Raw genomic sequence first — 549,656 nt, 5'->3', positions numbered from 1 at the left:
AAAAGGAATTATATGCTTTGCAAAAGAAAATAAATTACAAGAAGTAATTTTACTTACTCAGCATCAACTTATCTCTAGGATGGTGTAAAGCAGAGGTCTCCAAACCTAGCAACTTTAAGACTTGTAGACTTCAACTGGAGTTGAAGTCCACAAGTCTTAAAGTTGCTAAGCTTGGGGACCCCTGGTGTAAAGGGATTGTATGGGTCTGAAAACAACAGGGGTAGTGGGAACAAAATGGTACAATGTAGAACCAATCTTGGGGTTTGTTGATTTATGGGGGGGGGGTTGATACACAGTTCAGTACAGATTCAGTTATCTACTTTTGGGGATTTGATAGACTAAAGCTGTACATAAAACTGAAAAAGATAGCAAGTTTTTTAAAAAAGTGTTTCCTATAAACCTTTGGTTTGAAATAGCTGTACTCCTCAATTAGGGGACTACAAACCACAGGCTTTGCAGAACAAAATACTACAAAAAATTAACACAGCACAAGTTGTGGGGAAATCGGGTTTTTAGATTTGGCAGTCAACTTAAGATACCTAATCATATCTTCAACTAAACAGGATATGATGAGATTCATAGTCATACTTAGTTCAGTTGACTGAAGATTATGTTAAAACTATCAAGTGTTAGCATTGACAATCTTCTGGAGCTACCTTAATCCATATTGTCAAAAAAACCTATTTAGTTAATAAACAATGCAGATAGAAAACTTCATTCTTTCTTGAGCACTACAATCTTTCCCTTTTGATATTTCTATCAGTCATTCATTTTTGCTCCCTTGTTTCATCTTTTAGTCAGAATACATCTAAATCAAATACTTTTTCTTAATGTAATTTCCTATTATAAGCTTCTTTTCTTTTTTAAAAAGTAAGCACTAATTTACATAAAGGTGACTTGCTCTAGGGCTCCCCAAACCCCAATCCATGGACTGGCACCGGTCTGCGAAATGCCAGAAATCAGGCCAGGCAAACAAGTGAAGACCCATCCATGGGTTGCAGGCAGCACACAAAACCACACCCCCTTCTGGTCCACTGAAAAACCTCTCTCCACAGAACCGGTCGTTGGTGCCCAGAAGATTGGGGGTTGTTGACTTACTCTATTGTTTTTGTTTCTTTATGCACCCATATCCCCCTACATAAATCTATTCCTACAACGATGTGGCCCTGCTTACTTTTCATGGACAAGATCTCATGTTGATCTGGCATTAGGAAAAATCCCAGGAAACTATTTCAAGTGTGAGATGATAAGAAGCCAAAGGGTACATAGATGCTGCACATTTAAATCAATTTGAATTTAATCATCAAAGTATCCATCCAAAGAACTCTGTGAGGCATAATGTAAAAGCTCTAACAATGTTTTCTCAGCATACTTGCACTATGTACAGCTACCTTGTAAGAAACCTAATTAGAAGTTGGCTTAACTTTGTATGAGAGATATGCTCTTCTGAGAAGATAAATTTTCCAGCAAAAATTGGGTTGCAGTCAAGGTAAGTGTGAACATTTAACATATTTTCTTCAACCATAATTTGATGTTTACCCATTAAGAAAAATTGCCATCACTTTAGTATACTTTCTATTTGTACAAATTACAACTTTTATACATAAAAATACAAAGACGAGACATGCAAGAGCAGATGGCGCTTCATAGAATCACAAATAACTCTGTTTCATCAACATTCCTTCTTTTTTATGCAAATGTTTATATTTCTCACTGTTTTCATTTTATTTCACTAAGGATATTTGCATAGGCAAACTTCTAAGATACGAAATCCAAAATATCAAGGGGAGATTGCAAGCAGAAGGTGACTATCAGAATCACTTGTGAACCTGCGGCCTTTATCTCTTCCACCCTACGGTTATCAACTGGAGATGGCCTGGGAGGGAGGAGGAAAACCTCTGCAACATAATTAGCAATAGCACTTAAGACTTATATACCACTTTGCAATGCTTTATAGCCTTCTCTAAGCAGTTTACAGAGTCAGCCTATTGCCCCCAACAATCTGAGTCCTTATTGTACCCATCTTGGAAGGATGGAAAGCTGATTCAACTTTGAGCCTGGTGTGATTTGAACTGTCAAATTGCAGGCAGCCGGCAGGCAGAAGTAGCCTGCAGTATTGCACTCTAACCACTGCGCCACCGTGGTTCATTACATTCTTGATCTCCACAGATATTTCAGAAAAATACCATAATGGATGGCATAGCTATCAAAAGATCAAGAGGGATCAGAAAAATTGCACTATCTCCATTCTGTCCTACCAATAATCATCCAAAAAAAACCCCACAAAACCCTAATCAATATCATCTGACCTTCTGTTTGTTGTTTAGTCTTGTTTCAGTTACTGGAGGTACAGATAGAGAACATTTTAATAAACATAAAGTATATGTTCTCCAAAAAATGTAAGGTCAGGGGTGGAATTCTACTGGTTCTGTCTGGTTCTATAGAACCCCTTGTTAACTTTCTAAGCAGTTCAGAGAACCCGGTAGTTAGAAGCAATCTCCTTTTGTTTTTTTCCACCCTTATTACCCTTATTTCCACCCTTATTCTTAGCAGACAGCCTAGACTTACTGTCTCTGGAGCTTTGAGGCCTGGCTTTCTAAGGGGAAGGGTTGTTTTAGGATTTTTACACTGCTGTTGCGAGGAAATACTTCCTTGGACAATCAGCACTTTGAAGAAATAATTGAATAATGAAGCAAAACTTCTAGTGACAGGGAACCAAGATGAGTGACATTCAGCAAGGCTTCTTGGCTAGTTAGAAAGATTGACATTCACATGTGAGTTTACATACCCTTTCTGAGTTTTGGTCTAAAATTGGTTTTTGGTGAAGGTTAATTCTGTGCTTAGTGACCTTTAATCCTGTGTTTATTGATGGGATAATTTTCCCTATTCAGCTTCAACAAGCAACAGCTACTGTTGTGATTTAATTATTTGTATTGTGTTTGAATTTTTTCCTGTCTCATGGTTTCTTTTTCTATCTGGGGAGGGGGTCTTTGTTCACTGCTTTAGTGCTATCTGTCACTGTCCTTTTGGGCTGTACTTCTAAGAGGCAGGATGCAAGCTTGGCACTGATTTTTTTTTACTGACTTTCTGGGGGGCATGTGACCTTTCCTTAAATCTGGATGGTTTCCTCTTGTGAGGTGAGTGAGACCGGCTGGTATCTTTAAGTGGTGCAAATAGATCTAAGGACTGCTTTTTCTGGGTGTGCTTTTTCTGGAGAGTTTAAATGACCTCTCTGCTAAAGGGTTTCACTTTATTAGCAAGAGATGGCTGCTTGATAGTTATCACTGCATTTTAACTATTTTCATTCCTCAAGGTGCTCTGGCACCCTGCCTGATTTGTAACTCTGGCTTGCAGGTATTTTTAATCTAATGATTGGTATTTAGGGCAAGCAAAGAAGCTTGTTGTATTTTTGTACAGGTAATCCTTGATTTACAACAGTTCATTTGGTGAACATTCAAAGTTACAATGGCACTGAAAAAAGTGTCGTGACCATTTTTCATACTTATGACCATTGCAGCGTGCCCACTATCATGAGAGGCCAGGCGAGGAGAAGCGCCCCTTGACATGAGTGATGTTAGTTGGCCACGCCTACCCAGTCACATGACCACCAAGCCACAGCCACCAACTAAGCCACGCCTACAGAATCAGTTGTTAAAAACTGAATCCCACCCTGTGTAAGGTGCCTAGTTAATAACATTTTCTCCTTGCCTATGCAGACATACATATGTGCTATAGCATTATTATTATTGTTGGAGACTGAACAGTCACTTGTCTGAAATGATATAGGGTTTCCTGCCTAAGCAGGAGATTGGACTAGATCACTGGTTGCCAATCAGTGGGCTGGGGACTACTGGTGGTCTGCAAGAAAATTTTGGTGGTCCGCAGAGAAATGTCACCCCAAAGCAATTAATCTGTGTGGGAACACTAGGCTGCACCGCCCACATGGCCCGTGGGAATACAAGGCTTGCATCACTTGCACTGCAAACAACACAAGGGAGTGAGGGGAAAGGGTGGAGGGGGGAAACTTGCCCCACTCACCCCACGCGCCTGGCCTGGCCACTAGGCTGCTTCTTTCTGCTTCTTTCTTCTTCTGCTTTTGGTTGCACGCAAGGAAAGCAGCCAAAGTCTTTCTTTCTCTCCCCCAAATTCTGCCAGAAAGGAGTCTTTGGGACCCTGAAGGGCCTCCTGCTCCAAGAAGCTGTGCCGAAAAAGACTCATTTCTGGTGGAGTTTGGGGGAAAGAAAGAAAGACTTATGCAGCTCCTGCTGCTTTCCTTGCATGAAGCCAAAGGTCTCTCTCTCTCTCTCTCTCCCTGAGAACAGAGCTGGAGACGGTACCTGCGATCCCAAATAAAGAATGATCGATTGGTAGGAAAACAGGATGGGGGATTTTCCTGAAGACTTTCCCAGGGTCTCTGGTACGTGGGATTTAAAATGATGAGTTTGATGGTCCCTGAGGTCCAAAAGGTTGGCGATCCCTGGACTAGAAGACCTCCAAGGTCCCTTCCAACTCTGTTATTCTATTCTATTATTCAATTAATTCTCTATCATTTGGGTTATCCAGTTTTTCACATAAAAAGTAAAAGAAAAGAGGTGTGAAACATAACTGTATTGCACTTTTTAAAAAAAAGTGTCTTTTAAAAATTCTTCTTCCTTCTGTTAACCCACACATTTTTAAATAGCCTATAATGTAATTTGATAAATTCAATTATTTTATTTCCTTGCAGGTGTCTGAAAGATCCACACAGACTCATGTCTAAGAGTATCAGAGTTTTTATATTCCACTGAATTTTAAAAAAATACTGCTGACAGAAAGTTATGTATAGCAGATGGCCATACATTTTCAGGGGTGTAGCATCAGTATACTGTGTCAGTATAAAATTTGGCACCAAATACCTACATTGATTTTAATAGCCCACCTCTGGCTGACTTCTGCCTGCTGAGTTTCCAAGAACTTCTGTTTCATTTATGACATGTTTGGCAGCCATATTTGTTGGTATATTTAAAGTATTATCAATATCTGCCCAAACGTGTTCTCAAAGGAAGATCTGCTAATTCAAAGACACATGATGCAATTTAATCACAGTAACAATATAGATCTGTATTCTTGCAAAAAGAGATGTTCAGCCCAATTTCAACAGAAGTAGGTCTCTTTAATGTCTATAGCTTCATTTGTTTATTTATATTTCATATTTCTTAAACCACCCATCTCCCTCATAGAAGAGCTATGGGCAAGGAACAATATATTGGGTGAGATTTTATGTATCAGGACTTAGTACAGCTCAGGACATACTCATTATAACCTTTCCTAAAGGGAGAAGTGTCATGGCTCCACTTTTTAAAGTGGAATTTTTAATTATAGTTAAAATACATTTGTGACTAGTTCTTATTTTAAATTAAGGAGATCAAAACCCTCACAGCATCATGCTCTAATGTTAACCTATGCCAGCATACCACACCTTCCAGTGTGGAATGGATTCACACAGTTCCTCCATATTGTGTGGGTAGGCAGATTACTGGTTCAGTAGCAGTTGGAAGCAGCCAATTTTTGCCCTGGAATGGGCAAGCTTCTGCACACAAATAATTCATGGTGCTATAAAGAAATACGCTAGTTGGTTCTTCAAACCACCCTTAGCACACAATTCTTCTACCATGGGATTCAGTTGCAGGAGACCATTCCTATTTTACATGAACCTAACTCAAGGTTTACAAACTCTTCTGGAATGCAATCTAAGACTTTGTCGTTCAAAGTATGCCCATTCTTCATTTCCTCTGGTCTTGTTCATTTTTGGCAAGAAAACAATGGTTACTGTTTTCCTTGGATTTTCTTTGCAATCCAAACATCACACTGTACTTCCTCTATAATGAGTATTATTCTGAATATTACTTTATGGGACACATTTGATTATCTTGGAGAGAGGTTGCTGGGGTTTTTTTTTTTCTTTCTTTCAAAAAGCAGCATTATATGTATATACAAAAAAAAGGGTTGCATTGGCTGCTATTTTTTGTTTTTTCTGGATGTTATTTTATATTTGCCTCAAGCTCTGAGTTAAAGAACTCTTACAAAACTTAGCAAAAACCATGGGTGTCTTCAGGAGGAAGCAATGTATGTTGAAGCACAAACTACATGACTTATATACTTGAATGAGAAAGCTGGGATACTAATATGAAAGGTAATTTACATTGTGATGCTGTGATACTTGTTTGATCACTTTTGCCTAGTATAAGGAATTCTATAGTATTACTCTCATGGGCTATTTCTTTCTTTCCTTTTTCTTCTGTGAAATGAGATAATTAGCAAAGTACGAGCAAAAGAGAGCAATGACAGAATCATTGCACTGCTTTAGTTGTCATTTTATTTCCTCTTTTCTTCATAGGAAAACCAGAGGTGGTATTCAGCAGGTTCTGACCAGTTCTGGAGAACTGGTAGCAGAAATTTAGAGTAGTTTGGAGAACCAGCAAATACCACCTCTGACTGGCCCCACCCCCATCTATTCTCTGCCTCCTGAGTCCCAGCTGATCGGCTGAGTCTTCTTTTATTGCCTTGCACAGAGCTGGAAAGCAGGTTAGTGGGGTGGGGTGGGGAGGGAATGGGGATTTTGCAGTATCTTTTCCCTGCCATGCCCACCAAACCACACCCACCAAACCATGCCACGCCCACAGAACCGGTAGTAAAAAAATTTGAATCCCACTACTGAGGAAAACCCTCCCATTGCTTTTGTGGTAGGTTTTTTCCCCCTCCTCCACCAACTATAGGGCTGTAGGAGTATCAATTGTTTGCTTTATAGGGGAAATACAAATCTCCCATTTGCTTTCTAATAAGCACTGTTGTTTTAAGTTATAATGTATAAAATGTCAAGGCCCTTTTTCCCCTGGGATGTTAAGGCACTGTTTAAACATAACTGGAAAAAAGTTTGTGAAGTCCCTGGGGAAGGAGCGTGATTTTGAGCAAAAACCTGCTGTTGGGAAAAGCAACCTTTCTTTCTATCCTCTTTTCACCTAAAATTGCTTTTAATTTAAAACAACAAAAATGACTCCTAAGGGCTTCATTACATGCATTCATTCATCACAACCCTTCGCCTATCAGTTCAAATCTATCTGTCCCCTTTTATCAGGCTTTCCAGAATCAGTCAAATCTGGCATTGATATGGATCTCCTTTACATTTTTGCCACCTTGGGGTAAAAATTTTCTTTCCAACTATTTTTTCTTAAAAAAAAAGAAGAGAAAAGAAATAGTAATAAAGAACCAACTGATACTATAGTTATTGTGGTTTTCAATAAACTCCCCTTATTCTCTCTTTTCTGTTCAGATAAATATTCCACAGATTAGAGTTTCATCTTCAGAAGGCTTAGAACTAAAGTCCCTATGTTCAAAGACTGTGCTTAGTGAAAACATCTATGAACATTAAATTAGTAAAGGCTACACCATGGAAGTGTTTCTCAACCATGGCAACTTTAAGATAGGCGAACTTCAACTCCCAGAATTCTGTGCTGGCTGGGGAATTCTGGGAGTTGAAGTCCGCCTATCTTAAAGTTTCCCAGGTTGAGAAACACAGTAATGGAGGATTCTTGCTTTCAGTTGTTGATTATATTCCGGTTCAGAATCTAATCCTATTCTGCCCAAAATTTCAGCATGGCAAATAGCTTTTGAAAGAAGATGTAAACTATTAGGGGGCCTCAGCAAAGCACGCAGCTTCCTGACAGGCTCTGTTCTCACAGGATTCTACTCTAGTGACTCAATGTGGTAGCTACGGAATTTCGAGACAGGCTGTTTTCCTATTAGCAAGGGCTTCCTAAGGTTGCCTCCCCCTGCTACAACTTCACATTCTCATGTCTCTGTGGTTTTCATAAATCACACAAAGAAATAGCACCTTGGTGGTTTACAGCTCCCTGATTGCAAAGGCCCAGATGTTTTAAGTGCCAAGCTAAACAGACCATGTATGGGACAGAGCAAGGCACAGCACGTTCCTACTGGTCAGCCAAAGGGTGTGCTGATTTGAGGTCACTCTTATTTGGTGTTCTTTGCATTTCAAGGTCAGTCTGAAAATGGTTCTGCAATTTGCAAAGCAAGGTAGCCATGGTATGGAAATCCCTTAGAGGAATTGCTATTTTGGCTTAAATACTTACAAAAAAATCACGTTGCCTTAGTAGTAAGCAATATGTCATTATACTTAAACTGTCACAGCTGCTTTTTCAGGAAAATAGCAAACCTTTGAGAGTGATCTGGCCATTAAAGTAGCAGGCAATCTATTCTTCATTGTGGATTTCAAATCCCAGAACCACCAAGAGTACCAAAATTGTACATGTTTTCCAGCCTTTTGAATTTGAAAGTACATTAAAAAAAAAAAAATCTAGCGTGAGTCTTAAAATAGGCTTAAGTTGTGTGACAGTTCCCCAGTAGGAAAAAAAAGGATCTCAGAAAATGTCAATCTATACGCCTCATGCTCCCCACCTATTTTGCATCTGTACCTCACTCGCTGAGATTTTCACCCCTCACCCTTTCCAGGAACCAAAAGGTTGTGTATCCCTGTATTAAATGTCATTTACTATCTTTTTCTTTTACTCACGGCCACAGTAACGTCAGAGCAAGGTGGAGGGGAGGACTTTAAGCCACTGCATTTCAAGAGAAGCTCTCTTGGTGCAATTCTATACTTAACTGGAAACCAGCCCAGCCAGAGCAGAACTTTTGAGAGAATGGGGAAGGTTACACCACAGTTACTACTGATAGGTTGCAACCTTTGTTTCATCCCCTCACCCCCAAGTAACACCCCGCAGCAATTTGCTCTTTAGGTGGTGGTGGGACTTCTGTGATAGTTTTCAGCAAGGTGCTTCCTCCCTTTCCTGCTGCTTTTTAAAGACCCAATTTTGCTTCCACCACTGTTTCCCCCGCTCTTAGCTTCATTTCCTGGAAGTCCTGAGATCATTCAGTGCAACAGGATGTTAGATCACTTTGATAGCACTAACTTTTTTTAAGATAAGAAAAAGAAAAAAGAACCCTTGTTTAATTCATAACCATACATATATTTCACAACTATTCATACCTCAAGGAATCTGGAGTCTACCCTTTAGGTGAGATACACTTGTTTTGTAGTCATTCAAGGGGAAAAAAATGATTGTTAAAAATCTGGACGAACATTTCAAAATGGCTGTAGCAAATCTAATTCTGTTTTCCCATTACCTTCAGTTCCGGTACTTAATAGAGACAGGGGAGAGAGTGTACTTAAAAATCACATCCAGAATCTAGAAATCTCTTCTCTTCTAGCTTTTCACTTCTTGCTTCCCATCTTTTTACAACAATATTTTAGTTCTAGGGAGTATTTGGAGAGGGAGAACTGAATCAGCCTAAAATCTTGTTCGCCTATGTTTCTTACTCTTTGGGAGTGGTTTTATTTTTATATTCAGTGTGCTATTTTTCTACATGTTCTAAATCACTGGGTTTTTTACATTCTTGTTTTCCTACCTGTGTTTTCTTATTTAATTAGGCACCCTGCATGCTAGTTCTAATTGAAAAATGGATTGTTGATATCTGAAAATGAACGAACTCATAAATGTTATTACAAGAGTTTTCTTCCTCTTTCAACAGGAATTCAGATTCAGAGATTTCAGAGTTCAGATGTCAAAAAAATGTGCCTACAGCATTCATTCTCTCCTTCTCTCATGCGTACACACACTTGTGCACATTTTTCATAGTGGCTATTTATACCGGGGAAGAATGTTTTCTTCTCATGGAATGAAATATACTTGTAACACTAAAAATACCTTGAAGACTCTTTGTACGTTGTAACATGTATGAATGCGAAGAGCTATTTCTAAAATGGAATGTGCCCAACCAAGCAAGTTTTACATTCATGCTGCAATCTATTTAATCCCCCTGTGTGAGAATGCCCCTTCTGTTTGAGATGCCCATAAATAACACAGCAGCAAAGCTGACAGCATGTACTTCTGCTTTGTCTAGGTTTTGTCCTCACCCTGTCATGACCCAGATAGGCAGGCTTAGTTGCTGTCTCTTCAGTGTCTGCCACATTGATGTATTCACAAAAACTGGGTGTTCAGTAAAGTTAGCTGTTTTGACCTGAAGCTGTTTCCAGAGAAGTCATAGAATCAGGACAGGAAAGTGCTCCAAAGAACAAGAAACTTCAGGGAGATGAAAAAAAAATCATTGCCTTGGAGAATTGAAGCAAAGTCTGCATAATCCACCTTTCTGTTTTCAGTGTTTGCAAGCAGGGCTTAAAAGATGAGTAATCTTGTTTTCTTTATCTCCAGCAACAAGTAATCTTAGATAATCACATGTCTGCCACCTCTGAACATATCAATGCCATCAACTTTGTCTTGATATTGGTAGCAATCTCCTCCTGGTATTAGTCTAATCCTCTTCGAAGCCTCCTAATCAAACCCTGCTTCAATTATAGTAGAATGATATGTAGGGGTGAGTTTTCCCATCTATCCTAATGTTCTTGCAGTCTATTCCTGAATGGGAAGTATGAAGAAGGCTTGACTCCTTGATGAAATAATTAGGAGATTTTCCTACAGTCTAGCAGGAATCGTGGGGAAACTATAAGCATTCAATATAATGATCAGCCCCATTGGAGCTTCCAATAATACAGAGTAGAATCAAAGGGTGCTAAGAGATTAGGGACATAAGGAGTGACTGTAGAATTCCTTACATGAGTAACGAGCAGAACTAAGAAGAGCTCTTCACAGTTCAGGCATAGGATTTTCATATGTCAGTTATGTGTTATTCAAAGAATTGTCTTATATCCAGATTCTACTCCACAATAAGGAACATTTCACTTAAGGCAAAAGAATATTCTTTAGCAACAAACTCTTTCACAGATAGTATCAGAGACCTGTTCTAACTGAAAAGTAAACAGAAGTACTTCAGCTTCAACCATAACAATACAAGAGCACACAATAGATACAAACTCAAGGTAAACTGCACTAAACTTGATTGCAGGAAATACGACTTCAACAACAGAGTGGTCAATGTCTGGAATACTCTACCTGACTCTGTGGTTTCTTCCCCAAACTCCAAAACCTTAGACTGTCTACTATTGACCTCACCCCTTTCCTAAGAGGTCTGTAGGGGGTGTGCATAAGCTCACTAACATGCCTACCGTCTTTGTCCTATTGTTTCTTTTTATTTTTCTTATATGTATCTATTTCATGTATTCATAACTATGTTTATACTTATACTTGTTAACTTATAATCGCTTGACAAATAAAATAAATAAATAAATAAATATCAACAAATGAAAAGATACAGCTTGTCCTGGTGTTATTAGTTCATAGCAATCGAATGTTGTATGGACTGTCTTTCTCTTTGCATTGATCCTTTTTTGCTCACAGAAGATGATAGCCAAGTAACCTTTGTAGGAACTTGTCAATTCACCAGATACTCAAATAACTTGGCATACACTGAAATATGAGGCAGTAACATGTAAATATGAGGCAGTAACTCCAGTACTGTGACATTAACTATGCATCCTCGAATAGGAGGGTCATTTGTACATCTCAGTTACAACCTGGTCAGGCTGACACATACTCCAACCAGACATGAAAGGGCATAGAACTGTCTGTATACTTATCCCAGAACATATTTCTTGTACTAACGTCAAAGGATCCTTTTAAATGAGATCTACTTTTGTTGACACTACTATAATGGCTTCTAACTTATACGGAAAAGCCCTGGATTAAATTCCTAATTGCTATGTCATAATCCAAAGATTGACTCTGTCCTTTTAAATCTACCAGTTTAAGGAGAAGAAAGTTGATACCTGCATGTTTGCTTCCCTTATCCACCATGTCACTGTATTTGCTAGAGAAAGTAAAGATTAAAATTGTATCAACTCTTTAATAAGTCATCCATAACCAACTGTCCTCCATGTATACTGAGGCTACAGCTCTGACAATTTCTGTTGATTTTGCTCACTAGTATTCTGGGAGTAATATCCCTAATGTATAAAGAATATTGCCTTAAGAAAACCAACTTTTGTCATAGAAGATTTTTCAGACTGACAATTCTAGGCAGGGGTGAAATTCTACCAGTTCGCACCTATTCACTAGAACCGGTTGTTAACATTCTAAGCTGTTCGGAGAACCGGTTGTTAGAAGAAATTACTGGCCTAATCCTGTAAGGAAGGCAGGAAGGAAACATTCTGGTGTTGCTTACAGAAACTGCCTCTCCGTTAAACCTTATTACATTCTTGGCAGGACTAGACTTCCTGTCTCAGGAACTTCTCTGGAGTTTTTTTCCCCTCCTTTGCTGGTACTTTGCTTGTGTGAAGTGACCATTCAAAGTTACAATGGCACTGAAAAAAGTGACTTATGACCATTTTTCACACAACTGTTGCAGCATCCCCACAGTCATGAGAGGCCAGGTGAGGAGATGCATGCCTCGATGTGAGTGATATTGAGTTGGCCACACCCAGCCAGTCACATGACCACCAAGCCACACCCACCCCCTAAGCAACACCCACCGAACCGGTTGTTACAAAATTTGAATCCCACCCCTGATTCTAGGTGAGCATATTAATACATTCAAGTGTGTGTCAATATTCATATGTTAAATACCTGAATGATTCCACAGTTATAAGAGCAAGAATTCTTTAGGGATAAATGTTTTGTCCACAGTTAATAGAATTTTGAGGGGAGAGGAAAGATTACTTTCATGTATTGTAACCTTAATTTTCCTTCTAATAGATACTGCTAAAATCCTGCCCTAAATTTATCTCAGATAAAAATAGTTAACAGCATGAACATGCCAAAGTTAAAAACACATTTCAGCCTGTTTTCACCAGTACAGCTTGGTGAAAATTATGACCTGTTCAAGCATAAACTGCAGAGATTAATGAAATGGTACTTAGACATTGTATTCCCATTTGTTCTATAAAGCCAGAATAATATTTGAACAGCAGTTAGGAGTAAGATAGTAAAACCCTGGATAGTGAAAAACAACCATACCTAATAAAAATATAAATAAAAAGAAAAAAATATAAAGTGCAAAAAAAAGAAAAATAGAAAAAAGAAAATATTAAGTATGTCATAAAGAAAAAAAGAAATCTATAGAGAAATGACCTCCAACTTCTTCTTCTTCTTCTTTTTCTTCAGCGTTTGTCTCGCGCTCGGGCGAGGTCCGCTAATGTCCTTGAGTACTGCTTCCACACCTCTCTGTCTGCCACGTGTGTCGGGTCTGCCTTCGCGATCTCTAGATCGGCCTTGATCGTGTCCATCCAGCGTTGTTTAGGTCTACCACGCGGTCTCGCTCCTCCGACAGTCACCTTCATTACAGATTTGATGATGGATTCTTCCTTGGCGCGGCTCACGTGGCCGAACCATCGTAGCCGGGACTGCCTCATGACCGTGGGGATGGGCACGACGTTGAACCGTCTACGCACTTCTTCGTTCCTGACGCGATCGAGTAGGGTGAGGCCTACCGACCATCGGAGCATTCGCATCTCCATTATCTGGAGTCTGCTTTCGACTTCTTTGGTCGTCGGCCAGCACTCTGCGCCGTATATGGCCACGGGCGCACCACAGAGTTATAGATTTTCGCCTTCAGGCGCATCGGCATCTTCTTGTCACAGAGGACGCCCGTGACGGACTTCCATTTGCCCCACGCTGCATTGATCCTGGCTGCCACCTCAGTTTGTAGTAGGCCTTCTTCCCCAAGAGTAGTTCCCAGGTACTTGAAGGTGGAGGCGCGCGGTAGCTCCTGCCCGTTCACGTGGATAGGAGCCTGTCATTTCATTGTCAGTGGTCAGGTATTCGGACTTCTTTAGGTTCAGCCGAGCCCGAACTGCTCGAGGCGGTCGTGCCACTGTTGGACTCGGTGCTCTAGTTCAGCCTTGCACAGGTTGGCCAGGAACACATCATCGGCGTAGAGCAGCGTCCATGGGGCGGGCGTGTACAGGTCGTGTGTAATTGTGTCCATCACCAGAATGAACAGCAGTGGTGAGAGAGCAGAGCCCTGGTGTACGCCGACGGTAATATTAAACTCCTCTGATATCCCAGCTGCCGCTTTTACACGGCTTTTGTGACATCTGTATAGGAGTTGGACCCATTGTACGAGCAGCTCAGGCACGCCGTGGTCTCGCAGTGCGTACCAGATGAGATCGATGCGGGACTCGGTCGAAGGCCTTTTCCAAGTCTAGGAAGGCGGTGTGGAGCGGGATTTTCTTCTCTGTGAGCCTCCATCAGCATCCGCACACCGAAGATGGCGTCGGTGGTGCCGCAGTTCTTGATGAATCCAGCCTGGTTGACGCTGATGTCGACGATGTCCCAATGCGCTTTATCAGGGACGGCGTTCAAAGATCTTCATAGTGTGTGACAGTAACCTGACCGGTCTGTAGTTGGAGCAGTCCGCTGGGCTGCCCTTTCCCTTCCAGATCGGAACAGTGGTGCTGCGGTACCAGTCGTGTGGCACTTTTCCCGTGGAGACGATGTTGTTGAACAGCTCGCACAGCCACAATGCCGAGCCCGGTAGTGCCTTTTTCCAGAAGTCGGCAGGGATGTCGCCTGGTCCTGTTGCCTTACCGTTTTTCATGGCCTTGATGGCGCCGGCGACCTCGCTGGCATAAATGCCTGAGACTGGGCCTTCAACTGGGTCACCTCGCGGGGTTCGTGGGTGTGGGAACTCCTCGGTGGAGATCTTCTCGAAGTATTGCCGCCACCTCTCCGCAGCGTCTCTGGGGTTGACGATCAAATTTCCCCTTTCGTCGTTGATCCCATGAAACTGGTCAATGTCCAGGGTCTTCCTGTGTCTGCTTTTGGCTAGGCGGTAGATCTCATTCTCGCCTTCTCGCGTGTTCAGCTTCTCGTAGATGTCATCGTAGTGGGAGCTTCTGGCTGTCGCTACTGCTTTCTTGGCTGCCTTTTTTGGCCGCCTTGTATTCGCATGAGCTTCTCGCTGGTCTTGTCCTGAAGAAAGGCCTTGTAGAGCCGTTTCTTCAGGTGTACGGCATCTTGTACTTCCGGTGTCCAGAGCCATGTATCTCGTTCGATCGTCTCCGTCCTGGCTTGGTGCAACCAAGCTGTTGGCAGCCGGCAGTGTGAACAGTGCTCTTCAGCATGGACCACGCTTCCTGTGGCCCGTCGACCATCTGCAGGAACTGCTCCGGTTTGATGAGGGTCCCGCCATCTTCTTCTGGTTCCACCACTTGATTCGTGGCTGGTCTGCATTCCTTTTGTCAATCCTGGTCTTGGGCTTGCTGATCCTGATCTTCGCCATCAGTGGCCTGTGCTGACTGCTCGATTCGTGCGGGTACGCCTTGGCGTTGAGCACGTTTTAGCGGCTCTTCGTACGATGATGTAGTCGATCTGTGTGTGGTGGCTCCCGTTTCTGCTATGGTAGGTGAGGAGTTGAGATTCTCACCTAATGAAGCAGGTATTCGTGATGGTCATATCATGGGAGTCGGCAAAGTCCAGGATCCTCTGGCCATTCTCATTCGTATCGCCTGTGCCGTGCCCACCGTGGCACTGGTGTCCGTTTTGTCCGCCCTACATGACCATTCAGGTCGCCCGAGATGATGATGTCGTCTTCGTGTGGGATCTGCCTGAGTTGGATGTCGAGCAGTTCCCAGAAGGTATCCTTCTCCTCCTCGTGACATCCGGTCTGAGGGGCGTGGCGGACAAGATGTGTAGGCGCTGCCTCTCGGTCGCCACGACGATTATCATCAGTCGTTCTGGAGGCGTTTAACTTCTGCGACGGAACTTTGCCAGCTTGGACTGACAACCACAGCTACACCGCTGCGGTTTTCCTTACAGCTGGTGTATATGATCTTGTAGCCGTCTATAGTCGTAGCCTTGTTGCCCTTCCAGCGAGTTTCCTGGAGGCAGCAGATGTCCAGCTTCCTGTCCCGCATGGCCCTGACGATCTCGGTCGAGCGTCCAGTCAGCGAATCCACGTTCCAGGTGGCCACCTTGAGCGTCTGGCAGTCCTCTGTTCCCGCTTGCGTTTTTCACAGGGCCGTGCTTTCCGCGTGGACCATTTCGTTGATTTTTGGCGCAGGCCAATGGTCTCCTGCGCCCGTCGGTTCCCCGAACGCGGTAGCATTGGACGTGTGTTTTGTAGTGGACGTTTCCATCATGTTGATGCGGCATTTGAGTACTCAGCCGGCCTGTCGCGTGGGCCTGTCGTCGGAGGGTCTGCTCTCAGTTACGGTCAGCGTTGCTGACGGCCAAGCATCCAGGGGACACCACTTGGAGGTGGCAGACCGCTCGTCCCCAGAAATGACCTCCAACATGCATCACAAATATAAATTATAATATCACCTTTAAAATGCAATAGTCTTCAGTTCACCATTTATTCCCTAGTAGTCAAAAATAAACCCATTTGCTGAAATTGTTGTGCTATAATTTTAACTTTCCCTTCTAGTTAACATTGATAATCAGAGATATTTTTTTCTTTGGATTAATTTGTTCTGGTCTAAATAAAGGGCAGAAAACTGACAGTTCCAATCTCAGGCTCTATCCAGAAGGAGTGGTTCATATTCCTCCCCATATATTTCTGACAGAGATTTCAAAAGCAGATCTTCCCAGTCCTACATGCACCTTATCTGGAGATACCTTGGATTGATCCTTCAATCCTCAACAAGTAAAGTTTGTAGTCTATTCTGAATAGCATTCCCCATTACTATTCTGTTGGCATGCTTTATGCTGTATCTTCAGAATTGAAGAAACACTTGACTTATGTGCTTTCACACATCCAATACCCTTTGGAGAATAAGAGTTTCATTCATTTATTTATTTGATCCATTTTTATATCTTTTCACATATGAGAGAGGCAGGCAGAAACTAGGCCACAGTCTCTCCAGTGGTCCTGCTAAACCAGTAGTGGGATTCAAAATTTTTTACTACCAGTTCTGTGGACATGGCTTGGTGGGCATGGCAGGGGAAGGATACTGTAAAATCTCCATTCAGAGGTGCTATTTGCTGATTCTCCAAACTACTCAAAATTTCCGCTACCAGTTCTCCAAAACTGGTCAGAACCTGCTGAATACCACCTCTGTGCTAAACCATGATGTATGAGGGACAACTGTTACTGAATTACATGTTCTAGCCTTCTTCACTATTGGTCATGTTAATGGGGTCCATTAAGAATAATGGTTTAACAAACTCTGGAGAACCACAGGCTGTCTGATCCTCGGGCTAACTACATACTGGCACAATTTCAGTTGTGCCGTTGAGTAGAACATATACATTGTCAAAATACAGCAGAAGTAATCACCGCAAAAGCACTGCCAAGGATACGAACTGTGATCTCTTCGTAACCCACATGTTTCTCTTATCCAATTGTGAGACCAAGGATAGATGAAAAACATGGTGAAACAGAGGCCCATCCGACTGGCAGAGTTGGCACATGTAACTGTAACCCCTGAAGCATTTGAGATGAAGAATAGTTGTCAATTGTCAAGAGGATGGCCTCTGCATTTGTTTCCTTTACTTACAAGGCATGTTGTGCTGCTTAGTCAGCTGTTATGATGGCACACAAATGTTTTTGGAAGACTGTGGTAGAAATAACCAAGTCCAAAATGTCAGAGCTGTCTGGGTAGGTGGAGGCACTAACAGGAAAGCAGGAAACCTTGTCTGCAAGTTTAGAGCTTGTGGAAAGAAAATAGTTTCCATCTAACACAGGGTCAGTAGACTGACTTGACAAGAAGGCTCAGCCAAAAGCCCCCACCCCCCACCCCCACCCCTATTCTACTTTAATCATTTCAGCTTGTTGCAGTTTAGCACTCAAGGGAGGAAATGAGGCTTAGACTACATTTAGTGTTTTGGATTATTCTTACTATCAGCATTGCAGGCACAGAGAGGAAAAGCACATGTGAGTATGTGCTTATAATATCCATTAATAGGCACGTATAAAGCAAAGATTATTTCTCAGCCAAACCAGATCTTGAACTGAAGCGTGATTGCTCCATTTTAAAAATCTGCTCTTTTATAAACTACAAAAACACCCTGATTATATCCAAAATAGCACCACCTTGACTGGATTTTAATTGTACATCTAAGATTGCACATATATACATACATACATACACACATACATACATACATGCATGCATGCATGCATACATACATACATCTTTTAATAAAATGATTAACATTCTGTAGTAGTATGAACATGCTTTGCAAAAAAATAATAATTGATTTCTGTCCAATTTTCAGAGCAGGAAGAAGTACCATCATTCCAAAGCTATTTTTGCAAAACGGCTTCTTTCCCTTCAGATCTGAGCATTACACTGGAAATGAGGGCTTCCTTCAAAAATACATGTTTGTTTCTTTTTACTCCTCGTACAATGTATTACTTCTTACAAGAAATGCCCTATCCAACATAGCACATTTACATTATGTTCTGGAAGTTGTAGTCCCACATATAGCAAGGTCATAGCATTTAGGAGGGCTGTCATAGACATGTTGGCTGAGGAATCCTTGGTGGTCTCTGAGCTTGGTTGTTTTCTTGAAGTTCCATTAGGTAATATCATCAGTGCTAATTCACTGTTAGTTAGTTGGATAATGAAACACTTACAAGAAAACAACCAAACTCAGAGAGGACAAGGAGTCAACAGTTTAACCCTGAACTACAAATATTCTTTTCTATTGATGACATGTTGGCTTTTCACCATCCTTATCAAGGCTTCATGTAAGACTGGCTAAGCATACATATTTTCCAAAGTAAGCCCCACACAAGCAGATCCAACTTACAACATATTTAAATTACTTGGAAGTATCTGATCAACTTTGCCTGGTTGAGAAGTTAAACAGGTTCAAATCTGGAGAATACTTGGAGACACCTAAAGAGAATATTGGGGCTGAAGAAGACAGATCTTCACTTCCTGGCAAATAAAGTACATAAAGAAAGCCAGTGTGGTGTAGTGTTTGTTCTATAAAGACCCAAGTTCTAGTCTACCTTCAGCCACAGCAGTCATCTGCTAACTTTAGATCAGTCACACTTTCTCAATTCAACCTACCATACTGAGTGGTTGGGAGAAAAAAAAACAGGAGGAATGATATAGTATTTATGCTGCCTTGACCTCTTATAGAAAAGGCACAATATAAATGCAAGAAAGGAGGGAAGATGGATACATGGAATCAATTTTAGAAAAATAAATCATTTTATAAGGCAATATCATGGCTTAGCTATAAATTCTTCAAATTCATGCACATTCTCTTTGTAGACCAAATGAAGTGACATGGCTCATATTTTAGCCCTTGCAAAAGCAATTTATAAAAAGAAGGAAGAAGCCAATAAGCAGATCTCAAAAAGAAGGGGAACACTGCTGTGGTCCCAAGTAGAATCAAGGCAGCCTCAAACTGCTTTACACAAAAAGAAGGAATCTTTTAATGTTGTTAAATGGGATCTTTCCATCCATCACAAAGAGCAGGCATATGGAAGAAAGGGGGCTATTTCATTTGCATGTAGAAGGAGCCAAGGTTAATTCCAATTACGCCATGAAAGATAGGTTGAAGAGTTATTTATTCATGCCATATTTGTAATCTGGCCACATTCCCTCTATCAAGACTCAAGATGAATATTATATTGTGCCAAGTTTGTCCTTGAATATTTTCCTCATAATGAATCCAGATAATTATCATTCCACTTTTCACGCAACTTATAGAGCTGTGATGGGGATCCTTTTGGTCCCAGCCTGAATTTAGCCCAAAGGATAGCACATCTTTTCTTTGGGAATGCTCTTCTTTTTTCCATGTAAGCATTTCCCTTAGAATCCTACTTGTCCATCCACTCACTCACTCCCCAAGCACATCTACCAGCTACTGGCTTCACACCTAGAATGAGCATTTCCTAGGACTCCATCATGAATGCTTCCTCTGCTTTAGGTCTCACCTTAGGAAAACAAAAACCCATAAACAACAGCAGTTGCCAACTGGCTATTTGTCAAGAAGGGGACATACGATAGGTGAGATGAAGTTCAAGCACTAGTGCAATTGGTAGGATGACTTTAGGTCTCTCATTATTTAGGGCTAGATCAGTTCTACTGTAGATAATGGGGTAAAAGTATTCCAAGCAGCTGAACTTTGAGGGGTAAATATAATAGATTCTCTCTGCACAGAAATATATCCAAAATCAGTCCAGAAACACATTTTGAAAACAGAGTTGTGGAAATTATTCCCATTGCCCTATTTGATTAATCCAGACTTCTTGACAAGTTTAGATCTTAAACAAATGCTGAGATAAAGAAGTCCAGGACCATGTAAGATGTGGAAATCATAGACGAGATGTGAAATTGTGAAACAGCACATCTCTTTGCCAATAGAAAGCTCTCCTTTTGCTGTTAATCTTCAAAGAGATGCTGCTCACATGTCTTTTCTGTTAGGATTTAAAAAAAAACTTTTTCTGCATAAAAGTGTAATCAACCAAAGATTTTCAAAAGCTGTCTAAGTTCACTTTCAGAACTTCCCAGTGACATAAAAAGAAAGCACCCTAGCAGAGATGTGAAACAGTTGGACGTTTCAAGCTTCATTCTCCATTCAGATTAAATAATGTGCTGTGCATTTTTCATCATTCCAATTACCCAATCCTGAACAAGTCGTTTTCTTATTGGGTCCCTTATGACCATACAAGCATTGCTTCATTTGTCACGGGATGCTTATCAACATCTGAAAATATTTGTAATAACTCACTGAAGCATTTTTTAAATAAGTAATCAAACTCCATATAAACAATACCGTTTGGGAATGAGTCCCTGATCAACATGTGTCCAAGTGTTTAGCATTTATTCAATATTTTTTCTTGGTAAGCAGGCAACATCTGGTGATGTGGGCTGATCTTTGCAGTGGGAGGGGGCATTTCAAAAAATGATGGTGAAAAGGATTGTCTGCAGTTGAGAGAGGAATTTTAGTGTGTTTATTCTTTAAACTAAATAAGTTATGCTAAGCAGATTTTAGGGGTTTTAATGCAATTCTTATGCATCCTACCTCAAAATATCAAGATTTTTTATTTTATTTATGGGTTTTTGTGGCCATGGGAGTGAAGTAAGAATGCAGCTCTAAGCATTAGCTTCCTCATTTCCCATAATTAAAAGGTAGCAGTCCTCCAAAGTATTATTTTCAAGGTTACCCAAACTGTCAAAATACATATAAGTGTGTTGATGAATGAAATCTGAAGTGCGCTTAAATTTGCTTTAGAAAACAAATATTTTTAGAAGTGATTATTACATAGGGATTCTTCTCTCTTTCTTTGCACACCATCACCAGTGAGGCAGCTTCCATCTCCTCAGTTATACTCTTCAGTCATACTTATCCATTCCTCAGGCGTCTCCTTATATCTATCTATCTATCTATCTATCTATTTATCTATCTATCTATCTATCTATCTATCTATCTATCTATCTATATCTATCTATCAATCTATCTATCTATCTATGTCAATCCGCCTTACCCAATCTGATACCCTTCAGATGTGGAGGGTTGTATGGTTTATAGACCTAATGAAAGATATTTGCTAAAATGCATCACAGATGACTTTTAGGGCAGTTTAGCACATTGCTCAAGTCTACATTTGGAGGCATTCATTGCAGTTATTTTAGAGCTCTTAGTTTTCATTACATGCAGTCCTCGACTTATATCCACAATTGAGCCCAAAATTTCAACTGCATAGCAAGGCAGTTTTCGAGTGAGTTGTGCCCCATTTTATGACCTTTTGGGCATGTTGTGAAGTGAATCACTTCAGTTGTTAAGTGAATCATGCGGTCCAGTGGTAGGATTCATTTTTTTTTACTATCGGTTCTGTGGGCATGGTTTGGTGGGTGCGGCAGGGGAAGGATACTGTAAAATCTCCAGTCAGAAGTGGTATTTGCCGGTTCTCTGAACTACTCAAAATTTCCGCTACTGGTTCTCCAGAACTGCTCAGAACCTGCTGAATACCACCTCTGATGCAGTTGTTGAGCAAATCTGGCTTTCACAATTGATTTGTTTCTCAGAAGCTCCCTAAAACAGTTGCAAATGACAGGACCATGGGTTGCCACAACCATCGTAAATACATGCTGGTTGCCAAGAATTCAAAGTTTGATCACGTGACACTTTTTTTCAGTGCCATTGTAACTTTGAACCATTAAATAAATGGTAGTAAGTCAAGGACTACCTATATTGAAATTGGTTTCTGTTGTTTTTATCTTTGTTTTGTAACTGCTGTGAACAGAGGAAGACAATATGGCAGCCACGACTTCACACTTTTTAAAAATTTACACACATTAAAAAGGGAAGGACTTCAATCACATGGTCATGGTTGTCCTCTTGACTTTTTAAATCTCCCCTGCATTGACACCCACAGAATGATGTTAATTAAAAAAAATATTTTCTTATTCTATCTAATGATTAAAAAAATGTTAATACTGTTAATTATGCTTCTATAAGAGAACAAAAAATTTGTTGAGGATGAAAAGGAAAGCAATCGAACACCGGCAGGTGTTAATTTAACTCAAGTTGTCTGAGAATGTGTTTTTTTTTAGTATGGTTGCATAAACTTTGGTGTTTTTATTTGTGGTTAGTGGTAAGATGTGGGTTATAAACTGTGTTTTTTGAACAGTATGGTCAAGATGATGGAATAAAATTCTGACAGATCTGTAATAAACAAAAGCTATATTTGTTAAAGCATTGCTGATGTCATGAATATTGTTTTTTTAAAAAAAACATGGTTAGGTTATAGTAAATTTCACCATCCGAGTGCTCTTTAGATGTAATCTGCACTGATGGCATCGGGAAGGGAACTTAGAAGTTGTAGTAAAATTCATTTGGAGAAAATTAGAGACTTATGACTGAGTTATGACTGTCAAAATTGCATGTGCATTATGTTCAGATGTATTATGTTCTGTTTATTTAGGTGAAAACAAATGCATACTTTCCCATCAATGTTCCCTCAAATATTCTTCACAATCAAATAATGTGATTTCGAAATATATACATGCATTTTAATAACGTTTTTTAAATATATATTTATACTTCTTTTGTTATGTTATGAGCTATGTGATCAGTCTCTGGATAGAAAATTGAGTTGTACATATGTTAAATAGGTAACAGAATATGAAGCTTTTATTATTGCCATAAGATTTTTAAAAAATTACAGACATTTTAACTACTGTAGTTGCAGTCACCTGCATAGTTCTGTATAAGTCAATATTTGAGCATGTGTCACCACTTTTTGTGGGATATTGATTATTGATCTGCTTCTGAGTTCATTGTAAGTTTCTGGTTATCACCTTTAAAGCTCTACATGGCTTGGGATCAAGTTATTTGAAGGCTCACCTCTCCCCAGTTATGTCTATCTGTTCTGCCAAAGCAGAGAAGGTATGTTGCGCATCCCATATATTGTGGGACCAAGAAAAAGGGCTTCCTTTGTTATGGCTCCTTCCCTCCCTCCCTTTGCAATATCATTACTCCAGAGATAAGATTGGCCCACAGCTTGTTACCTTTCCAGAAAGCCCTGTAGACAAGGTTTTGTCAGATGAACTGGAGCGCACTGGCTGGCCAATTGAGTGTCTGGTATGAGTGTGTGGTTGGTGCCAATGGGGCAGTTGCGGGGGGGGGTGTTATGGGTTTTTACACTGTGATATTTCAATATTGTAAGCCTCCCAGTGAGTTGGCAGATCGTATAAATTTGTTTAATAAATAAATCAATAAACCATTATGGCAGATTTTTTTTTTCTTTTCTCAGTGTTTTTTCTTCTACTAATTTTCCTAGATTCTCCAGGTCCGTGCAAATGTAACACTGCCAAACATGGCAATACATAAATATGAAAATGCCTGTACCAAAGCTCAATACACAGCCATGTTTTCTAAGTAAGAAAAATTCAGCTCCCAGAAATCTTACTCAATTTGTTGATGAAAATCATCTACATGCTTTAATATTTTACTCTCATGGGAAATTCTACACATATCCCATTGCATTCAATGGTGCTTGCTTCTCAGTAATTCTGCATAAGTTTGCACAAATGATGCCAAGATTTTCCTAGAGTAACCTAACCCAGAAGTCTTTTCTCTGGTCTCCAGGGTCTCATCTGATGGTGCTGCCAAATTTTGATGATGCGGTTATTCAAAAACAGCACTGCTTTTATTGCAGAAATGTTATAGAATAATCTTAAATCATTTGAAAAACCTGCCCAGAAAACAGAATCATAGTCCTACTTATAGCCAGGTCATTACCTAATAGTCCCCATACTCTGGAATACAGCTCTAAACTACTAAAACGCTGTCTATCCTGCTTATCTTGAGTGACAGCTAAATCCATAACAAGGTGCATAACAAAGCATTTTCATTTGTGTAAAATTTCTTATAAAAGCCAGCTGAGAATTGTTCAGTCTGTTCACTTTGAGCTAAGAAAGTACCAATCAGGCTGTCTAAAACACTAATGAACTGATCATAACCCATATCAACCATCCACAATCAGAATTACCATCAATCATGGTTAAAACTAATGCTAGCTGGGGAATACTGGGATAAGGAAAGTTAATCTACAAATATAAGATCTAACATTTTGAGAATAAAGCTTTCCAGATATTGATTTTTCCCCTTCCTCTTGGCTAGACTTGGTCCTACCAACTGTGCAGCCTGCCTTCCTGCAAGCCAAGATTTATATGTTTATATATTTCTCTAACCTTCATCTGCTCACCATTCTCAGAAAAGCCATATGATTTGCTTTCTCTCGATTTCTTGCATTTACAAATCTATCTTTCTCCATTGGAAGGATTGCTTACCACACCCCTTCCAGCTAATTCATAGCTGGCATTCATCCAGTTTGATTACAATATTGATGGCATGCTCCTTTCAAAAATTTCATAATTTTTGCTGTCAGGCAACATTCTCAGGATGGTCAAACAAATGGCAACTTCAAATCTCAATAAATAAATGCTCTGTCTTACATATTGGCAAAAAAAAATATCAGAAAATAAAATACAGGCTGAATAGTCAAGACCTTGTTGATGATACAAACTCTGTCAAAGACCTTGGAGTACTCATCTCTAATGATCTAAGTGCTAGAGCCCACTGTAACTACATAGCCAAAAAGGCATTAAGAGTTGTTAACCTAATCTTATGTAGCTTTTTCTCTGGTAATATTACACGACTAATTAAAGCTTACAAAACATTTGCTAGACCAATACTCCAATACAGCTCATCAATCTGGAACCCACATTACGTATCTGATATTAACACAGTTGAGAAAGTCCAGAAATATTTCACAAGAAGAGTTCTCCACTCCTCTGCTCGTTGCAGAATATCTTATGCCACCAGACTTGAAATTCTAGACCTAGAAAACTAGAACTACACCGCCTTCGGTCCGATCTAAGTATAGTATATAAAATCATACATTGCAATGTCCTACCTGTCAATGAATACTTCAGCTTCAACCATAACAATACAAGAGCAAACAATAGATACAAACTCAAGGTTAATCACACCAAACCTGATTGCAGGAAATACGACTTCAGTAACAGAGTGGTTAATGTCTGGAATACTCTACCTGACGCTGTGGTTTCTTCCCCAAATCCCAAAAAACTTTAACCTTAGACTGTCTACTATTGACCTTACCCCTTTCCTAAGAGGTCTGTAGGAGGCATGCATAAGCACACCAATGTGCCTACCGTCCCTGTCCTATTGTTTCTTTTATTTTTATTTTTCTTGTATGTATCCATGTATTCATAACCATTTTTTACTTATACTATTATCTTGTAAGCAATTGACAAATCAAATAAATAAAAATAAATAGCATACCTGACAAGATTCACTAGGATAAAGTTCCCCGGGATTCAGTTTGCAATGCTGATTTGAAGCCATGTTGAATAGATGGCTTTTGAAGCTTCCCAGTAGCTTCCCATTAGAAGTTTCAAAAACTAATCTTTCCTTCCAACCATGTCCAAAGCAATCTTTTGAAAGAATATTTGGTTTAGTATCAGGCAGATATACTAAGCACATGCAGGCGTAAATTGTGTGTGTTGCAGGGGGAAGAGGCCACTCACTAGAAATTTATTTATTTTTCTTTGGGGGGGAGGGGCTGTTTGTAATTTAGGGAGAACAGGAATCTGTGAGGTGCAGAACCTTTGACTAATTTGAAACAGAAAATGAGCACAGGTTGACTCTGCTGTTCTTTACTCTCTGCTGTTGGGCATCTTGCTCTGAGCAATGATTTATGATTTCTGCAAACTCCAAACTCATGTGCTAATAAACAGCTATTCTAAAAACATTGGAGTTCTACAAACAGTAAGATCATTGAGAAATAGAATATTGGTTTTAAAAGATATTAGCAAATAAAAAGAGTTATAGATATCTAAAACGGTGACCCCCCAACCTTTTGGCCACCAGGGACTGGTTCTGTAGAGAGAGGTTTTCCATGGACTGGAAGGGATGAGGTTTCGCTTACTGCTTGCATTCCATAGATGGGGCTTTGTTTGTTTGTACAGCCCAGTCTCTGGCATGCCGCAGCCCGGTTCCAGTCCATGGACTGGGGTTTGGAAATCTAGAAGTTATATTCCATGGAGGCAATTGGGCACCATGTTAGAGAAAGTTGATTTAGTGCTATGAACTGTAAGTCCATTCAATATTTACTTAGAAAAGAAAGGGGTTGAAATTTTTAAAAAAGGAACTTTTTAAAGGAGTGATTTATTCTCTCCTTACCAAAGAAATACAATACAATAGAGAAACCATAGAGAGTGGAAATCAGCAGGGACGTGTTTTCTGTTGCGATTCAAGAGCCTTGATTTAATTGCTGTTCTAAACAGATAGCAGCAGCCTGATTTCCTGAGGAACAAGATGAAGAAATTTCAACTACATCAGGGAGGAATTAATTTCCTACTCCATATAAAACTTTGCTCCAAATCAGGCACAGTTCACATAGAAGAGATGTTTCCACTTCTTCCCTGATTCATTGATGGATTCTTTGGCAAAAGCTATTTAGCTCTAGAGGCTATTTGAGGTGTTTTCTTTGTCTAGGGATGAGTGGAGGGGGCCAGAAAGCTGGCAGCTTCAGCTAAACCCAGCCTGGTGTTCATTTTCTCTGTCTCAATATATGTTTCCACCCCTTAATTCTATTGCATCATTTCCTGCCCTGGCCCAAGCCGTTAGCAAGAACAATAATGGCTCTTTTTTTTTTATTGTTATTACCAGAATCCAACATCTGGATTTGGAACAGGACTTCATGTCAAGACCCCACTTCTCCATGCCTGGGAATATATCATTTGCAATCAACCTTCTTTTATTCCCACCCATCCTTCCGAATGACTTCTGAAAGTTAGTATAGCACTGCACCATTATACTAATATACGCTTCACTTCAAGGAGATGTCTCTTTGGTTAGCATAAGCAGCTCTGATCTGACTGACCTCATTCTTCCTTTGTTACTTTTTATTTTATAAAGGGTGATATCATCCAGTGAAAGGAATACAAGGTCAGTTTCAGTTTGTAGAAAGTAGGAATGGGTGAAATAAAAGCATGAGCTTGTTGAGCATCCTATCCCTCACCCGAATACAGTCTTTAGAGTCTTTGCTTATCAAAACCCTTCTTCAACTTGGTGGCCTTCGGGAATTATGAATAATGTGGAATCCTGGATCTTATAGTGACAGTACACAACAAACCTTTCATAACTGGGGAAAGCTGGGTGTACCTGTTCAGTAGGAAAACACAGGGATCAAGAAGCATCCTCAGCAGTAGACAGACGTACCAGATTAAGCAAGGCTGCTACTAAAGCTTACACAATCACAAAGTGGATTCATGATTTGAAAAAGAACAAAAGAAACAAGCCCCCTGGACCCTGGGTAGCAGAGGTGGTATGACCAGTTCTGGAGAACCAGTAGCAGAAATGTTGAGTAGTTCAGAGAACCGGCAAATCTCACCTCTGACTGGAGATTTTACAGTATCCTTCCCCTGACACACCCACCAAGCCAACGCCCACAGAACTGGTAGTAAAAAAAATTGAATCCCACCACTGCTGGGTAGGTGTAGTCAGTGTCCTTTCCTGGGCTATCCTGCTAGTATACTGAAATATTTCTAGATACAGTGAAGTGGACCAGTGGTGGGTTGCAAAGTAGGTTCAGTGCGTGTGGCTTGGTGGTCGTGCTTTGCGTGCGCACACACATTTTGCACACACGCGCACACCAAATGCACACTTTGTGCACGGGCAGACTCTTTCCTACTCACCTCTGCAATCCCACACTCTCCCTGTAGCTTCAGCAGCTGACACGTGGCAGTCTGATGTGCCACGCAAAGCAGCTGCGCTTCAAAAGCAGGGAATAAAGGTCAATATGGCAGCCTGGGAAGACAGGTGGGCCCAACAGCAGCTCCTCAGAGAGAACTGGTTCAGTCTCCACTGATCTTCAGCGCTACCGGTACACCAGAAGCAGGCTGAACCAGTAGAACAGAACCACTGAAGTGGACTCTCTCAATTAAAATTTTCATTTTATCTATATTGCCTTTGTTATGAATATCTAGGTTGAGAACTGGCTGCTTCATTTCAGCTTTCTTAGTTCAGTCTTTCAATTAGTCCAAGATAATGGTGAAATTATCCCATATCCATTGGTGAGGGTTCTTCTAAAGGTAGGTGGATAGAATGGAACAACAGAGATGACTTCTCCAGAGGAAGGATAAGTGTCTTCATTGCTATGTGACTCTTCTGGGATAGCATGGTCCTTTTTTCCTATATTATCATTTTGTCTATAATCCAGTTACCATCTCAGCCATATAAGATTGCTAATTTCTGGGAAGAAGAAGTGATTTATGCAAACAATATTTACAAGTGCTTTCCAGAAATCTGCAAAACAGATTCCCACCCCCACCCCCCGCTTTCCTACTAAACAGACACAAAGTTGGAAGAAAAACAAAACTATTATAACTGCCTCTGAATGTTATGTGGGATGCTGATGAAAGAATGTTGGAGTGGCTACAAAACATTTGAATGTTCACAAGCCTGGACTGAGTCATGATCTCATCTGGGCCCTTCTGCAGAGCCATGCAGAAGACACACAATTGGCACACAAGATGATGATGTAAACTTCATTTCTTTTCTGGAAATGACTACTTGGTTTTCCAAACTGTAATATATGTTAATTTGGGTTTTAACTCTCTTAAGATTGGAAGATTTACAACTATATTCCAATCTTCCCCAACTCTCCAAATGGCTATGTCAGTTGGGAATCCTGGGACTTGTAATCCAACCCATCTAGAGATCACCAGACATAGAAGCCTATATTTATTACCATGATCAAGTCAAAGCATATTTTAATCATAGCCTAGTTGGACCTTGTGGACTATATTCAAGAGTTTTGATTATCTAAAAAATTCTTATTTTTTAGCATTTGGGAAGGAGGTTAGTACTAGAGAACAAAGGTTAGGTTAGAGTAACTGGATCCAAGTATCCATTCTTGGGTGAAATGAGTTCAGAAAGCAGTGGTCTCATTCACACAAAATAGAATTTGCAGTATTATTATTTATAGAAGCATCTAAACCTGGAAATAGCCATCAATACTAAGAGATGGATCTGTGTTATAGTTTTTCATTGTCACACAATGGATTGCCTAGCTATGTTAAGCATCAGTGTAAGGAAACATTCATAGCCTAAAGGAACTTAACTCTGGCCAAATATGATCTTTCAGGTTTAGTTAAAAAAATTGGTACATTCCACTTCATTCACATTTAAGAGTATAATAATATACTCTTAAAGAGTACGATACTCTTGTATTAAAAATATAATATAGTACAATACTGTTAGATCGGGTAGATCGGTTTCCACAGAGACGCGAGACCAAAAGTGATCATTCAGCTCTTTATTGTGTATACAGACCAGTACAAGACCTGCGAGCCGCAGCAACCCTTCATATAGGGATTGCTCACGGCTCGACGGCCAATGACAGGGCTTTGAATCTCCCGCGATTGGCTCGGCCAATTGCGGTTGATTCTTAGCGCGCCAATCACGGCCGTTTAGTTGGCCAATCAGGTTGCAGTCTGTGTGGACCAATCAGGATTGAGGGTTTGGAGTATGCTAATATAGAACACCCCTGCCCTCTTGGTTTCGCCTGACGGAGCATGGTTACAGAGTCACGCAGGTAGGAGGGGCTTCGTACCTGTCCAGTTGACCTGCGCGGTTCAGTTGCTGTTTGTTCCTCGACTGGTTGGGATGGACTCTTCGTTGCTCCTGTGTTCCTGGATGGAACCACCTGGAAGGGTGAGCTGGGCCTATTCTGGTAACTCCCTCCTGGTCTACCCGGATTGGTTGAGCTGCCGATTCTGCCGTTCCCACATGGTCTTTCCAGGCTGGTTGAACTGGCTTGGCTGCTCCTTCCAGGTGAAGCTCCCAGTTGTTCGTCTGCTACAGGTTCATTGTTTACCTGATGCGTTGCGGGTCCCACTGCCGGGATGAATTAGTCAGCTGACGACCTGCACCCGGGCAGACTGTCCTGGCGGGCTCCTCTTAGTGGCAAAGATGACAGCGACACAAAGGTTTCTTTTGGTGAGAGGAAGCCCAGATAGTACTACGCACCTCTCTTTTATTGTGCAGCAAGCGGGGGGGGGGGTTATGTTACACATGAGGAAGTTAGACAGGAATAGGGAATATTGCCATATATGGCTACACCTTATGCTATAGCCAATTCACGTTTTACACGTTGCTGTTCCATAGTGTCGCCCTATATGTGTATTGTATGTGTATTGGGTTTTCTGTGTACGTGACTTCCTACTGATGTGTCATGATATTGCAACATCTCCTCTGTTTTTATTATTTTGAGACCTCTCTATCCTTTATGCTGCAAGATCTAGTCCTCCTCCGAGTCCAAGTCCTGCCGGCATATTAGAATGCGAGGGCCGTCTCCTTTTTCTGGGTATTCATCTTCGTTCTCCTCTGAGTCCGAAGTGAATGCCAATAGAGACCTTTTTTCTGCTGGAGTGTTGATCTCGGACCTTATTCTTACAAGCATGTTTATGTTGGTAATCTCAGTATCAATAATGGCCAGTCGTTTTTTAAGAAATTGCATTATTTTCCCGAATACACAAGGGCCCATGGCGCACAGCAATAGGAGCAATATTAATGGTCCGGCAATTGAGGAAAGAAGTGTTGTGAGCCATGGGGAGAAATTAAACATATTATGATACCAAGTGTTACCTGCTTCCCTTTCCTTTTTGCGTATTTCCAGCCGCTCTTTTAGTTTATCTAATGAATCTTGTACTAGGCCGGTATGATCAGCATAGAAACAACATTCTTCTTTTAATGCTACACATAGCCCTCCTTCTTTTAAAAACAACAGATCAAGGCCCCTTCTATTCTGCAAAACAACTTCTGATAAGGATGTAAGAGATGTTTTAAGGTGAGAAATAGACTGTTCGAGTAGTTCGAGATCTTTGTCTATATCAGCACGCAAAGTTTGGTATTGATTATTACTAACTGCTAGACCGGCAAGTCCCGTAGCAGCACCTGTAGCTCCTAGTCCTAGTAATACAGCAAGGGTAAGGGTGGTGACTACCTCTCTCTTAGGACGAGCAAAATTGGTGTTATCCTGCAGAAAGGTTTGGCCGGAGTGGTAAGTTATTTTTGGGACTATCGAAACGAGAACACAGTAACCATTCCTTTGAGTGATGGTGGGGCCGTGAGCACAAGCGGTGAGGCCAGTGTCACAGGCCCACCATGAATTGTTGTCCGGAACAAAATACAAGTTCTGAAAAACAGTAGTGAAATTCCCACCGGTATTCCAAAGTGCTCTTGAAGTACCATTGAGCCATAAGTAAGTCTGGTTACAATGATGACTTGTGGTGTTAGGTACATTTCCCAGGCAGTATCCTGTCCCTATAATGTTACCAATGGTTTGAGTACCTTGTGACCAACGACAAGATGAAGGTGAGTTTTGGGCAGTGAAATTGGTGGTGCTACTGACGGCCTCATAGTAAGGGGGGCCTGCATTAAGACACAGCCAACAATAATTGGTAATTGCAGGGTTGCTGGCATTGAGGAGGAGGTAACTAGAGTTTATTAACCATAGCAAAGGTTGGGGAACTGTATGGCCTGGATGATATTCTACCAGGGATATGTTTCTATTGGGACCTACTTGGATAGCAGGCCGCTCAATGATGAGTTTTATGGTAAAAGTATTGCCATAGTTGTACACATCAGCATGGAACCGGATTCCCCAGGTAAGACGTGTACCGATCAAGGGCTTGTTTAAGCATTTGGTTTGCCCTTTCTACAATAGCTTGCCCTTGGCTATTGAAAGGGATTCCAAATTTGTGGTTAATGGACCAATGATGGCAAAACTCCGAAAAAGCAGAGTTTGTGTAGGCAGGTCCATTATCTGTTTTTAGTATTTTTGGACATCCCAACACTGAAAAGGTTCGAATACAGTGGTTGATTACCTGTTTTGCATTTTCGCCCCTTTGGGGCGTGGCCAATATGAATCCTGAATAAGTATCAATGGTAACATGAAGATGTTTCCATGGGGCAAAAGGAGGGTACTGAGTAACATCCATTTGCCACGTATCACATGCCTGAAGTCCCCTGGGGTTAACCCCTTGAGGGATAGCTTTCGCTTGGAGACTGCATGTGGGGCATTGCTGTTCCATAGTGTCGCCCTATATGTGTATTGTATGTGTATTGGGTTTTCTGTGTACGTGACTTCCTACTGATGTGTCATGATATTGCAACATTTACCGGTGAGTAAGGCTGGTTTATTATAGTTTGGGGCTGGTTTATTCTGGTTGGGGGGTGTTCTGTTTGTGTTTTAGGATTTTCTTCTTCTCTTTCGTTATGGTTTGAGGTTTCCCCCCCCTCTGGTTTCTTTGTTAGTAGTTGTTTGCGGTGTTTGCGTGCTGTCAGCAGCTATTCTTGACCTTAGCTGGTCGATATGCCGCTTCCAGCTTCATCCGTTGCTGGTCTGTAGCCAGTACGACCGGGGACCTGTTGTCTGGGTTATTTGAGCCGGTACCCAGAGTGGGTCCCCTTGTGAAGTTCTTGGCGTAGATGGTATCTCTATTTTGAATGTTCGGTGTTTGCTTGATGAGTCTGGGGGTTTCTCGGGGTTATATGTGGGGTGTAGTCTGTCTAATGGGTATCTTAGTTTTCTGCCCATGAGTAATTCTGCTGGGCTTTTGTTTGTGGTTGTGCTGGGTGTAATGTGTTGTATTAAAAGCATTTTATTTATTTTCTCTTGTATGTCGCCGGTTTCGATTTTTGGTATGGTGTTTTTTGTGAAACAGACCATGCATTCCGCCTGCCCGTTCGCCACCGGATGAGCGGGCGCTGTTAACGCATGTCGTATGCCCCGTTCTGCCAAAAAATTTTCAAATGCTAGTGAGGTAAATTGTGGGCCACTGTCTGACACTAGCACATCTGGCAATCCATGCGTGGTGAAGAGTTTGTTTAGTTTGTTTAGTTTTTTTATGACAGCCTCCATGGTTGTGGTTTTCATGGTGCTTACCTCCAGCCAGTTGGAGTAAGCATCAATGGTAATTAGGAACGTGTGTCCCTTGGTAGGTCTGGTGAAGTCTATGTGGATTCTAGACCAGGGGCCCCTGGGAGTTTCCCATTCCAGGATCGGGGCAGTGGGGGGCTTGGTCTGGTTTCCTGGCACCTTTTGCATTCGGCTACCCAGGTCTCGATCTGTATGTCCATCCCTGGCCACCAGGCGTAACTCCTGGCCAGGGCTTTCATTTTGACAATGCCCGGGTGCCCCTCATGCAACATAGACAATACCCTTCTTTGCAAAGTCTCTGGAATTACAACCCTGTCCCCCCAAAGTATGCAACCCTTCTGTGTAAAGAGTTCAGTTTGTCAGTTTCTGAAAGTTTTAAATTGTTCGTTGCCGTCGCTTTCTGGCCACCCTTTCTCCACCCAGCCCAAGACTCGTGCCAGCCGCTTGTCTTTATTAGTCTCTCTGGCAATGTCTGACGCGGTCAGGGTTGGGTTGGGTAATGTCTCAATGTGCAGAGTTGTTGTTGTGGGTGCCAGGTCATTCTCCAGGTCTGGTAGGGGGGAGCAGCTCAACGTGTCTGCATGCGAGATGTTCTTGCCGGGCCGGTGTGTCAGCTGGTAGCTGTAGGCGGCAAGGAACTCGGACCACCTTGTCATCCTAGGTGACAGGATGTTCGGGGTGGCCTTGTTCCCTGCCAGGATCCCTAGTAATGGCTTGTGGTTGGTAACAATTGAAAAGGTCCTACCGTAGAGATACTCATGGAACCTTTTCATGTCGGAGATGACTGCTAGGGCCTCCTTGTCCAGCTGGCTGTAATTCCTTTCCAGTTTGGAGAATGTTCTTGAAAAGAAGGCGATGGGTGCTTCTTTTCCATCTGGCAGTGTGTGGCTGAGGATGGCCCCGACGTCGAAGAATGACGCATCACATGTCACAGTCAGCGGCAGGGTCTCGCTGTATTGGATAAGGACTGCGTCTGATGTTAGTAGGTCTTTGGTTTGTTTGAAAGCGTTTTTCTCCCGCTTCCCCCAGGTCCAGATGGCTGTTTTATCCAACAGCCTATGCAAAGGTTCCGCCGCGGTCACCTTTTGGGGTAGGAAAACATTATAAAAATTAATGAGTCCAAGAAAAGCCTAGAGTTCCATCTTATTCCTTGGTCTAGGGGCTTCTTTGATGGCTCTGAGCTTTTTCTTCGTGGGGTGGATTCCGTGCTTGTCTAGGAGGTAGCCCAGGAATTCAACCCTCTCGGTGCACAGCTGACATTTTTCTTTTTTAACTTTAAGCCCCAAGTCTTTGAATTTTTGTAGTACCTCCCTTAGGCAGTTTTCCAATTGTGTTTTATTGGTAGCTGCCACCAAGACGTCATCAAAATAGGGCGCCACCCCTTTTATCCCTTGGAGTAGTCTTTCCATTAGGCTCTGGAAGACCCCTGGCGCCACGCTGACTCCAAATTGGAGTCGGATGCATCGGAATGCCCCTCGGTGGGTTACGATAGTTTGCGCCTCTGCAGTTGCAGCATCGACTGGCAGCTGCTGGCAGGCTTGTGCCAGGTCGAGCTTTGCAAAGACCCGGCCTCCCCCCAGTGAGTGCAGGAGGTGCTGTACTACTGGGACAGGGTAGGCACTCTGCTGCAGTGCGTGGTTGAGGGTGGCCTTGTAGTCACCGCAAATACTTACAGACCCATCTGGCTTGATGGGGGTGACTATGGGGGTCTCCCATCGGGCATGGTCAATTGGCTCTAAAACCCCTTGTGCGATGAGCTTGTCTAACTGCTCATCAATCTTGGGCTTGAGCGCGAGTGGCATTCACCGTGGTTTAAGGCGGATTGGGGCAATGTTTGGGTCTAAATTGAAAGAGATTGGGGACCCCCGGTACTTGCCTAGGGTGTCATCAAAGACCTCTTGGAAGTCCCTCATGAGCATCGCTTCCCAGTCCTCCTCGTCGATGTGGTGGATGCCCATCACCTCGATTCCCAACGGTGTGAACCACTGCAGCCCCAGCAGGCTTGGGCGGTCCCTGTCCATGATGGTGAGTGGCAGCACCTCGGTATGCCCTTTAAAGGTTATTTTGAAATGTCCAGTTCCGACTACAGGGATACGGTTTCCCTGATAGTCCTTTAGAGTCAGCTTTTGATCTTCCAGCTCATGGCGGCAGATGGTAGGCACCAGGTGTTTGATTGTGCGCCAGGAAACCATGGAGATGTAGGATCCAGAATCCACCTCTATCTCACATGGTTGATCCTCGATGCCCACCTCCATGTGCACCTTCCGGGAGTTGATGGTCGAGGAGTGGCCGATGACGACCATCGGATGGGTATCCTCTCTCCGCCGCGCCTCGCTGAGCTGCTTGCTCTGGCTGTCTCGGCTCCATTGGATCTTGGTGTGATGGTCTCTGGTCCTGGGGGGGTTGCCATCTCGTCGCCGGGGGCTGCCGTCTCATCGTCGGGGACTGTAGTTCCGCTTATTCCGGCACATCGCCATTGCCCCTGCTTGTCGCAATGCTGACAGATAGCATTGAGGAAACAGCATTCTGAGCGGGGGTGATTGACTCCACAGCCGGCACACTGGAACCCCGACTTACGTCCTCTCTGCTCCCGCTGGTCACGCTCTGCCTGGAGTCGGTGGATTTCTTTCTCCTCGTCTTTGGTGTCGGAGAGGGAATCGATGTCACCGTGGTAGGTGGTGGTGGTCGCCCGGTGGCTGGTCTCTGTGTGTTTCTCAGGGGCCAGGGGCATCTCGATGGCTGCTGGCCGGTCGGCTGCGCTCACCTGCCGCATCCGAGCCATCGATTTCTTGGTTGCTTCGGCTGCAGTTGCCTTGGCAAGGGCTTCGGTGAGGGAGATGTTGCCCCTTGCCATTAGCTGATTCTGCAGAATGGGGTCCTTGAGCCCAAGGATGACGCGGTCTTGCAGGGCCACGTCCATGTCGGTGAAACTGCACATGCCTCCGAGGTCCCTCAGTTCAGCCACGAAGTTGCTGCTACTCTCACCCTCCTTCTGGTCCCGCCAGTAAAAGTCGTGCCTTCTGATGAGGGTGGGCACGGCGGGGGCATAGTGCTTCCGCAGCAACGGTTCAAGGTCGGCCCAGTCCATCGCCTTGACATCGTTGGGTTTGGCTAGGGCCTTAGCCATCTTGAACACTGCGGGCCCGCAGTGTGTCAGGAACACAGCCCTTTTTTTCTGTCCGTTGGCATCTTTGAGATTGCTGCTTTCCAGGAACATTAGGAATCGGTCAATGTAGGATTCCCAATCCTCAGCAGCCTGGTTGAAGGGTGCGGGTGGCACGGTGCTGCTGGCCATTTTGTCGGTCGTTTTGTGCCGCTCTGCCACGTGCTTGGTTGGTCTCTTGTCTCACGATCCCACCTTCATCGCCAGTGTTAGATCAGGTAGATCGGTTCCCACAGAGACGCGAGACCAAAAGTGATCATTCAGCTCTTTATTGTGTATACAGACCAGTACAAGACCTGCGAGCCTCGGCAACCCTTCATATAGGAATTGCTCATGGCTCAGCGGCCAATGACAGGGCTTTGAATCTCCCGCGATTGGCTCGGCCAATCGCAGTTGATTCTTAGCGCGCCAATCACGGCCGTTTAGTTGGCCAATCAGGTTGCGGTCCATGTGGACCAATCAGGATTCAGGGTTTGGAGTATGCTAATATAGAACAAATACAATACAATACAATACAATACAATACAATACAATACAATACAATACAATACAAATAGGAGGTCATTGCACTATTTCAGATTGTATGAAACAGACAATAACAGGTCAATATTGAGCAAGATGACATTCTGCTCACTCAAAATGTATTTAGGCAAAGCATTTGAGAAGCCAATTTTCTTGTTTCAATGTGTTTATAACTACAGCAAACTAGCCGACAGCAAAGAGGCAATCTGAAGCAAAGTGAGGTGTAGATACATACCTACCAAATTCCATCTTTTCTCTAGCAATGATGTGCCAAATCAGTGTAATGAGTTGCCATAAATATCCCACACAAACTGAGCCCCTTTTCTTCCCTTAAGACATAACTTTAGTTACTTTTTCCATCTTCTTCATTGTCAGGGAAGAAAGAACAGCCTTGGAAATAGAACATAGCCACCAGAGGTGGTATTCAGCAGGTTCTGATCAGTTCTAGAGAACCAGTAGTGGAAATTTTTAGTTTAGAGAATAGGCAAAATACCACCTCTGACTGGCCCTGTCCCCATCTATTCTCTGACTCCTGAGTCCCAGCTGATGGGCTGGGTCTTCTTTTGTTGCCCTGCACAGGAGAACAGAGCTGGAAAGCAGGTTAGTGGGGTGGGGAGGGAATGGGGATTTTGTAGTATCCTTCCCCTGCCATGCCCACCAAGCCACATCCACCAAGTCATGCCCACAGAACCGGTAGTAAAAAAAAGTTGAATCCACCACTGATAGCCATTCCTCCCCAGCCAAGATGGGGTAGCTGCTGTAAGGCAAAAACCCAGGTGGGCAAATTTCTAACAAGGTCATTATTTCCCTGTTATTGGCCAGCCAGGTATCAGGTCAGCGATAATAGCAAATTTGTTTACATACAGAGGACAGGCTCCTTAAAGCTACAGTGCAAAAAAGCCTGCAGTCTGAGGTCAGTGGGGGAAATGCTTCAGTTTTGTTTCCAAAAACATTATAAGGACAAGTGCATAAAATCTGATGATTGAGCTTGAGTTGAAAGAGACTTTACTTTTTAAATTCATGACTAAAAGAAAAAAAAAATCTAGCTCTGTTCAATAAACACCCAATAAGATGATGCACGTCAGATCTTTCTCAAGTCATTTAAATGTTGTTCATATTTTTGAACTGAATACATATTACTCTCAGTTCCTGTTTATGCAATCAGCATTGTATGGGCTCTCTGGGAACAGTATGAAATATGCTTTTTCTCTCTGCAAAAATTTGTTTCTCAACTCCCTGAACCTATGCAGGCTGTTGTGCCAAGTCAACTTGCTCATTCCTTGCATCAGTAGCAAGTGTCCTCAAAGATAGCTGCTTCCAATGACCTCTTCCTCTTCTTCTCCTTCGTCCTCCCACGCCCCCTTTGCAGCGCTTACAAAGAGCCATTAGACAATCACCAAAAAGGGAAGCTATGCATTTGCATTGAAGGCAATCGTGTGGATTTATACCTACATGATTAATATAATTCATACGGAAATGTCATATCTTAAATTATAATAGTGAGGGGACTCTGTCCAGTTATGTGTTAGACATTTTCAGTTTGCAGCATTATTGTCCTTAGGCAGTTCCATACCAAAACTCTCATTGCTGAACTATTCCTTCAAATGGAATTGCACTAGACTTTCTTGACTTTCAGTATTTTTCAAAGGCAGGAACACCCTCCTTTTCTCCTACCCTTCTAGTTCTTGAAGCCAGGCCTGCCACATTCTCACATTTTATTCCAGACAGGACAGAGCTTTCGCTACAATACAGGTAGTCCTCGAATTAGAACACTTCATTTAGTTCAAAGTTACAACGGGACTGAAAAAAAATGACTTATGACCATTTTGCACACTTACAGTATGAAATATGTAAGTGTAGCCTCCCTGTGGTCATATGATTCAGTTACTTGGCAATTGGTCATATTTATGACAGTTGCAATGTCCTGGGGTCATGTGATCAACATTTGTGACGTTCTGACAAGCAGTCAATGGGGAAGTCACATTCATTTAACAATCATGTTATTAACTTAACAACTGCAGTGATTAACAACTGTGTCAAGAAAGATCGTAAAATGGGACAAAGTTCACTTAACAACTGCCTCATTTAGCAACAGAAGTTTTGGGCTCAATTTTGCTCATAAATTGAGGACTATTGTGGCTGCCAGTTTTGTTTTGTTTTTAAATTACTTCCTGGACAAACATTGCTTTTAAAAAAACTTTTCAAAAGCCAAACAAGGGTGTACTATAGCATAAAAATGCTCTTATCTTTTAGGAGTCAGCAATCATGTGGAAGGGCCTCTGTTAGAGCAGCACATGAAACCTTGAGAGTAGTTTTAGCAGCTGTGCATTCCAGAAAAAGGAACCCCAACAAGATAGTCAAGGAAAGTTTTCAAACATTTTTCCTCTTAGGAATTGGCTCAAAAATGAATCATCTCCAAGAAAACTTGAAAAACTTTGGCAGTTTGGGATCACTGACGAAGATTTTTTTAAAATCCTGATCAAAATAAGAAAAATCAATCAATACTTCAAAAAAAGGCTATTAAGACAATAAATAATCAGAAGTTTTAAAAAAAACAATATTATTTAGGTAGCTTCATTTCTCAAGGAAAAAAAATTAGCCTTAAGAGTACCAGAATTTTTCTTAGCCATTTTATGTAGATTTTAAGGTAACTGTTAGAAGTTTAAGATGTCCTGAAAACTTTGGGGAACAAATGGTTTTTGAAATCTTGTAAAGTACAAATTTCCAAGAACTTGTCCTCTGTACTGAATCACTAAACTACACACATAAACACACACACTGAAGCCCAGTGGGTGGAGAATTTCTCATCTCTTCCGACAGTTCCGTGGTTTGTTTCAGAACTTTTTCATCATAACTGTTAAAGTTTGTGGTTACCAGCGCAGCTGTCCCATCGTGCTTTGCAACATTTCAATCATTATACAAGCAAGGAAGTAAACTCACTTAACCACGAAGTCAGTTTCTCTTTCCAAGTGCTTACTGTTGCCTCAGAAGTTGGCTTTTTAAAATAAAAAATAAAAAAAACCAGAGGGTGAGTGAAAGGCTCTTTCCTGTTTTTGAAATCAGACCATCTGCACGGTTAACTAGTTACTCAAATCTTATCGCTTAAAATAACAAGGACATGAATTTCAGAACTGCCTACTTGAATTGCCCTCTTTCCTTTCCATACGTTTCTCTATTTACTCACGGGAACCCATATTTACAGTACTCTCTTGCCAACTGCTGACATAGAGAAAACATAAGACCTGGTTACACTTTAAGCTCTATTGCTAAAGCATGCCACAGCAGTCAGACCCTTTCTAAACATACTTTTCTGATTGCCTTAAGCCAAGAAAAGCTGAAAAGGACAGTATTTCTCCTTATTAGCCCAAATGGTTGCTTCTGGGTGCTTCTCATCTTCTTTTAGAGAGCTATAGCTATATTCTTCACAGAAGGCAGAGTTTTATTTTCAGACATACACAACTCCGTCAAAGGTCACCAGGTAAGGCTTGAGTAATGGGAGAGGGGAGTTAAGATGGCTTGTAGTAAACCCCTCTATAGATACAAAGTTCTCCAGGGTTCAAATGTTGACCCTACAAACCACATATAGTACTTTCCAATTAGCACCTCAGGTCATATTTTTCCCCCTTTAGAAGAGGAAAAAGGGGAGGAAGGAGGGGGGAAATCCCAAGAAAAAAAAGTATGTGCTTAGTAAAATCCAAAAATTAGTTTCAATATGTCTGTTTTTCACAGCAGCTTTGGAAAAAGCTGCCAAATGCAACAGCTTTGTTTGATAGTCATCTCCTGGCTTAACTCCTGAGCTGGCTACTATCCATTTTACATTGCACAATAAATGCCTGAAAAATTAATCATAAACTCTCTGGTTGGGATTCAGACTGCAGTTTTCCTGGAGGGTTCATCAATCCATAGTTTTCTGCCAGCACTATTTTTTCTTGAGGCTATTTTCCTCAGTGACCCTGGCTATAAGGGCAAAGCACGTCTGAGTAAATGCAGTTTGTTCTTGTTTTCCTGCTTTGCTTTAAAAAAAAGAAAAGAAACAACCTTGGCAAGAGTTAACAGCAGATAGCTAAATTTCACACTTTTACAGCCTTTTTTGGCGAAATTAACACTTAGCTCAGAAAGGAAAGAACATGTGTTCTTTAAAAAGAATTGTTATTAAAAAGTGTTTTTCCCCTTTCTTTGCCCACCAGCCAGACTTAAAGTTGTCATTGCTCTTGTGTTTCAACATTATTTTTATGACGTTTGTGTAATGCCAACTGAAACCAGTCTGTTCTGCTAATGAACTTGCTATTTTATAAATACACTGAAGTGCAGAACAAAAAGAAAGGGAAGGTTTCCTCTTTCATTCCAAACAAATATCCTTTAAAATGTGTGTCTGTGTGCGTGTGTGTGTATTGATCATATTAACTGTAAAATAGGGGCATATACTAGAGACATGAACAAACTCTTCATATATTGTTCAAACAAAAGTAGGCTCTTACATTTCGGTTTCTGCTTCTCTTTATACCCTACATGAAGTTCTGCCAATGGCTTGCAGGCAAACTTTTGACCTAACTTTTTTCGTAGTGGTGAGGGGAAAAAATAGCCTTACTAGTTTAATTCCCAAAATCCCAACTTGTAATTTTTAGATTTTTTTTTATCTAAAAAAAAAAAGACCCCCCCCCGGGGGTGGGGTGCATGGAGGAAATTACATATAAATGTATAATCAATATCTATTTAACTCAGTCTTCAACCCACATCCACCCTTTACATCTGGGGAGGGGGTTGTTTTGCTGTAGCCACCTGAAATTCTAATAATGTTGTACTTACATATAACCACAAAATCATGCTAGGTTCTACTGTTGCTTGAGCTGCATAAATATGGATGACCAATAGATGGCAACAAGCATCTTCAGAAAATCTATTGATACCTTATGGTAGTCTGGAGTTTTGCTCTTTGGTCATGAAACCTGTAAACACTACCCAAGATTTCCCTGCCTAAATTCTAGAACAATTTTTTATCTCAAGCAGTTGCATTCCAGTTTTCAAAAAGTAGTTATGAATTTATAGGACTTACAAAGCATTTTTCTGACTACACAACATGCCATGTCCCATTACTTTTCTCATTTTGATTCCTTCTTTTTCTAAAGTCACAGGTATTGTCAGAAGAAAGCTGGGACTTGGACACAAAATGAATACATAGGACAACTGTTTAAAGAGGAGGGTGGTTTTATTTAACAGCATAACAGACTATATAGCTCTCAAAGGTGGCCATGGGCGAAAAGATTAGGAGCAGTAATATTTATAGTGTGGTTGATTTGATGTTCTTGACTATTGTCCTGAAGTGTTTGCCTTGGGGAATGTGTGAAGTCTTGCAAGGAGAAAATGTGGTTTTCTCCCCTGTGGGTGTGATAATTTCCATTTTGCTTGCCTGGCTGCTGAGTGAGAGGTGTTAAGGAGGGGAAACTGTGTTATATGTCAAAGGGATTTTCATATCTCGATAGGATTTGTATTGTTATGATTAAGTTGCCTGTATTTAACAATTTCTTAAGAGAAATGTCATGTGCAAAGGATCAGGACCATTTGTTAAGTTGCAGCACAGAATATTTTTTCAAGCCTATACACAAGAATCTAGTCAACTAAAATTTAATACTAAATTAGCACCAAGTAAGGGTCAACAGAATTCAGGAGAGGTTGGACTTGCATTGTTGGTGGCAACATAAGGACTCTAAGCTGATGATATGTTTAACTCCACCTCCCAGCTCTGCCTGATTTTCTCCTACTAAAGACATGTTTTGTTAGTTTTGGCCTACATGAAAATGTAGGTTGAAAGGTTTAAGCAGCAGTCTCTTGTAACATCGTTTCTTTGGTAGTATCATTGGTGGATTCACTGGGGATGCGGGGGTGGGGGAGTCAGGGGAAGACTATGCTCTTGTATGGAGTGGATGGTAAGGGATGACACAGGTGGCATATGAGCATTTTCACACCATAGTACCATTCCTGGGTTTTTCTTTCCATTCAATGTGACATTCATAAAGCAAATGACTACTTTATCTACACCTCAGATTCACAGGGCAAAACATTCAACACCACACAATTGTTACCTTATGTTGTTTGGTACAATGTTTATTATGTATCTAAAACATTTTAAAGTATTCAACTGGGAAACATTTCTAGAACAGCTTAGAGATGATATATTATGCATGATATATTACAGGTGTTTAGACTGGATGTAGGATTTTAATCTACCCTTCCTAAGTCCTTCCTAAGTACCTGGGATAGGGATATATTGTTATTTGATGATGTTAAAGATATTTTTTTTTGCAAGACATAAGCTGTTCCAGTAAAGTTTCCTTTTTGCAATTGACTGATGGTGATTTTGTTAATCCCAGTGGTGTCCAAATGATGTTTTGAGATTGCACCCAAGCCACCTCTTACTATTGGTACTATTTTTGCTTTCTTTTGCCACAGTCATTCTATTTCTATTTGCAGACTTTGTATTTTATGACTTTCACCAGTTTTTTCTCCTCTTTTTTGCTGTCTCCAAGTACTGCAATGTCATTATCCAGCCTTCTTTGTCTTTATATCGGTAATATATACTATAAAACATAATAATGCATATCATTATTTATTAGTAAATAATATAAAATGCAACCTCCAAAAATAGGAAGGGAAAGGAAGGACTATTACATTTTGAGAAGCTTCATTGTTCTAATCACAACCAACTGGAATGCAAGGAATCAATTCAAGAAGAGCCTGATACAACCAATCTCTGTACAGGTAATGCTTATAGTGATAGACTTCCTTTTATCTTTGTGTTACAACTAAACTGAAAGGTGGATATAAAGGGCAGGGAAAATATAACTGAGGCTAATGATATATCTCCATACTGAAAATATAAAAACAGGTTTGCACCAGCAGTGAAAAGGTATGAAATAAACAAAATCACATTTTCTAACTTTCTCCTGCTTCTGTGACAACTAGAATTTCGTTTTTAAAAATAACAAGTCCCAGAATGAAAATGTTTAACTCTGGGATGCAGAATATATCCTAATTTATCAAAATTTTCTTGAAGGCCAGATATGAATTCACATTCATGTTAAAAGAGGAAAGGTTATGAAACGAAAAACATGTCTCTAATAATATGCTTAAAATTTGACATTGAAAGCAACATGAATAATATAAATTTGATTAGTAATAGGAACATAATGTAACAAATCCTGTGTTTCTATAATTCTACCTTTACCCTCATTTTAGCTGGAAAAGCAATTAATTAAGCACATGCAGTTAGGAAGTCACTGAGACTTTGAACTTTGCCATCTGGAAAGGAGATTCAGTGTTTTCATAGCCTTGGGTTACAAGTTAACCTTCTAAATCAGGTTATTTGCGTAGATAGCCTGGGCTCTCTCAGACTTTGTCACTGGGAGCATTTTGGGAAGTGTAATTCAGCTAAATAGGTTATTGTTGCCAGGATGTTTGGGGAAGGAGCAGAGGTAAAGAGTGGAGGGGGCAGAAACATCAAGACAGTTTCAGCTAATTTAAACTTATCCGTTTAAATGTTATGAGAAGAGGTTGCAACATTACTGGTAATTTTGCCTCATCCTGCAAGTCAGCACAGACAGAGAAGCTAAAAAGCTCCTAACTGACTGGGGAAGATCAAGCTGGAGCACGCTCAGCTCATCAGGGTGAGCACGTGATGACAACACAATCCTCTTCCATCTGTTGATGTATTCCTGGATCCCCCTGGGCATTTTTCCATCCAGCCTCGCAAAGCAGCTGGATCAATTTACTCTTGCCTACAGTGTCCTGCACGGGCAAGGAACTCATGGAAATCCCCCTTTTGTTTCAACTTTTGAAGAAGAAATCTGGTAGCTTTTTAAAGCTGCTATTGATTTAAAGTTTCAGTGGTGGAAGGGAACTGAAATCTCCTGCAATTGCTAACAAAATGGAGGAGCTAGAAGGCAGAGTCAGTGCAACATAGCCTTTTACTGATATCACTAAGGATGCCTCATTCTTCCAGTCTTTTTAAAGTTTAGTTTAGTTTAACTCCAGACCCATATGCTGGAAAGAGCTTCCATTTTTAAAAGAGCCTACAGGTTATCATCAGTGGTGGAAGTCAAAAATTTTTACTACTGGTTCTATGGGAGTGACTTGGTGGGTATGGTATGGCTTGGTGGGCGTGGCAAGGGAAGGATACTGTAAAATCCGCATTCCCTCCTAACCTGCTTTCCAGCTCCGTTCTCCTGTGCAACAAAAGAAGACCCAGCCAATCAGCTGGGACTCGAGAGGCAGAGATGGGAGCGGGACCAGCCAGAGCTGGTATTTGCCGGTTTTCTGAACTACTCAAAATTTCCGGTTTTCCAGACCTGGTCAGAACCTGCTGAATACCACCTCTGGTTATCATAATGTGATTTATATCTTTCAAGAAGCATTTTTTCCAACAGTCATTGAAGGCAGAGGTGGGTGGGAACCAGCTGGAAACTTTTGGAGTTAACAGTACATATATTTTTGCCAGTGATGTGATTAATGTTATGACTAAAAAAGCACTTTTTCCTGTGGCCAAGATAACCTCATACAGTACTCAGATGTGGCTCCATTTTTAGTTTATAACAGCCTCCTCCCTTGCCATAACTCTTTTGGCAAAAAGATTTAGAGCAAGTTTCTAGTCTTGGCTTACTAGAAAATATTGGTTCCCTTTAGGTCCAGCAACCCTTTTAAAGAACCTTAGCTATTGGGCAGCAAAACTTTGGACCAGCTATCAGCTTTGAACTACAGAAACCTGGATGAGCACTAGACAGCTGCAACGTTTACTAGATCTGCAGTTCAAAACTAGCAAACTTATGAAATGTGGAATAAGATCCAAAGGACCATTGAAAAAGTTCCAAGGTATCTAAGTTTCTAGGTTTGTAGGCTCAGTTTTAAATTGAAAGGCATTACAAAAACATAGTATGTGGTTAAATGTTAGAAAAACCTCCCAACAATACGAAAAGCTAGACTGTGAAACCAATTAACTAAAGAAGTGGTAGGCTCCCCTTATGAATATATTCAAGGGGTGAGTATATAACCATCTGTCTGGGATGCTTTACTGGCATTCTTTCATTGAATGGGTGGTCAAATTCTATAACCTAAATAGGCCCTTTCAATTCCAGGAGTCTATAATATAGGATAGAGAATTCCATATGAAATTTTATTTTAAAATCCATGGTCTGGAGCAAGTCTCTGTTGTCCATCAGCTCAAGTCTTCCTGGAGAAACAGGGATGCAGCAAATCTATTGCTTCTAAAATATGGCATCAATAAGAAATGAGAACGTGGCCTTAAGTTCAGAAAATACAAATCCAGACTCTGGATTCAGAGCTCCTACAAGTAGATGGACAACCATAAAGAAAAGCCGTGTTTTCTACCTAGAAGATTCATTTTGCTTAGTTTTTCGGCTGTCCATCTTATTAGATGGGGTAGATCAGTTCCCACAGAGACGCGAGACCAAAAGGGACCATTCAGCTCTTTATTGAGTATATAGACCAGTACAAGACCTGAGAGCCACAGCAACCCTTCATATAGGGATTGCTCGCGGCTTGGCGGCCAATGACAGGGCTTTGAATCTCCCGTGATCGGCTCGGCCAATCGCGGTTGATTCTTAGCACACCAATCACGGCTGTTTAGTTGGCCAATCAGGTTGCGGTCCGTGTGGACCAATCAGGATTCAGGGTTTGGAGTATGCTAATATAGAACACATCTCATATGCAATTTTAGTGCACAAATGTAATGGTCACAATGAGGATAGTATAACAACTACAGTGAGTAACAAAAAAGAAAAAAGAAAGAAAAATTAAGTAGCAACTACAAGAGATGAGCAAATCTCTTCGAAGAAGCAATATGCTCATCTTTTCTAAGAAAAAGTTGCGTTTGCATCAAAGGGCATCACTAAAAAGTGCTATCAAAGATATATGCTCATCTTTTCTAAGAAAAAGTTGCATTTGCATCAAAGGGCATCACTAAAGAGTGCTATCAAAGAGATTAAGTTCTTCTGACTATATCTTTAGAGATGTGAAGAGAACAAAGACTGCATCTTGAGCATCATTAGTTAAATCTTAATGGATTTCATCCCAGAAGTAGGGGGAGTTTATGAGTCCTTAGTGAGTCTATACTGGGATTATAGATTATAAGCCTGTTTGAGGAATTCTGTGACTTGAAATCTGCACACCTTAAAAGTTGTCAAGGTTAAGAAACACTGGATTACATTTTAGGAGCTGCCTTGCTGTGAAATGACCTTGCTTAATCTGGAAAAGCAAAGCGTGGTCAGATTTGGTAGGATATCATCAGAGAATATCAAGGTTGTAAACTAGGAATTGCAGGAAAAAAGCCATCACAAATTGCTTCGGCCCTGTTGCCCTGCCATTCCATAGGTGTGTCCATGCAAACCCTAGACATCCCGTGACTTGAAAGAAACATGACTTTATTTTGCTGAAATGATAATTTCTATCAACAAACATGCTTGCTCTTTTTCTACCAATGTACAGTTGGGAAGACAGAATAAATTGAATTGAGTCAATTCAGTGTGAAAAGAAACATTTAGCCAGAAATATACATATTCCTCTCTGTTCAGGAATTAGGTATATAAAAGACTATACTATTTTCCGTATTAGTTAAATATGAATGTATTACTGAATTGAACTACAATATCTTTATAACAGGATGAGTGTTGAATGATTGCTTCCAGTGGTGGGATTCAATTTTTTTTACTACCGGTTCTGTGGGTGTGGCTTGGTGGGCGTGGCAGGGGAAGGAAACTGTAAAATCTTCAGTCAGAGGTGGGATTTGCCGGTTCTCCAAACTACTCAAAATTTCTGCTACCGGTTCTCCAGAACTGGTCAGAACCTGCTGAATACCACCTCTAGTTGCTTCCATGTTTTATATAATTTCCTATCACTTTTTTAAAAAAATAGAAATATATAGAATTTGATGCTACGTGAGCTCTTTCCATGCATAATAAAATGTCGTATACCAACAATGTCAACAATAATGCAAAAAAAAGGGGCTACAATGGTCTGTAGCCTCTTTTTGCCTTATAATTTTCTTATGCGGACACTATTCAACACTGAGTAAATAAAGCATGAAGTCATCATATACTGAGCTGCACAACCTGTTCTTACAATAAAATAGAATAACAGAGTTGGAAGGAACCCTGGAGATCCTCTAGTCCAACCCCCTGCTTAGGCAGGAACCTTATACCATTTCAGACAAATGGTTATCCAATCTCTTCTTAAAAACTTCCAGTGTTGGAGCATTCACAACTTCTGGAGGCAAATTGTTCCACTGATTAATTGTTTTAACTGTCAGGAAATCTCTTCCTTAGTTCTAGGTTGCTTCTTTGCTTGATTAGTTTCTACCCATTGCTTCTTGTCCCGCCCTCAGGTGCTTTGGAGAATAGCTAGATTCCCTCTTCTTTGGGGCAGCCCCTGAGACATTGGAACACAAGTCCACGTGGAGTCCTTTAAAGCCTTGGAACAGCTTCTAGAACTCTCTGCCACGAGATATACTAAAAGCCTTTCCTCTTCTTCAGCACAGTATTTGTGCCACGGTGGGTGGATGGTCCGCTACTTCCTGTTGATGGATTACATTGAGTATCTTAGGGATGACTCTTCCATTTTGCATGTGGCTTTGGCTTCTGTGAACTTTTTGTTTTTGAACATGAAAGCGTGTTACATGGGTCATGATGATACGTCCCTATTTCTTCCCCAGCGTCCTTCTTCTTTTTTTGATCCTGCATGCTTGGAATCTCAAATGAGATCAGACCATAAATAGTTCAGCTGCCAATGCTTCATTTCTGGAAATCTTCCAATGATCTACAACCACCACCGTGTCTTCTCTACTTTGTGAATTATTGTCACCATCGCTGTCAGCTTTTACTCTATCAGCCTTTTTTTTAAATTAAAGTTCCTAAGATGGAATCTTTTGCGACCAAACAAAGGCCAGAGTTTTGCCTGCTATAAATCATACAGAGCCAGTGAGGAGGAAAATTCAGCTGACACTGTCATCTGATCTCTGCAGCTGTGCACCAAATCTAAACTAGTTCCTTCTCTTGTATCTCTTTCAAGTTAAGCATGAAGCCCAGACATCTGTTAGTTCCTGAGTTACAGTGCATTTCCATCAGTGGACATTCTCTGCCGTGCAAGCTTAGAGATTTCCAAAATTCGCCTTAATCTTCAAATAGACTTAAACTCTCAAATGAATTGCCATGGGCAGTTGGAAGGTTTGTTGCAGAAACTTCAGTGGGGATTTCAACAACTTTCTCCTGTGTATGTTGTGCTTGAATAAATCATTCATTCTGTATCAGCATAGTCCACAGTTTGTTCCAAGGATCTGAATCGAAAATATTCTTTATATTGGTTATTGTTTATGGTCCTGTGTATATGTCATCATTTAAAGTTGCATTCACATCAGGGAGCTTTCTTTTTAGTTTTAAGGTCTGACAGACAGCTGCCTGCATTTTTCTGCATATTCCAAAATAACACCAGAAATAAATAAATCAATAAACAAACAAACAAATATATGTTTCCTAACAATCATACTGAGAAAGAATTGGGGCAGGGGAACTTTCTCATTGTTGTCATACTATTTATCCTTCATTATTTTTTGTGTAAAAAATGTAAAAGAACTTAACACAGTTCCATCATTAAATTAATAATCCCATCATTAAATATGCATCCTGTCAATCAGTTTAAGCAGAGATTCAACCCAGGTACTTTATTATGCACAATATAACATATCTAATTTATTAGGTACATATGTGCAGGTGTGCAATGATGCAAAGTCAGGATTTCTATAATATCTCTACTGATTTCAAATGGAAGAATTATTGTGGTTCAACTGCTGTGCCTGGTTCAATATTTCTTTATAACTTTTCTTCATCAATTTAGGTGTAACCACAGCATGTTCCAGGGGGCTGCATTTACATAGATAAATATAGCATTTGCAACTCAAATGTTTATCCTCAATAAATATATGCACCCTTGCTTTGTTCTTTTACCCCTGCTCAAATTGTTGGAACTTTTCACCATGAATGAGTCATACTTCCCCGTTTCACAGATCTAATTTAATGCACAAAGAGGGAACTTGCGCAATTGTACAATATTTCTACAACCAAAAGTTGCCATATTGGTAATGCCCAAGTTGCATCTTTAAACATACTACAGAAAGATAACAAAGGAAAGAGATCTAGGAATTATCTTTGTGTAATCAAATGTAACCCAATATAGACTGTACTGCTTGATAAGGGATTACAATGCAGGCATGTGCTCAGCCATTGTAGCAATTGCCTCCCTTCCCATTTTCATTTTCCCTTTCACCTCTGTTTAATGCTGCATTTAATAATTCCTCCGTATTTAGTTGATGAGATTGGGCCAAGCACAAAACAACACAATCCAGTGAGCTACATTCTTTTGTTTGGGGGAATCTATGTGTCAGCAGTGACTCATTTACTGAGAACTACATTACTGAATGCACTAGGACCACTTCCTGCAGTATTTCCTTACCTTTAACATATAGCTAACCGGCAATTATGTCTAGCTGAGTGTTTTTCTCCCTCTCAGACATGTAATCTCTTCCATCTTCGTTTTGTTTCTGCCGGCTTTCTTTGAATTTCTCTGCAAAGGGACTGATGCCATTTTCAAAGCCCATTGAATCATTTTCTCTGTAGCTAAATGACCACCAAATGAATCAAAACATGCCAAATATAAAAACGTCTGCAGTCTCAAGACTCTGCTGAAAAGGACTCCCTATGAGAATGTTCAAGGTTGATTAAGATAGCTCTAACAAAAGTGACCAAGAATGTATAGCTAAATGGTACAAAATCTCAACTAAACACTTTATCAGCCATAGATAATGGTTTTATAGTACCAGAAAAATTCTAACAAAAATATGAAATCCCTTTTCTTTCCCAAATTGCTCTTTAATTTACTACTACAAATATTTTACAAGCGATGGCCATAATCATAAATCATAATTTGGATATCTGTATCTAATTAATAACAGTGTTCCCCAATTGTCAGCAAATTCAATCAAAAATATGCATTACCCTGCAAAAAAGACGCCCCTTCTTCCCCCTGTATATAAACATAAACACACACACACACACACACACACACACACACACACACAAAGCTTTCTCAAATATATATATTTTTGTAAGCTGTTTCCATGGTTATATATTTTGTTTAGCTTTTATGGCAAGAAATAATCTTTGAATGATGTGCCAATTTGTGCTTCAGTACATACAGTCTCAGGCAATCGTTTTACTTGAAAAAAAATGGAAATAGACTTTCTAAATTCCAAGTTCCTATCCTGCCTCAAGGATTACTACACTGTGAGGGTAACAGAATAACAGAGTTGGAAGGGACCTTGGAGGTCTTCTAGTCCAACCCCCTGCTCAGGCAGGTAACCTTATGCTATTTCAGAAAAATGGTTGTCCAAATTCTTCTTAAAAACTTCCTGTGTTGAAGCATTCACAATTTCTGGAGGCAAGTTGTTCCATTGATTAATTGTTCTAACTGTCAAGAAATTTCTCCTTAGTTCTAGGTCCGTAATGGCAAACCTATGGCATGCTCTGTAGCATGCAGAGCTATTTGTGCGGGCATGCGAGCCCCAGCCAAACCTACCTGCACTGCACATGCGCGCACCTCCCAGCTGATTTTCAGCCCATTTGAGGCTGTTTTTGCCCTCCTGAGGGTCGAGGGAAGCCTCTGCAGCCTCAGGAGGCCAAAAAAACGGGCCTTCCGGAAATATCAGAAGCGCCAAAACGGGCCCATTTTCAGCCTCCTGAGGCTCCAGAGGCTTCTCTTGAGCCTCCAGGAAGCCAAAAACGGACTCCCCAGGCTCCAGAGGCCCTCCGGAGGCTGAAAATGGGCAATTCTAGTATTTCAGGATGGCCCGTTTTTTGGCCTCCCAATGCTGCAATGCCCTTGAGCCTCAGGAGGACAAAAACGGCTCAAATGGGCTGCAAATCAGCTGGGAGGGGTGCACATGCACAGTGCAAGTAAGGGGTTGGGGCAGGGGTGTTGCACATGCATACATGGGTGTGGGGTGCATTGAATTGTGGGTGCTGGCACGCATGCGCTTTTGGTACACCACAACAAAAAGATTCGCCATCACTGTTCTAGGTCCTTGGTTAGTTTCTATCCATTCCTTCAGGTTTGGGAAAATAGCTTGACTCCCTCTTCTTTGTGGCAACCCCTGAAATACTGGAACACTGCTATCATGTCATCCCAGTCCTTCTTTTCATTAAACCAGACACACCTAATTCCAGCAACCACTCTTTATATGCTTAGCCTCCAGTCTCCTAATCATCTTTGTTGCTCTTCTCTGCACTCTTTCTAGAGTCTTAACACCTTTTTACATTGGGGTGACCAAAACTGGATGCAGTATTCCAAGTGTGGCCTTACCAAGGCATTATAAAGTGGTATTAACACTTCACACAATCTTGATTCTATCCCTCTGTTAATGCAGCTAAAGCTGTGTTGGCTTAGTTGGCAGCCGAAGCACACTGCTGGTTCATATTTAAGTGATTGTCCACTAGGACTCCAAGATCCCCTTCAGAGTTACTACTATTGAACCAGATACCGCCTATACTATACAATACCTGTGCATTTGGTTTTTCTTGCCTAAATTAGAGCCTTACTTTTTTCACCATTGAATTTCATTTTGTCAGATAATGCCCAATGTTCAAGTCTCTCAAGATCCTTCTGTATCTTAAGCCTATCTTCTGGAATGTTGGCTCTTCCTGCCAGGTGTTGTCTGCAAATTTAATGAGTTCTCCATCTATCCCCTCATCCAAATCATTGATGAAGATGTTGAAGAGTACTGGGCCTAAAACAGAGCCTTCGGGTACTCCACTGCATACTTCCCTCCATGTAGATGCAGTTCCATTGGGGACTACACATTGAGTGTGGTTGGTCAGTCAGTTACAAATCCGCCTGGTGGTGATGCTGTCCAGTCCACATTTTTCTATCTTATCAAGTAGTAGGTTGTGTTCTACTACTTGATAAGATAGAAAAATGTGGGTTAGACACCATCACCACCAGATGGATTCGTAACTGGCTGACCAATCACACTCAATGTGTAATCCTCAATGGAACTTAAGTGGATACAAGATGGGATGAGACACGTGAAATAGTTGGACCACTTTTGGAGGTCATGTTGGAGGTTAAGGAGCACAACTGGTTCCCCAAGCCTTGTAAAACACAAAGCATCTATTTGGTCCCTTAACAATCTCTTCCCCTCACACCATGGGTCTAATTGGGGCAGAAAGAATCAGTGTCTTTAAAAGATGCAATGTATGCTGATTTAAAGTATCCTTCCACTCATCAACCAAATTGCAAAAGAGGTTCAAATAATTAGGTCCTACTTTTGGAGGGGTGGGGACTGTGTCAACTGTATCGAGATTGGGGGAAAGCATTTGTGATCTATTATCCTTTGGATCTTGTAATCCATAGTGTTCTGATTAAACCCAGATTCCATTATAACAATTCAGTGTCTAAAAAACACACCAATACAACCAAAACTTCAGATTCGATAAGTTAGGAATAGGTAGACAATAGGTGGCCAAAGAAAATAAATAATGAGAGACTCTATCTGAAAACTCCTATATATACCGGTGGATGAAAAAATGGGCCAGGGAGTAAATATCCGGATGTTTTATTCTGTTTCAAATCTTAAAACCAGATATTCAGTAGCACAGCATTACAGTGCTTTAAACTCCCCCTTAAGCCCCCCTCCTATTCTACTGTCTAATTGCCTCTCCCTGTTTCTTTTCCATTTCCTCCTGTTGCAGATAAGCAAATCTCAATCTATTTTAAAAGGTCAAAAGGCAGTCAAGATACCAGGAAATACAACCATGCTTGATGATATTGCTGCCAATAGTACAAGATAGGCAGAAATTAAAAGTCTCAACTCTACAGAATGAATCAAAACTGCTTTGAGCAGCCTTGGGTTGTATCTAAAATAATGATATTGGAACAGGTACAAAAGATAGTATATCTAGCATTCTTCTATTCCTGGCAAATTCTCTAAGACTTTTTGGAACAATAACATCTATGAGTTACAGAGGCAGAAACATGCAAACTACCAGTTGATAGACACATATTCACACATAATGTAAGCTATATTCAAGTGGCTGATAAGAAACCATTGCTCTGCAATTACTGATACATTTTTTTTACATCTACATATAACCCTCAAGATGGATGGGTACTACTGGAAGGGCTGGTTTTTTATTCTGTTGTCATTGTTGTTGTTTTCAGTTCAGCCCCACCCCTATGGCGCAGTGGTTAGAATGCAGTAGTGGGATTCAAAAAATTTTTTACTTCCAGTTCTGTGGGCGTGGTGTGGCTTGGTGGGCATGGCAGGGGAAGGATACTGTAAAATCTCCATTCCCACCCCACACCAGGGGAAGGAAACCCTAGAGTGGGGTGGGATTGGAGATTTAAAATCCCCACTCTCTCCCCACCTCACAAACCTGCTTTCCAGCTCTATTCTCCTGTGCAGGGCAACAAAAGAAGACCCAGCCGATCAGGTGGGACTTGGGAGCAAGAGAATAGATGGAGGCAGGGTCAGTCAGAGGTGAAATACCGAACTACTCAAAATTTCCACTCTGGTTCTCCAGAACTGGTCAGAGCCTGCTGAATACCATCTCTAATGCAGTACTGCCAGCAATTTAGCAGTTCGTGTCTCACGGGCTGAAGGTTGACTTAGCCTTCCATCCTTCTGAGGTCGGTAAAATGAGGAGCCAGATTGTTGGGGGGCAATATGCTGGCTCTGTAAACCACTTAGATAGGGCTGTAAAGCACTGTGAAGCGGTATATAAGTGCTATTGCTACTCTAAATATCTTACAGCTCCAGTTTGCAGATCTGTTCAAAAGCTTTAGTAACTAATGGGTTAAGCAAAAGCTTTAAATCATATTGCACAGGGAAATGGAATGCCCAAGGGAAGGCTGGGTAGAGTTTCTGCTGTGATCAGGTGAGTGTGAACACCTTCCATCACTCCGCAGTGCTTACTTCCCTTGCACAGTATTTGCCTTAAGGCCTTATATCTTAACATAATCAAACCAACTCTTACAACCCAGCTTATTTTTCCTTCCCAGATGGTTAAGGTGAGACATGTGTTGGCTATCAACCCCTGTATGCGTAAAAATATTCTGCTGTACATACGGGATCTCGGCTTCAAAAGAATAACATCCAAATTCTATACGGCTGTGATGAAATCTCAAAAGAAGAGGGGATTTTCAGCAGTTGGAAGAAGTCCAGCTTTCATGGTCCAAGGAGTTCCTTCTTTCGGTTCTTGACTAAGTTAGTTAGAACTGATGACTCAACATGAGTAAACGCTTCAGTTTTTTAGGGTAATTCGAGGCATTTATTTTGACCCTCAAATGGGTTTGTTTGTTTGTTCCTTGAATGTGAGATTTGGTGTAAGGTGAAGCATGAGCACCCAACCCTAAGGTAATATCACCTTCAAGATGGTGGACGTCACTGACACATCGATGTAATTCTTGTCAGCAGTAGAGAAGACGTTTGCCATTGCTACCTTCTGGGATGTTTTTTTTTTTCTCCCACAACTTCTCAGTTTACCCTGCAATCTTAGTACTTCCTGGTGCCCCTCCCCACTTTCAATTAGTAACCAGGCCCAACTTAGCTCAACTTTTCAAGATCAGCCAAGATCAGATAAACCTGGTCACCTGGCTGAACACATACAATCTTAACTATAGGCATATTGAATGTAAATGTGTGATACAGGTTATTTAGCAAGTCCTTCCCCTGCCCCTCTGCTTATCTATGTACATACACACATACGTTTTGAACTGTTGATCCAAGAAGGAGCAAATAAAACTGGCATCACACAAAAGCGGCTTGGTGAGAAAAAACAGAAGGAAAAGAAAAACAGAAGAATAATCAGGCCGGAAGGGAAGTTTTGCATTCTCTTGAGTTCTTTCTGAATGACATTGTTTTGGGAGGGTATCTTATTTGTGCCAGACCACAGTCAAAGACTGCACTTGAGACCTTAGCTCTGCTAATTCAGAGCTGTTTTATAGCTTACACCACAAGCAGGTCTGTGTTATTTATTGCTATTCCATAGGTAACAGCCCTCAGAACGATATACAATAAAATTTGCAAATAACATTCAACATCTAGCAATCAATTAAAAGCATCAGATTCTAACTATAAAGACTGGGGAAAAAGAACTCAATATATCACATAAAAAGTCTTCAAAGCACAGTATTTTTTGTTTTATCTACCTTGGTGGTTCCCTCCCATTATTTATCTGGCTATGCTCTGAGGGTAGGGAAATTTTATTTTTATTTTATCTTATACCTTATCTTATCTTTGCTTTTTATTGCAACTGAACTGATCTGTGCTCTGATGGTTGTTTGCTTTGTAATTTCTTTTTCTGCTTCCAATGCTGCAAGGAATGAATTGGGAAGGGCTAAACTTCCATGTCTGCTCTTTAGATTTTTGGGCATCAGTGGAAATTTAAAAGAATAGAATGGTTGCTTTAAGCCTTGTAGAGGCCACTTTGAAGCTTCAGTTCCACCCAAAGGGACATATCAGCCAATCTGAAAGAATAAATTACATGCTGCCAATGTTCTGGGTCAAATGCAGCCTGCAGTCTGAGAAGAGTCCTGGAGTTTGTGAATGGATGGGTTCTTCTATTACCTCCTGTCTCTGCTGAATGGAGGCCTCTTCTGAAGTCTCTGGCTCTACAACTGCCATGCAGAGAGGATGTGTTTCTGGGTGTGGTGATCGATTTAACCGAGCATGGGGACTGTAGCAATGTTGATGTGCAGCACGGTAAACGATGGGTCATAGCCAAATTGTAATGTGCTCAGTGGGAATGTTGGTACTGAGACATCATTTCATTGATTCTACTGGCTTTGGTTTTTTTTTTTTTTGCTGTTTTATTTCACCGCCAAGAATGCATTAGACAGTCCTCCATGAGGTTGAAGTAATGCCAGTGTGAGCATTTGTGTAGCCAGACAGTAGGAATTTGTATCATTCAAGAGAGAAATGTTTGGACTTTATCTGCCATGGCAAAGCATGTTTGAGATGGAACTATTTTATTCTTGGCTAGATTTATACTCTGCCTTTCTTCTAGGAATTCAAGATGGATCATGGGGGGCAGGGGATGTGGGAAGGACTTACTTGTTGTCTTCAAGTAACCCTTTGAAGTAGGTTGGCCAGAAAGTGAGCAGGGACCCCAAGTCACCCACATAATAAGTTTCTATTGCTGAGGGTGGGGTGGGGTGTCTCTCATTTTACCATTTTACCTACTATAAAACACTGGCCATTAAACATCACTAAATATTGATAAGAATATCATAGAATGGTTCTTTGAATGGAAACCTGCACATACATAGTTGTATGTTTGAAGGCTTCCACCAGGCAGACATTTTACATGCCCTGACATTTTGCTGGCTGAAGAATTCTGGGAGTTGAAGTCCACAAGTCTTAAAGTTGCCAAGGTTGGAGACCCCTGTTTTAAGTGGCATGCCCAAAGCACCATGCTAAGGGGAAAGCAGCCCACAGCCACTTGCACTAGCAACTCTTTTTCTTTAAAATTTCAAAATTATATATCAAATTTCATTTTTTTTTAAGTAAAAAAGAGGTTGCAGTAACAACCCACCCTCTAACTTTACTTCTTTTTTCAATGCTCAGTGGTCCACATATACATCCATTTCTTTGCTTCCTAAAAACAGGCTCAATCAGAGCAAAAAAACAAAGGCACTAGGAAGAAACAAATTCCTGTTAATCTTAACTTTGTCTTGCAATGTGAAGGAGGGACTACAGAACATTAGCTGAGAAACATCAAACGGGAGGTTCTTTATCCTTTCCTTCCTTGCTTTTTCTACTCAGCTCTCGGCCCAATAAAGCAGTATTTTTCCCTACTCGGGTGTTCAGTCCAAATAAAGAAGAATAGAATTTTTCAGGACACAATCTGCAGGTTTGGGAGGGGTTGGGTTCCCTCCTGCGCACTAGTCTTCCCCTGGAAAAATATCACTTCTGAAAAAAATGGGCTGAAGATCACAAATTTGCCACTTCAACAGAATACATACCTTCTACCCATCATCTGATGCACCTGTTCAGTCATATTGCTTCAGCACCACCGTGTGGACATTTTTCACTATCCCAACAGGGTGGGCTCTGTAAGGTTTTTTTTTTTTTTCAAATTGAGCAAAAGGGTGGAGTTGTGCAAGAAAGACTTGGACAGCTTTTTCTGGTTAGCCTAAAATGAGCCAATTTACAAATTGTTTATTGTGTTTGATTTCAGAACTGACTTGAATTATTATATTTGAATCAAGGCTACCATAACTGTCCTGCAAAAATCCATGTGAAGACTGGATGGCAGTGAAGAATCAAAATTTATTAATCTCTTTGTAGCTATGGTTCATGTTTTTGCAGATACAGTAGCCCTTCCTTTTGAAAACAATATATTTCACCCATTTCCAAGGCATTGTGGAATTTCCTTGCAAACCTTCTGCTCCTATGCTAAGAATTAACCCAGTTCTTTATCACGGTGAGAAATGATTTGGCTTGCTTTCAGGTTTCACCATTACCCCTTTGCTCTTCAGAAGGCATGTCCTGTTACAAGTACGATTGGTGAGGTAATGGCCTGTAGTGCAGACGTGTGCAACTCATTGAGACGATGCTGAAAGAAATTTAAAATAGTCATCTGTAGCTATTATGAGGAGAGAATCAGCTGCATGTAAATGAGCTGTTTGGTTTTTTCCCTGTACTATGTGATAAAACCACCTACTTCCAAAACAAGCCGAGCTGGTTTATAACATCAGCCGGTTGAAATGCTTTACTCAAAGCCAAGCCTGGTGGTTGTGTGTTTGTGTATATGAATGAATGTGATTTTTACTTCTGTTTTTTAAGGCTACACCAGTGACATTGTGCAGAATAAAAATGTTTAATCCCCCTTTTCTGGATAGGAATGTTACAATGCAGGATACAGACGCCAATTATTTTGAATGGTGCCCTAAGCAGTGATTACAGAGTCTTGAAAATGAGGCTTGTACCCCAAATATTGTGACTGGAGCACCCTTCCAAATCAGGCTACATTCTGTGATGTTCTGGTGTTCCTTCTCAACAACCCTGTTACATCCGTTTCTCTCTCTCCTCACATTTCTTAGTGGAGCAGAGTCTCTTCCTTTTTCATAACTTTCTAAACAAGGGCAGTCTGGTGAGCATGGTAGATGGACTTGCGCATGAAGAAGTAAGGACAAATGGGTGAGTGTAGGGCCGTGCTGTGTCCTTTCGCATGAAGAAGAGGTAGAAAAGAGGTACAGTAGATAACAGTTGCTCTGCCTTGTCTTGCCTGACTATATTTCCATAACAAGATTCATGTATGCTAACAGGCCATTATTAGCGTGCCAAATAGTGGACTGATAATAGCAATAGTCCAAGATGATTGATGTTACTTCATTAATTGAGAGGCCATCTCTCCAGGTTTTAGCATGACCTGTCCATGGGGAAAAGAATGGTCCAGCTAGTTAAAAAAAAAAAAAACACAGAAAAAATTGGTTTGGAACCTGCTTTAAATTTTATTCATTGCCATTTAGATGTTTGAACATCAAGAATTATGCCATCTATCAAAAATATCAAACAATAGTTCTCTTTAAGATATCAGAATTTTTGGATGGGTTTGCCAAAGAGAACTAGATGACGAAGTTACTAGAAACTGCAGAGAAATGGGTTTATAACTTACTGGGGAAATGTTTTTGTTTTTTAAAAAACTATATTCAACCCTATAAAACAGCCATATCATGTGCAACACGGATTTTCTGTGTTTTACCGAGGTAACTGAAACACAACATTCATTCCTGAAAAATTGCCAGAGGTCTTAAAGTGAAGCCAGAAGTCAAAGGTGGAAGGAATTTTGTGGTTGAAAGCCAAACTGCTGCCATCAGTGTGTGAGGTGAGATTCATATTTCATAATATTTTATACTGCTTTATATTGCCCAGGTTAAGGTATTTTTCTTTCAGGATGTCTTTCAATTCTAATATTACTCATTAAAAAAAGAGTATTACTCTTTTTTTAAAATAATCCAACGCTTCTGGGATGAAAGCTTTATTAATTTGGTAGTCTGAACTTGTCAGGCCTTGGAGTAATACATGCAAAAATATATATTTGTCAGACTGGTGCTGTATTGCAGAAATAGCAACGCTAGAAGATTGCCAAAACAGCTGAACATTAAATATTTGGCTCTAGAGGTATTTAGACAAGGTTACAAGTGCAAAAGAGAGGGGGCTTATGAAAAGGCCAGACATCTGGGTGGGCACTGCTGAGTTCCTGCTTTGATATCCAGCACTTCTGCAGAGGCAATTTTTCTCGGAAAGGCTGCTGGTGGGAAAGGCAGATGCTCCATTTAAGATCATTGTGGTATAGAATAACTATTATTATGTTTTAAAAGCCTGGTCTAAATTATGGGCCTGCAGTTCCAGCTATGGCTTTGGACAATGATGTTTTTCATTTTCCGGTTTTACAATGCCAGCAGTAGAATCATACAGAACAGTAGGGCCTTCAGAGCTGGGGACTGCCTATGATTTACCCACCTCAACCCCAGCTGCAAAGCAAAACTAATTTTTAAAAAATGAAACTTTAAGCTTCCCTGACAGAGAGCTATATTTGCAAAAAAGGCAGACTGATGCTACAGGCTAAAAAAAGATTGGTTTGCTATTATCTGAGCTGATGTGGAGAGTCCTTGTCAGAACTGGAAGTTAAAAGAATTCAGAATCAAAAGAGAAGCAGAGAAATAAGGGCCCTTAGAAGACTACCAGATTAGTGCAAAAGTCAGCGGGGAATTCCATCATGTGTAGCATGGAGGAAAGAGGAAGTCAGAAATACCACAACTGTGCAGCATCTATAGCAAGATGAATTGATGCAAAATCCAGTGAGATGGAAAGCAATTGCCCTGCAAAAACATTGTGCAAACCATAGAGTTGTCATAAAAAATCCCAGATGAATCCAGATGGGAGTTCTAAAGATAAACCCATATGGTGTAGTTATTAAAGGGTTAGTCTGGGATCAAGGATTGAGACTGAGAGGATATTTATTACCCCATAACCACTGGTGGCTCAGAAATGGGGCTCAGATTGGAAGCCATTCTTTGCACTCTCTTGTTAGATACCCTGGAGGGAAAGCTGACAAACACTGGTTCATGATGTTTCCTGTGTGCTGTTTGCATTTTGATGACTGTGAGGAAATTCCAGGTCAATTTTAAGGGACTGAAGAGGTAGAAATGTTATTAGCTTGGAAATTTATTTAGATGAGTCATGTATCCGCTTCTGAGACAGTAGTTCATATGGAGTGAATCACATTTTGAGTTTCCCTTCTAGACTACAATATTTAGGTTTTCTAATAATAAAATCAGAAAGCTCAACTATATTCCAGTGTGTAACTTTTTTTAAAAAAAGCGATAACTGCAATGTAGTGCTTTTATCATCCAAAGAGATTCCACAATATTCCTCTAAATATGTAATCTGAGAATTTCTACAACCCTCACTAAAATTCTATGCCTCAAAAAAGAAGGACATCTGCCACGTCCTTGCATAAATAGCATTTATCAAATGATCCAAAGCTGGTTTTGCCAAAATCAATAAATAATTTGAAATGTTTGGGCCAAACCGACTGGTGTTTACAGAGTTAGTCAAATGTTTTATGCAAATACATAACTGAACCCTGACATTGTTTTTCAGATGAAAGCAGCTTTACAAGAGGGAATTCAGAATTGTTTTCTCTATCCCAAAAGCTTCTCAATGGCTCTCCACCTCCCTGGTTTTCATAGGCATGTTTATCTTATACAGTACATCTTCAAACAGTTCTCCTTGCCCCCTGAAATGATTTTCATTGGACTGAATCCAAAATAACCTTATCAGAACAAGTATAAGAGATGGTATTGTTCCACTAGGAGCTATGAAAACGCTAAAGGAACAATTAGTACAAGCCACGCTTAGTATACTGACATAAGGAAAGTGCTTGTATCAGCAAAGTCAAAATAATGGAACCGACACTTGCAATAGAGTAAAAACAGGATTTCTGAAGAATGACGCCATGAATTGCAACCAATTTTCTTTATAACAGTGTCAAGGTGCAATTATATAAAAAGTTGAAATCTTCTTCAAGTCAACCCTGACTCCTGATGACTTCATGAACACAACATGTAGTTTTCTTTGCAATAGCACATAAGATGGCTGAAGAATATATGCTTAAAATATTATAGTTTGTGTAAATATGTATATTTTTATGTAAATATTACAAGATAACAAATACAAATTTAGAAACATGAATGGTTTTGACTGTTTATGATAGAGGATTGAAAGAATTAGTGAAAAATACAAGGCTGATAGGTGTTCTAAATTTGGGACAGACCAGTTTTTGATATCAAGAGAGACTCTTGGGAAAAACAATAAACATAGAAGAAAAGAAATGAAAGAAAGGAGAATGAGAGTCAAATGATTATTGAAAGAGAAACAGAGTCCTGTATGAAAATGTATTCAAAGATACATTAATTTCCTAAGAGAAAAAATGGAAAGTTGATATATTTACCAAATGTCAAAGATGTGTAGGAGTTATGCAAATGGAAAATATAAAAAAGGATATTTTGTAGAATGAAGAAGTGAAAGAGGTTGCGGAGGAGAAAAAAGTAATGCAAGAAAAGAGTGGTGAGGAGTTCAAAATAAAAAAGGAAATGTATGAAACAGTGTATACATAATAGAAGCAAGGATGGTTTGCAAGGATAAAGAGCTGAATTCTACATTAGCTTTATTTCCTTTATTGTCTTATACCTTAATTATTTTGCTCTAAAAGACAAGTTGATAGTTCTAGGAACTAACCACCAAGTATGAATTACAATGGTATACTTGTGTGCACATATATATATGCATATGTGATGCATCTGTAAAAGATACTATTGTCCCACTGCAACCCACTGGCCTTCTCTTTCTTAATCTGTCAAATTTTATTTAAAGAATTCTATTAACAGTTTACAAAGAACACAAGAGGCTATTGATATTGTCTTAGTCACCTCATTGCAGTGAATTATTGCAATGTGTTCTACATGGGGCTGCTTTTGAAGACCACTGAAATGACAATTGATTCAAAATGCAAGAGAAGAAAAGTATCCATATATCCATAGCTTCTTGGTACATCCATATAAACAGCTTCACTAGACATATTGCATTTGTCACCAATTAGAATCCAGTGCAAATTGAAGTATTGCTTGTCACCTAGAAAGCTGTTGTGACACAGGGCCTGGTTCTCTGAGGAATCACCTTTTATGCCATCATTTCTGCCCTCCCATGGTATCTGAAAGAATAGGTTCCCTTTGTGTGCTATCTGTCAATCAGTGGCATCTGATGAGTCCTACACAGCTTGCTTTCACTGTGTGGCATCTTTCCTTTGGAATAGTATCTCCCTTACTATCTACCCTAGCCTTTAACTAAGACCTGAAGGCCTGTTTTCCCCCTTCAGGTTTGTTTATGGTGAATTGCTGTTCTCCATGTTGCAGTCATCTTTCACTCTTTCTGCTTTAAGATGCAGTGTTTTGTTTTTAATTTGTACACCCAGAATTACTGTTGCCTTAGAAAGCTCGGACCAGAAACCTTCCTTTTAGGGATCATCAAAGATAGATTACCGAAGGAAGTAAAATATACAAAACATTACAACAGCCGCCAGAATAGCCTTTGTGCAGGTATGGAAAACCCCAACTACTCCTAATGAAGAACTAATAATACATAAAGGAATGGAAAGTACTGAGATGAACATGTTAACACCGAAACAGAAAGAATAAGATGACTCTGAATTCTTTTTAATTTGGAACAATTGGTATAAATGGTTAACAAACAGAACTAAGAAGTGAGACAAAAAGCCTAACTGAAATAATCCTTAAGAAAGTAAAACAAAATTTTGTAAATTATATAAAGATATAAGAATAGTAATCATAGTTAAAGCTATTATTTAATATTAGACAAATGTAATATAATGTATTATGATATTTAAACCACAAACCTGTATAGATGCCAAGAACACTGTTGATACCATGATGTTTTATGATGTAATAAAAGAAACTCAATAAAAGTATATTTAAAAAGAAAAGAAATTAAACTTATATAAAAATACATATTTCTAATAAATGGATGTTTTTCAATTATCTCAATATTGGAATGGTGATTTAAAAATCCACACAATTAGAATGATTTAACTATTACATTATTAAATTCTGTTGGACAGTGTGATTATGTTGTACAAGGTAAAATTTAATGTGTTTAAACACCAATAATCTCCATCCAAATTAGAGTTTCATGCAAGAAGTAAGGCTGCTGAACAAAATGCAAAATGGGTGTTTTAACTCATTTGGACAGCTGAAAAGAAAGCATGCCCCCACCCAAAAAAAGTATACAAAAGAACAGCTTGTTCATTTGTCCTTTTAGTAAATTCCCCTATGATATCACATAGGGCAATCAGTTCCTCAGGAGCATGGAACAATATTAAGTGGGTTACAATCACATATTGTAATGTGAATAAACTTCAGTAGGCAGAAGTGAGTTTTCCTGCTTTCCTCTTCTTAGTTTACCCAACTCTGTTGACAAAACATCATGCTTAGAAAGTGGAAGTGGGTTAAAAGAGAAGAGTGATGGATCCTTGAACTCCTTCAAATCAGCTACCACGTTTCTTTAAAAATTGTGTGCATTCTAAGCATTCATCCTCTCATATTTGGGATCCTGCCTGTAATGGGATCCTATACATTTTTACTTGGGTCATTAAACCAATGCCAGGTTAAGTTTAATTTGACAAGGATTGTCATCTTAATCAATGGATTCAGCTGATGCAGTTGTGTCAATATTTACAAAGATAACACCTGCGTGAAAAATAAATACTTACATGGCAGAAACTACTGCTGATATTATTTTTTTGTTGATGAAAAGAAAGAGTGAATAAAGAGACTGTGTTAAGTTTATTTCAGGGGCACAAGCTTTTGATCAATAATAAATGAAACATAAGAACCTTTCAGTAATGCTGGGTCTGGCACTTCGGCACACAGTGAGTGACTTGAGGGAAATGATAAGTGCTGAATCATGATGCAGTTTGCTTAATTTGCCAAAGTACTTACGTAATCCCAAAATAAGACTGGAAAGAACAGCAGTTTGTTAGCAAGGTGCACAAGAGCAATTATTGTATATAGAAACACATAGAACAATGATATTAGCAGAATAGGAAATAGGTTGGGATTGTCAATGAACATGACAAAAAGAGGCCACTGTGAACCATAAAATGCTATGAAACTGTAAGATCTCTGCTGCCCAACTATTTAACAAAAGGGTTGTTTTGTCTAACTGTCTAGGCAAAGGTTCTTTAGCTGACCAGCCTGACTAGACCTTAAAGACATGAATCTAGCAGTAATTAGGTAAATACAGTTTAATTTCTTCTGCCTGTCTGCCAATGAGACAGATACTCTTAAGAATATGATCTTGGAAAATAAACTGCTATTGCTACATAGACAGTTAGGTGTAGTGGTTAAAACATCAGGAGGTCTTCAGTTCCAGTCCCAGGAATGAAGGCAGCTGGGTGATTGTAAGCCAGTCACTCTTTCTCTGCTTTTGGCAACTTCCAAAAATCTGGCTAAGAAAACTTCAGGAAGGGTTTTTTCCAGACAGTTGCCTGGGGTCAGCACTGATTAGAAAGCATACACACACAAACACAATGACTTCCTTCAGTGTCACCTCAAGAACAATTGGGATACTGATGCATCCTGCTGTTTCACAGCAATTAGAGTATATTTGCCTCATCAGACCAAGTTCAATGGCCAGCCAAGCTAAAGATGAAAATGGCTGAAAATATATTATTTACATGTTTAGCAGTTTTGCATTCCACGGCAACTGGACTCCCAAACAACAGTCATGTAACGAAAGAATTGGTGGATAGGTGTGGAAACAAAATGTTCATTGTCAACAAAGAAATGGAAAAAGAATGAAGAAAATAAGGACACCAATGTAATGCAAAGAAACCAGAAATGATGGGAAGGCTGATATTTCAGAATAGGACAATAGGGATTACCTTTTACAAGAACTAAAAAGAAAAGAGGATGAAGATATTAAAATGGCAATGATCAGCAATCAGTTCAAATAAAAGGAATCTATTTGTACAGTGGGAAAGATAACTCAGAGTGTAAACCTAAATAAGAACTCTGCTTCTGTGTTGCCTAGCAGCCAGATAAAACCAAATACATTTTATTATTGACCTGGGTTTTTTTGCTATAGTACATCTGTGCATGGCTATCAGCTTGTTTTGATCTGGGAAAGGCAAGTTTCCCATGATCCTTTTTAGTAGGTCATATTATCAATAAAAATATTTTTTCACGTAGGATGATATCAGCAGGAGGAACTCTTTCTTCACTCTCTATATCTTCTGTAGGAAAGCTACCATGTGACAGCTTTAATATGAGGCAGTCATTAAGAATGAATCAACACATGATGACAGGCAGCAACCACAACCCTTTCGGTTATTAATTATCACACAATTACAAAATGTGCGATCCAAACCAGATTTCTGGGGGTGCAAGTTCTTCCATCAGGTGTATCATACATTTCCCTGGAATTCCAAATAAGATGATCAACACTGTGTGTGTGTGTTTTAAACATTAAAACTATGAGAAGCTTTGCAGAGTTTTCTATATAATTGAAGTGTGTGGTTGGTTATCACTAGCATGCTAATTTGGAAAGAGATAAAAAATAGCAATTGCAGGGTAGATCACATGTAGTTATTTTTTGTAACAAAATCAACACACTGCAATACTGTTGTGCTGAAAATCATGGAGAATTGTCTATGCAGTAAAGAAACTGTTTAAGAAATTTACAGTACAGGAAACAGTGAATTCAGATTTTTACTGTTGTCCTCACACATTCAGGATGTTGGCTGTCTCTTCTGTAACATATAAACACAGATGTCCTATTTGTCATTTATCATTCCTAAAGGGAGGTGAGTTAAATAAATGTGGAGTTCCCAAACGAAGTAGAGTTTTGACATATTGCAGAAGTTTAATCTTCCACGAAGCATTATACAAGTGGAATTTCCCTTCCTTAAACTTCTGTGCCTCAGAACTATAAGGTCAAAACTGAAATCAGTTTGATTTGATTATTTCATGTCTCAGAACCTGACAAAATTATTACTTTTTCATTTATACAAGTGTAGGAAAGGAGCTCAAAATTGTAATAAGTAAAAATAAAAACAGGCATGAAAAATCTTTGTATTTATTATAATATTGAAGAATGAAAATAAAACCTTGTATAAAATGTGAATGGCACCTGTGATTAAAAAATATATCACAAGTTTTGGTTCTTAAAAGTTCTCAGCCATAGCTAAAAACAGGGACCATCCAATCTGTTTTACAACCAGACCTTCAGTTTGGAAAGTATTCTCCTTGTGTTGGCCCTAAAAGGTAGCTCATGATTTATTATATACAATTATTTAAATGGAAGGAAGCTAATAATAAGCAATGAATGTTTTGTGGGAGAGATAAATGAATGATAGGGGATTAACAGGAAAAAAAATGGAAAAATATTTATTTTAAACAAAATGTTAAAAATGGAATACATAATGAAAGAATTGAGGGAGGGAAAGGAAATGTATGGAAAATTGAAAAAATAAGTCAACTAGCTCAATGATATGCAAGTGAGATAGGTGAGATAAGGATAAATTTTTAAAAAATCAGTTGATTGATTTGCAAGAAAGAATATAACCACACAAAATATAACAACACAAAGGGAAACAGCAAAAAGGGGTGTGAGTATACCACTCATACACAAATACAGAGGCAGACGGATACATATACCAATCTTGTCACTTATTCAAATGTTTGGGTTGAAATGATCAATTTGACAATAAACTTATCCATCTCTGAATCTGACAATTCCATCCGCCAGGTTGTTACCTAAGCAAGACCCCAAAAGTCCTTTTTTTAAAAGAAATTTTCACCATTTTAATCTTTGCCTATTCCAGTGCCATGAGTTCAAAATTAGATATCAGAGGTAGTAGATTTGGAATCTTACCTGAACATTGTATTTTATAGTTTCTTTTAAATATTTCAAAAATGAAAGAAGCAAAAATTAAGCTTAGATTTTGCTTTAGCTATGCTTTATGGGACTTTTTACATATTCAACACTTTTTTTAAGTTTGGAGAGTAATTGGGAAGACATTAACAGATTTAACAGATAATCAGAGTTGGAAGGGACCTTGTAGGTCATCTAGTCCAATCCCCCACCCAAGCGGGAGACCCTACACCATTTCTGACAAATGGCAGTCCAATTTCTTCTTGAAAGACTCAACTGATGGTGCTCCCACAACTTCCGAGGGCAAGCTGTTCCATTGGTTGATTGTTCTCAATGTCAGAAAGTTTCTCCTTATTTCCAGGTTAAATCTCTCCTTGTTCAGTTTCCATCCATTATGCCTTGTCTGGCCTACAGGCGCTTTAGGAAATAGCTTGACCCCTTCCTCTCTGTGGCAGCCCCACAAATATTGGAAGACCGCTATCATGTCTCCCCTGGTCCTTCTCTTTACTAGACTAGCCAAGCCCAGTTCCTGCAACCATTCGTTGTATGTTTTAGCCTCCAGTCCCCTAATCATCCTGGTTGCTCTTCTCTGCACTTTTTCTAGAATCTCAACATTTTTTTTTTATAATGTGGTGAACAAAACTGGATGCAGTACTCTAGGTGTGGTCTTACTAAGGCTTTATAGAGTGGTATTAGTACTTCCCTTGATCTTGATTGTGTCCCTCTGTTAATACAATTTAGGATTGCATTAGCTTTTTGGGCTGCTGCTGCACACTGCTGGCTCATATTTAGCTGGTTGTCCACTAAGACTCCAAGATCCCTCTCAGTTACTGCTATTGAGCCTGGTTTCATCCAGTCTATATGTGTACTTTTGGTTTTTCTTGCCTAATTGTAGGACTTTACTTTTCTCTACATTGAATTTCATTTTATTAGATATGGCCCAGTGTTCTAGTCTGTCAAGATCCATCTGGATCTTGAGTCTATCTTCTTGGGTGTTAGCTATTCCTGCTTGCTTAGTATCATCTGCAAATTTGGTAAGTTCCCCTCATCTAAGTCGTTAATGAAGATATTGAAGAGTACTGGGCCTAAGACGGAACCTTATGGCACCCCACTGCTTGCTTCGCTCCATGTAGACTTAGACCCATTAAGGACTATTCGTTGAGTATGGCTTGCCAGCCAGTTGCGAGTCCATCTAGTGGTGGTGCTATCTATTCCACGTTTTTCTAGCTTACTATGAAGTAGGTTGTGGTCTACTTTGTTGAATGCCTTGCTGAAATCTAAATATATTATGTATTTTGCTGGTCTACTAATTTAGTCACTGTGTTGAAGAATGAAATAAGATTGGTTTGGCATGATCTGTTTTTAACAAACCCGTGCTGACTGCTAGTTATTACTTTACTTGTTTCTAGATGTTGGCAGATTGTTTTTTTATTATCTTTTCCAGTATCTTCCCGGGTATTGATGTTCTGGTCTCTCGTACAGAAATTCTGATTCACTAAGACCATATCAACTCATAAATGTCAATCTGTTTTTATTCAGAAGTTAGACTGATTCTTTCATGCCTTGCCCTTCATTAGCTTTATACACATCCCAAACACAGAGGCAGCATCACCAAATGTTAATGCACTAGTAGTCATGTGTAAAGATTATAAATATATGCTGACATAAGCGTATGTGACCTTTTCATGTAAGCAGGAATATTCTTAAATGGAAAAACCTTTGATCAACATGGCCCCTAAACATGTAACCATGGGAAAAAGAATTAACCAGCCTCTCTCTCTCTCACACACACACACACACACAAACACACACACACACTCCCCCTCCTCCTTCCCCCTCTCTCTCTCTCACACACACATATACACACACATACACACACAGTCCCTCCCCCCTCCCTCCCTGTGTGTGTGTGTGTGTGTATGTGTATTCATGTTTTCTGTGTACAAAATTCAGTGGACTAAAAATTAGAAAGGATTAATACAATGGCTTTGAAGTCAGTCCCACCCATTGTGCAAGATACCTTAAGAAAATAAGCTTGTTTTCCCTTTTCCAATATTTCCTGCATTTGTTGTGTGGTTAAGCTACATTCTAGACAGCAAGGAAGTAAGCAGGTTGGCCCTTGTTTGTTCCATATTTCTCAGCTGTTGGAGCGGCACAGAATGGTTTCCTGCCAGGAATTATTTGCATATTATTCATTATGTGTCCTGGATACACACCTCTCATAAATTCCAAAGAAAGCACAAACTTTTCTGCTTCTGTACAGTGCATGAACATTACCCCGAAGAGAAAGGTCTTTATAGTTTCATAGGATTATCCTGTTGTTCTATCCAGATACAAGATCATTTTCAGCTGGTTTCTGGCTGAACGCTACTAGGGCTATTAGCATACGAATAATATGATATAACATTAAGATACTATTTGATATTGGGAATATATTAAATGCAATGTAATAGGCTGTTAATAGTGCAGCATGGTTGGGACACGTCATGGCCAGAGTTCATAAAAGAGAATCGGTGGCCTTCGTTTTAGTCTAACCTACTTAGCTGAACTATTTTCTCCTTGCACTTGCTAATTCATCCTCAGTCAGTTGCCATGGCAACACTGCAGTGTGCCACACACAGCTGCAGCTCACCAATGAGAAACACGCTCACGTTCTCATGAACCTGATGAGTCATGAGAGGTGCAGAATAAGGGGGAAAAAAAACAGGACCCAAGTTCATGCAAGCAAAGTCCTTTCACCAAAACTGTAAGTTAAGGGGACGCCTGTTTAATTCTCCCAAATATTTCCTTTCCTTCCCTTTTCATTGTCCTTTGCCAAACTACAGAATCATTCTCGGTGGATTACTGAGGTGATACTTATGTATTCATTCATTCATTTATCAATCATGTTTTTATTGTAATCCATCTCGTAAGAAAGTGACTCAGGGTGGCATACGATACTTAATTTGAAAAAAAACCAATAAATACATATAAAACCAATCTCAGTCTTAAAAAATGACCATGAAAAGGGAATACAAATACATAGGACATTCAGCTCAATGGGTATCTTCAGACTGGTAAGAAGCAAACAATAATAGACTTCCTCCGCTTTTCCACATACATGCCCACACATACAGATCTAATCCTTTATAGCCATCTCTCTTATTACCTCTGATGTCAGACACTTTATGTCCAAAGTGTTTCATCTACTGTCCCGCAAATCTAAGTTGGGTTTTATCTAACTCCACTCCAATAGAATATTATAGATCCTTTGCTTTTCATTGTTTGTTACCTACTATTTCTTGACTTAAAGCTAAAACTAAGCTGGTGAAATTGACAAAAATTGCATTATTTCTTCCCTATTTACCTGGTCTTGCCTTCCTTTCCTGTCCTTGAGGTTTCCCCTGTTCAACATTTAGACTGAAAAGATCTAAGGCTCCTGAAGAATTCAAACATCAACCTATTTGGTAAGTCCCTATCTGGTGAAAATGGCAGTAAAGGAAGATGGTTATTGTGGGGTTCTCTGTAGGATTATCCTTTTATCCGTACATGGATGCACACCTGGACAAAGAACTTAGTTTTAATGAAATGAGAGATCAAACATTCACAAGGCAATATATGATCAATTTCTTTGCTTTCAAGGATATCTTGAATGTTTTAGCTCTTGTTTCTTTTTTTTGCCCACCAGGTTTTCCTCACCAATTGATTACATATACTTATTTCATCAGTCTCCCATTTTTTTTCCTCACAAAAATGTGTTAAGGTTGAAATTATCAATCAATGGTTGACACTTCACTCTGCAAATACATGTACCCAACGGTAATCATAACATGGATATTGCACCCATTGATTACATCCACAGCAGGCAAAAATCTTTTGGACATGAGATTTTAACAATAGATGAGTATGGAACAATAAAGTTTTTCCCCATATTGATTGGATGTATTCTCTCTCTCTCTCTCTCTCTCTCTCTCTCCCCCCTCCCCCCTCCCTCCCTTCCCATCTACTGTAATAGGTCAGATCACCATTTCCTGAATGAAAAACAAAAACAGCACTTCTTAGCACATGCATTTCATTGATTATTTTCCCATTGCAGAGAGTAAGTTGTCAGAAAGTGACATCACAAGCAAATATAAAAGTGATGTCAGAACTTAACCAAATAATCTAGCAGTTCATTCCTCATAATCTGAACCATTATGCTATATCAGTTTTTAGATCACCTAAGGACAAAACATGTATACTAACATGTTGGTATAATTGTTGGTTAAACCATACATAGTAAAAAAAAATATGACCTTACTCTTTGGAAGACTTAATGGAGAACCTATGGCTCTGCAAATATTTGGAAATTCAAATTCCCAGTTCAGTTATAATGCTTAACAGCAAAGGATGGTAGGGGGAATATTCAACAACATTTGGAAGACCATATTCTTCATTCTTGCTTAGGATACTTCTAGAAATATCTCTTTTCCTTTAACTTCCACATTTTGAAAAGATCCAAACAGTCACCAAACCATTTCATACACTAATTATTAAAAAAAAATCTAAGAAAACAGAACCCAAACTGATTACCTTTTAGGCAGCTAGCATAAATTTTGATGAAAGATATGAAAGATAAGAAGATATTATTTTTGCGTCCCTGTGCAAATACTTATAGCATTTCTAATGCAGTGTTATCTACAGTATTCTGAGACCTAGCACCATACAGATATAAGTCTGCAATTTCCACAATTCTGATCCACCATATAAATGTTAAGAATTGTATTCACAAGAAGGATATCAAGTGGGAGAATAATTAAGAATATAGATTAAATCTTTAGCTTTCCTTTTAAATTACAATTTAACAATTACAATTCACAATTACAAAATTGTTATGTCTGTTTTATGGTAAAGTCTGTCAATGTGTAAAACATTACACTCACATTTTTATAAACAGTAGATCTCCTAACCTGTTGGGCAAGCAATTTGAAACTAGAGAGTAGAAGCCAAGTTTATGAAAAGTGCAATAGCAGGATAGACACAGGATAAGGAAATGAGGCTTGCCAAAATAATTGTAGGAAAATAGAAGACAGTTCCTGCAATTGGAAATCTGGCTGTTTAAATGTTGGCAATGTCTTCATGGATTACACCAAGATTTATGAGCTTCAAATAAGGAATAATTTGCAATCCAACATGTTACACAAGGTAGCTGCAGGGAAACCAAAATTTGAATAATATTCATCATCTATCCAGAAATGGGTGTGTTAAATTTTCCATGTCCCAGATTTTACTACTGCTTCCAGCAAAGTTAATTAATTAGTCAAGCCAGGCCCTTAGAAACTATATGGATAAATGCTTGCCATATTGATATATTTGTGATGATGATCCACAACTCTTCCAAGGACATTCCACTGATGTATCATATCTATTCACTTTATCCTTTGTCTTCTATTTTTTTTAACTTTGCCAAGCACTGTCCTTTCCCCCCTCACTTATCCATCATCTGCTCACATCCAATGCCCTGATTATATGAGTTTCTGCTAGTTGATCCTTGCTTCAAGGAACCAGCCAGTTTATTTGGGGCAGAATTGATTCACTGATTCTTTTTGCAGTCCTTGATACTCTTGATAATATCTTCAGATCTGTATTTCAAAGCCATCGTCTTTTTTTTTCTCTGACTCTTTTTCAGTGTCCTGCTTTCAGAACTATTTTTTACTACTGGGGGAAAAGCTCACTGCTTTAAACTGTTCTGACTGTTGTTGTATTAGAAATATCCTTTCTTCTCCTGCGTGGTCTTTCTAAATTTATTTAGTGTCTTCCTCTCAGAGATTAATGTCCTGTTCTCAGAGGGTACATTGTTCATCTTTATTCTGGAGCCTGAGAAATTTTTACTTTCTTACCTTTGACTCTGAGTTACAGATAGCAAAATGATTTAAACTCTACTTTAACTTTCTCTGGGCATAATAGAAGGATACATTGAAATCACAACAACAACAATAATGGCAGCACAGGCAAGCCAAAAAATAATGGGTCTCAAATGCAACAGAAAGAACCACATTCAAATGTCATCACAAATGCTAACAAAAGTGGCCTTGTTTTGTGTGTCAAAGAAGCCCTTTGTTCATATAAAGCTCTTTGTTCAGTGGATTACAAACTAAATGTAAGGCAGTAATCTGATGTTGCAGCTGAAAGGGCTATGCAACTCTACACTGCATCAACATAAGTACAGTGTCCAGATCATACTAATAGTACCATTCTATTTTGCTTTAGAAGGTGAACAGATTCGATTACAGGGGGATTCTGATTAATTTATTAGAAAGATCTTCCTATGAGCTACTTGACAATGGGCTTCTTCATTAGAGGTTCTTAAGCAAAGGTTGGCAGATTACCTGTCAGATATGCCGAAGCACTTGATTTCCTACATCAGCAGGAGTTTCAGTTGAACCTTTGAGGTCCTTTCCAACTGATTTAGACTGCTTGTCACCTTTCTGAAATGATGACTGGGTGGCTACAGCGTAAGAAAATAAAGAGTTAAAAACCAGTGCTCATCTCCCATTATTGGAACAATAGTTTCTCTGTTGTTTCTAATCTAAGATTTACTATTAAGATTCTTTGTGGCTTGATAGAAGCAAAGGAGAATGCATTATAACAAGGCACTATTTAGCAAAAGCAGAAATAGCAGTGCCCTTCTGTTAGCTGTGTTTCTGTTCCAAAGTGGCAACAGCCTTCTTTATTAATGGACTGAGTCACACCTGAGCCCAACATATTGCAAATGAAATACATTGGTGTGTAAATTTACTCAAAAAAAAAAAAAGCCCAATGAAATACAGTTCAGATATTTGGCCTGAATTTGTGACATATTTTATTTATGACCATAATTGAGCCCAAAATGTCTGTTGCCAAGTGAAACATTTGTTAAGTGAGTTTTGCCCCATTTTATGACCTTTCTTGCCATAATTGTTAAATGAATTGCCATAGCTGTTTAATTAGTAAACCAGTTTTTAAGTGAATCTGGCTTCACCATTGAATTTGCATGTCATAAGGTTGCAAAAGGGGATCACATGACCTTGGAACACTGAAACAGTCATAAATACCACTCAGTTGCCACATGTCTGAATTTTGATCATGTGACCATAGGGATGCTGCAACAAGGTGTAAAATAGTCATAAGTCATTTTTTTTAGTGCGGTTGTAACTAAATGAATTGTTGTAAGTCACGGCCATTGTCTTAACTGCCCATGAGTAATTTAACTTCATAAATGAGAGTAGCAGATAAGATTTAGCTAGGTATCTAAGCTGCCCTTTGGTGAATTGGTCCATACATTTATTGCCCCTTAGATACATTAGCTCGTCATCTGGTCTTGTAGTGTGTGTGTGTGTGTGTGTGTGTGTGTGTGTAGGTGTAGTCACATATATAGTCATATACCAGTGATGGGCTTCAAATTTTTTTACTGCCGGTTCTGTAGGCGTCGCTTGGTGGGCATGGCAGGGGATGGATACAGTAAAATCCCCATTCCCTCCCCACCCCACTAATCTGCTTTCCAGCTCTGTTCTCCTGTGCAGGGCAACAAAAGAAGACCCAGCCGATCAGCTGGGATTCAGGAGGCAGAGAATAGATGGGGGCGGGGCCAGTCAGAGGTGGTATTTGCCAGTTCTCCAAACTACTCCAAATTTCCACTACCAGTTCTCCAGAACTGGTCAGAACCTGCTGAATACTACCTCTGTCATATACATATATGTGTGTGAGAGAGAGAGAGAGTGAAAGAGAGAGAGAGACACTTTCTCTACTCTCTATACATCTGTATTTTTCGAAGTATTTTACATTTTGTCTTAATTCCTGTACAACCTCAGTGGGTTCAGCTAGATTTTTCCAGAAAACTTAAGCAAGCAAATGTGGGTAATTGTGTTATACCACAGGCATGGTTACTAAAGATTACTCCAATCCAGAAACCCTATTAGAAGTCACTTCCCTGTAACCACACCCAGTTTCTTTATCTAGCAATGAAATAATGAAACCTTCTAAACAACAACAGGGGAAAACATTTGATTCTATTCCTTTTCTTAATACTAAATAAGGTTTTGCCTACTTTAATGTGACTGTGCAATCTTCATTTTATATGAACTGGTTTCCCTTTTTTTTCAAAGGGTAGCTGTACTTGTAAAGTTCACTCAGGCTTTAATGAGAGGATCTTCTGCCAAAACAGCTCCGGGAGAATTTCACTATTCCCATTAAAAATCCTCCCTCACCACACACATCCAAACTGCCTGCTTGTCATAAAAAAGAATCTTTCCCCTTAATTCGGGGAACTCATAGACTGCAAGTAGCCCACAGACAACACCCAACGTCAGTGATAGACTTCTGGAAAATGGAAGGATGGTTTCCCTGCATTTCCAGTGAGAAACAAAGAGGGCTACAAGCCAGATAAAAGGTAAGATTCTATTCACTTCTGTTCCAAATGGGAAGCACACCCAAGTATTTTTCCAATCTATTCCACAACCCTGAGGTTTTCTGGGTTCTTCCATGTTAAGTGTTAAGCAGAACTGATCCTCCCTTAGCTTTCTTGAGAGAGATTAGCTAAGTGCTGCTTCCTGAACTGGAAAAAAAAGGCTTTGGGGTGCGGGGAGAGAGAGAGAGAATAATCCTCATGTGAATACAGTGCAGTGGTGGGATTCAAAAGATTTTTACTACTAGTTATGTGGGCGTGGCTTGGCTTGACGGGCATGGCTTGATAGGCTTGGCAGAGGAAGGATACTGTAAAATCCCATTCCCTCCCCACTCCACTAACCTGCTTTCCAGCTCCATTCTCTTGTGCAGGGCAACAAAAGAAGACCCAGCCGATCAGCTGGGACTCGGGAGGCAGAGAATAGATGGGGGGCGGGGCCAGTCAGAGGTGGTATTTGCCAGTTCTCTGAACTACTCAAAATTTCCACTACCAGTTCTCCAGAACTGATCAGAACCTGCTGAATACCACCTCTGATACAGTGGTTCTCATTTGTTAACCCTCAGAGGTTTGGCTCTCTTCCCCGCTGTTTAATTAGTTTATAATATAAAGTACAAAAAAAATACAAAAGAAAATGGTGGAAAAGGAAAGGAGGGAAAAGAGAAGTCAAAAGTGTAAGGCAAAAGGAAAAAAGAAAGAAAAGGTTAATCCTTTGGTGCAGTCATCAAACCTCAACTTTTTACTTTTAGACAATATAAATTTGTTGTTTCTATGACAACCAACCTATCTAATCAGTAAAATCCAAAATCAAAGTGTCATTTTTTTCCACCTCAAGAACAAAGCCCAGAGGTTGTTTCCAAATAGAAACAACAGTAATTGTGTTTTTTCTTTAATACTGTAGGTTTGGCTCTCTTCCCTGTGTGAACTACTGTCACTGCTATAGAAGAAATTTCATTTTCCCATCCTTCCCTTATAGAAGTTCCTTTGCTATTGTTGCAACTGCTTTGGGGCAGGAGAATTTATAAGTTAAAATCATAAGGGTTGCATGAACTATATCTCTAGGTTGGAATGGAATGGAATGGAATGGAACAGAACAGAACAGAACAGAACAGAACAGAAATAGAATAGAATAGAATAGAATAGAATAGAATAGAATAGAATAGAATAGAATAGAATAGAATTTTACTGACACTTTAAATGTGCACTAATCAGCATACCTTAAAATGAAATTTCACTCTCAAAAAATATCATTATGCATATGAATTGAGTACCAAGATAAAAGAAAGGAAGTTTCATATTTTCAAGGGGGGGAATTAAATAAAGGCTCTGTGCTCAATATATTTCAAGTATTTGATAATGAAATTTATAAACTATATTATCATGTCTGCTATGAACATTCTGCCATCAATGAGATATTTGTCTGTTTCCTTTTATCACCCAGATATGTTGGTCTTCATCTCCCAGAATTCATGAACATTGCATCAAAAACCTGAGATAGAACATGAATTTTTAAAAAAGCATCTAGCTCATCAAGAAAAATACTAGTGGGCCAAACATTATGTACCAGATAAAAAAATACAGAATGAGAGCCACCTTTGTTCGTTTCAGTGATCAGTGCCTTTAGATAGGACTCGTTGTATACAATCAAGGATTTCTTTTAAAACACAGTGCACCGGTGAACAACAAACAAGGTTCAAATATTGGCAGATACTTTATTTCCCTTGAAATAATACTGAAACCCAGTATTAATCTTACTTAGTGTAGACACCATGATTTTAATAGACAAGCATAATAAAACACAGCATAATGTTCTATCATAAAGAGCCAAAACTCACATTTTTGTAATATACTCTTTTCTGTCTTGGGAACACATTGGCTCAAAAGAAATCACAGGTTCAAGAAGGTGTGATATTTATCTTAAAAATAAACAAAACCCACCAATGTTGCTTAACATGGCCGATAAGTATTTCATCTAAAGTGACTATTGGAGCCTCTCTATAATTGAAGATGTTGATAGGAAAATAGGGCTTAGCTCAAATGTGTTAAAGTATGTGGTTTCAGCTGAAGGAAATGAAAAGGGTTACAAGTCTGCCTTTTGGTAAGCTAGGCTTTATGCTTCAAGAATTTGCAGTGTTCTCACAGCGGGAAAGCTGGGAGACCTGGAGAGTGAAAATTGAGGGAATAAGACTGCCCTCCTAGAGGACTGAAGTAATAGATGGTACAATGAGAAATCTGAAATCGATGATAACCTCGAAGTCTGCAGAGAACACATTGCAAAACAGAGAAAAAGAGTATCCCACAATGCACTATCTGCCTGAATGAAATACAGTTTCTTCTTTACCTGCCATCATTTGTCCTCCATGAAAGACTTCTTATATATTCTAATAAAATGAAAATTAAGGGTTTTCTGGTAAGTTAAAAGATTTATTAAAGTTGCTTTTATTTTTGGCATTAGCTGGAAATGTTCTAAGAGTGGAAATTTTAGTTGAAAAAAAAATTAACTGATTTCTGAAACATGCAACATTTCCTCAAGCTTCCAAATGAATCTTTCCAGTACCAGGGGCAAAGGAATTTTCTATTCTACAGTGATATCAAAGGAAATACATGATCCTGGAGACTTTCACACTTTTGTTCATTTGTTGCAAGAATTGAACTGAATAGGACTCAGCTTTGTATTTACTGTGTTTATCATTTTGTGGATTTGATTTTGATTTCATGTTTCTTAAAATATTTCAAGTTCAGTTACTGTAGCTTACCCTACTTTAGTTCCTCCAAAGGTGTTACTTATATCCACTGTCCTCTATCACCAGGTCTGTTGGCCTTTTGGTTGAGATGATGTTAAACCCTGGACAGGAACCATGTTGAGCAAAGCTAATATGTACTAGCCAAAGCTAACAATCCTTTTCATGCAAAATCCAGAACTGGAGTTCAGCCTGTGGTAATTTCTCTTCAGAGAGTCCCAGATCAAGTATTTCACTCCTGCTTCCAAAATAAGTTTTTCCATAGAAATATGCCATATGCCTGGCTGAAGAGATACCAAATTGCTTGATATTCCCTATCTTGACTTACAGTTTCAAGGGATGGTCCACATGTATCTCTTCTAATTAATAGAAGTTAAGGAATCTTTCGAAGTGGGCCCCAGGATAAGGGAGGAAGCAATTGTATCAGAGGTGGTATTCAGTAGGTTCTGACCAGTTGTGAAGAACCTGTAGCAGAAATTTTGAGTAGTTCAGAAAACCGAGAATCATTCAAATACCACCTCTGACTGGCCCCGCCATCTATTCTCTGCCTCCCAAGTCCCAGCTGATCGGCTGGGTCTTCTTTTGTTGCCCTGCACAGGAGAATGGAGCTGGAAAGCAGGTTAGTGGAGTGAAAGCAGGTTAGTGGAGTGGGGAGGGAATGGGATTTTGCCACAGTCTTCTGGATAGAGGTAGCAGTTTACCAAGAAAACACAAGGATTTCATAGTTCAGGTGTGTGTAACCCATGGGCCACTTTTTACTTCTGAAGAGATTGGAAATTTTAAAGAAATAATCTTTTGTTGTCTTTGCAAGCTTCATTCTTTTAAACAGGGCTTTGTTTATGGTTGTGTGCTCTTTTATTTTCAAGTTGGTTTGTAAACCTGGTGAAATTGACAAGTATTCTGTCATTTTCCCCTTCTGGACAAAGTGACAGGAAAAGTAATAAAATTATGGGTTGGGTTTTGTTTTGTTTTTACTATTCTAGGAAGGGTTAAAAAAAAGAAGGGAATAGCAAGAGCAATTAGCAATTAGAATGCTAATTAGAATGCACAGATCAGGATCAGGAGTTGCAGGAAGTGCAACTCAGGTAGAATATCAAGTCAGTCTTGTGGCCAAAATGGGTAAGAAACAGGATTTCTTAAGCCAGCTTCATTTCAAAGCAGGTGGAATTTAGTAGCTTAAGACTGCAATACAGTACAGAAAATAACTTTCACTGTTATTCTGTGGGTTTGTTGTACAAAAGTGACTAGTTACCTCATCATGATTAGAAGTCATTGATGAGAAAGAGTTGTGATGCTTTACCATCATCCTATCTTCCTGTAGTGTTAACTCAGGGAGGAATCTTAAGGACTAAGCAATGTTCCTATCACAGAAGCTATAATGGTTATATATCTACTTCATCAGGCAAATGGAATAATTTCCTATGAGAGAGGTTTCTACCTATATTTAGTTGTAGGAGAGTTGGGGAAAGAATATAGGAGACAGTGATGAGAAGAGGCAGGATTGATAGGAACCAAGAGGCATAGAAACAAAATTGTTTAGATAGTGATTATAAGAAAAGTAGGGCTATGAGTCAGTTCTATGCAGCAAAACTGTCTGATCTCTAAAGGCCAGCAATTCCCTTATGCCATGAAATTTATAGTCCTGAGAAAATTTATCTACACAGTTGTTTGTGTTTAGAGGGCAAGGAAATATGATGTGTAGAAATGATAAAAACAAAGGTGAATTACAGGGTTAGGGTTATGGTTTTGAAAATGACCAAAGGTGAATTAATAATACTTTATTTGACATGGAACATTTAGCACTGATTAACTCTAGTTGTTCAGTCACTAAGTTGTGTCCAACTCTGGACCCCATGGAGCATAGCATGCCTGGTCCCCTGTCCTCCACTGTCTCTCAGAGTTGGCCAAAATTCATGTTTATTGCGCCAACTATCGAACCATCTCATCGTCTGCCATCCCCTTCTCCTTTTGTCTTCAATCTTTCTCAACATCAGGGCCTTTCCCAATGAGTCTTCTTTTCCCTTGGTGGCCAAAGTATTTGAACTTCAGCTTCGGTATCCGTCCTTACAAAGAACAGTTAGGATTGATTTCTTCTAGGATTGACTGATTTGATCACCTTGCCTTCATTAACTAGCTAAAAAACTATAATGTGTCCATACTCAGTCCATGAGAAATTGTGTGGAATCTTATAGGGACTGGGATGGGATTTGCATAAGGAATTGATAGTAATTGACATTACTTGGGGTAGGGTGGGTAGGGTAGTTGGTCATTGGTAGTTGATACCTGTTTAAAGGTCAGTGGACTATCGTGCAAGTTTGGCTCGACTTGATATCCTCCAAATGCTATTGATCCCCTGATTTTAAAATAAGATACTTTTCTCCACATTCGCTAAACCATGGTTTTTTTATGTATACAGGGTCACAAAAAGATTATGTACCAGGAATTGTTCGACATAACCGGTTGCCAGTCCATGAGAAAGACAAGCTAAAGTGGTCTTTTCTTGAATCAATATTGATTGATAGTGCTATTAGTGCTATTTCCCCCCTTATCACAATGCCATCCAAAGCAGAGGTGGTATTCAGCAGGTTCTGACCAGTTCTGGAGAACCAGTAGCAGAAATTTTGAGTAGTTCGGAGAACCGGCAAATACCACCTCTGACTGGCCCCACTCCCATCTATTCTCTGCTTCTTGAGTCCCAGATGATTGGCTGGGTCTTCTTTTGTTGCCCTGCACAGGAGAATGGAGCTGGAAAGCAGGTTAGTGGAGTGGGGAGGGAATGGGGCTTTTGCAGTATCCTTCCCCTGCCATGCCCACCAAGCCACACCATGCCCACCAAGATATGCCTACAGAACTGGTAGTAAATTTTTTTGAATCCCACCACTGATCCAAAGGGAACTTCAAAGAATAGGAACCTTTGTTAGGGTTTTCACCCATTAACGGAAAGGGAAGTCAGGACCTGCAGTGACCAGGGAAAGAGGCAACAAGGGCAGGACAGAACTGGGCAAAGGAGGAGAACCCATTTCATGCTGGTGTCATTTTTGATCAGCTCAGCAATGGTGGAGAGTACTCCAACTCAGGAGATGAGAAAGGATAGCAGGCCAATGCTGTCCTTGACCAAGCCAGCCACTTTAATAACAAACGATTGCCTAAGTAATTTGAAACACTGTGTTTTTTTTTTTTTTAAATGTGTGAAAACCAGATAATGGGTAGAAAGTAAAGGCTAAAGTAAGCAGTGAATTTTGGGGGGAACAAAACTTGCTGAACCAAATCCTCTTGACGGGACAGCTTCAAGATTAATTATGGTAGTTCTGAGATCCCTTGAGAAAGAGGAGAAGACTCTGTGGGGAGGGCAGATCCAATTACTACTGAATGTTGGGAAGTCAAGAGAGAGAAAATATTGCTCCTGGCATTAAAATATATTGATTTGGTTTTTAAAATGTGTCCAAAGTCTATTCACTTCCCCACTTGGCAACTTCTCTTCTTCTAAAAGTCTTCCTATTTGTCAAAGGTTTTGCAGCTGGATCCCTTCCTGCTCACATATAAATTGGTGGTGTCTGAAAAGGCAACAGGCAGCATTTAATCTTACTGTGCTGCAAGAAAGAAAAAGAACACGCCAGCCTTTCTGCTCCCTGGAAACTGTTTACCTGGAGAGGCGATTGGCACACATGCTCCCTTCTGGCTGGAGCCCACTCCGATCTGCAAACCTGCCAGCACGTTGGAGGCCTTCCCAAACCGGAGCCTCTAAAAAGATGATTACTTGGGCTCTAAGGGATCAGATTACTTTGTTCTTAGAGTTACATTTTAACCGGGAAAAGTTTAACAACTTTGACTTATGGACTCCTACAACTGGCAGGAGAAAAATGAGCAGAGGAAGTCATGGAAAATAACCACAAGTGAGGCCAGCCCATGCTCTACATAATTCCTGTGCTCTTTGTCCAATTGTTTTTGGGGGCAGGGGCAGGAGGGAAGGGGCTGGGGAAAATATTTTCCAGATACACAGGCCTGGCCTCACGAAGTGCTGATTTATGCCAAGTTTATAAAAAGCAGCTGCAGACAGAGCTGAATGAATGGATTACACTGCTGTCTGCCTTCCAGAATGTGCTTCAGTTCACACCCTGTCCCAGAGAGCAAGGCTGATCTCTTAGCACTCCATAAATTTACTTTTACACACGTGTGTGCATGCTCGAGCAAAGGGGGAAATCTTCTTGGCCAGTATCTTCCCTCTTTGTGTCTGCTTCAGAGTATTCTTTTTATGTTTTAAAAAATAAAAACTTGTTCTGGTGCCTTTAATACCAGCATGATGCAAAAAAGACCAAACCAAGGAAGCATCTCCTCACTGCTTTTGTACCACTCCTGGTAGAAAATGAAAAAAAATATAGCCATTTAATTACCAAAATTATTCAAACTGCTTAATTAATTAGAGCAGCCCTGCCCTGTGCATCGAGGACAGTCACGAGGTCCAGAAACAGGTGTGGTGACAACTGATCCAAAAATTTTGTGTACTAGCAGTTGCACAAGATATTTTGTGCTGAATCCAGAGGACTGGGCTGAGCCATGAAAAGTCTGGGAATATTTTACCCATTCGGAAGCAGATATAGATATTGCTAGGAGCTGAATAAAGTAAAAATAAAAATATCATAAGCGACCGTCTAGTTGAATGTGCTTCTAATGAAATTTAGATTACCAAAGGGGTGCATTTTAAGTCACAGATGCGGGGAGCCCATCCTGGAGTGGTGCAGTGGCCTAGAGGTGGTCCTCTCGTGGGTTCCGTCCCAGGTAGAGGCAGATATTTCTCTCTGGGGCACACTGAGAATATATCTGCTGAACAAAACTCTGTATTGGTGACAGGAAGGGCATCTGGCCATTACAACACTCTGTTAGCTCCATTCAGTTGCCCAGACTCCACCCCGCAAGGGATTATGGGGTTGTTAAATGAAGATGATGACGTGTGAGTCCATCCATTGTAATTCCCCCAGATTGTTGCAGGGATGGGAAATAGCAAGACGATGGTTGGGAGAAAAAGAGAGAATAGATGGTGCTCCCCAAACCCTTATTCGAATTATTATTGCCCAAGGCTTTAATATATCAGGATTTAAGAGTGCCCTAGTTCTTCAGGTCTGGTTTCACTCTTCTTCAACACAATGTCCATCCTACAGCTTCTGTTGTTGCCTGTATGTAGTCATCAACCAGGTTGCCTGGAACATAGGAGAGAGTCAACAAGCTGAGGGAGGAGACTGTCCTGCCCGGCTGGAAAGTTGCCCAAGAGGACAGAAACCTAAGCTCTTCATAGTGCTGTGCCAGAGACCAATCAAGCTGACTGACATTGCAAATATCACAGCCACAAGCTTTTCCATTAAAGGCCAACGCCAACTTGCAGCCAGCCCCACCCAATGCAAGGGCATGCCTCAGTGGCCTCTGCTGTCTGCTGGTGTCCCAGCAAAGTTGCTCTCTTCACCTCATCTCCCCCACCCACCCCTGCTTGGAGTTGTCCTTTACTACATCACCATCATTGTGTAGCCCTCACTTATTTCGACACCATCCAAGAACAGCCTCAAGGTGTGTAAAATCTGTTAGGTTTTGTACCCATTAAAGGGGACATAGGCAAATGTAGTGTCTTCCAAAAGAAAAGAAGAAAGAAAAAAGGGTGATTCCAGCAGGATTCCAGCAACAAGAACGGTACATTTCATGCTGGTATGGTTTTCTGTTGACAGAATGATGGGTGGGTAGCATTTCAGCTCAGCAATGGAGAGACTTGAAAGATGGTTAGGCTGTGGGTGGCAGACACAATTGCAGTTTGAAGGATTTTGAAAGCTGCCTGCTTTTCAATCACCTGGAATAATATTGCTGAGAAACTCAGCCCTGCATTACAAATATCGGTCAAAAGAATGTTTCCTGGCAATTGTTTTGAGAACAGTTTTCCTCAGAAGTAATTGCTCCTGAGGGGCTTGCATTTACCTAGTGTTTTTTATTATTATTATTATTTTTGGACAAAGGAGGAATTTTTGCACCACTGTTTCCTACAATAAGACAGGAGTTTAGGAGCGAATCCAAAATACAGTATTCCTAATGGATCATCAAGCCATTTCAGGGTGGACTGCTGGGTGAAATTATCAGTTCATGAAAAATCAAAGGGGGGCTGGGGAGGAGGCAACTTTTTTTACAGGAAAAGAGGAATTAATTTTCCACACAAGAGTGCCACATTGCCCCCTAGTGGCAACCTGTTAGAAGTCGCTATATTTCTCCTATTAAGATTGTGGCTTCTGGAAGGCAGTTATCTTTTTAGAGTTTTCAATTGAGGAAAAAGAAACAATATTCAATACCAGGCAGTGGCACTATGAAAATTAACTTATTCCTGATGATGCTCCCCTATCTGCCCCCTTTTCTGGGGGCTAGATGACTTTAGAGGTGTGGAGCAGTGGTGGGATTCAAAAACATTTTTATCACTGGTTCGGTGGGCGTGGGCTTGGTGGGCGCACTTTGCATGCATGCGCATGTCAAAGATGCACTTTGCGCAGGCCAGAGGAGTTCCAACTCACCTCCTGCAGTCCTGCGCTCTTCTGTGCCGCACAAAGTAGCTGTGCTTCAAAAGCAGAGGATAAAGGTGAGTATGGGATCCCAGGCAGGCGGGTGGGTCCAACAGCAGAGCGGTGGAGAGATCCAGTTTGGTCTCTGCTGCTCACTGTCTTGGCAGAACCGGGCCAAACTGGTAGCATACCAACCACTGGTGCGAAGGCAGCAGTCTTGAATGGTTTATGGAAGATCAAGATCTTCCATAAACAAGTAGGTTAAACATAAAGCTTTAAAGAAGCCGTTCATTTCAATCCTTTGTTCTGGCACTAGCTTTGGGTTGGATTAGAGGACCTCATAGTTCCCCCATAACTTTTAGATTTTAAGTTTCCAAAGAGCCACTGTCACTCTCTGCATAACGCAGGCTGGTTGATACAAGCTAGTATTTGGAAATACTGGGAAAAAAAAAATGAGCCAATACTCTGTATGTAAAGGGAGCTAAAAAGTAATGTTCCAACCTTCCCTAACCTGATTTTCAGAAGTTCCAAAGAGTAACAAGTCAGGATTTGCAGCTGTTGTGGCCAATTGTTAGAAATGCATAGCTTCTGGAAAGTTATATATTAATTCCCCATCCCTTTTAAGAGTAGGTAGCATCAGCTCCTATTTCTCAGTAACTCTTCCCCCCGCCCACCTGTGTCAAACTAGTATTTGGGCTAAACTGGAGGCATCTATTCTGGACCTGATTTGAATGCATTCAGATGTAGGCATTTTAACAGCTGGGCGCTTGAATGCTAGGCTTGCCACATATGATGTTTCATTTGCTTTGACAGTACCGCTCCAGGCAATCGTTTGCTCTTACTCCATCTTCAGCTTTCTAAAGACTTGTGGATTAACCGTAGGCAGTGCAGGCTGTTGCAATGGCCACCAGATTCAACTTGCGTATTCTCAGTGTATCACTGCTGGGAATCCTGAAAGGGGATTAATAGGGTTTCTGTACTGTCATTGGATCACTACTTTGATATAATGCTACTTTTTTATTCATTGTGCAACCTGACTGTGATCACTTCCCATTCACTGGCAAATTAGCAATGAATGCTCCTTGTTCACCTGATAAATCCTTCTAGGAAAAAGGCCTTGTGAACCAGATGGACCGAGGAGTGAAGAAGACGTTCATCTTGCACTTCTCACATTCAGTCACTCTTCATATACTTTGATTCTCTAGCCATGCTGATCAGTATGAGGTGTTTTGTGTCACTTTCAAATGCTAATTACATCCAGGAGGCCTTGCACACTCAAACCCACCTAAGATGCAAAGATCTCTCAAAGCCTTGGTTTGATCATGAATACCTTGAAGATAGGCCCAAACCAATCAAAGGTACAAAGATAGCAGACTACAATATTTGCAAGAAATTGTCTTCAAAATGAAAAAAAAAGAAGTAGTTTACAAAACTCTACTGAAAAGATAAAAGCAAGAGGCTCAGAGAGGTAACTCGTAGATTGTTCAGTTTATAAAACAAAAGAATTCCACCTTTTTTGGCACTTCACTGGTCCCTGATTTCTGAACATCTCTGTTGAACACGCTTGACTGCTTCTGAGGTGCTGGATTAAGTATTTTTACACATTGTGTACAGATGCAATAGAGTTAACCCTTGTTGGATCTCTGCAGCAGGGACCTCCTTTCAAGATGATCAAAAACATTCTGCAATTCAGCAACAGCAAAGCAACCAGAAGAGATGCTAGTGGGCCTCATTGGGAGATTCTTCTCCCATGCAAAGTATTTAGCAAATCTCTCTCGCCTCTCCAATTTTACCCACTCCCCGCTACAGGGTTTTGCCATCTTTATTATCAGAAAGAAGATGCAATGGCATCATCACAGTACAAGAGTGACTTTGCCCCACCTGCTGGTTGAAATAGAAACAGACTCACCCTGTGCTTTTATTGTCCTAGCTGGCGTGACAAGCTGACCCAACCCCTTTCACCTCCCCACTTTCTGGCATTAGCCACTCTCTTGTGGAAAAAATAGAAGGGAGCATTTTACCTTTCTGCTTAGTTTACAAAATGGAAGGCAGGATACCAATTTAATAAATTCTCACACAAGCTGAGAGGAGCAGCCTTTCCTCATAGCTGATAGAAGAGTTGTGTAATTTGCTATAATCACCATCAGGGTTTAGCAAGATCCAATACTTTTGTGTAAGATTTTCTCTGCAAGTTCTTGGTTATCTTCAGTGGGTTTCTCTCCTTTCTCTCTCCCACCCCCAGCATGAGTATTTTGGTCTGTGGTTGTAAAATAGTAAACATAAAATAAAAAGGCACATCCATGTTGCTTTCTTAGCAAACAGACAGCTGTAGTCTATCAGTGCTCATCAACCAGTGGGCTGGGGAGCAGTGCTGGTCCAGAAGAAAACTTTGGTGGCCCACAGAGAAATGTCACCCCCAAAGCACCCCCCAAAACAATTAATCCAGGCTGCACGGAACACAAGGCTGCGCCACCCACATGGCCCATGGGAATGCAAGGCTTGCATCGCTTGCATTGCGAACACCACGAGGTAGTGAGGGGAGGGGGGAAAGGGCGGAGGGGGAACTTGCCCCACATGCCCCACACACTTCGGCCACCGGGCTGCTTCTTTCTTCTGCTTTTGGCTGCATGCAAGGAAAGCAGCAAGTCTTTCTTTCTCCAATCCAAACTCTGCCACAAATGAGTCTTTGGGACCCTGCAAGGCATCCTGCTCCAAGAGGCTGCGCCGGCGCGACAAGTCTCACAAAGACTCATTTCTGGTAGAGTTTGGGGGAGAGAAAGAATGACTTCAGCTGCTTCTGTTTCCCTTGCATAAAGCCAAAAGTCTCTCCCTCCCTCCCTCCCCCCAGAACAAAGCTGGAAACGGTATCTTGCAATCCCAAATAAAGAATGATCGATCGGTAGGAAAACGGGGTGGAGAATTTTCCTGCAGACTTTTTGGGGGATTTCTCTGGACTGCGGGATTTAAAATTATGAGTTTGGTGGTCCCTGAGGTCCAAAAGGTTGGTGACCCCTGGTCTACATCACTACAATTTTATGGGACGCTCTAGGATTGGAGTTTTCTAATGATGTCCTAAAACTAACTAGGTTCCATCTTGCTTCACTTTTTCAAGATCAGATAAATCCAGATAGATGCTAGGTATTGGCATCTACTGAAACATAATGCCTAATACACAAAATACTACTTCTACTTTCTATGGGAAAGGAAGATTTTGAGACTAATAACACCTGTCACAACTAGCCTGTGGAGCTTAAATTACTGTATATTTGTTTATTCATTATTTGTGTCTTAGCTATTCCGGTAGTTTGCCATTATGGAAGGTGAAAGTTTAGAAGAAAAACATTTACAGTCCTAGGAGACTGCAGTCTTGCACAATACTTGAGATGCTTGTACAACAGCTGATGACATTTCGTGGTTATGTAAAATTTGCTTTGTTAATTTGGGGGGGGGGGCATTAAAACCATAGCACTATCTGAAAAGGCTGCCTAGACCTGAATTCATGGGGATGGATGATTTGTTTCAGCAAGGTACTTCTTAGTACCTTGCATTCTTGGCAGGAAGGCCTCCTTCAACTTTTGCGAGGGCCAGAGAAGGCAGCCGCAGCAGGCAGAGTGAAGCAAAATGGCCTCTTCACTTTTCCCTTAGAATAGAAACGGCAATGTTGCTTTGCAAAGTTTCTTTGGGTGGATGCTTTGCTTGAATCTTCCTTGGATAGCTGCCCCAATTACGGTGGCCACTGATGCATTTCTCTAACTTTATTTTAAGTAATCTAAGTCAGTGGTAATCTTCACACCTAGAGTTATAAAGAAGTGGTGCCTTTGGTCTGTCCTCAATTTCCCATCACTCAGCTTGATTCAGTGATCTTGATTCTTGTATTGTTGAAAAATCAATCTTCTTCTAACCATCATTATACACACATTGAATAATGATGGGGTGGGGGTGGGGGGCTTGGAAGAAAGACACAAATGGTGCCCTCGTCCACAAAAGGTCGCTGCTGTTGTTGCTCCTGCTGGATGGGATAAGAAGGAACATTCTTTCCTGTGCGTGCCTAGAATGCCTCCCAGGAGACTGGAGACTATGGTCGTGTCCCAGCTGGCCTCTAAGTATGGAACAAGCATGTCTTGGCAATCTTTTTATTAATTCCACAGTTGACAGGTTTCAATTGTCCTTAACTATTTCAGTGCTAAAGTATTTCCTCACTGTTGCCAGAAATACTAAGGCATGCCGAATCTCATGTGCTGCGCTGAATGTGGAAACAGTCCAAAGACTATTACCAGTATTAATTCAATTTATGTAGCCGCCCTTTTTACCAAGGTGAAGCTAAGTAGTATACAGAAATTTAAAACTACCATGCAGAAGAAAACGCACAACCATTATAAGGAACGGCCAATGCTCATGCCAGAGCACCAGTGCCTACTTCAAAACTGAATGCTACACACAATACAATCAAAAGGTTTAATTTGCAAGTACTGGTTTTTTTGTTCTAAGAAATACTTTTTACTTGTAAAGTCCCAATTAAAAATGATCCGTTATTTCACTGAAATTCCCATAAATCAAAATGTTCACTTTTTACTCTAAAGTTACCTAGCTGCAAGAATAGTAGTAGTCCCATAGCATCTGACTTAATAGATGTTGTTATTGTTACAGTGTTATCTTCCTATTTTGCAATCCTCAACTGTACAGGTATATATGGCAAGTCTAATAAAACCACTTATTATACGTCAGCAATATTTCAGCAAAGAATCTATTTTCACTGAAGAGTTACTATCTGACCTACAGTATATTCTGGCATTACTATCTGTAGGTCAATTCAAGGTACCATTCAGGCAATAGTTAAGAATATTATTTCCATCCCGTGATCTCAAAACTCATTTATACTTAAAATGGTTAGTTCCAAATGATACCCCAACGAAATTCCAAACATTTTACTCTTCACTACAGCTGCATCACCTGCACTTTTCAAAGGCTCCAATCCTCAGAAAAAGTTTGAGGTAAGAGGGCGCAGAGGGACAACAGTGAGAAGGGACGGAAAATTCCCACTACAAAATGTTTTGGGCGCCTTTGGTAGCAATTGATATTTTAGTTATTTGGCTTATAATAATTAAAACTATAATGCATTTTAAAATTTATGCAACCCACTGTGTCGAACTAAACACATATCAACCATATACACTGTTCATCCTTGAGCTGTTTTTAGGAATCGAGTTGAAATTAAAAATTTCCATTTCAGGAGCTTCATGACATTGAAAGAGATAAAAGCCCCAACTATCAAGCCAGATTATTAGCAAAGAACATTAAAGCCCAGGAAAATCAACCTTTAGTAGCTAATTCAGATAATGGGGCCCTCAATCTGTGGGCCCAGAAACAGGGGCCAAAAGCAGAAAGGCTGGAGCTTGGAATTGAACAGTAAGCGACTTTGCAATACAGAATGTTACGTTACAGAATGTTACAGACTGTGTATGTTTGTTTGGGGACGTGTTTGTATAAGATCCTAGGCTAGAGGGAGCAACTGTTTCTCTCTTTGGAAAGTAATTGCCCATTCTTCCTGTCTTCAATTTTCTTCTAGGCTTGTAACATTATTATATGTAAATCAAAAATATCTTTAAAAATTCCTTTTCGTTCTGGGAAAGGAATCTAGCCTGCAGTATACATGTTACTTCTTCTCAAGGAAATCAGAAGCAAAGAGTAAAATGGCTGGTAGCTGCATACTTAGCCAACAGACCAGTAATACAGGAACTGTGGAAGAAAGGTTAGGAGGCCCATTGTGGGAGGTCTCTGTTAACAGAGGACCAAGCCACCACATTCTGTGTAGTCTTCCTTAGGCACTGAAATTTAACTTGCTAGAAAATTAATTCAACCAGTATCTGTTATTTTAGCACTTTTTAAAGGAAGAACAATTAAATCCACCCTGAAAGGTCTGGAAACAGTGATCCAATGAGAAAAATTAGTAATGACTGAGATGCAAAAGCCTTTTGCTTATAGTGGATAATCATTAACACTGATAATAACATAATCAGTTTATAACATAAACACTGCTAGCAACCTGATAACCATGCTACACAAGATCAAGTTAATAAACTGTGAGATCTTAAACCTCTCTCTGACATTGAGATGCTAAATGAGACTGTAATTCTTATTCAACATCAATATATCACAAGGAATGAACTTATACAGCAGTACATATGGGAATACTTTGATTCAATAAATCTAACAGAGTGCCAAAGAGCCAACAACAACTTTCAGTTTGAAGGATTTAAAATAAGTATAAAATAAGTAGCAGTGATTAAATCTTTATTTAATAAACAAGGGAGTAATATATGATAAAAATTAAAATAAAGGATGCCTAGAAAATGGCAAATATACTGGGCATAAACACAAGATACAGACTTAAGAGATCATAAAAAGTCTGAAATACTTGTTATGCTGCACAGTGTTATGCAAGAAAGAAAATCTGATTTCTAAATTTTGTGGTAAATCTCTGGACAAGTTGCAGCAGATGGTTGAATAATTAAAAGTCAAATTACTGCAAACAGCAGAAAAACAAATAGTAAAATAGCCGTTTTTAGCAATTTACAGTTTTCTCTCATAGAACTCAAAATGATTGTGATAAAAATGGAGTAAATAAATAAGCCTGAAATAGGTTTGTATGCAGAAGGTCTGGGAATCAGTTCTGCTTCGCAAAATGGAGTTCCAGGCTTAGTATTCTTTACAAGTAATTTGGCAGACACTGCTTACCAAAGGGCAGTGTCTTTTGTACTGCCCTTTGGTAGGCAGTGAGCCTGAAATCTGTTGGTGTTCTTGTACAGAGTGCAGGGAAATTATTAGTTGCCACTATGGAAAACTGGTGGTAAATTCAATGTGTAATTCAGAAGTGGCTTTCATTTCATTTTCATTCAGATGCCAAGTCACATATTCCTTCAGCCAGATTTTTGATTCCCAATTACATTGTTCTACGTTTATTACAGGAAAGCAACCAATATCTAATATGATTATTTTAATGTGGCTGAAAGACCCTCAATTAATTTACTTCTAAAATCAGAATGTCATTTTATGTGTGTGGATAACATAATAGAGATAGACAAGTTCTATCTGTCAAATCCAGGAGGCGGTTGTCTTAATTCAAGATGTTGTTGCTTTCAGGTACCTTGATCTAAAAGACCCTAGGCAGCTTTCAGAGAATGAAGGAAAATGTATGACATTCTAATAAAAATACAATTAAATGTCAGGCCTACTGATTTCCCTTTCTGAGTAACAAGCATAAGAAATTTCCAGGAAATGCTGACAATGTCCCTCACCCCCATCCCCTTTGACTGCTGAAAAAGCAGGCTTACACATGAACGTACCAGGTACATCTTTAATGCCTTAGCTTTGTGTTTTTCAAAAATGAGCATGGGGTGTGCATATTTTAACTTTGCAGTCTGTGTATATACAACTTTATTTGCATTGACGTTAATGATATTTTTATAACTCAATATGATGCATTTATAAAATGAGTTTATCAAAATACATTAGTTTAATAAATAAGTCCAGCCAAACCACCCTACTCAAGAGTTAAAATTAACTTTGGCAGGCTTAAATGTGGTACACAGTCCATCATGTCTATTATGCTTATTCTTTTACTCTTCCCTACCCCTGGATGCTCATCTTTTGACTAAGGAAGTGGCATTCCTGAAAGATTTCTCATTCCACGTCATCTTCAGCCAAGCATTGTGCACTTACAATTCTCTGCAAAATAAAATATAGGAACTTTAAAACTGTTAATGGTATATTTCTCCAGTTAAGCATATTACTGAAATCAGTTACAATTTCCAGCTTTTAAAAAATCAACCTCCCTCTGCTTAAAAAATCAACCTCAGTAAGTAGCAATATTTAATATGCAATTAAAAGTATTTAGAGAAATAATGAACCAAGGCAAGCAAAGAATTACAGATCGTTATGGTTTGCTGTAGCAGTGTAGCTTATTTGTAGAGGCAGTCGAATTAGTTATATCCAAAATACTTTTCTGACAAGACAAACTTTTAAACAATCCTGCACACTGATGTTTCTTAGCCACATGGCTCACGATATGGATCCAGTGGGCACATTTTAACTAACAAACCATGCTCTGAACCAGGGGTCTCCAACCTTGGCCACTTTAAGCCTCCCAGAACTTCCCGGAGCTGAAGTCTGCCAGGCTTAAAGTGCCCAAGGTTGGAGACCCCTGCTCTGAACAACTACGAGAAACAAAAATTTATTCAACTTATTCAGAAGCCTTTCTAACTTATAATAATCTGTGGTAGCTATTTCACTTTTAAAGTTCCTTATTGTGCAAAACTAAAGCAAGCACATGTGTGCCAGGAAAAGAGCGGTTATTTGAGTATGTTTCTTGCAACTATTGCAAAAAGATCTAATACAAACTCAATTACTTTATGGGTAAATTTTATATATCCAACAACCTCTAGTAATCTATATTAAATATATTTCTTAGCAGCCTGAATTTTATCTCAGCCTTTCTCAAATGTTTTGGACGTGCCCAATTTTGCTTCGTTTTTACTTGGGTTATTAACTTTATTCACAGTTTCTTTAATAAATTTAGTTCACAATTAATGTATAGGACATCAAACCAGTTCAAAGAACAAACTGATGTAAAATCTAAATTTAGTTAATTTTTTCTCATAGCCATTTATAAAGTTATTTCTTATTTAGATGGAAATGCTAAGAGTTTCAGATAGGGAAAACTAAATTATGTCATGTCAAAATATTTTTAAAAATTGTTTTATCACATTCAAGTTACAGACAAATGTGAATTATGATAGAATGCTTAGCTTCTTTATAAGAATAATTTATAAGCATTGTTAGTCAAATTTCAGTTCTGAGATGCAACTGGACTGTTTGAAAGGAATAAGCTGTGATCACTACATATATCCTCATTTTCTTCAGTTCTGGATTTGACCTTAATGGATTCAACAAACAATTCTGATGAGATCAGGTGAAATAATAATAATTAATAATAATAATTACTAATTCTATTTCAAAAACCAAATGATAAAGATTTTCATACCTGACTAATTGTAGGGAGTTTAGTAAGAAGCATTTGGAAAACTGGTGGTGGAAGAGTCTGTTGGAGAACTTGTAGTAATTGCTGGGGTTGTCCACAAACAGCGATGGCATTTGTCAAGTGATCAACACCTTTTTCATATTCTCCTGAATAAAAAAACAACTATATTATAGCAACTAAAGATCAGGCATAATGACATTTAATGAAGATTTGAAACTATTCCATTAGGTAACAATATTTAAAAATTCAACAAATTATTTCAACCAATGAAATAATATATCTGCATGCCACATCTATAAATTTATGAACAAAAAGTACCCAAAGTTCAAATCACTATCCTAGAATATTCAGGCTTTATTTTGTTAGTGGTATTCTTGATTTATGAGCTATTTTAGACAAATTTAGATAGAAAAACAACGTACAGTATATTAAAATAACATTTCAAAGATGCAGTTGTAAATTTAGAATTCTATTATTTTTACTTTTTTATAACTCTCAAAAAATAATTTGTCCTGCAATCCCTGTGCCCTAGGATTGAGTATTCTGAATTTAGTTGAATTTATCTCCAAGTGGGTTAAGATTAAGGGTTAAGCTTTGCTAATCAACATTTAGGATAATTCTATACAAATAGGAAAAAAGTCATCAAACGCAACAGAGATGGATTACGTTTGTAGATATACAAAGAACATGCAATTATTTTACCTTCCAAAGCCCTGGTTTCAGTAATAAGCATTTTTTCTACTAATTTTATATCCCTAATGTGTCACATACAAATTAGCAAAAAGATTTGCAAAAAATGCAACAACCTTGTGCTAAAAGTTCTTCTCCCAACTGTATCTCTTCAAGAAAGAATTTTTGAACTGCTTCAGCATCTTTCAAATCAGGCAACTACAAGAACAACATCAAATCAAATATTTAAATATCATAGCAAAATCTCCCATCCTTCCCATTATGCTTTTAAATATAATAAACTTTAATTTCCAAAAAGTTAATAAGACTAAGAACTTTTCAAGAATAAAGAGAAGTTTACAAGGAATATTACATTCCATTTTTTTTTTTACAAATTGTTATAAAAGTAAAAATAAAACCACATCCAGAAACCCCCCTATCAGTTTCTCAATCCTCACAATTGCTATAGAAATTAGCTATCATTTGTGAAGTACGTCTTCCCACCATATGCCATGCTAGTATACATGGATCAAGAGAAATATCCATAAAAGAAGAATAGCAGGAGATTATTTGCCCTTCCCCAGCAGCTCCTGAATGGGCTAAGATGGATTGGGAGCTCGAAAGGAAGGAATGCTTGCTGAAAAACTAGTTGAAGGATCTTCCATGGAAAAGGGGAAGGGAAAAAAAGAAAAGTCATTATTCTTGCTTCTCCATAATTAGGGCTATTGGATGTATGCTACAAATAGTTGATGGTACAATAATTTCAAGTTAGGGGTCACTTTGAAAAATATATTTATTGTATTCATTCAAATATTTTGTATCAACCTACTCCAGAAATTCTTGAAGATTATCAGGAGATAGAAAAATGAAGAAATAAACCTCAGCTCCAACAAAATACAAGAAAAGTCATCTAAACAAACCAGTAAGAATAAATTAAATATAAGATCAAGCCAGTATATTCACCTTAGCCCCAAAGCCTGCCAGTAGAGCATATATGCAACATAAAAAACATATTACTACCTTAGAAAATCCTGCTCTTTCTTTGGCAAGCTTCTGTTTCTTTCTTCCTATAGATTAAATAAGGATATATTGATTTTCAAACAATCATGCTACCGTTCTTGCACTTCAGAGTAACTTTCAGAATGGAGGTCCCCACTTCATAGATTTCCGTACGTACCATAGCAAAGAACATAAGGGAGATATGCAGCATATTACCTTTCACATGTAGAATAATTGTTCTTAAATTATGCAAAGTTGTATCTATAGGTCACTTCCTCAGCTCACTCAAGAGTCAATGATAGATGTTATTAAAATATTCCCATACAGATGGTCTTCAAATCATGACCATAATGGATCAGAATTTGTGATAAATGCCCATGTGATCACTTTACTTATGGCTACACTATCCCTACTTTCTCCCGATGCAGTTGTTAAACATATGGATCATTAAACAGAAATAGATGGAAGGGTGCTGCAGTTTTCCTGCAGTCAGTCATAAGTGATCATGAGGATGCTAAGCAGCTGTAATTTCAGAAGCAGGTCATAAGTTGCTGGGGGGGGGGGGGCTCCCATAACTTGCTAAACAACCTGTTATAAGTCAAGAACTATCTTATCCTATATATATATTTCTCTTATTTTTTTCTACCAAGAGACTTGTGTATTGCTTCTTGTGTGTTACAAAACACCAAGAGTCTTTCGAAATTTGGTGGTTATACATAGAAAGACCTCAGAAGTCCAATTTTAATCAAATGCTGTTACTTAAGCTCATCCATAAGCTCTTCCACATAGGTTATAGGGAGACTACCAGTGATAGAAGTATCACATAACCAGGGAGTTTTCAACATTGTGATCCTTGCATTAATTGCAAGCTAATTGTTTCTTCTTATTATCATCTATTGCAAATTGCTTTGGAGAAACATTTACTTTGAAGGTATAAAACTCATCTTAGGTAAACAGGATATTTTCATAATCTGGGACGAAGTTTTTACAAGCAACCTTTTTTATTAAGGGAACACATAACAAAGGACATTGAGTACTTGTTGAAGAGCTGAAATAATGCAGAATTACAAAATAATACTGCATTTTGGATAACTCTACTGGTGGTGTTTTTTTTTTGCATTTCTCCTTATCCTGGAAGTTATTATTGAAACAGTACCAGGAGGGTTTTGAGAATGCATTATATAGCATGACTTTACAAGCAGGATTTGTAGATGCTGCAACCTAACTATCAAATATTAGAAAGTGAAGGTAACTATAGTATATATGTGGAACTTTATCAAAAGCAAGAATCTTCCCCTTCAGATTTCTTTTTCCAAGACACACAACCTTCTACGGCACCTGCATGGCCAAAGAATATGTTGGGGAGGGAGAATAACCATTGTGTAGTTTAACTATTTTTCATTTGCATGAAGAATGGGGACATAAAATTTGGTCTTGTTTCCCAGTGACCAGCTTTTGACCTGAATTAGCATTTAGCCATCAGATTTAGGAGCAATGATAGGATATGTCATTACGATGTTTTTCATTTTAGTGAATGGTTAAATATTTTAGAGATTTTCTATGAATACAGAAGATATTTGCAAAGCAAATCTCCAAACATAAAGCAGGCTTCTGAAATGTAATTGGAATATATTACATATTTTACAGTAATAAAATTTATGTTCCATATTTAATTTTACAGCTGGACACATCTCTTTTTCTGGGGAAATACTATGTGATTAAAACAACCTTGGACATAAAATTCTTGCACATACATTCTATCTCTGCATATTACGAACATATATGCTTATGTGTATACAAATGTCAGGAAATACATTCATAGCAGTAATCACTTTTGAATTTTCTGACTCTCAAAGTTGTGACTAACACTAAAGGTGAAGGAAATTTTGATGATGAATGAAATTTCTAATTAAGCAAGCACAGAGAGTGAATAGGAGTTTGACAAATAGGAGTTTGGCTGTCTGAGGAGTGGAATGAAGTGTTTGAGGTATATTGCAGGGCTCCCTTCTGCATGTAGTGTTAAATATATTTATAAATACCTTGATGGAAAGGTAAGAAAACATCAATACATTATTTGTCAACAATATAAATTTGGGGAAGGGGAAATAGCAAATTCCTTGGGGAACAATATCAAAAATCCAGAAATTTTATGTCAGGAGGAAAAAATGCAAAAAACTTATTTTGCATAGGAAAAATCAAGTACATGAACATAGAATAGGGAGATCATACCGGGCGACAACACCTATATTAAAGATCTGGCCCTGTTGATAGATCAGAAGTCAAACATGAAGGTAATACAATTGCTTAAAAAAAAGAAAATGTAATTTTGGGTTGCAATAAAGTTATATAAGATCAAGATCAAATACAGGTAGTCCTTTATTTGGGACAAGAATTAGGACAAGAATTTCCGATGCTAAATGATGTGGTCAAAAAGCATAATTTCATACGACTGCATGGCTTAGCAACAGCAATCTCTCCCCTTTGGTGTTAATCAAATTCCATCAGCCAAAGATCCGCCCGAATCCAAGTCATTCTGGGCTTGGTCCTTCCCAGGCCAAGCCTTGATTCTTCCAAGGTGAGAGACTGTCCCCCTTCAATTTCCTATTCCCTCAGTCTCTGCCCTTTTGGCTTCACTTGCAGAGTGTACAGGCAAGCAACCCTAGTATCCCGCGGCTCTGGGGCTCCTTGCTATGCTGTGGCACAGGAGTTCCTTTGCATGTTATGTTTTGGGGGCTGAAGAAGCCGGACCCCCAGTGCCGCATGAAGCCTCAGCCCAGCATTACACCACAAAGCTGCAGCCACCTCAGGAAGCCCCAGCCACAGCACTCCAAAGCCCCTGCTGCCCTGCACTCTTATCACTCCAGCTGACCTTCACCATATTCTTGCTTCACTGTTAATGGGCACATCCAGCCTGGCCCTTCCTGAGACACCTGGTCACATAAGGAAGGCCATCTTCCCCGCGTCTTGTGAGGAAGCTACCACCCGTGATCTGGGAAATAAAGAGTCTCGTGTGGCCAGATCACAACTAGCCAAGCAGAGCATGCTTGGTCAGCAACAGGAGCAAGATGGTGGATGTCAGCTGGGGCCATGGAGGCCAAAAGGCCGTAAATCAGGAGAAAAAGGCAGGTGGGGTGAGTTGAAGTGGCCCTGTGCTTGTAAGTAAAAGGAGGCTGCCAAGTACCCTAATTTTTACCATGGGACAGTGGAGGGAAGTTCCTTTGTTCAGCACTGTTGTAACTTCAAGTGGTCCCTGAATGAATGGACCTTGTAACAATTCATTTTTATATGCATTGGTTAGACCAGGGGTCTCCAACCTTGGTGACTTTAAGCCTGGTGGACTTCAACTCCCAGGCTTAAAGTCACCAAGGTTGGAGACCCCTGGGTTAAACCACACCTAGATTAACACATTTAGTTCCTGGCATGCAATTTGAAGAACAACATTTACAAATGGAGTATGCTGAAAGGAATGCAACCAAGATTGAATAAAGGGTGCCGAACAAGAGAGAGAGAAAAAACATGGTTATAGGCACTGGGTTTGTTTAGAAGGAAGAGAAGATTGAGGCGAAGCATAAGGGGATGGGGAAAGGAAGCCATTTTCTGGGGTGTGTGAGATAGTCAATTTGTGAAGTTAGGGCTGGACTAGATGATCTCCAAGGTATCCTTTCACTTTTACACTTTCTGAGGTTCAATGTCTTCCCTGCGCAAGCACATGAAAGGTTATGAAAACCCAGGGCAGCGGGATACCCTATTTGCATCGAGTTCGCATTTCTGGGGCTCCGGTTCCTCCTCCAGCCACGGTTCCTTCTCTGGCAGGGGCCCCTCACTATGGGAAAGACGAGCGGCCGTTAAGTCGAGGAATTCCTGGACCTTGGAAGCCACTAATCAGGGCAAAGGAACCGACTCTTCAAGGCTTGCCCGAGGAATGACCCTCCGCACGCCAAAGGGAAAGGGGAGCGGGAGGGAAAAAAAGGCAGTCGGGTCGCGAAAAAGGCGACTGGGAAGGAGGGAGGGAAGCGCGAAGTCCGCCCTCGGCGGCGGGGCACACGAGGCCGGAAGACTCACGTTCCCGCAACCGGTTCTTGAAGTTGGGGTCGCTCCTCCTCTTGCGGTCGAAATAGATGCAGTAGCCGATGAAAAGGGCGCCGCAGACGCCAGCGGCGATAGCGCTGCTCTTGCCCCCCATCATTTTCTGTCTTTCGCGCCCGCCTCGCGGTTTCCCCCAAGGCACCTTGGCCGGGCACGCAAGGAAAAGGAAGGCCCGCCTCGCGCAGGCACTTCCGTCATCAACCGGCGACGGCCAGAGGCTCACTTTGCCTCTAAGGGGCGAGCGCTCGAGAAGCGGAGGCCCAGCGCGCGTCCTGTCTAAAATGCGCCTGCGCAAGAGGCTCCTCGGTCGCCCTCCTTAGGCTTTCTGTTACGCATACGTGAAGGAGTCGCACAAGGTTCGGCGTTAACTGTAGGAAAATGGGTTGCATCGACGGGCTCATTCAGAAGTTAATTGTCTTTCTGGAATTGGTCTGGACAAAAAGCGTGCAAATCAATCCATTGCTATCTACCGTATCAGCATTAAGTCGAAATAAACGTGTAGAAAGTTAGCACCCACATCTCTCCTAGAAAATTGAAATATCCTAGGAAATATTAAAAAGGCTGAATATTTCCCCTAAAAAGAGTAGAAACTCAGAAGCAGAAACTCACCTCAGAAGTAAAAACTCAGCCCCACCTTTGTTAATGGTGGGCCATTAAGGCCTGGGCCGGAATACTTTACATAACAAAGATCTCCAGGTAAAACTATACCAATTGCCCAAAGCCCTTTCAATGCATTATCATCCAGCAAGGCTCAACCAAGCCTAGAACTCAGGACAGCCTACAGAGTTGCCCCTGCATGGCCCCATGGGAATCTGACAACCAATCAGAATACAAGCTCCAATTCAAATCCCAACAAAGGTTATAAAACCTAGGCACTCTCAGCATCTCAGCCTTCTTGACCTCTTCTCACCTTGAAGCATGTGATCATACTTTTCACTTTGGAGCTTCAAGCCATGTGGTCCTGCTGTCCATCATTAAACTATCTTTCCAAATAGCCTCCATGTTTCCAGTGTCTTTTTCCCCACTTGGAACTGAACCCAGAAGGATTTTTCTTTCAACAAATGCTAAATGATTTTTTCTCAGAATCTATCATCTGTAATAAATTGGAGCATACTAACATGGACAGACAGGAAACCTATTCTAATTTTGTCAGACCAGGCCATAATTTTACGTTTTTTTAGAAACCCCAAGATAGACGTTTTATTAGAATACCCTAATCCCTCATAGCAATTACAATAAAAGTCCTGCTACAAGATGCATGCTTTCTTCATGTGATGAAGAAAAAGCAGCAACTAGATACTAAAAATACAAGCTTTGAAAAAGGCAGAAAAAATATCTATTGAAACAAAATTAATATAGGTATAATCTGCTTTTTTCCAGGGGGGGGGGAGAGTCTCTAATCTTACAATTCTGACACCATTAAATAAATCACTATCAGAATAATCTGTATTTTTAAGACTCAACATTGAAATACTTGATACTGTACAACAATGCTTCTTAAAGATTTGAAAACTGCAGTATTAGATACTAAATGAAGGCTGAGTTAAATAGCATTTATTCCCTACCCAATTCTTTCAAAAGTTTATATAATTATCATTACAGCTAGCAACGTGAAAGTTGAGGATGATCCAATTAGATTAATAAATGGCCAGGTTATCATAAAAAAGATCTATTACTGAATACACAGGAAAAACTTGCACTCCAGATTAGATCCCTTGCATTTCTGGTTAAAATATCAATTACCAAATTTTGAAAAATAACGGTGATTGCATCTTTTGAATTTTAGATTTCTATGGTCTGTTTCTGATTCAAGCAACCAAATCAACAACTGATTGTGGACATAAAAAAGAAAAAGAAAGACTTGCATTTCAGTTATCAACAGTAATTAGCACATAACCAGATACTGCAGGTACTTTTGTACTACTACAAGAAACAGGGCCAACATGAAATAATTTAAAAAATTTCCAGTGAAGCTTTATACCACTTTCCAACTTCATATTATGAAATTATTCATAATGTTAATGTACACACATTTAATGGAAAGGACAAATAAACATTACAAAGAACACACTTGTAAATAATTAATTGCCTGTTACTAGAACCCTTTAAGAGAGGCTTTCTGGTGTTGATTTACATTATAAAAATAACAGATAAAAGATATTAAAATAGTCATAAATTACTACTGTGAATTTTTAATCATCCAATGTTACCTTTGCAAATTAATTTAGGTGACCATCTATATCGTAAAAGGGGAGATAAAATATGTAAGAATTCTAAAAGATTATCTATGTGATAAATTTTATTTAAAAGTATCTTAACATAGTATCTTAACACTGTATCATTTGGGTTTCCTCATTTTCATGCTGTTTTTGGGTTTTGCCTTTTTGCTCTTTTTTATTGGGTCTGCCTTTTCACCAACAAAAGAATTAGAAGATCCTTTCTGGGTTTTTAGAGAGGTAGTCCTTGTGTATTTCAACCGAACAGAGCTCTTTGCATTTTTGTTTGATTTCTTCTGTTCTTTCTCTCTTTTTACACAACGTTGCACTCTTAGCTTTCTTCCTTGTAATTCAGATTGGTTTAGTTTCAGAGCAAGATGTACAGCATCTGTAGTCTTTTAAGGATAAGAAGAAAAAAACAGCAACTCTTAGAATTCCTCTAACATGGATTGAGAAAAGGAGGGCTATTCCCTCATCACAATACAACCCCATGCATTCTTAACAGATGATTTGGAGGGTAAGGGACACTTCAAAATAGATCTGCACAGTACATAGTAAGAAGACAAAAAGTAATTCCTTCAAGGAAGCAGACTTCCGATTACTTAATGCCACATTCTACTCTAAGAACTGCCCTTTAATTTCAAGCATAACATATCCATTGGGAAATCCAACTATGTGTACAAGGATTTGTATCATAACATTATGAATCAGTTTTGTTGTTCACAGACCCATTAGCTACAGTTGTCACAAGGAGAGTTCTAACACTATTTTTGATTACTGCAAATGATGATGGTATGGTGATGATGATGATTTTGCTCTATTTTCCCCAAATGATCGATCAATAACTATGCCAGGTATTCATGCTTTGGGTTACTGGAGGTTAAGTGTAAATATGAGAAAGAATGAAATAAGCTGCTAACAGAATGATTCGAAAATTAGTGTTCTGTTATAGCATTGCCTGCTGTTTTCAAAACTTTGCTGATTTGTCCATCCAAGGCAGAGAATGGAATACCCATCTCATCATTTATAATGGCCAGATTTTTAATTACTGCTGTTATTTCAACAGACAGCAAAAAAATTGTTAGCTTATTGAACATTCAATTGCCAGGTTATTCGGTTTCAGGTTTTATTGCTGGGAGAACATTATTGATGACTGATTTACACCCACAAATGTACCCCTTTTGCTAAATGAGTTTTTTCCCCCCAGTAAAGTTCACCATTCTAATCCTCCTAATAACTATTACTGGATGATAAAAGATTACCATCTTTAAGAATGGAGTAAGTGTGCAAGATTCATGTAAATACCTGATGATTAGTGCTCTCTTTGTAAAGTTACTATACAAGGGAGATGTCTAGATATGAGTATTAGTGGAGTTCTGTGCAGTTTCAATGAATTATTTAGGAGATGTTTAATTATTCCTAATTGTTTATCATGAGGTTTTACTGTGTTGCTATCCCAAGTGCAATACTGAATGCTAGATTAAATAAATAATATAGTTATGATTTAAAGCCATGCTAAATTTGTTGTTGCAACCATTGAATAACTGACATACCTCAAATAGAACATAACCAAATCCTTTGCCAATGCCTGTGTTTCGATCTCTCACAATTCGTACACCTGTCACATTTCCACATTCCAAAAAGTGGTTTCTTACAGTCTCATCATCAATTTCTGTAAATACATTTTTTTTAGAAATGTGCAGCTATTAAAACACAACCATTTTAGCAATCTGACCAAATTTATATTACTATTTAAAGTTTCTATTCTTTTTAAAACAAATACAAATATAGTTGCTGCCTCTCAAAGTTATCTGTTTAAAAAAAGATTACGGCTATTGGGACAGTATTGGCAAGGAAATAGCTCTACATCCCTTACTTACGTTTTAGTTATCTTATTTTGGCATACTTCATGAACTAGGTTACAAATTTACCAATTCAAAGCACCTTTTTTTTTTTTTTATCTGCATTTGTAGATACATATGTTTATACATAATTATAAATCAAGAACTTACAAAAACAAAATTCAGTTCGGGACTAAAACAAGTGAGCTGAGACATTCTGGCTTGAAGAGGTGTTACTTAGTGTTAATTATAAACAATTGTCACAATATCTATAGTTATACTTTTCAGCCATTTTTGACAAAGGAACTATTACATTTCACCTTGTATATTTAAGTTTGTTAACATCTTTACAGATATACTCACTCCATTAATCTGCAAAAGTATAATTTTCTACCAAAGTAGTGTACATTTGTTTGAATTGATTAACATTAAATCATAATACATACCATAAGGCATATTCCCTACAAATATTGATCTTTTGTTATCATGCTGTAAAACAAAGAACAAAAAGAACTGACTCGGACTTAGAGAAAAACCTAGAAAAATATATAGAATTTGAATTATGTCTATGGAGAGTCATTTATGGTTGTCCCCAAAGTACTTTTCAAAAGGCAACTGGACTTCATTTTTTCTTGAAGACACTTCACTTCTCATCCAAGAAGCTTCTTCAGTTCTGAAGTTGCCTTTTGAAAAAGCACCTTTAGGAGTTACTTACACAAGTAGATTTTGAAGCAAGGTCAACTCTGATATGGAATCCACTGGTAATTTCTGTTCCATTACTGTGAAACCAGAAAAAAATTAAGTAACAAAATAAATTACCATTAAACTTGATTTGAACATTGTTTATCTTAGAAATAGTATTTAATAATTAAGACTCTTATATATCTTAAACAGCATGATAATAAAAAAAAATAGGCATACCACTTTAAAGCATTATTTGCTGCAGATTCCTCTTTGAAAACAACATAAGCATTAACATATTTCATATTAGGGTGTAGTTTTTGCCTAAAGGGAAAAAAATAAACGATAATATTTGTTATATTTTATAATGCCAGACTCAAAAAAAACTCCAGATATTTTTCATCATAAAACATAACGATGTGTTACTATAACAATCAAATAAAATTACAGCAATCGTCTCCATTAATTCCAGCAATGCCCTCTAGAACAATTTAGCCTTAAATAATTTATTGGAGGCCAGCAATACAAATACAATCTAACTTCCAGAGGATGGATGTTCTATATTATATAAATGAAAGTCACATTATCATATAAAGATGAATTGGGACACTAATCATAACAGAACTTGTGATTTGCTATATAACATTTAAATTTAAATCCTGTTTAAATTCAGAATTAAGAGGGACGATATATTTTTTTAAGGAATACATTATAATTTCTTTAATCCAGATTACGCTCAACCATGGATAGCCTACAGCTGTTTCCCCAGCCAATTGAAAAGCCACAGATTGGCTTCTACAACCCAAAGAGTCAACTTCATTTACTCTTTTAGTTACAATTTCTCAAAATTTTATAAATAAGGCAATTCTGCTATGGTGAAGGAACAGGGCCATCTCTTAATTCAATAGTTAGCATTTGAAGAAGCTGTTATTTGCACCAGGTCTGTTTCAGTTTTACAATTAAAACTTTACTATAATTTACAAAAGTAAGTTACATGTTTCAATTTTTACGTTGGCCCAGAATAGCTGAAAGATGTCCTGATATAAGCAAAGTGCACTGGTACGATACATCATTATTTTCTGTTATAAACATTTTATTTTAAATTAGGGCTAACAGATCCAGGCTGCAAAAAAAAACAAAAAAACATTACCAGCAACATAATTAAGTGTGGCAGCAAAGAACTAGACATTTTAAATAATATTTCTTTGCAGCTACCTAGTGGTCATCCAGATTTTTAAAGCTAAGATGTAATAACCCCAATATAAGAATCAACAAAGTATAACCTATAAAGCTATTCTCATGCACAAATTACAACACATACTTTATAGCAGCCATTTTTTTGGATATTGCATCTTCTGCTGGAATCTTCAAAAAGAAAAAATAATATAGGATTAAGCAGCCGTTACTTAGCAATACTATGAACATTCGCAATTTCTTTAAAATACAAACAACCCAACTCTACAGGAGAGATAAACTACACACACACACACACACACACACATAAAGCCCTCAGTGGGAGATCAAGTCTCTACAGTGAAGCAGCCTGGAACCAAGCTTTCAACTGAGGAGAATGTATGCAAAAATTGTCCTCTCTCTCTTTTCCTGGGGGGAAAAAATATTTTTTTATATTACGCTGCTGATTCCAAGGTTAAGCATGCTGTCAGAGATCTATCCTGAACTCACAAAGAAACGATGGAGGGAAATTATACATTGGTTAAATTATGCACATCTCCTAGATACAGTATTCTCCTATTCCTCCTTATCTGCTTCTCCATTTGTCTAATAAATACAATATGGTCCTACTAGCAGCAGTCATTTAATGTAAATATTAAGCAGATAGAAAATCAACAAGCAGAAGACCTCTTGGTAATCTGTTCATAAGGTTCAGTAAAAAGAGAATTAAAATAGTAGAGTGCAAGCCAAGGGATTTGTATCTTCCAAACATGTTAGTTTGGAGCCAACTCAAAAAAGATTAAGCTGAGAAAAATGTTAACGAAAAGAACCAAGTTGTTTAATGTATGTTATCCAGTAATCTGTCATTCCACATGTAACTCTATGCATCCTTTCCATACCATTATAAAACTTGAGGTGACTTTTTAGAAACAATTGAATTGTCTTACATACTCTTACATAAGGCATTCAGCAGTTGACCAAATTTCATGAATTTGCTGGCTTTACACCCAATTATAACCAATAGACTCACTGGCTTTATATTCAATGAAATGATAATTTAAACATCTATGTAACGTATCGATAGAAATGCCTATCAATAAAAAAGAATGAAATAATAGACATGGCACCATAAATTAACAAATTCATGACAATTTTCTCCACATTAATTTCTATTTTAATAGCTTCCAAAGGCCAGTAGGGAAAGGGCAAGCTTGGTTTTCAATGAGAAGCTATTCCCAGGAGTGGTGCCCCTAGAGAGAAAGAAACCCCACCTAGCCTACTTAAATATTGAACAATATTTGGTTTCCAACAAAAGCCAACCATTTAAATGAATGGCTTTGCTTAACAAGCCATTTCATTCACTAAACAACTGCAGCATTCACTTGACAACTATGACGTTTGCTTAATGGCTGCTGCAGAAAAAAAAAAGACTGGAAAATTACTTCCAGTGGCATGGGGCCTCAATTTATGACTGTAATGACTTATTATTAGATTTCTAGTCCCAATTACAGTCATAAATCAAGGACTATCCATATATGGTACACTTTTTGTGCAAGCCAGAACCTGAGATTACTTACTAGTAAAGAATCACAAAATGAAGTAAATAACATACCAAAGAACGGAAACGAATTGATTCAATTTGTCCATATTCTTTGAAAAATGCCTTCAGCATCTAAATTCAAAGAGGTATAATTTTATTAGGTCAAGACATATACCAGTGTTAGAGAAATGGCAGCAAACACTTAATTCATATACAAAGAATGGAGCACCAGGAACCCTAATAATATCTATTTGACCAATGATTAAAGGATACAATAAAAAGAAAGTAGTTGGTTTTTTTTCTAGCAGAATTATTAAGGATTTAATCAAACCGAAAACATTATCCAAAAGTAACTGGGTTTCTTTTTAAGTTGAAAGAGTAACTCAAAAAAACTCTACATAAAATACCTCTTTCCCTATGTACATTTACTCGCAACAGAAAATGTGCTTTACAAAATCAGTAGGTCAGCACAATACAATGGTTACAATAGATTAACAGAGGGGTCCCCAATCCCTGGTCTGTGGATCAGTACCAGGTCGTGGCATGCCAGAAACTGGGCCGCACAAACAAGCAAAGCACACGAGACCACACCCCCTCTGGTTGTTCTGACCCAAATCCTTTTCCAATAAAACAAACACAAACCAAAGGGAACAGAAACCTTTTAATGATTCTTAAGAATCCCCGGTTAAAAGGCTGCTGCAAACTAATTAACTTTGATAAGCACAAGCCTCGCCAAAACTGTGCAAGGCTGCCAAGAATAACAGATAAGAAATATTTTACAACACAAGTCTTCAAATACCAACTTAAGATACTGCAATGTCCATGAGGCTGGAGTTTCAAAACATTTTTGCTTCCTACAAAGAATGTTTGCTTCACAGCTGGCTTTTATCTTCTTGAAGGAGGGGCCATTACCTTGCAGCCTTACTCCCAAGTCGCCCATGCTGCTGCAGCTGCTCTTTCCTACGAGCAGCCCTGTGTGCACATGCACTTGGCACAGGCTCCTCGGGAACCTCCTCATCACTGCAGCCAGCCCCCACAATCTCTGAAGGCAGCAATCCACTTCCTAATGGTCCTAGCCCCTCATCTGAGTCTTCGCTCTCCTGAGCCATCCGCACCTGCTGCCGGCTAACCATAACACTGTCCACATTGTGGACAGCAAGTGTGGAGCTCTTTGCTTTCATCAATGCAGGTCAATATATGCAAGCCACATCTACAGCCCTTATGGTCAGAGGAATGGATTAGAAACAGAGACCCAAATGCAACTTTCCAAACATTCATAAAATCACATGTTCCCAAGCACTTGTTGCAGAGATAAAATGGAGGGTGAGATGGAATCATACTGAACAATTTCACCCTGGGGCAGAAGGCAATTAGAAACGTAATTAATGAATTATATATTCAGACCAAAGGTAGTCCTTGACTTAAAAACATTTGCTTAGCTACGGTTCAAAGTCAAGACGGTACTGAAAAAAGTGACTTATGACCTGCCCTCTCACACATGACCGTCACTCATCCCCATAGTTTCGTGACTGAAATTCAAGTGCTTAACACCTGGTGTGCATTTATGATTGCAGCATTCCAGGGTCACGTGATCACCATTTGCAACTTTCCCTGTCAATGGGTAGATCCAGATTTGCTTAACGACATTGTTATTCCCTTACTAATTTCAGTGATTCACTTAACAACCATGGCGTGAAATTGGGCAGAACTCACTTAACAATCACCTTTCTTAGCAACAGAAATTCTGGCCCAATTGTGGAAATTGTGGTTGCAGCTGCACAAGTCAAGGATTAGCTGTATTAGCTGAATGGTGGCGATGGTGTAAATTAAATCTGTCAGGCTCCATATTCAACTACGCCCATCAGCAGTAAAGATGCTAACCTCCAGTAAACAAAGCCGGTCTCATTCAGCGGGAAGTTTGATAGGGATTTCCTATGACGCTGCTTCGCAATGCTACCTGGGAGTTGGAGGCTGAATAGGAGATTCCCGATGACGTGGCTGCAGTGCTCTCCGATTTATGAATACTCTACTGAATGAGGGGAGGGATTTACATACTGGGTACTAAGGGGTGTTTATGGAGATAGATGGGATCGGTGTTAGGTAGGGTAGAGCGATCTAGGCTGTGGGACACAGGAAACGGAGGTATCACATAATTAGCCATATCAGGAAATGTGGGATAAGTGGGAACTTAGCACAGGGAGGTCCTTAGGAGTTAGCTGCAATTAGATGGGTGGGACAATGCTATAAAGAGCGCTGGAAGGTGAATGCTTCCAGCACTAACCTAGCTTGGATTTCAAACCGTTAGTGCTGGATGGATGTGAGTTACATGTACAAATAAAAGACTTCAAACCTCGATGTTTGTTGGTTTGTATCCCGGGAATACAAACATCCGGAAGACCGGTTAACAAAATCAGTTATATTTCCTTTTCTTTGATTTATATTTTAAATTTTACTTTTTTCTGTATTTTGCTTAAAGTTGCTTATACTAGAACAGAAGAGTGATGGGTACATATTTATTAATGTACCATATTTTTCAGACTATAAGACGCACATTAGCTTACGAGGAGGAAAACAAGAACAAAAAATCTGCCTCCCAGCATCCATCCAGTATTCATCTAGCTGGCGTTCTTGAAGCAAACAGCAAACAGCCTGGTCAGCTTCAGCATGTTATCATAGCCCCAGTACATGGCTCATCAGGGCTCTGCTGTTGCGCCCACCATTGGTCAGCTGAGCTGGCTGCCAGAGAACGCTGGAGCCTTCACTGCCAAGCAGCTGACTGGTGATTGGATTTGCCTCCTGGAATACCACCCAACAGCTGTTCTAGGCAGCAGGGATCACCGTGGCCCATTCGCCGCCGATCAGTGCCGCCTAGAACAGCTGATAGGCGCCGCCGCACCCCCACCACACCCCCGCCGCAATATTTGCTCTATAAGATGCTCAGACATTTCCACTCAGTTTTTGGGGTGGGGGTGAAAAACTGTGTCTTATAGTCCAAAAACTATGGTAATGTTTTTAAAAAATGCTTAACATAATCTGTTATTTTAAAGAAAGTACAAATAGTTTGCTATCAAAGTTACTTACTTGTGCTGTATAGGAAACAGGTAAATTCCCCACAAAAAGAGTCCTCTTGTTCTTTAACTTTTCTTTAGCCAGGTTAACTTGGATTTTCTTTTTTTTAATTTGAGCAGCTTCCTCTGAGGTTTGAAATAGTTTGGTAGTCCTATTTTTCACTTGCATTACTTCTTCTGCTTCACTTACATGAGTCAAAGCACACTCCCTTCATGAGAAATTTATAACCAAGTTATTAAATTGAGCATATGTACATAATTGTATGTCTTCACATAGTCACCAACCCTCCCCCCCACCATTTTAAAACAAACTTTTCCGCTGTCAAATATCAGTTCTGGAGAAATTGTAACGACCTACATTAAAAGCATACAATTACTATCATTTAACTACATAAAACCAACCAGCTTTGAGGAAAAAAGAAACACAGAAAGACCATTGTTGTAATTTTAGCACGACACATACTTTCTGGTAAATAAGTCCTTCTTATGAGAATCAGATATATTTCTAATCAAGTACTGCATCTTAAGAGACAGTTCATGTTACAAACAGAATTGACATGAGACTTTATCATTGTAATGGTGTGTGGGAAGGACCTTGGGAAACTGGATAAAGAGATACTGCCTAAGGCAGCATTCCCCAACCTTTGCAGCTTGGCAACCCGGTTGGGGCAGGGGAGGGGAACTGGGCTGTGCATGCAGTGGGCTGGCACACATGCACATGAACACATAGCTCGACTGCAAGTGTAGCTGCATTCTCCGGCCTGCCACTCTGAGTCAAGTTGCATGCATGTGTGCCAGTTCATCGCTCACATAAGTCAAGCTGCACAAGAACATGTGTGCACCAGTTCATGGCCCAGTTGTGAATAAGCCACGGCCTGGTAGTTGGGGACTCCTGGCCTAGGGAATGGTCACATAAGAGGAAACATAGTCCACAGCTGTATAGTGGGCAAGGACAGAGGTTCATGAGAGATCCTCCCTAAGTTATCAATGTGGAAATGAGATGGTACGACAATTGTAATGTAGCTTTATGATGAAGTCAAATTAATCTGGTTATCTAGTATGGCTGACAATCATTTTCAACTAGAATACAGTACACATGTAGTGCTCAACTTACAACAGCTGATTTAGTGAGCTTTACCATTGAAAAGTGACATGACTGTTTTTCACACTTATGACCTTTTCAGGCATCCCCATGGTCACATGATCAAAATTCAGATGCTTGGCAACTGACTCATGACAGTTGCAGTGACCTGGGGTCATGTGATCCCTTTTGCAACTTTATGACAAGCAAAGTCAATGGAGGAGCCACTTACCAACTGTTACTAACTTAACAATTGCAGGGATTCACTTAACAGCTGTGACAAAAAAATGTAATATATGGGGCAAAGCTCACTTAACAAATGTCTCACATAGCCACAGATTTGGGGCTCAGTTGTGTCATAAGTTGAGGACTACTTCTATTTATTTTAATAGCAATAGGATCTTTTAAGAGGCATGCTACATTTTTAAAACTGCTAATCTGCCCTTTCCTTAGGACCCAGAGACAGTAATTAACCAATGCGTGAATTAAGCATAATGCAGATAGATGCTCTGTATAATTTTTCATTTACCTGTTTGCTACTGTTTCATCTGCTAGAGAGGTATCTTTCTTAGATTTCTTCATTTTTTTAAAAGGCTGTCTTTTAGCTGATGAATCTTGAATTTCTGTGTCAATTTCCTCTTCTTTAGGGTTGCGTTTCTTACTTTCCTTTTAAAATTAATACACAGTCAAACATGAAAAATTAAAGTGTTACACAATCCCAGGAAGGTGAGAATAGCCTCATATAATTTTGCTAAATTTGGTAATTTGCTAGTTACTAATGTCTTTGAATCAGGGGTGGGATGCTATCAGTTCTGCCCTGCTCTATACTGTGTCTGCTGCTGTTTGGCCCACTCACCCGCCTGGCCTCTTACCTGTCCTTTATTTCCTGCTTTTTCAACCTCAGCTGCTTTGTGCGGCATAGCGAAGGTTGAAAAAGCAGGAAAAAAGTGGCTTTTCAAATGCTGCGCATCTGCGCACAGCACTTTTCAGCTGTCCAGGCGGCACAGCTTAAGGTTTTTTAACAAGCGTGCACAGTATGCATCAGGTGCGCATACACTCAAAGCGCACACAAAACATAGTCACGGAACCAGTAGTAACACCGGTTGAATCCCACCCCTGCTTTGAATACCAGCTTTTATAGTAGTCAGTGATCCAAGAACAGAGATCTACTCCAGTGGTGGGATTCAAATTTTTTTACTATCGGTTCTGTGGGTGTGGCAAGGGAAGGATACTGTAAAATCTCTAGTCAGAGGTGGGATTTGCCGGTTCTCTGAACTACTCAAAATTTCCGCTATCGGTTCTCCAGAACTGGTCAGAACCTGCTGAATACCACCTCTGGTCTACTCCCTTTCTGTCTATGATGACTGTATCTAGATGGTTATGGTGTAACAAACTAAGGATTACATAAAATTAGGGCCCTGATGCGACAGGGCCTTATGAAGACTGGAAATCAACTGACTATAGATATGTTCTTCTGTTCAGATATGTCTGAAGCTGGTTCAAAGGTCACAGCATTTTCATGATGCTATTGTCATACCCATTTTAGAACACAACTTAGTTAACTTACTCTTGCCACAACAACATACATTGGCTGTTTTTCAGCCCCAGGAGCACTGAAGAGTTGTAGGAGGGCATCTGAATCACATGCTGCAGATTTGTTTTGAAAGAGGCTGCCGGCCACTTGCCCCACAACATAATCTTCACTTGATTCAGCAACAACATTCCTGCCACATATTTTCCTTTTTAAAAAAGAAGTCGGTCAGGATTCAGTACAGGAAAAGAAACTGCATGCAAAACCGTTAACTGTTTATAATTTTTCTGAAGGTTTTTGAAAGGTATAAAAAGAAGGGATAATGTTAGCAACTGTGGAATCTTGTATGGAGAGACACTTGTATTACTGGTAAAAAATTTTCCAGTTTGCAGGGCATTGCTACTTAATGCAGTGTTTATTACTGTAAACATAATCGCTCATGTTGTTTTATTACTAGGATGTCATGCCCTACTTATGTCTGTTTTTGTGCGTGGCTCTGAGTGAGTGCTGGCGACTGCCTGTACTACTAGTCCTAGCAGTCTTTTTGGCAAGATTTCAGAAGTGGCTTGCCATTGCCTCCTTCCCAAGGGTCGAAAGAATGGCTGGCCCCAAGATCGCCCAGGGAGCTTTGTGCCAAATGCAGAACTAGAATTCCCAGCTTCTAGCCTGGTGCCTTAACCACTACATCAAACTGGCCCTGAATCGTTTAATTGCCCCAAACCAGCTTTCAAGTTACCGGTGCTTTTTTCAGCAGAATGGAGAAAATGGGAAAGCGGGCTTTGAGGGCAAAACACGTGGCTCACTGGAGCTCCAGCCATTCTTGGTGGGGCCATCAAGGCATGATCCTAGGCAAAGCGATCTGGCTCTGGGACCAAAGAAACAAAACAACCCCCAGAAGCCCTCCAAAACCCTTTAGGAAAAGACGGACAAAGAACGAACATTCACACAACCGCAGTCCTCACCCTGAGGCTGGAGAAACTTCAACCTTCCGGGCGCGCTTCATCTTCGCTCGGAAAGCTGCTGCAGCCATTTCCGCCTTCTCTTTCAAGCATAGATCTAAATTAGCAAAGTTGAAGAGACTTCGGAGCCTCTCAAACTTCGCGGAAGGGTGTACGAACACTGGTACGTTCGCTTTGGTGTCCTCCGGATTTTTCCTAGGCTACACTTGAGCGCTCTGGCACTTATGGCATCGAATGGAAAAAGACATTTCGGTAGGGTTTTATGCATTCTGATTGAAGCTCAGAGAAACTATTGAGACCTCCTTCCAAAAATAGGTGTGGCTCCCATCCTTACATCGTTCAGGAGGTGTTTGAAGATCTGGTTTTTGGGGGTTTTTTTGTCAGCCAAGGTGTGATCCCAGAGCCCCCTTTCTGCAGTATTTGGCTTGGCTTTTTATATTTTGCTTTTCCAGCCTTGTGGGGGTTTTTTTCTTTAATAAGTTGGGTTTTTACTTGTTTGCTTGACTCCAAAACCATTCTGAGCAGGTGTCTCTAAATAACATTCTAAACGTTTAAGCAAGCCAGTAATGAGCTGAGGGGTTGGATCATGTTAAATTGTCTTTATTTAACTATGGTTTATTGAATAAGCTATAGTAGTCTGGCACCTATGATCACTGATGCACTGCAGGAGTGGATGATCCTAAGCATGGGTATGCTATCCAATGTAGTTATAACTGAAGTTCTGCAACTAATATAGGAGAGCTAGTTTGGTGTAGGCAACAGGTTATAATCTGGAAGGGCAAGAGTTCTAGTCCTGCCTTGGGCACAAAGGCGACTGGTTGATCGTGGGCCAGTCACTTCCTCAGCCCTGGGAAGAGATAATGGCAACTATTTCTGAAAAACCTTGCCAAGAAAACTTCAGGGACTTACCCCATACAGTCTCTGAGAACCTGATATGATAGAAGGAAAAACCCAAATATATGCAGAGTTTACTGCTGATTTACAAGGCTCCTGGGCCATCAAGCCTAGGTGTGCTTAACAGCTGGATTGAGCTCCCTAGGAAACACAGTGTGCTGAGTTTAATGTTGTTGAGAATGACCGCTGTTTTAATAGCAAATAAATTGAACTGAACTGAACCCAGCCTATCTCTAGATCGTAACTTTAGGAGTGAATTACTTTATGGCAGTGTTTCTCAATCTTGGTAAGTTTCTGACGCATGGATTTTATCCCCCAGAATTCCCCAGCCATCCTGTTTGTAGGAGAAATCTGGAAACTTAAATCTACATATCTTAAAATTGTCCAGATTGGGAAACCTTGTATCAAGGCCTTTAGACGACTGCCTCTTTCTAATTACAGACTTCTTACCATATAAAATAAAGCCATGTATTGGAATCCGCATATTTAAAAAAAAGAATTAAATCTTTTTTAAAAAAAGTAAATTAGGATGAAGTATCATATTTTGCTCCTGGATAAATGCAAAGGTCTGCTAGCACTGTCTATTAAGTCTTGATTTCTCCATATATTTTAGTAAACTGTTTTCGCTTCCTCTTGTAGAGACAGAAATTATAGATTTCTGTCCCGGAAGTCTGAGTTCGAAAAACGAGGTAAGAGCACTCTATGTTAACTCTTCTATGTACTATGCAAGCGTTTAATTACGGTAGTACTTCGACCACAAGGCTGAAGCATCCCGATTTTGTCTCCCCGTCGCCGGTGTTGTACGTCATATCGAGATAATAGACCCGATTGAAAAAGAATTTGCGCGCTCTCTGCTGGGGGTCCTATTCCGAAATGCTAAATGGTAGCAAAGGGACCCTCGAGAGCAAAAAGTAGGGAACGAGAACGCTACAGTACATGTACTTAATCAGTGTTTTAAATACGTCATTAAAACCTTGACCCTCTATCCCCCCATGCTTAACTGGTCTTTCCGCTATACCAATAGAGAACCGGGCCAAGAATAGTCAGCATGTACAGTATTGATGCAGAACTATAATCCTACGATTAAACTGCCCTTCGAAGATAGAAATCTTTTGATGCATTCCAAGCTTTGTGAATCCCTTGTTACTTATATAATGGTCCATTCCATTTTTTTTTACATTGATTAAGTGCCCTCAAACCATTATCGGTTCTTTTTTTTTCATTTATAGTGCAAAAATACATCTGTATATTTAAAGCTTAGGGAACTTTATAACCCCCATATTAGCAAATCTATGGATATTAAACTGAAAGGGAAAGATAGTGGGGTAGATCCATATTGTATGTTTTCATTATCGATTTTACATTTACAGCATGATAAGGTTGACCAAGTCTTTTTAAATATTTTCTCAGGGACCAATAAACACACAAAAATGATCGTTTGAGTTAATCTCAAACTTAAATAATGCTTTATAGTCTTTTAAACCCAACCATTGATTTTTTTGACTCCGGTTTTTGCAAATATTACTCGTTTTTGTAAATATTAATATTACTTGAAACATTTATAAATATTTTATATTTAAAAGCATCCATTCCCCATAACAATCCTGAGTGTTTTAGATAGTGCATCTTGCGTACATTGCAAATTTAAAAGATATTTGATTGAATATGTTGCTATATTTCAGGCAATCAAAATATCTCTTGCAACAATGCAAATAAGTTTAAATTTTGATTGGTTATAAACTGATTCAAGTGTTAATACCTCTACTTCCACAGGATTTAAAAATAGAGTTCTATTTTCAAACAAAGATTGTCCTAGTATATATAAGAACAATAGTAACAAATATGCTTTCATTTCTACTGTAAATATGTTTTGCATCACCTAATGCAGGAAATGCAGTAAAGCTACATATGCTAATTACCGATCCAGACTCCAAGATTTGGAATGCAAGGGGCATTCACATTTGGAGTACAACCCTTAAGAATATAGTTTGAACTGTTTCAAGAGAAGGAAATACAAGGTTCTGGCTGGGCATCACCAAGTATAGGTGAAACTCAAAAAATTAGAATATCATGCAAAAGTTCATTTATTTCAATAATGCAACTTAAAAGGTGAACCTAATATATGAGATAGACTCATTACATGCAAAGCAAGATGGTTCAAGCCGCGATGTGTCATAATTGAGATGATTATGGCTTACAGCTCATGAAAACTCCAATCCACAATCTCAGAAAATTAGAATATTGTGAAAAGGTTCAATCTTCTGGGCTCAAAGTGTCCCACTCTAATCAGCTAATTAAGCCATAACACCTGCAAAGGGTTCCTGAGCCTTTAAAGGGTCTCTCAGTCAGGTTCAGTAGGAATCACAATCATGGGAAAGACTTCTGACCTGACAGTTGTGCAGAAAATCATCATTGACACCCTCCATAAGGAGGGAAAGCCTCAAGAGGTAATTGCAAAAGAAGTTGGATGTTCCCAAAGTACTGTATCAAAGCACATTAATAGAAAGTTATGTGGAAGGGGAAAGTGGAAGAAAAAGGTGCACAAGCAGCAGGGATGACCCCAGCCTGGAGAGGATTGTCAGGAAAGGGCCATTCAAAAGTGTTGGGGACTTTCACAAGGAGTGGACTGAGGCTGGAGTCAGCACATCAAGAGCCACCACACACAGACGGATCCTGGACATGGGCTTCAAATGTCGTATTCCTCTTGTCAAGGCGCTCCTGAACAACAATGTCAGAAGCGTCTTACCTGGGCTAAAGAAAAACAGACCTGTCCTTTTTTCTGATGAGAGCAACTTTTGCATCACATTTGGAAACCAAGGACCCAGAGTCTGGAGGAAGAATGGAGAGGCACCCACTGCAAGATGCTTGAAGTCCAGTTTCCACAGTCTGTGTTGATTTGGGGAGCCATGTCATCTGCTGGTGTTGGTCCACTGTGCTTCATTAAGTCCAGGGTCAACGCAGCCATCTACCAGATTTTGGAGCACTTCATGCTTCCTTCCGCAGATGAGCTTTATAGGGATACTGACTTCATTCCAGCAGGACTTGGCACCTGCCCACACTGCCAAAAGCACCAAAACCTGGTTCAATGACTGTGGAATTACTGTGCTTGATTGGCCAGCAAACTCACCTGACCTGAACCCCATAGAGAATCTATGGGGCATTGCCAAGAGAAAGATGAGAAACATGAGACCGAACAATGCAGAAGAGGTGAAGGCCGCTATTGAAGCATCCTGGTCTTCCATAACACCTCAGTAGTGCCACAGGCTGATAGCTTCCATGCCACGCCGCATTGAGGCAGTAATTGCTGCAAAAGGGGCCAAACCAAGTACTGAGTACATATGCATGCTTACACTTTTCAGAGGTCCGATATTGTTCTATGTACAATCCTTGTTTTATTGATTGCATGTAATATTCTAATTTTCTGAGATTGTGGATTTGGGGTTTTCATGAGCTGTAAGCCATAATCATCACAATTATGACAAATCACGGCTTGAACTACCTTGCTTTGCATGTAATGAGTCTATCTCATATATTAGTTTCACCTTTTAAGTTGCATTACTGAAATAAATGAACTTTTGCACAATATTCTAATTTTTTGAGTTTCACCTGTAGTTATAAGCACAAGCCTTACTGAAATACAGGGATATTATATCTACTGGGATATGCTGACTTCTCTGGTGAGATAAAAAGATTAAACTGCAACCAGTTTTTTAAAAATATATCACTTAAATTTAATTCTTGTACTTGAAAAATATTGCAAGCTTATAAGCAAAGTTTAATGTGGTTATATGGCAACTTTTAATTCTTTACAATACATAGCTTGTATCAAACAAGTGGGTTTTTTTACATTTGTGAAGCTCCTTTTTTGCATTTACAACCAGGAAGCTCAACTAACCAGTTTATCAAAATTTGATTTCTATTTAATTTATTAATGTGAGTCCCAAAGACCAAAACCCCACTTAGAGCTACAGTGGTTTAATATTTCATGAGAGATTGCTGCCAAATTGCTTTCCACATTATATTTATTGTTAAATCTATAAATTATGTTATGTAGAAATCTGCTTATTTCAGTATTGTTTTTTTATTGGAAACTATTTTAAGAAGGTAACACAGCTTTCCAAGGATTGGTCATAAGAGCACCTTGCAGTTCAGTATCCTTTTCAAGCAGAATACAACATTTCAATTTGTAAAACACTCAGATGCTGAATTGTTTCTGACTCAGTGAGACAGCCCCATTATGGTTTACTGATGAACAACAATGTCCTGGTGCACGCTGCTTAAAATACGTTTACTTTATCTGTAACAATAATAAGTTAAACGTAGCTCTATCAGTGGATTGTTTAGCACAGGGCTGTCAAACTCCCGGCCTGCAGGCCGCTACTGCCCATGCCCATACCCGGTTTAGCGAAGGGGAAAAAGTCCCGATACATCACATGACCCTGCCGTTACGATGTGAGTTTGTCACCTCTGCTTTAGCATATCCAAATTATGTCCTCTACTTTGTTCCTCTCAGAAGGAAAGCCAAAGGAAAAAAAAATACTGCATCTTATTTAAGGCATTTGTTCCACCAGAATTCCAAACCTTTCTTTGGACAAAAGTGCTTACAAAATAGATAACTACAACAAAACATAATGGTCTGCTCTTTTTTCTTATTTTGTATGTCATGACAACCAGTACAATGCAAAAGTTTGCAAAAGTTTGCAAAATTTGGAGCAGTATCAGTGATACTAATTTCCAATTAGATCAATTATGGATTATTGGGTTTTTCTTTTCATATAGTTGCAACTTCCTCTCTTAGAAAGAATAGGGGGGAATATTTAAAGGTTCTTACCCAAATCAAGATGACAGAAATCTCTGCAGGTATGAGGGAGTTTGAAAGCTTTACAGCCTACCTAAGGGCTTGAGCTCTTTTACTTTGTTCACTGATCAATGTTTACACATCCCCCTTTGGGCACTTTTGATATTAGGAACTCCTGATAATTTAGGCCTGAAATCTAACTGAATTTTACACTTGGTCAAAAAGAACATTTATGTTGCCCCAATAACAAATGTTATTATGACCAACAAATGAACAACACTGGATTTACAGCTGAAACTGCTGAAACTGCTGAAATGTCTTAATTAAACTGTTAGAAACAGAATCCAGTATTCACAAACTATGGCATTTTATTTCAGAGGCCTTTGCTTACATTTGTACAATATATTACATAATTCCATTGTCTGCAGAACCTAATATATATTTTATAGTTTTTCTTTATATGCCTTTCCTTCAATGTTTGTCAACAATTTTTACAGTCCTGTACATATCTGAAGAGTTTGAAACCATTTTCAATAAAATCAGTTACCTTTAAACACACACTACTAAGACTGAAAATGCTTTTCTTAGAAAAGTCAAATGTAAAGATTCGGATACTCTAGCATCTACAAACAGAATGTTTGAAATTCTTACATGTTGTACTGCCAGAAAAAAAAAACATGCCAGCCCCCATAAGCCCAGCCAAAAGAAGTACACAGAACTACAATTAAAACAGTAAAACAATCTGTACAGTAAAGTACTGTGTATTAACAGTGCCAGGTATTAAATAGCTCGAATGAACACTCCCGCAATATACAAATGTCTTACAAAGTTGTGTAATTAAATACAAGTGCCAAACGAGAGGGCATGGGTTCCATACAACGTAAAGTCAATAGAAGTGAAAACAGCTGAGTTGATTTTGAATTTTTACAAGGCAATTTAAAAAAAATCATTTCAACCACTCAGTTAGCTATTTATATTATAAACAACTATCCCTTTGTGGCAATGTTCTTCTCAACAATGACTTAATATTAACACCCTTTTACTCCTTCTTGAAGACCTCTCAATTGCAGCTCATAATAAAATAAGCATTACTAATGAAATATTTGTTGCTTTAACTGAAAAGAAACTTTTACAAGAAAACACAAAAATATAAGTGTTATAATTCATTATGAATAAATATACACTTTAAACTGGCTAAATACAATCTTTGTACATTAAGATTTAATACAGTTTTGTTAGCCGTTTTCTTCCTTTTTCACAATGTATTTTTATCAAAATTAAAAAAAATACTGATTTATAGAAAAATGGCAAAGTACAGTAGTTTCATTCCAATTCATGGGTTATCAAAAACCCACGATAACCTATTTTGCCTAATTCAAACCTGTAAACATTAGTCAGCCTTTTAAGCAGAATCCTTATATTTGGTTGTCAATCTGATGAGAAACATCCTGTTAACGGCAGGTTTGGAACTGAATTACCTGTGCTTGACTTGTACAGTTATAGTCACCATTAAGGCAACAGTTAAAAAACAATTATCTTGTAAAAATGAAAATAGGTTCATTTTTCCTAAAGAATGGAAAAATATCAAATGTTCCAGCTTTAACAAAATACCAGGGAATACATGGACAGTAAGCCACTTTAATGTTTTAATTTGGCCTACCCAAAACTGCACGCTTACCACATTGATTCTACTGGCAGTGAACAACTTCCATTTGCCACAGTGGAAGGCCTTCAATTCATTCAACATACAATTCCCAGACAAGTTGGAAACAATTATTGCTTGAGGAAAAGCAGTCTGTTGTACTTTTTCTTCATAAAAGTGCACTTAAGTGCAAAGTTAGCTTGTCAAGATTTTTTTTAAATACAAAATAGTGCTTGTCTGAATTTTGTGCCACTGTGCAGTATAAAAAGTGGCTCTCAGCAGCCATTAAGTGCAAAGTGCTTCGGCAAGTCTTGCTGTCACCTGCACTCGACTGACATTCCATTCTGTGATGAATTGGACACGGGTGGGTCTGCTAAACTTAACATAACTGCTGCCGTAATGGTACTGGAGGAAGGCGAGGAAGAAGAGGAGGATGTGGTAGCAGCACCTGCAACGAGAGTAGTAAACAAACAAATTATCCCATCTGAAGGTTTGCTGCTGAAACTAAAATAAGAGTATGAGGCATATACATATGTACATTTCAAAAAAGTCTAGATGCTCAACCCTCATAGTCTACAAAGTAACTGTAAGGTACTCCTCGACTTACGGCCACAATTGAGCCCAAAATTTCTGTTTGTTTTTTAAAAAAAAACAAATTTTATTGATTTTACAATTAAAAACAAACCAACAACACTTACACAAATAGAAGAGCAAAAAAGAAAAGAAAAAGAAAGGAAAAGAAAAAAAGGAAAAAGGAACACTTAAAAACATTCTCATTTTCGACAGTTTGTAAGATCTTTTCTCTTCTTGATTTATGCCAATACGCACACCTCATCCATATATATGTTTATATATCACTCATATAGATTTGTCCTATTCTTTTTTTACCTTCTGATACAGAATCTGTCTTTGTTCTAACCATTTATACCAGCAATTCCAATTGTTATAATATATTGAAGAATCTTTATTTTTTAAGGCTAAAGTTAGTTTGTCCATTTCTGCACAGTCTGAGATTTTTTGGATGATTATCTGTTCTGTAGGTATATGAGGTAGCTTCCAACACTGAGCAAGCGCTAGTCTGGCCGCTGTTAATATGTGTATTGTTATGTACTTCACTTTTTTTGATAACTCTGGTTTATACTCAATCTGTTCTTTTGTTATATCTTCCAGCCAATTTCTAATTCTCTGCCAGTATTTTTGGGTTTCTTTACAGGACCACCACATATGAAAAAAGGTTCCATCTATTCTTTTACATTTCCAGCATTTCAGACTCATGTTGGGGCGCATCTTCGCTAATCTCGAGGGAGGAAGGTGCCATCTGTAAAATATTTTATAAGCGTTTTCTTTATATGCTACCGATTTTGTGATCTTATTGTTTCTACTCCAGATCTTTTCCCATTCTATTAAAGTGATACTCTGTCCTACGTTCCTACTCCAGGCTATCATATTCCCTTTAACTGTCTAGATAGTTGTAAAATTTAGTTATATTTTTCTTGTCTGATCCTAGTAAAATTTTGTCTAATTCCTGGAGTTTATTGTTAATTCCGAATTCTTTCCTATCCTGTTTGTATCTACTATGAATTTGGAGATATACCCATTGATCGATTTTAAATCCCCGCTCTTGCAGCTCTTGTCGCGATTTCAAATTTCCTTGTGTATCCAATAAATCCTTATATTTAATCATTTTGGTAATGTCCAAATTGTTTGGGTGAATCATCGCCTCTATTGTCGATAACCAAATTGGTACTTTTAGGTAGTGTTTTTTCCGTATTTTTTTTCCAATTGGTTAATAGTGAATCTCTAATTAAACGTCTATGGAAATATGATTGATTAACTTTCCCTACCTCCCATAAAAAGGCATGCAAATTGTGGCCTTCTAACAATAATGTTCTCTTATTAATTAAATTCACCCAATCTTTTAACCATACTAGAGAGGCTGCCATATAATACAATTCCCAATTTGGAAGTGCCAACCCTCCCCCCTGCTCTTCAAATCCTGCATTGCCTTTAAATTTATTCTAGATTTTTTCCCTTGCCAAATAAATTTAACAGTTATTTTGTGAAGTTCTTCAAAAAAATTTCTGTGTAGTTTAATTGGAATTGTCTGAAATACGTATAAAAATTTTGGGAGAATATTCATTTTAATAGAAGCAATCCTGCCCAATAATAAAAGTTGCAGCCTGCCCCATGATTCTAGATCTTTCTTTACTTGTTGCAACAATTTGTCATAATTATTCTCCTTAAGTGTCTTGCAATGTGGTGTCAGCCATATTCCTAAATATTTAACTTTCTTTGTCACCTGTATTCCCGTAACTACTTCTAAATCTTTTTTCTGTTTTTCTGTTAAATTTTTAGTCATTAGTTTTGTTTTCTTCCTATTAATTTTGAGTCCTGCTACCGCACCAAATTGTTCTAGTTCGTTTATCAATTTTTGTCCTGTTTCTATTGGTTCCTCCATAAAAAAAACCCATATCATCGGCAAATGCTTGCAATTTGTATTCTTTCTTAATCTTTAAACCTTTAATCTCTGGGTTTTGTCTAATTCGTGTTAATAATGTTTCTAGAGAGAATATGAAGAGCAGGGATGAGAGTGGGCAACCTTGTCTAACTCCTTTTTCTATCTTTATTGGGTGAGTATATTCCCCGTTTATTATGATATTAGCCTGCTGTGTATCATAAACTGTTGTTATGTTTTCAAATTTAGTGCCTAAATTCATATTATAAATTTTTTGAATTAGAAATTTCCAATTTAAATTATCGAATGCCTTTTCTGCATCTAAAAACATAAGTGCAGTTTGTTTTTCGGGGTGGGCTTCATAAAATTCTAAAACATCTACTGTTCTTAAATTATTCCTTATCTGTCTAGTCGGGAGAAATCCATTTTGGTCTTCATGTATATACAAATTTAAAATTCGTTTTAATCTGTTAGCTATGATGGAGGTAAATATTTTGTAGTCGGTGTTTAGGAGTGAAATTGATCTGTAGTTGTTAATATATCTAAGATCAGATTCCTCCTTCGGGATCAGCGAAATCAATGCTTCCCTCCATGAGTCCGGCATTCTGGCTGCCAATAAGACATTGTTAAACACTTCCATCATAAGAGGTCCAATTTGTCCCACAATTGCCTTATATAGTTCTCCCGGGATCCCATCTGGCCCCAGGGCTTTATTATTTCCCTGATTCTCTATTGCTGATTTCAATTTGGACCAAGTAATGTCTTTATTTAATAATTCTAGCAATTCTTCCCTGATTACTTTATCTTTCATTTCATCTAAGTAATTTCTTATTCTATCCTCATTAACTTCTTCCTTTTTGTATAACTCTTCAAAGTATTTGTGTGCAATGTCTTTTTTCTTTTCTATCTCTTGTTATATGTCGCCCTTCTCGTCTATTAATTGGTAGATCAATCTCTTTTCTTTCTTTTTTTAATTTATAAGATAACCATCTTCCTGGTTTATTAGCATGCTCAAAGTAAATTTGTTTAGTCATTTTCAAATTTATTATCATTTTCTCTTGTTCAATTAAATCCAAATTATCTTTGACTGTTATTATCTGATTTTGTACTCTTCGATCTTTAGGGGTCTTTTGTAATTGAGTTTCTAATTCCTTAATTTGTTGTTGTAGTTTATTTTGCTAAGCATATTTTTCTTTATTTCTCATAGCATTATAAGAGATTATTATACCTCTTATTACTGCCTTCAATGTATCCCAAATATTTTGTTTCGAGGTTACACCATTATCATTTTCCTTTAAAAAATAGTTTAATTCCTCCTTAAGTTTATTAGTATACTCTTTTTCTCTTATTAATTGGGTGTTTAATGTCCATCTTTTCTTTGGTTTTTTTTCCTGCCCTTCCAAGTTATTTGAATTGAATTGTGGTCTGCCCATTCATTCGGTAAAATTTCGATTCCTTTTATCTCATTCGCTATTTCCCCATTCATCCACGCCATATCAATTCGTGTCCATACTTGATGTGGGTTAGAATAAAATGTGAATTGTTTTTCTTCGGGGTATAGTCTTCTCCATAAGTCCACCAAATTTAACTCTTTCATCATTCCCTTACATGTCTTAGGAAACTCTCTTTTTCTCTTTTTATTCTTCCTCGCATTGCTATGGTCCTTTTGATAATCAGCAATAGAGTTGAAATCTCCTATAATACAAATATTCCTTTTTTCAAATCCTATTATTTTTTGATGTAAATATTTCAAAAACTCTTTCTGATCTTCATTTGGGGCATAAATTGCTATTAATAGAATTGAAATAGCATTAATCCAGATCTGTAAAACCAAAGTTCTTCCTTCAGGGTCTGACCAAACTAAATCTGCTTTCAGATCGTCTTTCACGTATATTGCAATCCCTTTCTTTTTTTCTCGTGTCTGCTGGTGCAGTAAATAGCTTCCCTAGTTTCGGGCAGTCGAGGTATCTTTCATCTACTTTCCTTATGTGAGTTTCCTGTAGGCATATTATGTCGGCATTTTGTTTGATTAATTTAGCTATTATCCTTTTCCTTTTTGTCGTCGAATTTAAACCATTTATGTTAATGGATAGAAGTTTCTTTTCTTCTTCCATTTAATTAGTTCTGTTTTGCTCTTTGTCTCGTGATAATTCTGGTCTCTCCTTGTGCTTTAGTTTCTTCTCTCTCCTGAGGTGGATAAACGTTCCCTTGGTTTCTTGCAGGTCTTTCTTTTTTGTTTCTGTGGTGACTTTGGTCTTCCTGTGAGTTTTTTTCCAATTCCTCCTTACTACTCTGATCTTCCATACCTACTAGTTGTTCATAAAAATCTTGGGCCCTTTCCATAGAATCTATTTTAATTTTCCTTTCTTTCCATGAAACTAACATCCCCTCCGGGATTAACCATTTAAATAGAATTCTTTTCTGATTTAGATAAGTAGCTAGAAATTTATAGTCTCATCTTATTTCTCTTACTTTCCTTGGAATTTGCTTAAGAATCAAAATTTCTTTGCCTTTATACATAATTGTTCCATCTCTGGACATCCTAAATATTATGTCCCGGACACTTCTTCTCGCAAAGCGAATGTGGACCTCTCTTGGGCATTTATGGTGTCTCGCATAGTTGGTACTGACCCTGTAGACTTCATCAAATTCCCTAAGTATATCATCTTTATCCTTTCCCAGTAGCTCGGCCAGTATTTCTGCCATTAGCTGCTCCAGGTCTTCTTCCTTGGATTCCTCAATATTCTGGAATCTCAAGTATGCAGCCACCTTGTCCATTTCTAGGTAGACCAATGAGTTCTCCATTTCTTTGCTCACATTTTTTAGTTCTTTGTCTACCCTTTCCAATTTCCTTTCTGTTCGTTCCGTCCTTGTCTCTACTTCTTTTATCGTTGCTTCGTTTTTTTCCAGGGCCTGTTGTAGTGTTCCAATTTTGTCCTCTACTTTAAGGATGTCCGCTTTCATTCAGCTTTTAATTCACTAATATCTGCTCTTGTTTCGTTATGATTTTTTATCATTATTTCTTGAAGTTTCATCATTGATTCCTGTAGGGTTAGCAAAGTTGATTGTATATTGGCATTCGAGACATTAGCTTATTTTTCCCCTGGTAGCGATTCTTCTATGGTTTTTTGAACTGTTGCCGGGGTAGTTGTTAAAGTCGGGGTAGCCTTCCTTCCAGTTTTCAGAGTCGTGGTCATTGTAGAAGTCATTTCTTTTAATATTTGTTTCTGTTGTTGGATTATATTAGTTATATTATCCCAAATTACCATTCAGTATTATAACCCCTATATTAGAATTCTGGTATCTGATTGCTTAGTCCACCTATCTACTAAGTAGCTGTATTCTGTATTCTTAACTAGTAACTGAAATATGTAAATATATGTTATTTTTAATCCTAAATTCTCAATCACGTATATAATTTTATGAAGTCTATGTTCAAATACTATGCAACACTATATAACATTCCATATAATATATATATATATAATAAATAGTATATCAAATCTAACCAAGTTTAGATTTTGTAAGTTTATAAGTATTGTAAATATATATATATATGTATATATACATGTATATATATATGTACATATATATGTATTCTTATCTAACTTTATCTAATCCTATTTTGAGTATTAGATATTCTAAGTATTCTTAGTCACCAGTATTCTTGAACCTAAACAGTATTATTTCTTTCCCCAATAGGCTGGTTATAATCACACACTTAAGTTATAATATTAAAACATTAAATATTAAATATTAAGTCTTATACTTATTAATTAAATAGTTCTTAACCTTCTTGCTATTTTCCCTATCAACCTGGTTGAAGTATAACTATCCCTAATATTGTGAATTAATCAAAACAATTAAATCAGTTATCTAGCAATCCAATATAATAATCAGTACTCCTTTCCTCAATAGATAAATTTATAGTCGTTATAAAGAGAAAATGAAAGGAGAGATAAAATTCATCATAACACCAAAAAATCAGTAAATAAAAGAAAAGGAACAGAATTAAGCAGAGTTATACAAAGAGAAAAAAGAGAAAAGAAAAGAGGGAGAGCAATAAGAAGACGGGATTTTAAAGTCAGTTTTTAGTCCACCGTTTCTAGGATTATGCACTTTTTCTTCAAACATACCAGAAGTAGGGAGTTAAAAAGTGCTGAATAATAACTGCCAACAATCAGTATCTTCCGAAACTTCCAAGTTACTCTTTTTTTTGTGTGTAAATGTTCCTAAGTTCAATACATTAATTTCCTTCATGTACGACCCCCACTTCAGTTAGTATAAAATAAGATAGAGTTCTCCTCAGGATCGGTTAAAAGGTCTGTTAAACACTTAATATCCGATATTTTGTTGCAATGACTTCGGAGTTTCTATGTATCTCATATAGCGCCGCGCTATCTCTTCTTCACCAGCCTCGTTCCTCTTCACATCTTTGCTTTAATAAAGTTTATCCTAGAAAGTCCATCAAAATAACAGTCCAATCAAGTATTCAAAATTCTCCACAACTTCCCGACTCAGTATTTTCCTGACCTCGTAGACTTCCCCTTTCATTCGTTGTAATCCACACTTTCACTTCAGTCTGCCGAACCTTTTCGCCCACGCTTGTCTAGCCTTAGCTTTTTAGCCGCTTTCCTTTCAGGTTTCCGACAGACACTAGTGCAAAAAATTATAACTTGCCGATCTTCCTCTCCACCGTTAAGCTCTTCCTGCCACCTTTTTTCCACCAATCTTACGAACTGTCACTTACTCGCTTTTCACATCGGAGGCAATCCGGACTTTGGAGCCGCCATTGATAGGAGGCTGTCTCTTGCACGTTGGGCTCTGGAGGGCTCCTCTTCGCTGCCGGGGGGTTGCCTTCCCCACACTGCAGCCCGAGTTTTCCCCACACCGACATGAATCTCTCCGGGATTCGAGCACCCTCTGGGGATCGCACCAACCGCAAAAAGAGATAAGCTGAAACTGCAGAAGGGCTTCTGCACCTCTGCTCGTCCTTGCCTTGCCACCGGAAGTCCCAAAATTTCTGTTGTTAAGTGAGGCATTTATTAAGTGAATTTTGCCTCATTTTATCAGCTTTCTTGCCACAGTTGTTAAGTGAATCACTGCCATTTATAAGTTAGTAACATGGTTGTTAAGTGAATCTGGTTTCCCCATAGACTGCTGGCCAGAAGGTCACAAATGGTGATCACATGTCCTTGGGACACAGCAACGGTCATAAGTATGAATCAGTTACCAAGCATCTGAATTTTGATCACATGATCATGGGGATGCTACAAAGGTGGTAAATGTAAAAAATGGTCATAAGTCACTTTTTTCAATGCCATTGTAACTTTGAATGGTCACTAAATGAACTGTTGTAAGTCAAGGACTAGCTACAGTTATGCACAATTATGGAAACTCTTATTTTATTTTAAAACAAGAAAAAACATGTGGGGTGACCAAGTTGCTTACTTTATATTTTTGAAGAATTCCAGATAATTTAGTGCTCCTTTATAAGTGCACTTCCAACTTGTAAGCAGTAAATCAGACAAGACTTCTATAAAAAGCAATTGGCTCAGTTCTAAACAAATGGCACTTAGATCAAAGAGTTAAGGTGGTCTGTGTTATTTCTATGGAAAGTATAACTTTTTCTTACATATGTCAGAAGTAATTATCAGAAATAAGGATAAATACTATATAGACTGTGACAGTTTGTGGATATTGTGAAAATTAGTTGCTGGTATTTATTTAGATAGTTAAAATATTAGCCTACGTGTAATAGCTCCATTTTTTAAAATCTATGCATGAGGCAAAAAGTTGGCTACTTTTTCCCACTCACCCCTCCAGAAATGGATGTTGATGACTAAATAATTGTAAGGAAATAACTCTTTCTTCCAAACTCATTTGCATCCCTCTGACCCACCAATACTAACAAGGTAAAAACTTAATCCACTTGTTTGTTTCATTGTGGACCTTTCTTTTACTGTGTCTCTTCCTAGGAGAGTTTTTAAAAAGCTATTTGTTTTTGCAGATGTTAAGCTGGAAAATAATAGATCAGATAAAAGAGAGGTGTTGATCCTTATTCTAGACTCTTACAGACTCGAAAATTCTATAGATTCTATAAATCTGAAAACCCATATATGGAACAAGACTATGAAAACTTTCTTCTGAAAACATTTTCTTTGTTCAAACAAGAAATTTAAATTCGAAGTAATTAAATATAACCCTAACAATTGCAGAGTTAAGACCTAATATTTTAAAAGACAATGAAGAGTAAAATTCTAAGTTTAGGAACTCTATTTAGTCCCAATAAAAAAACTCATATTTAGGCCTAATCACTTACTTTCCCGCTCTTTTTTCTTCAACCGCTTTCTTCTTCTATCAATGGAAGCCACCTCAGATTTTAAAGACATGTAGTGTTTCCTGATTTCCTGAAGTTTTTCTTGAAGGATTGCAATGCGTTCTGCACTGGTCATATTTTCTAAGTCAGCTGGCAAATAAAGCAACTTTTATTAGCACAAATCAAAATTCCATTTTGTTTTTATTTAGTGAAAGCAAGGCATATACAGCATTACATTCAGCATCTCTCAACAATGGATTCCAATCTATGCCAGTCCCTCAGCCCCTTTGGAGAAAGCAATTCTTGACAAAATGAGCAGATAACTGTTCTTCAGGCTTATAATATTATTCCTATTAGTCAGTGGAGACTAATTTTCATAACTTACATTTGTTCAATCCCTCAGAGCTAGTTACTTATGCATTAGAGTAATTACGATATACCGGTGTGTCAATTAATTAACAATTACACATCTTGAATTGTTTCTGTGAGCAAAAATTGAAAGAAAACAGGAAAGTCTATGATAAAGTGAAAATTTCCCCCCATAAATACTCCTTGCTGAATCAATAAACATGATGGAAATAAATGGTAATAATAAATGGAATTTTTAGTAGAAGATTCAATATGGAGTGGAGAATAAGATAATATGCAAAATCCTTTTGGTTGTTTGGTTACTTATGGATAAAGGTTTAATGAATGCTTGGATTAGCTTTGGGAAAAGGAATGTTATGTGAATTCTGTTGTTTGTATGAAACTTAAGAAGGCTGTATGATGCAATGAAGAATATGGATTTGAACATTACTGTACAGGTACTTTTTGCTTAACCTGTCAAGAGTGAAACTTTGGGAGCTACATGTTTTGTCATTTTAACTTCTCATTAGAGAAAGTGGGTGTTGGCGATGGTTACAAACAGGTTAACTGGAAAAATGAAACTTCTACAGCTCCACTGAAGTGAAATGAAAAGTAACACAGGAAGCCATGTATGGATATGATAGAAATAATGGTTTTCAATAATAGAAATTTATGGCGAGGTATAGTGAACAGCTTTGCATGATAATGCTTTTTCATATAGTTTACTGGTTTTATTTTACTGCATCATATGGAAATGAAAGGTTATGTCCATTCTTGGGAATTCAGCAGATTTTAATTCAAAGCTCTTGATACACTTCCAGAATTCAGGAGAGGTAAACTCAGCCATAGGAAATCTTTACTTACATAATTGGAAACTCCATTTGTAAAGTTTTGGCAAACGACTGTTCTGTTCTTTGAGATCAGAATCTTTTTCTCCATTTTTCCCACATTTTCCAGGAGACTGTATTCTAGCTGGAGCTTTTGTATGCTGAGATTTCACCCCTGTAGAAACTGATTTTGCTGGGTGGGATTTGGTAATACTTTCTCCAGCAGAGAGTTCTTCACTATCGCTACTGTTTGCTGAAAGAAGAGACAACAAATGAACTTTATAGGCTTAGATAGATAAATATTTCAGCACTTCAAATATTTATATTTACTCACAAAAAGCATTCTTTTCTTGTCCTCCAGTAAAATATATAATGGAATATTTTCATAGACAAATTAAAAACTTGCATTGTTTTTAGAGATAAGTAAGAATATGACTCACTTGGGGGGCACTGCACAGTTTCCTAAGGGTGGAAGCAATCTTTAAGCAGGGTTCAATTTAGAATGTTTTGGCAGGCTGAAAGAGGAAGGGGAAGTACTTTTAAAGGATCTTCAATGCTTTGGGGGAGATCAGAGAGGGCTGCATAGAGAAGGAACCAGCAAAAATTGCTTCCTCTATTCTGTCAATATAAATACAAGGCATGAAACTTTTCTTTCTCCTGATTTCAGGCTACTTTTGGATTCAGCTCATGATCTATCCATAAGTTTTAAGATCAAGTTTTACATTCCATCAATCTGTTATACTTACTACTTTTATTCTTCTTTTTATTGTTCACCACAGATGTTTTATGACTTCTTTTTTGCTTTTTCGAGGGACCGCCACCTTGGCTATCTTTAAGTCTTTTCTGGCCTGTACAAGCTTTATTAACATAAAAACATGATACATTTACATGAATATATCAGAAACCCATTTCATTTTTGATCATCTATATCATTTTTCTACAAATCTTCTATTTTGCAGTGATAACCTTTTACAACCTAGTTGGAAACAATGCAACTGGCTTCAAAATGGCTGCAGCTTAACATAAAAACATTCACTAAACCTACTATTGACTACAGTAGGCTTTTAAGAGAATCAAAACATTATTTGATAATGTTACAGAACTATAAATTTGGGGATTATTAGTATGTTATTAGTACCAGCTCCATATCTTATAGAAGAGAGCTGTAAGGAACTCCTTATAATATTCACCCTTTCAAACAGCAACTATCCCCAAATTACATCATTTGAAAACTGTCTTTGAGAGGAATAGCGCCATTTCAGAGCAATTCTTCATATTCTAGGAAGAGAATAGTACTAGACAAAGAATGCAAATTACAGAAGCAGTAGAACAGTTCTCTTCCACTTTCCAGCTCACTCTCATTTCTACTTCTATCTTTTCCATTATCTCACCTTCACCAAAGGGTATTCTATAAACTATTGTGGGCCGTCTCAGAATATTAGATCTTGTTAGGATAGGGGCTTTCACCAGATTTTAAGATCCCCTAGGGACATCTCTGAAATCACCTTTCAGGTAAGCTGAACAATATCTACAGCTCATTTACATACAGCTCATACTGTATGCCCTATCCTTGCAGCATTACAGGTTGGAAAGTCAGAAGAAAATATCCTAATTTGTATCTCCAATTATGATGTAATTGTGTCACAAGAAACATGGCATGTGGAGCATTGTGCTTGGAGGAATAGAAGTATTGTTGTGGAAGCAGAGTTTGGAGTGGGATGGGGGAGCTTTGCATTTGTCTTGTTGTCTTGTTTGCTAGTTTCTACTTCTTTACTGATCCAAATCACTAGTTTACAATCCCTACAATATATCGTAGCAATGTGAAAAAATGAAATGCCCTGCATTATTTAAATTCTTCAAGAGTCATTTATTGTTAATATATTCATTCCTCCCTTACTTATTCGAGTTCAAATCACAACTTTGGGAAGTAAAATAAAATTATACTTGGAATGTTTACTAAGTAGGTTTCCATCAATACATTTTAAACAGGCTGAAGACTTAAGTTCAAAAACTGGGATTGATGATGAGTTTGTGATCAAATTGCATAGTCAATCCCCAGATCAGATAATATTGCCAGTTGTTGTTGCAATAATCCAAAAATAATATTGGAAATTTTAGAGGGTTCTGCTTTATAAAATATTGCTTTATACAAAACTGCTTTTTAAACTGACTCAGGCATGATATCGGCAAATATATTACTAGACTGGTAGTAACCCATCTTTGGTTGGTAATAAAGTAATGTTGCTGAATGCTACTCATTCAAGTTTATAGTTTTCAACCAATTTGATCATTGTCCAAATATATTTAACAATTTTTGATAGAATTCTTTTACTATCCTGCTATTTTTGTAACAAAGCTTGCCCAGGTGTTATTAGATAAGTCTTCTTAGATTGATGGTAAGACTGATACAGTTCTTGACTTACTACCAGTCGCATTCCAATCGTTTAAAATTATGATGACCCATAAAGCACTTCCTGGCACTGTAAAATATCCCCCGGACACATGACCACATTTTGAGCACTTGGCAATCTGCTGGCCTTTACATCTAGTTGCAGCATGCCATGATCACATGATCATGATTTGTGACATTTTCTACCAGTTTCTAGCAAAAACAGCCCATTTGGAAGTATGGATTAGCACTTATGACAATGGTATTTGCTTAATGGCTGTCAAATCAGTAAAATGCAAACTAAGCACCGACAAATTAAATTCCTAGATTGATTGGATATGAATTGATCCTGAAAGACAAACAGGCAACGATTCAGGATAGGCAGATTTACAATAGCTTACGCTATAGTGTTTATCATCTGGGAAAATTATTCTTTGAAATGTGGTTCATCCCTAATTGTGGCTTTGACTGACTTAAGCTTGGATTCAATTCAATATTTAGGGCCAAACTGTGATGCAAATTTAATTATTCCCTAATTGATATGTATCTGTTCCTATGAATATTTAAAACATATGAAAACACAAGTAAAAGTCAGGTGTAATGTACATCTAACTAAAGAAATAGCGGTGAAAGAAACAGAGCGGGCTACTTTGTTACCTCCCATTACTTAGCCATTTTAAGCAACCAGGTTTTCCATCGTAAGATGGCCCAATAACATGTCAATTCACTTTTATATGCTGACTATATGGTAGTGTTGCCTTTGAATCCTGTTCAGATCTGTAACTTGATGTGCTCAAACTATTCTAAATCTAAGAGTTGAATATCCGAGTTACACAATTGGCAAACAGAAGAACACATCATCAAACAAGTCAAAAATTTTAAAGACTTAGGGCTGTGGCTTTTCAAACCTCTGGAGCCTGAAATGCCCAGGGGGACTACGTATCCCAAAGGAACACAGAGATCGTCCTCAGCTGTACAAGCTTTCTATTTTAACTGAGTTGCACAGTTTATCCAGCTGCTATTAAGTTATGCCCCGTTGTTGTATGGGATTCAGTTGGAGCTTTGTAACAGGATGGTTAGTTAAGCCTGTGGTAAATTCTCAAGAAATGTTTTCCTGGTCCCTTGCGTTGTCCCAAATATAATACTTCATTAAGAAGCAGAAGTAATTTAGAGACTCTAGATTATCTTTAATTTTTGGTTGAAATTGTTATATAGCTCAGGTGAATTGGCCATTTTAATCATAGATTATTTTAATTCTTCATGGAAAAAAATATAATTACATAAAATTCCATTTGTTGTTGTTTTTCTGGTGTGCTCTTTTACCTTTGGGGTTACAGCACACTAACTTAATTTTGAAACAGGGTTTTAGATATGGAAGGTCAATTGGATTATGCACTTGTCCCCATGATGCATTTATTAGCAACCAGTTTCTAAATTTTAAATCAGTCAGTTATTTGAACAAGATCACTTTCAAAATTCAGAAGAACCTTATCCCCAATTCATGTTAATGTTCTTCTCACAGAAGTATTGGAAGAGAAATATAGGAAAATCCCATTTTGGTACACGATAAGGTCCCTATAGTGCAGGTGTGATAGTAATTGCAGCTTGTGTTTTGTTATACTGTCAGTTCTGTGCAGTATAAATCTTTATAGTAATTTCCCGTCTCCTTTCTAAATCCCTATGGCATTTTACTTATTATTACTTATCAGATAATAAAGACAATTATCTATCCTTAAATGCTATCAACTGTTATGCTATGTGCGTGAACTCTGCCCTATTATGACCTGATTATGATAATGATTATGCAATGTTTTACTGTACACATTTTTTTCTTTTAGTCCATGAATAGAAAAAAAAGAGTATATCACTTAAAACTAATAGATGTCAATAAGATCTTCAGACAGAATTATCCTCAGGTCAATAAAGGCAGTCAAAACCATTCATCTAAGGATGCTTGAAATGCTATTTGGGGGAGAATTAGTTTTACTAAAGCGAAGATTTACAATTGATTTTCAATGGCCCTTTGCAGCACAGGTTATCCTTGACTTACAACCATTTGAAGTTACCACAGTACTGGAAAAGGTGACTAATGACTGTCCTCGCACTTACAACCGTCACAGCATCCCTATGGGCATGTGATCAACAATGGCTGCACTGTCCTAAGATCATGTGATCATCATTTGTGACCTTCCCAGCCAGTTTCTGATAAGCAGTCAATGAGGAAAGATGGATTCCCTTAACAACCATGGGATTCACTTAAGAATTGCAGTGATTCACTTAACTATGATGGCCCCAAAGGCTGAAAACTGGGTGTGGCTCACTTTAACAACTGCCCTGCTTAGCAATGGAAATTCTGGTCCCAACTGTTGTCATAAGTTGAGAATTACCTGCACTTTACTTTTGTGAGGTGGAGCTAGAATGCAAGAATGTGTAAAAAGAAAAACAATTAAAATATATATTTTGGTTCTATTGGTGTCGTTTAAGTAGCAAAATAAACTAAATTAAAATTTCAAAACAATACTTTATTAAAAAGAGTATTACTAGGAACAAAAGTATTTTATTACCAACTTCAGAGTACTCAATTTTGTAAAAAGATCACTAACCTAATACTGACACCATATTACCCTAGCTTCTAAGCATCTCATGGTTCAACTAGGATATGAAAAACTTATTTTGAATACCCTAACCCTAACCTCCGCAACCAGCTGCATCATTGTTTACCAAACTCTACCCAATCATCCCCATCCAGGCAAATATTATAAATAATACCACTCTGAAATCTGAAACATTCTTACTCAATTCTATGGTTAGCTAAAATGAAGCAGATTAGCCTTTCTGAACTCAACACTGTCTGAATGTATTGGACTATAACTTCCATAATTCCCAGACAGACAGACACATACTAAATAGAACTGTATTTATTATACCTTTCTCAGTGTGTTCTGGTTGATTACTGCTGCTGGAGCTGACACTGGCATCAAAGCCTGTAGGAGATACATTTCCTTCAGATTGAAGGTCCTGCAGTTCTCCTACAATACTGTCCACCTCAATTGTGCTATCTGTTTCACTCTTGATGCTTCGTACTTCTTCTTGACTTGGTGCCAGAGTTTCAGAAATAGATATGCCCGACTGATGCCTGCTAGAATCTGCTACTGTTACAGATGGAGGTGACTCAGGTGTGGTGGGTGGGGTGTTTAGAACTGAATTACTGCCACTACTTGGGAATTCAACTTTCTTATCGTTCGTTTCAGGTGGCTTTTCTTCAACAGGTTTTGCATCTGTGCTTACTGGCAAAGATCTTTCAACTTTAGAACCAGACAAAGAGGTATCCTCCTCCTCAAGGGTTTGCAGATGCTCCTCTGATGTTGCCTGCTCAGGAGAAGCATGGGGTGGAGAAGCTGCTGCTTCTGTGTCAGAATCTGAAAAAAGTTCTTTGAGAGTCTTTTTAGGCCATTGTCCCTGAATACTTGACCACACATCTTTCCGGTCTTTTGCTCTGGTATTCTGAAGCCTTTCATCAGATGTACTTAGAAGCTTTATTCTCTTCTCTGACACTTCAGAGAACCCAGGATAAAAAGCATTTGTCCGTAAAGATTTTCTTTTATCATCTAATCCATTATATTTCTTATTAGGCGTTAATTTTAACTTATTTTTTACTTCATCTTCATCTGAAGAACTATTACTACTGTTTTCCAAGCTAAGTATATCTTTGCCATTTGATTTTTCATCTTTACTATTAGGTGACCCAGTTTTTAAACATTCTTCAGGTACACAGTACCTTCGTTTACCACGCTTTATTTTATCTGTTGCTTCCTTTTTTATCTCTTTCCTTTTCTTGGCACTTGCATGGTCACCATCATAGTCAGTATCATCAGATAATTCTGTCAATTCTTTCTGGGGTCTTTCTGGTGATTTTGATACTGGCTTGGAAGTTATAGCATCTCCAAGAGTTACTGCCTCTTCCGACATAGATAAGCTGATTTGCTCTTTCAGACAAACTTCATTATTGTCTTGGGTCAAAGCTTCATCTTGAGGATCCTCCTTCCCATTGCTATAGACATTTGGTGCACTTTGGTCATCATCTTGTTCACTATCATCTGAGCTTTCAGATGCTATGGGAGGGGGAAAAAGTAAGAAAATTAACTCCTCTAGCATCCAAATTCTATATTTAGATATGTTTCACACGAATCTGAATTAGGCTTTAACTTCCCTGTGGGTAGTATCCCTATTTGGATTTATTTTGTTAAGAAAAATATATATTTAAATGTCTATTTGAAAGTATGACAATAGATTGAATCCAAAGTTTCTGTTCCATAAACAAACTATCACTTAAGGACAAAGTTTTCTGTAATAATCAGAAGACATGTGCATCTTTCAAGTGAGCCCATTTTTTTACATAATTTCTTGGAATTAATAAGAAAATGCTATCCCCCACCCCACTTTTGGTCTCCTAAACAATATTCAATATTATATTCAATATTAATTGGATATGTGAATACAGATAATAAAACAATTCCAAATATGGTACAGGAAAAAACATACTTTCATTAAACAAACTAAGTGAAGTGATGAAATAGACTGTTGAAATGGAAAACAGGCAATAGAAATGAGAATTATTCTGAAATTGTTTATGTTTTGAAATATAAAGGCAGATATCTGCTGCATATAGAAACAGTGAATGAGAAAAGGAGAAATATCCCCCTTCCCCACCAAAAGAGAACATTCTTGACTCCAATAGTTTTACTTCTGTTTTTTTCACAATTGGAAAATTCTACAATTTGGGGGATGGCTAGGAGGTACAGGCATCCACTGTACCTCCTAGCCATCCCCCCAAACTCAAAAACTAATAATTTAGGTCATACTCATTTATTAGCCACATTTTCTGCATCTCAGAGAAGGCAGAAAGGTAAAATGTAGAATCCAGGCCAAAAAAAAAAAAATGATTGTGTACTCCTACAAAGAATCAAGTAAAATTATATACTTCCAACAATAGTTTATCATCTTACTCAACAATGCTTGAAATAATTTGTCAACTAAAATGGATTTCATGGAGATCATTTCAATCAGCTGAACATCTGATAGACAAACAAATTATAATTTTAATTATACTTTTAGTACTATAAACACAGGAACAGATGAATCCAGAATGGTAGGAAGCTAACAAAATAAAAAAGGAGATAACAACAATACACTGGCATAGAATACTATAAATTTATTCTTAAACAAGATAAAAAACAAAAGCCAAACTCTGTCAACATTATAGAGAAGTTTAATCTAATTTTAAAAAAACAAAGAAGGCCTGAGTAAGTCGCTCAGAAGGTTCCCATGTTATGGGAAGCCAAATTTATGGGAATTTGGGTATGCCAAACACACTCTATGTGATGTTGCATCCTGCTCAAATTATGGCCACTCATAGGAGCAACTTAAAAACCACAATAGCTCTGCCTTTGGACCATCATGAAGATCAAAGACCTGGATTTGTTCCTCTCAGAAAGAAATACTTTTTTGTGCTCTTTACCTTGCAGTCCATTAAGGATAGAAATAATCTCTAAAGATTTATTTGGAGTTAGTTCAGAAGTTTTGGCTTCAGCGCTGTCTGGTTTGGATGCCATCTCAGGCGATATACCAACATGAAATGGTGGTTTCGATGAACGGCGTAATTTAAATGCTTTGGGGGAATATTTCTCATCTTTATCAGCTTTATTCTAGTTTAAAAGAAATATTCTATTAATATACTCATATAATTTATTTTATATCAGAATTAACGATGTTGAGAACAAAACAAAATCAAATGGCAAGACTTTATATAAAGTAAATCTGAGATGCTGAACATGTTTTTAGATATAATATATACTTATAAATCTTTTATAGACCTTAATGTTGTACAGAACCATTTCACTTCTTATCCTATCTACATCTTATAGAATTTTAAGTAACCATTTTTCAAACTGTTAACTTAAGACACATTATTATTGTCTACAGGTGAGTTCTATTCAATAACTTGTAAATCACTGAAAAGATTTGAACAGCTTGAGGGCAACATTTAATGGTTGAGAAGAACAATGGCAAAATCATTATCCAAATAGGCAGGGTAGGATTTTTGAATTTCTTCATTTTGAAGAACAAATTGGAGGGCTTTTAAAAATTGATTCAAGTCTATTCATAATGTTTATTTCTGTAGGTATGATAGATTATGATCACCATGTGGTCTTCAATAGGGTCTAGTTCTTTGTACGGTTATTTAATCGCCTTGTTTTGCATCACTGACTTCTATGTATAGGAAGAAAAATCTTCAGACTACAAAGCTCATTAAAAGAAATAATGTAGTTCATCAAATGATTATCAATGTACTGGTCTGAATAAACATGGTAACATAATTTGAAATACAATAACCAGATTTGTTAATTATCAGCTTTCTAGACAAATCATCAGAAGACACTAATATATTACTTTGAGTGGTGTAATGATAAGCAAATATGAAAATGAAGTTTCTGTGTAAATCTTCCTCCTCCAATTAGAACAGGTGTTATCAATAGTAAATCATTATGACAACCTTTCTCTTTCAATGGGTAATATTTAGCATCAGCAGTCTAAAATAATCTACCTTTATTTTCTTTCGATGCTTTATTTTGGGTACATTTTTGTCTGCTGGTCTCACTATCTTGTCTGCTTTTATCCATTCATCATACCTAGAAGGAATTGAAATACATACACTTACATTTTGGAGATAATTAAATGTAGGCTACCAAAAACATTTTATAAAATATAAAATCATATCTTCTCTAACAATTTGATATATTTTTAATGTTCATTATATAACAACAATTATTATTCTGGACATATTTCAGGATGGCTTACTATTAAAATGGAGCAGAGACATGAAGCATGTTATTAGCATTAGCAGTATTAAAATTGTAGAGGCAAGTCCAATGTCAAATTAGCAAACTTTTGACCAAGCAAGAGGAAGTTCCCTTTCTCAACCCATTATCTGAAATCTGCTTTAGAGATTCCAGTCAACCAACATTCTAGAGCAGACATGGAGGAGAGAAAACACTGAGGAATGCAAGACAAAGTCAAAATCCAATCTATCTACAATATCTGTTTCAGAATATGAACTCTAGCTATTACTTTGATTACAAATAATTTGTTTGCTGTGATTCCATACTCCTATAAGACTTGTAATAGTTCTGATATAGAAATTAAAGAAATTGTCATTAGATTCTTTCTCCCATCTACAACATATATTTAGAATTTAATTCAAATTACACAATCCAAATAAGCATTGACATAATCAGAATTAACATATTCTCTTAGCCACCCTCCCCCCTTCTCCCAAGCTAAAAAAGACTAATGAAATAAGCATGTTATACTACTACTAAGTAATCTTTTAATCAGAATTCATATTATTTTATCTAAGTCATCTGCCACATGCAATCATGTGAGATATCTATATAGTGATCTTAACATATTCTGGTAGAAAGCAGAATACAGTGAATTACAGTAGCATATTTTTTATCACAAAAGAAGAATATAAAGGAAAATACCCAAGCAGTTAGAAATACAATCACCAAAGCGATCTCATTCACATAAACACACATACAAACACACACTCTTACTATGATTCATGTCAAAATAAAGCACTACTCTATCATTGTAATCTAAGGTAAAAAGTCCAGGGTATATATTTAAGGTTTGTGGTACAAAAAGTTTTGCTAGGTAGAAACACAACCTCAATGGGAAATCTGAATTGCAACCACATACTCCAGCACGAGTCCGAAAGCTTGGAAGACTAACTCTCTGGTCCCCATGAACAAGTCAGATTGGATCCTGCTATAACCACATTGTTTTGCCTTTGAAGTATGCATATCCTACTGTATACAACATCTCAGGATCATACTCAAGAGAAGCTAACATAATAAAAGCCTTTATAAACACGGGTATCTAAACAGCATCCGTTAGAATCATTCTGAAAATATACACTCAAGTGTGAAGGATTCCATTCACACTTGAATCCTGAAAATACATATTCTATAACATAAAATCCATTCTTTTACTTCTCTGAAATACATATCCCATGAAGTTAAAAAGAAACTTAAGTGAGACACAAGTTAAAAAAGCAAACAAAAATAAGAATTCTAACATTCAGGATCTTCAATACCAGCTTTTTATTTGTCTGATTAGTGGTGACTTCATCAAGCACAATTTAGTTATAAAAATTAAGATGTAAGCATGTCAAGGTTTTTCAGTTATGACTCATGTTCGGCCAAAACCCACAGAGTTTAGCATGGCCTTTCTTAAGTCTTCCTAGACAAAATTACTGATAAAAGTAATGCAGATGGTAAGCCAAGATGATAAGAAGCTGATTTAGTAATATCCAGAAATAAAAGGCCAGTTACAAAGTCTTTACAAAGAATATTTCAATAAAAGAAAAGTCTGAAAGATATGAAGAATTGAGCAATACAGGATCTGCATAGATTGAAATACTTAGTTAATGGTATAAAAGATGACAAGAATATTTTGGCAAAAATGTCAAATTTACTGTTTCCCCGAAAGCACTAAAGTTATGGCAATAAGCCAGAATAAAGAGAAGATGCTCAGACATAGAAATACAAGACTATATAAAGACGGATCTTCCTAAGAAATATATCGCAACAAGAAACTAAATTTGACCAGGTGAAAATAGAGATAAAGATTCTAGGTTCTCAGAGAGATCTCACTTCTACCACAAGTTAAAATGTTTGACTTTAGGTTTTGAAAAATAAGAACTAATTATATTTTGTTAAACTTAACATGACAGCAGAATAAGATGTGCGCATGGCTATTTCACTGCTCAATATTAAAATAAAACTGAGGCAGGAGATTGACTCAACCAGATTTTTTTAAATTTTCAGGTAACTTACGAAGCTATTTTGCTCTTAGAATAAAAGTAATTTTAAGTAGTATGATGATCTTCACAAATCAGTAATATTCTATTTGTTTTAGAACACATAAGTGTATTTTAGATTAGAGTATTTTAAAGGAAGTAATCACTAGCTAAATCTCAATTACCTCACATTCCATCCGCAGTAGTGCACCAAGTAAAGGACTTCTCCACCTTCAATATCAGAATCTTTAATACTAGCTTCATACATTTTTTGATTTTTCCCTCGTCCATACCGCACTTGGACTTTCATGCCTGGTGGATAACACTCAAACTCTTCCTCTTCATTTTTGTCATCTTCCTCCTCATCATCATCATCTTCCTCCTCCTCTTCTTCTCCTTCTTCATCTTCATCCTTAATGGTGACATCGCTTGAAAGGTTTAAAAAATGCCAGTTAATAAAAATATTGAAAAAATGTTCAGTGCCAAATGGTGTATACTGACTGATTATATTGGGAATGCATAGAAAGTGAGGAATAGTAGATTCCATATATATTATAGATAGAAAGATATAGCTATATATACACACATTTGTATATGTGTATATGTATACATATATATATATGAAATCCTTTAAAGATGAGTGATTTTTAATTAGAGTTGGCAACTGACAAGAAAACAGCAAACAATCAGAATAGTGATATAAAGAGGCATTTTACGGAAGATTTTAAAAGATGATTTGATTTAATGAAAATGTTTCATTACTATCTAAAAGCTAAAGATGTGTGTTACAGTGCTACAGGGATAAATTATTCTTAGCTGAAGTATGTTTTCCTTTCTCGTGAAATTGTATCAGTTTAGTGTGTTTACATATGACTGGTCTTTAGAGCAAGGGTCCTCAAACTTGGCAAGTTTAAGACTTGTGGACTTCAACTCCCAGAATTCGTGAGCTAACATGACTGGAGGAGGAATTCTGGGAGTTGAAGTCCACAAGTCTTAAAGCTGACAAGTTTGAAGACCCCTGCAAATAAATATAAATATAAATATATATATATTATAAAATATATAATTTCAGTTTGTTATGATGGCTCAATCGGTAATCGATTATTTAGAAAGTTTATCTGATTATTTTATTCTATTTTATTTATTTATTTGTGATTAATATCTTAGTTTAAAATCAGCACATTTTTCAAAAAATGTTTTGAACTAGTGTTTGTCAAAATTGAAGCAGTAACTTAAGCCTCAAGAGTGTATATCAGAGTATTATGAGGCTCAAAGAAAAAATATTTCTAAACAATAGGAATATTATTGGGAGTTTCAAAATAATATAAACTTTAAAATGCAATACGGCATTTTATTGTGTTTTCAGACTTTTAAGAAATATTTCATTACAGATTTCCATCCCTATTAAATGTTGGACAAGGGCTTTATTTTCTCAAAGAAAACAACTCAAAATTAAGGTCTGGGTAGATTGGGTAGACCAGAAATGAATACACTAGATGGCAGTGAACTTTGCCTGCTTCTGCTGAAGTCACATTATTTTATCCAGTACAGATCGTTCTTGACTTAACAACCATTCATTTCGTGACCAAAGTGACAGCAGTACGGAAAAAAAATTACTTATAACCAGTCCTCACATTATGACCATTGCAGCACCCCAGTCACATGATCAAAATTTAGACACTCAACAACTGGCATGTTTTCACAAAGGCTGCAATGTCGCAAGATCACGTGGTCACCATTTGCAACCTTCCCAGCCAGTTTCTGACAAACCAAAGCCGAGGGGAAGCCAGATTTGCTAAATGTTGCATGATTCACTTAACTACAGTGATCTGCTTAACAACATGACAAAAAAGATCATGAAATTGGGTGTAGCAGAAATTCTGGTACCAATAGTACATCAAAGACTACCTGTATACAAAAAAAAAATTAGCCTGATTCTTAATCTGGGTAATAGTTATGACAAACTGAGAACTAGTTACTTCTAGTTACTTCTGCAGTTCACCCCTGCTTTACATTCATTTTCTATATTTTTCTCTAGTAATGCATTTAAGTCATGGCATTAAAAGCAATTATTTTTAATAAATGAGCACTAAGTTAAAGAAAATCTCAACCCAAAATAAGCATGGTTGAACAGATTACAATTATAATAGAAATCTTTCTCAATAGAAATGAATAATGTAAACTGTAATTAATTTGTCAAAAATCCCCTTTTTAATTTAATGCAATTTAATAGTTCTCTCCCACCAGTTATGTTAGAAAAGTTCATTTTAGTACATATTTCTTTCTAAGTAATATAACTTTTGGAAGTAAGTCTTCCAAAAGAGATCAAACTGTACCTTAATATTTTTAGTACTATTGAAGACTCTTTTAACAATACTGAAAATATTTGGGGATCACTTAAATACCTTTTATTTAAAATGCTTTTAAACAGAAAATCCTTTTTTCTCATACTACAATATAAAAAAGTACAGCATTGCAAAATTGATTTGCTGATGTAGGCAAAGGAGGAAGCATAAAAAGTTCAAATATTTTTAAAAACTAAATAGAAAATTGCCACTGAGTGTGCAGAACAGTTTAAGTGTTTTTCAGTACTGGACACCGGAAATCACAAATACTTTTCTTAATAGCAACAGCACTTAAGACTTATATACTGCTTTATAGTGTTTTACAGCTCTCTCTAAGCGGTTTACAGAGTCTGCATATTGCCCCCAATAATTTGGGTCCTCATTTTACCCACCTCGGAAGGATGGAAGGCTGAGTCAACCTTGAGCCTGATGAAATTCGAACTGCCAAATTGCAGGCAGCTGGCAGTCAGCAGAAGTAGCCTGCAGTACTGCACTCTAACCACTGCGTCACTGTGGCTCATAAAGAATATTAAAGATATCTAAAAATAACATATAGAATTTATCTTCCCTTCCCTTCTTTCCTTTGTACTAATTTATACCACCAGTTTATTTTAAGTCTTATTTTAAAATATCTAAAGCTATATGGTGATGAATGAGATTGTGTTAATTGATAATTCTATCCTTTTAGCATGACAATAGTTTAGTATTATGGTAGTATGAAATGAGAATACCCAATTAGTGGAGTTGGAGCTACTTCCTGGTAGATGCCTAGCTGATTTGTAATAAATTGGAAACAATGGATCAGATTTAGATTACTACTAAATTTTACATTTTAAAACATTGTTTCTTTTTTATCTATCAGCTTTTAGAAAACTTAGGAATATAACATAAACCTTAGCAACTGATAGAGCTACTGTACTTAAAAGGCCACTCCCACAAAATTCAGTTACATGGATCCATGGGCTTGTATTTATGTCACTATTTATCCTCACATCTTCCTTTTTTTGTTCACCATGTTGCCCTAGTGATGGCCTAATAAAAAATACTGAGCCAAAAGAGAATTTTATTTTTATTTTATTCTGGCCAACTTGAGTACTTTTCTTTTTCTTGTGTTATGTCCAACTATTTAAAACAACAAATGATTAAAATGTTTCTAGCAATGAAAGTAAAGACAAATGGATGAGAAACTAAGAAATTGTTGTTTTGTTATTAAGAGCTCAGCTCTGTTAATGAAAACAAATTCACAGAATGCAGAATGTATTAAGTAGTACTCTTTAGTTTATTTGTGCCACATTAAATTATAATGGAAATCTTTGGTTCCAAATGCTGAATCCAGAAGAAAAGCCAAACTAGAATCTGCAAGATATGTCTCCAGCCCTCTGTAGATAGATTAAGAAAATAATATAATATACATTACATGGTCTCATCTTTTTCTTGTTAAGATTAATTTCTAAGATTCCTTGTTGCAAATAAAAGCTTGCAAAATCATGGATTGTAAAAGCAATTCCAACAGTCCCATCAGGCAACATCATCTCCTGAGAACATATATCAATTTCTAATAAAGTAAAAGCACAGATCATTTTTTATTACTGAGTGATAAAGAGTGATTAGCAATTATAGATGGAAGATACTAAGATGTAACTGAAATCAAGAATGTTCGTTTCAAGGAAAAGCTGAATGGTTAAGAATACATACATGTTGCATGTTTTTCAATAGATTGCTGTAATATGAGGACCAAAGCAAACTATCCTCAAATTGAAAATCTTGAATTATAGATAAGAAGCAAAGTATTGAACACCTTGAGATTGAAGTCCTTAGAAGAAAAGTCCAGTATGGCTTTGAGGAAACTTATTTTGCCATGTCTGCATCCAAGTAAAAGCTCACGTTCTTGTATTTCAACTTTGATAAACGTAAACTTGGAAAGCAGTGAACCACAGACTTAGAGCTTTACAGCATCAGAATCAGAGTTCAGTGTAGCAATAAGATGGCAAAGAAAGATAAGAATGTAAACAGGTCCCATATATAAATCATTTGAAGCAAATAAGGAAAATATTAAGGAAAATAGGCACTTTAACCTTCAGAATAGGAAAATGAAAGAATCCAGTAAGCAGCAACAAAAGGAACTATATTAGAATGTTGTTTGGAAATGAAGACACATATTTCTTGACCATAATTGTATAAGATTGGTATTAATGAAGTGTGCAAAGGAATTCTTCATCAATTCTAGAAGGATTCCTATAACAATAGTGTTTATAATTTTTATCCACCATGCACTTGTATCTTAAAATAGCACAGGACCTTCTTTTTCCTATAACAGTAATTTTTTCTCTTGGTCTGAAAAAGAGTCACTAGCCACTCATAAACTTCAATGGCTGCGAGTGGATAAGAATTTGGGTCTCCCACATATGCCAACATGTTAACTCTGTTATTTGAAAAAGGAAAAATATCAATTGCCACCAAATTCCTCCTAAGAGTATGTCTGTCAGCAAAGTTCAACAAAAGCTCAGTAAGTCAACATTCCAACGTTATAAAAAATCAACTATTTAGCTTGTCTCTTGCACGTGCAAGAGTAAAGAAAGAAGCATTTAGCTGTTCTGCAAAATAATGAGGTAAATTCAGTGACATATTTGAATTTTGGGTATTTTAGTAAAGGACTACCCTTCTTGGGCTTTTTAAAATGTATCCCATAAAGTTTCATCAGTTCATACAAAGCATAATCAGTAACAATATCTGGTAGAAGTCAATGTGATCTTAATTAGCATAACTCATCAGAAGACTATTCTGTACGTTATGCTGCTCAGATACTTTTGTCACAAAATATAAAAAGTAAATTGAATGTTTTCGCAAATAAACACTAGTTTGCATTTTAGAAATATTCTGATTTCAATAATTTGTTATTCATTATAGATATGCTGACTTTAAATCATACACTTGCAAAGGAAAAATACATTTAAATATCCCACTTATGGAAAAGTACAATAATCCCCACCCCCTTGCTTCCTTTAAAAAAATCTGTCTTTGTCTTTAGTTTAAATTCTGTCAATTCTCAAACCATAAAAACGTTTTAAGAAATTATCAAATAAACCTGTCTTCCAAAATATATTTTAACAAATGGAGCCTTATAATTTTATAAACTCAGCAGCTTGCTAGACAGAAAATACTGTCGTTAGCTGGTCTTTTCTTCTTCTGACTCCAAATATTTAACTAAAAATCTATCATGAAAACCCTTTATAAAAATTTAAAACAAAAAAGTGGTATAATTCAAGACTTGACTCCATACAAACATGAAGAACATTTTTCTAAGTGCAAAGTAAAGAGACTTTGCTTTAAATTCATATTGTTCCTTTCTCCAAAGACAAGTGCAAACAGAAAATTATCACAGCACAATCCTAAGTCTTTTACTGTATTTCAGAGACAAAGTACAGTCATTATATAAAAGGCAAAGTGTTATTGATTTCATTATTAAGGCCAAAACCACAATTGTACTACAATGCATTTCAGAAGCATGTATGGTTTTTTAGTATAATAATAATAATAAAAAGAGATAATGTGGACTTTAGGAAAATATGATGCCATTGATAAGAGAAGAAAAAATGAACACCCAATATACCAATTGGAAAGGCAATGCTATATCCTTACATTAATAAGGATATAAATTCATCTCCTAGGAGGAGAAGAGAAGGAGAAAGGGAGAATGAGAAGTTATAATTTAATGTGCAATGTGTTTTATTATAATTAAAACAAAATCCAACAAAACATAACTCTGGCATCTTGCCAGGTATGATTCAGAATGGGAATCTACACATCCTCTGTTTACTAAACTCAGATTATGTTCACATAACAAGTGTAGTTGATTAAACAACCTGAACAAAAAAAAAAGATTTATATGGTTGCCCATTTTAAACAACTCTGGGTGATTCATAATCTATATAGTACTAAAACTCTGGTGTCAGTCAAATATATTAGCTATCCCTTTTCACTTTTCAACTGCTTTCTACTCCGAAACTCAGTGTAGACCAGCTCCTTCTCTGACCACTGGAAATTACCTAATTTCCCAGTCCTGCTGTAACCCCTAGGAGATCACATGATCCTATTTTTAAACTGTCTCTGACAACTTCCTACAACTCCGTGGAAATATCAGCACGGATTCTAAGTTGTTCTGAGGTTAGAAAAGCAACATACAACATTTTGGTTAACAAAATTAAATTATTTTCAGCGTAACTATGCCATGTGGAAAGAGACGGGGAACATCATGGTCAAGAGATGAAATTGAATGTAACTAGAATGCAGTGAGGAGGAAGAGAAATGAAGAAACAGAAGATGAAAGGGCTGCACTTCTCCAGGATCACAAAGAAAAGTACAGAATGAGGAGACAAGAAATGAGGGGAAAAGAGAAGATCAAATGAAGACTATGTGACAAAGACTAATTACTGTGAGAACTACTCAAAACACCAATACCTTTCAATAATAGGACCTCAATAGAGAGAGACTGAAGCAGAATGCCTGGCTTGTACATTGTAGTATTTCTGCTATTGTTGGTCAAAATCTACCATCACTGCCTTCCTATTCTCTGGAGAAAAGGAGGGGGGGGGGGTTCAGTTGCTCCCTGCCAACTTCTTGAAAAGAAACTCAAATGGGAAGCTAGGAGGAAGTCAAGAGTTGCTCCAGTCCCTCAGCTTTTTTGTCCAACCTTGATCATTCTGTTTCTCTGTTCTTAGATAAAGAAATATCTCTTAAATACTGATCCAATTGGACATGGGCTGTCTAATAGCAATTATAATTCATTGTAAAACTTATAATGAAGTTAACAGCCACTGCAGAAGCAATGCCTAGTATAGGCCTCTGTGTTACCTTGGGGAAAAAACAGTTCCTCCCCACTTCATTGGAAGGGCAGGAGAAAGAGAGGCCAAAATGTAGCAATTGCCAATATATAAGACTCACATTTGGAAACAAGAGTATTTATTGAAATTTGTGTTCAATTACTTAAAATACATATTTTATTTCATCTAATAAATACTCAGAAAAAACTTGTTCCTTGGCTATTCATTTTCCCTCCTGGTTATTGCCGAGAGGTTTAGCACTAATTTGTCTGTGTGTTGGGGAGAGGGGAAGGTTAATTCATTAATCAAGCTAAGAATGAACGTAACCTTATTTTGTTGACTTTGAACTATGATAAATCATAATCTGTGAGCTCTAGTATTAACTAGACTTAGCACTGGTACAAACATGAGGATTAAAATCTAAAATGGGGAGTGTGTAATTATTTTCTAGAAATGAGAGAAAGAATAGGGAGGAATATTCCCAAGCATATCATTGTAGGAACCTAGTATTATACAACAAATCCTTAAAACAGACTTAAATAAATATTGGTCACACAACATTAAACGTTTCCTGTCCTTTCAAATACAGCCCATGCAAAGTAAAAGAATAGAATAACACCATCTCCAGATGCTGGCAATATTCAAAAACTAATAGTAAAGAACACTTTGCAATTTCAACAATTTTAATTGTAACAAAGTAACACAAACTTCACTTCAATGCATCCCCTCAATGCAAACATACTATTATTAATTTCCAGAACGAAGAAATTACTACAAGATCACATAGTAAAATTTATACTGTTTTTATGAATTCCCAACACATTTTCTACAGGTAACTGAAATTACAGATATATTTCAATGTTAGTTTTAGTAAAAACTATCATATCTTCTAAGAGATGTTACATTAAATCACTAAACCTCTCTTTCTTATAGAAAATTATGCACCTTTTCCTAAACTTCCTAATTTATAAATCAAAAGGTAACAGTTCCAGACAGTGCATTAACATACTTGCTGATACATAGACAAGGAAAGACCTTGGGATTAATGAATCAGAGTTGCAGAATATTAGAAATGGACCCAGATTATTAGTAAACTGATTTTAAAAGTCTAAATCTGCAAGATAGATAGATAGATAGATAGATAGATAGATAGATAGATAGATAGATACCCATGTATATTTAATCTTGAAACATTCTGTACTATGATAATCATATAACTTTAAAATGGATCCTTTTATATCCCATTAGATTAAATATCTTTATTTAATCATAAAATTTGAACAGCCGTAGTTATGTGCTGTAATATAATATGCTGTATCAAGCAGAATTATGCAAAATTCAATAATGAATGTCTATGGAGATTCTTGGTCATCAAGGTCATGGTTGTCCCAAAGGTGCTTTTTTAAGGGGCAACTGGACCAGAAAGCCCACTTCTCTCTTGAAAAAGCACCTTTGGTTCAGTAATGAATGTTCATAGCTGTGTAGTTTCAGAAGCTAGCTTTTATTGTAGTTCAGCCTAAGCCTGATTTTGAATTCCCCTACATATTTTCATAAAGCTGCAACAACGATGTAAAATTTCATACTCTGAAAGTATTAAATAAAAAAGTCTGAAAGGCAAGAAACCTAATGGCAATAATTTTACAATTGTATTTTATGTTGTAACAAGTTAGTAAGAAGTTCTCAACCTGTTTTTTTTTAATTACCAAACACTATACCTGAATAAATTTTGATGATGAAAGACTTTATTGTGATCATTAACCAGCACAAGAATGAAGCTTTGATGAAAAAACATCCACACAGGAAACTGTGACTATCTTCCTATACCCAGTATTTGCAGTGTTCCATCCACAGATACAAAAAAATGGTTTAAGTTTAATGGCATCAGTAGATTTTGTTACCTAGTGCACTGAACAGCCCAAACAATATATGCAAGCTATGGAACTGAAGTAGAACAAAAGAGTGAAAACTGCAAATCGCTAATGCTTTCTGTGTTAACATGAGGTGTAAACGTGATCTATGAGGCAGTATCTTCTCATCTAAAACATCATATAAACACTACATTGACAATGTAAATTGCTCTACTATATATATCTCTCTCTCCCACACACCTACACATACATGCACACACTGCACACAAACACATAAAAATAAACATTCTGGAGCTGCTCTTTTGCCCCAATATCCTAAAACAAAAGAATGACACTGCATATTTCAATCACATGACTAACATATTTACTGTACATGCATAGGTAATATGATCTTTGTATGATAGTGAAACTCAACCCAGAATCAACATTTCTACATGTAATGTCCAGAATTTTCTGAAACCTTGAGGGCTGTAAAATAACTTTTTAAAAAAGCTAAAATTCAATATCATATTTTTATCAGTTAAAAATATAAGGGAGTCACATCAGGTTTTGGGTTAGTAAGAGACATTTCTATTTGTAAAGTACCAATATACAGTGAAACTTCATTTTAATGTGGGAAGTAGTATTCATTATTCACAAATGTCCTTTAAACAAATTATATAATCAGATGTCATTTTCACACTGACATTAGAGATTATACAAATCATATCATTTGTATCTATTATACATTTATTTGCATCTATGTGAGAACATTACAGGAAATGACACACATGATGAAATTTGTGTGATGCTAATGATGGAAATTATATCATGTAGAGTATGTCATTTAAACGATGTCTTTTTGTTAATGACATAAACTGCCATGTAAAGTCTATCAAACTTCAATAAGTTGAGGTTTCACTGTATTCAACATTAATGTGGATTACAGATACATTGTTAAAACATTTACATTCAAAGGTGGCATGTGCTAATGAATTCGGCAAGGCAATTTAGTTTTTCCAAAACGATTTTCAAGTTTACTCCATAGCTACAGTGCTTCCCTACATTTTCTAAAAGGCTCCTTTTACTTAACCTCCCTACTTTCTTAGCAGGTTTTTGTCACAATCTAGTTTCAAAACTCCACCAACAAAATCACTGGAAACATTTAATTATGAAAAGGTAATAGCAATTCTCAATAAGGCAGTTAGTGCAGTTAACTAAGAAATTAACTCACTTGACTTATTAGTAATACATTATAAAATTTGAACAGAAAAACTCCTACACATTAGTTCTGGGAGGCCTTTCCTCCTCTAAATCTAAATGCCTGAAAGATAAATTTATCTAGACTTCCTACTCTAGCAAATGACAGCAAAATCACGGATACTGTTCATTTCCAAGTGATTCATTCATTCTGTCAAATACTGACTATCAAACACAATGAGTGAGGAGTGGAAGAATGAGCAGAACTACTTCAGCAAATGCTTCAACAATCTCCTTAATACCTACATAATTTCTGTTAATCAAAAAACAGAATAAAAATTCATTTGCAACACTGATGCAAATAAACTGGATATCCAGACAAATTATATCCAACAAAAATTTCTAAGTAAGGCAGAATGATGATAAGAAATGTGATATCTACCCTTCCACATGTTTTAAAAAATTACATCTTGTTAAAGTTTGCTTTTAAAAAACCGTGCTCCTTTCATAGAATTTTAAGAAAATAAATGAATCTTACTTTGATATCTCTCTCTCTTCAGTTTCTGGAATGGAGTTCTGATTTTCCAGATTTTTACATTCTGTGTCTTCTTTACATTCCACATTGGCTTCATCATTTGTTATAGTTATTCTTAACTCTTTCTCCTGGTCATTTGGAGGCTCCTGAAAACATGTTTTATATGAAAGAGGAACATTGCTATCATTCACAATTAAAGAAACCGTTAATTATTAAATGGACTGTCTTTGTACCAGCCATTTTTTCAACTAAGTCCAAAAACCAGCAATCAATTAACATTTTCAACTAATGTCCAAAAACCAGCAATCCTTACTATTCACTGTAGGGGTCCATTTTCATGTTCTGTTGCAAAGAAAGGTGTGGTGTGGATATGCTTATGAATCATTTGTTGCTGATACATAGACAAGGAAAAACCTTGGGATTAATGAATCAGAGTTGCAGAATGATTATTAGTAAACTGATTTTCAGGTATGAAAAACTGCACATGCTTAGAAATAACTTTGCTTACAAATTGGTGCCCTGCCCAGCATCTTTAAGAGAGGATGATGTACATGACCTCAAGCAAGAAATAGAATGGAAGTCTATCATAAGAAGAGCTACACAATTGGAATAGACCAGGGGTGTCCAACCTTAGCAACTGTAAGACTTGCTGGTTGAGGAATTCTGGGAGTTGAAGTCCACAAGTCTTAAAGTTGCTAAGGTTGGAGACCCCTGGAATAGACTATTTGGTCATTAAACTAAACAATCACTGAGAAAAAATCACGTGATTGTGCTTATGATTTTACTTCAATTTTCATTTGCTTTATAGCATCAGGATAGAACTCAAAACAGCTGAGTGACCTAAATGGCAGGAAGTGCAGATCAATAGACAAATAGCCCCTTTCCCTCACTCTGCTCCCCTTTGGAATGCTTATCCCAGCACCTGGATAATTAGCAAGAGAATTGATGTTTGTATTTACATTCATTGGGATTACAAGTGACTAAGCAGGCACGTGTTAGGGAGTATGCATTGAAAGGAATGTGGTAGCACCAGCTGTTTGCCTAGTGCACTCATTGCTCTTAGCAGGGAACACACAGGGCAAAAAAGCCTTCAATGAGAAACTGATAAGGGTTTTGTCAGTGTCAGGCAGCAAGGTAGGGGTTCAACTCTAATTAAGGTCAAAGACTTGAGCTTGTTAACTTGTGATTAGCACTTTTCAGGGATGTGCTGTTCTGCGAACAAAAGCAGCTCAGGAAGAGATAGCTTGTTTAAGCAATCCCTATGCTTGGGGTGGGGTGGGGAGATATACAGGTCAGGCATAGGACAATACTGCCGGATTGTAATGGTGAACATGTGACTAAAAGAGAGAGACATAAAAAAGGTCATAAATATGAGAATTGATTGCAAGGTTATTTTCTTATGAGTGTTGCAATTACACTCATGTATGTTTCTATATATTTTTCAGCAACCTTTACCCCAAGATGGCAAGCTTGACAAAATTAAAATTGCCTGAAAAATAAGAAAGTCCTTTTATAAAACTAATTGATCCTTCATTAGCAATGACTGTATCCAGAGGTTATCCTTCTCTCTTTACAGTAGAAAACATGAAAAGAAGATTACTTTTATTGAAAAGAAAAGATTAGTAAAAGGCAGGCAGGTAGGCACTCCTCCTAGGCAATGTCTAATCTTCAAAGGCAAAAGCTTTGATGTCAATAATGTCTTCTGAATGAACATTAAACAAACTACTACTCAATTGCTACCCCATTCAAATCCAAATGGAATAGAGAAAATTCAGAATCTTCAAGTTAATTATAGCAATTCTTTCGAATAGAAAATAATATATATCTCAGTCTTAAATGCTAACTTCTCCCCTTATTTTTAATGAAAGTATTGCTTTAAAGAAAGCATTCCTATACAGATGGTTCTTGTTTAATGGCACTAATTAAGACAGGAAATTCCATTGTTAAGTGAAGTGGCCATGAAGAGAAAAAACATGTAAGTGCACTACTTGGCAACAGCAGTTCTTAAAAATCACAGTTGCTGTTGTTAAGCAAGGATTTTGTAGGTTGTTAAGCAAAGACCTCAAGTGACTGCAACTTCTTGCTGGCTTCCTCACTGACTTTGGTTGTGGGAAGCCAGCAGGGTAGGTTGCAAGTGACAATCACATGACTGTGGGACATAGCTGTAAGTATGAGATCTGATTGTAACTACAATTCGTTCAGCACCATTTTAAGTTCAAGTATGTGCTGAATCAGTGATCATTAAACAAGAACCACCTGTAAGTTAAATCAGTTAAAATGAATATATGTTCATTTTCAGTTATTGTAATTGTTTATAACGTCACTGAACTCAAACAGGATAACATCACTGATGATCATCTTCAAAATCGAATACAGCTTATTCTACCCCAATATTAATGTAGCAACAAATTCATTATCATCATCAGCTGTTTGAAGGTATCTCAGATTGAAATAATGAATGCAATAACATTTCATTATACAGTTGTAAAATATCTGACTCAGATCATTCCCACTTTATTGGTTTTTACAGTCTTTATAGCATCACTCAACCATCACTGAATTACTAATAAAGGAGAATATTTGTAGCTCAGGTTTGACATGGGGGGTCCTTGGTGCTCTCTTAGACCACCAAGACTGACAAGGCAAGCAACCCCAATATAAACTAACCGCAAACAGCACTCCTTACTAGCACTGCTGATGTTACCTAGTTTGGGTAATGAAATATCTGCAAGAAAAACAAGCTCAGAGAGCACCAAGGACTCCTCAGGTCACTGAAGTCTGTCTAAAGTCTGTCTTTGTCTTTTGTCCCTTCCAGTCAGTCTCGATTTGCTGCCAAGCGCCAGGACAATTTCATACAGTTCTCTTGGTAAGATTTTCAGAAGCAGGTTGCCACTGCCTTCTTTTCTAAGGCTGAATGATTGGGCCAAAGTCATCCAGCTGGCATTAGTTTTATTATTTACCCTGCCTTTTAAAATATGTAACTGAAGATGACAAACATATTTAATACTCCCATTTTTCTCCGGTGACGTTGGTTGAACTGGGAAAGAATGACTGGCCCAAAGTCACCCATCTGGCTCTCATGTCCAAGGGAGGCTCAGAACTCGTAGTTTCTAGTCTGGTGTTTTAATACCGTACCAAACTAGATCTCAAAAGATCATTTGGGCCTCTGAAAATAGTGTTATTTTTCCTGACTTTTCCCCCATTGCTTCATCACCAGACAACTAGGCCTTTATATACTAACTGAAATTTCACTTTCCACCAATAGAATTAACTTGTATGGTAACTCTAATAGTAGTTTTAAATGTCTCCCTAAAATATTTCACTTATATAAGGATTTAATGTTTTTTTCTGGAATGATTCCTACACTTCTCTTCCAGTGTGAAGAATACAAAAGAAAAACATGTTCTTGTTCTAGAAAATAACTAGCTAATATGGATATAATTATCCTTCACTTGTACTGTAAGTATCATTAGTATGATACATTAGTTGTTGATTACACAGTAACACCATGCTGTGATTAATATTTGTCTTGTTAAACATAAATAACAACTGCAAGATTAGATTAATGAAGTTAATTTTCTAATTTAAAAACTGCATGTTTACTTTCCCCTTTTTTAAACTTTGAACAGAAAAAATGTTACAATCTATGATACCACACTATCTAAAAAGTACAACACTAATTAGATATAAATGATGCAAATCTATCCATATTTAAATATAGCACATGCATATAATTTGTACAGATAGTATGAATCCAAAAGGTCCTAAATAACATTTTAAAAGAATTGGTAAGCTGATAAAGGCACAAATAACCTGTGATTTGGCCTTATAAAAGTGTTTCCCTTAAAAGCTAATATTTATTTAGAAGTGCAAATATTTTCACTAATAAATCCTCCAAAGATCTATTTTGTCCAAAATAAGTTGAAGCTCTGTTAACCCTGCAAATGCCATTCGTTCCCTGAGATGCTTAATAAAAATAGTTTGTGCACTAAAATTGGACTGGGGGAGGGGGGGAGAGGAGCCCTTACCAAAGAAGTTTTATCATTTTCTTTCTTTTCATTTTCATTCTCAGTTAGTATGACTTGTTTGTTCACTGCTGTTATTTCAACATCATTTTCTTCATTTTTCACCTTTGTTTCTTTTATATTTAGTTCAACTTCTTCCTGCTTTTTCACCTCTTGTTCATGCTCCTTACTGGGTTTGCTTGGTGTTTTCTCTGGCAGGGCCATTTTAAATTCAACATTAGCTGATGTGCAGTATTCTTCAAAGCCATAGAGATATCTAAAAAATGACAGCAAGAAGCAAAATCAGTTTGCATTAGTTTGCTTTACAGTTACATTTTGATGATATGAATTCATTAGTTAAATTACAGTAGTTTAGAAATGATTCACAAAACCTCCAGATAAATGGCTTAAGGATGGAAGACTGAGATTAGTAAAAGACTGAAAGCATGCAAATGTTTAGAACAGCTTTAGAACAAAAACAGGTAATCCTCAATTTATGACCACAATTAAGCCCAAAATTTCTGTTGCTAAGCAAGACAGTTGCTAAGTGAGTTTTGCTCCATTTTATGACCTTTCCTTTTTCATTGACTGCTTATCAGAAAGTTGAAAAGGTGATCCCATGAACCTGGCATATTGCAAGTGTCATAAATATATGCAAATTGCCAAGTCTGAATTTTGATCATGTGACCATGGGGGTGCTGCAATCGTCATAAAGTGTGAAAAATGGGCATGTCACTTTTTTTAGTGCTGTTGTAATTTCAAATGGTCACTAAATGAATGACAGTAAGTTGAGGACTACCTGTACAAGTGAATGTACTTTTAGATGATAAAGAAATTCATTTTTGAGTGCCAAACTGAAAAATTAATTACTTACTTTTTATAAGCACATTTAACATTATATCCAGCAGCAGAATTCAAGACAGGGATACCAAGGTCCTGATATACTTGCTTCCAGACAGCTCCACTTTCAATCTATAAAATATAATAAGAATAGCCTTTTGTTGAAGCTTAAATAAGTAACACCCTGATGATTAAAATAACTCATTCTACAAGGTCTGAAATTTCAAGTAAAAATTTGATGTAAACAAGTATCTTCTTATTGCTTTGATATAAATTTATTTTCACCTGCCCAAGTCTGTTCACTAGAGATACAGTTGAGAGGTATAATATATGCACAAATATAAGGACATATGATGGAATAGTTCCTTTCCCTTCACTTCTTGAGTAGCTACCCACATAAGAACTGCCCTATTCTAGAAATGATCTAGAATAGAGGGGGAAAGGATGAAACAAGTTTATAAGGGAAAGGATTTAACTGCACTACCTATATTGTCTACTATATCAAAAAATTGTACATCTAAGTTGAATAAAGGGCAATTTATTAATTTGACTCCCTCTCTCTGAAGACATCTGCTCGGCCTACCAGATCGGATAGGGTAGGCATGCTCCTGGTCCCATCCCTTAAATGTTGCCATCACATGAGTGTGCTTTTCCATATTAGCCTCTGCCCGTTAGAACACCCTTCCCCCTGGAGTCCAGCAGCCCCCATATTTTTAACTTTCTGAAAATCACTTAAGATTTAAGTCCTTTCTCCCAAAGTGCTGCGATAGGATGAAACTGGCAAGGAACAAATTTGTTGGGCAGCAAGGGAAAGTTTAGCTATAGTGACAGGTCTTGTTCTTTATTTTGTTATGTTTTTATTGTTCATACATATTTTTTCAGCTTTTATTTTAGCATTGTGAACCACTCGGAGTTTGGTTTAATATGAGCAGCAGTATAAATGCTTTAAATTAATTAGGAAACTAGGATTATCCATTTTTTAATCCATTTCCTGTGGCAGATGACACATTACCCAAATAAATACTAAGTGACTTGGAATAAAAGAAAAGTGGCCTAAGCTATATACACTGCTCAAAAAAATAAAGGGAACACTTAAACAACACAATGTAACTCCAAGTCAATCATACTTCTGTGAAATCAAACTGTCCACTTAGGTAGCAACACTGATTGACGATCAATTTCACATGCTGTTGTGAAAATGGAATAGAAAATGGAACGGGTGGAAAGCATAGGCAGTTAGCAAGACATCCCCAATTAAGGAGTGGTTCTGCAGGTGGTGACAGACCACTTCTCAGTTCCTATGCTTTCTGGCTGATGGTTTGGTCACTTTTGAATGCTGGCAGTGCTGTCACTCTAGTGGTAGCATGAGACGGAGTCTACAACCCACACAAGTGGCTCAGGTAGTACAGCTCATCCAGGATGGCACATCAATGCGAGCTGTGGCAAGAAGGTTTGTTGTGTCTGTCAGCATAGTGTCCAGAGCATGGAGGTGCTACCAGGAGACAGGCCAGTACATCAGGAGACGTGGAGAACGTGGGAGGGCAACAACCCAGCAACAGGACCGCTACCTCTGCCTTTGTGCAAGGAGGGACAGGAGGAGCACTGCCAGAGCCCTGCAAAATGACCTCCAGCGGGCCACAAATGTACACGTGGCTGCTCAAACAGTCAGAAACAGACTCCATGAGGGTGGTAAGAGGGCCCGATGTCCACAGGTGGGGGTTGTGCTTACAGCCCAACACCATGCAGGACGTTTGGCATTTGCCAGAGAACACCAAGATTGGCAAATTCGCCACTGGCGCCCTGTGCTCTTCACAGATGAAGGTTCACACTGGTTCACACTGAGCACATGTGACAGACGTGACAGGGTCTGGAGACGCTGTGGAGAATGTTCTGCTGCCTGCAACATCCTCCAGCGTGACCGGTTTGGCAGTGGGTCAGTAATGGTGTAGGGTGGCATTTCTTTAGGGGGCCACCCTCTGGACAGCCCTCCATGTGCTCGCCAGAGGTAGCCTGACTGCCATTAGGTACCAAGATGAGATCTTCAGACCCCTCATGAGACCATATGCTGGTGCGGTTGGCCCTGGGTTCCTCCTAAGGCAAGACAATTCTAGACCTCATGCGGCTGGAGTGTGTAAGCAGTCCCTGCAAGACGAAGGCATTGTTGCTATGGACTGGCTCACCCGTTCCCCAGACCTGAATCCAATTGAGCACATCTGGGACATCATGTCTCGCTCCATCCACCAACGCCACGTTGCACCTCAGACTGTCCAGGAGTTGGGGGATGCTTTAGTCCAGATGTGGGAAGAGATCCCTCAGGAGACCATCCGCCACCTCATCAGGAGTATGCCCAGGCATTGTAGGGAGGTCATACAGGCACGTGGAGGCCACACACACTACTGAGCCTCATTTTTACTTGTTTTAAGGACATTACATCAAAGTTGGATCAGCCTGTAGTGTTTTTTTCCACTTTAATTTTGAGTGTAACTCCAAATCCAGATCTCCATGGGTTGCTAAATTTGATTTCCATTGATAATTTTTGTGTGATTTTGTTGTCGGCACATTCAACTATGTAATGAACAAAGTATTTAATAAGAATATTTCATTCATTCAGATCTAGGATGTCTTATTTTTGTGTTCCCTTTATGTTTTGAGCAGTGTAGTTTAATGAGGTATATTACTAGAATCCACTGATGTCTATATTACACAGGAACAGTGTGCCAGTAGAAAGCAGAACAGATTGATGAGACTGACCAAAAGCAAACTTTTTTTATTTTTAGCCAAAGTTAGATACATGTGAATTCATTTGCATAATCTTGCTTGTTCCTCAAATATTACATGAAAGTTAAATAATTTTAGTTTTTTTAGCTTTGTCATTAATGATTCAACAGCTTTAATTATAATAATATTTATAACAAAGGCCAATTAAAGCAATTATATTAAATGACTACTTCCCTTTTATATATCATTCCTGTTTTTTGAAAGCTGGATTTACAAATTATCTATGAAGCTATGACATGAACTGCAAAGCAAACATTTCCCTCTTATTAACCTTTCTTTCTCCAAAACATACAAAAACCAGAATAGAAGTTATTAGACATTTTTGCCTAAAGGCATGCTAGATGTTTCAAGAAGACACATATAATTTTACTGGCTGTTATTTCCATTCATCACAATTTAAACAAAGGCTTTCCTTCCTATCAATGGAACAATATTCTTACCTTATCAAAGAATATGTTATATCTAAGTGATTACTAGATTCCATTTTAAATTACATATAAATTAATCAATGAATTGGCATCCCTGAATTAAGATTTATTTCAAGCATTTATTTTATACATAATTAAAATAAATTCTGATTTTGTAGGATGTAAAATAGGTTTTCACTGTTATAAGTAAGAATATGTAACTCTTAATTTCAGATTCATTTTTAAATTAATGAATTTATTAATACTGAATACATTTTAGCTGCTAATTATCATTGGAGCTGCCATTTTAAATCCCACTTAGTAATCATTTTACTGCTTTAAATTAATCCATGCAAGCCCTATTTTGCAAATTGTGATGTTAGCATTATATCCAATAAACTAATCACACTCTTTAAGAATCTTACATTTAATCTACTCTATATTTGCTGGTTATTATTTTAGGTACATGAGCAAGTCTCACCTCCTCAACAGAAACATGAAGCTATCAAAACTAAAATCTAAATCATAAGATAACTTAAATTTTGCAATTTCTTGATTTTCTCACTTTTTTATAAAATTTAATAATGTACAGCCACAAGCACAGTAACTATTTTTCCAGTAAATGGTATACAACTAGTCCTCGACTTACAACAATTTGTTTAGTGACCGTTGAAAGTTACGATGATACTGAAAAAGTTGACTTATAACCAGTTTTCACACTTATGACAGTTGCAACATACTTACAGCCATAACCAAAATATGGAGGCTTGGCAACCAGCATGAATTTATAAGTTGCAGGGTAGTGAGGTTATGTGATCATCATATGTAAACTTCGCAGCCTGCTTTCAACAGGTAAAATCAATGGGGAAAGCCAGATTTGCTTAATGATGATTCATTTAAGATCTGCAGTGATTTGTTTAACAACTGTGGCAAAAAGTAAAATGGGGCAAAACTCACTTAACAATTGCCTTGCTCAGCCAGGAAAATGTTGGGCTCAATTATGGTCATAAGTCAAGGACTACCTGTACATTAGATTGCAATTCTATAAAAATTTTATTTAATATTTTTAAGGAAGTATCAATTAACTGCTATTATCATAAATTACATTATGCATAATAATTCACTACCGTACAATGTCAATTGTTGATATTGGCAAATAAAATAAAGGTTATTGTTGAAATATTTGTAATAATAACAACAATAAAAGCAGCCTCTGCAAATAAGCTGAAGCAGTGGACCATCTAGTCATCTATTGCCTCAAAGAACTGACTACCTTGCATCCAATTATAGCTAAACATCTTAATGAAGTATTACATAAAGGAAAGATCAGCAACTTCTAATAATTGACAAAACTAGCTGATTCTAAAAAAAAAATCAGCAAAAGAGACAACACAGGAAACTACAGGCCAACAACATGTTTGCTTACAGTATTTATATTACTAGCAGGTATTCAAGATTTAGAAGAAAATAACAATTTTTCAGTAGAACAGAAAGGAAATAAAAAAACAAAAGATCATCTTCTGATTGATAAAATGGTCCTGGAGAATTTCAAAACTCAAAAAGTAAATTTACATAGGTTTAGATCGATTATAAAAAGATATTTAATTCATTACCATATAGTTGGATCATCAAATGTTTAAAAACAACTACTGGCAATAAATGTATTACTGTAGAATATAGGTAGAAAAATCATGAAGCAGTCCAAGTAATTATCAGCATTTAGCAAATATGCACATTGACAAAATTTCCACCTATCAATTGCAAAAGGTCACTACTATTCCAATATATTACAATATCCTAGTTTCTAGGGAATAACTCAATGCATATGAAGGCCAACACCAGCCAAAGAACTGGCTGGAATTTCACATTTTCGAAAATGTAATACGTCACAAAAAACAGCAAAGATAGTACCAATAGTACTGTCAATGAATAAACACCTTGTAAACAATTCCAAACAAATGGAGCATCACTTCAGTGCTACTGGCATTGACAGACTCGCCACCAGTCAATTGCAAAAGGCAGTTTTACTTGGACCAGCTTTCATCCTTAACGATACCTTTAATACCATTAAACAATATTTGCCTATCCCCGATCTTTGGGAATGACTTGATAGGTAGATAAAAATGCCAAATCCAGTCTAAACATCTGACTGTGCAACAAAATATAAAAGCAACCAAATTCTAAGGAATTGTTATGATTGCAAAAAGCACAAAATACAATCAGCCAATATTCTATAAGCCACAACTTTGCTCTATAAATATCTTTGTACTTTAATGCCCCTTTAGATGTTATTCTTCTAGTGCTAGAACTTCTTTTATGTATAAAAAGGATTTCATTTTGTAAGTATTTGTTTAATGACATTTTTGTGGTATATACAGCACAAGTGGAGAAAATGTTATTCAAATATTGTGTTACATTCTTTCCATAAGAAAAACAAATATACACAACTGCATTTAAAAGTTGTGTTCTCATCTTCTATACAACTTTTTGTAGTTGTATAAAGTAACACTACTATAGTTTTTTTAGATTGTTATTTTTCTTTTTCCCATAGTTCATAGTACTTACGTTATCAAATCCTCCAAGTTTATGAACAAGTCTGAATAATTTGAAGAGATTCAAATTTCTATATCCAAGGACAGGTCGTTTATTAATAGGAGTCCCTATGAAACAAATTAAATTTTGCATTAAGTGCTAGAGCGTGGTGAGAATTCTTCATATTAATGTTACTGAAAATAAATCAATTTAGAACTTTAGTCTCACACAAAAATTATGTAACATATATTTTGTGCTTATTTAACCAAAAATAATCACAACCATGTTTGGTGCTACTTATTCCAAATAAATGTGTAGAGAATTCAACTAAAGCTTTGTCTTCCCAATTAAGCTATATAACAATATTTATAATAAAATAATTCTCCAACTAATTAGAGAAGCTTGTACTTATGAGGTCCAGAGGTAGTCAGAACAAAATAGAATTTAGCAGCACTTATTAGGAAACTTTATGATAAAAAATATTTGCAAAACTAACACAAAGTCATGTTACTGGACATTTTGGCTAACATCCTATGTTTGCTAATGTGCATTTGGCAAATAACTAGAGAATCCATATTTGTCCTACAATATGCTTGCCAACTTCCCATCTGATCTGGATCATGGGAAGACCTCAGAGGAGGAAGAAATTAGAATTCCATGGATGATTTTCCTTCCTGCCCCCATAATTCTTTATTTGCCAAATATAGGAACTAGCAAGGATAATCCATTTTAGTTGCCTGCTTAGGACTGCAACAATTGGGGAAAAGTCACTTGACAAGTGGCAGTACTGCTTGGTGGGACACGCTTGGTGGTTTTGATAACCTAGAAGCGTTGCAGATATTATATAAATACATTTGAGAGGGTTTTTTAAAAATATGTAACCTTTTAAATTATTTTTTTAAATTGTAACACTTTGTAACACCTTGTAACACTACATACTAAAATATTTGTAATTACCTTTGATTCCTATGTATACAATTTATTAACTAAGAATGCAAATCTTAAAAAAGGAACACACTCAACTACCAGGAATGAAAAGCAATGTGATTCATAACTATATTAAATTCTCATACAATTAAACAAGCTGTACAGTAAACCTAATGAAATGTTCACCTCTATCTTCCATGAATTTATAGAGTTGTTGCAGAAAGTTCTCTCTTTCTTCAGGAAAGGGCTCTATTTCTTCCTAATGGAATAAATAAAGAAAAAAATTAACATAGCTTGCTATCTCAAAAACCAACAACAAGGAAATAAAATATCATCATCATACTATTATAGGACATTATAATATTTTACTCTAACGTTCAATATTATTTTTTATCTTTAAACTAATATTCTTTTTCCAAATCTATTTTATTTTAAAATATTTGGAGAGTTCCACTGTAAGGAAATATAGAAAATTTATTACATACAAAAATTACAATCTTATGAAGTTCTGGTGAGAAATTAGTACTGCTTTCTTGGGATTACTTCTAGGAAAGCTTCTACAGGACTGAAACTTTAGAGTGCGAAAATAAACACTTTGGTACAATTACATCTGACTAAATGCAATTTAATCTGTTGTATGTTATTTGATTAAAGCTGTAAACTGGGAATAAAATTTTCTCCTTTAAAAAACAATATGGTTTATTGTGGATTTCAATCTGATAAACATTTGCTGATGCTTCAAGACCTCAACCCACAACTATGATTGCAACAATGACTTCATTAGCTTCATATTTACATACTCCTTCTATTATTCAAGCTATTATTTCTGAATAAAGCATCCAGGTATAGTTTTCCAAAGTGACAGAAATTTCCCTAAAGTTCACTTTGATCAAATACTGATTTTCACTACTGCTTATACGAAGCTTGACAGAAATGACTAGCAAGATTAACAAATACAAATTTTGGCACATGCATGTAATACAAACTTATTATACTATGAGATTATACTTGCCTCTTCTTCACTGCTATTATCTTCTTTGTCCTTTTCATCTTCATCCTCTTCTTCCGCCTCACTACTAGAACTTTCTTCTTTCAACTCAGTCTTCCAATTACTTGGAACAGTTCTATTTTTACAGAATTCTAAGGCCTGATCAAAAGCTGTAAATAAATTAATTTTATTAGAATGGATGGACCTACCAAAGACTTAAAATGAACAAAGTGTGAATGAACAAATTTTAAAAATGTTTACCAATAGCTTAATGTCCCAACTGAAAAAAAATTAAAGGCTTTCTAAACAAGGCAGATATAATTGTATGTCTTGGTTTGACTTGTTTTCCATTTCCTAGTTTGCTTGCAAGTTTTTACCCATAGTTACTTAAGTCAGAGTTTTTTCTATTCAAAAACAATGTCCTCATTATGTTGAGCAAAATTCTAAATGGTCACAGGGACTCAAGTACCTGAAGAAATACTTTGTACCATGAAAATATCCCTTATTACAAAGATCAATATTACTAATTAAAATTCTTCAATTTCCTAAAGTATAATTGACAGCAATAAGGAATACATTAGTTACTAACCTTGCCATGTTTGATCATTTTTAAGGTACCAATTACATATGTTGCTTTTGGCATAAATATAATGGCTAGGCATAGAGTTTCTCAAATTGTTTTTAAGCATTAAAATGTTTTAATTCTTCAAATTACTATAGCTTGATTTCTACTAAGGTATTGGTTCTGTTTATTTTTAATTATGCAATAAACTCAAGGTTTGATAGACTACTCTTTTATTTAATGGTGAAAGTAGACAGCACAACCGCTGAAAACTGCTGGCATAATTTTCTGTCATTTGGGGACAGGAAGCACATAGAAATTGTAGTATAAAATCTAAAATAGGCATCACACAGTTTTTTTAAAAAAGACAATCCAATCCACTCAATCCAGGAAAAGATTAATATTTAGTTTTTGGCATCTGATTTTTTCCCCCCATGTCTCAGACCAATACTACCTATTTTTTCTCATAAGGCACTCTCTTTAGCCCTTGTCCCAATGCTAATGTAGAAGGCAGACCAGCAAGTTCACACTTGTAAATGTGCAGAAATTCTGATTGAAAGGTACAGAAAAATAAAATAAAATCTATTTAGCTAATTATAACTGAGATTAACACAATCTCCCTTTTCTAATTTTGAAGTTAATTTTTACCTTGTTTTAATGCAGCATCAGGTTTTGGTGAAGACTCACTAATTTCCCGTACATCTTTCCTTGATACTGAAGAGCTAAACAAATTGTGATAACAGCATTTTAAAAAGTAAATATTTTAAGTATTTTGACAATAAAGCAATCTTCATTTAAATGAAGTGATCTTCTATTATTAATTATCTATAAAATGTGGATCACCTACTAGCACAAAGCAGATCTGTATCCATCTGCCATCTTTGTTAGTTACATCATAATATTTAGACAAATAGTAATTAAATCAAACATTTTGACTCACAACTTGCCATCCTTGAAAGAACGAACAAGAACATTATCTTTCTTTACTGCAACTTCATCACTACAATCTGGACAAACCACCTGTAAAGAAATAAAAAGACTTATTTAATTATTCGAGAAACTTTATTTAAAATTATGTAAGAGGTCACAAAGCCATATCTGTATGCATATGGCAAGGTCTGCACATCTGGTTATTGTCATGGATGCTTAGCATACAAAAAAACCCACCCCCTTTCCAACTACTCTAGATATTTCAAATAACTTTGGGGGGGGGGGTCTTAAATTGTTTCCTGAATGAAAAACAAAACCCTTGGCCTCCATCATCCTCTGCCACAGGGGGCGGGGGAGTAATTTTATCTGAGAGTGAAAAAATAAGAAACTTGAGCCACTGCAGCTTCTATTTTCTTAAAAGCCCTATGTTGATTGAGAGAAAAGAGGTTGTCTTGCCTCTATATGCAGCATGAGTTTGAGCAAGGGAGTATTTTCTTTTACTTTTACCTACTTTTCAGAGAAGAAAAAGTATTCCTTTAAGTATAATTGCCTCTCACTAAACCCTGATATAAAGTGAAGAAGAAAAAAGTCTCTTGCAATCTCTACTTGTCCAAAATTCAGCACATGCACACACAACAACCCTTTCCCTACTTTTCTGGATGATGCAGAAGTGGAAACTAAACACAAATAAAAGTATGTTAGCAAGCCATCTCAACATATGTCAACCCTCATATGCATATGATATTTCTGCCAGCATTTAACAAATTTCTGGGCACTATGGAAAATTTGCTGTAATCTCAGTCTATTGAGCTATCATTTACACTGTACTGCTTATTTCATAGCAGCACATATATAACTGTAAGATCCTGGTTAACCTAGATTAAATTTCCAGCAGTGCAACCCTGGTATTACTTGATGGTTATAAAGTCAAGTTACAAAACTTGGAGATCTGATTCATAAGTGATCTAGTATATATGATAATCTTTCACATTTTTATTTTACGTGTAAAGTGAAATGACTTTTAAAAGTGTATTCCCAGATTTTTCTTCCAGTCTGCAAATCTATGTTCTAAATTAGTACAAAAGAACTTTTATTTATCATCTGACTCCCAGTGGATATGGCAATGGCATGATAGCTTTTAAGATCACCTCAAAAAACAGAAAGTTCTACTTACTCCTTACTGTTGTTGCTATCTTCTTACTGATCAACTTATCCAACTCTTATCCAACTCTCAGTAGCATAAAATATATTTTATATATATTTTAAATATATATAACACTCTAAACATTATATAATAACCTAAAACATAAGAAAAGTCCTTTGCCTAACTCAGCACCTGTTTTTAACCATGAGAAAACCACAAGCAAGATATAAACCCGGACATAAACTGTTTCAACTCCCTCCCTCAAAATGATGCTATAGAATACTGCACACCAGAACAGTTTTTTCCCAAAAGCCATCACTCTGCTAAACAAATAATTCCCTCAACACTGTTCAACTATTTACAAAGTCTGCATTACTATTACTGTTAATCTCATCACTCCTTATCCCCATCCCCTCGCACTTGTGACTTGTGACTTTGTCACTTGTATTCTTACAATTTATATTTGACTGTTTCCTAGTATGATTTGATTGCTTATTGTACCCTATGACTATCATTAAGTGTTGTACCTTATGATTATTGACTCTTGATGAATGTATCTTTTCTTTTATGTACACTGAGAGCATTTGCACCAACACAAATTCCTTGTGTGTCCGATCACACTTGGCCAATAAAGAATTCTGTTCTGTTCTGTTCTATTCTAAAGTCAGTAATTACTAAAGCTGTGTAAAGTAATTACAGCATCTCTCTGAACTCATCTCCTCAAGACTTGGTGCAGCTGTTTCAAGGGCCTCCTCACATCATCTATGTCAGGGGTGTCAAACTGATGGCACACGTGCCAGATGTGTCACATACAGGCCATGCCCACCCCAGCTCTGTGAAGGGAAAAATGTCATATGTCACGTGACACAGCAAGTTTGACATCCATGATCTATGTGTATGGTATATGCATTAAGTAATTTCTGTTGGAACTGCATCTGCAACACAATCCTAAAAGCTAATCCTACTATATTCATTTTTGCATCCCAGGTTACACCATTGCTGAATATAAGCATTCCACCAAAATATATAAGTTTTGTATCATAATACAGTAGCTTTTGCATTTTCAAATTGTCTATGTGGCTTGATGGACCAACAGCAAAAATGTTAATAGTATTTAGTATCTGCAAAAGGAAATGAGACAAACTAGGCTTCCATTTTTTATGAACATACACTCTATATTGAGAACATACAAACACCAATTTTCACAAACTTGTTTTATAGCTATTAAGCATCAAAATGTTAAAATAAGGCCTTTATCAATGTAGTCTCCTGAATATATAATAAATTGTGCATTATTCTGCATTTATTTGTTTTGTATCAAAGCACTGATCTATTAAAGATTGCAACTAAACTTGCAATCTTATTTAACAGATTTAACCTATTAGAAATGGAAGGGCCCTTGTAGGTCTTCTAGTCCAGGGATGTCCAACCTTGGCAACTTTAAGACTTGTGGTGGAATTCTGGGAGTTGAAGTCCACAAGTCTTAAAGTTGCCAAGGTTGGACACCCCTGTTCTATCTAGTCCAACCAACTGCCTAAGCAGGAAACCCTACACCTTTTCTGACAATCGGCAGTCCAATCTCTTCTTGAAAGCCTCCAGTGATGAAGCTCCCACAACTGAAGGCAAACTGTTCCATTGGTTGATTGTTTTCACTGTCAGAAAATGTCTCCTTATTTCTAGGTTGAATCACTCCTTGATCAGTTTCCATCCATTATTCCTTGTTTGGCCTTTAGATGCTTTGGAAAATAGCTTGACCCTCTCCTCTCTCTGGCAGCCCCTCAAATATTGGAACACTGTTATTGTATCTCCCCTGGTCCTTCTCTTCACTATGCCTAGTACATGCCTAGTACTTGCAACTGTTCCATATACTGTATAAATAATTTATATATATATTAAACAATACAGAAAGTAAATATTTACCAAAGCTGGAAACCAAATATTTTTCTTTTTATCCGTATTAGTAGTTTCTACACATACAACTTTTCCTAATAATTCATCAGTTTGTTTTCTGTCATCTTCATCCTCATCACTTGAGGATGAGGAAGATTCTTCTTCTGGGCTGTAAGGGAATAAATGTCACCATTTAAATGTTTATTATACAATTTTTAGTTAGGATTAGTATGAAAAATGAACTTTTGTTAAGATACAGTATAGGCTTATAGTTTATGACTTTACAGTGAACTGCAGGGGAGAATTGTAGAATGAGTGAATGAAACAAATAAATGAATACGATGGCTGATGCTGGAAGAATAGTTACCAGCAATAATTGTCCATTAAAAATCCAATATACTTATGCTATACTAATATAGCATAAAAGGGCATGCTGACTCAGCCTTAATTATGATGTAATATTGTAAATTATGTTATCCTGGTTCGACAATTGGCATCATACCCACGGATTACCTGTAGAAATTATTGTAAGTAGGAATTATCTTCTAAGTTATCCTGATGCTGACATCTCTATTGTACAGGATTTCGTAAGCTCCTTAGATGCCTTCCATGTTTTTTTTGATCTTCTGGGAATTAATTACTGTCTGTTCAATGGTGTCTTTGGCATACCAATTCAAGGTTTGAACCCTTTTCTGAGTTCTAAAATCCTTTGGAAATTCTGAAACATTTTGTTGTTCGATGTTTATTTCAAAGTTTTAATGTTTTTACAATACTGTTCCTCTAACAGCCCCTAGAAATTCTTTGTCAAGTTCTCTTCTGATATCTTCGTTTTTCTTGGCTTTGGCTTCACTACTCTTTTTGGCAATTTCCACCATTACTTTTGACAACCAGTTTGCTTTCTTTTGCTTCTTGGTCTCTGGTAATCTCTTTTCAGATTCATCCTTAGGAACTTCTCTGACATCAGCCACAATTTCTCTGTTTTCTTGTCAATGAGATTTAGGACTTCAAAAAGATTCTGGAAATTTTGTTTGAAAATGGATTATAACTAGTCAAGATCAGATCATGGAAATGATTGGCTTCCTTCTGCTGCTGTTTTAGCTTAAGTTGGAATTTGCACGTGTAAAGTGTATGATCCATTCCACAGTCAATCACTGGCTATGTCTTTATGTTATACCGGACTTACTTGATTTCTATATACTCCATATGGTAATGGTAGAAGGAGTGCCATGGTAATGTCGTCTTGTACTGTCAGTATTTGTGTGTGTATATGTATTTGGAAAAAAAATCAATTGATTCATAGAAGTTGGTAAGTCATTTTTAGAAATTGGTACATCATTATAGCAATAGCATTTACGACTTATATATCACTTTATAGTGCTTTACAGCCCTCTCTACATTATTTCATTTTCTTGGGCCAAACTTTATTTTCCTCCTTAATATTTACAACTTTGGCATTCTAGTCTTCAACATCTAGCTTACATATTTCTGTCAATTTCACCTTGAACTCATCAGCTTCCTCCTAAATCTTATCAGTTTCCTCTTCTTTTCTATCAGCGTTAGAACATAAGCTTAGATAATCACTATAGTAAAGTTTTATTGCATTGTTAAGTCACTGATTGGTTATAAAAGCATTACTATTCCTTCTTTATTTTTTCTTTTGTTTTGGGATTGTTGTTTTTGTGTGCCCAGAGTCATAATGTAATTTTCTGTGTCCAATTATAGTCCATCTTAATTCTCTGATGCTTCAGATGTCAGTCTGTGGCCAGTTTATTTTATTTTTCACTGTGTTGAGTTTTCCCATGTTCATGCAGTTCCATGTTTCCACCATAATTCTGCACTGCAGCTTCTGATTTCAGCAGCTATATAATGCCAGATTATGGGTCCCTCAGATCAGATGACATTCAACATCCTACTGAGGTAGAGTTGAGGATCTTTTTGAGCAGTGGTCGCCAACCAGTGGGCCATGGCCCACTGGTGGGCCATGAGAAAATTTTGGTGGGCCACAGAGAAATCTCACCCCCAGAGCACCCCCCCCAAAGCAATTAATCCAGGCTGCGCCACCCACATGGCCCGTGGGAACCCTCCCTGCTCACTCACTCCTTACCCAGTAAACTTGCTTGCTAAATTGCTATTTTTCCTTTTTTCGACTATCATCTGTTCTGCTGTGCCGAGAGATTTAGATTAGCTAGGAAGCAGGAAATGGTTGGATTTCTTGCTTTCTAGCTAGTCTTTAGATCTTCAGCTCAGCACAGCCAAACCTCCCTTAGGATTGAAGGTTTGCTTGCAAGCAAATTCAGTGCAGACTCACGGCAAGCAAATTTGAGAGACTGAACTAGCCAATGACAGACAGATCACTGAATGATTCTGTGAGCAACTCAATCTGCTTGCTTTGCCTGATTTTGGGTAAAAGTTGCTCTTTTTTATAAAAAATTAAGTATTTACATGCATGGTGTGTTGTGAGTTAATTTTGTGAGATTGCTTGCTAGCAAATTTTATGTGACAGACTGAGCTAGCCAATGGCAGACAGATAGATCTCTGAATGAATCTGTGATTCTGTGAGCAACTCAATCTGTCTGTCTGCTTTGCCTGGTTTTGGGTAAAAGCTGCTCTTTTTTAATAAAAAATTAAATATTTATAATATTTACATACAAGCCATGCCCAGCCAGTCACATGACCACCAAGCCACACCCACAAATTAGGCCATGCCTACAGAACCGGTTAGTGATCCCTGGGATCTAAAATTATGAGTTTGGTGGTCCCTGAGGTCCAAAAGGTTGGCAACCCCTGTTTTAGAGTGTTTATCATGAGGCTAGATTAAAGCCTTCAGAATGTATTTTCACCAACATGCACAGTAGTGAGGCTAATAATTTTGTGCTACAAAGTACAAAGAAAACTTTATACTTTCATATGTAATGCTCCTCCAACTCCCAGCCTCCAAAAGGGGAGTATTCATTTGAATGAATGAAGAGCTATGAATGAACAACATATTCAGGAATTATCAAAAGCATTTTCAGCAATTTATGGAATACACCATTCAGTTTCCTTCTAGGCTGTAAACGGTGGAACAGAACGTCTTCCTTTCTGCCTTGCTTCTCAGAAATAATGGGTTGCCCTTTGTATAAAGCAATTAAGTGAACTCCATAGTTTTTCCACTAAGCTTATGCCGATCTAAACTGTAGATATGAGAGATTAATAACAGCCGTTTCCTTAATCCATTTTAAATGTTGCCTGTATTTTTTAAAAAACCCTAAGAATTGCTCCTGTTTCCCCAGATAACTTCCCACATTTTTATCTTCTACTTTGAATTATATGCTGCTTTTTAACTCCGTTCAAATAATTGTAAAATTAAGACAATCATGAACCAGATAAATATAAAACTTACATGTGATTAGATCTTCTTCCTCTATTAGTTTTCTTTCCGATGACAGGAGTCCCAAAATGTTCAGGGTTGGTAAGAGGGAGCTGATCTAATGTCTGTTGACAAAAACATTATTTTTACAATTATTGCAGAGAATTTCACAATACAGATTTATCAGAATATGAACAAAGACATTGTTTGGAAAAAATAATTCAGGCAACAGGCCCTATTATGAACAAAGCCCAATCTGCAAGGAGAATGAAAATAGAAAGAAATACAAGCTGCAGCACTACAACAAATACAGAGTGTCTACAAAGAGACACTGTTTTAGAGAGATCATAAATCTATCCTGAATGCCATCTTCTCCCTTCCTACCTTCAGTGAGGCAAATAACATAAAAGGCCAAGGTTTTTTAGGGGATTTCTATTTAGAAGATAAGCCAAAGCCCCACTTTCCTTGGATCATCTCTCCCCATGGAAGGAGTCTAGGAAAAACTATAGGGTCTAGGCTAGCTATGGCAGCTAACCTGCCATTGCCATTTTGCTGCAGCATGACAATTTGCTGAGGGACAATCCATGTGGGATAACTCCACACAATAAACGTTAACTGCCACCTTCTTCTGTATTATTTCCATTTTTGCATTTAAGACAAGAAAAAAAAAGATCATTCTCACCTCATCCCACATAAGGTAACTTTTTATGTGCAGGAGAGAAGATGCAGAATAGGGGCAATCAAAATGAGATGACTATACATTTTAAGAATTAAAACTACAATATCTCATATTTTTCATTTTTGAATTAAGTTAAAGGTTAATATTATTGCAAATTATTCAGCTGTAGGTAATTATTTGTTCTTAGTATGAGTTATACAGCACTGTTCTATACTTTTAACCCCTCTTACCATTTTATTGTACACATTTTATTGTACAAATAAATACCTTGCCTAATTTTCCAGTCACAGGAAGCTAAATTGGAAAAAAAGTATGCAACTCAGGCCACTGACACATGAACACATGACAGTAACAGAGATTCTCTTTATCAGAATCACATATTTTTCTAGATTTCACAACTATACCCCACTGCTGACAGTGAAGCACAACTTATACATTCCATTCCATTAATCAGTGGGCAAATATTAGCAAAGCATGCTTAATTTCCACAGCACAGCTAAATTAAAAAGAAAATGTTTACCTCACTTTCAGCAAAATGTCTTTCTCCTTTCAAGCAAAGTGAAGAGCGTCTAAGGGTTTTCTCATCTCCATCATCAAATACTGTTACCAATGGTAAAATGAAACAATAAAAAACAATAAAAAATGTAGAGTTTTTTAAATTTCCTTAAGTTTAATTAAATTTCAGTTAAACATACAGTTGAGCCTACTTGTTCCATGAATTTCATACTTATCAATTTTATCATGACTTCTAGCTAAAAGTAAATGTACATTTCTAAGCCATATTGACAGAGTTTCACCTAATCAGAAACACCAGAAATACTATAAAATACTATAGACTATAACCTAAGCATAACCTAAGCAAACCTGTGCAATCTAAGAGTCTAACCTTTAAGGACTCTTTCTAGAAACAACTGTTCTTTTTAGAGTGTTTTAGACAGAAAATAAAAATAAGTTAAGTACAAACCATACATCAATTCCACCTTGTACTTTTGTGTGTGTATATGTGTTTGTGTGAGAGAGGGAGGGAATGAATGTATAATACATCACAACTTATTAATTGAACTACCAGGTTCAATTCAGTTCTCATGGCTATTTTGTCCTCCTTTCAGGTAATTTCAAATGGTTGCTAAGTGACCAGTTGTAAGTCAATAACTACCTGTATAAGAGAGCTGATTTCATTTAGTTAAGCAACAGGGTACAAACTGGGAGACTCTGAATTTTAGTGCTGCCTCACACATAAAGGTATCTGAGTGACCTTGGGCCAGTCTCAGTTCTAGGAAGGAGATAATGGCAAACCACTTCTGAAAAACCTTGCTAAGGAAATTGCAGGAACTAAGCCAAGCAAGAATTGGAAAGGCCTGAATGGAAAAATACATATACAACAGCAGTTTGTCCTAGAATTTCTAGAAGCAGCTAGAAAGATGAGATGCCCTAATAGCATAGAATTAGGACAATATTCAGAACAGTACAAAAACAAATAAAAAAATGAGAACCAAAAAAGTGCCTTTTTAATGCAACTTGTAGCTTGAAGTTTTAAAATGTTAGAATCAGTTTCTAAATTCTATGAATTTGCAAGGTCATTATTTAAAGCTGTTGCACAATTCTCGTTTCTTATTTCTATTTGTCTTTGTATCATATCAAGCAGATTCTGTCCCAAAACATTCTTAAGTGATTGCATATCAATGTCAATGAAGATGCTATATTGAAACTAAAAATCGAAACTCACTGAATATAAAGACCAACCCTTAGTGAATATTACAGGAGAAAGTACATTTTTTACAAACTTAATTTTTCAATTGTGTAAAAAGTTTTAATTTTTCCTTACCTACAGTATACCAGCTAGCATCTGTTAATTTATTGATGACAGCCTCCTGATAAGTTCCATCTGGATTCCTGACTTCCACCACAGTTCCTACCTACAACAACAATTGAAAGGATTTTAAAGAGACAGTTGTTATGAACCACTGGACCACTTCACTTCTTATTTTATTAAATTTAGTTTTTATACTTGTGTGTAGTTTTTATACTTGCATATGAAAACCAGTTTGGTGTAGTGATTACAACACCAGACTAGAAATCTGAGGTCGTCATGAATTCTATTCCCACCCTAGGTACAAAATCTCCTGGGTGACCTTAAGCCAGCCACTCTTTCTCAGTCTTAGGAAGGAAGCAAAGGAAAAACTGAAAATTCTGCAAACAAAACTACAAAGATTTCTCCAGGCAGCTGCCAGGAATCAACACTGACTGCCCCCACACGCACACACAGAGAAGTGGGGGGGAGCATATAAAAATGATTTTTAAAAAAGGCAAAATATGATGTGTTGAAGATCCAAAAAATTAACAAAGCTGTGATGGGATGGAAGGAGGGAATAGACAACTTTATTTTCTGATTGCGCATGTCAGGCTATTTTTTTATGACAACAGTTCTGTTTTTCAGCAATATACACACAACTAGGATAAAAAGCCATGACACCTGAGTAACACACTTTGAATACCAACTTGGACAAGCTTGCAGTTTTGCAATATGGATACTAAATTTATTTTGGATGTGAAAATACTTTTATTATAATTATCTAAATTCTATTGCTAAAATATTCTGAATAGTTAAGTCTTATACTGACAATTCTTCAAAGGAGAAGAAAAGTTATAACAATAACATTCCTGCTATTGAAATGTGACATATACTATTGAAGTGTACCAATGCAAAGATCTAATGAAGTATCTTATTCACATATGGCTGAAACACCCATGATACACATCTGCTTAATTCTGTCCCACTAAGAACTGAATGGATGGCATTACAAGGAGTGCTACAAATAAATCCCAATGTTCAACTAAATTATAAAGCAAAAGTTAATTTATTAAGACCTGAAAATCATTTTAGACTTATTTATAGCAGTGTGAATTACTCTTTAAAAATTCCAATTTGGGTAAACCCAGAATTCGTAAAATAATCATTGATCAGTTATTTGTAGAAGAGGTATTGTTTCTAAACAATCTTTTTTAATGTACAGTGATGTGCTTTATATTACTTCCTTACTGCCAGCAGATAGTGAAAAAGAGTTGATGTCAAAATGGTTCACAAAAATAGTATCTAAAACAAAAGGCAGACAAGCTTCTTAGTAATGAGGGTTAAAAGTCTGAAAGGGTATGCAATATAATTTCAATTTCTCTGCATATCAAAGAAGATTGAAGATAACATTTCTAATCATTATAAAAGACTTATTTTGGACAAGAGAGAAAGGAAAGCACCAATTATTTTTAAATGTTCAATTTAATATTCATATATTCGTTTTTATTAATCACCATCTTTCCTTTCTTTCTACTTTTATACTTTCTAGGAGTACAAAGGTAAAGATCAATTAATATTATAGCCAGCATAAGGAAACTATTTTCTGTCCATCACAGGAGACTGCAGTTGATTTCCATTTTAAAGGTAACTAAAAGAAATTAGTAATAAGGAGATACATTGTTTTCTAAGAGATGCCTAAATACTACCGTAATGTGCAGTTTGAACATTAGAATACAGGAACTGAATTTCTCTCCCCAGTATAAAGGGAAACATACCATATCAGTTGAATAAAGGACTGTATTTCAATTAGGAACAACTTATATTTCTTAGCATATGCACAGAGTCCATACATTCCTTGCAAAAAGAGAGAGAAGTACAAACTACATAGTACCTAGCAATTACTCTTTGTGATGAATCTTTGTCAAGTACTTATTATTATATAAAAGAATAATAAGAGCTTTGTTGGATCAGATTAAAGCCCATCTTAGTGCTTATGTCTTTCCTGCCACTGTTACATTTGTGGAGGAATGAGGTCCCCAAAGCGGAGATGAGACAGAATCTTCAAGACTGATAGGCTTGTTCATGATAAATTTATCCAAAAACTTTGTTCTAAATTTCTTCCCAATCAGCTGCATTGGATGACTTTTGGTCCCAGAGAATAAACAAAACCTTTACTATATCTACTTTTGCTAAACTGGGCATACATGATTATACTGTCACATAACTAGTTTTTCCTAAGTTAAAGGCTCCCAAATGTTTGAGACCTAAAGTTTTGATTTTCTTGTTCTATGTACTGTACTTTATAAATCCTACCTTCTAAATGTGGGTTTTCCATAGTTTGTACAAAAGCATCGCACTATTGGCAGCCTTATTTTCAGTCAATTTCCTAATTAACTCTACCATGAAATATGCTTATTCATAGCCGTTACATTTTGGGTTGGTAACTCCATTGAGCTATAACCAACATCTACTAGTTGGTTATAGGCAACTCCAATCCTATCAGTTCATATGTTAAGTTTTTTCCCCCAACATGTATCACATTATATCTACTTAAATTAACTGAATTACATTTTCCATTTTACTGACCATTTATTCAGTTTAAACAGACTCTCCTACAGCTCTTTGCAATCACATTTGATTTTCATTACCTCAAATCATTTGGTATTGTCTGCTAATTTGGCCAATTCATTGCCTACTCCTACATTAAAATAATTTATGAAGTTATTCCTGTTATTTGCTTTCTGTTATTTACTCAGCTAGCAAGTCATAAAAAGACAGATTCTCTTATTCTATGACCATCAGGTTTACTTAAGAACTTTTGATGAGTGACTCTATCAAACCTTTGTGAAAATCCTGGTATATAATGGCAACAGTGTTATATGCTACTGATACCAGTCACCTGACTAGCGATTCTCTCAAAAAATTCTAGAAAAAAAATGTGCAGATTTTCTTATATGAGGAATTTTTCTTTATGTGCTTAGGGTTTTTTTTCTGTGAAACCGATGAGCTCAGTGGTTGGCACTTGTGAAAAAGAGGTGAGTATTTCTTTCATACAATACCATTCCCTCCAGCCATGTTTGTCAAGTCTGTAAGAGAAATGTATTCCAGAGATGGGAACCTGTGGCAGAATGAAGCCAAAGACTCTGAGAGCTACATGCAGCCAGAAGTTTACAGGCTGCACACTGGTATATCTGGCTGCATGTAGCTCTCAGAGTCTTTATATATATATTTATATATATATGTGGATCTTTGGTTGTTCGGGTTTTCTCCGCGTAAGATTCAAGTATCTAGGCAACGTTTCGATGAAGTCTCATTCATCATCTTCAGGCTTCTGTCTCCGGCTCTGTGCTTCTCAGAGTAATGTGAGATTGCAGCTGCTTCCTCCTTTTAACTGCCAGTGGGGGTGGGACTTGATTGGCTGTGTTCTGATTGGGTGGGGTGTGTTCTCATTGGTAGGGGGTTTGGCTGTGTTCTGATTGGTTGGGGTTAGCCGTGTTCTGATTGGTTGGAGGCGTGTTCTGTTCAGGTGGGGCTTGGTTGTGCTCAGGTTAGTCTTAGTTGCTGGGGATTTGAGCTGGTGAGTTGTGATCTTGCTGTTTGGCTTCGAGTTCGTGGTCCTTCTGCATCTTCATAGTGGGTGTCAGTTTGCTTCATGTATGGCTCGGAGGGGTTTGAAGTGGGTAGTGATGCAGCTGCATATATATATATCTATATATATCTATATATCTTTAATAGAAATATACAGGCTGCTAAATGAGAAGCCTTATATCTAAATAATGACACTTCCACAAATATTTAGTAGAAGATGTTGCTTGATTCCACACACACACACACACACACACACACACACACACACCCAAAAATTGAATTTATATAACTGCCAAGAGTCACTTATTTGAGGTGGGCAACTATATAAATTGAATAAATAAATATATATTACGTTACTATTCACTATACAGAAAACAATAAAATCTTACCAAAGGAACAGGATCTAAAATTCTACAACAAACAGCATTACTCTGCAAATTACATTTCAATGGTTTTAAATAATAAATGTTTTATCCAGAGGATAATGTCAATGCTATATTGTTGAATTGTTCAATTTCAAATACACTCTAAATTTTCCAAGAATTATTCATTTTTTTCAACAATTATTCAAATATATTACCTTTAAAGGGCCTTTTATGTGATCATCCTGAACTTCTAAAGTCGATGAATCATGCCTAAATGTTACCTAGAAAATGAAATTGTAAACATATTTAAAGCAGCATAAGAATGGCTATCAAATTTCTGAACCTGAGTTTAACCTATTTGCAGTAGCTATTAGATGATGCTATTGAGGTTCAAAAGAAACTCATATTTTGCATTTTGCATTTGTTACCACTTTTTTCTCTTAGTGGAACAACCAGATTGTAATAGAATTAAAAGATTAGGATTAATACACATTTATAACGATCAGTTGATTTAATATCCTTTTCCCCTTTATAAAGGATCACAAGGATGCAGACACAGGAAACATTTCTTTAAATCTCTGTATCTATCTTCCAACAGTATCAGTTAGGTTAGGTAATGAGATGATTTTGAATAAGTAACTCTCAGCCCAACCTAACCATTACTATATGAAGACAGATGCTTCCCTGAAACTTTAAAAGAAAACTTATAAATCCAATCAATAACAATACCATTAAGTTACAATTATACAATCTTCATTCTCTACAACTTTCTTTTGCCTTGCCTACAAAATATCTGAGATGTAAACTTCAGCAAAATTCTGTGGTTTCAACATAACTACATAGCCACAGCAAGGTGAAATGAAATCAAACTCTTCACATCAATTTATCATTCTCTAAACCATATGGGTAGAAAACAGTTAAGATGTAGATGCAAAGAGATAAGGATTCTCCTATCAATAAGCATTTCTAAGTTTTACTCTAAAAATATAGTGTCTGGAGAATACCTTGGCTCTTAAAAACTCCGCTTTTTTAATTTAAAAAAACCCTGCAAGCCAATGAACTAAGTAGTGAAATAGTCTGATTTCACTATCTCTGATAAAATAATACCAATAGTATTCTTACTAGGAATATGTACAAACTGGCTAATGATATACTGTAAGTATGCACATTTTTTTTGTGTGTGTGATAGAATTTTAGCTTCCCATAATTTGGAAAAAGCAAGTAGAAGAAAAAAGTTTGCGTTAACACTGATAACAAGAATATTTGAACACAAAAGAGAGCTTGCTTCAAAGTATACCAAATTTGAGATTTTTGAAGGAGAGATTGATTTTTGCTTTGGCCAAAAGGTCTAATTATTTTGTCCTACCTGGATCACACATATTTGATTAAGAAATTGATCACGTTAAGCAATTCATGCTTTCAGAGCAAACAGGATTATAATTCATATACTGTATTACTTATTCAAGAGTAAATGGAAATAGGTCCTAGCTAGATAGCAAATACATTATTTGAAACAATAAATATTTGGATTTATGGAAACAATTAACTCAACTTCTCTTGTGCAAGCTTGTGTAAAATAAATGTATTTTCTGCAACTGCATGCAGACTATAGATGAGAAAGCCAGTATATTAGAAAGATTCTGAAAGTTGCTGTTAAATGGGAATAAATGCACGCACAATCATACAGTGCTGTTCCTTTTATCCAGATTCATTATATTAATGTTATAGGCAAATTTAGGAGAAATACATTTATATTCAAACTCTAAAGCTCTTTCTTTCTTATATGCTTTCAGTTACTATGAGCCTAGCTAATCAAATGAAAGAAAAAGTGTAGCCTGACAAACAATTACTCTGATGGAAAATAGGCACAAGAGATTATTATATAGTTCATCAGTTATGTATTCTATATATATGTAAAATGAATTTTAAAATGCATACATATACATACCTTGACTTTAACCAGTCTTTTTGTTGTTTTTATCTTAGCTTCACAAAAGGCACCTCTATATTTTGCACTCACATCAGTGCCTACTGTCAAATATGGTGGTTCATCAAGGGCCTAGGAAAGAAGTGAAATACATTTGGCTTTTAATCTTTTCTGGAATTTCCTACTTATTCAAACTGGAATCTTACATCACTGTCGGCCAGGTTTTGTTTTAATAATTATTTATTAAATCACAATAACTGAATTCATAATGCACGCTTAAACCACAGTGGCTTAATTTATGTAACACATTAAGACAAAACAAAATAAACCACAAGTTTTGTGTGAACCCAGTTTAGGCAAGTCCTTTAAAAATATTTGTAAAAATAATGTATCTAAATTTTGGCCAAGCTACTACCAAAACATTTACCTCTGGGAACAATTAATTTGTTTGTAGTTTCATAAACATTAAAATGTGAATCAATATTTTTTTTTAAAGAAACAAGACCTTACCACTTTTTTCTAATGGGTACAATCAAATGTTCATTCTATTAAATAGAATGACAAAATCCTTTTGGAAAGGGGTTTTCATTTTCTATCTGTATTTCAGGAACAGATATAGATTACGTTTATGGAATTAAGAGAATAAAGCAAAAGGGCAGGATGTCCTGCATTTACCCAAGTGAATTGTTCAAAATGAGACACTAGTTTAAGCTAATCTGCAGTGCAAAAGTTATCACAGACTAGGCTGGAAAGTTCCAAATGCAGGAGCGAAAAATAACTGTCTTTAATGATTATGTGTTGCACCCAGGAGCAGGAAACATAGAATAGTTGCAGAACTTCAATCTGGGGACAAACAGTCTGCCGCAATAAATTTCTAAAGTTTCTGTCTCACCTCTGCAAGTTCAGTATGTCCTTGGGAAGCCAGTTTCCAATCGTAATATCATGGGTCTAGAATATGGTTTTCCTTATATCAATAAACTGCAATTCTCAATATCCCTCACTATTTCTGGGACAAAGGACCTATAATTGGGGTCCCACACTACATATCTTAATACTGTTTCCCTATTTGTGGTTTACATGCTATGCAAACCTCAAATCGTTCTTTTCAGCAAGTCATAGCTTCAAGTGTTGTATCAACATAGCCCTTAAATATTGAAAATTATTAAACTCTCATTGAGATGAATATAACATATTACTGTACTGTATGACTTCACACAGAAATAAATCTTCATTCACCTGTAAAATAATCCTGCGTTCAATGACAAATAAGAGCAGAACTAGCATAGATTTATTACTGTGAAATCAGTCGTTTTACTTCTGACAAGAAATAGTGTGTGCACGGGTATGCATGCACAAATATCCACAATGCTGAATATAGAAATCTCTATATGCATGTCATCTTTTTTTTTTAAATCATTAAAACAGCTGCATCCTTTCCCAGGCTTGTTTCTGCATGCATGGCTGCTCAGCTGGGAAAAGGCTGCTTGCTTTAATGATTTAAAAAGAGGTGCTTTGTATGCACAACTGCAGGTTGCAAAGTACTTATTTCAAAGGATATTAATCTCGCTAAAAATCACCATCTCCTCATACATGGACAGGTAGCTAACAGAAGATTGACTTGAGTTCAGATATATTGCTGAATAAGTGTTTTTAATCATTTCCACGTTGAATCATTCCCCCCACTATAAATCTATTCATTATTACTCAGAGTAGAGGTGCATGAAATTTTCCCAAGTACCACACCTTGTCTCAGAATCAAAACCTGAACCCCTGCAGATTTTAAATAAGTTCAAAAACCTGGCTGAGAGCCTCTATTTTGGCTCTCAGCCAGGTTTTTAACCAAGTTTCTTGTTCATAGTTAAAACATATTTTTAAAATAACATTGATTTGAACAGCTATCATTTTAGACCAAAGTTCTGTCATAAAAAAAGAAATATCTGAAAATAAAAATACTATTAAACACAAAACCAACCTAGCAGCTTCCAGCTGTTTTGGATTACAGCTCTTGTAATCAGCTATATTTCATGTTGGTTGGAGTTTATAGGAATGCAATCTAAACACTGGTAGGCAATAGGTTACTTTACTCTTAAGCCCCTGCATCCACTACACCTCTGCATAATTGTTATTTGGTCTAATAAAGTAACTCTGGTGAAATGCGTATGCATGAATTTTTTTAGCTTTTAAAATTTTAATGAAATTATAATGAGATCTTAACAACAAATATATATATGGAAAATGCTAAATACACTACTGAAGTATTTCTTCAACAGTTTTGCATGCACTTCAATAACTGAAACAAGTATGCAAGAAATATATATTACAATATATTTTCAAAATGTAAGGATTAAATGAGTTTTTAAATGTTTCTATCATCATGACTGGAAAAAAGGAATAACAATAGGAATAGTTCATAAATTAACAGGGCAATTAGGAAAATAAAGAATTGTTAAGTAAAAATAATTTTTTCATAGTCGTAACTAAACATGATTTATGAGAATTTGGCAATCTCAGCTGGCTGAAAGAATTAAAAATATCTGGCTTTCAGAAAGAAATAGATGTTACTAAAGAACACAATAAAAAGAATTTATACAGTTGTATTTGAATTCATTTAACAACTCTTCATTTGGTACTCATTATATTTAGGCAATGACATTTCTGACACAAACTGAAGACAACAGCATGAAGAAAGTACTGTCATTGCTAAATCATTCAAAGAATTCACAGCAGATAATACTGAGAGTCACAAAAAGATACCTATTTTTCTGTCATAGCTTAGAAATATATGTCACAATGATAGAATATTGCTTCACAAGGAAAAGCATTTGTAATAACTAACAAATTAACATTCTATTCTATTTGTATTTCATAAAAATAAGAAAGGAATACCAATATTGATCTACCCTTTTCCTAAATACAGATTTTTATAGCAAATTTTATAATTCTTTGTGAAGGACTTTGCAACAGAAAAAAAGAATAGAAAACAAAAAGGCAAGTGAAAAGGATGAAAAATATTTATGTTGTTCCATCTATACGCATAGGATTTACTTGTCTATTTTCATGTTCAATACATGCAAATTAAAAGGTTTTTGGCTGCAAAAAATAGTTGATTAGGAAGATCAAAGTAGGATCAAAGATTCTACTTTCAAGTCAAATTTGATAATTCAGGACTAAACATAACAATATATTATAAATCTATACAGGGCAGTATAATAAATCCATGCATAATTTAAATATGTCCATCTTATATACTTACATTACTTTTTTCTGTAACTAAATATTAATTAAATTTGTATGTCGCCCATCTCACTGTCAAGTGACTATGGTTAGCTTACAAACATCCAAAAACATTTAATATTAAAAGGAACAGATTAAACGAATTAAAAACCAGAATACTAAGCAGAGCAACCAGGATGATTAGGGGACTGGAGACTAAAACATATGAAGAACGGTTACAGGAATTGGGCATGGCTAGTCTAATGAAGAGAAGGACCAGGGGAGACATGATAGCGGTCTTCCAATATTTGAGGGGCTGCTATAGAGAGGAAGGGGTCAAGCTATTTTCTAAAGCACCTGTAGGCCAGACAAGGCATAATGGATGAAAACTCCGCTCCAAGGAGAGATTTAACTTGGAAATAAGGAGAAACTTTCTGACAATGAGAACAATCAACCAATGTTACAGCTTGCTCTCGAAAGTTGTGGGAGCGCCATCACTTGAGACTTTCAAGAAGAGATTGGACTGACATTTATCAGAAATGGTGTAGGGTCTCCCCCTGGGGCGGGGGATTGGACTAGATCAGTGATTGCCAACCAGTGGGCCGGGGACTGGTTGCCAACCAGTTCTCACTGGTGGTCCACGAGAAAATTTTGGTGGTCCACAGAGAAATGTCACCCCCAAAACAATTAATCCAGGCTGCGTGGGAACACAAGGCTTTTGTTGCTTGCATTGCAAATAACATGAGGTAGTAAGGGGAGGGGTAAAAGGGCAGAGGGGGGGAACTTGCCCCACGCGCCTGGCCTGGCCACCGGGCTTGCTTCTTTCCACTTCTTTCTTCTTCTGCTTTTGGCTGAATGCAAGGAAAGCAACAAAAGTCTTTCTTTCTCTCCCCCAAACTCTGCCAGAAATGAGTCTTTGGGACCCTGCAAGGCATCCTGCTCCAAGAGGCTGCGCTGGCATGACAAGTCTCACAAAGACTCATTTCTGGTGGAGTTTGGGGGAGAGAAAGTAAGTCTTCTGCTGCTTCTGCTGCTTTCCTTGCATAAAGCCAAAATTCTCTCTCTTTCTCTCTTTAGAATGGAGGTGGAGACGGTATCCTGCGATCCCAAATAAATGATCGATCGGTAGGAAAACTAGGTGGGGAATTTTCCTACCGACTTTTGGGGGAATTTTCCCAGGGTCTCTGGTCCGCGGGATTTAAAATTATGAGTTTGGTGGTCCCTGAGGTCCAAAAGGTCCAAAAGATCTTCTAGTTGTACAGGAGGAGAATCCAAAGCATGGGTAGTCTCTTGTTTGAAGACTGAGACAATCAAAGCTTAGTCCTGCTTCCTTCCAGTGCACATGCCCAGTTTTTGATGAAGGCTAATGATTGCCTTGGAGATTTCTTGGTGTTCTTTCTTGATGATCCTTCGGGACTGACCTTTACTCAGGGAAAAACTGTTCTTGTTGTTCTGGTATGCACTGCTCTATAGCATCATTTTGAGGGAAGGAGTTGAAACAGTTTACATCCAGGATGTGAGAGAACTGTAAGTATTTTCACAGCCCTCTTTTTGACTCATGCAGTATACAGGTCCTCAATTGAAGACAGGTTGGTAGTAATTGTTTTTTCTGCAGTCCTAGTTATCCTCTGAAGTCTGTGTCTATCCTGTTGGGTTGCAGAACCAAACCAGACAGTTATAGAGGTGCAGGTGATAGACTCAATCATTCCTCTGTACAACTGGATCAGCAGCTCCTTGGGCAGTTTGAGCTTTCTGAGTTGGCACAGAAAGAACATTCTTTGTTGTGCTTTTTTGATGACATTTTTGATGTTAGGTGTCCATTTTAGGTCATGTGATATAGTAGAACCTAGAAATTTGAAGGTCTCTACTGTTGATACTAGGGTTGTCTAGTATTGTAAGAGGTGGTAGTATGGGAAGGTTTCTTCTAAAGTCTACCACCATTTCTACGGTTTTGAGTGTGTTCGGTTCCAAATTGTTCCGGTTACACCACGAGGCAAGTTGTATAACCTCCTGTCTGTATGCAGATTCGTCGTTGTCTTGAATGAGATCAATTATTGTTGTGTTATTAGCAAACTTCAGGATTTTAACAGATGGATCGTTCCTGATGAACAGAGATGGTGATGACCACGTTGCTGCCTTGCAGATGTCCCCAATTGGGGCCTGTGTATTCCAAGCTGCCGTTGTGGCTGCACTCTTGGTTGAGTATGCTGTTATTCTACCCGGCAGCTGTAATGACTGGCTTCCATAAGCCTTTGTAATACATGCTCTGATCCATCGACCTACGGTTGATGGCGAAACGTTTTGACCCAAAGAACCAGGTCTGATTGCTATGAAGAATGCTTCTGTCTTCCTAATGGACCTTGTTCTCTTAATATATATGCATAGTGCTCTCCTTACATCTAAAGAATGCCATGTCTTTTCTAAGCTATGGACCGGTTCATTGTTATTGTCTCCCATTGGTCAGCGTATAGGCCCAGTCTTCCACCGATGGGCACGCTGTTCCGGCTGTCACTTTGTGTGACAGAAGGGCCTGCTGGTGGAGCAATTGAATGGTCATCTTCCTTGGAATCATTGACCGCCCATCTCTAAATCCGGATCTGTCTGTTTGCCTCTGTGTATACTGCCTCTGGGAATACTGGGAGTGACCAAAGTCACCCCCCAGTGGCTAGAAAAGGCTGCCGTTAGGTGTACGGCAATGACCACCTATCTGCCTGAGCAAACCGCCTAGGCAAGATCTTTCTCTTATCTTTGGTCTTGATCAGTAGTGGTTTGATGGTTTCCCCATATAGTTTATCCCCTATAACTGGGGCCAAAGCCAGTTTCCACTTAAGCTTCAAATCCACATGCCAGTGGCAGAGCCAAACTAGACGCCTTACCGCCACTGCAGCTGCTACTATTATTTTAGTTTAATCCTGTTGCAATCAAAGATCACCAGGTGGTGCCCTATCCTCCATCTACTCAAACCATATCAGGACTGACCTGCTAAAAAATGAGGCAGTAGAGGTTGCCTTAGTGACCATGCTGCTGCCTGGTGGACCTTTTGGAGGGTCTGTTTTGCTTTCTTGTCTTCCCCTTTTAGACTGTCTTGTGCATCATTAGCAAAGATGGTAGCAGACATAGAAGCCGCCACTGGTCCATCTATTGTTGGAACTGGAATCAAATCCACCAGTTCCATGTTATAATTTGTCTTCTCATTTCCCCCTGGTGTTGAGAAAATGGCTGGTCGATTGAACTCACCTTCTATTACCTCCCTGAATAATTCAGGTGAGGGCACCATTTTGCTTTCTATCTTGGTTCTTGCAAAGAATGTATCTTTTGGATCTGATGGTTCTAGATCATATTCCTTTGTTGCTATGACCTTCCCCAAGCCTGTTGCTACCTTGGCCTTCCCTAGCAGCTTCTTAAACATCTGCTGGCAAAATAGACCAGAGAACGCTGGGGTCTCTCTGAAGCTTACCTCTTCATCTGAAAAGGCTGACTCTTTTTGATCATCCTCCCCTGAAACCGAACACTCACTTTGGGTATATGACCTAATTGAATTGGATGTCTGGAACCCAAATTCTTCCCCCGCTTCTCTTGTCAGCGAGGGATGTTGTGCCATCTGCCTTTTCTCATTATGCACCAGGTTAGGTCTATTACATCCCTAATCCCTAGGTCCATCCCTAACCTCTGACAGTATTTCCAACATTATGGCCCTCATTTCCTCCCTAAAGGATTGTTCTCTGAGCCTTGCTGCTGTAGGAGTAAAGCTGGCTTCTGTTGCCAGCCTCCTCCTCTTCGGGGAAGGCTGCTGGTCTTCATTCCATACCTGGCGGTTTCTCTGCCTCTCTGTGACACGCACATTATCTTTTATACAAAGAGCTGGTTGAAAAAACTGCTCATCAGTGCCCTCTGGTGTCACCTGTCTGGCGCTCTTCTCGTGATGCTTTGTTCCATTGGTCTGCCTGCTGAAGTGCGGGAATTTCCATTCCTCTCCACCTCTTTCTCAGCCCATGCGAAGCTCTTTTCAATGGTCCTTTGTCTCCTTAAGGCGTCTCTCTCATCTGATTTGGAAGTCTCTCTTTCTTCCATCTTTGATGATCTACTAGCTCTTTTTGAGACCTGCTCTCTATTAGGGCTTGGGTCAGGCAATCCCTGATCTTCCAAGTCTGCTTCTGTTTCTGAAAAATCAGCCATGCTGTCCCCTTTGTTCTCTGAGACACAGCTTCGCCCTCACTGGAGCTCAGCTGGTGTATTCTGCTAGATCCTGATCGCTAGAGAGTATGCACAGCCAAGACTGACTATGGACTCTAGTCCCCCTTTAACTGGATGGGCTTGAAGGGTTGTTTCCAGAGGTCCTCAACCACAACTGAGTGTCTGCTCTTTGTTTCTAGGACCCCCTTTTTTAAAAATGCAGAGGCTCCTGCTGCTATTTATTGTCCTTTTCTGAATGGGAGCTAGCTCCGCTCTTTCAGAGCTGCCGCGGCTTCTTTTAAACCACCTATCAGCTGTTTGGTGATCCCTTGCTTTATCTTTGCCCAGCGGCTTTGGGATGGCTGATTGCTTGCCTATCAGTTCCTTCCCTATTTGCTGGCCGATTGCGAGACCGTCTGCTCGATCTGGGGCCACCACAGCTTTTTCTCTGAGCGCTCTCCTGGCTTGTACAGAAATCCCAGCTCAGTCCACCCAAGGCTTCCATCTCCTTTTTACTTTACTCACAGGTTCATTGTTTCTAATTCACTTCCTTTTCAAATTTGAAGAATCCAAAGTGTGGTTAAATTTTCTTTCTCTGAGCACTCTCTCCATGTGTCCTCTTTGCATGGAGACTGAGTTAAAAACTGGGCATGAGCAGTGGAAGGAGGCAGGACTAAGCTTTGATTGACTAAGTCTTCAAGCAAGGAAGGAAGCAGAGATTACCCACGCTTTGGTTTCTCCAACCCATACAACTGAGAAGTGTATCTTCACCTGCTTTTTAAAAATAGCAAACTTCCCCCAGAGTCACTTGACCTGTAGTAGGGCATTTTAAGGGAAGAAGTCATCTTCTGCCAAATATTTTACTACAGATCATATTTCTTGGAGGAAAAATGCAAAACATGAGTGTGTGAGTGAGTGTGTGTCTTATAAAATAATCTGTCTGGTTCAAAATGAAGATTTGATTTTTCTTTTAAAATGCCATAGCATATTGAACAAAGAGTAAAAATTTGAACCAATAAGAAAAAATAGATTTGGAACTTTATTTAACTAAGCTTAAAAATGTATTTAAAGCAATTTGACAATGATTAGTACTACATAAGCTAATCAAAATATCCCAAGAAATCATTATTTTGGAGATACCAACCTTTCATATATTTTCTGGTTTTCTTTACAATATTAAATTTCTGAGGAAATGTGCTATATAGCATTTAATACTGAATTCTGATTAGCCGCATGCTCTAAGGTACATGATAAATTGTGAAATGTTAATTTTAATGTTAATTTTACTAATAGAGGCTATAATAAGCCTTTCAGTCGTATGTTTTCCTTTATCCTGAAGTTTTGATTTAATGTTATTCTGAATTTGCATGATACTCTTTTGTGGTTAGTACAATCATGGCCAAGATGTTCAGCCAGGGCAGAAAAGAGACCACACAAATTTGCTCTAACAGCAATTTGTGCCAGTTCTTTTTCCTTTACTCAAGTAACATATATATCTCTACATTTCCTGCAAAGATGACTGTGGTTACTTGGGATTTGATCATTTCAATTTTTTTCACTGTGGTGTTGGCCAAATCTTCCCTCAGCCCATTAATTTTAAAAGCAATAACCTTCACATGTCCACAGGAGATAAGAGAAATGTCAAAGCAACAGTTATTCACATCATCCACTTATGTTTCAGATAAATTAATGGCTGTCTAGTAAAGCCTAGCCACTAGTTTAGGTTTTCACAAAACAGAGAACTATGATAACAGGTAAGCCAAGAATAAGCCACTGTTTCGGACTGTGGTTAAGATGCAGTAGAAGCTTTTTATTCTTTCTAACAGAATTCTAGAAAGAAATTACGTAAAGGAATTCAATAATCTGTCTAGATGTTTCCTTCTATAATAACAAGATAATTGTCTTAAAACTATACCAAATATATTTTGGTAGAATAACTCAACCAATGAAAATTGGACAAATCATTATTATAAAGAAAAAAATACCTCAAATTCAGTGTATTCCTAGAAGTAAAGCAGCTGGACACCTACTTAGAATATTATTGACTGAAGCTGGAAGGGATCTATGGCTCCCTATATACAAGGGTCCATAAATCCCTTAATTACAGGTATAACTGCATTGTTTCTACCTTTAAAAAAATATGCAAGACAGGTCAGTAGGTGGACAATTTCAACAGTAGATTATCCAACTAAATTATTCAAATTGTAAATATTCTTTCCCAAACAGTGTTACTTCAAACCCTAATGAGAATCAAAACAGGAAAATTAGCAACTAATCATTATTTGCCATCACTTTATCATATCTCACTAGACTTCCAGTAGACAAAAATTCAATATGAACTAAGTCAAGAATGCATCTTATTGTCACTGTTACAAAGCCCCACTTTCCATCTGGAATTACTGTTGATAACAGAATCCCTAATGATATTAATGTTTTACAGCAGGGCTCTCCAAACTTGGAAACTTGGCTGACGAATTCTGGGAGTTGAGGTCCATAAGTTTAAATTGCCAAATTTGTCACGTTTAACAGAACATAAGTGTATAGTGAAAGCTTGATTTGGACACCTTGATATAGCAAATGTGGATGCAATGGGCAAAATCCCGCTTGTATTTATAGCATTTATACAGCCTTGGTGGCACAGTGGTTAGAGTGCAATACTGCAAGCTACTTCTACTGCAATTTGGCAGATCAAATCCCACCAGGCTCAAGGTTGACTCAGTCTTCCATCCTTCCGAGGTGGGTAAAATGAGGACCCAAATTGTTGGGGGCAATATGCTAACTCTGTAAACCGCTTAGAGGGCTGTAAAGCACTATAAAATGGTATATAAGTCTAATTGCTATTGCTATTTTCAATCATTTGCATTATGACATCAATAGGGATGACATATTCTCAATTTAAATGATACACCCTCCCTTTGACCCATTAATCATGATCCCATTGTATATAATTTTCTGTCTGAATGTCACTCTGTAGAAAACTTCAGATAAAATGCTAAACTATGCATAATAAATCAGAATGGCTGTGATTGCAAACAATGCTAAGCCAAAACAAACAAGCACACATGATATTTCAAGATAATAGCCGAGCTCATATAACATGCAAAGACATAATGTGATTCATTTAAACTAGGCTTAGCCAATGTGGTTTGTAAAAATATAGTTCAACAAAAATATAGTTTTGTACTTCACATATACATTAATGCAAACTGTTATATGATTGGGGTTAATTTCTGTTATTTTCATTAAAAACAATTTCTATTTGATATTGGAATCTCACACACGGCATTGGAGGGTATCATATGTATCAATCCAGGTTATGTGGCAATCCTCAAATATTTTTAATGAAGATGTAGTAATGCATATGAAAGAAGAATGGGAATTGTTGATTCACAAGAAATTCTACTTTTCTTAGCTCATATGCAACACAGAAGCATAATTTAACACAATAGCACGACGCTTTGGTTGGGTTTACGTGCAGCCGTAATCCATAGTTGGTATTATTGAAAACTCATAATCATGATTTATGTATCTTCGTGAGTATAATCATAAAAAGCCAAAAACTACGTACCTTATTGCTTTGTGAGAGACACAAATCCAATTAATAACTGAAATTCAAGAGGGACTGTTTATCAGAATAGGATGTCATGTTAGTCCAGTGGTTTTAATTACCAAGATATTGCTGTTTATAAGTCATGGCTTATATGATGTAACCGAACATAGAAAACTGTGGTTAATTCAGTAAAACTTGGTGAGGCAAATGATGGCTTAGCAATCCATATTACAAAAATCTGTTCCCAATGACTTGAAAGATTCGAAGAGAAGGATAGCATGTTCCATTGCTTGAGAACAAATTATTTATTATTACATGTTGCCCAATGCAGAAATTCTACTTTCTTCTCTGCACAGCTAGTAGAGCCCTAGGTGAACTGGTGGTATCTACAGTACTGCCAAGCTTATCAGCACATATACCTGTAGCTGTTTCTCCCACTCCTCTTAACTCCTTATGGCTATAGCCCACTAGTTTACAAGTATGTCTACTGCACAGAAAAGGGGAAATTACACTAGAATGGTGAGAGAGTTTTAAAAGGAACTGTCTCGCTAGTTTGCCTTCGGGTGAATTGATATTTTAGGACTGCCCATGCCCATCAAAATGTAACAGGTACTTGGTCTACAGATCAGCCTCCCACTGGCAACCATTCTGTGTGATCATCCACAAAATGTGTTCTCAAAATTCAGTATGTGCCACCAGAAGACATAGAGCCTTATTTTCTGAAGGTAATAATATGTCTCGGGGAATTACAAACTTTATTTACATGATCTTATTCATATTAAGAAATGGGAGAAAGTTATAAAATTAATTAAAAGAGCAACAGCCAGCAGTCATCACATCAAAGACACCATGCTTACAATTTCATTTGTAATAAATATTTCTTAATTTCCATAAAATGTTTTTGGACCTGCACTTACAATACAATTAGTCTTGGCACACAGTCATACCTGGGACTGGGATTGATATAAATTTGTGCCATCATAAACCAAGACATCACATAACGTGAACTTACAATGGTAATCCTGGCACTCCCCATTGTGGTCACTAACTAAAAATCATGGGTCATGACTTGACTCTCTATCCCAACTGAAGTTATTCTGAGCTTGATCCTTCCCAGCCCTGAGCCTCAGTAAGGTAAGTGACTGCCTACAGCTCCCCTTCCCAACTCCCCCCAAACTCTGCCCTTTGGCTGCCCTGCACCCTGCCTTGTGGGGTGGTGAGCAGCCTCAGAACCATGCTCCAGGAAGCCTCAACCACTCCAGCCTGCCCAACAAGTGCCATCAAGCACTCAATCACTCAGCTGCCTTTTCTCCCACTTCCTGACAGTGACATTTTGCCTCTGCACCCAGCTGAAGCAAAAGCACACTACTGCTTTTGCTGTTGCTTTTTCAGACAGTGCCACTAGGCTACCCCAGGCGCTTCAGCTTCTCCTGTGCATGGCTCACCAGTAGAATGGCACCAAGCCATAAAGTTCCAGCAGACATTTATTTCCTCAGCTGACTTCTCTCCAACTTCCATGCAGCAACATTTGGCACCCAACTGCAATGGCCAAACTAGAAGTGGCTTGCTGCCCTTGCTGCCTCCTTTTTAGATCTAGCTTCTCTGGCGAACGTATCCTATGTGCGACTCCCTAAGTACCATTTTTGGAAAGCTGTGTTGCCTTCAGAAAGTTTTTCAGCTTCTGAAGGCAGCACAGCTTTACAAAGACAGCACTCTCTGAGAACTACATGCTGGGAAAATGTTCATCGGAGAAGATGGGTCAAAAAATGAGACAGCAAAGACAGTGAGGCACTTCTGCTTCACCTTCTGGGTGTAAAAGGCAAATGGTTGGTGCAGGAAAGTGGAAAAGGCAGCTGGGCAAATGAATGCTTGCCGGGGCCACTGAGGTTCACTAGAGCATGGCAAACAGCCGCAGAGGCACACAGTTATGGGCTGCTTACTGCCCTACAAGACAGAGTGCAGGAACCAGAAAGAAAAATACATGGGGGAAGAGAGAGAGATAGCAGAAGTTGAAGTGCCCCTTCAGTTACAAGTGCCGATGAGCTGCCAAGTGCCTGAATTTTGTTCATGTAACCATGGAGGTGCAAGAATTTGAGTACTACCTATAACAATGAAACACCTCACAATGTCATGTTCAGCGTTTACTATTTTTTGCATGTTTGGGAAGACTGATGTATATTCACAATACTTCAGACTCCCCATAATGTTCTATGACAGAACTTAAATCAGACATCAAATATTGAAACAATAGGCACGGGGAACCGATGTCCCTTTCTTTCTGTTCCCTTCCAGATTCATTTTCTTTACCATCATTGTTCTTTTTCTAATATTTTGTCTATTTTATGGTCCCACCAGTTTTAGCTTGCACTGATTTTTGCAAATATTCCAGTAAAACCACTGTTGCTACTTTGTATAAATACATCATCGTTGCTACTTTATCATTTATATGTAATTTTGAAATTTATTATTATGGGTGGCACAAATTAGCTAAATGCTTAAGACTGGAATTGGCGTTTTTATCCACCTATTGAATCCTTCCCAAGGACCTGGGATAAGCAGATGTTGTTATTAAGGTAGAAAAAGGGTAAAGGCAATAATCCTAAAACTTTGTATGACCTTTATCTACGACTTCTCTTCTACACCAGCACATTCAGCTTCTTTTCCCAATCTTCATTCCAATTTCTACTTCTATATGAGAAAACATTGTGGCTTGATAAAAATCCAGCTTGACCATTAAAATGAAGGCATTTAACTGCTGGGATTCTGCATAATGAGCCACCCAGTAGTGATTTGCAATAAGGTTGTAGACAAGATACAGCCCATGTTTTCCACATGACAAGCTATAATTTACTTTACTATAGTATATACCAGGGGTCTTCAAACTTGACAGCTTTAAGACTTGTGGACTTCAACTCCCAGAATTCCTCCTCCAGTCATGTTAGCTCAGGAATTCTGGGAACTGAAGTCCACAAGGCTTAAACTTGCCAAGTTTGAAGACCCTTGGTATATACAATAAGTTACAACTAACTGGCAAGATACAAATATGTTAAGTGATTTAAACCATTATACACACAGAGACACACACAAAAGGTATAAAGAACTGTTTAAAACCTGTAAAACTCTTAAATGATGTGGGTAAAGAGATGATGTTTTATTGTCATCCCCAAGCTCTATTAACAATGGACTTACCTCAGTTACAGTTTATCCATAATTACATATAATTATGTAATTATATGCATCAAAGATGGGGGGAAAGGAAACAAAAAATGATATAGTAAGGTCACATGCTCATTCCAGAAAGTTCTGTAAAGTGTAAAGAAGAAACCTCATCTGTAAAAAACTACGAACATAGGGAGAAATAGACAGACAGAACAGACTTTCCTAATCAGCCTTAAATTATGCTTGGGGCAGTCATTGTAACACTTCCCTGTAAGTTACATTGTGCTTCTGAAGTCATTTCTTTTGTATCATGATTAGCACCCAAAAAAGCTACTTGTTTTAATTCTGACTTACTATTACTGATCTCCTAGTTGATAGAACTAAACATCTCTATACATGTTTTAGATATTTCAGCCAGAGCATTGTAGTAGGTGGCAAGGCAACAAACAATGAAAAGACATGGGTTCATTTCAGAAAAAAATGTATTTTACAATTGAAAGTTATGGCAAAGAAAAAATGAAGTGAGGTGAATAAGTTAACTTTAAGATGGATACAAAGCAACTTACTGGGGGAAGGGCATTTCTAACTACCAGACATTTATTTGACCATAAAGCTACTATATTGATAATATACTACTTTTGTTTAAAACCAAGAACTGAATCATTCTTTTTTTTCAAAAACAGCTACGTAGATATCCTAATTACCTAGACATTCTTCTATCCTACTGGAAGCTCTCAGCCATGTAACTTAATAATAGCCATTTGTATGAGTCCTATGTGCCTGAAACAGACTATTATTTCTGCTCATACAGGATGCATAGCTAAAACTTTTATCAATGATCTACCCTCCATTTATCGCTTACTCTTTCAAAAATTACATAAGTCATTGCTGAAGATCTAGTGAATCATGCTTGAATTGAAATTGAATTGAATTGGTTGTAATAGTCTATTTGTAAATACTCTACAAATGCACTAGCTAGCATATTTTGCTTTTGGAAGAGGGGGCAGTGGAGACAGATACAGAAAGTAAAACTAATTAATGAACTAGTTTGTGAACTACCTATATGAAATGCTTGCTTTTGTTATCTTTAACCTATTATCAGCAGATCATTTTGACTAGATAACTTGGTTTCAATAGTAACTGTGGACCAATAATAATTTCTATCTACAGAACTCTTAATGTTACCTTTCTTATGAACTTTTAACTTTTTTATAAACAAAAAAAAAATACAAACTCTCAGAAGGCATAGAAGAGCCTCACAATAAGATACAAATGAATTTAAAGCTATACAAGGTGTCCTCTCTGATGTGTTTAATGAAACATTTTTCTTTTCCATATTTTTCTGTTCATAGTAAGTGTTGGAAGAAAGATCATTCTGGGTTCAGTTCCAAGTGGGGAAAAAGACACTGGATTCATGCAAATTGCTTGGAAAGAAGGCTTAATGGTAGACAGGACCACATGCCTTGGAGCTCCTGGGCAAAAAAAGGAAGAGATGCTGAGAGTCCTTGGCTTTACACCTTCTGTTGGGCCCCACTTTAGTGCTTCCTGTTCCTGTGTAAAGATGTATTCCATTGGCTGTCAGAGTCCCAGGGGCGGGGATCTTAGCTAACTTTGTAGACTTTGTCTGGACCACATGGCTTCACCTGAGTGCTGGCTGATGCAATCTTCCCAGGTGCCATGTGGTGAGATGGGTAATCCTATCATTTCCTAAGGGCCATGTCTTAATCCCATCACCCTGGAGCTGAAGGGGGTGCGGGCAGGGAGCTGCAGGAAGCTGCTTTGTCTTTAAAACATGTTTCTCCTTTTCTCATCCAGGGAAATATAATATTCTGCCTTTTTAATATTTCCTAGAATATTTCATTCTTCTAGGAGAGGGGTGGGTGCTAACTTTCTATGTAAGAGATTCACATCCAACATGTTCTGTGCTCTATTACAGGATTTCTCAAACTGGACAATGTAGTGACTCCTTCAAGGTATTTATGCTAATTCCAGAACATCTGTACATTTCTTTACAAATCTACACAAGTCTAACACCTCAGATATTAGAATACAAGTTGTCATGGCCAAGAACAGTCAAAATCAGATGACTTGATTGACTGCTTCTCCATTCTTACTTGCCCTTTGTTGAACAAGCTATTTTAAGTATAAGATACTTAAAATTTTAGCCATACTTTTGCAATCTGTTCCATGGATTGTAGACTATCCAATCAATCCATATTTAGCAGCAACAGAATTTAAATGTGTAAATTTGGAGAGATGGTCTTTGGTGCAACTTTATCCCACCCTTTTCTGGAATGGATGAACTGCATCATTCAACAACTGTATGCTCTTCCTTTCTTGAAGGAAGTATTGCAGCTCTGCTGTGGTAAGCTGGATATTTTGAATTATGATCCATCTTCTTTTCTGTGACTTTTTCTGCCCTTCTGTAAGAACAGATGTTGATGTTTTTAGTACAGATGTTGTTGCCTTGCCAAACTTCTCACCACATAGATGTATTGTTGCCTGACTAGCCATATGTTCCATCTTTAATGTGGAGACAAGCTGGGGGAAGGGGAGGTAAATTTGGTATGCCAAATAAGAGGGATCATTATACCTAAAGCTGAGGTGGTTTCTAAAATAGGTAAACTCCTAATAACCAAGCAGAAGAGATGGAAACTCTTCCCATTCCTGCAGTTTATTATGAGGTAAAAGGTGTTGAGAAAGGTATTCAGTCTCTCATAACTAGAAGTTGGTGCAGCTGAACATAAAAAAGAGAAGGAGAAACTAGAGAAGGAAGTGGTATAAGGACTGAAGCTGACAAAAGAGCAGGGGTGGATTTCTACCGGTTCTGTCCCCCTCTGTAGAACCGGTAGCTCTGAAGAACAGCAGACATAGAACCAGTTCTATATCTGCTGATGTTTTTGCCCACCCACTCACTTGGGCTCTTACCTGATCTTTATTTCCTGATTTTTCAACTTCAGCTGCTGAACAAGGCACAGCTGCAGTTAGAAAAGCAAGAAAAGAGGGCTGTTTCAAAGGCTGCTTCTCTGCAGGCAGCTGCTGATGACGATTTACAGGCACGTGGCTCACAGCCTGCAGGGAAGCTCATAAATCCTGAACTGGTAGTTAACCCTGTCGTATCCCACCCCTGCAAAAGAGGAATCAATTATTTTAAGGTTACCCATAATGGTTATATAAACATGGAACTGACTAAGGCTAGGAAAAGAATAGTCAAAGGTTCATTGACAAACAAGGGCACTAGAAAAAGGTCTAGAATTTAAAACTTGTGACTAATGTATATGTCACATAGGCAGTGTTTCCACTTTCTTCCTTTTAATAAAGAAGGCATGTCAAATCTGTGAAACCTGTACTGTTAGCTACTTAGTGAAGCACAATGAGTTTCTAAAGCAGTGTGTTCCCAACTTTGGTAATTTTCAGGTTGCACAGACTTCAAATCCCAGAATTCCAAGCTAGTATAGCTATTGTTAAGTAGTACACACTGAGAGTTGAAATCACTTAACCTGGAATTTGCCAGGGCTGGGAAACACTGTTCCAGAGAGTCAAGATCCATTTATGTGAATTCAACTCTGGCTATTACATATCTGTATTTTTCTAACTTTGTATAACCTCACCAGCTGTAGAGATTAATTTTAGATTTTAGTTCTTTGGCACTACTAATTTGAGCGATCTTACTGATAAATGAAATTTAGTCCTAACTTGTAAAGATTCTTTTATAAAGAAAGAAATGCTCAATATAAAAGCTAGATATCAACTATAAAATGTATATAGGCTACATTAAATTTAAAATTACATAGAATAAAGCATATTATTATATAATTGAAATATGAATATGGTATTAATAGCATTTTTCCTACAAATTTCCTTCTTATATTTGGCCAAAGATTGCTTCAAATGTCATTTCTATCATTACAGAGATTTTTCATTATTTTGAAACAGGTTAAACCAGCTTACTACTACATACACTTTTAATAATACTTGCATTTTTCCTTAGAGACCCGAACTATTTGAATTTTGAAAAATTATAAATACGAGTAATTTAAATTTATAAATTAAGACAGCATCTCAATTTATATCAATAATTGAATGAATAGTTGCAATCCCAAAAATACTTTTATTTTAAGAACACATTCATAGGAAAGGCAGTGTTTCTTATTTATTAGAGAGTAATGTTTATAAATGGGTAGGAAGCACAGATTCATCATATACACTGATGCTGGATCTCAAGAGCATCCCTCAGCTTGGGGTTCTTTCTTTCTAATCAGCACAGCCAAAGTCAAAAATAGCTACTGACATTAATAAGATTATAAAAATCTTTAATAGTAATTTCTATAAGCATTCTAATGAGATTAAAAACCAAAATTATTTACTGCCTAATTTTCTGATTAAGAAAAATAATACAAAGTTATTAATCAACATGAAACTTTTTTAAAAATGTTTAACAAAAGGATATAGAGATGTTTCCAGCAAATATGCATTCATATATGAAAATGAATCACATTATTAAAATCAGTATGAAAATACTGAAAAATGAATACTTTCTCTCAAACTGCATGCAGAATGACCACTTATGATTCATGTATTATCTTTTCAAGAAAAGCATTTCTACATAATGAAGATAAGTAAGGCCCTGCTAACGTGTTAAAAAGATAAAGAAAAATATAATACAAAAAGAAAAGTGCTTGGAATGACAAAACTTTGGGTCTGATAATCAAATTTAGTAAGAACAAAAAAAAAGCAACAACAAAAAAAGTTATGTGATGAAAAAAATTATATATAAATGCAATTAGAATTTGAGGGGAGAAAACATGAACTTTTAAAACAAGGAGCACTATATAAGGTATTTCAAAGACTGGGAGTGAATTCTATATAATTGTCACAGAAGGGAAAGATTAAAGATAAGAGATTAAACCGTTATATCTTTAATCTATGCCACAGAGAGGACACACGCAAATAAGAATTTAAGAATACTTGGTAATTTTGTCAGTATATGGAATGGAATCAGTATAATTCACATTCCTGAATTACCCAGATTTCCTGGAATGCCATTATGTCCTGATTTCTCATATTTTTCAACTTTGACATTTACTTTTCAGATTTAAGAGTATGCCAACATGTGTTGAACATATACTTGTGTATTTATTTTAAAAGCCAACCCAGATTAATATGAAAATGCAGTTCAAATAAGCATGTACAGAATGTTAGCATATAGCAAAACCTGGCTAATTTATCCTGCTTTTCTGATGCTGTTATTTGAGAGAAACAACAGAGGAAAAATAGTTGCTATTTCTTTTTGTTTTTAACAGAAATTAATGAAAAAAACTACTCTTCCTTTTAGTTAAAATAGTTTTATATTGAAATATTTTATAGAGTTCAAACATATTCTTACAAGATATATACAATTACATGCATCAAGAGCCAGCCTTGTAATAGTTTCTGACCCCAGAAGATTTTGGTTAAGAATTAGAGGATCCAAGATGGCAACACATTAGCTATTTCTGAAATAAGCACCTGGTTTGCAATAAGCTTACCACTTCTAGCTTATCCCAACTCCCTCAAAGTGCCACCCAAGGGCAAGAAACAATCTAAATCAGCCCCAGCAACATTATTGGGTAAAAATCGACTTTGAGTCATCACTAAGCATTGGTCAAAGGAGGAAATTGCAGATAACATCTCTGATCTGCAAAACAACTTCTTAGAAAATCAATAGTACAAAGCCTATTTATCACATTAATTAAATCACATTTTTTCATCCATTTCTCAGTTCTCTGACTGAACCCAATCCTTTATCTCTTCTGATCCAGAAAGTATACCTGATTTCATACATCTAGATATGACATGCTATGGAACTAAACATAGTGGCTGTTCTATGCAATAGATCTTGAGAATGCATTGGGCCAAATCAGCAGTAATTCCGCAAGGTGTTCTCATTTGCATCAATCTTGTCTCCTTAAAGTTATGAAACTGCTGGAAGAAGATTTGCAATTGTGGAGTGATGTGCTATCAATATGCTAATGATGATACTTAATCCTATCATGTTTTGTTATTTAAGAAATCAATGCATACTATGAACACTGCTGGGATGCAATACTGGATTACGTCAAAGTGAAAGTGAGACTGAATCTCACATGGAAAGCCTGCCTCAGAATTTGCACAAACCCTTGAAAAGTTCACAACTTGGGAGTACTCCTTAATCAGTAACAAGAAGGTACCATTATACAAGTTCATGTTTAAAATGTATTGTTTAGTTTTGTATTTTATTGTTTACAGACTTTATAATTAAATTATTCTTGCAATTTTGGCATGGCATAAGATTATATGTTTAAGTACTTTTTTATCATTGCGTGTAATTATAATATCATTCTGGCACAGACAATTTACCAGTTGTTTTCCAAGTTCAGTTCAAAGCAATGGTCTTAATCTTTAAAATATTCAACAGTGTAGGAGTTGGCAATATGAGGCACCTCTCATATTTTTATGCACATGGTCTAATCTCTGCAGAAAAATCCTTGAGCGCAACTTAGATTGCAGAACCTCACTTCCTGAGTATGTGGGAAAGGGCATTCTTTTGCTTTGTTCCTAAATAATGAAACACTGATTCTTCCGTTTGTAATTTGGAGTCATTCTCTTTGTATTTTGGAATGAAATAAAAGTATTTTTCTAACTGACTTCTTTAAATTGCCAGTAGATAGGATTTTATGCTGTTTTAGTATATATTTCATTATTTTTACTTTTTATGTTTATTACATTGCTGTTTATTAAAGCAACTTATAAACATTAATAACATTAATAAATAAGAGAAACTGTGAAAGATACTGTTGTCCTCATCTACAAAAGTTGGACAATATTATAACAATTCAAGTACCGATCACAATATAGTATAGCACTTCAGAGAAACTTAAGAGAAAATGCCTGTTGTGTTATAGTTCAGCTGTTACACAGATCTTCTATGATTTCAGAACAGGACAAGAAAAGAATTTGGTGATAAGAGATAAATAACCTATCTAAATAAGGATACTGACACAATGGTCAGTAGAGACAAAGGCAAATCATTTTGCACATGTGCAAAAGAGATATATCCCTGCACTTAAACTCTGTTCAAAATTCTGGGCAATTCAATAAAAAATTAAAACCAAAACCAAAAAAAACTGGTGCTCTAGCTATCCTTGTCAAAAACACCCAACAAGACTATCTATAGGATTCCAACTGCCTTGGTAGCCTTTAGGAAAGTTAAAGGGGTGGAAGCTTGCTAGATCCTGAAGTTGCACAAGATAGAGGCTGCTATAGAAAAGGGACACTTCCTAGGTCTCATTAGCAGGTAGCATTTAAGGAAGAGGGAGGCCTGGAGGATGCCCAATCTTAACTAACCTGATGGAGTAGGCAGATACCCTCATGGAGAAATGGTCTTGCAGATAACCCCACCCCATTATGGATACACGCACTATTCAAGTATGGTAGAAAATGTCATTAACTTCAATAGACAATATAAGAAAGGTGGCAACTTTCTCTATATAATAAAGCATGTAATCTACCACTCTGATTCTCTCTGACTCACAGCATAGATGAAAGGCAACCATAGATTAAGAAATGTATAAAATAGTTCTGATTAGAATATAACTGGCTTAGTTTTCAGAAACTAAGTCATTTGTTCTGATTTCTATATTGCTTGCAGAAAATAATTCTTCCTTTTTGCATCAACTTCAATTTTTAAAGCTTATGTGTGTGTAACTGGGTACATTTTTCTGTGCAATATCCACCAATACCTTCATTGTTTCCACAGTTTTCCATAAGATATGCCATTTTGTAAACAGCTTCCCCAAAGTATTTTCATAATTTTATCATAGATTGATGAACAAAACATATGAAGACTATTTTACTATTTGTAGAAGAATAAAAAAAATAAAAAAGTTCTGAGTTTTTATACCAGCAACATTCAATTTAAAAATGCATTTAAATTGTATTTAATGCAAACTAATATAGCAAATATGAATTAGTTTTCATTAAACACAATTTAAATAGATATTCTACCTTCCTTATTAAGAACCAACTTGAATCCAACAAAATTTAAAATTTGTTTAACTTATAATTACTTTTGAGCAAACATTAAAACATACCTGACATTTTTACGAAGGGTTTTTCAGAAGGGATCAAATAATTTACTTCAGTGAATTCATGATTCATTTAAAAACAGAGTACAATTATCCACATGATCCCCTCAGCAATAAAAGCAGAGCATTTTAGCATTAGAAGTAACGGGGAAAATTTTTTAAAGGCGATCCATAAAACCTATCACATTTCAACATTACTTATAGAAAACTATGCAATTTCAATAAATTTGTACATTCTTCTGAAATGTATTTTCATTGATATACTGCTGTACTTAACCTGAATATTTGCATAGACATATAAAACCTAAATATGGTTCACTGAAGCAAGAAAAGGAAGTCAGAAAACTGAACCAAGGGGAAATAAGGAGAGGAAAAAAAATACTTCATTTGCTGAATTTCTTTCATCTCAACACTTTCTCTTCTGGTATGTGTTTGTTACGCAACTTAAGATAAGCTTCTCATCTCATCCAGCCACATATTTATCACATGTTCTTAACTTGGATTATTTTAAGAATGAATGTAAACATGCACTACTTTAAAAAACAAAGATAATCCATAAAGTTGCACCAACAAGAATGAATGTATATGAGGCTCCAAACTAGAAAGATGCCTCTTCCTTTCACCTTCTTCAGTTTGAAGTAGGAGAAAACATACATCAAACTTCAGTTTTATTTTAGCTGAGTCCCAATTTGTAATTGTTATTTATTATTTAAAATGCACTGTTATGCGTTGTAAGCCACCCATTACACATTGTATGTCACCAAGACGCACTTGCTTGTGAGATGGGAGATTCTATAAATTAGATAAGTAAATGAAATTAAGTAAATGAAATTAAATACTCATGGTGCATTACTTAAGACACTAACTAGAATGTAATCCTGTAAGCATCAGGATTTGTCCATCACAAAAGTTAGGAAATATGCAAAAATTAAACTAAACCCTAATTTGTTTCTCTTTAGCGTAAATTCTAGTTCCTATGTATACATACTGCCTTCTCCAAAGAGGACAAAATTAGCATAATCAAATACAAAGTAGATAGGGATTCTGAAATGTTGAAGTATTAATGTCTAAAGGTATGCTTTGAATGAAATCTTCTCTTTCTGCAATTTCCTCTTTTTCCCTGCCCACTTTTGTATCTGGTTATTTCTATCTCTAAAAAGTTACAAAGTTCAAAATTTGGCAGAATATGGTACTTCCTTTATTCCTATAATTCAAATGTAACTCTAAACTTACAATTACATCCCTATATCACTGTACTTTATAAACAGTATTAATCCACTGCTAACTAATTGGGAATATATTAGAAACTAGCTTCCAACTAGACCCATGGGACATTGTTTTTGTTTCCAGATTAATTGAAGACTCTTACTGCCAGAAGTGGCTCAGCAGCTGACAAGAACTAACTGACCTCTCAAAAGGTAAGCAGTATTGGTGTTGATTACCTAGATGAGGAATACCTGGGAATCCCGAAGCTATTGGTAGAACAAGGAAGTAAAAAAAAAATATCCCAAAAGAAGGCAAAGCCAAGCCACTGCTATCATTGCCAAGAAAATTGCATGGATGGAGTCATGAACTGAAGTGGCTTAATAAGGTTTTTTAACCTTTTACTGACAGAAGTTACAGCCATTGAATGGTTGAATAATTCACTATTAGCTAGGTTATTCAACATTTTGCAAATTTAGAATTTAGTAGGATGTGACCAAGATCCTGAGACAATTCTTACATTCTATTGACACATAATAGAAACAAAAAGTGATCATATCAAGAGGAGCAATGATTTTGATTAATCTGGCAGTCAACAGAACAGGCTTGGCTAAGCAGAACTTATTTAATGATGAAAACAAAAGAACAAGTTGCTCTTTATATAAGCTTAAAAGACCATAAGCACAGCAGGACAAATTCCAAGAATAGTACTAGTTTGTAATTTTAATCTGAAGAAGAGCATTCATTTTTACTTTATATATTCTGAAAACTATATCCATTCCATCTCTCCTATTCAGTATTATTTTTAGCTGTATTAACTTAGAATTATAGATCTAATTAACACACTATACAAAAGTAGGAACAAAGAAATTCAGGTTAAATCCCCACTCATGGACAAGGTTCACTGAATCTCCAGCTAGTCATTATGTAAGCATGCTATCCAACAGGCATATAATTGCCAGGATAAAATAGTAAGAAAGAAACAAGTACATCAACTTTCTATCACTGAAAGAGAAGTCAAACAGAAAGATAAACAGACTGAGAAATTTCCCCCAACCCTTCAGTTCAGCTGTGGCCAAGTTTAAAGAAATGGGTTCATGTATGCTTCTAACGGCAAGCAATACCAGATTCAAACAAGAGTATCCAAGTACCGAGGCAAGCAATAGTATAAATACTATTCTGAATGCTACTATAGAATCCACAGTGGTATACAAAAAGTAAGGGTTTGGTGGAATAATTCATTTGCAAAAGTGCAGCTAATTCTTTAAACTATCATATTGTTTCCAATATTTATAATCTTTTGCTACCTATTTATAATTATACAGTTTCTAAGTTTTTAAAATATGTTAATGTTTATATCAGAAAGCCACTTGTTGAAACATGGATTAAACATCAGTGTCCATATACTACACCTTCTCAATTATAAAGTAATTTGTAACATTCATTTTATGCAAATATTCAATAATTTGTTAAAAACTATAACTACTGTACTTTAACTGTAATCGTAATTTTTGAACAAAATAAATTTCAGCCTAAACCAGTCTTAAAATTTCATAAACAATGAAAATAAGTCCTATAGTTAAATGAACAGACACTGCACTAAAATATTAATTTGTTCTCGTTACTGCAAACAACCTTAATACTAATTTCAGAAAGAATATCATATGGAAAAAAGAATCATTATGAAGCTTAATAGCTGAAAACAGCCATACTTGTATGAAATATCTAATATGATATTCCTAGAGTTTCCGGCACAGCTGATGTGTGATTGCAGCTATCCATTTCTCTCAAGAAAAGCCCTTCTTAACAGATGAAGTAACTTGCAATATTTAATAACAAAGATGGTAGACTGGGCGTATCAATTGCTGTATTATACAATGTTTCATTTTCAGTTTTTCAAAAATGTCTTTAGGAGGCTATATGAAACTCAACTTTACCATAGTTTTTTAAAAACGATGATATTCATGATCTACACCAAATTCTGCACGTGTGGTTATTGAAAGTTTAAAAATAAGGAACATATTTGTTTTCATCCCGTTTACTTTTAAGATTCTGATCACCAACTGTCAGTGCCTTTTAATTAACAGATACATACTCAAATATCATATCCCATGGTTAAAGACTTGCTTTAAAAAAAACCATGCTCTACAGCTTGCAGCAATATTAATGCAGTAGATAAATTTTTTAAAATATACTTCCGGGAACTGAAAAAAATTACTTCAACCAGACTCCAGAACAAAGAAAATACATTAAACCCATCCTTTAATTTCAATGAACAAAAACAAAACAAGGTAAAGAAGCCTCCCCAGCACCCCATAAATAAATGAAATCCCCCCCTTTTCCTCCAGCAACCTATCAGTTCTGGCCTAAGCAGCCTTGTCCCCATTTCCCTTTGAAAAGGTTTTGCAGAAGAGAAACTCCAGCATTGGATTTACATTTTGCATTCGGCACACACCCAGCAAGAGTACACAAAAACAAAAAAAATTAAAAAGTCAAAGTACATACATATATATACACACACATCACTGCCTGAAAGCTAAAGGGAGGAAAATAATCCGCAGTGTGGAACTGAAAACGGCTACAATACGCACACCAGCGAGTGGAGCTCGGAGAAACATAACCCTCCGCGACGCCCCATTTCTGCCCCCCCTCCCCTAAGAGGTTTTACCTTCATGATGAACTCAGGCTGCAGCAGAAAAATCCGAAAGCGAATGTGCTGCCAAGGCTGGACCTGAAATTTAAAACAAAGCACTGAGCCACCGCACCATCCCCTTTTTCCAACGGGGCGCACTCGGCAAGTGCCTGGAGGGGGCAGTTTTTTGCAGGAACCTCTCTTTCTCCCTCTCCCCCCCACCAATTCCAGCCTACCTCGCCCGATGCCCTCTCTTACATTTCCCCCTTTCTCTTACGCCGCCCCTCCGCTACAGCCACAAAAAGCCGCTGCTCTCGGAGCCTCACCCCCGCGGCTGGCTTTCCCCCTCGCCCGCTGCCTTTGACGCCATTTCTGTCAGAGCAGAAACTTGCCACAACAACAACCGCTTCTTAACAACCCCCTCCCTCCGCTTCCCTCCAGGCAAGCGACTCTCCGGGCACCGCCACAGAGGGCACGAGCTCCTCATCGTCGGCTGACGGGGAGCGGTCTCTATCCCCCGAAGAAACTGGGGCTAAGTGAGGGGGAAAGCGAGGCAGGTCAGGAGGTGTCCAGTCCGGACTGAGGTGCTTTTTCGCCCAGACGCGCGCGCGCGCCCGGGAACACACACACACACACATATCCCTGCGGGAGGGGAGGTTTCTCCATTGTACTAGGGACAAGAAGCAGAGATGGGGAGGGGGGGCTCAATAAAGCTTGCCCTCCAGCTTCCCCTCGTCCCCCTCACTGAATCCCGCCGACTGAGCCATGGCTCCCCGCTCTTTCCCGCAAAGTGGCCCCACTTCGCTCCCCCACCCCCACCAGGCTCCCTCCTCCCCCCGGGCTGACTCCGCGGACGGAGTTTCAGCAACAGCCGCAGCTCCGGGCTCCAGCCGAGCTGGTCGGGAAGCCGGAGAAGGGACGCTCGGGGGCGGCGATGGGAAACGCCTCCCTCCGAAGCCGGCCGCGGGACTCTCCGCTCTCTCCTCCCAGGCTCGGAGGTCCCGCTTCCCGGGAAGCCGAAGCGACGAGCGCAGCCGCCGCCGCCGCCTCAACCAGCAGAAAAACAACAATCCCAAAAGCGCGTCGCTCGCTCGCTCCTTCTCCGATCCCCCCCGCCGAAAGGCTTCGGCCTTCCACGGGGAGCTCGGCGAAACGCCCAGGGCCGGGGCCCCGCAGCCTCTTCCCCGGGGCAACGTTACCTTTTGTTCCACGGCTGTCGCCCGCTCGCTGGTCCCCCCCCCCAAACCTGCCGGGGGAGGGGGGGAGCGAGGAGGACGGAGCCTCTTCTCGACGCCGGGCCCAATCGCCCGACCCCCGCTCCCGCCTCCGTCCCTCCAGCGATCGCCGGCCTGGCTCTGGGGCAGGGAGGGCTCGCCAAGAGGAGGCTTCTTCCTCCCGTCCGAACCCCGGTGGCGACGGCGACAGCAGCGGCTCAGCTCCAAGCTGTTCCGTCCCCTCCCCCGATCCGATCCCTGATTGACGCATCGACGCCCGCCTTCTCCCCGCCTTGCCTGCTTCGCATTGGCGCGCCACCCGAGCGGCCCGCCTACTCGCCATCGCCATTAGCCGCTGCCTCAGAAACGCTGATGTAATTCCCACTCCAGTTCTATGGAAACAGAGACTCGGCTTCGTAGCGCCTTCTGGGTAGCATGGTTTTGTCCCGCCCATTTGCCGCAGTCTATGAGGGAGTTTTTCTTCGCCGCTACTACAGCTCCCGAAATGCCTCGCGGAGGGCGAAGAGGAGAATGAGAAAATGGAGGGGGAGAATGAGAGAGAGACGACGAGGGCTTCTCGAAAGGGGGGGAGGAGGGGAGGAGTCCGCGCCTGCGCTAACAGGCCCCGGTGGCGCATTTTCCCTCCATCGGGCGGAGGAGCGGTCTAGGCGGGAGGGGTTGGGTTTGCGCTTCTCGCTACTAAATTGAGGCGGGCTGAGGAGTGGCTGAGGCCGGTGAGGAAGCCGAGGAGGCCGCGGTAGGTTGAAGCCGCCGCGCCGCTGAATCACATTCTGCTTGTTTTCTCCCTTCGCTTCGAGAGCCGAGCAGCGGGTCCTTTCCGTCCGCTCTATTTGCTGTCAGGTCTCTTGTCGCTCCAGTAGAAAAGGCCGGTGCTCCTTTACGAGAGAAATCGCCCCTTCGGTAAACAGCCAGGGAGGGTGTTGGCGCGCTCGTTTGCCTCCTCTTCCTCTTTTGATGTTTTCCTCATGACCAGGCAGGAAAAGGAGGCGGCTCTTTTGTGCCGGCTTCCCGAGCTCGGTCGATGAGAGACTGTTCTCTCTCAATGTAAATTAAGAGCTTTTTTTGGCTTTTTCCTTTGCCAAGTGGATTGTTTAATAGGTGTTGGGGGACGTGTAAGCACTTTTATTGTTCAATTTGAAGTATTGATTAGTGTAAAGAAGAAAACGATCTATTTTGTGATTTTTCTTTTAAGTACAAAGTCTCGTTATTTCCTACAGGAAGGAGCAGCTCCAGTTAAAATATTGTCTTTTGGTGCGTTTTCATTCAGTTTCTAAAGAGTATTGTGGCCTATATTGATATAATGTTCTTAGTTAAGTATAATGTCTCTCACATTTTTAAATTGTAAGATAAAGATGCCTAAGAAAACAAGTTCAGACTTCATTGTGAAACTCTGTATCTTGTCCAAAGTTTTTGTTAATTATAAAAACAGAAAGGAAGATAAAGTAAGGTTAAGTATTTTAATTAACTATTTACTGTCAAATGTTAAAGAAGCCTGAAATTTTATTTCAGAAGTCGATGTCAAATTTAAGATTTCAGTAGTTTAATAAATTAAATTGATACTGTTTCATTACACAAGTCAGTAGAGTTTGTATATAAGTTTTAAAAGAATATTCACAAAACATGAAGTTTTGAAAGTACAGTACTGGTAGTCCTCGACTTGCCACCACAATTTTGAGCCCAAAATTTTTATTAGTAAGTGAAATAGTAAAGTGAATTTCCAGTGCCACTGTAATTTGGAATGGTTTCTAAATGAACTCTTACAAACAGTGGAGGACTACCTGTACTATGACTTCCATTTGACTCCCAATGACTACAGGGAACAGTGCAGTATTGTATGTAAGTGTACCTCTTCCTTTTTCTGTTTGATCGTTTTGAGTGCTGAATCAAGTTTACTATTCCATGAAGAACTGCAGTTCAAATCCTGATGAAATTTCTAATCACAAATTTACAGTTACTTTATAAAAAGGACAGTGGCAAATGTGCAGCCCCACCCTTGTATTGGGCTCATCATGTGTTAATTTATGATTGATTAATTTTGGCTTACAAGCGTTTTGTGAATTCCATATTAGGTACCTACTTAGTATAGAGTGCATTTATATGAGTTGACGCTTTATCAGTTCAGGTTTTCATTTCAATACATGCATTCTGATGCTTTGTGAATTTAGAGTAGATTGTTAATCAGGTCAGTTTATTATTAGTTAAAATGCTGCAGTAGTATATACTATTCTCTTTATAGTATATAAAACTAAAACTATTGGGAAATAGAAATTATGTTACAAAACAGGTGCTAGAAGTCAACAGTGTGATTGGCACAGGTCATTTGACTGCAGGTTCTGTTTTTAAATTGTCTGAGACAAATTGTTTTAGTGCATAGCAGCTGCAGTGCAGTAAAAAATCTTTAGAGAAGGAAAAAAGAGAAAAGTTCAAACAAGAACTCTATTAAAATATTTGAGAATGTTAAGTATCCCATATGCAGTACTTCAGTCTGAAGGATAAGACATTGGATTATGAAATTATTATTAGACTTACTGGTATATAAATAGTACATGCTCATAAAATTTTCATTGTAGTATCTTCTGAGTAATACGGTGATTGACTGATCCTGAATAGTGTGTTTAATGGTTACTTGAAATGACATCATAAATACTTTAAAGTACCTGCCACTTCTACATTGGCACATGTTTTGGATTAGGGTTAAACATTTCCTGTTGTTTCTTCTGCCTACATCATATGTTATTACCAGAGTCATGTATATTTAAAGGCTCTATTCTGTCTTTCCTTCCTTCCTCTCTTCCTTTTTGACTTTCTTTCTTTCTCAGACTATAAGGCACTGCTTGGGAAACACATTTTTAAAATGGAAGAAATAGACGATTCATCCAAGAGAATTCTTTTAGAGCCGTACAACTACCTGCTTCAACTCCCTGGTAATTATTGTTTGAATTATAGTGATGTTTGAAAGTAATATATAAATTGGAGTAGCCATAGCAAATCTCTTGGGTTTGTGAGCTATGCATTTTTCCTTTATTCTCTAAATCAGCTTTCAGTTTGTTCCTATTGGTACCTAATCATCATTTTGTACTCTTCTGTTTTCAATTTACATACCCTTGTTCTGCAGTGATATGTCTCTTAACATATAAACCAGGATTATTTTAACAATGACTTGAGGGAATCAATCTGTCTTGCAGATGAGCAAATTGATAATGGTTGAATCATTACTTTTTTTCAGTCAAATATAAACAAGTTTCTGCATTAAGTGATAGTAACAAACATGGAATAAAATACTTTTAAAAAATCCAGTTTCTTTTTGCAAATCACTTATATATGGTGAGCAGAATTTAAACTGCTTTGAGCATTGTATGAACCTAGCCTAATATAAAATGTTTTTCATTTAAGATGTTGTATAAAACGTTCAAGTTGTATTTTGTTAATAAAGTGTGGCTTAGTGGAATATGTGAATCTACCCATTGTGTTTTGCAAATACTATACAAAAGTCAAGATTATGGATTAAATACTAATCTCAATTATTTAAAATATTATTGTGGGATACATGCTAATCTTTCACTTAAAATCAGTGACATCACTCTGTGTGTATTTGGAAAAAGAAAGGGGTGATTCAAAAAGTTAGAATTTTAACTTTTAATTTACATTTTGTCTATTATGTAGCAAAATATAAAAAAATTTCATGTTTAGGATAGAGAATGTGAATATAATTTTAAGCTTTAATGTGTTTATTAGCTAATAGCTTGATACACACTATGCAAAGCCATAATATAGTTGCATTTATTATTAAATATATAGACTTTTAACTATTTTTTGTGGTCTACTAAACAAAAGGAATGGATGAAGGGAGCAGCCAGGGATTGAAATTGCTCTTTCAATTCTTGCCCTTTTTACCAGGACAAGCCCCAGGATATAAAGTGAAAAAAGAATAATAGAGCAAATATTTTTTTAAAGGTGTCAACCACTTTGCTTTTAAAATCTGTCCCCTATTTTAATTGTAGCTTTACAGAGTCCTATGTGAAGTCGGATTTTTCTCCTGTATTTTTGTAGCATCCTGGAAAGCTCTAGAATTCTTGAAAGCTTATTTTTTGACTTTTGAGTTTGCCCTAACAAAAATTGCAGTTTATGAAAGTTGAGGTTAAATCTGATATAGTGGAAAAATTCCCTTGTCCTTCCTTCTGGAAAGTCCCAGATATTAAAGTTTGGTACAATGCATTTTTCCCCCCAAATAAGACCCTGTCTTATTTTTTGCCATCAAAAAAGGCACCAGGTCTTATTTTGGGGCGATATCATCCACTGACTAACCTCACTTGTGTGTGTTGCCCCCAGCCTCCTTTTTGCGGTCAGAGGCCTTCAGGAATTTCTGCAGCCGGCAAGGCTTTCCTGAAGGCTTCTGCAACCAATAACAGAGCTCTAGATCGATCCGGAACTTCGTTATCAGCTACAGAGGCCTTCAGGAAAGCCTTGCCAGCCTTGCCTGCTGCAGACAAAATGGGCTGGCAAGGCAGGTGTTGGGTTGTGTGAGGCCTGGCTACAGTTGTCCAAAGGAAGTATGGCAGCTCTACCCCCTCCCATCCCCACCCTAGCTTAATTTTTATCCATGCACTCTGGAGTGGGCAGGATCTTAATTAGGGCTTATTTTGGAGGTAGGGCTTATATTGCACGTATAAAAGTCAAGCTAGGACTTACTTTCAGGATAGGTTGTATTTTCAGGGAAATGGTTTTTAAAAAGGCTTCCTACTGTAAGATTTTTAGGTAAGCCTAGATCAGTGGTGGGATTCAAATTTTTTTACTACCGGTTCTCTGGGTGTGGCTTGGTGGGCATGGCAGGGGAAGGATAATGTAAAATCTCCAGTCAAAGGTGGTATTTGCTGGTTCTCCAAACTACTCAAAATTTCCGCTACCAGTTCTCTAGAACTGGTCAGAACCTGGTGAATACTACCTCTGGCCTACATACAGGATTCAGCTTTCTGGTGGCAGTGATTTGGAGTTAATAGGAGATAGTGTACCAATATTATGCTGATAAAATATGTTGATTACAGTTCTTTGGCGGGTATTAAGAATTGCAGCTGTCCTGTGTAAAGTTCTGCTGAGTGAACACAGGTCAGTGGTAATGATTCACAATATAATAAGGTATGGTCTATAAATAAACTGGTAGTTCATCTGCCTGAGTCTTTATTCCAAAAATGTCAAACTCATTCAGTATGGCATTATCAGTTCTAATTGTTAAAATTGTGTTAAAATTAACGGTCACAGAATGTTTACAGTGGGTGTTATACAATACATTTTTAAAAATTATAATTGTTTGAAGTGTGAAATATTTCTGAAATATTGAAGTTTTGTGCTTAAGCTTTGATTGAAAACTATCTATCCCTATTCATTTAATACATTTCCTAGAACTTAATACAAATAGATTATGTAGAATGAAAATATATAGTATTATCTATGTACTTTTTAAAATCATAGGTAAGCAGGTCAGAACTAAACTTTCCCAAGCTTTTAATCACTGGTTGAATGTTCCAGAAGACAAACTACAGGTGAGTTGTATAAGTTAAATTGATTTCACAATCAATAGTTTTAAAAATAATAGTTTTAAAAATCCCAAAGGGAACTATACTTTTTCTTGTTCTGTTTGTACCTAAATATTGAAACTAACGTTACTATAGTAATGTAGCATGTTAACCTCTGGTGGCAAAACATTGTGCTCTGCAACTGCTTCAGATTGTGATATACTGCAACAAAATGTTAGCAAAGAAAAGAACAGTTTTGGTTTTCCAAACATTTTTATTTTGTGCTCTTAATGTGATACCTAAATGAGTGAGAACTACCTTGATAAATGTTGGGTATGTGTGTTCACCGGGGCAAAATATCTCTTGAAACAAATCCCCTAACGTTGCACTCTTAATTTGTACTATGCAGTGAGGATATTAGTTTTCCCACACATATCATAGTCCATTTGTCCCTCAAGTCTCCTGATATATGGGCATGAGAAAACTGCTTATTTGTGTCACATCAAATAAATTTCTGCTGCTTCTATAAGCAATATGATGAAAGCGGGTTGATGAACACAATTAACTTGGTTATGATGCCAAGCCAAAGCATTCATTTCTTGATTGCAGTTTTCAAACATTTTAAATACTTTAATCACAAGACTTAACATTATATGTGTGTTGTAATATCATAAACATTAATTCTGTAGTCAGGTGTATTACATTTGATGTATGTATATACAGTATATCATGTTTTCATTTGTGAGTTATTGTGCATATAGAGGTAATCTGTCACTATTGTATAAGTACATTCATACTAAAAAGCCTCTCTATATAAACAAATATATAGAAATATAGACAATAGGATACATGGTCCCAGTGGGAATGACAGAGTCAGTAAGATGGAATTAAGAGCCTAATTAGCAGAGAGAATTGACATATTGCAAAAATGAAAATAGAAATAATCAGGGAATCTAAATATAGAAGAATAGCAATATAAAAGTGTGTTTGTCTTTTTTATTAGATCATAATTGAAGTGACAGAAATGTTGCACAATGCAAGTTTGCTTATAGATGACATAGAAGACAATTCAAAGCTACGACGTGGTTTTCCAGTGGCCCACAGCATTTATGGAATACCGTATGTGATAAACTGTGCAAACTTTGTATATTTCCTTGGTCTACAAAAGGTTTTAACGCTTGATCATCCGGATGCTGTAAAAGTATTCACCCGTCAATTACTTGAACTCCATAAGGGCCAAGGCTTCGATATTTACTGGAGAGATACATATACCTGTCCTACAGAAGAAGCATATAAAACCATGGTTCTGCAAAAGACAGGTGGCCTTTTTGGACTAGCCGTGGGCCTTATGCAGTTATTTTCCAGTTATAAAAATGATCTGAAACCACTCCTTAACACTCTTGGGCTCTTTTTTCAAATTAGGGATGATTATGCAAATTTACACTCCAAAGAATATAGTGAAAACAAAAGCTTTTGTGAAGACCTAACTGAAGGAAAGTTCTCATTCCCAACTATTCATGCAATATGGTCCAGGCCAGAGAGCACACAGGTTCAAAATATTCTGCGACAGAGAACTGAAAATGTGGATATAAAAAAATACTGTGTACATTACCTTGAGAATGTGGGCTCCTTTGAATATACCCGGAAAACACTAGAAGAACTTGAGTCTGAAGCTTATAAACAAATTGGATTGCTTGGGGGCAACCCTGAACTTACAGCATTAATTGAATACTTAAGCAAAATGTTCAGGGACAATGAAAACTAACATCAATTTAATGTTTCTGGAAATGATTTTTAAAGGATCAAGAAAAATTAGATTTGCTTTACAATATCTAAGTGCTCATATGAATTGTATTGAAACCGACCATAAGGGGTGTAACTGGAGATTTGTGCATACAGTATATTACTTTGAAATTTCAATTTTCAGTTACATACAAAATCATGTGACAAAAGTCAATTAAAATAGCTTCAAAATCAATTATTTTGATTTGTAATCACATTTAATTATGACTTAATTCTGATTGTATGACATATCAAAAAATAGTACATCATGATCTATTTTTTTAAGATGAGAGAATATCATCAGAGGGATAAAGGATGGTACTACCCCCAAACCACAATGCTACATTGAAGGCTTTTGACAAGAGTTCCTATTGCTAAAGCAAAGTACAGGAAGTCCTAATTTACTGATCATTCATTCAGCAACCATTCAAAGTTATGATGGTGCTGAAAAAGGAATATTATACCCTGTCCTCAAAACAGTAGCTGTTATAGCATCCCCAGTCATGTGATCATGACTTCGATGCTTGGCAATGTGCATTTTTGTTTGCAGAATCCCTCAATCATATGATCAACATTTGTGACCTTCACAGCCAGCTTCCAAGAAGCAAATAAATATTTTTTTTGGGGGGGGGGGTCGTCAGAGAGTTGTTGGTCATGGTCACTTGATATTAACTTACTGAATGTGGGTAATTAATGACTGCAGCTGGAACTGATGTCATAAGTTGGCACAATCACATGACATTTCATTTTCCGGCGCTCCCACATGCACAAACACCAACTGCCTAGCATACATGTGCATGCAAGGACCAGCTGGCCGTTGTGCACATGTGCTCTGGGGGAGTTCCTCTTCCAGTTTCCGGCACACCCACATAAACACATAATTATAAAACATAATTCTGTTAGCTGAAGGACTATGCCAAATAATATTTTGATCTTAATTTTTGTGGTTTTATCAATATAACATTACATTTATGCCCCCTCTATTTGGAGTCCCATTTTCTCACTTCAGATAATACTTTTAGCTAGGTTTGGATTTTGCTCACTCTTGATACTACAAATTGGCTGATACTGCCACACATACATAAAAATATACTTGATACAAATGTTTTAATAAACTACATATTTTAAAAATAGAAAAGCTAATATAAAGCCAGCTATTTATACAAATCAACAAAAAATGGTTAAATAGCTACTTTTGCAGAATGTAACCGTTTTTTATAATTAACACAGCTGGTGATATTACAGATTCAGTTCCAAAATTTAGAGCAGAAACAGCATCACTCTATAATTCTTTAAAATAGATGCATTTCTCCCAATATCACATGATCCTGGGAAAAGATGTAGCCACAGACAGATGTATGTTCACAGCCGAAGGACCTTTTGGAAACTCAAAGCATTGCAGAGCCTTCGTAACTAGCATCTATTTCAGGCTGAAAAATCAAATAATTTTATACCTCTCTCTCCTGCTTAGGTAGAAAAATTGGTATTGGCAACAGAGCAATCCTTTATTACCAAATATTATTTACCAAAAAGCTTGGGAAAATCTCAAACAAAAGCATCCAGTATCATTTTGGCGATATTATAGCATTATCAATCTTCCTACCCAAATATTGACAATAATGAAGTGATTCTTGGCTGGAAAAAATGCCCATTGTCCTTACCATTCTGTGGCATTCCTAAAGTGATATACCAAGGTCAAATAGCTGAACATCCTGTAATCCTTACTTACTGTAATCCTAAAATTTAAATGGTTCTATCCCTAAAGATAGTTCCTGCATTTAATGGAGCATTGCTCCTTTTCAGCTTATCAGTCTTCATAACTCAATTCCAGAAATATAGCTGACCAATATTCCTGAGAAAGACAAACACAAGCTCAAGACTGGTTTCTTGAAATTCCAGCCTACTATACTGTGGAAAGAAGAAACTCTATTTCATGAGCTAACTAACTCATGAAGACATGTGTTATTTCCATAAATAGATGTCCTCATTTTTCAATTAACAGAAAAAGTAAACACTTCAAGTGCAAAAGTATTGGTCCTAATTAAGCCAGCTGAGTTCTGCAGTAGGGCAGGTGTCAAGTTTTGTCTCCTTTATTAGTTGCATTGAGTTTGGTGGTTGCCAGTGCCTAACTTAAAATAATTCCTTACTGAATGCCTCCCAAATTTGCTCTGAAGGCTTATGGCTTTATGTATTATTACTAATTCTATATTTTTTTAAAAGAAAGACCTGCTCTAAACATTTTATTAAACAGTAAGCACATTAAATTATTATATTAATTTAATATAACTTATTATTATCAGTGCAGCATGTCATTGGAAAGCATCCAGAGTATTTAAATGTAACCGTAACATTTGTTGGAAGTGAGCTTGAGAGCATGAGTTTTTTACAAATTGTACATTCTCAAAATATTTGATGGGTGAAATAAAGCATACTTCACAAATTATAAACTGGTAACTATATTAACATCTGTGTTTTAATTGTAAAGATTTTTTCAAGTGTTCAATATTTATCAGTTTTTAACAGTTTTTATGTTTAGAATATCTGTTCCATGATAATAAAATCTAGAAAAGCCCTGTTAATTAACTCATAGTGTTTAATTGTTAGCCAAATGAACACTTTTCTGGACAGAATTGTAAAAAGTTGTTTTGTGGAGCAAGAATCTCCCAGTATAGTACCTTATTATTTAAAACTTCTATTAGTTGTTTTTAATCACTATATTGCATAATATTCTGGTCTTGATAATTATTTTCTCATCTTGACATTACTTGAAATTGTAATCATCTTGAAATTAGATCCTACAGTCTTAGCAAACTGCTATGGTTCAGTAGCTTAGTTCTTGGCTTACAACCACCATTGAGCCCAACATTTCTGTTGCTGCAGTTGTTAATAATATGGTTGTTAAGTGAATCTGGCTTCCCCCTTGACTTTGCTTGACAGAAGGCAGCAAAAGATGGATTACATGGCCCCCAGGACACTGCATAATGTGAACCAGTTGCCAAGCACCTGAATTTTAATCACTTCATCATAGAGAGACTGCAACGGTGGTAAGTGTGGAAAACAGTAATCAATCCAGCGCTGTTGTAACCTCACATGGTCACTACATGAATGGTTGTAAATCAAGGACTACCCAAAGTATATTCCCAAGGAAAAGAGTAAGCCAAAATGATTTTTACTAAAGAGAAATGAATTCTTGAGCTCCCAATCACTTGCAGCTATCTTAGGAATCTGTCAGAAATACTGCACAAATTTCAAGGTAGCGCGGAAACGTTCTGCGCGTACAGAATATTCATTTGCGTACACGAGAAACCTAATAATATTGCCAGATAAAGAAAATAAAGTGCTAAAGGAATCATATTAGCCGGAGCACCAGAAAGGGATTTTCAGCTCTCTTTCCCGTCAATTTCTTTCCATCCCCGCTCTTTCCCGCAAAAGTGGCCCCACTTCGCTCCCCCACCCCCACCAGGCTCCCTCCCCTCCCCCGGGCTGACTCCGCGGACGGAGTTTCAGCAACAGCCGCAGCTCCGGGCTCCAGCCGAGCTGGTCGGGAAGCCGGAGAAGGGACGCTCGGGGGCGGCGATGGGAAACGCCTCCCTCCAAAGCCGGCCGCGGGACTCTCCGCTCTCTCCTCCCAGGCTCGGAGGTCCCGCTTCCCGGGAAGCCGAAGCGACGAGCGCAGCCGCCGCCGCCGCCTCAACCAGCAGAAAAACAACAATCCCAAAAGCGCGTCGCTCGCTCGCTCCTTCTCCGATCCCCCCGCCGAAAGGCTTCGGCCTTCCACGGGAGCTCGGCGAAACGCCCAGGGCCGGGGCCCCGCAGCCTCTTCCCCGGGGCAACGTTACCTTTTGTTCCACGGCTGTCGCCCGCTCGCTGGTCCCCCCCAAACCTGCCGGGGAGGGGGAGCGAGGAGGACGGAGCCTCTTCTCGACGCCGGGCCCAATCGCCCGACCCCGCTCCCGCCTCCGTCCCTCCAGCGATCGCCGGCCTGGCTCTGGGGCAGGGAGGGCTCGCCAAGAGGAGGCTTCTTCCTCCCGTCCGAACCCCGGTGGCGACGGCGACAGCAGCGGCTCAGCTCCAAGCTGTTCCGTCCCCTCCCCGATCCGATCCCTGATTGACGCATCGACGCCCGCCTTCTCCCCGCCTTGCCTGCTTCGCATTGGCGCGCCACCCGAGCGGCCCGCCTACTCGCCATCGCCATTAGCCGCTGCCTCAGAAACGCTGATGTAATTCCCACTCCAGTTCTATGGAAACAGAGACTCGGCTTCGTAGCGCCTTCTGGGTAGCATGGTTTTGTCCCGCCCATTTGCCGCAGTCTATGAGGGAGTTTTTCTTCGCCGCTACTACAGCTCCCGAAATGCCTCGCGGAGGGCGAAGAGGAGAATGAGAAAATGGAGGGGGAGAATGAGAGAGAGACGACGAGGGCTTCTCGAAAGGGGGAGGAGGGAGGAGTCCGCGCCTGCGCTAACAGGCCCCGGTGGCGCATTTTCCCTCCATCGGGCGGAGGAGCGGTCTAGGCGGGAGGGGTTGGGTTTGCGCTTCTCGCTACTAAATTGAGGCGGGCTGAGGAGTGGCTGAGGCCGGTGAGGAAGCCGAGGAGGCCGCGGTAGGTTGAAGCCGCCGCGCCGCTGAATCACATTCTGCTTGTTTTCTCCCTTCGCTTTCAGAGCGCCTTAAGAATCGGGCGGCGGGTCCTTTCCGTGCCTCCCTTCTGCCTTCGCTTTGTTGCTGTGAGTCCCGTAGTCTCCTGCTCCCCATTCGGTTGCCTTATAATCCGGCGCGCCTACAGAGCCGGGCTCCCAATTCTGGAAGTTTGGCGCTGTCAGCGGTGTGCAACTGAGCTCTTTCTCCCGGTGGCTGTAAGCTCGGGTGGGATGCACGATCCAGCCTGGGTCGGTCACCGGCACAAGAGGTTTTGTCTTCCGAGCTTTCGGAGTCGTGCTGGAGCCCATTTTCATTTAAGTGTGGTATTTAAATACCTCACAGAGGTAGCACATGCTCTGCTGGAGAAAAATTCCCTGAAGATGGGCTCCAGCACGAGTCCGAAAGCTTGGAAGACAAAACCTCTCTGGTCCCGGTGACCGACCCAGATTGGATCCTGCAACATTATCCTGGGACACGTATATTCGCCTTCAGTCGGATGGAATGCTTGGTTTGTTTCCTCTTTCTAGTTTCTAGAAACTATTTCTAGAAATGGGATGTATGGTTTCCTATGGTAAACTTGCACTCAAACAACATAGACTTTTAGTTCTATGTATATGAAAAACTTCAGATAATTTCTTTTTTTTCCACAGAATGCAAGGTTCAAAATTGAAGTGGTCATGCTGAGTGGGGGGAAAAATGTAGGGTTAGACAAGTTCTTTTGGGCATTGCGCACCACACAAAGCCGCCTTGTTGGCACTTGACACCAGAAATGTTTTTGACAAATTTCTTGCAGTTCAAGACATGGGGGAATAAACTTTCCGCAGAATCAGTGTCAGTCTCGCTGTGGTGTTATTCATAGTAAAATTTCATTTTAGCAAACTCATTCTGGTTCTTATATGAGACAGCAAGCTGGCTGGGTTGTATGAGTATCCTATAAAGATCCAAATATTGATAGAGGTTTCAGTATACAGTTTCAAAGAATTACTCGTTTTGCTGTTAAATTTTTAATATGCTCTTTAGCCACCTTCAGTTTTAATTCCTTAAGACAGATGATGTATATGTATTATTGTCTCAGTAGGTGGCAGTACATGGGTGACCTTTCTTGGGTTTAGAAAAGTAGGATCCTTTAAATGGAAAGCCATAACATCCCAGAATAATATAATATCACTCCATTTTCATATATTAACCTTAAAGCTGCATGAGTTATGTAATCATTAGGTGTCTTGCTCAGTCTGAACCTAGATATTATGTACTGTATGTGATTAATTTCATGAATAGCATAATATATCAAAAGTACTATTAATTCTTTCCCTAGATCCATAAAGAAATATCCTGAACTCATCTGTTTTTCTTGATGAGTGATACCATTCCTTCTGATGCAGTTGGTCGAAGAATTCTCTGTAATGGAGAATATGGAACAGTACTTTATGTTGGTAAAGTTCCTCCTACAACAGGTAGAAAAAATATTTTTATATCATGTATTTTGTAAAATAAAAGGGTGACATTATTTACTGTTTATTTGTTCTGTAATATTTATCAGTTGCTTGCTCACAAGGAGAAAATGGCATTAATAATCAAATTCCACAAGACATAATATTTATAATCAATTTAAAAAAATCACAATATTCATTAACAATCACATTAGTAGCCAAAAGCTTGTTGAAATAATGTGGTTTTAAGCCTCTCCCAGAATGCAGAGAGGTATAAGCCAGGTGAATGTGTGGAGACAGCATGTTCCATAGCGTGGGAGCTACTAATAAAATGATTGGCTTGAATTTCTTTTAGAATTTATTACTTAATCAAATTAATATAGTTTGCCCATCTCATCAAAAGCAACTCTGGGCAGCGCACAACGATCAGATGAAAACAATAAATGTTGAAAATAGATATATAAAAATTCATATTGGTATAAAAAATTCATATTGGTACATATTGTAAAAGCCAGAGATAAAGGCGAAGGGAGGATAAAAATAGCCACTTTAACAATGGAGCCATCTATGCAAGTCTTTTTGCTTGAGAACTTTAGGCCTAATAATATAGGCAGGTCTTGAGGGCTCTTCAGAATATCAAGAAGGATGGAGCTGATCTAATTTTGCGGGGGGGCAGTGTTTGATAAGGCAGGCGCCACGGAAGAAAAGACATGACTCTTGGGACCACCAAATATAGCTCCTTAATCAATGAAACCCTCAACATGACTACTGTGCCAGGTCTAATTGGGTACACTTATATAAGTGGGAAGAGGTGATCCCTAGATAGCTGAGTCCCATGCATGAAGGGCTTTAAAGGTTAAAACTAGCACCTTGAATTGGACTGGCATGCACAGTAGCAACCAATGCAGTTCTTGGAGCAAAGGTGTAGCATGCACTATTCTAGGAGTACACATAACTGCCTGCACTACTATGTTCTGTACCAGCTGAAGCTTCTAGATACTCTTCGAGGGCATCCTCATATGGAACACATTGCAATAGTCCAGACAGAAGATGATCAGGGCATGAGCGACTGTAAACAGGGCCTTTTCATCCAGCAACAAGTATAACTGGTGCACAGGACGAAGTTGTGCAAAGACCTTTGTAGTTTCAATTGCCACCTGTTCATCAAGCAAAAGTTACGACTCTAGAACTCTAGTGTCAAACTCAAATGTGTCACGTGACGTGTTGTGATGTTTTTTGCCTTTGCGGAGCTGGGGTGAGTGTGGCCTGCACATGATGCATCTGGATCCCAAAATACAAATAATCTTGCCAGAGTTTAGCTAACGCCTGTTGTTGCCCACCCAGTCGTTCACTGCCTCCAGATGCCAGGATAAGATATTCACAATATTGCATAATTCACCAGGGATGGAGTTATGTAATCGGGTTACATTGGTGACAGATAAGCTCTCCCAGCAGCTTCGTGATGTAGATGCACAAAAAGTACCAAACCCTATATGGGGTGTGGCACCCCATATAGTAGAGGTCGAAGGCCGACCTCTCCTTCCCAATCATCACTGACTCTACTGCTCCAGAAGGAAAAAAGCTAACCAGCACAGAACTGTGTTACTCACTCCCGCAATCCTCTGAATCAGTGCAGAAGGATATGATTGATGGTATCAAAAGCCAGCAAGAAGTCAAGTAGGGCAAGTATTGATGCTTATGACCTCATCCTTCCCATGCCAGGAATCATCTAAAGGTCTGACTGTTGCCATTCCTGTCCTGTGCCAGGTCTGGATCCTGATCGAAAAGAATCCAGCTTCCTCCAAGGTCCTCTAAATATGTTGCATGACCACTTACTACCTTTCCTACCATCTTTACCAAGAAGGGGAGGTGAAATACTGGACAAAAATTGTCCCGTATAGTAGGATTCTGCAATGTCTTGGGGGTGGGGGACAACCCACAACTTGTTAAAGAAGTAATGGAACAAAGAAAAATTAACTACTGTCGGAACCCACTCACACAATGCTCCCCCAGGATAAGCCAGGAGGGGCCCAGATCTAAAAAACAGGTAGTTCAGCTCATAGTCCTGAGGACTTTATCCATTTCCTCAGGTCCCACCGGTTTGAACTATTCCCAAATAACCAGGCAAGACTCCTCCCTAGGAATCTCCTCTAGACCTATGACAAGGCCAGTATTCTGTTGGGTACAAATTTAAATAACTTTATCTGAAAGATGCTATGCAAATTCCTCTGCCTGCCCCTCCTGAGCTTCTCTAAGCCCCCTTGCCCGGGAGGGTCCATGCCACCCAAAACAGGGCTGCAGGTTTGCAATCTCCAGATGCAATAAGGGTAGAGAAATATTGGTGCTTCATCACTCTACCATCACAATGTAGGCTCTAACCCATGTTCAGTTGAGTTCATCCTTTATTGAGCGCCCGTAATACTCTAGTCATCTCTTGTTTCATCTCTCAACTCATCTGTAAACCACAGGGACTGCTGGGATCCCCACTGAGCAGAGATCACATAAGCATGATCCAATCCAAGGCCTCACCTATTTCCTTATTCTAATTGGCAGCCAAGACTTCAGATGGTCTGTGTAGCAGACCAATAGGGGTAACCTCCAATTCGTTCTGAAACTGTTCTGGATCCATTAGTCACTAAGGCTGGACCAATCTAATGGGTCCAACCTCCCTGTGGTACCTGATTGTGCTAGGGAATCACATAGAAATCAGGGCATGATCCAGCCATGACAAAGGAAAGATATCCTCCAATTCAGATCACATTGCTACTGCTCCAACAGGAACACCAAATCCAGAGTGTGACCACTGTCCTGAGTGGATGACCTGGGATAAGTCATCACTGTCTTGGAAGCCAAAGCCACCTCACTCCATTCCTATGGAAGGACGATTAAAGTCCTCCTGAAGTATCAATCTGGGGAATTCTACTGCCAACCCAGAGTCAACTCAGGTTGGAAAGTTGCTATGCAGCAGAAGATTATACAACAGCAGCATTCCCAGATGATCCCTAGAGCCCAGCTTAATGATCAGGACTCCACAAGTGGAACAGTGCCCCTGAAAGCTGTAAGAGATTCCCTGGTGACACCCTGGAGTCTTGATTGATGTCACACTCGAAACTCAGACAGATTTCAGGAAGAGAAATTCCCTCTTCTGGACTCAGCTAGGTGCCGATTCAGCCCTTTCATCCACAGCCAAATCACAGACAAGTGGGGTTATTATAAACTGACACAGCATTTAGCAGTAACAACCAGAGGTAAGGTCATTGAAAGTCCATTGACAGGGCATTGGGCCTGAGATCAAGAAACTTGAAGTTGGAGCTGTTTAACAAAACGATCGCTCCGTGGTTCCTGAGAGTGGCCTCTCAATGCCAACATCAAAGTACTTTGACCCGCCTCCGTCCCCAAACAGTAACTCTTTCCCCTTATCCAAGCCCTTTAGATCCCAGATCTTGAAGCCACCTACTGTCATTGCCAAGTATCCTTGGGAGGAAAAGCCAGGTACTTTGAAGCATTTAACTTTACCAGCTGTCAGTGCAGAGTACCCATCAATCACTACCCCACAGCACGCACGCACGCACACACACACACACACACACACACACACACAATGAAAGACACCTTCCCTTGCTGCTTCCACCTGTCAGCAGGGGCTCACTTCCTCCTTCACCTTTGTCAAATCTTCCTCCGGCTCTCACCTACAGGAAGGAATCAATACACCCATTCACCACCACCAGATCCACCTCTGAGTCTTACTCAGAGGTAGGAAAGAAAGGGAAGAGTTACTCAGACAACAGTGGGAAACCCCCAAGTCCACCTCTTAAACTTTTCTCTATTAACTCCCCCACCTCACCCCCAGTCTTGGGGTCCCTTCAACACCATATTCCATAGAAACAGCTAGGCAATCTAAAAACTCACCACTGGTCTGCATGATATACATTTTCCTCCTCTGGGAAATAGTCTGAGCAGTTCTCCAGCACAAATATGTCCCTGCAGTAGTGGATGCCTCAGGAATAGTCAGGCCAGTCTGAGAATGTGAGAAATGCCACGGCCTAATTTTAAAAAGTCACCCAGTTCCCAAGCATAGCAAATGTGGTTGGCAGGGAAGGCATGGTTAGCATTTCAAAACATCAAGTACTTCTGGCGTCTCCCAGTTCTTGCACTGAGAAAATCTAGATTGGGCCAGAGAATCTAATCCAGCAGTCTAACCTCCCTGCAGGTGAGTATCACTTCAACATCCTGCATGCACATACTAAATAGAAACCAAACCTAGTGTAAAATCACAAGGACAGACGTCCTGAAGTTTCTGCTTCCTCCACCATCTTAACTAGAAGCTGCATAAACTAAATCAGTCGTCTTTTTGACATGTTTGACTGCCAGAAGTTTCCTTTCCAACCTTTTTTCTACTTTGAATTCAGATACAGATGTATTAGTGTAAATATTTCTTTTGTTTGCTTACAGGTTGGTATATTTGAATTCATAGCTTAAAAATACAGCAATCACCATAAACTGTTCTTTTAAAATGGCTTACCCTTGTGCTCTTCAAAGTAGATGCTAGAATTATGAATCAAGCAGCCTGAAAAAAAGCTTTGAGTCTTCATACCATGTTTTTAATGAAAAGAAAGTCCTCAGTGAATCTGGAAATGTATTTCAATTTGATACACACTATAGAAATGCAGTGATACCACGGCAGATAATATAGTAATCTGAAGTAAAATAAATGTTACTGAGAGAGATTTTCTGTACAGATTACTCAGAAGGAAGACTCGTTAAAATTTAAAACTGCAATTTAAGACAAGAAGTTGTCTCCTCAACATAAAAAATGGTACACTGCATATTAAAGCTCAAGTCTTCAACCTGAGTTTATTCTAGGTGATTTAAACTTGATGTGTAGTTTTTGAAAAACCTCTAGGAAAATGCCTTAAATATGAAAGCCGACACGGTGATTTTGGGCTAGTTTCTCTTTCTCTGTCAACCCTCTTTACCTCACAAGATTGTTATGGGGAAAATAAGAAGAGGAAGGAATATTAGGTATGTTCACTATCTTGAGTTACTTATAAAAATAATAAAGGTGGCAATGAATGAACAAACAAATAAATAAATAAATATCAGAATGCTAAAATCACAGAGTTGAAAAGGTTCATTTTAGCCATTCAAGTGTCAAAAGAAATTGGTGTCTTTTTAAAATGAAAACGTTAATTCATCAGCCTTATTTGATAACCTAAACATGCTGAAACTTTGTTGCTTTTTATGTACTATTAGGAAACTCAGTTCTACTAATTGTTTAGTTGAATTACTAATTCGGGAAGTCATTGATACAGAGCTTGAGACAAACCTTACTACTATACAGGAACTATCTCTGAAGCAGTTGCTCTAGTGGAATGTTATGTTTCCAAATCAGACTTGTGAATGTTATGATATATGTTTTATACATTTGTAATAGTGTAGCTTCTAAAAAATTAAAAGTAGCCCTTCTGTCAATATAAAAGTAATTTCATAAGGAAGAGGCAGACTAGGCAATTTTGAGCACAGAAAAAACAATCAGATTACCTGAGTAGCTATTAAGCCTTAAATAGATTTTATTGCTGAACCATTTTGAAAGTTGCATTTATAAAGCATTGATTTTATATTAGGAATTTGGCTTGGAGTTGAATGGGACAACCATGAAAGAGGAAAACATAATGGTAGCCACGAAGGAATACAGTATTTCAAATGCAGGTGAGTTAATTCTGAAAAGCAATTTCACTTTTCAACAAATACATAACATATGCAAATTACAAATGAATCAGGCAATAAGATTAATATTTTCCTTTGACTCTTAATAATATTACCTGGCACGCAGTAACTTGAATGCATTGTATTTTTGTACCAGTTAGCCTTAGGGATGTAGGTGTTTATTACCTTTACTGAAGGAAATTATCAGCCAACTGCCTGATTTATTTGAATTATTGGGCATCAAAAAATGTATTTAAGTAAAGTATTTGTAATTTGTTTTTGATTGCCCTCCCCCCGTGCCAAATATTTCAACTTTAATTTTGCTTTTTTTTCTCTTTTGATTTTGGGGCTTTTAGAGCTTTGAAGATTATTTTATAAAATAATGCTGAATATTACCCAAGCACATGCACAGAATACCCAAACACATACTTCTAAGCGGTGGATTAATTATACAAATTTCTCCTAGTCACAAAAATCTATTTATAATCTCTGATCAATATTTATGAAGTGTTCCTGGTTATTTCTGTACATGTGTAGAACAGCAAAAATTTTGAGTTGCTATTCTGTGCATGTCTTCTTTTACATTGGTAATCTTGCTGGTTAAAATGACCTCTGAGCCTAATGTTCTGAAATGCGAGGAGACTATAGTGAGCCTTAAGAGAAAATATGCATGCTAAATAGGCTTTCTTCAAGTATGACTTACATTGTTATTGGCCGTGAGTTCAATATTTATGATTTAGCAATTCAATATATCCAGAAAAGGAGGAGCAAATTTGCCAATCTGTATATGAAACCACAGTAAAGTAAGGCAATGAAACTGCCAAATTAATTTCTGTAGTGTGAGGAAAGGATGGAAAGATAGCTAAATTTGTAGATTCATGAGATGATGATCTATTAAAAAACAACAACAGGGTACTCTGGCCCAGATTGGAGAATGCAAATATGGCAGCTAAAATAGAATTTTAAAAACATTTATATTTCTCCCAACTCTTTCAAGACTATATCGGAAACAAATCAGCCCTGATTTGGTCTATATCTGGAACATCAGCTAAAATACATACATTTTTTATTCAGAAGCAGATCATCTAGAATCATCTGTTACTTGAACAAGATGTTTTAAAACTGCTTTTAAAGAACTGTTGTCATTTTCCTTCCAGGCATCCTACAGGTGGATCCTTTATCCGCCCAAACAAGGCAAATTTTGGGGTAGATTTCCTTTCCGCCGTTAAGGAGAAGTATGGATTGAATGAAAATGAGCACGATCCAGAGAGTGAAGCAGGACTGTCATTAGTAATTGGAAGGAAAACTGTAGAAACAGTTGGATTTGATTCCATTAAGGAAAAACAAAAGCAAGTACACAGTTCCTCTGAAAATGAGCAGCATCAGAATGTTGAATGTATTTCTATACTATTGGAATGTCCTATTGCCCAATTATTGATGCTACTAATGCATTCCTACTGTTTATACCACATTCCCTATTACAATTCTTGCGCTTGTGCAACTTTTCTACAATTTTACTGTCTTATTTCTTAAATTTATCCTGCACCTGTTTATTTGTTATATGCATTATAGCAAGTTCTCTCTCAGAAATATACTTCGTTATAGTAGTGCTGTGTGTTACATAAAAGACTCATCTGAGAAGGGCTCCTGTTGCTCCTGCTTATTTGGAAGCATGCAGGATTTCAGCAGGCCTTTGATTAGAAAAAATTCAGTAATTGATCTTGAAATATTAATATCTTTATCTTAATTAAAGCAAGGCAATGAAGTTTGGAGGGAAAGCATATAACTCTTTTTCCTTGGGTTTCGTTTTCTTTTTGCCTAAATATTTTGCCATGCTTTGCATCAACTTGCCTGGCTTTCTTTTCTGTCTGCCAAAAAAAAAAAAAAATACCCCGATACTTCATTCTTGTTAAGGACAAAAAAGGACAACATTCTTCTAATGAGACACTTTTTTATAGGCAATTGAATATCTTAAGTGACATTTCAGTTGATGCGTGTGCCGTGAGTCTTGCCGGTCAAGAAGAAGAAATCAGAAAATCATGCCCTAGTATCCTTTCTATAACTGCTTATGCAGTATGTGATCTGAAGCATAGTATTGATTTCGAGAATTAGATGAGATTGTAAGTACAGGAAACTTCCTTGGACAAAATTATTAGTAGTCTAAAATTAAAGCCTTTTGAAAACTCTGAAATACAGTAGCATTTTCCATGACCCTAGTCCACTGGGCCCTTCAAAACTACTGAAGAGAAATTTTGAAGATAATATAGAGGAAAAGTCTATTCTAGTAGCGGTACCCTAAACAACATATGGAATTATGTTCCATTAGTGAGAAAACAGATGAGGATGTTTTGGGAAAATACATCACAAATAAATTGTAAAAGTCATGAATTTTTTTTAAAAAAAACTGATTTGAAATAAAATACATTTCTGGGAATGTGGAATAAAATCAAACTATTTGATGTATCAAGAAAATAATATGATGGTAAATATTTACTATAAAAAGATTACACAAATGGAGCCCTATATAAAAATGAATGGAAAATAATAATTTTATTTTTAATTGGAATAAAAATATTAAAAATAATGCTGATTTTTCATGGCTGAAATTACAAAAATGACAAAACCATAATATCAAAAAATACAAGTTCTCTGTGGGAAGGTTAGACTTGATGTCTAACCTAAATTCTCTTGAGTTCATGGATATATCCTGGAGTCCTTTATACAATTCCTCTGACCAAAAATGGATAGTGAAGTTTCCTTGCCATTTTGTACATAAGCTGTGCATTAGGGTTTAGATTTCTTCTCCCCCCCACCCTGTTTTAAATCAATCTCTTCTCAGGAAAATATGGGAAGAATATTAGGCATGTCTGGTGTTGACATGTGCATGAAATGGCCCAACCTGTAGCTCTGCTTGCCATGACACCTGTCCTCATATGGTCCCTGATCAAAAAGGTGTTGTCTTCTCCCTACTTAAGCTTCAGTATTCCTTGAGTCAAGGAGTTCTTAAGCTAGCATAGTGCAAGCATATTTCTTAAACTCAATCTTGCGAAAAATTTTCTTAAATATATTTGCTCAGATATTCGGCAGATAAACTTATCAAGAAATCTTTTGTCATCTTGGAAAGAAGTGTTAGCCATTGCCTGCCAAGTTGAAAATTTAGAAACACTTAATCTCAGGTATTCACAGATACTTTCATAATGTGTAGGTGGGCTTAGATTTATATTTTTAGGAAATTTTTTCTTGGACCAAATGAGCAAGACCATTTTTGCTGATTCCTCTTTTTCCACTGTGCCCAAAGAAAAGCTGCTCCAGCTTTTCCCTTGATTGGAGTCTCCTTGAACAATACAAGATTCTAAAGGGAATCATGGAAAAATCACATTTTCCTCTTCCATTCTTCCAAAGATAGTTTACTAGATTTCTGCCCTTCTGGAAAATGAAAGAGCCTTTTCATGTGTGAAAAGGAACTCTAAAGCCAATCTTTTGTCTGTATCAAATATTGTCAAATCATTTTAAATGTTTATATTAATGATACCAGTACTCACGTCACACTGTGGTCCCTGCTAGTTTTTAGCAGCCTCCTCAAATTTTTATTTTTTGTCTTTAATTCCCTTAAGTGCCATCCTTACATGGTAAAGGATGAACTCCTTTTCTGAATATATGTGTACCACCAGTATGGGGCTTTTTCTTCATTTTAGAAACAAGGTTTCTGCCTATAATTTGATTCTGGATTTAGGATCTTACGCCTCAAATTAATATCATAGATTTGATATGACTTGAAAGTTTCACTACCTCTCTGAAATCTCAGTGTCTAATTCTGCAGTTGTTTCTGATATGAAATATGGGAAACCAATGTTAGCAAAAATGATAAATTAACAGAAATGTAAAAGAATACCTAATATAACTTGGTATTAAATTGCAGTAGAAAGATTGATGTGCTATATTTGTTCCATTTTCTAATGTGCTATTTTTTCCTCAATTTTGGATAGTGAAAACAAAATGAAATTTCCGTCTGTCCTACCACCTGCTTCACAAACATTTTGTAAACTCAGGGTTTTGGCACTTAATCAGACTGGAGTGACATGGACTGAGGTAATACAATTTAGATCTTTGAAAGTTTATGGTTAGTTCTTAATCATATCATTTGTAATTCTAATAAAACACTCATATAAGCCAACATCCTTATAAAATACAGAATCTTTGCAAAAGTTTGTAGATGAATTTTTTCTTAGTAAAAGAACTGGTAAGGAATCTGGCTACCATCACAATTTATTCTTCCTATAGTTCCTGTAGGACATTACTTATGAAAACTGAGGCGAAAGTATATCCATATTTTGCCTCATCAATTGTGTTATCAATTGTGTTGATGCTACGTAAACTTAGCTTAAATTGCGTCCTGGAAAAATCAAAAGAACAGTAGATTTTCCAATAAAATGACATAATTCTACTAGTTTTGCATGCCATGATAGCAGATGTTCTTCCCATTATGCAGATATGCACATGAAATTTTTACAGCTGTTGAAATGTTTCCCAGCTTTTCTGAGTTAGACATACAGCTTTTTAAAAATATAATTATTTATTTAATATCTCTAGGTGCCCATTTCAAGCCATTGACTGACCAGTGACATCTGGCTTCAAAGATTTCCATCTTGTTCATGAAGTGCCCAGTGGTTTCCTATTCAATTTCTCTCCCTTCCAGCTCTCAAAGCTTCCATTTCAAAGTATGGGGAATACCATGAAATGTAGTTTTCTCGGTCTTCACTGTTCTCTCACTTTTTCTGTTATGACATGAATGTGTTTGATTCCAAGTTCTCTGCGTTTATCTCTAGTAAGATGGCTCTCACCATTGTTGAATTCAACATCCCTTCCAAGAAAAAAACTGTTTTTTTTAAGTGAAAATAATGCATTTTAAGGTAGCTCTGAGTATTATTGAAATAAGTTTATAAAGTTGGTATTACTTGATTTTGCCTACAAAGGCAAGTGAAATTTGTTGTTGGACTAAATGGTTTTTTCCCATTAGGTTCTTTTATGTGCTACAGGGTGGCCTGCTCTTGAAGAACTTTATCTTGCCTCCAATAGCATTTCACTTTTAAAAAGGTATGAGAATAATTATTCATACGGCCATTCTTCTGTAGATATAATTCAGGTAGTCCCCACTTACCAGCTAAATTGGGACTGACAACTCCATTGTTAAGTGATACAGTTATAAAGTGAAAGATCACATGAATGGGCCAACTTACAACATCAGTTTGTCAGTTCCAGCTGCAATCATTAAATGAATCACAGTCATCAAGCATGATATCACATGACTGCAACTTGCAACTTTCTACCTGTTTCCAGGTTGGCGTTGCTTGTCAAAGGCTAGCTGCAAATGGCAATCATTTGACTATAGGTCACTGCAACTCATTAATGTGTTTTGATTGGCAAGTGCTCAAATTGCAATCATGTGAACCACAGAGATACTGTGATGCCCATAACCCCAAGGACCCATCATAAATCTCCTTCATCATCATAATTTCAAAGAATTGCTGAACAAGTAGTTAGTAAGCAAGGACTCTATATTGCATATTTTCAGCATAGCCTAAAATTTCTAATTATGAACCATACTGTTTGGTGTGACTGTAAGCATTAGACTCCTTTTATGTGTATAGATATAATTCTAGGTGCGTGTGTGTGTATGGTATGGATGGAATGGATGGATAGATAGATCGATCTTGGTTTCATATATAAAACATCTTGCAGTAAGAGAATATTTGCTCTGTTTAAAACCTCATTACAAACATGTCAACTATCCATTAATATGTAAATTAAGGGTGGTTTGCTGACATTCAAGATTCAATATCATTTCATTGTGATATCCCCACCTTCTGTCCTAATTTGAGAAAAGCCACAAACCAAGATCAGAAGCAGGAAATTGCTTTTGAGTAGAATAGAGGAAGTAAATGGTGACAAAAGGAATGTGTAGTTCAGAGTAGGTCCACTGCTTTATCTGTCCACCTTGCTGTTAAACTGTGGGTTGTGTGATAAAAGCTCTTCCAGGTATAGTAGTCTGTAAAAACTATTGTATACATAGAATCAAGTACCTTTTAAGTTCTTGAATTATCTTCAACTACATCAGTGGGGTTTTATTAGTTGAAACAGTAAAAAATGTATAACACTTTCCATTTTGTTTTCCTTTAAGGTTTAGTATTTTTCACTTGTAATTACTGTTTGGTTTTATATTTGATGTTTTTCTGGTGCTCCGTTTATATTAGTAAAGAAGAAAAGAATTGTTAAGATAACAAATTTATGGATGAAAAGCATTTATTTAAATGAAAATTATATTCCACTTCTTTAGAGTGTATACATTATTTAGAGTAGTCAACCACAATGCATTTTCAAAATTGCATGAAACAATTACAGAGAAGGGATAAATAAAACAAGCAAACAGGCACACTATCTAAAAACCATTATTTCAGATTAAATTTACAATTTCTGAGATACAGCAACCAGCAGGCCTTATTTTTTCTCTCAGCTAAGCTTCCACTGTTGGATACCAAGAAGGTCATCTCATCAGAAGTTAGGCCAAAACAAAGATGGTATGGCAATTAAAAATTCTTCCAGTAAAAGCTATGTTGGTTATTTAAGCAGGAAATACATATTTTGGCATTGAACTTTTGTGGTTCAGAAGAATTAATAGCTCAGAAAGAAACCAGTGTCAAGTCTGTGTATGCTGGTACAAATACCTGGAACTATAATATTGTCAGAATAGAAAGCATTGAATTAGAACAGATGGTTTTTGTGATAATGTACACTTTGCTAGCATTTTAGGATCAAGTATCTATGGTTTAATGGAAATAATCTTGGATATATTATGATCTGTGATAATTAAGGTCTAGTGTAGAATAATAAGAAAACATTACAAAGTTCGGGAGATGCGAGATTATTGCTATTAAATCTCAGTCACTCTGGACAGCTCTCAGACAAAGAAATTATGATAAAATTAATAAAAGAGAAAGATAAAAGATGGCAAGAGTTCTCAGTGTCCCTCAGCAAAGCCAAGTTTTCCCAGCTCTTCTAAACAATTAAAATTAAAAGTAGTCAAGGCAGAAAATGATTTTATATGATATAGGGTAAACGGCAAACAGGTATAATAAGAATGGAACTATATTTTCTATTTTTATTATAAAGTTATAATATTACAAAATTTTAAATAAAGAGTTTTCCTTGCAGACCTATTGACGTCCTCCAGAATCTGAAATGGCTAGATCTTTCTAATAATCAGTTAACTGATGAAAATCAACTTCATCTCATTGCGGATCTTCCCAGGTAACTGTTGTACAGCACTACGGTTAATCTCAGTGTCAGTGTAACTTTGTTGGTTTTATTCAGCAAAATACATTTTTCTTCAGAGTACAATATGATCCTACTGTTTTCCTAATCTCTTAGTCATGATCCATTACATACTGTACCTCTGTATTGAATCAAGCCTGTATAATGGTGAAACTGGTATTTTAGTTTTCTGCCAAACTATTTTCATTAGAGCTCCAAAAATGGTTACATGGCTGTATTTATTTAGGAATCCTTAAATACAGTGCCTGCAGTCTATGATGACATACTTGCCTTAAATCTATTTTCTGCTTCCATTTTTTCAAATATTTTTTCAATTTTTTTCCATTCTGTTTTACTTGATTTATTTTTCATTTCATTATACCCTTAAAATAAAGGATCTTAGTTAACAACCTGTCTCTTGCATTCTGATTTGACTTAACATAACAAAACACTAATTTCAGATTTACAACAATTTATTGGATATGAAATCCAAATTATTGGCTTGTATTTTACTGATTTGTCTTCTAAATTTCAGGTTAGAAAGATTAATACTTTCAAACAATGGCATTCATTCTATACACTTTCCTGATGCAGCATTTGGTATGTAAATTAAATGCTGTTATATATGCCTGTAATTTAATTTTTCACTATTGTTTCACCAATTTATCCTTCTCTTTTACAGGTTACAAGACTAGAATGTTTCCTTCATTAACTCATCTTATATTAAAAGACAATAGAATAGCAAAAGTAAGATGCCTGTGTCATGAATTGGGTTCTGAATTCTTTTCACTTACTATAGTTTTATCTTTTAAAAAGTCAATCATTTGTAAAAAATGTAAAAATGCACAGTAAAGGTAGCATAATTTCTTGCCAGACTATTTGAGTTTTATATTTGTCTGGCAATTAGTATACAAAGATATAACCATTGCTATATCCACCGTGTAACCTGCTATTATTCCCTAAGTCAACTGAAGTGAATGGGAAATTACTGATCAATATAAGCTTTGCCAGACTGCTTTAAATATAATCAAAATATTTAACCATTTTTATTTGTGTCATGAAGTTAATATTTTCATCTATAATGTTATCAGAATGCCTAAGTATTATGTTATTTTAATAAATGGATAAGATTGAAATCTCTAAATCATCACAGTAAGGAAGTTATGCATAATTTTATATAAGCAGTAGCAAAAGATCTTTTGGATTCAGACTCGTTGGTTCAAAATTGCCATGTTTTCTTATTCTGTATGTTTCAGTGGTCTGTTATCAATGAACTTGACAAGCTACAAAAACTTGAATCATTTGATTGTCGGAATAATCCTTTGATGGATTCAGAGAAAAATATAGAGACTTTGAAACAACATATTATTGCCAAAATAGGCCGATTAAAGTTTTTGAACAAATCACAGGTATATTTTTGTGTTCCATTAGCAATATTAAGAAAGAAATAATTAATGCTTTTTGAAAGCTGACGACTAGTCATAGATTCTAAAACTTGGTTGGTCATAAGAATACTCAGCAATAATAAATGAATGCGTGACTTTCCCTTCCTCAATTAAAACTATGGGATTCATTCTGACAAGGTGTTTTCCTGTCAGATAGAATAGGGAGTGATCTGACAATGATTGCACTATATTTGCAGAACCTGCCTGGCACACCAAAGATGAATTGTTGCCAGAACTCATTTCCAAGGCCAGGGCTCTCCTTTAGCAGTGGCAACATGAATGCTGCTCAAGATGATCTAACTGCTCAGGATCTTCAGCCTGTATGGGTCACTGTATGGTCGTTAGGATTAGGATCAGGCTCCTGCAGATATCATTGCTGTAGGAACACAAGGGCCTCTAGAGGAAAGTCTTGATTCTTGGATCTTGGAGAGGACATAGTAGGAGAGATTGCCATCTTCTCACGTTTGCTTACAACTGTTTAAGAGGTTCTGACCGACATTTTAAGAAACTTTCCTTTAAGGAATAATGATGATAAATATTAAATACTATATACATGTAAATATATACATGATACTAGAAATAGCTATATGTCAATCTATGCCTCCTGTGTGCGTAAGGTTTGTCATTGGTTGCTTCCCTGCACATGTTATAGGCTTCATTAATGCTCTTGCTAGATCTTATATCTTAGGTGGATTTTAACTGCGTTATTGTAATATTGGTACTGATGAGTCAATACGAAATGATTGCATCTACCACTGTTCTTTTAACTTCGTTGTTTAAATTATTAGAAAGGGACTAATTGTTTTAAGGATACTATATACATGGATTTGGCTGTTCTGATATCATATAATACACTCTTGTTTTGCCCCAGATCTTTCCTGAAGAAAGGAGGGGAGCAGAACTTGACTATAGAAAAAAATATGGAATTCATTGGTTAAAGGCTGGTGGTAATCAAGATCCAGAGAAAAATAAACCAAGTGAGGAATTCCTTGCTGCTCATCCAAGATTTCAACTACTCTGTGACCGTAAGCTGCCTGCCTGCCTTAATTCTATTTCTTTGACAGATTAATAGGAAGAAGGAAATTTTGCATGCTTGCTACGTTGGTGCATAGCTTGATTGAATTTCTTCACTGTAGTTCTCACTGGTCTTTCTCTAGCTTAAAAATTCTTGCATTAGCCAAACTGCTCCATCCAAGCTACTTGCTGTCTTAATTTTCTTAGTCTGAACATCAGCCACTACAATGTGTTGTGGAATGCTCCAGTGAATATTAACTCTTGTGTGGCTGTCATTCCCATATTAGTTACTTCATTTGAGACCCCTGGATTGCCGATCTTCTAGATATCTGCTCTAAAATTCAGTTCCAAAGGCAGCCATAGCTTTTTAAGTTTACATTCTCATTCTGTGAGGAAGGACAGGCACAGAGTTCTCCTAAATCTTAACACTTTCACTTCCGACAGCGATAGTATTTTGCCAATATGTAAATGTATCCAGAAATAAGTGTTTGTTTCAGTTTAAAAATACAAATTGTATCTGATGGAAGAGACCATGATAATTAAAAAGCTTTAGAGAAGGGTAAGAAGAATTGAATAGATGATGTGTATTTCCTCTTCATAAAGGACTGCAGATACCAATCCCTAAACATAAAGGATGGTAATAGGCACTCATCAGGTTTGATTTTTTGCACTCTTGTCAGAAGTACCAAGATGCTTCCATGTTGAAAGGATTAACAGTGACATCATTGTAGACCAGGGGATGCTCAGTTAGGGACTCTTTTCATGTTCCTGGCAGGAGCTGGAGCAAAGGAGGAGAACTCATCCCACCCCACAGTAGCATGCGGGTCTTGAACATGGGCTTGCTAACCTCCAACCCAGCATCCTAACCACAAGAGCCATCATGCTGCTATCAGAATTAATAACAGAAATGTTGTTACTGGCAGTTTGAACATTTTTTTAAAAAAGATAATTGATCCAGATGGCATCTATTTTCTACAAATTTTAAACAAACTAAATGTTCTAAAAAAACAGTGTCTATGAGAAGATTTACATGCAGTCAACGTACTATTAAGTTTCAAAAAGGGATTTGGAACTGCTGGTTAGTTTTAATTAACAATGTACAAAATGTTCCATGCCTGAATCTTCCCATACACTGAGCAGCTGGTCTTGAATAGCTGATGCCCAGTCTAAACCTGTAGACAAAAGTGTTTTAGGGGAATGAAACTGGGCAAAAGCCAAGAATGAGAGTTATCCATGGTGACAACATTGCAAGCAAGCACTCATGGCAGTGGAGAGAAAGACGAGAAGGTACTGATGAGACTACAAAGCTGGATAACCCAGTGGATATACTGTTCTGGAATGTCGATACTGGCTGAGAAAAGAAGTTAAGGTCATGTGGAGGAAAGGAGTAGATGAGCGCTAGACTTCATCAACTTACTCTGCCATCCCTCCAGATCTAACGTATGTTTTGCTGTAAAGACACACTTTCTTCCCCCCCCGCCCAAAAAAAAGGTAGGTGGAAATGGCTGTGCGTCTTATACAGTGAACGTTGCCAAAGCCTTGTCCACCTGCCGGCCCCTACCCTTCGGCCTCTGCCTTCTTGCAGCAAACTGCAAATAGCCTGGTCTGCTTCAACTTAGTCTGATTGGCACAAGCAGCTGGTTGTTGGTTGGATTGGCCTTCCAACAATCAGTTGTTTCAGGGTGCAGGGATTGCTATTGCCTCCGCATGTCTCATTTTTGGCCACCGTGCACCCCGTTTTCAACCTCCGTGTATCGCATTTTCTGCCCGTTCCCAGGAGCAGGAATCGGAACAGGTGGAAAACGGAGCATGCAGAGGGCAAAAACAAAAGCCAAACATGGGGCGTGCGGAGGCAGCAATAATGTCAAGCCTGAAATTGACATGTGTACCCATTTTAGTTAGGCTTAATATATATTCTTTTCCTTACTTTCTCTGTGGCAGTCAAGAGGGAAAGGTGTCGGGCTCGCCACATTCCTAAAGGGGGGAGGAGTGGAGATAAAGAGAGAGTTTTGGCTAGGTGATCTTTCTTCCCATGAGAAACAAGCTGTCGTTGCTTGGGCTCCTTGAGGTGGAGATTTATGACATCAAGCAACATTGAATTACTTCTATTGGAGAATGTGACTTTTGGGAGTTGTTTCTAACTTGTAATATTTTGGGGTAATTCCGGGTTGTATCAGATCCAGAATTACCATGGACTTTGCCAATTTGATGTTTTCCTAAATAAAAGAAATTTCTTTTGAAGATAGACTTTGTTCTTTTCTTTTTAAATGGATTTCATCACTTGGAAACTTGACAAATAGGTGATGGCGATCCCTGCAGCCTGAACAAGATGATCATTGGGAGGCCAATCAACCAACAATCAGCTGCTTGTACTAATCGGGCTGTGCTGAAGCTGACCAGGCTGTTTGCTGTTTGCTGCAAGGAGGCAAATTGCTGGGAGGCAGAGGCAGAATTTTTTTTCTTGTTTTCCTTCCCAAAAGCTAGGTGCATGCTTATACTTATACTTCCACAATTCTTCTGCCACCACCCATCCTATCAGAACCTATCCTTCCATCCCCATCGCCATCAGAATTGATGAAGCTTTGGACTTCCGGTGATGTTTCCGTCATGGGCGGATCAAAGTCCACAATTGTCTGCGGCTTCAATCCGTGCTCTCCCGTTGGAGGGCTCTGAATAAGGCCAGAACCACCTTGAAGGGATGGTGAAGAAGGGGAGGCCACCTCTCGGGTCGAGGGGAGCCTCATCTCCCCTCCCTGGCTAGGTATACTCCCTCCGAAGACAGGCTGTAGTGGTGGCCAAATATGGCCACCCTGAAGATGGAAGGCTATCTGGGACAAAGATTGTGCAGGAGCGGTGAAGCAGTGGACAGTGTGGAGACTGGGCAAATTAGGTGCAACATATGGATACACCCAGAATTAAGATCTATAGAATTTTAAAGAAAGATTTTAAAAGCGGCAACCAGAGAGAGTGAATAGAAAAATCGGATGCAAATGAAAGTAGATTTGAACTTAAAAAATAGAAGGAGGAAGCCAGAAGAAAAATACTTGCTTAAATTGAATAGATAAATGATTTTGGCACTAAACAGGCACAATTAAAAGCTGAACTTGAATGTGTCAAAAGAAATAATAGATAATTGGACTTAATTGGACAATTGAAACTTAAAAGCCCTAAATAGAGAAAAGAAAGTGAAAAGAAAGGGTGGATTTGGACATAAGAGAGAGCGCTACCTAATGGTAAAGGAAAAATTTTAGTGGCTCTTTAAAAACTGTTTGGTTCTTTTAAAATTGGATTTAGATACAAAATAAGAGGACTTTGTTATAATATAACAGGAACCCTGAAAAGTGAAACTAGAATATCATGAAGAAGAAAGAAGGCTGAAACCTGGGATTAATTTGTGACTTTTGGAAAAAATAAGAATTTAACAGAAGGAATTTAAAAATAAAACTTTATGGACATTGGATTATTTGGTGATCTTGGAAACAATTTAAAAAGGAATTAATAGAAATTGATTTCTAGAAGCTGGCTGAAATAAACTACTGCTTAATTGGATTTGACTTAAATACTGAAAAAAAGAGATAAATAAAAATTAAAAGAGCTGCACAAAAAAGACAGAACTTTGCGTGCAATAACATTTTGAAATAACGAACAATAAAACAAGGAGAAAAAAAGATTGAAAATTAAAATCTGGAGGTTTGGGGGAATGATTAAAGAGGGGATGGTTTGGAAAGTCAAACAAAGAGAAAGGAAACAGTAGAAAAGGAAACTACGGAAGAAAGCTCAAGAGAGGGAGGGGGTAAAAACTGGAGTAAGAAATGGAGGGAAAAAATAAAGGAAAAGGGGAACAAGAGAAAGGACCAGAAAAGAAGGGGATATAGAAAGTGGATAAAAATGAAAAGAAACTATACGATTAGGAGACTTAGAGATAATGGACAAATAAGGAATAGAGAAGGGGATTCTGCAAGGTAATGGTAGTGGTGTATAAAAATACAGATTTGTAAAATGAAAAGATTGACTTTTTTTAAAAAAATTGACTATTTTTTAAGGATTATTATTAAACTAAATTATATAGAGATATAAATGAAATAAATGTGAAAATGGGAAGTTATGAGAAAATTGTTATAGTTAATAGAATTAAGAATATAGTTAAATGTTATGAGAATTATAATAAAAACAGTATCAGTCTTTATAATTAATTGAATATTATATAGAGATATAAATATTATATTTATAATAATATAATAATATTATTATAATATTATAATATTGTAATGTAATTGAAATAATAAATGATTTAGAATGTAACCAAGGGAAAGAATACCATGTGGAATCTGGCGTAACATGTATGTGTGATATATAGTAGTTAGGGAATTATAAACCTAGAAAGTGATAATTTGAAAAGTGATTAATTATTATGAATTAAAGGAAAGTAAACTGAGTGATGTACAAGAAAAAAGGGTGGTACACTCAAATTGGTATTAAAGGGGGAAATCTTTGGAATTGTTAAAACTAAGATGAAACTTATTGAATAATGAAATAAAAGTATGCGATGAAATTGCAAATGTAACAGATAAAAGTATAAAAGTTAATGAATATAGAATAAGAAATAAGAATTTTAGATATTGTATAAAGAAAACATGAGAAAATTTAAAGAAAAATGAAATAAGCTAAGATATGAATTGAATATTAGAGAAAAATTACAGAAAATGGGAAATGTAATGATATATATGAAATTGAATATGAAAGAATATGTAACTAAGGTCATGTTTGCATGAAAATGTAAAAACCTGGAACCACATTGTTCATCACAAGAGATGTTTTTTAAATTGGAAAAATAAAAATATTATGCAAAAAAAAAAAGAATTGATGAAACTTTTTGGATGAGAAGTGAAGCATTTTCTTCTTCCTCAAAGAAAAAACAGTCCAGTTGTCTTTTGAAGAAAAGAAAAGCACCTTTGGGACAACAATGATCTGGATAACAATCCAGACAATCATCAGTACGAGCTTTTGTTTCTGCCACTCCAAGACCAACCTAAAATGGTTCAAGAGGGCTTTTTGAAGACTATGTTCTATGTTCGATTCTGGTTTGAAACAAAGCCCTCCTCATTTTGCATATTGTATAACTTTAGTCTTAATATCTATCCTGGGTGAACTGGAAAAAAGTGTTAAAATTACTAACCATCTAGACCAGGGCTGTCAAACTCGCAGCCTGGAGGCTGGTTTAACGAACGGAGGAAAAAGTCGTGATATCACGTGACGCCACTGTGACAACTCGAGTTTGACACCCCTGATCTAAAAGGACATGTCTTCTGATTTAGAATCAGTATGTCTCTCACAAGCAAACCTGGGTGTTATATTGAGAAATGTAGATCATTTAACATCCTTCATTTTCAGAGACATTTGTGCTGGCTGATTTGATTGAGCAAGAAATATGTAGTTGGATTTCCTGAATGTTTCTGACAGTTTTTAAAGCAAGTTCAAAACTAGAAGTAGGTATTTTCTTCTTGTGACTCTTAAGCATTGATGTATATTGTACCTGCTCCAATAGGAAAACTTTGAAAAATTTGACATCCTATATGAATTTTGCTCTTTATACTGTTACATTCTGGCTCAGTATTTGTTTTTGTTATTGTTTTCCCTCTCAACAGTCTATGGTGCCCCAGAAGATGGAGAGCTGGAAAGAGAACAGCCTTTTTCTCTAAAGAATCAGTTGTTGAGTAAGATACAAATGTATACTAATTTATCTAAATATATAATACTATGCTGAAAAATCTGCAAACTCTGCTGGTTAAGTTTTCCTACCAATGCAAATTATGATTCTAATGTCTACAATGTATTCCCACAGCTATTATTTGTATCTAGTTTGCATTCTGCATGCATACTTGCAATTCCTTCTGAACAAACATGCCTTAATTAGCAGTGATGTGATTGTATAGACCAGTGATTCTTAAACTGTTTGACCCAATTATCCCTTTTCCTGGTCTTGAATGTCATTACTCCCCACACATAAAAAACTTGTTTTACATAAGTGTTTCAGCAATGGCAGTCCTAAACTAGAGCCTCACCTCAGGAACAAGCAATTTAAAATTGCTTCATTACACCAGGATATGCCCAAATTATCCCTTGAAGGTAATTACCCCCAGTTTCACCCCTGTAATTGACAAAGATTAGTCTTTGAAACTACCCCAATTCTTCTGGAAAATGTAATTGTTTCAGTGCTTGATAAAGAATGCTTTGGCCAGCTCTCATGCATGTTGCACGGTACCCTCCCTGTTCAGAGGTTTTGTACAGCCGTATTCTTTGTAAGCTAGGAATGGGGGTGGGGCGGAGGGTGCATTAATTTTGTAACCTAATCAGTATTTTGACTCCTGCTTTTGGTATAAAGGTAATTCTTGTGTTGCGAGCATCATGTATGAGTAACTTTCATTGTGGAATGGCCAATTGCATAAGAATTAAGGGTGAGATTCAGTGATGGGATTCAATTTTTTTTACTACCAGTTCTGTGGATGTGGCTTGGTGGGTGTGGCAGGGGAAGGATACTGTAAAATCTCCAGTCAGAGGTGGTATTTGCCGGTTCTCCAAACTATTCAAAATTTACGCTACCGGTTCTCCAGAACTGGTGAGAACCTGCTGAATGAGCAGGTGAACCTCTGGTGAGATTCCCTAATACCCTAACATTTCTTGTTTCAATTAAATGTGCTAAATGTTATCAGCCAACCAGTGTGTGAATGTTAACTTAACTTAATCCAGTTTTTGTAGCCAATAGAGCAGAATTTGAATGGAAATGGATGTGTGCTTTCCCAGTTAGATAGGAGTGGGTGTGGGTTTTTGGTGATAATTGGAATAAATTCATTAAAACCTGTGGGAAATGTTACTCTTGACTAATTTCTACAATTGGCTTCACTAAGTGTACTTTGACTAGACTGAACGCTGTTCTCGAGTGAACTCTTTATGTAGATTTTTCTTTTTTCTTTATTAAGCTTTGACTTTTAAATGCCCTGACAAAGCTGACCAGAAGCCTATAGAGAAGAAACTTCCAGGTAAGAGAAAGTATGTCTGGACCTCATGTTTCCTTCATGTTACAATTATTTTGGTCATTGTGTGAATATTACAGTAAGATAGATAGTAACACTTTTAATGATATTTTCCCTATCTGAAGATATTGCAAATGTTGCAGCCTTCAAAAGCAATGCAAACCAATATCTGTTTTGAAGCAGAGCAAGAGAAATCAATATATCAAAAATAAGGCTATTGTAATTTAATCCAAAGTATTCTCATTAGATTTCTTTTCTACATCAATAAGGATGGTTTCTTTGTACACAATATAGATTCTTAGTATAATACAGTATAATAGAAAATTAACATCTGCTCCGATTGTTTTTTTCCTTAGCAGTGGAAAGGTGCGTTTTGTTTAGAAATGTAAAGCTTATTTCAGTAAAACGCTTAGTAAAAAATGTACATTCTTTGCTTCACTCATGATAATGAAGTATTATAACTTAAAAGATGAGATATCCATAAACCCTTTGATGTTTGTATTTTGAAAAGTATTTATTCAAAATAAAAATCACATTTATCACAAGTTGCATAAAATGATACAGCTTTTTCAAAAAGTTAATAGAAAAATACTTTAAAGTACATTTTTGACAATAGAGGACTATTGCTGTGCCTTCAGATAAAGCTTTAAATGAAATAAGGGGAAAATTACCCAGCATAGCCAAATCTCTAGATGGGTCAAATTTGTAATACTTTTACTCCTTTAAATCTTACTATAAAAATACACTTTCACGTTCATATTGTTAATTTGAAATACAAGTGCATAAGGTTAATGGTAATCTGGACAAATTAGCACATAAAGATTTGGGGGCCTCGTACCGTGAAGTAGAGGAAAAGGCTTCACTCATAGTGTTAAAGTACAAAAGAGCTAATGCCATAAATAGTATTTTGAAGGTCACTTAGGTCAGTCAGTGTGTTGTAGATATAAAGTAGAGACTATAATTTGGTAAACTTCTGCTTAGGAGGAGTACAGTTTTAATGTCAAATTATTCTAATTGGTTCCTGTGAACTGCAGGAGCTCAACTCCCACAAATCTATTTCAGTATCAACTTTTGCTAGAATTTCAGTTGCTGTGGCGTCAAGTATTATCTATCTATAGTTAAACAATTCTCTCTTTAATGTAGATTCTATGACTATCCAGAAGGTCAAAGGATTGCTGTATCGTCTACTTAAAATTCCAGGCTCAGAACTGAAACTATCATACGAAAGTTCTAAAGTAAGCTCAAATTCAGTAATGCAACAATACATGAATTGAGATGGTCCAGAATAATACAACTTGTTACCCTGGTAAAATCAATACATTGCACTCTATAATGTTGGATGATTGATTTCTTTATAAGAAAAGCACTAGTATTGTTTTGAAATCGATTAGCTTCCTTTCCTTTATATTCCATCTTAGTCTTTTAAGATATACAAGATTAAAATGTGCAAAACTAATATCTAACTGAATCTTTTTTTTAATCCTAGATGAAAGGCAAAGAATTTGAATTGGACAATGACCTAAAGCCCTTGCAATTCTACTCTATTGAAAATGAAGATTGCATTCTAGTACGATGGTAAAAGCTGCCTTCGATACATTTTAAGATAACTTGCACACTGCTAACAAAGTTTAGGATGATTTTTAATAGTATTGTTGGGGAAAGCTTTTATAAAAATGTATCACTGTTTGGTAGAGAAGCTTTTGTATTCTTGTTTTCTTAAGAAAAGAAAAGAAAAAAATATCATGCCTGTAAGAGAAAATGAAAGCTTTTGCCAGCTTCAAATAAAAAGTAATTCATTTGTGCTACACTAGTAACTTACAGAAATCAGTGGGACTCTCAACAAACCTTCCACTCACTACTATACAAATAACATATTTGAGAGAATTAAAAGCTGAGGTATTTCATTACCAACCCATCCCAATAGCCACAGAATACTAGAAAGCATAAAAATCACTCAACAGGGGGGAAAAACCTAGTATTTAATATGCACATAGGAGAAAGGGCTGCTGTCTTACTCCCTCTACATGTTGGCTGAAAGTACACAGAGGATAAATAGAATTACTACAGCATCTAACTTCCTTCTTTACAGGAGTTAACATGATAATATATCAGTATTCCCAGCAAGAGGCACTGTTTCCCTCATATTTGAAATACAGACTAAATCAATCTGATCCCTAATTCATTAGAAGCCAACAGTATATATGCAGTTTGCCTCAGTTAAGTGTCTTGTCTAGCAAGGCATATGGGCAGAGAAGTGCAAGTTTAATATGCAATATGTACAGTATTGTTTCTGCCTTTCTCAGTTTAGCCTCTGTCCCTTGCTCTTGTATACACTAAATGCATGAAAAGTCAAGTTTATCTACTTCTGTAATATATTAATAAAAGAATTCCCATTCATATTTGGCTTCGTAAAAGAGTATGTTCAAAAATGAAATGTGTCCATTCATTAAAAAAGGGGATGTGTGTGCAAATACAGCCCTAAGGGCCATTTCACACTAGACAAATTATCTACATGAAACACTTCTTTAAAGAATGTGTGAGGCTTGTCTGTAGTTTACTGCCATACTGAAATGAACATACACTGTATGTAACCAGTGGAGTAGAAGCATAAATTGGCTAGCGACATATTCTTACATTTGTCACCAGCAACAGACTATATGGGAGATTGATGGAACATCTGTTTCGAGACTTTCCTTTCCTCTATAACATTTTCCTTAGAGCGTTTGCCACCCCTTCATTTTTCTTCACATTTGCAGGGGTCTCCACAGCGTTCCTTTATTCTCCAAAGCTCTGCAAGCTCCTGAGCAGAATACTGAGGAGAGGACAGCATACCACTCTCACAAGTCTTCTCACACAACCAGAGATCATCCTATTTTAAAAGAAAGCAATATACTGTTAATATTGCTACACTATTACAGGCATAGCTTCAAAACCAGTTTTAGGGGACTTGGTTTAGATATATGTTCCCGTGGGGTGTAATTTATAGAGATTAAGAAAATAACAGGTAGGCAAAAATCCAAATTTATATATGTTGCTCTTTCCTAGTTCAGGCAAGTACAGATAAGTTAACCAAACAATTCGAAGTAAGGAAACAAAGGCACAGGCAATATTTTATTTAAAATTGATTTGTGTGCTATCCTTCCATAAACTACGTTAAAAAAACATATGCATTCCTTATGATGTGGGTATTATGTTAAAGAATAAATCTAATTTTATTAGATTATATGATGTTACCTGAATAAATATAAAATTATTGAGATATAAGTCCTAATTTGGGTAGTATACATAAATTTTATGTATGTACTGTATGCATTATCAGTCAAGAGCTTCAGGCAATGTAGTTTGCTTAGGCTGAAAGAAACTGATTGGCCTAAAGCCACCTAGGGAACTTCAAAGTTGAAATAACTGAATATCATAGAGTAGAAGGTCTACCTAATCAATATACATCTTTAAATCCCTTTCTGAAACAAAGATATATTGCATCTCCAGCTTTACTGGCAAATTGAAATTTATTTAATTTATTTAATAAATCAAATAATCTGGAACATGCTTTTTCTCGACAAATTAACAATCATAACTGCTAATCACTGCACTGTTTTCAATTAATGTCGTGTTATCTCTGCAATCTTTTGATGCATAAATTTATACTGTTCCTTAATTGGAGATAACATCTGTAAATTACTTTATCCATTCTCCAAGATTTTTCAAAGATAATACTTAAAGGTTTTGCCATACATCAACCAGTCTCTTCTAGGAATATATATTCTTGTTGAAAAAGACCAGGTCAAATAACAAATACTAATATAAAAATTAAGTAGTTTGAGGTATACCTTCACTAAGCAGCTTTTACACTGATTCTACTAATAATTAATAATTTAAATGAGGAATTATGGACATTGGAAAACTTGGTTCATTCGGAAAATAGATCACAGTTTCCCGTACTAAGAATAGTACTAGATTTTAAATACTGTTCTCCTCTTTGGTATTTCCATGGAATACCTTTTCTTTTAGCATGCAGAGTGCAGAAAGCTAGATCTAGTTAACTGTAATGCCTTTAATTATAACAATTTCCCTCATCTGCATTCTTAATATAAATTTAGCAGACAGAACTAAATGGGACTACTATAAAACATTTGACAGACAAATCTACCCTTACTTGCAACAGCAAATTGACAGAGGTAAGGAAGAAACAGAGAAATTTAATTAAGTTTAGTCTTCAGTCATTTTATAATATGAACTTATGTGTATGTTTCTTTCTATATTTTAATTGCCTTAAACTGCAGATTTTTTTCCCTTCTTTTGTTTCTCCATTATTGTATTACAAATTGTTGAAACCACATTTCAAAGCAATTTGCCATGAGACTGGAGGGAAAAACAAGTCTGTAAAATGGTTTGGAAAGGCCTGAATTCTGCCTTAAATCTATATTTTTATTTGCTTAATCACTGGGGGCCACTTCTAGGTAGTAAGACAAAATTATCTAAAGTATTATTAATGCCTAGTTTTATAAATTTTATAAGCATAGATCAGTAGCTCTGAAAAATCACTTCTTGGGGCTTTCATGACTCCTCATCCTTGAATATATATTTCAGAAGTCCACAAAATTGATTTCGGGGTAATTTTAAAATGTTGGGGCACACTAGGGGTCTGTAAAAGTTACTGCTATCATTCATACAGATTTATTCAGAAATTTCATCTGACAGTAACACATACCTGGTATCTTTTTGGCCCAATGGCTGCCATCCAAATACCCATGCTTACATCTTCACCCTAAGTGTATAAATTAAGTCAGAACCAAAACAAGGAATGTAGTAAATAACCAAAATCAGAACTGAAACTCACTGCAGAAAGCACATGCTTCACAAAATAAAGTTTGCCTTATTTTTAAACACTTACGTTGGCAGTGTTTGTTTAGATTACAGATGCCTCACAACCCTATACCAAAAGAAGCATAATGAAGAACTTAACCACTTTCATAAAGAAAAGGGCTTCCTCAAGTCACAGCAGATTTCCAATAATTTCATAATTTAAATTGTAGTTTTCTTTGGGCAACAAAATGGAAGTAGTTTGCCATTGTCACTTTCTGGGTTTTTTCGATTCTCCAGTCCTACCTATGATCTCACAGCTAAATATTAATCAGGTCTGATCTTGCACAGCTTTTTGCAGGGGGATAAGTCAAGATTGTCTATTGTAGTATTTCTCAACCTCGGCAACTTTTAAGAAGTGAGGACATCAGCTTCCAAAATCTCTCCAGCCATGCTGCTGTCTGAGGTAATTCTGGAAGTTGAAGTCCACACACATCCAAAAGTTTGTGAGGTTGATAAACAGTGGTCTAATGTATGAGCATTCTGTCTAGTCAGAATTCTGTGTATACCAATCATTCACCTACCTACCAATGTGCAAATGTTTCCATTATTTTGATTTTATACATAGTTTACATTACAAAAGAGAGAAAGTACAGGTAGTTCTCAAATTATGACAGTTCACTTAGTGACTGTTTGAAGGGACACAATAAACCCCCCAAGTATTTATGACACAGTCCTGAAATTACAAATGTTGCAGTATCATGGCAATTGTTTGCTGATATAAACAACCACAAAGGCATTCAACATTCACTCTATTCCCCACTCCCCACAACTGCCTTCTCATCCCATCCTGCCATGCGGGACAAGAGTGAAAGGTTCTGGGGGCCATGATCTCATGTACCTTCAGGCACCAATTCTCTGCAAAAGTAGCTGAGTGCTTGAAGTCACATGAGATCACGGTCCCCAGAATCTTTCACTATCGGCACGAAAAGCATTCGCAAGCCGACTCAATGCTGGAAGGGAAATCGTCCTATTCTCCTTTCCCTCAGAAGCAAAGAAACCATGGCAGAGAGCAGACAGATCTTTGCAAGGTGAGTCTGGTGTGGCAGGATGGGAGAGGGGAAGCATGAGGTATCTCAATGGGTTGGGTGGCCTGTTCCATCACTAGGGCCCCCCATGGCCTTCCCCACCCTGAGATACCTCGTGCATTTAACAACCTACACATTTTATTAGCGAATGCATGGGCAAAAGCAGGGAGTGATTAAGGTCAGGTTACATGATTCATTCCTACAAATCTTCGAGTTACAAATGTAATTGGCAGGCTCCATTACATTTATAACTTGAAGATTACCTCTGTGAATTTGCACAAAGAAGCTTGAAGGACTACTTATCTTTAATGTCAAAAATCTAGGTTTTATCAGTGATCCAATTTATTCAAAAGGTAGAATCCCACTTTGCTCTAATCATGCCCATCCCTCCTGTCAAAAGACTTACCTGATATATTTTGAGTCTTTCAGAATTGCTTGCAAGCCATTCTACAACATCTTTGGAAATAACATAACCAGATCCACAAGCAAAAGCTGGGTATGCGGGACTCGGGTACTCCAACTCCTGCCACTTCCCAGTCCGATCAACTGCCCAATTTAATCTGAAACTTAAGCCAAAACGTTGTAATTTTGATACAAAAATTAATAAATACTCCTCTAACCTATCTGAGCAATTGAGCTTTCCTAAGCTCTATTTCACAGGCTTAAGTAACTCTCATGGCTTTGAGAGGTTTGCCAATAGACATAATTTCAGTTGGGGTTTTATAATGTGAAGGATAGCAGAATCTGTGTCACCACATTTTAACCTTTGGGTAAGAACCCATTACTTAAACTCTTCAATTAAAATACATTCCAAAGAGGAAGAAAAATAAATAAAAAATAACATCCCATTAGAATATTCTTGTAACTTCAGTAGACAGATTTAAGTTCCTTAAAGGAGTAATTCAAGTATTTGGATTTCTTTTTCACTTTATTCCAGGGCAAATAGGAATGTAAATAGTAGTTTGTCGCTGCCTTCTGAGATTTTTGTCTGTTTCCCGCTCTAGACTACAATCCCAGAATTTTATAGAAGTCTCCTAACCAACTACTAATCATGGCCTACTACTCTTAAACAAAGTTAAAAAGACTAGAGAATTCTGAAAGACCAGAGAATTCTGGAAGTTATACATTTTAAAGTTGCCAAGTTTGAAAAATGATGTAAATTGAGAAATTATATCACTGCACAAATTATATTAAGCCACACAATACTCTACTTAGCAACACAACAGACAATCCTGAACCCCAAAACCCTACTCCTCCCCCCCCCTCCCCCAAATCTGTCCGCTAAAATAAGATTTCACTGTTCATTCTCACTGTAAGCATCTGCACGTAGTAGTAAGTCAAGACTGGGAAATTTATAGCATTTATTAACTTTAAAGTTCCTTTGTGAGAGATGAATTCTGACTTCCTATGAGTATTTGTCCTTTACCAGCAGCTTACTGCTCGGTAAACAGAAACAGGCATTGGAATAAAAAGGAGAATATATGAGAGAGGGGAAAATCCTGTCAAAGAAATACTAGTTTTTTGCTTTAATCCTTTCCAGCTCCTTGAGTAAACAGCCATATACATATCCATATTTCTTGCTGCCTGACTCTACAGATGGACACACAGAAATAATTAAAATAACTCAATGTAGTTTGCTCATTGGTCAACCAGTTTTTAAAATTATTTTTCTATTAAAAAGATCTTGCCTTCTTTTAACAGTCAACTCACTTTAACTGCAACACAACTGTTTTGATTACTATGAAATTCTTTACACTAACTGTATAAATAACAACACAATACATTAGAAAACAATACTCACTTTCCCCACCAGATATTTGGTCTGCCCAAGTTTTTAAGCTTTATTCTGTTAAATATTGTCTCTAAATCTATGTAGCAGTCATCATCTGTTTTCAGTAGGACATCAAAACTTGTAGCTTCTACAGTCCTGTATCAAAATCATCAGTGTTATCATCATCTAGAAAAGTATTTTGTCAATATGCATTCTTATCTGCCATGAATGGCAAGTACTCTGATCAAGTTTTAATTAAACCCATAATAGCAAGTAAAACAATAATTGTATTCTAAGAATATTTTAAACGGTGATCCAGCACATTGTAGAATATCTCATTCTTATCTTCTCATCCTTGAAGGCTACATTAAATAAAGAAGCAAAGAAAAGGAACCTGATTTACGACATTGTTGCCAGAAAATGGCATTTACTTCCAGTTTCCAGTAAAAAAAAACCATCCCCATAGTAAACAATGGGTTAATTTAATAACCCATTCAGTTATGTTTGCTGAACAACAACTACTGCATTTGCTTTATGACCACTGCAAAAAAGGCAATAAATCAGTCATGGTCATGTGATGACCCATTTAACTTATCACAACATACAACCAAAATTGCAGGCTCAATTATGCTCCTAAGTCAAGGACTATCTGTATTCAGTGTCATTGTGTTAATTTTATACCAGAAATCAACAAGCAAAACCCATATGATACCTCCACCCCACTCTCCAGCTTACCATCTATAGAAATTCAATAATTTGGCTGGAACATTTCTGTAAGTATCAACAACATCAACAAAAACTATGTCATCGTAAATGTTGCTTTCTTCCTTCAGTAAGGCATCCTCCTTTTCTAGTTTGCTCATATGGTTTAGGAATCTTTCAGAGCGACTCTGCAGGGTTTGTAAAAGTATTTCACCCTCTGAAATAGAAGCAGTAAAAGGCTATCTCACATTACAATCTTCTGTCCTTACATTGAAGGGTTTTTAATATACTTCCTTTGAGCTACATCCAATGTTACATATATCCTTGTGCATTGAGGTTTCTTGTTCTTCTCCCAATCCCACCCAAATGTGGCATCACAGACTCTCAACCCTCCATATCTTATTTGAAATTTGCATATGGAAAAGGAATTCATTTCGCTATCGGACTTGGATCAACAAATGCATTCAATAAAAGACAAAGCTGTGCAACTATAGTCAATTTATTAGTTCAATAAACTTGTACAGTCTTTAAGGAACAAAAGCTAGTGAAGAATTAAGCAGCAATAAAATATTAGGCACGCTGAAAAATGATTGGGCAAAATACCAAACCACACAAATTGATTTCCGTGAGTGCAAAATGCCTCTTCCTATCACTTCTCCCTCTGACTTCCTGACAGAACAATTAACTAGAGGAATGAGTTGCTTCCAGAGGTTGTGAGTGCTCCTCTTTATAAGATCAGATTGGACAACGTTTGTCTGAAATGGTGTAGGGTTTCCTGCTTCAGCAGAGAGTGGGAGAAGAACACCTCCAAGGTCCTTTCCAATTCTGTTATTCTGAATACATGATCAAAATTTCCAGCTAGTAATCAAACAACCCAAAGTACATTTTGAAAGGAAGTGGCTTTACAGCAGAAAGGTGAAATTGTCTCATTCCCATCCCTCTGATGGAAGTCCTCATGTCAGAAGCAAGGCTATTTCTTTAAATTCGTACCATTTTGCATAATAGTAAGGCAAATGCAAGATGAGAAAACTCAAGTTCAAGGATATTTGAACCACTCTGTGAACCACAACCCACAAAACATTCTTCCCCTCCAGTGGTGCAAAATGGTACAAAGACAAACTTCTACACAAGAGTCAGTTTTTGGACACTCCATGTCACAATAGCTCTGTATCCATATTTTAAGCAGTCAGACAAGTGCAACAATTCTCACTGAGACAGGATGCTCCAGGACTGAGGTAGCTGATCCACTAAGCCACCTGGACCTGAGGTGCATTTCATCTACCTGCTTAGCATTAACAGAAGGAAGCTTCTGCACCCTTTGCTGCTTACCTTGAATGGTATAAATAAAGCCACCTGCGATCCCCTCCACACCCTGTGTAAATTCATGGGGTAGTGATCCTTCTCCTGCCTATTGTTTAAAAAGACAGTTAAAAAGTATAATTAATTAAAACTTATAACACAATATACTATACTTATTCTATTTACCCCTATTAATACGGACTAAATTTGATTGTACTGTCAGAATTCGTTTTTAACAATAATTTCTTACCCCCAGAGGGGAAGTGACCTTCCCCTCACACTTCCAGTTTTCCAGCAGAATGCTAAGACCTGGCTTTGCCAATTATTAGTATGGATGTCTAAAAGTTTGAAGTAGCCCTGGGGAATGGCTAGCGGCCTGAGGACAACTTCCTAACTTTTGAATTTTAACCTTGTTAAATTTTACCTGTAAGTTTTAACTTGCTTTTAATTCAGTTTCTAAGCTAAGCTTTTATCCATGTACTTACATGGCTTTATTATGGTGTTGTAAACCACTTAGATAGACAGTACAGAAATTTAATAAATTGATAAGCACATTTCTTTGTGCTCTGATAATTTATAATTCATGGTCTCTTGCCTCTAGTATTCCCAAAATTCCTAAAACTTTTAATGGGAGAGGGACATAGGCCACAAGCCATGGAAATGTCAGGAAAGTTCTACTCTGCAAATAAAACAAAACTTGTCAGCTCACAAGATCCAACATTTTCTCTCTAAAAATGTATCTACCTGCAAACGTGTATGTAGGTATATAATGTCACCAGGGGTGGGATGCAAATATTTTTACTACCAGTTCTGTGGGTGTGGCTAGGTGGGAGTGGCCATGTGACTGGATGGGCATGGCTTTTTTGCAGCACCCCCCCCACCACTGGTTTTTTGCCTCCTGGGCCTCAGGGAAGCCTCCTGGGAGGGTGTTTTTGATCCCAGGAGGCTTCCCTGAGGCCCAGGAGGCTTAAAAAGGAATACGGGGTGGGGTGGGGGCATGCAGCGCACGCACACACACACAGCTCTGTTATTTTGCCTCTCTCTGCACAGCTAATCGTTAACAATGTATATAAAATAGCCTGTGCACAAAGCAGTCCCATGCAGGAGTAATTATTTTCAAGTGCTCTGTTTTTTAATCAAACATGCATGTTTCAGACATTTTTTTCTGTATGCTGAATTCTTTTTTTCTTATGTTGAGATTCATCTCAAATGTCCAATTCTCTGCATAGCTGACTTTCTGGTGTAAAAGAATGGTAATCTTTCATCCCATATCAAAGGAGTAAGGAGCAAGGAGGTGAGGCACTAGCACAAGGCTGGGTTCAGGCAAGAGTGCAGGATCCTCCCCCAACCCACCAAGAGTCAATTCAGTGACCAATCAGGATTACAGATGTGGTCACATGACATGGACTACATTTCCCAGGATACCTTAATACATTTACCATGATGCATTAAGGGGACAGCTCCCAATTCCTAACTAACTATCCCAATTCCCTATTAACTATAACTGGCTGGACAGCACAAGACGGAACGAAACACAATTGCTTCAGAGAGCAGTGGCGAAAGATGATAGGAAAATCTCAAGGCTGCAGGGTTTTCTTGGTGGTAGCATATATACTGACATTGAAGCTCAGTGGAATTTCTCTCATTGGGACATCAGGGAAAAGCAAACCAGCTGTTGGAATGTGCCATGTTCTGAGCCTGTCCTTCCCTGCCATGACCACTGCAGTAAGGGGCAAGTGCACTGTAAATACACTGATGGCAGCAGATGAAAAGGGCCAAGGAAGGAAGGTTATGGGAAGATGGCAGATTGGTAGTCGGGTGGAATATGTTGAGATGGGGGAGGAAGGAGGAATGTATTGGGAAGATGGGGGATGGCGTGCAAACTACATGGAATGGATGATGCATAATAGGCTCAGCTTCTCAACCATAAAATCACCCTGAATCAGTCTGGGTTTTGTTTCATCCAAAATCTGGGACGACTAAAACACTCCAGCTTTTGTTTCAGTTACACTGTGTCCAGGCCCAAATGGTTTGGCAGATTTTCTAGATTACATTGGCTTGTGTCAGAGTTAGAACAAAAGATGTTTTCTATTTTGTACATAGCCTTCGTGGAATTCAAACTTGCAAAGTCTGAACAAAAGTTAACTCTGGGTAAAAGAACGATTTTGGATACAGAGCCCTCTACTTTATATCTATGTTTTGTAAAGTACAACTCAAGAGGACCACTGCCTTCTGGTGTACAGGGAATTAGAACTGCAATCCAACTGAAGATATTTTAGGTGATAACTCATGGGTCAACCCAATTATGTTTGTAATTGTTAATTGGGTCAGCATGAATAAGAGAGTTCCAAATACTCCTGCAAACAAAAAGTTGACAGGTGTGTAATCCACATTTTTGGATGGCCTCCAACATTTCCAGTAAAGGAGAAACAGCATACGCAGCTGTTTCTCACAGAAGTCATACATGGAATTTTTACTGGTTACTTTGGTCTCAAATTAGCTGTAGGGCAACTGCATATGAAACATAATTTCTTTGTTATTAGTCTCTGCCTTGGGAATTCTTGCAGTCTTTCAAGCATCATGTTCTTGTCTTATGGGAAGAGTTTAATCCCAATAATTGCATCCATTGAATATTTCCATGCACATTTTAGAAATAAAGAATAAAAGGGAATGTATAAAGTGGTGGATAAATGTGGCAAAAACAAGGAAGCCTTGCAAGTTCAAAAGATTGGAGAAGTCAATAAATAGTGTTGCTGAAACCAGATCCAGCTATGTTTCTTTTCATTTATCTCATGCCTTTAATTTCTTTGGGTTATTATTTCTTATACCTTTTCTATTGTTGACATATTGTTGCTTACCAAAAAAGACAACAGCGTAATAGTATATACTGGATGTATATTTTAACAATCTAAAACTCCTAAATTCCCCTATTTTACCACATACATATTTATAGAGAACATCTATCTATGTGGCTGCTAGGAGTCCAAAACAAGTTGATAGCAAATGATCAATCAATTAAATGCAAATTTTATGTACCTGTATACTGAAATGCACTCTTACACTTTTATTATGCACTGAAGATGTTACCTAGTTGGGTAATGAAACATCTGAAACAAAATAATCAAGCTGAGAGAGCACCAAGGATTCAAAAATGTTACTTTTTTAATGAACATAATGTTCAAAGTTAATAGTGACATATAAAGGAATTAGGATATTTTATTACTATTTTACATTTCAGCAAGTTATAATTTTCTTTAAACTGTTTTGGTCTAATTATTCAGAAATAGTTCCTAGCTAAATTATGTAGCATCCTTCTTGAATTAAGAAAGTTTACGTGGTTAGTGGCTTTCAATCAGGGGTGTCAAATTTCACTGAGGGCTGCATAAGGGTTGTGTTTGACCTCAGGAGGCCAGGGTGGGTATGGCCAGCTCAATGTCATTCGTGTCGGTGGCCTCTTTGTTGGCCCAAGTACTCTGCCAGCGAAAACAGGGTCCCGAGCTCCGTTTCCAACTACAACGGCCTCCTGCAATTCACTGCCAGGGAAAACGGAGCTTGGGAGGGTCGCACACAACCCTCCCAAGCTCCTTTTTCACTCGCAGAGGCACCGCAGGTCAGTCCTTCGCTGTTTCCAGGGTGGCCCTATGTGCCAGATCTAAACATCCCACTGGATGAATCCAGCCCCTGGGCCTTGAGTTTGACACCCGTGCCTTAAATAAAGTATTTGGAGAACAGCTACAAGTGTTGGCAACATTAGCATTTATTTTCTGGATATGTATTTCAACTGTGAATAAGCATAGCTATCTAATACTAAAAGAGAAAGATACAGAAAACAATATGGACAGAAGGGAAAATAAAATATTTTAAAAGCTGAAACATTTAAAAATGTGTTCATTCAATGAAAACTTTTTTGTCTGTTTAAAAGAAATGGGAATAAAAAGACAGACCGTAATAATTCTGAAGACACCACCGCCATCATTCACCATCACTTTATGAAGATTTCTAGAAACAAGGCCTTGCAAATCCTGGCTTTCCCATACAATGGTGCCTTCAAAACTCTGTCAAAACAGCCATCATATACTATTAACAGTGCACCAATATGTGAACACATTAGATAAATGTACTTCAGAAATCTTTTTAAATGCTTTGAAGACAGAATAAATCTAAAGCATTATAATTTAATTTCAATACAGACACAGATATAGACTAGTACTGCGCAAAGCATTCAAAAAGAAGTACTTTGCAATGGTCAGAGTGTACCAAGCCCCTTTCTTCAAAGCACTGAAGAATCGTATGTTTTGGAAGGCTTCTTCAATTGCTTTCCTGACTGTGTTTACATACTGTATATGTAGGCCCAGCTACTTCACTAGCAATCCCAAAGAAAGTTTTCAAAGCAACTGAGCAAGAATTCCAAACAATATGGCTTCTATAATGCTTTGCCCAGATTAAGACTCTTTGCAAAGCACCTGTTCCAAATGCTTTTCAACAACCCAAAATATATGCCTAACTCAGCTGGCACCTGTACATTATATTTTGTAATGAAAAATCAGTGATAAGACAAAGATTCATCATGGGGAATAATTCTTAAGTGGTTAAATAGAATCCTTTAAAAAAAAAGTACTACCAGCTAGTAAAATACCAGAGTTCTTTTTACATGTCTATCAAAGATACAGACCACTGGTATCTGTGGTTCCTGAAATATTGCAATCTTCAAAAATCAACAAAGAAATCTAGCCACTTTTAGTATGAAAATGTGACAAGGTATTGTAAGTATGGTACAAGGCAAAGGATGTAAGCACTTGGATATGTCAGCAAGTGCCTAAGACATTTTAAAATTACAGTTAACTAACCAGGTTATGATAGCCTGATTCATTTAATGCTATGCTTGAGTGATCAGGCTATTAGCAATTAGAGTAATTCCTACTGAAAATTCTAGAATTTCCTTTCGACAAAGCATGCAGAGATTTTTATTACACTGGTAAATTTTCATCTAAAATCAGAATATCTTCAATCTTGTAAGTATAGCTATTGTTTTATACAGGCAAGTTTGTAACCTCATCTATTATATTACTGCAGAAAACTATATTGCTAGTTTTCTTTATAATAATTTCAATTTATATTCTATGTGATACTATTCTATGAATTCTAGGCAGATTACTATAATACATATAGTCACAATAAATCCATAAACTTTATACTGGACCACTCATTAATTAAAATGCTAACAACTGTATATGAGATTTTCCTCTGAAAAGACTGTGTAGAGAATCAAGAGTTTTTTTCCTAAATGACAAAAGGGAAAGAACTATCCTAACCTCAAGAGCAAGCTAGTCCACAGAGAAGACTTCTAATCTCCAGGGAGAATGGAAACCAGAGCATTCTTCTTGCATGTATTGGGCAAAAAGATTCTACCTGGAGTCACAAAGGTAACAAGGACCCAAATGATAAAAGGGTTTGTAAGTAATAACCAAGACTGAATTGAATCTGGAAGCCAACCAGCACCGACATAGCTCCTGTAAAATCAGTGTCATTCTAATGTATATCAGATCTATCAGCTCATGGGAAGGGAGTTGCATTCTGTGCCAACTCTGCCTCCTAAATCATCTTCATTGACAGCCCCATATTATGTGCAGTTAGCTGTCTTGCCAAGAGACAAGTATATGAGCACTTCTGGTCAATAATGAGAACTTATGAACCAGGCAAACTTGACTAAATATTTTCCTTGTCAGAACTTCTACCTGCTACTTGGGTCCAAGGTTATATATACAGCCTCAACTCCAGCCATCTATGGAGCAACATTTTGCATCAAATTCTCCTTAAGGATCATCATCAACCCTTCTCCCCAATCTTGGTGTTGAAGCTGATGCAAAATGCAAAACCCCTCCATCTTCACGCAATCAAATATTAGTAATGTATGTAATGTCTATTCTTTCCTCCATCACTAAATCACAGAGGGGCAAGATCTAACTACTCAGAGATCTGAAAGTGTTAAGCCAAATTTGAGGCCATGGTTTCTAGAAATCCAGTATATTAAGGCCCCAGAAAGAAATTTGATAAGAATTCAGTAGAGAACTTTATAAGCTGAGAGGCTCATGGCTTCTGCTATGTTCTTGGTTGGTAATGTGTTCCTAATTTTTTTTTAAAAAAGACACACCATTATAAACTACAGTGGCACAAAAAACCAAGATAAACCATCATGTACTCTTCCCAAGTGCATGGCACAGTAGTCTCATTCATAATATATGCATTCATGGCATGATTACTTGTACCATGGCTTATACAATTAACTCTACTTTTCCAAGTATTTGCACAACACTGAAAATGTAGCTAGCCAAATTGAATTCCATTGTTGCTAGGGTTTAAGGCAATTAATGCACTTTAAAGAGGAACAGCTGACAGAAATAACCCCAAGCTAATTTATAGCTAGATTTAGTTAGATACCTCTCTTTCATTTCAGTAATGGATGCTTCTCTTCCAATCTATAGCTTGATCAACAAAATAAAATGCTGAGCATTTTCACAGGGCAGCTGCTACTAATTTATGTTATAACAAGAAACAGTGAGACTGACATCTTCACATTAATAAATGAATTACATCATAGGCTTTTGCAGAGTTGAACATATTCCACAAGATTCATATGTCACTTGTATATACATTACTAGGAAGTAGGTACTAAATAGAAAATGCAATGCAATAAGCATTAATGATAACAATGTATGACAGTCATAGTTAAGAGCCCGAATATTCAGACCCCCAGAATAGCAGTAACATTTTGCAATAATCAATAATCAGTATTAGAAATGCTGACTCAGATCTAGGTTCCAATGAATTAAGTGGGATTTACTTTCAGATAAATGTGCAGAAAAAGTGCAGCTTTATTTTATAATTATTAATTATTATTAGGCCTGTCTTCTGATGACAGAAAAAAACAAATGGCCTTCATTTTGATATGTCTTTAGAAACATATACGCTGCTCAAAAAAATAAAGGGAACACTTAAAACAACATAATGTAACTCCAAGTCAATCACACTTCTGTGAAATCAAACTGTCCACTTAGGTAGCAACATTGATTAACAATCAATTTCACATGCTGTTGTGCAAATGGAATAGACAACAGGTGGAAAGCATAGGAAGTTAGCAAGACATCCCCAATAAAGGAGTGGTTCTGCAGCTGGTGACCACAGACCACTTCTCCGTTCCTATGCTTCCTGGCTGATGGTTTGGTCACTTTTGAATGCTGGCGGTGCTTTCACTCTAGTGGTAGCATGACAGAGTCTACAACCCACACAAGTGGCTCAGGTAGTGTAGCTCATCCAGGATGTCACATTAATGTGAGCTGTGGCAAGAAGGTTTGCTGTTTGTCAGCGTAGTGTCCAGAGCATGGAGGCGCTACCAGGAAACAGGCCAGTTCATCAGGAGATGTGGCGGAGGCCATAGGAGGGCAACAGCCCAGCATCAGGACCGCTACCTCTGCCTTTGTGCAAAGAGGGACAGGAGGAGCACTGCCAGAGTCCTGCAAAATGACCTCCAGCGAGCCACAAATGTGCATGTGGTTGCTCAAACCATCAGAAACAGTCTCCATGAAGGTGGTAAGAGGGCCCGACGTCTACAGGTGGGGGTTGTGCTTACAGCCCAACACCGTGCAGGACATTTGGCATTTGCCAGAGAACACCAAGATTGGCAAATTCACAACTGGCCCCCTGTGCTCTTCACAGATGAAAGCAGGTTCACACTGAGCACATGTGACAGACGTGACAGGGTCTAGAGACGCTGTGGAGAATGTTCTGCTGCCTGCAACATCCTCCAGCATGACCGGTTTGGCAGTGGGTTAGTAATGGTGTGGGGTGGCATTTCTTTAGTGGGCCGCACAGTCCTCCATGTGCTCACCAGAAGTAGCCTGACTGCCATTAGGTACCGAGATGAGATCCTCAGACCCCTTGTGAGACCATATGCTGGTGCAGTTGGCCCTGGGTTCCTCCTAATGCACAACAATGCTAGACCTCATGTGGCTGGAGTATGTCAGCAGTTCCTGCAAGACGAAGGCATTGATGCTATGGACTGGCCCACCTGTTCCCCAGACCTGAATCCAATTGAGCACATCTGGGACATCATGTCGCGCTCCATCCACCAATGCCACGTTGCACCACAGACTGTCCAGGAGTTGGGGGATGCTTTAGACCAGGTGTGGGAGGAGATCCCTCAGGAGACCATCCGCCACCTCAACAGGAGCATGCCCAGGCGTTGTAGGGAGGTCATACAGGCACGTGGAGGCCACACACACTACTGAGCCTCATTTTGACATGTTTTAAGGATATTACATCAAAGTTGGATCAGCCTGTAGTGTTTTTTACCACTTTAATTTTGAGTGTAAGTCCAAATCCAGACCTCCATGGGTTGCTAAATTTGATTTCCATTGATAATTTTTGCGTGATTTTGTTGTCAGCACATTCAACTATGTAATGAACAATGTATTTAATAAGAATATTTCATTCATTCAGATCTAGGATGTCTTATTTTTGTGTTCCCTTTATTTTTTTGAGGAGTGTACTTTTAAAGATGATTCTCACCCTAATAACGTGGCTAGCAGCTATGATGTAAACTAGAGTTCCCCAATGTTTCCCCCTTTGCAGACTGACAGGGGGGGGGGTGAAGGACAGGGGATGGGGCCATATGGTAGACAAGCGTGCATGTGTGTGCAAATGGAGTGGGCACCATGTGCTCGCACAAGTGCCAATGCACACGTGTGCACATACCCTTGCCTGCCGCTTCTGTGGCCCAGTTTCAAATGACTCAAGGCTAGGTAGTGGGCCAGATTGGGGACCCCTGATGTAAACAACACCAAGGAGCAAACTACTTTATCAAAAAGTGCAGGAGAAATAAAGCCAGAATCTTAAGATTATGAACTGTCTGTATATCACTGAATTCAGCCTTTTTTAAAATGTGAAGATAATTGCTTCTTCTCTGATTCTGGAGATCTTTTCAATGATAGCTCTGACCATGTATATCCATCCTGTCTACCTGCCCCACCTGCCTGCCCACCTGCCTGCTTACTTCCCCTTCTTCTTTCCTCCACCTTGCTAAGCATATTTTCCCTAGTCCACCTTATACTTGCTTTATAATCCTAAAGCACACGAGTTTCTTCTTGTTCAACATCACCTTAAATTAGTCAGCCTTGTTTTTTGCAGTTCATGACACTCTAAGTGACTGTCCATTTATTGAAGGACATTGATCTTCTTTCTTTCACTTGAGCTGTATTTCTTCAAATTCAGTTCTCACATTAGTTGTCAGTTCATTGTAAAAAAAAAATATTGAAAAGAATATTCTGGTGTCCTGGCATACCATTAGCTCATTCCTCATTTTGGCATAACTGATACAATCTAAGGCCTTGCTGTAGTCAATAAAGCAAAGTTAAACCATCTTATCATAAGACCAACTTGTGTATGTATTTCAAAAAGCTATACTTCAATAATGTGATTTTAAAAAATGTCCATCAGCACAATATTTGTTTTTGTTCCACAGCTCATTAATAAACACATAAAAGCATGAAAAGACACAAACAAATCAATATTTCTTTAACCTACTCTCTTATGGTATCTATTTCTATCGTGATTTCTTTTGGCAATAATATACTTAATCAATCTGAAGCTTCCAAACACTGAAGCTGATTAATCTTCCTTTAAGTGACACCTTTAAAAGCATGAAAAAAATCAGCAGATGGACAAACCTCACCTTCATTTTCAACAAACTATTGTTGAAATTGCTATCCATGTTATATACTATAATATTATCATATTCTCCAGGAACTAAAAAGATCCCAAAGGATAAATCAATATCTAATCCAATACAAATAATATTAATAATGTAATATCAATAGTTTAGAACATTTTTAGAACATCCACGTTTTAATTCAGGAAAGGGTTCTAATTTATATAATGGAATGGGCCAGTTTGAGAGGCAGGTCAGCCTAGGAGATATGTGGGGGATGGGGGTGGTGTCAGGGATGCTGATGAGAGCTCTAGTATGTCTCTTCTTCAGAAGGCCCAAGCAAGTACTGTAGTGTCCAGCCTCCAACCTCCACTTTTGTAGACGTTTATTGAAAAGGTGGTGGAGCTTCAACTACACAAAACCATTATCTGGACCCTTTTCCATCAGAGTTTAGATTGAGCCAGGGGGTGGAACTGATCACACTTGTCAATGAATATTGATGAGACTTAAACAGGGTAATGCAATGTTCCTCATCCTTCTGGTTCCCTCAGTGCCCTTTATTATTGATATCCTTCTAAACCATCTATAGGGGTTAAAGTTGTAGGCACCATTCTGCAGAATGTTGTTCTGTTCTTTTATGAGAGTGTAGTTCTATTTGATGCAAGAGGGAGATGAATAGTCAAGCTCTCTGGCACTGTAGAATGAAATGCCCTGAACCTTTAACTCCTTTCTTCATTTTATTTAATACCTACATGAAAATTATGGGAGAGTATATTATTTGAAAGTTTGATGTATACAATTTATTATCTTCCATAATCATATGATATCTAACACTACTATAACTCTACCTCGACTGAATAGCAAATAGTAAAAGCCTTGACCCGGTGTATGGAGGTTGTAAGGGAATGGATTGGAAGAACAAGTTAACATTTAACCTACATAAGGCAGGGTAGCTATTAATAAAGAAACCAAGATGCTGCAGTTCCAACCTTAACTCTTAATGGAGTTAAGCTTCTCAAAAAGGATCTGATACATAATCTGAGGATTCTTCTGGACTCGCAGCTCCTGCTATATCAGCAGATAGAAACTATGAACAGGAGACTCATTGACGCACTTTGGCTGGTGCACCAGTTGTGTGCGTCCCTAAAACAGGAGGCACTGACAATAGTCATTCATTTCCTCACCATCTCCTGACCAGACTATTTATAAGTCAATCTACATAAGTCTCCCTTGAAGAGCACCTAGAAGCCACTGTTAGCACAGAATGCACGTTAATGCCTCCTTACAATACCTATACTGAGAGAGCTACTGTGGCTGCCAGTTTGATATTAGGTGCATTTCCAGGTGGGGTCATAATTTTAAAAAACTGTGCATGAGTTGGGTATTCATAAGATCATTTGCTCTAAATAGAATCTGCCTGCCCAAGATCTGAAAATAGATAGTACATATTGAGAACCCCCCGAGGTGTATGGGAAGGGGCCTTGGAGGTGAGCATTCTCTGTCAAAACTGTTTTCCTGTGGCATCAACTATCCCCTTTGCAGACATCCTTCCTACGAACATCTGGAAAGTTGCAGAAGACCGGGTTGTTTAAGCAGGCAATGCGGTGACTGTTGAATCAACAAAGTCTCACCTAGGATATATATGTATAAGTACTTCTTATTATGGTTTTCTTTTTATATAGTTATGGTTATATTATGATATTCATAGTTAATTTTTTAAAATATTTTTCCCAGTTGTTGGATAATACTATTCTCTTACTTGAAGGGTAATACAGGAAGCATCTATAAAATAAGAATAAAATGGGCATTTAAATGTTTTTACTAAAACTATTAAGTATCTGAAAATTATGGCAAATGTAACTTTTGTATTGTGTTCTTAAAAACAATAAGGTGGCTAATATCTAATTAATGGATAAGCATTTAATTAGCATTCATTGTGCTCCTGAATTAACAATTTAGAAATGTCTTAATCCAACAACACTGCTGTCTGAATCCACAATCCTCTCTTCCATCCCTAATCTCAGAATTTGAATAGCTGCCTGGCAGTAAATGCCATCCCACAAACTGAACAGAAACACTCTCTTCCAAACAAAGCCCTTTGTGTTCATAGTTAATGATATTCAGTCGGCAGCATCTTCTCAACATATGAAAACCTAATTTCACTAAAAACAATGCTGTCACTCTCTGAAACCAGGACAAATGTTTTAAAGTTCATTTTTGCTAAAGTAAATACTTGAAATGTTTTGGAGTATAATTCTTACTACATTCCAGACAGATAGACCTAATCAGAGATTATAGGATTTATAATGTAGAATGTATGGAACACCCTTCATTGCTTATTCTTGTAGACTCATCTTACTTTTCTCCTCTGGTAAATCTGCAAGGACAACAGAGTTTTTAATTCCACTTTTAAACTAACAAACTTCTCCCATTAGATCTAAGCCCAGTAACATGTATTTACTTTAAACTATTATTTATTAAAGTAAGCCAGATAAAATGATGGTTTGTAATTCTGTCTTGTTCATTAGTCATAGCTTAAATCAGGAGTGGTCAACTTGTTACTTCCAAGGGCTATCCAGCATCATGTCACTTAAATTTGGAGAGAAAAAGTACTGTCAGCAGCATTTTTGTTCTTTTTAAAAAAATATTATTTCAACTTTAAAATAAGTATAATCAGCTCCTAGGACATCTCCGCACCTTGTCAACCCTGTAAGATCTCAGGTCAATATTTTTTCTACATATATTTTTGTTCACTGAGAATGATTTTTAAATTGCTTAGCAAATTTTTTTAAAAAAATCAGCCTCAGAATTAGAACCATGAACTGCTGAAGAGCAAACATCCCAGTCAGGAAGAGGGTTGAAGAAGGGAATTAGCCTGGACTCAACTCCATAAATTCAAGAGGACAAGGTATGACCACTCCCAAATGCCTGAGCTTTATTAGTTTTTCCCAAGTGAAAGCTGCTCATTTGGGGAGAGTCTCATTTTATGGGCAGAGAACAATAAAGCAGCTAGTTGAACTTCCCATGTACGGGACTGGTTGTTCATGCCTGAATGAACAAAGTTGGCCAACTTTATAGAAATCAGGCTATGAAACAGAATTTTATTCCAGAGCTCACAACTTGTCCTCACTTCCAAATCTAAATCCATCTGGTTATTTTTCCTAGTCACCATTTATAATGACAAAGGTTTTAACTTTATAATTCCAGAATTGTTTTCACCTCATTAGCAAAACGTATGTAATATCTTCTCTTTCTTTACTGCATGTGGAAACAAATTCAGGAAAGCTTATATTTAATTTCTATCATGTTGTTAAGTTCATAATAAGTTATTCTTTGAGGGAGATGGATTCAGAAATGTAAAAAATAAATGAATAATATCAAGCTCTTTAAATTTCAAAACAAAAAGATGACTAGCAGGTCCTATGTGAGATTTAAAGTCCTAAATTTGTTTTTTATTAATTACAACAAAATTCTGAGCAAATATGAATAAATGAAAAAAGAAACATCATTGAAAAGAAACAATGTACAGTATGCCCCATAAATACACTGCACATACCTCTGGCAGAATGAACTGTTCTACAGGTTTGTACCAAAGTCTGCTCACTTGCACTCCACAACTAGGTGGACTAAAACGAGCGCTGAAGAGTGCCTCCTATGGAAATAATAAGTAACCCATGTTACTCATGAGGTTCGTGCTGATGCTTGCGTGAATGGGCCGCAAGTGCCCGCAACAAGGCTCGTGCGAGTGGAGTCATGTGCGCGGGCAGCCCCTCACATAGCCCAGTGGTGATTAGCCTGTGGCTGGATATTAGACCCCAGGCCACAGGTTGGGAACCCTTGCTCTCTAGAAGGTGATATGCAATGCACTTCTCTTCAAAGGGCTAGGCATTCACTCCAAGACAGCAAACATGTTAATCTATGGACATCTAGGGATAGTGAATTAGCATTTCATAACCATAGAGAAAAAGTACCAGTGATGAAACCAATTTTCATGTCATACATATCCCTTGGCTGTATTACACAGTAAACATTATTTAGCATTCAAATATAATACTTGTCCCTGTATTAAATCAAAGTTGTATTGTATTTGAATGCTAAATAATGTTTAGTGTATAACACAGCCAAGGGATATGTGTGAAATATTTAAAATCTTATCACACAATCAGCCAGATTTCTTTTTACTCATGAACATCTAAGTATAAACCTATATGTAATACCCTCTCAAGCTGCTAATTACAACACTCGTCTATTTTGAAAGTAATTCTGAAATTAAATTCTATGAGAACCTTCCTTGTCCCCTCAAATAATTGCCTTAAAATGTATTACGGTAGCAGAATGCTGACAACAAGGTTGAACTTTGATTCACAATGGATTTCTGAAAAGCCATGTAGCAGAATTCATCTGCTATAGCAATGCATTGATTGAACCAGAGCTGAGAAAAAGGTAAAGAATTTCTGTCTTTAATAACTGTTGCAAGGCAAGAGAGTATTTAGTATTCATATTGTGGCTGCAATGCTTTACATATCTACTTAGTGGTAAGCCCCACTGAGCTTTGTTGGATTTACTTCTGAAGAGGCTACAACATTGCTGCTGTATTTAGATTCCGTTTTACAATGTGCAAACTTTTGAGATGCAGTTTACAAATATCCAATAAACAAAGCCATCCATTCAAAAGGACACTCAGAAAATAATAACTCAGTGCAGATGTAAAACAAAGTGACTGAAACCCACACAGTCTCCAGATTCCCCCTCCCATTGTTTTGGTTAGAAATTCTTGACAAGCTGTGGCTCAAGAGCTGGAAACTAAATTTTATTGTTTGCCTTTTAAGTTTAAATATTTTTGGTTTTTTTCAGGTCTGTGTTCTTCCCTTAAAGTACCATGAGTACTCCAGTACAGAATGAAGACTTCAAAAAATTAGGACATAACAATTGTTCCTAGCATATTGCTATATTCAGACTTCTAAATTGCAATAGCTATTTAGACTTACATACACTTAGCACTTAGACTTATATACTGCTTCACAGCACTTTACACAGCCCTCTCTAAGTGATTTACAGAGTCAGAAAATTGCCCCCAACAATCTGGGTCCTCAAATGTTCACATAATATATATAGCACACATAGAGGATTACTTGTCCTTCACTTACCCACCCACCTACCCCATTATTCCCACTTATTCTGTTCTAGTAGCTACTTCTGATTGCCCCAATTAAAACAATGATTAAGAAACACACTAGTCAAATGAATTGCAGATAACAGCACCACAAGTCATTTTGCCTGTTCATTCTTCATGAGTATCTACTATCTCTTTAATAATGCCTGCTTAGTTCCACACCTAAAGAGACTATGGATTTGGTCTGTTCCATTAAGACAATTACAGGAACATGGCATACCTCTTGTTCTGCTTGGTATAGTTTTACTGTAATGTTTCTCTGGAATCCAACACCCTTAGAGTCGTAGAATACCCCAAGACTGGTGATGACAATCGGATAAAGGACTTTGAAATGCACACTGACAACTCTGTCTTCTGAGAACACCGAAGTATCATCTTCTTGCAAAGTGAAGGCTTCAATTTCTTGATTCAAAACTAATGAAAAAAATTAAGAAAGAGGGCAAACCAAGCTCATCTAAAATAAGAAGAAAGCAGTCAAGACTCAGTAACTCTTTCAGATAGTCCTATTTTACCATAAAAGGAAAGCTTCTATATTTCTATCCCATCCAGAGCAGGCACAGTGCATAAATAGCACTTACACTTTAATCCTTAACATATTAGCTTAGAACTATATTGCATATACTTCAAACATTATTGAAATTAACATGGATAGGTGAGATTATAGCTTATTTCCTGGCTCACTACAATGAAAAAGTTGTTAACTATCACCACCACTTGAAAATATCAGAGCTCCTATTTAAATGTATAACTTCTGTGGATAGGAAATTGTAGCAGCTACAATATTTTGTATGACTAATTATAGGAATGTCATACAGTATATCTTTTTCTCCCAAAATCTTAAATTCTTACCTGGATTAGAGATATTTAGAAGTTTGCATGAATAAGGATCTTCTCTATCTTCTAGTGGCACATCACATCCATGTGTGCCAATTATAAACTTCACAAGGACACTAAAACAAGATTAACAACATTTATTTATTCTTCTATTAGCCCAGTTGTGCTACCTTTTTTTTTCAAACAGTAATACATAAATATGTATGCATGCATGTATATATGTATGTATGTATGCATGTATGTAAAATTCTAGTTATAGAGGCTAATTCTGAGAATTTCATCGAAACTTTTAAGAAAAACAAGATTTTTCTTGATAAGAACATACAGGAAAGGCCATGTAAGCGTTCTGCTTAATATAAGTTTTGGGCTCTTATTCAAATGATGCTAAGAATTTATTGAAATAATTCATTTAAACCAATGAGAACCTATAAATGTTATGTTTGCATCTTCTTGAATGAAGGCAATAAGAATGATGAATTACCGATGGCTTAATGTTGGATGCTGCTTCAAATGCCTAAACCAAGTATTCCTTATAGCATTCCGCAATCCATCATTGTGTCGTGCAGAGAGTATCCCTACAATAACATCATAATGTTTTGGTTTCCAGTGAGGAAAGAAAGCCAGTAGACCTAAGAAGTATAAATTAAAAATATTTTAGCAGAGAAATAAGCAAACAAGCATGCAGATCAATGTTATAAAAAAAGGAATTTTTCAATTATTTGTAAACATTTTAGTCAAACCCATATAAAATGAGAAGAAAGATTTTAGAATAAAACATTTACTTAAAATTTAGAAAAAAGATACTGAAAATAGTTTCACATATCCTGATAGATGAAAAATTAACACAAAGAATTGAATACGAATATATGAGGATACAGAATATGAATGTGTGTGTGTGTTTCCTATATTACAAAATACTATATTCTCTTCCTTAAAATATTAATATTTATTTGCTGTATTTAACACAAACAGATCAAAGAATTAGATGGTAAAATAGATAGTTTAGATATAATGAAATGATTCTAAAAATGAGAAGCTAAGCTGTTAATACCGTTAATACAGCTGTTAATCAAGGAGCAGAATATAAGCAATATCCATACATCATAAATATTTCAGGAAGATAGGAAACAAAGGTTCCAGATATTACTGAATTACATTTCCCTGTACAGTACAGTAGTTTTATCTGGCAACACCAATGGTGAGGAATGCTAGGAAATGTACTTCAGATGCATCTGGTAAGCCACAGGTTCCCATCTGCAGATACATACTATATTCAGATATGCATATCTATACCCAACTATCACTAAATACAGTGATTTAGTTTTAACTATTATGGCTTCATAAATCCAATAAACAAGATAAATAATTTACATTCCATCATGGATGGTAGCATGTATTCATGGTTTATTTTTTAATAAATTATTGTATAATGGATATATTCATATTTATATTTAGCCCTGGCAAAAGATCAGTTTCATCTCATTCTGCTTAATTTGAGAATAAAAAGAATTAAGTGTCAAATCAACTAAATGCCAACTCTGTTTAGAAAAATGACTGCACATAATGTACAAGATATAATTTCAGTGTTTTAATTTTAGTGTGAACTAAAAAAAAAATCAACAAATCGTGTGATCCAGATCTAATATGGATGTTTCCAGATCTTGATGGTCTTCCAACTATATACGTTTTTTAATATAGTACATTTATTAAGATTATGAATGCTGCCCTCTTTTTAATTCAGAAAAATTGGTGGAAAACACAATTGGATTTCTTCAACTAATATTTTATAATTCAAACAAAAAGAAATTATTTGCTGATTAGCTGAAAACCAATATGAATAAGAAGATATGTAGTCTGAATTAGTGTTATACACATTTAAGTGTTTTCCTTGGGAGCAGCCATATTAAACTCCCCACACTTTACAATTCTTCTATGTTCATCAGTGAGAATTCCATCATCCCCCACCAAGACAGATCAATTATTTTTTTGTCATAATACATTTCCATGGGTATATTGCATAAAAAGAAAGAAAGCATGACAAAATCAATATGAAGAATATAAAATAGCATTTTCTTGGGTTTAATTACCTAAGGCAAAGGATTATGTTTTTCTGTAAATCAGTTATTTAAATCAACAATGTGTGAAGTAACAGAAATATCTCCATTTTGCATTCAAAACCAAAGACAAGCCTTTCTAAATAGAACATTTCATAGGCAAAATGAAAAGAGCTAAAAAGATCACTCATTCTCTTATAGTCACCCATTTAACTTTAGCCAACAGAGGTATCTAAAGAAGAAATCCCAAAAATGGCCCAAAGATATAAGTATACATGGGAAAATAATTCCTCCAGATACTGTACACACTGTCCTCTTAATTATTTGGGGTTTTAATAGCAATAGTCATGTTTTGGAATGCACTCAGAAAGAGAATGGAAAGTAGTGTAGCATATGAAGAGAAAAACTTGGCAGTCGAATTTCTCACTAAATGCGTATCTAACTTTCTGAACTGAACTTTGGTCTTTGTCCAGTCCATTACTCAGCTGGACACTGATTCAGGACATTCATTGTCTCCATTTGAATGAAGTGAAATTACAAAAATAACTGAACTTCAGCTATATGCTGAGGATCTCTCGGCCTACATCCTCAGATACTATAATCTCTGTAGCGGTGACATGTAGGAGTAATGAAACATGTGAGATAAAACAGAGACCTACAAAACCTTCAAATATTACCCTCTAATAATAATCCTTCAGCATTATTATATCAAATTAGACACCTGAACAGAAGCAAAATCACCAAAAATTATATCTGTAACTTAGATGCCTATTTCAGAAATAGATTGTGATTGATGATAAGAAAGCTACTGAGAGATTCAGGGGCAGCTAAGAATTCTGTCTCTTTATTGGTAAATGCCATCCCTGGGGAAATCATGGCTGTTTCTGTCTCAAAACTGCACTTAAATCTGGGTTGAAATGGATCCTGAGAATCAACGTCATCCAAAAATGCCTGGAGTTGAATGTTAATTACTTGAGCATCTTGCTTATGCACCTGCTGTTGGAAGAAAGGAGACAGATATTGTTGCTGTAGCTGTGAGAACATTAAATGGAAAATCTCTAAATCCCTGAGAAACACCTTACCAAAAAAAGGGCTGTTTTCTTCTCCCTATTCCTAATCTAGACTTGGGGAGGAAATCAGAGATTTTCATGATTCTATTGTATGTGTGGTCAAGAGAAAGGAACAGGCCAAAATCCAGAGTTGATAATATATAACTATTTTTGTATAAGAATTTGTCTTGGGTTCTTTTTTTTAGAAATTAATCTAAATAATGAACTGGAACTGGATTCACATATCACACAATATAGTTTATTCACTATGATTTAAAACACAGATCAGATGAGTTTGCACAGCTGCTAAGATACAAACCATGTTCACACAACTTCCTAAATCAAAACTGATTGAAACATATTATTGGCACATAATAAGCAAGTCCAGCTGCAAGTGGTATACCTGTGTTTTAGCACTGAAAAATCAGGGCTCATTTTTTATGAACAATATATAGAATAGAATAGAATAGAATAGAATAGAATAGAACAGAATAGAAATCTTTATTGGCCAAGTGTGATTGGACACACAAGGAATTTGTCTTGGTGCATGTGCTCTCAGTGTACATAAAAGATACATTCGTCAAAAGTCAAGAATTATACAGGTTTCAAAAATAAGGTCAGAGACCAATAGGCATTTCTGCACTTCTAAGAGAAGAAGAAAATAATTACGCAGCAGAGGGTGCAATGTAATAGTTAAGTTTACTGCAACTATATATGTTTAAATCTTATACAAAATACTTTTCAAGTATTACATGGCCGCACAGCACAAAAGATACAGTATGTTACACACATGCAGAGCAAGAAATCATAACACATTTTACACAACTACATATGGCCTAGCTCTCCTTCCAGAGTAATGGTAGAAAGCAGAAAGCTAATAAAAAATACAGACCTCCACGAACATGTTGAAGTTTTCTGTTACAGATTATTAAATAGAAGCATGAGGGAATTGAAATCAAATTCCCCAAACCACTTATGAAGCAGATTTAATGAATAATTAAATTCTAGCTACCTTTTCAGACCAAATATTGCTTGACTACAACTCAAGATCTTAAAAAGAAAAACTGCTTGGCCAAAATAACAGGAAGGTGATATAAACAGATGGTATTTACCCAACAGGAAAATGAAGTTTTTTCCCATATATTACCTGTGAATTGGGGGATAATATTAGAACTGACAAAAATAAAACTTCTATTTTCTATTTTCCCCTCTTCTTTTATGAAGATGATGATCTTTGTTATTGTTCTTTTTCTTTGGCTGTTTCTCCCAAAGAAGACAGTACTTTGAGAAATTTGTGGGTGCAAAAGAGAATGGTTGGTACATTCAGCCTTTTATTTTATAGCTAAAGTTATTAATTTGAAAAATGTATTTTTTTTTTGTTCTGGCCTTGCCGCCCCCCCACTTTTTTTTTTTTTTTTGGAGTGAAGCTTCTCACTAACACACCCAAGATTTTCAAACTTCAAAATGATTTGAAAGGAAGGTTAAGGGACTGCAAACACAGCCACTTTTTAAAACAGTATCTTTTTTTCAGGCTTACATGACATCCTAACAATTGAAGTTATTGAGGAACACTGCTTCATAGATATTATGTTTTTAAGTTTTAAATTATCTTTGATTTCAAAGACAAGGTCATTGATATATCACTGAAAAAATGGCAAAAAAATAAATTCAGGCAAAAAAGAATGCCCTAACCTTCTCAAAACCTGACTAATTATAACTGCTAGGATTGACAGAAGTCACCGACCACAACACTTAATTTCTTCCTCTATAAATGAAAATAAGACTCTTAGCGTGACATTTACTAGCTCTCCTTTACCCCCAGATAGAATCTCCACTGAAACAAGCATAGAACCTACTTCAACAAATGCATGAAATGTTAATCAGAGAAGCATACATGCATATATATGGTGATGGTCATTACAATCAATGATGGTCTTTGATTAAACATCAATACATTAGTTGCATAATAAATCTTCTATTGCTATTTCATTTTCCTACAGTTAATATGTCTCAAAAATGGCAGCATACTGCCAACCCAAAGCCTGACCTCTTGGGAACACCAGAACTATAGGTCTGGGAAATGGAAATAACATCCCAGAAAGCAATAAACATCTCCTTCCCTACTGCTGTCAAAAAACCCTGCATGAACATGAAACCACCAGAAGCTAAAGTATGACTTGAAGGAAAGTCTCTATGGAAAGCAATCTAATTTCTTTTCTTCTGTTTCTCAACTCCTGCTCCATATTCACAACAGGAACAAGCAAAAATTATTCATATCTACTGGCAGCTGTATCTAATTTGCAGTAGATTAGCAAGGATTTTTGACCTTAACTGTTTGAAGAATTGCAGTTAGGCAAACATATGCCTCCAGCTGGTGGAACTAGTCAAAAAAAGCAACACCACAATTCAAATATACAATCAAGCCCACTCCATTCTTCAGCATTTGCCATTTCCTTCTTACTTCTATCAAGCCTGTCTCCAAACGTTTCGGGGACTGTATATCCCAATCCTGCACCTTTTCTCCTACCTGGTATCTCCCCTGAGCCAAGCCTTCTGCCCTCCAAGCTCTTTCCTCCATGAAAGACACCAACATACCCAAAGGTGCTTTTTCCGGGGGGGCAACTGGACTTTCTGGTTTTTCTTCTTTGAAGACGTTTCGCTTCTCATCCAAGAAGCTCCAAGGATGGTTTTTTGACGGAGGGAAGAAGCTTCTTGGATGAGAAGCGAAACGTCTTCAAAGAAAACCCAGAAAGCCTCTTGAAAAAAAGCATCTTTGGGACAACCACGACCTGGATGACTTGAGAATCTCCAACGGCGCCAAGATACATACCCGCGCTTATTTCTCGCCGATTCCTCCAAGCAGCCTTGTTCGCTTAGAGGGGCTGCTGACCATTCCCTTCTTCTCGACCGAGATGAGGAGAGCTCAGTTACCCCGCCACCTCTTCTCGGTTTGCCCTCCAGAGCCCGGGCGACCCTGGCCCCACCGCTTGGCTGCAAGGAGGAGGCAACAGCGCTGCCCTCCTCTACCTCCTGCCCAGCTCTCCGAAACCGTGAGCCGGACGGACGGCAGAGCGGCGCCGTGCAAAGGAGGCCCTCCCGCAAGGTGCCTCTGCCCCCTCGCCAGCCCTGCGGGAGGGCGGCAAGCGTGCAGGCTGGGTGCGACCGGCCCCTCCTCCGCCACCGACCTACCTGCCGGGTCTTGCTTCCCGGGGCCGCTGGCCGGGCAGCTGAGGAGGAGAAGCCAGAGGTGCAGCACGACCCCGACCGCACACGGGCAGAGAAGCACCAACCAATTTCGCATTGGCCGCCGGCCGCTACCCAGCCGTCGCGGCCTCTCTCGGAGCAGAGACGGGACGGACCCGCAGAGACAGGCAAGGTCTCCTTCGTCCTCCTTCGCTCCGGCACCAGAGACCCTCGCCGGCCCCTCCCGCGGCCGGCCCAAAGCCAGAGTCCCGCCCGGACCAGGAAAGCGTGTGCGCAGAGCCGGGCCTCCCGCACTACAATCCCCACAATGCCTCGCCGCCGAGCGGAAGCGGCTTGACCTTGGTGCGATCCGACAGCGCCCCCCACCTCTCGGGGACGCATCATCTCGAGGTGAACAAAGAAAATCGGCCTTAATCTAGGTGATATTTTGTTTTTTAAACTCCTGGTGACTCCGTGGAAAGGAGAGAAGAAAGAGGAGGTAGGGAAAGGCCCGCCGGTGTTTATAACTGCAGGTTATTTTTTATACCTCTTTGTTTTTGCCTTCTTAAATAATAAGAGAAAGAATGAGAGTGAAGGTAAAAATGGGCACGTAATAGGAAAACTTTTATTTAGCACATCTGGCCTTTCCATTTTTATACACACACACACACACATTTCAATTGTTGGAATGTGTGGAGCAAATCTTTTTAAAACAAAATTTTGTAAATGAGTTGCATTTGATAAACGAGGTAGGATTCGCCCAATCCCTTGGGAAATGTGAAGTTTGTAAGGGAAACTTGTCACTTTTTTTTCTTTAAACAGGAAGAAGTCAAGAACTTATTCTCAAATCCCACTAATCATACCTGAAGATGGCCTGCTTACCATTTTAAAAGAAATATCCTCAGAGTATCACTTTCATCTCATAACCTGCCCACTAAAAATGAAACCACTGCCTGTACTAGTTGTGTTAAATTAGCATCTTTCTTCCTTCTGGTAGGAGCCAAGGCGTAAGAGCAATCTGTTGTCATTGAGGATGTGGATGATGACAAAATCAGGGATGGGATCTGCCCAGATCCTCTTGGTCACTTGAGGCTTCTCCCTCCAGTTCATGGCTTGGCTCTCCATGGCCGTTTTGGCTTGGATTGTTGGGAAGCTTCTGCAAGGGCTTTAGGTAATGCCTGGTCAAGGATTACAGGTTCCTTATGTACATAAACATAGCATTTCTTTGACAGAATGCAAGACCCCGCTTTTTTTAAAAAAAAAATGTGCTCAGAAGTTGTTTGATAGACTGCCAGGTAAAGGTAAAGGTTCCTCTTGCACATACCTGCTAGTCTGTCTATTCAGGCTCTAGGGGGCAGTGTTCATCTCCATTACAAAGCCAAAGAGCCAGCACTGTCCAAAGGGTACACGGAATGCTGTTACCTTCCCACCAAAGTGGTCCTTATTTTTCTACTTGCATTTTTACATGCTTTCGAACTGCTAGGTTGGCAGAAGCTGGGACAGGTAACGGTAGCTTACTCCATTATGCAGTTCGAACCCCCAAACTGCCAACCTTTCTGATCAACAAGCTCAGCATCTTAGCTACTGAGCCACTGCTTCCCTAGAATGCTAGACTTGACTTTAAAAACAAAACAAGGTCAGTTTAAAGTAGGAAAAATCAAGTTCTGGATGCTGTTAGTTTTGGCCCAAGTTCTAAGTTCTTTGCTGCTGCAATGAACAAGAAATATTTTCATTACTTTTGTGAGAAGCAGTGGCATCATCTTGTGTACTACATGAGCTACTTCTGAGGACTACTAGCCATTGCATTTCAATGCCAGCACTGCCATTGAAGTGGGAGGGAGAGTTCCCATAGTGCTCCTTGCAACCAGGGGTGGGATTCTACCTGTTCGCTAGAACCGGTTGTTAACATTCTAAGCAGTTCAGAAACCAGTTGTTAGAAGAAATTACTGGCCTAATCCCGTAAGGAAGGCAGGAAGGAAACATTCTGGTGTTGCTTACAGAAACTGCCTCTCGGTTAACCCTTATTAGATTCTTGGCAGGACTGGACTTCCTATCTCAGAAACTTCTCTGGAGTTTTTTTTCCTCCTTTGCTGGTACTTTGTTTATGTGGAGTGACCATTCAAAGTTACAATGGCACTGAAAAAAGTGACTTATGACCATTTTTCACACTTAGGACTGTTGCAGCATCCTCACAATCATGAGAGGCCAGGCAAGGAGATGCATGCCTCGATGTGAGTGATGTTGAGTTGGCCACGCCCAGCCAATAACATGACCACCAAGCCATGTCCACCCAGTCATATGTCTACAAAGCCACACCCACCACCTAAGCCACACCCACAGAACCGGTTAAAAATTTTGAATCCCACCCCTGCTTGCAACCCTCAGGCTGTTTCGTATCAACTTGAAATATGTAAAAGCTGGGATGTAGTTAATGACAATTCTGCATTCTCTTTTATCCCAAAGGGGGACACAAAGTGAAATGGGAGAGAAATCACCTGTATTCCTCTCAAACTTTGTATCACAAGTGACCTGTCACTAAAACTATTTCTGAACATAGGTCTAGTTCTCTTCTGAGAGATTGCTAAATTGATGTCATAAATAGCTGATGTGTTTGCAGAATAGGGGAGGGCCATGGGACCCAATGACTCAACAATCATTTCAACACAGGTTTAGTAGTCTTCCAAGGGAACATTAATCCCATGTCCAGATATAGCTTTTAGGTTGCCGATGTAAAGAATTTCTTTGTGCACAATTTGACACCTTGAAAGATTGTGGCTCAATAAGAAAATGCATCTGCTCAATGCGAAAGAAAGTAATGCAGATGGGCTGATAAGAAATCTTAGAGGAAGAATTGAAATTCTCTTCTTATTTGCCAAATACTTATGAGGAGGTATATGAGGATTTTTGTGCTGTAAAACTGTGGCTTCTGAAAGCTACAAAAGATATGAGTAATGATGGTATATCATCAGAGTTATTGTGTTTTTTTAGCTGATTGGAAATCTGGAAGTTCTTAAGTCCTTAAGTTTGTTGGTTCAAGAAGTGGGAAATTTTTGAAAAATAGCAATGAGCTATTAGCTGGAAGTTGCCAACCCATTTAGAACTTGTTAATATATTTTTTGCAGGTAATTGGCCTTTATTTTATTGTGATGGATTTGCATTTTTCTTTTAGAATAATTTCTAAAAGATTCCATATATGATGTGATGAAGAAATATAAATAAATCAGTCTAAACATTTGAATTAGGGCTGGTACCAGTTGTTTTGATAGCCTAATATTGTTGTTGTCTATCTACCTCCACTACAGATGTTATTACCAAAGTCTGCAGAAAATAAACATCTTTTTCTTGATATCAAACTCATATCCATTGGATTTACATGAGGAATTCCTCTACAATTTATTATTATGGAACAAAACAAAAAAATCTATAGTCAGCTGAATTAGTCAGTAATGTTCCTCACTATATTCATACACCTCCACAATTAACACATCTGTTGTCCTCATGGGCATATCAATTTTCTTCAGTTGATATATATATAAAGAGTAAAATATAATATTATAACAAAAAACGTTCCACAAGGAGTTAAACATATACATGATTATACATTTAGTTGCTTTTTACTTACTCCTGAGATCCTAATGGAATTACCTAGTGAAATTTGGGGATTATATACATAATTATTTCTTTATCCAGCAGATGGCAGCAATAGTTCAGTTTACAAATCATCTGAGAAAGATCCTTATGTTTGGATAATATTCCTCACAAAATATTCCTCTACTGATAAATCACCAAATAAGTAAATACATTATTATACAGCAGAAAATTTAGCTTGCATTTTTATGCAGCTACTGAGGCTAGGCAATTATATTATCATCATCATCTATTCCTTTCACATGAAGCACATAAGGCATACAATTCTTCCAATTGTATACTTCAGCCAAAATAAATTAGCTTTTAAAATGATTCAATATATAACTAGACATACTTGATGTCCTGTCCCAAATTCTTGCTTTTTATCTGCAAATCAACTGTTATTTTAATACAGGAAACTATTTAAAGCTCAGCCCAGCTTCTCCAGATAGTACCAGGCCTTCTCTATCAGAAATCAAGACAGCAAAAGTAGATAGGAAAAAAATCTTAAAGGCTGTTTGCTAAGCTTTTTGAGACTCAAATTTCAGGTCTACAGAACTTCTGATGCCAATTTAGATATCCTCATGAGGGCTGGATTAAGAACACAGCTGAACTAGATTGAGGGGAAAATCAGTTGCCGAGGCAAACTGCTTAGAAGTACTGCTTTCTGCTCCTTTACAGCAATCAGAATAAAACTGGTTGGTTGAATGCAGGTACTTTTAAATGAATGAATCCCTAGTATTAGTTTGTTAAAAGTTACTATTAACCAATTTTGAAAAGAAAAACAATATATATTTAATAAGGTTTTCTATTATCAATTGATTTGACCTTTTGGCTTAAGGTTTCTAACAAACAATACCAATGCAGTTCCAAATATTACTTTAGCTCCATTTCAAACTGTACCTATGCACTTAATTATGCAATTGTGTAGCAGGGAGTAAAATACTGTCCTGTAATCAATCCAAGCTACATTCAAGTTGCTCTTCTCTTACAGTTTTCCAAAATCATCTTGTCAATTAGGAACTGATCTTATATCCTTCTGCTGTCTCCTTTCAGCTCGGATGGAGAGATCTTATTTTCAACTAGATGCTGTTGTATTGCATCAAATAGAATGCCAGTTAGTAATTTGAAAGTTCATGGTAAGCGGGTTATTATTGTTATTATTATCAGTGTTTTCTTATCTTCTAAAATTATCTCATAATTGAGTCAATATATTGGAATGCTATTAAATAAATGCACTTTTAATCTTATAGTTTCTTAATTACATTGGGTAGGAAAGAGAATAAACATTGTGCTTACATTTTCTAAGGATAAACACTCTGCTTATATTTTCAGGTTTCACTATGCCAGTTAGACAGTTATCATTTGGAAAAGCAGAAGTAAATATGTTGCCATGGGAACTGATGCAGCCTTGTTAAAATTAAATCAGTTATGATGTTGAAGGGTTCCCTAGTTCCTGAGTGTCCTAAGAAGAAAGCAACTAATTTTTTTTTGCTCTTCAAAACCATAGTTAAATATTTTTGCTTAAATACAAGTATAGATTGAATACATAGTGGATGTAAAGAGATAGCTCTTCCAAATGCATACAATTCTAGAAACTAAAGCTACTAGTAAAATAAGATTTTACTGTGGTGCAGAAACTTACATTAAGAAGTAGTCTGATTTTATTGTTATGATAGGATTGAAGATGAAAGAATATGATGAAATACTAATAGCACATTATAATCATTCTACTTCTCTTGGCAATTATTTGTATTTTGTGATTTTCTCTAGGTTCTTTCTCTTTTCTTCTGCTATCTCCAGATACTGCACATCTACTAGCCAGACCTTTTTTGTCTTTTTTAACAATTGTTATTAGGGTTTTTGCAAAGTCAGCCAGATGTTTAGACTGGATTTGGCATTTTTAATCCACCTACTGAGTCCTTCCCAAAGACCTAGTTTAGGCAGGTGTTCTTGTTTCATGTTGTTAATGGTATCATCCCAGGATATAAGCTACTTTTTACAATTGACTCTGGTGAATTTGTCAATGCCAAAGATGTTCAAGTGGTGCTCCAATTGTTTGGACATTGCACCCAAGGGACCTATTACTATTGGTACAATTTTTGCTTTCGTTTGCCACTTCTGCTTCTCTTTGGGGGTCTTTACATTTTGTTATTTTCTCCAGTTCTTTCTCTCCTATTCTGCTGTCTCCAGGTTCTGCCATGTCTACTCTCCGAAATCTTTTGTCTGTCTTACCATCAATTGTTAAGTCTGGAGTGTATCTTCCATTGTGCCATTGATCTTTGCACAAACCTTATGTTGTTTCTGCTGACTCCAGTTATTTCTAGGCACTTGATTATCCAATCTTGGCAGCAAGTTAATGCTGTTGTTTGTGGTCAGCCTGTGCAATCTTCTTGCAGTAACTTATTATTACGCCTTCGGCAGTGTTGACTCCTGGAGACAATCTGGACAAGTCCTTTCCGTTTTCTTGACAATATTTCAGAAGTTTCCACAATGGCTAGTTAGCCAAGCCAATGGGAAGCCTAGTAACATGTTTACTTTTAAATGGCTTTCCATTGGTCTGGCTGGCCATTGTGGGAACAAAATATCAGATTAAGTAATCCACTAGGTTTGTTTATTAGTCAGCATCACAGTTAAAATAAGGCACAATCCATGACATATTTAAAATATAAAATGCAAGATTAAAATATGTACAAATTAAACAGATCTTGGCCAGATCTTGGTCTCTAAGTGACTTTTCATTATGGCTTGTTTATATACACTCCACACGCATAATTTTGGAACAGCTTTCACTTTGCATCATTCACATTTAGTTATTTCCCTCCAACTTAATCTTAGTCCAGCTTCTTTCCCACTAAAGGAGTTATCAATCGACCCCTCTATTTTGGGCAATTTTTAACTTGCCTCCAATATTCCTTTTTCTATCGAAAATTGTTGAGGAAGTGGCTTACTCCTGGTGGTGCCTGATCTCTCCATAGCTTTCAGTGCCATTGAACTTGCTTTTTAATTGGACTTTTTAATTGGGGACAGAACTTTGCTTTGGTTCTGTTCCTTCCTCTGAGATCAGTTCTAATTGATGTTAACGAGAGGGGTGGGGGAAATGAGCCCACATCTTTTTCATGAAGTTCTTCAGGATTCAACAACATTCTCCCCACTCTATTCATGAAGCAGTTGGATAGAATAGGTAGTTAGGTAGTCATGTGTCAGAATAGGTAGTTCTGTCTTGGGTTGTAGAGATTCTGCTTCTATGTCTGTGGGGATTCCCAACTCAACCAAGCAGGACTGAATGGTTCTGGATTTTAGAGTGTCCAGAGTTCTGGACTTTAGATCTTCTGTCTAAAGTTCTGGATTGAGTTGTGTTGTCTCACACCAGAACCAATGTATAATTTGGGGGTTCTCCTAGACTCATAGAGGTGGTGGTGGCCGTGAAATTCTACAATTTCATGTTGTGCACTAATTGTCCCCTTTCCTGGCTCAAGAGGAACTGTGTATGGTCACTCGTGCTTCTTTCATCTCCCAGCTGGATTAGAATGCAAAGTATTCTAAATGGAGCTCTCCTTTCTTCAAAGGAAAACTACAATTGGCAGCATGAGCAATTATGGGCATACTTTAATATGCCTGTACGACATTATCTGTATCTGCGTTTTAAGCTGCACTACTTCCCAGCAGGTTTTGAGGTGCAATTCAGGGTGCTGATTTGTACCTGTAAAGCTCTTTATGACATAGAGTCAGGTTATTTCAATGACCACCTTCCTCCAGTTGACTCTACCTGCTCCATCACATCTGGCAAAATAAGCATACTCGTCTTGCTGATCAGGAAACATGTCTTTTCTATCACAGTGTCAGCTCTTTGGAACACCATTCCTCCTGAGATTAGATTCCTAAACTTCCTGCAATTCTGGAGTTGACTTTTCTTTTAGGCATAGATTTCGGAAATGGTAGAGCTTGTGAATTTAATTTATGAACTTGTTTGTAAATTATCTTTGCTGCCCATTTTTTTTTCTTTCTGACATGTTTCCATTTTTTTGTTTTATTGTTCTCAGTGTTAAAGCCCGGAGTTAGCAGCCATAAAAATCTAATAAATCCAATAAATAAATGAATATATCCAATCTAGGGCTCAATTTTGGGCTGTGGTTTTGAGCATCAATTTATATGCAAATTAGTTGCATTTTAAAATGTTTGAAAACTAAAAAATGTGTGCTTAATATATAAATAAGAATGCCCATATTTAGAGAATTAAAATATAGCATATTTACTTGGGATCAGATACAGATTGAAAAAGAACTATTTCACAGAGTCATTTAGTGAATGTATGTCATCAGTGGAATTTTAACCCCAGGTTAAAATGGATGCACAAATAGTTTGTATTACTCCAACAGACAAATTACTACGGTAGGAATACAATCCCAAATTAAAAGTAACTTTTATTAAAATATTCAAGTAAGGAGAATGATTAACAGTACATTTTATCATACAACATATATCAAATGAACGATATAATTGATTTCAGACAAACAAGCTTTTACAGTATAGACTTAATATTTTTTTTAAAGATAAGAGCCTATATAAAGACTATAGAAATCTGTTATTTAATACACACGCAACTATACTAGAAATCTGTATTTAGCATATTACAAAGGCTAGAGGTATATAATTTGAAATATTAAGGAACATATCAAGATGACATCCTTTGCTGCAGGCTGCATAGTTTATATTATGACATGGGATTCTGTACCCACAGAAACTATAATTAACGTGTTAAAATTTTAAAAAATGATTCTTTATTTGAACTGGACTCCACACTGTGCCAGTTTGACCTATGGAATGAAATCAGTATGGTCTTTATTTGGCCTGCAGGCTTTTCATGTGCTGGTATTATTATTAGAATGATTATTAGTAGTGCTACTGCCTGCTGCAATTAGCATACTGCAACACAAAAAAGATGAAGAGTAACATCTTGATGGTAAAGAACACGTTTCAGATTTTAAAAATGCTAAATTAAATCCTTGGCATCTCAGGTTAAGCTTAAGTACGCTCCTGTTCAAAATCGGAAAATGCTGCCCCATCAGTAAGCTAAGTCCAAGTAAGTTGACTGGTTGTTTGACTTGGTATAAGGCAGCTAATTGGGAAGATTTGACTTAACTTTAATATTCATAATTTAAACATTCATCAAGCACATTCTCTTCTGAAATCCCACTTTTTACATGGAAATAAAATAGTTAAGCAATTGATGGTGCGTATTGCTCATCATAGTTTCAGTCCCTCTGAAAGACAGCCTGGGTTGGCACACAACACACCAGGCTAAAAGGCGATTGGCCAATTTGTGACTCAGTATGTTGTGCAACTCTATAACCTCTGTGGTTGATTTATGATTCACTGTGTGTTCCGTCAGGCAATTTGGTTAATTCAGAAGCCATTATTATATAAGCTATGGCTAGTCTACTGTGCAAACAAGCCAAAGACAGTTCATGAAATTTAACCAACAAAATCTAATTATCGCATACTTAACAACAAATAGGATTCTTTTATTACAAAATACAAATAGAGAACAATAGAAACGTTGAACACATACCACTGATAGAAAAATTGACATTAAAAACCTTCACTTAAAATGTATTAACTTAGATTATATTGTGTTCTAGAAAGGACTAAATTACTACATGGGAGAAAACTTGAGGAAAAGCATGCACCATCGGTAATGTGTTTTCACAGATAACATTTTTAATTGCAGGCTGAATCATAGGATAGTACATAAGAGCTTCTTCTCCCGGAAGGGATTTTCAGATGCAGGCACTGGTATAATAAGGGGATCTTCTCCCATATGAGCATCACAATATGCCAATAAATCAGCAGCTGCCTTGGATACCTAGAAGCATTTTGTAAAGAAGAAGAAAAAGAACAAAAGAAAAATGGGGGAAGGGTTATCTAAGTATTATTACTACTGCAATAGTGTTAATAGGTTGATCCAAGCAGTTAGGTATAGTTCTTTATACCATATAGTTGGGGAAACAGATGCCCCAGGCCTGCCCATGATTCTTGAAAGCTTTCTGTGTATCTCCCAGCCTCTCACCAAAATTCTCTGTATTATAATTTTGAATAAGGCAGAAACACAAAAAGTATTAGGTATATAAGGAGTAATCATATAATTAAACAATTTAATGTTAAATTATTTTAAATCTTTTGCCTTGCAACATCAGATTTTTTTTTTGAGAATATGAATTGCACACCATGCACACATCTCAGACTATAGTTCAGTATTTCATTTATTAATCTCTCTGAAATTATAGTAAGTTTCTAAAAATAGTACATATATGTGACAGAGCTGCATCATGCAGAAAAGTTATCACAAGTTGTGTTGTCCAAACAAGGCAGATTGTTCTTTCACCAACCGTAAGTCACTCCAAAGAACAAAGTCAATGGCTAAAAGGAAGCCATGTGAAACGTTACAGCAGAGCTGGCCAGCAAGATGCACCAAAACCAAGGAATTTTTTTATTCATATGTAGCTCCTATAACATGTTTTATTTTTATGATAATATAACAAATGGTACATTATGGCACAAGTACAAACATTCAGGAAAAAAAGAAAAGCTCAATTAAATTTGAGTTATTTTATTTCAGTTATTTTTATGCTGACAGATTGTAAAATAGTAACAGAAAGGAAAACAAGGATAAATTAGATTAGTAATTTATGTAAGGAAACTAAATTTTGTAATATGTGTCCTTTACCAAGAAATGTAATTTGGAATCAACGATTTCTGATAAATTGGTTTCCAGATCTCACAATCCAAACAATGTAACTACATTAAACCAATAGCTGATTGAATCTTTTTGTTTATTATAGATGAATATTGCCATAAATTCAAAGGGTTGTTACCAGATATTTAAGAGTAAGTTAGCGATCTTTGAAAGAACTAGAGAATGTTATCATTACATTTCAGAATAAAGAAGGTGATTAAAAACAGCCCAAGTTAGAATATAATCCTGTTAGATACCCTATAATTATAAGATTCAGTGACAAGACAAAATGCTGCAATTACTACAGTCACCTTCCATGAAAAGACAGACATAATTACTGTTCATGCAATGACACCCACTCTGCTTTTGCTTTGTATCTAAAATGAGCACATCCACAAACATCTCACTAATGCCAGTGTTGATTTCACAACACTATTTTAGAAATAATTAACAATTCCATCTTTAAAGGAGAATGGGAAAAGCACAATAGCTGCTGTATGCAATTGTTCACAGTGCTACTTATGTTAAAAATCAGTGTTTCTTAACTGGATGTCAGCAGCATTGTTTTGTTATTCTAAAAGGTATCTGCAAACTTCAGTTACACCATACCTATTTCTTATATCAATATTGTCTCTAACTTTTTCAATTTCACTGTTCTACTTTTAAAAATAAATTTTCTTTCAGCAGCAATATTTATCTACACTTTCAGCATCAGTTTCATCTCGATCATAGCTACTGTATTTAATTAAGGTTTTTAATTTTAATTTAGTATATTTTGTTTGCTATTCTGAATATTTTAGAGTTTGGACAATCAAGTCATTGCATATTAATCTGAAATATATTCAAGTCTCTTGTTAATACAAATAGTGATTAAAGCAAGAAGTCTCCCACATAGTTTTTTATTTTTGCTGAATTGAGAAACTATTATCATACATTGAGCACAAACCAAAATATTAAACTACAATATTTTGAAATCATTGTAATAGCTTTTTAAAGTTACTAGCTGTTCAAAACAAAGGAGGCAATAGTTAAATTAATGGCATTATGGTTTACTTATTAGCTTGGTATACATATTAGCTTTCTAAATAAACTCTATATGCTAAGAAACATTTATGTATTTCTCAGCTTAGTAATCAAAATCTTATTAACTGAACATGCCCTGCGCATGCATATGGTTTTCAGATGTATGATCATCCAAGTAGTATATAAAATTGGAAGTTTAGCTTTAAGAATAAAACTAGATTAGATAATGTTCAACTTCTAGAAAAGAAGAAATGATAGACAATAAACAGTATTAAATCCCCAATCTCTTGCTTCCTTTCTATAGTTGTTATATATACTCTTTCTGTTCTTCACATGCATGTTCTTTTTTTTTTAAGCAAATTTTATTAATTTTACAAAACAATATACAAACAAAACATAAAATATGATGACATAAGAAATCTTTTTCTAAAAAAACCAATACAACATCTTATTTAAAGACAGAATTATTCCAAGTTATCACATTTCCATACAAACACAATTTAGTATATATATTCACCTTATCTGTTCATCTTCATATCTTATCCCGAACTTCTCTTTATTACTCCCTTTCCTTCTATTTATTCAAGTTATATCTCTTTAACTTTAGATTGTATACATTTTTATATCCATCTGTCTTATACAATTTCATTATTCTCTTCCAATACAAAAACAGACAAGACATAAAACATAAAAACATAAAACATCTTTTCTGAAAGTTGCTTGATCCCGGGTTAAAACTCATCGTACAGACACCACTTCAAAAATCATGTTCCTTTTATATATCATTCCATACCTTATTACCATTTTCCATTTTCTATATAGCTTCTTCCTTTTTTAAACTCTCTTAGTTTTATTCTACTTATCTCATCTCAGTTCAAATCATAATACTTGTCATTCTTTGTCTGTTCTCAACTATCCATTCATCTTTTGTCTTTAAACAAAACCTCTCCTGTACACTGATTGGAGTATGACACCTTTAACTCTTTCCCCTAGCCTAATAATACTTAATATCACACATAACTTGTATTGGGATTCTGTTTAGCACATCCTAAAGTTACACAATATATTATATAGAGAGAAAAAGAAAGAAAAAAGAAAGAAAAAAGAAAGGACAACAATAACGAAGGAACAAATTTATAAATATATAATGTAGCTAGTACCCCTGTCAATACCATTTTAATTATACATATTAATACTCATTTATATCTTAAACATTTTATTCTAAAAACACCTATAATAACACAATCTTATGTACTTTACAGAATCCCTTTTTCAATTAGATTTACCCATTGTCTCTAAATGAATTTTGTATCTTTAAATCTTGCTTCCCATCGTTGAGACTTCTCACCCCTTCCTTTCTCCCTTACTTATTCTTTTCCTTACCCTTTTTACCCCTTTGTCTCTCCACCTCCCTTCTGCTTTCCCTCTTTCTGTTGTTTTCTAACCTTATATCCACCTTTCAACTCATTTTTATCTTTTTTGGTTGTTTTTTTTAGGTTTTAAAATCCCTTTTTTCTTTTCCTCTTTCTTCTCCTCCCCAAATAGGATCACATGTTCATCAAAGATGGTTTCTTCTTTGTCCCAATTATCCTGCTGCGCAATCAATTCTCCATAAGAACGTACCGCCATTTCTAGAGATGGAAAAAGAATGCCCAAAGTCTTGTTCTTCCTTTTTATATTTTTGATATTCAGTTTTGGATTCATCCAAGGATAATGCCATTATAAAGAGGAAAAAATTTCCCCAAAACAACCACCCGAGTGTTTTTAAACAAAGAAAAAAAAAGATTTCCCAAAAGATCCAAAGTCACCAAACAATCCAGATAAACTATTTCTTTTAGCACTTTTTCCCCTCTTCAATTTCTTTTTCTGGGATTGCTATTAAGTCACAAAATTCCAACTGAAATATGTCTTTTTGAAGTCTTATTAATGTTCAAATGGCTCTTTAAAATTCTAGGTAGTTTGCTCCTTATTTTCAAATTCTACTTCAATTTTTTTCCTCTCCCTTCCCACTCACAGCAAAAGAAATTTTTTCTTTGAATATTTAGAAATCCATATCCCTTTGACATTAGCATAGCCTTTAGCATTTAGCATACCTTCAATGCGGGTTTTCCGATTTCTCTCAAAGCTGTTCCGTTTAGAAGGAGAGTGAAAAGAAAAAAAGTTTTCCCTTTAATATCCATTCGCTGCTTACTCAGTCTGGGAACGATGTATCTTTAATAAGTATTAAATATCAGGATACTTTCACTGTTCTTTTGTCCCGGTCAGCAAAGATCACTTTCACTTCTTCACAAGCTCCTCCAGCACTTTCTTTTTCCAGCTGAGCTCTTCTATGTGGCGGCCATTACAGACCGCCGCTCAGCTGCCTTCGGAGAGGGAGATTTAGCCGGCTAGGGAAGAGAGATGCGATGTCTCTCGTCCCTGCCAGAGCCCCCCAGTCTTCACCACCTTCTGCAAAGGTGGCTTAGCCCCGAAGCCAAATGGCTCGGGGCACTCAGGCAGTGAACACAGGCAGGGTCCGCGCACAGTCACGGATTCCTGCCTGCACCGAAGCGCCACAAACCAGTTTTACCCACATGCATGTTCTTTATATATTTTGACTCAATTCACTGAATACAAAGAGCTATGTTTGGCTATTATCCTAAAATGTACAACTATTAAGTTTTGTGGTTTTTATGTCAGTAATGGTTCAGAATATTATATAAAGCCAGCCAATAGTGTCTTTTCAGTAAATCATGTGTATATAAACCATAGTTAAATACATGGACTTAATTATGAACTGAATTTTATAAGGTAATAATAGTATTTACAGTAACATAAAAGATTGTATATAACATCATAAAGAATATAATTGATTGTCACGATTCTCAGCATCAGTTTTTTCAAAATGTCAATTTAAATGTATCATTCAAAATATTTTGTACATATGGAAATGAGTCATTTCTGTTTATGCATATGCAGAAATACAGTAATGTTTACATGGGAATGTTGAGAAAATAATAAAAGTTAATTATTTTACAATGTATGTGTTTCATTTCCAAAGAGAAGTAAACATGTATAAATTCATTTTGCTTATCTCATGAATGTAAAAATCACAATCTAAGATATTAAAGCCAAATATTTGTCATGTGCAGTAGTAATTTCAAACTGGAGAAAAATCTGTTTAGGCAGTGTTTTGAAAGAATGAGGTCTTTGAGAAACAATTTTAGTACTGCAGTTGACAGAGGAGAACACAGCAGGTTAGATGTTCTGGGGAGGGTTTAAACTTCACAGAATTGTCACTGAGCCAACTTGTAACAACATGTAATTAATTTTATACTCAGCCAAGAGGTCCTATATTGTGGACAGAAAATTTAAGAAATGTCAATATCTTTAAAGCACTTCCAAATACTGCTTTATTCACTCAAGTACAACAAAATTGTGCTCTTGTAAGGATGATATCTAACATTCAATAAATCTACTAACTCCAGTTACAATGAATATAATCTACTTTTTTCCTAAATTAAAATGAGGGCCTTTTCTCAAGAGAAAAAAAATTAACAAACTAAGACAGTTATAAAGCTGCTCAGGAAATAATTCAAGGTTAATCTGATGCTTCACATGCAATTAACTTTCAAGTATAAATGCTATACCTATAAGTAATAGCAATATGCCTCAATTTCAAATTAATCTAAACATTTATGCAACCTGAATAAATTACAACATTATCCAGATGGATTTACATTTGAACAGTAGCACTTTTCTCTTTTTAATTCCACAGTGCCAACCTTAGCCTCATTCTATCCCAAGATTACCCCAAGATTTTGAGAATCCAGGGGGTTCTAGAGAAAGAATATATCCCCCTTTTTTCTGCAATAGACACTGATCCATGAACAATGAAGGGAATTGTGAGCAGTTACAGCTGCCTGATAACAAATATCACAAGATAACATCTATAGGAATTACACTGAACCAGAGAATGCCAAGGAAGGAATAATCATGTCAATTGCCACCCAGCTCCCTGCCTGAAACATGCAAAACAGGTGTCCCTTAAGCTATGAGAAAATTGGTGATGGTGGGAAAGCTACAGATTTAAACTGCGCTGGACAAAAGGGAAAAAAAACTGCACTCTCATATTGACAGATGGCAAACAACTAGCTTCAGCCTAGTACAGATGCCAGTATGCCATGAAAATTCCTATCAAGCTATGTTGTGTTGAAAATCTGAGTAGCTTCTGCAGTTTTCTAACCAGTGGGTGGTTAGAATTTGTAAATATGTTTACAAGTTCAAATTTACCTTTATCCTATCCAGATATGCTTCCATTTTTAACTGCTCCACTGCTTTTCTTGCTTGAGATATACTTGTTGTACTGTTATTAGGCATTACCTCCTTCATTCTGATTTTCCTAGATCAATAAAAATGAGAGCATTACAAATTGTTTATTTTCAAAAGATAAGCCATTCTAAGAATAGATATATTTTTCTAGCTTCGGTTTTTTCTTTGATACTTCTTTCATTTCACTGATCAATCCTCATTCAATTGCCAGTGTGGAATTTTATCTTTACAATCTTGCCCAAGGCTTTTCAATATATTCAATATCAGGTTACCTAATAATAAGCCATCATATTTAATACATAACTAAGCCATTTATTATAGCAGGCGAGATCAGCTTTAGGCAACCCCCTCAACTGAAGGAGGCTGCATTGACAGAGCAGAAATGCGGGGGGAGGGGGTGGTCCCCTTAATTATTTGGATAGGAGAGGTTGGTTTTTTATTTTACTTTGTTTCTTTAATTTGCCTATTTCTGTGTTTTCTGCCTAAAAATATCAGGAAACGTCATGTCCTCAGTGGTAAGTAAAAATACCACTGGTTTTCATCTATGAGTTTCAGGGCTTCTAGGATTTCAAAAATGCTTATGGGGGCCAAAAGTTACCCATTTCTGCTTAGTAGCTTTGGAGAGAGAAAAAAAAGAGAGACTAATCTTGCATCTTAGTTACTCAAAACCTGGGTTGGTTTTACAAATCGGGGAATTGTGCATTTCTGTCAAATGAAATTTCAGCCTTGAAAAACACTGATATTTGTTTCTTTATTTTAAAGAAATGCAGGCCAAAGTTAAGGGTAAAAGAATACCAGGGTGGCTTTTGACCTTTCAAAATACAAATAAAAATGTAAGACATAAATCACACTACACAAAATTTCATTTATTCTGTTTCATATTTTCAATTCCAAATCCAGTAATATAATTTTAGAGCATAAATTAATAATGTTGAGCTAAAACAGTTTAACATCTTGTATGTGTTTTTCCTGGTAATTTAGTTTTAGATTTTCAGTACATTTTTTCTTTCATATTAAAACACAGGATGTTTCTTATTCTCCTCTGCTTTATCCTCTACTTTATCTTACCTATTTTGTAAACCCAACAACTATAATTTAAAAATCATACTTTATGGCTTAACATATGCCAATTCATCTTATAGCAATTTATTTAATCAGTAATAGTTAAACAGAGAGCCAGTTTTATCCAATGGTTAAGGTGCAGGGAGACCATGAATTCTAGTCCTGCTTTAGGCATCATAACATGCTGGTGACTTTGGCCAGTTGTTCTCTCTCAGCCCAACCCGTCTCACAGAAAACAGAGGACAAGGGAGCATTAGATATGTTCACAACTTGGGTTTATTAATACCGTGTTTCTCACAAAATAAGGCCGGGCCTTTTTTTTTTTTTTTGACCCCCCCCAAAAATGGCTAGGCCATCTTTGGTGGGGGGGTGACTTAAATCCCCCCCTTGCATTCTCGGGCAGGCAGGCGGCGACGGCTTGGATGTTGACCTCGGCGTTGGTGGGGCACTTCGTATCGGGAAACCTTCCGTCACCGTTGCTTTCCCTTCTCCCCATGCTGCCGCGGCATTTAGAGCAACGCCACAGCATTTGGCGCAGCCATGCGCGGCCAGCCAGGGCTCCTCCCTGCAACCGGAGCCCGGTGGAGACACTCGGCTTCAGGCGTTCCTGTCGCCACCTTCCTTTCACCTTCGAAGGTAAAGCCAATTCTTTTAAAAACAATGCCCTACTACCAGTACAACAAAGACTCCCCTGCCCGAGAGGGCAGCCCAACCCCACGTGGGGAGGCAAATCTCCCAGGGCCACAGCGCAGGATCGGCCCACCCCGGAAGAAGCGCCCAGCCACCATCCCTGCTTGACGCTGGGCAGAGTGCGAAGAGTTTCGCCTGGGGTGCCCAGCGCAGCTGACAGGTGGGCCCTCCTGCCCGGTGGCAGAGCTCTGGCCAAGGCAGCGAATGCCTCCCCACTGGACCCTCCGTTCATCCCACCAGGGCCGCGCCAGAGCCGTGCGGGCTAGGCAGAGCCGGGAAAGCGAGCTGCGGGTGCACGCCCGCCTGCCAACCGAAAGAGCCGGGCCGACCTGAGCTTGCTTCCTTCCCAAGTCCCTCCAGCCTGAACCCGAAGGGGCCACCGGGAGAGGCCGCCCGAGGCAGTGATAGTGCCCACCCATCCGTGGACAGGGAGGCAAGGCAACGGACTGCACCACGTCCTCCTCCAAGCTGAACCCCAACTAGTGAGCACTTCTGCCTGATGCCTGTGTCGCTGCGTTTGGAGTTGCCGGTGTGTTTGGAGATGCGTGGGGATGGGGACGGGCTGGGCAAGGGATGGAATGGATGGGCGGCTTCGGGCTCTCTCCACCGGACCTGCCAGCCAGGGAAGCAGCGCTGCCATCTCCTCGCCTCCCTATCCGCGGACGGGTGGGCGCTATCATTGCCTCAGCCTCTCCCAGTGGCCCCTTCGGGTTCGGGCTGGAGGGACTTGGGAAGGAAGCCAAGCTCAGGTCGGCCCAGCTCTTTCAGTTGGCAGGCGGGCACAAACCCGCGGCTCACTTTCCTGGCTCTGCCCAGCCCGCACGGCTCCGGCAAGGAGGCGCTTGCTGCCTAGGTGAGAGCTCTGCCGCCGGGCAGGAGGGCCCACCTGTCAGCTGCACTGGGCGCCCCAGGCGAAGCTCTTTAGGCTCTGCCCAGCGCCAGGCAGGGATGGGGGCTGGGTGCTTCTCCTGGGGTGGGCCGATCCTCTGCTGCGGCCCTGGTAGACTCGCCTCCCCATGTGGGGTTGGGCTGCCCTCTCGGGAAGGGGAGTCTTTGTCGTACCAGTAGTAGGGCATCGTTTTTAAAAGAATTGGCTTTGCCTTCAAAAGCGAAGGGAAGACGACAACAGGAGCGCCTGAAGCTGAGTGTCTCCACCGGGCTCTGGTTGCAGGGAGGAGCCCTGGCTGGCTGTGCCAAATGGCACGGCGTTGCTTTAAATGCCACGGCAGCACGGGGAGAAGGGAAAGCAATGGTGGCGGAAGGTCTCCTGATACAAAGTGCCCCACCAACTCCGAGGTCAACGCAGGCAGCACCATATCCGGGTATGCAACAAAAGTACTTCCCAACGGCCAGCCCCCCCCCCCGCCATTTCCCGCCATTTCACGTTTAATATAAGCCTTAATTTAGGGAGGGGGGCTTAATTTGATTTTATGCCTATAAAGCATGCTGGGGGAGGCCGTATTGTTGGAGAAACACGGTAATAAAGGCAAGATTTTAAAAAAAACTGCCTTTACACAATATGTGAAGTCTCACTAAAGTAGTAATGAAATATTTATAGTTAAAATGTCTGCATGTGTACAAAATTAATGTGTAAAAGGTTGTTTCTAGAGTTAATATAACAAAGAAAAAAAATCACTACAAAGGGAGAACTGAAAATGAGAACCAACTGATTTATTTATACCAAAAAGAACCAATTTATTTCTGTCATAAAAGAAATCTTATGACCAGAGTTCAAAAGAGGTAATCAGTAAAAACTAGGCAATTTGTGAGAAGCAATGCCAACCTGTAATGTAACTTCCCTATAATTTGCCCGACTACCTTCTTGCTATACTGATAGTTAAAAAGGTTCAGTTTTGATATTGAAGATATTTTATGTATCATTTGTATTGTACTATTCTGATACAGACTTTATTGTAGCATTATAGTTTTACCTGAGATATGCTATTTTGAGGGAGGTGGAAATATTTTTTATTACAAATAGCAATGAAATAAATAGCAACTCTACTTTAGAGTCTCAATTACTGGACTATGTGCCCTGAAAATCAAATGGATGGTGAAATAAAAACTTGGTATAAAAGATGTACTGATATCCTCTGTCTTTCTAGTTCTACAGAATATGAGAAGACTAACAGAGAGAACTGAGTATATTTTCTTGCCTATTTCGCACAATAACATCCTTCTTTTCTTACAAGGGAGAGACAGGGAAAGGACACCTTCACTAGATGAAAAGTCCATTGGATGAATCTAAAACAAATATAATTAACTGTTCTGTAAGCTTTAATATCTACTTAAAGGATTTATATTTATATCTGTTTAAAACACAACTACAACAACAAATAGGCTTCTAATGAAGTTCATCCCAAGCATTGGCCTTTGCATGGGTTAATTTCTGAGCACAATATATATAAGATTATAAAATTAAGGCTTAGTTCCATGAACACAGATATATGTCTGTTAAATTTATTTAAATTACACAGCAAAGTGATTTTGTTTGCTTGCTTTGTGCTATTTCCATGCAAATTATACTTGGGATTATAAAACAAAACAGGAAGTATGCCAGTTTTGATTTAGAACACGGAAACCCAACCCCTGGACCATGGCTATTCAGAATTTGGCCACACAAGTGGCTAGCCAGAGTGCGTGCATGGGGGCACTCACGCACAGCAACCCATGGGTCATGCAAGTCAAGCTGCGTGCATGCATGCCACTCATCGCACACATGCACCAACCCACTACTTGCACAGCCCAGTTCCCCTCTCCCCCCAGCTGGGCCACCAAGATGCAAAGGGTGGAGACCGCTGATTTAGAACACAAACTAAATTTCCCTAATTCTTCATGGCATTTCATGGGATGATGGTGGTGATATCCATTCAGTTGTGTCTGACATTTGATGATTGTATGGGTTAGGGTTAAGGCTTCTCTCCTCATCTGATCTTACACTACTTTTTTGAATTGTTCTATGCTCTGCCTGGTGTCATTTTTCATGGGAATCCAGCCACCTTGGGGGAAATTCCTATTAAGTATTTTCCCAAACCCAAATGTTATTTTTAATGAGTTCTTAAAATGAGGTCTAAAAGTTAAGTGCCAAACAGTCTTTGATTTCTAAGATGTCTTGCCACTGGATGAAAATTTAAAATTTCAATTTGGTCATATGTTCAAAACATTTCTCCTTTAGGACCTGCTCATAGTACCATATTGTCCTCAGATAGAACCTACAAAGAAAAATACTACCTAATATAGCATTAACCCTATAAATACCAATCAGAATTGAAAAATCTATAATGCTGCTCTGATTTTATTCTGTCATGATTCTAGGTTTTAATGGGTATACGAAAAGAAAAAAAAAGAAACATTAAAATCAGATGCAGAACCTATAACTGAATAACTATAGAATTATTTTTATTTTGTATATTTTAATTATTGACTATCCAGTATTTAATGTAAATCAAATAAATGAACCATTAATATAGACCAACAGCACCATCTAGAGAAAGAACAGCAAAGTGCAATGGTTTGTGACCCTATTTAATTGTACCACTAAATTCTGGCATAATGGCCAGAAATTAGATATATGATTTGCCACAGTTCTTCAGTGAAAAGTTATGACATGCACTGCATAAGATTAATGTATCAACCCATATAAACAAATTAAAAACAAAGCTTATTTACTCACATGTAAATATTTAATATGGTCCATAATTGTGCAAGATTTTGTTGTCTATGCTATAATACCAACTTCTTGTCAAGAGCCATGCAAGTCATAGAGTCATAAGATACTGTGTTTCTCCAACAATAAGGCCTCCACCAATAGGAAGGCCCAGCATGATTTCTAGGCATGAGGTGAAATTAAGCCCCGCCCCCAAAATTTAGGCCTATTCAAACCATGCTTTTCCCCGCCATTTCTCACATCATTCGTTAGAACTACACAAGGTGAAGAGAAATGGGTGGGGGAAGGGCAGGGGGGATGGGGAGAAAACTTGCCTTTAGGAGTGCCCTGCAGGTAGCCTAGGCTAGAATACCCTGATAGCCGATAGACGCTTCCTGAAGGCAGAGTCCCCAGCCGCTTCGGGGCGAGGTGGGGTGGAAGCAGTCACCACCTCGCCCTGAAGTGGCTGGGGACTCTGCCTTCAAGGGAGCTTTCATCTGCCGAAAGAAGCAACCTCGTGCCGAGAGGTGTGTTTGTGTGTATGTGTGTGTGTGTGTGTGCGCTCGCCCTGAGGCCGCTTCTACCGTCCGATCAAAGTGGCTGGTGACTGCATTTGGGGAGCTTCCATCGCCCGAAAGAGACTACCTAAAGGTGAGGGGACACGGGCAGCCACGCCACGCCCTGAAGCAGCTGGGGACTCTGCCTTCGGGGAGCTTTCGTCGGCCGATAGAAGCGGCCTCGCGGCAAGGTACATGCATATGGGCTGCTCTAGGTGGGGGAGGAGGGTCAAAAAAAAAAAAAAAAGGCCGGGCCTTATTTTGTGAGAAACACGGTAGGATTGGAAGAAATGTTGGAGGTCTTCTAGTTTAACCCCTAGTAGAAATCTTCAAACCATCTCAGGCAAATGATATTCCAACCTTTGCTTGAAATCTTCCAGTATGTAATATGGAGTATTTATAATCCAAGGAGGCAGACTGTTCCACTATTTGACAGCTCTTGTAATCAGGAAATTCCTCATATCTGGCTGTCTATAAAGCTTCCACCCATTGGTTTTTGTCCTCCCAGAATCATTGGACATCAGGCAGCATATACATGTAATATATAATCATGTTATATTGGTCATACAGCCAGATGTTTAGACCGAATTTGGTATTTCCTTCCCAAGGACCTGGAATAGGCAGATAGTAAAAGCTGCCTTTTACTGTAGACCAGGAATTGCCAACCTTTTGGACCTCAGGGACCACCAAACTCATAATTTTAAATCCCACTAATATGAATTTTGACTGATGGTGGCTTGCTGACAGTGGGAGAGAAACAGATCTGATCTAACCTCTGTCTCCCCCCCCCGCCATACACACATACAAACACACAGAGGCAAGGGTGGGATTCAAATTTTTTAACAACCGGTTCTTGGGTGTGGCCTAATTTGTAGGTGTGACTTGGTGGTCATGTGACTGGCTGGGCATGGCTTGTATGTAAATATTATATTTATGTAAATATTGAATTTTTTATTTAAAAAAATAACAACTTTTACCCAAAATCAAAGCAGGCAGGAAGATTGAGTTGCTCACAGAATCACAGATTCAGAGATCTATTTTTCTTCCATCGGCTACCTGAGTCTGTCACATAAAATTTGCTTGCAAGCAAACCCATAAAATTTGCTCGCAAGCAAACTCACAAAATTAACTCACAACACACTATGTATGTAAATATTGAACTTTTTTTTTTAAAGAGCAACTTTTACCCAAAATCAGGCAGGCAGATTGAGTTGCTCACAGAATCACAGATTCACTTAGAGATCTGTGTTTCTGCCATCAGCTGTCTGAGTCTGCAACTGAATAATAGAACCTTCAGTCCTAAGGGAGGTTCGGCTCTGTTCAGCAGAACAGTTGATGGTCAGGAAAAAAAAGGAAAAGTAGCAACTTAGCAGGCAAGTTTGCCAGGTAAGGAGTGAGTGGGCGGGGAGGGTTCCCGCAGGCCATGTGGGCGGTGCAGCCTTGTGTTTCCTGCAGCCTGGATTAATTGCTTTGGGGGGTGCTCTGGGGGTGACATTTCTCTGTAGACCACCAAAGTTTTCTCACAGACTACCAGTGGGCTACAGCCCATCAGTTGGTGACCACTGCTGTAGACTGATGGTAATTTTGTCAATGCCAATGGTGTTAACGCTCCAATTGTTTGGAGATTGCATCCAAGGTGCTTATTATTATTTGTACTACTGATGTCTGTATTTTCTTTTGCCACAATTGTTTTATTTCTTTTTGTAGATCTTTGTATTTTGTAATTTTACCCAGTTGTCTATTCTGTTGTCACCATATACTGCCATGTTACTGTTATTGTTATTACCTTGGCTCTAAGGAGAATAACCTATAATATGTCAGTTATTTTAATCAATTTCCATAGGATTTAGCCCCCAAGTCTGTTTTGATCTGCACTTTTCTTCTGTGCCCCACCCCCAATGTCCCTCAAGCAGAGCTTCTGACAGACTGGATCTCTTTCTCAATTTACAAAAAGAGAATATTAAAATAGGAATTAAATAGTTCATTATTCTCCTTTTTATGTCCATCACCATCTTGCTATCTTCTCTGAACAACAGACTGATCATTTTCTTGATTTTTCTCTTATTTCACACATAACTTCAAACCACTTTTTGTTTATTCTTGGCATTCACAGCAAGCCTCAGTTTATTCTGAGCCTTAGTCTACCTGTTCCTTATACATTCTGGCTATTTCCTGAAATTTTGCTTACATGTTCTTCTTTTCACTATCACCGAACTCTATTTTTAACTCCAGAATCTTCTATTCCTCTATTCCTTCCTCAGGCCTTGATCATGGAAGTATGGGGAAAAAATATTACTTGTGCTCCAACCACTTTTGCTTTCTGCCTAACCCCCGATAGTCCCTTGATAATTCTTCCAGTTTGTTTCTGGCAGTGTCTTTGTTCCAATGTGAAATAGAAGAAAAGGATATGATCAATGGGATTGATTAATCAGGTTAGTGTCTCTCCATCACTCCTGTATATTCACACTTGGGAAACAGCATATTTCCTTTGATATCAAATCTGTAGACTGCAGACTCCAGTTCTCTCAGAAGGTCACCCATCATCATCTTTGGGACAATGGTTGGATGTCTCATTTCCATGGAAATTTAAGCTTCTCTCTTCCCTGTCCCTGGAATGCTGAGACAAAAGTCTTTTCCAGAAGTTAAAAAGTCTGTTTCTACAACCCATAAATATTTGCATCTTTAATTTCTTTCTAACTCATACCTTCCCATCGTCTCCCTTTATTTCAATGTCCCAAGCTGGAATATCCCAATCAGTCACCTGTTTGTCACGCTCACAGTCCCCCAAGCCAAGAGTTCAGCTCTTCCCTTTCTATCAGCTGATTATTTATTTTTGTTCCGGCCAAAAACATTTTTCAAAAATTGCAGAGCAAGGGCTATTCCCATCCCATTCATTGAGTGGCATTGTGGGGGGTGGGGGGTTTGAAAACTGAAAAAAACTATGCAGTAGGTAGAAAGGATCCATTTTCTGAGCTTTATAGCACTTCAACTCCATCACAGAAAAGGAGTCAATTAACCTCCACTGACTCTACAGATAACAGATAAGCCCAAATAACATAGTTGATCAGGTCCACTTACTTTAGTCTAGAACAGATCCAGAAGCGTTTGAGGCAAACAGTTACCTCTCAGAAATATTCAACTAAAGCAGAGCATATTTTTTATTGTTTTGCTTGATAAACTTCATCATCCACCCAACAATATTGTAAACAATAAATGTTTATTTCCAATTTTTAATATTAGATTATATGGTGAAGATCATCTGTTATTGATATGCTGTGCCCTTATACAAATTGATTTGTGTGTGAATGAATACATTTACACACATAATGTGCAGGTTTTTTCTTATTCATTTTGGTGTCTTTGATTGAAGGATTATATGCCCTCAAGTCATTTTCAATTCCTAGTGACCGCATAGATAGATTTTCTCCATGCCCGATATCTTTAAACAGCTATTTAGTTTTTTTATATTTGTCATTAAACTCTGAACAGTCTGAAACATGTCCATAATTTTTCAAGGATATTTAACTAGATGTTCCTTATCCCTTGCCTGAAAACAATTTAAAATCTCTCTGATCTTTTTTTCATATCTGGTGCTAGCGCCCTGCTTTCATCACTGTAGTACAACTGGAACGGTCTGTCTGTTTTGCACTAAAATCTGTTCTGGCACTTTTTCATCTGAACAGTTGAAATTCCTCAATGTTGCCTGCCTATCAGCCCCCAAGTAGAGAAAAGGGAGAAGAGAAAAACCTTTCTTAAAATGCTGCTTTGAATGTTTGAGGCTTCTAACATGTTTTTTTTTTTTACCTTTCAGAACTACCCTAATCTTTCTGCATTCAGTGGCTAATCATACAGATAAAATGTTCATCAGAAACCAGCTAACTCTAATAAACAAGCATCCGCAAACAAGGCTCTTCTATTCCCCCAAAAGGCATAAACAACAAACGGTGCCAGTTTATAATCTCTCCCACTTTCTCAGAATATTTGCCTTCTGCCCACAACCTTCATTTTCTGATGGATGCACTGCTCCCTTAATATATGTGTTATGGGCACACATCTCTGCCTTCTCAGATTTCCTAAATCAGGTGCCACATGACCTGGAATACTGTAATATGGAATACCCAAGTAGCTCAAAATACTAAATTCAGACACATACATACATACATACATGCATACATACATACATACATACATACATACATATTCATTAGAAAGAGTCATCCATGCCAGTTCTTGCCATACTCTTGATTTTATATGGTGGAAGTCAGATGAAAGGCTTATGTGAGAAGTCTGTTTGTTGTCTGTTTAGTGCACAAAGCAGCAAAAATGAAAAGCAGAAAGAGGGTCTCTTTCTGAAGAGTGAGTGAAATTACAGCCTTGCTGTAGCAATCCCAGTGACAACTTCTTTAAACCAATTATTTCGACTAAGACCAAGAATGCAGCACGCACGACACACCCCAACTCTACAAGCTGTGTGTGAATCTACCACCGGCCAAAAGTCTCCCCCCGCCCCCCGCCCCTTCTCAACCAAACCAAAGGGTTTGAGACCCGTTGCCAGCAACCGGAGCGGGGCTTTCCCTATAAATTCCCCATCCGTGCCCGCCTTCGCCCAGTGCGAAGACTTACCTTGCAGCAAGAAATGGAGGCTTTGGGGACAGTCAGAGAGATTCGAACAGCGAAGCCACCACACTCACGCCTCGAGTGCAAGCAGAGACGTCTTGAGGTTGCACATGCCCGGGCGGGGGGGAAAAAGGGGAAGGGGGCTCTGACTCGCCTTGAGGCGAAGATCTCGGCTATAGGTCTGTGTGGCGTGTGGTTTTATTTTGTTTTGGTTTTGAAAAAGAAGGCTACCTGTCCGTCACGCCCCCTGGCTAGTGGAGCAGCCGCTAGCTCGCCAACTCGTTCGCTCTCGCGCTGTGGCTGTGGCTGCTTAAGTCTCTGGCGGCGCGCGTGCGCGTCTCCGCGTTTGCCGCGAGGAGGAATTCCAGCTAGTGACGTCAAATGGAGGGTGGAGGGGCGAGGGAAAGCGCGCGCCCTCGGGGCGGCCGTCGACTTCGCTTCTCCTACTCTTGGAAGATGTCGCCCGTCGGCGTGAGCGTCTTTCGTTCCGTCCTCGGCTGCAAGAAGGAGGCGCGTAGGCTTCGTGGCTGGAAACGGCGGCAGAGAGGATGAACATAGGTGAAGAGAGGCGCGCGACTGCACGTACGGGAAGAAGAAGGGAAAAGAAAGAAGAAGAAAAAGCCGGGAATTCCGAGCCGCAGAGAGTAACGGCTTTTTTTTTTCCCACCCGGTCTCCGGAGAGACCCTGAAAAGGAGGACTCGTCTCCCAGCGCCGGGGCCCGAGTTTTTTTAATCTCTGCTCGTCAGCGGTGCGGCGAAGGCCAGCGACCAAGGACCTTTAGCTGCAGATTTCGGGGCCACATGAGCTTTCAAGGAGCCGCTGGGAGCCTGGCTGTTGACGTCCGGATAAATGGGCTCCGGACGGATACAATAAGGCTCAGCTTTGTAGCTGGAAGGTTTATGCCTCCATTTTTGGTGACAATAACTGCCGTGTAAAAGAAACAAAGAGTTTGTTTCCAAATAAATGTGTACGGTGTCAGGGGAAGCAGAAACAACAGAGTTTAAGAGTGTAATTTTCTCGCTGTGTTGCCTTCTTAAGAAGACGGCAATGTAGGAGTGCAGAAACAGGTGTAAAGCTCGGAGGCGGACGGAGAGGAATGGAGGCAGAAGGGAATGGGGGCTTATAAGAGGCACAATGCAACAGCCATACTAAAAAGAAATCTGCTGTCTCCCATGTCAAAGCAATCTAAGCTTTTTAAAGCTGCAGAAAGAGTGTGACTCCAATAATTATTTCCCCCGTTGAGCCTAACTTTATAACTACAGTTCATATTGCATACATAAAATGTTTGTTACACCTTAAAAGACGAATTTAATTTGGAGCTGACGTCATTTTTTTTACAAGGAAAAATGTGAACGGACTAAAAACATTTAGTCTGTAAAGTTTCCCAATAGATTATTCTGCAGTAAGCAACAGAATCAAATCTGTTTAAAAGGAAAAAGGTCATCCAGTTCCAGGCTATAATTTAAGACGACAAGTGAGGGGTGAGTAAGAGTCTGTTTCACACTTTGGGTAGGAATCATGTTCGCAAAAGATATACAGATGGTTCCCATATTAAACACAAAAAAAGTGTGAAGGACAAGTGTTCCTCAACACTTCAAAATGCAGGGCATCCTAGTGCATTTTGAAGTGTGTGTGTGTGTAAGAATATCTACTTTTCACCTATCCTATAGAAAAAACTAAATAGCTTTGCAAGAAACAGAATCCAAAGCATGCTGAACTGAACATTGTGTGGGCAACCCTTCAGTTATTCCTTGTGAGAAAGACAAATCTAGACATCATATTAAAATGGAAACCATTCACACTGACAATAATGACACTATTATCATAGCAATCATCTTCCCAGTTTTAATATGGTGGTGAAAGCCAGACATCAGAAAAGCTGAATGAAGAAAAATGCTTTTGAATTGGGGTCCAGGCTGGAAAAAAAATTGAGAATATTTTGGGCTACAAGTACAACAAAATTATCTAAACCGAGTTTAATTATAAGATAATTCATCTCAGTTCCTAAAATTCGTGTGCTTTTTGATGTTCAAACACGGAATTTAAGGTGTTATATAGAATCTTTCATGATTCTGGAACAAGCATAGTGATTTTTATACATGCATTTCTAAATAAATTTGCAGATACCTACCTCATTAAAACATTCATTCTGAAAAAAGAATATCCCAATACTATAGGAGACTTAGCAAGAAACGTGATTTTCTAAGAACAAGAGGAATGTCTGCATGATAGTGTTTGCAATGGCAAGCATTTTAATAAATACTTGTTTTCAAATTTATTTTTAAAATATCTGACGCCCATCGTGTTTTATTCCATTGAAAGTTTCTACAATATAGTACTTATTTTTAGAAAACAGTTTTAGTTATTGGAGTTCAGCTGCTAACCTGCAGGAATCCTTTCTTGAGTTCAGTCAGGGAGAAAAATGTACAATACAGCCTGCGATGAAACCATGGCCCACACTACTTTCATTTTTAAAAGTGTTATCGGAATGCTGAAGTTATTCTGTTATAACAGATAATATTCCATCTAGACATATTTTCTGAGTGCCAGTTATGCTAAAGGCAAGTCATTTTGAGGCATCAGTTGAGGCAAACTTGATTTCATTGAAGGGCACATTTTTTACCTGGGGGGGGCATGGCCAGAGGGTGTGGCCAGCTTGACATCACTCATGTTGGGGGTGCCTGTGGTGGCCGGAGTACTCTGCCAGAGAAAATGGGTTCCCGACAGAGGTGGTATTCAGCAGACTCTGACCAGTTCTGGAAAACCAGTAGCGGAAATTTTGAGAAGTTTGGAATACTACCTCTGACTGGCCCCACCCTCATCTCTTTTCTGCCTCTCAAGTCCCAGCTGATCAGCTGGGTCTTCTTTTGTTGCCCTGCATAGGAGAACAGAGCTGGAAAGCAGGTTATTGGGGTGGGGAGGGAGGATTTTGCAGTAATCTTCCCCCTGGAGTGGGGAGGGAATGGGGTTTTTTCAGTATTCTTCCTCTGCCATGCCCACCAAGCCACGTCCACCAAGCCAAGCCATGCCCACAGAACCGGTAGTAAAAATATTTGAATTCCACCACTGGTTCCTGAGCTCCATTTTTGGCTGTGATGGCCCTCCCTAGCTCAATTTTTACTGGCAGAGGGTGCAGGATACTGTCACAGCCGAAAATGGAGCTCAGAAGCCTGTTTTCTCTGGCAAAGGTACCATAGGCTGGTCCTTTGCTGTTTACAGGGCAGCCCCACAGGCAGCCTGTGGGCCAGATCCAGCCTCCAGGCCTTGAGTTTCGACACCCCTGAGTTAAGGAATAAAAATGCATTTGTATAATACAACAGAAACTGCATTTTTTCTGTTTTACCTTAAATCGTTGTAAGGGTTTATTTTATCAAATGTCAGCAGCTTCATTTTAAGCCCTTATATGAGTGATTATTTGCATAACTTTAGGTTTGAAATTGCTACAAAAGGCAAATTTTATATGCTATAAAAGGCAAAAAAACCCAACTTACAAAGCATCTTGTAAGTAGGGAATAGCGGGGGGGGGACGGGACTTCCCAGTAATTGTTTACATGGAGGTTTGTGCAAGCATTAAAAGATCCTTATTTCTAAAAGAAAAAAAGGAGTTAAATAAATAGTGTTTTTATGAGAATAAGGTCTTCTGCAAACTTCCAGATACATTTCAAAAACCATATCTGGAATTCAGGAGTTGAAATCTGGGGTTCCTAAGGCTGTCAAAGCAAAAAGGCAAATTATTTAAAGTATATGCAAGGACAAAAACTTGCAGAATGAAATGCCAGACCTGGTTCACAAATAATGTCAGGCAAGACATTTTCAAACAGTTGTTTCATAGACTAGATTGTGGCCTAACCAAATAAATCATTAAATAATAATGGGTTTGCGCATCACACTAATGAACAAATCACCTTTTTGACTGACATCATTTATAAACTAGGCTAGTGACCGGCAGTTAATATCATTTCTCAATTTCTGCATGATAAATCTAGTAAAAAAGCAGACTAACACCATTTATTAAAAGGCACATATGTTCATAAAATGCAGTTTGTTTCATCCAAATTTAATCTATAGTTCATTTTTATAAAAAAATCTATTGGTCTAGAAAGATGGGTGAAGATAATGTTTATAGTTTTAATAGATATATGCATTGTGCTGTTCTTATTGATGTTTGTTAATTGAGAGCCACCCAGAGTTTGATAAAAGATGGGAGTCTATATAAATTTTTAAATAAATAAAATTAAATGCATAAATTCAAATAATTTTGATGGAGAGCACCTACTAAATTTATCAAATTTTCTATAAAATTTTAAGCATGTAAAACTCTCGTTTTAAAACACTTAAAATGGTTATATGTGTGGAAGAACAAGGCAGATTATAATCTAATAATAAGTTAAAAACAAACACTGGTTTTTATATAAACCTTTGAAATATTTTAATTATATTTGTACATAACAGATGAGCAAAAGTTACTAGTGCTTAAAGTTTAGAACATGTATGTTCAGGAAAGTATTCATAAAAATATGTTTATGTTACATAACATATTGCAGCATATATACTTCTGAGTTAGCGCACTTAACGTCCTCTTGGTACCAAAAAAGGCAAGCCAGAATTTTCTTATCACTGTGATATGGTTCATAAATTTGATGCATGAACATACATAGCAGCCTTTCGTTGATATCAATGATCTACTTTCTGATGATAAAGTCATATGTGTACTTCAAAATCTAGCAAAACCAAGGAGGCTCCACAGTCCATTCTGTATTGAAAGTGCTTCATAATTTACCAAAGCTGAGAAGCCGATAGAGCTGTCAACCAGCTGCGTAGCTGCTAAGGAATGAGTAGAACATAGGAAGCTTCAAGCGCTGTTGGTCCTTGCGACACCAAGAGATCACCATTCCTTCATTATTTGCAGTGTACAAATGATGGCCATCACATGAAAAGGTAAGGCTATAAAGTTTTCAAAAAGACACAAATAAAAACAAGTCTGTCAGATAGCCTACGTCCTAGGGTATATATCATTAGAGGGGGAGAGGAAGAGAAAGAAAAGTATATAGCCTGTAAATTGGCTAAAATCTCACTAAGTCCAGCCCGTCCTAGTGTGGATTCCTTTGGTCAAAGAATTGTGACTGTTAGGATCCAGAAGAAGAGCCTTCTCTGCCACCCTTTGGAACATCCTGCCCTCCAGGGTAAGATCTGCCTCAAACCTCCTATCATTGTATAAGAGCTTGAAGACCTGGCTCTGCAAGTTGGCCTGGGGACTCAATGGGCAAGTTCAATTCTGAGGTGGCTGTTAGACTGACAGCAGAGCGCACCTCTCAGTTCCCCACACTCTACTCCCCACTCATCCATCTTTTTTAATTAATCCTATTGATGTATTTTTGTTTTTTTCTTTGTTTTCCTTTCCCTTGGTTTTTTATTGTTCTATTTTATTTTCACTTTGTTTAAACTTCCTTTTTATTTCTTCAGGGGTTTGTTTGTTTTTTGGTTATGTGCTGCCTAGAGTCGTCCCATGGTGAGATAGGCAGCAAATAATTTTAATAATAAAGACAATGAAAATGCTAATCCTACTCATTTTCTGATTGAATACATATATTTCTGCTTACATTGAATTTTATTGTTTACAAAAAATATCTTTCTGCAGCAAACTGGCATGTAAGCAATCACATATGAGCATCCAGTGTAGCCTGTCAAACCTTACTGATGTGAACTGGAACCCCATGAAAAAGATGTGCAAAAACTATTTGAGGAAATATAAAATATACAGGTAGTCCTCACTTATTGTCTCATTTAACAGCCTTTTATACTCTGGTATAAAAAGATACTTTGCAACCATTCCTCACTTTTATAACTTGCAGCATGCCACAATCAGGATTCTTATTCGGGCATTTATGACAAACAGTTAATATAGAAGGTGGAAGCAAAATCATAAGTCACGATCATATGATGTCTTGCTTCATAACTGTGATAATTCACTTAACAACCAAACGAGAAGTGTGGTAAGCCCACCATGATCATATGATATTTGGCTTAGCAACCATGACAGTTAGGGATGGAGTTGTTGATCCTAATTGCCATTGCCAAGCAAGACTATTAGTATGTTATATTAACCATTTTTCTAATCTTTCCCCCCTTTGATTAATTCTGCATTTTAACAAGGAACACATTATGGGATAGTTTAATGTCATATTAGGCAGTGGGCACTTTTATTAAAACCAAAAGTTATTAAGTGCTATTTCCGAAAGAAACCTTAAGGGAACTCTAAAGATATACAAAGCACTTCAACAGTTATATTGACTTTTTGGAAAAGGAATAAAAATAAATTGCTAAATGCTACCAAATAATCTTTTTTTTTACCTGACAATTGGTTTATTTGATTTAGAAAATGTAATTTCACGGACAGGTTTCAAATCCCATGTGCTCCACAATCTAAAGAGAAAAGACAGAATGAATGCTACTTTGTGCAACCTAAATGACAGAAATTGCTTTTATATCCTGTCATGATTTTTGCTCAAGTTACGTTGCAGGTTTGCATAATCTTTCAACTAAAATTGAAGAAAATTGAATGTAATACTTAAAAACATGATCCTGATCCTGATGTACTACAGTACATACATTTTGTTATGACTTTTACATTTTATTGTGACAGAAATCAGAATTTGAGAGAAGGCCTGCTGTGCTGAAAGAGATTAACATACTCAAACATGATCCTGTATACTCAAACACGTTTTCATAGTGGTTCTCTGCCTCATAATCTTGCTAAGATTGTAAGATTCACTTACAAATGCCTTAATCCAGGAGTCCCCAATCCCTGGGCCATGGCCCATTACAGGGTCTTGGCCTATTCAGAATTGGGACACACGAGAAGCATGCCAGCGTGCATGTGTACAGCTCAACTCATGCATACATGCACAGTTCAACTTGCATGAGCAGCGGACCACGCACATGTCCATGCATCCATTTGCAGTTGAGCTGCATGCACTGGCCTGCCATTTGCACAAGTTGAGCTGCACACACATCACTGTGCTTGTGCAACTCAATTCCTCTCCCTCTCAGCCAGGCCACCAAGCTGCAATGGTTGGCGACCGCTGCTTTAATCTCTATGTCAATGTGGTGCATGTACAAGTAGCCCTTAATTGCTAACCACTCAGTTAGCAACCATTAAAAGTTACAACAGTGCTAGAAAAAAAGACAAGGGGTCCTCAAAGTTGCAGCCACTGCAGTCTCCCCTTAGTCATGTGACAGCAATTTTGACACTTGGCAACTAGCACACATTTGCAATAGTTACAGCAGCCTGCAATCACCATTTGTGACTTCACAACTAAATTCCAACAAGCAAAGTCAATGGGGAAGGTGGCAAGAAGTGACAAGTCACAGTCATGTAATATATTTAATGACCCATAGTGATCTGCTTATCAGACACATCAGGAACTGACAAACTTACATAAGTTGAGTGACATTTCATTTTATGATTGCTTCAATGAGTGACGGAGTTGCCAGTCCCAATTATAGTTAGTGAGGACTACCTAAACCTCTTACTTGGTGGAATGCAAGCAATATTATGTTCACCTGTGATGTGGTCCCTAGATTAGAGACTCAATTTTACATAAAATAGCATAAGTATATTGCTTTAATTATGAAACACTAACATGTATATCAGAAGGATTCTGTTAATATTTTCTTTTACAAAGATAGTAATATTAAATGTAATATTAAATATAAAAATATTAAATATTAAACTAATGAGAATTTATTTATAGTGCTTGGTAAAGCATTTGGCAGTATTCTGAATTAAAAGGTCAAGAGATGAAAATAAGCAAAATTTGGGGAATACAGTATGGTTTTATACTTTATATAGGATACAAAAACTAGATTTTTGCTTTTCAACAAACTATAAAAATGTACAAATGTGATAAAGTAAGTTTAGTGCACATTGTTGCTTTAAAGAAAATATGAAGTAAATAGATTTGAATTACAAAATTTCTGTGCGTATGGAATTGAAGGTTGGTTGCTGAACATAATAAGAACGGTAAAAGATAGAGGTAAAGCTTTGACAAGTATAAATGATTCAGGTCTAAGCAGGAAGTAAAATAAAAATGTGTAATGTTCCCCAATGTGTTTACAGTCCTCAGGATGCCCATACATCTTAAGAAATAAGGTACAGTGCGTGAAAGTCATGCCATTTAAGGGCCACAGTTACTAGCCTTTAAGATTTCCAAAGGTTCTTTGTACTGAAATAAAGCTATAAAAATAGAATCTTTGTAGAACAATGAAGAAAAATGTTTTTCACTACACCATAGAATAAAACCAGAAAGCAACCACACATATATTAAAATCAGATACTTTGGGGTGAAAACAATGCATACACTGAATAGTATCCAAAAATGCATTATAGTTTTATAAATGACATATATCTCTAAAAGGGAAAATGCTCTGTTAGAGTCACTTACCTCACAACTCCATTTTCTAGCCCTCCAGCAATCACATTGATAGAGATTCCTTCAGGCTGGTTGGAGAAAGCAACAGAGCATATGATTTCTCTGCAATGTACATGTCCCACCAGGTCACCATTGACTGTCCAGAGTCTGAGATCACTACCACCACCAACTGAAATATAGTCAAATTACTGAGTAAGCAAAGTAAAATCTAGAACACAATAAAACGAAGTAACATATATGATCCAAATAATTATATTAAAACAAAGGAAAGAAAAGTTTATATTCCTATAGAAGAACTGAACTGCATACCACCATTTGATAGTAACAATGTCTACAAGAATATGTAATAAAATAGTTGTAATCAGTTGATATAAAGGTAAACATTTCCCCTGTCCACTCGTTTCTGATTTTAGGGGGCAGTGCTCATCTCCATTTCTTAGCCGAGGGAGCCAGAGTTGTCTAAAAACATTTCCGTGGTCATGTGGCCAACATGACTATATCCCGAGGCACATGGAACACTCTTACCTTCCCACTGAAGTGGTACCTGTTTATCTACACACATTTGCATGCTTTCAAACTGCTAGGTGGGCAGAGCTGGGGCAAGTAATAAGAGCTCACCCTGTTACGTGGCACTCAGGTCTTGAACACAGGCTGTCAGTTTTCTAGCTGACAAGCTCAGTGTCTTTAACTGCTGAGCCATCACGCCCTCAAATGAGTAGTATAATCATAAGTAATCATCACTAAAAGACAAAATATGTCTTCCGGATTTTACAAAGACTTTTTGTCAATGGAAAAATAAAAGCTTTCTTTCATTTGAGAATATAAGAAACAGTTAAGGAATTATATTCATGTGAAAAAATAAGTATGTCTCATTAATTTTTTTACTTTTTCCAAATATTTCAACATATAGTAATTTGAACTTTATTTCAATAATACTGATAAATGGGATATAACAAATATCATGCACCATTTACATTTTGTAATCTATTACATAATTTAAGTAAACATACATGAAAATTTCCCATATGGAAAAACCTAAGTACATTCCTACACAATCATTTCCTCAGATACCTAAAATTAGAAACTGTTGCACCACATCAGGTGCAAATAATTAGAACGCTGTTAGAGAGGATCTGGGAGGAAACTGTCTTATTTAAAATTCAAGTATTTAGTCTGATTTGTTCTTTGTTATTTTAGTGTGTGTTATTACCATGCCTAGATCGAAACCGCTCTTTGTAGTCTTCAGAAAAAAGGTTATAAATCCCTATGAAACTGTAAAAGGATTTTAAAAGATCACAAAATAATAGGATATCAAACATTCCACCACCCAGAAGATCATCTACAAGTGGAGAACTACCACTTTGCCATGTCAGGCCAAGCCAACAAGTTCAGGCCAAGAGCAGAATGCAGGATGCTGGAAAAAGTATCTAAGATCACTTGTAACTCTCACACCACTGATCTGCATGACTACCATTACAAAATAAACTATACATATGAAATCTACACAGAGGTATGCCAGGAAGAAATTTTTGATGTTGAAAGAACATCAAAGAAAGAGTAAAGTTTGATCGGGTACATCTAGGAAAAGACCAGGACTTCTAAGTCAAAGATATTTCAAGAAAAGAATCTAGTATCAGGTAAAGCATGGTGGCAGAAATGTTATGATACAACTGCTTTGCTGCATTAAGGCTTAGGTAATTAACCATCATAAAGTCCATTAAGAATTCTTTATTCTACTACAGAGTCTTTGAGGGTAATATGAGACCATCTATCAAAATGTTGATGCTCAACTGAAAGTGGACTATGCAATATGAAAATGACCTTAAAAATTCCAGTGTATCCATCATGGTATGGCAGAAAGAAATGGAAGGGTTGGAATAACCAAGTAAATTAGTATGGATCAAAAGCCCATTGAGATGCTGGACAGAGATTTGAAAAGGGCTCTGCTTGCAAGAAACCTCTCAAATGTCACACAACTGAAAAAATTCTCCCATCAGGATGCTGCTGTAGAGCACTGCATGCCAAAAAACCAGACATAAAGATATTTTCCCCCCATGCTATCACTCTGCTGAACACTTAATTCCCACTGCCTTATATCTCATCTTTTCTCATCATCTCATCTTTCCTACTATCTTCTAATTTGTAACTTATGATTAATGATTGTAACTATGATTATGACTTATGACCTATTACTTGCTGTTTATGTGTACAATGTGAGCTTATGCCACAGAGACAAATTCCTTGTGTGTCCGATCACAGAATAAAGAATTCTATTTTATTCTATTCTACTCTACTCTACTTACTCTACTCCTTTAATACTGTTTCAATGAAATATTGATATATCCACATATGTTAAAAAGAGAAAACAATTACATGAGGTGTACTTCGTCACATTATTGTATTTACACAGAAATGTTCAAAATGAGTTTTTTCAAAACACTCTGAAAAAAATAATTATGTGAAGTTTATCTGTGATGTGCAGACCCTCAACATAGCTTACTGAGCTATTATTTCACAGAAGTAACATAGCCAATTGAACCTTTTTGTTCAAGCATCACTTAAAGTTCATTTAGCTTCCTATGTTTTTTAGGAAATAGAGAGATAGGGGACCTCAATAAATTTACTGCTACTCTAGTGGTTAAGGCTCCAGGATAGAAAGCAGGAGGCAGTCAGTTTCAAGTCCTGCCAAAGCCATGAAAGCTGCCTGGATGACCTTGGGTCAGTTACTCTCTCCTAATCCAACCCACCTCACAAGGTTGTTGTGAGGATAATAGGAGGAGGAAGGTGTGTTGAATATGTTTGCCGACTTGAGTTATTTGTAAAAATAATAAAGGGTATACAAGTAAATAAAAATGCTTCTTTTGGACCAGGACTCAAAAATATCTTTCCAGTTTTGCACCACCACATGTACAATATATCACACCATTACCTAAGTTTAGATACTTAATTATTCATCATGCTTTATAATATAATTTTTATTCTCTTTTATTATATGTACTCTTATTTATCTTTAGATCCTAATTATACTCATTTTACTGTATATATGTACATGCATGTGTGGGTGTACTCAATATGCAACAGTTCATTTAATAATCATTCAAAATTACAATGGCACTGAAAAAAGTTACAGTGGCACTGATTTATGACCATTTTTCACACTTACAACCTTTTTTTGCATCCCATTCAAATGCTTGCCAACTGATAGCCATAAAGCCAAATAAAATTAAATATCCAATAGTAGAACTGTAACATGTATCTATCAATCTCTGTCTGTCTGTCTATGTATTTCTCTCTGTCTCTATTTGTCTCAATCTCTGTCTCTGTCTCTGCATATTTATGATGATTGCAGTGTTCTGGGGTCATGTGATCAGCTTTTGTGACCTTCTGACAAGCAAAGTCAGTGGGGAACCAGATTTACTTAACAACTGTGTTACTAACTTAACTGCAGCAATATATGCAGAGACGGAGACAGAGATTGAGACAAACAGAGACAGAGAGAAATACATAGACAGACAGACAGAGATTGATAGATAATGTTACAGTTCTACTATTGGATATTTTATTTTATTTGGATTTATGGCTATAATAATGATTTATTATGGTGTAGAAAATACTTCTTATAGTTGTAAAGTCCTCTACCTTGCTCTGGTAAGAAGGTTGAAGATTTTAACCTTAACTAAATAGAAAGCAGCTAATGCTCAATTTCAGATTATAGGTGAAGAGAGTAGCAACAAAAATTTAATGGAAAAAGAGAAAGAAAATATACAACATTACTGTAAATTGTCTATGGTAGATAACAAAGACTGCATATCCTTTCCCCACCATAAAAATGAGGTCTTCACGTTCCAATCCAAAGAAAGCATTTGAGAAAATCAGATCTAATGGTATAATTTATGGCTATAAGAAAAATTTCAAAAAAAATTTGGTAGAGTTGGGAAGCTATAGTAACTTCCAAAACACTGCCTGCAAGAATGGAAAGTATAAATACTTGCCTCTTAAGCATTATCAAGATTGAGATCAGGAAGAACATTAATATCCACCTGGAGCTAACTTGAGCTCAGTCAGCACTGGTTCTGTTAGCATTTAGAAAAATTGCCATGACTTGTCTATTTAAAAAGCCTTTGGATATGATAGGCGGCAATATAAATTCAATAAATAAATAAATAAATGATTTCCTCTCTGAACTATGGGGTTGCTATGTTTTCAAGAGTGAAATTCCTCAGTACAATGGAGGTAAGGCCTGTTATTACAGGGTTTTTATTGCATTATTATTATTATATACTGTTTTAATCCTTTTATTGTGTTGGAGTGTGTACCTAAAAAAACTGAAATAAGTAAGTAAACAAACACCTCCATCGGATATCTCAAAAGCAGAAAATCTCTTCTTCTAACACTAGCAACACAAGCCTCCTGAATCAACTTGTAAACACATACTGTAAATCCCCTGCAAAATGGAATAATAGAATTAATATTGAGCAAAAGGCCAAGATCTCTAATTTAATAAACTTCTTTCAACAAAAGTATGTGGAGAAAAGGCAAGCAGTGCAGCTTAGCTAAAAATTCATTTACAGTCCAGTGAGTGTTAAAATCCTGATCCTTTTTATTAGAGCAAGGAAGAACAATCAAGTATGAGATTTCCTCCTCTGCAATTTGAAAAGAAAATCAGAATGCTGTTTTCAGCTTTAGGAACTAAAATGAATTGGATGAAATTATTTGACAATTTTGGCCCCAACAAACAGGTCGCGGCAGAAGATAAGATTTTAAGAACATAAGCATAAACTTTTTTTAAAACATAAAAAATTTGAATCAATAGAGGAAACAGGTTAGAAATAATATTTATACATCTCATATTTCATTCTGTGGGTTCTTCCCCCTCGACTGATGTTTAATTTATGATCAAAACTATCTTGCAAGCAGGATAAATGAATAAGTATCACGGTTCTATTAATATTAATATTCCAATCAAAGGAACAGATTAAGAATTAGTGATCTGACAGTCACATATAGTGTCCTTGGATAGGTCATGTTAAGGAGTATGGGAAGCTTCTCTTTGGCTTCCATACTGTTTGCAGAGAAAAAGATTTCCTCCTCTTACTTAACAGATTGCAACCATGCAGAAGGGAAGCTGATCTGGGTATGTGAGATAGAAGGCTGCTGCTGGAATGTATAAGAAAGTATGGGACGACTCGTTTGTAATATTGGATCCTATTTTTAGGGACATCTATAACGCTCATTTTGAGAGGGGGGAGGGAGGGGGGAGAGAGAGAACACAACCTTTATTTGTTTCATTTTTTCAGCCACAGTTAATGAACATTTTAATGTAATCCCACTGCTGCCAATTATTTCGCATCAGGAGGCCAGGAGAAATATAATTTCAGCAAAAGCAATTTGCTTTTTATTTTTCCCATTGCTGTATGTTGGTGAACAAATGTAATGTCACAACCAGAGAAATGAAACTTTTAAAACATAATTTTGAAGCCAGAATATCACCTAAATGTGCCTGTGTACATCTACAAAACATATTATCATTACCATGCTGTAATCATCTTGCTAAGATTCAGAAACATTACAGGGTGTTTGGTGAAGATTCCAAACGAACATTCCAAAATCTCAGATCTAGACAGAAGGTCAAAAACCATAGAGAGCCATTACTGGGCCATGCAAACTATTACAAGATGGATGATCAGTCTGAATCGATATAAGAAAGTATCCTATCCTTGCCAGACCTAAAATGGGATTCTTTAAGATATTTCTTTTATTAATTTATTTACTAGAGACGTATTTCTGAATTCAAGTGAATTTATTCAATTGAATCACTGAGCAAGTGTTCATTGTAATTTCAACAGTCAGATAGATCACTTTGCTAGATTTCTGACACTATGGAAAACTTACTCTGTGGACAAGTGTCAAAGTCAATACTCCGATTCCAGATGTACACGTTCTTGAAAAAAATCTCTTCTCTGCTAAAAAAATATAGTGGTGGATGAAAGAAATTCAAACCTGGGACCTTGGAAAGCAACTGTCAGTAATGTGTTGCTATATGTTTATAGAAGGAATTTGCTGTCTTAACATAATAAAAACGATTACATGTTGGTGTAATTGCAAGATGGCCTTGGTTTGGGAACATTACATAGTTTTAAGGTAAAGGAGAGGAGAGTTCCATAAAACTGAAAGGAGAAGGTGTTCTTTTTCTTTTCCCCTAAAGCATGTTTGCATATTCTTAGAAGTATGATTATGCTTCTTCAAGTAGCTATACTATATAACTTTGAAGCAGCACTATATGGCACCAAAAGTATACAAAAAAATAACTCTACTACCATCTAGTAGTAAACTGGATTTTTGCAGCCCAGATATCATATGTTTATCTATAGAAGACTCCTTCACAGAGAATACAGTAAAAGGCTTCATGAATTCAGACCTGAAGCATCAAGAAAGTGTCAACCCTGAATCCAAATCAGAGAATTCAAAGCCTTGAGAAGCTCTAGCATCCAGATCCAATAAGTCAGTACATAAATAAGAACAAGCTTTTTCAGAGCAGGAAAGAGTATTTCTAAAGGGAATACCAACAGCAGCTTGATCATGGTAGACTTGCTTTGATTAGCTTTACCGTAATTTATGACCAACTGCTGTTGGGAAAAGAGATTAGGTTAAACACATTGTGCTAAGCTGATGTTTATTTTAATAATACTATATTTCACTGAATAAATCATACAGCTCTGGTTCAGACAAAAGATTATAAGATGTGGTTTACAAATCATAACCAAACAACAATCTGGCTTAGCACATTGTTTCCAAAAGTGCAAATTATGACCTTCAGTGGAATCACTTAGACAACATAAGTCCGTGCTCAATAGGCTTACCAGTTTGATGCAAATATATGGTAAATGCAAAGCAAAGAAACTGCTTCAGGCCCTTTATGAAGCCTGAATGTCTGTCATGTTTTTTTCAATGCTTTGCTTTTGCCTTTTGAAGGGGCAGCAATCATAAGGCTTCAGTAAAAGCTCTAACCATCTGACGTGATCCTTATGCTGCAGGGAGGAGGAAATTACACAAGGGAACCAGCAGTTTACAAGCACAGATCAGCAAGCTAGAAGTGACAGGAGAAAATGGACTGCGGCTGTTATATCTGGGCAGGATCAATTGGGAGAAAAGATAGCAAAAGAGACTTGAGGCTTGCAAGGGACCCACAAACTGCAACATTTGAAGAGAAGGTAATGCAGGAAAACACTTTTTGCTCTTCCTACCCTGGATTTTGGTGAATGAGCTTTGATAGCTGTCTTAATGAAACCCGGATTTCAGAAACTACGCATAAGTAAATACTAAATAACTTGTCCCCAATAAAAATATGTTGGAGCTATGTTAGTTTTCAATAAAAGAATGTTATAAGTTGTATGGCTCTATCATTGTTTTATTTAATATGTACATTAAAATTTAAGTATTAAAAGTACTGTATATTGTATATGCATTTCTTGTACAAACCTAACTGCAAAAAAGGTTTATTTGGGAGAGATAATTGCATAAATTCATACATCATTTTAGGAAGTCACAGGTCAGTGACTGAATCCAGACAGCATCTGGTTCTAAGCTCCTATCTTAACCTTGTTACTGATAACCTGAATTGAATTGACATATGATGAATCTAAATTTATCTGTTTGTCAAGGAAACCCCTAGCTTTTAGTATGAAATGGTGCTTCCTAAAGGATCTGGTAAATTGACTACACACTGACATGACTGAATTCAGATTTTGCTTCCCCTCAAAAGTCTCCCCCATATAACCCATTTATATAGTGGCACAACTGGGGAAAATTAGACTGTATTTTAAAATTTCACCAAGGATCATTAGGAAAGTAGGTTTAGCTCCTGAATCATTTCTGATTTGCTGGCTAAACCCAGGATATCAAGTATGAAAGTATTTTTATGTCTGGGTATAGCAGCAGACAACCTGCCCAAAGGGACTAGCTTTCCATAATCACCTTTATTATTTGATACTTAAGGACTGTGCTTGAGAAGAAGAAAATTTCTGAGCAGAAAGCTGAGACAAACTTCTTCGATAATCTTTTGGTCAACATATGCTGAATGTGCACTGAAACCCATCAACTTATTGAAGCAGATACAATTTAATGTATTTGGCTAGATTGTTTGTAGTGATTTTAGTGGACTTTCTTAGTATATTTCCCTATTGTTTTTCCCCTAAATTTTTCTTTCCCAACAAACTCCTTTTTAGAGTTGTGGTTTCATTGATTTAAAAAGTAAGTTTCCTATTAAAACTACATAAGACTGCATGGTTGCACTTTGCATTTAAGGACTCATGCATGGATTTTAAAGTTATATATTTCTAGGCTTTCAGGTCAAAGCATCTTTCTTTCTATTCTTTTTAGGGCAGTTAGGAAAGTCCTTGACAGGCTAAGAACTCCTTTGCTGCACCAATTAAGTGGTGCCAGAAAGTTCAGTCTGATATATATTGGCTTTTCATAAGTATTCATTAGTCACAATCCAAGCATCTATTACAGGAAGGAGAAGTCCTCCAGTGATATTTAAATATAATCCCCTTCTCAATTTGTAATAATAGCAACCTACTTGCTGGACCTTAAACTATTTTCTGATTCTTTTGTATGCCAATGACTTTCTGATATATTAACTAGCTAGCCAGCCACCCAAGCCCTAGACCAGGAGTGAGCAACTATGGCAATTTTATAACCTATGGACTTCAACTCCCAGAGATGATGGACTCAGAAATTCTGCAAGTTGAAGTCTACAGGTTGCAATGTTGCCATAGTTACCCACCCCTGCCCTAGACTGAAGACAAGCACAGCAACTATTCTTCCAATTCTAAACCATCATCCTACTCTACTCTTTTAAGACAAATGAGGGGCTATCAGGTAAGCCAGTTTCACTTATCCACCTGAAGTTAATACCTGAAATTAAGTTATTTAGTTAACTTCTCAGTATAGATGGAAATCAGTTACATTTTTATTCTGACCAATGGGGACTTCTGCACAATTCAAAAGCTTGCATATCTTGACCACAGTTAAGATAAATATTTAATTTCTTACAATTTGCAATTCTTTGCAATTCTACGAAAAGTTGTATAAAATTAACTTCATAGGCTTAACATTGCTAGTTTGTATTGCTTCCACTTAATAAGACACCTACCTGAATCACAAACAGTTGCAATGTCCCCTGTTGTTTCACTAGCAGATACTGCCGTAACAGGACTTTTGTGCCCAGCAAGAGTTTGCACATAGCAGAGCCTGTAACAATGATTCAATTGTTCAAAGAATCATTCTCATGATTAATAGCAGTTGTAACATTTTAAATTAATGCTTATTTCCGATAGTAATAAATCCTTATTTCCAATACTAATATTGGAATCTGGCATCAGTGTGTAGATAGGGCAAAATACACAGGTTAAGCAATCTTACTGTTAATTTTATAAAATGGAGAAAATCAACCTTCATTATAATTCAGAAACTGGGGACATTCAATACAGTAAGGAGTATGATTTAAAAATCCTTATACCTGTTCAAATCCCATATGATACAGGTTCCATCTTTGCTCACACTTATCATGATACTATAAGTTTTGCAGACGAGCAAGCTGGTGATCTCTGCAGTGTGTCCATATAGATGCATCTGAGACTCCATGTCAATTTCAGAAGGCTGCAAAGGAAAACAGACAACCATAAATTTATCAAAAGGCGGGAACAAAAGTAGTACATTACAAGTCAAACTTGAGACTAGATTTAAAGATATACCTGCTTCATTCATTATTTTACTGATTCAACAAGTGCCATTTTATTATTTTTTCCCTGAAAGGAAGGTTTCCACTATCCAGTTGTGTCTGATTCTAGAGGTGGTACTCATCTCAATTTCTTAGCTGAAGGAGCTGGCATTATCTGAAGATGCTACCGTGGTTATGTGGTCAGCATAACTATGCACCAAGGTACATGGAATGCTGTTAGCTTCCCACCAAAGGGGTACCTATTTATCTACGTGCATTTCCATGTCTTTGAACTGCTAGGTTTGCAGGAGCTGGAACAAGGAATGGGAATTCATTCCATCACGGAGTGCTTGGGTCCCGAACTACCAACCTTCCACTTGATAAACCAAATGTTGTAACCATTTTTGTCCTATATAACTGTTTTTCTCAATTTCAGTTACAAAAACAGTAAGCCAAGACTGCCTATGTCTCAATTCAAGTTTTTCTTTAAAACTTGAATGCTTGATTGACAAACAATTGCTGCTATGGCATTAATAGCAGCTCTAAATAGCTGCTTATTTTACAGCACATATTGTTGCTTGAGTAATTCATGAGCAGATATATACAATATATTTCTATAGTTGTAACCAAAAGGTGTGCAAAATCAGAAACTTTTACTCCATGCTGTTTTTTTTATTTCAGCTTAAAGGTGAGAAAGTTGATTAAAATGCAGGAATGTAATAAAATAAGCTGATAATGACTGAAAGCAGAGGTGATAGACAATAGCTTTGATATGCCAGGTACAGCGTTGTCTTGTTGGAATCCCAGAAGGAAGGCTGCTAGACTTCAACAACCCATTAATATACCAAATCCAAGATTTATTTATCCTGCAAAATAATTTTGGGCGAATAATGCATATTCAAATTGTACACTGAAAACAGTGTTTTCAGCATCTGACCTATCTTTTATAGAAAAGAAGGGCACTGAGAGGTATTTAGTCCATGTTCACTAACTGGTGCATGTAACTGACATGCTTTTCCTTATTTATTGCTCAGTGCAGAATCTCACTGTTTCTCTAAATTAATATTCATTTTAGAAGAGAAACCTAAACAGACCTTAGTGAACATGTTATATCATATGGCCTCTTCTCATGCTACTAATTACACCATGTATCGGGGTCCCCAACTGGGAGCCAATACCGGACCACAGCCTGTTGGGAACCAGGCCACGCAAGCAGCAGGCGAGCCACCACTGGTCCACAGAACCAGAAAGGTTGGGGAGCGCTGCTCTATATAGGCCAGAGTGTGAGGCTCCTAAGAAAGGCAACCCAACCTTCTACAACTGAACAGCAGGGACACAAATGTTCTCAATCTATCTCACATGATTGAACATGTTTACAAAAATGTTTACAAGCAAAGCAAAGTCTGTGTTGCAATAATTTACTTTGAAAAAGTACTGCTGTTATGAAAATATTACTTTCAGATTGCAGAATCACCCAACAAGCTGCTTAAGCGGAGGAATAAGGAGATTTAAAAAAAAATAAAAAATGGAAAGATTGTTTTCCATTTTAAAAACTGCATAATAACAGCATATTTTGGATACAAAGTCATATAAGGATCATCTCTATTCTAAATCAGAGAACAATTACTTAAACTGACAAAATCCCTTTGATGTGTGTAACCCAAAACCTGGCTGGGGAATTTCCCAAGATGAAAATCCAAAGTGTGACTTCAGTTGTTATATAGAGAATGTTATGGCTTTCAGCACAATAATCAGAAGTGAACCCTCATTTATTAAAATGGACTCTAGATGTACCATAGAATAGATATATGTCAGAACTGAACTGCTTGATTTTTGATATCCTCTGAGCTTGGTTGCTTTCTTATAGATGTTTCATTACCAGGCTAGATAACATAATACATGCAAGAGAAAATGGGATTTGTTGGCTGTTTATATGTAATATCTTACTCTGCCAGTCTTGGTAGAGGTCATGTTTCTTCCTTAATAGTTTCTTGATTAGAATATTGTCTCTTCCCTGAGGAAGAGTGTTGTTCCCTGCTTATGGGTGTTATCTGCTACAAAAGATGCATTCTAGCACTTTGTTTCCTTCCTGGAAGCTTGCTATTCGAACAGATCAGCTATCAACAAGCATCAACATAGCAATAAACTCCATTTACGTACCATTTAAAAGATACAATCAAGAGCTCAGAAAGGAAACATACATAAAGCTTCTCCTTCACTGCCTGAATGGGACGAAACATGTCAATCCTGACAAGACTGAGTTGCCGTAAGTATTTAGGACTATCCGCTGCCCACCCTCAGCCCTGAGCTGAGAATTTACCACCTTTGGCTTTGAATGTGGCAACACTGATGCACAACCCAGGGTTGTTTTTGGACTCCTGGCTCCTGCCCAAGGAGATGTTAGCCATGGCTAGAGGATGCTGATTATCCTCTATTAAGTCCTTTGTGTTTTTATGCACTGCCCATCTCCAATTACAAGATCTGGCAGAGTAGTATGTCACTAGTAACCTTATTAAACAGTGCCATCTAATGCAACCCAGAAAGCAGGACTTCTCTGTCATGATACCTGCTCTTTGGAACAACATACCTGTGAGCTTTGGATGGCCTTAATCTTGACAACCAGCCCTTTTAAGGCAGTAAAGACCAGTCTCTTCAACCAAGCTCTGTGTGTCAGCATTGGGATAACGCCACTGTGGTGTAATGACTATTTTGCTAAATTTTGCTATGGGCAAAACTTGATACTAATTGTTTATAACGATTGTTGTGTTTATTTTTCTATTGTTAGCCATTCTGAGTCATACACTGATAGTACAGCCATATAAATCTAGATAATAAATAAAGAAAAACAAACAAACATGATCCTGGAAGGTTTTGGGATCCTGCAAAATGGAACTGAGTGCCATGTAGCCCTTAGGTTTGCTTATTTTCAGGGTAATAGATGACGATCAAAATACTTGAAAGTTAAGAGATTCCTTACTAGATTACTAATCATATGTTTATGTTTCAAGGTAATATTTGAAAGGAGCAACAATATTTGGTGGTTATATATATGTACATGTATATACAATATACAGGTAAATGATAGGTAATTTTTATGTGTGTGTGTGTGAGTGTCTGTGTGTGAGAAAACATTTGTTTTTAGCTATTAGCAAAATGGCAGAGGTAAAAGTTAAACATTTATAGATGTCCAAACTTTAATCTAGCTGTTCAACTAAAACTGGATGTTTGGCAAAATAAAGTAAAATCAAATTATTTAATAATTTAGCTGAAGGATGTGCAAGAAAGACATAGGATCTAAGATTAGGAAAGTAGGACTATATTAGGGAAACTAAACTACAGCCAGATTTTAAGCAGTTATAGCCTCAATTTTATATACTTACAGTGCTACTAGTGAATCTGTTCATATACGCTGTGATAACTCCACATTTACTCCCAGTAAAAAGTTGGCAGCTGTCTGGCACCCAGGCACAACTTGTTACCTTAGATACAAAAAAAGGTGAGACATTTAAACAGTATTTATGCTTTATATGCTGTTCATCACAAAGATTGACCAAGGTGATATTAAAAACAGATACATTTGAAGAAAAACCACTTTGTTTTGTCTTCAGCTGTTTTGCTCATGAACTCATTCCACTCCTCCACTGACAAAAAGCCACAGCCACATTTACAATAATCAAGTTGCAAATCTACAAGCATTAACTAAACTTTCTCCTACTGTGGTTACTCTGCATCATATAGCAAACTATACAAGAAAGTTAAAAAGGTGCTGGAAATAAGCTTTCTAAGTAACAGATGGAAAGCTGCAACTCTAAACTCTGCAGCTCAAGCTTTTGATATAATGCATGTCCCATGTATAATACATGCAATTGGGCTCTAGAATCAAGTAGTTTTTCTTAGTTAATTCAGACAGAGAATCAATTTCTGCTGACTACTGAAGTGAGTAATGATTCCCTAAGTCCGATAGTATAATAACAGTAAAATAGCAACTTTATCTATTTAAATAGGATCAAACGCAAACACAGATTTAAGAAAGTCAGGGAGTAGCATGAATGTAAGAGCAGTTTATTGTGGTATTAATTTGCCTGAACCAGAGGCCATACACACCTACATTCTACAATTGGGTGGACAGGGTAACAAAAACACTTATGAATAGTGTGATCGATGAGAAGCAGGAAAAACAGCAGCTGTCTCTGTTTGCAACTAGGAACACTCATTCTTTAATGTATTTGATTAAACAAGCTCAAAATTATAAAAGCTCACATCCTACTGATGACTAATTGTAACTGTATGGATTGCCTTACATTTTCTTTCTGTGTTGTACTATAATAACACTAGCATAGACTTAATCATTTCCATTATTAAGAAATTAAATTATGCATTAAGACATTATAAGTGTTTAAGAGGTAGGTTGTAGCAAAGTTATAAGGTTCATTCTCAATTTGATATACAGTGACTTATTAGACTAGGATCAATACATCTAAACAGACTTTATTTGTTAAGATGCTATACGGCCATGATGGTGAACCTATGGCACGCATGCCACAGGTGGCACGCAGAGCCATTTTTGCTGGCACGCGAGCCGCAGGCAAACTTACCTTACTGCACATGTGCATGCTGGTTTGAGGCCTTTTTCGGCCTCCCAAAGGCTTGAAAAAAGCCTCTGCAGGCCGAATAGGCCCGTGATGAAATGGGCCTATTCAGCTTTCAGAGGCTTTTTTCAAGCCTCTGGGAGCTGAAAAAGGCCTCAAACCAACCAAAAATCAGCTATGAGGCCTGGTTTGAGGCCAGAGGTGGGATTGCATATGCATGCGCAGGGGGGGTGGGGGGGCACGCATTGCCTTCTGGGTGCTGGCACGCGAGCGCCAATGCGCACACAATTTTTGGCACAGGAGCCCCAAAAGGTTAGCCACCACTGCTATAAGGATTGCTTCCCCCCAAAAAATGCTAAGTTAGTTTAGCAGAAAAGAATTAACGCCTTACCTGGTGAAACTGTGAACTCTGTATAAAGTTTACAGGAGGTTCACTTTGCTTGCTTTTTAATCTTAAGATATTATCTGCATATCCCCAGCTCAGGATGGCTGACCATTGGATATCTGTACTATGCATGCTTCTAACACCTGCAACAGAAGTGGAATTCAGTTGACATTTCGAGGTATTATATCATTTTCTAAAAAGCAAACACTGGAATCTATCCTTTTACTGTTACCATCACTATTATTTTACAAACCTATTAAAGCCTTAAATAATGGGGTCTTCATAAGAAGATAAGCTTTCCATATTCTCTATGTTAAAATCTGAAGCAATGAACTTGTCATAACAAGAATGCAAAAATGTTGGAGTCCTTAAGTTTCTTCATGTTTTTTGTTGCCTAATGAATCCATAATAAAACAGAATTACATTACTTATACAGTAACTGATTCCTGTGGGATCCAAAACATATGTGAGCTAGAGATATCTCTACAGGAAGCTACCTAAGGGCAATAATTTCAACATGGAGCAGGGAGAAGCTTGTTGCATCTACTGAGCCACTCCATTGTGGATGTTTCTACAGTTGTCATCAGAATTGGTACAGTTCATGTGGGAGCCATTTCACAAACTTTTCACCCATTTTAAGATCTCTACAGCAATTACACCACCCACAGCGTGGGTCTCAATAACTCATTTGTCTTCTTTGGATGACTGAACCAATGGATAAAAGAGGATAATTTGGCCTTTTCTAAATTCTGGTTTCCCACGTTTCTGTGAAGACTTTGTACTAGAGTCCTTACCTTGCTCTTTGCTGTAGATCATCAAAAGGCAGAATTTTCGGGACAAACCACAAATTGCTCTAGTTGGTAAAGCCTGCAAGGAGCCAAATCTTTCTCCATGTGGCTGGCTAAAGCAGACAAGTGGATCAGGGGCACTGGGAGAACCTACGTACTCCCCCCATTTTAAGCCTCTGATCCAAGGTAACGGACTCTAAAACAAAACAAAACAGCAGTCAGTGGCATCATTTTAAAACAATTTTTAAACACCAGGTTTAATGTGTTTTTATTTCTAATAAAATTGTTGGAAAACTTATTTACCCACCCATTCTTTCTCCCAAGCACTTACTTGTGAACTGGAGAGTAGTGATTAGGATTGCATAGTGCGTCTCATTAGAAAGCACAAAACGTGATCCAGAGCTTGTAAGGGGCTAATGCAGCACCTGCTCCTGACTCTTTCCCAAACACGCCTTTCCCTGGCACAGGGCCCAAATGCCAATGGCAGCCATGTGATCCCAGAGAAAAGGTTAGAGATTAGCTGCTGCAACTGTGTGTCCCCATCCATTCCAAAGTGCCTTTTTACCTTTAATTCTAAAGAGCTGCACAGACCTAGTAGTCATCTTAAATTGGCCAATTTGCATAAAAGAAGCCACTGAAGACAAAATAATTGCAGCAGATAACTACACCATCATTGTTACAAATGGTATCAGCCTTTGAAAATAAGCTATTACTTAGGAAGAGTTGTTTGGTGAATTTAAATCTATAGTCTTTTTAATAATACTTAAATACAGTTTCTCTCTTTTATTTGCTGTCCAATTGCCTTTGCCTCTCATTTCCCTCCAGTTTTATTTCTCCACTTTCTCTTTTCTGCCCTTTCCAGTTCAGCTATCTCTAACTCCATCCTTCCTTCCCTCCTCCACTCCCTCCCCAAATCTCTGTTGGAAGGAAGGGTGTTCATATGTTTGTGCAAGTCAGAATCAAAGTCTACATGTGTGTAAAAATGGCTGCCATGTGCAATTGAGGATCCATTGATTACCTGTATATTTTAATTAATTTAGTCGAATTAGCTTAACTTAATTTATCCAATTAATATACTAATATACAGTCAGATATTTATGTTATTTGTTGTTCAGTGGACAGGAAATCTTCTTGACTGGTTCAGAATTGACAGTGCCAGTCTATTAAATCATTATTTAGTGATTTGAGAAAGGTCACCCATAACACACATCCAAATGTGATGAAGCCATGGTATCAGACTTGTCTAACCCAGGTCTAAACGTTTAATAAAGCTATCTTTATTTTCTGAGTTTTAAAAATGTGGTTGGGTCTTTTGATTAAACTTATCTCTAAAGAAATTAAGTAACAGCATTTGAAGAACAATGCTACTTTTAGAACATTATTTTATTTTTAAAAAATAGTAGCTCTTGACTTCTACATTGGGAGACACAGACAACTGTTCTTGTATGAGCATAAAATGAAGAAGGAATCTAAAGCAGGAAGCTCTTCCAATTCAGAAAAAAAAGGCTTATTGAAAGAAAAGAGATACTTAGGTAACACGCAGCCTTGACAGGCACTTTAACAATAAGCTTTAAAAACAATATCGATTTCTCTACAGATATTCTCCACCCAAGATCCTCCCACCATTAAAAAAGCAATAAGAGATAAATGGATAGATACAGTCAAATAGTATCTGTGTCTGTCTGTCTGTCTGTCTGTCTGTGTGTTACATTGCAATATGTTGCAGGAATAAATTCTGTTCTATAATGAACACAGTAGCATTATGAAACATACTGGATAAACCATCTCTTTCGTATGCTCTCTTGTTTCTCTGAAAGCAAACTGCACTAATAATCCCATTGCAGCAGGGAGTTCTCCTTCCACAGGTTTCGATCTGCTGACGTGGGCAGTGTGGAACAGCTGGCGAGGAGTCTGCCCATATGTTTTTATCATAGTCTCCAGAGCTCTTCTTTGGACTGGATCTTCAACAGCTGACACGTCCATTCCAAAATATGTCTAAAATGTAAATCAGAAGCAAATTATATCTATGTACATGTGTGTTCATTAAAGGATAAGAGAAGAAGAATTCATTCTTAGGGCATGGATATATTCCTGTTATTAGATTTATGTTTTCTCTTATTGTTTTAAAAGTCACGGTAGTGAAAGTAATGTCTCCTTTTCCTATTTTCCCCACAACAAGCACCCTTGGAAGTGGGTTGGGCTGAGAAAGAATAACTGGCATAAAGGCACCCAGTTGATTTATCTGCCTAGAACTCACAGTCTCCCTATTTCTAGTCCAAAACTTTAACCATTACATTGAACTGGCATACATAAAACTTTTTAAATAAATAAAATTAAGCAGCCAAGCAAGTACACTATACCAGGGCTCTCCAACCTTGGCAACTTTAACACCTGTGGGCTTCAATTCCCAGAATTCTGGGAGTTGAAGTCCACAAGTTTTAAAGTTGTGAAGGTTGGAGGCCCGATTGTACAACTGAGGCAAAACAGTAGCACCAAAGCTAACAAAAGTTCTTCTGACTTCCTCTTGTTTCAGTTTTCATCAACATAAAAAGATTCAAGCAGAAGGAAGGAATGGTAAGTTCCACACATAAAGCACTAATACAAGAGACATCTTGTATCTCCCAGCTTCTGAACCTCTGAAAATTTACCTTTGATCCTCCCATAATTTAGCCACTCTACAATATTGTAATCTTTATCACCAGAGAAGTCATCTACACCTTAATGTGAGCATCTTGGCCTGATTTTAGAACTGATACTGCTATGGATGCCTTAGGGTAGTATTTCTCAACTTTGGCCATTTTTAAGACATGTGGACTTTTGGGACTTGATGTCTACACATCTTAAAACCGCCAGTGTTAAAAAACACTGCCTTAGACGATGACATTTATTAGGAACTGGACCAAGATTGTTATTGTTGATTCTGCCCGACTTCTTCACAATCTTCAATTCTACCATCTTTACTATCCTGTTGGATTCTAAAACAGGAACGGATACAATAATTCTAATTTTATCTAATACACCCTAAAAAGGGAATGCTGGAAGATTGCTATTCATTACCGAGCGCCAAGAAACGGCTGAAGAGATCATTCAGAAACTTCAGCAACATATGGCTAATACCCAGTTTTCTTTTTTTTTAATGCAAAGAAAGCAGTGATAGTTTTGAACTAACCACTTGATTTAGTAATGGGTTGGTTGGTTGCAGACTAATAAAGTACCTTAACACATAGAAGACAGGTGTGCTGTTCTTTAGTAGGAATGTCCACACAAGAATGGGAATATGCTACATTTTAAATGAGCCTGGATCCCTCGTACATGTTGGGTCTAATACTGTCATTGAATCAAAGGAATGTATTTTTTTTAAAGAAAGGTACTTACAGCAGGATGAAAAACATTAATAGCTTGAACGGAGGCCTTGCCTTTTTGTTTATACCCAAATACTAAATCAATCCAATGGCAGATGGTTTGGGAAACATGGTCAGACTCTAAAGCTTGACGGTGGATCAAGATAAATAATCTTGGATCATTTCGAGCCCAGGGTGGGAGGTTCACGTGGTTTACTCTTTCACCATTCTGACGTATCCCAAAATCAAAACCTATTAATAAGAAATAATTCATATTAGTTGGCTTAAATCTAAACAGCTAATATAAAAAATCATTTTTATCTTCACACCATATTTCTTAAAAACCAACTCAGAGCAATAGTTGCAAAATTCTGTTCTCCAAAATTACAATTTTAACATTAAATTAAAATCAATTCCATAGATTGCATATAGCTTTAAATCTGAAAGCGAATGTTGGCCTTGTGCACTTCTCCTGTTTCTCTTCTCCTCCAGGAAAGTTTCTTTTTTCACCAATCTGCAGTTTATTAAGAATGAACCAAACATTTTGAATCTATTACAGATCCCTTTTTTAAATAATGTTTTTCAGTAATAATAATGTTGACCTATGACTAAATATAAATTTTAATATAACAGTTGAGATCTATGTTTTGTTTACCAACAGTTAAAGGTCCATTGTTTTATTATTTTTTAGATTTCTGGATCACTGCAACTATATGACTCCCAGCAATATATAGAGAACAAAACATAAACAATAATAGCATAACAACAATATTAATAAAAAATTAAAACCAACTATCTAACTGGAGCAATATACACACCGGCATTTCACCAGAGTTTAGTCTTAACTTGCTTCCATTTTTTATATGGAGTGTGTGTGCTAATATAGAGACCATTTTAGAGAAGCCCCTCCTTCTGGCCCCAACCCCCCTGATTTCATGGTAGTGGGGAACTATTAGTGAATGTTCCACTTCAGGTAGAACAGTAATAGGTACACTAGTTGGAACTGGCTAAAAGCTCTTGGGGTCATAGCCCTAACCTTTCAGCAGTGGTTCTGCAGTGGTTCTGAGCCCAGAAGTACTCCTGAATCATAGATCTGCTTCCCTGGAGGGTAGTACCCACTTCTTGAGAGATAAGTCCAGAGCTAGCAGAGAACTTGCAAATGAACAATACTTCATCTTCCTTCAATTCAGCTTCAGTTTGTTCCTTCCTAATCATAGCCAATAGCCTCCAAGCTCTGAAACAAGATACTAACTATATTGTGTGGGTGGTAATATATAAGATACTGTACCCTAAACTAATTAATGACCTGATCCAGTAGCTAAGATTAAAAAGTAGGATGGAGAACCAAGCTCTGTGACACTCTGGTATAGCAGGCCATTGGGCTAATCTCTTGTTATCTACTACCACAGATTAGACACACCTATGAAGAAATGAAAAGAAGGAATGGAAGGAAGGAATGGAATCACTGGAGCACAATACCACAATCTCTAACCCCCTCAGATGGTTGAAAAGGATAGCATGATCAGCAAAGGGTCTACTGGTTAAGGTACCAGGCTAGAAAGCAGGAGACCATGAGCTCTAGTCCTGGTTTAACCATGAAAACCAGCCGGGTGACTTTAGGCCGGTCACTTTCTCTCACCCCAACAGAGTTGTTGTGGAAAAAAATAAGAAAAAGAAGAGGTGTGCTAGATATATTCGCCATCTTGTATTATTTGTAAAAATAATGACAGGAAATAAATGAACAAACTAATGCAACCAGTACAGTTTTCTTTCCTGTATCCTGGTCTGATTTCATGAATGAAATGTGTCTATCTCCACTTTTTCTTTTCACCACCCTCACATGAGTCAAGTATTTTTTTTTCTTGCTCATTACATCTGCAATCTAACAAATAAGCCCAAAAGCTCAACAATTCCAGTATTCAGTGTCTGAATGCTGGATGGATTATAAAAAAATACAACAATGTCTTTTTGAAGCATACCTTCCCTGTTAACTAAAAACTCAGGAAGATAAAAAAATTCTGGGATGAGTTCTTTTACATCAGTCATGGATTCGTATGATGAAAGACGCCAGGTTGTGTTAGTAGAATGGAAAGTTCTGTCTGGAATATCAAAACTCTGATCTGAAAATGATGAAATCATATTACATTAAGTAGAAATTAATATATCACACTTAAATATTTGGTGATCAACAAGGAAAATATTTAATTTTCTGCATCTTATTTACGTATATGCATTTTTATGTATATTCATAGATATTGTACTCTCAAATTGCAAATGGAGACATGGGTACTCTATTTTTCTTATCTTCATTTTTAAGTGCTTTGGTTTTACTGTATTGCGAACAGTTGCTGGGGCGCATCCACAGTTTCGTTGTACTTGTACAATGACAATAAAGTTCTTCTAATTCTAATTCTAATTTTACTGATGCAGACATACATTATATATTTCAGCACTTCTATTTCTAAGGATTATAAAAAAAAGAATTAAAATAAATATTTGTAATGGTTTGTTGGTTCTGTGGTGGGACTATCAAAGTACTGCCTATTCGAAGCTAGGAAATTAAAACTATTTACACCATAGGAAAATGTACCTTGATAAGCTAAAAACATCTTTGTGAAAGGAGGCATTCTAACCAGAAAGTGAAGAACTGTTCCACTATTTGAATAATGTGATCCATAATGATAAGGTTGTACAGGAGGCATTGGATCATCTTCTCTAGCTCCTTTACGATATTCTTCTTCTAGGTACTGCAGCAGAAAAAAACAGAAAAAACATGCATAGTTTTTGTATTTTTTAAAAAAATATTTCCAAAGTTAAAATTAAAAATTAAAAAAAAGACATGCATTTCTGATTAATACAATTAGTACTTGACTTACAACTGAAATTCAGCCCAAAATTATGGTTGTAAGTCATGCTGGTTGTTAAGTAGATCACCATGGACCATGCCCAATTTTACAAGCTTTTTTTTGTTGTGGTCATTTAGCAAAAGTTATGGTTGTTAAGCAAATCCATTCTCTATTAATAGGTATTTTTTACTGGAAACTGAAAGTAAACGGAGGTTTTTAGCAAAAAAAAAAAACCCATTGTAAGCTGTGGTCATGTGGCTGAAAAGTGCCATAAATAGAGGTTGGCTGCTGAGTACCCCAAATGTGATCAGGTGACGGGGGGGGCAGGGGGAAGTCTTCAGAACTTTGAATCCAGGTCATAAGTAGCCTTGGGAAAGTCCATTGTAACTTCAAATGATCACAAGTGATACTTGTGTACAGCAATACTAAACTAGTGCTGCTGTTTAAATTAGCAATATAATGAACTGATTACTTAATCTTATCTTTGGATGATAATTTAAAAATCAATTTATCAATCAACATGATCAAAATGAAAATTAAAAAAATAATTGCCTATGTATAAAACAGATTAAAACTTCAAATATAAACACTGGATGTCATCAGGACTAAAGAGACCATCAACAGTGTCATCATGCAATGAACATTTCATTCAAGACAGTCACAAAGAAGAAATCTGAAATGATTTTCTTCAGCTGCTAAGTACATAAATCATTCATATTTTCATAGATTACTTAGTAATATTACTACCAAAGTAGCAATTAATTGAAACTAACTCATCAGCCTCAAAATTGGTTGGACTCTAAGCTGCAGCAATGAAGAAAAGTGGCTCCCAAAACAAGCTTGTAATCACTTGAGAAGACAATTATCTCTTATCAAAAACTAGAATGAGGAGGATTTCTGAATATTTTATTCCCTTTTGCTCATTTGAATAATCAGGCAAGCAGTTAGCAGAACACAAGACAAACTTCATGGTTTAATACTGTTCTCTCTCTCTCTCTCTCTCTCTCTCTCATACCTGTTTGATTATAAATACGAATGATATGAACTGAAATATTTCAATACCTTGTAAGTGTCCACGTAACGATCTTCCTTTTCCTTTGACTGTACAGCTATTGGCTTGATCAAATTTCTGAAATTATACCAATATTACAATTTGTCAATTTGTCAATTCCAGAACTTAAGGAACACAACAATGCAGTCTAATGGGGGGTTTTTTCACTAGCATATGGGAATTTGACAGGGAGTGATATATCATTTTAAAAGGCAAGCCATTATATTTTTACCTATAAACAGATGGGTCATTTAAGTCCAATGTTTCACTAGTATAGTCGGAAAGTATAAAGGGAAATACTGGATACTGCATGAGATCATTGAAGGAACGCCCAGCATGTTTATTTAAATGAGTGAGGTATTCAAAATTAGTGATCTGTCCAGTGTACCACAGATGGGTTAATGCAGAAATGTTGCCATACTCCAAGAGATTAGGAAGATTGTTTGTTAGGATATTGTGGTACACATCATCCCGCACCTAAAAAGAATCAAAGAAATTTTTTACCAAGCCTTAAATCATGAATCTTTTGAACTATACATTTTCAATATATTTGACCAGTCATGTGTTTATTTTAGAACTGTAGCCAGAGTAATACATACGTATTTTCATGCCTCATTCACCTCTTGATAAGTAGTCTCATGAATAGATGCTTGTCTTCCCTTTCCAAAATAGGTTTGCATACAGGTAGTTCTCTACTTATGATGGCAATTGGGACCAGAATTTCTGTCACTAAGCAATGCAGCCATAAAGGGGAAGGAAGGTGTGGCACGACTTGGGGAAGGTGCATAAGACTGCACAATGAAGTGTGAGTGGCCAGTGTGGCACACATACAAAGGGGTCAGGGAAGGGTGTGCAGGTGGGGAAGACTGATCTTAGCAACTTGCTACCTTCTGTGTCAGCTTCCCCACTGACATTCTGGGAAGGCTGCAAATGACAATCACAGGATTGTGGAGAACTTCAGCCAGTTGTAAGCATGCACTGGCAGTCAAGAGCCCATATCATAATCACGTGACCATGGGGTGGCTGGAAGGTTAAGGACCAGTCATAACCACCATCTGTTCCGTGCTGTTGTATCTTTGAACAGAGGCTGAATGAATGGTTATAGATTGGTGACTAACTATGCATGCACACTTGCCCACAAACTTGTTCATGCTATATGTCTATGGCAGGGGTAGGGAAACTTGGCTCTTCTATCACTTATGGACTTCAACTCCCAGAATTCCTGAGTGAGCCATAAAAGGTTCTCCATCCCTGGCCTACTGGTTTTTCAGTTGTGAGGGAATGGGAGTGTTTAATATACATAAATATAATATATATGTCCTACATTTGTATATTAAACAGTGCCATTCAAGTCAAAAATTGATCTCCCCCACAACTGAAAAACCAGTGAGGCCAGGGATGGAGAACCTTTATGGCTCACTCAGGAATTCTGGGAGTTGAAGTCCATAAGTGATAGAAGAGCCAAGTTTCCTACCCTGGTCTATGGAGATTCTCAGTCATCCAGGTCATGGTTGTCCCAAAGGTGCTTTTCAAAAGGCAACTGAACTTTCTGGTTTTTCTTTCAAGATGTTTCACTTCTCAGCCAAGAAGCTTCTTCAGCTCTGACTGGAAGGTGGGAAATGGAAGGATTTCTACTCCTTGCAGACAGCTAGTCATTTGCATTCTTTTAGTGAGTCACTTCAACAACTCGTAAAAGAATGCAAATGACCAGTTGCCTGCAAGTAGTATAAATCCTTCCATTCCCCATCATTCAGTCAAAACTGAGGAAGCTTCCTAGATGAGAAGCGAAACTTCTTCAAAGAAAAACCAGAAAATCCAGTTGCCTCTTGAAAAAGCACCTTTGGCTTGGTTCATGCTATCAAATAAAATGCCATCACTATGACATCTTTGGAACTTTTCCTCTATAATCTCTCAATATACAGAATCCATCTCAAGGGAGAGAGTGTCTGATCAATCATCTGAATTAAACCATAATTATTTCTTTTCTCTTGTGATCTTTTAAAGTTTATATTAATATAGTGGTTTTAAATACTTCCTGCTGTACATTGACATAGGTAACCTTGGGGGCAGAATATAATCTCCTAACCTTCTGGAGGGAGACATGGGAGATCTTCTATGATACACAGCATATGATCAAAAGTGAGATTTTCCATCTACTGTATTCAAGTAACCTCGTCAAGATACCTGGGTTTTAGCGAAGAATTGTTCCTTTCCCAGACATACATGCAAACCAGCAAACACTGGAATGCAGAGATGGCTCTGCTGCTCAGTTTTTCTCTGCCTGGACTCCCTTTGATTTCCTTTGCAAATTTTTATGCAAATGAAACAAAATTACACAAAGTTCCATCCAACATTAGATAGAATGTTTATACATTCTTAACCTACCTTTGTGTTGTCAAAAGCTAATAGCAATGTTCTGCCATTTGTTAAAAATATTTCTACAGCATTATCTCTTAATTGCCACCAACGCTTGTGCACTTCTTTGATTTCTTCAAATGTCCAAGAAAATGATGCTGGCTCAGTTTCTCCATGAACACTCTAGAGAAAATGCAACATGTTAAAGCAATTAGCTTCTTAATAATAATAACCCAGAATATATTTCTCTGACATGGAAATATTTTAATGCTTTTGGTATTTTTGCTTAGAGGATGCATAAATTCTTATTGTTATTGTTTTATTTTGATATTTTACGGCAAATGTCAGTGTTAATAAATATACCTATTCAATGCATTTTAAATAAGTAACAAACATTTCTAACTAACATAAATACTTTCAGATGCCAGAAATTTATGAAATTTACCTAACTAATGTTTTACATTTTCTTTCAACTGACATAAAAATGGATGTCTGAATTTCTAGGGTTCTTACATATTATAGATTTTCCTTGAATTATAATCACTAAATGTACCTAAACGTATTTAAGAGTAAGATTTAAAACAATTCAAAACTTTTACTTACTGAATTTTCAATAATTTCAGAAGCATTGTCTTCCACAAAATACATTCCACATTTGCCTGCAAAGTGAAAAATATTTAAGAAATATTTTAATGTATAACATTAGAGTTATCATGGTATATATTTAACCTATATATGATATCAAAAGACTGGCATAAAAATAAGTTTAATTTATTAAACTTAGGTATTGCCCATCTCTAAATTGACCCTGGGCAGTGTAAAATAAAAGCAAATAATATAGAAAATACAATATAATAAAATCATAAAAGAGAACAAGAACCATTGGCAAATGGCTAAAACCCAATAGTGTTGTTTTTAATGTTTTAATGTGTTTAATTTTATAGTTTTAATATTTCATGATTTAATTTTGGAATAAGAGCTACCTAGATTTGGTTAGTAGATGGGCAGCTATATAAATATTTTAAATGAATGAATGAATGAATAAATACATTCAACAGGGGCTCCAGCCACCTTAACCCAAGGCTTGGGGAAAAAGTCTTTAAGGCTCTCTGGAATGCCAGCAGGGTCTATATGATGATGAAAAGGTCATCATCATCATCCCACTTTGATCCTATTAACATTCCTTTCTTCTAAAACTGCTTTTAAGACTGAGATGAAGGTGACACGGCTGCACTTCCGGGTTGTAAGGCTTCGTCGACGGCAGGAATCCGCTTCTCTGCGGGTCCCTGCTGTGCTCGCCGTCAAGGTACCCCGATCCAACTGGATTTGGGGGTTGTCGCTACCCTGAAGGGGCAGCGGAAGACAGAGGAGATCCGAGCAGGGGTCTGGGGACATCGCACCCCCTCCCCAGCCGGCTAGACTCCTTTTTCCGAGACGGATGAGCGGCTGTCTCGGCAGCCATGAAGGATTCTTCAACCGGACAAGTTTGTGCAGGAGGAAGACTTAGAAGGAGAAGTTTTCTTGGCTAAACCAGGACATGATGTTACTTTTAAAACACCCTGGAAACCTGACTTTGGATTGATACATTTGTTTCCAAAAGAATTTGTAACATCGGCGAAAGTGCTGAAGGAAAGCTCACTACCCTCCCTACGGAGAAAGCAAAGGAGCACAGAAAAACCTGCTCTCTAAAGGTAAAAATAAGCTCTTTGTTATAAGTGGGAAGGGGAGGACTAAAAAAAAAACAAAACTTTTTTTTCTAAACTTTGCTGGAGGAGACGCCTTGAAGATTTCAAGACCATTAATTAATGGAAATACGGCTTTTAAAATATATCTGGGATTTTGCCTCTGGAGAAAAAAACTGTAAAGAGAAGAAGAGGAAAAAGTTTTGCTTGTTTGGATTGTTTGATAACTCTGACATTTGGAAATTACTTCAAGATTGAAAGCATCTGGGTTGTTGTTGTTTTTTTAAAAAAGAACTTATAATGGTACCACCGGTTGATGAACTGAAAATGGAATATGAAAAATTAAAAGAAAGACAACAAAGTGGCAAGGATTCTTTGGGAGCTGCCTTCCACTTTTTAGAAATGGCGGTTTCTACGTACCAGCAAACACTGGAGGAAGGAGAAGGAGAAGAAGAAGAAGAAAAGGAAGAAGCCATCTTTAATGGACTAAAAAGTTTGATTAAGAAAGAAAATGGGAAGGAAGGAAGGAAAAGGAGAATTTAAGATTTAATAAAACAACCAAGAAAAAGAAAAATAGGATGAAAAGAAGGTACAATGTTAGAAAGCAACTGAAAATAGAATTACAACAGAGAGGGAAACTTAAAAAGGGGGAGAGGAGAGGAGGGGGCAAAAAGACCAGATTGGAGAAGAAAGGGAGGGAAAAAGAAAAAAAAAGCCACGGGTTAGGACAAGATTTTTTTAAAAAAAGTTTTTCTTTAGAGATGAAGGATGATAGATAGCTTATAATTAAAGAAGATTCTGCAAGAGTGCATAAGATAGTATTGTAGTATTTGTATTTGGAACAGTTTATTGAATATTTAATGAAATATTAATGTTTAATAATGAGAACTAGAATTAGAATAGAAATTATATATTTAATTATACTATAAGTTTGTTATTCTTTCATTTTAAGATTTAATATGTAGAAGGTACTAAGCAGAATCAGAATGGAAATTATGTATTATTTTAAGTTTTATTTTAGGAGAAGGCGTCATACTTCAAAAGCGATTACAGGGGAAATTTTTGGTTAAAGGGAAGAGATACATAGATGTTTACTAAAGAACGGACAAAAGACATAAGTATAATGACTTTGAAATAAGATGAAATAAATAAAATATAATTAAGAGAGTGAAAAGATGGGAGAAGTTATATAGAAAATACAAAATGGTTAATAAGATATGAAGGGTATATAAGATGGGCATGAATTTGATTTAGGTCTGTCAAAAAGATGTAACCTGGGGCCAAGTCACTTTTCAAAGAAGTTTTATGTTTTATGTTTAGTGTGTGGATTATGTTTGATTCTAAATTAATAAAATCTTGGAGAAATGAAATTAAAGGGAGAGAAATTGGGAAAAGATATGTATAAATGATAACTAAGGAGGTTTTTTTTTTTCTCCAATGTTTTGCTTCAAGTGTGATAATGTGGAACCATGTTTTAAAGAATAATGCTTTGTTTGTCTTGTTGAAGTTTATGGGTAGTTCTTGGAAAGGAGGTTATATATGTTTTGTTTGTCTTGAAAAATCAATAAAACTTGTTTAAAAAAAAAAAAAGACTGAGATGAAGGTAATTTTTGAAAGTATGGAAAAATTCATACAGGTTAAATTATATCTTTGGACTAAATTACTTTTCCCATGCACTGCAGTATGTATCTCCTGGCTGTTATTCAGAAGAAAACAACTAGATTTGCTATTTTTGCAGGTATCAAAAGTATTCATCTCAAAATTACTTCCTGTATATAAGAATCAGATTCCTTGGTCAAATACACAGTTAAGGGGAAAAAAGATTTACCTAGTAACAATTCACCAGGGGTCTCTCTAGATGGGGCCACATTTATACACCTTCGATTAACTCTGCAAAGAGATACAGTAAAATATGACAAATTCAAATATTACGGTAATATAAAACCAAGAATGGTAGATTCTAGTTAGCACATGTGAAATTTACAGGCAGAATATTTCTTCCTTCCCCCTCCTGTTTCTTCTACCACCTCCTTTCTTCTGAGATGTAGAGACTGGCTGATGGGAGCCATGCATCCAATAGTTTGGGCTCAAACCTAATAGATTTTTTAAGGTAAATGGTCTTTTGGATTATAATCTATTCCCTAGATATTAGCAGGATACACACACACACAGAGAGAGAGGGCGGGGGGGGGGGAAACACACCTACACAAATACAGGTGGAGGGGAGGAAATGTAAACAGAATTTCATTACTAACACGGGCTAAATACATTAAAAATATGTATGTGGTAATAACTGAGCCCTCCTCTTATCAATTAAATTAGCCTGACCTCTTCCCCCACCTACCTGCTACTCCATTTACTTATTCAATGTGCACTCATATTTCTATAACTCAGGCCTCATTTGTGAGAAGCTTTCTAATTATAGACAGATGATTCTTAAGCATCCTGTGTATAAGTACTTCCACAAAATGATGACCCTGCATTATATTAACTTTTTTCACAACCACCCTAACCCTTTTGAGTTTTTGACTTTTCCAGAAAACTGACCTTATATGCTCACTGGCAGCTTTGTCTTTTACTGTAGAAGAGTGAGATGAGTGCGTTTTGTCTTCAAACAGATAGGCCAGAGGGGGCTTAAGAACCTCTATTATGAAACAAAACAAAACTTTTATGTTTTAATTTTGTTTAAAGAAAGTAACTGGACTCATAAAGAATACTATAACCTACCTTCCAATTTCTGCCTGTCTTTGAGGAGGTATTTATTTGGAATAGTTAAATAGCACCTCTGCAAGCGGCGTCTCTCTCTGTTAGGTCCTTCAGTTGGGTCCAGCTGCCAAGATGTTGGGTAGGAGGCAGGGTCATACCAAAGAGCCCTGCAGGAATCAACCCACAGAGTGTGGCTTTAGTATTATTGTTTATTAGTTATTATCATCTTTAGTTCCTGCTTTTATTGGTGTTATTATTATTATTTTCTCTGTTGTCTTTCAAGTACACTGAATGCTTCTGTACCGGAAAAAAGTTCCTTATGTTTCTAATCACACTTGGCCAAATAACGTATTCAATTCAATCCCATTCAAATAGAAGCACTGGAGTAAGGTTGATACCTTATCCCATGTCAGGTACAGTATGCAGAGGATCTGTACCTTCCCAATTTCACTTTATACATCAAGAGTCCATTCTGATGAGCTTAAAAATATTACATATATAACATGCAATTTTGCTCAGCAGAGATAAGAAACAGTCAATCCCTCAGGAGAGATAAAGCTGGGGATGATAATTTTGAAGGCCAAATAAATCAGCTTGATCTGCTGCTTCGGTGATACATTAATTTGGAATGAAGTAGATGAGATTTTTTTCTCCACATTTTATATTACTATAACTTGACCAGATTTTTAGGTTGTAATAGAGAAAAGGTTATTTGGTTCATAGCCATCCCCCTATACTGATTCTGAATAATTGCAGAGTTTGCTTCTTTTAAGGGAAATAAAGGCAGAGTTTCAAGCCCTTCTAAAATACAAATCTGAATGTGAATCAAATTTTATTTCACAAATGGGAACAGCTATCTCCGATTTTTTCCCATTAAGCAATAACAGCAGCCATTAATTTTTTGAAAAGTAAAAAGCTGCTTACCTATCATGTGTAAACTGCTGAATGAGCTCCTGCCAGTGTCTGCTAGCACTTAAGTCTGTTTTATACATCCTCCTGATGTGCTGAATCACCTTCTTTCTTTCCATTCCCTGGGACAGAGAGACAGCCTGAGTGATGTCCCCTGCAATTTTAGAAATCTCCTTTGACTTTGTATCCAAGCGCTGAAACAGACTAAATTGAAATAACCAATTTAAAAGACAGCACCATCTACATTAAGGAATAAACAAAGCAAGCATTGTATCAATCTGTAGCTAGGATTTTCTATTTATAAGGATTTTTTTTTTCTGTTCTTCTCTTTTAGTTTAGCCAATCCCCTTCCCCCCAAATGTCTCCTCTAAAGTTAAAAGATTTTTTTTCAAATTAGGATTCAATATGGGTCATAGGATTCAGAAGAAACTTCTCAAACCACCAACTTCTGAGATAATGCCGGACATAACCATAATTTAATTCCATAGCATAATACTGTAGCTATCCTACTGTGAAAAGAAATGGATAAAAAGAGAAAACCTTTGATGCTAGAATGAGAAATGTTATGCTGTTGACTCTTTCATCCCACATTGTATAATAATGAAGCATATGGCATCTTTTGCCAAGATGCACTGAGGTTAAAAAAAAAGCACACTCCCAACAATATATTCAGAGGGAAGTAAACTAGACTGGTGCCTGTCTTGATGAAGTCTCAATGGTTGAGGCAACATCTATTTTTATTCTTAGTAAAAGCAGTTGCAACTTACGTTTGCCAGTTGTTGGCCATTATCTTTTCCCAAGCAGCTTTATTCACCTCTTCTTCACCCACATATTTCTTATGGTCCTGATAAGCAGTTTAAAAAAAGTGATTTACTTTTTCATCTATTTTCTTAATACTGCTGCAATATCAAATACAGTGGTTTGGTACAGCAACCAGGTATAGACTTCAACAGATAGTTAAGACTGCTGAAAGAAAAAATGCAACCAGCCTGCCTTCTGTGGAAGATCTGTATATTGCGTGGGTCAGAAGAAGGCTGAGAAAATATCTACAGACCCCTCACTTCCTGGACATAAACTGTTTCAACTCCTCCACTCAGGACACCATTATAAGGCATTGCATGCCAAAACAAATAGATAGAGGTAGTTTTTTTCCGCATGCCATCACTCTGCTGAATATGTAATTCCCACAGCACTGTCTTGTGTCTAAGGATATTAATTCACATAGAAGTCTAAGTATTAATTCACATTCATCTATTACTAATTATCTTTTTTAGCTTTCCTATTGCCTTCTATTATTGGTATGATTGTATTACTTTGTTGTTTGTATGTATACTGAGAGAGTATGCACTGGAGACAAATTCCTTTTGTGTACAATCACACTTGGCTAATAAAGAATATTCTTCCGTTCCATTCTATTTCGAATACTTTAATATTACTTACCTATTGCAGCCAAATTTTATTTAAAGATATATGTTTTTCTATTTTTGTTTAGTGTATTATAATTATTTTAAGAAATACATTTACTGAGACAGAGAAGCTCCAAATTATAATGAAGACATTACACACATATACATTTATATACATTTACATATATTACACACATATATACATATTACACACATATTACACACATATATACATTTTTGTGTATCTGCATGCAATTTTCCTAGTATATGTACTTTTTACAAATAATTCCCTTCAATTAATTTCCCTTCCTTATTTTTCCAAAACTATGGGTTTTCATGCAAATATTTTCTTAGTAAGTTCATTTTTACACATATTTCTTTTTGACACAACTGTACTACATAATTTGGAAAAAAACATGTCTTTGCATAAATCTCAGTGTTCATATTGAATTGAAACTGCAGAATTGTTTAACTTTCTATTGAAATGGGAATTTCACTAGATGCCCCATATCTAACTTTGCAAATATGTTAATGATACAAATGTAATCAAGTCATACTATTCTATAGATTTACATACCTCTTCCATTGCTTTTATGAGGTCAGGTTTTGGTGGAGCATTGAGAGGAATATATTTGTACCCACAAAGTTTTAATGTGTTCATAAACGCTCCAACCGATATCTGTTCTTCTTTGGTTAATTCATCTTTGTGATCATGCATTAATTCAAATAAATACAGTGACAACTTAGGCCCATGCTGCAATAATATATATAATAATACAGCAGTTACAAATTAAGGACTACAGAAAAAAAAATCAGATAAAAATACTCATTTACATATTTTATCATTATTCAAAGCATATTTAACATGTCTATGCAGACAAATAGATTTTAGAGTTTGCGCCGTTTGAACAACAGTTCCTTGGGTAACATGGTTAAAGCCTTTTAAAGTTGAAGGGACCTAGATGGCTGATTTATTATATACCGTAGCTTGATACAGGTAGTCCTCCACTTATGATCACAATTGAGCCCAACATTTCTGTTGCTCAGGGAGACAGTTACGTGAATTTTGCCCCATTTTATGACTTTTCTTGCCACAGTTGTTCAGTGAATCACAGCAGTTGTTAAGTTAGCAACACCTTTGTTAAGTGAATCTGGTTTCCCCATTGACTTTGCTTGTCAGAAGGTCACAAAAGGTGATCACATCCCATTCATGACGAAGGCACCATTTAAGGCACTTCCAGGATGAAAGGCTTGGTCAGTGATATCACTGTTCCCCAGGGAATGTCCGTGGGGGCTCTTTCCATGTCCCTGTCGAGGAACTGAAATGACGCATCCTGCCATGCTGCAGCACTCAGGTCTCAAACAAGAGCTTGCTAACCTCTGACCCAGCGTCCCAACCACCTGAGTCACTGTACTCTAGGTGATCACATGATCCCATCATAAATCTGAGTCACTTGACAAGTGTTTGAATTTTGATCATGTGGCCATGGAGGTGCTGCAATTATTGTGTGAAAAACAGTCGTAAGTCATTTTTTAGAGTACCACTGTTAACTTCAGACGGTCACTAAACAAACCATTGTAAATCAAGGGCTACCTGTAATATACTATTAATGAAATCATTATCAAAAATTCCGCTGAGAATGCATAATCCTTTGGCATATCTAAATGTCTTTACAAGCTATTATATAAAGATACTTCCAAGAGGTCCATATCACCAGTGATGCAAGAAGACAACAAACATGGTCCAGGGCCTTTTCTTAACATGAATTTGTTCTTTTACCATATGTAACTACTAAAACACTTACTAAACAAAAGGCCACAGCTCAATGGCACAGCACTGCTTTACAACTAAAAGAACTTCAGATACAGAAAAGGAGCTTCCATTACACTTCAGGATCAACAGAAATGAGCTAAATGGGTCTGCAGTCTAACAGAGAGATTTTCTCTATCGCTATGCTGAAGTGCTCTCAATTCACCTTGATTTTCCATATCATATCCCCATTGACAATCCTATTAAGAACAACTTAAAAGCATGTCATGGAGACTTGGTGGGAGGAGGGAAATGCCATAATTAGTTGAAAGAGGGGAAAAGCCCTCATAGGTGCCACATCTGACCTGAAAAATAAGTAGCTGATATAGAACACTGTTACTTATTTACTGACAACACAGTATTATTAGTTATGAAATACTTGCATTGCTTTTTGTTTGCCTCAAGATACAATCCAAGGCAATAATTTCAACCACAAATGAACTTCATATTTTAAGCCCAATTTCCCCAGGCAATTGGACTTAAAATCCCATGCAATTTCCTATTTCTTCCAAATTTTGGCAAATGTGGCTTTGGTTCTAAGAATGTCAGTTCACAGGATAAAACTATCATCTATTAAGACCACATTTTTCCGTATAAATTCCTCTTATCAAGATTAGGTTGAATAAAAAAATCCCTAAAGAAAGCCACTGGTAGAAATCTAAAATATCATTTCCCAAACATACAACAGGCTATTAACAAATGGAGCTCTATGGAGCTTGGACATTTTAACCATTCTTCAAAAAAACATTAGAGCAATCTCCCTTCAAGCTTTTAAAAGAGCTAGAATTCGTACCTGCAAAGTTGCACTTAAACACTCTCGCAAAATCTCCTGGTGGTTAATTTCATGTAAGAATTCCAAAGTGTGCTTTCGTTCTTGCAAAGAGCGTGTTGGAGACAAAGCATGCACGAGCAGTCGCCCGAGCTGCACTCGAAAAGTATCTTTACAAGACAAGAGAATTTTCTTCCACTGTTGCTTGGGGGTGCTTAACCGGGAAGTGCCCTAGGCATGAGAAAAGTTAAATTATCCCCAAAGATTCTTCTTTCTCATCTAAGAACAAAACACATGACTAATACGATACAAGCATTTGACTAAAATGAAGTACTCTTAAAGGGTTGGTTTGTTTGTTTTACAAAGATACATATCACATTTTTGTTGGTAGGCATAAACCATAACCATTACTAAAACATCTGGAAGGGCTCCAACCAACAAAACATTGATTCTAATTTGATTGAAAACTTAAGAAAGTTGTAATTCTGTACAGTACATATTAAAATAATGTGCAACAGGTAAACTGTTATTTACCTTATTATTCCATTCAAAGCTTCCTGCACCTCAGGCAGATATACAGACACTATAGCAAGGGTCCCCAATGCCAAGGCCATGGACCACTACCGGTCTATGACCTGTTCAGAATGGGGTGCACAAGCAGCGGGCGAGCGTGCAAAGATTTATTTGCACATGTGCAGGATTAGATTGCATACACAAAACCATCCCTCCTCCCTGCCGTTGCCAGTCCATGGAGCCAAAAAGGATTGGTATCGCTGTTTGGTTAAAAGTGGGAAAATCAAAAAGGAGGAAATATCTGTCTACAAAGGGGGCGGGCAATTAATTTTCCCAAAGGGCCACCTGAGAAACTGGGACTTTTGTGGAGAGGCGCTGTCACCCTCTCCACCACCATTCCCTGCCACCATGGACGAGATAAGGATAGTCAAAGGGCTGAATGTTATCTGAGGTACAGAAAGCAGTAAGATTGGATCAGAGGAATTGATGAATTTTTAGGAGGTAATACATAGCGCAACCACTTACAATAGATAATCCAATTCCTTCAATCATTATTTTAAACATTTCTCTCAAGAAAGTGTTTCTTGGGGTAAGTTCCTTCTGTTCATCCTCCTTTTCAGTCTTGTCCTGTTGAGAAACTATTCTGGAAGATCTATTCTGGAATGGGATCTCAATCATTTCAGAGCAATTTTCAGAAAGGTCTGCAAATTTGAAAAAGGATTATACGGTCAACATTAACCTAGATTGTCTTGATCCAAGGCCATAATCATCCCACTTTCTACGCTGCACTTGCATGGGTGGTAGAATACAGGAAATAACAGTTTTGAATGCAACTGAATTGAATGCAATTGAATTTTATTCCATTCTTTAATTTGCATTATAAGGACTTTAGGCTATCATTTTCTTTGCTGTAAAAATGAAAGTAGACTAAGAAGACTTCGTGGTAATTGAAAAACATATATATGTTAAGTCATTGCTAAAATAGTGCCAGTTGGCAACATAGGCAACATGTAATTTTTTCACATCAAATTTTAAACTGTACCAATATCTTGCATTTAAATGAGCAAACATTTCTAAATAAAGGATTTGGAATATTTTTAAAATACAGGAAGAAGAAAAGTACAGTGAAAATTACTGAAAATGAAAAAGGAGTTGTAGAAGGAAGCAACAGTAAGTCTGCAAGTGTCTCAGGCATCTGAAAGCAAATCCTGGCTTTTAAGAGTTCCTAACCCACATCAATGACTGCTTCCAAGGACAGGACAGGGGGCGAAGCCTGAAATGAACAGTCCTGGTTTAAGACCTGGGCTAAGGATCACTAATGGAATGGGCTGCTAAACTCAGGTATCACAGTGGGATACATGAGTAACAAATGTTAATGAAGCCAAGAAATCAAAATATCATGAGTACTGTACATGTATCCTGGGCACAAATATTAAGGAAGAACAAAACAAGGAACTGTTTTTAAATGAACAATATTTGCTTCTGCAGTTCTTTTTACGGGAACAAAGACCTTTTTATGGAACAAATCTATTTGTGCAGCACTGCTTTCCTGCCCACTGAATCCTTTGTTGCTACTAAAAACTCTTCCTATCCCAGGGTTGGTGGAGAATTGAATGAAAATTAACCAGTCTTTTGTGAAAACAACGAATAACAAACTCAATATGAAAGCTACTGCATTCCACAACACCCAGAGTTATAAATTGGATTAGAAATGCCAACCTGTACAAATATGGAACTTTAAAAAGTACTGGTTGCCATAAGGGGAAGATTTGCCATTCACACAATGCATGTCATGGTTAGCTATAGCACAAAAAGACACAACTGATGATGATAAAAGGCAAGTAATTCATCCAAGAATCTAAACACAAGACCAAGGTGTAATCAAAACCCCAAAATCATGTGTAATATTTCTATCATTTCTTTCTAGACGTCTCCCAGATAAATGCACATTCTGCAAGACATAGCATGGTCTACCACATTCTGCCACTGATCTTTCCACTTGAGTCTTTCTGTTTCTAGTTTCCTCCTACCCTGAGGCCTGTGTTCCCCACCATTATCCAAGTACCTCCTTCATTCATTCTCAGCCTTTCCTTAGTTGCTCCAAGTCTCTTGGTTTACTGAGTGGTGAAAGTGGAATCTGATATGCCTTTTATTTCTTAAGAATGAATTCATATGGGATGCGGAGACATGTGGAAGAATTTAACGACAGGCAATTCAAAACCAACCACTTTAAAGCACTTTTGCCTCTATTATTATTATTTAATTAAAAGCAATAGCCAGGACATGCAAAATATTCTGTCATACAACTTCCAATGTTAGAATGGACCATAATCTGCATAATCCTTCTTTAGGGCTACCTTTAAAATATTGTTTAATAAATAATTACAATATACGATTCTTTCTGCTGTAGTTTGATCCATTAATGTGTCTTAATGGATTCCAAAAATTCCTTAAGAAAGCTGATATTAGCACTGTGGATTAATTTTCATAAAAATGTTGGAAAAATATTACCTTGATACATGAATCTATTGGTGGTTAATACAGTAATCCTCTGTAACCTCTGTATAAGCTCTGCTTCAGTGGCACAAACAGAACTGTCTTGACTCATTCTACGCAGCATCATAAAATCCAGTTCCTCGTTTGCAATTGCATGCATTCGCATTAGGAATGTCTCAGACTGAGCAACAGAAAATGTTCTTGCTGCTTCAAAAATGAAAAGAAAATGCCAATAAAACTTCACTAATAAATTCTTTGATGAAATTTTAAATTGTAAATATCAAATGTCCATAGTATTAGTTGTGATAGCAGGGGGAAAGGTTTTTTTCCCCTTTTGCCAAGGATCTTTTTATAAGGCAGAATTATTTAGCAAAATGAATTAAAGGTTAAAAGCAGGTCAAGAGATTCTGCTCATAAACTTAACTAATGTTACAAAACATTCTGATAATACTTTGTTAGTATTCTTTTAATTTCTTTTAATGTTTACTCATCTTCAATAAACTTTAAAACTTAAAAAAAGACTGTACAGTTCACCATAGAACAGTGAATAACCAAATTATAGTCAAAGATTGCTCAGTTAAGAAACTTACCAGCAATGCTTTTGCGTTTTTGAAATATAGCCTGATAATCTTCAATTGATAAATGGAGTGAATTGCTTAAATGCTCTGAATCTGGATTTCCTACAGTTTTTATATACTTTACAGCTGATTGCAAGACTGTGAATTGGAAATTAACTGCCATTTCTGAAAGCAACAGAGATTAAACAATCATTTTTTTCTGATTATTTCAAAGATTAAATAATTCAAACAGGTTATTCACACAAAGGAATTTGCAGCTTACTCCGCGTTCTGTCATTCTTGCTCATCTGCAGATGTCCAAGTAACACCATAAGATCTTCAATAATCCGAAAATATTGTGTTCCTGAACAGCTGCAAGCATGGATTGTCACTGCTGCAAGTAACTGTTGTATATCACACACAAGTAATCTGGAGTCATTTGAGAGAATGCTGTGGAAAAGATGAAATCAGTTAATTAAATCCCGTATTTTAGTCCCACATCCAAGTTCAACTGGTCCAGCTCTATTCCAATGGCTTACTGGGCAATTCGGAATATTTTGTTTAAAACTACATATGTCTTAAAAGCTGTACATTTTCTAAAAAGAACTCATGAACCTGCCTACCTTCAAGCTATTTTTAGTGACCGCATTCGATATTACATAACATGTAACCTGGTAATTAATCAATGTCCCCATGTTCATACTTGTGATTGAAAGTTGAAAAGTCATTTATTTATATATTTATATAAAATATATAAGAAATGTATATATTTTTTTCCTTTACTATATATATTTTTCTTTTTTCCTCTTTTTCTCTTCCATTTTTTCTTTATATTCTTTTTTTTTAGTTTCTATTAGTTTTTATTGTTGCAATTGTAATCTCTAATTTACAATTAGAATTAACTCTAAGTTTATAAAAAAAGATGACATTTAATTGATGGGACGTGGAGTACACCCATTCTGCCTGGACATACCTAAGACAGCCAGCCCCTCAAATAACCAGAGTCTATGACATAAATGGCTTTATGTCTTCTTCCAATTCATGCCATTCCTTGGAAGCCTGTACCTTAAATGAATGTCCCAAAACTAATCTAAATTATCTAATTGTTCTACAACAAAAGAAAAATAAAATACCACTTACTTGGCTTCAAGTCCATTAAGTGTTGCTAAAGTATTACAGAGCACATACAACAAGCCATTATCCAACAGCATGTCTGATATTTTAGGACAAGAATTTATGATTTGTAGCAGGAAACAAAAGGAGTTATGTAAGAGGATGCAATCATGGAGGGAATTCTCAATAAGGCCCAGAACAGGAATGACAGACCACTTTTGAAAAAGTCCAGCATTTTTCACATCTTCTAGATCAAACCTATAAAAACAGTAATAATGCAATCTTAAAAACAGCAAGGCTTACATTTAAAAATTAGAAATATTATGTATTGCTACTGGCAGTAAGAAATAGAAATAAAATATGAATTTATCAATTTACATGTAATAACTTTAACTCAGTGATAAATTGTATGGATAAATGGAACTTTTAGTGGTGAATAACTACACATGACTCACTACATTACCTTTACTTATTTAATTACTAGAGCAAGATAGATATTTTCATATTATTTGCAAGATCTCAAAGATTACTTGTCTCTTAATACGAAAGCCACTAAGGAAAAGTATCACCTCTCAACCACCTTCAAAAAGGAATTTGAAGAAGAGTAAGGGTGGCACACTGATTCTTTATAATAACTGTATTAATTGGTTTAACTAATCATTAAATTACTCAGAATATTCAGGAATAGAGCGGATACAGTAATTTACCAAACCTTTATTTTTCCTAAAAATGCATTATTGATCAAAAGAGGAGGAAAGCCTATACTTACTCTTCATCCAGGCCAACTGATCGACCAAAAAGCATTTCTAGAAAGCATTCCATAAGTTCCTGTGTTCCTTGGTGAAGATACAGCTGATTAGCTAACAAGGAGAAACCTCGGTTCTTCAAAAACTTCTCTTTTTGTTCTCTCGTTGCTCTGCTAAAATAGGTGTTCAAAAGCTAGAGAGAGACAAAATAAAGATCTGGAGTTTGTAATATATACTGAGTTTTCGAACAGAATTTGTACTGTCTCACTGATAAATACATTGTTACTATACATTATTTGTAAAGCTCTCAAGCATCACTTAGCTTTCATAAAACACATTAATAAAATGAAATGCTTGAAGAAATACATAGGGGAAAAAAATCCCATCCCAAACTGTTTTATATTTCATTAGTAATAGGAGAACTTATCATAGAACCTGAACAGAACTAGCAATCTGATCTCTATCATTGTGGCTGCCCTCTGAAAGAGCACTTCCTCAGAGATTCATGTGCCTCTTACCCTGTTTTCCTTTTAAAAGTTTCTAGAAATATGGCTTTTTCCCAGATCCTGGTTAATGTGGGTTGTGAGCCTCTCATAGGATTTTCTCTTTTCTATTAGATGGCTATCTCTTGTGTCAGTTTTCTGCTTCATATATGGGTTTTGCATTAATTTTATTGTTGTAAGACACCCAGATTCAGCATGGTATCAGGTCAGGGGTGGGATTCAACCGGTGTTACTAGCGGTTCGGTGATTATGTTTTGCATGCGCATGTGCGCTTCGCGTGTGTGCATGCGGGTACTAAGCCTTAAGTTATGCTGCCCGGACTGCTGATAAGCGCTGCGTGCAGGTGCGCAGCATTTGAAAAGCCACTTTTTACTGCTTTTTCAACCTCAGCTGTGCTGCGCAAAGCAGCTGAGGCTGAAAAAGCAGGAAATAAAGGACAGGTAAGAGTCCGGGCGGGCGGGTGGGCCAAACAGCAGCAGACAGAGAACCAGTTCGGTGTCTGCTGCACTTCAGAGCTACCAGTTCTATAGAGCCAGGCAGAACGGGTAGCATCCTACCCCTGTATCAGGTGGTTTTCTCAATCTTAGAAAGGAAGGAAGAGGGGAAGGACATATTTTCTGGACCAAGGCATTTTATAAATGGGGGATATTTCTTTTTCTATATATGATTAACTTCAGTGGATGTTCTTAATTTCTATTTCAATGGGATATCCTTGTTTCTTAATTATTTTAACACAAATTTTTCTCTCTAGCCATTTCTCTCATTCTTACGCTTACTCAAACACACACACATACAGGTCCTTACTTTAATGACTCCTTGCTGAATGAGAGTAGATGGATGGTTCACAAGAACTATGAAAATGTCTGGCTGAATCAGCTTGTCCAATACATCTGGGAGCATCACATCTGGCAAAATTAAAAGAATTCTTCGCAGAAGGTGATACAGACCATGGCATATGAGTACGAGACAATCTTCTGTTGATCTGATGAAAATAAAGCCCTGTGTTTTTAGGATATCCTATACTAGTATACAATGAGAGGAGATTGCATCTACCAGACAGACATGGGAAGGGCGAAAATATTACAGTCTGAACTAGGCCATTTCCTCCATATTTTTACCATAACACGAGTTTTCAATAACACATGACATTCCAATGATTACACTATAGTCCATCAGTCAACCTTCATTACATCAACAATTAGCAAAAACTAAAGTACAGTAAAATGCTAAACACATGCCACTATTAAGAAGAGTTATTATACTACTTAATTAAATATTTGCTGAAAGTAAGAATTCAGTTTGAAGTATCACTGTCTCACAATATACAGTAATTGCACCGTATGATGCATTACAATCCTAGTTGTAACTAGGCAAGATACTAGAAATATTCTTGCTAGGTAGACCTTTTTTTACTGGTTTACGTAGAGAATAATTCAGGCTCCATTGCTTTAACATATCATTTGTTATTAGCATATAATTTATATTTCTGTACTATTCCCAATAGGAGCCAGTTTGGTGCAGTAGTTAGGGCATTAGGCTAGAAACCGGGAGATGGAGTTTTATCCCTGCCTAACGCACAAAAACAGCTCAGTGGCCCAGGGTCAGTCATTCCCTTTCAGCCCTAGGATGCAGGCAATGGCATACTACTTCCAAAATTTTGCCAAGAAAACTGAAGGGACTTGTTCAGGCAATTGCCAAGAGTCAAGACTGACTCCAAAACACATAACACACACTCCCCTCCAAAAAGCCACTGAACTCCCAATGCAATCTTCACCAGGTAGCTAAAATTGAATAGTATAAATGAACAAACTACTCCTAGACATAGCAGCCACCACTTACCTGTTGGACACGCTTTCAAATTTTTGTGGAGCCCATTCGTTAGCTGAAGAAAAAGTGAGATGTTCCCAATCTTCTGAAGGCACATTCTTATAGCTGGGCCAGCGATATACAGTAGCTCCAGTGTGAATAGAGAAGGCTAATCCCAAGCCTGCAAAATTGCCATGGCTTTTTTGTATAGGAGACAATCCCTTCAGATTATCAGGCCGCTTCAAAGATAACTCAGGAATAACGTTATATTCACTGGGTTTCATTCCTGGGACTTTTTCATGGTTCTCAGAGGTTTTATCTAACAATTCTATCTCTTCTCTTGAAATACCCAGTGTTTCCGCAGGGGTTACTTCTCCCAATCCTACAACTGTTTTTGCAGATTCACAACTACTAATGAAATGCTCTTCCTCACTCCTTTTAAAAGTTTCTGTGTGCTTTATCAAACTGTTTTTCTGGAGTGGCTCAACTCTTTTAGGCTGTGTAACTTCATGAAGATTCTCAGCACTCCAGCCTATATTCCTAAGGAAACCTTGATGCATTCTTGGTGAGGATATAGGAGATGATGGTAAGCTTTTACAGAGTCTTTCAGGTGCTTGATGAACTGTGCTTTGTGAGTTGCTTGCTTTGGAATAATCATTTCCTGAGAAAACAGATATGCCAAATATCATTCACACTTCTTCCAATGGTCCATAACAAAAATGATTGTAATGAAACCAGTACAATTATTAATTCTGTTCTTGCATTTAATCTGTAAAATTCTTCTAGGGAAACTTTAAACACACTTTGATAGTTTTCTTTGTCAAGAAATATTTCAACGTGGTTCATTCATCAACTTGCTTTCAATTTATTACAAGCAGGTGATGAATCCAGTCCTTACAAGGGCAAAATACCACAAGACAATAAAAGACAATGTACATCTCTGATTTGATGACAAGAATTCCTATGACTTCTGAAGTCTTCTTCCATTTTTTTCTGCTGCCAGTTTCCACAGTGCCTAGATAATATTTTTGACAACAGCAGAGCTATATGTCAACTAAAAGCCGGAATCCTGATACTATATACTATAAGGAGCCAAGATGTCAACTACAGTCCTTGATTGATGCTTTCTGCTCTATACTTGCTTCCTAACATACAGTAAATCAGGAGAATAAATATATTGATTTCACCAATTACAAACTGGATCAATGTGCATTTCGTCTTTCAAATCTGTGTTCGGTTTTCACAACTCTAATACAAATAAGGTTCCAATGATTAACTCATCTGCAGCTTTTTTAGGAATGCATATTATTATTTGGATTACTTACCTTGCTGGACAGCAGAAAATCTAACTGGGCTCATCATAGTTAAAGCTGGACTGTCAATAGATTTTCCACCACTACTGGAATTTCTCATATACATGATGGATTGAACCTTCTCTTGAAAAATATTGCCATCTAGAAAAAGTAAACACGGTGAGTTAACACCTCAGATGATTTCACTCTTAAAGATAAAATTAAAAACGTAGAAGCTTAGTCTATGAACTACACTTGTAAATATGATATTAAGTCAAAGCCCTCCTGAACAAACATGCAATATTTCTTTGCTTCTGCTGGCACTAATCCTAAAAAGGAACAAAACGTATGTATCCTTTGCTCTAAGAGATGGGAAGAAGCCAGAAAAGTGCAAGGCAATCATATGCATATTTGCTCAGAAGTACGAGTTCAGCAATGCATATTAGCTATGGAAAGAATTGAATCACAATATCTGTTTGTATAGAAAAGAGCTTTAATTTTCAAATTTTAATTTTCAAAATTCAAAAGATGAACACTACAATTAAACTGTTGGGCTCACTGAGCTTTTAAATAAATGTTTAGCTATTTAAGGCTGTAAAAAAGAGGAGCTATGTGGGGCAGTTCATTATTTTTCCACTTGAAATTAAAGGTAAAATATTGAGGATAGAAAAGGACACCCATGGGCATTTTACTATTAATTTCAAGAGCAAAAACAATTTACCATCTGCAATATATAATATAAATGTACATGGGGGCTATAGTGTTTCTGTTTAATCAGAAAGCTTTGCAAATTCCTTCTATACACTGAAGACCTATCAAGGCTATTTTGAGTTAATTTTAAGTAAATGTTTTTGGGAAGATAAAAATGAGCAACTTTCTAGCAGAATTTCACATAAACATAAGTGCCCTCACACAATAATCTATCAAAAAGCTTTATGGTCATATTAAGGCTGCAAGGTCATTCTTTATAGAAAATTGCAGCTTGTATCAGCTAGGTGTGACATTAACACCAACTTTTATGAAAAGATTCTTGGTGATAAAATGTCATGTCACAGCTACTCTTCACGTTTACACAGCAATGTTTCATTTTCACTAAATTATTCCTTTTAGCTTTTTCAAATTACATACCTTTTTTCCTAACACAATGAATTCAATATTGTAAGATAGAGGCCAATAACATTTAACAGAACAGAACTAATTATAGATATAATGAAGTTTTGAGAGGAAATAAATCGAAGCAGAGGTTATAGAATGACTGAGATGGGTGAGTGGAATAAAATATTATTGGCAATAGTTCTGCTACTTAAAATGGTAACCTACTAGTGTCTTCCTCAATGGAACATCATGCTTTTATACAATAGATTCTTGCAGACCTTTCTACCTCAAAGATGCCTTGGAAAGCTAGAAGACTTGACAGATCAGATCTTATAAAGGAAGGAGGGCAAAATTTATGTTGGGTCTAAAAGCCTCTACTGCAAATTTGTTATTTCCTGACTCATATAAAATGTAATATTTCATCTACCTATATGCAAGGAAAAATAGAAATCTCTGGGATTGTGACAAACATATGTGTTAGTAGCAGGGTGAACTGCTACAAGGAAATTGAAGATCAAGGTCAGCAGTTCCAGATCTGGTGGAGATCCAAGCACTTCTTCAATTATTTTCACAAATGAAGTACAAACTTCAGAAGGAATAGATGTGAAATGTTCTTCTTTGTGCTCCTGGGAAAGAGAGAAATATAGGCAAAAAGTTGAAAATAGCTTCCTACAAAATTAGTATTACATTTTATAGTTTATCCAAAGCTAAACTCAGAGTAAAATATTGTACCTGATGAGTGTTTTCCTTAACTTTATGTTTTACTCATATTTCTTGAAAATAAGTAGGTAGAGAACAAGAGAGATTACATCATGCCCAGCTGCTGTTACAATGCATCTTTCCTTGAAAAGGAAACTTTAAAATGGATATGGTTTTCTAATATATTGGATTAGATCCTCTTGTCAATTAAAAATCTAGACATATGAGGTAATTTATATTTCAATAGCATTCCCAATTCTCAACAATTCTTATGGTCAATATTACCTGACAATTCACTGCATAATTGTAGCAATAAACTCTATCTAAAGCTTTTCTTTTTCCCTATTCCAAAGAATTGGATATAAATGTCAACTAGTATTAGTGTGCTTTTGTGAAGCCGATTCCAAGGTCTGAGAGACCAAAGGTCTTGCAAAACTGATAGTCTTTCATGATTCTTGCCCTCCATCCTCATGATGATGTGCTAATGGCAAAGCAACAGTATATAAGGTATTTGCCATGTAGAGTAGCAATGATAAAGTGAGTTGGAAAATAAGGATATATTTCAATAGTCAACAACTTTTCCTTATAATGGCATTCTAGCTACTTATTTGTAATATAGTATGAAAAGGACAGAGATCTAGGGGTAAAAAATAGAAGAGCGTTATCAAAAGCTGAGAGAGAGAGAAGGTGGAAGGGAAAGAGAGAGATATATCTCACAGATTATAACTTATATTCAAATTAAAAATGACACGGCACCTGCAGAACTTGACATGTCCTCAAGAAATGATGCACAACTTGCGCTTTAAGAAGTTGTTTAATGTTAAACAGCTGTTGCCAGTGATTATCTTGGATAAGTATTTCTAAAGCCGATAACAGTGTTTTCCACACACCTTGCTAAAGAAAGCAAAAGAGCAGTAACATAAGCAGACAAACAAATCAATTAAGCTAAAAGCAAATTACCATAAAAACTGTATTGAAAAATGGAGATTTCACTTTGTTGTAAAAAAAAACTATATACAACTTGTGTGCAATTTTATAATCATGGAGCTGTTTTTCAGAATATGATGTGCTGGAATGAGAACAATTTTTAGAAATGTCCTTATTGCCATTTGGCAACAATTTTTGGACAGGCTACAAGAGCCTTCATTCTACATACAAACAACGAACTTTTTCTCTTTGGCATTTGTCTGTTGTTAATGAAGAAAACAGATAAATTTCTCCCATCTCCTGACAAATGCACAATTTACTATTGCAACATTTATAAGAGGATGGACAACCTCAGCCAATTATGTCTCTGGAGATTCTCAATAATCCAAGTCATGGTTGTACCAAATGTGCTTTTCCAAAAGGCAACTGGACTTCCTTGGGTTTTTTTTTTCCCTTTGAAAATGTTTCACTTCTAATCCAAGAAGCTTCTTCAGTTCTTCATGAGAAGTGAAACGTTTTCAAAAGAAAAAAACCAAGAAAGTCCAGTTGCCTTTTAGAAAAGCACCTTTGGCTCAGCCAATTACCTCTGCTTTTTAAATGTTTAAGCTGTGGACTCCCAATATGCATATCTGCCCTGGAAAGCTAAATTTGGCTCCTGGCAGGTTAAGGATATAAATAGCGCCTGATACATGGGTTGTTTCAAGACCCTTGAACTACTGTGGTATCAAGTGATGGATACCTTTACAAAAAGCCTTTCCATTCCATTACAGAATTGCATCTGCTGACTCTAAAGGCAGATGGCATTGAATTAGCTAACATAGCCAAGGAGTAGCAGAGGGAAACAAAGACTGAACAAAGTGTTTTCTCAACTGCAATTTATATTTAATTCTGTATAAATTAAGTTCCCACGAGCAATTATAGTTTTTAGAGATTGATTAAATATCGGTGACAAGGGGAAAGACCAACGGAAGGGCATCTTTTTTTCTAATAATTATTTTATCTTGGGCACAGTAATATTTTACCTTTAGTTACAAAGTAGTTGTTTTCTGATTAATGTAACCTACCTGAGCTTTAGACCATATCTTCCAATCAAACAGTAGCTCTTCCAACAATTTTACATCTTGGATTATTGCTCTGGATTCCACATCAAGCATGAATTGTCCATTGTCATCTTGATGAATCATTTTCTCATTACAGCATCCTTCAAGAAGAGTCTTTCAAAGTATAAAAACATTTTAAATTGAAAACATTTTAAAAACATATTTCAGTATTTGTGCATACTCTATACTGCATCACTAGCAGGGTGATTTCCTCAAGGTATTTCCTTTCAAAGAATGCAAGCTCAAACACAAATTATAATAATTGTTGGCTATTGAACTTATAGTTTTAACTTTAAACCTAATATGATGTTTGTCTGGCTGCAATAATTTATTTTAGTGATAAAACATGATATATTATACCATAAGGTTAATATAATATACTATGTGTCTTTGCTGATACAAATCCCAAGAGTTCAAAGTCAGAAAACATAATTTATAAAATTGTATTATTATTACCGGTTTAATTAACTGGCTCTATCTCTCCCACACCCCGATGTGTTTCTTGCTCCCTCTCTGCCCATCTTTTTAATTTCATATTATTGTACTCCCACTGTTTCTTTATTGTTTTGTTCCCTTGCTATTGTTATGTTTACATTTTTTACCAGTTTTTTCCATTTTATTGTTGTAAGCTGCCCAGAATAGCCCCAAAGTGAGATGGCCAGCAAATAAATTTAAGAAATAAATAAATAAACTATCTTGCTAACTGAAAATGGAACATTTCACTACCAAATCTTACCTGCAAAATGTGAAATCCAACAATACACTTTGAATTTAACAACACCTGATGAATCATTGAATAACCATTGCAGTTTTCTAACTCATGTATTCTCTGTTGATTGTGTTTGGTTAAAATAAGGATAATTTTCAGAGCTAAAGCTTGTGTTTCTTCACAACTGCTGATCTCTACAACCTAAAAATAAACCAATGTGTCATTGAAGAAATAAAGTGATTTTGACAAATTGCGATTTGCTGCACAAGTTGCAGCTATAAATTTATGGTAGATATTTTATTTACAAACATTCATTTTGTCAAAAGAAGTGATGCATGAATAACTTCATCAGATGGATTGTTTTATAATGAAACCTGCACAATGCATTCTTGATATGGGGCATTTAACAAAAGAAATAATACTTAAATAGCCACCATTTACAGAGCTGTTCAGAGAATCCCGAGAGCTCCAAATAAATTATAAGGACCTTAAAACAGATATTCCTATTATTAACTTTATTATGCTCACTGACCAACATGTTTAGGAAAAAAGAAATTTCAAGTCCATCTTCAGTGATGCAAATTTGGTATATTATTTTGGGTTGTCTCAGTCTCATAGCCCAAATCTAATGTCTGCTTCTAAGGGGGGGGAGGGGGGAGCAAGCACTATGTGCAATTCTTGCAAGGAAGGTGGGATAGAAATCTATCAAATCTAATACTGCTTTATTTTTTAAAGGATTGCTGGGTTGTTGTTATTTTTTGTTTAAATAAATGCTCTAATGAATTGGTCATTCCTCTTCCATACTTGCTGTAGTGATGTAATGACCCATTACCATGATAGATCACAGCAGGATAAATACACAAAAGTAGAACGCACAATGTGAGGATTCAATGTCACTCTTACCTTACGGCAAAAGAGCAATGTTAAGCATAATTTCTGGAAGTCATCTATTCCTATGGAATACTCTTTGTATACTGTTTCCCATACCCTAGTTACAACAACAATAGCAAAAAACCCTGAAGGCCTACCATAAATATACTATGTAATGTTTTTAACATCTTACTCTGGCAAAAAGGAAGACAAACGACCCAATTCCACCAATCTCATGAAGAATGCCTTGTAGACCTTTGTATTCAGCAGGCTGCAGCATTTTCAGATAATGAGGATCTGATAAATTGCTTTGTACTTCTTTTGAACTGAAAGGTCGTTGAGAAGGAATGGTTTTCGCTTGACCTTTAAGTCTGATTACTGGTTCATAGATTGTGTAGTAATTAGGGCAGCAAGTGGTGTATACTGTAGCAAGGTTTTCCTGAAATATAATAGACAACATTTAAGAAGGAGATAACCTGGGGGAGATTAATAGGATTAAGTTGCTAGAAAAATGCATGCAATATACTACCACCCTTTTTCATTTATACAAATTGTTGGGTCTTCCGATCTGAGACCACAGTAGGATGGGAAATCAGGACTGGTTCTGAAATATAAACTTTCTCACACCCACGTAGCTTGATGACAGTTAAGGAGTTCTCTGCGCTATCTAAAATTTCACTCTGACGTATATTCTAAATTGAGGTCCAACCCTAACAATTGTTATTTAGGATGTCTGAAATCAAGCAAAAATAAACTAGTCCAAAACAGGTAATAAAATGTATTTGCTGTTTCATAAATACAGATTCCATTTGATTCAATTTCATTTCTCATGATGGATGCAATTTTGTGGTGGTGCCTTAACCTAAATTGCCAAATGAAAGGTAACAAGGGTTAAAAACTTACAATTAAGGGCCCAGTGTCTACTTCTTTTTTGGTCAACAGAAGTTCTTTGATTTGTTCACACTGTAGAATCTCTTTATCTATATATTTGGAGTAATTAGGTATTGACTTGCCATATTTACATGGCATTACAGATGTGAAATCTGGCCCACAAGCATAGAGATGAAATGCCTCTTCGGGACCAACAGTTGCACCTACAGGAAGGCAAACACACCACACTTTGTGCTTTAATACATTTTACTTCATATACAAAAATATATTTATATTAATTAACACTACTGAAAATTTAACTGAGTTACTAAGTCAGGTTAAAAGATTAAATAAACTTCTTACATGGTCAACATAAGATGCCTTTAAGAAAGTAAAGTGGCTTAGCCACGGCATGCTCCAAGACATGCGGTGTTCAAAATAAGTGTATTCATAAGACGTACAGGGGTTGAAATCCATCTGTTACAGGCTAATAATTGTGTTGCTTCTTATATTATTCCAGCTGAATAAATATAATGCATAATGTAATATGAACACGAGCCTGAATTATAATCAAAGTTTTTATCAACGATGTAAAAGTACAAGCTCAAGCTTCATTGAAGGAAGATAATGAGGAATTAAACACTGAATAGAAGCAGCTCTCAAATGCCTTCAAGACTCCCTATAGTAAAAGTATAAGAACAAAAACATTACGTTTACTCTCTAATGCCATGGTGACTCTGGGAGAAACTCATGACCTCACCCTGAAGCTTTCCCCGATGATTTTCTTTGATATCACTGTTTGTCAGCCATTTTCAAGAAAGCAGCACTTTCTTTTCTTAGGAAAACTCATATCCTGTTGCTTTTCTATTTCTAGGATGGATAAAAGCTTTTGAGGTGGTTCACTGAAATATATAAGGTTTTTTTTTTAACCTAAATGAACTGCAGCTAATTCTTGATGGATATACCCAGGAGCATAAATATGTTAAGCACTCATGAGGCTAAATGCTGAAAAGTTTTAATAAAGTAAGAGAAAATCCTCACGAACAGGAAGGATGACTTTCCCATTTAAAAAATTTCATAGCCGAAGCAAATCATGTAGTTATCTTGCATGCTGTAATAAAGCTTATACCTGACACTGGGACATGGAGGAGAGCTGATCTTAGTACTTTTTCAGGTTGCTATGAGAAGCAGTCCTTCAAATATTTTCTTACAAGCAAGAGTTCTGCCTTCAACCTTTTGGGAAGTTTTCAAGTGCTTTTCAACGGGCTATATTACAATGCTAGATTTTCTTTCTCTAGAAATAAAGTACAGTTGCTGACATAGCCAGAGCTAGATAAGAACATTTCAGATGACCTGAATATCCAAAAGTGTTTTCCCACTTTTGCTTTTACGTTTTTCTTATAAATATTTCTACCCACTTCAACTTAACTTAAACTTTCACTGGCTGATTCCTATTCATTGTAACACCTATATTAAGTATTAATTCCAAACAGCTCCCCTGAAATGTAAGAAAGTGTTACACTGACTGTGTATGGATGATATTATTGTTCAGATCCTCAGAACACTTCTCCAAACAATTATCAGGTAGAGTTTCACACATATTGGGAACTCCACAGTTCTTTAACTGCTGTGAAACGCTTAGTACCACTTTCTACAACTATTATCAGGAAAATCAGAACACGAAAACACTATATGCCTACAGTCTCTTCTCATCAAGCAATGCAGAATACTTCCATGGATTATAGATTTAAAGATGTTTAAGAAAAGAGAATAGGTTTGAGAAGCTAGAACATTCTTGGACAAAGGACTGAGAAGCCAGAACATTGCTTGTCTTGCCAAAGAAAATAGAGCTATAAATGAATAGCTATAAATTTATTTCCTTAAAGTTTACTGCTATAAAAGGCTATACTACTTTTTTAAAAACATGGCTAAAATTAACTGGTCTGCAGTTTATAACTTCTTGTATCTGTATTATGACTATTTGATAAAATCAAGTTCTTAGATTTCTGGAACATCTAATAATAACAGAATCACAGAACAGAATCACAGAGTTGGAAGGGACCTTGGAGGTCTTCTAGTCCAGCCCTCAGGCAGGAAACCCTATACCATTGCAGAGAAATTGTTGTCCAATCTCTTCTTAAAAACTTCCAATGGTGGAGCCCTAATTATCTTTGTTGCTCTTCTCTGTTTTCTTTCTTTCTTTTAATGGCTTGCCTGATTTTATACAGTCTAAATTTATAATAAAGCAAGATATAAGTACTGTAAATAAGCCTTAAAACCAATTCCAATATAAGGCACAAATTCGAGGCAAGATAAGAAGCAGTTTATAAAGAGCAAAAATTATAACATACCATTGAAGAGAAGCAAATTCCCAAGGCTCCATCTCCCAGTCAACTGCAAAAAATCATCTTGGGATGATGTATAATGGCCTGTCATGCAGAAGGTCTTATTACAGTCGGATGACAAACTTATTTTTCTTGGAAGTGTATAATCTAAACAAATGTCAGGTTTTCTAAAAGCAATAAAGAGATAAATAAATATATGTAACTTTTTACCTGTCCTAAACATTTTTACTGAGAAAAAAAGGGAAACAGAGCTTTATGTTATTTATTCTCTATCATCCATTAACAGAAGTTTGCAGAAGAAGAGATTTAAGAAAATCTGAAGTGCTGTTCAACAGTCTCCATCTATTCCCTTCTTTTCCACCTTAGAAGGGTTGTGACTGTTGCAATCTGCATCAGTAAATTTTGCTTTTCTGCTTCTATTGAAGTGGCCCACATCTTGCAGTAGGCATTTGGTAGCAATTCCACATTCTAGTTCCAAAGAAACCAAGGATACAGGTACCCCTTCAAGGACATCTTTCATCATCTCTTAAATTTAAATAGCTAACACCCAAGACGATAGGCTCAAGATCCAGATGGATTTAACAGACTAGAATACTGGGCCATATTTAAGAAAATGAAATTCAATCAGAGGTGGTATTCAGCAGGTTCTGGTCAGTTCTGAAGAACCGGTAGTGGAAATTTTAAGTAGTTCGGAAAACAGGCAAATGTCACTTCTGACTGGAGATTTTACAGTATCTTTCCTCTACCATGCCCACCAAACTATGCCCACAGAACCGGTAGTAAAAAAAATTGAATCCCACCACTGAATTCAATGCAGAGAAAAGTAAAGTCCTACACCTAGGCAAGAAAAACCAAAAGTACACATATAGACTGGGTGAAACCAGGCTTAATAGCAGTAACTGGGAAAGGGATCTTGGAGTCTTAGTGGACAACCAGCTAAATATAAGCCATCAGCCCCAGTGTGCAGCAGCAGCCAAAAAAGCTAATGCAATCCTAAATTGCATTAATAGAGGGATACAATCGAGATCAAGTAAGGTACTAATACCACTCTATAAAGCCTTAGTAAGACCACACCTAGAGTACTGCATCCAGTAAAAAAAGATGTTGAGACTCTAGAAAAAGTACAGAGAAGAGCAACCAGGATGATTAGGGGACTGGAGACTAAAACATATGAAGAACGGTTACAGGAACTGGGCATGGCTAGTCTAGTGAAGAGAAGGACCAGGGGAGACATGATAGCAGTCTTCCAATATCTGAGGGGCTGCCACAGAGAGGAGGGGGTCAATCTATTTTCTAAAGCACCTGTAGGCCAGACAAGGAATAATGGATGGAAACTGAACAAGGAGAGATTTAACCTGGAAATAAGGAGAAACTTTCTGACAGTGAGAACAATCAACCAATGGAAGAGCTTGCCCTCAGAAGTTGTGGGAGTGCCATCACTTGAGACTTTCAAGAAGAGATTGGACTCCATCTGTCAGAAATGGTATAGGGTCTCCCACTTGGGCAGGGGGTTGGACTAGATGACCTACAAGGTCCCTTCCAACTCTGATTATCTGTTATCTGTTATTTCCACTGCATTATGCTGTTAATCACATGGAAATATAATTTATTGAACCCACAGTTTAATCTCTTCAGTAACATTTCCTATTAATGCCCAATTCTGACTGATGAACAACCAAATAATGAGCTAATTTATATCAATCCTATTAAAATATGAAAAAGGTTCATGTCTGCTGCTGAAGAACAATTCTCAGTGAAGCACATGAAGAGCTATTGTGAAGGCAAAAATGGGACAGCATTAATCTATCCAAGCACCTCATGGTTTCCTAAATGCACTTTAAGAATTTTTCATTTTGTCTGTCATGGATTAGCAATTTGGTCATTAAGTGAAGCAGTTGCTAAATGAAAAGCCACTTTGACTTTGTGCTTACAATTTTACTTCAGTTTTCCTTCACTGTACAGCATTAGAAAGATATGGTCCCAAACAGTCAGTGAACCCGATATGCAGGGAAGCAATGGTAGGATTAAAATTTTTTTACTACCGGTTCTGTGGGTGTGGCTTGGTGGGCGTGGCAGGGGAAGGATACTGTAAAATCTCCAGTCAGAGGTGGTATTTGCCGGTTCTCCAAACTACTCAAAAATTCCACTATCGGTTCTCCAGAACTGGTCAGAACCTGCTGAATACCACCTCTGCAGGGAAGGGTTTGGGGAACTTGATTCAAGAGGAAGCTGGGTAAAAGGACAAATCTTACAGCCCTTTTCCTCCACCAGTCTTTGGAACCAGATAATTATCAAGAAAAAGAATTGATATTTGTGTTTACATTCATTAAAGAGGACGGGATTACAAGAAAGTAAGCAGGCACACAATGGGGAATACACACCGAAAGGAATGTACCTGTGCCTACTTTTGCCTGGTGTGCTCAAGATCTGGCCAATTTCAGGCAGCAGCTGCAATTCTAATTAACTAATTAAAGTCATAGCGTTGAGCTTGCTAACTTGCAGTCTTCACTTTTTAGGGATGTACTGCAAGAAAAAGCAGCTCAGGAAGAGATTGCTTCTTTAGGCAATTTCTCCATGGAATGGGGTAACTTGACACAGCCAACCCACCGCCAACAACCTGCCATGGTCAACTCGACTCCTGGATAGATCAGACTGGGTATGGAGTACATCTGTACTCAGAATCTGAACACTTAACTCTGCAACCAGTGAAAGTAGGTTACTGCTCTGAGTCTTACTCCTTCTATACAGAATAGGCAATTTGTTGTAGTGCATAGCATTTCCTTTACCAAGAAAGCAGAGAACAGGAACATGCCCTGGCACGTCCTAAACAAATTGCATTACAGAATTACAGCAGGTTACAGACACATGATTTCAACAACCACTTGCCATGTACTTTTTAAATCTCATCAACTCTTGAAAATATGGAATGCAGAAAGGTTGAGGACCTCATTTCTTGTCCCTTGGTTGATTAAATCAGGCCCACAGTTGACTGAAATGAGTGATTCCTCTTTTATGACAGGAATATACTCCCCTGCCTAAATGCTGTCAACAGACCTTTACTGAAAACCTGTAGAATTATAAACCATTTGAAAAGTTGTCTATGGAGATTCTCAATCATCCAGGTCACGGTTGTCCCAAAGGTGCTTCTTCCAAAAAGCAACTAGACTTTCTTGGTTTTTCTTTGAAAAGATTTTGCTTCTCGTCCATGAAGCTTCTTCACAGCTTTTTGAACAAGAAGCAAAACCTCTTCAAAGAAAATGTTATTTTTTACTTAGATCTTAAAAAAAATAGACAAGGCTTCCCATGACCTCCTTAGTTTTATGTATATAGGTAGTCCCTGACTTACAATAGTTCATTTAGTGACAGTCTAAGATTCAACGCCACTGAAAAAAGTTACTTATGACCATTTTTCATACTTACGACTGTTGAAACATCCCCATAGTTACATGATTTACATTGCTTGGCAATTGGTTCATACTTATGACCGTTGCAGTGTCCCAGAGTCATGTGATCTCCTTTTGAGACCTTCTGACAAGCAAATGGGGAAACCAGATTCCCTTAATAATCATGTTACTAATTTAAGAACTAGAGTGATTCACTTAGCAAATGTGGCAAGAAGTCGTGAAATGGGGCAAAACTCACTTAACAACATAAATTTTGGGCTCAATTTTGGTGATAAATTGAGGACTACCTGTATAATATTTATAATCTTGGAAAAGCGTACCTCTGACCACAAATCCATAGAGAGAGAGTTCCATGGATATTTTTCTTGTTTTCTGGTTGTTCGGTGTAGGTTAGTGCCAAATGCTGCCATTTGCCTACAAGGAAGGTATTCTCTGGTGTTTCAGCTTGTGCTAATAATCCAGCTTTCATTTCATCATTCGGATCCATACACATACTATTGAAAATAAAAAAGAGGAAAATCACTAAAAAGTTATCAAAATATGTTTCAAAATATATATTATTCCTTTCCCAAGACTACTTTGCTTGGGCTTTAATTATCCAAGGCCTTAACAATGGACCAACTTATTTTTCTAGACGCTGCAACTTTATTGTATATGCCACTTTATTAATGTTATAAAACACTATTCCCATCCAACTGGTTTCTAGGGTTAGTAAAACATAAATGCAACCAGTTAAATTGATTAAGCAGAAATATCATTTTACCCATTGTGATTGACTCACTGTTTGAACTCAATGTTAATATGATAAAATCAGGGTATATAAAAGTACAGAATGTGGCAACGTTTTATTAATGTTATAGCAATCCCTGATGATAAAAGCCATAAATAATCTGTTCAAATGCATTTTTTTCATCTCTAAAATAAGATAATGGTACCGAAATGTGAAAGTTCCCGAGTTCACATTAGCCCAGACTTGTATCATCAATGCTTTGGAGCCCAGTGAAAATATATGAAGGCAGCCATCTTCAAGGAGTTTATCTCCCAAATTGAGGTAATCAAATCCAGGTTTGCTTTCTTCTGTAACACATAACAATTATAAAACCAAGCATATCATTAATCAGAATATTATTCCATAAAAGAGAAGAATCTGGAACTTTGGTTTATTTTGAAATTTAATTTATAGACATGTATAAGTATTATGCACAGAAGCATTTCATTTTGCATTTCTCATAATTTGGAAAAAATTAAGCCAAGTTTAAAACAGCTATATAACTAAGAAAGTAACAATTGTATAAGAAACAAAGAATGAAATTGTTGCAGTGTTTTGTTTTGTTTTACTAAGGATTAAAAACATAGAAATGTTAATATAATACCAATTAAAAGTAAAATGAGAATGCCTCTAAAGCAAGGTGATCGTGCTCCTATATCCTCATCCAAACTGATTTAGAAAGAGTACATCAAATTTAAATTGTGAAAAGTATGAAAGAACATGCAGATCAAACGGCACTGATATATAAGAATATTAAAAGTATTAAAGCTACGATTAACGTTTTCTGCACCAATAATTTAAATCTTTATAGCGCTAAGTACAAATATATTAAAAAGCTGATTTTAAAAAAAGACCAACCCCGCCAAAATTAGCTTCCTCAAAGCTAATAATATTAAGTGACAGAACTTAATCCCAGCCCTCATCAAAATTATAAGCAATCTATAAAATTAAGCAAATGGCCCTGTCATTTTGTGGGACCAGAAAATGTGCCCTTTTGTATGGTACCTGTCCCTTGAAATACCTTACCACCTGAGAATGGATTGACATCAAGCCTGCTGACTTTCCAGAAGGTGCTTAAGATCTGACTGACTGCCCAAGGATGAGGTCAGGAAATACAGAAGGTATAGATACTTGTCATTGTTTTGAATTTTTTCATATTTAGATGCTATTTCTTTTTTTGTGTTTTTTGCAGTTTATAGTTTTAATGTTTAATTCACTTCATCATTCAGAAGAACAATCATATAGATATTTTTAATAATTTCCACAGCTTTACACGTGTTACTTACCTGCTTCATCGAAACTGCTTTCATGTGATACTAGCGACTTGCTCCTTCTTTTCATTTTTTTACTTTTCTCCAAGGAACTGCCTGCTCTATGAATGCATTCAGTGCTAAACCACAACGAGGTACTGAATCCTTCAGACATATGTGGCCAACAGTTTTGTCCCACCAGAGGTAAATGGATTGGAGCCACATGCCATGGAGAAAGAAGATGGTGTGGCAAAGTCTCACCCTCTGGTTCTTTCTTTGCCTGGACTAATTTTGCTCGCCTTAGTAATGCTACAGTTTTGCTGCAGAATGTAGGGGCTGATTTTTGGCAAGGGCTGCTTCCTAAACTTGAAATTTGGTGCAAAGGAAATACAATATGCTGTAAAGGCCGCATCCTGGTATTTGCGTCCAAAATTTTTAGGATTCCTTTAAGGAGGATACCCTAAAAGAAATGAACAAAATAATTAACAAATGGTCATTATACCACATATTTGTCTTCCTAACACAACACTTATGAGAGTCAATGTGTCTGCTGATAGCTCCTGCTCACTTTCTAAAAAGTTTTTTTTAACAAATTAATAAATGCATATGACAAAATTAAGTACCATCCTCAAGCATAATCTATTTCTAGCAGAGCTTCTGAACTTCAGACAGAACACAGAGGCATTCTGAGAAAATAAAACAATAGACCAGTGGTTCTCAACCTGTGGTCCACAGACCCCTGGACCCCTGGGGGGGCATGGTGTCATCACAGGGGGTCCACTAAGGCTTGAAAAAATGTTACTATTTAAATCTTGAATTAAGTCTTGTGGTCCGGGGGGAGGGGAGAGGATGGTTGGTGCAAGCGGCAGGTATGCACATGCAACTCCATTTGTACAAGCAGCAGGCACGTTCATAAATGGAGCTGAACGCATAAGCATGCCACTTGCCCAAGTGGAGCTGTGCACACGTGCATACTTGCCTGCCGTTGTGTGGTTCAGTTCCAACTGGGCAGCGGCCTGGCATCAAGCCATGGTCCAAGGGTGGGGGACTCCCGAGTTAAAGGATAACATGCTAATTTGACAATTCAGTAATAAAACACAAATATTAAAGCAGTAATTAATTTCAATTCAAAGTACTTCCCTTTTACTATTAAAATCTTACCGTAGCAGGTGTTTTTTCTAAAAAGATCCTTAGAAGAAGTGTGAGCTCTTCTGAAGATGTGCTTGAGCTCATCAGAGAAACCAGTAAATCCACTAATATTTTCTGACATTCTGAAAAGCAGAATCATGGTTTTAAAATTATTCCATATTATACTAAACTCTGTTAAATCTGTTTAAAATAGGATGCAATCCAACAAATTTAATCTAATAAACCATTCAGTGTGGCTTCTAGGCTTCTTTTCTTATGTGTCCCAGCAGCAATTCCTACATTGTTGGATATATATTTTTTCCCTTACATCAGAGGAAATAACTGAAAACAACTACATAGACTTGAGATTAGGAAGAGGTATCTTTCTTCATATCCATCTGCTGTTTGTTCACTGCTACAATTTCTGGTGTATAATCACGAGCACAAAGACTTGCTGCTCTAGAAGATCCCCCTCCCAATAGCAATGTAAAAATGTAATTAAATATGGTGTCATAGTAATGACTATATGCACAAGAAAGGGCAAGTGTATTTTAAATCCTTTGGGTTACATTAGTAATAACAAAGGCAAAGCAACTTCCAATAGCTACAAATAATACTACTATATTATATTCAGGATCTTTTGTTTGTGGAACTGTATAAATATTAGTTTTCACCTCAAATGTGATATAGATTGAGATACTTTTTTCCCCCTGAGGGAGATAATAGACACTATTTTAAACAACGTGTGAGGAAAGCTAGATTGCCTTCATACCTATACTCTACCCAAACCTATGATAAAATAAGTAGAACTGAAGCAAAATCAAAAGTTTCCAGAAAATAAGTAAAACAATCTATATAAAATGTAATTTCCCAGTCAAGACACACAACTGAAGCCACATGATTATACAGTAAATAATATATTATGAAGATTATACAAAAATGAATTAATGACACATTTCATTGTCTTTATATGAGTTTTAAAATATCTACCTATTTATCTGAAGAGATTTATTAAACCAGAAAAAAAATCAATACAGAATGCTATTGATTCTGTATCTAATAGAATAGAGGCTATTACCTAAGAGTGATAATTCCCCTCTCATGATTATAAATCTTCCTTAAAATTGAAGATAAAAACTTCTCTCCTGAAACCCATTAGAATATGAAATAGGATGGAGAAAGTTTGAACAGATAATTTATGAATTGAGTAATTTCTTTCACACCTAATCTAATCATCATCCTGGGGCAAATATGAAGTTAAATGCTCATTTACAGACAAAAGCTGTATATAATCCAACAGAACAAAGCACATTTAAATCTCAGTATTTCATTAGGAATTTACCTTATTACTCAAATACTCTCTCACATAAATCAATAAACTGCTTAGCTTTGCTAGAACTGTGCTCATATTAGAAGAATATACTGTGAAAATATATAACTGAGTAGGAACATACAGCATTTCAAAATGCAGATCCAAGAGTAATTGCCAAGTGTTAAAGCAAATCAAAAGGAAATACTGTATCCATTATTTACAACTCACCATGAAAACAGGAATCTGTTTGTGTCAACACATGGAGGAATCCTCCCAGAAGGCTCTTTACAGCTCCCTATAAACCAACCAAGATAAAAAAATTATAAAGAACACTCATCATGAATTAATAAAATATCCAGCAGTGATGAGGAATTACTGCCCAGAAATATTTTACAGTTAAATGAGTAACAAACCTAGCCCAAATGTTCCAATGTATTTTTAACTAAACCCCTTGTATTGCCCTCTGTTTCCTCAAGTTCATAATTATGTTTTCACATTATCAAGCTCATAGCCAAGTTATAAGATGCAGAGATTGTAGTCTAGATTTTTAAACATGTCTAACATGTGAAACAATTTGCTCTTCTTCACACCTCTTCTCTAAATTCTAAAATTCTCCATCAACACAGTGTTTTCACAGCAAATGGTCTGGTTCATTATTCCCACATTTATTCCTAATTTTTTGTTTCCATGCCTGTTAAGAATGTCTGTGTCTCTATTTAATGTAAGATGGATGGGTATATGAATAGACATGAGATAAGCCTGGGCAGTGACCTCCTGAAGGTACTTTTTCAAAAGGCAACTGGACTTTCTTTGTTTTTCCTTGAAGATGTTTTGAAAAAAGCACCATTGGAAACCATGACCTGGTGACTGAGAATCTCCATATAGACATGCAGTGACTTTGTTTACCCGAAGTAATATAACCATCCAAATTAACAATAGGACAATGTGCTCTGTCATTTGACTCCTTATCCAACAAAGTCCTTTAAATGTGGTTTAAGTCCTCCCTAAGGCCAGGTGTGACACTTAACTAGAAGTAGCAATCATTTCTAGTTAGCAGGAGGAGGAATTTGAAACCAAATATTAACCTGGTATTTGAATGACATTCCACTGTTTGATGGAATATTTCAGTTCTCGAACAGCCTGATTTCAGAGACGGTTTCTCTATTTTTTGAAGTGAACTCTCTACAAAAAAAGAGTCATCTGTAATCCGGAACCCAATGGATTAACATTATGAACACATTTAGAACACAATGGGTTCCAGAAGACTCACTTCCAGAAACAAACTATTCCTGGAATGCTTTGATTAATACATTCCTTCCTTGTCATAGAAACATATTCATTAATTATTTTCCTAAAGCAGAAAATGACAATTCCACAAGATATGGGAACCTTAGGATAAAGATTCCTTGAAGGTTTCCTCTGGTTGAAATGCTGAAGGTTCCTCAAATTGTCAACTGATTCCCTTTTTTTCTAGGTTTTGTGGGAATATCTGCCTTGCCCCTTCTGTCCAAGCAATTCATGAACAGACAAAAATATGAATATAAAAGCAATATATAGGTCATCTTCTATTCTAACTATTTTGACAACTTAATACAACAGCCCATAACTAAAATCATGTATAAAATAATAAACAAAAATATCCACATCATCTGGTAAAACAGGAGATACAGTGGAAAACAGAATCTCAACTAAAATTTAAACTCCCCGTGAAGTGAACATCTTTTGCAAATAGAAAGTCAGATATGAGAACTAATGTCTGATATCCCAAGGCAGAAGAATTTTACATCTTAAATATGGTTACTGAAGGGCTATTTTTTTTGTTTCCATCAATACGCAGAGAATAATTATTCCATCAACTCTTACAGCATGAACAACCTAGTGCCAGTGTCTAAAGTATTATGCATCAAGCTCTTCATCACTAACATTTTGAATTATGTCCTCAAATGAACCAAAACATATGCTAGATAAAAACCTTAATTCATTGGCTGGGTTGGCATAGCACCATAAATGGATTAAGACGGATTGAACAGTTTGTGATAAGAATGTTCTGAGAAGGCAATCGTTGTTTTAATACTGGGCTTCTGAAATTTTGCAGTGATGTGTCCCCTTTAAATGATTTAGTTAATAAATTTGTGTGTCTTCCCAAAATAAAACTGTAGGCTTAGAGTTGGGCAAGAAACATACTTTAATAATTAAATTTTAATCCCCTTACCAAATAAAACAATGATAGGATTTTTCCACTTCATAAAATAAAACAATTCATTGGAAATAAACAATAAAACAACCATATTTTAAACCATATTTGTAATAGGAAAAAAATGTTAAGTTTTGCATTATTTCTAAAATCTCTTAATGGTTGAGATAGCCACCCACACTTTTAACTTACTATTTTGGAATGGTGCCTGCTCTTTACAGCAGCATGAGGAAGTACTGCCAGTGATCCAGCTTAGTATCTGTAAACCAATGCTCCAGATTCACCCTTTGAATTGCTTGGACAATCCAAGCAAAATGGAACAAACGTGACAATGATTCAGCTTTGGCTGTCCAAGTCATGAAGGGTAAACATATAAAATCAGAACTCACTTGGCAGCTGACATATTTAAACGAAGTAGAGAATGAAGTCAGAGCCCTGCCAGACAATACCAGAAGCTTTCCTTCCCATTTTGCTTGGACAAGCCAATAAACAGCTTGTCTAAGGAAAATAGATGCAAGTTATGACAGCAATGCTGAATTTCAAACACAAACCCCCAAATTTGCACTGCAGCATGCTATATGAACTAGGACATCGTATTCAGCCATTACACTCTTACTTTAGGCCACCAGATTTTGTAAATTTGGTTTTAATGCATTAATACGGTTTCTTTGATTGGGTCAGATGGATTGTCAAGCTGTGTCTGTGCCTAGTATGTTGTGTGAATCCAGCCACAAGGACACATACCTGTTCCATTAGTAATGTTGCATTTTTTTCCTTCAACCTGACTACTTTCAAGAAGCTGTGGAAAACATGAGTGAGCACATCTAGGCTCGGACTGCCAACAGAAAGTAAATGTAATTCCAGCATACATAGTTCAGGATATATCAATTCTCCTTGAATAATATTTTCAGCAAGATCACTAGGAACACTGCAATAGCCAAAACATCCTTGCTCTCTTTTAATTTCTGTTCCTGGAAAAAAAAGAGACACATCATTATATATGGAAATTCCATTATTCAGAGGCTGTTAGACCTACCCATCTTTGTGTGTGTGTGTATGTGTGTGTGTGTGTTGAGACTTATAGAGAGTAATGTTTGGAATAATACACACAGAGCACACAGATACACTGTACAGTAAATGTAGGTTTTTACTTCCAGAAAGGTTTAAGCAAAATCCAAAATAAGCAGTCCAAAGTCATTCACAGGTAAAATCAGTCAGTTTTCAATCCAGGGATAATCCAAATATCAAATTCCAGTGTCAAAAACAGTTCAGTATCAGACTTACATTAAATCCAGTAATATCAGTCACTAGAATAAATGGAGCAACTGCAATACTTTCCAACAGAAGGAAACAAAGATACTTACTCAGACACACTCTCTTCTGAGACTCTGACTAAACAACCCAGGTTTCTGGCTCCATCTTATGGCTGTTTGAGAAACCACACCCAATTGCATGCTCTTGCATTCCCTTAAAGATATAGTACTAAAATGTTTATCCTGGTTTATATATTTCTAACCCAAATACCTGTTAGGTGACTTATATTCCTAACAGTGTGTATGTGTGTGTGTGTGCATGTGTGTGTTATCCTGCTACCCAACAATAATGTTCATTACTTGACAATAGAATGGATGACTAGAAATCAAATATTCTACATAGCCCAAAGTCCCAAATCAACTTGTAGCATACTCTCACTAAAATGAAAAGGGTAAATCATATACACTCATATTCAGTGTATGCCTGGCCTTAGACATAAAATTGATTAGATACACAGGCATTGCACATTATGTGATAATACCCTATTTTGATGGCTTTTTATTTATTTATTTACATCTTCATTAATAATGCTGTTTACAAATGCTATATGCCTATTTTAAAAAATATTCTAGAAAGTGACAGTTTATAAATGGTTGCATTGTACTAAAAAACACCACATAAGGTTTCTAACAGGGGTCCCCAATCCTCAAGCCATGGCCTGGTTCTGGACCGCAGCCTGTTTGGAACTGGACCGCACAAGTGGCAGAGTGTGCCGCTCGCATAAACGGCATTTCACAAGCACACACGAGTGTCCGCTGTATGCATGAGAGCACATATACCTGCAAGTCGCACAGAACCATTTCCTCTCCCTCCCCCCTGGCCATTCCACAAAGCTGGAAAGCTTGGAGATCATTGGTTTATAAGCTGGAGCTCACATAAACAAAAAATAAAAACTCAAGTTGCATTCTTTAATGACAAAATTATGAAGCGAACAAGAATGGAAGAAATAATGTAGCTGTTTCTGTTTTCTCATAATGCCGCTATTACAGAATTTTTCAGGTCTCTGGTGTAGTTGTCTTTATATTCCTCTCAATTTCTGACTCAAACAGCGAACTATAATGATGAACTAGGAAGGAAAAAAAGCAAAAGTCTAACATGGACAGTTTTAAAAACTGTTACACAACACTTGAACAGGTCTGTATCCTAAAGGACCTTAAGATTATCAACTGTGGAAAAAATACTCTACAATTTGCTATTTCAGTGCAAAAGGGATTACTCAGAGCTCAAATACTTGCCTTCATCCTTGCTTTCATTGTCATCTGAATTACTTTCACTATCAGCATCATAGCCTTTTTCTTCAGCAAAACATTTAAAACAATAGCATTGTGATTCATCAGCTTCTTCAGATATATCATCAGGCCGAGACATAGGCTCCTTTTCAGACTGATGAATCTGACATATTACATAAGTAAAATGTGCAATTAGAAATTAGACTTACCAACTATTTTCATAGATTCTAGGCTTCATAGCACTGAGAACAATGCTACAATATTGAAAGGTAAAATTGGACAGAAAATATCTAAATATACTAACGCCCACTTCCAATTAGGTAGCTACAGTACATTCCTTAATATTTTAAATTCAATGTATGCAAAACATAAGACAAAACAGAAATACCCAAGACTCTGAATTCATGCTAGGTAGAACAAATAAATGAGAAGGCAGCATTTAGACTAGTAAGTTTTTGAAATTCACATTCACATTCAGGCTTAGTCTTTTAATTCACCATGCACACTAGCTTGCCCAGTTGTTTTGCAGACTTAACAAAAAAAAAACATTCTGAATCAGATTAAAAATCCTATCTAGTCCAGTATTCTGGTTCAGCTATTTACAAAACTTCCAAAAAATGAGACTGTATTTAAAAAGAACATGAAAGAGGAATCTAATCACAGCAGAAATCTTGGAAGTTACTCAAAGTTACCCCAATAGTAGCTCAGTTAATATGCACGCTGCCTATTTCAAGAGGATGTCAATATTACTAAGAGCAACCTAGTAACTGCAGAGTCTGGGACAAGTAGGTGAACAGTAGGAAATGTGCAATTTGAGCTAGTTATACCTTTTCTTTCTTTTCTTCTGAATGGTCCAGATCAGTAAAATATGTTCCCAATGCAACTCGAAGCAAAGAATCAAATAAAGACTTCACCAATTCCGTTTCCATTACTCTAGCTTTAGTTAGCTGTTCCCTCATTTCAAGTAATATGTTTTCCACACAAATGTTCTAAATTAAAGCACAAATAATTGTTGCTGAAAACAAGAACCAACATTCATTTCTCAAAGGGCTTTTTTTTCCTATTACAATTATTTCCAACTAAATGTCTCTGTTGCATTCTAATATGATACACTATATATGGTTTAATTTTTTAAAAAATCCCTACAAAGTTAATAAAAACACTAATGCATTACTTTTGGGTAAGGGATACTACAATTTCTACATCATCAGAAATTGAAAAGTACACTGTGAATAAGAATTTGTGCCAATTATCCCTTGGCAGTTTTTATTTTGCTCTCATAAATTTCTTTATGTAAATACATTTCTATCCATTTCTGATAGTTATTTGTATTAGTCCCCTTTTGTATTATTTGCTTTCTCCTCAGAATTACCTTATTAAAAGGAACTCCATTTTAAATGCTATTTCTCAGCTGTCCATTTGCAGCTATATTCTTGCAATGGGCTCATCCAAACCACTTGCACTTATTCACACAGGATTTCCCCTTGGTTTTATCCTTGCTACAAACTCTGCAATATACTCAGCCTCCCCAAAGCTTTGCAAGAATATGGAAAACTCACAGCATGATGAATGGCAATGGGTTGGGGGATAGATGGATAGATAGATAGATAGATAGATAGATAGATAGATAGATAGATAGATAGATAGATAGATAGATAGATAGATAGATAGATCCCCCAACCCATTGCCATTCATCATGCTGTGAGTTTTCCACATATATATATATATATGGGGGGGGGGAGGTTGACAAATGTCATTCTGTCATTCTGATACATTTGGTAAACTTCATTAAACTTAAAAATTCTGTTTGTCATGAGACACTTGTTTCAACATGCCAAACAACTTTTTGATCCTCTTTCTAAAGCATCTGTCAATTAAAGCCAGGAATATCAATATTTAATGAAGTTTTAAGAGCACAATACCTGAAGAGACTCCATTTCAGCCTTCTGCTGGAAATTAGTTGCACTGTGTAAACAAATTGCCAGCAGAGCTTCCAAAAGTCTTATACCTTGCAGCGACCAGTCATTTTCTTGCATTAAGACATGTTTTGATTCTGCAGTGCCATCAGTCGAAGCTTGCTCTGCATATGAATGCTGATGAGAGATGGATTTCTGTTGACCTATATTGTCAAGATTTTCATCAGTATTATTGTCTGACTGCCCTTTCTCATTGTTCATTATCAACTGCGATGAACAATTTTTGAAAAGAAATTCAGTAGGTTTCTCCTGCATACCTTCTTCCTTTTCTTCTTTCATGCCAAGTTTCTCAATAATCATGGCTATTAATCTGTGACACACTTCAAAACCACCAAGTCTATGGAATTGCCTTTGAAATACTGCATTACACAAATAGATTGAACGACACATTGACCAAGTATCTGCTGCCCTGTGTATATATTCCAAGGAAGGTAAAGTCAAACTTTCAAATGACAGACATGGAAGCTTATGGCTGAAAGGTTCACTAGCAGTACTATCATAACCTGAAGTATCTTCAGAATCATTTGTTGAATCTCGATCAGCCTCTGCTTCCTTACTCACGCATAAAAAAGTAACACAGAGAAATATGTTTATCATGTTGAGGTGAACATCTTGACTGACTGATTTCTTCCTTTTCGGATTGATCTCTTTGAGTCCAGCATAAAATTTACTTAGGCTCTGAGGCACATCAGAAACCATTTGCTGTCTATGAACTGCAACATCCAAGTCTAAGGCAAGCACTTTTTCTTCACTGTCCAAACTTTCCACATCTGGCATCAATTGATCTGTCTGCTGATCTCCAAGGGAAACTACTAATGTTTCAAATACTTTCAATGAGTATGCTCTCACACTGTCCAAGTAATTTAATTCAGTTATTTGGTTTATTCCATTACAGCTTAAAAATAATTCTTGTATTATTCTGTGGAGAAAAAAAATATTTTAAACTGTTATCAACTAAATGAGAGAGAGAGAGAGAGACATAAATAATTTACTATAATGCCATATATCATTGGGGAATGGGATATTAACACTAAACTTCTAAATTCCTTTACAAACATTTTCTCCATTAATAAATAGTTTCTTGTAGCTAGTACAGGATAAGCCAGTGAGAAGAGGAGGATTCAGTCAGCAGCTTTCCCACACTTGGAGATGACAAGAACTGAATTTGGATCTTCTAATCCAAAGCATGTGCTATGCTGCCAAATTATGCTATGCTATGCTATGCTATGCGATTCATATTTCAAAGCACAGCTTCATTAACTAATTGCTACATTTTTAATAACACAAACGAAGAAAGCAACAGAGAAATGGGTTGCAATAAGCATAGTAACATACAAGCTTTTATCAGAATACTATACTTTGGCTTTGAATATATACTATGGGAATTATGGAATATGTGCTTATATATTTCCAAATAATACAAGAGCTGATTTTTCTATCAACAGTTTTTCAGAGCATTCAGGAGGATTTTGGTAGGACCGTAACCATCTGGAAATATATGTGCTTATTTATCTTTAAAGATGCAAGATTTATTGTCAAGAGGAGAAAAAAATAAATGTGGCCTCATATAGATTTAGCGTAGAAATAAATTCCAAAATTGGGCATTTATGTAAATTCAGTAGGGAATATAATCTTGTAAATACTACACCAATATAATTTCCTTAGTAGGGCCATAAGATTAATCCAAGGCCAATTTAAAATGGGAACTGTCCAGGAGTGGGAATTTATGACTTTACCAATCTTTACTCATCTTCCTTTACTATCAGCAGTGACATTCTTAGCTTCCAATTTTATTATGCCAAGAAGAGGTATGGAAGAAACTGGCCAAATATATTTGTTCCCCCCAATGAACAAAATGAACAAACCTGGATTTAAACAGTATTGGTAGAGTCTGTAAATAGATCTGAAGGACTTCCTGAGGGAAACATCTTTTTTGATAGCCACTTGTCTGACTAAAAGCAGTAGTTGCACCAGTTTGTTGGGAGTAATGAGCCAACTCAACACCTCTCTGGAGCACTGGGCTAAATATATAATTGTACAGTTTCCATTGAATAATTTCATTGCCTTTTTGGATCAAACTACAAATATGTCCAGCAATCAGCATGCAACGCAGTTTGTCATCATCCTCAAAAACAAGGCTCTGATATGCCTCCAAGGCATCCCATTTCAGAAACATATTTTCAGATCCTCTGCTAGGCAAAATCCCTTGAAACCTGTATGGAGCTGACGAACTTGATGCTGATACTTCAGCAGCATTCCCATGTAGGAAGTCATCAAGCTCTGCAAGTTGATCACAGTCAATGCTACAGATGTTGCAAGAGGCATGCGTCACTTTCTGAGAAATTTGTAATCCTCCAAGTTGTTCTAAAATAAACTTATTAAGGATGCTTAATATATGTGGCTGAAAATTCTTGAAAGTTTGTGATCTGAAGGAATGAAGCAAGGGGCTAATTACTGATTTAGGATCCATGCAACAACATATGCCTACATTGTGGATGCCAGTTAAGATCTGAAAACATGTACTGTTCAGGGAAAGCTTTTGCAGCAACCTCAGACACTGGTGAGCACAAACAGCAACACAGCAACACCGGTCAGGATAATGAACTTCCCCATCAGCTGTTTCTTCAAAAGGACTCTTAGAAGCTTGATATTTAAAAGTAGAAACTGGCAATCCTGAGAGATCTCTGTGGTGATGCATGAAGTGAGAATATTCACATCGCCTGTGCCGTTTTCTCGCACACACAGACTGGTGAAGTTGTTCTGATTTCACCTTTTTGATAGTGCTGATTATTTTCATAATGCTGTTGATGAGGGCTTTGAGATATTCTGATGCTTCTGTGTTGACCTCTGGGCCCCTGGCGCATAATCCTTCCATCTGGAGTACTGTGGTTTCAAACAGTTTGAAGCCCTGCTGCTGTATGAATTCGTGAATCAGATCCATGGCTTGGCTAAAATAAATAGGATTAGAGGCTGCACTCTGAAGGCAGCAGATTAGAATTTGCAGAACTCCTTCTATGAACTCGGGCAAAAGAAGGAATCTGTGGCGATTCTGTGAGAAAAAATTAACCTGCAATACGTTTTGTAATGTTCCTTGTAATCTTGAAGGAAAAGGACTAAATAGTGCATCTAGAATACATTTCACTTTTAAGGCTGCTTTAAGTAAATCAGTAAGATTTTTTCTCAAATTTCCAGGCATAGTATCAGCATTATTAACATCTACTGCCATAAGATGCAGCACTGTCCTAAAGAGCATTCTCTGAACCAGAGCAACTGATTCTTCTGTCCAACTTGATGAAACAGCTTCATTTTCAGCAGCACTATTTATATTGTAACAATCTCCAAGTTTTGACAAGAATTCTGTTAGAGTGCCTATCACACTGGCTGCCAATGCAGACTTGTGGTTCAATGCAATATCAAACTTACATATTTTTTCCAGCAAGGACAATAAGACATGGCACAAATCAAAGGGAGAGTTGTCTAAATAACTGGCAGATGGTGTAACTGACTCATCTGAAGCCTGAACAATACTTTCTTGAACTGGAATGAACTGTTGGGAGTTCTCCCTTCCATAATTACAGCTCTGGACCATTTCAGATTCTAGAAAGTTACATCCACTTGTTACAGATTGCTCTTTAGACTGGTTTGTTGGAAAAGGTTGCAGAAGCGGTGGCCTCCTGTGCCTTATCATAGCGCTAGTCTTTTCATCTGAGTTGCCTTCTGAATCTGAGGTGGAGATTTGGGATTTCCTTGCATCCCTCACAGAATATCGATGAGTAGTTTTGCGCTGGCGTCTGTTCTTCCAAGAAGAATTTAGCTTTCCAGAAGCCTGAGCAGATAGATGAACATTTTCTCCTACATTTTGTTTTTCCTGAGAAGGTTTCAGAGAACTTAGGGTTGTCTCTTTGGTCAAACATATTTCAACAGAGAAGGGCAGATTAAAATCTGTTGGAAAACAGGAAGATTATTTCAATTGATACTAGAATCTCACAGCTTGAGATACAAATGTGTCGTCATACTTATCTAGATGCAAACTTATATGGCCAGCCTATTACTTAAAAGATTTTTAAAGACTTGCCACACAGAGAACAAGACCTAACTGTGTAATATATGCACCTAAATGATGTTAGCATGATCTAAATGTATGTTATTAAGATTCGCTTTGTAATAAATACAATCTATCTAGTACATTCAAATAAGTCCTGACCAAATCCTTTTCCTTTTTTCTTTTTGGTTACATATAACAAGAACTATAGTTTTTAAATATGAAGTGTTACATATTATTTGTTTTGGAAAAATGATTTAATGAAACCAGCTGTAGGACACAAATTAGCCCTTGAACACAAAAACTGATACCAAACTTTGAATATAAATGCTTTAAATCAAAGCTAAAAAAACCCTGTTTAATTTCAGACACAACTCAGTTCAGTACCCTGTCTACAATATATGACTCTTCATTTTTCCAAGTTGTCATGAATATTTATAAAGCACTTTAAAAAGTACATTTTATAAGGTAATTGGGAGATGTAGAATACAATTGTAAACAAGCTGTATACTTATTAAACAATCTTGCTTTTATATAGTTATATGCATAGAAATTTTAGATGTTCACTTATCTGGAAAAAATGTATTTCAAGTTATAATTATTAAATATATTTTAAATCTATGCATCAAGATTACAGAGAACTTACCTATGGCCTTTTCTTTCTCCACAGGTATTTTCCATACTAGTGGCAGAAGTGATAAAAGGAGAGTAAGAAGGTCTTCTCGACAGGTAAGCTCCTGTTAAAGAAACAAAAACACATATTTTTATGATAATTCATAAAATAAAATAATGTAATTCATTATTTATGAAAAATAATTTACCATACTTCCATAAGTTTTTTTTTTTTCAAAGCATCTAATACCAATTTACAGCATTCTGTATTAACATTTTAACCATTTAATCTGAAGTGAAAAAAGTTACAAGTAATCCTTAAAGTAATGACTGTAATGGAGCCTCATCAGTCCCCTTTTTCAGATCAGTTATAACATGAACAGTTGCTAAGTGACCAATCATAAATTGAGAACTACCTGTAATTCAATTGAGTTCTAATCTTGAGAAATTTTCTTTCTTCCATCTCTCAAGATTTTCTCTAGTTCTTTCAATTTAACCTAAGGTTTGGTTTTAAGACTGGAAGTACCTTACATAATTGGTGCGTTCCTCAGACTTCCCCTTAGATTTCAACATAGCTAAATTCACAATAACATTTTAGAACAGCTGGCAGAAGTTTGGAGTAACGTTTCATATCATTTTTAGACTACCGTATTTTACTATGGCAATTGCTTCACAGAATTCAGTTTTATTGCACATTCTTTTTAACCTGTACATTAATAATTTGGGGGTGCCCTCCTTTACCTTTCAATTTAATCCAGGTGAGACAACAGAAACAGTTATCATTTTTACCAGTTATTTTTAGAAGATACTGAAGCCTACATCAATCTCAATTAGGTTTTTCTTTGATCTCTGGATAAGTTGGCCCAGGATAGATTTTCCTTTTTAATTTGATTGATTCCAGAAAATACTAGGTGTATACTAGGTTCTTGCCTTGTCTCCAGATACTGTTTAATATTCACATTAAAATGGTAAATGAAATAACCAGTTTGGAAAAGAAATACCATAAGTGTAACAACACCCAGGTAAACAGATATATAGCCACAAAAAATATTGTACAGCCACAAAAATAAAACAATTAAAAAATAGAAGTAACATTGTCTAAGACAGTAATAGCTAAATCAGGCTATTAAATTTGTACTGGCTGCATTTCCACACCAGGTTAACTTGATAAATTACAACTCTGGTTTATTTTTTAATAGCAAGATATTTAAACCTACCTATGTACTTAATTTATGAGTCAATGTATTATGAATACTTCGAAAAAGTTAACTTATGAATGAACTGACTGGAAAGAGATCTTGTCTTTCAAGTCATTCATATCTGATTATTTCATGTGGGAAAACCCCCCATGTCCTACGTCATTAGGACAGTGGCTAAAAAGCTACAGCACTGGCCCATCTTACAACGTTGGCCTAATGCAGGGGTGTCAACTCACATTAACTTTTTTCCCCTTTGCTAAACCAGGTGTGGGCATGGACAGTCTGTGATGCATCCAGCCCATGGGCCAGCAGTTTGACAGCCCTGGCCTAATGGAAGGCTTTTGTGTGACCCATAGAATATGACCAATAAGCTGATTATCAAATGCATCTGTCATCCTAATCCTGGCTGGTGTAAAAATCCAATTTCCAAACAGAATATGAAAGTGATCCCAATTAATCTTCTTTGTAACTATAAGCGCAATGAAGAATATGCATCATATTATTTCATTCAAATAGATATTGTTCCAGCTAAATGCATCATATTTTGACAAATGTGAAAACAACATTTACCTGGTCAATGATGGAATTAAGTTTAGTAAGCAAAACGAATCCTCGACCTTGAATAAGATATTGTCCAAGGGCAGCTATGTGTGTTTTCTCTTCCTCTTCCTCCTTGGCTTCCACCCTTTGGTCCACTGCATTGCAAAGATGGCTGACATCAGACAAAAACTCTCGTGCCAGAGAGTTACTCGCACTGCTCATGTCTGAGCTGTCACAAATAAACAAAGGATTTTCAACATTAATAAAAAAACATTTCCAAAGATGTAAGGAAGCTAGAATAGCTTATATAGCTTGTACAGGTATCTTTTTTTTAAATTTGTGCCTTTGAGTCCGTTTTTGACTCCTGGTAACTGCCTCGGCTAGTCCCTCATATTTTCTTGGCAAGGTTTCATTGGAAGTTGTTTGCCATTGGATCCTTTCTATTGGATAGTTTAGCAACCTAAAATAGGGGCAACATTTGTCAGCTAACTGGCTGCTACTATAATCTATATTAGTACTAAATACTTTGTTTCCTAGATTAGAATACTTTCCCCATATATTACAAAAAGATACATGAGATACATATCTTACATTGCAAGCATATCAGTATTTAATCATGATTATAATTAAACAATAAGCATATTATTGAGATACATACAGGACATATACTGATTTTTTTAAAAAAATAATTTATATAATAAGCTAACATTTCTAAAAAAAATGATAGAAACATTCTCAACTTTGTAAAACTGTTCAGTTTCAAATAAATGGACATTAAAACATTTTGAAAAGCTATTAACATAATTGTCTTTGAAAAAGCTACAGTATAATACATTCTGTTCTCATCTGAGCCGGACAGAGGAAAAAGAGGAGAATAAAAAGATTAAAACAGGAGTACCTTAGAGGAAATATGAAAGCATGTATTTAAAATTTCTGCACAGATTTAAATTTTTAACAAGCTACATAAAAATTAAGATGGTCTTCATATTCATTCCCTGATAAGAAAGCAAAATAAAAATTTATGCAAGGATTGCTACATTTAGCTGTTTAAATTTAAAACAGTTCTCCAAAATCCTTCCTAGGAAATTATTTCTAATGTATTACATGCAACAAAAAAGACATGGAGAGGGAAGAAGAATGCCTTATATCAATATAAATTTACATGCTTCTAAGATGGAAATGATTCTAAGATGGAAATACATGGAAACATTATAAACATTGGAAGCTATCTTGACATTTCATTATTCATTTTATTCACAATTAAAGTATGGTACTAATGAAATATGATGTAAGGTACATACATTTATTTTTTCTTAAAGGTCAAATGAGATTAATTTCAGCAGTACTCCTATTTCTTAGCTATTTATTAGCTAATATTAGTCTGTAAAGTACCCCAAATTTACTTGACACATGAAAACCTATACAAGATTTAGGGCCATACAAATCATCCTGCATCACAGGAAGACCTAGTATTTAACTTCTAAAATTATAATTTCTTTGTTATAGCAATCAAGTAGAATTGTAATGAAAGTATTCTATTTTCTACAATCTTCAACATGATCTTGATCCAGTACACTTTCATGCTTATTTAAATATCTTAAAATACGCTCAGTCCCCAAAACTCACCAGATTACACTTCCTTTCTCATTGATAGTAATTATCAAGCGTTAAATGGATATGTTCTCAGTATGTCTGTTAGCGACTGACCTGTAAAACAAGGCATGTATGAAATAAATAAAATGCATACAGTAGCTAATAAAAAATGTGCCTAAAAGTAATTGTTAGAATCCTTCACAAATTAAAGTCTTCCTTAAAAAAACACAAATTAATTCTTAATGGCTGCATACTGCATGTTTAATCTTTACCGCTCCCATTTCCCCCCCAAACGGGATCTGAAGAATACAGAAATCAGCAGAATACAGAAAATAATTAATTGCTAAAGCCAGGCTGTGTTCAAAGTGAATAAGTGAAAAAGGTAATTAAAAAATGACCCAAAATCAACATAACAGCTATTTAAGACTCATGTGTTTTTTAAAGCAATTTCTATTGAAAATTTTAATTACAATAGTTAAAGCAAATATAAACTAAATAATTTAGTTCCCATGAAAGACTTCTTATTTATATAATTATTTCCTAGAATCATGTGTTTCTAGCCTTAAGATTTTTACTTAATTTATTAAAAAATAGAAAAGGCAATTAATAAAGGTTATATTTTTTTTAAATGTGCTCTAATTTCTTTAAAATTTAAATGTTATTTCAAAGAAAACTGATTTAGAAAGAACAGTTTGAACAGACTGGTAGAAAGTAGCTTCCTACTACAACATCTCTCCCAAATTATCTCTTCCCAAATTCACCTTCGCAAAATATTCAAATGTGATCAAGGCCTTAAAAGTTCTATATAAACTAAATAAAAAGGTATAATAAAAACCACTTAAATATGAGCCAGCAGTGTGCTTCAGCTGCCAAAAGAGCCAACACAATTCTAGGCTGCATTAACAGAGGGATGGAATGAAGATCACGTGAAGTGTTAATACCACTGTCGAGCCTGAAATTGACATATATGTAGCCATTTTATTTAGCACTAATTATAATCATATATTTCTTTTTTTTCTCTTTGCTGTTAAGGGGGGAGGGTTTCGGGCTTGCCACATTCCTAAGGTGGGAGAAGTGGTTAGATAGTGAGGATTGTGAGGCTAGGTGACTTTCCTTTCCGTGGGAACAGAAGTTGTCCCTGCTGAGACCTGGAGGTGGAGATTGATGACACTAGGCAACGTTGATTTATTTCTATTGGGGAATGTGACTTTTGGGGACTGTTTTTAAATTGCAATATTCTGTGGTGTAATTCCGGTTTTGTCAGATCCGGAATTACAACAGACTTTGCCAATTTGATGCTTACCTAAATAAATTTGTTGTGGAAGATGGACTTTGCCTATTTCTTTTTGAATGGGTTTCATCACTTGGAAACCTGACAACCACTTTATAAGGTAAGGCCACACTTTGAAAAATTGCATTCAGTTTTGGTTGCCACAATGTAAAAAAGATGTTCAGACTGTAGAAAGAGTGCAGAGTAGAGCAACAAAGATGATTGGGGACTGGGGGCTAAAACATATAAAGAACGGTTGCTGGAATTGGGTACGTCTCATTTAATCAAAAGAAGGACTTGGAGGTGACATGATAGTAGTGTTCCAATATCTCAGAGGTTGCCACAAAGATGAGAGAGTCAAACTATTCTCCAAAGTACCTCCAGGTGGGACAAGAAGCAATGGATGGAAACTAATCAAGGAACAAAGCAACTTAAAACTAAGGAGAAATTACCTGACAGAGCAATTAATTAGTGGGACAACTTGCCTCCAGAAGCTGTGAATGCTCCAACAGTGGAAGTTTTTAAGAAGAGGTTGGATAACCATTTATCTGAAATAGTATAGGGTTTCCTGCCTGAGAAGGAGATTGGACCTCCAAGGTCTCTTCCAACTCTGTTATTCTGTTATATAACAAATGTTTATTATGCAAGGATTTTTCTGAACAACATTTAATTAATAAGACAAGAACACATTATGAAGTAGCATGAATGGAAAGTGTACATTAACTAATTTCTGTGTTTTGTTTATATTCGTATCTCGTATCTGAGGACTAAAAATAATCCATTTATATCTAACTAAAATAGCATTGGAGCAGTTTCCCCCTTTCTTCAATTCCAACATTGAGATGGCATAAGAATCATAGAAATAATTGTACAAAATAAATTGGATGAATTATTTTAATTGGGTATCAATCTGGGAGAGAGAGAGGGGGGAGGTCAAGCACTTTATGATTGCAACTTTCTATAATAATAGCATTGGAAGAAACCGCAACAATTAAACTGTGTTGCCACAAATGCTTTTCTCTAATTGCATTTCAATGGTCACTCAATTCAAGTTGTATGACTAATAATAAACCTTCTTGGCTGCACTGCTTGTAAAAGCATACGAATATATTATACAAATATATTCCTGCCCAGCAAGGGAAAGCACTAAATGCCACATAAATGTGCAGGATGGGCCATAAGGGACACTCTAGAGCAGGGCTGTCAAACGTCTGGCCCGTAGGCTGGATGCAGCACGCGCTGGCCATGCCCACGCCCATTTTAGTGAAGGGGAAAAACGCCCAGATACATCACGATGCCACTGTGATGTGAGCTTGACACCCCTGCTCTAGAAAGAAGACTTGACACAATGAGTAATGTTAACTCAACTTGGCAAGTTTCCTGCAACAGTGGACCTGACTAGTGCACCAAGGTATCACATGCTAATGAGAGCTGTCCTCCAAAATTCTGGATCTACACTTAGAATGGATTGTGATCATTGTTTCTGAGAACTCAAGAGCAAAGGGGCAATGAACAAGGCTTAACCAGCTTTGCTGTGGCATGGTTTGAATAACAACTTAGCAAAGCTTGTCGTTTTTGCCTCAAGTGAACTTGGAACAATAATAATTCTATGAGAATGCGTGCGCACACAGAGTATGAAAGAGAAAGAAGGAAAGAGAGAGGAAGAGAAAAAGATAACCCAAACTGGAATCAGTACCTCTTGGACCAATTCATACTTCTATAATTCGAATACCTTCACATAACAAAGCATTTCTGGACTAAGTTGGTTTTATATATGTTTGAAAAATCACCAGCCTCTAGCTAGAAAAGCAATATTTCTTTGATTCATATCCCATGTTCTACAGCTTATCTGTAATCCATTTAACCTTCCCATAGGCATTCTTACTCTTGGTTTTTCTATTAGTCTCTCTGCAAATTCAGATGCACAGGATTCCTTGAGATAGCACTGATTTGCAAATAACTTATTTTTTTTAAAAAAGAAACCCGTGCTTATATCAGATGTTCACTCAAAAATATTTACAAATTAAAAAGATGCCTCAATGAACTTGACAGCATATTTTGAATTTGTAATAGAAGTCCTTGGAAAATGTATATAGTATAAATATGGGCAAGGTAACTAGGTATAGGATGGATGGCAGATCTTTTTATGGCAAAGTAATAAATTTAGTAGACCAAGGGAATGCTATGAATGACGTATATCTTGATTTCACTGAAGCATGTTATAGATTCTCTCACGATATCCTTGTGGATAGATGGATAAATGTGAAGTGGAAGACAAAGCAACACAGTGGATTTCAAACTATATAAGCGCATACAGATGTTTTGCATCAACCTGAAAAGAAGTAACCATGGGGCTTTCCCAGAATTTTCTCTGTCCTTGGCCAAAGATTATTCAACATCTTTACAAATGACTTAAAAGAACACTTACCAAATTTGTTAAGATATTTGTTTTTGTGCTTTTACACTTTTGCTTTTTGATGATGGCCTTAGCTTGCTGTTAGAGTATTATATATGTTACTATATACAAGTTCATGTTCAACATAGGGAACCATGATATAAATAACTAATATCCATAAGTACAGAAATCAGAATACATGAGTTTCAGGATATAAAAATCAAGGAGCATAGTGTAAAAATGGGACTAAAATTAAATATAAAGAAATCAAGATAATGACAATAGGTACAACAATTAGACTTAGAACTGACAATTAGATGTTGAAGTGTAGATAATTTCTGTCTTTTAGGATCAACCAGAAAGAAGCAAGCAGTCAAGAAATAATTGCAGACTTCATAAAATAGTATTCAAGGCCATGGAAAAGATATTCAGATGCTGTAATATGTCTAACTACAAAAATCCGAATCATGCAGGTGATGGTTTTCCCAATGACAGTCTGTGGAAATGAAAGTTGAACTTTTAAGAAGCAAGATAGAAATTGTATTGATGCTTTTGAACTTTGGTGTTGGAGAAGACTCTTGAAAATACCATGGGCAGCTAAGAAAAGAAATGGATTATTCAACAGATCAACCCAGAATTTGCATATGCAAATGACCAGGCTCATGTTTTCCAACTTTGCTCACAATATGCAAAGACTTAACTCTCTGTAGAAGGCTCTAATCCTGGGAAAGATGGAAAGAAAGAGAAGAGGATGATCAGCAGCAAGGTGGATGGTCCAAGCTACAGTGGCATTGAATGTATCACTGGAAGACCTGAAATTCCAGATTAGGGATAGACTACATTGGAGAAAATCTACCTATGTGGCCACTGTCGACACTGACTTGGTGATATATAATCAATAAGAATGAATAATAGAAAGCAAAGCACAAGCTCAGTTCCAGTAAATTGCTTGGCAAATATCTAGCCCATAATAATTAACACCATTTGCTAAGACCACTTAAAACGTTCTGTCCTTCCATGAATATGCCATTGTACTGTCTTTAGAGAAAGTTACAAATGTTTTGTGGTTGTCTTATTTGTTAATTATAAAGTGATTCTTCAACTGGCTTATCATTTGACTTGTTAAAATTTTAAAATACAGTAGATACGTATCTATTGTATAGATAGCTGAGGTGGCGCAGTGGTTAGAATGCAGTACTGCAGGTTACTTCTGCTGCCTGCCGGCTGCCTGTAATTTGGCAGTTCAAGTCTCACCGGCTCAAGGTTGACTCAGTCTTCCATCCTTCCGAGGTGAGTACAATAAGGACCCAGTTTGTGGAGGGCAATATGCTGACTCTGTAAACCACTTAGAGAGGGCTGTAAAAGCACTGTGAAGCAGTATACAAGTCTAAGTGCTATTGCTATTTGAAAAGCTAATGTATTCTCAATCTTGTTTTGAAAGAAATAACAACACTGAGGATACATTAGCTTTTCACATAGATATTTAAGAGTACACTTCAAATACCCTTAAACAAAAAAATGTATTAGCCCATGAAACTACCACTACTACTGGATTATTAATTTATTATAATTTCTCATAACAGTCTCCATTCTAAAGATAAGCTTGAAGCTTTCTCAAAGGCAAGCTTTTGTCTTTGTTTTTGTCATCCCTAAACCAAGCCAAATTCAGCATTGCAAGATACTCCTGATTAAGTTACACCACATGTACCATATTTCACTGCTTTTCACTTTAGACTTTCAGTGAAAATAACAATTTAGTTCCACTTTTAGAATGCTTTGTGAGAAGGGATTAGATGAGTTACATTCCATCACACATGTGATCCATGGCATTAAAAGCAAATTTTATTTCTGCAAAAAGTAGAAATGTCTTTCCAAATACTGAATTCAGAGTAAATTGATTTTGTACACTGTAGTAGAACAGCACTCGTACTAGAACAGCACTCCTAAATCCAAAACAAGGCAGTCCCAATAGGAGCAATAATAACCAATTCTCTACACCAAAGCAGAGAAGCCAAAATTATCCTGCATTCATCTCGCATTATCATACAAAAAACAATACTGACACATAAATGGAAGGGAGGAGAACTATTTTAAATCAACAGATATATTGCAAAGCCTCTGACTCAGCCTCACAACAAACAGCTCCAACCAAAGCAATTATACAGAAGCGAAGGTCAGAAAAGTTTTAGGATGTCCTTTAATTAAGAGGACCATCTAATAATAATCAAATGTTAGCAAAGAATTATCTAACAAACTTTCCTGAAGGATATTACTATCAAATTTTCCCAGTAATATCTAGCTAGTGTTGTACATTCACCTCAAGCAGAATAGCAACCATTGTAATTCTGGTATCTCACATAAAATTAGAATAGTGTATCTTCTCCCGATATGCAAATCTGAGTGAAGAGGTAGTGTGTGTAGCAATTAAAATGTTGAACACAGGTTCAGGTCCAGCCTCAGCCATGGAAGCTCATGAGGTCACTTTGGATTAGATATCTCTTAAAAGGTATACTATGTATGCCACCTTGCACTTCCAAAGAAAGCAGTTGTAGTTAATCAACAAGCAAATAAATAAAAATCCTTGATAACACAAACAACATAAAAGAAACTAGTTGAAAGCAAAAGATTTGCAAATAATCTTTCAATACAGTATTGAGAGTTCAGGAAAAGACTTTCTGAAAAGGAAGTAGGCATATCCCAGAACTGTGGGTTAACTGACCACAATGCCAACAAGAAATGAAACTTAACTCTATAGAAACTGGCTGATCAGGCTAAAATATAAACAAACTACAAATTCCACAATCATGTTTCAGAAAAAGACATTCCAGATATTACCTTAGGGTGGCTAATCTTAAACATCCGGAATGTCTATTTCTGAAATACAACTGTGGAACTTGTTTATATTTTAGCCTGATGAGCCAGTTTTATGGTCTTAATCTTTTATCATTTAATACAATGGTTGGGGTTGCTGAAAATGCTTATCCACCTGGATGCACCAAAATCTCTATCTGTGCTAAACTGACTAGACATAAAATATATCCTAAATTATACATAAAGACATACAATAAAGAAGGAACCATAAGCATTTCATTATGAAACAATGAAGGAAGAGCATGGCTATTTTAATAAATGCTCTTATATTCCTAATTACTGCACTTCACAAGGAAATTTGGCAATTATGCAGTCTTTAGGTAGTCATGTCTTTAGCAGCTAATACTATCTAGCTAAGCTTTTCCAAGATAAAAACATTAGGGTATTTATTGAATGACTACAGTACAAAACAAAGACTGATGAAAGCAAAGATATTTGTACAGTATGTCAAAAAAGCTTTATTTGACATATATAGTATCACTTGATTACAGTGTGTGTAGCTTTACTGTAAAAAAGGACCAACTGTAGCCGCATTCATCTGTAACTGCAGATGATCGAAGTTTAGACAAAACAGCCAGTGGCAATCTGTTATGACAACAGGAGTGCTTTCTTTGCATAATATCTCATTTCAATCCCATACATGCAGTGTTGGGGGTTTTCGGTTCAATGTATGGAGTGTGAAGGATGTGTGTTTGTGTTTATTTTCATGGTCATGATGTGCGCTGAAGATAGTGTTTGGTTTCGTTGTATGGGGTGCAATGACAATAAAGTAAACTAAACTAAACATCTTCATATAAAAGATTTTGGTAACAGAGAATGAGAATGGTCTTTGCTTGACATTCTAGGTTTTTTTATTCTAACAATAAATAAAGTATAGCTGCCAGTAAGAGTAGTTATACTGAATCAGATAGGCCAATGATCCAATTCAATTCTAAGTGTTCATTTCTTCATTCATAACTACATCACAAGCACAGATATTTAGCCTTAGGCATTTTGCTACTTTAAAAAACTGAATTAAATCCACAATATGCCAGCATCAGCTAGCTCTAGAAGACAGAGAAAGTATCCAAATACCATGAAAACTTCAGATTAGAGGTTTTATTTCCACATATATAAAAATAACAATTAATGCTATCACTCTAATCACAGGAGTACATAATATAATTTGAGCTGGCAAATGAGCTGGGATCATTTCAGTTCTTCTAGTGAATTTGAATTATTTCATTCCTTCATTTCAATATTAAATTGTGTTTTAAAATAGTTTTGCAAATAAATCTATAGAATAGCCTAAATAGATGATTATGCCCTTTCACACAATGATATCATGAGCTAATAATCCTTTTGGAAGAATGAACTTTCTCATAATTCTTTTCCTGCCTTGTTGACATAGCAATAGCACTTAGACTTATATACCACTTTGCATGTACTAAATTTACATGCTGCCCATCTCACTGCTAAGCAACTCCATTTGGTTTACAACATCATGAAACAATATCTAAAGGTTTAAAAGGTTAAACCTTAAAAATTAAAAGGTAACAAAAAAGTGGATTAAAAAGACCAGTATGTAAACAGCTTCAAGATGGGATCTTCAAATCTACTAGCCTCCTCAAAAGTAGGAGACACACCCACATTAGAGCCAGTTCCAGAGCCAGGTTTTCAGAAAGCCAATGGGTGTGGCTAGCTCAGGGCTGTCAAACTCACGGCCTGCAGGCCAGAAGTCTCACATGCTGGCCATGCTCTGCCCAGTTTAGTGAAGGGGGAAAAAGTCCCGATACTTATGTGAAAACACTGCGACAAGTTTGACACCCCTGATCTAGCTCATCTAAGTGTCCATGTGAACAAAAGTTCTTGTTTACAATAAACAATCTACATGTTTCAGTTGCACATTTATTTGGCTGGTATATGTGCGTGTTTCATTCTTTCAATATCCGGAATTACATGGTACCATCCATTATCCAGCTAGAAAGGGAGTTGACAAGACTTCCAGCATTTGTTGCATGATCAAACAACTTTTACATCAAGGAAGAGAGAGAGAAGAAATAATAAAGCATATATTTGTTACACAATTACTATTAGGCATAAGAAATTTATTTTGATGCATAGAACTGAAGCACCAGACTGTAATTATTCTTTTGTAAATTCATAATGTATTTAATGTGTTAATATACTGTATTGAACTTTTAGCCATTAGCTTATATTCCACAGTTGAATCTACATTCCAGATCTTTCATAAATTTTCTAGATGTGAATGTAATGTAAATCCTTGAAGTCAGCTTAAAATCGTGTTTGTATGTTATTCAGTTATCTTCATCCAGAATTCAACACAAACTTACTAAAGGAGAAAAATGATTTAAAAAGATAACTTTCTAATTAGTATTAAAACACATATAATCCATAAGGTTCTGATAGCACACATCAAGGGTTTTATTTTTAAATTCTGAGTTATATTTGGTCTCTATACAGAGAAAAAGCTTGTGTAGCCTAACATGTTTTTACAAGCAACATGTTCAATGCTATCTTCAGAAAAGATCACTGGTAACATGCAAAGAATTATATTCTTTAACTTTACTGTTTGTTTAGTGTAAGAAATGACATGTCATGCAATCTAACAGAGATTAAGTTATCTAAATTAATGGATAAGTTCTTCATAGAACACATAATGACTGAAAAGATAACAAATTCAGATTATGCTTAAAATACCATAATGAAGAAGATAAAACTTTGCGGGGATGTATAAAGTAACAGGTTCTGATATCCATCTGGCTAGTAGTTCATTGAATTCATTACACAATTATTTCTCAAACTATTTAAATTTATATTCTACAAATAAAAAGAATCAGGCCCTCCTCACAGTATGGTACACAGCCATCACAACTTTTCAAAGATTAAAGTACATAGATTATCTTCAGTATTTTTAAGCAGTCAGATATCTTTCCTGTAACATAGAGTAAATTTCCTAAATCTTCATTAATCTCAGAATGTATCATCCTTGTGTTATAGCCTAATGACCGTTATATTAAAGTAAGCCATAGTAATATTATAAACCTTCTTTGTAAAACAATTTAGGATTGTACTAAAATTCAGACAAAAAATAATCAAGCAAAGAAGAAATACAATCTATTGCTTGCTTATCCCAATTTAATTCTTCTAGGCTCAAATTAAGTCTGGATATAGCGTTAACCAGTTATGAGGGATTGGCATTTAATGCTGAGGGGAAATTCCCAAATAACAAAGATTTTTCTTCTTTTGGGGGCACCCTGATATGAGTAAAGCATTCTTTAACTCTTCTGTTTCTTTCCCTTTATTCCAAATTTGCCGTTAGTCTTAAAGCGGCAGTCATAGAACATGTTTAACCAGATGAGATAACTTAACAGATGCATCTGAACAAAACAGTAAGCCTGATTAGTGCTACCATAACATTGGTTGGGTTACTTAGTTGATTTTTAAGACTGTCCAACTCTGAAAAAGACTCTGGGCAGCTTTAAATATTCCAAACACACACCTTATGTTTTGTATTTGACGGTGTATATATAGTTCAATGCATTGTGCAAATCCCCTCCCCAATATATCATCAATAACTAAGTTATGTGTTGGCCCAAGTCTAATTTGTGACCTGCCAAGTCTTGGGTTTTCTACAGCATAAACAAAACACTGGGGAATAATAAATTTAACCGAGGCAATTAGCAACAATATCAGGAAATTGTCCAAGGCCGTACAGGAAAGGAAAAGCCCAAGGTGCATTTCATATTCAAGATTTCCAGCAAGGCTTGTGGTTTATCCTCTACCATAATGAAGCCCTCACCTTCACCTGGCAACAGCATTCTGCTGCTGCTGCTACTGAGATAATGAGAACTGGTGCCCAGTGCATTGTTTTCCCTCTACACCCAACTTCAGGGCTGCTACAGCTAATTAACCAGCCCTGCTTCCCTACCATTTTCTTGCAGTCAGTCTGATGATCCCAGACAGACCCCGGGGAGCTAAGCTGAGTATTGGCCTCCTGGCAAGAACAAGTGCTGCTCAAAGCTGCTAATGTATCAGAAATGATGATGATGATGATGATGATGATGCAGAGGCAGCAGAGAGCCCAAGAGAAAAAGGAGAGGCAGAAACCTATTCTTACACCCATGGGGAAAAAAAAGCAATCTCCCCTTGGCACAGGATGGAGGCAGGACCCTCTTCGGGGACAGCAAACTCCATTTGGTTCTTGGTTTCAAAAACAAAGACTCACAAAAGTTACTAATTGTCCCAAAAGGCTGCCAAATCTGAACGTCCACCCCCCCCGCCCGCCTTTCCTCCAAAATAATAAAAGGTAGAGCAAAAGAATGGGGAAAGCGCCTGCAAGTTTTAAGCCCCCTTTTGCCACCCAGCAGACCCGACAGTCGTCCCGCAACGCCAGAGGAAAGCGGCCCAACGGGGGGAGGCTGGCAAAGCCCGGCAGGATGCAACCTTAAGCCGAAGCATCTAAAGCCGCTCTCCTCAGCAGCGGAGAGAGCCAGCTCAAGAGGCGAGGCGGTGCAAGGCTGTCCGTGCCAACCAGCAGCCAAGGAGAGATGCCCCCTCGCTTGTTTTTTGCTTTTTAGGCCCCGGCTCGGAAGCGGCGGCGGCGATTCTCCAATCCCTTCACTTCCTTCCTCGCCGCTTACCTGCTCCCGCCGCCCACGCAAAAACCGTCTTGCTCAGCCCGGCCTTCCGCCAGCCTCGTCCTCCTCCCTTGGATAGCGAAGCCGGCGGCGGCGGCGGCGGCGGCCAACTACCGCTGCCCATGGCAGAGCAGAATCCGGCCTCCCTCAAAGCCCTCCCTTTCCCCCCCACCACTTCCCGTCGCCAGGGAAACCCAAGAGCCCGCCCACTCCAGCAGTTGCAACAGCGGCAGCAACTCCCTGGACCTAAACCGCCCGTCGCGCCCCGCAGGGAAGGTTCCGCCCCCTCCCGTCCGAGACGCCGCCCCCTCCAGCCTCACGTGCAGCCGAAGGGCCAATAGGAAGGTAGCTCTAAATCTTGACCTCATTGAATGTTGAACGCCCGTTTCTTACGCAGCGGCTGAAACTGCCTGCGTTCTTTTTTGGGGGGTTGGGGGGGGGGGAGTGCTTGGATTTTCCTTCTTGGATTCGTGGCTTCCGGGATCTCGATTTCGTCTGACCTCTTCCAGTGTTATTTCGATCTGGGATCTCTCAGAGCTTTAATCTAATTTCTCGATCACATTTTCCCTCCCTTCCCAAAGGTTTCAAACGCAGGTCACATGTTCAGACTCGGTAGCAAAGGACGCTATAGAATCAGAATCAGAAAAGAGCTGGGAAGAGACCTTGGAGGTCTTCTAGTCCAGCCCCCCTCCTCAAACGAGATCCTACCATTTCAAGAGAAGTGACTTTCCAGTCTCTTCTTTAAAATCTCCATTGATAAAGCACCTACAGCAGTGGTTCTCAACCTGTGGGTTGCAACCCCTTTGGGGGTCGAACGACCCTTTCACAGAGTCGCCTAAAAACACATATTTTCAATGGTCTTAGAACCGAGCCATAATTTTATGGTTGGGGGTCACCACAACATGAGGAACTATTAAAGGGTCGTGGCACTAGGAAGGTTGAGAACCACTGTCCTACAGTTTCTGAAGGCAACCTGTTCCACTGGTTAATTGTCCTCACAGTTAGGAAATGTCTCCTCAATTCCAGGTTGCGTCTCCTCTTGATTAGTTTCCATCCGTTGTTTCTTGTCCTTCCCTCAGGTGCTTTGGAGCAGGGGTCGCCAACCTTTTGGACCTCAGGGACCACCAAACTCATAATTTTAAATCCCGCGGACCAGAGACCCTGGGAAAATCCCCCCCAAAAAAATCTGCAGGAAAATTCCCCACCCTGTTTTCCTACCAATCGATCATTCTTTATTTGGGATCGCAGGATGTAGTCTCCAGCTCCGTTCTTAGGGGGAGAGAAAGAGAGAGAGAGACTTTTGGCTTCATGCAAGGGAAGCAGCAGCAGCAGAAATCTTTCTTTCTCACCCCCAACCTCTGCCAGAAATGAGTCTTTGTGAGACTTGTCATTCCAGCACAGCCTCTTGGATCAGGATGCCTTGCAGGCTCCCAAAGACTCATTTCTGGTGGAGTTTGGGGGAGAGAAAGAAAGTCTTTTGCTGCTTTCCTTGTGCACAGCCAAAAGCAGAAGAAAGAAGCGGAAAGAAGTAGCCCAGTGGCCCCACCAGGCGCGTGGGGCAACTTTTCCCCCCTCCGCCCTTTCCCCCCTCCCCTCACTACCTCGTGTTGTTCACAATGCAAGCAACGGAAGCCTTGTGTTCCCGTGGGCCACATTGGCAGCACAGCCTTGTGTTCCTGTGCAGCCTGGATTAATTGCTTTTGGAGGTACTTTGGGAATGACATTTCTCTGTGGACCACCAAAAATTTCTTGTGGACCACCAGTGGTCCCCGCCCACTGGTAGGCGACCACTGCTTTGGAGAATAAGTTGACCCCCTCAGCTTTATGGCAGCCTCTCAAATACTGGAATAGTGCTGTCATGTTCCTCCCTAGTCCATCTTTTGTCTAGGCTAGCCAAACCCAAATCCCGCAACCATTCTTCAAATGTTTTTAGTCTCTAGGCTTTTAATCATCTTCTTCTTTGGATTTTTTTTTCCAAAGTCTCAATATCTTTTTGTCATGTGATCAAAACCAGATGCAGTATTCCACGTGTGGTCTTACTAAGGCTTTATAAAGCGGTACTATGTTAGGATATTTTCAGAACGCTGCGGTGGTTCAACATCTTATGCAAATCAAACAATTGGTTTGCATAAATCATAGATCTGTTAATAATAGGAAAACAGTGGGAACCCATTCAGTAATACTTAAGAGGTTGGACAACCACTTGTCTGAAATAGTATGGGATTTCCTGCTTAAGCAGGGGGTTGGACTGGGAGACCTCCAGGGTCCCTCCCCCACTCTGTTATTTTGTTATACTTAATTTACAATGCAGTATATTGTTCAAGAAGTTAGAGTCATTTGGTAAAACAGTCATCCCGAGGATCACAAGTTCTGTCAAAATGATGAAAACTGAAAGAACACTGCTCCTTTGGCAGACATAGACTATACTCTGGTGCAGATATAAATGCAGTGGAGCTTGTCTTGCACTACACTTTCATCAGTTAGTAAACAGTAAGCTCTGCAGTAAGCAGGAGGAGCAAATGACGAATTGTGCATTGTGACATGATGATGCAAGCTATGTAGCTTCCCAAGATGTTAGGCTACAAATAAGAAAGGCCCGGATTTGTATTTTGATGCAGTGCACAGTTTGACAGTTTTTATCACAATTTGTTTCAGATGCCTATGTGTTGCCAATTACAAAATATGTGGCTTATAAAAAAATACTAGCAATTCTACAGTACTATTGTCAGGTGCAGACTTATATCATCACCTTGTAAATAAGTGCAGCTGTATAGAGAACAGCATTTATATTATTAAAGTCTAAACGCTACAAAAATCCTTCACAGGATTTAGTTACTTTCTAAACCAGTGGTTGCCAACCAGTGGACCACAGCCCACTGGTGGGCCGTGAGAAAATTTTGGTGGGCCGCAAAGAAATTTCACTCCCAGAGCACCCCCCAAAGCAATTAATCCAGGCTGTGCAGAAACATAAGGCTGTGCCGCCCACAGGGCCCGTGGGAACCCTCCCCGCCCATTCACTCCTTACCCGGCAAACTTGCCTGCTAAATTGCTATTTTTCTTTTTCCGACCATTAGCTGTTCTGCTGTGCAGGAGATGTAGATTAGCTAAGAAGCAGGAAATGGTTGGATTTCTTGCTTTCTATCTAGTCTTTAGATCTTGGGCTCTGCTTTTAAACACAGCTGAACCTCCCTTAGGACTGAAGGTTCTATTATTCAGTGTAGACTCACGGCAAGCAAATTTTATGTGACAGACTGAGCTAGCCAATGGCAGATAGATAGATCACTGAATGATTCTGTGAGCAATTCAATCTGTCAGCCTGCTTTGCCTGATTTTGGGTAAAAGTTGCTCTTTTTTTATAAAAAAAATCAATTTTTATATAAATATTTATAATATTTACATGCAAGCCATGCCCAGCCAGTCACATGACCACCAAGCCACACCCAAAAATTAGGCCATGCCTACAGAACCGGTTAGTGGTCCCTGGATTTAAAATTATGAGTTTGGTGGTCCCTGAGGTCCAAAAGGTTGGCGACCCCTATTCTAAACTGACCAAGACGATCTTATGAAGATTAAACAGTGTGAACTAGTTAAATGCTATTGTAATAAATGAGAGATTTTACCTTTGACTTCAAGTAAAATACAAACATCTCTATATTGATGCAGATAAGATACACATAACCCTGGGCAGAAGTGCTTCATTTTATGAACTTGCAGTTAAGAAGAGGGATCGAAGTTCTGAGCCACATTACTGATAGGCTTAACAATTGGAACATGTCAGTGTCAATTTCTTAATAGCCCAATACAAACCTAAGTTTAAACATTGAAAGTCCTCTTTAAATAGTTGAGTAATAATAAGCATACTTATTTGCAGTCTAGAGCTAAAATCCTTAAGCACAATTACCAGGAAATAAGTTCTTTTGAACTAAGTGGAAATTTTTATTAGGATATGTGCATATAACTGTGCTATAAATATAGTCATTTATAAATATTCATACTTGATAAGTATGAGTTTACATGAAAAATAGAACCATAAGTTAATTGTATGGGCTGATTGTCCAGAACAGTGGTCCCCAACCTTTGTGGCTTGGCTGCCCAGCTGGGAGGTGGGGAAGGAGATCTGTGTTGCGTGAGCATGCTTTTGCATGCCAGCCCACTGTTTGCATGAGTGGAGCTGGTGCGTGCAGGTACACTGGCCCACCTTTCACACAGCCCAGTTCCGAATAGGCCATGGCCCAGTAGTGGGCTACAATCCAGCGGTTGGGGACCCTGGCCAAGAATATGATAGCTGCCCTAAAGTGCATTCAGTAAATTCAGGCTGCTTTGCTGCATTTTCTGTCTTGGATTTCCCCTACTGCAGCTAGTTCTAGAGATTCCATTGTAGAGTAAGGAGAAGAGAAGATAGATTGCCACTAAACTCATCCAACTTTACCACTACAGTATGGCTGTCACAAGAGACATCAGCCATTAATATTGCTCTTTTTTCCCATATTCTTGTGCTGCTTCTCTTAAAATGTGTATTTTCCACATTTGCGAGAACAAACCATTTACCTTGTCTATCTTGTATGACTGAGCAAGGTTACCCATCTTCTTTAGATAATCTGTGACGTTATTCCACTGCAATGATAAGCAATCTTGTTTACCTTTAAGTGGGAATAATCCATGACTTTTACACAAATGTCACCTCTAAAACATTGGTCTTTATGACTCAGCAGTTTCAGTCAAAATTTAGAAGCATACATTTTAAGGTTTATATTTCTTTCACATCTCATTCAACAACAATTATTGGAAGTAAACCAAAATCAAAGATTTTATAGAGAAATAGAGTGGTATGTCTTACTACGATTAACTATTATACCAATAGCCTTGATATTTTGATCTTTGAGTAGATAAATATACATGCTTAATTTTACTATCCATTGGAATTTCCAATTAATCTCTCTCCATTGTATGTTTTCTATACATTGTGGTACTTATTTTGGATATTTGTTATCATTGTATCTGGATTTCAGAAATTTCCTTCCATACGCAGACAATCCCCTCATACAATGGATCAGTAATTCCCCTCTTTTCATTTTCTTTTTCACTTCCTTGGATAAGGAGTTTAATGTAGCAAATTTTGCTCCAAGCCATCTTGTATAAAAGACACACATCAGCTGAGATTTTACAACATACTAGACTAAATTATATTGTGGATGGTGGCTAATTAATGGTTCAATAAATTAAGGAACCACAACTACTTTGATTAATTTCTCCTTTGGTGTATTACAGGTAGTCCTGACTTACAACAGTTCATTTCGTGACCATTCAAAGTTACAAGGGCACTGAAAAAAGTGAGTTATGACTGTTTTTCACACGACCTTTATAGCATCCCCATGGCCACATGATCAAAATTCAGATGCTTGGCAAGTGGTTCATATTTATGATGGTTGCAGTATCTCAGGGTCATGTGATCGCCTTTTGTGACCTTCTGACAATCAAAGTCAATGGGAAATCCAGATCCACGTAACAACCATGTTACTAATTTAATAAATGAAACAATTCATTTAACAATAGTGGCAAGAAAAGTCATAAAGCAGGCCAAACTTACTTAACAAATGTTTCACTTAGCAACATAAATTTTGGGCTCAATTGTGGTCGTAACTCGAGGATTACCTGTATAGAAGCCCAAGAAATGGGTTAGTTGAGATAACCATAAGTAAGCCAATAATAATTCAACACACTACACTACTGTGAGACAGAGTAATTTCATCCAGGGTGTCATGTGTACCCAGCCAGGAATATCATGCAGAAAACCGGATTCATGCATTCTCTCAAGTCATAATTGGTTGAATTAAATACATTTGTTAAATCCATACTTTACTAACTGAAATCTTGGCTTATACCCCACAAAGGCTGGGTTCATTCAGCACACCAAGGCATAATGCAAAAGAAGAGAAGACTGGAAGAGAAATGCCATTTTTGATTCAGTTCAATTCATCTAAGAAACGAGAAACTTACGCTAGAAAATCTGCACTACATGTTCTTGGCTTTGTTTGTTAGAACATCGATAGGCTGTTGTAGAACATCTTATTTATGGCAAAGGCTTTCAGCAGCAACTGTTTCATGAGGACCCATAATCTGCCATTTTACAGCTTCTTCATTTTGGGAGGTAACTCCAGCTAATTTGTTCCATGCTTAATGGAGCAAATATTTATTAACCTCAAAAAATAACATGTTTTAAGAAGAGGATGCAAAAACAATAATTCAAGTAAAACGGGAGAAGGTTATTATTGAAATCAGCTCTACGCATGAGAAGTTCTTTAAGGCAATGTTCTTCAAACTTGGCAACTTTAAAATGTGTGAACTTCAATTCCCAGAATTCTCCAGCCAGCACTGAATTATATCAAGATGTACACCCAATTAATTACATAGAAAGTTCCATAATTGTAGAATGCAACAATGATTCCATTTTCTTTTCCCTCTTCCCTCTAAGTATTGTAGCATTGGTACTCTTAAGAGGGTTTAATCATGTCATTGATACAGTCCTGCAACATCTGATTTATCTGGAACCTTTTATAAAGTTAGGAACTGATGGATCTTAGTAAGCTGTGTGACAGTAGCATTACATGGTACCTTTTCTCCCCTACCCACTTTGTTACATGTTGGATCTTCTATGGTACCGTTTCCCTCCAATTATACACAATTTGCTTTTCAGTGTCTCCCATCCCTTGTGTAATTTTTTGCAAAACCATGAAAGTTTCAGGCAACTTGCACATCTGGAGGGTGGATGGCTGGAGTAGGGTTTTTATTTTTGTTTGCTAAAAAGCAACGTGTCCTTTTATTTGTACTATGACTCACCAAATTTGGAAGCTGCTCAATGACTATTTGAAGGGTAAAAGAGAGTAAAGAAGTTAAATCTGAAGAAGCCAAATATATATGGTTAAGGAAAAAACTGGTATATCTGTTTACCTAGAAGTGTGATGTTACAGAATCCATAATCTATTAGCCATGTGACTGTATTTTGAGAAGAATATTAACAACTCTACTTTGGGTGGGAGAAGAAGCATAGATTAAAAAAGGACAAGGACAAGGCAAAGCCATAAAACTGTATCAAATACACAGGAATTATTAAGTAGTTCTACAGTACAAACATTGCATATATCTTTATTGATAGGTCCTGTATATAGCTGTGGGTGTGAAACCTTTACTGTAAAGTACACACACAAATGTGTACCCATACTGTCCAATGTTTCCCTAGCAACAAGCGAAGTGTTTTGAGCCCTTGTGTTTGGGAAAGGAGGCCCACAAAGTGGATGCCACCTTTGAAGTAATCCTTGTGGTTGTGTTAAAGAGCTTTTTTCCAAGCCCACAGTCAGTGGAAAAGTAGGAATTGCACTGCTCCAGCTGCCAAGGGTTACTGGTTCTGCTCCTGTTATGAACCCAAAGAACAAGGGTGCCCTTACAGCTTTGTCACACTGGTTTTGTGCATATACATTTAAAGGGAGCCTGAGTTTCAGTTGATATTTTGCTGTATCCTTTGGACACGGTATAGTACCATTGAGATCCAGTTTGGTCTAGTGGTTAATGTGCTGGCCTAGGGCCAGAATAGGATGAATTAAAACTAGGTGATTTTGGACCAGTCACTCTTTCTCAGTCCAGGCCGCCTCACAAGGTTGTTGTTGTGGCAAAAAACAGGAGAGGAAGGAGTATTAGGTATATTTGCTGCCTTGAGTTATTTATAAATGATCACAAAGGTGGGATAAAGTCAAATAAATACATTCCAAGATAGTTATCACTGTTCTGGAAGAGTGCTAAACCCATGCTCAAAAGAAAACCAACTGATGCATGTGGGATGAGTTGAAATGGGAAGAGTTACTGGGTATTGGGAACAGATATGAATGAGTGTATGTTTTAATTCATTCTTCCTGTCCATTGAAACATAATTGGTTCTTCCTTTTCCTTTTAGAGCTAAGGGTATTCAGTGTAGAATTCATTAATTCAACTTTGGAGAGGAAATGAGCCCCAGGAAAAAAAAAGGACAGGCCAGCAACCAGAGAAGTGTCTTTTCTCCCACCAGCCTAGATATTGCAGCTCTTGCCAATGTCTCTGCCTTATTATGGGCATTTCAGTGTTAGCAATTTGCAGTGCCTTCTAGAGTTATTCAACAGCCATTGAGCCAATATAACATTAATGCAAACAGGGTTTTTTTATTGCTTCCCTGACTGGGTAATCTTAAGATGCTACATGCACACATTTACTCACATCCAAGAGAGCTATAACCCCATTGCTTAAAGATATGTCTGCCACACTTTGCAGAACAGCTGTAAACCTGGTTTTATGAGGAGCTCATGTAAATATATTTCAGAAAGCAGCTGGGAAGGCGTGATGTGGGCAAGTGGCTTTACAAAAACCAGGTATCGGATCTCTCTTGCAGCCCAAATGGCCTTGTGGGGGACATGCTAAACAAGTTCTGAGGAGCCATCTATTGGTGCAGGCGATGCCTTTATCTAATGCCTTCACCAATGCATTTCTAACATTGCTGAAGAAGCATCATAGATGACATTGCAGTGAAAATTGTGTGTGGACAAAAAAGAAACTGGAACAGTTAAAGATAAAAGTAAGCTGCCTCTGGTAGGTTGAAGATGAGATGAATGGCTGTGTCATGATGAACTATCCTTTAAAATTGCTTAGGGAAGCAGTTTTAGGCTGAGTGCTGATTAACATTTAACTTGTTCAGGTTTACTGGGGAAACCACAGGGAGGTCAAAAAAGTCACGACTATTCTGCAATTGAAGCTCTGCTCCCTTTTAATGTGTTGTCATTGACATGTTTAAATAAGCAGGCCTTCAATTGCATGGTTGTTAGCTACTGTTTTGCCTTTTTTTAAATTGCCCTATGCACACCTCAAGGTAACAGAAGGAAGTAGTTTCTGAGAGGCACTATTAACTCCTGAAAAAAGAAAACAGATCTTTGACAGTCATTTTGACTGCATGGTCCTTTTTTTTTAGCTCATTTAGATGCTAAGAAAGAATAGAATCCCCAAAGCGAAGAACCAGGATAATGAAATGGGAGGCTTAAAGGATTTAGGAAGGCAGATATTATGCAATTTTCTTCTCATTTTGTTTATCACTTATGCTTATGGCATTTTATACTAATTAAATTTAGGTGTACATGTCCAGACTGAGTATAATTGGAGACAGAGTTAACTATTCAATAGCCCGTATAAAATCTCTAAAGAAAAACAACTCCATAACACATTTATCTAATCTAACCATTTCCGATTTACATAAGCATTGCTCTGGTTTTCTTTTCCTGTGATCCATGAAGGCCCAAGAAAACAGAGGAATAGGCCCTTCAGCACTTTCTCCTTTGCATCCTGGCTGAGCATCTGCAGCACATTGACATCTGCTTACGCTTTATTGAGTCTGCAGAATTCAAGACTACAATAAAAGTGGTGCAGAAATACTTTTAGAAATGCACATTTGGCTTGTCACTGCCAGCAAGCAAAGTTATAATACATGAGTAAGACACTACATATGGATAAATAATTAAATAATAAAGAATTCTATTCTATTCTATTCTGTTCTAAAGCTCTACCCAAAGCTTGCTTGGCTCTGGTGATCCCAGGTTCATAATAAACCCAAACTATAAGCAAGCTTTTCAAGTGTCTCTTTTGGTTTTAAATTTTAGGTAAAAAGTGCTTTCTCTTGCTTCTTTTCACAGCATACAGGACTGGTCCTGCAAATGTGGAGCTCTTGTGAAAAAAGCACCATTGGGACTCTTGTGCAAAACTAAAAAGCAGAAAACTTTGTGGTTTGTAATTAGATCAAATTGAAAAGGGCATCAAAACCACACCAGCCCAGCTGACTGCAAGTTCTGAGGTTGGAGAGACCTGGAGGCAGTTCATGCAGGAAATCAGAAGGAGACAAAAATTAATCACTTGATGAAGAGGCATGAGACTGGGTATCATGTGATAGCTAAACCTCTAAGCTCCAATCTCAGGCATTCATTGGTACAGAAGAATGTGAATAGACAGATGGCAGAAATGAGCAAGCTTTCTATTATTATGTACAAAAACAATTTATGTCAGTTATCCATGTAATGCACAACATTCAGGCATTTATATAAACTCTTTTAATATGTTTCTGAAAGTCAAAATAAAACACTGTATAGTATCAGTCTAACAATGTCCAAAGCTGCAGCATTTAGAGAAGTCCCCAAAGGGTCTCATTTGAGCAGAATAAAATAAAAAAATTGCTTTGAACTAGTTGTTCAATAACAGCTACTGATATTTGTCTTTTGTCGTATATTGTTTTTACTCTCTGAATCTAAAAAATTTAAATAGATCTAAACATAGTGACCAGGATAATATCAGATCTGGTACTAACAGCTCATAGAGCATGTTGGCATAAAATGAACAATATGTCTTAGATAGTTCTTGATTTACAACCAGTTACAACCAGTTGAATAGTGACCAAAGTTCCAACGAACCTACCTTATGACCAGATTTGAAGTTGTGGTTGTTCCTCCTTTTCCCCTGGTCACGTGACTGTACTTTGGACACTTGGTGACTGGGCCACGTTCACATGACCACATTTTACAAAACAACGGTTTTCCAATAAACTGGCATTTTCCCAATTCTTGGCAAACTCCCTTACCCATAGCAATCTGTCATGCCCCTGTTGCAGACTGACTCCGAGGGAGAGGAGGTACAGCTGACAGGGAGTGGAAGTGTGGCTCCAGAGGTTGTGGAGGAGGCTGGGGAAGGGCAGAGGCTGGCTGGGCAGTCAGAGAAAGACCCAGGCCCATCCCCTCTCCATCCTAGGGCACACGGGGAGGAGAGAATAAGGAAAAGACTTGAATGGCATGGTCTACGAGGGAGGAAAGGGCTTTGATCCTCTTCATGGGCTGCAGCTATGAGAACTGGTTAAAAGAACTTGAGCATGGACCTGTGCTGGAAACAAAGCGTGGAAATATCTTTAGTCTGTCATTCCTCTCTGAGTTTGGCGTCCTTCCCAGTGTGTGTTCCGATATCTGTGGACATCTTCAAGCCCTTATCTTGCCTGGTTCCCTTAATTGCTTCAGTGTGGTTTGCATTGTTTTTACTCTTTATAATTTATAGGCATTTTTAGTTTAAACGGCATTTCCTCCTTTTCGTAACTGCTTGTGGAGGAGTTTTTTGTCTCCAGTCAAGGATATTTGGAGCTTTGAAGCAAAGTGAAGGAATAAAGGGGGCTTCATCTGTTTTTGTGACTGTGTTTATTTTGTATCCCACCCTGGGTCATCACAGCAATCCATTGGTTCACTTAAAACTGTGGCATTTGCTTAACAACCAGCAAATGTATTCTATATGCTTAATGGCTACAGTGATTCACTTAACAACCACTGCAAAAAAGGTTGTAAAATAAAAGACTACCCTCTAGGACATGTTTCTATGGCCCTCTTATCCACATGGGCAGAATTTGGATTCATTGACAATCCTTTGGTACCTCCCTGCTAAAACTGCTGATGGAAATATGTTAAACCAGGCTAGGCTTAGGGCCCTCTTTAGTTTAGGGACATTAATTTTGTTTAAAAATACCAAGCATCTCTATAGGGGTATCAGTGTGAATATTCAGAACATTTCTTATTAAGAAACAGTATGATGATAAATTCTATTCATTTGCATCTCTTAGATATTATTTTTAACCAGTTTGTAGGAGTATCTCTATTAAAACAAGCCATTTTGAACCTTAATATTAGGGAGGTTTTGAAAAAAACCTTTTTAAAAAAGGAAATCATAACATGTTGAGGTCCTGGAAGATAGCAATACGTGCCTTTAAAAGACAAAGCAAAGAATTAAAAATATGTTGAATTAAGACATGCAGGTTGGTACTCATGAAATAAGGGCACTGGCACAGTGGTGGGATTCAAAATTCCTTACTATCAGTTCTGTGGGCGTGTCTTGGTGGGTGTGGCAGGGGAAGGATATACTGTAAAATCTCCATTCCCTCCCCACCCCACTAACCTGCTTCCCAGCTCCGCTGTGCAGGGCAACAAAAGAAGACCCAGCCAATTAGCTGAGACTCAGGAGGCAGAGAATAGATGGGGGCAGAGCCAGTCAGAGGTGGTATTTGCCAGTTCTCTGAACTACTCAAAGTTTCTGCTACCGGTTCTCCAGAACTGGTCAGAACTTGATGAATATCACTTCTGTACTGGCAGCTTAATAAATCTAATCATCCCTAAAAAGACCACGATAAATAATAAGATATACTATTTAGATTGATAATTATGAAGTGAAAAGAGGTGAAGAAATAAAAGAGTTGCTAAAAAATCTCTCCGGGATTAAAGGTATAAACAACATGTTACACTCAATTCATCACAATTCAATTTCATTGTACACATGTTGTGCATTGACAATAAAGGTTTGATTTTGACCCTCTTAATTACATAATGCAACTATGATGGAGTTTTATGTGGAAAAGATAAACAATAATATACTTCATGCTCTGTTTTGTATATAATCTGTAAGCATATCAAGAAACAAATGATATGCTAAACCTTCTGCTGGAAACAGGCATATACCTTTAACTTGTATTAAGTGATGCTTGATAGTTTCTTTGTTATCCTAAGATATCTCTGAGTTGTAATTTGAACTGCAGTGCGGAAATAATGACAGAATAGCCCTTCCACTAATTAGGCCTTCACTTAGTTTGGTTATCTAGATTCAGTTTCCGAACTTTCCAATGCAACCTCTGCATTGGATGTCTCAAGAACTAAAATCTACTTTCAAAAGACATTAAATGGTTATAGTGAGATAGTAACTCAATTGACCAAGTGAGCAGACATTAATAATTTGATACCAGCCACACTTGAATACAGTTGATATCTACTACATTGTAGATGCTATTTGCAGTAGATTCTGACAATCATGCTAACATTACTCCAGACAGAGGATGGTTTTAAGAAATTGTCTTAATTTGTTTTCAGATTGTATGTAGATTAGTGTCGAGTATTTTTAATGAACAGAATGTAATGGCAGCCAATTATTAATTGCAATTAATGATTCATCTTTTAGAAAAACAAGTAGGTTAAATATATAACTGAAGAGATCACATGGGCGGTATAAATATCCATTTCCTAATTGCAAATACACCTAATTTGACATATTTAATGCCCTAAAATCCTGCACATTTCAAAGATTTTGGATTCTGGAAGTTGTTTCATAGCAAAAAAAAAAAAAAATTAAAGACATCACTGCCATCTCTTTGATCCTCCTCATCTATCATTGATCAGTTTTTATTTTAGTGAATTTTTTTAAAAAATTGTATTACTTATTTCTTAACAAGTTTACAGAAGAGATAGAAAAATTAGAAAATAGCAATAGCGCTTAATTTATATACTGCTTCACAGTGCTTTACAGCCCGCTCCAAATAAAATAAAGCAAGAAAGAAATGCATTTATTAGTGCAAAAAGAAAGAATAGAGAAGATGTTCTACTATCGATATGTCATATAGTAATCAAATGTCAACTAGGTATCTAAATTTACCTTTGAAAATAAATAATTATTGATTTTCTAGTATTATAAAATATTGTAATATCTATACCATAAAAAATAAGCTAAGTTGTTTTTTGAATAGTAGATCAAAATGTCTTTTGTCACAAGAAAGGGAGATGATATGCACCCCCCCAAGAATTACAGATAGTCCTCAACTTAACAACAGTTCATTTAATGACCATTTGAAGTTACAATGACACTAAAAAAGTGACTTATGACCATTTTTCACACTAGTAACTGGTGCTGCATCCCCCAATTACTTGATCAAAATCCAGATTTTTGGCAAGTGGTTACTTGCCAAGCATCTGAGTTATTTATGATGGTAGTAGTGTCCCAGGGTCACATAATCACCACTTGTTACCTTCTGACAAGCAAAGTCAATGCGGAAGCCAGATTCACTTAACAACTGTATTACCAACTTAACAGCCGCAATGATTTACTTAACAACTGTGATAAGAAATGTCATAAAATGATGCAACAACTGTCTCACTTAGTAACATAAATTATGGGCTCAATTGTGCTCATAAATTGAGGATTACCTGTATTGAAAGTTTTGGAAATACTACAGAAATATTCTGATCATTCTGAACTGCTCTGATTATTATGAAATAAAGCATCCTTTAACACTCCAGAACAATCTAATATCTCAATAAATGCCACTTCATTGAAGTTAAAAGCAAGTATCTTATGGATATATTACACAATTGGATTATAAAAAAATATATCAAAAAAATCTCTGCACTGATTTCTGTGAAACAATTTTCATCTCTTTACAATCCCACAGCTTTCCTGGAAATTTTCTTCTGTTTTCATTTTTAGGCAGATTCCTCCACCTCCATATTATCCAATGAGAGAACAGAGCCCATGACTCATGCTTCAGAATCAGGAATGAGTAGGCCTAGTGAAAACCCAGGTAGGAAAGGCTGTTTCCTAAATATTGGAGCCAGCCTTGAAGCAAATTAGAGGTATCTACGCAGCCAGTGCCAAATCCAGATAGTCCAGATAGTAAAGGTATTTTTGACAATGCTATGATCCAGGAAGGACGCAGTTCCCAAAAGCATGTGATGAGTCTCAGATCTCCAAATAGTTAGTACACATCATAAGACTGGGTAAAACACAATCTAAAACAATTATGACTGATGAAATCCTGGCTGAGTCATCCTGGTGTCAACACAATGGCATACAAGTCAGAAGAATTGCAAACAATTTTCCCTGCAAAATGTAATCCAAAAAGTAAGGAACTCCAATAAGCCTTAAATTTCCATCTCTAGGTAAGAAATCCATATATTAACAATAAAATATTAAATGAAGAATATATAGGCTTTATTTTGAATTATATTCTATCTTAATAACAAATAAAAATAGATGTGTACAAAATGGGGTTGAGGAGGGCAGGTGTCTCTTAGTCTACAACAAGAGTAACATCAACAATGGCACTAATAAACACACCTTTTAGAGGAAAAATTGAGGTACTTGTTGTGGGACCACCTATTACCAAAAGATTTAAGAAACTGACATTGGAAGAATAAGCCATAAAGTAAGCAGTTACCATTTTTTAACATTAATGTCAATCTGCTTTGTTGTACAGTGTCCAAAAATCCATTTTAGCAATTCTAATACAGGCTTTTTCTTTGTGTGAAAAATAGTCTTGCTAAGCCTTGTACATTAATGACTACTGTGCAATTCATATTAGTCCAGTGGAAGCAGATATTCATCTGATTTGGAATAATGCATATATGTTTGAGCTGACTGAAGTTCATTCACCCTGTTTCAACTAAGCTCGGTTTGTCATGGTCCAAGCAGACTGTCCTGGTGAAGCCAAGAGAAAATAGCAGACTCTGTTCGAGGGTTTACATTATTCAGTGTGCCAGTTTCCATGCTCATCATAATGAAAAGAATGACTTTGTCAATTATTTATGGAAGGCAGATTTGTTACGATCATTCACACGGATCATAAAATTAATTCATTCAAACAGCAAGCTTCATTATCCAAAGCTGCCTGTGGCTAACTCAAGGCATTCAAAATATGTTCCATTTTTGTGCAATGGATACCAAAAGGAAATCACAGGGGAACTTTTAAGAGAATTATCTCATCTCCTGCATTCATTCACATTGTATAGCAATTATTGGTTCCACAGATGCCCAGAGATTGTATTTTTAACCAGCTTCAATTTTTTTTGCAATTGCCATTAATAAATGCTTGTTTACTATTAACTGTACAAAAAAGATAAGGCAAGGAACTCTTCTTATTCATAGAAACAATTCAAAACAAATAAACTTTCCCCCAGGAAGGATTCTTTATAATTAATTCCAATATGTTATTTCAATTTTATCTGATTTGAATCTAATCCATTCATAATTTTCTAGAACTAAAATCTTAATTAGCATTTTGCTGTTTATTAAAAAAAATATTAAGCTTGACAGGCAGACTGATCCAGTCTTTTCAGACATATGGATCCAAGGGGTTCTAACAGCTGAAAAGTAATTAATAAACATTTTGTGACTGTAGTTAGAAAAGGAAGTATGCAAACATGGGAGTTCTTTTAGACACTAATGATTTGAGCAAGATTGCTATTTCTTCATCTCCTAGTACTCAAATGTACTGCCCACTGTCTTGTGGTCTCTTCATGAGAAGCAACTGTTGGAAGCACTTGAAGGCAATCTCCCATCTTCTCTTTGTCCAGAGAGATTTGCAGAGCCAGTCTACTTGCCGATTCTTTGGTCTTCACTGTGGTTTCAGTTCTGCTTTTCTCAGCACCATTTTCAACTGCCATTTCTTCTTCTGCAAGCTGTAGCACAACTACTGTATTCATAACATACATCCCCTTCAATTGTTTTAAAATCAGTACAAAAAGTGGAGAAATATGATAGCTATTATACTGTACCTGATTTTCACAAAATTCACAAATAATACATTTGCTTCTGAATTTGCAGTTCGTGCCTAAAAGGTCATAAAATCAGATGCAGCTCACTAAACAACTATTTTGCTTAGTGATGGAAGGTTTGGCCCCAGTTGTGGTCAAAAGTCAAGGACTATCTGTAGTCATTTTGGCTGGACTTGATAGTGGTTGAAGTCCATCAGTAATTGGAAGATCATAGATTTTCTGCCCAAGTAATTAGAATTTTCTTCTCTTCAACATATCATTTCACACAGAACAGTTACGGGTATGGGGAAGATTTTTAGTGTATAGTAATTTATTAATGTTATACTAATTTTGTGTACAGGTGTTCTTTTTCTTGAATTCTTTTTCGACATTCATGCCTTGTACATTGCCACGAATGATTTGAACAGCATTCTGTTGTACATGAAATGTCTTCAAAGAAACATGGCTGACCTGGAACTAAAGAAGTACACATTAGTTTAGTCAAGTGGAAACTACTGGAAATTTGTCCCTGTTTGGACTTAGAATACTGGCCATCAGTCAGCTCAGCACAGAGAAATGAAATTATTGCATTCCCATGTCCCAAAGGGTAATATTGCAAACTTTCTCACTTCAAGGGGGCAAGATGGTAGAAAGATCTGGCTCTACATTCTAATATGCTTGGAAAGATGGTATTCCATGAAGAAATACAGAGGTGGTATTCAGCAGGTTCTGATCAGTTCTGGAGAACCAGGAGCGGAAATTTTGAGAAGTTCGGAGAACCGGCAAATACCACCTCTGACTGGCCTCGCCCCAATCTATTTCTACCTCCTGAGTGCTAGCTGATTGGCTGGGTTTTCTTTTGTTGCCCTGCACAGGAGAACGGACCTGTAAAACAGGTTAGTGGGGTGGGGAGGGAATGGAGAATTTGCAGTATCCTTCCCCTGGAGTGGGGAGGGAATGGAGATTTTACAATATTTTGTAAAATATTTTGTAAAATATTCAAGTAAAATATTTTTACTTGAAGTCAAAAGAGTCATCAAACTATATGTACCAACAACAACTCCCCAAACAAAACAAAAAACAGATTACCCATAACAATAAGGAAACTTCAATCCAAAAAGAGATCACTCTGGTGGAAAAATAAATCTGGTCACGCTGCCAATTTCAAAAGCTGATACAAAAATTTATGCCACCGGATAAAGACTGAATGCACCAATTATCATATTAAACAAGAGGAAAACCTTCTACATACCAATTCTACCCACGCTTTTTACAATTTTGTAAACAACAAACTAAAAGACTCAAGGTCCATCCCACCCCTGATAGGACCTAATGGTAAAGACTGCAACAACGACACCATTAAAGCCAACATCTTTAACACATTCTTTGGCTCAGTATTTGTAAATAGCAATGGATCATGCCCAGTTTTTCCTAGCCAAACCACAGAAAATTACAATGATCTAATACATATCGATTTTACAGAAGACAATGTTGAAAAAGCACTACGCAATCTAAAACCATCTCTATCTATTGGACCGGACAGAATATGTGCCTACTTCTTTAAAAAGCTATCCACTGCCATAGCAGAACCTCTAAGCATAATCTTTGAAAAATATTTCAGGACCAGCTCCTTGCCAAACCTATGGTCACAAGCCACGGTCATCCCCATCTTTAAAAAGGGAGACCCCAGCCTAATTGAAAATTACAGACCAAACTCCTTATGCTGTGTCACCTGTAAAGTCATGGAATCAATTATTAACCAATCCATTATCCTCCACTTAGAAACAAACAACCTACTCTCCAGTAAACAATTTGGTTTCAGAAAAAAACTATCCTGTAATCTACAACTCTGCAAAAACATATGGACTACACAATTCGATCAGGGCAAAGCAACAGACGCAATCTACATAGACTTCTGTAAAGCCTTTGATTCAGTGGTACACGACAAACTACTCCTAAAACTAAAATCTCATGGTATCTCTGGACAACTGCATAACTGGATAGAAGCATTCCTGTCAAACAGACAACAAATGGTCAAAATTGGGAGTGTCCTATCAAAATCTGTACCTGTCAATAGTGGTGTCCCCCAAGGCAGTGTTCTAGTACCAACTCTCTTTATACTCTACATAAATTACCTCTGTGATCACATTAAGAGCAACTGCATTCTTTTTGCTGATGATGTAAAGCTGTTCAATACCACAGACAATACTGCTACCCTTCAAAAAGATCTTGACTATGTATCAGAATGGTCAAACAAATGGCAACTTCAAATATCAACAAATAAATGCTCTGTCTTACATATTGGCAAAAAAAAACAGAAAATAAAATACAGGCTGAATAGTCAAGACCTTGTTGATGATCCAAGCTCTGTAAAGGACCTTGGAATACTCATCTCTAATGATCTAAGTGCTAGAGCCCACTGTAACTACATAGCCAAAAAGGCATTAGGAGTTGTTAACCTAATCCTACGTAGCTTTTTCTCTGGTAATATCACACTACTAACTAGAGCATACAAAACATTTGCTAGACCAATACTCGAATACAGCTCATCAGTCTGGAACCCACATTACATATCTGATTTTAGCACAGTTGAGAAAGTCCAGAAATATTTCACAAGAAGAGTTCTCCACTCCTCTACTCGTAGAATACCTTATGCCACCAGACTTGAAATTCTAGACCTAGAAAACCTTGAATTACGCTGTCATCGGTCTGATCTAAGTATGGTATATAAAATCATACATTGCAATGACTTACCTGTCAATGAATACTTCAGCTTCAACCATAACAACACAAGAGCACACAATAGATACAAACTCAAGGTTAACCGCACCAAACTTGATTGAAAGAAATACGACTTCAGCAACAAAGTGGTCAATGTCTGGAATACTCTACCTGACTCTGTGGTTTCTTCCCCAAACCCCAAAAACTTTAACCTTAGACTGTCTACTATTGACCTCACTCCTTTCCTAAGAGGTCTGTAGGGGGTGTGCATAAGCGCACCAACGTGCCTACCGTCCCTGTCCTATTGTTTCTTTTATTTTTCTTATATGTACCCATTTCATGTATTCATAACTGTGTATATACTTATACCTATTATCTTGTAAGCGATTGACAAATCAAATCAAATAAATAAATAAATAAAATATCCTTCCCCTACCATGCCCACCAAGCCACACCTACCAAGCCATGCCCAAAGAACTGGTGGCAAAAATGTTTGAATCTCACCACTGGAGAAATACCCCTAGATCTTGAAACAGTGCATACATCTGATATGGTTCGTTTTTTTCTGAGTTTTCTCAGTTTCCCCAAGAATTTGTTTTCAGATAAATATAAGACATGGGTTGGATTTGTGAGGATTAATGAAACATCAGGCAATAGTTAAAAGTTTCTCTGACCTTGTTCAGTTCAACATGATGCTTTTAAGGCAGCCTTGTCCAGGGGTCATACTGTACTGCACGTCTCAGAAGATTCAAGAGTGCAAAGGTTGTGCTGAAAATGCCATCATATTATTAGAAAAACTCTGGCATTCAAGACAGATCGATAATATTAAGGACAACAATACTGTAATAAAATGTTGTCAATTAAGTCCAAATCTGTTATTCTATTTGGGAATCTACTTAACAAAACATAGTAAAAATTTATTCAAGAACAACTATTTACTAATTTTGAAAAAGTATAATTTCAGATTGTAAGATGAAAAGGTCAAACCTGTCCCGGTTATGAAGAACGTAAACAATGAAAATAAATATTCTTCCAGGGATCAGGTTTCTATTTCAAATGATTCCAATGACAATTGAAGAAAAGTTATTGAACGAGTGGTAGAGATTATTAACTAACTTTATCTGGTTTCATTTTTAGATGGGGATTAAGAAAAAAGATTGTCATATTTGGACTGCAAAAATCTGTGTTAAACTTTTCTGCATCTCCGTATATGGTGGTCACCCAGATTTTTGCATCCTCACTGTAAAATTTCTAACCAGGTATAACACAAAATGGATGCCTTAGGCCAAGCAGAAATTTAAGGCAGCAATTTCTCAATTAAAACATATGAAATCCCACCCTAAAATGGATCCCATCTCTGTCTTCAGCTCTCAAGTCATGCTATGGCATGCCAGAGCATGTCTAGCCAAACCCTTTGACTTTAGAGTCTTGTTTGATTAGAGAAAAATGAATTTAGCTCTGTCATCTCTTAACAATGATCTGCTTTATTGTGATGGAATAGTATTTATTTCTTCATGTCAACCATTTCCAAAACATACCATACTCACAAGGAAGTACTTTCTTTTGTTTTTTTAGAAGCAGGATTTTCCACAAGTGATTGAAAGTAAATTTAAGCAAGTTTAAGCTAAAGAGCAATGATCTTTATTCTTACAATATTTCCTGAAAAACTGGAAATTCCATATGAAATTAAATGTTGCACCAGAGTGATGGGCTGTTTCTGTCCTCACCTTTTCTTTCACATACCAAAAGCGTAGAAAGATCAGAGTATTTTTCTTGTGCAAACTTGTACGTTAAAAGTGAAAAGGGTCAACTCACAGGAACATAGCACATAAATTAAATCAATCAATCAATTAATATTTGGCGAAGCAGAGCCTGTGTCCATCCACAGTGGGAACCTGGACAGCTGACAGTGAAGGCTTAAAAATCACCTAGTCACTGCTATGATGTGATGGATTGCCATTCTTTGTACATTGCAGGTACTTACCTGCCCCTGCAGGAGCTGGGATGACAAAAAAAATGGCAGCCAGAGGTGGGATGCTACTGGTTCGGCCCAGTTCTATAGAACCTGTAGTTGTGAAGAGCAGGCGACACCGAACCAGTGTTTCACCCACCCACCTGCCCAGGCTCTAGGCTGTCCTTTATTCCCTGCTTTTCCCTCCTCAGCTGCTTTGCACAGCACAGCTGAGGTTGAAAAAGCAGGAAACGAGGACTTTCAAATGCTTTGCACCAGAGCGCAGTGCTTATCAGCTGTCCAGGCGGCACAGCTGATGATTTCTTGCAAACGCTGCACACACGATTGTCCCCAGTTCGGAGAACTGGCAAATCGCTCCATTGGCTGGTCCTTCCCCTCCCCGCCCACTCACTCCTTACCTGGCATGTGAGCCATCCAACTTGCCTGGTTTGGTAAGTTGCTATTTTTCCTTTTTATCCCCTGACCATTAACTGTTCTGCTCTGCCAGGAGATTTAGATTAGCTAGAAAACAGGAAATCCTTGGAATTTGAAATCCTTGGATTTCTTGCTTTCTAGCTAATCTAAAAGCAAAGCCAAACCTTCCTCAGGACTGAAGCTTTTCAATGCAGACTCAGGCAGCCGATTGCAGATAGATAGATCTCTAAATTAATCTGTGATTCTGCGAGCAACTCAATCTGCCTGCCTGCTTTGCCTGCTTTTGGGTAAAAGTTGCTCTTTTTTAAATAAAAAACTCAATATTTACATAAATATTTATAATATTTACATACAAGCCATGCCCACCAGTATACAAGATAAGTTATTGGTTCCTAACAATGTACAACGAGATCATGTGCATCATGGAAATGTAACTTATATAAGTTGTCACATACAGTATAATAATTAGCCAATCTCATTTGTTCTCTTGACTATTTTCCTTTCTTCTCTTTTCTAGCCAAAACAGTCATTTTGTCATTCTCATATAATCCTCTGGAAATCTACATGCAGCAACAGAAAGGATAAAAACAAGAAAGGGGCCAGTGAGAGACAAATTAAGACATTATTTATATAAGAATAGTAATTATAAACAAAGTTGATAGGAAAAAAAAAAGAGAGGCTGTTTTAATTTCTAGAACTACAGTGCCCTCTAATGGTAGATGTGATGAAACCTCAGCAAATAAAAGGCAGCCAGTAAGTTTACACTTGCTTTTGGAAATACAGTGTTAGTATTAGTGAAGAGCGATAGACAAATAGGAACAAAATAAAAAGAAAAGTGAGAAATGCTGCCTCTGCAAAAGAGATGCAGAGTTGTGTGTGTGTCTAAATATTTCTTTATAAATGAGACATGAAAGCATTAGAACAAGAGTAAAATAGAAAATGAAGCAAAGGAAAGAAAAGAAGACTGTTGAACCGCAGCAATCCTTTCATCTAAGTCAGAAGCCTCCAAACTTGGCAACTTTAACACTTGTGGACTTCAACACCCAAAGTCTTAAAGATGCCAAGTATGGGGACCCCGATCTAAGTTAATAGCAAGAAGAGCAAGTCTTAAAACATGGGAGACAAGCAGGAAGGCTTTAAATGGACTACTGCAATGTGTCTTAAAATGGGGCTGGCCTTGAAGAGAACACGGAAGTTACAAATGCTACAGAATGTAGCAATTATGTGCACTCCTGGGTGTGCATGTTACACCTCTGCTCCGTGAACTGCTTTGGTTGCCAGTTTGCTTCTGCATGCAGGTCAAGATCTTGGTTGTAATTCTAAAAGTCCTTCATTGCAAGAGACCAGCTGTACTTACCCATCCCATCAAGTCTAGTAGGAGACGAATGCTTTTCCATCCATCTGACAAGACCCAAGGTAGAGAACTTTTTCTGACATAATGTTGTCCTTTGGAACATCATCTACCTGGATATTAGATTTGACTGGGGACTGGAGAACACTGCTGGCCTTTTTCAAGGCCTTAAAGACATGGTTTTGTCATGGGGTTTGGAGATCTACATATATGGTACAGACTGTGAGAAACGGTTATTTGATTTGTTGGTGGTGGTTCCATTCTGTTTTTATTTTGGCTATTTATTCTGTTTGTGCGGCTTTATGTGTTTTTTTTTTTTTTTAATTGTTGTTAGCCATCTAGAGTTATGAGTGTGAGGTGTGTGGCTATATAAATTGAACTAATAACCTTGTTTTATATAAAAGGGGATATTTCCTATTAAAAACATTTGTGTCTTACAACACAAAACTTTAGTCTTACACTAAAATTGAGTCTAGTTCCATTTCTCTCTGTGCACAAGCTGTACGCAAATTGTACAATCAATATTGCAGGAACTTTTAGAGAGGATTAAGGAATGGCAATGGACATTCCAGGCAGACAGAAACATTGAACTTCTGGATGTGAGGCAGGTTATCTTCAAATATATAACATACAATCCTAGATTAAACCTGAACCTGGTTAAGTATTACTGTATACTCTTGGAAATGTCTTTGGTCAACGCTGACTCCCTTGGCTAAGGAAGGAGATAAGCACTGCCTCCTGGAGTCAGACACAACTGGACAGGGGGAAACCTTATACCTTTACCTCTCTTATTGAGAGACGATTTTATCTTTTTATCAGTTCATAATCTCTTGTCATTCTATCAAGTTGATGTCAAATGTATTGGGGCAAAATTATACAATCAGAGAAATCCCAAGAAAGCAGATGTCATATGTTAGGATAGTTCTACAAAGGAAATTGAGATTCTTCATGATCTTGAACTCGGTGACAGGATGGTTTGTGCTTCTCCAATCGTAAGAAGTGTCCTGAGCAAAGGCCAGTCTACTCCACCATCATGTTCTCATTAGCCAAGTAAATGCTTCTGGAAAGCCTATAAGTAAAATACTTGCAATAGCATTTGGCTGCACCTCCCAGCAACTGGTAGTAAGAAATCACCTTTTCAGCTTTTTGATATTTAATTTCCTCAGGGGATCCCTTTTCAGAAAGTGAGGAAAAATGAATTTTCACAGAGCTCAAGGAAACAGTTTTATTTTTACTCCCTGCTGAAGAAGGAGATGACCTACAAGGTCCCTTCCAATTCGTTAAATCTATCTAACTTCTTTTCACTGTTTTACAGGTAATGCTCTCTTTCAAAGGAGCAATAAGTGCTCACAAACTGTTTGTAAGGGTTTAATGTGATCAATACACCTTGATGAACATCTGCTATTAGGCGATTTAAGATCTTCCTCTCCCTGTGTAGAATTGCTTGGAAATCTACTTTTTGTACCATAACCATAATCTATACTGGTAATAGCAAAGTTGTGAGAGTTTCTCAGAAATTGCCCTCCAGTAGCCTAGCTTAAAAGGCGTTGGGAAGGCCATATGGGATAGATAGCACTTTAATTCAATCCCATAGCATCTTCTGCCTGAGTTATCTGCCTAATTAGGCCTACCAGTAGGGCCAGATCTGCTCATAGAGCACTGCAGAGCCCATAAAAACCTCACACATGATTTAAAAAAAAAACAATTAAAGACAGGAGGAATATATTTATTGTTCTTTCTCTACAGCAAGGGTGTCATATTGGTGGCCCGCAGGCCGGATGCATTATGTGCAGGCCACACTCACCTCAGGTCCGTGAAGGGAAAAAAGGATCACAAAATGTCACACGATGGCAACGTGACACTGCCAGTTTGACATCCTTGCTCTATAGCTTAACTGTTTGCACATCTTGTCAATTATATCTTAAAACCTATATTTTATGTGCAATTGGGGTTTTTTTGCTTCCATCTATCTACTGTATGTATCTGCTATACTTGATGGCAAGGTAAACTATACCAAAAAGTAGCTGCCAGCAGGACCTGCAACAAATACTTTATACACCAGGTGACATTTTCAAACAGCATACAGATAGTTCTCAACTTATGATCACAACTGAGTCCAAAAATCCTGTTGCTAAGTGAGATTTTGCCCATTTGATGAGCTTTCTTGCCACAGTTGTTAAGTGAATTGCTGCAGTTGTTAAATTAGTGACACTGTTGTTAAATGAATCTGACTTCCCCATTGACTTGCATGTCAAAAGGTCACAAAATGTGATCATATGACCATGGGACACTGTAACCATCATAAATATAAGTCAGTTGCCAAATGTCTGAATTTTGATCATGAAACTATGGGGATGCTGCAAGGGTTGTAAGTGTGAAAAGTAGTCAGAAGTAATTTTTTCAGTACTGTTGTAACTTTGACCAGTCACTAAGAGAACTGCTGTAGGTTGAGGACTAACTGCAGTATATAAATCTCTTGTTAAAGAAACTTTCTGTTTGTACATAGGATTGCTAGAAATTTAAAAACAGAGACAGATCTCAACAATATGGAAACAAAAATAATAGTGAGTTGAAAAAATAGATCTAAATCTTTTTTATAAAAAAAGAATATCAGACGTAGTATTGTACTTCAAAGGCAATGTTTTTTTACAAAAATTATTTTATTGGCAGTGTGAAAATTATTTGATTACAGTGTAAACTTTCTTTGTCACCTGAACTTGAAATAACACTGGTTACTGTTTTTTTAAGAAGCACCTTGTTTGTTTCAGCAGTTTTTTTCTGTTTGATTTACAGTTTCAGATATTTCTAACAGAATGAAAAAAAATTAAATGTATTAAAGTTATACAAAAGTTATATCAAATTTAAACATTTAATATAGTATTTTATATTGCAATGATAAATATAACATGAAAATGTAATCAGAGACTTAATATTGGCTCTGCTTTCCTTACATGGAAGTCTGGTGAGCTATGATTTCTGATGCATATTTTATTTTCTTAAAAAAATAAATTGCTGCCCTTTAAAACAGCTATCTTGACAAATTTTATTTGCTTGTTGGGCTGTAGATATACTTTACCACAGAAGCAAACCTTCCTAAACCATTTGGAAATAATCTGTGGGTTATAAGACTCTACCTTGTTAAATTGGATGCTAGCAAGTGGCACAGAAAATCAACTCCTTTTTTTCTTAATTTCAAGGAAATCATAGAATAAACACAATGACTAAAGAAAATAATTCACAATAGCAATTGCCCTTGCCATATGTAATTAAAAAGCACATCTAAATTGGACACAAAGAAACTACAAGTAGTCCTCATTTAGTGACTGCAATAGGTTCCAACCACTCAGTTGCTAAGTCAAATGAACAATAAGGGGACATACAACAGAAAGAAGAGAGAGACACTGCAAAGATCACTGCCTTCTCCTTCAGAAAGGTTGCCTCATACAGTGTCCTGTGCCTGATTGTCTTCTTCTTTTCCCTCTTGCAGGGAAATTGCTTAAACAAGCTATTAGTGAGTTGCTTTCCTCCGTAGCCCAGTACTTCCCTAAAAAGTGCTAACCTCAACTTAAGTTCATTTCCTCCAATGCTGGCTGAAACTGACCAGATTTTAATCAGTTTCTACACTTTTTTTGTCATAAATGCACGCATTGTTTGGAAAATGATTTTAATTACCATTTATTACTATGATATCTATGGACAATTGCTATCCAAGACAGTTGCTAAACAAGGACTACCTCTACTAGAAAAAATAGATATAAAATTTATGTATTTGGCAAATTTTCTGAAATCGTTTTTCCCACTGTTTACACCTTTTGCTGCTTAATGCAGATATCCACAAGGCCATACCAAAGAGCAAAGGAATTTGCAATCGTTTGCTAAAGGGTGTTTATTCTTCCACTGAAATTAGACAAATAATTCATATATATCCTTTTACTTCCCCAATTGCTTTCTAGAAAATTAAGTTGGGGAAAAGATAGCATTAAGAGAATTGTACTGAGAAGTCACTAATTTTTAATATCACCCTGCTTTAATCCTTCTTAATAGAGCATCTAATATTATTTGTATTCTCAAGGGTTCTGTGGAAAACTGATTGTACTCAAGATATTTGGCATAAAAACATGAGATTCTTTGGCTTAGGTAGCTGATTATCATTACAAATAAATGCCTACATTTTGGGCTTCAAGTCATTTCATTAAATTCCTTCATGGTGTTTTACTGCCCAGCATTCAGTTGTACTAGTTATAAGTTATACATGAATTGCCAAAGTATGACTCCGTACATGGATGTTTCATATTTGATTCTCTTGTGCTTTGTAACATCCTGTTACCATAATTCATACAATAAATGGTTTAGGCGGATTTATTTAACTGGCACAGTTACAGGTAGTTGTTATATTTTGTGTTCTTTTGTTTCTTTTAAAAAAGGAATGTATAACAAGTGGCTGCAGAGAAGTGCCAATATTTGACTGCAGTGTGCTTCCAGCCCCAAGGGAGAGAGCAATGATTATCTTAGGAATCTTTCCATTAGCTTAAGGAAACTTGCTGCTTACTTAGTGGCAGTGTAGTTCCCCAGGGTGGGAGCTACAGTTTTCAGTTCCTTTCTATACAGTCCACTCCAATGATGTTATCTGGGCATCGGCAAGAACGGCCTCCTGGGGTAGCCAGACATAGATGAGTACAGCCTCCATTATTCACGGAACAGTAGTTACGTCCTGCAAAATATATGTACCAGCTTAAGGAATCCAAGTGCTTCATTTATTAATTTATTAAGTGGTGGCAAATGTCTGTAGCTCGGATGGAGGTTCATTCTCGGAACTTGTTTCGGTTTGTTTCTGAATGTTTCATTACCAGGCTAGCTAGGTAACAACTTCAGTGGAGTTTAGGCCCTTATAAACAGAGGAACACTGACACTGGTATCCCCTAAATTCCACTGAAGTTGTTACCTAGCCTGGTAACAAATTGTTCGGAAACCAACCCGTACCTGGGAGAACAAACCTCCACCTTTAAACATTTTTTGGCAAAACGAATATTAGATCAGCTTGGATATGTAAGCCACGAGGTACCTTGGGATGAATCATGCATTCCTTCCTTTACTGTCCCCCTCTTGCGTACAAAAGTGAGGACCTTGCTTCTTGCAGAGAATCCAGTCTAAATATCTCGCAGACTGTGTGGCAAACTATAATAATAATGGATTGGAAAATCTGTATATTTCATTAGTGAGCCAATATCACAGGGAAAGATAACTAGCTGGGGTAGTTCCTTCCTAGAATTTTTCTCAGAGTTCTTGAATAATACTTGCCAAAACACTATTAGTCAGCTCTGAAAGGGCATTTTTGTCACACAAGCTGTAACCAATACTCAAATTTCCCAAATATTAACCAAGAGCTTTGTATTTGCTTCTATAATGCTTTACTTTATTCTACCCACCTTCTATTTTAGCTCTTTTGCCTGTTTTTAACAATTGCACAAACAAGGTAAGAAATAGCGTTTCACTGAAAATAAGATCCAATTGGAAAATAAGGCTAAGCATGATTCTTCAGGATGCTCGTAATATAAACCCTATCCCAAAATAAGCCCCAGTTACTGTAAGACCATCAGGCACACTGATGCATTAGTGCCATATTTTCCCCAAAATAAGGCCTAACTGGAAAATAAGCATTAATGTGTCTTTTGGAGCAAAAATTAATATAGACCTGGTCTTATTTGGGGGGAAACACAGTGGGATAAGCAAGGAATAATTTAAGATCTTTCTTTGCTTCTAATTTCAGCAGAAAGCATGCCAAAAGCTTTTTATTCTTGTTAGGGCTAAATTCTTTATGACACTGTTCAGTCATGAAAACTGAATTAATTTATAAAGGGTACTGTACTAAAATATATTACCAAGCAGGAAAAGCTAATATTTTCTGTTAGTTTTAGCTCTCCTAAAGCAATCGAAAGAAAGAAATGCAATTAAGTTAATTAAATTTGTACTATTAGGAATTAGGCTGATTTTTATTGGCAGTGGAATTTCTCCAGAGAATTTTCTGAAATCCATGGTATATCTTCTTTCATATTTCAGCCTGTTATATATACATATACACATACATACACTGCTCAAAAAAATAAAGGGAACACTTAAACAACACAATGTAACTCCAAGTCAATCACACTTCTGTGAAATCAAACTGTCCACTTAGGTAGCAACACTGATTGACAATCAATTTCACATGCTGTTGTGCAAATGGAATAGACAACAGGTGGAAAGCATAGGCAGTTAGCAAGACATCCCCAATAAAGGAGTGGTTCTGCAGGTGGTGACCACAGACCACTTCTCAGTTCCTATGCTTTCTGGCTGATGGTTTGGTCACTTTTGCTGGCGGTGCTTTCACTCTAGTGGTATCATGAGACGGAGTCTACAACCCACACAAGTGCTCAGATAGTACAGCTCATCCAGGATAGCACATCAATGTGAGCTGTGGCAAGAAGGTTTGCTGTGTCTGTCAGTGTAGTGTCCAGAGCATGGAGGCGCTACCAGGAGACAGGCCAGTTCATCAGGAGATGTGGAGGAGGCCGTAGGAGGGCAACAATCCAGCATCAGGACCGCTACCTCCGCCTTTGTGTAAGGAGGGACAGGAGGACCACTTCCAGAGTCCTGCAAAATGACCTCCAGCGGGCCACAAATGTGCATGTGGCTGCTCAAACGGTCAGAAACAGACTCCATGAGGGTGGTAAGAGGGCCCGACATCCACAGGTGGGGGTTGTGCTTACAGCCCAACATCGTGCAGGATGTTTGGCATTTGCCAGAGAACACCAAGATTGGCAAATTCGCCACTGGTGCCCTGTGCTCTTCACAGATGAAAGCAGGTTCACACTGAGCACATGTGACAGACGTGACAGGGTCTGGAGACGCTGTGGAGAACGTTCTGCTGCCTGCAACGTCCTCCAGCATGACCGGTTTGGCAGCGGGTCAGTAATGGTGTGGGGTGGCATTTCTTTAGGGGGCCACACAGCTCTCCATGTGCTCACCAGAGGTAGCCTGACTGCCATTAGGTACCGAGATGAGATCCTCAGACCCCTTGTGAGACCATATGTGTTATGTCTTGGGAACCGGTTGGGGCTCCAACCGGGTCCGCTCTTTATGCAGATTCAACAACCGTTCCTATTGGCTGGCGCCGTTTGACAGCCGGCATATAAAAAGCCGGCTGTCAAGCCAAGCCAGCCGTTGTTCGCACGCCAGTCTGCCCATCACCGGCAGACGCGACAACCACCGTTCATCAAATAAACATTGTTAACTGTATGCCCTGGTCTAGCCTCTCCTTTCCTTCGAACTACAACACTGGCGACGAGGATGGGATCGGAAGGCTAGTCAGGAGCATTTCCTCAAGGAACGGAAGCCGCAGCTGCTTGGATTACCGAGCATCGGGCTCAGAAGTGAAAGTGCTAGAGCCGCTCAGGTTAGATCTGCCACGGTTAGCGAAGGCTGGGTGCTGTCAGTAAAAGTTACAAAGGTTAGAGCACCACAGATAGTGAGAGTCGGGCGCTGAAGCCGCAGCCGCCCGCGCGCGCGCAGAAAAGGGCGCGAAAATTCTAACGGCTGTCATTGAGCTGCAGCCACTAGAGCAAGCTACGGCGCTGAGAGCCTCAGCCGCCTCAATTACAAAAAGGGCGCAAATTACAATAGAGGTCACTACAGAAGCCACCAAGTGAAATTGCGAGCGCCTTCATCCGCTTCCCCCAAAAATAATAATAATAATAATAAAGGCTCAATTTTAAAGCGCTGTCAGTACAGCACCGCAGCCACAGCCGCCTAACGCCGCAAAAGAGCGCGAAAATTCAAGCGCCTCAGGAAAGCCGAAGTCATTGAGTGAGACTAGGGCACTGTAGCCACAGCCGCCAGCGCTCTCAAGCAGCATCAATCCAAGACCACGAGCACCCAGTGAGGCAGACCAGTCTACCAAGAGACTGAGGGACCCAAAATGAATGTCAATTCAGTATTCCCCCTTTCAAACCTGATGAGGAAAAGTGGGATTCATATAAGAATCGCTTCAACCACTTTATCGATGCTATTGGACTGGCTGAAGCTTCAGAGCAGAGGAAGAAATCCTACTTCCTCAGCTACTGTGGGGCTGTAGTATATGACACTGCCACAGCACTCCTGGCCCCACGAGAAATAGGGAATGTCCCATGGGCAGAGCTGGTGGAAACGCTATCCAACCACTACTCACCAAAACCGTCTCAGATTGCTAGGCGCTTCGCCTTTAGGATGAGGAAGCAAGCCGAGGGGGAATCCATAAATCAATATATGGCAGCCCTGAGGACAGCAGCTCTACAATGTGAGTTCAAAAACTATTTGGACGACATGCTGCTCGACCAACTCGTCTGTGGGGTGAGGGATCTAAAACTCCAGAGGCGTTTGCTGGCTAGAAGAGACCTCAACCTCCCCCAGGCAGTTGAAGAAGCCTTAGCTGCAGAACTTGAAGCACAGTCCGCAGCTGAGATCCAGGGCACCGCTTTCAGACCCAGCACTTCCTCCGTACACTCTGAAGAAGCGGTAAGTGAGGATGACCCTGCAGAATACGCTGATGTGCATCGCCTCAAGCCAACGAGACAGCCGCAGGTAGGAGCGAGGCCAAGAAACAACAGTGGCCCAAAACAAACTCTTTTATGCCTGACCTGTGGAGGTTCCCATTCCCGGGCATCTTGCAGGTTCAGAAACGCCACCTGCCACAACTGCCACAAGAAGGGTCACCTCGCAAGAGTCTGCCAGGCAGCGCGCACCTCTCCACAAAGATCTCTTTCCTCTCCTGTTCCCCGAAGGCAAGTAGAAAAATGCCATACTTGTTACCAAGCCAACCACACACTTTACACACGCAATAAAATTACACTTTCTGTCTTACTAGAAGGTAATCCCTGCCGCATGGAGGTAGACACGGGGTCAGCGCTCTCAATCATATCTTGGGACACGCTTAAGAAGATCCAGCCCAGACTGACAAAGAACCAGCTTCAAAAGTGCCATCTCACCTTGAGAGACTACCAAGGAAAGAACATCCCCGTCCTCGGGAAAGGCAAGTTTCTCGTGAAATTCCAAACCTTTAAAGGCCATTTGCCTTTAGTGGTTGTTAATGGTGCCCTCCCTAGTCTTTTGGGGTTGGATTGGTTCCCCTCTCTCGGCCTTAGTATAAAAGGAGTCCATGCTGTCTCAACTTCTGATGTCGACTCCTTATTTACAGACTTCTCTGCCGTTTTTAGTAGTGAGTTAGGCTGCTATAAGGGCACTCCCATCTCCTTCTCAGTAGACCCACAGGCAGTCCCCGTTCGCTTAAAACCACGTAGAGTACCTTTCGCCATCCGCCCCAAATTGGACGCGGAACTAGACAAACTACTAAAACAAGGGGTGATAGAACCCACAGATTTCGCTAAGTGGGAGACCCCAATAGTCACCCCGCTAAAAAAAGACGGTAATCTAAGAATTTGTGCTGACTACAAGACGTCAATCAACCGTTATCTACAGGTTAGCGCATATCCAGTCCCAGTCATCCAGCACCTGTTACACACATTCGAACCTGGCACCATTTTCGCCAAACTGGACATGTCACAGGCATACCAACAGTTCCCCGTGGATAACCAAACAGCTGACTTACAGACCATAGTTACACACAGAGGGGCATTCAGATGTAAGCGTCTCCAGTTTGGCGTAAGTGTAGCCCCAGGTATTTTCCAATCACTGATGGAGCGAATCCTCCAAGGTCTCCCGGCGTAGTGCCATATTTCGATGACATCTTAGTCACAGCCAGGGACAGACCCCAACTCATCCAGAGAGTCAGGGCAGTATTAGAGAAGTTCAGGCAGCATGGCCTCAAACTAAAACGGGAGAAGTGTACCATCGCCACTAGACAGGTGGACTTTCTAGGCTACAGGCTAGACGCCTCAGGCATCCACCCGGTGGAATCGAAAGTCAAGGCCATCCACGAGGCGCCCACGCCTACCAACAAAACCGAGTTACAAGCCTTCCTGGGGTTATTGAACTTCTACGCTTCATTTCTCCCACACAAGGCGTCAGTTGCTGAGCCATTGCACAGGCTCTTAGACAGAAACACACCATGGCACTGGGGACCCAAAGAAAACCAAGCATTTGTGGCAGTCAAATCTCTACTCACCTCTGAGGCTGTCTTAATACAATTTGACCAACGGCTTCCTTTGGTCCTAGCCGCAGACGCATCCCCTTTGGGATAGGAGCTGTCTTAAGTCACAGGCTCCCCAATGGCTCCGAGGCACCAATTGCCTTCTTTTCAAGAACCCTTTCAGCGACTGAGCGTAATTACAGCCAGGTTGATAAGGAGGCCTTGGCTGCAGTAGCAGCAGTCAAAAAATTCCACTAATTTCTATTCGGACACCAATTCGAACTTATTACTGATCACAAGCCGCTTTTAGGATTATTATCAGGGGAAAAGCAAACCCCGCAGATATTGTCGCCTAGAATGACCAGATGGACCTTATTCCTGGCGGCTTACTCGCACAAACTGGTCTATCGTCCCGGTAAAAATCTAAACCACGCTGATGCCCTCAGCCGCTGCCCCTTGCCAGCCCCAGTCGAGGACCCAGCTCCTGTGCATGCCATTTTTGATGTAAACGAACTCAAGCTGCCGGTGACTGCAGGCGACATAGCATCACATTCCAAGAAGGACAGAACAATCGCCCAGGTTCTGGACTGGGTAGGGAGGGTGGCGGAAACTAACTATTCAGTTGATTTCGCCCCATTTAAAACTCGCCAGCTAGAGCTCTCTAAGTTGCAGGGATGCCTATTGTGGGGTACCAGAGTGGTCATACCAACCACCCTTCGCATACCCGTCTTGAAGATGCTGCACGAGGCCATCCAGGAATCGTGCGGATGAAGGCGTTAGCTCGAAGCTACGTCTGGTGGCCCGGGATGGACGATCAGATCGCCAAGTGGGTAAGCTCGTGTCGACCCTGTCAAGAATCTAGGGCAGCCCCGCCAACCGCCACACCCACAAAGTGGGAAAGTGCCAATGCCCGTGGTCACGGCTTCACATCGACCTGGCCGGGCCAATGCACGGCAAGACCTTCTTGGTGGTCGTGGACGCCTATTCAAAATGGATAGATGTGGCCTTACTTCACACGACCACCACACAGGCAGTTGTTAAAGCCTTGACTCACCTTTTTGTAACTCACGGACTCCCTGACACACTGGTATCCGATAATGGCCCCCAGTTCACCTCGAACGAATTTAGTAGGTATGTCACAAATCTAGGCATCAGACACGTCCTCACGGCCCCTTTCCACCCCGCCAGCAACGGGTTGGCTGAACGGGCAGTCAGATCAGCCAAGGAGGCGTTAGCCAGATTCGGCCCAGTGGGTTGGCATTCTAAACTGTCTCAATTCCTCCTAAGCCAGCATACCACACCGTGCACAGTTACGAACAAATCCCGGCTGAGCTGCTGATGGGGAGACGCCTGAGGACTGCCTTAGACAGGCTGCACCCCACTACTGTCCAGACACCCCTTTGGGGTCCGACAGTCTGGCCAGGAATTTCGCAGTTCAGGACCTAGTGTTTGCTAGGAACTACGCAGGGGACCCACTGTGGGTGGCCGGGAAGGTCGTGGCCGTCACAGGTCCGAGATCTTATCGGGTCCAACTTGAAGACGGGCGTGTGTGGCGAAGGCACCTGGACCAGCTGCGGAGACGACGGAGCAGCCTGACCGGCCCAGACCCGTCTCCACCAGATGAGCCGCGGGCTCCACACCAAGATCCAGCTGGGGATCCCCAGAGGGACCAACCTTCTCCAACGGAGCAGAGGGAGCAGGCAGTAGACCGGGACTGCCAGCCGGGAGCGCCACCGTTTATCCCCAGCGAAGGCAGAGACTTTTCCCTGGCTCCAGTTCCTGCACCGAGCCCTATTCGCCCCCTACGTCCGGACCAGGGGTCCGCGAACTTGTCTTCGCCCAATGAACCCTCCTGAGTTACGTCGCTCGGGTCGCCAACACAGACCACCGGCGTATCTCAAAGACTATATGTGTTCCCATCTAGGGGGAAGGGGTGTTATGTCTTGGGAACCGGTTGGGGCTTCAACCGGGTCCGCTCTTTATGCAGATTCAACAACCGTTCCTATTGGCTGGCGCCGTTTGACAGCCGGCATATAAAAAGCCGGCTGTCAAGCCAAGCCAGCCGTTGTTCGCACGCCAGTCTGCCCATCACCGGCAGACGCGACAACCACCGTTCATCAAATAAACATTGTTAACCGTATGCCCTGGTCTAGCCTCTCCTTTCCTTCGAACTACAACAATATGCTGGTGCGGTTAGCCCTGGGTTCCTCCTAATGCAAGACAATGCTAGACCTCATGTGGCTGGAGTGTGTCAGCAGTTCCTCCAAGACGAAGGCATTGATGCTATGGACTGGCCCGCCCGTTCTCTAGACCTGAATCCAATTGAGCACATCTGGGACATTATGACTCGCTCCATCCACCAACGCCATGTTGCACCACAGACTGTCCAGGAGTTGGGGGATGCTTTAGTCCAGGTGTGGGAGGAGATCCCTCAGGAGACCATCTGCCACCTCATCAGGAGCATGCCCAGGCATTGTAGGGAGGTCATACAGGCACGTGAAGGCCACACACACTACTGAGCCTCATTTTGACTTGTTTTAAGGACATTACATTTTCCACTTTAATTTTGAGTGTAACTCCAAATCCAGACCTCCATGGGTTGCTAAATTTGATTTCCATTGATAATTTTTGCGTGATTTTGTTGTCAGCACTTTCAACTATGTAATGAACAACGTATTTAATAAGAATATTTCATTCATTCAGATCTAGGATGTCTTATTTTTGTGTTCCCTTTATTTTTTTGAGCAGTGTACATACACACACACACACACAAACACACACACACACACATATATTCATATTCACACAGTTACCTGATGGACATTGAGCCCAGGCTGTTGTTATTCCATAAAGACGAGTGCGCTTATAGGGTTGAAAGTTATCATTCTCTTTAGAGATTGTGCGATCCACTGCGACCACGGCATCTCTATGGCACATAAAATAGTGACATAAATAAAATATAAAATAATGGAGAAAGAAGGAGAAAAAATTAGACGTAAATACACCAAAACCTATTGGAGTGCACACAAACACCAACACATATATCCACAAACACCTCAGAAAATATATTTCAGTTATCTGCCTGCAGTGGATGCAGGAGTTTTTTTTTTTTTTAATATACAGATTTGCCCTAACAATATTTGAAGTCTTTTATCACTTATACAGGGCTTGGAGGTGGGGGAGTGGAGACTATGAATAACGCACAGGTTTTTTTGTAAGTAATACAAAATAAACAAAAACAGGTAACTCATACCTTCTCCAGTCAGTGTAAAATAAATTCTTCCCATAGCTTGTAATGCTAAAAGGATATTGAATTCCTTCAAGGATCTTTCGTCGGCTATGTTGATTGAGATCCATGCATTCTACACTTTTGGTCCCTGCATGTGAAAAAACAAGCTGGGCTTTGCAAGAAACTGACCCTTTTCTTAGCAAGGCTTTCATTTAGCATTAATATATTCTCAGCTGAAGAAGGTAACTTCTCCACATATAAGTTGTAAATGATTATTTGAGGATTCCCACACACACACACACTTCTGGATAAATACAGTATGTATACTGTTATGGCTTCCTTTTCAATTCTTCTATATTAGCCCATGTCAAAACCTGGCCACATCTTTTCCATTTATTTTGAAAATATTAATTACAAAGTTTGCAATTCTTAACATTTGCTTTCCTTGCCCCCTTCTGTACACTTGAGTCATTTTAGGGCTAAGCATTACCCATTAGCCACCATGGGTAATTTAACATAATACTTTTCATAATGACTGACAGTCCTGAGAATTTCAGACAGCAGACTTTCACAGCTGTGCCTTCAGACCTGAGAAATTAAAACTGGACTATGATGAGAGGTTAGTAGTCACCTCTAAACCACTGATATTGTGAAATAGAAAAAGACAAGTAGCAGTAATTGTTGAGTACTGAGAAGTAGCACTATCATGACTACACCTTGATATTTTAGCATCCAGCTGTTCATTTATTTCATAAGCTTAATTCATTCTACAGTGTAAGACTTTACCTGCATCTACCCAGCACAACAATGAGGAATAGGTGTCAAGTGTCAGCCCATTTGGCAGTCCCAAATCATCCTTAACAAGAATTCTTCTGTTGGTACCATCCATATAGGAGGTTTCGATTTTAGGAGCTTCTCTGTTCCAGTCTGTCCAATAAAGGTTTCTGAGTGTATTGATAAAGACACATATACAAATAAATAAATGCAATTGTGCATAAGGAGGGCATTGGTATTATGTAGTATTATTTCTAATAAAATTACATGGATATTTCCATTAAGGCAACAGGAGTCAAGCTTGACTTAGGGGAGATTGTACCTTTGCACAGTAGATCCCTCTTCATTTTATTATATAATAATTTATCACAGATATTATAACATTCAAGATTAACCTGCTATTTATATAACACAGTGAACCTCCAATCACTCAATCACTTTTTAATCTAAGGCACTGTGCAAATTCAAGTCAATTAATTAGTTTATACATTGAATGTCATGCCTCTGGTGGAGACTGACTCTGAGGGAGAGGAGGAACAGCCGACAGGGAGTGGAAGTGTGGCTCTGGAGGTTGTGGAGGAGGCTGGGGAAAGGCAGAGGCCGGCTGAGCAGTCAGAGGAGGACCCAGGCCCATCCCCTATCCATCCTAGGGCATGCAGAGAGGAGAGGATAAGGGAGAGTTGTGGTCTACTCAGGAGGAGAGGGCCTTGATCCTCTTCATGGACTGCAGCTGTGACAACTGAATAAGAGTATGGACTGCGTACTGGCAAATGCTAGAAACAAAGAGTGTAAATATTTCTAGTTTATAGTTCCTCTTTGAGTTTGGTGTCCTTCCCAGTGTGGGTTATCTGTAGACATCCTCCAGCCTGGTTTGTGTTGCTTTTTTCCTTCTTCGTGCAACTGTTTGTGTGGGAGTTTTTTTGTCTTCAGTCAAGGATATTCAGAGCTTGGAAGCAAAGTGAAGGAATAAAAGGGGCTTCACCTGTTTTCTGTGACTGTGTTTGTTTTGTATCCCACCCTGGGTCATCACATTGAATCTGAATGAAGTTGGGTAATTTATAGTTCAGCATAGCCTAAGGAAACGGCGATTACATCAGCATACTAAGTGACAAGTTAAAACATCACGTTTTTAAAAGAAAAACAGGACACAGCATATTACATTTAACCAGTTGTGTGATATTAATTCATGGTTAGATTTTAGTGTGTTTAGCACAGGGGTCTTCAAACTTGGCAAGTTTAAGACTTGTGGACTTCAACTCCCAGAATTCCTGAGCTAACATAACTGGAGGAGGAGGAATTCGGGAAGTTGAAGTCCACAAGTCTTAAAGCTATCAAATTTGAAGACCCCTGGTTTAGCATGTTGCATGATCTCAGGCAGTATGTTGTGGGAAACTAAAATTTGGGCTAAACCCATGGCTCAGTGAATGGTCAGTGAGCTTTTTGTGTGAATACAGCTTTTTTTCCCAAGGAAAAAAGGTCAGACCTTTAAAAAAATCACTTATTTACCAAAACACATGGAAAGTTTTTGCAGTAGCTAGAAAATTCTAGGCACTATATACCCAGCAGTAAAAATATTATACTGCTCCTTATTTGTTAATTTAGCATACTTCTTCCATTCTACATTTTTCTTCAATTTTATAGCTTAATCCTCTTTTTTTGCACCAGAATTACAGCTAGGTTTGTAGCATGCTATGGGACCAAGACGGTTGTCCCTACTTTCAATTTAGGCTTTCATTTGAATTCAGAATATTTTACTAGTGTGCTGTACAAGGTAGGTTGTGATTAATGTGAGTTCAAGTACTGTAGTAGGATATTCAATTTACTACAATTTATAAAGTGATACCAGGTTTGTTTATTGTAAGCCAAAATTCAGTTAGTGTGAGGCTGGCACACCCACAATTAAAACTAGTGCATGCACAGCCTCCCTTAATCCATATTTAGCATATAGTTTGAATAAATAAACACAAGATATAGAGGCACCTCTCATCCCTTCACTGATCTGGAGTCAGTCTGCTTTCTCATGTTTCATCCTGTCCTGTATATAGATTTCACCTGGGATTCCTATCTTCCTAAGGACAAATTCCACTGTTTGGCATAATCCACACAAATGAATGCCTTTCTATAACCAATGTTTCTTTAAATATCTCTCTGAGGGCTGTTGTTGTTATTGTTAATTTCCTTCCTGAAACATTCTTTCTCTTCTCTTGGCAATCTCCATCATCTGTTCTGACATTCAGTTTAGATTCTTGTTTTTTCTTAGTCTTTGGCAATTTCACATTCATCCTTGACAACTTCTTCAATTTCATTACACGGTTCATCTAGTTCTCTCTCAATGAGGCTTGGGACTTTGAAGCAACTCCTGATCTTCTTGAAAATATTGCATAGAGGGTCAAGATCATATTGTGAAACTGCTTGGCTTTGTTCTTCCACTTTAGCTTGACTTGAAGCTTGCACATGAGCAATTTGTGATCTGTTCCACTATCGGACCCTGGCCATACATTTGCTATTGTAACTGAGCTCTTCCACTTCTTGTACAATTCATATAGTCAACTGGATTTCTATACTGTTCCATGCAACACTGTTCTAGTTTCACCAAGTTATACCTGATGTGAGATACCCTTCCATCCCATTTCTAGTCTTGAGTTACTACTGGATTTCAAATTAAGATCATTTGCATAAAAAACGGGATCTCATACTGGCAACTTCAGCTTGCATACAATATTAATTTTTGTAAACTGCCCATGGTCACCTCTAGACAAGATATCTGGCACATAATTCAAATAAATAAACATAACAGGAAATCCCCAAGCTGCTCCCTAAACTGTTGTGTGATTCATGCATCATATCAAGCTACAATTCAGTATGTTTATTTATTTGGCTATAACATTTATGGACTGATAATTTTAGCATGGGAAAAGAACCTGATATAGGCACTGAAACAGCATGGGCTGAAGGAATAGGAAATAGATGGTAAATAAAATAATAGGATATTTAATACATCCCTACCCCCTCACAGGATCTGCAACAATGGCTCGAGGATTCACCAGCTCAGTGTCAAACAATACACGTCGATGAGTGCCATCTACTTTGGCTACCTCTATTCTGTCAAGCTGAGAATCAGTCCAGAAGATAGTACGACCATGGGGATCCAGGGCTATTCCTTCAGGACTTTCCAAATCTTGAAGAAGGAGATATAAAAAGAAAACATTGATCAAAGGGCATGGCTAACATTCAAAGTTATGCCTGGGTTTTGAGGAAGTTTATTTTGTTCAAGAGATCTCCCTTCCATATTTGGTCTCAAACGACTGAAGAGGGCTTGAGGCATCTAATGTTACAATGGGAATAGAATAGAATAGAATAGAATAGAATAGAATAGAATAGAATAGAATGCTTTGTCATTGCATTCAAAGTACAATGAAATTTGAAAGCTACTCCAGCAGAGTGCCCCAAACACCGCATCACAATCACACTACACAGTATTTAAAAATAATAATAATAATAATAATAATAATAATAATAATAATAATAATAATAATAATAATAATAATAATACCTAGTCTAAAACCTATTTAAAACATATATTAAGTTAGATAGTTTTAAAATGCCACTTTATATATAGAACTAAATCACAAATGTACTGTTTGATTCAAGACAATTATTGCTTTGGAAAAGAAACTGTTTCTCAGTCTATTAGTCCTCATTTTAAGACACCTATAATGTCTCCCTGATGGTAACTATTCGAAATATGAATGACCAGGATGAGAACGGTCTGTGGAGATATTTTTGTGCTCTAGAGAGGAGTCTGGTCTTCGCAATCTCTTCCAAAGAAGAAAGAGAGCAACCAATGATTTTTTGTGCTGTGTTTATAACTCTCTGGAGCATCATCTTATCTACTACAGAGCATCCAGCATACAACACCGTGACACAGTATGCCAAAATGCTCTCGATGGTAGAATGGTAAAAATAACCAGCAACTTCTCACCCAGACCACTCTTTTTCAGCAGCCTCAGAAAGTGCAGGCGCTGTTGGGCCTTCTTTGCAGTGGCCATAGTGTGGACTGACCAAGTAAGGTTGTCGGAAATATGAGTTTCTAGAAATTTAAAATATGAACTCTTTCCACACAATCTCCATTGATATATAGTGGGAGAGGCTCTGCTTTGCATCATCTGAAGTCTATAATCAATTATTTGGTCTTTTTGATATTCAGGGCGAGGTTATGATATTTGCACCACAAGACCAGTCTGAAAACCTCTGACCTATAGACGGTTTTGTCTTCTTCTGATATGAGTCCCACCAATGTGGTATCGTCTGCAAATTTTATTATAGAGTTAGTGGGACAAGAGGGAATGCAGTCATAGGTGAATACAAAAGGGGGCTCAGCACACAACCCTGTGGACAGCCAGTGCTGAGAGCAAGAGTGGAGCTGTTAATCCTAACAGTTTGGGAGTAAGAAAGTCCTTTATCCAACAGCAAATGTGAGAAGAGAGGCCCAATTCTAGCAATTTCTTAATAAGTATATCCGGAATGATGGTATTAAAAGCCGAGCTGTAATCAATGAAAAGCATACTTATATAGCAATAGCAATAGCACTTAGACGCTTTATAGTGCTTTCCAGCCCTCTCTAAGTGGTTTACAGAATCAACATTACTGCCCCCAACAAACTGGGTCCTCATTTTACCTACCTTGGAAGGTTGGAAGGCTGAGTCAACCAGAAGCCTGGTGAGATTTGAACTGCCAAATTGTAGGCAGCTGGGCTGCAGAAGTAGCTTGCAGTACTGCACTCTAACCACTGTGCCACAGAGGCTCCAGTATTATATAGCTCCCACTATGCTCCAGATGGTTCAGTGCAACGTGGAGAGCCATGACAATAGCATCCTCTGTGGATCTGTTATTCCGATAGACAAACTGGTGTGGGTCAAGGTTTGATGGGAGGCAATTTTGTATATATTTTAAGACCAGTCTCTCAAAACACTTCGTAATTATGGGTGTGAGAGCTACTGGTCTATAGTCATTTAAAGTATCAGGAGAGTGATTTTTGGGAACTGGAATAATAATGGAAGTTTTGAGACAAGATGGAACAATGGCTTGTGTAAGAGAAAGGTTAAAAATATTTGTAAACACACTTGCGAGCTGGTCAACACATGCTTTGAGTACTTTCCCAGGTACCCCATCAGGGCCAGCGGCCTTCTTTACATTCACTGCTCTAACCACCTGCTTCACATCATACTCTTGTACTGTGAACAGCTGAGTACCGGTGGTTTGTAAAGGCAGTGTGTTCGAAGACCTACTCAGTTTGAACCGGGCAAAGAAGCAGTTTAATTCTTCTGCCAGTGATGCGTCCTTTTTGATCAATATGGGATTGCCGACCCTGTAATTAGTGATGTGTTTAATATTTCACCCCTGCACTATACCCATTAATACTTTTCATATTGTGACTTTTAACATTCTAATTAAAACAAATAGGTTCATTCCATAGAAACATCTACAAGGAAATATCTACATAAGGTGCCTGTATATTTTCACAAATATGACAAAGTCTGCATTTTTTTTTTAGTAAAAGAAACAAAATTGGGGCAAACTTATAAATACTTAAGTATTGTCAACAAAAAATACGGACTTTTCTGATAGAGGTGAAATACTATGATTTTAAACTATTGACTGAAAAGCAGAGAAGCACCTATTTTGAGAACTTTTAAAAATCGATCAGTATTAGTCATCAGAAGAAAATTTAAAGCTCCAAGCAGCTGATCATTTTGGAAAAGAGATTTCAGCTTTAGAAGAACTCCTAAAAAAAGTACGTAACTAGTTTTTCTTGGACAGTGACCAGGCCCAAGGCAACAGGAAATAGCAGATGATAACCTCTACACTGGCTCCAAGGAATAATCACAAAGACATATTGAGTGTAGACATCTTTTTAAAAGTTCAATGTTCATTCAACTGTGCTGGATTTTTTTCTGCTCAAAAAGGGTTTTGTTCTGTTCAAAAGAGACTGACCACAATTTAGGCCAAGACCGTAAGCACATTCTGTTTTTAAATTAATGTTATACAACTTTTTTTTAACTATACAGCAGTCTGCCTGTTAAAAATATTAACACTATCATTTATGTATAAAACCCAGCTCCGGCTCCCTACTCCATTTCTTATTTTAAATACTGAACTTTTTTTTCTTTTCTTTTTTAGGTTTTCAAACCTATGTTTTGTGATGAAAAGTTTCTAGTTGATTAAACAAGCCAGTAAAAGCCACGAAGTTATTTGATTCTGCACACACAGTTAGAGAAATGGATGTAACCATTTCAAAACACTTATTACAGTATGTAATTCTTCAAATAATGTTACAAAATTTGATTGCTGTTTGATTATCAGACCACCTCATAATCAGTCAGGCATAATCCAGTCATGCTTTAATGCAATGACATTTATAACAGTTCCCCCATTTGATCGTAATGTTGGAATTATGCAAGAATGGAAAGGAGTTGAAGGTTAGGGCACAATGCTGCATTTCTCCCCATGGGGTACCTTCTGCAGCCGTTAACTTGAGCAGATGATTATAAAGGTCATACGCTACTCAACTGACATGGAATATAGGTTTTAAAGGGATTTCACATATGCAAAGCCACTTCTACTCATTAGGCCTTAGAAGGGGTTAATGCTGACTTCCCTGTAAAAACTCTTTCACAGAGGCAGCTGTGCTATTGCTCTGTGGCCTTGTGAGAGCCAGAAGAGCTTCATCCAATTGGCACAGCCCTTACATACATTTTAAAGAATTCTTCTAAACAGCCAGTAGGTTATTTTTTCTCATTGAGCTTGAAACCTCCATTCTAGGCAAGAAATCTCACTGAGCTCAGGGATATTTACTTCTGAGTTATATATAAAGGGGCTGCACTGTACATACAAATTAGGGATAATAAAATAAGCCCCTGTAGCAATAGATGCAATCAAAATGACATGTGAAATACTACAACAAAACTAGCTTAATACACATCACTTTAATGAAATAAATTACATATAATTATATGTCTTCATTTGCCTGTTAAATACTAAAATAAGTAACATTGAAAACTGTCAAAAGTTGAAAAATGCAGTACATAATAGTGTTTTATTCCAAAATATTTTTTTTAAAATAGCAAATGTGCACTAATTTCAAACCTACCGCATAGGGCTGAATTTTTTATCAAGATATTGTGAGAGGTTATGCTGAGGACTAAATGTTATGTGCAGAAAATCATCTCCCACCTTTGGAAATATACATTGAGTTCAGTGTGACATGGTGAGGAAGGAAATCTATAATTCCTACCTGTCTTTATGATGGATACTGGCTCTCCTCCACCAAGGCTTGCTCTACTGATGGATGGGCTGCTGATATCTGTCCAATAAACCATCTTCTCCAAGCAGTCATAAGCAACTCCAATAACAACTTTATCCTGCGTTTTAGACAAACCATTACAAACTACCATATCACATTTGTAATGCTAAAGAAATGGCTAAGAATTTAATGGCTTGAAAATTCTACAATGGATAGTAAGAGACTAGTGAGGAAATTCAAAGGTTAAAGCCTTATATCCTAGTTCTAATCAAATCTGTTTTTGTTTAGCATTTAGGAATCAGTCCAGATGGGTTAATGCTGCCCTCTGGCTTAAGGCAATACCCAAGATCAGAAACAAATTGCATTGCAGCAATAGAAAAGAAATAAGTTGTCACCTAAATCTTGGGACCACCCCTGTAATCCCAGCTAAAAAGAATGAAGTGATAGAACAGTTGAACTATTCTACCTAATAATTCACACTGGGCTATGTTTATTCCATTCCCATTTCTAAAATCCAACCCTACAGCTTGAAAACAAAATGTCGCCGAACCACTTAATAATCGTAATTAAGACATAATATTCAATATTTTTTTCTTTTAAGGAAAGATTTTTATTCAGTGGCATGCAAAAGCTCCAAATTTCTGCTCTGTGCAGTTAAAAAGGATTTCATCAGAGCTATGAAAAATCTCAACGTCAAATCTCAAATCTCAAAAAATCTTTAAGTGTCGCCATCTGCTAGAATGTGTGAAGTCAATTGTCTGACCCTTTATAAGGCAGGTTCCTATATTTGAGTACCAAATACAAATTATAGATAGATTAGACTTCTGGAAATAATCAGAATACAGAGTCATGAAAGAATAACTATTCTAATTAATATTAATTTGAGCATAAAAATCGATTCCCCTCAATCTTTGCGCTTTAGTACTCTGTCCTTTAGCTGACTTGAAGTTACTATCTTTATATTGCTCTTCCTCTCTTCTCCATATCCACATTTGTCATTCTAACACCTGTTGTCATTGAAATAATACTACAATCAACCAAATTTCCTGGCACTATTTAATTAGCCTCTCAACTTAAAAAAAAAGATATGTACAAATGTGGCATGAGTGTATAATTAGAGTACTGGGAATTAAGGGAAAATGCAGCTTTGGTTGAACATGCAGGATCAATGATTTCTATTACCTTTTCAAAAAAAAAAATACAATGCTAAACAACCCATTCAGAGGATCTAAAGTATTTTAAATGATTAAGACCTTACTACACAGCAAGAAACTCAGAGTAATTGTAGAAGAAAATGGGAGATTAGGGAAATATTCAGTTCAGACATTGAGAAGAGATTAAAAAAAACCTGTGACAGAATATAGACACTGACCACTTTATAGGAAATTATCAGGCAATTATAATATTTACAGTAGAAATGTAGAAATCAAGAAAGGAAGTACTTGGGAAGGATCTTATATGTCCCATAAATTTTTATAGCTATCTACAAAGGCAATTAAACTCCAAGAGTCCCAAACAATGGAAACTTTATTGGAGACCCAGACTTGCTTAGAAAGCTAATAAAAATTAGCTTTAATTAAAAGCTCCACATAGAGTAAATTTGTTTGTAAAAGTTTGGCCTGATTATCTCAGAACCAAGGAAACATATAAAATACAATGCTTCAGAAACATTTTATGAGATCCCTGCCTTTAACTACAAATTACAAATAAAAATGCATGCCACATATTTTTTTAAGATCGGGGTTTAAAAAAATATACTAGACACAAGCTTAAGTCTAGCCATTCAATATACAATTGCTCCTAGCCGTGGACTGGAGAGGCATTCTTCACGCCATAGAAGTAGAGAAATGGATAACAAAGAAGTTAGAACTTGCTGAGATAACTGCTTTAATTAGAGATAGGACACTGTCTAAGATTTAAGGATGATTGGAAACTCCTTGTTTTTTGTGAGAAACAGAAAAAAAAAGAATATACGGTTTTGAAGATTAGAATAAAAACAATAGATTATAGAGAAAATGTAAAAAGTCAAGAAATGTATCGTGTTTTTGGTATACTTACTGGTACATACAGCAAAGCTTTTGCATCTGATTTCTTCATAACATTCCCCTCCAGAGGGACATGGTCAATCTTCCCACTCTGAGCAATGAGTAAGTGGCTTCCTGGAGGCAGGGGAATTGCATCTGGTTTTACCGAGGGTCCAATTGTAACAGGAGGAGCAACTGTGCCCAAACCTTATTGACCAATAATATAAAACACATATTATCAGGTTACTCAAAGACAAAACTTACCATATCTACAAGGCCAGGTAATCTTACTGATACTGTATAAGTCTCGCAGTTTAGCACATTTAAGGCATTGCTACAATAAATACAACAAGAGACTGCAATTTGGTGCATTGTTATTTGAGATTTAGGTCCAATGACCTTAGCTGCCCTAGTCGCAGATTGCAATGCATGTCTCCACCACAAAAAGTGATCAGATTCTAAATACAAAATTTAATCATGATTATACCACTGTATACACGCATCATCAAACATGCACACGTACAACCCTCTAGCATATAAATGTTCATTGCATATTATTCTTGCTTAAGAGATGCAGCCATTAAAAAACAAAGGTAGCCAATCCACATATTCATGTACAGTCCTGAAAATGTCAACTCATAAAACATTTCTATGCCTTCTTTTAGATTTGCCATGAACAGAAGGGGGAGAGAATTTGAAAGAGCAGTGCAGCAGTTAAAATCGAACGTGCATTCCATTCTTATCTTGCAAAGATTATAACTAAGCTACCAGAGTTTCTGCTGTGCAAATTCCTAATTGGAGAACATGAATTATGATACACCCAGAGGGGTGGGGGGGAAACCAGGGTCAAGGGTGACAGTGAATTATGTGTCTCAGAATTGGCTACATACAAGTCGTGCTGACATGGTCACTCCTAATAAATCCTTTGAAGTTTTAAAGCTTGGCTCGAGGCTTATGATTTAATTAGGGCAACTGCCAGAATCCTGGCAGAAAACTTATTTTATTTCTCTTACAGTTGATGATTGATTGATTGATTGATTTATACACACACACACATACACACACACAAAGCAATAAACTTTAGGTCCAAAGTTACATCTCTGTGATCTCAATCATGCATTACTAACAATATTAAAATCATCCAACAACCCAGAATAACCAAGAAGCACGCTTTTCCCCAACCAACGTCCACTTCTCAGACATCCCTGGGGAAAACACAGGGAATCAAGTGATGAAATGTGCATTATGATATCTCAATAAACATCACATGTGTTACATGTTTGTGTCTGACATCAGCAAGCAAGGCCAAAGAATCAGCGTTTGATATGTGATGTGTCAATACATGTCTCATCATTGTGGTTTGTAGCAGGGACCTATGCTTTCATTTTCTGTTACCAACCAGGGAATTGCTTTTGAACCTTGGCAACTTTAAGATGTGTGGGCTTCAAGAGGAACTCCAACTCCAAGAGGAATTCTGATAGTTGAAGTTCACGCATCTTAAAGTTGCTAAGGCTGGAAAACACTGAACTAGGGTAAAATGCAGTATTGACTGGAAAATGTATCCAAAATGTTTCATGCTGGCAATGTTTTATATTCTACTGCAGTTTCTATTATTGGAAATACAAATTATAAAATAAAACCAGATAATTCAAATCACATTTATAGTATAAATGTACCTTTCATTTAATCACAGAACTTTGATATACAAATAACTGCAAATATATCAAATTCGTACATATTCATACTTCTCAGTTGAGTTATAAGTAAGAAAGGCAAAATCTACATGAAGAAAAATTATTGCACTAACTTATTAACTTAGAAGCAACTTACATGGAGGCTGGATACCTGGGCCACTTCTAGTACCATCCATCTCATTACCATCTCTGTCTACACACCAGCAGTAGCCAGTGCTAGGATGGCACTGGGTTGGCAAGTAATTCCCATAGATATCACATTGGGGAATAAATTGACCAATTGGCCTATGTCCTCTTGGGCCCAAAGCCAGAATTTGTTCTTGTTCTCTTTGACATTTGGTCTTCTCTACTTCTGTAATAAAAAGAAGAAAATGTAAAAATTCTTTAATTTTATTTCTATTAGGTCAGTTACCCAAGCCCGTATTCTACCCACACGAGTTCTTCAAAATCAGCTGGAATCCATACAGATCGAACCAAAAATGGCTGATGATCTGTCATTTTAGATTATTGTACTCACTGTATGTTTAGAATTGCAGTGAAGGGATACAAACTTCTTTTTTCTTTACACAATATGCATTTAAACTTTGGATTCACTACACAAGGAAGTCATGGGGGTCAATGGTTATTAGCTTTCGTCGTTGTGTGACAGTTTCTGAAGGCCATCTGCTGGCTTCCTCATGGAGTCTGTAAGAACAGACTGCTGGGCTCAATGCATCAGAAAACCAATCCAGCAGTACCTTGCTTATGTCTTTACCCTTTCTCTTTTTCTGGAGGAATAGTGTGTCTAAACTATCATTGGTTTCTTTTGGGTTTTGGGGGGAGCAGAATAAAACCAATGGTCATTTTTTCCACAGCTGTAAATAATATATTTGAATAAATTAAATGCAGAAAACATTTGAACTGTGAAGATACTCAAGACAGATAGAGATCCAGTAAGTCTATTCCTATGCTCTTAACTATGTGTGCCCTGAAGGTATTTAGATGAAAAGATCCTAGCAGCCTAACTGTATATTCTACAGATGTAATCCAACCCTTCTGGAGGATATCAGGTGGAGTTAGATTGCTGTAAGATGAATCCTCCTTCTCATAGCTCTGGGAGGCAACATGTCATTTTAAAGTGATATTCTTAAGAGAAGTTCAAAGGAAAGTTAATTAACCCTTCAATATTAGGAAGTTATATTTGAAATCCATTCAGTTTTATTTCTGTTACAAAGCATTACCAATATAATGCAAAACTTTTTTTTACCAGCAATTCATTTCATTTGTGAAGTACAACATACTTTAACAGTTGTTGAATGATGCGTAGTGATAATAGCCTCTAGCCAGAGTGTCTGAGTTTGTTTCTGTATGGTAAATAAAGTCCATGAAGAAAAAGGGGTGTCAGAATTCAGACAGCTGTTTCTTTTTGAAATCAAACAATGGAGTGTGAGGATATAATGAATTATAGACACTCTTAGTACTTAGTACTTTTTAGAGCACTACTCTTACCTCAGTACCTCTTTTACTGGCAAACTGGCTATATCCTGAAGAGATGCAAAACTCTACAACTTCTTCAAAGAATGAATTTGCTAAATGAAAATAATTTCTGCATTGTACAATAAATATTGTTGCTTAAGTTTAAAGATGCAGAAAGCTGTCTTAAAATATTACAGCTGTAATAATATTGAAAAACTATAAAAAAAAGGTAATAGAAGTATTGAATATGACCTTGTAGTTCTATCTTACAGCTATATATATCAGAACTGGATGGCTGTCATTTCACTTTCTTAACTACAAGGAGCAATAATTTGGAACAGACAACAACAGATCTGAAAAAAGAGCAAAAAAGCAGTATCAAATAATTATACCTTAATCAAAGCTTGATTAGTCACAGTATGCAAAACGTAATTGCTGCCCATTTTCTATTCCATGGAACTACTCTTTTAGCATCTGTACTTTAAAAATGTTTTACATTATTCTGAAGGTTTACCTTGTGATACACAGTGGAAGCCATCTCCATGATAACCTGCTTTGCATTGGCAGCTGAAGGACCCTGGACTGTTGTAGCAGTCAGCATCTGGATGGCAACGGTTCGATTGACATTCATCTACATCTATTATTTTTATAAGAGAAGAAGAATACAGAATTTAAGGCTCTTCCATGCAGTATCTTATTGTAAATTCTCTGCAAAATATTTGAGTCTGCAACCCCATGCTCCTTTCTGTGCAGTGAATCAGGACACAGTGCCTACTGAATCAAATATCAAATTATTTTTTTGATAATTCACAAGCAACATTTATGCACATAGATTGAGAGCATGCTAAATGGTTCCAAGATAGTTGTAACTATCTTAATCAACAATTAAGGTGCTTTAAAGAGGAAAAAATATACAAAGTTGGAATACACCAGTATCTCATGCATCTCATATTTAGATATATAAATGAATAAATTGTCAATGGCACAGTAAATTCAATGGGATTCAAATATTAGAGAAAAATGTAATTTTTTCCATCAACATAAAATATGCATTTCTAGTAATAGCATGATATTCTCAACCAGATTATTTTATAATTGTTAGTCTTTGCTATTTGCATGCAAATCCTGAATATTCTAGATGGAATCTGTGAACTTTTGATAAGTGCATACTCTTAATAATTGGTTATTTCTGCCTTTTTAGAATTTCTGAAGATATATTTGTAATTAATAATATTTTAATACAAACTTTCCTTGCATAGCATTGCTCACATTTGCTTTCAAAATATTAATATAAAAATAACTTTTTAAAAATATGAATTGTAGACTATTGGGCCCCAGCAATTAAAAAAAGTTTCTTTTGGTTCATTTCACTTTAAAAAAAAAGTTTTCTTCAGCATGTAAAAAACATTATGATAAAAGGATTGAACACAATTAGCATGCAACAGAATTGCATAAAGACCAAAAGGAACAAAGAGGAAAGGGAACAATGCTATCCCTCACCTATGCAGGAACGTCCATCTCCAGAAAACCCCGGAATACATGCACAGATATAAGAAGATCCACCGGAGTAGATGCAGCGGGCACGTTGCGGGATATCACATGTGTGCGAACCCATCAAACAGTGATTCACTACACGGTCAACAGCTGTAAATCAGATATGCATAGGCAAAAAATGTTAAAGTTTAAGCTTTTTCTTTAAAAAAGGGGGGTGGATTCTGGAGATGCTGAAAACTGAGGGAAAAAATGAGTACTGTAGATTTTTTTAAAGTAATCTTTCCATGTTTTCAAGGTATTGTTGACTTTATACCTTAGATCAGTGGTTCCCAACCTTTTTGTCGCTCCGCACCCCTAAAGAAATTTCACTCGAACCTCGCACCTCCTGAAATAAAAATGCCAACATATAGACAATATCCTATTATTTACCTGGACTTTTCTCGCACCCCCTGGAATATCGTCTTGTACCCCCAGGGGGTGCGAGCACCCCAGGTTGGGAACCCCTGCCTTAGATGTTGGAAAATTTGGGAGAAATCATAAAAACACTGACCCTAGCCAAATTGTTACTTAGAAGAATAAAGTGTGTTGTGGCATCTAGCTGGTACTCATGTCACCAATACTCTGTATTTATTTGTTTTCTAGTGTTTATCAGATATATTTGGGTTTCCTGCCTGTCAGTCTTGCAGTTTATAGATAGAGATGCTAAAGTCATCTTTTGGTTTAGCTGCTTCATTTTACCAAATCCTGGCCACATTTCCTGCATTATGCTTTTTCTCAAACACAGATTCTCACATTCATGGTAGCTTTTCCCATCAATTAGTTCATTATGTTATACAAAATTACTTGGTGTTTCACTTCTCTACAATTCATAGCACAGTTCCATAGTTTTTGCTTGTTTGAGCCAATAGTCAAGATAGCAATCTCCAGACATTAAGAAAAAGAAGCATGGAAAGTTTTATTTGTCTCATACTTCTAGCCTGCTGATTTGTCATTAACAGGACTAGGAGATCTCAGAGAATCCAACATTTGCCATTCATAATGTGTTAATTTACTTTTTAAATTATCTCATCTTCCTTTTCCCATGACATCTGGGCATGAATTTTCAGACAGTATTCATTTCTGCTTGAAAATGAATATGGAAAAAGGAAAATGTTGGCTATATCTTAAAAAAACTTGAAGAAGAGAAAAAACACCAAAGATGATAGCCATTTGTGTGTGTGTGTGTGTGTGTGTGTGTGTGTCTGTACCAGTACTAGCATTTACTCAAAACCATTCCAATAACGTTTACCACCAGTTACTGTTTTGCATCTGGGGAAGACAGACAGATAGATATTCACACAGTATATAGAGCACAATTTTATAACCTATTTTTGCTCAAATATATTTTGTGACAGCAGCTACAAAGTGGAATATGTTTTTGAAATTCTGCAGAATTGCGTGCAGCATTAAGATCCTGGAAATTAATTAACTATATATCATTCAATACATAATCAAAACCTCAAATGCAGCACTTTTTTAATATAATTGCTGGGTAGCAATGGCTCCATGTGGAGAAACAAAAAAACCATGAAAGGGCTCTTTGCAAACTCTGTTACTTATACAAAGAATGATTTACTATCTTATGAAAATTTAAGCAACCGATGACCCAGAATTTCAATTTGGCAACTGACTATAGTTGCAACTCAGTGAGATATTAAAATGTTGGCAGATTAATGAGTTTTAAACAAATACAGAACATTTCCAAACTGAATAGTCATCACTAAGTGAAGTCATTTGGGAATTAAATTGTCTCTAAAACATGAGAGAAACTATACTATGAAATGATACATTCTTTTTAAACTCTAAAAATCTTCATCCATATTGTAAAATATCCAAAGGCACATTGAACCTCACTTAATTTTTTTTATTATAATTAATTAATAATGAAATCAACTATTATTTCCAAAATACTTTGTATGACACTGGCAACAAATAAGGCTAAGGAAAATATATAGTGCATATAACACAGTTTTCACTCCTCCTGCAATTCTCCATGACTTCTGGTAAAATCTGACATATTCTCCAAATAAGACATTGTCTGAGTTTCCTATACAATACTGCAAAGCATATTTAACTGTTTTCCTTTCCTTCAGAGCTATGTATCTATTGGGCCTGATTCCTGGTGACTAGATGGACAAATGATATAATTTCCACTTGTACTGAGTTATAGCCCATAGTATTTCCAAGGTCAACTAGAGATTTTGACTCCACATCCTTTAACCCAGAGTATGTTTCTTTTCCTCTACTTCTCTCAACTTGGGCAGGCATAATAGTTTGTTATGTCAATCAGCTCAAATCATACTCCAAAAGTCTGTAAGTTTCTGCTTGAAGCAGTCAGTTTTATTTAGTCCAAGACCATTTATTTTATTTATTTATTTATTTATTTATTAAACATTTATTTGACATACATTTAAAACAGACAAATCAACATATATATATATATATGGCATTCAGCTTTGTTCAGGTATTTTCCCACGTCATTGTAGTTGTGCTTTTAAAGTTGTAGCAACGTTTCGGCAGAATCTCATCTGCCATCATCAGGCTTCTGTATTGTGTCCATCTGTTGGTCCGTCGTCGACGAACACAATACAGAAGCCTGATGATGGCAGATGAGATTCTGCCAAAACATTGCTACAGCTTTAAAAGCACAACTACAATGACGTGGGAAAATACCCGAACAAAGCTGAATACCATACACACACACACACACACACATATACATTTTACAGCGTATATTGAACAAGGGTTAACTTTTTTTTTCTTTATCTTTATCATTGACGTGATCTACCTTGTTACAATAACTCCTTCGTTCTTTTAATGTTTTGATTTCTCTATATAGTTTATAATTAAATGCACATCTTCTGTCATTTCCATAACTTATCCAAATATCAAATATTACCTTTTCTTTAACCAATCATACCAAATGTTCCATATTTCATAATAGTCACTATCTTGTTTATTTTTTAACAGTTTGGTTAGGCTATCCATCTCAGCACATTCATGTATTTTTTTTAATTACCATCTCCTCTGAAGGAATGAAAGACAGTTTCCAGTTTTGTGCATAGGTTATTCTGGCCGCAGTTATGATGTGCAAAATTAAATATTGATATTTTTTCTCCATGTTTAAATCTATCATACTTAGCAGAAAGGTTTCGGGTTCAAGTTTTAAATTTTGTTTTGTTATATTTAAAATCCAATTTCTAATATTTCTCCAAAACTTCTGAGCACATGGGCAAGTCCACCACATGTGAAAATATCTTAGCCAGTCTCGCAGGAGGTAGGTGCCAAAGCCTATGTGAGAGGTTTAACTATTGCTTATAGTATTAAAAAGAATAAAGAAAAAAGACAGCAACAAAACATATGGAGGGAGAAACTAAAAGATTTGGAAATAAGTAGACAAAAGGACCCAAACAATTCAAACATTAAGAAAGAAGTTGATCTGGTAAAACATAAAATAAATGTAAATGTACAGGAAGATTTGGCCTGAAAAATTAAATTAGCAAAACAAAATTATTTTGAAAATGCAAATAAGCCAGGGAGGTGGTTAGCCCATAAAATTAAAAAAGAACAAGAAAAGAGAATGATCGTAGCTCTCCAAGATCAGGAAGGGAAATTATGCATGCAGACCCAAGAAAAGAAAGAAATTGGAATTTTTTATGAAATTGTATAAAAAGGAAGAAATACCAGAAGAATTTATTGATCAATATTTGAATGAAAAGAACCTGCCTGAAATTACTGGTGAAGAGAAACAAAATTTGAATAATAAAATATCTATAGAAGAAATTAGGAAGGCAATTGGAACACAAAAAGCAAATAAGACCTCTGGCCCAGATGGAATTCCTTTGGAATTCTATAAGGAATTCCAAGAAATAATAGAGGAGATATTGGTGGACTTGTACAATGAAGCCCTGGAGAATGCTAACATGCCTAAATCATGATTGGGAGCATATATTACCCTCATTTATAAATAACAATCAGACCCACAAAAAATTCAAAACTATAGAGCAATATCACTTTTAAATGTAGATTACAAAATAATGGCTACAATATTGGCGGAAAGATTAAAGAGAGTATTAAGTAGAATTATCCACACTGATCAAAATGGCTTCCTCCCCCATAGGCAAATAAAAACAAATACAAGAACCATTATGGATATATTAGAATATTATGAAGTACACTCAACCAAGACAATGGTATTGATATTTTTAGACGCCCAGAAGGCTTTTGACAACCTGACAATTGGAACTTCCTTATTAAACAACTGATAGGCATGAAATTTGGTGAAAATTTTATAGGATTTATTAAGACAATTTATAACATGCAAACCGTAAAAATATTAATAAATGGGGAAAACACAGATACCATAAAGATAAATAAGGGAGTAAGACAAGGCTGCCCCCTAGCTCCTCTATTGTATATATTGGCAGAAGAAACTCTCTTAGCACAAATTAGGCAAAAACAAGAGATTAGAGGACTAAACATTTAAAAAGAGGAATATAAACTCCAGGAATTCACTGATGATATGGCATTTTTATTAGAAGAACCCTTAGAAACGAGCCCTATACTACTAAGAGAAATAGAAGAATATGGAAAGGTGGCAGGGTTAAAAATTAATAAAGAAAAAACAAAAGTGTTAACAAAAAAACTGTACAAAGGAGCAGGAGGAAAAACTAGCAAATAAATTAGGTATGCAGGTGGTAAATAAAGTAAAATACTTAGGGATCTGGTTGACTGCTAGATGTCCGTCGATTAAAAAAGATAACTATGATAAGTTAATAATGCAAATAGTTAAAGATTAATTGGGCCAAACTGCAGTTATTGTTATTGGGACGTATTTCGACAGTAAAAATGAATATTTTACCAAAACTGTTGTTCCTGTTTCAGACAGTGCCAGTCAAGTTGGAAAATAACTTTTTTGTAGAATTAAACAAATGTATATCTAAATTTATATGGCAGAGGAAAAAACCCAGAGTGAAATATAAACTATTACAGGATGCCAAGAAAAATGGAGGATTTGGCCTTCCAGATTTTGAATTATATTATGATGCTGCTATAGTAAACTGGCTTAAGGATTGGGTTAAATTAGAAAATAGAAGGTTATTAGTATTAGAAGGTTTTGATCTTCAACTTGGCTGGCACGCCTTCATGTGGGATGGAAAATCTAAACAACATTCATATTTCCAAAGGCACCATGTAAGAAATGTGTTGTTCAATATCTGGGGAAAGATTAAAAAAACCCACTACCCAAAAGTTCCATTGTGGCTCTCTACATTGGAAGCAGTCACATATCCAAATCTATTGGATTATGAAAATATTGTCAGGTATAAAGATTTACTGTATGATACTGGAGAGCTTAAAAATAGGAACCAAATACAAATTCAAGGAAAGGAGATAGCATGGTGGCCCTTTGCACAAATACAAACCCATTATAAAAAAGATAGAGAACAATTTGGCTTTAATATGATCCCACAAGAATTAGATAAAATATGGCTAGGAGAGGAAAAGAAAACAATTAATAAAACATATAAATATCTTTTGGATTACAAATTAAAAGAAGAAACAGTCACAGAATCTATGATAATTTGGGCTAAAAATGTAGGTCATAGTATTGGGAACTATAAATGGGAACACATCTGGCAAACAAATTACAAATTAACCATGTCAGTCTCGTATAAAGAAAACCTATATAAAATTGTTCATAGTCCAAGACCATTTCATTGGATACTTTTTGTAGCCAATGGTACCAACTTCAGGGATATAATTCAAAGGCATCCACCTTCCTTTTTTGCTACTCAAAAACCACACTTCTTCAGAGTTTGAGGTTTTTTTTTCCTTGCTTAAAATATCTTTACCTTTCATATCATCTATCTTAATATCACCTTAATATCATCATATTAATCTCACTTTACTTCAGGATGCTATCTACCAATATTCTCATTCTTTATTGCTGCTAAGTATAAAGATTAAATCATTATTTCGCTTATATTCTCTATTTCATTTTAACTATCTGATCTGAGGTCAGAGGTAAGTAGCTCTAAACATCGTTCTATTCCCCTTTTTTAAGATCTTAAGCAAAATGTTGCTTGTATGTACACTGAGAGCTTATGCACTGGAGACGAATTCCTTGTGTGTCCAATCATACTTGGCCAATAAAGAATTCTAAATTCTAAAAAAAATATAATTTACACATTCTCTTGCAGGTTCTTACTTTTAATCCCAGGGCCATCCAGTTTCTTCTGAAATCTTTTAACACAGTTAGCTCTTTTACTGTCTTTTCTCTTGCAGCTTTAAACAGTCCAATGGGCATTTTCACTTGCACCACGGGTTTTCCTATATGATAGTAGGTACTGCCTCTGGTTATGTCACTTATAGTGGAATAGTTTCTGAACTTTCACACGCTTTCTCTTGAGATGTTTTTGTCATTCCATAAAGCTATTTCTAAATGGCTTCGGTATTGTCTGTCTACTTTTTTTTTTTTGCATTCATTTGCCTCTTTTTCATTTCTTCTCTGCTTTCTCTTTAATAATCCTATCTTAGTTGTAAATTTTCTTCTGATTTTCTTATAAAACAGCTCTCTATTTCTTTAGCTTTTTTCTTTCATTCCTTTGAATTCTTAATTGAGACTTATTCCCTTGTGTTTTCTTGTTTACACTTTAAAATGCTACATTCAGTCATTGTACAACTTTTATCCTCTGTCTCTTCCCTGACTATAACAATAGCATCTGTTGATGGGTACTTGGATCCTTTCCTCTTCAAATATTTTCCCCCTCTTTGTTTTTTTCATTATTCAATGCAGCTGCTCAGATTCACTTTTGCATAAGCTAAGGATAGCAGATCTGTTCCTTATACTGATCTTATCTTTTGACTGTACGTTCTTGAGGTCATACCTTTCTGATATAACTTCTGGAAAAACTGGAAACAATTTCCCCCTTAGAGAGTAGACAGCTATAACTCTAGGAACAAAGGAAATCAGCTTTAAAAGAAAAGGGAAAAACTATGTGCAGAGAGTGAGAAGGTTGAGTAAGAAGTGGGAAGAACTCTGGACACCAGTAACTAATAGATAGTGCAATGTAATAGAAGTTTATCTAATTAATATAAGTTTATCTAATTAACAGGAAGAAAAAATTCACAACATTCGAAAGACAGGATTAGCATAACCAGTGGCGTTACCTTCTACTTTAGCGATAGAAGAGGGCTGGAAATTCCTATTGCGTTTCTAGGATTCTGTATCAAATTCCTAATTCTTATACTAAAATTCCTGATTGAAGTCTGTGTAATTCTTGATCATGTCCTGCTGAATGGGGCTTGACAGTATAAAACACTTCAATTGACAAGAAGTATTTTTTAAACTATTGCAGTTATTTGTGGGTCCTCAAAAAATTGAGCCGTTTTAAGACCCAAATTATTTCGGGTCCTAAATGGGGGAGAATGTCTAGGATGTTATATCCCTTCTACCTCCTTATAGAGGGAGTTCTCAACTTATGACTGGTCACTCAGCAATTGTTCAAAGTTACAATGGATTCTTACAATCCATTTTTTTTTCTAAAGATATTTTATACTTTATTTTCTAGAATCAATCAATGTTCTTTTAAAAAAATAATATCAAAAGTACAATAAAGATATCCACAAATATCCACAATTGTTATACATCATCCTGCTGACAGTCTGCAGATTTCAGAAGGATCCAATGTAAAACAACTCTTATTGAAGGAGGTAAGGCAGAAATATCATAGATGCATACAATTACATCTTTAATATCACATCACTACCGTATTTTTAGCAAAGCTTGCTAATGGCCTACTTCCAGTTCCCTTTTTTTAGAAGGTATTTCACGAATAGGAAAAAAAGCAGAGAAACAGCAAAAACCAACACTGACGTGTTCAGGTAATTAAGACAAAATGTGACATGTATGCTCATGATGTCTTACTAAACCAGAGGCAGATCCACAAACAAATGAAACACAGTGAAAAAACAATTTTAAAGTGCTGACATCTGTAAACACAGATCACATGATTGCATTTTGGGCACTGGGCAACCAGTTCATTTTTATGGCTGTTTGCAGCATCCCATGGTCACAGGACAATATCTTTCTACATTTTTTGCTAGTTCCCAGCATTTACTCCCAGTTTTTGGCAAAAAACTGTCATTGGATAATATGGCTTCCCTTAACAACCACCCCGAAAAAGTTTGTAAAATCAGGCAAGGCCAGACAGAGACCTATCTTAACAACTATAATGACTGCAATTCCAGGCTCAATTAGGTCTTTAAGTCAAGGACTATGTATATACAAAATACAAGTTGCCTTATACTGCATCTAGCTCAGTATAGTCTGCACTAAATCCCAAAACTATCTCCAGATTTCAGAGGATTTTTTTTTACTTCCCTCCCCTTTACTAGAGATACAGTTAACTAAACAATTGCATTTGACAGGGAGAAAGAAATAATAATAATTAAAGACATGCCTAGCTACAGCCAAGCACTGAACTTTCTTCCAAAAAGATGTTGAAGCTACTAAAATATAAGAAAGGAAATGTTTAATACAGCTGCTTGGCAGACAATAAAAATTTTATCAGACTAAAACTTTAGAAACCTTATCACATTACATGCCTTCACTAAAAACTATCCAGCCTCCTTTTATTAAAAGTTTAATCTTAAGTCAGCCACAGTTTTATGTCTCTCCTCTTTCTTCAATATGCTTCATTAGGACATTTTAAATATAGCAAATGATTTATTCAGTAAAGGTTAAAAAGACACTTTGCCATGGATTCTGCTGGGATCACATCTGGATGCTTCTCTACTTAGGGGAAACAAGATAGAACAGATGTTATCAGCTATGAAATCCAAAGCTGTATTAATTTTCCCCACTTAAAAAAATAAAAAAGGGGCACAGGTATTGGCTAAACTTTTTTACATGCATTTGTTGATTGAGCACCTTCCATTTTCTATTATTTAGCTGTAAAAATCTCCCAGGTTCTCTTTGCCAAGTGTCCTTATCTTCTCTAGCGCTACTGGAATGACCCAAAACCACATAGCAGAATGGGGTATTTTTACACATAAATGACAGCAGAACAAAGACCATAGTCATCTATAAGAGGCGCAAGGGGGATTTAACTGTAATAAAATGTTTTGCAATACAATTTCTGCCCCTTATGTACCTGTGTAAATGGAAGCATGGCAGGATGGAAATTGTATCATGAAAGGTACACAATGCCCCAGATTAAGAAACCAATGCGATAGAGGTGAGGGCTACATTTATTGTACAGGTAGTCATCACTCCAAAACCCTAATTGGGACTAAATTTTTCTTTGCTAAGCAAAGCAGACATTAAGCAAAATGTCACATGACTGCACTGCCTAGCAACAGCTATTCCACTAGTCTTTGTTGTGGCCAATAGGCTGGGATTGCACACATCATTGTTAGTCCCAAAGGTGCTTTACAAGAGGCAACTGGACTTTCTAGTTTTTCTTTGAAGACGTTTCACTTCTCATCCAAGAAGCTTCTTCACTTTTCAGCTTCTCGGATAAGAAGCAAAACATCCTCAAGGAAAAACCAGAAAGTCCAGTTGCCTCTTGAAAAAGCACCTTTGGGATAACCATGATCTGGATGACTGAGAACCGCCTTAGATATACACCATTGTTAGATGAGGACTTCATGCAATACTTACCTCCACTTCAATTCTCTTCCCTCTTCTGCCCTTTTGGTCACCCTACACTCCACCATCTATCCCTGCCATCACCCACCACTTCTGGCTCACCTTTGCTATCTTCTTCCTTTCATTGGGGGAGCCTCTGGCTGAAGCAGCTGCTGGCTCTGCCTAAAGTCTCGCAAGCAGTGGAAGAAGATGGTGAAGGTCAGGTGGGGTGGCAGTATTAGGCAACCGTAGAGTGCCTGGTGGCCAAAAGGGCAAAAATGGAGGGGGGAAGAGTTGAAGTGCATGCTGCTGTTGTAAATGCAGGTGGGCTACTAAGTGACCAGAGAGAGTTTCTGTTGTAAATCAAGTTGAACCCAATTTTACTTCAATTTTTACAGCAGTTGTTTTGAATGAATCAGGTAGTCATTAGGTGGATCTAGTTTTCCCAGTGGGTGTATTTTTGCTGAAAAAGTTTGCAAATCACAATCGTGTGATCACCGGATGCTTCAACCAGTTGCCAAATGTCTGAATTGCAATTATGTGACCATGAGTGCCATAAATGCAACTTAAGTCATAAGTCCCTTTTTTGAGGCATCATAACTTCAAACAGTTATTAAACTAATGGTTGTAAGTCAAGGACTACCTATAGTACTTTCTTAAGCTAGTCTGGATTTCCCAAAACAACAAAGGAAGTTTTGAAATAAACTTACCTATGCACGTCCGTCCATCATCTGAAAACTGATAACCCTCTAAACATTCACATCGGAAAGTCCCTGGCTGATTATTACACACAGCATTACTGCCACACACTGTTTGCTGCTCCTGGCATTCATCTACATCTGAGTAGAAAAGCAGCATTATTATACAACTGCCACTCACAATTCTTTAAAGAAAGAGCACGATATATATCTGTGTTTAGTTTTAGTTCAGCTGAAAGGCAATCTCTGTTTTCCAAACAAAGCTGTTACAACAGAGAATAGAAGCATCAGCCAAATGACTTGTCAAGATATAAGTGATGAAGAATGTAGTATTTGATTTTGTCATATTAGGATATTGATGAATTTTTACTCCATCTGATTCTTGCAGCACAGTAATTTAATATCATGACAACACCAAGGTGTGCACAAGAGAAGGTGAGTATTTATTTTTAAACCGAAAGTACCTCAGAAGATTGCAGCTTTGCAGAAGATGAATAAATGGTGGAAGTACATGGCTAATCCATATTTTTCTCCTAGTCACCATGCTAATCAAAATTATCTTCAGATTGCTGTGTAATCATTGTGAAAAATTCTAAACATAAACATAACTCAAGCAGCAGCAATTCTGTACTGCCACCCCTCAGCTCTGATACACAACCTCTCAAGAAAGCATTTTCGTTTTCTTAAAACAACAATTGGCGCAATAGCTATTATTGCAAATCACCTTAAGTTTGGCCCTGAGAAACCACGAGCAAAAGTCAAGGCAGTATTAATTGTATGGATTGGCTCAGGTTTCCCCCTTCCCCACCTCTCATTTTTGCAGATGATAGGTAGGAATTGAGTTTTATCTTCAGAATTTTTATTGTGGTTCCCGTTTGGATAGCATTCCTTATGGCTATGGGCAAAGGACCATTTCCAGTCGGAACAAAGGATTAAAAATTCTTTCTTGGTTCTACATTCCCAATCTGGGTGTAGTGGTTTTTTTTAAATCCCAGCAGGAACAAGCCAGATTATACAAATAACCTCTATGTGTATACTTCACATATACTGTGAAGTATATGTGAAGCTCTGTGCAGAGCTTCAAAGTAAGCAGAAATGCTGTAAAAAGATATTGTATAGAGTACAATTTGATCATATTGCTATTTTTTTGTTGAGGAAATCAAGTGTCTTTCTGTTGGCAGACATATACATGGGGGAAATATACCAGAATTTGTCATGTATAGCAAGTATATAACAAATAGCAAATAGCAAAACATAGATTCTGAAAGTGAATACAGTGATGAAAAATCACATTGATTTTACATGTCCTATTAAATATAAAATCCTTACCATAACATGTCCGTCCATCTCCCCGGAAACCCACTGAGCATTCACAGGTAAATTGATTGCCTGTTCCTGGACGACAAACTGCATTAATATCACAGCCATGGGTGCCTGTGTAACAAGGATTGCGGCTTACATCACCCGAACCATCTGCCAAGAGACCATAGAAGATACTTTTAAAGAAGATTATCTGAAAAAAATAATCTAACTATATCTGTGCTCTTGAAAATGTGGTTTATGTTAGCACTGAATGATTTCCATGTCAGTAAGATGCCAATGGGTGTAAAATTTGGATAGCATAGTTTATACTCCTCATGTTTGTAAAGATACTGGAATAAGATACCATGGAAAAAGATACTGAACAGAAGCTCTAAGTTCTTCTAGGCCCATATATTATTTCTACATATAGAAATTCTAAGCATTTCTCTCAATTCAGAATAACTTTATATTTAAATAAATAAATAAATGTAATAAATAATAACTATGACATAATGGAGCGAATTATAGCTGTATTCAGGGGTGGGATGCAAATGTTTTTGCTATTGGTTCTGTGGACGTGGCTAGATGGGGGTGGCCATGTGACTGGGTGGGCATACCTTTTTTTTTTTTTTTTGCAGTCCCTCCTTGTGCTCTGTTTTTCTGCCTCCTGGGCCTCAGGAAAGCCTCCCGGGAGGCCGTTTTTGCTCCCAGAAGGCTTCCCTGAGGCCCAGGTTTGCTGTGCAGCCCCCCTGCGCTCCCCCATTTTTTGCCTCCTGAACAACTGATCACCGGGAGGAAAATAAATAAAGAAATAAAGAAATACCGGTTCAGCCAAACTGGTAACATTTTTTACTACCGGTTCACTCAAACCAATAGAATACCCCCACTGGTTGTATTCACAAACAGCATGCTGTATTTCTACTCAGTTTTACCTCAGACCAATTTTGTTACCTAACCCTCATGGATGATTTATCAAATGGATTTGAAATCCAGCTTTTAGAATGTGGTCGATCTATATCTGTCTGTCTGTCTGTCTGTCTGTCTGTCCGTCTGTCCATCCATCCATCTATCTACCTTCCAGTTATAACTCAGTCTGACTTCTGAACAATTTTAATTATTTTAAAATCCAATCATTTTAATAATAGCATATGACTGTAATCAAATTGTGTTATGCAATGACTTCATAAGTGATCTTAAGCACAGACATCTAATAAATGAGTTATCTTACTTATGAAATTTCATGGTAGAATGTTAACAAATCAGATAGCAAATATTCAGAAAGAAAATATTCTTTAGCTATACCCAAATAGTAAGGTATTTCTCATTTAAGGAAGTAATTCATATGCACTTACATGGCAATAAATCTTACTGAAATCCCTGAAGCTTACTTTAGAGCAGCCGTATATAGGTTTGTATTTATTATTAGTTTAAAAAAACAAATTGCTTTTATGTCTGTTGTTAGAAGATCAGGAAATCAATAACGCTGTTCATGAATCACCTCATTCTGAAGTGAATATCAGAGAGCAGAAGACAAAACATTCTCCTTTTTAAGGAAGGTTGAATGTTTGGGTTTTCTAACTAGCAAAAATATCACTAAAGGAGCAAATAACAACAATTTATGAATTTATATATGCGGGGTGGGTAGTGAATTTTTTTCCTCATATTACCAGCACTCAGGGTCATTCATTGTTACTGGATGGCACAGGTAGTTCAAGGCAGGGACAAGAAAATAATTCTTCACTAAAATATATATGGAATTCATTAGCACACAATACAGTGATGGTTACTAGCTTACTTTAAGCAAAGATTTGTGAAACTCATAAAGAATAGAACTGTTAATGGAACTTCTAGGATCAAAGGCATTCAGAAACTAATTTTAGAAATGAACAGCAGGAGGTTGACTGTGCCTTCAGTTATTACATCCTGGAGATGTTTGATCTGACTCTGTGGGAAGCAGGATGATGGGTTAGCGAAAAGAAGGGCTCTTTTGTATGGACTGTTGCATCTGAAAATCCACAAATATAAAATCAAAGTCAGGCTTCTATGCAAAGGCAGTAGAAGTAAACCAGGCTAATCATCACCAAACGTACCAATGGGACCAATTGAATTGCTCATTGCATATCGCAAAATCTGCTCCTCTTTGTTATATAACACAAAAACACTGTCCACTGACAGCTGCTGAGTGGCTGAACCAGAATGATGGGAATCATCATGGATGCATTCATCAAACGAAATAGTTTGTCGCCACTGATAAGAAACTGTGTATGTTGGTGATACTCCATTTCTTTCTGGCTCCGTCACAGTATACTCTCTAGTAGAAGAGGATGTGATAACTGAAATATATGAAATAAGTTCATATTAATAAAAATTAGCCACACTTGAATATATTTCATTTTACATTACAATATTAAAATATGGCAGAGAATCTAACTCTACAATGATGGGGCTGACTCTTGATAATTCATTCACAGAAGAAAATGGGTGGGGGGAACTTATTTATTTTCTTGTGCCTCTGCAGTCTTTTGTCACATTTCATGCTGCTTTAGAGCTATTTTGCTTCTTCAGAACAGCTTTTCAGACTCAGGGGGGAGGAATGTGAATAACAGAAAGTTGTTTCACTGTTTCTTTCTCCACTCTGAATTGAACACTATTTGGGAGGAGGGGTTTCCAATTCATTCCTTCACAAAAAGTTAATATTTATTTTATCTTTTCATATATTTATACAATAGTTTAAGTCAAGTCTCAACAATATCAATCAGCTAGTGCTTAATTTATATTAAGTTCACTTTTATTCAACTAAAGATGTTAACTTTGCAGTGTTGAAAAATGTAACTTTTTATATTGCGTAACTAAAGACAACAGCTGACGTGTTGAACTGGACTTAAGAAAAGCAGCAAATCTCTTGAGACTTGTTTCCCAATCTCAGCATCATTGTGTGGACTTCAGTAGAATCTTCTTAAAATGATCCATTTTTCTCATCAGGTTTCATAATAAATCAGAAATATTTCCTGTTCTATCACACAATTCAATTTTTGTACCATGTCTTGTTTTGCAATCTTAAATTCCATCCATCAAATGGATGTTTTTGAGACCAAACTCTTAAAATCTATGAAATGGTAAATAACACTGAACAGTTAATCAATTGATCGTAGGTCTAACAGATCTAGATTACAAAAATCTGGACAATTGCTAGCTGTCAGCTAAGAGGCACAGAGAACTCAACACTCTACAGTCATCTAGTGGTCATCTGGATTTTTGAAGCTCGCATCTGGTCAGCCTAACTGGAGTACAAATTCATAAGACTTGAGTACTGAACAATTTCATTACCGAAAGGTAAAGCAAGTTCCACACAATGGATGTTTACATTTCTATATAATAAGAACAATGTGAAGCATCTTTTTTATTGGTAATTATAAATGACCACATAAGGTTTCCTGGAATATAAATTGGGGAAATAAAAAAAAATGTGGCTCTAAGCTTTGATTGAAGTTTTCATAATCTCTACAAAGGTTAAAAGTTGAATTGAAAGTGTTAACGAGAGAGAAAGGGAAAATTATTAAATACAAACTGTGCTGAAATAAACTGTATTTGTGGAGTGTAGTCCTTAGCATGTTCTTCAAAATTCTCAATCAAGATAATCCCTTATTTTGAGCATATGGCTGGAAACTAATCATTTTGATCAGAATTTTTGTTACCAAATATAAAGGGTGGCTAAATTGGTTGGCTAAAACACTGCAATAAATTAGACAACTTCAATGTCTTGCTACAAATCAAACATACATGATACCAATGATATAATTGTACAGTACACACTCCATTGTGCTAGCCTGCAAATACAATACTTACACACACACGTATATATATAGAGAGAGAGAGGGGGGGGGGAGGGAGAAAGAGAGAGAGAGAAAAAAAAACAATGGAACAAAATACATGTTTTGCAGAGTTAGCAGAAACTGACTTACCTCCCCCCTTTTTATCTCAGCAACCCCCAAGCTCCCCCAATCCATCAACTCTGCCAAGAATTCTGAGACTAGTAAATGCATGACTAGTTAGGAAAATCTTTGAATTAAAAATGGTTGTCATTAATCAATATCAGTTATCTCCTTTCTTCAATAGTCCTTAAGAAGTTTCCTGAGAGATAAGCTGAATGAGCTGCTATGAAGAGGGAAGGGATGAAAAGTTAGCTTTGAACACCTGTATTTTGGATATGTTGATTTGAGTTCCAGCCACTTAATATTAATTAGTTTCATAAATGGTGTGATATACCTCCCTTGATTAAAAAGAGGTCCAGCCTGGAGAGACCAGAGACTGAATAGATGATTTCAACCTGCATTAATAGATTTGGCTGCAAGCTTTCCAAGCAACAAGTCTGAAAATGCATTTAACGTACCTGAACTAGAAGAGTGATAAAGCTCAGTGTAAGGCTCTATTTGGACAGATGAGCCAAATGGGATCTCAGGAACTTTGCCTTCAAGTTCGGTGCTGATTGTAAGATGCCCATGTTCATCAATCCCACTGAACTTCTGCTTGATGATCAGCTTTTCATTGTTGCTGAGGAAGGTAACTTCTGCTTGCCTTGTAAACTCCCCACCTAGAAGATAAATTACATTAGGTTTTATTTATCTGTTAGAAGAGCCACCCTCTATGTTGAAATGTTAACCTTTAGTCTTGGTTCACCTAACCAACCAAACCTTAAGTGGACTGTTTGCTTTTGGTTTAGTATTATGTATATACACTAACTGTGATTTTGTTAACAAGCTATAATTTATATGTCTGAAGTCTAAGAATATTTAACAATTAAAGAAACCATGTTTTAATATGATTATGGAATCAGATTCTGCCTATGCAACCCATGATCTATTTTTCTTGCCCATATTTGGAGCCGGCAATCTCGTTTTCTGCTTTTGGTGTCTTTTGCTTTTATTATTATAATGGCTTGTTGCACAGTCAGCCAGATGTTTAGACTGGATTTGATATTTTATCCTATAAGGACCTGTTGAGTCCTTCCCATGGACCTGGGATTGGCAGATGCTGTTTGATGTTATTAAAGGTAATCATCAAAGGCTGTAAGCTGTTCCAAATTAAAACTGTCTTTTGCAATTGATTGGTGGCGATTTTGTCAGTTTCATGGAGTTTAAGTAGTGCTCCTGATGTTTTTGGGCTGCACCCAAGATGCCTGTTATTATTGACAGTATTTTTTTTCTTTCTTTTCACTTTTATTTGCAAGTTTTCATATTTTATCATTTTTTTCTAGTATATGATGATGATTATTATATTTTTATTAATAGGATGGGAGAAATGATGAAAAAAATAGTTTGTGAGAGAAAAAACAGTATATTATGATGTGGTTTTGCTGCTTGTCTTCTTCTGAAAATAGTTATAATGAGCTTACAAAGCCTCCTCTGTAGGAATGTAGAAATCATCACAAATATTAAAACATAAATATAATACATAATTTTAAGAACAAATGTTAAAAATTACCAGTAACACTGAATCCATTTTGGTAACCTTCCTGTTCCACGGCAAACATCCATCCAATGATACCCCCAATAGAAGCAAGAGGAAGCAAGGAGAAACCCAAAGTTTCTGGAATTGTGCTAATGGCCGTGTATGCACGCCCATGGTTCATCACAACATATGAGTGGAGGTCAGTATTCTCAAATACAACTGGTATTGGGTTGTTTCCAACAAAGATCCGTCCTTTGACTTTTCCATTGACTCGCTGAGGAGAACCTAGTAAAATGTAACAGGAAAATGTAAGTATTGTATTCCTGTAGTATTGTAAATCTTGGTTAATATGAGAGGGCTCAAGGTTGACACAGCCTTCCATCCTTCTGAAATCAATAAAGTGAGGATACAGATTATTGGGGACAATATGCTGACATTATAAACTGCCCCAAGAGTGTTGTAAAGTACTATGAAGTGGTATATAAGTCTATATACCACTAATTGCTATTGCTATTAACCAACAAGCAAGTTGTATTCTTTTAATAACAACTTTAAGAACACCAGAAAAATATGGATTTAATCTCTTTTTCAGATTAACAATTTTAAAAATAATTGTGCATTAATTTGAAATTCTGTAATAGCGAATAACATTTTCTTTAATTGTTTCAGAAAGTTAAGTATTTCAGAGTTCTCTACTATATCCTGGACTGGATATTATACAAGATCTTGCACAGTGTTTAGTCTGCTCTAAAAGAATAACATTTACATTCACCAAAGAAAAGACACTTCAGAAAAATGCTGTGCTATATTTTAGATATTTAATTGGAAATCAACATTTACCTTCAGCTACACATTGCCTGCCATTTCCTTTGTAGCCAACAATACAACTGCAACAAAAGCCACTCGGGTAGTCTTTGCAAACAGCATGAACTGAACACTGATGGCGGTTGTTTGTACAGCTTTGCTGGACATCTGTATTGTAACGGAACACTGGGGGTGGGGGGGAACACAGATAGAAGACTGGTTAAGCTCACAAAATTTTAAACCAGTTATGGTGTTTTTCATCTCCCCATTTGTTATCTATAAAATGTACAGAATGCAGAACCACATAATATAGAAATATCTTTCTTATTGTAGAACTAATGTTTCCTGAATTACTATTGGCCACATTTAATTCTCCAGCACCCAAACGCTGCCGGTTGTGAAACAGAATAGAAATTCAGCCCTAGTAGAGCCAAAAGAAACAGACTGATGTCAAGATCCAATTTTACAATTTTTCTCTTATATGATAGCAAGATGCTTTTTTCATCCCTGGCACCAGACTTTCTCTTGCATTGTTCACAGACTGTCCTCCCTCAGCAGCTCCATCTAGCCTCCATTCTCCAAGCTTTTAAAAATGTTTTGCAATACTTTGAATTGTTAGGTGGTGTTGGTATTTTTTACTATGGATTTTAATCTTCAATATTGCTTCCATTGAGCAATGAGAAATAATCCAAAATTAGTAGACATATGTTTGACAAGAATATATCAGTATAATGTGCCTCAACTCTGATATGCATGTCAGGAAAGAAGTATACAAGTTATTCACAGTGTACTATTGAATATTCCAGTTCTCTCCCTCCAGTTAGTTAACAATGCTATTTTCTTTATCTAGTACCAAGATTGCAAAGCTTTTATAAGCTCTACAAGGTAGACTAGGCTAAAAACCAAAACCATATAGGTCAGGAGTACTTTTATGATGACAGCCTCAATAACAGAATCTTGCCAGTCTGAATGTCCTTCCCCCTCCTCCACTTTATATTCCTGTGAACTAGAGAGGGGGCTCTCTGAAACATTTACTCAAAGTGGTTTCTTGGAATGGGTTCAAGTATGTCTGATCATTGCCTTGCTAGCGGTTCTTCATCCTGTCCTTCAAAGCCATTCCTTATATCCTGAACAAAGCCTCCCCTGCCCGAGAGGGCAGCCCAACCCCACATGGGGAGGTGAATCTCCTGGGCCGCAGCACAGGATTGGCCCACCCTGGGAGAGCGCCCAGCCACCATCCCTGCCTGGCACCAAGCAGAGCGCGAAGAGCTTCGCCTAGGGCACCCAGCACAGCTGACAGGCGGGCCCTCCTGCCTGGAGGCGAAGCTCTGGCCAAGGCAGCAAGCGCCTCCCCGCCGGGCCCTCTGCTCATCCCGCCAGGACTGCGCCGGTGCTGGGCGGGCTGGGCAGAGCCAGGAAAGTGAGCTGCAGGTGCACACCTGCCTGCCAAGCGAAAGAGCCGGGCCGACCCGAGCTTGGCTTCCCAAGTCCCTCCAGCCTGACCCCAAAGGAGCCACCGGGAGAGGCCACCCAAGCCAGTGATAGGACCCACCCATCCGTGGACAGGGAGGCGAGACAACAGCCCGTGCCACATCCTCCTCCGAGCTGAGCCCTACCGAGTGAGCACCTCTGCCCGATGCCCATGCCACTGCAGCGTTTGGAGCTGCAGGTGTGTTTGGAGATGTGTGGGGATGGGCTGGGCAAGGGGTGGAAAGGATGGGCGGCTTCGGGCTCTTTCTGCCAAACCCACCAGCCAGGGAAGCAGCACTGCCGTCACCTCGCCTCCCTATCCACGGACAGATGGGTGCTATCACTGCCTTGGACGGCCTCTTCCAGTGGCCCTTCACCCTTAATTTGGGGGGAGGGGCTTAATTTCATTTTATGCCTACAAAACATGCTGGGACTTCCTATTGGGGGAGGATGTATTGTTGGAGGAGCATGGTAGTAAAGGCAGCTCACATAGGAGACATCAACAACATACAAGTTAGGGCTTTTTTATATGATGCAAAGTTAGCAGGTGAATGACATATGATTTGAGACTTGTAATACTTCCTATGCCCATGCGTATTTAGAAATGGTTGGGGGGAAATTACTTCATATCTGTTGTTCATCATACAATGGATACTCTGTAAATAAATACTTTTATACCTCATGAAACAGCTTATAGAACTGTATTTATGAAAGATAATCAAAAGAGATTTTGCTAGGTGAACTTACCAATTCCAGTTTCATCATCTTCTTCTACTTCAATAATCTGAGTGTGCTGGTTGGGAAATTGATGGATTGGAAACCGTACAGGTGGATTTTTCCCTGTTGGGAGTGGAGGTTTAACTGGAGGCTGATCAGTTAAAGTTTGGTATGGAAGCTGAAAATCATCTTCTATTGCTGGCTCAGGTAAGCTGTATCCAGTCTGAAAATTATCTCCTCTGTCAGAAACATCATAGGAGACTTCTGGATGGCTTACTTCAATGGGATCTTGGTGAAGAATGGAAGGGTGTAGGGTCACTTCCTGAAATTGCTCATAGTCATTGTATTCTACACTGGCAGGAGACTGAGTAACTTTGGCCGATAGGATGTCATTTGAGCCACCAATCTCAAATGCCCAAACTCCAGGTTGTCCCAAATTGCTGGCCCTAAAAACCAAAAAAGCAAAACAAAAACTAACTATACATTAACCAAAGTATGCTCAAGCATTGTAATTTTTTTACATTTTAAAGAATTAAGTTCCGCACCACAAATTAGAAATATAGCTGGGGTAAGATATTCCTCATGAATTGCTTTGTTCAACTCTAAATGGGGAGTCTGATGGTAAAATTTATTGGACAAGACTAAATAATATTTAAAGGGGTATTACTTATGACCTTAGAAAAAGTAAATATACACATACAGTATACACAAATATACAGAGCACACCAGAGACCTGAATTTTTGAGAGATAGGAAATCCATTTCTGTTTAATGTATATTTTTATTTCAGAATCATGCCTTTCAAGCTGCAGAATAAAAGTTGGAAGCTTACAACTGTTATCCTATTTCTTGGAACTAGTGTTGTCTGAGGAAGATCAACTGAAGTTCCCAGGAAGATGATGAGCATTTGGACTGGCAAATGTTATAAGCCTTTCTCTCTTTGAATAAGAAAAACTATCAATTTGCATTGCTTTATTATTTAAAAAAATCCTAATAGTGTATAAAGTTTCTAACTAAATATATTTTGTTTTCTTGTAACTTTTATCCCAATAAACGTGCATAAGGTCCACACTGGCACTTACTATAGCAACTCGCTGCTTCAGGTGGGGTCTGAATACATCCTTGCAGTTTCCAATATGAAATGCTACTCACATGTTATTAACTTTGAACACGTTCTGTAACTTCTAAGTAATGTATGTAAGAACATCTAATATGTTCACACACACTGATGTCACCATATCTCTTCTTACTCTATCCTCTTTTTGTCTTAAGTCTCCATTAGGCTATTTTTAAAAAAAGAAACCTGCCTCTTACATTAGGAAAAAGATTAGGCACATTATAAATTCATAGCTATCTCTCCACTTACAATTTCTGAGTCCTTCATGTTATACAACTTAAAGAGTAAAATTTTATTCATAGAAGTACACTCTCAAGATTTATAGAATTACTAGGAAATAGAAAAAATAATGAAAAAATAATGAAAACCACATACATGCACAGGTTCCTTAGGATCTCTTCATCGTTAGCAATTACATTGTATGATCCAGCTTTTTCCCATAAGAAGTAAGATATAGAAGGTTGACTAAAGCCAACAGTTGCTGGAACAACTGTGTTATCATTTTTGGAATGTGTACTATAGAACTGCAAACCATCCTCTGGATAAAGGAAAATCGCATAGGAACTAGAATCAGAAGACACTAAAACAGCCTGGAATGTGTTTCTCTGTAGGGAAGATTTAAATTTCATTTGAAAAAAGTTTAAAAAAACAAAACAGTTAAACACGTGAATGATATACATTGCATAAAACAAGCCAGCTTGTTAATTATCTATTGCAGAAGACAATAAGCTTATCCAACTAAGCATGCTCCAGCTCCACTGAATTTCAAGTTCCCATCATCCTAGTAGCATGAAATTCCATATTCCCATGCAGGTTTAAATTCTGGGAGTTTCTGAAAGTTCCAAGTTTTAAGAAAATTCTGGAATACAGAATCAATACTTTAAAGAAAGAAAACTGGAAAATAGAATTTTTATAAGAAACATTAAATTATTCATGTCCAAGCAAGTTTTTCCCTAAGCACTGAATATCACAAAGTCATATAATTCAGAAATGAACAAACTCCCTTTCATAAGTTATTATTTATTAAACTGTTTTATTCTACTTCCAAAATATCTCAAAGCAATAAAGAAATAATAAACATTATTCAAATGCAAAAATAAAATTGTAATTAAAATTAAATCAGTTAAAACACATTTAGAAGAAGAGAGCCTTGTTTCCTGGAGAGATATGTATAAAATTCCACTTTAAGGCTGTACTCCTAAATCTATTTGCTAGGAGATAAAACCAGGTGGTTTCAGTAGGAATTAATCCTCAATAAATATGCACAGAATCATCTACAGTTTCAGCATTAAAAAATGCAGTCATTGAATGAATTTTTTTCAGTAGTAGGCTGTCAACTGCTTACCTTCACTTGTAAAGTAGCATCTTGACTAGATCCTACATAAGGAGCCACAGAATCCCAGGTCACAATGACAACACTCTCTGGATCAAAGGTAGTATTTGGAAAGCCCCTTTTGATGTACTTGGCAGCAAGTTGGAGGATCTCAGGGGAAGAATCTTTCCTGTAATATACATTTCCACGTCCACCTGTAGTATCCAAGTCAGCATAAAAGGGAGCAAGACCTCCAAAACTAAGGGGAAATTGACCAAGATAGTCGTCTTCTCTTAATGGCCTACTCACTGCTATGATGCCATTAGTAAGAACCTAGTTAAAATAAAAAGTATGTGTTGCAAATGCTCAGATATAATGCAATCAAACAATGCTTACCTTTACCATTTTGAAAATATTAAAAAAATCTCAGAAAATTGTGCATTTGCCTATCTGAATAATAGGCAGATTGTGTATTTTCCAAAATGGAGGAATCACCCATTGGTGCTGGAGCACTCAAGAAAATCCAAGATACAATCTAAAACCATCACAGCACTGGCAGAGCTTAACTTGAATATTGAATTGAATTGAATAAAATAGAACAGAATAGAATTCTTTATTGGCCAAGTGTGATTGGACACACAAGGAATTTGTCTTTTGATGCATATGCTCTCTGTGTACATAAAGAAAAAATAAAATATATTCATATGGCAAACAGGTGGCACGCGTGCCACAGGTGGCAAGCAGAGCCATTTGTGCTGGCATGCGAGCTGCAGCAAACTTACCTCACTGGGCATATGCGCACCTCACAGCTGGTTTTCAGCCAGTTTGAGGCCTTTTTCATTGTCACAAAGGCTTGAGAAAGGCTTCTACAGGCCGAAAACTAGCCCTGTTTCATCACTTCCTGTTTTTACGAAAATACCGGAAGTGATGAAACGGGGCTAGTTTTCAGCCTGCAAAGCCTTCCTCAACCTTTGGGAGGCCGAAAAAGGCCTCAAACCAGCTGAAAATCAGCTGTGAAGCGCAGTGAAGGTAAGGGGGTGGCAGGGGTGGGTGGGTAGGGATTATGCGCACATGCATAGGGGGTGTGGGGGGCACATTGCCTTCTGGGTGCTGGCATGCGAGTGCGAGCGTACAAGCACACACACAATTTTTGGCACAGGAGCCCAAAAAGGCTAGCCACTACTGATATGGTCTATGTGTTAAGAAATTCTGTTTCATTTTGATTCTCTTAGCCATTCACGACACTATGGACTCTGTGTTTCTGGTAAACAAATATTTTTACATTTTTTTAAGCAACTGCATGACACAACCGCCACTTCATTGAGAACTTTTTGACACATCCTGCTAAAACAATCCTCACCTTCATTTGCTTTGATGTGATGTGATTGTTCCCTTCTCTTCCCAGAAATCCCTGGTTTTACATTTTTATTTTGTATGCTTCCCTGTGGAATCCTGGTCCCTGAGGTGCTATTTTTCTAATTACAAAGAACTACTTTAATTTTTTTAATTAATGTAGTTATAAATTTAATAAGATTATGTATCATGTTTATCTTGAAATGTCACTGTCTGCTCCACCACTTCATTTTGTTAATCTGCAGTTTCACACACTTAGAAGAATTGTGTGCCACATTGACTGACAAGTGTCTATAGACTCATTTTTATTTAATAGCATGACTGGTGGAAGAGAAATCTCTATCAGGTTATCTTCCCATATTTATTGTAGTTAACATTGTAAATGCCATTCCCTCCCATTTGTTCATTTTTTTTTTCATATCTACAGTACGAGAATGGTATATAATTCACCAATTTTAATTCCCAGTATAGAGAAAAGATTTAACTACACACATTTGACAAATCCCAATTTAGGATGAAATTTGTCATGTAGTGCCTCCTGGTGGTCCAGATAAGTAAAATAAGTAAAAATTTGTTTGTAGTACTCTTTTTAGAATATGACCTGATATGATATCATGGCACTGGTTGAGTTTCACACCCTATGTCACATGACATAGCATGACTTTTTTCCCCTTCACTAAACTGGGGGTGTGGCCAGTGCGTGTGATGCATCTGGCCCATGGGCCAAGAGTTTGACACTCCTGCCCTATGCTAAACCATAAATTATGTATGGTTTATTAATTATTTATTATGGTTAACTAGATGGATTTACACTTCATGCTAAAATACAAAAAACATGATTTGTAGACAATAATGGCTGAATTCATTGCACATGCTAAGCCAAGCACTTTTGGCTTAGCATAATAGATGTCTACCTTCCCCAGCACAATCCATCCTGCTATTATCCTTAGCCTCATATGTATACTGATGCTAATTTAGCAGGCTTGTGTTTTCAATATACTGCTACTTGACTATGAGGCACAAACCTTATAAGGATGTCAAAAGAAAACAGAACAGATTCCATCTTTGTTATTTACTTTACAACTCTGGCATTTCCTCACCAAGATAAGATAATTGCTATAGTCATACTTTCCCAGAAGGACTGAGAAGAACCTTCTCAAACAGATGCAGCTGTAATACTTCTGGATAAATATATACAGGATGCCAAACAGATAAAAACCGGTTAGGATGTCTGGTAGGAAAACCAATGCTACATCTTTCAGAGGCCAGAAGTTTTGATTCAAGGATATTTATAAAAATCATTTTGATATCAGTGATATTACACTGATATCAGTGAGCAGGAATACTTACTAATACTTAATAAGTAACAGAAACACTTGTTGTTACACATTTCTAGATGATTTATGATGGGTTCATATTGTTGTAGAAAAGGTGACATCATAAGGGAATTTTGCAATGATTTCTTAACTTCACCTGAAGGTAGGAATAAATAGACCCCTCAACTCCAGAATTTGGTTGCCCAATTATTCATACCATCTCAGAAGATCATATCTTCCCTTAAATATAACGTGCTCAAATTCTCCAACTCTTTAATCTAAAATCACATTTATTTGATCCAATAGAGTATTTGATAAGTTGTAAAATAGATAATTTTATGTCACTGAATAAACATTTAAGAATTTGCTCTAATTGTGTAAACTACTATAGCTAAAAATTTTGCTATTCATCCATCTCTTCATCAGATATCTTTAATGATATGACTCAAGAACAACAAAAACACTAATGTAATACTATGTTTTATAAAAGCTAAAGACTGGGATATCAACTTCTGTTTACCCATCATCAGATACTGATTAGCCAAAGAAAAATAATTGTGCTTTGAAATGAGATAGCTATTCCAGACTTTGCTTTGGATAAGAAAACAACTATCAAAGTTTTCTATCTGACTAAATCTAAGTGCTATTGCTGGTCAAATTCCCCCATATCATTCTTCCAAAGAATATTCATTGATGTGGAAAGAGGTTCCTTTCTCTTCACATGGAACAAAGGAAGAGCCAACTATAATGTTAGAAAGTCACAATATTATGTGTCATTTCTCTTACTGTATTTTTAAATATATGTTGCTGTTACCTATATTTTGCTTTATATGGTGGTCAGCCCAAAATCAATCAATAAAATTTCTGTACCCAGGTTACAAATTCATAGTCTGCAACACAAAAAGAAGATACTAAAACTTACTTTTACAATCACTAAGGTTCAATCTCTTGTGATTATTACTCATATGCTTACAAACATAGAGTATTTGTATTTTTATAGTATTTTATTTGTTTTGTGTATAGGTTTTGTAGTTTTATGTTTTTAACACTGTAAGCTGGCCAAAGTTGCCCTGTAAGATGGTGTCCAATAAATTTAATATAATAATATTAATAAAATATAAATAAATAAATAAACATATGTTGAAACCATGGAGGTTCAAAACCAAGGCTCTTCAAAAATTTTGAAAGGGATATTTATTAATAAGTGATAGACTTTTTTTGAATCCATAAAGCAGCTGGATCTTTTTCTGGCCTGAACGAACAGATGTGATGAGTAATAAATTGGATTTGACCCTAACAGATTTAGATTCATCTCAATGAACAGCCAATCAAACTACATATGTTCACATTTCTCTCATTCCATTCTGTGACATGTTCATAGATGTGAACCATGTCTCATTTGTTGTTGTCTCTGCTTTATGGAACATTACCTCTAATATCCATATGGCACCGACCCTGTAATTCTTCAAGTTGTTTTCTGGATCATTTTCCTCAGTAAATAAATGGACAAGTATGATTTTTTAATTTGTTTATTTGGGTGCTCTATCTAGTTGTAGGACTTGTGGAGAAAACAGGTCACATTTTAGATCATATTGAACATCCAAAAGAGTTCATAAATGTTTAAGCACTACTGTAAGTTACATTTGTAAATAAAGATTTCTCTTGCATACACTATGCATAGTTCTGCTTCAGAACTATGTTCAACTTCAGCTAGAGGAATTTATAAAAAGCAGCAAGAGGATAAAGAGAGACTTGAACAAAATGCCCAGTGTTTCAAACAATGGCATTCTTAATCTGAATGTCAATCACATCACACAGTAGAGGGACATTACTATATACATGAGCCACATCCCATTACAGTATTTTGGTTGTGGCAGAAGGGCCATAACTTTGTACACAGCACTTGTAATTAAAACTTGGCAATTAAACAGTTGCAAAAATCAGGGCAAGCAGGCTGTCAAGGGGTTTTGATCTCATTGTGAGGAGTTACTGCTTACCAGAACAAATAGCAGTGACCATATGGGTCAATTATCTCATTCGGGGCACAGTAGTTTCCTGTTTGCTTCCACAATGAATGGATTTGTATAAAAATGTTATTGTAGCTGAAAATGCAGGTAACATTTTAAAATATGCAATTCTTTCAAAACCTGCTTAGTTGAATACAATGCTCTCCCTCTAACACAGAAATTAACTCCTGCCCCTTCATCTGCATTTTCCATGAACAAATGTATTTCCAGAGCAGGGGTTTTACATACAGATGAGTAGATGTGAGGTGAACAAGAGACTTTGCTCAATTTTGGATATTGTGCAAACTAACTCATGTCATAACAATCTAAGTGTGAGGTGATCATTATTTTCAAAAATGCAATTGATGACACCCACTTACAAATCTAGTACCAATTAAATGAAATATTTCCATATACACACAACTCATTCTGGAATGCATCTTTGTTCTGATATCCATTGTCCCGTTTAATTCCATTGACAATGAGAAACAATTATTCTGAATAGATTTTCCAAAATCTATTGTCCCAAAGACCAATTCTAATATACTGTATTACTTTTTAGAAAATGTAAGCGATCTCAAAAAAATTTTCACCAGAGTGATTTCTGAGAAAGGATTCTAGAAAATTATACTTTACAATAGTGATGCATAGGAATAAAGAAGATAATTTACTCAGAGCAAATATACTTCATATCTGTTATTTTCCTATGCCCCTGTGTAATTTATGATTCCCAACAGTGGTCTACAATAATGAACCTCTTCAATACATCTTAATATAGGAAGGACCAGGACAGGTATGTGCAGACAGAGAATTGTACTCTCTCAAGAATCCAGGACATAATTCATGCGGTGCTTTGCATGGCATCTGTGAAATCCTGAACTTGCTGTAGTCCAGCCAAGTCCTTTACAATTTATGTTTTATGAGTTAATCCTGAGAGTACCCATCTGCTGTATTCTGCTCTAGCTACTCCTGATGTAATCCTCAAGTGCAGTTTCACACAAAGCACATTCCAATAATCTAGAAGAGAAAATTGTTAATTTTATTATCACTACTATTAAAATGGAGGCATTTAATTAAGAAAAATTAGTGTAGCCAGATTATTCCTACCTAGGAACCTCCAGTAAAAAGATGAGTCAAATAAAATTCCCCTGTGCTTGTCCTAAATAAGAATGCAATACCATTCCGAGCAGGATATTTATTCAATATCAATACCTGGGAAGCACTAATTCACAGACACCCTCTTTGCAGGGGTCAGCTTCACATTTCTGATCCAGAGACAGCTTATAACACACAACAATGACTCCTGGTTCTGTTGGATAGGGAGGGAATTCAGTACTGATGACACCTCATGATCTAAGTCTCATATAAGATATATGGAATCAGAAACTTAGCAGTCATGGAATCAAGCAAACATTTTCTGAAGGTCAGAGCAAAACTACCACAGAAGTGAGGTGTTGAGCAGACTTTGGCTAGCTGACTGCTAAGTGGGCATAGGCAAGTTGTGCTGGTGGTTCTGGCTAGCAAACACGAGGAGGATTCTACAGGTCACCAATGACCTGCAAAGGAGACATTCCATTCTTTCTTACATTATATCCTGCATTATATTGTTGAAGGGTCACCCACCAGAGTTGGCCAAAACCTGCTGGCATTAGACTTTGAGAGATGTAGAACAGGATCCTTGATCGGCTGCTGTGATTAATTAGTTTAGCACTGTTCTTCTACACATGGATATGCATCTTGTAGTTGTAGCACAGCGATTCTTAAAATGTGGTTTTCAGGTTACAGAGTACGCTAGGCTCCCATTAAATCTAGTTTATAGCACAGGTTATCATCCAATGAATTTTGAGCAATACTGCATGAAACATTGAAACATTGTATCTGAATGCAACAAAAGGTAAAGGTAAAAGTTTCCCTATCAGTCGTGTTTGACTCTAAGGCAGGATGCTCATCTCTGTCTCTTGGCCAAGGGAGTTAGCGTTGCCTGAAGACAATTTCCACGGTCATGTGGCCAGTATGGCTATATGCCAAATATACATGGAACTCTGTTAGTTCACCACCAAAGTGATACCTATTAATCTACTTGTATTTGCAAGCCTTCAAACTGCTAGGTAGCTAGATGATGAAAGCAGCAGTGTGGTATAAAATTGCCCCATACACTCTACGTATTTATGCAGTGATGGTGAGATGAAACTAGTATGAATGTCTCTGCAAAACAAGCACTGGAAGAGCACATGCTCTGTTGTTTCTGTGTGCCCAGAGTCGCAGGGGCATTGTCTCTCTGGGTAAGGAATCTTTCTGTATTTGACAACATCTTGAGGGGAGGGCATGACATGGTGCCAGAGTAAAAGTCCTTCAGTGTTTAGAAATTTTGAATTTAATAAGGTATGTCATAAGGGAGACACAGTACTTGTTGGATTCACAATAAATACAATTTGGGGTCCTAACTAGGTCCATTTGTCTGCAATACTCTGCTTTGGCCTGATTGTATCCCATGCTAAATAGAACACCCGGAGAAAAACCCAAAGCTGAGATTTTAGGTGTAGCTGTCTGCTTACATGTGGATTGAAAAGAATTGCTCACAAACATCAGAAGTATATTCAATCAAATGAAAGGTCTCTCTAGCCCAGCATTGTGTGGCCCAAAATTATCAATCACATGCTATAGAAACTCCCAAGTAGGTCTTACAAGGTCAACAGCATTATCCTGCTTGTGTTTCCCAGTAAACACCAGGAGAACATTATGTGAGACTCCCCAACTAGTATCAACAGTAAATCACACCCCTGATACTTTCAAGACTTAGCTTGTCCACACTCAGCAGAATACTCTAAGACACAGCTTAGCTAGATTAGAATCTTTATTGAAACAAGAATGAAGCTGTACACCACAGCTGATGGTTTACCATCAGGAAAAAGATCTAAATGATTTGTATACCCTTAAACTTGTTATTCCTTCCTTCTGTCTTTTGGAATTAATGGATCCTGGCAAAATGCTCCCTGGTCTTAAAGCCAAACAGCTGTTGCATGTGCACACAAGGCCTCTTCTGCCCCAGGAACCATTCATTGCAACTTCCAGCAGCTTCATTGTATGTCAATACAGTATTTACATTATGTCTAGTAGTTATTGAGAGCTTTACAGCAATGCTGCTGTGACCTGCAATAATTTCATATGCTTTTTCTAATTTTTCTAGATTAAAAAAAAGATTTATAAATGTTCAGCATATTCATATCTCATAAAATTAGTGACTTAAATAACCAAGAATAATGTAGGAATATGAAGCAGCATGAAAATATGGAATAACATAAAGCCTCAACAATTGGCATACAAAAGACATACTGAAGATGCCCAGTGAGCAAATTCTGGCAGATAATTCTTTAACTGCAATACAACCACTATCATAAAAAACAAAAACTTTTCCCTGTCTTGACTAGTATATACTATAATGTATCAGCCCTTCTTCTACTGGGAAGATTTACAGTATTTCCAGTAGAGGAGGGGCTGATACATTGAACTTACATACAGGCATGTTGAATGGAAGACAGTCATCCCCTAAATACCTGGGTCTATCAAACTACTTTAAATAGTATAACCAAGGGTATCTACCCTTGACAACTTTAAGACTTGTGGACTTCAACTCCCAGAAGTCCCCAACTAGCATAGAGTTGCTCACCAGAGCTCTTCAGTACTGTCTTTTATGCTATCACAGGGGATGTCAAAATCACGTCGTCATGGCGATGTTATGTGACGTATCAGGACTTTTTCCCCCTTTGCTAAACTGGGTGGGGCACATGATGCATCCGGCCTGTGGGCCATGATTTTGACACCCCTGTGCTATCAGATGAAGAATTCTTCTTTGCTGTACATTTCAACTGTTGAGGGTTTATGTTATTCTATATTTTTATGCTGCTTCATATTCCTACATTAATCTTGGTTATTTGAGTCACTAATTTTATGAGATATGCTGAGCATTTATAAATATTCCATTTATAAATATAAATATATTATAAATATAAATATACAAGTTTTAAAGTTGCCGGTGTTGTTATAAACCTTGGATTTTCTGAAGATTTAGTCCAAGATGAATAAATGAATGAATGACATAGCTTTATGAAAATTACATACACAACCTCTAAATAAATGCTTTTCATTACTTGCTACTGTAAAGTTTCCTTGTCATCAAGCTGAATTTCTGGTCATTTCAGCAATACATCCATATGGCAGCAATATGGAAAGAGCTTAACTACCTCTGGGATTTTATTTTCAACTCGAATCTACAAACCTAGGATTTCTCAATGGCTTCCTATCCACACAGAGGTAGCCCTCGACTTACAACAGTTTATTTAATGACCATTCAAAGTTGCAATAACACTCTAATTTTTCACACCTCTGGCCTTTGTAGCATCCCCATGATCATGTGATCAAAAATCAGATGCTTGGCAACTGTGTCATACTTATGACAGTTGCTGTGTCTCAAGGTCATATTTTGCAACCTTTTGACAAGTAAAATCAATGGGGAAGCCAGATTCACTTTACCGTGTTACTAACTTATCAATTGCAGTGATTCACTTAACAACTATGGCAAGAAAGGTCATAAAATACTTAACAAATGCCTTGCTTAACAACAGAGATGTTGGGCTCAATTGTGGTCACAAGTCAAGGACTACCTGTATTAACCAGGTACATCTTTGCTTAACCTTTTCAAGAACAGTCACAGTCAACTAGGTGCTACCACACATTTGAAAGCATTTTATGGGATTTGGCTGTTTGAATGAGATCAGAATGTGCCTGAATATAACAGATTCAGAAAACTTTCAATGCATAATTTTAAGTATAAGAAGAAAACCAAGATGACCTATCCGTATCATTGTTGCAATCCCTTCCATGCTGAGAAAAATCAAGATCAAATCAGATCAAACCAGTATTCAGCATGAAAGAATAATCATGGATTAGGTCTGTGGCTTGAACAGTACTAAGAAAGGAATGTAAATATTTATAACAGAACAGGGTCTGCTTTTTTGTGCTGACATGCATGAATATTATTTTATTTGCATGACCTGCAACTTTGGTGGATTCAACTGCTGAAATGATAGTAACAATGCCTTTTCTACTTAAAATTGTAAATTTGGGGGGGGGGGAGGGGGAAACAAAGGACATCTGCTTTCTATTTTGCTTGGAATTAGCAAAAGTCTATCCTAATTGCCAAAACAACTCTGAACAAATTCTTCTCACCGCACCCAAAACATCTCCTTGCTTTCCTCCTGCATAATTTCTTCTTCCAATGTCCCGTGCCATTTCTCCAGCATTGACATTTTATTGAAAAAGATTCCACTTGTATCAGATCACCCCAGGTTCACAGAAATTCAAGGGACATCATTCGGTTTAGAATAGCCTGATGGAGGATAGCTACAAAGAACACAGGAGATTCTTTCTTTTTTTAATTAGGGGTGCTTATTTACAAATCCATATTCCGGGTTTTGATCCGGTCAATTTTTTTTTTTAATTTTGAGACTTACACTGCAAGCTACATGGACTCATGTAGAATTACAATCAATTCAGAGGGAAGGATAACATTGCTTTGAACATAGGCGAGAACGCCTTGCCCAAGACGCAACTCAACTGCAGTCATGCCTCTGCAATAGGGGCAAGAGAAACTGAAAGAACAAGCAAAGGAAAGGTCTCTCTTGAGTCGAGATAGACATCTATCTAGCTTTATGGACGATCAACATGGAAGATTTCAATTTCCCAGACTTTCCATTTCAAGTCAAGGGTTTTTTTGTTTTGTTTTTGGGTTTTTTGGACTCCTGGAAACCTCTTGGATTTGCCCCTGCCGTTTTCTGGGGAAGGTTTCTCCAACACCAAAACCAACACCACCCGTCCCAGAAGTGGAGATTATCTGCTTGAGAAAGTGACTGGTCCTGGGTCACCCAGTTGGCTTCGGGACTAAAACGGGACAAGAACTCACGATTCCTGGTTTCTAGGCTGATGCCTTCACCAAAGCCAGCCATCCTCTCTCCCTTTTAGGGATGAAGCAGCCGCTTATCAGAGTAAACTTCCTCCTCCTTGGCTGGCGGCCCGAGCGGCAGCAGCAGCAGCCTCTTCCACCCGTAGTGACAGCAACTCCTCTTCTCCCTTTCCCCCACTTCTCCATCCTCCCGCGCTCCTTCTTTGGAAATCGCATTCCGGGACCCTGCCTTCCTCCTCCCCTCACCCCGCGCCCTTCAGGATCTCGTCCTTGGCCCGAATCCACTCGCCGCGGCTCCTCCTTCCCTTCCCTCTTTCCCAGCTCGCTCGGTCTCCGGCCCGATCCCCTTCCCTTTCGCCTCCCGGGCACTTACGTAGAGGGACTGGACTCTGGAGCCGTAGAAGTGGAGCGGCGTGTCGAGCGAGAGAGGCGCGGAGCTGACATCGTCCCCCGCTTCCAACGCCTCGTCGCCCCGAGCCGAGCCGAAAGGGAAGAGGAGCCCCTCGCCAGGAGAGCAGCCCCCCGGCGCCAGCAGCGCCAGCAGCGCCCACAGACTCAGCTCCCTCATAATCCCGCGCTTTCTTCCAGTCGCCTCAAGGGCGAGGCGGCGGGACGCGCTACAAGTTTTAAACCCCGCCGGGGCTGCGAAGGAAAGAGAGGAGGGGGACGCGCTGGCTAGAATGGGGAACCGACCAATCAATAGACGATTGAGAAAAAAGCTACCCTATCGCAAGGCGAGGACTTGCCTGGGCTTTCCTTCCCCCACCCCCCACACACTCCCCCCACCCCACCCCAAGCCATAAAAGAAAGAGTCGAAGCGTGGGATCCTTTAGCTTCCTCCCATTTCCCCGTCCTCTTTTCCCGCCTTCTTCCAGGAGCTCCCATGGTCACGTTCTGTAATGCGAGCTCCGAAAATGTCTTACTCGCCTACTCGTGAATGGTTGGGTATTAAAACAAAAACAAAAAAAAACTAAACGACAAACGTGCCATTCTTCTTCTTCTTCTTCTTCTTCTTCTTCTTCTTCTTCTTCTTCTTCTTCTTCTTCTTCTTCTTCTTCTTCTCCTTCTTCTTTTTGCCGGAGGAACTGCACGGCTGGATTTACACGAGAGTCGATCAAATGTAGCCAGCAAGAACTCCGTTTCGTTCTCCGCCGGACGTTTAGGATTGTTTTGAGCGTCCCTGTTACGTATGAGCCGCTTGTAATTATTTAAAATGGCTCGGGTTAGGACGATCATTTAATAATCACAAACCATTCCTTTGTGGATTTGCTGAAATCCTTTTTCAGAAAAAACATCTGGAAAAGCATCTCATAGTAGAAAGAGTGCTTAGACTTGAGGCACTTTGACAACAATACAGTGTTGCATTTGAAAAGTATTTGACAGTGTTGTTTGTTTAATTAAGTGCTGTGTACACTAGCCAGATTCACTTTTTTCTGAGATGGGTTTCATAATAAAGCCTGATCAGTGGTTTGAAGCCAAGATGCTGTCACCTTGGCCACCAATCAATTTAAAGACAAATGAAAAACAAGACAAGCAAATCCTTTCTTCCTTCCAACTGTCAGACATTCATTTTCTATTCTCCCCTCGATCTTCAGTTCATGCAGGCTGCATTTCGAGTTCATTTTCCTCCTTGCACATTTAGCTGTTATTTATAAAGGGGAGAAATGTAAGATTATGGCAGTTGAATCTCTAGAACCACAGGGAGAGAATAAAGTTGAGGCAAGTTCCACTCATAGTGAAAACAGTGCTCATAAGCTGCAAAACACTCATCCTACAAATACTGTAGAAAATTTGTGTGTGTGTGTGTGTATCTCAATATAGCCAGAAATGTACTGGCTCATGGAGAAACAGAGATGATAGGATTTAACTTGTGTAGGTGATTTTCAAATGATATAGGAAACTTGCAAGAAGACAAAGGGACATCCATCATCTTACAAGAAGACAAAGGGACATCCATCATCTTAGATGGCACATATTTGGTCAGCTTACTTGAGTCATAAGAGAGATCTACTCTGTTTTCTACTAAGACATGCCCTTAAAATTAAAGAATTTGCAGCCCAGACCTTTGTTTTGCGTGTCAAAAACTGACCAGAACTTATGACTCTTCTGCAAGAAAATGTAGTAAATTTTATTCCAGTCTTTGTTATTTCAGTCATGTGGTTGTTATTTTTAAAAAATGGGAATCAGAACTCCCTAAATTCAAAGAAAATAGTTAAAGTGGCTGGATATAACTGTACTGTATGTATTGTACTATATGTATATACATAGAAATAAGTAACAAAATTGAATGGGAAAACGGGGTTTAAAAGAAATTTCAGCTGTATGTACACTAGTGTTTCTTAACCTTGATAATTTTAAATCTCTGAACTTCAACTCCCATAATTCTCCAGCTAGCATGCTAGCTGGGGAATTCTAGCTCCAATAAGACAAATCTGAAGATTATTTCTACCCTAAACTGCAAAGATTTATGACTGAAGGAAAGAACAACTTTGCATAATCCTGAGATACTGTGCATTTCTTTGTTACAATAAACTGTCTTTCCAAAATAAGCAAGCTCTAAAAAAATGCATTAAACATACAATTTTAAATACTGTTATATTGTTTATAAAGAAGAAATGAGTTATTTATACGTGTTTGAATCACATTATTTTAATTTATTAACCACTTTCAACCCCATCCAATGAAATGAATATACAGTATAAGTACCATAGAGTAAGTCATTTACTAAATGACTTCTTTTTACTTCTTTTTTGCTAAATGACTTTATATTCAATACCATCCTCTATAAACATGTGAAAAAAACATTAATTAATTAAATCAAAACCATTTACATAGCAGCCTATTGTGACTCTGTGCAGCACACATAGGGATAAAATTAAACATGTGCAACAAAAGTTAAAATAGTAATGGTGGCCAAAAACAAACACAACTTAAATAATAAAAAAGACAAACATTTGATGGGCTTACCTAACCTCCAGACACACTATTAGATGTCAAAGAATGCTACTATCTAATGGTCATCAATATTTTTGCAAAATTTTAGCAGTAACAGTGGTGGTTGTGACAAGGAGGATTATTTCCACAACTAATCCTAGTATATCAAGGCAAATGGATTTAACAATAGTTGTTCATGTTGAGTTGAATCCTGCCTTGAAAGTGTTTGGAAGTTTCACCTAGTGCAAAGTCTAAGCTTCTAATGAGTTCTAGACATTTAACAGCTTGCCAAATACTGTTTGAGCATCATAAAGTATTGGTCTGACCTCTGAAGCCTTAAATAGCTTGGATCTCATCGTTTGAAGAATCACCACTCCTGTTAGTGATCTCAGGAAGGGAGATTTGCATAAGAGGCAGGCCCTTAAAGATGTCCACTGTCACAGAACCTCATCCAATGAAACTTATCCTGAGTCTCTCTGGTAATGCATTCTCTATGATACTCCATACTCACTCTACCTTTAGGGAAGACATATCTCTTAAATTAAGCATTTACTGTATTTTTTAGACTATAAGACACTCTGGACTATAAGATGCACATAGTTTTAGAGGAGGAAAACAAGAAAAAAAATCTGCTTCTGCCTCCCAGCGTCCACTGGTATTCATCTGACTAGCGTCCTTGCAGCAAACAGCAAACAGCAAACAGCCTGGTCAGCTTCAGCACATTATTGCAGCCACAGCATATGGCTTGTCAGGGCTCCATTCCATGGAGCCCACCACCAGTCAGCTGAGCTGAGCTGCTGCTGCTGCCAGGGAACGCTGGAGACTTTGCTGCCAAGCAGCTGATTGGTGATTGGATTTGCCTCTTGGAATACTGCCGATCAGCTGTTCTAGGCAGTGGGGATCACTGTGGCCTGTTCGCCACAGCCATTCACCATGGCCCTTTCGCCACTGCCACCGCCCATTCTCTGCTGCCACCATGGCCCATTCACTACCGCCCGTCCATTCCACTGATTAATTATTCTGTCAGGAAATTTATCCTTAATTCTAAGGTTAGTTCTCTCCTTGATTAGTTTCTTGTCCTGCCTTCAGGTGCTTTGGAGAATAGGTTGACTCCGTCTTCTTTGTGGCAACCCCTTAGATATTGGAACACTGCTATCATGTCACCCCTAGTCCTTCTTTTCATTTTTAATTATTTATTTTCATATTTATTCCTTTATTTCTTCCATATTTATTCCTTTAGCTAACTGAAATGCTTTAAGTTTAAAATGGAAATATACTTTAATTTACCAAAGATTATATACTTAAGAAAAAGTTTAGCAGACAAAATACAGACACAGTAAAGGATTAAACCTTATCTATTGACTTCTGCAGTCTCCTTTGCCCCCCAATTAGTTATTTATCAGATAATCCCAGGTGGACAGAAGTCTCCTCTGTCCTACTCCTGTCCTTTTAACTCAGTGAAATGATTCACCCATCTTCTGCACCCATCTTCTGCGTATGCAGACATAAACACATGCACTTTTAGTGTTGCATAACTTTTAGAGTTTAATAAAATGAAGAGGGGGGAAAAAACAAAATTACTTCTCAAGTTATTGTTTTTAAAATGTTTGGAGGGAAATCAATTTGACTACATATTTTGACTATTGTTGTGGAGATCAAAAACCAAATTATGATGTTTATTACTTAAAATTACTAAGTATATTTGCAGCTGTCTCTGCAGGTCAGTAATGGAAACTTCTCTTGAGAATGGGAAATGCATTTATTGTTGAGCTGACTGAAAAATATAAAGGTTTCAAAAATAAATCCAGTTACCTCCCTCTCTTCCTCTCTCCCTCCCCCCTCCCATATTTAAAGTATTTAATTAAGTGCAATACTTTGACAAAGTAAAAGAGCTTGCATAGAACTGGGCATCAATTCACTGAAAGAGGAATTGTGTTTGATGCATAGAACACAGCTCATTATAAGCTGAGAAGGAAACAGCCACAACATTCCACTGCCTCTTATTAATTCACTGGTTTTCAGGCCAGGTCCTTTCTTCGCACCAGGGAAAGAAGCCATGATGGAAGTATTGCCAGGAGATCAAGATCTGAGAACTTACATCTCCATAAAATAGGCATAGCTTTCTGATATTTCCCATTTGGGAGCCTCAGATTCATTACCTCATTTCAATTAATTGTTTCCTTCTTGTAGGGAGAACGAAAAGAAGCGGGGGAAACAGACATTTGCTTGTCCTAGGAGCTCGTGTGTCTTAATTTAATGATTCCTGGAAAAGCTTTCTTCATCCTTCAATGTATTGTGGAGCATTATTTACAGTATGAAAAAATGCAGTCATTACTGGGAGCACATCCCAGAATCCCCTTTAGAAAAGTGCATACCACCCTCCCCAATTGTTTTCTTGTGCTCCCTCTTTCGCTCTCTGTCTCTCTCACTTGCACAGTTGTATGAAACAGATCAAGATAAGTGTGAAAAAGGCAATTGTCAATCAATAGCCAAAGAGTATGTTGGAATATTCATCAATGGAATTAGCAACTTGCCAGATCTTGTGGGTATCTCTAAACTTCCTGAACTTTAGCAGGGATAAAGTTGGAATTACCCTTCCAGAGTAAATCACAAGCATGTGAATGGGTAGACAGACAGACATGACTTTCAAAGCAACTACCCAAACCTTCCAAAAATAGCTTCTTTTAAGGTGAATGCTTGTTGTTTTTTTCTCCCCAGGGACAGTGTGATCCTACCAGAAGGGAAGGAGGCAAAGATACAAACTCAAGATAAACCCCTCCAAACTTGATTGCAGGAAATACGACTTCAGCAACAGCGTGGTCAATGTCTGGAATACTCTATCTGACTCCGTGATTTCTTCCTCAAACCCGAAAAACTTTAATCTTAGACTGCAGAGGTGGTATTCAGCAGGTTCTGACCAGTTGTGGAGAACCGGTAGAGGAAATTTTGAGTAGTTTGGAGAACCGGCCAATACCACCCCTGACTGGAGATTTTACAATATCCTTCCCCTGCCATGCCCACCAAGCCACACTCACAGAACCGGTAGTAAATTTTTTTGAATCCCACCACTGTTAGACTGTCTACGATTGATCTTACCCCTTTCCTGAGAGGTCTGTAGGGGGCATGCATAAGCGCACCAATGTGCCTACCGTCCCTGTCCTAATGCTTTTTTTTTTTCTTATCCATTTCGTGTATTCATAACCATGCTTATACTTATACCTGTTATCTAATACTTGCTTGACAAATAAATAAATAAACAAACAAACAAACAAATAAATAAATAAAGTAGAGGGTACAGTGAAGACAGTGAAATTCAGCTGGAAGCTGCTAGAGAGCCAGAAAGGAAGTAATAATCCAAACTTCCACATTCCTGATAGCAGAGTTTTTTTGCCAGCACGAGGCATGGGTAACAGCTAAGGAACAGAAACCCCAAACTTTTGGAAGCCACTAGATTGGGAAAACTAATAATATCCCCAAATGGTTATTTTTTTCAGAACAAAACATTTAATATCTAACTGTGGAGGCCAAGCCTTGGTTGGAATAATGTATTCATCTGTACCCCTGAACTCAGAGTAGGTTATGTTGTATTCCTTCAATTTAGATTGTAGATTTTTTTTTTAAAAAACTGCAAATTATTTTTTACTATATCATGTCTTTTTCAATCAGAGATGTTAAATGATCATTTGCTTTTCTATAAAATGCATGCATGCTAATATAGATTAAATAAATATTCACATAAAATTGTGTACTCTCAAATGTAGCCAACTTTTAAAATTTCTTTTAGTATAAATTATTCAGACTCATGGAATTAAACTATAATTCCATGAATTGTGACTATTTATCCTTCTCGACCTCAGTCTTCTTGGCTATAATGCAGCTCATTCTATTTAGAAATTATAAATCAAAACAAACACCCACACATTTTTCCAAATATGGCTTGACATTCTTTTGTACATTTTACACAGTGTGTATAATGTCCAGAGGCAATGGCCTGCTTTGTGAAGCAATTATTCAACAATCAACTCCTGAGAAAGTACACAAGATTTTGCAATAAACAGGACTGAAGCTACGTTCTCCTATAGGCATGCTGTTCATTGGTGGGAAAACTACAGGGCTAGAATTGTGAAAGCCTGACATGCTTACAAATTGTAAATTTTTAAACAAATGTATAAGCTCTGTGCACAGTCTTTTCCAAGGGAGCATTTTCTATTCTATCTAATCAACACAACAGATGATCAAAAAGCCCGTTCTTTCAGGCTCTATATGAGAAAAGGGGCATAGCAAAGAGGAAGCTTTAGTTAACCCATATTAAAGAACAGTACCATTGACACATGAATAATATATTGAGAAGATGGGAGTGTTGCACACTTATGAAATTTTTGTTTTTAGATTACTAAAGTAATTCAACTTGTTTTAGTGCAACTTAACTGTATAGGTCAGATGCGGGAAACAATAGCAAAATAGCAAAATAGCTTGCAACCCAAGTCATTCCTTGCTAGCATTTTTTGGTACTGAACTTCATATATACCTTCCGATATACCCTCTGTGTTTCTTGTTTCATAACTACTGTGATTTTTTTTTTCAGTTGAAGTCAACAGAACAAAATATTGGATTAAAAATAACATATTGGAACGTAATGAAATATTCCTGCTGAGAGGTCTGCCTTTAAAATGAAGTGCTCCTCTAAATTAGGATCACAGATATGTGCAAATAGTGAGTTTGTTGCAGAAGGACTGATCTGGGAAGAGTATTGCATGTATGTATCTGTGCTTACATGTTGTATATCTGTTGCTGAACAGACCTACAAAAACAGGTTTCAAGACATAATCGCTCCACATGTTTTGTGGAAAATTTACAATTGCCTTTAAACAATTGAATGTCTGGAATTACAAACTGACAAAAATCTGTGAGAGTAGGGGTGGAGGGGCACACAATTGCTCTGTGAGTCAGAGCAATTTACTATTTTTTCATGTCTGGAAGAGATCCATAAAGACTCCCTCATCAGACGGAATTCCTGATGACTACATGTCCACACTGTTTTCTCACAAACAATGTGCAAGTGATTTACTTTATCTTCTTCCAATAATTTTTTTTCCAGTCAACAGTCTACATCCTTGGAATTTCCTTGTGGTCTCCCATCAAATTATTAGCCAGGTCTCATTTGGCTTATTTTTCTTTTAAAGTCAACCAAGGTCAACTAAAAGCTATTATTGACTTGCATTACTGTTAAAATAGACAGTGCATTAACAGTAAAGTTGTTGTCATATTGATTCCTTGGGCAGTCATGTATATTGATGGGGTTAATTGAGGTAATACATAGGATGTCCAGATGATGTCGCCCTTTAGTCATTAACTGATAGTTAATATTTTTGAGCCAGGATTGCACAGTGGTTAGAATGCAGTACTGCAGGCTACTTCTACTGACTGCCAGCTGCCTGCAATTTGGCAGTTCAGATCTCACCAGGCTCAAGGCTGACTTAGCCTTCCATCCCTCTGAAGTGGGTAAAATGAGGGCCCAAATTGTTGGGGGCAATATGCTCTGTAAACCGCTTAGAGGAGGCTGTAAAGCACTGTAAAACACTGTATAGATGTCTAAGTGCTATTGCTATTTTTGTCTGTTCTCCCTTCCTCACAGATGGAGTTCATAGACATACCAAGAATAGAAATGCAGACTTCTGTAAAAGTATGAATAATTCTTGCATTGATTTCCTCTAATTCTTTTGTCCATACCTATCTTTTCTTCTTTCTTAAATCAAAGTGTGCTTTATTTGACATCAGGATACCCTAAGTTAAAACTATTTGGATGGGGTTTAGTGAAGCAGACTTGCATTCTGTTTGCTTGTAGTGCCCTGAAGTACAAACCTAAATACATTGTTTGTCATCCTAAAATTGCTTGTTTTTAGAATTGTGTTTATATATTTATATTCTGCCATTATAATCCTTTGAGAACTTAACAGCAGCATAGAGGAATGAAACTGGCACAGAAAAGTGAAATAGGCTGAACTAAGAAGATCCTTCAGAGGACAATGGATGCCTTTGGAATTCTGAGTGTCACAGGTGTTTTCACAAAATATTTGTCATGGGAAGTAAGGCCAGTCACAAAATGCCCATTTACCAAAAGGCAAATTGCAAAGACCTTTTTTAATTCCACTTTCTCTTTCTACCAATATGTTTTTCTTCATGTTGCAGCACTGTCATTTTTCTGGGCAAGTGGAGAAATCCACCACCACCACCACCACCACATCAAGCATGGATCAACACGCTTTTCATGGTTTATGAAAATAAAGCAGCATTTTTAATTTAAAAGATTCCTTATCAGCCATTTGGGAAATAAAGGTGAAATAAAAGCTTTCCCCTTCGGCAAGCAAGCTTCCCATTTATTAATTAGAAAATCTAAAATACCTGAAAATAAAGTCATGCTGATGATGGAGCTTGAGGAGATCCAAAAGAAACATCAACAAACATTATGAAATTTGAGGTAAGCAGACCATTTAAGGATAAGAATCTAAACACAGGATAAGCAACCTGTGTTTGGGTTCATTCAGAAATTTATAAGATTACTAAAATGTCTTCTTCCCAGTTTTATCTTTGCCGACAGTATATATTTGAATTAGTCTGATATTGGAACTATATGCTACAAATCATTAAATAGGCAGTGTTTAGATACAATGTGGTTACACAGGAACTCTTTACACATCCTGTTTCTGTACAAGATGGAAATATTGAGGCTATTCAGAGTTCTGCTGCATCAGCTGCATCATATTCCTAAAGATCTGGAATTTTAGAATAAAGTTTTGGAAAGAAAAAACTGCTATTCATTTGCAGATTTCCGCAGGACACAGTTTTTTTTTTTAAATCTCTACATGCCTAAACAGGAAAAAGAAACTTTAGAGAGACACCTACTGGTTCTTTTTATTAAGCCACTCTCCGTTTTCCAAAAGCCTGTTTGCTGTTAAGAGACAAAACAGTAGTAACCTGACTGAGGGGAACAAATTTTGCATAGGTAGGCAGTTCTTTTATAAGGATTAAAAAGACTCATTAGAAGCCTTGACAATATTTCTCAATCTCAGAAACTTTAAGATGTGTGGATGTCATCTAAGATCAGATGGAGAATTCTGGGAGTTTAAATCCCTACATTTTAAAGTTGTTGACACTGAGAAATTAAGCATTAAGATGATGTAATTCGCTAAAAAAAGATAACCATGAAGCCCTCTACTGTAAAGAGTTGCAGGTTCATACAGTGGAGGTGGGAAAAGCAAGATTGTTTTGGAAAGAGAAAATAAAACTAGTAGAAATTGGCACAATTCCAGTACTGCAGGGTACTGGTGCCCTGACGTTTAATCCTGACACATTTTTGATGTGTGAAAACTCCGAAGATTCCTTTTCATTCCCTCTTCACACACACATAAAATAAGAAATGTTTTTAAGCTGCCCTGCTTATACATACATGACACTAGAGCAAAGTAGAAGTAGAATTTCTGTGATTATGGGCTTCCATCTTGACACAGCAGCTTATAAGGCTTACAAGGTTCAGGGGCTGGTTCCTCTCAGCCAGACTACTGCCCTGTTTCTGACATCAAACATGCTGTTGGAAAATTGAAGTCAACCTCCCATTCTTAAATATTTTGGGATGCTATTTGAAAATTATTCTAGGTGAAAAGGCTGAGTTTGCATGATAAGCTTACCTATGATTAATCTAGCTATGATTCAGTGTATTTTTCAGACTATAAGATGCAACGGACTATAAGATGCACCGGACTATAAGATGCACCTTGGTTTAATGGAGGAAAACAAGAAAAAATTTTTTTTTGCTTCTGTGTGTCCTGTTTTTGCCCTCCCTGGTGTCCAGAAGCACTCTGCAGGCCAAAAATGGGCCCGTTTTTGGCCTCCAGAGGCCTGCATGGGTCCCGTTTTCAGCCTTTCAGGGAGTGCTTCTGGATGCTGGGGAGGGCAAAAATGGGATGCACGGAGGCTTTAGGAGGCCAAAAATGGGGGTCTGTATTCACTGCATTTTCAAATGCACTTACATTTTCACCCACTTTTGGGGGGGGGATGCGTCTTATACTCTGAAAAACATGGTATTCAATTTACCCAACTTTCTAGGCTTAAACAGCACAGTGTTTATACTGAGTTTACCCAACACACTTGGCTAATTTGTGTTATATGTCATGTGAGCATAGCTCAAGAGATGTTAATGTTTACACTAACTTTAGGATCATATGTAATTATAATTTTACTTCCAAATTTATATAATCTTCCCAAATTGAAAAGAACCCAACTAATATATTGCATAAGATATGCAATATATTGCATATTAGATAAAAACAATTGATCCAAAAATACGAAGCAATCACTTTAGTCACAAGGATTCTTGGCTAGTAAAGTTTTTTTTTTTTTTTGCTAATTAACATTCACACATTTCACTAATGCAACATAATGTAATTTGTGCTTCTGGTACATGAACATATAACAGCATACAGTGTTGTGTGACCCGAGCCAGTTTTAGTTAAATTAACAAATTACAATTAAACAAACTGTGGCTTAGCTTAAGTAACAAAAGGAAAATGAGATACATTGGACGTTGGAATTAATATGCTATGTAAGAATAAAAATCCAGGATTTTACAATTGGATTGCATTGGAAAAAGCTGAAGCCGCCTGAGGTCTGTTGTGACAATCTTCCAAAATACATTAAGGGTGAAATCACTACTATTCTACAATCTCAGTGAAGGTCCACACTATATTATCTGGTCTAGTTTTAGTTATTTGGGTGTAAAGTGTAGATATCTTGTTTATAGGAGCTCAGATGTTCACTGGTATATTTTAGTCTTTCTTTTTTATCATTTTACTCTTATCTGCCTTGGTTTTTAATACAAGCTAAATGACCTAATAGGTGGCTTGTATTTTGTCTATGGAGATTCTCAGTCATCCAAGTCATGGTCATCCTAAAGGTGCTTTTTCAAAAGGCACCTGGACTTTGTTTTTCCTTCAACACTTTGCTTCTCATCCAAGAAGCTTTTTCAGTTCTGATTGAATAGTGGAGGATGGAAGAATTTATTGTTGTTAGCACTCTTTCTGAGAATCCTTGAGGGCGTTTTGGAGGTTTATTTGTGCCCTCAGGGTCACCTGAATAGTGCAAATAGATGAGGAAACTTTCAGATTTATTCTTGAACATTCTTGCTATTCTTGTCGGGGGGAAATGCCACCTGTAAAACATCTTATACAAATTTTCTTTATATGCTGTTGACACTGTCATTTCATAATTTTGAAACCACAATTTTTGCCATTTCTCTAAATCAATCCCATATCCAAAATTCTTCCCCCAAGCAATCATCGTTTCTTTAACTTGTTCTTCCTCTAGTTTAATTTCCAGTAAATAACGATATAATTTTTTAATCACTTTTTCATCAATACCTGTCAAGGCTGTTCATTCTTAATGTAGATGACCTCTTTGATCCTCTTTCAGACCAGTGGCCCTCTCTGTCCAGAATGTGGATTTGCTATCTTCAAAATAATGACCTTTGTCTTTCAAATGTAGATGGACTTCTGAATTTTGTCCTGATAGGTTTGTTCTCCTATGTGATTGTGAAGTGGTTTGATATCTCACTGTCTTTCGATACCACCAGCAGTGGCATTTTGCTGAAGTGACTCTAAAGATGGATTAATTATTGCATATATACTGTTGGATATGGTGAATCACATGTTATAGTGGAACTTTTATTTTTATCCCACCTTTTTTTTATAAACATACATCCTACATACCTATCTCATTTTAGCCAAATAACAACCCAAGGAAAAAGACTGATCAAAAAGGTTGTTCCAAGCTCATCCTATGACCTTCTGGTTGAATAGAAGACTTAAACCAGGGTCTTCCTAATCCAGTCTAGTATTAGCTGCTTAATTATTTGCTCACCTTTGGGTTTTAGAGCCTTCCTGATCTGGGACTTTACCATCTTTGGTGTTGAATGGGATTGCCCTGTCTCAAACAGACGCAGTGCATAATGTTGTGGGGGTGTCCACCACAGGGAGTCAGTGGGTCCCAGAGGCATGCCTTTGCTGCCATGAGGCCCACTTTATAGAACATCATCCCCTCCCTCCTTGAAATGAGACTCTATTGACTTTTAAAAGTCCCTCAAAATCTGGTTTTGCCATCAGGACTGCAGAGATGAGGGCCCAATCAGGTATTGAGGTGGCTCTATTATTGTTGACATCTGCAGTTCTCCCTTAGCCTTTAACCATGATTTTTAATTTTATTATTGTTTATATTATTATTTTATAGTTTTATCATCCAGAGTCACTCATTTATTGCTATAGTAAAGCTTTGTTTGTTTTTATGTCCTTGTAACACATCCTAGTGTTTTGCAATAAGTGAGATTAAAAGTAATTTGAATTCCAATAGCCAAACAAACACATTTTTCTCCAGGATTTTGTGACAATTGCATTCCCACTCCTACCTTATCTTTTATCTATTCCGAAACTATGTGAGGAGGACAATTTGAAACTTAACTTTTGGATTTACCCAAATGTGCTAATTAAGCCACTGCCACTAGAATTTCACTCACTGGCTCTTAACCTTTTTTAAAAAAAATAATGGGTTTATTTTTGCTTTTTTGTTTCTTGTTTATAAGTAAACATATTTATTAAAATTACATTTCTTTACTCCTCTACTGAACAAAACAAAATTCTATCACTAAAGGTAGATAATATAAAAGGAGGAGTTGCTAATCTATTTAAAGTTAATGTACTCATCTTTACCTCTGATAACAAGGCTCTAGTTTTGGGTATTTCTTTCAATTCTTTGCTCGGAAGAATCTCTGATGTACAATTGTTTTGTTATCTTTAAAATAGTATCCCTCCTGATGTAGCATGTCTCTGCCCAAGGCATGAAATTGAAGGGGCTATAACTGATCTCATAGGCAGACTTTTATTCTATATTTCTCCCATATCCAGTTGACAAATACAACATAACCTCCAGGGTTTGTCATAACAGGAGTGAAATCCCTACACTGATGTTCCCGGCAGTTCTGATAAATAATAGATTTCTTCTTGAGCATCTAATTGGACTTAATACAGGATTTTGAAGAGAGAAAATTGTTTTGCCTTCTAGGCTTCTCTGACATCCAACACCCAATCTGTTAGGGACAAATTCAAATTTGCAAGACCAATTGACAGGACCCACAAATTAAGCAACTAAAAATACCTCACAAGTCAGGGATTGGCAGACTGAAAATAGGTGCAACTATAAATGCTCAACATAGCATTTTTACTTGAAAAACATTCTTTTCTTCAACAAACTGGCACTCCCAAGTACGGTAAAGGGGGCTCTGTAAAAGTTATTCTACTGTGGCTCTGCATTTCCTCAAGTGGAAATCCAACGCGAACAAGACAAGTCATCCATTTTCCCCTTCAAGAACAGTCAGCATCCCCAGCAGAAAAAAAGAAAACACGACTGAGGAGGAGGAAGATGTAATGAGCTGCGTAAGAAGATCGCCAACTTAAAAGACAGTGGGACATCTTGGGCTGCACTGGAATGTCGCCCAGCAGGCCCCTTGCTCAAGAACAAAGCTGTGCCAAAAACCGGGGAGCGGCCGAAGCGTGGGGGGGAAACACCCTTCCCTGTCCGAGAGCCAGCGAAGGGGGCGTCCCAAACAGCGGCTCCCCTCTCTCCGCGCTGCTCCTGGCCAACTGCTGACGGAGGACGCACCAATGAATCCCTCTGCCCCGAGATCATGTGCTTCCAGCCACCAAGTGCGCTGCCAAAGAGGAAGTGCCGGTTGTTTTCGTTCGCTCGGTTCCTCTCCTGACGAAGATGAAAGAAGGCGGCGGCAGCAACAGGAGCCACTGTCGGCGAAGTTAAGCCCGAGTTCTGCCCGCCCGCGAATCCCGGGCGCCCGATGGAGGCCCTGGAATGGGACGCGCTGAGGAACGGCAGCCTCCTGCCTACTCTGAGCCCGGCTGTGCCTCCGTACGTGAAGCTGGGTCTCACCGTGGTTTACACCGTCTTTTATTCGCTCCTTTTCCTCTTCATTTACGTCCAGCTCTGGCTGGTCCTGCACTACCGGCACAAAAGGTTTAGCTATCAGACGGTCTTTTTATTTCTGTGCCTGCTCTGGGCTTCTCTTCGGACGGTGCTTTTCTCCTTTTATTTCAAGGACTTTGTCGCCGCCAATTCTCTCAGTCCCTTCGCCTTTTGGCTCCTCTATTGCTTCCCGGTGTGCCTCCAGTTTTTCACCCTGACGCTTATGAACCTTTACTTCACCCAGGTAAGGGACGGAGGGCCGTTCCCGCGCTCGGGTCTCGGCCGGACTTGGCGCGGTGCTAAGGCAAGAGATCGCACCGCCGCGATGTTGTGCGAATACCTCACTTTAGGAAATGTCAGGGGGGCTCATGTTAGTTAGAATCGCCGTTTATCGAAGCTGTGGGGGTGGATATTGACTCGTCAAAGTGGACATTTGGAGGAGGAGCTCTAATTTTATAGACAGAGACGGTAGCAACAACAACAAAAAAACTTCTTACTCAGCCAGTTGGACAGACCAGCTGATTTTACAAGGTTTCACAATATAACGCAGCAGGGAAATCTGGATTTCGGTAGTTCTTAAGAGGAGGGAGAGGAAAAATAGGATAAATCCAAGATTTCTGGCCATTTACTTTGATGCAAGATTTCCATCAAGCTTTGTTTTGTCCATTTAGGAATAAACCCTTCCTCTTTCTCCTCACCAAAAATTACCTCGTTCACAAATGGAGCGTTATGTAGTGGTGTCTTTAATTTTATTTTCCTGTTGTTAAGTGAGCAGTGATGATTTTACATGCAAAGCAAATCTTTTCTTGAGCACTGGTGTGGGTGCAAAATTTTAAAATGGGATCAGGGAGATAGGAAGTCTCAAACTATTCTTAAGGATATTTCAGTTAACAACATGCTCAGAGAGGCAGCAACCCTGTTTTGCAGTGGTGTGTGAATAATTGAAAGAATTTCTGAAAGAAATGCATATTATACACTTTTAATGAGTCATACATTAAAAATGCTAAGGAATATCAATGATAAATTTAGTATTTGGTAAAAAGTAGGCTTTGCTGAGATTTTTTTTTATAGAAACGAGCAAGGAAAAGGAATTACTGAAATATTAAAGAAGTTAAGCAGAACATTATTTTAAAATAGGAAGTAGGGAGGGGTCTCATTGACTTCAGTGTTGTTTTTTCAGATAAATGGTAGGTTGGTTTAGCTTCAGTGCTTCATATTATTATGATTTATAACTTTTATTATGATTGTGAAATTGGACCAGAATCATTAATTAAAAGTGCCTTAATATTCACAGATATACCAGTCTTTTGTTACATGCAAATGAGATTAAATTTTATTACTAATGTGTTGAAAACAAGGACTTGCAAAAGCATTACACAGAAACCAATTAAGTTTTGGCATATTTTATTTGCTAGAGGCTAAACTGAAAGAATATAACCAGGTTCACACATTGCATTAACAAATAGTTTGGCTACTGTTTTGTGAATAAATAACAAGCATTTAGGTAGAATAAAGCCAAAATCTATGGTATTAAGTCAGAGCTGTCAGACTTGCGGCCCACGGCCCAGATGCATCACACCCAGTTTAGCAAAGGGGGAAAAAGTCGTGATATGTCATGTGATGATGCTGTGGCGACATGAGTTTGATACCCCTGTACTAAGTCATTCACAAACTGCTGTTCTTGCATATTTATTTCACTGTGTATAATTCCCACCGAAGATAATGGGAATTGATTCAGAGAAGCACATTTAAAATTGTGATTCAGGGTAAACACGTTTAAGATTGTATTCTACTTACTGTAGTCAAGAGATTCAGATAAATATCAGGTGACAAGTTTGGCTTGTAAGTCTGCCTGTTGCCACAGAGTACCCCTTTAAATATTACACCTACATTGTCACATCAGACATGCATGGGCAAGTGTAAAAGGGAGGCGAGGAACACACTCAATCCAGAGGCAAACTTTATCCAAATAAAAAGACAGGTTGTGCCTCAGTGTGCCTTAAATCCATTCTGCTTGGTGTGAACAAGTTACTAAATGTTAATAAAACTGCTAAGAATTCCCTCTCTACACACTATTCGTGATGACCCAGGGTGTGGCACAAGGCAACACAGTAAGAAGAGTCCCTTTAATATCTCCAACTTTGCCCCCAATGTCCAGGTTACCTTCGGCTGGAGAAAGAAACTCTCCCACGAACAGTCTTTAAGTGGAGGAAATTCAGTCTGAAAACAAAATACTTACAAACTGTAAATAAAAATCCACACAAACCACGCTGGAGTAATTAACTTGACAGGGCAGGAGAAAGAATTCCTGACCTGAAACGCCAGCAAAGCACACAGTTAGGAAGATGCCAGGAACTCAGATAAGTCTTGACAATAACAGATCATTCACAATTTGCTTCCAACAAGTTGCTGTGCGCAATTTCCCTTTTTAAACACTGTGTTCCCAGCTGCAGCTAATTAAGGGAATCAGGGCCCTTTCCTCCCCCATAAGCCAAGCAACTCACGTTGCTCCTTCTCTGTTCCTCCCTGTGTGCCCTAGGATGAAGAGGGGGTGGGCCTGGATCTTTCTCTGAATTCCCTCAGCCTTGCTCTATCTCTCCCCTGCTCTGCCCAGCCAGACTTTGCCCTTCCCCGGTTTCTTCCACAGCTAACAGAGCCACACTCCCACTCCTTATCAGTTGCTTGGCCTCCCCCTCGGAATCAGATTCTGACAGGGGAATGACACTATTCATTAATAGGACAGAAGAAATAATTTAAAAGACTCACTGAAATTATCCCAAGAATGTATAATTAACAAAGTGTTAATTGACAGAAATTTCTTTCAATCTGTTATGAAGGACTTTTCCAATGTGGTGCTCCTGGTGTGTTGGATTTCAAATCCCATAGTTTTTATACAAGTTTAAAACAAAATATTAGTCATGCTTGACTCATGTGACTTTATGGGTACATCTATGTAGTTTTCTTGGCAATGATATTGGAAATGGTTTGCCATCTCATTCTTTCACAGCACTTTTCAACTTCCCATTCTAGCCTACAGATTCTGGGGTGTCCTGATAGTCCTCCCTTCCAACTAGCTAGGGCTGACCTGCTTAGCCCCCATGTCCAGACAAGGTTGATGACGTGCTGCAACCTATTGAGACCATGGTGATGGAAATGTGGGATGGAAGGAATGAAAGAAAGAAGAAAGGCAGTTTAGTATGTTCTTGCCTTTCAACTCTTTCTTGCAACCTCTGCTTCTATGACTATTTATCTTAGCTGGGTTTATTTTTAGATTTTGAGCCATGACGGGAACAGCTTAAGAGGAAGAAGTTGTAGGAAAAAAGTGGTGGAAAGCCGAATTGTATCCTTTTTGAATCTTACTCTTTTCTCATAATAACAGATTAACAGAATAATAGAAGGGGCCTTGGAGGTCTTCTAATCCAACCCCCTGCTCAAGCAGATTTTATACTATTTTAGACAAACAGACAAAATTGACCGACAAAGTGGATAATATATTGAAAAATTCTGTTTGTATTACATATAATGCAGATCTACTCTGAAGTGTTGTATTTTAAATGAATTCAATCAATCAATAAATTCAATAAAGTCTCTCTCTCCAACAAAATACAGAAGAAGCATAAACCTGGTTTCAAAACACTGGTTCAATTCACTTCTGTATTCATATCCATATCTATTCTACTTTAGGACTAGAATTTAGCTTACATGTTTTTCCACCTATATTAGGATTTATGTTATCCTATCAATTACAATTTTTGTCGCATGCATTGGACTGTTTCTGTTCTTTTGTCCTTTTTTGTCTTCTGTATACAGTTTAATTGAAAGTGAAGGGTGAGAACACTTTCTCTGTCATCTATGAAAATCATATGATTGCATTTTAGGGCTTGGCAAACAACTCACTTTTATGGCTGTTTGCCGTATCCTATCGTCAACAGGGAATAGCAGGGCTGTAGGCTAGGCTGAGAAATTTAAAAAACATCCTGGAATAAAGCAATGGCAACTCACTTTTGGATTATTGCCGAGAAAACTGCATGAATGTATCCATCAATCAAGATTAATCTGAGAATGTTTCGACCTTTAAATGAATACTATTTTATCAAAGCCCTCTGTTCTGTATATGTTTGTACATGAATGTTATTCTGTGTTTTTGTCCTTTAAAGCACCCAGATAAAACTGTTCAATTAAGCCTGATTTGAACATGATATGTACAGCCAAAAATAATAATAATTGGTTGTGTTATATATCATGTTTTTCATTTAACTTTGATATATGCCATTCATGCCCTGGCATCTCAAGGCTAAGAATCCTATTCATATGCATTGCTGGGTGCATATAACTCTGCATGGTTATTTTTTTTCCTTCTTGCTTGACTACAGCATATAGTAATTGGGTCATAACATACAGGTAGTCCTCAACTTACAACAGCTTGTTTGGTGACCATTCAAAGATACAATACTATTGAAAAAAGTGACTTATGACTGTATTTCACGCTTATGACCATTGTGGCATCAACATGGTCATGTGATCAACATTCAGATGCTTGGCAAGTGATTCATACTTATGACCATTGCAAAGTCAATTGGGAAGCCAGATTCACTTAATAACCATGTTACTAACTGCAGTGATTTACTCAACAACTCTGGCAAGAAAGGTTGTAAAATGGGGCAAAGCTCACTTAACAAATGTTTCACTTAACAACAGAAATGTTGGGCTCAATTGTGGTTGTAAGTCAAGGACTACCTGTATAGAAGTACTCTCCATGGCATTATCCCCAGCTGTGCTGGACTACAACTCTCATCATCCCTAGGCTTTGGAAGACAGTAAGTTTCCTGTGCAAAGTTGGGAGTTACTAATTATAGTTTAATCTCCATTTTTAGATTAGTAGAAACATATGGAGATTTAGAGGATAATAAAAATATTGGATAATATGATTACTGAATTGGAACATACGATACATTAGGAAAAGGTTAGGAGGAAATGGAACAAAATATATTTAGAGAAAGATGCAGAATATAGTAGTCCCTTTTAAAGGATCTTTCATTTGAAACAAATGTTTTTTTCCATGATTGTGAGGGATGCTTATCAAATCCAATAATACTATTTATGACTCAGCCTTCTTTCCATTGCTAGGCAATGGAAAGAATCATAGACATACAGTAGATAGACCAAAATCTGCATGACTATACATCCCATCTCAAACTGACTTTTCCTATGATACAGTCTTAGGCTAAACTGATACTAAAGGAATCTGGAAAATCAGGTCACCCATAGGAGTGATAGGTTAGCTCGAATGTCCATTGTTTAAATTTGTCCATCCATATCTAGAAATGCCTCTGCTTGGTGAATATGTCTTCAGTTTCCAAGTGGTTTTGGGGAGAGATGTAAGGTGAGTTGCTAACACAGCCACAAGGCTGATGTTTCTGGTAAATTAAGCTAGCTAGGGTGTCTTAGGTTTGTGAGATATACATGTATGATGGTGGTATTTAAAGGAAAAGGAATTGCTGTTTCTTTGGCATATAGCAAGGAATACTACTACTCCATTATGAAACTTGTGCATTGTGAATGAAGGAAGAGAAGTTATTTGAAGGGTTACAGGTGTTTTCCTACTTATAGTATTGTTAGTACAGTTTGCTTTCTCTACATCTCAGCAGCATCAGCTCCTGAGATGTGGAGTGAGAGCGTGGGCATTTCTTTGTCGCTACAAAGCTTGCAACAGGGCAGGAATGAGATTTTACCTTCTTATTCTCAGCCACCCATCTACAGAAGTGAAGACAATCATGGCTCATCGTCAAATGGTTTCTGAAAATGGTGCCAGGATAGAAGTGTTTAATAATCAATTGTGCATGGTAGCTATGTATAGAAGCTATAATTTCTCCAAAGAACCACCCTAAAAACAGCTAGGGAAGGGAAGAGGATATTCAGGAAAATAGTATAATTGAGATGGGTTAGGAAGAACACACATGCAATAAAAGTGGATCAGAACACTCCAAGCCAAGCCAATTGATTGTATAGATTGGCCCAACATATAATCACCCATCATATATTAAAAAGGAACTGACCATTTGTGACTTCTCTTTGTTTGATTCTTAGTAAGTTGTGAACTTGGAATTGTTTTATTTTATGTATTTATTATGAAATGAGGGGTCTTTGGTGCTCTCTGAGCTTGCTTGTTTGATTGTCAAATTAAATGGCAATTCTATAATTTTACAACATATAGACAGATTCAACCATAGTTTCAATTGGAAAAAAATGTAACAATCCTAGAGCAGGCCAAGTCCAAAAATGCCAGGGAATCTGTCACACCAGCCATCAATAGCTACACAGACATTAACAACATCTATAGATTATGCAAAAGAAACCACCACCACCCCCCAAACAGGATTCCAGCACCTCTCCACCAGTAATCAGCACAGATGAACTCCAAGCTTAGCATCAGACAAACAATTAAGTAAACAATACCCCAATCAAGAAACTGCCAAAGAAGACAAGAGCAAACAGCTCCAACCAAAGAATCTCTAAGACCTCTCCCACCAACACTGACAGGCAAGCCACTAGAATATAAACTTAGCAAACTGCACACCTTCCCAGCACTGATGGTGTTACTTAGTTGGGTAATGCATTAAGGAAAGTAAAGCACTAAGGAGCCTTCATTCCAACCCTGAGCTACCAATCTTCTCTTTTATTGGTATTTATTATTAAATTTCTGCTATCCATCTCATTGAGGTAACTCTAGGTGGCTTATATGCATACAATTAAAATACCATATAAAATATTAAAAAGAATAAGAAACATACATTTAAAATGAAAACTCAGTTAACCAGATGGAAAGGAAAGGAGCAAAGTGGGTATGGGGAGGAGGTGGGGTCTGACTAATCCATTTAGCGCTTCTCAAGGTGCCAGTCCCGCTTTGGAGTTCCTGGCCATATGGAAGTGTCAAGGCTTCACCCAGAAAGGAAGGTGCAGATCTCATGGGGGGGGGGGGAGATTATTTAGTTCTTGTACTAACTGGAGGGTGTCAGGTCCAGAGTTAGCATTCAAGGATATTAAAAATTTTGAGGAAAAGTGTGTTTCTTCTCCAAAGGTCTGAATGTTCTTATTAAGCATGATTCATAATTATGAGTAACAGATTTTCTGTTTGCTTCTGAAATATGTGACAGAGCTAAGCAGTCTCAAGATATGTAGACTTAACTCCAAAACTGCCTCAATCATTGATGAGAATTCTAGCAGCTGAAAGCTACAAATCTGAAGTGAGACCAGTTTGAGGAAGCGTGCACCACAGAGATACATGGAAGAGAAACTGACATTTCTGAGAATAAATTGAACATGGGAGATAAATAAGTTTACAGCATTACTTTACTTCTTGTAGTGCCAAAGTTGTATATGAGGCCTATTTCAATATGCTCTGTTCCTACTTTTGCTATGTTATATAATGGAACAAAAAAGATGATGATGATGCCTTTGAGGGTTTTTTATTTTTAAGGAAAGCAGGGCAAAATATTTTAAGGAAAGTGGGGCAAAAGAACTGAGGAATAGAGTACCCATCTGCCTGCGACTAACTCTGATAAAAACCAATCTTCAAGCAAAAAAGCTAGAGATAGGGAAGTCCTAGGCAGTAGTCAGGAAGGGTTGATAACAATCATGAAACCATGAAAATAAGCATTGGTGCTTTTCTGACCTGCATGAATCTCATTTGCTCCATTGACCATTTCTTTGATCTTAGCAGGGGACAGCACCTGGTCTGAGAGATTATCAAGCAATCCCAGGGTAGTGTATTGGACTGGAAAGTTGAAAAACACTCCAGAGGAAGATAAGTGGCAAAAATACCAAGAAATTAACTGGCTGAATCCAAGCAGTTCCTACAACTTGAACTCAACCTGAGACAGAGTTTCCTATTTTAATCTTGGAGCATAAGCAATTGGACCACCACGGAATGAAAAGATAGGTTAGAACAGGAGTCCCCAACCCCCGAGCCACAGCCCACTACTGAGCCATGAGCTGTTGGGAACTGGGCCACCCAAAATGGTGGGCAAGTGTTTGCACATGTGAATTCCCCCATGCACAAGCAGTTGGCAACTGCATGCATCCATATGTGCTTGCCCATCACTTGCCTGGAACCATTTCCTCTACCTCCCTCCCCCCGCAAAGCCAGAAAGGTTGGGGAACTGGGGTAGAATACAAGCACTACTACAGAATTATTTCCTTTCAAAAGAAGCTACCCTTGAATGGATGATTATAGTTATTCTTTTTGCTTGGTTTATCTGATTGCATACAAAGCTACTTTTGCTTCTGCAGGGTTTTTTTTTTGTCTAGGATAAATATATATATATATTTCCTGTAAACACACTGATGAATAAAATTTTGCTGCCACATAGAAAATTGTCTATTTGCAAATCTGAAAGCAAGAATGCAGAAACTGCACAATGGTTTTGCTACGTATGTGCCCAAGGCATCCATCTGAAATAAAATGAATTCACAGTTCAAGAGAGTGCCAGCCCTACTATGCATTGCATGTTTAATAACACAGTCTCATTTTCTTACAGGTGATTTTCAAAGCTAAATCTAAATACTCACCAGAATTACTTAAATACAGGTAAAAACATATTTCCACCATGAATGAAGGGAAAAAAAGCAGTTGCATACTATTTGGACATGTTTTATTTAATTTCTAGGAATAAAAACATGTCCATGTATCTCTGAGAAATAATTAGTTTTATTAATTCATTTAGAGAATTTACAAAGTTGCCCATTTACTGGACATGCATTACCCTGGGCAGCTAACAACAGTTATCATAAAATACATAATAAGATCTCAAAACACAAATACAGACCAAGTTAAAAATAGACAAAATACAACAGCTGGGCTCCATAAGAAACTTACACTTATATTGGGCTCATTATCATCCTAATTAAGTACCTGGAGGGAGAGTCAGGTATTCACATCCTTCAGGAAGATTAAGTGGGTTTGGACCTTCCATGTCTTGGGGGGGGGGAGAGGCTGTTCCATGATAGGCACAACTAAGAAAGCTTAATTACTTTTAATAATTAAAATTATATTTAATTTGCTTAATAATCTCCTGAGAAAATTTAGTTAAGACTTGGTTTGTGCAAACAACAGTAATTAGTCACTTTAGAAATGACATGATACAGTCAATGAAATCCTGAAAATTCAATGGTGGGAAATTTGGGTTACAGAATCAAGGCCAGTGGTGGGATTCAGCCAGTTCTCACCACTTCGGGAGAACCGGTTGTTAACTTTCTGAGCAGTTTGGTGAACTGGCTGTTGGAAGAAATCATTAGGGCAGAGAAATTATTTGAATCCCACCATTGATCAAGCCTCTAAGCTATTTTATAAGAGAGGGCATATTATGCATTGCTGGGAAAAACTGAGCAACACGAAGTCTTTTTCAAGCAGCTTGGAATCCCAACACACCTGGAAGATACCAATTTGGGGAAGAGTGATTTAGTATTGTAGTAATATTTGCTAAAAATAATAATTGCAGAATTAATACTATTTTCCCTCTCCTTGCTTAGGTTACCCCTCTACGTGGTGTCTTTTGTGGTCAGTCTACTTTTCCTGCTGGTGAATTTAACATGTGCTGTGCTTGTGAAATTAGAAAATTCAGAAAGGAGGATAATTGTATTGGTCAGGGTTGCTATAAATGACACTCTGTTTGTACTCTGTGCCATCTCACTCTCGGTTTGTCTCTACAAGATTTCCAAAATGACCTTAGCAAATATTTACTTGGAATCTAAGGTACAGTACATCTTAGTTTTTTTGTGTTTTGTAATGTGTTTATGAACTTCCATCTGTCACTGCTTAGCAGCTAATGAAAGATTGTATTAGCTTTCTCATTTCCATCACTGAAGATTTAATGAAGGAATAAGTGGACAAAAGAGGCTTTAGAACTGATTAAGCAGACTGCTTATATTCTTACTTGGAATGAAATCAGGGTCTTTCTCTTTTAACACCAAGAGTGCTCATGTTTATTCCTTGAGAGTTTATTCTTTTCAAATGGTTCTATAAAGATAGAGAAAAAAGGGTCTTTTTTTTCCAACGAATCTCACTTTTTCTCTCCAGGGATGATATAGGAGCTAAATAAATAACCCTTTTTGTGTTGGTTGTATTTTATAAATTACATTTAAAAAAAGATGAGGAACATTTTCCAGGTGTCCAAGAAATATGCATAATAATAACTCCTGACCAGTAGATTAAGTAATATCAGCATATCTATCTTCCTGCTTTACAAAAAGCAGACGGAATTATTTGCAGAACTTAAACTTTTTTTTCTGAATTATATTTACTTCTTATTCCACTATGGTGTGATATATATTTTTCCAGTGTGGAACATTAAATAGACAATCTTTCCTTGTTTTTTTTCCTTCTATCCTGCCCCACCAAAAAAACCATGGCTTTCACTTTTCCAAGGAAATATATTGTAAGGTATATCAGCACTTTTGGATTCCAGCAGAATTACAAAGCATAATGTTTAATGTTTCAGTTATCAGTAGACAAGTGAGGTTTTTTTTAAAGAAACTTTATTAATCTTTTATAATTTTAAAAAGACAACAGATATAAAAATGTTACAACATCAACAGTTTGTGACATTCATCTTATACTAATATTTTGTGCATTATTTACGAAGACAAGTGAGTTTTAATATCTGTGTTTTAATATCTTCTTTAGGGCTCATCAGTATGCCAGTTAACAACAATAGGAGCAACTGTTATACTACTGTATACCTCAAGAGCCTGTTACAATCTGACTATTCTATCATTTTCTCAAAATAAGGCAATGAACTCTTTTGATTATGATTGGTACAATGTATCTGATCAGGCAAGTACTATGTAGCAATTTCTTCTGACAATATCTATGCTTTAGATACCTATACTTAATGGTGTAAAAGAAAGCATCCTTCCTCCACACTCCCACATCATTGCAGTTACCAGCTCAATATTTTTTAACTACATATGTCAAGAAAAACAAAAGATAAGACTACTGGCATCGTTTTAACAAAAATGAGAATGGAATCTTCAATGAAAGATGTAGGAAATGTTTATATGTGGCAATCATAGCCTGGTGTATGTTAAAACCAGGGAAGCCATAAATCATTTTATTCTTTGCAAAAAAAAAATATTTGAGAAAATCATAATGAGCGGAGTTGAAATGTTAGGCTTACTGTAATTTTAATGGGGTATTGTATGCCAGCAATACTTTAACCATGGAGAATTTTAAATTTCATTCAGTTTAGCTTTGTGATGAAAATTTTACAATATATTAGATAAGCCAATGGGAACTTTTCCTATTCTGGACTAACAGTTTAGAAGAAAGGGAAATGTGTAACAGGAAGAGTTAATCCTATTATCTATTTTAAAATGTATTTAAATGTGACATGCTTTCAAGTGATTCACATGTAGATTACCTATGTGTTAGTCAATCTGATTGATTCTGGATTAAATCAATTTATCCACAATTGATTCAGGCTATAGTTCTAATACAGATTGTAGTATTGATACAATTCAGTAAGTATCCACTAATTGAAATGTTCTGACTGGAAGAATGTACTCAGCAATAAATATTGATAGTTCAGATAGATGCATATTTGTTTAGTTAGGCTGAAAAAATTTGGAAAATATCTAGATTTGGAGGCTGCAGAAATCTTAGGAAATTTCTTGTCAGATAAGGTTTCATCTTGCTATCTGCTTACAGACATTTAATATTTGACTATTTTAAATTCCCTTTAACTTTGCAACAGGCAGATCTGAAATGCCAGTTGGGCGATGCTGGTTATATAGTATTTGGAATAATCTTGTTTGTGTGGGAACTTCTCCCCACTTCCTTGGTGGTATTTTTCTTCCGTGTTCAAAGTCCTACAAAAGACCTAGTAAGTTATACCTGTCTTAATATTTACTTATTTTAAAGGAAGTGACTTTTCTAAGAAAAAATTAACTGTTGTAATGAATAATAATAAACAAACCTTTATTGTCAATGCACAATATGTGTATAATGAGATTGGCTGACCCTCCCTTAGTGCACACATCCCCCCCTGCAATACATCTCAATAAGAAAATCCCTAACCCAGTAAATTATACTAACAAACACAATCCTCTATACATACAGTATTTATTTTGAGGGGACAGCACATTTACGCTGTTATATAAGCTGTATCCTTACTACTTTACATTGTAGCCAAGTGTCATTTCTTCAGTGTTGTCACATGAAAATATATACTTAAATATTTACAAACTGTGAGGGGGTGTATACTCACTTCTGTGAGATACTATATATGTACACAACATTACATTGTATTGCACCAATGTGAACATGTTGCACATTGCGCCGGCCTGCAAGTCTATACATAGTTATGATGTTATTTTGTATTCAGGAGTCTGACAGCTCATGGATAAAAGCTGTTCTTCAGTCTGTTTGCACGACTGGCTATGTATGCTTCTATATCTCCTGCCCGATGGTAGGAGAGTAAAAGTGCTGACCAGGCAGTGAGTCCTGGCGATTTCATCCAGTGGTGTTAGGGGACAGCCTAGGATGTTTTGCGCTGCGCCCATCACCCTCTGCAATGTCTTTCTATCTGCTGCTGTCAAGCCAGCATACCATACCGTAATGCAATAAGTGAGGGCGCTTTTTATCGTGGACCGGTAAAAAAGGAGGTCATCAGTTGTTGTTCCACCTTGTTTTTCAAACTTTCACTCAGCTTTTGGCTAAATTTGGGTTTTTTTTCTAATTACAAGTAGTCCTCGATTTATGACAATTCAGCCCAAAACTTCTTTTGCAAAATGAGACAGTCATTAAGTGAGTTTTGCCCTATTTTATGACCTTTCTTGCCACGGTTGTTAAGTGAATCACTACAGTTATTAAGTTAGTAAGATGGCTGTTCAGTGAATCTGGCTTCTCCACTGACTTTGCTTGTCAGATCACAAAAGCTCAGGACACTGCAACCATCATATATATATGAGTCAATTGCCAAGCATCTGAATTTTGATCTGTGACTGGGGATGCTGCAATGGTTATATAAGTGTGAAAAATTGTCATAAATCGCTTTTTTCAGTGCCATTGTAACTTTGAAGAGTCACTAAATGTTGAGGATTACTTGTATTGGTGTTTTAGTTCTTGTTAAATTTGCTCTACTTACAATAAGACTTAAATATTAAATAATTAATTTATGATCAAAAGTGTGATGAAAGTCACTGATTTTTTGTTACATGCAACTTTATATAAAATTGTAATGCAGATATCCTAAATTGTAATTAATATTTATTGAACACCTTCTTTTCTTCTCTATTTTCAATATTATCTAAAGAATATAATGTCCATAATATTTAAGTACTGTATATTATAGAAAGATCATTATATTGAAATAATAAAATATATTAAGATGTATTGTAACAAGGGGAAAAAAGAAGTTGGAGCCACTCATAGCAGCATCTTTTGTTTCTGTATGATGAATTTTGGCAGTGCACAATTACATTCCTAATCTGCACTTCTGGAAGATTTGGGGATTTTACTAGAAGTCTTCCAAGATTCCTTCCAATCCTTTGATTCCATGACTCTAAAATAATATATTTTAAAAGGCATCCTAACCATCTAATGCCCATTACCTTTGATTCTTTGTCATAGCTAATCACAATTACAATTCTCCGCTTTCTTCATTTGCAGGTATTAATTCCATTTGTTCTGCTCTGAAGTGCTCCTATTTCTCATATGTTGCTCATCATGGTCTCCCACTGTAAGAGCATTCTTGATGGTCTTAAAGCTCTTCTTAATCCTATCAGCCCAGAGCATCTTGCTTCTTGCTTCTGGTTCATCAGTGTTTTCTATAGAGTAAGGTTCCCTTCCACTCCTTTGTTTTTGGCATATCACTCCCCCCCACCCCAATGTTATTTCTTTGCTTTACTGCCTCTTTTGCTTGATCCAAGAAAAGTTTGTTCTTTTTCTGAGTTAGAATACAGCCACTCACTGATCTAGTCCTTTACTTCCTTTTTTTCTTAGCATTGTAGAGAAGTTGCATGGAGTGGTGCGATGGCCCAGAGGTGGAGCTCTCGCCTCACAATCAGGAGGCTGAGAGTTCGATCCTAGGTAGAGGCAGATATTTCTCTCTCTGGGCACAATGAGAATATATCTGCTGAACAAAACTCAGCACTGGCGACAGGAAGGGCATCTGGCCATTAAACACTCTGCTAGTTCCATTCAGTTGCCCAGACTCCATCCCACAAGGGATTATGGAGTGGTTAAAAGATGATGATGATTGTAGCGAAGTTACATTTGCTGCATATCTACGCTTTATTTTTTTGACAAGGATACAAACAGAATCAGAATAATTGGAAGCATGGTTGGTAAATTATGGAGTAACCTCTGTCTATTTTCAGCTGTAGTTAGAAGGACTGTAAAAATATTTTGCAGCTAATATTCTTTTACAGCTCTTCTGTAAAATTCCTATTTTCCATTTGCTCGCTCATTCATATTCATCAGCCTCTGTATTCATTGAATTTATATTAATTAGTTTTCCATTCATCTGCTTCTGCTTACTCAGCAAGAAGCATTACTCAATCATCCACAATTAATAATCAAGGCAAACTCTTTATAATTAGCAGCTATACAAAAATGTTTCTTTCACTTCTCATAATTGAGGACATAGTAATTTGTATTTTTTTTTGACATTTCTTGTATTTTTCTTTAGTTCAACCCCACTCCCAATTTTTGTTAATTTTCCCTGATTATTTAGGGAACTTGTTGCCAAGAAATGATCTATTTTACATTATTTGTACAGTCTCCGTTGCACAATATTGTTCGTACCATTTGTCAGAAACAAAACATTAGGGATATACATATAAATATATGGAGATATCTGTACAATCTCAACAGGCCATGTTTTCTTACTACCAGAAAACCAACTGTCAACAGAAAATTCTTTTCCAGTTTTCTTAAGTTAGTAACATTACATATTCTGGCAGTAAGCCACCAGAAGGTATAGTAGTTTAAAAGAATACTTATCTGCATAAAAGAAAATTTATATGGGAAAGGAAAAAATATTTAAATTAATAGAAGATGCAGGGTATTGTTTGATTTCTATCAATATAACTTTGCAGTGGAAACCATTTTTACTGAGGTTCCCCCCCGCATTATTCTGTTTTGCCATTCCCATGTCCAAATTTTATCTGCAAATAACATAAACCTCACCACTAGTAACACATTCTAAAGAGAGCTAAATATATATTGAGTCAAAGTTTTATCTAAAAACAAAATAAGATAATCTTAGACTAATCAGCATACCAGAATGTCACTGAAGAGATACAATGTTATATATAATTTTGTATATGGGGTAAATAAAGGATTTTATTGATATTATGCATGATCTAATCATTTATGTGGATTTTTATTTGAAGTTATATATTCAATTTGTAACATCAGAATTCTAACAGCAAGTGATTGAACTAATGACAAATGAGTTGAAGAAAAAAAATATCTGGATATCTATGAAAAAGTGGAAGTGACTGTTTTGAAATTCAATGAAAATCAGACCATTGCTCAAATTAATTGGTAGAAATTTTTATTTGAGACATTGAACAGTCAAAGCAATTGAATTACTAAGAAAAAACTGGAAAGGCTCCTTCCAAACCTGAAATATCTTCTACTACAGGAGGGACAATTGATAATTTATATGTAAAGCATAATGTACAGAACCCCTAAAACATTTTGTTACTTGTAGATGTTTAGACATAACTTAAAAAATCCTGCTGGACCTTAAAAGTACTCTCAGAACAACAAGAGTTTCTTATCTTCCCTTTGCCTTGAAAAAAAATGAGCAAACTACAGACTAGTCAATCTGACAGGAGAACTCTAAAGCAAATCTTAAGGGGATTATCTTAGAACAATGTGATAAGTTATCAGAAATAAACAGATTTGTCAAGAGTCTTGCCAGACCAATCTGGTCTTTCTGTTGACTATATAACTTCTGTAAGATTGTTAACAAAGCTTAGCATTAGCAAAATATTTGATAAAGTCCCACATGTCATACTGATTTGTAAGGCAGTTTGGTATGTGGTGTATGGCTTGACAATAAGTGGCCTGATGTGAAAATACTAAAGGGTTTCTTATTCTGCTGACGGTTATCAAAAGGAGTGCCACAAGAACCAGTCCTGGGTCCTCTAATCTTCATTATTTTTACTAATCACTTGTTTGAACCAGATTGTATGCATATTAAATCTGATAATAACAATGGGTTTAAGTTACAGAAAGGCAGAATTCAACTCAATATTAGGGGGAAAGCTTCGTATCTATAAGAGCAACAGTAGAACTAGTAACCCAGAGAGATTGTGGGCGCCCAATCTTTGGATAATTAATGGGAAAACAATAACCGTTTGTCAGGGATGCTTCTGTTTGGATTTTTTGCACTGACTAGAGGTTGGATTTGATGACCTAAGTGTTCCATTCTAATCTGTGATTCTAAGTATTTACATTTTTCTTTTTTAAAAGAAACTAAAGAATAAATTTCTACAACGAATAGCTTCAGTTAGAAATAACTTTTCTTTTTTCTCCAGACGAATCCAGCAATAGTACCAACTCATGCTTTTAACCCAAGAACTTATTTCTTTGACAATCCTCGCAGATATGACAGTGATGATGATTTGGCGTGGAGCATATCACCACATAGCATATATGGCAGGTAGGACAAATATACATATATAGATCATACAAAGGAATGGTGTAACTTCACAAAGGGCTTCAGGGTTCTAGAAAAATTCAAAAAAAGTATGCAGGTAGTGGTTTCATTAGAACAACTGGTGAAAAAAATTCTTTCAAAATCCAATTAAGAGTGGACTAATCCATTACACAAGTAAACAGACTTGTGACACAGACTAATATTTTATTCACAATAATCATGCATACCTTGCAGTCCATTACCATAGTATATATAGCACAGCACAGTATACAGTGTCTCCCTGAAAATATGATTCACCCAAAAATTAGCCCTAGCTTGATTTTGCCACGTGTGCCTACCCCTAAAATAAGCCCTACCCCTAAAATAAGCACTAGTTAAAACCCTGCCCACTCAGTCCCATTGTCTGGTTGTACGAGGTGGGGCAAGGTACATGTGTAAAACTCAAGCTAGGGTGGGGAGGAGTGGAGCTGCCCCATGTGCCCCACCCCCGCTTACCTTAGGGCTGCTACAGCCAGACCTCCCATGCCCCAACAATTGTCATGTCACTGCCTGACTTCTTCTGTAGCTAGTTCTGCTGCTTGCAGCCAGATGCCATGTGGCACATTGCTCCAGTGCCATCACTTATGGCAGGAGGCCGCATGTGATGCATCAGTGCCACCGCTTGTGTGCACAATGGCACAACATGCCACAGAAGTCAGGTAGTTGCACAACTGGTGTCAGGGCATGGTAGGCCTGGCTGTGGCGGTCCTAAGGTATATGGGAAGACATCCCCCCCAAATAAGACCTGGTGCTTATTTAGGGCACAAAAAGAAAATAAGACTGGGTCTTATTTTCGGGGAAACACGGTACTTTTCTTAGGTTTATATAACTTTAAGCCTTGTTTGTGTATGTCACAGAAAAATCTCAGGGGAGGGGTTTACACTTTCCATCAATAAATCATACAGTTTAGAAAAAGAAAATGAATTACTTCATCAATGAACCAATCTACACAAAGAACTTAAAGACAACCTAACAGGTAATGAATGTTGCAAACATACACTGCTCAAAACAATAAAGGGAACACTTCAACAACACAATGTAACTCCAAGTCAATCACACTTCTGTGAAATCAAACTGTCCACTTAGGTAGCAACACTGATTGACAATCAATTTCACATGCTGTTGTGCAAATGGAATAGAAAATGGAACAGGTGGAAAGCATAGGCAGTTAGCAAGACATCCCCAATCAAGGAGTGGTTCTGCAGGTGGTGACCACAGACCACTTCGCAGATCCTATGCTTTCTGGCTGATGGTTTGGTCACTTTTGAATGCTGGCAGTGCTGTCACTCTAGTGGTAGCATGAGATGGAGTCTACAACCCACACAAGTGGCTCAGGTAGTGCAGCTCATCCAGGATGGCACAGCAATGCAAGCTGTGGCAAGACGGTTTGCTGTGTCTGTCAGCGTAGTGTCCAGAGCATGGAGGCGCTACCAGGAAACAGGCCAGTACAGCAGGAGACGTGGAGGAGGCCATAGGAGGGCAACAACCCAGCATCAGGACCACTACCTCCACCTTTGTGCAAGGAGGGACAGGAGGAGCACTGCCAGAGCCCTGCAAAATGACCTCCAGCAGGCCACAAATGTGCATGTGGCTGCTCAAATGGTCAGAAACAGACTCCATAAGGGTGGTATGAGGGCCCGACGTCCACAGGTGGGGGTTGTGCTTACAGCCCAACACTGTGCAGGACTTTTGGCATTTGCCAGAGAATATCAAGATTGGCAAATTCGCCACTGGTGCCCTGTGCTCTTCACAGATGAAAGCAGGTTCACAATGAGCACATGTGGCAGACGTGACAGGTCTGGAGACGCCATGGAGAACATTCTGCTGCCTGCAACATCCTCCAGTATGACAGGTTTGGCAGTGGGTCAGTGGTGTGGGGTGGCATTTCTTTAGGGGGCCACACAGCTCTCCATGTGCTCACCAGAGGTAGCCTGACTGCCATTAGGTACCGAGATGAGATCCTATGACCCCTTGTGAGACCATATGCTGGTGCGGTTGGCCCTGGGTTCCTCCTAATGCAAGACAATGCTAGACCTCATGTGGCTGGAGTGTGTCAGCAGTTCCTGCAAGACGAAGGCATTGATGCTGTAGACTGGCCTGCCCGTTCCCCAGACCTGAATCCAATTGAGCACATCTGGGACATCATGTCTCGCTCCATACACCAACGTCACATTGCACCACAGACTGTCCAGGAGTTGGGGGATGCTTTAGTCCTGGTGTGGGAGGAGATCCCTCAGGAGACCATCTGCCACCTCATCAGGAGCATGCCCAGGTGTTGTAGGGAGGTCATTCAAGCACGTGGAGGCCGCACACACTACTGAGCCTCATTTTGACTTGTTTTAAGGACATTACATCAAAGTTGGATCAGCCTGTAGTGTTTTTTTTCCACTTTAATTTTGAGTGTAACTCCAAATCCAGACCTCCATGGGTTGCTAAATTTGATTTCCATTGATAATTTTTGCGTGATTTTGTTGTCAGCACTTTCAACTATGTAATGAACAACGTATTTAATAAGAATATTTCATTCATTCAGTTCTAGGATGTCTTATTTTTGTGTTCCCTTTATTTTTTGGAGCAGTGTACATCATCAATAAGTAAAATACCTTTGATACTATACATTCTTTGTTTAATCAAAATGCCTTTTATATAAATAGAAACTGTATGTAATTGAAAATTGTTAAAATGAAATTTTTCATGTCCTGGATTAACAATTTTGTATAAAATTTAGGCCAAGCAAGTCTGGTCAAATAGGTCTACACAGTCAGAATATAAGTAGTAAAATGCATTTGAACAGCTTTATAAAATTGCATAACTTGAAACACTATTAAACTTTTACATTTTTTTACAAAGTACATTGTTTTTATCTTCTAGCTTCTCTCCTGAATCCTATGACTGGGGATATCTAAATAACAGCTTAATGGTTCAAGTTGGATCCCTACAACATGATTTCATTTCAGATTCTCAGCGACGAAGCCCAATATAACAAGAGACCAATGATACTCTCTCCCCTTTATTCAACTTTAGTAAGAAGGGTTATTTTGCAAGGACTTACATACTTAAATTATGTACAAAAGAACTGAGAGTTTATAATGTTAAAAATATTTGAGTTTTAAAGAGTTGAGTTGATGAAAAAAATCTGTTTTCTGTATTTACAATTTAGAAAATTGTTTGAAAAACTCTAAATTTTGAAAAAAGTCAAATATTTAAAATGTGAATATGTATAGACCTGGTGGTGTTTAAAATATTAATTTAATTGTACAATATAATGTCCAGTGAAACTTACGTTGATGGTTTTTGACCTACATTAACATGCAAATTTATTTAAAATGTATTATTAGTTTTAGTAAATTGGTCATTAAAATAATTTTGTATACATTTACTCATGCATGAGTGAGGGTGACAGATTGGAAGAACTGCTGTGTTCCATTAAAACTGTCTACTTTTTATTTCAATTTCCTGTCCTCTTTGATTATACCAGGAAGCTACTAACTTTAAAAAAAAACAAAGAATTTGCCCTGAGATCCAGTTTACAGTTGTGTTAGCTTCAGCAATCCATATAATAAATTGGAGTTTACTTGTCATGGCCCGATCTTCTCTAAACAGTGTACATAAAATTTCTATTTGCATGTGTACTTCGATTCTGCACTACATTTCTGAATTTTCTTCACTTTGGATGTTCATTTGTAAGGAAAAACAATCCAATCTATCTATCCTTTTTCAAAATAGACCTAAGAGTATACTTCTTACTTTCTCTCCTCCCATAGTCAGTCTGCAAGATTGTGACCTATCCAACAAAACACATCTTTATGCACATGCCTTATGTAATGTGTATTTAACTCTAAATATTTTATGAAAAATATTTATACAGGTAGTCGTTGACTTTCAACCATTCATTTAACGATCATTCACAGTTTCCATGGCACAGAAGAAATCTGATGATAGTTTTTTACGCCTTATGACCATTCCAGCATCCCCGTGTAATCAAAATGGTGTTCTGATCAAAATTTGGACACTGGACAATTGGCATGTATTTGTGATGGCTGCAGTGTCTCAGAGTCACGTGATCATCTTTTGCAAAGACAGTGAGAAAGCCAGATTCACTTAAGAACAGTTTTACAAAATGAACATCTGCAGTGATTCATTTAACACCTGGGGCAAGAAAGATCATAAAATTTAGCAAAACTCCTTAACAACTGTCTTGCTTAGCAGTGGAAATTTTGGGCTCAGTTGTGGTTATAAGTTGAGGACTTCCTGTACATTATTTTAAAGTTCCCAAAGCAATTTACAATTATTATAAATACTTGTCCATGTATTCAATCTTAGATGACAATTACAATCTTCCAGATCCAAGAAAGCTTTTCCTGGTGAGGTTAAATTGTGACCTCTGTAAGGGCAACCAGGAACCTGTCCTAATGCAAAGAAGCTTTCCCCCAACCCTGAACCCATCAGTTAATCCCTTTAAGCTAATTTAAAGTAGCCATGATGGGAAAGAGGCAAGATAACAAATGACGGGACAAACCACCACACGTGTCTGAGTGGCAAACTGCATCTCAAAATGCTCTGCAAAATTATTGTAACAGGTTGTTGAAAGTAGTAAAATAATAGTTTCCAGGGCAGACGACATGAAACCCAAAACAAAATCAAACAAATAAAAACTGAGGTATACATCAGAAACAGTACATAGTCCTCATTTGATGACCAGTGCTTTATGACTGTTCAAAGTTATGACAAGCTTCAAAAAAGCTACTTACCACCCATCCTCAAAGTTACAATTGCTGTATCTCCTCCTATAATTGCCTTTCAGGCACTTTGTAATGAGCTCACATTCACAATTGCGGTCACGATTGCAATTTGCAACATTTTTTGCTGGTTTCCAGTCCAATGGATATGTTGGATTCACTTAAGGATCACATGGTTGGCTTAACAACTATGGTGACTTACTTCATGATTGTTGTAAAAATTGAATCTGGTCATGCGGTGCCTTTACAATGACTTAGGACTGAAATTTCAGGCTCCATTGCAGTGATAAGTTGAGGACTACCTTTAAAAGATTCTCTTTATTGCCCTCAGTCACACAGGAAGTATTTTAGTGTATCATGTCATACACATGACCAGCTTTAAAGAGTCCTTTGCAAATGGTATTCTAACTGGGACCTGATAGGCTTCATTATTTAGAACTCTCTGGAAAACCTGTGGACATCTCATGCTCCACAGCATCTAAAGACATTCATAGGTGACTGTGCTTCATCTTGCCATTCCACAGATATTTGACAATGTTACTAGTTCTAACTACTGAAAAATTCCTCAGCCAAAAGGAATTAATCAACACGGTATTATCAAATCTTTGCTGGACTAGAAACCTAATCTAGATATTTGATAACAAACAAATAACACCAAATTGTCGATTTCCTTATATAAATTTCTCATTTCATGTCCCAAATAAAATTGTAGTTAAGGATTGTACTTAAGTTGTGTCACAACAACAGGAAATACAGTTAAAAAATTTCCCACAAATTCTGAATCTGTTCAAATCTCCTTCAGCATTTTGAGTGGGGGGTGGGGGTGGTAATGGCAACACACTAGACCAGTATTGGCAAACCTTTTTGGCACCGAGTGCCGAAAGAGGAGCACACGCGCAGGGGAGCACTGGAAACCAGAAGAGTAGCTCCCCGGTGCGCATCGGGAAGCTGAGCTTCCAGTTTTGCATGTTGGCCCCTGCTTCTTCTGGTTTCTGGCATGCATGCACATATGAAGACCAGCTGGCCAGCATGCATGTGCACCCCAAAAATGGGAAGCAGCTTCCTAGAGTGCACATACACACCGGGGACTTGCTCTTTTGGTTTCCGGTGCTCCCACATGCCTGCCGGAACCGGGAAGAGCAACAGGCGACAGCTGGCTTGCCCAGAGAGAAGGGTCTGTGTGGCATTTCTGGCATGCGTGCCATAGGTTTGCCATCATGGCACTAGACTATTTTGAATTTTCCCATTATCCTTTGGATTAAATATTGGGGAAAGGTATGAAAAATGGATGAATTCACAAAAATAATATCCATTCCACTGGATAAAGTCTTATGTGTGATTCATCACAAATTGGATACAATAAAGCTAATTGATAAGAATCCGATCTTACCAGTAACGTTAAATTATAAGGCCCATAGCAGTTTCCCTAGTTTCAGAATATGTTACCACAAAACTATTCTTATCTACCATGAAGACCTGAAGTTCATATTTGCTAAGCCCTGAACTGAATGCAATCTTTAGAATATGGCTCACTATCTATTTAATTATCAATGAAAACTTAAATTATAAGGACAAAAACATTACAATTTTTCTTAATTTAGTTATCACTGGAAACTTTCACATGTGGGTAAATATATAGCTCATAATCTTCATTTTTAAAAACTTAAACCACAAACTTATGGAATTATGTTGCTTAAAGCATGTCGTACAAATAGACACACACACACACATACACACAGCACCACCAACAGTAGACATGTCTTAAATTATAAGATTTTAAGAGCACTTTTAATTCATTTTGTAAATATTGTTTTACTTATCAAAGCAAAGCAAAATATGTACAAATCTGTATATTGTACTTAAACTGACATTCATTCCCCCACAAAATACAAATATTACATTACAAACAGTTTTTAAATAAGCTGCTCCTTCACAATTTACAGACTTCCTCCTACTGCAGATTAAGAATTTTAATGTTTATTACCTGCAACAGTTCTCTGATAACTAGATTCCCCTTTGTAGATAAAGATTTAGGAACAAATGTATAGAATATCCATTTTATTAGATACTATATTTTTAAAGGTGTAATTAGAGATTGCATAGATAGAATGTGCCCTGTTGAATTCTGGAAGTTGCTTTTTTTTTAAAAAAAAAGTGGACATTTGTCTGTGAAAATATTTAGTTTTATTTTTTATTGTATTTGAATTGAATGGAAGAGCACCAGAATAAGAGGAATTTGTAATGTTTTTGAAATGGAAGATTAAGGTCCCTGACTCTAAAGCTAGAGCTGAATTATTTTAAGCTAGCAGCACTTAATGGGAAAAGCCTTTCATTATCAGAATAAAAACTGATAAAGTAATTTAATCCAGTTTTGTCTCCTCACAGAGAAAGCAGCTATGCTGTAGAAAAAAATGAAATAAAAAGGAAAGGAGAAGAGGGCAAGGAGGCAAACACAAAAATAACTTGAGATTCCCCAATAACTAGTTCCCCTGGATGGATATTTTAGTAAAATATTTACTGGCCATGAAAGAGACTGTAACAGAAAAATGAAATACAAATGCAAGAAAACATTTTTCTTACATATCATCAGTTCCTTCAAATAAATATTAAAAAAGCATTTCCACCAGGTATTTTTAGGAAACACTGCAAGAATCTTTTCCATGTGAGCAACGCAGCCTGGATGAGGTTCTTGCATGGTGATGTAAAGCAAGAGAGGCAACATTTCTTTTGAATGATAATGAAACAAAAGTAGTAGAGAGTAAGAATAGTGAAACAACTGAAAACAAGCATAATTTACATAATTAAAGCCAGGTATTTTATCCATAGTTTGTCCAATGTCTTAACCTTTTCTATTTTAAATATTCAAGTTGGAATTATATATATTCTTGCCCTTCTAGAACAGTCATGTATGCAGATTGGCTTCATTTTGTCTGGTGTTAAATTAGTGGCTGCTTCTACCAATAAGTACAAAGCATTCGTTAACTTTTCTGTTGCAATAAGACTTTGAAATTCTGTAGCTCTCGTATACTTGTAGAAAGTCTGTGAGAAAGAGAAGGGAAGAAGGATTGAGTCTACAGAAGTTCAGCATTAAAAGAAGGAAGCTCTTTCTGCGTGAAACACCAATTTGATCTAAAACTTAGTACTGCAGTTCATTAAAATAATTATCTCATCCACCTTCATGTGTGTATCTGATGCACTTAAATTCTGTAATTATTTAATTCGACTAAAATGGTCTGGATTCCCTTTTATCGTGAATGATGGCACTGTTTAAGTTACCTTGAGAGGACATTATAGCTTTTGGAGAAAATACAAGTAGTCCTGACTTAACAATTGGCAGCTTAACAATTGCTTGAAGATACACTGGACTGAAAACAGTTAGTTACAAACTTGTTTTCAAAGTTACGACTAAGGTACTACCTCCCCATTGTCACATGACTTCATTTCAGATATTTGGTTACCACCATTTCCATCATGCCACAGTCATGTGACTGTGATTTGCAACAATTTTTATAGTATTCAGCAGAAAACAATAAAAGACACCCATTAGATATGCTGGATTTGCTAAATGACCACATGATTCACTTAACAATCATGGAGACCAGCTTAACAACTGTCATAAAAATGATCGTAAAATTGAATCAAATAAATAATTGCAATGATTTGTGACCAGAATTCTGGGCTTAATTGTGTCATAAATTGAGGACTACGTACATACACACATACATACATATATATTTTTAAAGTCCCTATCACATGAAGAAAAAGCCCAGCCTATCACTACATAACTATAACAAATTTCAAGTATAATTTACCTTCCAAATGCATTCAAAAGGGCAACTATTTCTTGCCGTGTCAATTGAAAACCTTTGGATGGATTGTTCTCAGAAAGATTCTTTATTTCTTTTTCGGAGAATAAGATTTTCAAAGCAGTTCCTAAACCTTGAGTCTGAAAGAGAACCAATATATTAAATAGCAAGAGTACAATATATATTCATTAACAACTTTGGGCATTTCTACATTGCAATAATTTCTACTCCCGAATCTCTCAAAAGTGATCTGAAAGCCAATTATCATCTCTATTTCAGTGACTCAGACCAAGAACACGCAGTAAAGTCATAACTAACTCCAGGTAGCGGCAGATCTTATATCAACAAAATCCTCTCATTCTCATTCACCTCAAAACAGAGACAAAACAAAGTAGACTAATCTCCATTTTCTAAATGCATATTGTTGTTTTCAGTTCAGTTTATTAAATTAATTATTGAATGAAGAATTAAAATCTCATGTTCAAGGAATGAAAAGGAGCCGTAGTGGTGCAGTAGTTAAAATGCAGTATTGCAGGCTGACTCTGCCCACTACCAGAAGTTCGATTCTGACTGGATCAAAGTTGACTCAGCCTTTCATCCTTCTGAGGTTGGTAGATTGGTGGGGGTAATATGCTGACTCTGTAAACTGCTCAGAGAGTGCTGTAAGGCACTATGAAGCAGTATACTGTGTTTCTCTCAAAATAAGATCTGGTCTTATTTTGCGGGGGGCTCCAAAATAAGAATTAAGGCTTATTTTGGGGGAAACATGATATCAGGGTGATAAGTTTGAGTGGACACCCCACCTCCCGGCATGCACAAGAGGCAGTGAGTACGCGGGGATTGACAGTGTCCAGCAGCGGCTGCAGCCCGCCAGCCCCTTAATTGATGCGCTCTGGGGCTGTGAAACCTGTGCAGTTGATTACCTGGCCAAGCAGCAGACAGATGCAGAGGCATGGGGGGAGACACACGATCCAGATGCACCATGCAGGTTGCAGGCAAGACGAGAAATGCAAAGACGAGACTCCTGAGTCTGGCTGCCCATACCATCCTATTGCTTCTCACCTTGCCTGTGGCCCACGTGGCATGTCTGGATGCCTGCCTTCTACCCCATGCCTCTGCCTCTGCCTGCCAGTTCTGCTGCATGAAGATGGGCCTCCCGCGGCCACCCACCCACACTGTCTCATAGCCTCTTGGCTTTCACATGGCCCTGTGTCTGGATCGTGTGCCTCCCCATTGCTCGGACAGGTAATCAACTCACATGTGCTGCATGGGTTGCGGCTGCTCCCGGACACTGTTGGACCCCATGCCCTCATTGCCTCTGGTGCTGGCCACACTCACTCACACCCACTCTCAGCTGATGACGACCTTAGCTGGGGCTTATTTTTTGAGTAGGGCTTATATTAGGAGCACACTAAATAATCAGGCTAGAGCTTATTTTCTGGTTAGTTCTAATTTTGGGGGAAACATGGTATAAGTGTAAGTGTTATTATGCAGTATTTTAATATAAATAACAAATAATATTTGCATAATAGGGTATGTATTCGTACTATAAAGAAATTGTATTATATAATTGGTGAAATGATATGTACAACTTGCATAGCTTGAATGTCATAATATAGCAAATGTGAAATATCTGGCTTTGTAGTAAAGCTAAAATTTACCATATTGATATTAACCGGCCTTAGAGATGCAGAGTATAGGAAATAGTTAACCTGGTGTGAGAAACTGTTTTGCTATGTAAAAATGTTAACCTTAAAACATGAAAAAATATCACATACCTGTAATTTTCCCCATAACCGACATTTATCACATCCAACACAATCCATTATGCGAGATATGTTCTTGAAATGCAATCTGAATTCTTCCTACCAATATAGAAAAACATGTTTAAATCTTTTTCTAATGGCATTAGTGATTCTAATGATGGTGGGCCAACATTTTCTTCTCTCAATGTTTTTTCTCTATTTCCTAATTTTGTGTATCATTTTCCTTTTAGAGGTAACCATTTAAGCCTTCAAACTAATTAGTTCAAACCATAGTTTGCAACCACTTTTAATCTGATGGCAAGCTGGCTGGGAGTATCCATAGTTATTCTATAAATTCATTTATGTCAGTTTCACTAAGTACTATTGGCTTTGAAAAAGATACGTTATCAAAAGGATGAAATGAACATTGCTGTGGTGAAGTTCTGCACCTTTTGTAGATGCGTGGAACAACATATCTAAAAAAGAGGTGGAGTTTGCATTGGAATGACTTAATATTTATTCCATCATTTGATCCCTTCCCCTGGATGCTTCTGCTCCTGGCGTTTCTTTCATGTTCTCATAAAAAGTTTCATTTTTTCATGTAGTAAAAAAGCTTATGAATTGGCATTTACCATAAAGCTATAAAGTATAGCTTTATTTATAACAGTAGAAAAAAGAAGTTGACTCAAAATTATGCAAGTAGATAGCATGACAGAGATTCTGATTAATGTATCTTACATTAATCCAGTATCTTACATTCTAATGACTTTTCTGAAATATTACTTGCAAGAACTTAAAAGTAGCTTGATGTTTACTCATGATGTTGCCTCAAATATAAAGCAAAATAATCAAACACACACACAAAAGTAAAGAAACATGATTTAATCTAATTTAAAATGTCTTTCATTTGTGCAATTTATATAAATTGTCAATGTAAAAACTATGTTTACCTTTAAAGATCTGGCCTCCTTTTTATTTCCGGAAAACATGGACTTTTCATCAAAATGCATAGGGAAGGACCTAGATAAATTAAATAATGAATTAGACTTATTTAACTAAACTGTTTGGATACTACTAATAATGTTCCACTTTCTACAATTACTTGAAATATCTACAATACCTAAACTGTTTAAAATACGGCTCAAGAACCAAAACATATGTTATAGGCACATCCAGTTACATGGTTTGTCCAATTCTATATGCACTGCAAAACAGTTACTTTTATGTTTTTTTTCTCAAAGGATTCTTAACAAATGTTTCAAAGGAAATAATAACATGAAACTCTTTATTACATAGCAGTTTTAGCCACAATTCTCAATTTTGTCTTTCTCTCCAACTCTTTTATGAAACTCTTCCTTTTCTTATCTGATGTAATGTCTTATGGGCTTTGTAGTAAGACACTAAATCCCTTCCCTTGCTAAACAGAAATAAACACAATTATAAACTAAGTTTCTGATAATAGAGAATATTATGATTCAAAAGATATAGAAAGAACTCCATCCAAAACTACTTACTATATGCACATCATGATATCTGACAGATCTTTTAACAACTCTGCTACTTATAGCTATTGTCCCCAGAGGGAACTTGTCAGCCTAACACGGTAGACTTAAGAAACCAATGCCATAGAGGCTAGGATTGCTTTTATTGTTAACAGCTACAGTAACAGAATCTTGCAAGTCTGATAGTCTTTTGTCCTCCCTCTTTATCTAAACTTGGAACCTGCTTCTTTGAGAGAGTTTCTCAAGTTATTTTCTTGGCCCAAGTTCAAATTCCACTTACTTTAACCATTTCCTTGCTAGTGGTTCTTCCTTCTCTCCCTCAGGGCCATTCCCTATGCCTTTTATTGAATAGCAATAGCACTTGGCTATAGTACTTGGACTTATATACTGTTCCATAGTGCTTTACAGCATTCTCTGAGCAGTTTACAAATGTCAGCATATTGCCCCAGACAATCTGAGTCCTCATTTTACCAACATGGGAAGGATAGAAGGATGAGTCGGCCTTGAGCTAGTCAGTATCGAACTCCTGGCTGTGGGCAGAGTTAGCCTGCAATACTGCATTCTAACCACTGAGCCACTAGGGCTCCTATTGAAGTTCACCCAGACCTTCTAGCTGTTCTCTTGCTCTCTGTGACCACAACATCCTGTAACACAGAGGACTCATCATTCTAAAATGCATTAGTTGTCCACAAAAGCATTACAATATAACAGATTACTAGCTCACTGAATTCACTTGACATGGTACCTTTCTCAACAATTTGACATTTCTAATCAAAACATTTTATCTTTGGGGTTAAGTAATTCAAAGGAAGAATCAAAAATTCAAAAGGATAAAATAGTCAACTTTCTTATATATTGGCTGAGTGTAGCATCAGCCAGTTTTTCAGCAACCTAAAACCAATTTCCTGTAGCTATTAACCACATGTGTCATTTTAGCATAATGTTTCATTTGGCTTCTTTGGCCACCTGCATTTTTTCCAGGTATCTGTCATAATCCTGAAGACTTGGCTATCTGCTTCAAGACATTTGACTATGTGACTAAGATGAGAAGATCAATAGTACACAGTCTACTTAAAGCCTTGTGTTCTTTTTTCTTTTGAATTAAAAGAAAACAGATATTAATTATTTGCACAATTTAAACTGCAGCTTGATTCAAATGTGTCTTTTGTCTGACATGCATTATTTTCCTTTCTGGAAAGCTTCTTTTCCATTGCAAACATCCTTTGGATTATCAAGTTGCTTCCCACATCTTGCTAGGCAAACTTTTTTGTTTAAGATTTGGGATTATTAAATTATTTATAATTATTATTAAATTATTAATTATTTAATTAGATTATTAAAGAAACCCAGCTAACTGAGGATGATTCAATACATTATGGTTAAACAATAGTTTAATGTGATATGTAAAAGTCTGTTTTAGTACTTTCATTTTCCTGCATTTCCCTAAACATCTTCTGAAATCAACTTCAGACAATTCAGTTATCTGTATCTGAATACATACTAAAGGTAGAGAAGAAAAGCACACCTACTTTGTATCTTGGAAGATTTCTAACAAGAGAGACTTAGTTTCTGTATCCTCCTGTGAGTTTCCAGTATAAAGGTCCACAATTGAACGCTCAAAGTATGATGCAACCTTTGACAATGCACGTAATTCCACCAAATACAGGAAATATAAATTTTTTAGTCGTCTTGGTCCTTCACTTTTTGTTTCAGTAGGGTCAAAACGAAGAGCAAATTCTTTGACATTAGGTCCCCAACGAGGTCTTCCCCATGTTTCTGAGCAAACAAAAACATTGCTTTAAAGTAAATATTGAAATTATTTTTATGGCAATAGGGGAAAAATTAACTTCCCACAATAATAAAAAGAGAAGGGGCAATTTACCTTCAAGTAAATAGTTTGCACAAAGATGTAAGTTGATACTTGCATGAAGTCCTGAAATAAGTTTATAGAATACACGTTTTTCAAGACAAAGCCCTAGATGGGATAAAAATATTGTTAAAACTGAATTAGAAAATAATTCAATAATCTAGCTGGAAAGTATTTTGTTATAGAAGTAGTCCTCGGCTAACAACTATTCATTTAGCGACCGTTCAAAGTTGCATTGGCACTGAAAAATGTGACTTGTGACTGTTTTTCAGTTACAACCTTTGTAGGATCCCCATGATCATATGATCAAAATTCAGATGCTCGGCAACTGACTCATATTTATGACTGTTGCGGTGTCCCAAGGTAACGTGCTAAGCAAGGACTGTTGCTACGTCCCAAGGTCGCGTGCTAAGCAAGGTCAATGGTGTAGCCAGATTCACTTAATAACCAGGTTACTAACTTATCAGCTGCAGATTTACAACTGTGGCAAGGTAAGTCGTAAAGTGGGGCAAAATTCACTTAAATATCTCACTTAACAAAAGAAATGTTGGGCTCAATTGTGGGCATAAGTTTTGCTTTTTGAGACTGGCAATATCCCAAAGGGAAAAGGGAAATTTTGATGCCTTCAACTTTTGCAACTTATGGAGATGAGTTCTGGAGAACTAATGGGGATTATCCAGAACAGCACAAATCATTGCAGAAAGTATCGGTAAAGTTTTCTTCTGTCCATTTGTATTAACAGGATCCCCTACAGCTCAGTGGTTCTCAACCTGTGGACCCCTGGGGTCAATGATATCATCACAGTCCGCGAAGGCTTGAAGATGATTTAATTTTTTAGTTAAGTCTTGGTGGTCTGTGACCATAAAAGGTATTTAAAGAGGGTCCATAGTGACGAAAAATACCCACTGCTCTAGCAGATTGAAAGCTTTCTATGGCTGGCAAAATATTTTTAATTCATTCAAAGCTAAACTGAAAAATTAGAGAATAAAGCATTATTTCAAATTCTGCCTTATTCCCACTAATTAGTTTCCAAGTTAGAACATCTTATGAAAAGTAAATTGTGTTAAAAATGCTAATAGATCTTTTTCTTTAGCTTGCAAAGAACAGAAATGGGTAGTAGCCAGATCCAAGGTTCATTACAGTTTTTATTTTGTTTATTTTTATTTTATTTGTCAATTGCTTACAAGATAATAGGTATAAGTAAAAACATAGTTATGAATACATGGATACATATAAGAAAAATAAAAAAATATAAAAGAAACAATAGGACAGGGAAGGTAGGCACAGTGGTGCGCTTATGCAGGCCCCCTACAGACCTCTTAGGAAAGGGGTGAGGTCAATAGTAGACAGTCTAAGTTTTTTCTAAAGTTTTTGGGGTTTGGGGAAAAAAACACAGAGTCTGGGAGAGTATTCCAGACATTGACCACTCTGTCACGTAATGGAAAACAATGGTTTTGTTTTATATTTAAACCATACAACAAGATGGAGCCAAAGAGGGTGAACTTTGCCACATCAGAGAAATTGATCAAAGCAATTCACTGATAAAACATACCTTGAGTATAGGAGATATTGTAATATTTTAGATAATATTTATACACCTGATTTGAATAATAAAATCAGTACTATGGTATTTCATTCAAAAGTGTAGTAATCACTATTTTTTCCATTTCTATGTGAGTGTGATACATGGCTCCTATGCAAAGTTGACCTAGAGCAGAGCTGTCAAACTTATTGGCCACGCCCATGTCTGCGTTAGGAGAGGGGAAAAAGTCATGATACATCATGTAACCCCGTGATGACTTGAGTTTGACACCCTTGACCTTAAGCTTGGAGATTAAAAAAACAGTTGAGCAAAGCATTTAAAACAGGTGCTTTGCAAAGCCTATTAGAGTGAGTGAAACACTTCTGGATACATCAAGCCAGCCATGTCCTTTTAAAGGCTAAAACTTTAAAGCATTATTTCAAATGCTATCCTGGCAGATACATGCAGAGAATTGGGAACAGCCTTCAAAAGAACTGCACAGGCTGCCATGGTTGCTTTAAGACTTTGAAGAGAGATATGTTTTTTCTTTAATTAACATGATTTGTTGCAAGGCATGTCTTTTAAATGTTTTGCATATCCCTAGTTAATGGTACACATTAATTTCACCATTGAAAGCATTTAGTAAAAATGATAAAGTCTTGCAAAATGAGCAAGTTTTTTTAGCCAACAGGTTGACTGTTACTACATTTTTTTCCTTGAACAAGAATGCATTCTTTAATCTTTAAATTTCACAGAACTTTCTTAATACACAGAGAGTTTGCAGTTTTCATTAAAATTTTGGTGATACTGAATTTACCTTCTAGCCATGTATAAAAGGATTCTCCTGTGAACACAAAAATAATTAATTTCAAACAAGGTCTAGACATATCAATAAATACTTTGAAAATCTATAAATTCACAGCATACTTCAAAATACGTATCAAAATTATCTAGCCCTTTCATCTAAAATTTTGTGATAAAACTGAATCTTGATGTATCACTTCACTGTTGCTCATTTAGCATTCTTAAATATTTATTTCAAGTTGAAAAAAGGGTTCAGATGTTTTAAATCTGATTTATGCTTATTTCAAAGCAAGTCATAGTAACAGAATTTATATAAGGATCCCTGGAATGTAACAGAACATCAGAAAGCTTAATTACTACCCACCTGCCTGCAAACTGAGGACCTGTATACTGCACGAGTCAAAAAGAGGGCTGTGAAAATATTTACAGACCTTTCACATCCCGGACATAAACTGTTTCAACTCCTTCCCTCAAAATGACGCTATGGAGCACTGCACACCAGAACAACTAGACACAAGGACAATTTTTTCCCCAAAAGCCATCACTCTGCTAAACAAATAATTCCCTCAACACTGTTCAACTATTACAAAGTCTGCACTACTATTACTATTAATCTTCTCATCACTCCTTATCACCCATCCCCTCCCACTTGTGATTGTAGGACTGTAACTTTGTCACTTGTATCCTTACGATTTATATTGACTGTTTCCTAGTATGATTTGATTGCTGATTGTACCCTATGACATTAAGTGTTGTACGTTATGATTCTTGATTCTTAACGAATGTATCTTTTATGTACACTGAGAGTATTTACACCAAGACAAATTTCTTGTGTGTCCAATCACACTTGGCCAATAAAGTATTCTGTTCTGTTTTGTTCTGTTCTGTTCTGTTCTGTTCTATTCTATTCTATTCTGATTCTATTCTGCTTTGCTGGACTTCACAAATTTAATAAAGATCCCTAGAGAATTACAGAATTCATGGCAATTCTGTATGCATATCATCAATTATTAATAGTATCTATTAATCACGAGAAAAGGATTAGTAGTCCTAGATAACATTTGTGTTCCAATATAACCAATAAACTTTTGTTATGCAATTTTTTTCTTTCTCTTCCCTACTTTATATGTCTCACTGAAATTTATTCACTAGGTACAGTGATGATATTATAAAGTTGTAATCCTGTGGAATTTCCTGCTCATTATGTTTTTTCCAGAATCTTAAATAACACAGTAAAAGAATACTATGTCACAAAAACTTACCATCATCTTCTCCTGAAAAAAAGTTATAAAAGATAAATATTATAATTTATTCCATCTTTATTTCTGCACAGAATATCAAAAATATACTGTATGTGTCTGTTAAAAAAGGTCAGAACTCTCTGATTGTAATTAACTCCAACACTATTTTTCTCAAGAGTTAAAGAGTCAAACAGTGATATATTTGCCATCCATAATAAAATGGGAGAATACTGGAACAAGATTGCAAAGGAACTTGATTTTTAAAAATGTGTTATTTTTTCTTGCTTTTTGTTACAAGTTATAGATCACTTTAAAAGAATGTGTTTTGCACCTCCCAGAATAAAAATATCTAATTAAGAAACATAAAATGAGTACAGATGATTGGATGTAGATTTTTTTAAACTAAATTGGACAAGCTGCATTATTTCTGATACTTATTGATTTAACTGAAAATTTATCTGCATTATTTCTGATACTTATTGATTTAACTTTATATTTCTTATAAAAAAGTGCCTTCTCATTCAAATTGGAATTATTTACAGAACTGCGTTTTCAGATGTGATTGCTGATCATATATAGCTAGGTCTCAAAGTCTTTGAGATGAATGTATATTTGCCAAGTTGAGTTGAACAAAGACATTAAAAAAGCTTGGATAATAATAAAAATATTAGTGACAATATCTCTAATGCCATCAAACAATAACATCAGCCTACTCCAGATCCTTGAGAAAGACTATGTAGCTGGATAAAAATGCAAAATCCATTCTAAAAACCTGGCTGACTGTGCAATAAAACATAATAATGTTTTATTTAACTAATATTTAGAATTATTATATTACAATTACAAAAGATTGAATGACTCACCCTTGGTTGGTGCCAGTGGATTTAGTGGACGATATACAGATCGTGGCCTAATGAGAAAAGTATAGTAATGTAAGTTTCGGCAATTTAAGAAATTTTAAATTTCAATATAAAATAATTTTGCTCTCTATTTTCACTTACTTAAAGCAATTTTCTTCATAGATACTGTTCCATACTCTCCATGCGGAGGGCCCTTTGTATCCAGTGTATCGTTCTGGATTCAAGAGCAAATCCACATATTGAGCATCAGGTGATCTCTCATCTAATAATGAAGAAAAACTGTGCTGCTTTATTATGAATTGGAACACGTAACATTCAGTATAAATAGCTGTCTTAATGTAAAAGACCAAATTAAAACAACAGTATATAAAAGCATTTATGAAGAAATTAACATTTTGCATTTCATATTTTTACATTGTAAAAGGGAATATTGTAAATAAAATGGATATTAAAGATAAATATGTAAAAAAAATTAAATGTGACATATTTATGTTTTATTTTATATTTTTATATACAACTGAACAAAGTACAGGTAGTTTTCAACTTACGATGACAATTGACCCCTACATAAAATTTGCTCCATTTTATGAATTTTTTTGCCATAATTAAGTGAATTACCTCAGTTGTTAAGTTAGCAACATGATTGTTAAGTGAATCTGGCTGCCCCATTGACTCTGCTTGTCTGAAGGTCACAAAAGGTGATCATGAGACACCCCGCCCAAGATGCTGCAGCTGTCATAAATATGAGAAAGGTGCCAAGTGGCTGAATTTTGATCACATGACCATGGGGATGCTGCAATGGTTGTAAGTGTGAAAAATGCTCATAAGTCACTTTTTTCAATGCTATTGTAACTTTGAACGGTCACTAAATGAACTGTTGTAAGTCAAGAACTACCTGTACATGTCTCTGTTTTTGTATTGAGCGACTAGTTTTCATCTGGCTTTGTTCTATATTGTCTGTGTTAATATTATATTGTAAGCTGCCCAGACCTGGTTTAGAGTTAATTAGGCAGCAATGAAATTTAAATAAATAAATACAACAGAAAGTCTGTCTTAACTTTTATTGTAAAATGTTGAAAAAGTAATGAGCTACTTCTGCTACAATAATTATTAAAAATGTATGTTTTTTCTCTGAGTCTTAAAGACCCGTTTGATTTTTATGATTTTCCAATATAACTGTATCTGCCAAAAACCAAAAAAACAATCACATATAAAAGCAATGTAACCATAAGCAACATACTATACATCTATGTGACATCTTTTCATGTACTTGGAAGAATCCTATCATATGTCCTATTAATCTTTTCTCCAAGGCAGAATATTGCCAAATCTTTTCATATCTCTTTGGAGGACAAAGTGCCATTAGTGTCCAAAACTGGATATGAAAATAGGGTATCACCAAAGCACAGAAAAAAATAGAACGATTGTTGGAAACAACAGAAAACATTTCTGTTGGTGCAGTTTGAAATTGCACTTGTTTTTTTGTAGCCATATCTGCAAATTTTGTAAGTATTCCAAACCTTAATTACAATGTTGGAGAATATGCATCTCTGGCTGTATCTTATAGCAGCCCATTTAATATCTTATTTCAATTTTAATCACAGAAGAATCTTTGATGATCACTTTGAATATAATTTCCAAGCTAGTTTTCCATTCTCATAATTATTTTGCCAATCAGGTTTCCCTTAGATTAACATATTGGATTAGTAGTATTTGCAATTAATGTTATACTTCACATTAGCTAAGAAAACAATTAGAGACGGTGAGCCCAAATGTTTATTTACATTTGGGGGATTATTACAAATGGATCTATTTTAAAGAGCATTTAACATATTCTGTTTTTAAAGTACATGGATATTTATTCTAACTTTGTTTACTTAGTAACACAGTAAAGAAAATCTGGCTCAAATTTTACCGTCCAATTCACAAAAATGGTCCTGGGAATCATCATATCTGGCCCAGTCAATGAAAGCTTCTTTACTTTGGTTACTACATGAAAAAGAGGTTAAAATATTAGTTCTGGACTGAACTTATTAATTTTTACATAACTCTCAACCTCCATAGGAATCAGAGTTTATTCAGCATTATTAGGATGGGCCTGAAAAAAGTATGTTATAGTCCCAACAAGCTTTCACAGACGCTCATAAATTAACACTAATGATTAAAATTAAACAGATCAAGACAAGAGAATGAGAATAGCAGACCCTTATATTATTTTTCATGTAGTAAGAGAATCAGCAACTACTTTCATAACTATTTGCAATAACCATTAGAGTTGCATAGTTACTGTACAGATGCAGCAGAATTAGATTACATATTTATGCTACATCTGTTGCAATAAATGATTCTTCATTATTGTTGCTGTATAATTTTTTCTGAGCTCATTAAAATTAAGAAAGTTTACATCTAATACTAGAACCATCTGACCAAAATAGAGGTGATGAATCAATGAGTGAAATTCATTGTTATATATCCCATTAGAGTACAGTTTTAAGAAATTAAGAGGCAGTTATTTTGTTGAATCTATCAGTTCTCTGATGCATACATTCATCCCATGTATAATTTAAAGTGAACTGATACAAATGTTTCAAACAAAAGATACATCAAATATGAAACTATTTTGTTTCCTCAAAATATAAAGGAATAAAAATATAGAGAACCATTAAATTAAATAAGAATTAAGCCTTCCACCAATACTGAAAGTATAATTACCTTAATGTACTATTAATTGCACCCAGTTTGTTAGCCTGTTCACAGTCTTCACGTTCTTTGGTATGGTTTGCTATCTTTGAATACTGAAAGATAGAATATGTCATCTTTGTATCTTCAATAACAATATTTTAGATAAATACTTGCCAGTTATTTATCTAAAATATTACTGACTTCAAAATTGTACTTAATTTTTCAATATATTACTATCTCTTCCAAATCCTGAACTTTCTGTTGCATGTGTTCCCCCAAATCCCTCATTGTACTAAAGAATTATCAAAAACCCTTAGTCCCATAAGACTCAGACATGAATATATTTTTTAAAAACATGAAGATTATACAAGGAGTTCCCTGAGCTTTAAAAGCACTGCAAAATGTTTATTTCAAGAGACTAACACAGCAATAGAATAATATAATTATTTCTTTAAGTTATTTTTAAGCCAAAATTTATATCATGTTATCTTTTAACCAGTTTCCTATTCTATTTTGTTCTATTTGGAATGGTTCTATTTAGTCTCTTGCTACCTTTGAAAACAGAAATAAAAAGAGGCGGGTGTGGGTGGAGGGAGGAAAGAATATCAACTCTGCTTCTATGACCAAGCAGCATAATGAAATATACTACTGCCAGCTACAACTTCTTCTCTATTAGAAGAGAAAAGCAATATACAAACAGCAAGAAGAATGCTGGCCCTGGTTTTGCACCACTGAGTAACATAGCACAATGTTACATAAGAATTTGTAAGTGGCATGAGTGGACAGCAAACTCTAGGTTTTATACATCTACTATTTGCCATATGTAAGAGAGGGCATTAAGATTATTTTGAAAGAAATTACTTACTTTGTTAGCACTTTCAGCTTTAATTCCAACTGGAACTTTACTCTAAAATAAATACAAATAATATAAGCATTTATCTTTACTTTTTTTCAAGCAATTTTCAACCCCAAAATAAATAAACTAAAGAAAATTCAGAATTGGAGCCAAACAGTCAGGAAGACTAATTGTGCATTAATTCCACAGACAAATAAACTGACTCTTAAGAAAGTTTCATTTATTATGACAGGTTTTGATGTCTGCACGTCTATTTCAAGGGAGTCAAATTCAACCAAAGGCAAAGGATTTACCTATAAAATGCTTAAGAAAAAATGATAAATCCAATTAACATATCAGGAACTTATACTATACCCAAAATCTACACAGCATTTATGCAAGAGAATGTGCATTTAAATCATCATTCTGTCACTGACATCCACTTATACAAAATCCTCACAGTAACAATAAACATTATGTTGTCAGCAGAATAGTTAATCCAACGGACGAGAATATATGTAGCTCAGGGTTGAACTGTAGTGTTCTTAATATTCTCTGAGCCTGGTTGTTTGCTTATAGATGTTTCATTACCTACCTAGATATTATCATCAATGATAGTGAATGTGGGTATTTATCTACAGTAGCTTGCGTTGCCAATATTGGTAGGGGTGTAATTTTCATTTGACAGTTCCTTGATTAGGGAAAATAGCTATTAATAAAAATAAACCATTTTTACATACCACTCAAGAGACAATAAAAAAACTAAGAAGGAAACAAAAAGAGGTGGATCAAACAGAGGGACAGTTTGGTTTTGTGGTTAAAGTGCTGGTCTAGAAACTGCATGACTGTCAGTTCTAGTCCCACCTTAGGCATGCAAGCTGGCTGGGTCAGGATCAGTCAGTCCCTCTCTGAGCCCAACATCTCACAGGATTGTCATTGTGAGGAAAATAGGAAGAGGAAGGAATGTTAGATAAGTTTGCCACCTTTAGTTATTTATAACTATGAGTGTGGAGGCGGCCATATAAAATTCCCAAATAAATAAACAATAATAAAGACGAATCAATAAAAATAGACCAGAACACATCCCTTCCAGCAGTCAACACTCAGACAATCAAGCAGAGAGCAATATTCCAATCAACCATTAAACCAAGGAGAAAACCAATACCATCAGGACAAACTATATAAACAGTGAGAAAACCTTATACTCACCGTCACGAATGATGTCACCTAACTGCAATCCAACATTCACAAGCAAACAAAGTATACCAAGGCTACAAGAGTCAATACAATATTGTTTCAGCTTTCTGCTGTTTTGAAACTTACCTCAGGGCAAGGCTCTACATGGCAATCTCTGATGGAGCAATGGCCATCATCAGCCCAGAATGGACATGGTCTTTTCAGATTAACCTTAAATAACAATTTTTTAAAATGTCATTCATATTCATCCAAGAAGCATTTTGCCTTTAAAATTATGAGATTAAACAAGTTGAACAAAAAGGGAAAAGCTCACTGGAAATAATTATAAGATTTTCTGAGAGCTTCTCTGTAACAGAGGAGGAAATACAGCTCATGCCAAAGATCTTTAAAATTTGACAGTTATAATTTCCAGCAAACAAATTGCTACATATTGTTAGGTTTCCCTTCAGTCCTTCAGTTATATAATTAGTGCATTTCATTAATTCACTAAGAAAAATAGTATAATTTTTTAAACTATCGGAAGTTATAGGTTTCAAACTAGTTAGTAGTTACCTTTAAGCAACTTTTGCAAATATCTTGCCATGAGTGGGATGTTTCCAAATGTTATCCATTCCACCCTCAATGGATGTTCATTGCTACAAATGACCTTCCAGAATGCGTTAGGCAGCTGCATTTGTTCACAAGCTTCATGCAGCTGCTTTGAAGGCTTTCCCTGCCTATTGCTTTGGGCACATTTACACACAGCCACTTTATAGTACTTTGTTGGCTGCCCTAAAGGGTCATCTGTTCATGCACACCCAGAGAACCCGGAAACAGCTCCAAGGAACTTCCAGGGGATGCAGCTGCTGCCTAAGGAGAGACACTAGTAAATGCGTTGCAGAGATACTAGTAAATGCGTAGCCCTAGTCCTCCCTTTGCCCCACTGCCTGGATCTCTTTTTAAAAAATGTTTAAAGATTTACTTATTTCTTTACATCTTATTCCTTATTTTTTCATTCCTTTCTTTGGAGAATTAAAGCTAGCTTTCAACCAGCTTTATAATAATATGCTGTTTTTAGTTTACCTTGTAATACCTGAAGTAGTCTCGTTCTTGAAGTTTCTGTATTTTGGGAAAGATCTTAAAATTGTTGAAGTCATCTATGCTTTCTATGTCACATAAGCAGTCATCAAGTAATCCTTTTACCTAGGGAAAAAAACCCAGCTAGAAACGTTATTTACACTAGAGATTTAGTCTGCAAGAAGAATTAAAAATAGTAAGAGGTGTTAGGAATTTAGGTAGGAATTTAGCTATTTTAATTGATCTAGTTATGTTATAAAATCTAAAACTAAAAAAGAGAAGCTACATAGTTTGGTCTCTTTACTTTGAAATAAAAAGAAAATGCTTCACAATTGATCTTCCTTTTCTTCATTATAATGACACATCTGTCAAACAAAGTCTGTATTTGTGTAAACTATCCACAGTATTAAACCACAGTAACTAATTAGCACTAGACAACCCTTAAATCATCATTTCAAAGGTATTTTCTCACCTACAGAAACAGAACGACCAAGGGCAGACAAAAAGGCAGTGGGTGCAGGAGTGATTTCTGATTTCCTGCCATTCTTCCTACTGAGTTTCCAAGTGGGAATTTGGAAGGGAGCATTGAAAATCCCCTTCCCTCTCCTTTCCAGCAGAGTAAGTGGTTGCTGCTGCTGGGTAGGGGAGAGAGTGAGGGATTGCCAATGGCTGGGAAACTGTTACACAACCCTGAAAATGAAGAACGTATGACCATTGCATCAGCCCAGCAGCAGTTAGTAGTACTGAATCAGCCATAATTCTCCAATTTTAATTCTGCTGGGAATCAGGAATCTTGGATTTTGGACACATATTGTAAGTTAGTCCATTTGAGGTGGCTTGGTTCAAAAATTGTTGCCCTGCTATATGCTCTTTCTCCCAGTTAAAGGTCATGACAATGAGAGTTTTAGTAGTATGTAGATTAATATTTTATACAATGTTTAACTATATGAAATGAATTCAAAATGTAGCTAAATTTGAAATAAGCAGTATTATGTTAAGATATTTGAAACATTTGTCGTGTTCTTGCACCGCAAACATTAAAAGAATAAAGTATTTATTAAATATCAATTGGTATGAACAAATTAGACAAAAAGTATTTCCAACATGTATGGAAATACTTCAACAATCTCCAATTATCACATGATTATTGGGGTGGGGAGGGGACAAAATATGCTACTCAAACGAAAATTTAAATGCTAAAGCTTAAATGGAGATTGTACTCAAGAAGAGTATCGTGGCTAAGACCAAGGGCATCTACAGGTGTCTAAAAGGTTGAAATAGTGGTCAAGTCTATATGACTGAAGCCATTTTGGATATGTTACCCAGATGTAGCCACCATTTTGAATGCCAAGGTTGACTGAATATCTACAGAGCTAACATGAAGGCAAATGTGGATCTACAGTTTGATCTCCATTAATTTGCAAATAGGAAAATAACTCTTTTTGCCTAGCAACAAAATGACCCCTGACACATTACACAAAGCTTAACAGTGTAATAGTAAAAAAGATAGCTATGAGGGACAGTGTATTCTGTGGAAAAGGATTATACATTCAAATTCTCCAATAAAGGGGTATGCTGTTGCTTTAGAGCCTGTTGAGTAAATATTAGGGAAATAAGTATGGTAAAAAAAAGATTTTCTAAGTCTTCTTTCATCTCCAATTTGTAAGTTTTACAACAGTACTTAAATGATTTTCGGTGGTTGCAACTGTCTGCAGAAGTCCATCTGGTGGCCCAGGTCAAAGCCCACTCATTGCCTAAGTTCTCATCTCTGGGTGTACCCTGACAGCCTGCTCATTGCCTCATTCTTTTCCCTCTGATATATTGACAGTAAGCTAAACAAAGCTTCTTGCTGTTTCAGACTTGCCTTCCTACCTGTTTTCAAGAATGATGAGCATGTTTTTGCTTAGAGGTGTGATATATAAAATTTTATTTATTATTTAAATTTATTTGCCACCCATCTTGTTTTGAAATGATGAAATCATAAATACTATTCAGAGGATTAGTGCCACAACAGAGAGGGCACATTTCCTAGGTCCCATAAGATGGCAATATTTAATTATGAGGACCTAGGATTCACCCATTTTGTTTTATTGTTTAATTACATTTTCCAAACATTTCATGATGGCAAAAAGTTTGAGAAATGCTGGCCTACCAACTTTAAATTTCTTTAGCTCTGTGTAAGGTTGGCAAGTATGAAATTAGTAGAAGTCCCCAGAATATTTCCAGTTTTATTTAGAATTTGGGCAGATTGAGCTAAAACCCTAAAGTGCTTTAATGAACAACCAATAAGAAATAACCACACATTCCTTCAAAGCAAAGAAATGTAGCCTTTTTACAAGGAAAAAATAAGGATACTCACTTCCAATTATGCACTAACTAGACTCAAAATAGATAAAGAGACAATATCTCTTCATAACACCATATATTATATTTATCTCTGCAAGATATGAACTTGAATTGCTTTTTAAAAAGAGGCATATTAATGAAGGCTACTATTGTTGAATAAAACAGAGAACATTGACTCAAGTTTTGCTTGCTTGTGGTCTTCCTACTGATATGCAGATTGAATTGTGACAAAGGAATGGTCCTTGTATGCTAGGTAGATAGGCTACATAGGCCTTTGTGTGGTCCACCACAGCTCTTACGGTTCTGGAGAAAAAAATCCCACTGTGATTAGCATGATTTACCATAAAGGTATTTACTTGCTTATAAGCTTCGCAAATCAGCTGCACATGGTTCTGAAGACAGTTTCACCAAAAAAAGTATTCTATAAAACAAAACTAAAGACAAATGTAAAGCTCATTTCACACAGTGGCATCCTATGTTATTTTAGACAGCTATTATAAAACTGTGTTTATAAATCTGCATGCCACACAGGTACATTCATGAGGGAGACTGTCTCTAGACAGTTAACAGATTCTGCGATACTATTCATGCTTTTTTGTGTATTCATAGTCTACATTTCAAGAAAGCCCACCCAAAAATATTTCTAATAGGAAAACACGGGTTAAAAATAAGTTTCTCAAAAACATTCTCAATAGTTTGAATAAGGCCAGGGGGCATTACGTAAAAATCTTTCATTTTAAGCAAGCATCCTTCACCTTATGTCTGACTGCCTTGGAGAGTGAGCTTTCTTTAGAAGCACCTGTTTCCCCAAAGAGGGAACTGGATCAAACAGCCAGAAAGAAGGGACTGCTCTTGCTACATAGCTCTTCACTCTGTTGACTTTTAAATAAACTTTTTCATGACATATAATTTGGAGTCTCTTGCAAAACCCATTGAGCTTTTACAAAAGATAATAAATATTAAGCACTCAAAGCTCTCTTTCCCCTATTGAGCAAGTTTTGCACTTCACTCACACAGAAATACAGTAGAGCTTCTCCCCACCCAACTTTCACATAAAAGGTCCTTCATTCTCCCTCTCTCTGCTCCTTTCCTTACAAGATACAATATAATCCTGGTTGACATTATCTCGGCTTAATTACAAATCAGCATTAAACACTTGCTAACCTAGAGCAAAGAAGCATCCCCCCCCCTCCCACACACACACAAGAAGAGAGATTTCCAGCGAGGTCTCAGCGAGTGAGTAGAGGGCGAACCCACTTTCTCTCGCAACTCTCCCATCTCAAGTCCAGCAGGAAGCAAGTAAAGGGTTTTGACACTCTAAGGCACTCCACATCCCTATGGCTTTTTCCTCCCCGAACTCCCTTCCCAACGGGCGACTCCGCTCACCTGGGCCTCTATCTCACACCAAAGGCAGCCAAGAGTCACCGCTGCCAGCAAGAGCTGCGTCGCCCGATCCCTCTCCGCTGCAGTTCTCCGGACGATTCCACTGCTGCTCATGCTGCAGAAGCCGTTCGCCGGGGGACCTGAGGGGACCGTGCCCCGCACCGCCGCCTTTGGGCAGCCAGGAGTACAGGGTGTCCGCCGGCCACGCTGGGCGGGAGGCGGGGGGGATGCCTTCCCTGTCCCAATCCCCCACTCTGCCGGGAAAGGAACCTGTCAGGCGAGCGGGTGGATGCGCTCCCCTCCTCCAGCCGCCGCCGCCGCCGCCGCCGCCCTCGCTCCTTTCCAGGTGCCAGACCTCACACAGACACACACACAATACTGCGAAAGGAGAAGAGGCGCGCGCGCTTCGCCAGCAAGCACTTTCCTTTACATAGGAGGAGGAGGAGCAGTAAGCAGCAGCAATCACAGAGCTTCGCCCCGCGCAAAGCTTCTTGGGAAACGTAGTACACCAACCACCTCTCTTCCCGTCAGCTTATCTTTCGGTCTCCACAGTACCGTAACTCGAGTGACGAAAGGGGAGGGGCGAAGAGAGTGGCCAATAGGAAAGAACCACGCGCACCTTCAAAACAAGAGGAGGTAGTTTATAACCGTCAACAGAAGGTAAAAGGTCTCTAGAGGGATTGGGGGGGGGGGGGGGGGAATGATCTTGCGGGAAAGGCGAGGTAGTGATTAGCTTTGGGGAAGCATTTTTTGTGCAATATGTTCTTCCTGCCTATTTCTGTACAACATTCTTTCGCATCAGTATGTAACAGCGAGCTGTATGTCACTTGCTTATAGGTGGTTTTGTCCTCATGGCTGTTTAGGAATATTTACATACACTATTATTTTTCCAAATATTAGGGATTCTATTAACAGATGTTCAATTCAATTTTAGAATACTGATTTTTTTAAAAAACAGCTTTTGGGATTATTTTGTGGTTACAAAACACTAGAATAATATCACATCAAAGATGGAAACTTTGAAATATGTTGCAATTGTGGAATTCTGAAGTATTTAAAGGTCTTGTGTACACAACAACAAAACTTTTCTATACACAAGTTAGTGTGCTTAAGGAGGATAATCAATTATGAAGAAATATCTCTTTATGAACTTCCCACTTGTGAGGGTGGCATATAAATAAATAAAATACCAGTAGCCTTCAACTTACAACTGAAAAATGTGACTTATGACCATTTTTCATGAGTATTGCATCATCCTCATGGTCATGTGATCAAAATTTGGATGCCTAGTGTGTATTTATGATATCAAGTGATCACCTTTTGCAACCTGACAAGCAAAGGCAATGGCGAAGCTAGAATCACTTAACTGTGTTACTCTTAACTGCAATAATTCACTAAGCAACTATGGCAAGAAAGACCATAAAATGGGGCAAAACTCACCTAACAACTTGTCTACAGAAATTTTGGGTTTAATTGTGGTCTTAAGTTGAGAACTATGTATAATCGGTGTAGATGATGTGCTGCTCCAGAAGCCGCCACATAATACTAAATAAAGTTTATATCCTGAAGCAGTCTTAACATAGTTGATGCTGGATTCATTTGTAGAGAAAAAGCAAACATTTGATTTTTGAAAAAGGATTTTCATAGATGTTCTTTTCCATCCTTTTTCTTGAACCTGAGCATTTGTGTTGGGCAAATGCCATGGTGAATTTATAGATTTATTGTTTGCTTGATTTTGATAATTTTAAAGGTAACTTCAGGTTTTTGAAAATGCACCTGTTACTTTCCCTATTACACATAAATATTTCCAGACAGGTTATCATTCCAGTAGTCTCCCTTTTCTCTGCTGTTCTGTATGTATTTAACCCTGCAAGCACATTTTTCTCAGCCTATTCTTAGTAACAGTGTCCTTAAGTCTTTAATCTGGGTCTCCTTACTGCTAGACTACCATTAAACATTAATTGATTATGCTCTCCAGTCAATGTTAATTCTTAGCACTTAAATAGATTTTTTTAATGAGGATTTGTCACCATATTGGTCCTTTGGGTTTTCCAGTGGTGCATGCATTGGTGCTACAGCTGAGTTAATGTTGATGGTTGTCCTCTTCCACCTTTCCTGGCATTACAAACTTGTCCAGAAATTCTGTCTTCATGTAAGTGTTTAAAGTATAATCTTTGAGGGAGATCTGCAATACAGAAATGTGAAAAGTAAATAAATGTCTGCCTCCAGTGATGAGTTGGTTTCTTTGATGATCCATTTATTTGTTATGTTAGCTATCCCTGGAATTATTTGAAGACTTCTTCCATACCAATATTCAAAAGTGTCAATAGACTTTCTGTTCTGTTTCTTCAAAGTCCAGTCTTAAGTACAAAGCCATAGTGATCCTTCTTTGAACTGAACCCTGTGGCACTGCTGAGGTGTTATGGAAGACCAGGATGCTTCAATAGCGTCCTTCAGCTCTTCTGCATTGTTCAGTCTCATGTCTCTCATCTTTCTCTTGGCAATGCACCATAGATTCTCTATGGGGTTCAGGTCAGGCGAGTTTGCTGGCCAATCAAGCACAGTAATCCCACGGTCACTGAACCAGGTTTTGGTGCTTTTGGCAATGTGGGCAGGTGCCAAGTCCTGCTGGAAAATAAAGTCAGCATCCCCATAAAGCTTGTCTGTGGAAGGAAGCATGAAGTGCTCCAAAATCTCCTGGTAGATGGCTGCGTTGACCCTGGACTTAATGAAGCACAGTGGACCAACACCAGCAGATGACATGGCTCCCCAAATCAACACAGACTGTGGAAACTTCACACTGGACTTCAAGCATCTTGCAGTGTGTGCCTCTCCATTCTTCTTCCAGACTCTGGGTCCTTGGTTTCCAAATGTGATGCAAAAGTTGCTCTCATCAGAAAATAGGACTTTGGACCACTGAGCAACAGACCAGATTTGTTTTTCTTTAGCCCAGGTAAGACTCTTCTGACATTGTTGTTTGTTCAGGAGCGGCTTGAGAAGAGGAATACGACATTTGAAGCCCATGTCCAGGATCCGTCTGTGTGTGGTGGCTCTTGATGCGCTGACTCCAGCCTCAGTCCACTCCTTGTGAAAGTCCCCAACACTTTTGAATGGTCTTTTCCTGACAATCTTCTCCAGGCTGGGGTCATCCCTGCTGCTTGTGCACCCCTTCCCTTCCACATAACTTTCTATTAATGTGCTTTGATACAGCACTTTGGGAACATCCAACTTAGTTTGCAACTACCTTTTGAGACTTTCCCCACTTATGGAGGGTGTCAATGATGGTTTTCTGCACAACTGTCAGGTCAGCAGTCTTTCCCATGGTTGTGATTCCTACTGAACCTGACTGAGAGACCATTTAAAGGCTCAGGAACCCTTTGCAGGTGTTATGGCTTAATTAGCTGATTAGAGTGGGACACTTTGAGCCCAGAAGATTGAACCTTTTCACAATATTCTAATTTTCTGAGATTGTGGATTTGCGGTTTTCATGAGCTGTAAGCCATTATCATCTCAATTATGACAAATCACGGCTTGAACTACCTTGCTTTGCGTGTAATGAGTCTATCTCATATATTAGGTTCACCTTTTAAGTTGCATTACTGAAATAAATGAACTTTTGCATGATGTTCTAATTTTTCGAGTTTCACCTGTACATACCATTAAAAGGTTAGAATTTTCTTCCCGGTTTGTTGTTATCCAGTTATTCTCTAACTTTTTGAAGCCCATAGGAAGCACTATTGTGTGTAGTGTATACATAATCATTTAGAAGAAAATTATTTATGAATCATAGATAGATAGAATAGATAGAATTCTTTATTGGCCAAGTGTGATAGGACACACAAGGAATTTGTCTTGGTGCAAATACTCTCAATATACATAAAAGAAAAGATACACTCATCAAGAGTCAAGAATCATAAATTTTAAATTTATAAAATATTGTAAATTATTTAACTTTTAATTAGAAATAAAAATGTAGACATAACTATGAATGCACCTAAAGTAGCCATTTACTCAATCCAGCTGGAATAAGCTTTATTATATAGGTTAACATGTATGTAATATATGGGATAACCTTTTGCAACTTAATGCCTCTCACCCTTCTCCGGTCGCTCTATCAGTGAAAAAAATATCCTGAGTTTTGAATGATACTCAAGAGAACAGAACATAAACTTATATTCTGTGCCTCCAGAATAGATCTTTATGTTAAACAATATTTCATTTTCATCATGGCAATAAACTATTTTTCTTAAACTAGGAACATTATTCCAGTGCATGTCAATTTATTATTTTATATTATTAAGTTTTTTAGGAACAAGGCAATGCGTGTTTGAAGCTCTTAATAGTACACATAGTTTGAAAATCTAAATTGTAAAAAGAGTTTAAACCAGTACTTAAAATATAGTATTTAGTTTTAAGTTTACCGAGTAAACAGTGTAAATCAATAGATCTAACTCCTCTTCCCATGCTGCTTAATCATTAGTAAGAGTGCAATGATCATTTAAACATTAAGCAACACTATGTTCTGTGTGATAACATCTTGCTGCCCACAATTATAATTTTAAACCACATCATGATGTAAAAGCTTCATCAGGAAAAAAAAACTTGCTACAGAAATGACTTTGCAGAAAGAAAAAGTATAAAAATATAGAAGAACACATGCTCAAACATTATGTACAGTTTGGTGCCTCCAACTGTTAACCACAACTTCCATCTTGCATGACCAAGTTGGCTGGAAATGGTATGAAAAATGCAGTCTAATACCTCTGATGGATAGCAGATTGAGGACAATTTTGTTCAGAGTATGGGAAAGATATTAAATGTAAAAATAACAATTAATAATCCAAATAAAAATAATTCATAAAAGCAAAATAAAAATAAAAAGGTAATGGGAACAGAACATATTTCATTTTTAATATAGGAATGATATATTAGACTGATTAGTATATCTGTATTTTAAGAGTGATTAAATATAATAGTCCAAAGTGGGAAAATATTGTGTCTCTCAATGTTTCAATTTTTGGAAATGCAATTGCCATTAAAAAGTTCCTTCAACTGTTTTTGTCTGCAATTCCCAGCATTTTTAAGGGACAAGACCCCTGTTTGAACCTGCTCTTATTTATTAGTTGCAGGACATCATAGGATCAGAGGAACACTATGTTTATTGTTATCCTACCTCACAGTTAGATCAAGGGAGAATTTAAACTCAATTTCTGCATATTTCTGCCTGGGATTTATGAATGTGTGTTTTAAAAGATGCTTATGACAAGTCTCTACTGGTATAGGATTGATGCTTAAGTCTTTCCACTTTGGCTGGATAGTTGGTTACAAAATATTTAACAACGTAACTCTATGAGATCCACAATCCCTTTGCCTCCCGAAGAGGCAAAACCTTAAGCAGAGCAGGCCTTTTGTAAATGAAAACAGGCCAAATAATTTTGGGGGGAAAGTAGTATTTCTAGTTTCTAAAGTAAAAAGCTTCATTTGATGTTATTTACAAGTGCTGGATGAAGAGTATTCTGATACACAAATAGAGAGAAGGTAGGACATTACTTTTCTTCAAATGTTCACTGTTACGGTTTGTAGGCAGATCTAATAGGTTTTTTTTCTTTAGTGAATTATCTTCAAGTACCAGGCATAAAACAAACCTAATTTACCATTGTAAGATTTGTCTCAATTTCCTTCAGTCATTTAATAATTCAAGCATTAGAGTTTGCTCTAAATAATTGTAAACTGCTTTTTTCCCCCTTGTAAAACAATTCATTATTTTAATGGATTGTTTTACCCAAATTATTGCATTTTTTAAAGAAGTGTTTTTGCACAATAAAATTACTTTCTTACTTAAAATTGTAAGGTACAATTTCTATATCTTCTCTGTAATTGTTGATTATGTTAATTTTACAAATAACAATAATTTTACAAATAACAAACACAGAATGCTTTATATTTTCAATAAGAATTTTGAAACAGTTGATAGTCATAGTTATTTCTGTAGAATATTATGACCTGCAATGTAAGGCATTGTTTCTGCCCACTTCATCTTCTAGAGATCTTATCTGGGGCAAGAGGATCTTGCTAATAACTCTGGCCTTGTCATTACCACATAGATTATTGCAATGCGCTCTTAGAGGGCTGCCTTTAAAGATGACTTGAAAACAGTTGCTTCCGAGTGCAGTGGCCTATATGTTAGCTTGTTGATAGCATTACTTTAGATTTCATCTATGAGTTCTACACTGGTTACCAACAGAGTTCCAGATGCAATTTAAAGTACTTGACAGTGCTAGGAAGATGATAATAATAATTATCATTGGCACCAATGATTGGAACTCTGAGAATTATTGGCTGGTCTGCTTAATTTGTCCCAAGTATGTTGAAATAAATAATAATAATAATTTAAAAATACACAAGCATTTTTTCCTTCTAAAGAAAAAATCAGGATAGATTTTGCAAAGATCAACTCTCCTAATCTAGGTCCATGACTGGAGAATATCTTGCTGACAGTGTAAACTTTGAATTTAAAAAAGTCTTTGATAAAATTCCTTGTCACAGTTTATTAAATAAAATAACATTTTATGGATTGGAATTGGTTTTAAAAATTGAAGCCATTGTTACTTTTAAGCACAAAACTACAATTTTCTATATTTGCCAGTGTTATTGAATTGAGAATCACTAGAGGGCACTGTCTTATTTGTTGATACAGAGGGCTTGGCATTATACAGTGAAAATCTAAGCATAATTTTTACTGAAAATGATATTATTCATGTTTCCCACTCACTTTATTTCAAAATTCTAAATCAGATCTATAACTTTTTCTGATTTTATAATTCACCTTTAAGATTCTGGAAACTATAGACCTAGTCCTTTCCTATTTACTATTTATTGAAAATGTGTTCAATGGACTGTGTATTCTCCAGCAAATATACCGGTATATAGGATTGCTGCTCCATAGCAATCTAGGCCAGTGGTTCCTAACCTTTTGGGCACAAGGGAGAGAGGTTTTCCCTTGGACCAGAGGGGGTGTGGTTTTGTGTTCTACCTGCATTCCATGGATGGGGCTTTACTTATTTTGGGGGCCTAGTTTCTGGAACTCCGTGAACTGGTGCTGGTCCATACACCAGGGGTTGGGGACCCCTGATATAGAGACAGGTCATATAATTTTGTGATATATCCAAATCATTCCATTTCAAAAATGGAAATTATAAAGATCAATGAGCACCTTCATGACTTAGAAAGTGCATAAAATAGACATGAAAACATTTCCATTTGCAACTGTTATAAAAAAAGAAAAAAATGTATTTATAATAAAGAAATCCATAACTTACTTGTTCCTTTGGCTTAACATTCATTGAATAGAGAAAACAGGAGTAGAAACAATTATGTCATGAAGACTACATCGTGTAATAACAATTGCCATAAATGTTTTTCAAACGAATCATTTAGGTTGCAATCCTATGCAACCCTCATCAGGGACATGAGAAATCAGGATGAGGGTTGTGTTACCAATGAAGACAAATGGTTGCATACTGAAGGAGGATACTATGCTTAATGAACTGGGTGAATAGTTAGTATGGAAGCTGCAAGTCTTTCTGCCTTAGATATGCTTATGCCAATAATTTATAATATTTGCAGCATGCAATTAGGCTATTACAATACACTCTATTATGCTGCTTTTGAAAATGAAAATTGAAACTAGTCCAATATGCAGCACCTTAGTTGCTAATGCGGGTGAGTAAGTTTACCAGTATAGTTTCAATGCTATGGTTGCAATACTGGTTATCAATAGGTTTCCAGGTCAAATTTAAGTGGCAATGTTAACCTGCATTGGCTCTGTATCTTCAGGACTAACTTTTCCACAATCAGTCAAGAAATCAATTTTTCCATCCTGTGCTTTCACCCAGAGAGGAGATCCTGAGGATAATGGGATGAAGGGGATTGGTGGCCTGAAGGCAATCTTCAGCGGCAGCTTCCACATTTGTGGAGCAGCTGACATCCTGGCATTTGTGTGGACCCCAATCTGCTGATCCTGCTCATAGTCATTTAAGACCAAATTGTTCTGCAGACAGTATGGAAAATCATGCTAGTAATAGGATGATTTCTGAAGTTTTGTTAACGTTTTTATTTATGGTATTGGTATGGGTTTTTAAAAAACAAATGGGATTAGTCTTTGCTCATTCTACAATATTTATTCTTTTCATTGTTAACTGCCTACAGTTTCGAAAATAGTGTGCACATTTTGTATGTAGGTATAGTGATACTTAAAATATGTGAACGCTTTTGGATTATTAGTATTTCTACATAAATATGACTTAAAATGTTATTCTGTACAAGTCCTAAAATTAGATAAAGAGAACCCAATTAAATCAGTGAGTCCAAATGCATAAGTGCACCATACTGTCCCTGTCCTATTGTCCCCATTTATTCGTACCTATTTC

At 37.4% G+C, this 549,656-nt stretch overlaps 11 protein-coding genes, 7 long non-coding RNA genes and 1 other non-coding gene across 37 annotated transcripts; 9 read left to right on the top strand and 10 right to left on the bottom strand.

Annotated features, from left to right (window-relative positions):
• Positions 1-40,349: 40,349 nt before the first annotated feature.
• Positions 40,350-64,252, top strand: LOC148127656 (uncharacterized). The gene is made up of 3 exons (XR_015744314.1): positions 40,350-40,550; positions 59,894-60,012; positions 61,794-64,252. It is a non-coding gene; the product is annotated as an uncharacterized LOC148127656 (long non-coding RNA).
• Positions 44,474-49,379, top strand: LOC148127658 (uncharacterized). Its single transcript, XR_015744322.1, has 2 exons — positions 44,474-44,733; positions 48,462-49,379. It is a non-coding gene; the product is annotated as an uncharacterized LOC148127658 (long non-coding RNA).
• On the top strand, positions 54,934-55,977 carry LOC148127657 (uncharacterized). Its single transcript, XR_015740994.1, has 2 exons — positions 54,934-55,059; positions 55,184-55,977. It is a non-coding gene; the product is annotated as an uncharacterized LOC148127657 (long non-coding RNA).
• Positions 64,253-70,646: 6,394 nt separating the features above from the next.
• On the top strand, positions 70,647-84,396 carry LOC148127655 (uncharacterized). 2 transcript variants are annotated; one of them, XR_015744319.1, is made up of 5 exons: positions 70,647-70,887; positions 76,244-76,527; positions 77,981-78,949; positions 81,697-82,036; positions 82,789-84,396. It is a non-coding gene; the product is annotated as an uncharacterized LOC148127655 (long non-coding RNA). The 2 variants fall into 2 exon arrangements; XR_015744318.1 differs by lacking the exon at positions 77,981-78,949 and having other exon boundaries at positions 82,789-84,391.
• Positions 84,397-93,144: 8,748 nt separating this feature from the next.
• Positions 93,145-100,880, bottom strand: TOMM20 (translocase of outer mitochondrial membrane 20). Its single transcript, XM_026705205.2, has 5 exons — positions 100,572-100,880; positions 96,531-96,577; positions 95,648-95,729; positions 94,845-94,987; positions 93,145-93,529 (listed from the first exon to the last, which is right to left on the bottom strand). Exons 1-5 carry the CDS (start codon positions 100,693-100,695, stop codon positions 93,485-93,487), a joined length of 441 nt encoding a protein of 146 aa, XP_026560990.1. The 5' UTR covers positions 100,696-100,880; the 3' UTR covers positions 93,145-93,484.
• Positions 97,545-97,687, bottom strand: LOC113439422 (small nucleolar RNA SNORA14). Its single transcript, XR_003374553.1, has one exon. It is a non-coding gene; the product is annotated as a small nucleolar RNA SNORA14 (small nucleolar RNA).
• Positions 100,881-102,876: 1,996 nt separating the features above from the next.
• On the bottom strand, positions 102,877-114,778 carry RBM34 (RNA binding motif protein 34). Of its 2 annotated transcripts, none has more exons than XM_026705206.2 (11): positions 114,689-114,778; positions 113,763-113,934; positions 112,725-112,861; positions 111,128-111,323; positions 108,119-108,178; positions 106,655-106,698; positions 105,574-105,657; positions 105,368-105,431; positions 105,099-105,141; positions 104,365-104,483; positions 102,877-103,206 (listed from the first exon to the last, which is right to left on the bottom strand). In XM_026705206.2, exons 1-11 carry the CDS (start codon positions 114,754-114,756, stop codon positions 102,934-102,936), a joined length of 1,260 nt encoding a protein of 419 aa, XP_026560991.1. In that variant the 5' UTR covers positions 114,757-114,778; the 3' UTR covers positions 102,877-102,933. The 2 variants fall into 2 exon arrangements, with proteins under 2 accessions (XP_026560991.1, XP_087793431.1); XM_087937305.1 differs by having other exon boundaries at positions 113,763-113,919.
• Positions 114,779-120,727: 5,949 nt separating this feature from the next.
• On the bottom strand, positions 120,728-221,307 carry ARID4B (AT-rich interaction domain 4B). 5 transcript variants are annotated; one of them, XM_087937339.1, is made up of 24 exons: positions 221,071-221,307; positions 208,741-208,803; positions 182,691-182,801; positions 180,958-181,023; positions 176,823-176,913; positions 175,518-175,597; positions 174,352-174,443; positions 171,000-171,138; positions 167,946-168,025; positions 167,654-167,727; positions 166,464-166,613; positions 165,642-165,710; positions 164,562-164,656; positions 158,846-158,943; positions 157,996-158,248; positions 153,971-154,113; positions 143,406-143,648; positions 140,962-141,046; positions 139,876-140,062; positions 137,285-138,469; positions 132,715-132,825; positions 132,006-132,221; positions 130,797-130,943; positions 120,728-122,467 (listed from the first exon to the last, which is right to left on the bottom strand). In XM_087937339.1, exons 2-24 carry the CDS (start codon positions 208,744-208,746, stop codon positions 122,337-122,339), a joined length of 3,852 nt encoding a protein of 1,283 aa, XP_087793465.1. In that variant the 5' UTR covers positions 208,747-208,803; positions 221,071-221,307; the 3' UTR covers positions 120,728-122,336. The 5 variants fall into 5 exon arrangements, 4 of the variants coding, with proteins under 4 accessions (XP_087793465.1, XP_087793474.1, XP_087793445.1 ...); XM_087937348.1 differs by lacking the exon at positions 221,071-221,307 and adding an exon at positions 209,899-210,282; XM_087937319.1 differs by lacking the exon at positions 221,071-221,307 and adding an exon at positions 209,904-210,191.
• Positions 210,311-217,428, top strand: GGPS1 (geranylgeranyl diphosphate synthase 1). Of its 4 annotated transcripts, XM_087937364.1 has the most exons (5): positions 210,311-210,675; positions 211,157-211,190; positions 212,759-212,863; positions 215,406-215,476; positions 216,453-217,428. In XM_087937364.1, the coding sequence occupies exons 3-5, from the start codon at positions 212,794-212,796 to the stop codon at positions 217,212-217,214; spliced, it is 903 nt and encodes a 300-aa protein (XP_087793490.1). In that variant the 5' UTR covers positions 210,311-210,675; positions 211,157-211,190; positions 212,759-212,793; the 3' UTR covers positions 217,215-217,428. The 4 variants fall into 4 exon arrangements, with proteins under 4 accessions (XP_087793490.1, XP_026581006.1, XP_026581007.1 ...); XM_026725221.2 differs by lacking the exon at positions 211,157-211,190 and having other exon boundaries at positions 210,312-210,675; XM_026725222.2 differs by lacking the exon at positions 211,157-211,190 and having other exon boundaries at positions 210,312-210,839.
• A 455-nt stretch (positions 221,308-221,762) lies between the features above and the next one.
• TBCE (tubulin folding cofactor E) lies at positions 221,763-248,200 on the top strand. 2 transcript variants are annotated; one of them, XM_087937252.1, is made up of 17 exons: positions 221,763-221,831; positions 223,185-223,323; positions 228,924-229,008; positions 230,163-230,354; positions 230,964-231,052; positions 232,082-232,181; positions 232,992-233,094; positions 234,023-234,099; positions 236,215-236,310; positions 236,849-236,913; positions 236,996-237,060; positions 237,570-237,722; positions 238,630-238,783; positions 244,418-244,486; positions 245,750-245,809; positions 246,947-247,038; positions 247,290-248,200. In XM_087937252.1, exons 2-17 carry the CDS (start codon positions 223,224-223,226, stop codon positions 247,380-247,382), a joined length of 1,593 nt encoding a protein of 530 aa, XP_087793378.1. In that variant the 5' UTR covers positions 221,763-221,831; positions 223,185-223,223; the 3' UTR covers positions 247,383-248,200. The 2 variants fall into 2 exon arrangements, with proteins under 2 accessions (XP_087793378.1, XP_087793382.1); XM_087937256.1 differs by having other exon boundaries at positions 221,763-221,955.
• B3GALNT2 (beta-1,3-N-acetylgalactosaminyltransferase 2) lies at positions 246,299-277,783 on the bottom strand. 5 transcript variants are annotated; one of them, XM_026705212.2, is made up of 12 exons: positions 277,469-277,783; positions 271,658-271,805; positions 271,192-271,292; positions 270,563-270,756; positions 268,726-268,821; positions 259,411-259,521; positions 255,497-255,575; positions 254,201-254,384; positions 253,496-253,621; positions 252,101-252,260; positions 250,515-250,571; positions 246,299-248,672 (listed from the first exon to the last, which is right to left on the bottom strand). In XM_026705212.2, exons 1-12 carry the CDS (start codon positions 277,578-277,580, stop codon positions 248,538-248,540), a joined length of 1,503 nt encoding a protein of 500 aa, XP_026560997.2. In that variant the 5' UTR covers positions 277,581-277,783; the 3' UTR covers positions 246,299-248,537. The 5 variants fall into 5 exon arrangements, with proteins under 5 accessions (XP_026560997.2, XP_026560994.2, XP_087793410.1 ...); XM_026705209.2 differs by having other exon boundaries at positions 252,101-252,254; positions 277,469-277,782; XM_087937284.1 differs by lacking the exon at positions 259,411-259,521 and having other exon boundaries at positions 277,469-277,782.
• A 7,707-nt stretch (positions 277,784-285,490) lies between these two features.
• GNG4 (G protein subunit gamma 4) lies at positions 285,491-303,860 on the bottom strand. The gene is made up of 3 exons (XM_026705213.2): positions 303,738-303,860; positions 293,121-293,229; positions 285,491-286,955 (listed from the first exon to the last, which is right to left on the bottom strand). Exons 2-3 carry the CDS (start codon positions 293,217-293,219, stop codon positions 286,827-286,829), a joined length of 228 nt encoding a protein of 75 aa, XP_026560998.1. The 5' UTR covers positions 293,220-293,229; positions 303,738-303,860; the 3' UTR covers positions 285,491-286,826.
• Positions 303,861-308,136: 4,276 nt separating this feature from the next.
• Positions 308,137-398,070, bottom strand: LYST (lysosomal trafficking regulator). 3 transcript variants are annotated; one of them, XM_026705214.2, is made up of 53 exons: positions 397,905-398,070; positions 386,759-386,839; positions 385,163-385,361; positions 383,428-383,518; positions 380,605-382,681; positions 378,686-379,658; positions 377,591-377,752; positions 376,770-376,926; positions 374,965-375,191; positions 372,255-372,321; positions 370,748-370,857; positions 369,623-370,046; positions 368,503-368,644; positions 367,888-368,061; positions 364,170-364,330; positions 361,852-362,042; positions 361,142-361,387; positions 360,106-360,279; positions 359,334-359,483; positions 358,099-358,236; positions 357,071-357,269; positions 355,582-355,710; positions 354,290-354,917; positions 353,255-353,432; positions 351,971-352,140; positions 351,229-351,459; positions 350,372-350,538; positions 350,122-350,274; positions 349,547-349,738; positions 347,561-347,736; positions 346,547-346,753; positions 344,521-344,697; positions 343,305-343,381; positions 342,553-342,741; positions 341,650-341,795; positions 341,470-341,566; positions 340,751-340,812; positions 337,844-337,899; positions 337,271-337,423; positions 335,118-335,362; positions 334,897-334,963; positions 333,579-333,735; positions 332,968-333,108; positions 331,023-331,240; positions 329,421-329,642; positions 327,654-327,843; positions 326,866-327,002; positions 325,266-325,364; positions 321,685-321,824; positions 321,319-321,416; positions 312,177-312,333; positions 310,084-310,155; positions 308,137-308,676 (listed from the first exon to the last, which is right to left on the bottom strand). In XM_026705214.2, exons 3-53 carry the CDS (start codon positions 385,352-385,354, stop codon positions 308,538-308,540), a joined length of 11,325 nt encoding a protein of 3,774 aa, XP_026560999.2. In that variant the 5' UTR covers positions 385,355-385,361; positions 386,759-386,839; positions 397,905-398,070; the 3' UTR covers positions 308,137-308,537. The 3 variants fall into 3 exon arrangements, with proteins under 3 accessions (XP_026560999.2, XP_026561000.2, XP_087793279.1); XM_026705215.2 differs by having other exon boundaries at positions 349,547-349,735; XM_087937153.1 differs by lacking the exon at positions 386,759-386,839 and having other exon boundaries at positions 397,905-398,039.
• LOC148127654 (uncharacterized) lies at positions 326,958-332,530 on the top strand. Its single transcript, XR_015744292.1, has 3 exons — positions 326,958-327,037; positions 330,181-330,221; positions 332,398-332,530. It is a non-coding gene; the product is annotated as an uncharacterized LOC148127654 (long non-coding RNA).
• Positions 398,071-412,717: 14,647 nt separating the features above from the next.
• Positions 412,718-419,545, bottom strand: LOC148127653 (uncharacterized). Its single transcript, XR_015744271.1, has 3 exons — positions 419,372-419,545; positions 417,676-417,769; positions 412,718-414,757 (listed from the first exon to the last, which is right to left on the bottom strand). It is a non-coding gene; the product is annotated as an uncharacterized LOC148127653 (long non-coding RNA).
• A 3,815-nt stretch (positions 419,546-423,360) lies between these two features.
• On the bottom strand, positions 423,361-482,639 carry NID1 (nidogen 1). Its single transcript, XM_026705216.2, has 20 exons — positions 482,355-482,639; positions 471,381-471,680; positions 470,411-470,640; positions 468,950-469,365; positions 466,769-466,918; positions 465,962-466,213; positions 464,871-465,071; positions 462,571-462,813; positions 460,508-460,651; positions 459,191-459,319; positions 448,817-448,960; positions 447,831-447,953; positions 445,998-446,213; positions 444,202-444,374; positions 442,135-442,261; positions 437,847-438,018; positions 434,853-435,010; positions 434,091-434,214; positions 433,651-433,763; positions 423,361-425,449 (listed from the first exon to the last, which is right to left on the bottom strand). Exons 1-20 carry the CDS (start codon positions 482,547-482,549, stop codon positions 425,328-425,330), a joined length of 3,732 nt encoding a protein of 1,243 aa, XP_026561001.1. The 5' UTR covers positions 482,550-482,639; the 3' UTR covers positions 423,361-425,327.
• Positions 482,640-496,704: 14,065 nt separating this feature from the next.
• GPR137B (G protein-coupled receptor 137B) lies at positions 496,705-517,223 on the top strand. 3 transcript variants are annotated; one of them, XR_015744280.1, is made up of 8 exons: positions 496,705-497,177; positions 505,471-505,520; positions 506,462-506,684; positions 507,615-507,768; positions 508,688-508,812; positions 510,600-510,764; positions 513,482-513,606; positions 516,514-517,094. XR_015744280.1 is itself a non-coding variant. In XM_087937201.1 (7 exons), the coding sequence occupies exons 1-7, from the start codon at positions 496,823-496,825 to the stop codon at positions 516,623-516,625; spliced, it is 846 nt and encodes a 281-aa protein (XP_087793327.1). In that variant the 5' UTR covers positions 496,705-496,822; the 3' UTR covers positions 516,626-517,223. The 3 variants fall into 3 exon arrangements, 2 of the variants coding, with proteins under 2 accessions (XP_087793327.1, XP_087793320.1); XM_087937201.1 differs by lacking the exon at positions 510,600-510,764 and having other exon boundaries at positions 496,705-496,879; positions 516,514-517,223; XM_087937194.1 differs by lacking the exon at positions 510,600-510,764 and having other exon boundaries at positions 516,514-517,223.
• A 2,919-nt stretch (positions 517,224-520,142) lies between these two features.
• Positions 520,143-541,628, bottom strand: ERO1B (endoplasmic reticulum oxidoreductase 1 beta). The gene is made up of 16 exons (XM_026705218.2): positions 541,231-541,628; positions 537,505-537,624; positions 536,569-536,652; positions 535,276-535,317; positions 534,441-534,523; positions 533,644-533,717; positions 531,870-531,990; positions 531,732-531,778; positions 530,890-530,901; positions 529,641-529,667; positions 527,317-527,409; positions 526,964-527,210; positions 524,883-524,952; positions 523,966-524,052; positions 522,194-522,327; positions 520,143-521,420 (listed from the first exon to the last, which is right to left on the bottom strand). The coding sequence occupies exons 1-16, from the start codon at positions 541,339-541,341 to the stop codon at positions 521,360-521,362; spliced, it is 1,413 nt and encodes a 470-aa protein (XP_026561003.1). The 5' UTR covers positions 541,342-541,628; the 3' UTR covers positions 520,143-521,359.
• Positions 541,629-541,833: 205 nt separating this feature from the next.
• On the top strand, positions 541,834-544,904 carry LOC148127652 (uncharacterized). Its single transcript, XR_015744291.1, has 2 exons — positions 541,834-541,887; positions 543,582-544,904. It is a non-coding gene; the product is annotated as an uncharacterized LOC148127652 (long non-coding RNA).
• Positions 544,905-549,656: the final 4,752 nt, after the last annotated feature.

Source organism: Pseudonaja textilis, chromosome 1 (genome assembly GCF_049901715.1).
Source record: "Pseudonaja textilis isolate UNSWEBS1 chromosome 1, rPseTex1.2, whole genome shotgun sequence".
Classification (NCBI taxonomy): Eukaryota; Metazoa; Chordata; class Lepidosauria; order Squamata; family Elapidae; genus Pseudonaja; species Pseudonaja textilis.
The sequence above is the reverse complement of the archived record's forward strand: the minus strand, read 5'-3'. Positions and strand labels throughout refer to the sequence as shown.

What these genes read in the sequence shown, in the direction of transcription:
- GNG4 (XM_026705213.2), bottom strand. Translation starts at nt 293,219, where the DNA reads ATGAAGGAGGTAATGCCTAATAACAGTACAACAAGTATATCTCAAGCA. An exon ending in CATATCTGGATAGGATAAAG is followed by an intron (nt 286,956 to 293,120) that starts GTAAATTTGAAC and finishes AAATGCTTCTAG; the next exon opens with GTATCCAAGGCAGCTGCTGA.
- TOMM20 (XM_026705205.2), bottom strand. Translation starts at nt 100,695, where the DNA reads ATGATGGGGGGCAAGAGCAGCGCTATCGCCGCTGGCGTCTGCGGCGCC. An exon ending in CAAGAACCGGTTGCGGGAAC is followed by an intron (nt 96,578 to 100,571) that starts GTGAGTCTTCCG and finishes TTTAATCTATAG; the next exon opens with GAAGAAAGAAACAGAAGCTT. An exon ending in AGAAGAACTTTTAGCACAAG is followed by an intron (nt 94,988 to 95,647) that starts GTTGTTGCATTT and finishes TTTTTTATTCAG; the next exon opens with GAGAATATGAAAAAGGTGTT.
- ERO1B (XM_026705218.2), bottom strand. Translation starts at nt 541,341, where the DNA reads ATGAGCAGCAGTGGAATCGTCCGGAGAACTGCAGCGGAGAGGGATCGG. An exon ending in TATGAAGAAAATTGCTTTAA is followed by an intron (nt 531,779 to 531,869) that starts GTAAGTGAAAAT and finishes TTTTCTCATTAG; the next exon opens with GCCACGATCTGTATATCGTC. An exon ending in TGCAAACTATTTACTTGAAG is followed by an intron (nt 527,211 to 527,316) that starts GTAAATTGCCCC and finishes TTGTTTGCTCAG; the next exon opens with AAACATGGGGAAGACCTCGT.
- GPR137B (XM_087937194.1), top strand. Translation starts at nt 496,809, where the DNA reads ATGGAGGCCCTGGAATGGGACGCGCTGAGGAACGGCAGCCTCCTGCCT. An exon ending in CCAGAATTACTTAAATACAG is followed by an intron (nt 505,521 to 506,461) that starts GTAAAAACATAT and finishes CTCCTTGCTTAG; the next exon opens with GTTACCCCTCTACGTGGTGT. An exon ending in CAATGTATCTGATCAGGCAA is followed by an intron (nt 507,769 to 508,687) that starts GTACTATGTAGC and finishes TGCAACAGGCAG; the next exon opens with ATCTGAAATGCCAGTTGGGC.
- GGPS1 (XM_087937364.1), top strand. Translation starts at nt 212,794, where the DNA reads ATGGAAGAAATAGACGATTCATCCAAGAGAATTCTTTTAGAGCCGTAC. An exon ending in CTACCTGCTTCAACTCCCTG is followed by an intron (nt 212,864 to 215,405) that starts GTAATTATTGTT and finishes TTAAAATCATAG; the next exon opens with GTAAGCAGGTCAGAACTAAA. An exon ending in TTCCAGAAGACAAACTACAG is followed by an intron (nt 215,477 to 216,452) that starts GTGAGTTGTATA and finishes CTTTTTTATTAG; the next exon opens with ATCATAATTGAAGTGACAGA.
- RBM34 (XM_026705206.2), bottom strand. Translation starts at nt 114,756, where the DNA reads ATGGCTGCAGCAGCTTTCCGAGCGAAGATGAAGCGCGCCCGGAAGGTT. An exon ending in GAAGTTTCTCCAGCCTCAGG is followed by an intron (nt 113,935 to 114,688) that starts GTGAGGACTGCG and finishes TTTTTTAAAAAG; the next exon opens with GAAAATATGTGGCAGGAATG. An exon ending in CTGTTTCCTATACAGCACAA is followed by an intron (nt 108,179 to 111,127) that starts GTAAGTAACTTT and finishes CTTTGAATTTAG; the next exon opens with ATGCTGAAGGCATTTTTCAA.
- LYST (XM_026705214.2), bottom strand. Translation starts at nt 385,354, where the DNA reads ATGAGCAGTGCGAGTAACTCTCTGGCACGAGAGTTTTTGTCTGATGTC. An exon ending in CTATGGATTTGTGGTCAGAG is followed by an intron (nt 364,331 to 367,887) that starts GTACGCTTTTCC and finishes TATTGCTTTTAG; the next exon opens with AAAACCTGACATTTGTTTAG. An exon ending in TTGTCTTCCTTTTTGCCAGA is followed by an intron (nt 360,280 to 361,141) that starts GTAAGATGTTAA and finishes GTTTATTTTTAG; the next exon opens with GTTGTAGAGATCAGCAGTTG.
- B3GALNT2 (XM_026705212.2), bottom strand. Translation starts at nt 277,580, where the DNA reads ATGCGAAATTGGTTGGTGCTTCTCTGCCCGTGTGCGGTCGGGGTCGTG. An exon ending in AACAGTTCATTCTGCCAGAG is followed by an intron (nt 259,522 to 268,725) that starts GTATGTGCAGTG and finishes CTGTTTTGACAG; the next exon opens with AGTTTTGAAGGCACCATTGT. An exon ending in CCAAATATCTGGTGGGGAAA is followed by an intron (nt 252,261 to 253,495) that starts GTGAGTATTGTT and finishes TTTTGGCTTAAG; the next exon opens with TTTCAGATTAAATTGGGCAG.
- ARID4B (XM_087937348.1), bottom strand. Translation starts at nt 210,267, where the DNA reads ATGGCGATGGCGAGTAGGCGGGCCGCTCGGGTGGCGCGCCAATGCGAA. An exon ending in AAAATGATAAAACTTCTTTG is followed by an intron (nt 154,114 to 157,995) that starts GTAAGGGCTCCT and finishes ACATGTTTTCAG; the next exon opens with GAGCCTCCAAATGACCAGGA. An exon ending in TACTGCGGATGGAATGTGAG is followed by an intron (nt 141,047 to 143,405) that starts GTAATTGAGATT and finishes AATTCCTTCTAG; the next exon opens with GTATGATGAATGGATAAAAG.
- NID1 (XM_026705216.2), bottom strand. Translation starts at nt 482,549, where the DNA reads ATGAGGGAGCTGAGTCTGTGGGCGCTGCTGGCGCTGCTGGCGCCGGGG. An exon ending in CAATTCAATTGGTCCCATTG is followed by an intron (nt 460,652 to 462,570) that starts GTACGTTTGGTG and finishes GTCTCTTGGCAG; the next exon opens with ATGGTTCGGGTGATGTAAGC. An exon ending in AGATGGACGGACATGTTATG is followed by an intron (nt 459,320 to 460,507) that starts GTAAGGATTTTA and finishes TTTTCTACTCAG; the next exon opens with ATGTAGATGAATGCCAGGAG.
- TBCE (XM_087937252.1), top strand. Translation starts at nt 223,224, where the DNA reads ATGAGTGATACCATTCCTTCTGATGCAGTTGGTCGAAGAATTCTCTGT. An exon ending in TAAAGTTCCTCCTACAACAG is followed by an intron (nt 223,324 to 228,923) that starts GTAGAAAAAATA and finishes ATTTTATATTAG; the next exon opens with GAATTTGGCTTGGAGTTGAA. An exon ending in AGTTTTTGAACAAATCACAG is followed by an intron (nt 237,723 to 238,629) that starts GTATATTTTTGT and finishes GTTTTGCCCCAG; the next exon opens with ATCTTTCCTGAAGAAAGGAG.